This window comes from Emydura macquarii, unplaced genomic scaffold, assembly GCF_026122565.2.
Source record: "Emydura macquarii macquarii isolate MOO-44397 ecotype Brisbane River unplaced genomic scaffold, CSIRO-AGI_Emac_v2 contig_1477, whole genome shotgun sequence".
Classification (NCBI taxonomy): Eukaryota; Metazoa; Chordata; order Testudines; family Chelidae; genus Emydura; species Emydura macquarii.
The window spans coordinates 138,639-715,354 of NW_027131614.1; the positions used below are offsets into that span (position 1 = coordinate 138,639).

General features: G+C 40.0%; 1 protein-coding gene and 1 long non-coding RNA gene across 2 annotated transcripts; both read left to right on the forward strand.

The window, feature by feature from the left end:
* The first annotated feature begins 158,005 nt into the window (after window positions 1-158,005).
* On the forward strand, window positions 158,006-160,583 carry LOC137156783 (uncharacterized). Its single transcript, XR_010920888.1, has 3 exons — window positions 158,006-158,094; window positions 159,912-160,080; window positions 160,517-160,583. It is a non-coding gene; the product is annotated as an uncharacterized lncRNA (long non-coding RNA).
* Window positions 160,584-179,229: 18,646 nt separating this feature from the next.
* Window positions 179,230-408,265, forward strand: MMP16 (matrix metallopeptidase 16). The gene is made up of 10 exons (XM_067553824.1): window positions 179,230-179,409; window positions 295,666-295,814; window positions 305,237-305,359; window positions 324,002-324,306; window positions 348,063-348,224; window positions 351,230-351,447; window positions 385,971-386,109; window positions 397,803-397,953; window positions 403,372-403,487; window positions 407,931-408,265. The coding sequence occupies exons 1-10, from the start codon at window positions 179,278-179,280 to the stop codon at window positions 408,263-408,265; spliced, it is 1,830 nt and encodes a 609-aa protein (XP_067409925.1). The 5' UTR covers window positions 179,230-179,277.
* Window positions 408,266-576,716: the final 168,451 nt, after the last annotated feature.

Here is a 576,716-nt window from a genome sequence, read left to right on the forward strand (position 1 = left end):
CTGACAGAATAAAGAAAACCCAATACAACTAAAAAAATTAAGCTGCCAAAACAAACAGCATAAGAGTAAAAGGCAGGCAGAAGACCAACAGGAGAGTGTGGGGGCTACTCAGCTTATTGCACTGAGTGCAACATGTATGAATACCTGCTTGGTGGGCAGGTGACATGTATGTGTGTGCAGTGCAAGAAACTCATGGCTCTCAGTGACCAAGCGTGAGCTCTTTAGATCAGAGTGGAGAGAACTAGATAAGCAAAGGGAGATAGAGAAGTATATAGAGAAGACCTTCAGGAACATAGAAGTGTGGCCCAAACTTCTGTCTGACAGCCCCTAGTAAAGAGAATAGGAAAGAAGTTGGTAAAATACAGAGGGGTAGCCATGTTAGTCTGTATACAGCAAAAACAACAGGAGTCCTGTTGCTCCTTAAAGACTAACTAATTTCTGCGGGTATAAGCTTTCGTGGGCTGCAACCCAACTCATCAGATGCATGAAGTGGAAACCACAGATAGGAGATATGTTTCTCACCCTTGGATGTATATATATAACAATGGGGAGGGCAAGTGCTAACAAAGTTAATTCAGTTAGGGTAGATGAGGCCTATTCACAACTGTTGATTGGAAGGTGAGAATATGTGAACAGTGACAATTACTTCTTGTAATGAGAACCATTCCAAGTCCCTATTCAGACCCAAGTCCCTGAATCTGAAAAGCACTAAGGAAACAGATAAATGTAGTGCGCGACACAGGGATAAAAACTAGAAATAATGAGAATATGATAAGAAAACAAACATCTTGGCCAGTCAATGAGATTTATGAGGGTATGGAATAAACTCAAGGGATGTTATGGTTCCCCACTGCTTGGGAGCTTTCAAGTTAGGCAGGGTAAAACACCGGAAAAGATACTGTAGGAGAAATTGTGCATTGGTGGAGAGATAGAAGTGATTGATCTATAGATTCCAGGAAGGTAGAGGTGGAAAAGACATGGTTGTTTCTGCGGTTCTGGGACACAATTCTTCAGGGCTAGAAACTAGAATATCTCATGGATATTCTCTGGTATGACTAAAAAATGTAGTGTTTCATTTCAATTGTCTCTAATAATAAGCAAAGGCTTTCAAAATACAAATGATTATATTCTTCCTCTAACATGAATTCCCCATAGCAATAATAAGTAAGAAATCTTTAAATTCAAAGTCAAGTATCAAAGTATAATTAGGCAGACCAACAAAAGAATTTGAAGAGCAACAAACAAAAAATACAAACTAACAGCAAACATTTTTGAAATACATTACAAGCGGAAAGTCTACCAAATAATCAGTAGTTCTACTGAATGATTGAGGTGCTAAAGGAACACTCAAGGAAGATAAGGCCATTGCAGAGAAGCTAAATGAATTTTTTGCATCCATCTTCATTGCAGATGATCTGAAGGAGATTCCAGCACTTGACTCATTCTTTTTAGATGACAAATGTGAAAAACTGCCCTAGATTGAGGTGTCAGAGGAAGTTTTGGAACAAACTGATAAATTAAATAATAAATCACCAAGATTAGATGGAATTCACCCAAGTGTTCTGAAGGTACTCAAATATGAAATTGCAGAACTACTAACTGTGGTATGTAACCGGTCACTTAAATCAACCTCTGTACAAGATGACTGGCAGATAGCTAATGTAACACTGATTTTTAGAAGCACTCCAGGTAATTATAGGCTTCTGGTAATTACAGGCTGGTAAAGCACTCCTGATAATTACAGTACCAGGCAAATTGGTTGAAACTATAGTAAAGAATGATCAGGCACATAGATCACATACGTTGGGGAAGAGTCAACATGTTATACTTAGAAATAAACAGCCGGATCTTATTCAGGGGATAAGGCAATATGCCATGTTTATTATGAATACAAAAAAAAGAGAGAAACATTTAAAAAAGCAAACAATTGCCTATAACACTCTTTCATTCTCTCTCTCTTTCTCTCTCACACACATACACACACACACACACACACACACACGAGTTCTGCAGGAGAGATATAGTTACCAATCTCTTGTTGCACAAGCTAAAATCACTGGCCAAGTGATTCAGATACGAGGGTGGAACCAGGCTCTGTCGGTCATGACACGATGCTCCTTGGGGTATGCAGAACGAGCCCAAAGTCCAGGTTTCTTCTTTCCATTTTTATACTTATCCATCCCCATTCGGGTCTATGGATTTGTCATGTCAGATGGTCTTCTTGTTTGATGTAATCATCAATTACATTTGATGCTGCAGGAGTGATAACTTTCCCATCATTCTTACATTCCTGTTTCACACCTTATCTTGTTCCTGTTCTGGGGTTGTAAACTCCCCCCTGTTTTCCGGGGTTTCTTATCTTGATCTTCGGTCAATTGGGTCATAAAGGTTTTTAAAACAAAGACATCTCATCTCCTCTCCCTCCTGCCTTCCAGGCTGAAAGTATTGCCTCAGCAGCTATTTCCTTGTTGTCTTATCTCAACATTCAAACCACATTCATTCCTCATTCATACTTACTAAAAATCATTATATTCTTATTCCATTTCATTAATAACATTTTTGTCTTTACCTTATTCACCAACTTAATACAAATTCTTATACCTATACCAATTTTACTAACACCATTTTACTAAAAAGGAATACATATGTAGAAATCTTAAACCTTCTTTGTCCCCTCATTGCCCCCTGGTTTACACATCAACCACATTCCTGATACGCATTGGGCATTTCCACTGCACTTGTAAATTACCACACAATCAGATTTCAAGATGTTCCCAAACATTCACTCAGAGTAACAAACAGCAGGGTCCTAATATGTCATGAATATTAAATCACAGAATGTTTAGGCAGGATGTCCTTACTTCAGTCAATTATCACATGGAGGTGGCATGAACAAACAATCAATATGTCCGGAATTCCCTCATCGATATTGCCTAGTTTTGTTCTTTTTTCTTAGTGTAAAAATTAACCCTTAAGCTTCATGTTGTGGTATCCAGGGTTCAGGCCTGCTTTGGTCCTTCTAATATTACAGTATCACAGTGCAGAGGACTGTTGGGGCCTACAAACACTGCTTTTGTAGATGGGAATCATAACTTACCAATCTATTAGAATTCTTTGTGGGACTAAATAAACATGTGGAAAAAGGCGATCCAGTGATTTAGTGCAGTTGGACTCTCAGAAAAGCTCTTAAGCAAACTACGCAGTCATGAAATAAGAAGGAAGATTCTCTTGGATCAGTAACTAATTAAAAGATAGGAAACAAAGGGTATGAAAAAAATGGTCAGTTTTCACATTGGAGTGAGGTAAATAGTGGTGTCCCACAGGAGTCTATACTGAGACCAGCACTGTTCAAAATATTCATAAATGATCTAGAAAAAAGGGGTAAACAGTGAGGTAGCAAAATTTGCATATGAGACAAAACTACTCATGATAGTTAAGTCCAAAGCAGACTATGAAGAAGTAGAAAGGGATCTCACAAAACTGGGTGACTTGGCAGCAAAATGGCAGATGAAATTCAATGTTGATAAATGCAAAGTAATGCACATTGTAAAACATAATCTCAGCGATACATACAAAATGAAGAAGTCTAAATTGTCTGTTACCACTCAAGAAAGAGATATTTGAGTCATTGTGGATAGTTCTCTGAAAACATCTGCTCAATGTACAGCAGCAGCAGTCAAAAAAAGATAACTATGTCCGAAAATATTAGGAAAGGGATAGATAGTAAGACAGAAAAATATGTCACTATTTAAATTCATGGTATGCCCATACCTTGAGCACTGTGTGTAGTTCTGGTTGCCCCATCTCAAAAAAGATATTAGAATCTGAAACAGTACAAAGAAGGGCAACAAAATTATTAGGGGGTATGGAATAGCTTCCCTATGAGGTGTGATTTGAAAGACTGGCAGTGTTCATCTTGGAAAGAGATAACTGAGGGGAGATATGATAGAGGTCTATAAAATCATGAATGGTGTGGACAAAAGTGAACAGGGAAGTGTTATTTACCCCTTCATACAACAAGAACCAGGACTTATCTGATGAAATTAATAGGCAACAGGTTCAAAACCAACAGAAGGAAATACTTCTTCACACAATGCACAGCCTATGGAACTCATTGCCATGGGATGTTGTGAAGGTCAAAAGTCAGCGGCAGGTCTATCTCAATACAAGGATGATGTCTGCCAGGGGGAAAAGCATTGATGAGACTAAAGGTGGCTGAGGAATGCAATTTGTGTTCTACAGATTTTTCCACATATGACAGGTGGTTGCTTGGAGCAAGCACAACTGCTGCCCAGAATGCTGTATACTTTCCTTCTTCTGCCATTTCTCAGTCTCTTGAGTAAGGTTGAGGCTTGATGTGACACCATTGCAGTCTGTTGCCAGCCAGCTCTTCCCAATTTGTGGGGTTGATGTCTCCCTTCTTAAGATATACTGTCAGGGTGTCCTTATAGTGTTTCCTCTATCCCCCAGGGGTCCTCTTACCATGATTACGTTGAGAAAAGAGGACTTGCTTCAGAAGACGAGTATCAGTCATCTGTACACAATTACCAGCCCAGAGAAGTTAATGTTTCATAATCTTTGCCTCAATACTGGTGATGTTAGCTGCAGAAAGAACATTGGCATTGGTTTGATGGTCTTCCCATCTGATATGGAAAATCTTCCTAAAGCAGCACGATTGGTACAACTCCAGATGCATAAGATGGCTTCAATATGTCATCCATGTTTTGCATCCATATAGAAGAGTGGATGACTACTGCATTGTAGACAAGGATCTTAGTTTCTATCCGCAGATCTTTGACTATAAAGACACGACAAATCAACTTTCCAAAGAAGCAGTGACATAATGGATCCTATGTTTAATCTCCACATCAAGATTGGCTATCTGTGAGAGGTGGCTACCAAGGTAAGGGAAATGCTCAATGTTTTCCAGGGGTTCACCACTGATGGCAATTTGTGGGAGAAGAGGGGCAACTTATGGTGGAGCACCTTAATCTTCCCAATGCTGAAGGAGAATCTTAGGCTATGATAGGCACCAGAGAAGAGTTCTAAGGTGGATTCCAACTCAGCCTTGGTGTGCAAGGAGAGGACAGTATGCCAAAAGTATAACTGGGTTCAAAAAATAATTAGATGAATTCATGGAGGATAGGTCCATCAATGGCTATCAGCCAAGATGGCCAGGGATGCAATCCCGTGCTTTGGGTGTCCCTAAACATCTGACTGCCAGAACTGAGACTGGACATCAGGGGACGGATCACTTGATACTTGCTCTGTTCTGTTCATTCCCTTTGAAACATCTGGCACTGGCCACTGTCAGAAGACTGGATACTGGGCTAGATGGATGATTGATTTGACCCAGTATGGCCATTCTTATGCTCTAAATTCCAGTGCAGTAATATTATAAGATTTAAGCTAGAGCCAAAAAAGAGAAGCAATATGTGACTGCTGAAGCTGGATAGTCAAGTGCTGTATTCCCAAGATGTTCAGTGGGCAAATCTGGTGGTTGTTTCAGTAACAAAACTTATATCCCACACAGGGTACATGGCCATACTCAGGAAACTACTGTAAGAACTGGGTGAAAGGTTTTAACAACATGGAATAGTCAGACTAATTAAATCAGGGTCCTTTCAAAACTCTCTAATACAGTTTATCATTGTACAAAGAATCCTTCCTAGAAATTGATTGTCCTAAACAAGTGTTCTATCAAGGCATAGATAATCATAAAATCACAGAATTGTATGATTGGAAGGGACCTTGAGAGGGAATCTAGTCCAGTTCCCTGCACTTATGGCAGGACTAAGTATTAGCTATACCATCCTTGACAGGTTTTTGTCTAACCTACTCTTAAAAATCTCCAATGATGGAGACTCCGCCACCTCCCTAGGCAATATATCCAGTGGTTAACAACCCTGAGAGTTAGAAAGGTTTTCCTAATGTTTAGACTATACCATTTTAAGCGCATTGCTTCTTGACCTATCCTCAGTGATTTAAGAAAAACAATTTTTCGCCCTCCTCCTCATAACAACCTTTTATGCACTTGAAAACTGTTATGTCCCCTCTGTCTTCTCCAAACTAAACAAACCCAATTTTTTCAATCTTCCCTCATACGTTATGTTTTCTGACCTTTGATGACCTCTAATCATTTTTGTTGCTTTTCTCTGGACTTTCTCCAGTTTGTTCACATCTTTCCTGAAATGTAGCACCCAGAACTAGACACAATACTCCGGTTGAGGCCGAATCAGCACAGAGTAGAGAGGAAAATAACTTCTTGTGACTTGCTTACAACACTCCTGCTAATACGTCCCGGAATGATGTTTGCTTTTATTGCAACAGTGTGACGTTGTTGACTCATATTTAGCTTGTAATCCACTATGACCTCCAGATCCCTTTCCACAGTACTCCTTCCTAGGCAGTCATTTCCCATTTTGTATGTATGCAACTGATTGTTCCTTCTTAAGAGGAGAACTTGGCATTTCTCCTTACTGAATTTCATCTTTTTTACTTCAGACCATTTCTCCAATTTATCCAGATCATTTTAAATTTTAATCCTATCCTTCAAAGTATTTGCAACCCCTTCCAACTTGTTATCATCCACAAACTTTATAAGTATACTTTCTATGCCATTATCTAAATAATTGATGAAGATATTGAACAGAACCGGACCCAGAACTGATCCCTTCAGAACCCCACTTGATATGCCCTTCTAGCTTGACTGTGATCCACTGATAACTACTGTCTGGGAATGGTTTTCCAACCAGTTATGAACTCACCTTATAGTAGCTCCATCTAGGTTGTATTTCCCTAGTTTAAGAGAAGGTCGTGCAAGACCATATCAAAAGCCTTACTAAAGTCATGATATACCATATCTACCACTTCCTTCCATCCACATGGTTTGTTAACCTGTCAAAGATAGCTATCAGGTTAGTTTGACACAATTTGTTCTTGACAAATTCATGCTGACCGTTACTTATCACCTTATTATCTTCAAGGTGTTTGCAAATCGGTTGCTAAATTATATGCTCCATTATTTTTCCAGGTGCTGAAGTTAAGCTGACTGGTCTGTAATTCCCTGGGTTGTCCTTATTCCCCTTTTTGTAGCTTGGCACTAGATTTGCCCATTTCCAGTCCTCTGTAATCTTTTCTGTCGTCCATGAGTTTTTGAATATAATTACTAATGGATCAAATATCAACTCAGTCAGTGCCTTGAGTACTCTAGGATGTATTTCTTCAGGCCTATGACTTGAAGATATCTAACTTGTCTAGGTAATTTTTAACTTGTTTTCTCCTTATTTTCACCCCTTATCCGATCTCATTTTCACTGGCATTCACTATGTTAAACATCCAATCACTTCTAATCTTTTCTGTGAAAATTGAAACAAAAAAGTCATTTAGCACTTCAGCCATTTCCACATTTTCTGTTATTGTTTTTCCCCCTCTCATCAAGTAACGGGCCTACCCTGTTCTTGGTCTTCCTCTTGCTTCTAATGTATTTGTAGAATGTTTTCTTGTTTCCCTTTATGTCTCTAGCTAGTTTAATCTCATTTTGTGCCTTGGCCTTTCTGATGTTGTCTCAACATAATTGAGTTATTTGTTTATATTCATCTTTGTTGTAATTTGACCTAGTTTCCACATTTTGTAGGACTTTTTTTTTTGAGTTTCAAATCATTGAATATCTCCTGGTTAATCCAGTGTGGTCCTTTGCCATACTTCTTACTTTTCCTGTGCAATGGGATAGTTTGCTCTTGTGCCCTTAATAATGGCAGTTTTTCAGAGACAACTCTTGATCGGTTTTTCCCCTTAAACTTGCTTCCCGTGGGATCTTATCTACCAATTCCTTGAGTTTGCTAAAGTTTGCCTTTTTAAAATCCATTATCTTTATTGTGCTGTTTTCCCTCCTATCATTCCTTAGAATCATGAACTCTACCATTTTATGATCACTTTCATCCAAGCTGCCTTCCACTTTCAAATTTTCAGCCAGTTCCTCCCTATTTGTCAAAATCAAATCTAGAACAGCCTCTCCCCTAGTAGCTTTCTCCACCTTCTGAAATAAAAAAAGTCTCCAATTCCTTCCATTAATTTGGTGGATAATCTCTGCTCTGCACAGATATAAAGATAATATATCTTTAGAGCAATCTTGAAATGCCAATCAAGTGTTACCGGAGCAGCTGGGCCTTTATGGGGTACTGGGCTCCCAATCACCGGTATCAGGTTTAGTCCATCTCTCCAGATGAAGGGAAAGAATGAAAGGACTACATAACTGGGGACGGGAGGGCAGGGGGAAGTGGAGAGGTGTCATGTGAGTAAAAACCAAGCCTGCAGGGAGAAAGAGCCAGCAAGGAAGTCTTGAGAGAATAAGCCTTGTAGGAGAAAAGTCCCAAAAGGCTGGGTGAAAGATCTGTGGCGTTTTTAACTTAATGTTAAGAAATCAGACTCCCTAAAAAGGAAGGTTCTTGACAAAATACTTATAGTGTGAAGACTGGTTAACTGGGGATGAAAGGGTAGCAACAGGGTCTAAATCCAGATCCCGTAAGACCTGCTATCTAGGGTGTCCTGACAGATCTTTCTGAATTGCAGTGAGTGGATTGCTAGGCAGGCAGCCCTCTTAAGAAATCTGACACCAGAATAAGGGACTCAACTGCCTGCTTGCATCTATTGTATTGAAATTAAACAACTAGTGCTTGTGGGAAAAATGGAAATCCCTTCACATGGAAAGTTTCACATTATTTATTTACTTGTCCCAAATCAGGACAGAACATTAAAGTATAATTTTTACATTGAATCAGCATTTTTGGGGGTAGAAAAATTGGAAAATTTCTGACCACCTTTAAGAAATGCCAAGGGCCTCTCTACTTCCAATAGAAGAGAACACACTAATTTAGTGACAGCCAGGTCTTTGAGGGTCTTGTTAAATAACTCTTATCAGAGCAGCTGGTGGGACCTTGAATGTCAAAAAGCATCCAGTGATTATTCTGGAAAATAATTGGTAGGAATATCGTTAAATTTTGGCATGTGGGGGTGAGGGGGAGAACAAAGGAAACACACAGTGCTAACATACCCCTTTAGCCTAGACCGCTGCAGATTGACAGTGCTGGTGGGTCGAGCTGTCTTCTGTCAACAGCATGCTGCTTTCCTTTATAACAAAAGACTGCACAGAGTGTCTAAGTACAAGAAGCATTAAAAGCATGGAGGGAAAAATTCAGAGGATTTTTTTCTTTTACAGATTTCACTTGCTATATCACAAAGCATAGTGCTCAAAGCTTTACGGAAATTCATGTTGGCTTAGTTCAGCTAGAAATACAGTTAGCAAGTTAGAGAACCGTGCTTACAAGCAAATTTAATTACTAGTATTCCTACATCTACTGTAATAGGCTCAAGCCATATAAAATGTTTATAGAATGGAAGAATAAGAAGTTAGTTCTTGATTCTTAAATCCTGTGATTTGTATAATGCCATTAAAAAGGTTATTTTGAGCCAGATGGAAGCTGTGCATAGATGCTGAACTGTGGAAAATGAGTGTCTGCCAAAATATGGTACAATCATAAAGCCAAACTAAAAAGATAAGAATTATGGCCAAAATTTTCAAACCTGGATGCCTAGAGTTAAGCTACTAAATCCAACAAAGCAGTTTAAAAGCAGAATTGTTCCTAGCAAGAACAGCTAATTTCTTAGATGTCTATTTTTCTTGCAAATTGCAGAGTATTATATTGCGGCTGCTGAGTTGACTATATACTATGGCAGCTGGCAAGTAACCAGCCCTGCAGTGTGAATAGCTATGTTTCAATTAAAATAATTTAAAAACTTGCCTGGCAGGTATTCAGACATTCCACGGAACTACAGCCCTCTGTCTGCACAATACTGAAAATCTATCTGCAGAATATGCCATGAGTCACTTTCTTGATTTAAACTGGAGATGGAAAGGAATTTATAAGAAAGCTAAAGAGAGAGGAGGGAGGAGAGAGAGAAGATGTGGCATTTCATAATTTTTAAAGGAGATGCATAACTATCATTTACTTTGTGCCTGTAGGTTCCATATTTTCTCAGCTACAGTATAGTAAGCTCTCTCTCAAGTACATTTGACAGGTAGCACCTATTTCAGTAATTCCATGGTCCCACAGGACTTCATGCTCACCAGCTCTTTCACAGACTTGGTTAAAAACTGCAGAAAAGTTTTGGGTGTTTTGTTTTTGAAAACAATGTTTGACTATGTTTATGAAGAGTCAACATTTTGAGATTTAAAAATGGTCATTCTCTAAGGTGGCTTTTTTAAAAAAGCAACATTTGTAAACAGTTTGAAAATGTTTGGATTGATTAAAATGTTTTCAAAAATCTTTCAAACCCACTGTGATTCCACTTGTTGTGGCTGCATGTACAGTGAAAAAGGAGTACACAGGACCTTTGGGTCTGTTTGCACACTGGTGAGCAGATCTAACATTTCCTCTAGCAGAGGGCAATGGCATACTTAGGTAGCTGTTTTTACATGCTAATATTTGCAAGCTACCAGCGGGTAGATAATTGCAGTGATTCCAAAATGATACTGTGTTTTTAAATGGTTTCCACTGTACCAAGTGTAGCCTATAGGACTAGCCCGCTTGCTTGCACATATATACTTTTCTTTATAAATTTAAGAATTTGTTTTATTATAATAGGGTCATAGATTCATGTTAAAATATTATAGCTGTAATGCAAGATACCTACAGACCACATCTTGTATGAAAAGTTAAGGCCGTTAGTATACATATGTTCAGGACCTTTGGCCCAGATAAGTTATGACGTATATGGTTATAACCTTTACCCTAGATAAGTCAGGAGGCATCAAGACAGGGGGGCTGTCTCAGTTTAGGCCCCAAGTGAACTTCACAGGTACAGCACAAAACCCACAGAAATGGCCAGAAATAACAAAAGTTTGATGAGCAAACCATCTGGTAAGAGCATGGATATGTCATTAATATGCACGAACCAGCCAGCCTATAGAATAAGTGTACCCTGATAATTTGTGAGTGAAGAAGCCAAGTTCTGACTTAGAAGGAAGACCCATATTGTTCAGGGTATAAAAGAGGCAACCCACATTAATCAGTAGTGGTGCTTGTGTTGGTGCTTGTTGGTCCGTGCTTGTGTTTGTGCTTTCTTCTAGTAAGAATAGGACTAACAGAATATTTATGAATAGGATAGATATCTTTACCTTGTTAGGATCTTTTGTTCTTAATTGATATGTAGTAGGATCAACTACTAAACAGTCTTAATCTTAGCCTTATAACTCTTAGCTCTCTAGCACTGTCTAGCTCTCCACCTCCCACTCGAGAACTGAGGAGCCTGCATATCTTCCTACCAGGTCGTCGGGGAAGTGTGTGAGTATATTAATCCAAAGTATACAGCATATATACATATATATATATATATCACAAGTGTCTTTAGGACAAGACTGTAATTTTAATCATTATCCATTTGATTATTCATTTGTTTATCATTCTATGCTATCTCAATAAAAGTCTGTAAAACTACATATTCGGCTATCAGTGTGAGTGTTCCTGTCGTGCACCCCAGGAGTCCTTGTAGAACACTGTGTAGCTTGATTCTGGGACTAGAATCTCATTTTTCTACTTATCAGATCGATTGGAGAGCCTATAACCCCACTCAATTACTACACACCCAAAATCAGGCAACACAAGTCCCTAAACCTGCAAAGAGCTCTGCCTAGGCCACAGGCGTTTGCCCAGGCAGAGCTCCTTCCAGAATTGGGGCCTTCATGCTCAAGTGACTAAGTCATATAAGATTCCAAGATGTTCCTCAACTCATTGCTGAAAATGAAATATGTGGCAAGTGGAGGAAATTTCACTCACGGGTCTGTGCAGTATGGAACAGCAATGTGCAACTAGAAGAAATGGATAAGCAGAGCAGATTTGTGCAATACTGGGGTTAAAATGCTGGTGGCTGACTGGAACCCGTTCTGTACTAATGCTCCGAGTGTTGCTATCACTGCTGGGGAGCCTTTTGGCAAAGAGGCTTACTGTAGGTAAGGACTAATTTTGTTTTCTTTTAAACTGAGTTAGAGAAATTAAGAGGTTGGAGAGAGAGAAACCTCTTCAAATCATCTTCCTTTTCTGATCTGGCCTTGCCTTTTGATTGATTTTTTTATTATTATTTTTTTTAACCTTCAGTTATTTTCTTCTCCTTTCTCTGTGCCAGACTTTCTCCCCACTCCTTGCACTTCAATATTCTCGTTGCCACTTTCTGGTCCTCTCTCCCTTCCACTATTCTCCTAAATGGTCACATCTTCTCTTCCATTGCTCAGTCCAGTGTTTCCAAACTTACCTTCCCCATCAGTTCTTCTCCTTCTCTTCATTCCCCCTCCCTCCTGCTAAAAAGTATACCCTACAATCTAGTCTGCTTATACTGTCAAGGGCTGGGAGGCAGTTGAATGATGCATCCAGTGTCTGCCACATTCTTCATGCTGCCTCAGCTTTCCTTCTTACCTGTCCTCCACTGTGTCACACTGAGAGGCACTAAGAGGTAAACCAGATCTGGTAGGGGGGTAATGAAGAAGAGGCATCATCTACAACACTGCAACAACTGAACAGCAGCATCTAATAGATCGGAGAAGAAACTGCAGCAAAAACACTGCTCAGTTCCTGACAGATCCACTGCTGCATGAGATTTCAAGCAGGTTTATGAGACAATCCACTGACAGACCCATGATGAACCTCAAATGTGATGCTTGATAACGTACACTAGTGAAATCTGTACAACAGAACTCACCATTTCATTCCTCATTAGTTCTACTAACTCAGGTGGCTAGAATACAATTAACTGCAAGTGAATCTGCATTTATACTCCCCCTGCAGCTCATCAGATTTATGGGAGTCACTGATTCTGAAGACAGTCAACAGTAAGCATCAGCAGACCAGCCTACTGGCCAAAGAACAGGGTTTTGCACTTCCATGCAGGAGACTCAAGTTCACTTTTCACTCTTACTTACTGGGGCTGCAAGTGCTGCTCACTTGTGGGTAGAAAAGGGGCAGCTTGCAGCAGGTGTGTTCATGGGTTCTAAGGGGGGTCTTCTTCAGTAGTACGGTGAGAACAATGCACACAGAGCCACAAGGCTGAAGGCTGGTAGTGTAATGAGGACACAAGAGAGGATAATTTAAGAGACAATACATTGGGGATCCAAGTCTCACTGCAGCGTAGCCTGTTTTGCAGCATATGCTTTGCTAGATTGTACAGTATGCTTATTCACCATTCAAAGTCCCCTGCAGCCCCCAGGTAAAACAGAGTGAGTTAAGGAAAGCGGGCACAAGAGTACAATTTTAATTCAAAATCATATAGGCTATTATGCTGAGACAAATTTTCATGAAGTAGAGTGACTCAGCTGTGATATTTACATACATTGAAGTGGGCATAATTCTAATAATCTGTTTGAAGTCATCAGAAGTTTGCTATTTACTTCACTGGGGACCAGGATTTTATTCAAAGAGTCGGTTTCAAAACAACTAAGTAGATAGCTTATGCAAGACTTAAAACCTGATATACAATGAGGAATGATTATCATAATGTTCAATGATTTCACAATAGAAATATACACAAATGGACTCATCTAAGTGTGTCTTGCACGTTAGTGGACATTAACAGGGACAATTGTTTTGGCTAGCCCTTGGAGAAGCTTGGCAGGGAAAGGTTGAATGGGGAATCTACATAGTTAAAGAACAGGATATGTTTATTTTATGTCCAAAGTGTTACTTAATAAGCCATAGAGTGTAAGATATTTAAGCACTTCAACATCCGCTGTCAAGAGAGTAATGAAAATGGATTAAGGTTATGACTGTGATTGCAAGGTTATAGTTAATGTTTAGCCCTGATATGGTGGGTATTTGACTCAGAACAGACTCAGAACATACTGCTCAGAGCTGTCTAGTTCAAGAGTTGGAAACAATTCAACATAACAGATTTTTCCTCCTGCTGTAAGCAAGGTCTGAGTGGCCCTCCCTTTGCTCAGCCAGCTGAAAGGGGGGGAGGGGGCACTTTATTTGCATGGGCTCTGTATCTGCATAAGCACACCTAGATGCTGAGCAGCATGATGGGAAATGGTCAGTTTGGCTGGTATTGGGTTACAAATCACTGGAGTATTAACTGCAGGGGTAATGAAAGGTTGTCTCCCTATTGTATAAATGAATGGCAGCAGAACTGTGCTTAGTCTGTTTTATGAGAGATGTGAATCTCATCTGAACCGAAATCAACAGAGGAGGTGTTCGGATGCCAGAGACTGTAAAAATCAAGCAGGGAGGGCTGGGGTCACCACTGAGCTGAGGTGGCACTAGCCCTGACAAAAGCCTACCTTCAGGCATGCATTGATTATCTCCTTCTATTGTTAAAAGATAGAATTGATTCCTTCTGGAGTCTTTTGTTGTCTTAAAAAAGTGGGGACATTGCTCCTATGTCAGTAGAAAGTTTTCCCATGAATGAAAGCTGATGGCTGAAACTCACAAAGTGCTGAAATCACTAAAGGAACTGGGAAACCTCAAGAGACTAACTACCAGCAGATGGGACACAGCAAGGCCCAGAGGTGGCGGGAGTCAGCAGTGGTTGGAGCCTGCAGGCTGCAGGTGTAGCAGAGGGGACCAATCAAGCCCACGTCTGGCTGGTGGCAGGAGCCCAGTAGAGGGGACTGGCGGAGCCCCACAATTGAGATGTAGACAGTGCAACTATGATGGTCAGTAGGGCAGGGAAAGCAAGAAGGGAGAGGCGAAGGACACGCTCCTCGTACTCTGGGTGGGGTGGGTTCAGATCATTGTGTTCATGAATTCTGTTTGCACTGTTTTCCCAAATCAGTGCTGTGTTACTTCCTCTCTTTTATTAAAAGTTTTACTTCCTACATTCAGACTCTGTGCTTGTCAGAGGGGAAGTATTGCCTTTTGGGGATACCCAGGTGACAGTGTGTGATTTCCCGGGTGACTGGGTAGGGGCTCGAGCCTGTTTGGTGTTGTATCATTGAAAGGAACCCCTAGCTATAGAACCCAGCCCTTTGCTGTTGCCAGTTCTGCCTGGCAGAGGGATTACACGGCTAATTTGTCTCTCAAGTCACAGTCCTGATCCCCAGAAATAAGCATGGAACCACAGTTTCATTCATTTCCATTTCATGGTTTGCAGTGCCATATACTTTACTGTATTAGTCAAAGAATAGTCATTCCTACACCATGACCTGTCCATTTATACATGTCTTTAAAAGAGATCAGAGGCTTGACTTTTCCCCCTCCTTGCATCCTGCGTAGTCAACGGCAGCTATGAAAAGTGGGTGTAAAATGATACCATTCTGGCTTGGTAGAGTTTTACTCCCACTTTGAACTAATGTAACTGAACACAGAAGATGCAAATGTAACTGTCATCGGTTTGGGCTGTCAGGAAGGACTGAATCAGGCCTCTAGCCCCAAAATCCAGAACTCTACCAGTTGGTTTCACTTAGACAATAGATACAATGGGAAAAATTCACTCTAATACACAGGAATAAGTAGGCTCATAATTATCATTTGTAAAGTGAATTCACATTTTGTTGTAGTCATGCTACCCAGTATTTCAATGTGTGGGGAAAAAGTAGATTGAACAACTTGCTTTCCTCAACCAGCCCCACCACAAGTCTTGTGAACAAGAGGGAGATTTTCTATCCCCTCTCGGAACCAGGTCTGGTAGTGTCCCTTTTCACCTTGCCCTTTCTTTTGCTATCTGGTCCATTGCCTCTCTTCTCACTGATACCAGCCTTGTAGAAAGGACACGTGACTAATCCCAGAATGTGCTAGGACCAATAAACAATCCTGCCTGACTGACAAGAGTATCTTCTAAAATACCACGGAAAGGTAGGGCTGGAAGGGACCCCAAAATGTCATTTAGTCCAGACCCCTGCACTGAGGCAGCACCAAGTAAATCTAGACCATCCTTGACAGGTGTTTCTCAAATCTGTTCTTAAACCTCCAATGATGGGGATTCCACAACCTACCTTGGAAGTCTTTCCAGAGTTTAACTACTCTCATAGTTGGAAAGTTTTTCCTAATACCCAATCTAAATCTCCCTTGCTCCAGATTAAGTCCATTACTACTTGTCCTACCTTCAGTGGACATGGAGAACAATTGATCATTGTGCTTTTTATAGAAGCCCATAACATATTTAAAGACTTATCAGCCCCCCACCTCCATCATTCTTCTTTTCTCAAGACTAAACACGCCTATGTTTTTTTAACCTTTCCTCATAGTTCAGGTTTTCTAAACCTTTTATCATTTTTCTTGCTCTCCTCTGGACTCTCTCATTTTTCCACATCTTTTCTAAAACATGTCACTCAGAACTGGACACAGTACACAAGCTGGGGCCTCACCAGTGCCAGATACAGCAAGACTATTACCTACTGTGTCTTACACGTGACATTCCTGTTAATACACCCCAAAATGATATTAGCCTTTTTTTTTTTGCAACTGTATCTCATTGTTGACTCATTTCATGTGATCTACTATAACTCCAGCTCCTTTTCAGCATACTACCACCTTTTCAGTTATTCCCCATTTTGTAATTGCATATTTAATTTTTCTTAAGTACTTTACACTTGTTGAATCCAGACCAATTCTCCAATTCTCCAGGCAAAGTGCTTGCAACCCCACCCACCTTGCTGTCATGTGCAAATTTTATAAGCACACTTTCCACTTTATTATCCAAGTCATTAATGACTATGATCCTTTCCTAATGGGTTGCTGTACAGCAAAGGGCCACCTTCAGTTTTTCAGACCCAGGAAAACATTAATTGGTTGGTTTCTCCATATATTTGATTTTAGAGTTTGTCAGTCAGCATGGGCAGATGCTGTGATGTCACTGCATAGATTGCTAAGAATTACAAATACATGCTAAGAATTACAAGTAGCCATTGTTTCACCAGTTTGCGTATGCAAAGTACTTCTATCTACAGTCTTCCAGCATCTTAAGTTACTTGAACTGCAACAATCCTGTATTGACTCCCCTCAAAATGTCTGACACACAAACACACACACACAGAAAATATACATCGGAAAATTCAGATTTTAGGAATAGCCTGCCTTTTTTGGTTATCTTTATTCTAATTTTTTAAAATCACAACTCAGCCATCATCTTTTTCTGAAGATATAAGTGTGTCTCAATCTGATTTTCTTATCTTAGATTACTTATTCTATACCACCAATGGTATCTGTACCAACGGTGTAAATACTTTTTTTTTAAAAAAGGCAAATGATCATTCCGCCTGTTCAGTGGGAGCCTACACATTCCTTTGTAATATCTGTTCATGTCCTTGCAGATTGAACTATTCAGCCACAAGTGAACACACAAGATGCTGTGTCATCACTGCCAATTACAACAGACAGTCATAATCCTTGTAAAGCAGTTCTGAGTTCCCCCATTTTTTGATGATGCTGCCTGTTTCTGAACCCCTTGATGGTGTAATAAATATATACCATCTTTATTTATTCATGCCCTGGTACTGCTTAGTAACCTATACAAAGCATGAAACACTCAAAATATTTTAGTCAGATGGTAATAGTGAGCCTAAAATTCTTTCTCAGGGCAGGATTTTCAAAAGCATCTTAGTGACTTAATTGCTTTTGAAAATCCTGCTATAATTTTTATTCCATCCTTATTCTGACCTATTCCTTCCCCAGTTGGTGGGAGTGAGAAAATATGGAATTAAAACAAGGCTCCAATGTGCTCCTGTATGAAGATTAACTTCTAAATTTGTGTATTTTCAGGTTTCTACACCCTCCAGTGTAGGAAGTTTCTTTTGAATTATTCTGTTGTGGGTGTAGGCTGCCAAGTGCTCTAACCCCCCATGGAAGAGACTAGGGATTGCACTCCCTTCTCCCATGATCTCAGTGGATGTTAGGGATTTTTAGGAAGCAAATGCAATTGACACAGCTGCCCTTTGTCTTTTCTTCACCAACTAGCTTCTGCTCACCATGGATTATAAGGGTCTAACGGGATTCCTGACGCTAAGAGTGCACCCTCTAACAGCAGCCACTAAAGTCAGTAGGTATTGACTCCTGTCATTCAAGAGAGGTTCCTTGGAAAATCCCAGCCTGTATTTATAAGATTTAAGCACCCAAATCCCAGTAGTTTCAATAGGAATTGGACACCTATCTCACAAAGCCTCCTTTGAAAATCCCATTCATAGTCTTCTGTCACCCATACCACCAGCTTGATGACAAGGGTCAAGAAATAAAGAACAGACTTTTACCACAAGTCCTGTGTGTCATCCCTTTGTTATATGGTGTTAGAACAAAAACTAAATCTTCAGCACAAAGAAAACCACCTCACACTTGAAGGAAAACTGTCAGAGGATTGGAGGAAGTGGTTTCAGGACTTCCAACTTTTTTTTTTTTTTTTAAGCAAGTGGCATTGAAAAGTCAGAAGGGGTGAAACCCTTTACCCTGCTAAATGGGTCAGGCCCAGAAGCATCACATTTTCTTTCACATGGACTAATTAGCAGCTCAGTTATTTGTGGTTTAACTGGTAATGAGGGCAAAACAAAGATATGGAAAACTAAGTCCATTTCTTTTAAATATGTCAGTATTTGGAGGACTAGTGAAAATTCTGCTTCCCATAAGAAAGGGTTAGCAAGGAGCCAAAGAAATAAAATGCATCTAATTAAAATATATGAGGTCATACAGCGAAGAGTAAATAAATGGAAGAGGCTAGATGAGTTCATAATACGTATAGAGGCAATTATAAAAATGCAAAGGTGTATAAACTGTGGTCTACACTACAGTGTTAAGTCGACAGAAGCTGCCTTGTGTTGACTTATATTAGCGTCTATGCTAAAATTTCTCTCCCATTGTTGTAATTTGCCCACTACAGCAACCTAAGGACTCCAGCTCCATGAGAGGCATAGAGTCAATCTCAATACAGTTAGGTCGATGTAGTGTCAGTGTAGACACTGCATTGCTTACATTGACAGTTGCTGGCTTTCAGAAGCCATCCCATAATGCCCCACACTGACAGTTTAATCATTGCTAGGACTCCTGCTGAGGATGTACACTGCTGACGCAAGAAACAAAGTGTAGACAGCTGTATGCCACTGCAAGTTAGATCAACATAATTTTGTAGTGTAGACATGCTCTAGAACAAGGAGAGCAGTATTCAATAAGAGTGCACATCAATGCACAGTGAAATAGGTAATTTTTCTGCTTAGTGCAAATAGCAATTTAAAAAAAACAAACAACCTCGAGGATTTGAAGGATGTACTGTCAGTATTTTTAGATCACCACAACACACCTCATAATGCTTTATGATGTTCACTGCTCCCTCCACCTCAGTGGAGCTGAAACAGAGCTGCAGAGCAACTAGAAAAGTGATTGGTGGGCTTGGGGAACAGGCCTCAGAGGTGGAGCTCCTCTGGAGAAGACACTTTTCCTCTTATGGAGGGAGCATGGGGCCTGAGTAAAATCCTCGGGATTTGGTCCAAGAGCAGTGAAGAAAATAAATTGTGTTTTCAGTACTGCTGATTACTTTTAAAAAACCAAACGCAAACTAAGAGGCATCTACTTGGCCCATGTATTCATTCAAATAGTTAAAAATGTTTTCTGTACGTGAAAAATAAAAGTCCAGTACACACTGAAAGGAAAAGTTGCCTGGGGACAATGTGTTTCGCTACTTGTTACATGGCCTTTGGGTCCCACTTTTCTTTTAGAAATTTTAATGTGGGAGCTAAACATAACCCCTGTTCAAATAATCCTTGAGCATTTCCTGCCTCTTTCACTTGGGGCTTGTCTTCACATACAGCGGTGCAGCTATGCCACTGTAGCGCTTTAGTGAAGACACTACTAAGCCAACGGGAGAGCTTCAACCATCACTGTGTGTAGTTAATCCACCTCCCCAAGAGGCGGTAGCTATATTGGTGGGTGAAGCTCTCCTGACAATATAGTTCTGTCTACAGTGGGGGTTAGGCCAGTATAACAACATTGTTCAGGGGTGTGGATTATTCACACCCCTGAGCATCGCGGTTATACCAACATATGTCTGTAGCATAGACCTGGCCTCCATTTCAGATCCTATTTGCCCTCCCAGGTGAGCCTCACCTGAGTCAGTGCCTTGGAACAGGTTTGCTGCTATGATAGAGGGCAAGTGTGCTGTCAAGGAAAATTTAAATGTAAATACTATTTGACACCAAGCTAGAGTTGGCTTCATCTAGTTCACAAACATGCCAGAGTTTTATTTAGAAGCCCAGTGGTGCAAGTTTTTTGTGCTCTATGCCAGTGATTTCCTGAAGAAAGAGCCATCCTGGAGCTGTCATGATGTAGTTTGTGGGCGAGCTCCTTGCTAGGGTTGAGACTCCAACGCCCACTCACAGGTTTTCGCTTATGCAGAGTTAGAAAAAAGAGAGCACGAGATTCTTATACAAATTTCTGCCATAGGCTACATGCTTTAAAAAGGAACACATTTTTAACAGAACTGTGCTACCTAATATTCAGTGACACATACCATGGTTTGTATCAGCATTAATGAACAGCCAGCTGGACTTATGCTGTGATCCTGCCACATCTCACACTGAGCAGGGCTAGGCATGGACAATACTTGGATGGGAGGGTGCCAAACACTTAGGACCTGATTCGCCATGCTCTTGCACCAGGTGTAGCCCTTTACAGCAACATGAAAAAGACCCTAAACAGAATGAGTGGACCTGATTCTGGGCTGCACCTCCCAGGAAATACACTGCAGGAGGGTACAAGTTCAGGGGGGACATCTTTGCCTTGCCTGAATTCTGAGCTAGGGTAGGGACCTGCCCAGCTGCCTGGGGCTATCAATCCTAATTTACAGTGGCTTCCCACAGCTGCTTAGGGTCCACTCAAGTAATTGAGACTAGCCAGAGAGCAGAACACTTTGGCCAAACTCTACACTGGATGGCAGCAGCAGCAGCAGGACATTACGCCATCCCTATGCTGTCAGAAAGTGGCCAGGCATTTCCCCGACTATACAGTCAGAATAGGATAAAAAGCTAGAACCCAGCCCACAAGGAGGGCCACAATGTTTTACACTCACTTTGCACAAGTGAGGGTGGACAGTTAGACCCTTCGATGCTGCGAGAAGTTGTGTATTTGGCTACTAATGATTCAGGAGGTGACCCCCTTTAGTCTAACAAATACCTCACTGTTTAGAAAGGTAATGGCCACTGTGCCCCTGGAAACACTCCCTGGTGTATCGCTATTAAAGCACTTTAGGGGAAGAATAGATTATTATAGAATTGCCCTTTTTAAAAGCTCCAAATTAATTTACATTAGGTACCAAAATATTTAATACAAGACTGAGGTGTAGTTTATAGCAGGCAAAAACAGTTTACTTTAAGCATGACGGTTACAGACAGGGATGACAACCATTTCCTAGAACAATCAATTTAACACACAATCTACCATTCCTGCTCTTCCATTAAGTAAGTGACAGTCAATGCGGCATATTCATCATAAAATTTCTTGGAAGCATTTCTCATTGTTTCCTTCTGTGGCTCCAATAGGTAAAACCAGTAAAGAGGCATTGTAGACAACTTTAAGTAAACACTGTCCATTTCACTTTCTCATCCCCATGCCTATATTCAGAAGTTTTCTCATGCCCTGATTCCTGGACATTTCTATTTTATTGACCATCCAATGGACGCATTTTAAATAGGGTTGGCATCAGCTGATGAATTCATTTGTACAAAAAGAACATTAACCACTAAGGCACTAACAAAGGGATGTTTTCAGAAGGCTATCAAAGATGTACAAATATAACCTTCGCAGCTAGCTGTGTATTATTTTTTCCTTGTGTGGAGCCTTGGAATGAAAGGCACTTTATAAATGTATGTGCTAGTGTTTTGTTTCAACCTTGAGCTGTTCCAAACAAAATCAGCTGTCTACTATACTTGTGTGCTAATGAATGCACATAATCACTATACAGTACAACAGGAGAAGGACAATAGTTTTAGTATTGAAGAAAAAAATATGTACATCTTTGATACAATTTCTATAATTATGTGCTTTAGATGTGACAATTGAAGATTTTAAATATAAATCTTACTGTAACCCAATACTTAATTGCCCAGAAGTAAAGAAACTGAGAGGATTTCAGAGTTATGTTCATGTCTTGAAACTAGCAACAGTTTCTATAAGTGAAGTTCCAACTGAAAATTACAAATATATTTAAAAACAAACACTAAAATATAATGTACATCAACTGTCCCCTCCTCTTTCACACACTTACAATGTGTATGGCAACATCAGAGGCTAAAGATTAGAAGACAGTACAGAAGTCAGAATGCTTTAGAAGTTAGAACACTTACATTCTAAGTGTGGCCTTCTAAGAAAACCAATACAGACATCAATATTAACATTTTTGGTGGGGGTGGGGGAGTGAGTTAATAACAGCAGTGTTACTCTATGGCAAAACTCCTCAAAGGCATGTTATATCCTGTAGGAGGCAAACCAGTAAGGACGATAATGGTCTACTACAGCTACCAGGTAGTGGAATTACTCTTTAAGTCAAGTGATGCAGGTCTACTGCAGTGATGAGGATCCAGTTTTCAAACCCTACTGAAACCCATGCAAGGGGGTCTTTAGACTATCAAATAGTAAGTAAGTTGAGTGAATAATTCATAGAAAATAGTTTATTCCAATTCTCATTTTACTTTCCCCAAGATGTCTGAAAGCACCTTTGGTAACTCTAAGTACACTAATAAACTTCACAAATAAATTTTTGGATTATAGCTTGTACGCAGTTCAAAATATTTGCTATGCAGAAATTGATCCTCAAACTCAGTTGGTTAGCTTTGATTGAATACATAGGCCACATGGTTTCATTTTCGTTCCCTGACTGCATAAGCATAACAGTTTCTGGCGCAAATACATTTGCAAGTCCAAAATTGACTTCTAGCAAACACTGTCTAAAATACAATTACAATACACTGTTTCTGCAAACTTTCTAGCTAATGAGTGTCTGGTAGAATATTTGCAGAAAGCCAATTTAAAGAGGGACATGAGCACACGGGAGGCTAATTCAGGGTTTTATTTGAATAATTAGTCACTAAAAAAAGTTGTGGCATTAGTTTAGCTCTGCTAGTAAGCATGGGATTTATCGCCTTCCATTCTCTTTAAATTCTGCCTGTGTCTCCAGGATCGTTTTTAAGGCAGATCAAGAGATAACAAGAGTTACACACACCCCCTTCCCACAAGTGTTCCCATTAATACCTTACCTTCCTATATGTTCATATTTCTGCCTTTTTCAGTCCTGAAACTCTGCTGGTAAGTTGTAACAAAACCATCATGCACGGCTCACAACTAAAACTCTTGTGCTCAAGTTCCAACCCCGTCTTTCCACCCCCCACCAAATTCTAGTAGATCCAATATCTTCTGTGGGCATCATCATTCATACAATAGCAGCACTTTACACCATGATTCTTCCCTCCAGCTCTCAAGTGAGAGGAAACTGACACCTCTCCAATCTTTGCTGGCCTGCACCTTGGCACTGTGAACCGATTACCTGGCTCTTGTACCTGTGCAGGAACAGGTACTCAGATATCAGCTCATGCTCTTCAGTTAAAATGCTTAATTGATTCCAAAACAAGAGTTCAAGTTAACACCACCACCAATGTAACTGCTGCTTTCTCTTTCTTTGATTTGCTGCCTTGGAGCATCTGCTCCTGCCTTTTGTGTCTCCTTAAGTTTGATAGTATGCTTTTTTTTTTTTTTTGGAGACCATTGTTAGTAGTGGTAAAAAAGATACATTTTTCTTGCCAGCTATTGGGTTTCTCTTCCCTTCATTTTTGCCAAAATCACATCACACTTCAATCTCCTTTTCAGATTTTTGTTAACACCAATGGGGGTGGGAAGGAGGGGAAGGGACTATAAAGTTAAAACACATAATGAAGCTGATTTTCATCAATTCACTATTAACAAATTTTACTGGGTTTTTTACAATTTTTTTTTTTTTTTACAATTTTTTACTGCAAATTTTACTGGTTTTTACAGCCTATTAACTGTAAAAGTCTCCACAGATCTCTGCAACAAAAGACTTACCATACATTACACTTATACACTGATTTTGTCTACTGCATTTTGAGGAAATTTCCTCCAGGTGAATGCAGATTAAACAAAGGCCTGACAGTCATTGCAGATCTCAGAAAGGATGCCTGTTATTAAGGTGCATTTTGACATTTATAAATAAATATATCTGAAGTTAGAAACTAAGATATTATGAGAAATTCAGATCTTTATCTTTAAAAACTATGGGCTGGATCTACAGTTGATGTTAGTTGACAGTTCTATTGAAATCAATAGTGTAATGATGATTTACATCAGCTAAGAATCTGGCCCAAATGTTCTTAAAATGTGGTTTTACTCTGAAGAGCAACTAAAATTGCCATATGCCAAACTTATCTGCTCCGGCTGCATATTAACAGTTACATCTGCCTACATCACTGATTAAAATACGTTGTTACTGCTTTTTTATTCTTGTTAACACTGTAGAGCCAACACCGGTGGGAGACCATAGTAAATTTTATTCTTGTTCATGCAATATCAACAGAAATGTTACCAAAGTTCCTTTTAATGTTGGTGATGCAGGAGCCAGAAGGTACCCAGATTGATTTACAGATTCCAGGTTGAATTTTCAGGTTTGGAACTGGAATAAGTTTGTTTGTTTGGTTCTTATAAATTTAAACCAAGCAAATTTGATCTGGATTTTATTAAACATAAATGTTGAACTAGTTCAAATGCAATTTTTGCAAAGTCCCATTTCAGAGTAGGACCACGCTTTAGTGTTGTCAAATTCAGCTTCTTCCATTTGGACTATATTATAAAAATTGTGTCCTGCTCTTTATGCACTTTAATTACCTTAACAGACTTTTCTTTGGACTGCCTGAAAGTGTCTTAGTTCAACTTCAGTCTGCTCAGGATGCAGCCTCCACTTTATTTCCAGTTTCAACAAAACTTCTAATGCCAGCTCCAGCTGCCTGTTTATTACTGGACTGATTTTAAAAGTTAGTTATTTGCTTTTAAGTCTCTCAAAGGCCTTACTCTTTCTTATGCAATTGTGGTTGTTCCTCACGCACAAAGAAGCATGCACAGTTTCTGTATCAGATGATTTGTTGTGAGTCACAGTAATTAATTGAGTCACCCTGATTGTATTCATTCTGTGATACCATTTGTGTTACAATCACTATTCACAAATAAAATATAAATCAGCCAGCGTGGTCCTAAATATGGGCTTCATCTACATCTGTGGGTCAGTCCATTCAGATCTATTCTTTAGCCTCTCTGACTTTTGTCTAGAATTCTAAATTCTAAGCAAAAGTTTGCAGTGCAATATATATTACACCATACTATAAGCAGAAGGGCAGAGGGGAGGGGCGAAGGTAGGAGAACCTGTTTAAACAGTGCATGCTGTCATTGCAGAGACTGTTCTAAAAATAAAAGGTGATACTTGATGATGAGTTGATAAGTGCTATCGATGGATGTGGAATGTAGCTGGTTTAAAGTTAGTTTTATGTGGACCCAGGGGAATATTTAAAGAGTAGGAAAATAGTGAGAAAGACTTGGGCTGCTACATACATTGTACTTCATAATGAGCATAGGAAAAGGATTGACATGTTTCAGTTATTACATTCATATATATCTTTAAGGTCAACGGGAGATATGCAAGCTACATAGAGTACTACTCCTACTCCTACGTCGACTCCTGCCGAATTTCACGGTAAGTGTAGACCAGGCCTAATTCTGATCTTCCTAACACCAATATAAGGGTCACACCCTGCAAAGTTAGTGGGAGCTCAGGTCACTCCGAAGTGCTCAGAACCTTTCAGGATCAGACTGTAAGTGCATGTCTACACTACAAAATTAAGTCAATCTAACTTACTTAGGCATACAGCCGCCACAGCAGTTATGTCACTTGTGTGTGTCTATACTTCACTCCTTGTGTCAGCAGTGTGCATCCCCACCAGCAGTGTTTGTACCTATTGAACTGTCAGGGTGGGGCATTGTGGAATGGTGTCTGAAGGCCAGCAACAGTTGCTATAAGCAATGCAGTGTCCACACTGACACTGTGTTGACCTAACTACATCAACACTGACTCTATGCCTCTGGTTGTGGTGGAGTTATTAAGTCAGTGCAGTAGGCAAGTTACATCAGTGGAAGCGAAATTTTAGTGTAGAAACTTAAATAGTTAGGTCAATGTAAGCTGCCTTGCATCGGCCTAACTCTGTAGTGTAGACCAGGGCTCAGAAAGGAGAGATCAGTGGTACTGCATTGGTGTAAAATTGCAGTAAAGAAGACTCAAGCTGTTTAATTCTATAACTCTGGTATCAAACAGCCAACATTTATCCTGTTAGCTATTCAATGGGGTAGAGGGAAAACTACATTGTAATTTGAGAAAACTTCCCTTTCAGCTATATAAAATTACCTCCAGTGGGCCTTGGCCAGAGACTTTTTACCAAGACTTTTATGTCTGAGCACAAGTTTAGAATAAAATTGCAAGCCAGTGATCTGGTCAGGGTCAGAGTCCAAATGCCAAAGCCAAGGGTCAAGATAGTCAGAGCCAGGAATCAGAGCTGAGGGTCAGAACCAAAGTACCTGGAGTCAGGGAACACAGGAACAGGGCTGGTACCAAGGCAGAAGCAAAGCTGGGACAGGACTGGAACAAAGTCAGGTACAAGGCAGGATCTAAGCCAGAGCACTCAGGTAAGTGGTCCCAAATCTTACTTTTAGATTGTAACGTAATAATCTACAGATGTTGGTAGAGTAGGGAGAAACTTCTGCTTTACATTGTGCAAAATATTAAGGTAACGTCATCCCACAAAACTGTCTTCCTGCCAAAATAGGGCAGTTGTGTTTTGGTACACTCTGTTCTGTACCACTTCTGTTGTGTTTGATTGCTTTTCCAACCCCTCTGGACTCGCTTTGAGGAAAAACAAGGTGATCTGGGCGTTTGCCTTAGGACTGAGAGAAATTGAATAAGGACTTCAGAATTTGACCTTATGGGAATTGCAGTGCTGCCTTCTTGTTGCAATCATTGGGAGTTTGCCAGAGAAAGGACCTCAATATTTTGCCCATTGATAAAATACAGCAATTGATTTAGTGTAATATATTATCGGGGAGTCAGATGAAAAGTACAGTGGTCTATCTAGATCTTGTAGATTCCTTGGAGGAAGAAGGAGTTTGTTATACTACAGATTTTTCTTGCCTCCCTGCAGAATTTCATATCCACACAAAGAACTATGATTTAGAGTTTCTGTTTTATATAATGATTACCTGGATGCTGCCCTTAAAGTTTGATGTCATTGTATATTTTGTGGTTCTCGACTTAACGAAAAATGATATTGTGCAGATTTAATTGTATAGGCTTATGTATCACCACCACGTTTCAGTTTAAATGGAACATATTAGCAAATCAAACCATAGGCCATTTCCCAGCACAAAGATAAAACTCTGCTACATACAAGTGTGTTTGCAAATGTGTCTCATAATCTTGGATTTGAGTTTTGGAAACCTGCAGTCCACCTCCTACTTACATCTGTGAACAAACATATAAGCAACTGGAGGGGCTGTTTAGACTAAACAGATGGATAGTCCTAGTACGAACAGATTGCAGAAGAGGCAGAGTGTGGGATGCAGCGTCACCCCCTGTGAACTGCAAAATGCATGCTGCCTGAGGAAAGGCATTCTTTCTATCCAGCAATTAAGGCTCCACATCTTGTCTTTCCTGGATGAAGATAAATTTTCTTCCTTTTTCCTTATTTTCTATAAAGTATTTTTAGTCTACTGGATTCATTTGCATCTGGCATCTGTATTGAGGAAATGACATCCTAATAGTTTCCAGCCTTCAGGGCATGCTGCAGGTCCATCTCATTTGGTGAGATAAGGGCACGACTTAGGGCTGGTGTCTATGGGGGAAGGAGATAGTGTCTGCACTTGACTTCATTGTGGTTGGTCATTTTCTTTGGCTGGGGCATGAGAAGCAGCTGCTGGCTTTACACTTGATTTGATTGTTTTTTTAATTCTTTGTAAAGGTGCCTTGAGCCTAGGATAGGTGCTGTTCTGGGCAGAGTCCACCACCATCTAAATGGAACACACTGTACAGAAATGTGTAGGTAGTAATGCAACTCACCTCCCTTGCTCATTCATATGATCAGGTAGCTCCCCTCTTTGAATCTCTGCCCAGCTCCACATCCAACTTCATACCAAATTTTAAGCTTCTTCTCATTGTCTTCAAAACGCTGTGTAATTCAGCTTCTCCCTTCTTATCCTGTGTTGTCAAGTTTCACATTGCTCACACACACATCCATGTCCTCTCTGCTCTACTAGTGCCCCCAGCCTTGCCCAGCTCTTTGTCAGCAGCTTCTCACACAATCACCTCTGTGCCTCTTCCAGCGGGTCCCTATAATGCATCGTCTGACCTCCTGGAGCGCATCCACAAGGTGCCTATCCTAACTATGTTTAAATTGCTCTTAAAAACAGTTAATTTAGTGGACTTGTGTATAAATTATACATAATTTGCCCATTCTTGTTCTGGGTCCTTTGTCCCTAACCTCTGTCTACTTATTGGTCTTTAGATGTGAGTTTCTTAGAGCAGGGTTTGTTTCTTTAGTGTTTTGAAAGCACCTAGCGTATAGTTATAATAATAATAATCCTAACTCTGAATGCAGTTGAATTGCAATGTAGTACAAATATATATGGATTACATTCACATAATGTAGAAATTAAACAAATTTTAGGGATAATGAATTTAGAGATGTCCATTCAGTTCAAAGCCTGGTCTGATACACCATTGCACAATATTCTGCGGTGAAGTGAGGGCAAGTTCTTAAAATGGCATAAATTGGCATGGCATCTCCATGGAAGTCTGCAGAGCCATGCTGATTTATACCAGCTATGCATCTGGCCCAAAATTTGTGCAGGTTCTGAAAATGAGGCATGCACGATTTCTTCCCCAACTCTTTTCATAAGTCTAAGTCACTTATCGGATCTAGCTACCTCCCTACGTGTCTAAAGTATCTAGTTGTTCATAGCATACACATCACCATGACTGCTAAGCACTTAAAGGACTCTTTCTCATCTGTCCTGCTCAGCTGTGCACCATAGCACTCACACAGTAACAACCCTAGATTTAAAGTGGTAACAAATAGGTAACAAACCCAAGAATATTGCATTCCATTTTAAAAAAGGGCTTTCATATTTTATATTTTTTCTAAAATATTCAAAGCCTTGTTTCACAGGCAGATTTCTGAGCATGCTATAATGTCCCTTTAAGAAACCCTCTTTCATTCCATAAGGAATAAAGATTTAATCTGGAGGAAAAACCATAAATTATTAATTAAATATTGTTCCAGTCTTTCTAGTGAAGAGATGAATAATTGAAGTGACAAAGGCCATTATATTTTGCACTTTTACTCTCTTTCTTTGAATATTGAAATCCTGGTGACATTTTTGGCAGTGATGTCAAGGACAAATGAGAATAAATGTATTCTAATAATCCATCAATTCGTTCAGTGCCACCATTAGTATTGTTCTATGAGTCATGCAGGTGTCTTTAATAATCATAAGATCCTGACATTACAGTAGTGTGAAGTGGATGCAAACACCACTAAAAAGAATGGTAGCACATTTACAGTCATATGCACAGATGTAACCATGTTTACACATAGGATAATATGTGTAACACATAGGAATAAAGCCCATAATGTGAGGTTTTGTGGGTTTTTTTTTAAATATTTGGTATTATGTTTTTTTCATCTGTAATGTTACCAAGAGTGAAGAGATGGCACCATTATCTCTTCTTTTGCTTCACCAAATACCCATGCTTATAAAACTTTAACCATTTGAATGTCTATACTGTGCCATGTATCTTGAATAGTTAGTGTATACACAGTTGAAGGCAGTAGTCCCTCCATTATCTGTAATAAGTGCTATATTGATTTTTTTCAGTTCTTATGACAGTATAATATCAGTTGGGAACAGCAGTCAGAGGAGATAGAAAGTCAAACTCAAAGGAAAGATAAGTGGAAACATTAGTCTATTCTAATATTTTGATTTTTCTCATGAGAACCTCTTTATTTTATTTTATTTTATTTTATTTATTTATTTTTTTTCTTTTGCAATGATTCTTTCTTTAGAATCATCGACATAAGAAACTCCTCAAAATGAACTGCCCGCAAACCTAACTTCAAGGAAAAGTTGAATGAAAACTTACACAGAATGAAAAAAGATGTCAAAAGATAGTACACTCTCTAAGAGAAGTCTTGCGTACCTTAATAATGTAGCACAAACAGCAAAACCAATATTAAAAGTATGAAAGTTAATAATATTTATTAGGATGCAGACACAAAACAGGACTCACAACAATAATCTTTATGTTCTCAACCTCCCAGAACGCTAGCTAATAGGAGGATGTTATGGATTTTTAAATCAAGTTGCTCTGCCACTTTCTAAAATATTAATTGTGTGCATGTATCAATGTAATGAACATGAAATGTGCCAGCCAGTCCTGGAGAATTAAGCTATTTCTTTGTTCTTTGATCCAGTAGAGTGCTGGCAATGAAAATTTCTCCACAATGATTTGCAGTGTGCCCCAGCTCTCTCCTGGCAGAACAATGTCTAGGACTAGAGTAGTTTTATATTGTTAACTAAGGGATGGGGACAGTCTCTTTATTTGTGCCTTTGTGTCTAGTACAGGGCCAAATACATTGTCAAGACTTAAATTTCGTGAAGCAATAATAATAGTTACAATAATTAATTATAAAGAACAGATGAGGTTCCATCTGTCACCTCTGCTGAGCTTACCAACAAGCGATGTCGCCAATTGTTTATAATTGGAGTGTTCCAAACTGTATCAATAGCAGGGGTGCTTTTATAATAGAAGAAGACACACTATTACTGTTCACTCTGACCTCTTGCATAACACAGGCCATAAATTTTCACCCACTAATTCCTTCAGTCTAGAGAATTATTCTACCCTGCTGTGTAAATAAACATTATCAAGCCCACTAATTTGAGGCTTAAATAGAGTATATCTTTTAGAAAGAAATCCCATCTTGATTCAAAGACTCCAAGATTTAGGGAATTTTCAACATCCCTTGGACCCATTAACAATGGTTATCTATCCTCACTATTTAAAAGTTGTGTCTTATTTCCAGTTTCAGTTTTTCTAACTTCAATTTCCAAACACTAGATCTTGTTATGCCTTTATTCCCTAGATTAAAAGGTCTCTAATGTGAGAAGGCCTGGATATTCTACTGTTTTCCAGTGGCATGTGGATACTAGAACTGGATACAGTATTCCAGGAATGGTCTCACCAATAAGATCATAAGAACGGCCATAGTGGGTCAGATCAATGGTCCATCTAGGCCAGTATCCTGTCTTCTGACAGTGGCCACTGCCAAATGCTTCAAAGAGAATGAACAAAACAGGGCAATTGTCCAATCCCAGCTTCTGGCAGTCAGAAGTTTAGGGACATCCCGAGTATGGGACTGCATGCCTCACCATCTTGGCTAATAACCATTGATGGACCTATCCTCCATGAACTTATCTAATTCTTTTTTGAACCCAGTTATACTTTTGGCCTTCACAACATCCCCTGGCAATGAGTTCCACAGGTTGACTATGCATTGCATGAAGAAGTATTTCCTTATATTTTTTAAACATGCTGCCTATTAATGAATGAACCCTGGTTCTTGTGTCATGTGAAGGACGTGTAAATAATACTTCCCTCTTCACTTTCTCCACATTATTCATAATTGTATAGACCTCTGTCATATCCCTCCTTAAGCATCTCTTTTCCAAGATGAACTGCACCATTCTTTCTAATCTCTTCTCATATGAAAACTGTTCCATGCTCCTGATCATTTTTGTTGCACTTCTCTGTACCTTTTCCAATTGTAATGTATCTTTTCTGATACAGGGCAACCAGAACTGCATTCAGTATTCAAGGTGTGGGTGCACCATAGATTTATAAAGTGGCATTATGATATTTTCTGTCTTATTAGCTATCCCTTTCCTAATGGTTCCTAACATTCTGTTAACTTTTTTGATCTGCTGCACAGATCTGAGCAGATGTTTTCAGAAATCCATGATGACTCCAAGATCTCTTTCTTGAGTGGTAACAGCTAATTTAGACCCCATCATTTTGTATATGTAGATGGGATTCTTTTTTCCAATGTGAATTACTTTGCATTTATCAACATTGAATTTCATCTGCCATTTTGTTGCCTGTTCAACCTGTTTTGTGACATCCCTTTGTAACTCTTCACAGTCAGCTTTGGACTTAATTATCTTGAGTAATATTGTATATTGAATAATTGAAATATTGAATAATAGAAGCATAGAATCGTACGACTGGAAGGGACCTTCCAAGGTCATCTAGTCCAGTCCCCTGCACTTATGACAGGACCAATCATTATTTAGACCATCCCTGACAAGTGTATGTCTTACCTGTTGTTAAAAATCTCCAGTGATGAGGATTCCACAACCTCCCTAGGCAATTTATTCCAGTGCTTAACTACCCTGACAGTTTGGAAGTTTTTTCCACTGTCCACCCTAAACCGCCCTTGCTGCAGTTTAAGCCCATTGCTTCTTGGCCTATTCTCAGAACAATTTTTCTCCCTCCTCTTTGTAACAACCTTTTATGTACTTAAAAACTGTTATCATGTCCCCCCTCAGTCTTCTCTTTTCCAGACTAAACAAACCCAATTTTTTCAGTCTTCCCTCAGGGGTCATGTTTTCTAGACCTTTAATCATTTTTGTTGCTCTTCTCTCGATTTTCTCCAATTTGTGCACAACTTTCCTGACTTGTGGCATCCAGAACTGGACGCAACACTCCAGTTGAGGCTTAATCGGCGTGAAGTAGAGCAGAAGAATTACTTCTCGTGTCTTCCAAATGATGTTTGCTTTTTTAATAACTGTGACACTGATGCAAACTTTTCCTCTTCAATGTTTACCCCTTTTCTGGATGATTTATGAATATGTTAAAGAGCAGAGGTCCCAGTTCAGATCTTTGGGGTACCCCGCTACTTACCTCTTTCCATTGTGAAAACTGATCATTACCCAATGCTCAATGCAGAGCACTTCCATACTTTTAAGTGGGGCGTAAATGACAGAAGACACAGTGAATATAAATATTTTGTTTTGATGTGCAGTCTTCATTGAGAAACTGAACATTAGCCAGTTACATCCTATTACCTGGTGTCTGGGCCTAAGATGAGGAGGGAAGATTTTTTTCTCTGAATTTCCTTGTTATTCCTTCCTTAAGGAACTCACTCCTTATCCCTACTGTTGGAAATTGTGGTTATTACAGTTCCCTTTCTAGATTTTTTGCAGTGAGGGAACCTAATGATTTAGGTTATTAAGTGCAAGACATCCTGGTGATAAATCTCAAAATGGATCCAGTCAACCTCTGGGCAAAGATCACTGGATCCAGTAACACTCTGATGGCTGGTATTCCCAGTTCTTGCATTTCTTGTGCAGATCTGATTTTTCAGGCTGTTTCATTCTTTGTTCAAGTGTCAGATTGTTTATCAGTAACTGGCTATGTCTTGCTTTCTTTCATAATTTTCTTTAAATCGTGAGCAAACTCTTCAGTGCCATGAAGTTTTTCAATAGTTGTCACCCACTTATCCATTTTAGTAGAAGTGGTTTTACGTTTTTTATCCATTTAGATCATTGTATTTTGTAAGCTCTCTGTTTCAGTCCATACTGTATTAGAGAGGACATATGTTTTACTGAGGTACCTGAAACACTTTCCTGTAGAAATTTGTCAAACCTAATGGTATTAACTTTTGGCTTTCACACTTTGCCACTCATATGCTCTTATCGCATCACAACATTTTGTCAGGAAATTTACTTCCCTTAGATGAATTCAGATGCTCAGGCATGGAACAAACATTGGGCCTGTTTCACCACTACCCATTCCCATTTTATTCCAGTACAAAACCATTGAAAAAGTCTAATGTTGTCAGGAGTAACAGGGTGGATATCCCAACTCTAAAGATATACACCAGTGAATATACTAAACTGAGTGCTCCTTGTAGCTAGACACTATATTTTATTTTGAGAATGAGATCATTCAAAGTAAGGAAAGGTCTTGTGGGAATCACAATAATGAAGAAACTTAGTGGGTAAGTGGGAGGGCAAATTTAACAGCATAGCAAAGATGTAAATGTGCTTATGTGATCACTTGTTGCTTAATACTCCCAGCAGGAATTACTTTCTCTTCTTGAGCATTATTATTCCTGTTGGGATCTATCCTACAATCCTAATTCATTAGAATCAATGTATATTTTCCCTGAGTAAGGACTCCAAGATCAGGCTCTCCCAGCATAATACATTTTCCAAATTATGTTTCATTACAGGGGGGAGCCCCTTAAAAAAATCAGAGAGAGAGAGACGGAGATTTAATGGGTACTGTGTTTTGCCTTAAGATTCTTCTAATCAAGAGTTGTGTTCTCATTTTGGCATGAATTAAAAGCTTGTCGATTAACTCAGCTTAATTAATACAATTGTAAATGCTAGTCTAAACACTCCAAAGATTTGTGTTCTGGGACACATGTTTGTGGTTTACCTTGAGTTTAGTCTACAAATTCAGGTCTCACATACCCTTAGTCATTTATCTTTCAGTCAAACATACTTGAAGTATGTGTTACACTGGTGCCATGGGCTCCATGTGAGATTGTTTCTTTTTCAATATACAGTAGTATCTTCTCTCAAGCCGATACTATACAACATAATCCAACACTCTTGATTAATGTTTTGGCTCCACAAATCTTCATCTTTACTTTTGTTCTTAGTGTATTTATTGCTTGGGTTTCCTTGTTTATTCCTGTATAATTTAGAGCAATTTTTATTAATGGAGGCCATCAGTTTTGGTTATTTGGTAAATAAGAAGTATGTTTCGGTATTGCTAACATGGTGTTTTAGTCTTTTAGTTCATTTTAAGTCAGCTTTTATTTCATGCTTTTATTTTGCAAATTGCCACCAACCATTAGAGAAAAGAATTAAGCCAGATAACTAAAATGTGAAGGGAGGACTCTTTCATGTTTGAAAATATAATGGCAAAGTTTAAACAAAGAAAAAGGAGTGTATCCGGAATTCTTGGTGCAACAACTAGCAAATACTTAAAAATCACAACTTGTAACATTATTTTAACATTCTCTTTACTTTTATGTATAGCAAAATCTTACTTTATCTTGAAAAGTTGCTATCTGCCTCCTTCCAGGCACAAGGATCTCATTCTTCACTTGAAATTGCTATAACTGATGTTAGATTGGAGGGAAAAATGCTGAGCACAATTTTTCCTGTGACTCTGAATTGCTTAGCTGTCCCTTACTGATGGATCAATACCTGGGATTGGCAGTGCTCTGTTGAGTCCTGGGTTATGAATACATTATAGTCAGAAAGCAATTTGAATGTGATACAATAGAAAAAGATTACCTTTGGAATTTTCATCTTTGATTACGAATGAGCCAGAAGAGGCTACTCTGGGCCCTTTTTGTTCACAGAGCTGGCTGTTGGGCCCAGGAAGGAGAATATCATCATTCCTTTTTTGTAAAATAAGTTTATAGCCTTTTTCTTTGCAAAGATGGCCTTGAAAATTTGAATTGATGTAAAACAGTTGTGTTTCAACATCCCATGTACTTACTACAAATATGAAAGCAAGAAGTATCGGGAAGTCACTAATGTACAACCACTTCCCGAAATAACACTGTCATGGTAACCCATGATTTACATGCACTTGTTCTATTTCCAATATAAATATCATGTACATTTTAAAAAATTAAATGACTGTATGGCTGTGGGCCTTAAGCGTGACAGTACTTCCTGAGTAAACTCTGTGAGCACCATAGCCCACATAAGTAAAAATTGCCGTTGACGGAGGAGTAGAAGCCAACAGATTTCCAGTTAAGAGAGGCCTAATGTGAATTGTCGTTTGGATTCAACTTACTCTATTTTAAATGACATAAGTAGATGCTTTGGATGAGGTTTCCAAGGCAGTGTAGGGGAGCTAGTCACACATCTTCACTTAATATTAATCCACTAAACTGCTTTGAAAATCTCAGCCTTCACTAATACCAGCTGCTTTGGCAGTTAGCCAAGGGGGTAAAGCCCTTCAAAAACAGAAAGTATTAAGTAATGTTATCTGAATAGCTAGGATCAGCATAAATATGGTACCCATTCTTTATTAGATTTATCATAATTACCTGAGCTGTCTGATTAGAGGCTTTCATTCTCTATTTAGAGAAGTTATAGTTCAAGGCAGACACTTCAAAAGTATGAGCTGTGAAATAGGATCTGTATAAAGGTTAACTTGGATGTACAGAACTTGTTGCGGGAAGGCAGTGTGGTCTTGTGGATGGTGCACAGAACGAGAACCCAGGAGACTTGCGTTCTATTCCCAGCTCTGCTGTTGGGTGACATTGGGCAAGTCACTTCACCTCTCTATGCCTCAAATTAGTCCTTTGGAAAAAATGGGGATACAGGAATTTTGAGATCTACTGACAAGAAGTGTTCTACAAGATAGGAAGTACTTGGGGGAGAGGCACAAATTATATGCACTGATACATAACAGATTCCCCTTGGATTCTTGGACTTACCTTTTCTAACCTTGTTGGTGAGATGCTAAGCCTCATATTGCTCCAACATCTAATAGTTAATCAGTTATGGGTTCTGGAGAGCATCCCATCCATCCAGAATATGTAGCCTTCTGTGTGATGGGCTTTGAAGCCTAAAGCGAATAAAACAATAGGGATTCCAAGCTTCTGTATGGAGTGCTCTGTGCTAAACATGAAGAATGTTAAAAAAAATAAGTTATTTGAATTAATGTTAATTGTTGGGTTCCCCATGCTGCAATAGCTCCACTGAAATTACTTTCTGGTGAAACAATATCGTACTCGTCCAAAGTTTGTTGAGAGTACTGGAATGATAAGAAAGCAATTTTCAGAGCAGTGTACAGTGGTACATAATTCCCAGGATCACTTATTCTATGTTTTTATATATTCTGCACAATAAGATAGAAAGTTTGATTTTATTTCTAAAGAGAAAAGTGTAAAATGTTACTAGAGCTTATACAAAATACATGGCCACATAATGGCTTATGGGGAAAATATAGTATTATGCATAACAGGTAATGAAAAGAAGTCTGTGATCCTCTTACATTATTTATTTTATTTACAATTACAGAGAGCTACTTACTTTTTGATTACTTTTTTTAAATCTGTCCACTGGTAATATTCATATCTGAGGTATCTGATATTCTTCTAACTTTTACCATAGAAACAACAGAATGAAAAAGCTTCTAGATTTATGAATTCATCCTTTCGATATATAACAGCAAATATGTTATTTGCAGCTATCTAAACAAGACAAGAAAAGCCTTGCAATAAAGTGTTGATTACTGTATAAAAGAACAGCAGCAAATTGTCAGTGGTGTTGTCACTGCTGCTGTATTCTGCTTTCTTCTTCTAAATCCCTTCGTATAAATGGAATAAAAAATTGTACTTGGATCACTTATTTCACATTTAAACTTTCACCTCAGCATGTTAATCTTGAGCACAAACCTGCTTTATGCAGAAGAAAGATGTGTAGTGCTTCATATGCAAGAGCAATGGATGGGCAACCAGCAGGGGCATTAAAAATCCAGAGCACCATGTTCCAAAGAATGTATTGCAGTCTGTGCCTTCACTGTCTTGTTCCTGAGTGTAGAACATCCCGAAGAGAGGATGCTGTAAAGCAGAGATTAATTGTTTCTGGAATAATAATGCTGAGCTGTGAGCCATAATATGGTAATGAGGTGCATAAATGCCATTTCCCAGAAAAACTGGTATTCTTATGAGGAGCAGAAGATGTTCCGCCACCAACTGCCCAAAATGAGCAGGATTGCTGTGATTAGTAGCACAGTCCCATGTCAGAGACCCCATCAGACTCTCCTAATATATCCAGCTCCCTTCCCAGCCCTTCTTTAGTGTTCTTGTGTGTATTTTCACCAATATGTTATAAAACTTTCACATTATTTTAGCAGCAATCACTCCCAGAAATAAAGGCAAAAAGAAAAAAAACTTGGACATCAATGGAACTGTGCCAGTTTACACCAGCAGGGAAATGGATCTTTATTTACAGCAATTTGTAAGTGTGAACTTGAAAATAAGGGGTCAAATCCTTGGCCTTCGTGAGTCCCCTTTAGTGCTGCTTACACAGGCAGCTAAGGATTTCTGCATATCTGGCTTTACACCACCTGATTTTCTGCACCCATCAGGTGCAGGGGGCATGTTGTAGGTAAATGGTGGCAAATGGGAAATTACCTCAGCCAGCAGAGTGGGTCCCTATGTGATTACCCCAGCTGTCATAATACAGAACAGCCCTTTTATCCTGGTGGCCCAGAACAGATTGTTCAGTCCAAGATATTCAAATTATGTTGGATTGTTTATGTACATTTTGTATTTTCTATACAGTACACTGTCTTCCTGATCTCCTTCCTCTCCAACTTTTTAGTACAGTGTAAGTGCTACTGGGCACACTGACCTTAGCCATCCAAAAACAAATCATAGAGAGGTAGGGCTGAAAGGGATCTGGAGACGTCATCTAGTCCAGTTCCCAATGTTGAGGCAGGATCATGAATATTTAGACCATCCTTGACAGGTGTTTGTCTAATCACCTAAACACCTTGACAGGTGTTTGTCCACAAATGACAGGGATTCCACAACCTCCCTTAGAAGCCTATTCTGGTGCATAACAGTTGCTCCTCTCTATTTAGTAGCTTCCTCCTAATGATAATTTAGCCACAGAAGCTTATCACTGCCCCAAGTAAGGAAAGACATGCACAGAGAACCTGAGCAGGCTCTCCGTGGGTAGTCAAGTCAGGAATCTGAAGACAGGCCATGCAGTCTCAAAATCGCCTCTCTCTGGAGTAAAGCCAGCATTACTGGTGGGAAGGCAGGAAGGTAAAGAATGTGAAATATCCCATCAAAATGTATGCAACTCAGATTAGCTGCTATTAGTTAAATGAGAAAGTCTAGCAATTTTGCATTCTAATGTCTCTTAGATTAATTTATTACGTTTGCAGTGATGTTGTAACCGTGTTGGTTCCAAGATATTAGAGAGGAGGGTGAGGTAATATCTTTTATTGGACTAACTTCTGTTGGTGAAAGAGACATGTTTTTGAGCTACACAGAACTCTTCTTCAGGCCTGGGGAAGGCACTCAGAGGTCACAGATAAATACACGGTGGAACAGATTGATAAGCATAAGTAGTACATACATATTCTAAAGGACCATTCAAGGTGAAGTGGTCAGTTAACTTCACTTTAAATGGTCCTTTAGACCATGTTGTAGGCAGTGTTCAGTCCCAGGATATTAGAGAAAATACAAGAGCTTTCCTTCAGCGGAAGTTGATCGACTAAAAGATATTACCTCACCCACCTTGCCCCCCACAGAATATGTATTAACTACTTATGCTAAAGAATTTGTTCCACCTGGACCTCTGAATGCCTTTCCAGACATGAAGAAGAGCTCTGTGTAGCTTGAAAGCTTTTCTCTCTCACCAACAGAAATTGGTCCAATAAAAGGTATTACCTCACCTACCTTGTCTCTCTAATTTATTATAGAATCATAGAATATTAGAGTTGGAAGGGACCTCAGCAGGTCATCTAGTCCAACCCTCTGCTCAAAGCAGGACTAACCTCAGCTATATCATCCCAGCCAGGGCTTTGTCAACCCTCAGCTTAAAAACCTCTAAGGATGGAGATTCCACCACCTCCCTAGGTAACCTATTCCAGTGCTTCACCACCCTCCTAGTGAAAAACTTTTTCCTAATGTCCAATCTGGACCTCCCGCCCTGCAACTTGAGACAGTTGCTCCTTGTTCTGTCATCTGCCACCACCGAGAACAGCCTAGCCCCATCCTCCCTGGAACCCCCTTTCAGGTAGTTGAAGGCCGCTATCAAATCCCACCTCATTCTTCTCTTTTGCAGACTAAAGAAGCCCAGTTCCCTCCGTCTTTCCTCATAAGTCCTGTGCTCCAGCCCCCTAATCATTTTGGTTGCCCTCCGGTGGACTCTCTCCGACTTGTCCACATCCTTTTTGTAGTGGGGGGCCCAAAACTGGACACAATATTCTAAATGCGGCCTCACCAATGCCGAATAGAGGGGAATAATCACTTCCCGTGACCTGCTGGCAATGCCCCTCCTAATGCAGCCCAATATGCTATTAGCCTTTTTGACAACCAGGGCACACTGCTGACTCATATCCAGCTTTTTATCCACTGTTACCCAATGTTATGTGGCATTGCACTAAAAAGACATGCTTCCATTCTAGATGTTGACAGCTGTAATGTTAAGAGAAGGTAACCTGCTGAATCATCCTGTACCTAAGGTCCTCTGACAGTTTTTAGAGATCACAGAATCAAGAGTGGAGGGGGCTGAATGTAAGTGGAAACCAAAAGCTAATTTTTGTGACAAATTATGCAACAGCAGAATTTCAGCAAGAAGGTAGAATGTCATTACCGATGGACCAATTTTATTATTAAGGTTTTTAGGATGAATGAAAAGAGTCAGGTTCACAGCACTGGAAACCAAGATCTATTATTTTCCCAGACAGTAGTGAAAGCTTCTCTAGACTGCCTAGTCATGTTTCTCAATTCCAGTTCTGACTGAAATATTTGTTGTCAAAATCTATTTTCAAGGTAAAATAGATCTTTGACCAAAATGCAATTTCACAGAAATTGTATTACTTGGGTTGAAATTTTCCACTTTTTCCACAAGCAAAAGAGAACACAATCTGAAAAAATTCTTCGCAGAACATTTTGAAAAAACAAAATATAAAGTGGAAAATTTTGAAAATAAAAACAAAAACAAAAAAAAAAAACCCTGAAATTTCCTGGAAGAAAAGAACTGGCATTTTTTTGCCCAACTCTACTCAACAGTGATATGGCAGGAGCACTGCTGAGAAGTATCCCTCCTTTTAATTTAGGAACATCAATAATATGTGCAAACTTCAAAACAATAAAAGTAAAATAAACTTAATTAAATCTGTTTTATAATAGAACCATAGAGCTGGAAGAGACCTCAGCAGGTCTATGATGGGGTGTATAAACTCCTCACTTGGAGAGCAAAGGGTGAAAGAACAGATCTGGGCTCAGGAGACCCTGCCATTGCTGAGCATGCTCCAATTGGAGGCAGGGTTAAAAAGGGAGCCAGCCAGCTCAGTTGTGGCTGGACAGGGCAGGGAGAAGGACCCACTGTGGTTGCTCCGGAGAAGGATGTAGCCAGACCCAGGCCAGGAGAAGGAACGTCAGTGACTGGCTGCTCCTACTGGTTGGAGATGGGTAGGCAACCACAAACCGGTGCTTACGTGAACACTTTGCAGCCTGGCGCAGGAAAAGGGAGGTAGGAAGTGACCCAGGGATGCTGATCTGAGGCCCCTAAGGGTGCAGGGCACCCCACAAGCCCACAGGGCCCTGGGTTGGAACCTGGTAGAGTGGGAGGGGATGGGTTCCCTTACCCCTTGTGTATCAATAACCACTGGGCAGAGTGACTGCCAGAGACTGTAACCAAAAGGTGGTGGACCACGGACTCATTCACAAGATCATCTAGTTCAGTGCCCTACACTAAGGAAGAACTAAGTATCTAGACCATCCTTGACCATAACCTGTTCTTAAAAACCTCCAGTGACCAAGATTCCACAACCTCCCTAGGTAATTTGTTCCAGTGCTTAACTACTCTTACAGTTAGGAAGATTTTCCTAATGTCTAACCTAAATATCCCTTGCTGCAATTTATGTCCATTACTTCTTATCCTGTCATCTGTGGAAAACAATTTATCTCCCCCTCTTTATAACAACTTTTTACATACTTGACAACTGTTTTATCCCCCCTTAGTCTTCTCTTCTCCACACTGAATAAATTGGGTTTGTTTAATCCTTCCTCATACATCATGTTTTCTAGACCTTTAATTATTTTTGTTGCTCTCCTCTGGACTTTGTCCAATTTGTCCACATTTTTTCCAAAGCAGGGGGCCCGGACATGGGGCCCAGACACAGTACTCTAGTTGAGGCCTTATCAGTGCTGAATAGCATGGAAGTATTACTTCTTGTGTCTTGCTTACAACATTCATGCTAATATGTCCAAGAAGAGTGTTTGCTTTGTTTGCAACAGTATTACAGGGACTCATAGTTAGCATTTAGTTTTTGATCCACTGGAATCCCAATACTTTTCTCCAGTATTCCTTCCTAAAGTCATTTCCCATTTTGCAGGTGGGTAGCTGATTATTCCTTCCCAAGTGTAGTGTTTTGCATTTGTCCTTACTGAATTTCATCTTATTTATTTCAGTCCATTACTCCAGTGGGTAAAGATCATTTTGTTTTCTAATCCTATCTTCTAAAGCTTAATTTGAAAATAAATTGTTTGACAGAGCCAGATTCTCAGCTGGTGTAAATCACTGTAGTGCCCTGAAATTATAATAGTTTTGCCAATTTACAACAGATAAGGATCTAGCTATGTGAAGGTTTTATACTGCTACTCATCCACATAATGTCTCAGCACCTTCCATGTAAAATAGATTTGTAATAGCGACCTGCCCCATAGTGTTTGGGAACCTCAGTTGTACTGTTTTCATTCATTCCAGCTTTCATATTCTTTTCCTGAGAACTCTGTGCAGAACTATTGGCTATCGTATGCAGCATTATGTAGGAATCTATTCAATCAAACAATTGGACTAGTAGTTTACATAAGTGTTCAATATAAAATCAGATATTTTTTGAAAAACATATGCTACATCTGTTGATGTAGACTTTAAAGTGACATGTTTCAGAGGATAAACTTGGGCCAGATCCTCAATGCAATCCTTGGCACAAGCTTGCATAGCTCTTTTGAAGTCAATGGAGCTACACCAACAAAGGTTGTGCCTTTGAATACTGAAGATTTGAAAACGGATGAAGTGAGGCCAAACTCTGTAACCATCCATTATAATAGAGGCAGGGATATGCAGGATGGCATACATCTGCTTTACCATGAGATCATTCTTCTTCTTCCTACATTTCTCTGCCTCATTCACCGCCCACTTTCCAACCTCTGCATCAAATGAGGCAGGCTGAGGTCACAATGCGTCCCTGAGTGCTGTCTATCCATTGTTCTGAATGAAGCAGTGATACTGTGCAAAAAATAAGATGTGATCATGTAATTAAAGACTATATCACAAATGCACATGCACAAGGGGGCCCACTTAAGGTCATACAGGTAACTTTAATTCTGACATTTCTTAACTTTGGAGTGCTTGACTTTGCAACATAAACCTTCTTTTAATGTAGTTTTTTAATGCAATTTCCTAAGTTTAAAAAAAAGGACATGGAAAAAAATCCAGAAATTCAGTTTTTTCAGCTCATCAACCTGTAGATCTAAAACACACACCTCTGCCACTTGAGCTAATGCAGTAACCAATAGCAAGAGGTTGTCATCTTTCATGTAGATCAGCCAATGGAGGAGATCAGCTAAGCATTTTGCCAGTGGGGTTCACAGGTATTTGCTGACAGCAGAGGAATGTTGAGACTCGGGAAATCTGGGTTCACTTCCAAGTTCCGCAGGGGAGTGAGTTCTAGTGGTTATAGACCCTTCCTATCTTGGCTTCTGTCCCAGTCTTCCTCCCATCCTCCTCCCTCATCTCCTATCTCCACTTCCCACAGCTCCTCTCTCTCCATTCCCTTTTTCATCCTTCTCCCTGGGGCACACTGAGAACACAGGATAGAATCTCACTGCTTTTAGTTCCAGTACTCCATCCCACAGCAGCACCTGGCAGCAGGGAGGAGCAACTGCAGAGTAAGTCCTGGTCTCAGGATTCCAGCCCAAATGGTTAAAGTTTGGCAAAGTTGTAAGGAAATGAAAGCAAGTTCTTATAATGGAAAATGTTAGACAAACTTAACTATAAGGGTTGCTACCAGCTCTACCTATAATATATGTGTAGATATTTGATACTTAGCTGGGATCTGTAATTCAGTTAGAATTCTGTGGTAAAGAACAAAACTGTGATCTGTACAATCAGCAGGTCACTGGCCCATGGCCACTCCATGTCATTTAAAAGCAACAACAAAGAAACAATATAAAATCCAAACTGAGAACAAACTAACAGAAACGGAATGGAACATGTTTACTGTGAGTATCCCGTCTTTCTGTTTGCCAAGCTTTGCTTTTAAAAGCCCTTAGGGCTCTGCCATCTGGATGAGATTCATCATTGTGCATAGGGCCAGCAGAAAATTTATGAACCACTGAAATCCCATTTAAGACTTTTTTTGAGTGCTTAAATGAAACATAAGAGATGCATTGGCCTTCGGATGAATTTTGCCTCTGCTAATAGATTAAGATTATAAAAGGTTTTGAAAATGAAAATGAAAAAAATGAAAAAAAACCAAACCAACAAGAAGAAAGAGTTAGTTTTGCTCTCCAATCAAATATAGATAACATTACTATGCAAATGTCAAATATTTTAATCAGATGTTCTTGTGAGTTAACTTAATCAGATAGATCTGCAGCATAGTTATTATCTCAAATACCCTCAAAATAAATATTAATTTAGGATTGAATAATATAGAGTCAGACTCATAGACTTGAAGGACAGAATGGACCATCATGATCATCTTGTCTGAACTCCTGCACATTGCCTATGAATATTTCCTATGAATTTTTTCCTATGAATTTTTTCCCCTTTCCTTCGGATGCAGGCTTCAGCTATCTTCTGCAACTTAGATTAAAATTAATTCCCAAGCCTCCTCCACATTCAAATCCTTGGGTTCTTTAGTCTAGTGCACATTCCTAACAAATTCCCTGAGTTTTTTTGAAGTTTGAAATCAAGAACCCTAATTGCAGACCTATATTTGTTTATCCTTCCATTAGCTCACCAAGGTTGTCCTCTAAAACCAGTTCTTCCATGAGGTTCTCACCACTCACCAATACTAAATTTAAAATGGCCTCTCCTCTTGTTGGTTTGGTGACTATTTGGTGAAGAAATCTGTCAGCTATCACATCCAGGAAAAACTGGACCCTACCATTATTAGAAGCACTTGTCCTCCAATCTATATCTGGGAAATTAAAGTCTCCCATAATCACACAATTCCAACTAGTATTTGTCCATTAAAGATATTAGAGGTCTCTATCCACACCCAAATCGAATCCTGGGGGTCTGTAGCATACCCCTAAGCTCTGTCCCGGGGGAACCTCTTGTAGCTTTCTTCTGCAAAGTGATTTTGACCCAGACAGATGCTGTTTTATCCATTCCATCACTTCTAGTTTCTTTACAATCTACCTCATCATTAATATGCAATGCGACTCCACCACCTTTACCTTTATTTCTGTCTTTCCTGAACAGCACTGTGACAGGTCGTATCTACCCCACATTAGCCCAACTTTGCTTTGTTTGCTTTGCCCCACACAAGGGGCTATAGACTGATTGTTTTCTCTGCCCTGAACAAGGGGCCAGAGCCCTCAAACAGCTATTGTTTGCTCCAGCCAGGAGGCTAAGGGGCTACAGACGGTCCATTTGTTTCACCCCACCTGGGGGCCCTGAGTTCCTCATGGCGATAGTTTGACCCCACAGGGAATCATGGCTACTGTGTGACTGGCTGCTAGGCCACGCTACCGTGAGAGCAAGGGCAGATTTAAGGACTTTGGCCACTAGACTATGCTACCCTAAAGATAGAGGACATCCTAATGGTGTGACTCACTGCTTGAGCCATAGCTATCCTTTTTATTGTCTGCTTTGGCCTGACACCTCACAATGAGGTGTATTTACACCACAACAAGCACATACCTTTCCATCTCTGTACTGCAGTCATGACTACTATTCACCATATTTCTGTTAATCCCTTTAATATCTAGTTTCAGTTCCTACACCAGTAGTTCTAGTTCCTCCATTTTGTTACACAGGCCCCTTGTAGAGACATCTTAGTTGTTTCTGCTTGGCTTCACCCAGATTCCTCATCCGATTAGGTACAGTCATTCTGCTGCCAGTATCACTTACCTGACTGTTAGCATCATTGGTATTGGCACTGTCTTTCCTCTTGATGTCCATTCTCATACCCTCTGCTGTTCACTTCTCCATTGCCGTATCTTCTTTTTCTTGACTGGAATCGGGGTGGAGATTACATGAGCATTTCCAAACAGTCTCCCCTAAATTCCTAGTTTAAATCTCTTTAATTAGTTATGCCAACCTCCATCCCAGAAGTCTATTTCCCTCCCTACTCAGGCAGAGTCCAGCCCATGAGAACAGTCCTTTGTCCGTGAATGCCTCCCAGTGGTCGAACATCCCAAAGGCCTCCCTAAAGCACCACTGAGCCATCTGTTTTCATCATAGTCCTGTGTCACCTTCATTCTCCTCCTCTATGGACAGGAAGAATCCCACTGAAGATTATCTGAGCCTCCATTTCTTTAAGTGTCTTCCCCAGCCTGACAGTCTCCCTTAATACATTCCTTAATACAACCAGCATATACCCGTATCATTTGTTCCCACATGAAAGACAGTCAGTAGATTCTTTCCTGTTCCCATGAGGATCCTCTTCAGACTCAAGTCCACATCCTGTATCTTAGCTCCCAATAGACTGCACACTCTTCTGTTCTCCAGATCACCTCTGGTGACAAGCCTACTTGTTCTTAGTAGGGAGTCCCCAGTGACACAGACCTGCCTCTTTTTGGTGTTGGTGCAATTCTCCAACCTTCCCCCTTCTATTCTTTCTGGTTTCAAGTACTCTTGTCTTTATTGTCCCTCTATGAGTCATCCTCTATCCTCCTGGGGCTCCAAACTCTGACTATCTCCATTGTCTCGTCCCCTCTTCTTGTAGGAATAGCCACTTTTTTCTCTTCTTCCTTGCCCTCCCACCTTCTGTTACTGCCTGCTGTGCCCCTTATTCATTTTCCAACTCAGCAAACCTGTTCTTGAGCTCTATTTCTCCTTCACTAGGCAGCCTTCCTCGGCCAGGTTCTCATAGTCAATTGCTATCATGGCCACTTTCCTCAACCAGAAGTCTCCCCTCACAGTTCTCCAGTCCAGCTCGGATCTGTGAGTCTGAGTTTTTCCCCAGTCTCTTCTCTCCTTCCCTCCATCATCTGCTTGAATCCCCTTTTGAAACTCAACCATAGTTTCTACCTGCAACTCCAAACTTCAGATCTTCTCTTCCATCAGCCATCAGGTGGCACTTCATACAAACTCTTTTCAGGTACTAATTCCAGGATAACGTACATCCTGCAACTTTCACATTCAGTTCTCTTCATTGTCTCTTCCATTCCTTGGGTCACTGCCACTGCTGCATCTGTATCTGTAATAGGCTATGTCTACACTGACAGTGGCAAAGTCGCCGCCGTCAGATCAACTTATTTGGATCGAATGAGTGGTCAGTGAAGACCCGCTCAGTCGATCCAGAAGTTGACGTACTAAAACCACCTCCTCAAGTGGCGTAGTGCTGTATTGTCGGGAACATAGTTCCCATCGGCGCAGTGCAGTCAAGACGGCATGCAGAAGAGAAGCACAGAAGTTGATGGGAGTTATGCAACTTCTTTGCGTACTTTGCATAACTCCTGTCGACTGCCGCCTAATCGCCGAGGTAAGTGTAGACCAAGCCTTAGTCTACTGTTGTAATGAAGTGGTATAAATATGCCTATGCTGCTACCCACCTTTTAATAGGAAATCCCTGTGTATTAGTAATGAATATAATAATTTGAACACCATTGTAATAAGGGGGTATGGCCTTTCTCTGAGACTGATGAGTAGGAACCACTCTCCACCCCCTGGTAGATGGAGCCAGGCAAGCCATGCCCATCCCACTGGAGGCAAAAGGGCAAGACAAGAAGTTTTAAAAGGCGGGCCCTGCAGCTCAGTTGTGTGAGAGCCAGAGAAAGAGACAGACGGAGGACATGAAGGAGTCCTTTGCCAGCTAAAGAGGACTCCTCTATGTCCTCTGCCGACTGAAGAGGACATGGAGGAGTTGCTGGGAATGCCTCTGGCCATGTACCCCGGGGAGACAGAGGAACCCCACAAGACAGAGGTATAATGTGAAGAGGTAGTAGAACATGACTCAGGGACACCAAACATTAGTCCAATTGTGTTGCCAGAATTCTGGTCAGCATGTTTCGGTAGGATCTCCGCTGATGCAGTGGCAGAAAATTCCACCACTGTTAGGGCTCTGGGCTGGGACTCAGTGGAGTAGGGTGGGCCCAGATCTCCTGAGCCCTTGTGGCTGCCCCACCCCTGGGGCGGCACCCACCCACCTGAGGCCAGGAGACCTGCGTTTGTCTGCTGTCTGCTAGAGCCAGGAGGCCAGATGAGAGACTGCTAACTGCTCTGCTCTGACTAAGGTCCAGAGCCCCCTGTAGACTGATTACTGAAGGGCCAGAATTCTGTAGACATCTTATTTCACTGCCCTGCCAGAAGGGTCCGAGACCTATAACTTGCTTATTTCTCTGCCCTGCCCAGAGTGCCAGAGTCCCGAAGACTGCTAATTCCCCATGAATTCTTGCCTTTATAGATGTGCTGTAGCAAAGGAGTGTGGCCTTCCTCTGAAACTGACAGGGAGGAATGGCCACAGATCCCTACTGCCATATTAAAACACATTGAGAACTAATAAGCAGCTAATATAGGACTTGATTAATAAAAAATTAAAGGAGGGTAAGGTAATTAAAGGTAATCAACATGGGTGTGTGGAAAATAGATTCCATCAAACTAATTTGATATCTTTGATGAGATTTCAAGTTTAGTTGATAAAGGTAATAGTGTTGATGTAATATAGATAGACTTCTGTAAGGTATTTGACTTGGTATCACAATACATTTTGATTAAATAACATTTGATTACGTGGATCAAAACCTGGATAACTGATGGGTTTCTAAATATAGCTGTAAACAGGAAATTGTCAGTGAATGGGTGTGTTTCCACTGGGATCCTGCAGGGATCAGTTCTTGCCTCTAATATTTTCACCAATGACCTGGAAAACACAAATCACTGAAAGTTTGCAGATGCCACAAACTGGGGGGAGTTGTAAATAATAAAGAGGACAGGTCACTGATTCTGAGTGATCTAGATCACTTGCTAAACCGGGTGCAAGTAAACTATATGCATTTTAATATGGCTAAATGTAAATGTATACATCTAGTAACAAAGAATGTAGACCATACTTACAGGATGGGGGATTCTATTCTGGAAAGTAGTAACTCTGAGAAAGATTTGGGAGTCATGGTGAATAAGGTTCAGAGAAGAGCCATGAGAATGATTGAAGATTAAAAAACATTTGTCATAGTGAGCTCCTTGAGTCTGTCAATCTCTTTATCTTAATAAAGAGACGGTTGAGGGGTGACTTGACTATAGTCTATAAGTACTTACTTGGGGAACAATTATTTAATAGCAGAGCAATCTAGAAAAGAAAAGTATAACATTATCCAGTTGTTGGAAGTTGAAGCTAGATGAATTCAGACTGGAAACAAGGTGGACATTTTTGTCGGGGGGGTAATTAACCTTTGGAACAATTTTCCAAGGTGAATTCTCCATCACTGAAAATCTTAAAAAATACCCTCTGGAATTGTTTGGGGGAAGTTCTGTGGCCTGTATTATACAGGAGGTCAGACTAGATTATCACAATGGTCCTTTCTGGCTTTGGAATCTATAACTGGTACAATAGCATGTAGCTTTCAATCAGCCTGACAATAAAGGCAACTGACCACTCTGGTATCTAACAAGTAAATGCATGGTAAAATTAGTAGTGAAGGGTAAACCTCACAAAGTACAGAATCTGGATTCAGTTTAGATAAATATCCAAATGTTTGAATGCTTATGTAAGCGGAGGAATGGGCCTGCTATTGTGGGGAACTTTCGTTGCTTGTACAATACCCCGGTAGAGTTGGTTAGCAAAAGGATCTGAGTTCTTGCTCCCACTCCCTTTACCCAGAGGCCCCACTTGACCTCGAGGGCTCCCCTCCCACTCCCCTGTGTGGTGGGGTGCCTGTAACCCCGACAAGGCTGGGCCCAGGATTTCTGGGGCTCGACCCCCAATCTTGCCTTAGGACAGGGGCTAGGGTGTCCCCACTCCGGGGTGCTAACTCTGCGCTGGGCACTTCCCTGACCCACTGATCAGTGCATACAATACAAAGCAATACAATTTATTACACAAACAGCAATCAAATCAATTAAAAAATTAAGAAAAGAGTAAAAAGGTTACAGGAAAACATCCCAACACTGCCCCTGGCCCGGGGCACCACACACAGTGTCTCTAGGGTTCACAGTCTGTGTCACACGTTGCAGGCCCACTGTCCAGGCCCTGGCTATGCTGCAGGAATGCAGAGTTAGCCCCCTGCTCTGGCAGTAGCCACACACTCCCAAAGTCCCTTTTTTTCTCCCCAGCTGCTCACCACACCCAGCTCCAGAGGGCTCCTGCCCCAGCTTGCTCTGCTCCATTCAGCTGTGTTTCGCTTTCTGGGATGCCCCTCTGCCCTGCTGCTGTAGGTTGGGTCAGCTTGGCTCCTTTCAGTTTTCTGTGCTCCTCTTCCAGTCTTCCAGCTGCTGGCTGCTTTGTCCTTAGCTTGGTCAGTTCTGCCCCTGCACGCCCCAGCGGGCAGCCCCAGCTCACACGGAGGGCTGGGCTCCCCCCACCCTCCTGGCTCTCTCATTAGCCTGCCCGCCCTGTCAATCAGGCTGACCTGAGTTGGCCTCTCTCCACTGGCCCTGGGAGCTGTCCGTTCCAGGGTCCTGCTTCCTCCAGAGATGGCCAATCAAAAAGACCCACTAAGTTTCAGTAAGGGGCTAATAGACCCCTTACACTTACCTAAAGAGTATAAAAATGGATCCAGGATCTCTTCCCATATCCCTCCCTTCCTGCCTCTTATCTTTGATGTGGGTAGGATTCAACTTCCCTCTGGTGACTGCTGTACTCAGGGAGAAGATTCAATTTACCTCCCATTGTGTTAATCCAATCTTACACCGTGTGTAATTAGTGTAATTAGGTTGAAAAAACTCAGGTAAAACATAGTGGTGATCAGGCCTTGTGAGTTTGTGTCCAGATCTTAATCCATTATCATCTCCCAATTTCTCTGTTCTTCAATCTGTATTCTCCCTCTTACAGGGTGACAGTGGCCCTTTAAGAGGGGGCTGGCCAGTGCACCTGTGTCTCCCCTTTAATGCGAGGGTACCTGGACCATGTGAATGAGAGAGTTGCCTGAGGGTCAGCCTAATAGAAAGTAGGGGAGAGCTGCCTGGGAGACAGGAGATGGTCTCTGGGGAAAGCTGTAGACAGCAGGACTCTGCAAGTCCTTCCTGGAAAGAGGGAGGAATTGTCCTGAAGCTAGTGGTGAGCCTGTCCTGCTGCACTTCAGACAGCCAACGCCAGAGACAGCTGGAGAGGGCAGAAGGCTAAGAGCAGCAGAGGGAGATGCCTGGTGGCTCTCTGAGCTGGAGGGCCAGAGAGGACTGGAGGCTGGGAGTAAGGCATAGTGTGTGTGAGCCTGGCAGAACAGGTGCCATCTCATGCCATGGCCCCACACTTCACTGAACACTTAAAAAGCAACCAGTCTTGGTTACCTATGTGTTAACATTATCAAAATAGATAGATGTTAAGCTGATAAAAATGTGTTTAGTGTTTAGACTTTTTGAAATGCTTGTAGGATGCTGCATGTATTGATCTCGCTTATAACCTCTATAGCCCATGGGTGTTTGCACTGTAAACCTCTGTAACTGTATAACACCCAAACAGGAAGAGAAGCATTAATTAAGGTAAAGTGCTCCTCTTGCATACAAGATGACCCACTGAAGGCTGATGAGGTATTGTGTAGCATTGCAGAACAGAGGCCCTATTGACTGCATTCCTAACTCCCTCCAGGAAGGAGCGAACTACTCATGAACCCATCCCATCAGTTTGGACCCTGGGATGGAGGAGATAAAAATCCCTGACAAAGAGAAACTGGATCTTTTAGGGGTCTGGGGTTTGAGGGGCAAAAATTCCTAAACATAAGCAAAAGATCACCCTGCTGTGTGGCATGGGTTAGCCCTAAATGACATTCAGTGCTGGCAGATTGCTACAACTCTATCACTTTTTGGAACCATAGACTGTCACTGATTTGTGTATATATGCTCACTTGCTTTAACCTGTAAATAATGCTCTCATTTCTTTTTCCAAGTTAATAAATCCTTAGTTAGTTTACTATAGGATTGACTACAAGTGTTATCTGTGGTGTGAGATCTGAGATACAAATTGATCTGGGGTATGTGACTAGTCTCTTGGGACTGGAAGCAACCTGAATCTTTTGTGATCTTTTGTGTATTCCAACCATCACTAGGTCCAGCTTGTCTGGGAGGTAATACGCTAACTTCGCAAGGGTTATATATACTTGAAAAATCTTTTAAGAACTATTTCTAGGAACTCTGCCAGGGGAAACTGAGGTAGGCATGCATGTCATTGCCACAGTTTGTTTCTGCATGTTATTTGACTCTTATCTAAATGAAATCTCAACCCATTTATATGAGGCCGTCCCTAACAGATCTCCAGATCACGCTGTCATTTCAGTTTATCCTCCACAGTCTCTGGAAGTCTCTCCTGTTTTTGTATCATCTGCAAATGTTTGTTTTTTAGATCCTCTGTGAAAAAATTTGCCCTTCTGTATGATTTGGGGCACAAGGACATAATTTAATAAAACACATAAAATATAAGTAATTCCACTTCTTCTCAGTAGTAGAAAAAAAGACTATCCCTGACAGATAACTAAGTTCCCCTCTCACTTCATCAGCCCTGCTTGTCATCCCTCTCTGGTGTGCCATCGTATCCTGAAAGCCAGAAGACTGGACCTGATTCTGATCTCTCAATTTCACACTAGTGTAACTTCATTGGAGTTACTCCTGATTTACACCACTGTGTTTGAGAGAAGAATCAAACTGATAGATTAAATATATATAATTTTGTCCTCTGAATGACTAACAAAGATGTTAGGAATATCCATTCTAACCCAGAACTCTGTGTTTAATCTGCTTCTAATCTTTCCCCATTTGAGGTTACTCTTTTTGTTGTCAATTTATAAGATACATTTTTATCCATGCACATCATCCCTCTAATTTTAGATTTTAGTGTAGAACTCAATACAAAGTCTTTACCAAAGGGTAGGTAAATTTAATTTACTGCATCACCTTTGTCCATTAAGCCTGTAATTTTATCAAAGGAAACTATTGGCATTGTTTAGGACGGGTTTGCTTATGAAACATAAATGTCCACATCTAAGTGCTTACACAACAATTCCTTTATTATTTATTCTAATAACTAATATAGTAGTAATAACATACAAACCTTTTAATACTGTGGAAAATCGTTGTTTAACCACTGATGTCACCCGAGGGGACTTTCATTACCAGTTTTTTCAAAGGAACAACATTCATACATTTAATCTTATTACATTTTAAGCAATTTTGCTTCTGGGTTTTCAGTTGGGTTTGTTTATTATGCTGAATTCTGTGCTGCTGAAATGTGACCATATTGAACTAATCTGTTTATTCACTAAACAGGGACAGTTTGAGTGCAAACAATGCAAGTTTCTACACACTGCCCTCATCGGTATGCCCCAGGCAGTTCTAGAGGATCCATCACTAGGCATGAGAATGCCACCCTGTTTCCATGCCTATTCAATACTTTGCCTGACTCCTGAGACTATCAATGGGGTAGTTAGTCAGTGCCCTTTTGGAGATTGATCCTGTGACACACACAGCTCTCCAATAAGATCTGCCCAGAGATGGCCAATTCATTTCCCATCTGGCTGAGTGTTTGAGATCCGTCAGTTACATTAATGAAATGGGATTTATAAATCACTTGTATTTAAATACAAAATGCAATTATCTCCATATGATATAAATCATTTTTCTTCTAGGCTCTGTCAAATTCATTAGTACTTTTTATGAAATTTATTAAGTACCAGCTCTGGGGTTTGAGATGTACATGACCAAACACAGCCCCCGATGCAATGAGTTCATAATATGAGGCTCCAGTCCTATGAACTGTTGAATCTCTCTCGAGATGTAGAGTCCCCTCACCGCCCATTGACTTAAAAGATTGTTGAGGATACATGACAACCTCAAGCTGTTGGATCCAGATGCAGATAGGCAGGATGTACTAGAAGACAGAAAGGAAGGTGTTGACTTCATTTCCACCCCCTTTTTATATCATTTTTCCTGATACATAAATAAAGTCACCTTTATATTCATGTGCACCATAAACAATTTATAATTCAATCTAATAATTAAGCTCCAAGGGGTAGAACTGTATATGTTTCTTCACATGACTTTCAGCTCTTTCTGGTTTAAGGAACTGAAGATGGTAGGCCAAACCCTCAACTGGTGCAAATAGGCATAGCTCTACTGAAGTCAACCGAGCTATGCCCCTTTACTTTAGCTGACTGAATTTTAAACTTGCATCTCCCATTGAGCAGGATTGCTCAACTGGGGCCTGGCCCACACATCCTCTAGGACAATGTAGATCAAAAAGCCCAGAACAAAGTGCATAAGAGCTTGGGACAGAGCATTCTCAGTGTAGAGGATCTGGCTATGGAACATACTTCCAGAGGAAACAGGTGAATCCAAAGTCTGACCACTGTCGGGAAGTGCTGCAACATCTCCGAATAGACCTTTCCATGACAACATGAATGACACTCACCACATTGACATTACATTACCCAAGCACAGCCTCCACATTACAAAATGAATAAAAACATATAAGAACATCAACCAACCCCCAGACCCATCCTGCCCAAAGGAAACAGGCAGAGTTTTTACTGTGAAAAGGAAGGCAAACCAAAGACACAAAATCATCTAGTACTTTCACTGCTGCTATTGACTTGACCTGGAAGGGGCACAGATCTTATGGTAACAGATGTCAGGATAAAACACTAAAATAGATAGACAAAGTGTGGTTCACCAGGATAAATCTGCTGGATTTCAGCTCACTGGTGGTAAGACAAAGGAGCAAAACTCCAGTTGTTTGAGAGCCAGGACAGGAAAAAAGAGTGACTTCCTCCTTCCCTCTTGCTTCACTCCTGCTGCTCTGACTCCCTTGTTTCACAAGCCTGCTCCCCTCTTAACTCTGGCCCCCCCCCCCCCCCCCCAACACGCTTAAATCCTGATAAGCTCCTAGGCCTTCCTCCTTCACACCCTGCCCCAGAGCACACGATACCCAGCTCTGGGGAAAATGAAGTGTCAAAAGGGCATGGACCTAACTATGTGGATGCTTGGATATGAGAGCTATTCTTGCGAGCTTGACCCCAACACCCCAAAATATGGTTCACCATCTGCCATCATCACCCTTACCCAGCACAGACCGCACCCTCAGTCTTTGGCCACCCAACATTCTAAAATCACTTTACAGCTATGAAGAGTAGCGAGATACGGATGTTTCATGGAGAAATCATGGGAAGCTTTTGGCTCCCACATACAAAAAGCCTAATCCAATTCCCACTGAAATCAATGGGAACCTTTCCATTGACTTAATTAGGAGCTGGTGTGGATTTCAGGAAGTAATTTTCCCCTGGGTCAGATTGGCAGAGACCCTGGGGGTTTTTCTCCTTCCTCTGCAGCAGGGGGTACAGGTCATTTGCAGGTTTTAATGAATATAAATAGAGAATTTTCTGTAATGAAGTCTTTAAACCATGATTTGAGGACTTCAGTAACTCAGCCAGAGGTTAGGGGTCTATTACAGGGGTGGGTGGGTGAGGTTCTGTGGCCTGCAATGTGCAGGAGGTCAGACTAGTTGATCATGATGGCCCTTCTGACCTTACAGTCTACGAGTTTAAGATATATACATTATTTTCTGATATTTGGCCATCTCACTTCTCTCAGAAACTCATTGAACACAAAATGAAATGTATCAAAAACATCAAGCATTAGACTAACAGAGTATCAACACTATTTCTTGCTCTGTATTTATCCAGACAATGATAGGTTGTTTGCTTATTGCACGAATCTGTGTAAAAAAGTATACAAATCTGGGTCTGTGTTGCCTGAGACATTGCAGGTAAATCTTCTGAGTTATTGAACACTATACATTTTATTTGCTAGAATCACTAAAATCAGCTAGTTTATGATAAGGTGGGGGAATATTGAATCACTGCCTTTCTGAATCTTATATTAGTATATGTGACCTCACTGTTCATTGTCGTTTATAACCTCCATATGATTACTTTTATTTAGTTTAACCAATATTTGTCTTTTTATGTTTAAATAATATAATTTTATTATATGTATTCATGTATGTTTGTGTGTGTCAGGAATGATGGCATTATGACCAGTATTTAGGGTGCCTGGTATTCTGTAGTATGTGGTGCTAATTTCTGCAGTAGCAGTTAGAGACTGTGACACATAATTGGGCCCTGAAAGTATGTTCATCTGTGTTATACCTCCATTGTCAAATATGGTGTTGATCTCTGTAATCCGCGGTGTGAAGGTGCAGGGATGGGGGTAGGGGTGGGAGTAAAAGAAGAGATTAATCCCATTCTCAGTTACTTTGCTAGTGTTTCCAAACTATCCTTCAGGAAAAATATTTAGAATGCAATCTGGAAGAAAACCTGCCCCTGGAATTACTCTTCTTTTTTAAATGGTGTCACATGGAAAGTGCGTTTTGAGGAAAGGAGAGGGAAGCAGCAGTGCAACATGAGAGGAATGAAAATCAATTTTGAGGGTAAATGTGTGCAAGCCATAGTTGCCAGACCCGCCTTCCCATAAATCTCCAGTTCATTTCTGAAGTCCCATGCAGGGAGATTGCACAATTTAGACACATTGAATCTGAACCTAAACACAAGCCCTGATTTGGCCTCCTGCCACCCCACCCAAAATAAGCCTAATCTAGATCCTGGTGAAGAACATTGCCTACTCAACCCAGTTGTCTTGGATCAGGATCAGCCAAAGGCAACTTCAGCAAATCCCCCTCAGTATGTGCACAGAATCTGATACCATATTTTTGAAATGATTGGGTTATTTCTGGTAACACTGTAAAATTTGTGTTTCCTCTAGTCATCTCAAATACTTATTTCTCCCTTATCACATTTTTTCCTTCTTTTCTTTTCCTTTCTTTTTCTCTATTTATTCTTCCCATTCTTCCCTTGATGTAGTTACTCTTCCATCCTTCCAATGTCTCTTCTCTAATTATTAGTTTACACAGTTTTACACAATTTCCTCCTCCCTCCACTCGCCAGCATCCCATTCTCATACCATGTGGTATATGCTCTCCCATCTTTGCCCATCTATCCCTTTTCCTTCCCCACCACACAATCTATCCTCCGAACTCACCTCCTACCATAGCAAGATCTCACTCTCTCTTTCATTCCCCAACCCCATCAGACTCATTCCCCTAGGCTGAATCTAAAACCCAGCACATTTATATCCCTGCTTTCCATGATCCCTTCATTATTGCAGCTCAGTCCCCTCCTTTGTGCACACTTTGCTGAAATGAAAACAATTACCAAGCTGAGTACCATTCGCTAGATGGCAGGATACAGATTTGATATAACCTGAAACAACGAAACCAGGTGTCATACCCCTTCCATTTAAATTTGGTAAAACTGGAGATAATACCATGCAATGACAGCAGAATGTGGCCTTGAAGCTGATCTCGCCCCTCCCAATCTTACAGAAACATTATCGGAGACAAAGAAAAGGAGGGGAGGAAGGGTCCAACTAGATCGCTCACCTGGTGGAGACAGCTATAGTTTAGTTGTTATATAGATGATGACTTCCATTAAAGAGCAATTTCAGAAAACCTCTAAACTCATCCTAAAATTCACAGAAGCATCATTCGACCAGAAAAATCCTATGTCTTTTTTTTAAAAAAGAGTACAGTGATTGAATCTACAGACAAAGAAGGTGCAAATGTAATGCTGAATTCAACTGACTATAATACTGAGGTAAACTTTCTGCTTTCAGGAAAGCCTTATTGCATATCATTTACAAGACACCCTACCTTAGAACACAAAGAACTCTGCACAGAGATCTCTCTTTCAAACAATATTCCGAAGTACAGTGTGCACAGAGCCTAGTGCCCAAAAGGGTAATGGAAGACAGCTTTTATATTCTCACTAATATCTACAAATCTCAAGATACTATTATTGTGACTAATACTGAAAGCAGTTCAGTTTTTTGGAAATTAATACTAAAAGCTCCAGCAACAAAGTCTTGATAGCACATGATTTCTCTTGAAAACCTAGACATATCATACACACCTACCTGCTGTCTTTGGATGTTATTCTGTGTATGATGTCATTGAATATATTTTAATATGTTTTTGTATTCATTGTGTTTTAATAACAATGTCTTTTATGATTATTTATTTATTATTGCTCCACCAATCTAGGCAAAAAACAATCCGAGACGCAAATCCTACAGTCTCATCAGTTCAGGCCCTAGATACTATGGACATAAGAAAACTAACATTTGTATTAAGTTATCTGAACATAGCATATTCCAGTCTTAAAAATTAAACCTTGGACTACCCTTGCAATGTGTTTCTTTTGCTCTGCTAATTTAATTCCTCCTCATACACAATCAATGTATTAATCAAAAACATAGTACCAATCAAGGGCTCACTAATGGCTCCAAAAATGGCATTACAACATGCAATCTTGATTAACTACTCTGGAAAAAAGAAAAACTTATAAAAATTGAATGAGTATGGCCTTTACCTTCAGTGAGCCAGTGACTTTCCTTTCTAATTTTGACATTTAGTGAATAGCCACTAAAATGTTTCTCTCCTGTCTTTGAAGTGTATGTGGGCTATTTTTTAGAAAGCATGACTTTTCCTTATGCAGCTGCTACCATAAAGGATCTTGGGTACATTGTAAAACTGCACACTCTTGCCAATAGAGGTCTTTGTACCAGCAAAGGAATTGTCACAGCCTCCTGTCCCAAGGTTGGCATAGAATTCTCCTCTGAGGTTGAGTGTGCATTATACCCAGGGTGTAAAAATGGGAAACAGCCCAGGGTGTCAATGATTCCTGCTCAGACCCCTTAATGATGTAATGGTGTATGATTTTAACAGTGCAGTACTTCTATTTATAGGTGTCTCTTTTTAGAGATAATTACTTTTTCCATGTAATGAATTAATTAAAGGGACACCTTCAACTTAAAAATAACACTTCTCTGAATTGTTTCAAAGTGCTATTTTTACAAAGAACACTTCAGCTAGAAATAGGAATTTTGTATCTTTTGACAATTAGTGTTATTCACAAAAATAATAAAATACTAAATCTAGATTAAACTATGTAATGAAATTTTGAAGATAAGATATCTGGTCAAACAAACCAAAAAAAGGGTATATTGTATGTACTTTATTTCTATAGAATTGCAGGGCAATGTTGACAATGTGAGGTTAAGCTTGGAAGAGAAAATAAACCGGCAAATCTTTCTAGAAGGATATAATAATATTCACTATAGTGACAGCTGAATCAACCCCATTGTCAGTTGAAAAACTCCCATTGACTCCAGTGGGAGCTGGGTTGGTCTGTCTTAGCAATACCAGTTCCCCGCATGGAGAGAACACCAATTATGAAGTATTTTCACAAACCAGTCTTCCAAAAAACAGAGTAGACACAAATTCTGCAGCAGAATACTAGAGGACATCAGTGCAATAAAAATCATTTTCATAACTTCTGGGATTGTGCCAAAATGAAAGACATTTGGTCTGATGTTAGAAAATTAGTGTAAAAGTATCTCAGGGATATAGCCCACAAATTAGTGCTCTGAAAGGCAAAAATGTTCTGATTTACTAAAATTTAACAGGGACAGATACCTATTTGGAATTCACGTGACTGCAGTCAGTGAATGTATTTAATCACTATGTTTCTAGGAATAGGCACAAGCTATAGGAATGTGTTGGAAAAGAATAAAAGAATTAAGGGAAATGGAGTCATTTACTGTTTGTATCAGATTAACAACTGAAATACCCTGAGAACAGATGGGCCAAAATAAAGACATTGATATAACTCTAATAAGACGTATATTTTTGTAACACATAATCATACTGCTTCAATGCTGAAGAATTCCTATATCTTATCTATCTCACACCTTTTTAATAAGATATTTATTATTTTATAAGAAAATAATTCCTATTCTCAACAATTCTATTTATCTTTAATAAAGTTGGTAACTAAAATACATATAGTGAACAGAGAAACATTGCTCTTTCATTAAATGAGTTTTTGGACTAGATAACGCTACTTACTAAATATGTCAAATTATTTTTTTTAAACAAAGAGCAAACACAGATCAGAGTGGATTCCTCACAAAGTTAAAGAGAATTAACATGCAAGTTGAATATGTACGTGTAACCAAATAAGGAAAAGAAGAATGAATTAAAAAAGGAATCCATTGTAATAAGTCTGCAAAGACATGCTTAATCAAATGTTGAGCAGAGACCGGTAATGATTCTTTAGCCTGAATGCATTATAAATCTTCACCTGCTTGGAGAAAAGTTATAGAGGATTGTAAAGGGGTTCACTCACCGCAGGGGTGCCTCCTCGTGGCCAGGTGTGGCGCAGAAGCTATCTTTGATGCTGACACACCCTGGTGACAGTCGTTTCGTCACTGCAATGACCTCTGTTCTCCTACTTGGTCCTCAGGCCAGGTCATGATATTTATGTCCACCCCTTTCAGGATAAGAGTGTTCAACAAACAAAAGTCCAACAAACAATTTCAAGACCTTGTGTCAGGCCTCTGACTCGGGCCCCAATATTCATCAGACAGAATCATAGAATCGTAGGATTGGAAGGGACCTCACAAAGTCATCTAATCCAGTCCCCTGCACTTATGGCAGGATCAAGCATTATAGACTTTCCCTGACAGGTGTTTGTATAACCTGCTCCAATGATGGAGATTCCACAACCTCCCTAGGCAATTTATTCTAGTGCTTAACTACTCTGACAGTTAGTAAGTTTTTCCTAATGTCCAATTTCCTAATCTGCCCTTTCTGCAATTTAAGCCCATTGCTTCTTGTCCTATTCTCAGAGATTAAGGAGAACACGTTTTCTCTCTCCTCTTTGTAATAACCTTTAATGTACTTGAAGACTGTTATCATGTCCACCCTCAGTCTTCTCCAGAATACACAAACCCAATTTTTTCAATCTTCCCTGATAGGTCAAGTTTTCTAGACCTTTAATCATTTGTGTTGCTCTTCTCTGGACTTTCTCCATGTAGGAATGTCCATGTAGGAAGGCGCAGTGGCCTTCCTCTGAGCCTGGGCCCGCGGAAGGGCCGCAAGCACCCAATCAGGTCCTAGACAGGCCCGCGGCCCAGTCTGCCCGGCAACCAGACAGCTGGGCTCCGATAGGCCCGGCCAGTCAGCCAACCCGGCAGCAGGGGGACGGGGCCTCAGGGAGGACGGCAGCCATAAAAAGCAGGCCCCGTAGCTCAGGAGGAGAAAGGAAGCCAACGGAGGCAGACGCGCTGTCTCGCTGGCTGCAGCGAAGGGCCGAACCACGCCAGGCCTCCACCTCAGATAAGCCTCTCCCGGCCTTGAGGCTCCAGGAGCGACGCCGGCAGCCCACCTCGAAGGCCTGGGTCGGGCCCCCAGGCCCCCTGGACTGGCCGAGGCCTGCAGGCCCAAAGCGCTGGGCCCAGCCTCGGGGCCGCAGCGGCTGGGACGAGCCCCCTGAACCGGAGAGCTGGGAGTTCCGCCCTGAAGCCGGGTTGGACTTGGAGGAGCTGCCGGACGCCCAACCCTTGGAGGCAGGATCGGACCTAAAGGAGTTGCCAGAGGCTGAACCCTACCCCCAGCCCTGCGATCTGGAGGAGCTGCCCCTCACCGAGGAGCTTCCCAACCTACCCCCCATGGATGCAGAAGGACTGACTAGCCTACCCAGTGCGGTGTACCCCGACGACCCGGAGGAACCGACGGAAACAGGTACCAGGGAACCCGGGGAGGAAGGAGCCCAGGGACAGCCAGAGGCGTGGCTGTACTAGGGGTAACGCCCCATCGGCGTGTTGCGGCAGGAGCCCCGCCGACTGAGTGGCAACACCCGTGCCACTGCTAGGGCCCTGGGCTGGGATGCAGTGGAGTTGGGTAGGCCTGCGTCCCTCTCCCCTCCCCCCGATCCTTGCCAACCCCTAAAGAGCGAATCACGCCTATCGCCTTTGACTCAAGCTCGCTGCTCCTTGCTCGCCCGCCCTCCTTGCTCGCCCGCCCTGCCTGAGGGCCAGGGCGAAAGACTCCTTGCTCGCCCGCCCTGCCTCGCCCGCCCTGCCTGAGGGCCGGGGCGAAAGACTCCTTGCCCGCCCGCCCGCCCTGCCTGAGGGCCAGGGCGAAAACTCCTTGCTCGCCCGCCCTGCCTGAGACTCCTTGCTCGCCCGCCCTGCCTAAGGCCCTGCCGGGGCGAAAGACTGTAAAATGAACATTCCCCTGTTGAGTAGGAAGGTGCAGTGGCCTTCCGCCGAGCCTGGGCCCGCGGAAGGGCTGCCAGGACTGGACTGGGCAGGAGCACGTCCTACAGTCCACATCTTTCCTGAAATATGGCATCCAGAACTGGGGACAATATTCCAGTTGAGGCCTAATCAACATGGAGTAGAGCAAAATAATTACTTTCTCGTGTCTTGCTTACAACAGTCCTGCTAATACATCCCAGAATGATGTTTGCTTTTTTTTCAACAGTGTTACACTGTTAACTCATATTTAGCTTGTGATCCAGTATGACCCCCAAATCCCTTTCTGCAGTACTTTTGCCTATGCAGTCATTTCCCATTTTGTATGTGTGCAATTGATTGTTCATTCCTAAGAGGAATACTTTGCATTTATCCTCATTGAATTTCATCCTATTTACTTCATCCTATTTACATCCCTCAAGGCACTGAATTATTCTTATCACCTTACGTCAGGAGACTTTATGCCTCCTTCCCAATAGCTGATAGGGGATCCCAGCCAACCCCCCCTTTCCCCACCTCCCCCACACACAAACACACATACACACTAGGTGCCAGACCCAGGACTCTATAACCAGCAGCTAAGTCTCACTCATTGCTGCTGTTTTTCTGGGCTTCTTCTTACCTAGCCTTTCTTCCTCACAACTTCTCTGGGTTTAATCCTCCTTTCAGGGCTAGGATCCCAGGACTCATTCTCTTCCCAGGTTTCATTCTCATTCTATTCTTATTCTACTTCTTGGGTTTTGTTACATAGCAGACTTGCTTCCTGAGTCTATGAACGCCACACACTGTACTTCGCATTTTGTTCATGACTTAGAGTCTCATCAGTTTGACAGTATCCCTAAAGAATTTCAGAAAAGCCTTTTTTACTGGGCCCCATTTTCCCTGTATTCTTGATAGACGTTGCAAGGAAAATTTTGTTACTTTTGTTACACTGATATGCAATGCCTGTGCTTGGATATAGTCTAGTTTTCTCAGATTTCTGCTTGCTGCTGAACCAAACACCTGGAATTCATACTCAATAACTGGCCTAATTAGCACCTTGTATAGCATTACCACCATACTCTTACCCAACCCCCAGGATGTTCCAGAAATACTTTAAAATAAGTTAATTCTATCTTTACACTTTAATATTTTCAGTATGGTCCTTCAAAGTGAGCATGTTACCAAATACCGCACCTAGAAATTTGTCATTTTTCTCTATATTTAGCTATTGGACATATAGATATAACTTTATATCTTTTTGGATTTTCCTTGTTGTGAAGATCATGCCCATAGTTTCGTATATGAAGAATTTGAAGCCCTACCTGTTTCCCCATTCTACACTTCTCTTAAGTGCATAATTGATTCTTTTGGTGGTGCATTTCAGGTTTCTGCTTTTGGTCTATATGGCTGTCATCAACAAATAAAGTGATCCCTATTCCTGTACTCATCTCGTTGGGAGGTTATCATGATGTTATAGAGGGTTGAACTATAGAGAGTCTCCAGTAGAGTTCCATTTTCAATTGAATATATGTTGGAAAAAGGTTTCCCTATTCAGACCTGTTTAGTTCTTTTGCTTAAGAAGGCCTTTATCCGTCTATAAGATTTTCCTACAATACCCCTGGAGGCCACTTTATTTCTCTCCATAATACATTGTAGGCTCTCTGTATGTCCAGGAAGATGACTATCATGAGTTCTTTAGTTCTCATGCTGTTTTGCGCTTCTGTCTCCCTCATTACAATGTGGTCAATCACATTCTACACCCTCTGAACCCAGTCTGGGTTCCATCTATGAACCTATTTCTTTCTAGGTATGCTACTAATCAATCTCTTACTATTATTTCCATTGTTTTACCTAAATGTGCTGTGAAGACAGTTGGTCTGTATGCCATGGGTCCTGAGTTCAACTTACCCAGTGTCATCACTGGGACAATAATCACGTTTCCAATCCTTATATATTTCACCTGTTCATCATAATTTATTATATAATTTTAGTACCACCCTCTAGCTTCCTTCACTTAGGAGTTTAGGAATTTCAAAGCTTATTTCATCTTTGCCTGGTGTGGCGCTTTTGCTTCTTATTATTGCGTTTTGGAGTTCTCTCATACTAAAGTTTTCATTTAAAATTATATACCTACAACCTCCTCCTATCTCTTCATCATCTCATAATTATCCTTAATGAATGTTCTTTTTCTCACCCTAACTTCCGTCTTTTGAACCTCGTCATCACTGACTTTTGGAAACATGCTGGCCAGAATTTCCCCTTCATCTTTGTTGGAGCTTATTACTGCATGCCCTGCACTTCAAGGCTTGGTATTACGTGGTTCTTAGTCTTTATTCCATTCATTTTTCTGATTTGTTTATATGCCTCTGATGTATTGGTATCAGTATTTACTTTCCCACAGTGTGTTCTCCAGTTTTCTCTGTTTACTATTTTTGTAGCCCTTTGTGCAACTGCCTCCTTTTTTATATTTCATTAAGTTCTTGCTATTTATGGAATTTTTTGCTGTTGCATGCCTTATTCCTTTCCCTAATTACCATTTTACTTTCTTTGTTCCATCATGGAGCACTTTTCCTTTTAAGCAGTGCTGGTATCCTAGGAATAGCTATGGTGGCTGTCTTTATGATTCCCTTAGTAACATTACAACATAATTCCTCAGTATCTTTATTATACATTACTCATTCACATATTCCTCACTTTTGTTTCTAAGGAGGCTTTAATTTGCTTTATTTAGATTCCAAATGGGGATATTATCCTCATCTTCAGTATTTCCTTTTCCTTTATACATAATTAAAGTTGGGAAGTGGTCACTACCCATTGCCTCTTCCCTGTAAATTTCCCAGTTATGTTTACTTGCTATGGTGCTAGAAGCTACACCCAGGTCTAGGCAAGAAAGGCTTCCATCCACTGCATTGAACCAGGTAGATGCTCCATCATTTAATATTACTAAATTATTATCTTCAAAAAATTGCTCTAGATAGCTTCTGTTTTTATCATTTTTCTTGCTTCCCCACAATCTGTTGTGACTATTTAGATCACCACAGATAATAAACAGGCATGTGACATCTGCAATTAATTCTTTCAGTCCATAACCTCTAGTTTCCTGAACAGGTTATAAACATTATAAAGTCTTAGAGATGCAGAATTGTTCTGAATCAGTGTCTCAATAGCATTATACTTAAAATTTAGCTTTTTAACCTCTACTTCAAGACAGTTCTCCTTAAGGAAGGTGCTGACATCCCCACCCTTCTTTTTCTCTATCATCTCTATATACACCATATCCTAGGATTTTATAGTCTAGTTTTTTCTATTCACCAAGTCTCTTGTATGCATGTTATATCAAGCTTTCCTTTCATGTCAATACAATTTTTCTTCACTTCTTGCCTATGTGCTATAAAGTATGAGCATTCCAGCTGAGAGTAGTCAGCTTTTTAACCTTCAATATTTCCTTCACTTAGGAAAGCATGAAGTCATTCACTTGATAGCTTGCTAGCCCATGGGTACTTTACAGCAGCTTTAATTACAATTCTCATTTTCTGTTTCTTTCCTGTTTGAGATGTACAGTTTATTGCTTCAGTCATAAACTCAAAGAATATTTCTGTTTCTATAAGTATCAGTCTATAAGTGGTATCATTTTATCCCAATGTCACTCGTTACTTCCTTCCTATTAATTTGTTGCTGGCTATTCTTTTTCCTCCTTATCAGGTTTTCTTTTTTCCTTATTTGATTTCTTTTAGGTATCTCTTAGCAGCTTCTGCATGTTCAATGTTATTAGTAATTTTGTTTTTTTGTGTATTTCTAGCTTTCTTTGCCTCAGTCTATCCTCCATATGCTGAGCAGTGTTTTTCCTCCACAGTTGCAACATTTGTTTTGTCCCTTCCTCATAATTATCATATGAATGTTCCGCTTCACACTTACTCTACTGTATTTTCCCTTTGCAATTATTTGCTACATGACCAAATCCTTGGCACCTGAAGCATCTCACAGGAGGAGGAATATAGGACTTAGGGCACGTCTACACTTAAAACGCATCGGCGCAGCTGCACTAATGCAGCTCTGCCACTTTAGCGCTTTAATGAAAACTCTCTAAGCCAATGGGAGAGAGCACTCCCATCGGCATAGTTAATCCGCCTTCCAAAGAAGTGGTAGTTATGTTTGCAGGAGAAGCTCTCCTGCTGACATAGCTCTGACTACATGGGGGGTTAGGTCAATATAACTATGTCGCTCAGGGGTGTGACAAATCCACCCTCCCCTGATTGACATAGTTATACTAATATAGGTCTGTAGAGTAGACCAGAATATCTGATATCCTAAAGTTACTCTGGGTTTGTTTACATTTAAAACACCGCAGCAGCACAGCTGCACTGCTGTAGCACTTCAGTGAAGACTCTACCTACACTGACAGGAGGGGTTCTCCAGTCGACATAGGTATTCCACCTCTGATAGGCAGCATGTAGATCAAAAGGAGAATCCTCCCATCAACCTAAAACTGTCTAGACAGGAGGTTAGTCTGGTTTACCTGTGTCACTCAGAGATGTGTATTTTTCACACCCAGGAGCGATATAGTTGTACTGACCTAATTTCCAAGTGTAGACCAGGCCTCAGTCTAGTAATATTCTTCACTTAAATGTGCCCAGCACATCCCTCTAGGACTTTCTCCCACCTCCTTCTGCTAATTAGCCTCTTAGCAGTTATCACCTTATATTCACCTATTCCTTGCTTCATTTCCTCTTCTGACATTTCAACTGGCACACCATATCCTACCCTGTGATGGGGTGGGCCTACCTTACACTGAAAGAGTTAGCCATGCTCTGTGGGCAGTGGAATCCCCACCCCTCAGACTCTGCTGAGCATGCTCCGACGGTTGCCCTAGGTTAAAAGGAAGCAGCCTATCTCTTTCAGGATAGGCTGCTGAGCAGGAAGGATGACCTGCAAGAGCTCTCGGCCATGAGCCTCTTCAAACCCAAGTTAGAGGAACCAGAGACTCTGGAGAACTGAATTGAGACCTGTGGGACACCGTTGATGATCTGGAGGCCGACACCCAGTGAGACGTCAACATGGTGGGACTCCGGGACCTGGACGAGCCTCAGATGACAATGGCAGGGGCAGTAGTAGGAAGTGGCCCAGGGGCACAGGGTGAGTGGTACCTCCCACCTGCGGCAGGTCAGCATGTTGAGGTGGGATCCCCACTGACCTGGATGGGGGCCACCCTCGCCATGGATAGGGCCCTGGGTTGGGACGTGGTGGAGTCGGGCGGGCCCACATCATCCTAACTCTCCCGGCCTTTGAGGTGATATCACAGCCCTGGTGCAAGGGCGCTTATTGATTACTGCCACTAGGCCTCATAGCCCTGATGCAAAGGTGCGTATTGACTCTGGCCGCTAGGCCATACAGCCCAGACCTAAGGGTGCTTATTGACCCTGCCCGCTAGGCCACTCAGCCCTGGCCCGAGGGCAACTACTGACTTTGACCGTTAGGCTGCACCACCCGAGTCCCAAGGGTAGTCACTCTGACCCAGTCCCTTGAGATACACAACCGGGGAGAGACCAGTCAGGTAGCCAGCTAACGCAAGGTCACTTCGCAGCCCTGTCACCTCCCTAACCTCCCCACTGAGGGGATACGGGGTGGGCTTACCCCGCGACATATCCCTTTTGTTCCTGTGAGAAATTTAGGTACCTGACAGCTTATTTTTATTGTACCTAGCATCTTTGTCTTAAGGAGCTTCCCTATTTGTACTTTGTTTTTACATTCCACTAACAAGGTTATTTCTTAGCTCTTACTATATCTCCAGCATTTTTTTTAACCCACTTTGCATTTCTCAAGTTGATATCCCCTATCTTTATGTCCTTACCTAGGGATTTTACTATTTCATTGTCCTCATTTCCCTTTCCTGCCCTCCTGTTTGCTAGCCCTTGTTCTGGTTTCAGAGAATCTACCCTTTTCTTTCTCCTTGTTTGCATCCAATCTTCCTCAATGTTTTCCCTCTCCTCATTGTCTAGCCTGGTTTCAATGTCATTTGTTAGCTCTTCTGTCTCACTCTGCCTAGTCTTTCAACCAAAGCCTCAGCCAGCAACAGCTCTGCCAGCCAGCAGCCTACCATGCCCTGACTAAGGCCTGGTCTACACTCGCTGTGAAATTCAGTGGCAATCGATGGGAGATATGCAAGTTATGTGGAGTAGCTTCTGTATCTCCTGTGGACTTCCTAAATTATAATGAGCGCAGTGTCCCCACTATCCTGCGTCGACAGGAAATGCCCTTCCGTCGACGCAACATTAATCTTTTTGCGGTGGTGGATTAACTGAGTCGACTTCCTGATTGATTGAGCGGATCTCCACTGCCGTTCAATTGATCCTGCAAAATTGATCTGGCAGTGCCAACAGTGCCGCTGTGAGTGAAGACATACCCTCAGCAACCCCAATACTGTCACAGTCCATCTCTCAGCCCACAGTCATTGCTAGAGCTGCCCAGCCACAGCCAAGCCACCACAGCCAACCAGCCAGCTGAGCAGCCCTCCAGCCCCCTTCTTCTTTGGTTTTGTAGCAGACTCACTTCCTGAATCTATGACTGCCATGCACAATACTTTGTATCTTTTTCATGATTTATAGTCTGGCACCTTTTGCGGTATTCTTATGGAATTGCAGGAGAGCTTTTTTTATTGCCCCTATTTTCCTTGTGTTCTTGGTAGATATTGCAAGGAAAAATTCTGTTATTTTAAAGCCTCTGAGTTTTCTATATAAACCCCTCCTTTCACTGGTACAGTCTATATAATTCCAAAGGAGATAATCTATTGTTTCCTGAATTTTACATGTTACATATAATCCATCTTTCTGCATGTAATTAGAAATAAATTACTATTTGACCCACATTGCCCTGTTAAAATTCTAAATAGAGCCACTTCACTCTTCCTGTCAGGGCCTTGGATTATATCAACATTTTCAACTGTTGGGCATACTTCTCAGAATTTTTTCCCCTTCATTTCACTTGCCGACAGTTCTTGCCCTTCCTTCCTTAGCTCCTTTTTGATTAGGTGCTTAAATTCCAGTTTGCTTCTGGGGATTCCTCAATCAAGTTGTTTGAGATTAATGGCACCTTTTCCCTATTTGTCTGCCAGTTTGTTGCCTGCTATCCCTTTATATGCCAAGATCCATGCTATTACTATGGTTTTATCCAGTTGCACCAGTTCTATTTTTAGTCATAATATTTCATTAAGAATATCATTTCTGCTGTCTGACTACCACTGTAAATTGCCTGCAGCCCTGATAAGGAGTCGGACATGACAGCTGACTGTACACCTAAAGCCCAGTTTAGTACTAGCATAATCCTGTTTGCCTAGCCTTAAAGAGGGATATAAAGTTAGTTAGCCATATGGTTTTCTTGAGTCTGAGTGAGGGCATGCAGAAAGCTGTTTCCACTTTTCCTGTTCCTTCTTCTTTGGGCCATCTGTATTTATTTGGCAATAATGTCCTCACTAATACAAGATATAGAAAGTAAATATATTTCTGATATTTATGAGTCTTCGCCTTCTCTTTATTTCATTATATAATTCCATATCTACCTCGAGGGAGAGGGGATTCCAGTGCCACAGTGTTTTCCCACAGCTATAGATTTTGGTCTCTTTCAATCCTTTCTTTTCATTAAGTCCCTTTATCCACTTCTGTACCCTACTTACATGGGAAATAATTTTTTGTCCTACCTGGCCTCCACATTCCCAACAATCATTATATATTAGGTTCATGTTGTCACTTCCACTCTTACCTACTACTTGGACCCAAAAGGTTATATCTAGGAGCTTCATTCTAAGACAGGCATTTCACCAACTGCTGTCTGTAGTACACAGAGAGGCATAATAAAGTAAGCATCACACGCAATATGCAATGCCTGTGCTTGGCTATAGTGTCATTTTCTCATTTTTGTATTTGCTGCTGATCCAAATGGCTGGCATCCATACTCAATAATTGGTCTAATTAGCACTCTGTACAGCATTACCAACATTTTCTTATCCGCTTCCCAGGATGTTCCAGAAATACATTTAAGTTAGTTAATTCTGCCTTTACATTTATCTTTAATATTTTCAGTGTGGTGCCTCCAAGTGAGCATGTTATCAAATGCCACACGTAGGAATTTATAATTTTTCACTGTATTTAACTATTGGTCATATAGATATTGATATAGATACTTTATATCTTTTTGGATTTTCCTTGTTGTGGAAGATCATGCCCATAGTTTTGTCTTTTTCCCCATTCTACACTTTTCTTAAGTGCATAATTGATTCTTTTGGTGGCGCTTTTAAGGTTTCTGCTTTTGATCCATATGGCACAGTCATCAGCAAATAATGTGATCCCTATTCCGGTATTCATCTCATTGGGACATTATCATGATGTTAAAGAGGATTGGGCTAGAGTCCCCCATGGAATTCCATTTTCAGTTGAATATACGTTGGAAAAAATTTCTTTATTTAGCTTTGTTTAGTTCTTTTGCTTAACAAGTCCCTTATCCATCTGTACGTTTTTCCTACAATACCCCTGGAGGCCACTTTATGAAGTAGTTCCTCTCTCCATAACACATAACACATTTAGGCTCTCTCTATGTCCAGGAAGATGATAGTTTTACCTAAATGTGCTGTGAGGGAAATTGGTACTTATGCCTTAGGTCCTGAGCACAACTTACCCAGCTTCCTCATTTGGACAATGGACCAGCTCAGTAAACAGCGGGACTTTCCGTACCTCACATGGCCAGACAAAGATATTCCCTTTGAGACCCTCTTTTATAAACTGGCACAAACAAGTTGTGTATTGTCATTCTGATGTGTAATTGCCACCCTCTGAGGTGGTAAGATACCATCTTTTACCTTGTACCTGATGATTCATTCAAAACATCTCTATCCATCATATTATCAAGACATTTCTATCCACCATATTGTCATCCTGAGGGGTCAGTAAGCTCTCATTATCTTTGGAGTATTGGAATGTTCTGGTACCTTTCTGGAATGTGTTTGTTTGCCAGTTTCTGTGAACTTGCAAGCAGGCTCACAGCCTGACTCCTGCTAACTTTGCTTTCTAAGGACAGGGTTTATCTGCGACTTTAGCTCAGGCCTCAGGCCTCATACCAGGCCTGTAATACTAGGCCTTATATCTCAAGTTCTCACTTTCTACTACAGAAGATGGGGCTTCTGAGGAAGTCTGTGAGCAAGCCCTCAGAGACCCAGAGGAAGAGGAGCACATTGCTTTGCACCTCTGTGCAGAGGACCTGGTTGAAGAATGCCCTTCTGAAAAGCCTGAGCTGCAGCAAGAACCAGAAATATCTCCTCTTGCTCCAGTAATACATCCTTGAAGCCAGCCCCCTCGCTACAGCCAATTCTCCACTCCACCCCAACATGGTCCCCGAGCAAGATTCAGCTGTAAATCAATGATTTTATTGAAATCCCATGAACCACTGTAAAGCACTGAGCAGAAGCTATAACAGAATATTAATGAGCGGTCCCTGTGCCCTTGTGTCTGTGCATTGTTGGCCTGCACTCTGATCTGGGACAGTCCCTGAGCCATGCCAACTGGAGGGAAAGGGGAGTCAGGTTCCAAAAAAGTATCAAAATTGTGGTCTTTGGCAGCACAGTTATGTTATGTGTGGGGATTTCTTAGGTTCCTTCAAAGGAGAAATGAAGTATAATGGTAGCCTAGTGTTTGACTTGTCAGGACATTCCAATGCCGACAGGGAGCCCATTCCATTGGGAGGTCAGGAGCAGAGGATAGCAGAGGAAGCTTCCAAAGGACCCTGGAGGACTGGCTTGTTGGCATAGACAGAAGGAATCAGAAGCAGTTAGAGCCTTTTAGGGCAAGGGAGGATCAGGCTCTGAGACAGGATGAGACATGAAAAAACAGCAGTGAATGCGATAGTGCCCACAGGGAATGAGAGTATGAACAGAGGGAACAGGATCATACACTCCTGCAGTCCCTAGTCCAACTGGTGGGGGTGGAACACTTTTGGGGCCAGTCTGCTATAATTGCCACTGTTTCTCTCCCAAAACAGGTAGCACCTTCTTCCTCTTTCTTATCCTCCTTTTCCTCCAGCTGCCACCCAGGCTGATGCTTGGGCATTGAATCTCATCTCCCCTTCTTCTGAGAAGGAGCATGCTAGATGCCCAGCACCACATCCTCCTCAGTCACCCAAAACCCCTCTCTGGAGAATGCCCCAGAGCATTCAGGAAGGGAAAGATGAGCCTGATCCAGTCCCTGTAGTCCAGGCTGTGTTTGGCCCCAACCCACACAGGACACGTCTATGTTTGTTCCCCTACACAATATTCTGCAGTTGTTCCTCAGTTCTCAGAACAAGGGGGAGGGTCAGGGTGAAGAGATATGTCTACAGAAAGTAATGTTTGCCTGCATCTGAGGGGATTTGGCCTTTTTTTGGTTCATTTGTTCCTGTTACAAACCATTTTAGCGCTACATTCGATGTATGAATGTAAATAAAAGTTACTGGTCACTTCACCTGTGTGTGCACCTTGTTCTCTGAGCATGATTAACATGATACTTTCCTGAGGTTTGGAATGAGGTAGCAGGATGCACAGCACATGACTGTGATTTCTGTAAAAAACTGGCCCAAGAGAAATGAAACAACCCTCAGGCCATGAATTTGTTAATATTTTTTTAAATGTTCTTGACTTCAGGACAAAGCAAGCTGTGAAATAACCGTTGCTGTTCAAAGCACCACAATGAAAAACAGGGGAATTTTATTGAAATGTCTTTATGGCTTTGTTAGTGACTGAATTGACAATGCATACAAAGGAATCCAAAGTAAACTGACAGTGAAGATATCCGACACCAAACAATGCTTTTACAACCCCTCCTTCTATCACTACAGGTACCAACCTTGGATGTACTCATACAGAGTATCTGATAAATGCTCTGAACGATGGTGTCAGAAACCATTTGAAGAAGGAATGTGGGAGGCCCCTCCCAAAACCTTACAGAACTTTAAAAAATTACTTTAACACCAAATATAGTCATGTCATTTCAGGAGAATAAAGTCCCTTTTTCCATCCTGCAGTACAACCCTAAGGTCCTGAGCACTCTGGCACTATGGATATTTCCCATGTTTCCAATATTTGTGTTCATGAATCAATCCCTGGGGTCCACTAAGCCTTGGAGAAGCAGTGAATAGTAACCTTTGCCATTCATGTATTCACTGCCCCTTGTGGTGGGCAAAGTATATGGATGTGTGTTCCATCAGTGGCCCACACACATCTAGGAAAATCAATCCTCTGAAATCACGCTATAATTTCAGGGATTTAGGTTATGGCAACCATAATTGGATAGATCTCCATATTGATAGCCTGGCAAACTTGTGCAACCACTGCCCCAGCAGTTAATTTCCAAACCTGAACTGGTTGGCAGCTAACCGGTAGCTGTCAGGGTTTGCCAACTTCTAAAAGGCAATAGACACTTGCTTCTGCACTGGTATGTGTTCCTGAAAATGAGTCATCTGGTGCTGAAGGATTGGTGCAAGCTACTCTCACAACTACATGAAGGTCTGCTTCCTCATTCTGAAGTTCTGGTTGTCATCCCAGGTTTCCAAGCTGATATAGGCTCACCACAACAGGCTGTTTCTCTGGGACCAGAAGTAGCTGTCCACCCACTGGCATGCCATGATGACCCTTCCAATCGAAACGTTTGTTCCATGGGACACAAGTACATTTTCAATCCCGCTCTGAGTCTGAAATCTCTATGGACCGATTCCATCCAATATTCTGTACTGCACCACATGAACACTTTTCCCACGAGCAGTAGCAGGAGCAGAACATTATCATCATCATGGACTTGCTCCATGTCTCCAATGCAGTTTGGCAGAACGAAAAGATGACAGGGAGCTGCCATTGTCCATTTTTGTTCTGGGACATGGGCAGACCTGTCCCTACCCCAGCCGAAGGGGAGGAGCTACTGAGCCCAGGACTCAACAGGTTATGGGGGACAATGAATGAAAAAAACAGGACCATGCATGAAGGTCAAAGGGCTAAATGGAGGGAACCTGAAGGGGACACCAAGCAGAGAACCCTGGACAGTGCCCACTGCTCCTCAAAAGCAACTAAAGGAGTCTCCGGACGTGACCCAGAGGAACTCTGCCCGGATATGTGATCGGACAGAGGAACGGAAATAGGCCCCACAGTCGCAGAGCACCTCCTCGACTAACCTCCTCTCCCTGTGTTGTAGATGACCACCTTGACCAAGGTGTCATTGTCAAATGTGTGATGGTGGTGTACAGTTCCAGCAACATACAGCAAGGCCATTTCTAGAGTGTCTCCTGTGATGCATAGGATGTAGGGATATTGCCCCTTAAATGTTAGTGCTGATGTAGCATATTGAAAAGGAGCAACATACATCCGTGCCCAGGTATGGGGTACACAAACTATCCATCACGGACAAATAACTGTGTACATGCTCAAGTGTAGTCATAACCTTTGTCACCTCTGATCAGGTACTATATGTCAGATTTATCATGATGGACCTGGAAAACCTCTAGAAGTGGAACTGAAATAGAAAGTATCTCAAATGACATCTGCAGAATTCCCAAATGGCAGCAAGCCAACTTCAACGGGAGAGGATAATATGTTTCATAGTGTTCTTGATGTATCACAGCAAGCAGGCTTACCTCCTGCTCATGAATTACTGGGTAATCTGGTCACACAGAAACTGAGGATGCTGAGATAAAATGCTCATTGAATCCTAAATTTGAGGAATTAATTTTAATTTCTGCTTTCTCATACCAGAAACAAATGTCCTTGAGGTACATAGTCTAGAAGTGGCAGACAAATCTTAATTTAACAGAGTGATATTGAAAACTTACTTTGTACCAAATATATCTGACAATTTAGCTGGTAAATGTGAGTTCTCAATATAAAACTCAGATGATTATAAATTTAGATCTTGTATATTTTCAAGATTAAGGAATTAACTGTAAGTGCTAGGGGGTATTCAAAATAAATAAACACGAATAGTGCACACTATGTATCTGTCTCTTTTTGTTCTCACTCGGATCTCTTTCTGTGCACCATGTTGTTTCCTTCAGCAGCACTCTGTCTCCCCCTCACCATTAACATAGTCCATCCCTGATCTTTATCAGTTAACTTCCCCAACTTCTCCACAGAGGTGGTCCCACAAATCTATTGTACAAATCTACCTCTCCACTCCTAAAATCTTCCCTCCTGTCTAGTCTGTCTTGGAGACATTGGGCCAGATACTCCACTGATGTAAATTGGAGCAGTTCCATTTATTTTGGTGGAGCCATGTTTATTTGCACAATCTGGGCATCTGGCTCCTAATTCAGCATGTCTCACTACCAGCTCAAATATGTGATGGTGGTTGTTGACATCTTTATCTTTCCTCCCAAGCCTTCCTTCCCAATTTCTGCCCCCTTCCCAATTTCTGTTCTCATCGCAGCACCAAACTCCTGTCAGGCACCATCACAACTCTGGTGTGACTTTTTTCCCTTCTCCTTTTCCCCACCTACTCTGGCGGTGACCAGATACTTCTGTAACAAGGGTGAATTTATGTTACTAAACAGAAACTTTATATAAAGTTATAAATAAATGGTCCAGTGTTTCTGAAGGCAACTTGTAACGGTAAGAGTGTAATGATAATAACAAACTTAATTTGGGAGATACTGTTCCTGCAACTAGCTAGACTTGCTAAAACACAGATGCTTAATGGCACTTAGGAACACAGGGAATGACCATATTCTGTGTTGCCAACGCTACTATTTTTCATAGTTTCCAAGGCTAGCAGGGACCATGGTGATCATCTACTCTGACCTCCAGCATGGAACTTCCCTAAAACAATTCATCCAATCTTGATTTTAAAATTTTCAGTGATGGATGAACCACCATGACACATTGTACATTGTTCCAATGGTTAATAGCCTTCACTGCCAAAAACTCGCCCTATTTCAGACTGAATTTGTCTCTAAGTTCAACTTCTTTCTATGCTAGATCGAAGAGCCCATTATTAAATACTTGTTCCCTCTGTAGGTACTTATAGACTGTAATCAAGTAATCCCTTAACATTCTCTTTGTTAAGATGAATAGACTGTGCTTCTTGAGTCCAAGGCAGGTTTTCTAATCCTTTAATCGTTTTTGTAGCTCTTCTCTGAATCCTATCCAATTTATCAACATCCTTCTTGAATTATGGACACCAGAACTGGACACAGACCAGCAGCTGTCATACCAATGCCAAATACAGAGGTAAAATAACCTCTCTACTCCTACAGAAGATTCTCTTGTTTTTTTATCAAAAGATTGCATTAGCCCTTTTGGGCCCAGCATCACACTGGGAGCTCATGTTCAATTGATTATCCGCTATGACCCCAAATTTTTTTCAGAGTCACTGCTTCCTAGGATAGAGTTCCCCATAGTGTAAGTATGGCCTATATTCTTTATTATTCATTGTATATATTTACATTTAGCTGAATTAAAATAAATATTGAAAAGTTCCAGAGAGGTAGCCGTGTTAGTCTGTATACAGCAAAAACAACGAGAGTCCTGTAGCACTTTAAAGACTAACAAATTTAATTTCTGCAGGCATAAGCTTTCATGGGCTGCAACCCACTTCATCAGATGCAAGAAATAGAAATCAGATAGGGGGTATATATATACATCCAAGGGTAAGGAACAACAATGGGGCAGGTAGGTGTTAGCAAAGTCCATTCAGTTAGAGTAGATGAGGCCTATTCATAACCATTAATTAGAAGGTGCTGAGTAGACATACCCAGTGTTGCCATTAATTTTTAGTTCTGTATTAAGTTCTTCTTTATCTGTCAAGACGAGGTCTAATATAGAATTTCCTCATCCTGGATGCAACACTTTTTGAGTTAGGAAATTGTCATCTATAATTAATTGTTTCCCAGGTGGGTCTTCCCCACTTGCTCAGGGTCTAACTCAGTGGTCCCCAAATCTTTTACCCCCCCTGCCCTGTACGCATTCCCCCTCGCTTCTCCAACTGGAGCTGGGTTGAAAGTGGGGCCATGGGTTGGGCTCGGGGCTGCAGCTGAAAGCGGGGCCATGGTCGGGCTACAGTCGGAGCCAGGGGCTGAGGCTGGGAGCAGGGCTGCGGCGGCCGGGGGCCAAGGCTGCCGGGGACTCTGGGGACTGAGACATGGGGGCCGGAGACCAAGGTCCAGGGCCTGGAGGGCTGGGAGCTGAGGGCCAAAGTGTGGGAGCCAGGCACAGGGGGCCAGGTGCCAAGACTGTGGCTGAGGGGTGGGGCCAGAACATACCTCAGGGCACAGTGGAAATGGGTAGCTCAGCCTGTGAGGGCTGTTCTGGGCCCTGCCATGCCACCTCGAATGTTCCCCCACAATTTGGGGATCTCTGGTCTAACTGATCATCATATTTGAGGTTGGGAGTGAATTTTTCTCCAGTCAGATTGGCAGAGACTGGTTTTTTCACCTTACTCTGCGATGTGGGTCATGGGTCACTAGCTGGTTTGAACTAAAGTAAATGGTGGATTCTCTGTAACTTGAAGTCTTTAAATCAATATTTAAGGACTTCAGTAACTCACCAGATGTTATGGGCCTATTACAGTAGTGGGTGGCTGAGGTTCTGTGGCCTGCAAAGTGTAGGAGGCCAGACTAGATCACCATTATGGTCCTTTCTGGCCTTACAGACTGTCTGTAATATTTTGACATTCCAAAGATGTTTTTAGAACTGTCATCATGCAACCTTCAGTTTAACTTCCCCAAAATCACACTCTTTTTTTTCCTGCACATGATAGGTAGATGTGTAAGGAGCTAGTCTTCCTGTTCTCTAGTGTGGTTTGGTGGTCTGTAGCAGACACCAACTAATATCCCATCTTGTGCTTTGTCTGTTAGGACATTGATCCATAAGCATTCAAGATTATTTTCTTCCAAGTTATCAGTGACTCAGAACAGGGAATGTCATTTTTGACATAGAGTGCCACTCCCCCTCCCACTTCTCCACACAATCCTCCCTAAATAGGTTATAACCATTGATTTTAACATTCCAGTCACGGGAATCATCCCACCACGTTTCAGTAATATCTTCTAGGTCAAATTTAAGCTATAAATGAGCAATTCCCATTTCTCTTATTCGTTACTCAGGCTCCTAACACTGGCGAATAGGCAGTTCAAGAATTTCTCTTCTTCATGTCCTTTGGTTCCTTGATTAATTTTGTTCTCAGCTTTTTGATTTTGTGCTGAATGCTCATGCCTTTCCTCTTGTTAACCTCCCCTATTGCAATTTTTAGTATTTTTTTTTTCTGGAAGTCTGGGCTTCTGCAATCATGGTATTGCATCCCTGATACAAGGGAGGAAGAGGTATTGGTGCTGCAGGAAAGTGGACCAGGGAAGTCTGTTGAGGAGTTGGGGGAGAGATGGTGAAAGTTGGCTGCACATAGGACTGGGACCCAGAGTAGTGAGTGGGCTTGAATCTCCCCACCTCCCCCAGACTGCTGTTGGAGTGGTGGTGGACTGCAGTGGCCAGTGAAGTAAATGGTGGAACCAGGCCTGCAGAATCCCCCAGAAGGTGGGGGGAGCATGGATTGTGACTTGGCTGGAGGACATGGTCAGGAAGAGGATGTGGTGGGTCCTGATGGCGGTGAGAAGGACTACCAGTGAACCCCAAGGAAGTGTGATGGAGCATACCTGTGGACATGGGTGTTTGCTTGAGCTATTCCCCCAGATCACCAGTAGGAGGCACCAGTCTGGAGGTGAGTGCTATGACACTGACAATTAGTTTATAAAAATCATGAGATTTTTATGACAATCTTGAGATTTTGGAGGCTGGATTCATGAGGTCGAAGCAGTTGGGGGTTGGCATTAGTGCATACTAGATTAGACTTAAGGTTCATCTAATCTAATAACCTGTCTGACAGTGGCCAGTGCCAGATGCAATCCTGCATCTGTATCTGGGAGGAATGTTTCAGGGCTTGCCTACAGTTGGACACAATTTTCTGACTAGCTACATATGATGGTACCCCCCCAAATTCAGCCAGTCAACTGTTGTGGTCTGTGTCCCTCAGACAGCTGTGAGAGGAGATTTTTCTCTGTGTGAGCAGAGTAAGAATTGGTGGGCAGTATGACTTTGCCTCTAAGAGGCAGAATATGCAGCGACACGGTGGTTAGGATTGGAAGACCTCCCTGTACATGCAACATGGAGACTTGTGGTTAAAACACACTAAAATAGATTTGGTAAAAAAATTTCACAAAAAAGCATTTTTCCATTAAAAAAAATTGCCTCTTTTCAAAAATTAAGAAATTGTCAACATTATTTCTTGGTACTTTCCATGATATTTTTAACCAGTATTTTGCATTTACCAAAAATCCTGTTTTCTGTAAAAGAAAAGTTTCAGTAGAAAAAACTGGGTTTTTGGTAAATTAACAATTTGTGTAAAATTAGTGGTGGAAAAAATGGAAAATCATTTTTTAAAAATAAAAAAAGAAGAGAGTGGGTCCCTTTCAAATCCTGTACAATGGAAATGCCTTCAGAATTTAGATTTTTTTTCATTTTTTTAGCAGCTCTAGGGTTAAGAGAAAGTTTGGTCTTTATTATGATTTTTGTCAAGGCAACGTTGAAACAGTAAGTGGGTTTACAGAGACGCATTTTGAGCTGAGACAGCTTTCTGAGACCAATAAGAGTTGTCTGTGTAGAAAAACAACTTAGCTAATTCTATTAATAAAAGCTACAATTAAAAATCCTAATTCTAGTATCAAAAGTTCTTGAAGCCCTTTGTATCTTGGCACTTAAGTAAAAAAACTACTCAACACCCTCAACCCTCATGGCAAATATATAGCTGTCTGCCATGATCATAAGGAGCAGTTCCTGAAAATATTCATGCCCATTTTTCTCTGCTTTCTTAGTTACCACAAAGAGCCACTGTCATTTATAAATCCATCAGGGTAGCCCAACAAAATCCAAAGAAGATCCTCCACAGAGTCAGGATACCAATGATTACAAGATAACACTAGCCATACAGAAGGGGATGAAAATTTACTAAAGATGTCACCCCTTCCCTGGAAGGAGACAAATTACTCCAAATGTGTGGTTATGAAGCATCAGAAGTCCTGAAGCATTGAAAGTGCAGAGTGGAAGAGTCCTTCTGTGGAAGGACAATAAACAAGGCTAAAGTCCCTAAGTATAAAGGAGTATCATTTGTAGCATTCTGGATGTGCGTATCCTATGGGCAGAAGCATGTGTGTATTTCTGCACTTTCCTTGCTGCATGATCACCACAACTTTCCTTCCCTTTGATTCCCACTGCACTTTCGCTGCTTTCAAACCAATCTCCTCTCAAATTACTACCCAGGACTCCTGTTCCCTAGCCCTTTCTTAACTACATGGTTTGGCTCCTAGTTAGCAGTATCCATTGTTCTGGTCAATGAAATCACCTTTCCAAAGCAGACTGATATGCTTCCCAACCCACTGTCCTTGAGCGCTGCTGTCAGACGAAGACTCTTTTAATATTTCATGTTTACTAGCTTAGTGGTCTGATTTTATTTTTCAGGAGATATTATGTATACCTAGTGGAATCCAATGCCTGATTAAATCCCACCCCACAGTTTTCTGTCTCAGCCGTTGTCCTTTCAGCAGAGAAAAAATAGATGAGGCTCATTACAGACTCAGTTGATACTGTTCTTTCATCATCCAGTGGGGTGGCTGTTGATTTATCCACAACTATTTAAATTCAAGGCACACTCACTCTTCAGGGTCTAAAGACGTGATCCTGCTCCTAATGAAGTCAGTGGGGGAAAAAATCCTATTCAGTGGTGTAGGGTCGGGACTTAAGCATGTGACCTACAACCTGCTCCCACTGGGAGGTGAACAACTGGTAGCAGGAACTGAACCTAGGGGATCAGTCTGGCAGTGTTGAGTATTACCATTAGGCCAGCCCTCACCAATTTTCTATAAACAAAGTATTTTCTTCAGTTACTACTTTCAGAATGTATCCAGCTTTGTCACATAAAGTGCTCCACATTCTTAATTCCAGCAACAAAAATCTTATGATATTCATCAAACAATTATACAGATGTCTAGAAACTGTGATCTTAAAATATTTTACTTCTAAATCCAAACACACAACTTGATTGATGGAGCCTTGCACCATTAGCAGCAACATGCTGCAGGACCTTATTTTGACCAAAGCCTCCAAAGCATAGCTCTCTGCCAAGGCTAAAGTCTGGGACACAAAGTATGTAGGACTAGGACCAGAACTAAGGGGCACATGCACAAGATTATCATTGGAAACTTAGCGCTTGGTAGGATTCATTTTTGTAGCATAAATAACATTCAATACATTCTCAGCTTCATGAGTCAGCATTACTGAAGTCAATAATTTATAATAATAAAGAACTAAATAGCACTTACTTTCTGTGAGACACAGGTAAATCTGTGTCTAAAATAAGGGTCATCCGTTGTAATAAGCGACAGGACTAGAACAGGGTTCCTATTTGGTGTCACTACATTGGATTTATTTGCAGAATATCTTTAATTCCAAAGTGCTGACCAAAGATGTTTTAAAGTGCTTCAGAAAGCAAAACTAAGTGAAATGGAATGCAATAGTGAACAATAAAATTGACAGATAAACTCAGCCAAAAAGGATTTACTTAAGATGTAAAATTGCTAGTATAGAGTCTGACATACAATATGCTGTTGCTTTTCCAAAACCAAATGACTCTACTTGCATTATCAATAAGGAAGGAACATGCAGTTGCTCATTGCATTGATTCAAATCTCCAGTGTTAACATTTATTTAAAGCAAATGTTGATGCTGCTTTTATTGTCCACCCTTGCATTCTAAAATCAGTTATTTTTCTCTGGTAGCAGAAATCAATATTACAGGGAAACTGGTTTAATAGCAAAGCTGGTAGCTTCTGAACTACTCTGGTAATGTATTTCACACACAAAAAAAGAGAGGCTTTAAAGCCTTTCTATTGATAATTCATGCAAAATGAGACAGATTTTAGTTATTTCAATTGAAGCTGGAGTGCTGGATATTGAATATGTTCAATAGTACTTATGCTCTATTACTGTGAACATTTGGAAAACTATATATTCATTTTTTAAAATAAATATTAACTGTCATAATGAATGAAAGCATTTTTCTTTTTAGACTCTTATTTAGTTTTTAGACAGGCAAAGATTGTATTTCACTTTGAGGCCCAAAATTAAAGATCATACATTAAGACTAGAATAGAACTATTTTAAAATATATAAATCAAAGAATCTCTTCCCAAATATTTTACCTGAAGAAGAGAACTCTAAATTGCGTTTTTTCCCTTGATAGTCTTCTTGACTAACCTGGTACATGTGCTGCTTGGGATCATCATTTCGAATCTTAGATGTATGCCTATTTCTGTTCAAAAATGAATTTTAAATATGACCAGAATTCAGAAATTCTTTTGTACACCTCATGCAGTGGGATATAGTCCATAGGATGTTGACACTTCCTCACCACAAGTATAAGTGTTCACCATCTGTAATTACATAGAGTGAAAGACATGTTAAAGAAGTATGGATCAGTTAAACCATGTGAAGCTACGCTGCTTTTCTTTCTGTCATCTTCTCTTTTTCATCTATAGATGTTCTTGTATGTCACAAGTTCGCATACTCTACCTGACCCATACTACTTGTGTCACAAGTCATGTTGCCTTGCCAGTAGGTACAGTCTCTGTCAGACAACAGATGTAGTTATTTCTCCCTCAGCCCATGAATAGGTAAGGTTGATAGAGAGGAGAACTACTTTTCTTCATTTCTTTTATCCCTGGATCCATGCAGCATTCCTCCTACAAATGGGAGATAATAGGTTAAAGTATATCATAACTATTAACAGCAAGATGTATGTATAAAAAGAGCATCAATTCCAGGGCACTAATTATGTGCTATCATCAATCCCAACTTCCACAAAACAAAGCAACAAAGAACCTCAATGATGGCCTCCAAACCAACAGAAGCCTCTACCTTTTGCAAACCTGGCTCCCTAGTAGATGGTTCGTCATGGCCTGTGAGCCATAAAGATATAAACTTCCTGTGATAGTTTACACTTGTTTGGAATTAACTCTTAGTTCTGTTTATTGGAATCTCTATGGTTAAGTTTTACTTATAGGTAAGTGCAGGTTCACAATGTTCCCCAGATTATTTATCAGAGGATAAATATTTAGCTTGGAGGATGTATTTAATGTAGTTCAATTATTTTCTTTAGTTGATTTTAAAGATTGCAGTTCACTGTTTTGTAGGTGCTGAATGGGGCTTGATAATGCTCATGATTATACTAGTGTTATACTCCTATTTTTGAGTCCAGTAAAAATTATAAGGAAAAATGACTAAAGAACCCTACATCCATCAAGCAAGACATAAGACCATAGAAAGGATGAGAAGCTGGATGGCTGATATCCCCAACACTGATCTCTAAGTATAGCTATTACATATATATTATGAGCTATGTCTTGCTTGAGGAATATAAGGTACTCTTTGTCATTATTTTCTCATCCTTTCTGTTGTGGGGTGTGTGCATGTGTACATGTATACACACGTACATACATACATACACACTTTAAGACACAGCTTTTATCGTAAAAGTAGTTAGGTAGAACTATTAAACTTACTGCGGAGGAGTGGAAAGCCTAGTGTATTTCTGTGCAGAGCGCAGAAGTTAAACTATGGTTCCTGAGTTAAATATTGAAATTGCTACCCAGAAAGCTGCTATAAAAGAAGGCCAGTGATAAACTACGACTCATTTTTACTACATCTTTAACTAAATTATTCATCTTATCAATCAAAGGAACACTATCTTTTGGATGTAACACAACATTAGTTTCATAGTGGGGTACCAAACAGTTTCTATAACTGCAGACTCACCTGCAATTGGCAAGTAGAGGTTTTTTCTTCTATGTTTGCAAAATAAAGACTACAGGAATATAAGATTAGAAATTGGTTGCAACTGTCTTATCTGTATTGAAATTTCCCCATGAATGCATTGTTTGGAATAGCTGTATTTTTACTACTTTAATTACCCTTTAATACTATGGATGTAATTGAAATCTGTAAAACCTATACTGATTAGCATTCACAGACTTCCTAGCTACTAGGTAAATTAGCTGATGTCCTCATTAGCACAACACTTTTTATTAGTTTTTTACCATATTATAAACCATCTACATAATTGCCCTCTGCCTTTTTGACTCCTTTATGGAAATGGAAGATGTGAAAAGAGAGCTCTGGACTGTCACATCTTTGTGCTTATGCTTTCCCAGAAACAAATTACATATTATTGACCTTCTGAACTATGAAAACATATCAATTCTTAACAAGAATGAGAAGTAGTGAGGAGTGTGATTTTTCACACTTATTACTTTGCATTTGATAGCATTGTGAAGAGGTATGTTTTTCTCTAACTAATTCTTTAAATAGTTATTTTGAGAAAAATGAAAAAAGAAACACCCCCACAAAAGTGCATGAAAGTGGACACAATGGGTGATAATTCTTCCATCCTTTGAAATACAGAATAATAAGGATTTTCATACTTAATTAAAGATCTGATCTGGAACACCTTACCCATGTAAACATTCCCTTTTCAAATAGTAAAAATGGGCAGATTTCGGCTATAGCAGCCAGATTTTTAAAGATCCTTTTGAGAGTTAGGTGCCCAAATACCTTTTAAAAATCTGGCTCTGAGTACGTTACAGTATGTGAGCCAAATTGTGCCAGGTTCCAAAATGAGTTCCTTTTGCATCCCCCACACAAAGGCCAGGCATGGGAACAGTTTCGGTTCATCAGGGAGTATATGTCACCATTCAAAGGTTTAGGTACCTCCCACTTAGGTACTACAGCAATGGGTGCTATAAAAGCATCAAGGAGAGTGTGCACATTTGCACTGTGCATTTGGGGAGCTGAGAGAGAAATGGTGCCCTTACATCATAGTCCCATCTGGAGTTCCCTGCACTGCAAGCTTGAGTGTGAAATTATAGTCTGGGCCCATGTATTTGTATGGTAGCCTGCAACAGCTTCTTAGACAGTCTTTTGTGTCCTCTTTTGTGCATTCCTACTAGAGGATTCTATCATGCTGCCATTAAAATAAATTCAGACCTCTCTAGTACATTAAATATGGGGCTGAAACTCTTGCTTTAATCTTGCCCCATTAGAGGTACTGCAGGGCTCTAAAGCAATGGATGATGGTTATGATTCATAAGAACTGCAACATTTTTATTTTTAATGTGCTTGGATAGCTTCTTCTGTGGTCTTCAAAGGGCTTTACAGAATTACCAGTTATATTAACAATAGGAATCATTTCAACCTACCATTGAAATGCATCCATTCTCGAAGAAGTACATGATGGCCATTATAATTATACCAATCAGGAGAACTGAGAAATATACATTTCACCCATGTGAGATGCCCCTCCCAGCAGATTGTGCAAATATTAGGTTGAGCTGCCAGCATGTTAACTACATCATACAGTCACAACTGATTAATGACAACAGTCCATGCCAAAAATTCTAAACTCATTTGTTGTCTTTCATAAATAAGATAAAAATTGGTGCTGTCTGACCGGAAGAAGAAACTTGCCTGTCTATAAAGAATTAGTAAAAAGTTCCTAACAGATGAGGAGCTAATTGATCTTTAAATTATTCACAGAATTCCTCTGAGTTCTCATTCTCCCCAGGAGGTTCCGCCGCCCCAATATTATGCCTTTATCACGATTGTAATTTCTTGTGAAATCATAGCTTTTGTCTGGTGTTTGAATGAAGGGTTGAGTTCATTAACATATTCATCTTTTTAAAAAAAGCAAAGATCTGACTAATACAATGACATAGAAATCAACTAGAGTTTCTCAAGTTATTTTGATTTTTGTAGTAATTACACTGGCATTGTCAAGAAAGCGAGGATAAATCATCGGCATAATTATCGCAGTCAGCAAACCTGTATTTTCTCAGGCTTTATCCTATTCTACACTGAAATTTCTGTTAGCCCTAAATAAAATAAATTCAGCTAGCTGATTAATGAGCTCAGCCTTAGTCTGTGTGTAACTTTGTATGCATTTCTCCATCATAAGAATATTTATGTATTGTGTCTAATTCCAAAAGCCATTTTTCCAGAAGGTCCCTTTTTATCTCAATTTTTTAGAGCCATGACAGAGCTAATTATTATTGGAGATAGCTGTGAGAATATCCCCCAGAAACCATATCAAACAAGAGAAGTTCCACCTGGCTTTGTGCTTCTACCTTCAATAGCTTCCCTTCAGTGTGTATTTATTTGGTCATTTTTAATTTTTGTTTAGACACAGGAATAGGTCCTCGGCTGGTGAATATTGGTATAGCAGAATAAGAATCTGATCCATAGCATCAACATTCAATGACCACCTCACTGTTAAATAAAGAAAATACTGTCTCAGAAGCTGTTGTTTCCAAACAAGATACCCAAGCTCCATGTGCAAAGTATTTGCAAGTGGAACTGCAGGAAAAGCCAGGTGCATGCTTAAAAGAAAAAAATGTTTGTGCAGACACTGGTTTGTGTGCAATTGTTGCACCTGTTCGGTAATATCTCCCACAGTTCTGTACCACCTGTAGTACATAGGCAAGATAAAGGGCCTGGTTCTCTGTTGGGATCCACCAAGAGAGACCTCTCCAGCCAGTACAGTCAGCAAAAAGGCTCTATTCTAGCGCCAGTTCTACCTCCTGCTATAGGAGTGTCTGGGGGGCAAGCTGGGCAGGGACAGAGATGAGCACTCTGGAGGATGGGAGGAAAGTGTAGCTGATGTACACTACACTCCATCTGTTCTTTGCTTCCCATCTTTGCCCCCACCCTCCATTTCCCCACCCTGATTCCTATCCCATGTGCAGAGATGGAGCAACTCAGAACAGATCTGAGAAAAGATATGGAATAACTTCAGATTAGCTTTAGTTTTGTCACTTTATGTTAGATCCTTATGGCTGCATCCTGCCCTGTTTTGTGGGGTTTTTACGTGTTATGGTAGTGCCTAGAGGCCCTGGCTGGGAATCAGCCTTGTTGTGATAGGCACATACATAAAACAACAAATCCTGGCCCCAAAGTTGATAGTTTATACCTATAGGATGGAATTTTCACAAGTGCTCAGCATTGGCCTGACCCTGATCTCCTTCAATCCATGGAAGTTTAACCACAGACTGCAGTGGGAGTGGACTTAGGCCAATGATAAGTGTTTTTGAAAAGCCCACCCATTATGTACAAGGTGTGCTGTGGGAGTAAAGAGAATGGAGGGGTTCCTTCAAGTATAAGGTCATACTGGGTCAGACCAATGGACCTTCTAGTCCAGTATCCTGTCTTCTGGCAGTGGCCAGTGCCAGGTGCTTCAGAGGGAATGAATAGAACAGGTGATCATTGAGTAATCTATCATGTCGCCCATTCCCAGCCTCTAGTAAACAGCAATTTTTGCCTATCCTGGCTAATAGCCATTGATGGGCTGATCCTCCAGGAACTTATCTAGTTCTTTTTTTAACCCCATTATAGTCTTAGCCTTCACAACATCCTCTGGCAAGAAGTTCCACAGATGGATTGTGCATTGTGTGAAGCAACACTTCCTTTTCATTTTAAACCTGTTGCCTCTTAGTTTCATTTGGTGACCCCTAGTTTTTATGTTATGAGAAGGAGTAAATAACACTTCCTTTTTTACTTTCTCCACACCAATCGTGATTTTATAAACCTTTATCATATTCCCCCTTAGTCATCCCTTTGGGGCTTTTTCAGCTTGGGAAGTCTTATCAATCTCTCCTCATATGGAAGCTTTTCCATAACCCTAATCACTTTAGTTGCCTTTTTCTGAACCTTTTCCAATTCCAGTATATCTTTTTTTAGATGAGACAGCCAGATCTGCACACAGTATTCAAGATGTCAGCATACCATGGATTTATAAAGAGGCAACATGATATTTTCTGTCTTATTTTCCCTTTCCTAATGATTCCCAACATTCTGTTAGCTTTTTTGACTGCTGCTGCACACTGAGTGGATGTTTTCAGAGAACTATTCACAATGACTCCAAGAACTTTCTTGAGTGGTAACAGTTAATTCAGACCCCATCATTTGACATGCATAGTTAGGATTATATTTTTCAATGTTCATTATTTGCATTTATCAACATTGAATTTCATCTGCCATTTTGTTGCCCAGTCACCCAGTTTTGTGAGATCCCTTTGTAACTCTTTGCAGTCTGCTTTGGACTTAAATAACTTGAGTAGTTTTGTCTCATCTGCAAATTTTGCCACCTCACTGTTTACCCCTTTTTCCTGATCATTCATGAATATCTTGAACAGTACTGGTCTCAGTACAGACCTCTGTGGGACAGCACTATTTACCTCACTCCATTCTGAAAACTGACCATTTATTCCTACCCTTTTTCCTCTCTTTTAACCAGTTATTTATCCGGGAGGAGAGGATCTTCCCTCTTATCCTATGACTGCTTACTTTGCTTAAGAGCCTTTGGTGAGGGACCTTGTCAAAGGCTTTCTGAAAATCAAAGTACTTTATAGCCACTGGATCATCCTTGTCCACATGCTTGTTGACCGCCCCCTGCCCCCCCCCCCAATCATGGTGAGGCATGATTTCTCTTTACAAAAACCATGTTGACTCTTCCCCCAACAAATCCTATTCATCTATGTGTCTGATAATTCTGTTCTTTACTATAGTTTCAACCAATTTTCCTGGGACTGAAGTTAGGGTTACTGGCCTGTAATTGCCGGGATTACCCCTGGAGCCTTTTAAAAAAATTGGCATCACATTAGCTATTCTTCAGTCATCTGGTACAGAAGCTGATTTAAATGATAGATTACATACCAGTTCTGCCATTTCACATTTGAGTTCCTTCAGAACTCTTGAGTGGATACCATCTGGTCCTGGTACTTATTACTCTTTAATTTATCAATTTGTTCCAAAATCTCCTCTACTGACACCTCAGTCTGGGATGGTTCCACAGATTTGTCACCAAAAAGAGTGGCTCAGATTTGGGAATCTCACATCCTCAGCCATGAAGACTGATGCAAAGTATTCATATGGTTTCTCCACAATAGCCTTATCTTCCTTGAGTGCTCCTTTAGCATCTTGATCGTCCAGTGGCCCACTGGTTGTTTAGGAGGCTTTCTGCTTCTGATATACTTTAAAAATGTTTTGCTGCTACTATGAGTCTTTGACTAGCTATTCAAAACTCTTTTTGGCCTTCCTAACTATATATTTTCCTAACTATATATTCACTTGCCAGAGTTTATACTCCTTTCTATTTTCCTCAACAGAATTTAACTTCCAGTTTTTAAAATATGCCTCTTTGCCTCTAACTGCTTCTTTTATTTGGTGGTTTAGCCATGGTGGAACTTTTTGGTCCTCTTGCTATTTTTTTCAATTTGGGGTATAGATTTAAATCGAGCCTCTATAAGGAGTCTTTAAAAAGTTTCCATACAGCTTACAGGGATTTCACTTTTGGCATTGTACCTTTTTAATTTCTGTTTAACTAATTTCCTTATTTTTGTGTAGTTCCTCTTTCTGAAATTAAATGCTGCTTTGGTGTGTCCCTTCACTCCAGGGATGTTAAATTTGTTATGGTCACTATTACCAAGTGATTCAGCGGTATTCATCACGTGGACCAAATCCTGTGCTCCACTTAGGACTAAATCAAGAATTGCCTTTTCTCTTGTGAGTTCCAGTACTAGCTGCTCCAAGAAGTCAATTAAAGTGTCAAGAAACTTTATCTTTGCATCCCATCCTGAGGTGATATGTACCCCATCAATATGGGGATAGTTGAAATCCCCCATTATTATTGAGTTTTTTATTTTTATAGCCTCTCTAATCTCCCTGAGCATTTCATAGTCATTATCATCATCCTGGTCAGGTAGTCGGTAGAATATCTCTACTACTCTATTCTTATTCAAGCATGGAATTACTATCCATAGAGATTCTATGGCACAGTTTGGTTCATTTAAGATTTTTATTTCATTTGACTCTATGCTTGCTTTCAGTTATAGTGCCACTCCCCTACTACCTAATCTGTCCTTCTGATATATTTTGTACCCTGGTATTATGGTGTCCCATTGATTATCCTCATTCCACCAAGTTTCCGTGATGCCTTTTATATCAATATCCTCATTAAATACTAACATGGGTGAACCTGAGTGCCTCATATTAAGTCTTCTAGCATTTGTATATAGCCACTTTAAACAGTCCCTTTTTAGCTGTCAGCCATTATATGATGTAATTGAATGGGATTCTTTCATTTGACTAGTTTTCATCAGATCCTACCCACATTTTATCCTCTTCCATCCTCTCCTCATTACTAGGATATAGAGAATCTATTAATAAATTGATCTTCCCCTAAGGGATGTCTCTGTCCAAACCACATGCTCCTCCACACCTGTTGGCTTTCTCCCAGCCCTTAGTTTAAAAACTGCTCTACGACCTTTTTAATTTTGTGTCAGCAATCCGGTTTTATTTCCCAAAAGGTTCCCCCAATTCCTAATTAATCTAAACCCCTCCTCCCTACAGCATCGTCTCATCCACGAATTAAGCCCCTGCAGTTCTGCCTGACTGCAGGATAGGCCTTCAACCAAGACTCAAGGGAGTCAGGCTACTGTGCCTACCAGAACATCAAACCCCAACTGGGAAGTGGAGTGGCCATCTAAGGGACACAGCTGGGCCCACAGATGGGTGGTCTATAGATTGCAGTGTATGTGCAGCAGTGAAACAACTGGTGATGCATGCAGACCCTGTTCCTGTACCTACTGAACTCAAAGGTAATTGTCCATTGATTCCAATTGTGCAAGATCAAGCCCTAAAGAAGCAGTCTGGTGTGCCCCACCACGTTCCCCCTCTTATCCCTCAATGCTCCTACTTTGTGTGAACACAATATACCTGGGAATGTGTACACGGCCACTATCACTCTGTTCTCACTCCTCCACCTTCCCACAAGGTTCCAGAGAATAAGGGTGAATATTTCTCTCTTTGTTTGGCTTAATGAGAATATTTAATAAAATAAAAAGCAGAATAGAACATTTTTAAACTCTGTATTTGGCATCACAACCGCTCATTTATTTTGTATGTTACAATATGATAAATGTGTGAGAGCCTCCCAATAGAAACGCAGCATTCAGACACTGGAATAGTCTCCTCTCTAGATCCCGTTAACATCAGCCAAACTGTTACAAAGTGCTTGTGATGTGAAGTCTTAGGCCAGGTCTACACTACAGCCTCCATTGGGATAACGGTCACTCCAGGGTGTGAAAAATCAACACCCCTGACCTACGTAGCCTGACTGACATAGTTATACAGACCAGCTCCCCATATAGGTAGAGCTATGTCAATGGGAGACCTTCTCTCATCAGCATAGCTACGGCCTCTCAGGGCGGTGGATTAGTTACACTGACAGGAGAAATTCTCCCGTTGGTGTCAGAGCATTTTCATGTAAGCACTGCAGTAGCACAGCTACCTCAGTGCAACAGCACTGATGCAGCTTTTTAAGTATAAATCTGCTCTTATTGGTACCGTTTGTGCCAATGTCCAACACCCATGTACTGTAGCTACATTTCAAAGGCAAATAACTTGATTGAAGAACAAAAATTAATGACCCCAGAACAATAAAGAACATGTACAAAAAAGCTAGAGTTTTCTGTTTTTACTGGCTGTCTTTTTCTTTCCCACTGAAAATTGTTTAAAAAACAAACAAACAGGTGATTGTTCTGGATTTTAAAGCCAGCCTGGTTTAAACCATTTTTAACACAAGCATTATTGCAAATGCTTAACATCTTGTGTTTCAAGTTTCAGCCCAATGTAAATTTTAAAAAGCTGAACCATAAACCTGTTAGAGAAATGAAATTGTAAAGGGAACTATTCCAATCTGCTCCTCCCTCTTTCAACACTTCCCCAGCCCTCACAACTGGAAGTCTTGTTCTCACAACCTTTCCAGACTACTGTACCACTTTCAGGAGTCTGATTCGTCTTGCGTACCCCCAAGTTTCACCTCACTTAAAAACAACTTGCTTACAAAATCAGATATAGAAATATAAAAGTGTCACAGCACACTTTTACTGAAAAATTGTTTGCTTTCTCACTTACCATATAATTATAAAATAAATGAACTGGAATATAAATATTGTACTTACAGTTCAGTGTATAGTATACAGAGTAATATAAACAAGTCATTGTATGAAATTTTTGTTTGCGCTGATTTCGCTAGACTTTTTATGTGGACTGTTGTAAAACTAGGCAAATATCTAGATGAGTTGATGTACCACCTGGAAGACCTCTGCTTACCTTCCAGCAGTACGTGTACCCCTGGTTGAGAATCATTGCTCTAAGATACTCTCTATCATTCTGGCTACTTTCTGGACTTTCACTGGTGTTCTCAGGTTCCCTCTGACCCTGGTCAGGTCAACTAGTTACTCCTCATCTACTTCTAAATCATCCTCATTTTTATCTGCTACTTATTTGCTCTCATCCTTTGGGAAGCAATGCTAGTAGAACTGGGTGCCCACCTGATGTTAGGAGACTTGCCAGCCTAATCCAGCTCCTTTCAATGACAAAACCCCATTTGACTTTATGGATGAAAGCCTATCTTGAATTTAATAGGAGTTTTACCAGTGATTTCAATGGAGCTAGGATTTCAATCCAAAAATATAGAATGAGGCCCTAGGGTTTTATTCTCAACTCTGCTACTGACTCAGCAGGAGTGACATGATGGATGGATTCACTTACTCTTTTTAGGCCTCATTTTTAAAGATGTAGGTGTCCAGTGGAGTTAGGTGCCTAGATGCTTTTGAAAAGCCCAATAAGCACCTTTCTGCATCTTTAGGCACCTAAATATCTTTAAAATCTTACCTTTTGTGCCTCGGCCTCCTCATGAGTGCCATAGGAATAATATGCATCTCCCTTTTTAAAGTGCTTTGGGATCTTCAGATGAAAGATGCTTTGCTAGAGTAAGGTGGTTTTATTATTCTCTCTCTATCCATTCAAATAGAAAGTGAAAGGTAAGGGCATCCAGCTGGGTCCAGGAAGAAAATATTACACTCTCTCTCTGAAACTCTGTGCATGTCCATCAATACACTGCATCTCATCTGTGACATCAAATGGTTGGACAGGCTACCAAACATTGAAGTTCTGGACCAGTACAGCAGGGCTAGTGTTGAATCCCTAATCACACAGACACAACGTCACTGGGCTGATCACCTCATATCTGTGGATGATGTGCAACTCCCCCCCACACACACCATATTTTATGGACAGTTGAAAATGGGTGCATGTTTGCTGGGAGGCCAGCAAAGCCATATAAGGACACACTCAAAGCTCACCTGAAAAGCTGGTCAAGTCAACGCAAACACATGGGAGGCTGCTGCTGCTGCTACCAGATCAGGATGATAGCAGACCTGATGAGAATAGCACAGAAAACCAAGGAAGTGTGAGCAAAGAAAGCAGGCTGAGACAAAAACATGCAGTCATGTCTGCCCGATGTGAAGACACGGCAGTAGATCTCTCATCAATTTACATTCGCATAAGAAGATGCAGTAAAACAAACTGACTCTCTTACATCAGCTACGATGGGAGACTCCAACAACAATATACTGGGATCAAACGTCAGGGCCCTGAGCGAAACAAATAAATTAAATTTTGATGGGATTTTTCATACTACACACTGACATGCCATTTCCTTTACTGGAATTCATACACTCAAATTGTAGGAATCCAAAATACCATCCAAAATATCCCTGGTCCTGTGTCTGAGTAAGGTGAAGATTCTGTCATGGGTATTTTTAGTAAAAGTCAGGGACAGGTCGTGGCAATAAACAAAAATTCACAGAAACCTGCAACCTGTCCCTGACTCTTACTAAAAATACCCAGGGGGGGGATGGAGAGGGGCAGAAACAAACAGAGCACTGCTGCGGATTGCAGCTGCTCCATCCCCACTGCTGATCCTGTGGCAGGCACTGACTGCTGCTGCTCTGGGGGCGGGGCTGACCCAACTCCGGCAGCTGTTCTGGGGCCCCTGCTCTGGGGCTGGCCACTGCTCCAGCAGTCCTGGAGTTGGCTGGCAGACACTGTTCCATCCCTGGGGCTGATTTTCGGCCAGCTGTTTTGTGGTCATTGCTCCATAGCCCCGGGGCTGGCTGCCGATCAGCTGTTTGGCAACCTGTGGCTGACAGCTGCTCCAGCCATGCCCCAGAAGAAGTCCCAAAGGTCCCAGAATCAGGTCCTGGAAAGTCACAGAATTCATGACCTCCGTGACAGAATCATATCCTTACTATTGAGTCTCCTGACCTAGTCTGCATCACATAAAGCACCCAGGACTGATGTTATCTTACTCCAGGTACCCAGGGCAAATTAATCACCTCATGCCCACAACAAGGGAGGATAAATCTTATGATAGACTAGACATTCTATTCCTTTCTGGGTTCAAAGGCTTCCCATGGGAACTAACAGATGCTGTCTATGATGGTTAAGAGGTTTCTATGACTCATTGTCTTAAGGGTTTTCAACTTCTTTGTGGGCAATTTCTTTGACAGGATAGTCCAAAACCTACCAGAGCCCTCCACCTCAAATTTCTCACAGGTTTCTCTGATCCCAAATAGAGCTGGTCATATCATGACTTGATCCCTGGGCTGCTTTTCAACATAAGAAATGCAAGACTTATCCTGGCCAGACTTTTTCCTCTTTTTACTGTTTATTTTGTTCATAATTTGCTACATTGTCTCACTGCTTGAGCTCTTAGTAGGAGGGAATTTGGCTAAGAAATATCACAGCATATTTGCAACTCTACTAATTTTTAGTGATAAGGGAGGACTGCTTCTTGATGGACTATTTCAATATGGTTTTTTTTGTGTGTGATGCCTGTTTTTATAATGTACCTAGATTTAAATCTGACTGCTAATTTTATATTTATAGCTGGTCTAACCCATCTCATCCCATCCTTTTACATAATCTTACTTCTACTGCCTCCCAAATGTATTTTTTTTCTGGTAAGTCGCCATTAATAAGGAGACAGCTGAATTTGTTGTTTTACTTTGACATGGACTATGTTTCAAAGTTCTCTGGTATTAAAGAAATATCTTCATAGAATTTCAAGGAAAACACCTATTGGATCATCCTGTCCATCTCTCTGCCAATACACAGTTGTTCAACACAGTACTTTTTCCAGTTCCCTGTCCATTCTAACTTTAAATGGCTACAGTGATGAGGCTTCCACCATTTGTTCTGCAGGCTACTGTACAGCTTAACTGATCTCACTGTCAGGGCATTTTCCTTTCAATACTCATACTAAAATTTCCCTTTCCTAATTTTATTATTCCTAGTGAAATTGCCATTTAACACACTAAATAATTCCTTTGGTCCTTGGTGTTTACTCCTTTCAAATATTTATAAACTATTTTTGTGCCTTCCCCTTTCTCAGCGGTGATTTAGTCAATATAAAATGTAACTTTTATTTATCTTTAATACGTCCAGTACTCTGATCATTTCTCTTGTTTTCCTCTCCACTCCCTCAATTTGTCAGTGCAGTCGTTGAAAAACAAATTCAAATTGGCTTGGAGATGAACTGCAAACTGGCTAAAGGACGATAATTCAGTACTGCAAAAATCAACAGCAGTGTACTGAGCTGGGGGAAGATGCTACAGGAATGCCAGAGGGATTAATATTAGGTTCTGACTTATTTTACTTCATTAATGATCTGGAAAAGGAGAAAAAAAAAGTGTTGAAATTCACTGATATAGAACTGGGCAAAATGAAATCTGAAATATATTAAATTACAACAAGGCAAGGCAAGCACAAGCAATTTTTAATTATATTAAGATGCTCAAAAACAATGTAATTGTCTTGAGCAATCAAAAGGGTAGCACAAGCCTCAGCAGGCATTGTTGAAAAATATTGAAACCATTTTGGCACAGGGTGAAGGTCAGGCCTAAATTTAGCTTATTAACTTTTGGCTTTACATTTATTTACGTAGACAAATCCAATATTAATATCTAATATTCTTCAAAAATTTACAATTATTTTTAATTTGTTAGCAGGCATAAAAAGCATCTTTAAAATACAAACATTGTTTCCACATTAGCAACTCGAGTAATGCACATTTTTTACTCTAGGAGGCAGTGTGGCCCAGCAGATAAGTCATTAGAGGTGTAGCAAGGAATCCTGAGTTCTAGTGTAGGTCTGCCAATGATTATTATTAATCATGTTTAGGACAGTAGTGCCTAAGGAGCAACCATTGCACTGTACCCTTGTGCTAAGTGCTGTACAAACATACAGTTGGAGTCAGTCTCTGCCATGAAGAGCTTACAATCTAAACAGACTAGACAGACATATAGTGGGGAAAGGGATATAACACAAGGGACATGAACAATGTGATGGCAGCAAATGTCATTTGTTCCATGGGTTTTTTTTAGTGTGTGTGTAGGGGAGAGGGAGGTCATTTGAAAATGAATTAGCTAAATTGAAAGCCAAGAGACGGGAGAAGGCATTGAAAGGAGGGGATAGCCTGGGGAGGAAGGAATGAGGGTCCAATGTGGAGTAAAGCTAGAGGTGTAGAGATTGTGAGGAAGAGAGTGGCAGGGGGTTAGAGCAAACAGCCAATCAGCACAGGGCCCTGAACTTTAGAAAATACTCCAAGTCACTAGGGCAGAATGTCACAGCTTTGTGCCTCAGTTTCCCCACCTTTATAAAGTGCTCCTATGATCTAGGCAAAGGTGTTTAAAACTTAAGATAGCAGTTTAATCAGTTCATTTAAAAATTACCACAGTCTAACCGATTTTCCTCAAATTAAAACCAAAACAAAACTCTGGAAGTCAGACTTTGTTTGGTAAGACTCAGCTCAAAGTAAGAATATTATATTATAGCTAATAGGTTATATTTGTCTTTCATTATAAACTAACTCGAGCAACACAAACACTACTGCTATTATACAGCTTTGATTTACTGAATGTGCATTTCAGAACTGCCAGTTTTTTGCCTTGAAGATTTCTCGTGGATGCCAGAGGCAATTCATGGTGGGAAACTAAGCATCATACAAATGTTTGAGTGAAGTATTTGCTGTCCTTCCCCCAAATATGTAAAGGCATTAATTCTTTTTAAAATGACATTTACCAAAACATAGGCTGAAAAGAGGATATTGGGTTTACTCTCCAAGATTTTACACCTTGTAACTGAAATATCCCCTTTCACACTGTGTAATGCAAATGAAATATTTTGCTCTAGAGAAATATGGCTAAAATGAATTTCAGAATGTCTCTAGCCTGGCCTTCTTAGAAGGTTATTAATACATTTGTGCCAACTAGTTCCAGCAGAACTTGTCCTCCAGCAAAATCCTAAACCCCTCTGTCACTGTGCCTCAGTGGGTCATACGTCAGAATATCAAATTCAGGACAAAGTGCTGAGAAATAGGACAGACTCATCCCAAACTGGTGGTTATTCCAGCACTATATTATAGCAAGCCAGTAACAAAAGAGAACTCCTATCTGACCACATTGGTTAACAAGAAGGCAAAAATGCAGTCTCCTGAGGCATTCCAGCCTTTTTTCAGCACTCAGATGCTGGACTCTGTGAAGAGCGGTTACTGAAATCCAATTTAATTAAATACAGGGTCCTTCTAATCCCAAGAGATCAGCCACATAGCCATGTCAATATATAACTCAGATCTTACCCAATAATCATGCTGCTGCTAGTCTTTTAGTAACTAAAATGGAAAGATTTATTAATAAAAGAAAAGAGTTAAAATGGTTAATAGACAATATACATACAATAATTGCAAAGTTCTTATATCAGATTTTAGCACTGATGGTATAGACTTCTGGCTTGTGAAGCCTCTGGGAACTTCCAAAAGATTGGAAGGTCCTCAGTCTATAGTTCCATATGCTCCTTTTGTTCTAAATCCACAATACAGAGAGTCAAGGCAAGAAAAAGACAAAATGGAGTCATTCCAGGGGTCTTTCGTACCTTTTGCCATGTGCCTGGAAATTTTCTGTTTCAAACAAAGCTCATAGCACAGTTTGTGGAAAGTTACTGGCACAAGATGGAGTCCAGGATCACATGAGCACATCACATGTCCTTACATAGCTTGATGACTTACAAGGGATAGTCATTGGCCCCTTGGAGGCCGAGGCATCTGCATAAAGAACCATTTGGACTAAATGAGTTTCTTCTATGGCCTGTTGTGAGAGCTAAGTGTCTTTGGGCCATCAAACTTGAATAGTCCATTCACAATGTACTGGTTAGACTGGATGTAAACTACCTTGTGTGTGTTACCCCAGGAACAAACACATTGGAGATATAGGTATATAGCCAATATTCATAACTTCAGATACAGTGATGATATATGAATTTAAACAGGATCACACCCTCCCAATCAGGTTTCAGAGCAGGGTGTTGACACAGCACTGCTGGTGCTGAGATAATTATAGTGATAGAATTAGGGCAAACATCCATGTCAATATTCTTAAATCTATCCGCAATCTCTGCCATGGCTCACCATGAGACACTGAGAGCAAGGCCTAAGACGAGTCTGTAAGTAGTTTAATTGAGCTGGCTTCACCCATTTCTCTTGGGGAGATCCCGAAGCATTTGTGATGAGCAGCAACTTTTCCTCACTGGATGCCCTCACCTCTGGGATGCCTCAATCCAGTCCCCTCTCTAGATGAAACCACTAGTTTGAGATTTTGAGATTCTGGGACTTCAGTGCCCACAGTATGCTGATAACACCCATTACTCATCCTTGTTCTGAAACACGGACAGCACCATCACTCACAAGTCCCAATGCCTTTGCGAGAAAAGGTCAAGGACTCAAGGTCAATCTGGGTAATATAGAGGTGATGTTGCCAGGAATGTGAATCAATCTACCATGAGCTTTGACCTCACCTTCCACTGAAGACATCTGCCTCTCGTTGTCAAGACAACGTTCAGGTTCTGGATCTTACTGGAGTCATCACTAACCCTAGAATAAGAGAATTGGTCATGAGTGCCTTTCCCCTTCATCAGCTATCTGGGGACATAACAGCCCACCTATGAGGCAAGACAGACTGCTGATGAGAGCACGTCATAACAGCCCTCTCTGACCTATCCTAGTTTCCCCATTCACTTTTGAATATGCTTTCAGATCCTGGTGCCAGTCTTTAGGACTCTCCAAGGCACAGATTATTGTTAGCACAAAGACATGGCCTCTTTTTGTACACCCCATAACAGCTTTGACTGACAGGAACAGTGCTGCTGATGGAGCTCAGCGTGAAACTCTAGGGAGTCTGGGGCCATGTGTTCTCCCCAGCTAGCCATCAGCAGTGGAATTCCCCTGCAATACTAGGCAGCAGAACGCACCCAGATCTTACCATGTGTCGGCCTCATCTCTTTAGACTCATCTGTTCATTTGTTTCCTTTGCGCTATAACAACTGCAGCGTGGCCGGCACACTTTCGCCATGAGACAAGCTGGTTAGATAACCTTCTCTTAGCAGGCAGCAAAAGCAATGGAGAGACAGCTATTTGCCAGTTTTATTCCTGACCTTTAATGTTACATTCTTTATTTGTATAAAGAAAATGCATTGCCTTTTGCGCTGTGAGCTTTTACCGAATTTGTTTTCAATTGCAGCAAATATGGTTCCATTAGTATTAAAATGTTATAAACATCCACTAAAAGGTTTCTTCTTAGCTTTATTTTAGTTTTAGTATGACTTTACTATTATCATTTCAGAGACATCACAGCACTGAGCCCTGGGGCTGTGTTTTCCCACTGCTTTGATAGATAAAATTTATTATGTTTATAAAATACATCTGTATGTTCATAAAGTTTTTTGTTTAAGAGAAATAAAAGAATCTTTGTTACATAACATTGTATTCCTTCAGAGTTTTAATTTAAAGCAACTGCAGCAATAAAGAGGGAATGTATTTCCTTTTCTGTATTTAGCTTACGAAACGTAGGTTGTGCATACCAGACATGGGTTGCTCCATGAATTAATAAAAACAAACTTAATTTTCATTCCCTCAACTTATGAATGGTGCCAGTCTTACACTGAGATGTCTGTGCTATTATGTGCTTAAGAAAATACACAATTTAAAAGCGAGGCTGCGGGGGTGAACATTTCTGAAAACTGTTTCAAAGAGGCTGTACTGTAAGGGACTAAGTTGTTGCTTTGTGGTTTATATTTTTAATTTATTTTTTAGTATCACAAATTTATTTTAAGCAATTGCCTTCCAAGGCACAGTATGGAAATAGTAGTAGAATGGCAGATGCATGCACTGTGATTCTACTTGCCTGAAGAGACAAAGGCCACCAGCAAAAAAATAACAAAACTCCCAAGGTTCACCTTATCCAGAGGTCCCAATTTTGATGTTATTGATACCAGAGCAATTTAAGAGTGACTCTATTAACTTCTTGGATTTGAATTTGTGTAAGTGAGATCAGAATCCATTTTCTCTGTCACAAGAGTCCTTTATAAGTTCAACAAAGGGCCTCCTTGCTTTATACAGTAGTAGACAACATTTTCACTCAATCTGATTAGTAGAAAAATGTCTTAAAATGTCAGAGAATGGGAAATGGACCGTTAGTGCTATTGTCTAAGAGAGCTCATGGAAGATAACATCTTTCTTTTTAAAGGGAATTTAGCGCATGTGTGAGGTTCCAGCTTGATTTCTGAAATCCCTTTCCAGAAAATAGATGCCTTAGATATCTGGGCAGAGACAGCAGAAGTTTCTCTGCACTGTTCTTGCCAATGTCCTCAAGCCAGTTGCATGGGGACTATCTCTAACAGTGATAAGGTATGATTCAATGGCCATTTGATTCTTGATCTCATTGCTAGGAATGTCCAAAAGGAGCAAATTATTATAATCAAGTTGTTTAATGTCAACACCTGTCTACTAAGACAGGGACTGTAACATCAACAGCCACCATATGGTAACAAGTTTCGATTTATGGGAAAAAGCTTGCAGATACGTTGAGTGCTAAGAAATAAGCTATAATGCAAGCAGTACTTCTGGTAACAGGAAGAGATTAAATTAAAAACTGATTTTAATCTAAACCTGAGCTACAGAAATGATATAATGAGTGGGTTCCCAACCATAAACTGTGAGAACTTCAAAATCTCCAACATATGATGGTTCTTATTGATTCTGCTCATTGTCACAGGCGGATTTTGAGTTATGAACAGCCATACCACTGAAATAAACTAAGAATATAAAGACATCATATGATTCCTCATCTCTTCATCTCTTGTTAGGATATATAAAAATATAAAACAAAAATATATCCCTAGAATTTCCTTAGAATTCAAAAGTAGGAGACTTACTAATAGGAACACCTCTTAATCATTACACTTCTACTAAACAAAAATATCTACCTCTTCTGTTCCTTTTGGGCCTAAGTTCCAGAGGAGCTAAGCACCCTCGGTGCCTTTTGTCTTCCATGGGAAGTACAGGTCCTCAGCACCTCTGAAATCAGGCCTCACTTGATGAATCCAGCTCATAGCTGGGGTATGATCCTGAATCCCTTGTGTACCCAGAACTCCCATTGACTTCCAGATCAGACCCCTATACAGTGATTGAGTATTTGTCTGTTATACAGATTAGAAGCAATATAAAGGGTAGAAAGCTAGAGATCAGACTCAGACTGTGACCCTGACTTTACTTCTGTATAGGCAAGCAAAGGGACAAAAGGTGCTATCCTCATTGTAGGTCACAATGTGGATACAGAAGAGCCACCAATGGGCAGCAGGTGGGGTGCAGTGTGGAGAGTAGCAAGAACCTTGGTTCCTTTCCCCCCAGGTCACCAGCCAGCACCGCTGAATTGAAGTGGAGGAAAAGTAAGCTGCATTAGGGAAAAGACTAGTGCACTTTACTTCCCCCGTGAAGTAGGGGTGAAGCAGCGACCAAACTGACTCTCAGAGTTACAATTTAGTCCCTGCTCCTGGGGCCAGGCAACTAGAGGCTGTTGCTTCCTTGGGGGTAAACTGCAAGATGCAAATCCAGCCTCTAAGATAATTCATCAAGGCCTGATATGAATTAAAGGGAAAAATGGATGAAAATTGTTTCCCGCATTTCCTCTGGGTAGTGGAGGGAGGTTCATGCCAAGATCTCTATGTACAAAATTTCCCCACTCCACCTCCCCATCAGTCAAAAAAAAAACAAAAAAAAAACAACCTTTGATGCTGTCTCCTCCACCTCTAATGATATCTGCCCAAACCTTGGCCTTCCAGTCATTCCTACCAATTCTGCTTCTTGCTTCCTCACTACCTTCACAGCCACTGCTCCAGCTACATCTCCATCAACCTCAGAGTTGAACCTACTTGAGATTTTATTACTACAGAGCTCCAACAGAAGCTCATGAAAGGTTTTTTACCCTAGTGATCTGGAAATCATTGACTAGAATTACATTCCTACCATGGCACCTTCATTTAAAGAGATTTTCAGAGGCAGGAAACATGACCAAAGCATAAACAGGGAGAAAATCTTTTCAAGCCTATCACTGTCAGTTATTATTTGTCTTGTCCATCTTAGAGTGAGTGCCAATAAAAATTGGATATTTACCAGTGGCAGTTGTTAAATTTACAGAGTAATTGAGTATTTCTGAAGTATAGGGAATCCCACAATAAAGGTCAATACAGGGGTGTGGTAAATGCCATTCTTCATACAGCCATTGATTTCATAAATGCCAAGGCCGGAAGGGATCATTGTGATCGTCTAGTTTGACCCTGTGTGTATGACACAGGCCATAGAATTTCCCCAGAATAATCCTTTTTAGCCAGAGCATATTTTTTTAAAGCAAAAAACATCCAATCTTGATTTAAAAATTGTTAGTGATGGAGATTCCACCACAAACATTGGTAAGTTGTTCCAATGGTTAATTACTCTTCCTGTTAAAAATTTACACCGGTATTTCTATTGGGGGACTATCATGCATTTGTAACATTAGAACAACATACAGAAGTAATAAATGAGCTGCTTGTGATGAGAGTTATTAAAACAGTTTTCTATTCCACATTTTTTATTTTATTAAATCTTCCTGGTAAGCTAAACAAAGAGAAATGTTCACCCTTATGATCTAGAACCTTGTGGGAAGTGGATGGTGAGACGATTGCATTAGCTCATTTGTCCAGAGCATCACACTGGGAGCTCATGTTCAGCTGATTATCATCCACAATCTTCAAAGATTTTTCAGAGTCACTAATTCCCAGGATAGTCACCCATCCTATAAATATGCCTCCATTCTTTGTTCCTAGATGTATACATTTAGCTATATTAATACACACAGTGTTTGCTTGCACCCAGTTTACCAAGCGATCCAGATTGTTCTGCATCAGTGGCCTATCCTCTTCATTATTTACCACTCTACTACTCTTTGTGTCATCTGCACACTTTATTAGTGGTTTTATGTTTTCTTCTAGGTTATTGATAAAAATGTTAAATAGCATAAGGCAGGACCTCACCAGAAACACCCACTCAAAGATGATTCCCCTTCACAATTATATTTTGAGGCCTATCAGTTAGCCAGTTTTTAATCCATTTAATGTGTGCCATTTTAATTTCTTATCAGGCTACTCATGTAGTTTACTTCCATTTTTAATGTTGCCCAAGCTATTTGCATATTTGTAGGAAACAGAAAAAGGCCATATTTAAATTGAGTATGTCATGCATGAAATCCTAGATCATTTGAAATCAATGGGAGTTTTGCAACTGACTTCAGTGGGGCCAGAATTTCACCCAATATATATTTGCTCTCTGCTTTATTTGGTAAAAACTGTGCTACATAATATATGAAATTGATAGTAAAGTGTACCAAAATGACCTAAATCTTTCAGGTGCATCTTGCATTGTAAAAGGTAGAATAATCACAGCTTCATAGACTGTGCGAAGAACAGGTCATTAGATCAAATACTGTATGCACTTCTGAAGCTGCATGGAAATACATGGCACAAGTCATGGTGAATCCACAGAAGTTCTGCATATTATAATAAAGTCCTGCATCTATGACTGGGAATGCAAAAATTGCAATGTAATTGCTACCCATAGTTAGCAGAAGTGTGATAGGGTCTACAAATCCACACAAATACGAGTAAGAAGAGGTTAAGAATCCTCCCAGCCTACAGACAGCAAAATCAGCTGAGAAATGTCAATTATAGAGAGAGACAGGGTGGGTGAGGTAATAACTTTTATTGAACCAACTTCTGTTGGTCAGAGATCAGCTTTTGACTCACACAGAGCTCTTCTTCGGGTCATGAAGAGCTCTGTGTATCTCAAAAACTTCTCTCTCATCAACAGAAGTTGGTCCATCAAAAGATATTACCACACCCACCCTGTCTCTCTAATATCTGGGGCCTGACACGGCTACAACAGTGCATACAAATTATGGAGAGACAAGCACACAGCTTCTGTAGCTAATGAATGCAAGCCCAATATACAGAGCGAGGAAAGGACAGGAAGGGAAGAGGCAAAAGAACTTAGGATTTCAAAAAAGCAACAACCCTCTCCCGAGGAGCTAGCGCCAGGCTGCCTCTGAGAGACTTATAACCCATTGGAAGTACAAAGGAGATGAAAGTCCTGAAGACCAAGGGCTTTTTTTTTTTTTTACTCTCTTTATATTATATTTATAGACTCTGCCTTTTTTTTTTTTTTTGTTGATTTGATTTAAGCCACCAGTGCCTGGGTCAAGAACCGAACCCAGGCCACTTGAAGTGGGACTTTGCACAAGGCAGGATCCATCACTATTGACAAGCAGAAAGATGAGAAATTATATTCTATATTCTGAAAAAAGTTTCTTTCGCTTAAATTTGTGATTAATGAGCTTTTTCGTTTGTTTGTTTTTCATTTCAAATCGTTACCAAAAGTGAAGTAACAAAACTCACATTTCCTTCTATGGTAAGAATGTAAAGAGCCAGTGTAGGTGTGAGTGTGGCTGTTGGGAGGAGAGTCAAAACTAGGTACCCAAAACACTTCTTTAAATGCCCAAGTCAAATTAAAAGTATATAGTGGACATATCTCTAATTGTTTTAGCTTGCTGATACGAATAAAATTGTTCTTCATAGAAATAAAGGGCTGGAAGGGATCTTGAGATGTCATCAAGTCCAGCCACCTGCACTGAGGCATGACCAAGTAAACGCAGGCCATCCCTGACAGATGTTTGCTCAAATTGTGCTTAAAAACCTTCAATGGTGGAAATTCCACAATTTCCCTTGGAAGCCTATTCCAGAATTTAACTTTCCTTATAGTCAGAAAGATTTTCTAATATTGTTGTGTATTGTGTGTCCTGCCTAGCTTGCTGCAGCTAACAGAGCTAGATTATTATGGGATAGCTCAGCCAGTTCTGTCTGGTCTTAGAACAGAAGAATAAACTCCGTCTGTGTGTATTTACATTTCCCCGTGTTCCTGTCTGCTGGTTTCTATCTGAGTGCAAGTAACTTCCAAGTATCCAAACATAACAAATCTCTAACCTAAATCTCCCTTACAACAGATTAAGCCCATTGCTTCTTGTCCTACCATCAGTGGACCTGGTGAACAATTGATCACAGTTCTTTATAATATATTTGAAGACTTTTAACAGGTCACCCTTCAGTCTTTGTTTCTCCAGACTAAACATGCCCAGTTTTTTTAACCTTTCCTCATAGGTCATGTGTTCCAAAACTTTCATCATTTTTGTTGCTCTCCTCTGGACTCTCTCCAGTTTGTCCACATCTTTGCTAAAGTGTGGCACCCAGAACTAAACACTATAGTACAGCTGAGGCCTCACCAGTGCTGACTAGAGCAGGACACTTACCTCTTGTGTCTTACATGCGACACTCCTATTAATACGTTCCAGAACGATATTAGCCTTTTTTTGCAACTACATCACACTGTTGACTCCTATTCAGTTTGTGATCCACTATAACACCCAGATCCTTTTCATCAGCACTACCACCGAGCCAGCTATTCCCCATTTTGTATTCGTGCATTTGATTTTTCCTTCGTAAGTGAAGTACTTTGGTCTTGTGCTTTACTTTCCTGTTGTGTTGGTTTTTAAAGAGATTAATAACCATCTGCTAGCAGCAGTTTGTGCTCTGGCAGAATTTTGGAAAAGGAAGACGCTTCCTGAAAATACCTTGTGGTTCAGGAGTGTGTGGGACAGTCTCATAATGGAAAAGTTCATGGATGATCTGAAACAGCAGGAGAGTAGGGATGGCAAACATTTCTAGAATATGAAAATAAAACAAGAGAAACAAAGGTCTGGAAATGGCAGACCTGAGCTAAATCCTCATCTGGTGTTAATTGACATAGTCCCATTGATGTCAGTAGAGCTGCATAAATCATACAAGGTGAGGGTCTGACCCATTACGTTTATGCTGATTATGGGCCTGGTACAAAACCCAGTGAAATCACGGGGAGTCTTTCCACTGACTTCAGGGGGATCTGGATGAGGACCTAAGCAGCTTGAGATGTGTCTACTTTGCAAGGGAAGGTGTCATTGTAGCACAGGTATGCATATCCATGCTAGCTTTAATCTTGTTAACATGGGTAATAATAGTACAGTAGACGTGGCAGCATGAGCTTCAGTGTGAGAAAACAACCAGAGTACAAGCCCACTAGGGAGCCTGGGTACATACTGCTATTGCTAGCCCTGCTAAGTCCATTGCTACCACATCTACATTGTTGTTACCTATGCTAGTAAGATGAAAGCTAGCACAGATATCCCTACCCATGCTACAATCACGCCTTCACGTGCACCTTCAGTGAGATAGCAGGTTGATACCTGGGAGGGTACAGATAAATGCCATATCCTGCTGTAAGGAATTTCACTGTTTAAATGTAGGGTTCACAAAAGTTTCCTATGTCTAAACAGAGTTTGAGGGCTTCCTGTTCGCTGAGTGTAATTCAGTTCCCGGCACAGCTGGTTAAATCAAAAATCCCAGCTTGATGTTTGCTAATTTTCGTAATCTTTTTTAACCAAACAAAGAGGTCATTCTATGGAGTAATTACCATGGGGGGAAATTGGAAATCAGTAGGAAAACGTTTGAAATGACCTTGTGGTAGTGGCCTGCCACATACCATTGCAGGAGATTTCTCAACTTTACAAAGTTTGCCTGGTGTGAAAGGAGCCCAGGAATGTAGACAATAAGACCAAGGATTAAACACCCCTGGGACAAAACTAGACAGATATGGGTATGTTTGGATGAATTTCAAGGATAAAAATAATGTAATGGTTCTTTTCTAACTTTAAACCACTTTTCTAAAAGTTACACATGCACCAATGTTGCTTGCAAGGTAGATTTTTCTTAATATTGAGATTCTGTACTGGACAGCTTGAAGCCTGCGCTAACTTACATTAGCTTCAAAGTGCTTCAGGGGACCAAACCAATAGCTGAGGATTGGTATGTCATAGTAACGTCCTGGCCATGCCCTGTGAGGAAGTGTAAGAGCCCCCACACCAGTGGAACTCCTCTGGATAATCATACTTACATTGGGGCAAGCTTCCTGAGTTCATTACACTGGCTGCTGGGCCAAGTTCCACGACCAGTGTGATTCAAAATGGCTGCTGTGCATTGGAGAATATGATCCTATATGTGCTGTCCGTGTCATCATTTGCATTTTTAGTAATATTAAAGGTCGAAATTTCTTTAAAACAGTTTCAAGATGTGTGGTGAGACAACATGGGTGAGGTCATATTTTTCACTCACCAGCTTTCATTGGTGAAAGACAAGCTTAGAAGCTATCCAGAGCTCTTCTTCAGGTCTAGGAAAGGTACTCCAAGGGTATATCTACATTGCAATTAGACACCCACGGCTGGCCCATGCCAGCTGACTTGGGCTCGCAGGACTCTGGCTAAGGGGCTGTTTAATTGCAATGTAGATATTCGGGTGTGGCCTGGAGTCCAGATTTTAGGACCCTGAGAGATGGGAAGGTCCCAGAACCTGGTTGCAGCCCAAGTCTGAATGTCTATAGTGCTATTAAACAGCCCCTTAGCCTGAGCCCCCAGAACCTGAGTCAGCAGCATGGGCCAGCCACAGATGTATAATTGCAGCGTGGACATATCCAAAGAGTCACAGCTAAATAAAGGTAGAGCAGATTGTTTAGCATAAGTAGTTAACACAAATTCTAAGAGACCATTAAGGGGAAGTAGCCACTTAACACCTCTGGAGTCATAGACCAAAAAAAAGAGAGATTTAGTTTGTACCACTGTTGTGGTCAGGACTATTATAAACGCCTTTACGTTATTACCAATGGTATAAATTTCAAGCATTAGGTAAACATTATACTGTACTATGCAGTGTTGTTGTAGACATGTCAGTCCCAGGATATTAGAGAGACAAGGTGGGTGAGGTAATTCCTTCTAGTGGACCAACTTCTGTGGGTGAGAGAGACAAGCTTTGGCACTTTCACAGCGCTCATCAGGACCTGAAGAAGAGCTTTGTATGGCTCCAAAGCTTATCTCTCTCACCCACAGAAGCTGGTCCAATAAAAAAATTACCTCACCCACCTTGTCTCTCTAATTATACTGCACTATCAGATATCCCTAAATTCCTCCTACACTATACCATTGTTCCATAATAATTAATATGCAAACACCATTAGTTCAATGGGAGAAGAAGCATAAAGAACATGTGAAACTTAATAAGATGAGTCAATTATGTGGCACAAATAAAAACTGGTGAGGTATAACATTTTTTATTTTCTCTTCTTTCAGAGGACCTTAAAGTAAATAGCAGTTTGATAAGTAGATGCTAACAATGTTAATCCCCACCAATTAAATTCCCTCTCTTCTATTCTTTAAGCAAACAAAAAGCCTACATGGTAGGCAGGGACCACCCGTGTCCACCGATAGTGGGGGGGAAGAGTGAGGGTAGCTTGCTTCAGCAGTGTTACTGAGCATGCTCAGTCCATGTGTGCATGCTCAGTACAATCCAAGCAGCAAATCTGGGGGCGGTGCAGGGGGCAGGGCAAGTGAATCCACATACCCCTACTATGCGTCACCTCTCATTTCTCCCTGCTCTCCAGTAGCCCAATGGAGAGCAGCAAAGAGTGGAGGAGCAGGAAAGGAGGTGCTAGCAGCAGCTAGTACCTTCAGTGCAACACTATAGAGTGCAGTAGGGAAAGGGGAGGCATGCAGCATTTGGTCCCTAAGGACATGCTGGGTAATTAACACAGAAGTTGTACCGCTTTAACTATACTAGTATACTTAAAGTGTTATGACACAGTTTTACCAGCATAAAAATGCTTATAGGTATAGCTTATTCTTGTGTGGAAAGCATGATAAACTGTATAATTAGAAGGCACCTTTATATCAGTATAAATGCATCCCATCTAAGACTTTTACAGATATAACTATTTTGGTAAAAATATCACACCCCTAATCTGTATAGTTATAACAATGTAAATTAGGCTTGATAGAGTTCCTTCCTCCACTGAATGTTGAGCTGGTTCCAGTGTTTCAAATGAAATGATTTTTTACTAAGATGTGGACTATTTTCCAAAAATCAATTTATTTTTGAGAAAATTGGTGACTTTTTTTGAAAATTCTCACATCAATTTTCAATTACAATAATCAATAACACTGAAATGGTTATCAGAATGGTTATCAGCATTTTTAATTACCCACCAATCAGGCTAAGGAATTTCAATGATATTTTGGTAAAAAAAAATGTTTGTAATTATAAAAAAATAGTGGGGGGAAATGGATCTGTCATATGTAGAATGAAAACAACTTTGAAATTTCAGTGTTTTTCTGCCAAGTTGTTTTTCATTTTTCCTCTGTGTCTGAGTGGAAATGCAAAGCAGGACTGAGCTCGGGGTATGTTCATAAGTTGCCATGGCTCTTCCTAATGGGGTAAAATCGGAGTCTGGGCATAGATGTATCTTCAGTGTGGAACTCCACCTTCCCTTTGAGAGAAACACACTGCACCCTGGTGAGAGAAAGCTGATGTCGAGCCAGCAAGAATTTCAAGGAGTCAACGGGTACTAGGGATCTGTGACCAGAGGAAAGAAGGAAGAGTATGTGTGTTGAGTGGGCTTGATCCATCATGATAGGAGGCTCAAGGGCAGACTGGGACATGGCAAAGTGGGTAGGAGTAAAAAGGAAAACCAGAGGGTGTGTGGCTGCTGGCTTTTTTCAGGGGGAGGCGGGGAGCAGTCTGCTCATCTTCAGGAGAAGCTGGAAAGCAGTGATGGAAGTTAGAGCAGAAGAATTATTGGGGGAGGGGCCAGAGCCCCAAATTCATTAGTTCGTTGATTGGATTTCCTTGGAGATCAGACATGACTCTGTATGAGTGCGTGGGTGGGAAAATGGGGAAGGGGGACTGGATGGTCAGCCATCCTATTTAAGTGGAGTTTGTATCTAATAGCTAAGCCCTCCACCACGGCTTATTTTGGATACCAGCCCAGTTTACAGTTGATTCATAGCTCAGGGATTAGAAAGAAACTTTATCTTTGGGCAAGCTATTTATTCCAGAAATGATTACCACAGGATTTGGTGCACCTTCCTTGGAAGCAGCTGGTGCTGCTCACTGTCAGAGACAACATTCTGGACTTGATGCATGGGGGATCTAATTCATACTGGCAATCCCTATATTCCATTTCTTATGTTGTGCCTCCATAAATTCCTTGTGTGGTGTCTCAGCGAGTTGTATAACTTTCACTCCCTGCTCTGCACTGCTGTCCTCCTGAAACAGTGGTGGTTCAGTGCTATGCAAAGTGACTTATCAATAATCCTTATGTCCTCCACAGATGCATATAAATAAAATTGTTGGTCATACAAAGTGGGTGAGGTAATAACTTTTATTGGACCAACTTCTTTGTTGCGAGAGACAACAGCTTTTGAGCTTACGCAGAGTTCTTCCTCAGGGACCATGTGGTGAAGCATCTCCTCCGCACTGGCTAGGAAGGGGTTAAAAGGCCCTTGGAGCAGCAGCCAATGGGAAGGGGCTTTGGGATAACCAATCATGGCCCAGGAGTCCAATATAAAAGGGAGTTGTAAGCAGAACAGGGTCAGTCACACCCAAGAGCTTGGGGAGGGAAGCCTGCCCACCTGCCCTTTACACTACAGAAAGGCAGTAACCTGGGCAGAGCAGTGGTCTGCTGGGGGCTCTGCATCAGCCAGAGGCCCTGATACAAGGGCAGAAGAGGTACTTGGGCTGTGGGGAAGTGGCCCAAGGAAGTCTGTTAAGGAGTTGGGGGAAGAGAAGGTGCAAGGTCACTACACACAGGGTTTCTGGGCTGGGGCCCAGAGAAGTGGGCAGGCCCAGCCCCCTCCCAGAGTGCCAGTGAAGTAGTGGCCACTGAAGTAAGTGGTGGAGTCAGGACTGTCGAATCCCCTGGAAAGGGCGGGGTGCATGGAGTGTGGCTGGCTGGAGGGCTGGGTCAGGAAGAGGATGCAGTGCGTCCTGATGGCAGTAAAAAAGACTACCAATGAACCCCAGGGAAGAGTAACGGAGCACAGGCTGCAGATGGGGTGGCTGTTTGAGCTAATTCCCAGACTACCAGCAGGAGGTACCAGTTCAGTGGTGAGTGCTGCACCAACAGAAGTTGGTCCAGCAAAAGATATTACCTCACCCCCCCTTGTCTCTCTCATATCCTGGGACCAACATGGCTACAACTCTGCATGTTACTGTTGATGTTATTTGTATTGTAGAAGCTCCAATCAGGGCCTCAATTTGCAAGACTCTGTGTACACACATAATGAGGAAACAGCCCCTTCTCCAAAACCCTTATAATTTACATTTACAAATGATCCATTATAGCTGATTTATGAAAGAATCTACCTACACTATCCAAAACAAACATTCCAGGTTTCTGACAACTGTAAATATCCAGTGAGAAAAAGACCAGATTTTCTTTTTAAATTTTTATGCCAAGTTATGTCACATGAAATTTAGGAAAAATGCCCTTTAGTTCTAGACTAAACACATGCCAGCTATATTTTTAACTCAAATTCATGTCAGCTAGTAGAAATGAAGTGGACACTAAATTGTCTGCAGTATTTATTACCCAGAGCACTGCAGACCAGACACATTCTTTTGGAATAACCAAGGCCATCTACATTCTAAAATTTGACTCTAAAGAAAACTATGTGAAATGAGACCATTCAATAAAGACAAATATCTTGAAGAAGAGAAATATCAGTCAACCAACACTTTGCAAATGGCAAAGAATGTTACTTGATGCCTTCTTTTTATGGATTCTACTGTGCATAAGTATGGATGAATTCATGAATATGCAAATTGTCAGCATTAGGTTGGGTCCCATGGTGATGCCTCCACATAATTAGAAGCTCATCATTAATGATTTATGAACGGCTGCCATGCTATTAGTACTTAGAAATAAAAAAAACTACTGTGCGTACAATTTTATTTATATTTTAGCATGGTTATTGCTAACAGTAATCAAGTTAGGGAAGGCCTGCCAGAAAAACTTTATTTTCCCTTGAAAAAGAAAAAGTTATCTCACCCACCTTGTCTCTGTATGTGTTATACTATTTGTTTAGTGGACCAACTTTTGTTGGTAGAAGGGACATGCTTTTGAGTTTCATAGAGCTCTTCCTCAGGTCTTCAACTGTTGCCCCACTGTATTACCTCTCTACCTTTCCTCACCTTCTTGCTAACCAGGAGAGGCACAGTTTAGATGCTGCAGATAGAACAAACACTGTTGTACAGTCACCTCATTTCCTGTGGGGACAAATGAACCATTCTGAAGAAGTTGTTTCTCAGTATAAATTAATTCATTTATTGTAGGTGCTTGCTACAGAAAAAGGGCAAACTTACCAAATGCCTATGCTGTAATTGTTCATATCAGTTTTCTGCACTGACTGGGTTGCCTCTTCAGCACCCTTTGTGGCACATCAGGGCACAACTCACCCAACTGTGAGTCTCTTCTGGTAGGTCATGGTTTCCCTGATGTCTGAGATTGGCCAAGACACATTTCAGTCTTACCCCTTCCAGTGTATTAAGGTCCAAAGGGAACAAAAGACCCCACAACTCAAAACAGGATCACCCAACAAACCGTCAGTGGGACCCCACCCTGGTATTCAGGGCTTATCTCCAAATTGACTGCTTCCACTGATCCCCCAGGTCTGGTCATCCCTGATAGCAGCGATTTCCACCTCTGACTTGTAATGAGCCTTTTCTCCTATCAAGAGAAGCAGAGCTCAATTCTCATTCCTGATCAGCTCTGAACTTGGCTAGATCTCCTTCTTTTAACTTCACTCTCTGTGCCTCTCCTTGGCGACAGGCGTAGTTAGGTGAGGCCAGCTGGGTCCCCAGGATCTCATTAACCATCTCACTGCCAATGTGGGCCACATCTGCCTTATATGCAAGGAAATATTCTAGCCGCTATCAGCATATGGAAGGACGCAATAGGCCTAGAATGCTAACTGCTGACTAGAGCTGGTGGATTTTTTTTCCAATTAAAAATGGCCTTTTTTCCTAACTCTTCAGTGTTTCAATGAACATTTTTAAAAATGGTTCTTTTTTGGGCAAAACAATTAATTTTTGTTTTTAAAAACAAAGAAAAAAGTCTTTCAAAAATTGTCACTGAAAATACTTGCCATTTTCTAATCATCTCTGCACCTGGCCAATAAGACATTTTTAGAATAGCCGTTTGGGGTGGTTTAACTTAGATAGCTCCAAGTCACTTCTTTGCATAATTTTACCAGCACATGAGTATAAAGATCCAAGCCCAAATACAGGCCCTTTTTGTGCACATCGTTACATTTTCAATAGGGCTGTCAATTAATCGCAGTTAACGCCTGCGATTAACTGAAAACCAAATTAACACGTTAATTTTTTAACGCATTAATTGCATATCTCTGGGTCGGGTGGGAGGCAGCGGAGGTGGTGGGGCTGAAGCTGCATCTCGCAGCTCCAGAGGTGGTGGGGAGGCTAAGCCCCTGCCCGCAGCTCCGAGTGGGACTGGAGCCCAGAGCAGGGCTGAAGCCTCCTGCCCTAAGTGGGATTGAAGTCCTGAGCCCCCCTGGAGCTGAAGATAGGGGGCACAATATTTTCTAGTGGGGGGGGGGATTTTTTAAAGCCCAAATGAGGTCATCAGCACAAAAATTTAGAGAACAGGGTCCTGGCAAGTTCCCTGCCACCAGCCTTTTCTCCCCTGCCAGAGGTCGAGTCCCTGAGGTAAAATCCACCTTCTCTTGCAGACAAGGGCTCACTCAGCTGAAGGGAGTTATGTCATATAATAATAATTCTACATTTGCAAGTCCAACTTTCATGATAAAGTGATCGCACTACAGTACTTGTATGAGGTGAATTGAAATACTATTTCTTTTATCTTTTTTACAGTGCAAATATTTATCATAAAAACAATAATATAAAGTGAGCACTATACACTTCATATTCTGTGCTGTAATAGAAATCAATATATTTGAAAATGTAGAAAAACACCCAAAAATATGTGAATAAATGGTATTCTGTTATTCTTGAAGTGTGCGATTAAGACTGCGATTAATCATGATTAATATTTTTAATCACTTGACAGCCCTAATTTTCAGCCTATACCATCCCTTCTACACTTCCAGTGGTAAGAAGGAGTTAAAAGGCATTTGCACTAAAAATGAAATGCAATAAAGCCTGCAAGTTCCACCTTCTAGACACTTTCAACTTTAGGACCTGACCGTGCAACCATAGCTGGGTGGAACAATCCCTCCAACTACGAGGTGTCCCACTAAAGTCCCATCTATGCACAGGTGCAAGTTCTTTTGGTGTTTAACATATTAATGCTACCGCTTACGCCATGAATGAATACAGCCTGAGATTTCTAAGGACAAAAATGTTATACATTAAACCCTGACATAGTGCACCATTTCCCAGTAAATCATGCCACACAGGCTGGTGACATAGGACAAGCATTCTCATGTGTGATATAGGGAAAATTCAATTTTTCAGTTCTCTGCTGAATGATATAAACCATGAAATGCAATAATTTATACTGAAAATGATCCTCAGGCATTGATAACCACAATATTTATCAGATTCATAAAATACAGTAGAGAAACAGTGTAACATTTGAAAGGCGGTAGACAATGGCTATTACCTAAGGCAACCTATGTCTCTGCTCTGAAGAAGTGAATATATTTCTGTTATCTGTCATCATAACAGATTGCCTTTGATTTCCACAACAGGTGATTCTCTTTCTGTTTGTCTAAGTGAAGCACAGATACACGTTTCTACATTTTGATTGTTCATTTTGCCATTTAAATGATATCCAATGAGGTCTGGTGCTGATCCTTGCACCAAAAGCTTGTCATTGGACTCTCGGGGTATGTCTACACTGCAATTAGACACCCGCGATTGGCCCATGTCAACTGACTCAGGCTGTTCAGGTTCAGGCCAAGGGGCTGTTTAATTGCAATGTAGATGTTCAGGCTTGGGCTGCAGCTCAGGCTCCGGAACCCTCCCACCTTGCAAGAGCCCAAGCTCCACCCCAAGCCTGAATGTCTACATCACAATTAAACAGTCCCTTAGCCCGAGCCCTGCGAGCATGAGTCAGCTGTCATGGGCCAGCCATGGGTGTCTAATTGCAGTGTAGACGTACCCTTAGTGAGTAGGAAGTTCTTTTCCTCTTGGGTGATTTTTTAATATGATGCCACAACAAACACTGGAGAGCTTGGACACATAACAAGCTGAAATTCCCTGCTAAGAACAAAACCAATTATGAATAAATATAGACTGTTCCTTATAAACACTTGTAATCATATGAAAATGTATTTATTAGAAAAGGATCTGAGCTCCCATCTTTAATATTTATTTGATAAATTAAAACTATTTTTCTCTGTATTATTAGACAAAAAACTTTGTAGTGAAGTAGTGAGGGTTGCTACACACACAGGGGATGTGTTACAAACTCACAAAAGCAAGGAAATGAAAAGTTAATCTATCTAGCAGTACATACTTCTCCTCCTCCATCCTCATGCACACATCTTGCCATCACCAAAGTCTTCAGGCAGCAGAGACCAAACACTGCAGCCTTAACTCTGAACCCCTTTCACCTTTCTGCACATAACCCATTTACCATTTTCATAAAGGATTGTGTGCAGAAGGGCAATTAAAGAGAGTGATGGAAGATGGGCAACCAACATCAATCACTCTGGTGTGCTCCTAGCCCCAGTCAATCAGGGTTGTGTGTGCCTGACCGTCATCAATCAGGTTTGAATAGCCTTTCCTTTACCACCAGAAAATGGCTAAAAATTAACCTAAATGCAACACTGTATTTTTATAATTACCCATTTCAACAGATCTACTCAATATTCGCCTATCTGCCAAGTTCTGTGTGATGGAATATTTTAAAAGATGTATCAGTCAACAAGGAACAGTGACTTCCATTGACAATTTTCAGCCAGAGCCCACATTTAAAGGCTTTCCTATTAAAAATGTATGAAGAGAAATCAACCAAAAGCTACAGAGAAAATTCAGAGAGCTTAAAAAACAACTCTGTGGGAAATATCCTACTAATTGGCCACCTGCTTATAGAAAAAAACTATTTATGCCCCATTATTAAGGTCACTGTGGAACACTGCCTTAATCATGGAGTTTCTACTTAGCACCTCTGTTATGCATCTAGGAGATATGAGCATTGGAACCTGACTATAACAGCTTATGTGCCAATAGAAAAAGCTGAGTTAATAGGGTCTTGGTTTGCTTTGGCTTCCAGTTCATGAGGCCTTTTTGACATTTCTGTTCCTACAAGGGAAGAAAAGTTGAAATATTCACATCAGCCATTTTAGCAAGAGATTAGGTATGCATAGTCTTTGAGGGAGAAATGAAGCTAAAGAAAGGAAGAACTTGAGGGAGCACAGCTACCCAACCTTTGCTCAAAGAAAAGGAAGAGTTCCCTCACTTCCTTAGCGAGGCAGGTGAGGACTGCAGACAAGGGAATCTAAAGTGGAAAGAGCAAGAGGAGCTGGTGTTTGACCCAGTAGGGTCTTGAGCTTGCAATATCTCTGCAGGAGGTTGGGTTTAGCAAAAGCGGAAATTGATGCAAGAAGAGGTGGCTGGAAGTACTCTATCCACATCGTCTAAAGGATCTTGTCTCATTATTGGATCCCATAAGCTACACATAAGTAATAGTTTATTCATATATTTTGGGTAATAGTCCCATTTCAGAAGTCTTAAAAATCTTCAAAAACCTAAGAAATTGGAGTGGATATTTCAAAATTTTCTATGGAAGATTCCTATCACCGTTGTCCTTTTAATTTGTTTTAACATCAGTACAGATTCTCCATCCTGGTCAAGTCTAAAAGGTGGCATTTATAGAAATAGGCATGGGAATGATACAAAGTTCCCCACACACACTGCATTGATTTCTTTGATCTATGCCAGAAGAGATTTATGAAGAGGAAGTCTCCTGTCCCTAAAACTTCTAGCACTATATTTGTAATTTGTCATATGGGAATCCCTGATAATGAGAAACACCATTTTATCTGCTGCAAGACATTTTATGGTTGCTAATTTTAAAACTGGGATTTGTCCTGATTATTTTACATTTTTAATAAAGAGGCACCATGGTGTTTCCAGTGTGGGATGCAGGATCATCACTATGTTATATCCAGCAAAGTTTAGAGTGTTTATGGGACCAAGACATTTGTTTTTCATAATCCCAGAGAAGCAGAGATATTTGTTCAACAAAGAAAATCAGGGGTCTCAGAAGTTGTTTCAGACTTCTGGAGATACAATCTTGGAACCAAATTGGGGGGGGGTGTATGTTGTGAGCGGGGTGAACAAACCTCACATTGAACAACAAGGGATTAAGGAGCTGCTCTGAGCTCAGGAAGTCCTGCCCAGCCACAGCTGCAAGGTGTGCACAGACTGGAGGAGGAGCTTAAAAAGGAAGCTGCAGAGTGAAGGCTGACTGAAGGCAAGGGCTTCCTGGATGGCTGCTCCTTGACAGCCCCTCCTCGAGGGAAGGGAGGTTGGATTTTGATGCACCTTGAGAGGGAATCATTCCCCTCTGTTTCATATTAGCTCATGGAAGCTGGGAATGGGCGACAGGGGATGGATCACTTGATGATTACCTGTTCTGTTAATTTCCTCTGAAACATCTGGCATTAGCCACTGTTGGAAGAAAGGATACTGGGCTAGATGGAACATTGGTCTGATCCAGTATGGCCATTGTTATGTTCTTAATTCCCATTGCTTTTTATTCATGACCTACCCTGGAAGGGGAGAGACTTTAAAGTAAACTGGCTGGAGGCCAAATTGCAGGAAGAAACCGATGACTGCAGAGGCAGCACCACCACTGGCAGGAGGTACTTGACAGGAAGAGAGCTGTTGTGCCTTGTTGGACCACAAGGAGGTGCTAGCAATGAGTAAACGCCTTCACTTTGCATGTGTGTCTGTGTGTGGTGTTTGCTACTTTCATGTACTATTTTGAGACCATAACTTTGGTTTTGTTACCTTGATCAAGAGACAACTATAGTCACTTATCCTGCACCTTCATCCTTATGGGGTCCTCTAGTGTCCTCCTGATGCCCCATTGACATCCAATTGCAAGATCTGAATCTTGCATATAAATAATAAATGTTTGTATCTTCCTAGGTTTCTTTGATTTGGGATTTCTACAGATTTTGTGTTGAATTTAAAAAAAAAAATACTGTTTATAGCAGCTGCAGAACCTAGGCTGTATTATGACATGCACAGTTACAAATATATATATATATATATATATATATTTGGTCTGCTTTTTAAGCACAAGTGTTTGGTCATCTTGCTTGATTTCTGCAAATTAACGGTAGGTATGTTTTAAACAGTGCTGTCATTATAAACTCTTTCTTTATAATGTTTTATACCCTATATTTTGATTTACTGCATTTGGTCTCATCATAGACTTTTGGCAGACTGGTCCTTCAAAGAGGCACAGGGCTGCGGGCTGTTCTCTGTAACATTGACTTGTGGGATCAGTACTGTGACAAGGACATTTTATTTTAAATTACATGAAAGATCCTTCCTTAAAACCACTTTTAGGATTGTTCTTCTTATGCATTAGGTCTTAGATAATGACTAAAATAACAACCACTCTTTTCATTTACTTTGTTCAAATACAGTACAAGGCAGTCTGCTCATATCCCCATATTTACAAGTTTTTCTGTTATTTAAAGGGCTTCATGCAAGAACACTAATGAGTAATGCTTATAATATAGCTGAGTGAATGAGCTTCAATTCATAATTTATTTAGTGAATTCAGACTCTTTCTGCTCATGGAATATTTGCAAGCAGATTGCAGTTCCCTCAAATGTATTAGTTAGTTAGAATTAAATACTCTTTTTTAAACTTGTTTTTACCTTTAGGGATTGATCACAAACTGTTCATGTAGCATATTTGATATTCACTATTTGAGTGCTGTTAATTGGTTTGGTCAGATAAATCACATGGTACGGTATTATTTCCCATCTGGGTAAGCATTCAATCAGTTCTGGTGCAAATACTCACACATGCAAATATAGAATTTGCTTTCAGATTGTACTCACACATGTGACTTTGAAATTCACTTTCCACAAACATTTTTGCCACTAAAATTCATTCAGACAAGCACTTTTTCAAAAAATAGAAAAGTGACCTAAGTGTGGCTGAAGCAAATTTATTTAAAAATTCAACTAAAAAGATTCACAGAATAGTTTGCACTATTTGCCCTCCTCTGATTTATAACTGTTGAACTCGGAGCATTTCATTTTTCTTTTTTTTCCATAACCTGTGAAATTAAGTCTGTGAACTGTCATTCCTCATAAGTCTCCTGTGTTTATTGAACCATTTTAAATTGTTTTCTCTGTTATATAATTACATGTCCTTTTTGTAATATTTAAAAATCAATACAAGGTAATATTTAAAAGAAAAGTCTAAGCATGATTTGTACAAGTGGAAATTAATCCATAAACTGATTGTTTTGAATATGACTACCTAAGGCTTTGTCTAAATTTGCACACATACTTGGGTAGTTGACTATGTATATGCTTGCGCATGTTCCCCATACCCTCATTGAGTCTCCACTTTGGCTGTGCTGGAGGTGGGTATAACACTGTGTACACATGTATATCTGTATCTATATCACCGCTTTTGTTATGCAACATCAGCACAACCATTTCAGGAGGCGGTATCCCAGGGTTCTGTGACTCACAGGAGACACTCTAGCTGGATCTGAAAAAATGGGGCTTCCAAACTCTGCAGGGGCTGTCGATGGCACACACAAATACTTTGCCCAACAAAAGAGGCAAGTGAGTATGTGACCTGAAAAGATTATTATTTAATCATTCTGCAGGACTTGGTGGACCACCGAGACAGATTCATGGATACCAAAGTGGAAAACACTGGAACGGTTAATGACACTAGGGTGTGAAGGCAATTGGGAGTGTACTTGAAGGTGAAAGAAGGGACTTTATAGTGAACAATGTTGTTCTGGGGGAGCAATGTGTGTGCTAACAATGATGTGGGGGAGACCCTGCACACCTGCTTTTAACTTGTCTCTTTATCCATACCCTGACATCAATAACTCTGGGAAAAGGGAATTCAGTTACAAACTCATTGGCTGTGGCATGGTCACGGAATGTGTGTTTGGTAGGCAGAGCCAACGAGCTTTCAGACTATGCGCCGGTCTGGATGCCAGTGTGGCCAAAGCTGTTCACATAATCATCACCGGCTGCACTCCGCACAAACTGTGTGTGGGTAAAGAGGAGTACTTCTGTCCAGAGTGGGCACAGAACAGGTCTGGTTTACAAAGTCTGTACAGGCAACCAGATCCCCATCAAATGCACACTGGTCCTGGTTCACAGAGGGCAGGGGAAATCTGGGATGTCATATGTACACATCTTGGAATAACAGGGAGACAGAGGGTGACATCTGCTTGTGCCCAGGGATATCTTCACACCCTGTGCAGCTGCTGGAAAAGCACATGCAGGAACACTGGCACATACTTCTAGGGATATATAGCTTTGCGAGGGTTTTGGTCCCGTGGAGCCGATAGTCATTTGCCATTCATTCCTGTGACTTTTCACTCATTAGAGACAATTATACCAGGGTGCCTCCACAAGGTGAACACCTTGTGGGTTGGCTTCATGCCATGGAAGGTGGCAGCTGAGTTGCATTGTGTTTCTTGTACAATGCTTTTGTGTTACTGGTCAGGGTTGCTCACAAGGCTGTTGTTGGGAGCACTCAAGCTGTCCTACCAAGCTGATCAACATTTGTTAGAATGTGAGAATTCCTTACCCACCTCTTCCTTCTCAAGGTTCATTGGGAGGGAGGGGTGGTTAAGAGCACCTAGTGGCACTAAACCCAAGGCTGAAATTAGTCAAATGCCTTTGGGGGTGTGGGGGGAGGCGGGACAGTTTAATCACTGTGCAGTGGCAGATGCCTTTATTCTTACACTGTATCTACACTGGAAGAGCTACAGCAACACAGCTGCAAGGATGCAGCTATGCTGCTGTAGCACTTCTGGTGAAGACGCTCTAAGCTGATAGAAGAGATTGTACTAATTATTCCACCTTCCATGAAAAGCGGTATCTATGTTGGTGGGAGAAGCTCTCCCACTGACATAGTCCTGTCTATGCCGGTGCTTAGGTTGGTGTAACTCCAGTTATACCAAAGTAAGTTCGAATGTAGACCAGGTCTTACCTGAAATGTTTTGTTTTTTGTATACAAACCAAGCCATAAAAATGTTTCTCTATCTAATTTGTGTTGTGAGTTTTTCTCCTTTTAAAACTACTAGTGCTTTCTAAGCACCTAACAATGCACTTTCTCCATCCTTCCCTTGGAATTCAGATATTTATGGACCTAGGGTGAGGGGGGGGAGGGACAGAAAAGTGTTTGCCGTGTGATGGTACCAGAGTTACACTATTCAGGTTCATGTGCTGTGAATCAAGGGACCCCATTCCAAAGCTGAAAGCAGCTTACATTCTTCATATTTAGGAAGTAGGGTCCACACAAGTCAAAAGTATAACATTTATTAAAAGTGCTACATGGAATGTGAAATTGAAACTTTTTTAAAAAGGAACTGTAGATCAATCAAAGACAACGGGTTTGACTCTGTAAACAATGGCCATATGTCAGTGTCACTTAACGTGTCTTCTTGTTCTTCCTCTCCTCCTCTCCATGTCAAAAGGGGGAACAACTGTAGAAAATGGTTCAGGGGAACAACCAGGGACATCTACTGTGCAGAGTTTGGGAGCTGGAATTTACTGGGCTCCACGGACTGCCTGGGGCTCATCGTTTTCCTCCTGCATTTTGTGGGGGGCACCCAGTGAGGGGTTTCAGGTGCCAGTGGAAGGAGTGATCCTGGAAGTCCTGCAGGCTTCTATTGGTCACTCAGGGGCTGCAGGCGTCCACTGCCTCAGCAGAACACTGGGTGGCAGCTGGAAGAGGAGGTGGTGGCAGTTCATGGAAAGGTGCAGAGCCATGGTAGTTGGTGGACCTTGAACTTATCTGGCCACCTGTTGTATCAATCTCCCCATTAGGGCATGCTCCTGTGGTCTATGGGTATGCTCCCATTCCCTGTGGTGTGCATTCTGCTCCAAGAACCAGTTCATCAGTGTCTCTTCCTGCTGAAGAGCCCAATTCTCCCATGCCCTAAGGAACTCAAACTGCTCTTGGTTCCTCCTGTCCATGCCAATGTGCAGGTCCTCTAGAGTCCCTCTATACCTGCCTCTTCTGTCTCAGGGGTGCTGCTCCTGCCCTCCCAGGTGAATGTTCTCATCCTGGGAGCGAAAGGTCCTGCCTATTCAAAGACAAGGGCAACTTTTTTTTCCTTTTGGAAGCAGCTAAGAACTCCCCCTATATAACATAAATTTGCTGTGGAAGGCCACAAGACTGATACTTTTCAGCATTCCAGAAATGCGACTGTTAGACCATCCTTGGTTCTCAGACAACTTCTACAGTTCCTGAGGAAGGAACAGAGGCTAATAATTGTAAGATACATGTAGAAATGTTTTTAAAAATTAAAATATTAAGAGTGGCTCAAAGAGGGATGGAGGTTTCAGTTCTTTCCAGGCATTGTTACTATTTTGCAATTTCTTTTTTAAAAGCTGGTGAACATTTGGAGAACATAATGGTTTTCAAGGTACCAGAACAGAAAAGAGAGGCGGCTTTCCAGTCCTGGGGAGGAGATCCAGCTATCTATGCCAGAGAGATGTTTCTGCTAATAGTCATCCCTCTACATATTGCTGAATGGAGGATTTTAGACAGCTATGAAGGTGGATCAAACACATTTGCACTGTTGTTGAACCTCAAGACCCAGCTGGAGTTTCTGCTACTTACTGAAACATACTTATAGGATTGAAAGGCAATTCTACTGGAAACAGACTGTATTCTAAAGCTAGCAGTTGGCGTTTCCATGGAAAGTAAGAAGCTAACAGTGTTGAAACGGCCAAAGAAAGAGAGTCACACCACAACTTCGTTTTGTTCCCTGAACTTTCAGATCAGCACCACAGTCTCCTGGCCCCTCAGTTTCAAAGGGACACTGCACAATATTTATTCCACTGCTGTATCAGATACTTCCTCCATTCCTGTTTTTTCCCAGCTTGTGTAGCATGGCTCCAGCTGGTGGGTGCCAAGAGGCCAGACACCAGGAACAGGGATGTTAAAAATCTATTTTCCAAGGGAGAAAGGACAGCTGTGATATTCCTCAGAGAACCAAAGGATTCCCTTTCCCTTCCCAAATCTTAACCTGCATTTAAACTCCTCACCTTCCACATGGCTCCCATTTGTAAGGGGATAGGAAAACCCACCTTCTGACTTCCCCCAGTCTGCACAGCCCACAAACATTCACTGCCCACATTCTGGTCAGGATATTTCATAGACAGAAGGGCACAATGATTATTCCTCAATCTGTTTTCATAGCATCTGTCAAATGCATAATAGTGGTTAATTCAATAAAATCTTTGATTCACTGCCATGTCTTGCTTGAGGACTATTTTGTGATGGAACGGAGTGGAGGTGGGGCTCAGCTTAAAATCAGACATGTGGCCCTGGAGCAAGAGGAGATATTAGAGTGGAGGGTGGGAGTCCGTTGTAACTTACCATTCTCGGGCTGTGGTTCTTGCCATGGCTGGGAGTCCTCCTCCGACTCCCCAGGCAGGGGAGTTTCTTCAACTGGCTTCTCAGGATAAACATCCCAACTCACATCCTCCTCAGGCTTCCTCCATGGTTCCTGATGTCTCCTCACCCTAGCCCTCATCTGTATCCTGTCTGATAATGAGGTAGGTGGTGGTGAGAAGGGGGATCATGGTTCTGTATTAGGAGCCCTTGACATTACCCAGTCTAGCTTGTTGTAGGACAGTCATGTACAAGGATGTCTCCTGGAGTGATGATTAAAGTCTTTTGCCTTCTGAAGCAAGAGGCTCAGGTGCTTCATGCATTTCCATCAGTGGGACAGAGTCTGCTGAATGACCACCTGCTCCAGCCTCTGTGAAATTTCCCGATACAGGTGAATGCTCCTGCTGCTCTGGGCAAAGTTGTGGAGGACAGTGTATTCTGTCACACCGATCAGCACTTGGGTGGGTTCGGCAGCCCAGGTGGTTGCTTTCAGAAAAGGATCCATGTATTGGTCAAAAGCATGCAGAGGAAAAAGATTCTGAATTGATCGGCACAGCTTGCTACCAGTGATAATGGTTGGACAGGGACCTTTATAGATTGGGGTAAGGGTCAGGCCAAAAAGTGTTCATTACATTGTGGGAATGGGGGTGGAGGACAAGTGAAACTCAGGACCTGGTACTTGCCTCTTGCCCTTGTCCACAGTGCATCCCTGGTTTGTGTATGGTCAATGCCACAGCCCAACGGGCATACCTACTCACACCTCTCGAGCGTGCTATCTTACTTGCCTTTTACTCACCTTCAAACACTTGTTTCTGGAGTTTTAAATTTGAACAATAGAGGGGTTATGGCACAACCATGCCACTAGTGTAGATATAGCCTAACAAAGACATGCAATTGTAACTGAAGGGAGTCAATATAAGTACTTTGTTCCTGAAAACTTCCACTGTGCTTCTCAAGTCCAGAGACACATATGCCAGGTGTGTGTGTGAAAATAAAACAGGACTACTGTCAAAGAAACAGTCATGCCTGACAGGAACAATTTATGTTTTTCTTCATCCAAGGCTGCCTTTTTTTCAGAAGATCTAGCTCTGGCACTTTGCCTGACCAATGTAAAATGTTCATAGAAAAATTAAGAATTTTTTAAGAACACTTTACTAGATGCCCAAATAGCTACAATTAAAGAAGAAGGCCATATTTGTTAAAGGCTGACCTGTTTTTAAGGGGAAGTGAAGACAACTATTTAGATAGATATCAATAAATCAAAGAAAGAGGAAGTTGATAATAAAAATATAAATCAGAAGCTAGGAATTGTAGAAAATTGGTAAGGGAAGTATAGGGACACAGGGAGAAATTTATGGCCAACAGACTTAAGGACAATAAGAAGGAGCTTTTAAAATATATTAGGCACAAAAAGAATCCTAACAATGGTATTGATTCATTACTGGATGGAAATGATAGAATTATCAATAATAATGCAGAAAGCAAATGTGTTCAATAAATATTTCTGCTTTGTATTTAGGGTAAAAACATGATGTAGTCATATCATCTGGCAACACAGTTGCCATTCCAATAGTATCTCAGGAGGATGTTACACAGCAGCTACTAAAGTTAGACATTTTTAAATCAACAGGTCCAGATAACTTGCATCTGAAACTTTTAAAAGAGCTGGCTGAAAAGCTCTCTGGACAATCAATGTTGATTTTCAATAAGTCTTGGAGCATGAGAAATTCCCAGAAGATTGGAAAAAAACTAATGTTGTGCCAATATTTAAAAAGGGTAAATGGGATGACCTGGGTAATTATAGGTGTGTCAGTCTGACACTTTCCTGGGAAAGACAGTGGAGTGGCAGATAAGGGACTTGGTTAATAAAGAATGAAAGGTGGGTAATATAATTAATGCTAATCATCCTGGGTTTATGGAAAACAGATTTTGTCAGACTAACTTGATTTTCTTTTTGAGATTACAAGTTTGGTTGATAAAGGTAGTTGTCAGAGCCTCCCTTCACCTATCCTGTTAGTACAGCTGCCTTGACTTTTCTTCTGGTTTCCTTTAGCCACACACACAGGCTGTTTCCCTTTCACCATGTGCACTTTTAATCTTCAGAAGCATAACAGAAGGAACTACAGAAATACATCAGGAGGAGACTTCCACTCAACTTTATCTCCTTTCTCTGGCTTGGCTCAGTCTCTCAGCCCTTTTTTTTACTTTCCAGTTCCTCCCAATTACGAGCCTATTGCCTCATTAACCCAGCAGCTGCCACCCAAATATCTGTAATTCCCAACAGAACCTGGTTAATTAACTTTAATTAATCCTGCCGCTTTCCAGTGCTGCAGCAACCTCAATGACCAAGGTGCTACTGATAATGTTCCTGCACAGTAATAGAGCTCATATAGTATACCTAGACTTCTGTAAGGCATTTGCCTTGGTACCACATAATATTCATTAAAAAGCTAGAAAGATATAAATTGAATGTCACACATTAAATGGATTAAAAACTAGTTAACTGACAGGTCTCAAAATGTAAGTGGGGTTCTTCAGGGATTGGTTCTTGGCCATAGGCTATTTAACATTTTTATTAATAACTTAGGAAAAATAATCATCATCGATAAAGTTTGTAAATGACACACAAATTGGGGGAAATGGTAAATAATGAAAAAGAAGTGTCACAAATACAGAGTGATCTGGATCACTTGATAAGCCGGGTACAAGCAAACATGCATATTAATATGGCTAAATGTAAATGTATACATCAAGGAACAAACAACATAGGCCATACTTATAGGTTGGAGGATTCTATTTTGGAGAGCAGTGACTCTGAAAAAGATTTGAGAATCATGGTGGATAATCAGCTGAACGTGGGTTTCCAGTGTGACGCTGTGGCCAAAAGGGCTGGTGTGATCCCTGCATGCATTACCAGGGGACCCTTGAGTAGGAGTAAATAAGTTATTTTCTCTCTGTATTTGACACTGGTGCTACTGCTGCTGGATATACTATGTCTAGTTCTGATGTCCATAATTCAAGAAGGATGTTGATAAATTGGAGACGATTCAGAGAAGAGCCATGAGAATGATTAAAAGATTAGAAAACGTGCCTTAGAGCTCAATTATTTAGTTGAATAAAGAGAATGTTAAGGGGTGACTTGATTAGCCCATAAGTACCTATATGGGGAACAAATATTTAATAATTGGTTCTTCAGTCTAGTAGAGTAAGGTATAACATGTTCCAGTGGCAGGAAGTTGAAGCTACACAAATTCAGACTGAAAATAAATTGTACATTTTTAAAAGTGAGTGTAATTAACTATGGGAACAACTTACCAAGAGTCATGGTGAATTCTCTATCACTGACTGTTTTTAAATCAAGATTGAATGTTTTTTTCTAGCAGGTCTACTCTAGGAATTATTTTTGGGGAAGTTCTGTGGCCAATGTTATACAGGAGGTCGGACTAGATGATCACAGTGATCCCTTCTGGCCTTGGAATCAATGAATAAAGCCAGCAAATATATTTATTTTTATTTAATCGCAGTAGCACCTAGAAGTCTCAACCAAGATCACAGCCCCAGAGCAAAGCACTGTATAAACATAGTAACAGACAAGTCACTTTCCCAGACAGCTTATAGTATAAGCCAAGAAGATGGACAATTAGTGGGAAGAGGAAGATAGGCACAGAGAGGTGAAGTGATTTGCCCAAGGTCATACTGTAAATTAGTGTCAGAATGATGGTAGAACACAAGTCTTGCCATTCCTGGTCCAGTGCCCTATCCACTAGATCGTAATCCCCCTCTAATCAGCCTCGTTTTGCAGATGGCCTCCTGCTGCATTAGAGACTATTCTTAGTCTAGAGTCCTCAGAAGAAATCCTGTTTTGGTCTGACAGGTTTTGACAGGGAGACAGCCCTGACAATAAATACATTGGTATAACATTTGTAGCACCTTCTATCTGAGGAGCTCAAAGTGTTTTATAAGTATTAGACAATTAAGCCACACAACAGTTTTTAGTGACCCTTATGGAAGCCCCTCTTTACTGACTAAATTGGTTATTGCTCTTTCAGACTAAGTCTGCACAGTCGATGGGAGATATATAGAGTAGTTTGCGTATCTATCTCCCGTCGACTTCCTAACTTCTACTTACCGCAGTGTCTTCAGTTCTCTGCGCTGATGGAAAATTCACTCCCGTCAACACAGCGTTACTCCACCTGGTGGAGGTGGATTAGTAGTGTTGATTTTTGGGTCAATTGAGTGGGTCTCCACTTCCACTCAATCTATTTGGAGAAATTGATCTGACAGCAGCAAATTTGCTGCCATCAGTGTAGATGCAGCCTTAGTCTTTGATGATCTAAAATGTTGAGAGAGAGTCCTTGGTTCCCTGGGCATTTCACACTGAGCCCTGCCTATTTACAGACCAGGCCCTCTGCCAATTCATGCAGATTACAGAGCACAATTTGCCTCTTGTGGGTGACCAAGTTCCTAGGACAGAGTGATGTTCAGTGCTGGGGACAAAGGATGTTTAGTAATATAGTTTTTCATTTTTATAAGAAATGAATGAGTTTGGGGTGGAAGTATGCCTCAATGGCCCTTTATCCGTTGTACTCTTCTGCTGCATTCCTCCAGCTTCTCTTCCGAGCAAATATAACATAACTCATGTGATACAATGTCTGCACTCATCCAAGTAGTATGTGTATATCTGGTGCCTGGTACATTTCAGGGGTCTGGAGGCATTCTTATTACCTGGAAGTCACTACATAGACCCTGTGGAGCCACCTGCTGAGTGCTAGCATCGAAAAGCAGTGCAGGAACATCTCTGCATTATAAAGCTCGTGGGCACACAAGTATCTTGGAAATATATCATCATGTGACAACTTCCTTTTGAAACCTCCCGATACCAACCAATTAGCTAGTTTCAAAACATCCAGGCAGCTGAAGTATCCAGAGTAACCTAAGAAATTTCAGAACACCTGGCTCGGCCACCCTTCATTTTGAAAATTCCACTCCTTTCCAGACTGTTCCAAACTGAGCATTATAGTTCCCTGTTGCATTTCCAAATAGCCCCCATCCTTGAAAATTGCCCTATACCTGCTATTCAACTGCTAATAAAAGGCTAACCTTGAAACTTAATGCTTTTCAAGATCTCAGCTGAAACAGAGCTTACTTCAGAATAGTTATTGTACTTTCTAGGGCACACAGATAGCGGATCTTCAGTTTGCTGAGAGCTATTTCTCCTAGAACAAAAGTTATGCAAATTAACTCCTTTTTCTCTCCATCTGATGATTTTTGAATTGATGAATCCTATAGGAGGCACTTATTTTGTCTTCTAAAAATTGATTATATAAATATATTAGACAAACTATATGGATGGGCTTTAAAGTTTTAATCTGTGATGTATATTTTATAGATACCCTGCATCAAAGGGACCATAAGAAGCTATTGATTTTTGTCTCTGTTCTGTTTGCTATTTTGTATTCCTAGGTTCATTCATCACCTCGTTTGTGTTATCAAAAGAAAAATACTGACTCACAAAAAAAATGGTAAATAAGGTTTTCTGTCTCCACGCTTACAATAAGAGAAATTATTAATCTGACCATCTCCATAGTATCTGAGTGTCAGGAAAGAAATATGTAATAGATTCATATGTTTTAAGGCTAGAAGAGACTGTTAGATCATCTAGTCCAACCTCCTGTGTAACTTGGGCTGTAAAATTTCACTCATATTCAGCCCAATAACTTGTAGTATGCAATATGATAGCCACCTCTGATTTTTCAGATAATTTTGAAAATACTCTAATTTACTTGTCAAAATGTAGCGCAGCGTACGAGATATCCAAAAATGCTGTCAGCCACCACTAAAAAGATAAAGTTGGAAGTAATATTGTTTCTAACTGACTCATATCATGCCTATTCAACAAAACTTTTATTTTGTTGTTGTTCAGTTAAATTAACTCCATCCCAATTTGAGATTAGGAGATATACAGAAAGCTACTTTTCTATTGCCTCCATTGCATTTCACACTGCTCTGGGTTGCTAGAATACTTTGTGATTAGAATTTTAGAAATGAAGGGCAAAATGTGTTTCATCAAGTGGAGTGGAACAGAAGCAGGAATCCAAAATTAAAAATCAATCAGTTAACCATAGATAGATCGATAGATTCCCCCAGCACAAGTGCACATTTATTTCCATTTATTTCAGGGACAAGTAGAACTTTCTCTTCAGTCTTTACATTACAGAATATTTATATTTTTGGAGTATATAAATATAGTTTATCATCCTCCTTATTACAGCCACTTGCATTACATATCATATATCTTGGGCAGATGGTGATCTTCTCTGGGAATGCCCCAGCAAGAGGGGCTGAGAGAAAGTGACTTCATGGATCTGATTCTCTCCTCACCGATGCTGGTATAAATTACTAACTCCAGCACAGTCAATGCAATTAAGCCAGTGAGCAGGCAAAGTTCTGAGCATTAGACGAGGATCAGGCCTGTGGCAGAGTTGTGCAAATAATGAATTTTTCAGTTCACCAGCACTTCTGAATTTTTTTTTTAAATGTTCATTTTTGGTTATGCTAAAAATGAAGTTTTTCAAAATTTCCAGCAAATCAATACATTGGGGGAAAAAATCATTTTTGTTTGAACAAAACACCTTGTTTGACCCAAAATGAAATGTTGCATTTTTAAAAATAAAATTGAAAGAAATTTTGAAATAGTCATTGCTATTTAAAAAAAAATTACTTTAGACAATCTCAAAATAATAGATTTTGAAATTTTTTGGAATTTTTTTTTTTAGGTTTTTTTTTTGGTTTTTTTTTTATATCAAATGCATGGTGAAATTGTCATGAATTCACTAAATGTTTTTTTGGTGACACCTAAATATTTAGTGAATTCATGACAATTTCACCAAATGTTTTTTGGTTTAAAAAAGAAAAAACCTAAAAAAAAAAAAAAAAAGATTTGGATTTTTTTTAACTGAAAAAATATTTTGGTTAAAAAAGTTTGCCCATCTCTACCTTCTTCATGTCCTCCTTCAGCATCTCAAGCCACCTTTCCCTAGATCTTCCTTGTGATCTTTGTTCTATGACTACTAGTTCTAGTACTCTCTGGCCAACATATCCCATATTATGTTGATACTCCCTCACTTTCTCTGGGATAAGGACTACCTGCATCATGGCTTGTAACATTCCATTGCCTGGCCTCAGTTCTCATCTTACCCAGCGTCTACTGGACCATTCTAATTTTGGCAGTGTGAAATAGTTGTTCTTTATTCTTCCTCATTGGCTAGCATTTCAACCCATAAGTCATGGCTAGCCTGATCATGATATTATGTACTTTGCTCTTTGGTCTCCTTGGCATATTCTCATCGCAGAGAATTCACATCAATTCCCTCCATTTACACCAAGCATTCTTCATACAGCTCCTACCATCTGCATTCACATTGAGCCATGATGGCTCAATACTGAGTCCAGGTATTTAAACTGTGGTACAGACATTAACTATGGGCCATCTGTCCTCTTCTTGACTCTCTCAATGAAACATTGCATGTATTCCATCTTTTGTCAACTGATGCGCAAGCAATTTTATTCTAATGCAGCCATCCATAGTTCTAGGTCCCTTTTCAGTTTGTATTTGTTTTCACAGCATAACATAATGATATCAACAATTGCATGCTCTGTAAAGCCTCTCCTCTAATCTCTTTCATCAAGGTGTCCATTACAATCTCAGCTAGGAATGGGCTTAAGGCTGATCCTTGCTGTGGACCTATCCACACAGTGAATGACTTACTGTAGCCACAGCTGCTTCTCACTACCACTGTGCTACCCTGTACATGCCCAAAATAGTCTGAACATATGTCTCTGGCAGATTGTGTGACCTCAGGCATCACGATAACAATTCTCTAAGAACTCTGTCATAAACCTTCTTTAAATCCATGAACAGTAAGTGCAATTCCTTCTTTCTTCCTGTACTTCTCCTGCAATATTCAGACTGCAAACACTTCATACATTGTTGACCTTCCAGACATGAATCTGAATTGGTTTTGCTTACTTGATGCCCAAGCTCCTCCGAAAGCCTTTTCTCAATAATTCTTTCCAGTCAATTCCCCATGTGACTCATGAACTTGATTGGTCAGTGATTACTTCATCCTTGCATGTCTCCATTACTCTTAAAGATATGAACCAATGTGTTCTTCCTCCATTCACTGGTCATTTTTCCAATTCAGAGGATTAATCTGAAAAAGTTCATCATCAGGACCATTCCATCGTGTACTAACGCTTTAAATGTCCCAACTGGTACACCCTCATGTCTCACTGCCTTCCCATATTTAATCCCCTGTAGCTCTGTCTGAGTTTCCACAACAGTATCAGGTTTTATGAGGTTGTTGCTTACCTCATGTTACTTTCCGCATGAGTTTCTTCACATTCTCTTCATTGAGCAGTTTCTGATAAAACCATTGCCACCCCCTAATATTTTTATGGTCTTCCACCACTACACTTCCATTTCCATCTTTGGCACACATCACAGCTCCTCTTGTGCTTCTTTTGCCTAGTCTGGACTAATCTGTATGTTCCTTTTTCCACTTCCTTTGTTAGAAGTCCTGTGTATAGGGCCTGCCCTTAGCTTCCACAACTGTTCTTGTTGCCACTTCCTTTGCCAGCTTGTATTCCTCAGACCTTCCCAACATCCTTACTTTCTGCCATCGCTTAAACTTTTCCTTCTCCTTTACTGCCTCCTGCACATCACTGGACCATAACCTTATCTCCTTGCCATGAAACGGTCCTCCTTTTGTTTGGTCATGGCAGCTTATGCACTTTCTATAAAATGTTTGGATATTTTTCCCTAAATCTTACTGATATCATCATGGTCAGTTTGGTCATTGCCCTACCACTTAAATCCTTAAATCGCAGACTAACTTCCCTATCCTTGAGCCTCCACCATTTTTATCCTTTGTTCCACAACACATCTTTTGTCCCCCACTAGCCTTTTCATTCAGAAATCTACTACAAGCAATCTATGTTCCTCTGCAATCTGCTCTCCCGAGATCACTTAGCCTCTAATGTTTTTTAGATCTCTTGTTCTAGTCAGAAAGCAATCAATGTGGGACCTATTGGCATTGCTCCTGTATGCAATTAAGTGCTCCTCCTTCTTTATCAAGTATTTAGTGGCAAGAATTAGGCTATGGGCTCTAGCTAACTTTAAGATATCCTCACCAGCTTCATTTGTGGTTCCAAAGCCTCGTCCTCCATGACAATCGTAGCCCTCACTGTATTCTCCCACTTGCCCATTGAGATCCACTCCGACAATCAAATACTCAGCTTGGTCCAGCACTAGTTGGAATTCTGCCTTCTCATCAATCATGTAAACAACATGCAGTGTGTATCCCATAATACTGAATATTTGTTCTCTGCTAAGCGCTATCCTAACTTTCATTAGCTGGTTATTCTTCCTTTGGATGTCCACTATCTTATCCTATAATATTTCTGCTCTGGTTATTCCTTCTCTGTTCCTCCTTGCTAATGAGGATTATTTTGCAACCCTCCCTGATGTTCATGGATTTTGACCCCTTGCATTTTGTCTCTTATATACACACAACGTGCACTCTTCTTCTTTTCAATGGCTACTTTTCTTGATTTCCTGGTCATTGTTCCCATATTCAGGGAAGCCAAATATAGTGCTTGGACTCAGTTCTCTGGCTACATGTACCCAGAATGTGGAAGCCTCTTCCCATTTTCCACAGCTGTCAGGTGAAGCGGTCATGTGTTACTTCCAAGGGATGCTCTAGTGTAGAGGCAGTTTTGTAATTTAGCCATTTTGTTTACATACCTTGTTGTTTGCCCTCCATTTTGTGTTCCCTTCTTCCCTGCCATTTAGCACCCTTTTCTGGACAGAGGCAGGAAGGGTTAGGAGAGAGAGTTGGGTCACATGGTATAACTGCCCAGCAACAACTGAGGTATATAAGAATTGAGCAATCAGCACTCTGTGCTACCCATCATAGCAGTAGTCGTGCCTGCCTGTGCTGTTCATGCTGTGTGTTGCTGAAAGAAGAGCTTACCCGTGGTGTTCCTGCTGTCCTGTATTCCTGTTGTTCCTGCCCATTGTCCCTAGTGTTCATGTCTTTATTCCTGCTGTCCTGATCCTGATCCAGCATGTTTCCAGTGGTCGCTCCTGTCTCCTTGAGATGGTGATGTACCTTACTTAGCTATAAGATTTCATTGTTAGTTATAGTTACCTACCTTTGTATTAATTTGGGGCCTGGCTTTATACCTTGTTTGTACGAACTAACCTCTGAGCTGTTTATTAATAATAAATGGTCATTTATGTTTACCAAGCATATTGGTTGCCTTGTCCTTTATACTGCAGAATAGAGGGGTCACCACTGGTGACAGATACAGAAGAGGGGGGAGAAGCACCTGAGGGAGGTGGGGTCCTTTATAAAGATTTTCCTCCCATCCAAACCTTATGGGTAAAGGGGTGTTTCATGGCCACTTGGCCAACAGGTTTGGCTAACACTAGCATTGTACTGGTCTACTCCCTGAAACAAAAACCTACAGAGCACAACTTTTACAAACCAGCTGGCCAGACCTAATGTTCTAGGTTTGATATTGTAGTCCCTTCTCTTAGGTGGACTGCCTACCATCACTAGCAAGCCCCACCAGCCCAGAGCAGTCTCATTCTAAGGCACCAGACACCATCTTGCACACCCCACTTTCAGTTAAGAACACCTCCACAACGAGAAGGCAAGTAGTAAGAGTTTAGTTGTCAAAGGTTGTATATAACGCCAGCTGCATGGGGCATTTTTTAGGGGGTGAGAACTCATGCTCAAACTCCCCTTAACCGTGTCAGCTTCTTAGGAGGTTGATTTCTTGATTAAGAAAATTCTTTTAAATTAATTGCTGAGGTAAAAAAGCTTTTAGGTAATTCATACTTAATTCTATCAGTCACACTGCACATGGCCACATGGTGTTGCATTACTCTTCTGCCACTGCTGTTTAATCCTGATGCATTTTTCTACATGGTTAAGTGATTGATTCTTCTGGTAACTTTGAAATTCTTCTCACTATAAATATTATAACAAAAATGACAATGCAGCCTTTGGAATTTCTTCAGCAAATCATTTTCAGATATTATTTATTATTCCACTTGTTGTAACACATGATCTCAGTGACAAGTTTCTTCTAATAATGTAATTATGTACATTAAGCAACTGTATCCATATGGCTGCCTTTCCAGGATCCCTTTTCAAATTAAATGAGTCACAGCGTGTCATGACCACAATGTGGGTGGTCTGACCTAATGGTCGATGCAGGAATCAGGAGTCAGGCAGGATTAGATACCAAGATGTCTGAGTCCAAAACAGGCCAGAGGGCAAAACCAAGAGTCAGATGTCAGGAGGGAGGCAGGGTCAGGTTACCAGGAAATCAGCAGCAGGTAGTATGAGCAGATATTGCAGGGGAAGCAGTCCTAAGCAGGGGAAACCCAGATGCATGGACAACTTCCTGTACTTAGAAGCTGGGAACCAATAAGGACCCTCCAATATTCTACCAATCAGAGCCCAGGACTGGAGTCCTCCATCAGAGTTCAGCTTCTATTCTGACCACTGTTAGCAGTTCACTGGATGTCAGGTTGGAATTTACTCACTCCTAAGAGCCCTGTGGACCAGGCTATAAGACCTACGGTCATTGACACAATGAACCCTCTTAATTATAGGTGTTTCCAGTTGCTTATAACTTAGCCAAACGTTAACTGTTTAGGCTGAAAATTTCCATGCTAGGTGTCTGTCTCAGGCTAAATTGTTCTAGAAATTTTCAGCCATAATGGTTCAGTCATTTCTCAGAACCAGGCTAGGAAAAAATACATTGTCATACTCATGATGAAAAAGTGTCAGCCTTTTCCTTTAACAGCTCTAGCACTTCTATGCTTTGGAGCAGGGACTTAAAATTAGACAGAAGAATGCCCTTTGTATCATGGGTGTGCCTTTTACCATCCCTGTTTTTAAAAAACTGCCCAATTTTGGCCAAATTATAAGACTTTGAAAAATCACAGCTCACACATGCTCAGAGATGTCTTACAGTTTAGCAGTTAAATTCCCTAAAGATTACATCTGCGCTCCACATGATGCAGCCCAGGGCTGAGCAGATTCCAACACTGAGTGTTAAAATGATGCCACATGATGGAGCTTCTGGAGTTTTTTTCAGTTTCCTTTATTTAAAAAAAAACCCCGAGGGAATTACATACAAAACCCTATGTTCAAAGAACAGAGATTAAGTGAGTTGTCCAAGGTCATATACTGAGTCACATGATGTGGTAGAACTGTGAATTAAACCTGAACCTCCTGGATCTCAGATTAGTGCCCTAATCACTGGACCAGCTGCCTTCCTCCTGGCAGAGTTGGGCAGGACCCTTCATTGTAAAGTCATCTCTCCTCCCAATCCTTTGCCATTGTATTCACTAGCTGATCCAGCAACCTGTGCTACTAGTGGTTTGTTCCATACCCTGGCCTAGGCATGGTAGCTCCTGCTTTACATTGTGTCCATGGGGCTTTAGAGCATGGTGCCTTAGGATTCATTCTGCTGTCCAGGGATTAGGCAATTAGAGGTCTCAGCCTGGTCCTCTCAGCTCCATGCTGTCTTTTAGCAACAATGCAGTAGTGTTCTCATCCATCATGCCTGGTAAGAGCAAAGACCCAGGCAGGGACAGACACATCCTGGAGATGAATGCATGGCTTGCAGATGGTATTGACAGGAGGGCTTTGGCTTCCTCTCCCAGGTGATGCTGTTCCAGGAAGACAGATTGCTGGGAAGAAATGGAGTCCACCTGATGAAGGGGAAAAGCATCTTCAGACACAGATTCACCAACCAAGTGAAAATGGCTTTAAACTAGGTTCAAAGGGGGCAGTGACAAAAGCCCACAGGTGACTTGAAAAAGGTGATCTTAGCAGCTAAGTATTAGGAGGGTTATAGAAAATTACAATAGGATCATAGGAGCAGCAAGAGGGACAACAGTGGAGGAATTGGCTCAAAATCTTAAATGTCTGTAAACAAATGAAAGGAGTATGGGAATAAACATGAAGAACTACTGGATGTATTAATACATAAACTAAATTATGACTTAATTAACATCACAGAGATTTGGTGAGATAAATATTATAATTGGAATATTGATATAGAAAGGAACAGCTTGTTCAGGAAGGATAGGCAGGGAAAAAAGGGAAGACGTTGCATTATATATGAAGAATATATATATTTGGACCAAGGTGCAGAAGGAGGTGAAAGGCAGACCAATTGAAAGACTCTGTGTGAAGACAAAAGGAGGGAAAAAAAGGGCAATGTCACAGGAGGGGTCTATTATAGATCATCTGTGACTCTAACAGCATCCCAGTGCAAAAAAGCAACTGGCTCACTCATCTGGATTGCACCCCAGAACATGACATCAGAGTAGTTGAACCAGGATTTACACACAGCTTGCCATATTAACTGAGTTTTATGCTTTTTCAGCTCTGGTGAAACAGATTTAAGTGATTCTCAAGTGTAAAGGGTGAGAACAGTCAAAAGAAAGGTTAAAGTTTTATTACTTTCTGTTTGTTTATTTTGGATAGAGGAAATAGAAGAAAAGTAAAGCATAAACATGAGCATCAGCAAAGCAACCACAAAGTTAAAGCTAGCTAGGTTGGAGAATGACAGAATAAAACAGGAGCATGAACACCAAAAATGCTTAGCTAAGCAGAAGGACAAAGAATGTGATCACCAAAGATGGGAAGCTGACCAGAGAGCTAAAGAACAAGAAGAAACACACCTGTTGGCCATGGAGCTGAAAGAGAAGGAATCCCAAGAAAACAAGAAGGAAGGGCTGAATGTCCAGACCCTAATGGACAGGTCTCTAGATACTCCCTCCATCCAAGGAATGCTGCGCTGACTGTGCCCTGCATACAAAGAAACAGACTGTACTGAAGAATACTTCACCACTTTGTGAGGTTATGCGAGGTACATAAAGTTCCAGAGGACAAGAAAGTCCCAACTTGGATTTGTAAGCTGTCAGATAAAGCATTGAATGTATTTAATGAAATGCTAATTGAACAGGCTTTGAAATATGCTGAGTTTAAAAAAAAAAAAGCTGTATTGGAAAGGTTTCAAATTACCCTGAAATGTATAGAAGCAAATTTAGAGATCTCAAAATGTATGACAAAATGAGTCATCGAGAATGTGTATGAATTGTGTTATCTGATAAAAAATTGGCCAAGGGGAATGGGGCAGAGAATTAGGACCAGTTGTTTGATCTTTTTGTCCAGGAACAATTCCTGAGCTTATGTTCTGAAGAAATCAAACAAGCTATCTGGGATAAACCCCTAGATTCTGTTCAAAAAAGCCATGGCTCTTGCTAATGCATATATGCAAGCTAAACCATCCAGTGATTGCAAACCTCAATGCCCAATGTTAAAGGGGTCCCTGTTTTTGTCCCTGGGAAGAGAGAGGGCAGTTGGGAGCCCAGGCACTTTTCTCCCCAGAATAGATGCTCCATGGGGAATCTCACTTGCACACCACAGGGCTAAAATATTTATCAGCGCTCCGTTCCAGACAAAGTTCCAGCTGAATTTAAGCTCTGATCGCACATGCCCAGCATCATGGGGAAATAATGTTGCTAGCCCACAACAGCCCTTTTGCTGTCCATGGTAAGTGAAAGGAGAATTTTTACTAGCCAGGGTGTGATGAGTCCTATAAGCCCCACCAGGGAACCAAGGATTAATGAGCAGGTCTGGGCCCAGAAGGCCTCACCCAGCCGCACCTGCTGGGCATGGTCACAACGGAGGCAGAGCTCATAAGGGAGCGGCCCAGCTCAGTCAGGGCAGACAGAGCAAGGAAGCAATCCTACACTCATAGCTCCTGCAGAGAGGCCTCAGGAGCCACATGGCACCTGGACCAGATTCTGCTGCAGATCTGCCAAAGAGCCCTATGGAAACAAGGAACAGAGGCTGCGACTGAAGGAGAAGAGCCTCCAGGTCACTGTCAGTGAGACCTCTCCCAGCTCCCGTGGGAGTTCATAAACCAAACCCTGTTGTGACTCTGGAAGGGGCTGAGGCCATGGTAGGAAGTGACCCAGGGAGCAGGCTTGGTGGCATCCACCCCTTCCCCAAGGCTGCATACACAACCAGCCAGTCACAGGGCCCTGGGCTGGAACCCAGTGAAGCAAAGAAGGCTGGGTTCCCCTACTGCCAGTTGTAGACTCTTGCTGCTGGCCATGGACTCTAACCACTTGGTGACACTGCCAGGCTCAGACATCAAACCCTGCCTCTGACACAGGGATACAGAATAACAGAATAAGTTGCAGAACTTGTGACATGTCATAAGAGGAAAAGACCCGCAGGACCCTTAGAAGTTCCCCTACATCCTTCGCTTTTGATATAAGAGGAATTTTATAGGGTAGCAAGGACATTATGGCCCTATGCCACGTCCTACCCAAAGGGGAAAAATATATCTTAGTTGTAGTGGATTTTGCCACTAGATACCGGAAAGCAGTAGGTCTAACTAACATAGAAGCTAATTGTGTAGCCAAAACCCTCTTCACTATGTTTAGCAGAGTGGCGCTTTCCCTAAAGAGATTTTGTCTGATTGTGGGTCAAATTTTATGTCTCAGCTATTCAGCTGTATGGGGGTGAATCAGCTAAAAGCTGCTCCATATCTCCCAGAGATAGTTAGTCTGGTGGAGAAGTTTAATGGGACACTAAAATCAATGCTGGGGATGTATGCCCATAGGTGGGCGTGGGACTGGGATGAAATGTTATCTATCTATTATGTGCCAATCGGGAAGTGCCCCCCAAAATCTACAGGATTGCCACATTTGATCTTTTATACAGAAGGAAAATAAGGGGATCTTAGATTTTTATCAGAGACTCCTGGGAAGGGGACACTGAGGCAGAAGGGGAACAAATATCAGGCAAGAGTTAAAAGACAGGATGGAGGTGGTTCAGACTAACCTCAGGGACAGTCAGTCCAAACAAAAGGCATGGCATGATAAACATACTTGTAATGCTCTTATGAAGTAGGACGGTTGGTGTTGGTGCTGATCGCTGTGAAAAAATACAAAATTCAAAACTCATCGGAGGGACCTTTTGAAGTGATAGAAAAGGCGACAGTGTACATATTATGTCAAAAGACCTCACAATAATCCTACCCTACAGCTTGTACGTATAAACAGGCTTAAAGCTTACCACAGCAGAGAAGCAATGATAAACATAATTTGTTGTGTTGAAGGGGAAACTGAAACATCCAACCACATTGATCTGAAGGCTTAATGCCAAGATGACTTATCACTGGATGGCATTGAGACATGCAATGAATCAACACAGTCTTTAAGGGCAAAGATTCTGCTTATACTGAAGAGCCACGAACAGATTTTCTCCAGCAAGCCAGGGAAGACTCATGATCACCCATAAGACTGACATTGTAGGTTTTCAGCCTGCACCTAGCCAGCCCTACCAGACCAATTGGAATGTGTAGGAGAAAATCTGTAGAGAAATACAGAACATGCTGAACTTGTGGATAACTCAAGAATTTAATAGCTTTTGGGCATCATCCGTTGTACTGGTCCCTAAGAAAGATACAGTTGTAAAATTGTGTGTTGACTATAGAAATCTAACTGTGCCAGATGTGTTAAAGGATCTTATAAAGAGGATAGTGATCAATTGCTCTCCATGTCCAATGAAAGTAGGAGAAGAAATAATGGGCTTAACAGGCCGCAAGGGAGACTTAGGTTAGATATTAGGAAAAGCTTTCTAACTATAAGAATACTTTACTGCTTAAACACATTACCAAGGGAGGTTGTGAAATCCCCATCATTGGAGATTTGTAAGAATAGGTTAGACAACACCTATCAGGAATTGTCTAGGTAAACTTGCTCCTGCATCTGTATAGGGGGATGGACTGGATGACCTCTCAAAATCCCTTCCAGCCCTATACTCCTATGATTCTATGAGAATTATTCAATCTAGAAAAAAATATCAATATGTTTAACTTTATCTAGACGCTATAAACTCCAGGAAAAAGCAGTGAGCAGTTGTGTTTTTCTGCAATGATGGATTTGTATAAATCAATAGAGCATAAAGGCATTGGCTTTGGATTTTTGTTGGTTAGTTCCTCCATTTAATAAATGCACTTTTAGACATGATGAACTATTGTAATTTACCATTTTGTCTGGCAATGCTTTAGAAAAGTGTAAGAACAACTGGAAAATTCTCTGAAATAAGAGGCCCATAGAACAATGGTAAAGTATAAAATGTGTGTGTGTGGGGGGGGGCAGTATTTTATTATATTTTAATACTATGTATGTATATGTATATGTCTTTGCTGAATGTCTAAAAGAATAACCTAAATTGCTGCTTAGACAAAGTAAATAAGATGATGGCGGGTATATAACATGGAAATAATACTTTTTCCAAAGCTGTCCATGACTTCGTTATATCAAAAAGACTTTGTGACCATTATTATTAGACCAACAAAAAAGATTCATGTGCTTTACAATGGCAGATGGCATGGTATTGCTCACACACAATGCCCATACTCCCTAAGGGCTGACAGACGAGCTCAACAATGAAATCCAGAAAATGGGACCAAAATTAGACTCGCTGAAATGAAAAACTGTTATGAAAAGTCATACATGGGTATAGCTAATCAGAACTGTAGGTATGAATATTAATGCCTAAATACTGTAGATGAATACTTATCATTTGTAAAGTTATTTAGGCCACCAGAAATTACATGAAACACGTCGAAAGGGGAGTGTGGCTTAAATATACTGAGTCATCAGGATAAATGTAATTGTGAAGAGAAAAATTAGTAAGAAAAGAGTCTACAGCCAGTGAATCCTTAATGACGTTGGTTTAGAAAGATTCTTTAACCAGAAAGAGAAGTAAAAAGAGGCTCCTATCAAAGGGAAGAGTGATGTTATTGGAATTATTTTAATATAATGTATTTTATACGAGACAATGCCAGTTAAACAGGAGCGCCCTCCCAAAATATTTTTTGTGCTTTCTCATTTGACCTAAGTGTCTCATGTTTAACAACCGCTACTGGTGGCTATTTGTGCTGGTAATTCAGATCTTAAGAAAGTTCCATGCCAACCCACCCTAGGCACTGGCACAAGGCATGAACGGCAGATGGCTCAGAAGTGGCACGTGTAGAGCTGAGTGTAATTTTTATGTGTGGGTGGGGAGAGAGGGGATAGCTCTGCAGCTTTAGCCAAAGGTTTGGAGAAGAGGGCCTTCTTTTTTCTACCTGACTCTTTTATGGCCAAATTCAGAACTGGGGTAAAACAGGCACAATTTCATTGAAGCCAGTGGAATTGCACCCATTTACGCCATGGCTGAATTTTGCCCTTCCTCACAATCTCACTACTAAAATAGAGCAATTTGGAGTCAGTCATTCCCAGACAAATATATATATTTTATCATTGCCTCACTAATCTAGACTGAATTTCTGCCAAAATACCTATACCAGATTTAACTGAATTAAATATTACACTCAATTCAAGTTTTAATCATAAATCCTCCGTGAGGAAACCTCTCCCCTGTACCAGCCTTCCCTTACAGATGATCTTTTCTTATGGAAAACTTAGACTGAGCTGTCTTCCAGAAATACTTACTGACATACATGAGCTGTATCTCTAGCCTGATTGGCTTCTCCTTCTTTTTTCTCTTCATGCAAACCTGTTGCCTCATTGGCAGTTTTATTGCTGCTCTTGCAGATATACGAACTATCCCAAACATAACCTCACCACAGATGGTATAAAACTCACTTTAATCAATCTCTTGCTGTGTTCCTGGCACTATAATTGGCCTGGCCCCAGCTTCATAAGTTTATTATGTCAATGCCCCGGCTGCACAAAACATCACTTGCATGGGACACTAATCTGTTCATTTCTGTACAATGAGATGTAGACTATTTCCACGATGCAGCTTTTAAAGGGGAAAATGTTTGTTTGCTAGTCACTGATACTTTGCTATTTCAAGAGCCACTAATCTGTCTTGCCTATGTATGTATATTGTCATTACCTAGCATGTGAGCAGATGATAGAGACTGCTGAGAACTTTCAACAGCTCCTATAAATTTATTTTGTGGAAATCCTTTGCTTTACAGATAAATATTAAAGTAACATGGATGGGCCTAATGACCAACTGGCTAACACTGTAGCCTGGCCAGCTCAGTTTTGGGATTAATCCTTCATGGCTCTGCTGAGGATGGGGACTTTGTACAGCTGACTCATTTGGCCTCTTAAGGAAAATGCAGAGCCTGATCCTGGCCCCTGTTCCACTTGCTGTGGGTTACCAGAGCAGCCCACAGCAAGTGGAAAGCAGGCTTAACAGGCTAGGCAAGGATTCCCTTGGCATAGACGAATGGGGGATGAAGGGCCGTCAGAGTCAGCTTTGTTCTACCCCTCCCTTCTGGCCCTGGCACAAGGGGTGTGGATGGGAGAAAGGGGGTGTGGCTGAAACCACACTGCTATCTGGCAATCTTGGATTTCTGGAATAGATGCCACTACGGACTATTGCACGTGGCATAATTTAGAGCAGCCCAAACACTGCTTTACATTGTACCTCTTGACTAAACCACTGTCTAGCAGCCAAAGATTAGGGAGAGAACCTAGAATCTGATGGCCACTGCATATTCTTTTACCACTAACCTTTGCTCAAAGGACATCACAACTGTCCTCAAGGAAATCCTCTAATCTGTTAGTCATGGAAGGAGTGATTTATGCAAAACCAGCTACTGCTGAGACCCTGGAAAGAGAAGTGGGAGGTATTGATAAGCCACCCTTGTTACCATGAGTCTAATTTTGTAGTAGTGGCTTGGGGGCAACCACAAAAACATTTTAAAATGATGTAGGCATTTTTATACCTAAAACATTGGTACTTTAAACTCTAAAACCACTGGACCAGCAAGGCTAAAATCTCTTTCCCAGTCATATAATTTTCCTGTTTCCAATTCTGTGGCTGATTACATCTGTTTAGAGGTTTGGAAAGTTAAAGTAAGTCCTGGGGACATGGATTAGTAAGCAGAAATCAGGTGAGGCACCAATGGCGGGGAATACATGAGTGTATTACATCACTCTACAAGCTTGTGCAATTTATCACATGGCTGTCCTCCCCCGGTGTGTGCTAACATCGGGGGGGAGGAATGAGTGGTGAGGCAGCTCTCTTTATAAAGAAAAAAAGAGTTAAAAAGAAAGAGAAATCAAGTTTAACAGAGGATGTGGAGAAAGCTGAGGTACTCAATGCCTTTTTTGCCTCTGTCTTCACAGACAAGATCAGCTCCCAGACTGCTTCACTGGGTGGCACAGAATGGAAAGAGGCGAACATCCCGCAGTGCTGAAGGAACAGGTCCAAGACTATTTAGAAGGATTGGACATACACAAGTCCATGGGGCCGGATGCAATGCACCCGAGGGTGCTGAGGGAGTTGACTGAGGTGATTTCAGAGCCATTGGCTATTATCTTTGAAAGCTCGTGGCAACAGGGGGAGGTCCCTGAGGACTGGAAAAAAGCAAATATAGTGCCCATCTTCAAAAAAGGGAGGAAAGAGGATCCAGGGAACTACAGACCCATCAGCAAGGGATTCACCAAGGGAAAGTCATGCCTGTCCAACCTGATTGCTTTCTATGATGAGGTGACTGGCTCTGTGGATGTAGGGAAGGCGGTGGATGTGATATACCTTGATTTTAGCAAAGCTTTTGATACTGTCTCTCACAATATTCTTATCAGCAAGTTAAAGACGTATGGGTTGGATGAATGGACTATAAAATGGATAGAGAACTGGCTAGAGCATAGGGCTCAACGAGTAGTGATCAATGGCTCCATGTCTAGCTGGCAACCAATCACAAGCGGAGTGCCCCAGGGGTCGGTGCTAGGGCCAGTTTTGTTCAACATCTTCATTAATGATCTGGAAGATGGGGTAGATTGCACTCTCAGAAAGTTTGCTGATGACACTAAGCTGGGGGGAGTGGTAGATACCCTGGAAGGTAGGGATAGGATACAGAAGGACCTAAACAAACTGGAGGATTGGGCCAAAAGAAATCTAATGAGGTTCAACAAAGAAAAGTGCAGAGTCCTCCACTTAGGAAGGAAGAATCCCATGCAGAGCTATAGATTGGGGACCGACGAGCTAGGCAGCAGTTCTGCAGAAAAGGACCTGGGGGTAACAGTGGATAAAGAACTGGATATGAGTCAGCAGTGTGCCCTGGTTGTCAAGAAGGCTAATAGCATATTGGGCTGCATTAGGAGGGGCATTGCCAGCAGGTCACGGGAAGTGATTATTCCCCTCTATTCGGCATTGGTGAGGCCGCATTTAGAGTATTGTGTCCAGTTTTGGGGCCCCCACTACAAAAAGGATGTAGACAAGTTGGAGAGAGTACAGTGGAGGGCAACAAAAACTATTAGGAGGCTGGAGCACAGGACTTATGAGGAGAGGCTAAGGAAACTGTGCTTGTTTAGTCTGCAAAAGAGAAGAATGAGGGGAGATTTGATAGCAGCCTTTAACTACCTGAAAGGGGGTTCCAGGGAGGATGGGGCTAGGCTGTTCTCGGTGGTGGCAGATGACAGAACAAGGAACAATGGTCTCAAGTTGCAGTTGGGGAGGTCTAGGTTGGACATTAGGAAAAAGTTTTTCACTAGGAGGGTGGTGAAGCACTGGAATGGGTTACCTAAGGAGGTGGTGGAATCTCCATCTTTAGAGGTTTTTAAGCTGAGGCTTGACAAAGCCCTGGCTGGGATGATATAGCTGAGGTTAGTCCTGCTTTGAGCAGGGGGTTGGACTAGATGACCTCTGAGGTCCCTTCCAACTCTAATATTCTATGATTCTATGATTCTAGTAAAGGCATCTTCTTAGGTTTCAAGTAATGCATTATCCCAACACATAACATCACAAGATTAAGTGGAAAAAAAACAATTTAAAGTAGCACCATACTGATTGCCTAATGAAACCTTCTCAAAGAGTGTATATGTATGTGATGGGGTATACAAACCTCACACTGGACAACAGGGGGTTAAGGAGCTACTCTGGGTGCAGCCAGCCCCACTCTGCCACACCTGCATGTCATGCAAAGGCTAAGAGAGGAGCTTTAAAGGTGAGCAGACCAGATCCCTTGTTAGCAGACCAAGGAAGGGAACAAACTTGCAGCCCTGCACATAGGGCTGGGTGAAGGCAGAATCTTCCCAGACAGCCACTGCCTGATTGCCCCTCCCTGCAGGAAAAGAGGGCCTAATACACCCTGAGAGGCAGTCATTCTCCTTCATCTCTTACTAACTCAGTTCATTTGCATTAATTCTCCTTGCTTTTTCTTCATGGACTACTCCAGAAGGGGAGAGACTTTGAAGTGACTTGGCCAGAGGAACAAGTCACAGGAAGAGGTAGGCCACCACTGAGGCAGAGCAGCCATTGGCAGGATACCCCAGGAGAGAGCTGCCATGCCATGTCTGGCCATGAGGAGGCATCAGCAGTGAGTCAACCCTTCATAGTGTGTTAAATATTGAGGTACACTTAAGAAGCTTTACAAATATTTAATATATAAGCACCTATAGATAAAAGAGTATAGGTCCTGAGATCTTTACCCCATTTTTACTAGGTTCTTATTCAGATCTAGCATCTTGATTTCAATAAGGCCTAAATAAAGCCCTCAAGATTTGACCCTATAGAAGGAAAAAGTTAACAAGGCGCTATGAAATGATAAAACATGATGAAAACCCATGAATAGCCTGTATGCCCACAGGGAGTCATGGGTACTACATGGATAAGGTCAGTTTGAGAGAAAGGGTTTTCAGGCTCACCGTTATGGATGTATATATGTGTTGGTGTATGTATATCAATGCCTGGAGCATAACCACACTTGTTTATTGAGGCTCCATTAGACTAATGGTGTTGTTGATTGTGAGGGTGCCTCCAATGTGCCAGCTCACTACGTAAGTCTCCCTCCCATGCAACATGGGATTGAACTCTTAGGGTATTATCCTACCAGGTGCTGACTGCTCTCAATTCCAATAAAACCGAGAAGCTGCTTTTGAAAATGTCGGCTCTCTCTCTCCCTCAGGTTCCCCATCTGTAACATGTGGATAATAGTACTCCCCTTTGTAAAGCACTTTCACATCCTTTAGTGAAAGGCAGTAAGTGCAAAATGTTATCATCTTTAACTAGAAATTCAAAGGTGGTATAGAAAGTTTATGAGAGCAAATACTCTAGGACAGCTCCTCAGGTGTGCCTCAGTAGTGCTCAGAGTGCCTAGATGAGGGGTTAGGGAGAAATGTTGGCAGAAAGCCATCGCTTTGTTTCAGCCCTCCACATCCACCACAGTAGCCTCTGTGGACTGATTTGGCCCCTGTGTTAGTTACAGCAACCTCAGGACTTCTCTAATTAGTGTTAGTTGGAAAAGCCCTCAGGGTTGTGCTATACCAGGGGAGAAGAATCAGGCCTGAAGACTCTCTTACACAAGTGAAATCCTCACATGTCCCTTTGGGGTAGCTTTAAGTTTTCTTTGTATGACTAGAGTGGCACAAAGAAGACTGTTATGAACAGAATCTGGGCTTGTGTCTATGAGTGCTTCAAGATGGCTTCATGAGGTTGTGGAAGGAAATGTGATCATAATATAAGATGAGGAAATGAGTAGGTATTAATTATTTCCAGTGTGAGGACAAGCACCACTTTATGAAAATACCTGAGTTATGCATGATGTCATATTATCCTTCAAGGATGAAGGGAATGCCAGTCATTTGTAGAGCGATCACAGAGATATTGGTCCAAATTCATTCCCTATTGAATTCTCATTCAAATCTGTACATCTCTTTTACCCAAATACTCTTCTTACAGAGGCATACTAAAATTAAGGTCCCAATCATGCAAGCACTTATGCATATGTTTAACTTTAAGCATCAGAGCGGACCCACAGACATTAATGAGACTACTTTCATGCTTAAAGTCAAACAGGTGTGTAAATCACACACAGGACAAAACCAAAATGTGCATGGAGTTTTAGTGCACTGTAGAGAAATCCCCGGAGTGTGCCATGATTAATGGAACTCAAGTTAGAGGGTTCATGTTCCCTGGAGAGACTGTTATTCCCAAAAAGGGAAACAAGGAATGAATGGTGTTAGAGTGGAAGCAACTGAGTCATATGGACAAAGCAGTGCACAGGGTTTAATAAATTTCCACTTGTTTAACTTGACCTGCATTCAGCTTTAATATTTGGCCATGTCTACACTAGAAAGTGTTGTTGACACAAGTTACAGGAATGATCAAAAGGCGCTGTAATTACGCTTGTGCCTGTCCATGCAGCACTCATTGTGTCACCGAAGTGAGGCCATAGTTGGTGCTCTAGCATTGACAGTGAGAGCAGTGCACTGTGGGTACTATCCCACTGTGCAAATTGCCACCTTGTGCCACTAGGAGTTGTGGGAAGGTGGAGAGGATCACAGTGCATCATGGGCATGGGCTCAATGTCCCATGATGCACTGATTTCCGTCCCATCATTCCATGGGTTTCCGACTGCATTTATCAGCATTTTTCAACGGCCTCAGTTTCCTGAGCACCCACCATCTCTATCTGAAAGGATGGATCCTGCACTGCTTCCCACTGTTGTTAGTGTTCTGAACACATTGAGGCTGCTCGTGCAGTATATCATGAGCTCCCAATCAGAACAGGAATCCTAGGTGCCTGACCTGCTGTGTGCCATGCAAACAAACAATGCTGGATTACTGTTTGCATTCACAGAGCATCTGCGCATGGTGCACCACCACTTTTGGGCACTTGAAACAAGTACTGAGTGGTGGGATCACATCGTTATGCAAGTGTGGGATGACAAGTAGTAGTTGCTGAACTTTTGAATGCACAATGTCACGTTCATGGAACTCTGTGTGGAGTGCTCTCCTGCTCTGTGGCGCAAGGACACCAGCATGATAGCTGCCTTCTCGGTGGAGAAGCATGGGGCTATCACTGTGTGGAAGCTGGCAACACCAGACTGCTACTGGTTGGTCGCTAATCAGTTTGATGCTGGGAACTCCAGTATTGGAGCTGTGTTATCACAAGTGTGCAGGGCCATTAATCATATTCTTCTACCAGGGGCCGGTTTTGTTCAACATCTTCATTAATGATCTGGAGGATGGGGTAGATTGCACCCCCAGCAAGTTTGCAGATGACACTAAGTTAGGCAGAGTGGTAGATATCCTGGAAGGTACAGATAGGATACAGAGTGACCTTGACAAATTGGAGGATTGGGCCAAAAGAAATCTAATGAGGTTCAACATGGACAAGTGCAGAGTCCTGCACTTAGGATGGAAGAATTCCATTCACAGCTACAGGCTGGGGACCGGTGAGCTAGGCAGCAGTTCTGCAGGAAAGGACCTGGGGGTTACAGTGGATAAGAAGCTGGATATGAGTCAGCAGTGTGTCCTGGTTGCCAAAAAGGCTAATAGCATATAGGGCTGCATTAGTAGGAGCATTGCCAGCAGATCGAGGGAAGTGATTATTTCCCTCTATTCAGCATTGGTGAGGCCGCATTTGGAGTATAGTGTCCAGTTTTGGGCCCCTCCACTACAAAAAGGATGTGGACAAGTTGGAGAGAGTTTAGCAGAGGGCAACCAAAATGATTAGGGGGCTGGAGCACAAGACTTATGAGGAGGGGCTGAGGGAACTAGGCTTGTTTGGTCTGCAAAAGAGAAGAATGAGGGGAGATTTGATAGCAGCCTTTAACTACCTAAAAGGGGGTTCCAGGAAATATGGAACTAAGCTGTTCTCAATGGTAGTAGATGGCAGAACAAGGGTCAATGGTCTCAAGTTGCAGTTGGGGAGATCTAGGTTGGATCTTAGGTAAAAGTTTTTCACTAGGAGGGCGGTGAAGCACTGGAATGCATTACCTAGGGTAGTGGTGGAATCTCCATCTTTAGAGGTTTTTAAGCTGTGACTTGAAAAAGCCATGGCTGGGATGATTTAGCTGAAGTTAGTCCTTCTTTGAGCAGGGGGTTGGACTAGATGACCTCCTGAGGTCCCTTCTAACTCTAATCTGCTATGATTCTTGGAAATATGCATGAAATAGTGAATGGTTTCACAGTGATGGGATTCCCTAATTGTGGCAGGATGGTAGATGGCATGCAGGGACTTTCTTTCCAAACCAAAAGATTCCAATGGGGTATGTTGAAATTCCCATAGTGATCCAGGGTCTATGTCTACACTTGCCACCAAATTCGGCAGTCAACGGGAGCCATACGCAAGCTATGTAGACCTCCTAACCGCAGTGTCTTCAGTACGCTGCGCCAATGGGAAATGTGTTCCCATCAACGTAGTGTTACTCCACCTGGTGGAGGTGGATTAATAGCATCAATTTCCATAAACTGCGTTCTGCTACAAAGGACTGTGACTCTAGGAAATATTCATGAAATAGCAGATGGCTTCACGGTGATGGGTTTTCCAACTGTTGCAGGGCGATAGATGGCACATATATCAGAATTTTGGCCCTGGACCATCTCGTAACAGAGTACATCAATAGAAAGGGGTACTTCTCTATGGTACTGCAGGTACTTGTGGATCACCATGGGCATTTCACATCAATGCAGGTTGATCAAGGAAGATGCATGATGCACACATCTTCAGGAACACTGATCTGTACAAGAAGCTAAAAGAAGAGACTTTCTTTCCAGACCAAAGGATTCTAATGGGGGTTGTTGAGATGACATAGCAATATTGGGAGACCCTGCCTACCCCTTACTGCCATGGCTCATGAAGTCTTATACGGGCATCCTGGATAACAGCAAGGAGCACTTCAATAACAAGTTGAGCAGTTGCCGAATGACAGTTGAATATGCGTTTGGCAGATTAAAAGCTCACTGGTGATGCCTCTATGGCAAGTATATGGTTATAGCCACCTGCTGTGTGCTCCATAATATTTTATAAAGCTAAGGGTGAAAAGTTTCCCCCTGAGTGGAGCGCAGAGGCAGCTCACTTTGTGGATGACTATGAACAACCAGTCAGGGCTACTAGAGGGGCACAATTGGGGGGGTGGAGGGGAAAGGGAGATTCAAATCAGGGAGGCCTTGAGGAGCCATTTTGACAATGAGAAACAATAAGGTGTCTGTAAACAGTACTGTGCCATACGATGACCGCTAGCCAGCTTGCACTGTGTATCAATGTAAGGTGCAACCATCGTCTGCAAGAGACAAATAAAGATTGCTTATTCTTTAGAGTATGTCTTTATTAAATAACAATTATTCACAACACACAAAAAGCTGGGCTGGAGAGAAGAAAGCAGTGAAGGGCAGTGTGAGGTATGACAGATGGGTGTAAGTCCAGCTATCATTCTGGAAGCTTTCTAAAGCGATGGAGTAAACAGGGTACTGAGACTGGCCGGGAGTTTGGCAGGAATGTGTGGGTGGAGTTTGGAGAGGGCATGGAGAGCAGTTCTGTATTGTCTGCAAGGGGGAACAAGCATGCATGAATTCAGTCTGCAGTGTTATTAGTGACTTTGGCATCTCCATTTTCTTCTCCATGGCTTTTATCATGTGCTCGTGACCTGCTATCACTTGCTCCTGATTTTTCCTCCTCTCCTGACTATCAATTTTCTGATTTTTCAGACAGAGTGTGTCTCCATGCTCTTTTTGACTTTGCACCTCAGAGGACTTGGAGGAGTTCTTGGAACATTTCCTCTTTGCTTCACACGGTCATTTCCTTATCAGCCACAGGTGCTCGGTAGGTGTGGAGGGCTTTCCCCTCAAGTTTACATCCGTAGAAGCATAATAAACAATGAAAAGAAGCATGATTGTGAGTGCAATAACAGCATTGATTCATTACTGTAAAATTCACGTCTTTCTCACTGTCCTTTGGGAAGCACTCAGGTCAACGATCAACCAGGGCACAGTGAGTTGTGCCAGGGGAGAGGGGGCATTCAAGCTGGAGAAAAGGTGATTGTTTGGGATAGGAAGATAGGGACAAAAGGAAGACAGGGACAAAATTTCAAATTGTGCCACCATTTTCCACAGGCAGTGTCCAGAGAAGCCGATATCTCACTCCTAAGAATAAGCAGGGATGCTAGAATTCATCTCCATATGAGCAGCTTCAAAACGGGTCCCTATGCTGCTCGTCTGAGTGCCACTTTGGTCCCTGCACTAGGGATTGCTGATTGACGCGGGAAAGTTTCCTACAATGGAGGAAGAAACAAAGCAGCTGTGCCAAGGAATGTCCAGCAGCGGATTGGCAAGTACCTCCAGGAAAGTTTCCTAGAGATCCCTCTACAGGATTCCCGTGAAATCTCGATGTGCATTAAAACATTTTTCTAACACGCTTTCTAGCTGAACAGGGGAATGGGAAACACATGCAAACACAGCTACTCTTGTGCATTTATATCCTTGCAATCAGCTGTATAATGTAAGATAGCAAAGGACAGCTATACCTCATGTAACCGAGCAGCATGAGTTCAAAAAAAAAATCACTTACCCAGGCTACCCTCTCCTGCATCCTAACTGCCAGAGCTGGAGAGCGGGGACTGTCTAGAACCCTCCAGGGTTGAGAAGAGGTCATGTCAGCAAATGATCTGATCACCTGCTCCACAGTGTCCTCCAACTCGACCTCCTGGTCCACAACTTCATCCAGTGTCTGCAGCCTCCTGGCTCACGGAGGTATCCATAGGTCTCTTGGTGGTGGAGGTGGGGTTGCTGCCAAGGATGGCTTCCAGCTTCTTATAGAAATGGCAGCTCTTTGGCTTTGCACCAGAGTGATGGTTTGACTCCTTAACATATTGGTACCCCTACCACAGCTCATTGATTTTTGTATGGCACTGCAGCATGTCTCATTCATAACCCTTCTCCGCTATTAAATGAGAAATTTGAACGTATGTATCTAAGTTCCTTCGACTGGAACAGAGCTGGGACTGCATAGCCTCCTCTTTCCAAATGCTGATCGATCAAGAAACTCTGGTATGCTCCAAGCTGGAGATCGTTTGGTGGGTGAAGCTGCCATGGCCAGCTGGGAAAATGACATATGAACTTTACGTGCTAACCAAGCAGGGAGTGGAATTTTGAAAATTCCCAGGACTTTAAAGGGGGAGGGGGCGGATGGCTGCAGGGCAGTGGAGTTCAAACTGATGTCCAGAGCAGTCAGGATGGGCATTGTGGGATACTTCCTGGAGGCCATTTACCACAACATAACCAAGCGTGGAGTCTACAGTGATGCTTTGTCGCTAAAAGTTTGGCACAAAAAGCTCTATGCTCCTCATTGAGGTGGTTTTATTTTGTCACAAAATCAGGGGAGTTGGGTCAGCGGGGGTCGGGGGGGGATGGGAGATTGCAGTGTGTACACCACTACATTTTTGGTACAAAAAGGTGACTTTTGTCGACAAAAGTCTATAGTGAAGACCTGGCTTTTGCTAATGAAACAGAATCAAAACATGAAAAAGTTACAAGTAAATCAGAAAATAAAAACTAATAATGGGTACAATCCTGACAAAACTCCCATTGACTTCTGTGGATTCAGAGTTTATTGCAATGTATTCATGATATTAAAGACCCCTTTTGTCCATAATGATCTCACCTGAATTGCAAATCTGTACTTTGTGAGTTGAGTAATAGATTGATGATACTGTGGCTAACCTGATATGCCTCTATTTTTATACACTTTTTGTTTTGTGACTGATTGTTGGTGGGCCACCCCAAATCGGCCCTGTCACTGCGGCCCTTCCTCGGGTCCTGTCTCCAGAGGAGGCCACAGCGCCGTAAAACAAAGGGGAATAGTTCACTCTCAAGGAGTCTATAGCCCCGGCCCTTAGGCAGGGCAGGCGAGCGAGCAGTCAAGGGCTCCGCTCTTGGGAGTGGTGTGGAGGGTGAGGCTCTCCCAGGGGCTAGGGAAGCGGGGAGGGGAACGCAGGCCCACGCGCCTCCACTACATCCCAGCCCAGGGCTCTAGTAGTGGCAAAGGCGTTTGCCACGGGGTCGGCGGGGCTCCTGCTGCAACACGCCGACAGGGTTGCCGCAGACGCAGCCACTGCTTATGGCTGTTCCTGGGCTACTTCTTCCCCGTACCCTCAGGTACCTGAGTCTCCGTGGTCACCAAGGTACTCCGTACAGGTTAGGCCCACCAGTCCCTCCTTGTCCACAGGCAGCAAGGAGGGTAGCTCCTCGGCAAGGGGCAGCTCCTCCCAGTCGCAGGGTTCCAGAAAGGGTGCAGCCTCCGGCAGCTCATCCAGGTCTGGTCCTGACTCCAGGGGCTCAGCAGCCAGCAGTTCCTCCAGATCCCTTCTGGCCTCAGGGGGCGTTACCCACCTGGGTTGTGTCGGGGCCTCGGTCCAGTCCCAGGGTTCAGGGGTGCTAGTCCAGTCCCATGGTTCAGGTCCCAGGGTCCAGTCCCTCTGGCCAGGTTGTACGGTCCAGCTACGGAATGGCCCTACCCCATCTCTAGGGCCGGCTTGGCCCGGTGTTAGCTGGAGTCTCGGCTCCAGCCTAGTCCTCGGCCGGCAGGGCAGCACATCTGCCTCCAGCGGCTGTCTGCCCCATACTGAGCTCTTGGGCCTGTCTCTTATATGTGGGCTGCTTGGGAGGCTCCACCCCGCCTTGGCTGATTGGGCAGCTCCGGCAACCCTATCACGGCCCGGCTCTTGGGTTGCCGGGTAGATTGGTCTTCTGCGGGGTCCTTTCTTGTCCAACCCTGTCCTGCGGCCCTTCCTCGGGTCCTGTCTCCGGAGGAGGCCACAGCGCCTTCCTACACGGATGAAAGCAACTTATTGAAAGCAACATTCAATTACTAGTCTTTCATGTCTCCCTATATTTCAGATACTGTTCTCAGAAAGTTGCCTTGGACTAGCAAGTAATGTACAATATTCGAACTGGGTGACATTTTTTTCAGAGAATAGTAAATTTGCCAAAAAATGTATTTTGGGGGGCACCAAAATTATTAATGAATTCAGGTCAAATTTGGCAAACAGTTTCATCCAAAAAATCCTGATTTCAGTTTTGAATTATCTAAACATTTTATTATGTCATTTTCAAAATAAACTGTGTCGACACTTCATTCCAAAACACAATTTTCAAAACAATGTTCATTTAAAAAATGTCATTTTGAGTCAACATTTTGAAAATCGGGCTTACACTCCTAAATCACTTTGACATTTTTTTAAATATTTTACCCTGAAGCTTTACAGTTCTCAGTTATTCTTAGGGTTACTGATGGTATATCTGTTCTTAATGAATATTTACTTATTAAACATTTTTAGTATAGTAGCTCCCAAATGCCTCTGTCAAGACTAAGGCCTTATTGTATTGGATGCTACACAATAATGGATTAAGAGACTATCCTTGCCCCAAAGGACTTAAATCCAAAAGCAACATAACCTTTCAGATGTCCAACTTCTAAATGAATGGAAACAGGCTTTATTTTAAACACACATCAATCTTAAGTAAATACATTGCTGAGAGAGGAGAATATTATAACAGTGACCTTCACCTAGTTCTTATTATAAATTCTAGCCCATGATGAAAATAGTCAGTATGCTAAAGTCATGGTTATAATTCATAGTCAGCCAAATCACCTTCTTTGTTTAGTTGTAAGTACTACAGCCAAGTTTTCTTTCTGGATTTTCTTCAGTAGACTACTGCCTGATTCAAGATCCCCAAAAATGTAACATTTCCTAGCCTGAGTAACTCTGAATTTAATACAAAAATCCTCCACTTCTTCATCTGTGAATGAGCTTTATAATATTGCCATCTCCCTACTGATACCAGGAAAATTAGTAGTTTGTTTTATTCAACCTGTGAGATCTTCTTGCTTGGGCTGCTGTCAAAATTCTGATTATCTGTGAATCTAAGGGATATGTGCTCAGGGTCACAGTCCCTAGACAGCATTTGTGCATTATTATGCCACTTTATGTGAATCCAAAGGAAGGAACTGGGGCTCACTTCTAGATTTCACAAATAAAATGTGTTCCCTACATTTTCTCTAGAAATGAACTAACCATGTCTGGTAAAATCACCCTGAAAATGGCTTCTGCTGTTCAGTATTTGCCTGCTTCGGACATATTCAGGCTTGTAGACATTGCTCTACCACTATGTCTACCAGTAGTGACCCTGCACTTAAAGTTGCAGTGTAAAGTGCACTTCAAGTGGGGATGTGATTGTGTATATACAGGTTGATGAAAGCATGTGGGCCAAACCAGACCCCCCTGTTACAACAAGCCTCAAGGGAGGAGATTCAAGAGGAAGACAAAGCTCAGGGATGGCTGACTGGGAGAGGAAGTAGTCCTCTTGAGCTAGCCCTGTAAAGGAAGATCTGGCTTGGACCAGAACCTAACTAGAGATGGCCTGGAAGGATCAGCTGGGAGTAAAGCCTAACTAGAGACTCTTAAGGGTCAGAGCTGCCTACCTGCCTTGGAGAGGCAGGCCTGGTGCAGAATCTCTTTGTTTCTTTTTCTTCTTCAGGTAGTTTGGATTTTGGGACCTGCAGAAAAGTCAGCTGGGAAAAGATTGTGAAGGGCCTACCTGCAGGCCCTGATAGGAGGCAGCCCAGAGATACAGCAGAAGGTCTGAACAAACAGATCTCCCATGCTTTCTACAGGATCCCTGGGCTGGAACCAGGTATAGAGGGTTGGCCTAGGTTTCCTTACTGGCCCTCTTAGTGTGAGGGCATAAAAGCACCAGAAGCAGAGCTGGCAGGCCCATAAGCCCAAATTTGGGTCAAACCCCTGGCATGGTGCTGCCAGAGCCATGGTTTGCTGGACTTGAGCTTCCCTCGAATGGACAGGACTAAAAGTGACCTGACCAGAGGGCCAAGTCACAGGAATAGGTCTGCCACAGCAGGCCAGAGTGGCATCACCAGCAGACACCAAAGGAGAAAGAGAATCACCATGAGGGGGCGCGCCTGTGGTGAGTAGACTCTCCCACAAGAGCATACATTCTACTTTTTCTCTACAAGTAGATAGCCAATCAGCATGAAATTTTACAGTTTGTTTTTTAAGCTCTTTAAATTTAAATTGGTTTTCTTCATGCATTTTTAATTGGATATCTTTGAACTTGGGCTCAGGCTGAATATTGTCCATGGGAATCCTACTTTTCATTGATTTGTCTTTTAAAAAATATTTATCTTTCAACACAAAACTGCAGAAAGGAAGCTCTAAATGATAAAGGTGAGTTTTAGGGGGGTTATTTATTTATTTATTTATTTGCTGCCATTCATGTTCTAACTGAAACTGTGGGCACTGTGCACACAAACTTGATTATCTGGTGGAATAGGGAGGGATGCTGGGTGCATACACACCTGATTGATGGAGACTGGGTGGGTGTAAACCTGCTTGATGTGGTTGAGTGCACATAAAACCTTCTGGGTTAGGAACTATGCATTGTTGTCAGGTTTTAGCCTACAAATGAGAAGTGCTAATGCACAAATACTTTCCATCACCAGCTGTACTCCTACCTCCCACAAGTTTCTCTTCCCCCCATCTAGTTTCCACTCTGAATTAACCACTTTAAAAAAAAAAAAACTTAGGAAATGAATACACAAATATACCTTGTTGTGAACAGCAGGCCTGATACAAACTCACTCAAGCAAGGAACTGAAAAATTAAACCATCAGTAATGAGGTGTCCACCTCACACAGGATTAGAAGGGTTTAAGATGGCCAGGCTGGCCAATTAACTGCCCAAGCTGCACCTGGAGGAGGAGTCAGGGAGCAGGAAACTAACTGATTACATGCAAAGACTGGGCCCTCGTTGTAAGCCCCACTGTGGTAGGTGGTCCCTGTATCACATTAGATGTTCCACAGCTAGGGAAAACATAAAACATTTTTCTCAATTGTTTAGCTCCACAGGTTTTCAGAACAAGGTAAGACTTTTCCTCCTATAGACCTCTTTTGGTACATGGGACTGTGCATTCTTGTGGTGTCAAGCCCAATTATCACCATGTTGTAAAACAGTATACTGCATATATATCAGAGCTCATTGTAATCCCGATCTTTTGCTTATCACTACAGAATTTGCTTTCACTTATTCCATCCACGTGTGTTTCTGTTCCAAATCTCTTATGCTTTTTGCTTTAGTAAGAGTATTTCATGCCACTTTTACTACAAGCTTCCTGGAAATATAGATAAACTGTGAAATATGCACTGCCCCAGTCAACCTTGCCTGTAACCTACTTCACAGTCAAGGAGGTTAAAGAAGATATTGCCCATCTAAATTCATGCTGTCTACTTCCCATTAAGTTTCTGCTTCTCTCTGTAACTTCTGTTTATCCCATTGAAGTTTATATTTGGGAGGTATTGAGGTGAGGATAAGAGTAAAAAACCTGCTTTAAGTCCTCGTCATACAAATTAAATGTAAAGTGAAATCTCCTGCATTGCTGCTGAGTAAGTTCTTCCCTTATACTTCAAAGACAAACTCTGCAAAACTGTGTGCTGGCCAGGGATGTTAGTGGCTTGACAGCCAATTGAATCTTTCATAGATGACAATTACAGCAGAAAGCACTTAACAGTGATGCCAGAACAGCATGCTAGTTGCATAAATCGATTTAAGATGAAATGACATATATAAAAAGCTATGCACATGCCTTTGTTTGTGCCCACTTAAAGAAATTAGCAAAATACAGGAGAAACACAACATTATTAAAATCAGGCAGGAAGAGAATGTTGATTAGAATACAATAGCAATGCTTTGCCTTCTGAATGAATTCTATATTACAATTCTCTGTCCTATTGTGTTTGCATAAGCAGCATAAATCTGTGTCATGTGATATATTGTTGAACCTATTTGAACACATCTAACATAAGTTAAGTGTTTTATTAGTAGGGCTGTATTTTTGCTATGAAGACTATTACTTTTCAGAAATATCATAGACAGGTTGTGATGTTAAAGGGGGACAGTTACAGATATAAATTAAAAATATCAAAGTTCATAGACATCATTCTGGAACAGTTTATAACCATCCAGGATGTATGATCAAGAAGTAGGTGGTAGCAGCAAAAGATACTTCATAGTTAGTCACTGGTTTAGCAGATCTTACTAAGGGCCTGATCCCTCAATGGGAATTTTTAATGTGTTTGGGATCTGAACGAGGAGAATATATTACAGGATCAGATTCTTATTTGGCAGAATTATGCCTAGATAAGAGGCAAGGCAGCCAGTGTGGTGAGAATGGGCCAGAAGAGATGAAGAACGGGTTAGATTTGACTAATTTTTCTGGACACCAGCACGGAGGATGTGGAAATGAACAGATTGGGCTAGTCGTCTGTGAGAGCATGGCAGGTAATCGGAAAAGTCTTGAAAGGGAATATAAGGTTCTTTTCTAGTGCAGTTTATTGTACATGAATATTTGGGGTTTTTATGAATTCTCAAACCACAGAGTCCATGGCAAAAGTGCAAACTTAGTTACCAGTGAAGAATGATACTTAAACTTTTATTTCAAATATTTATCAATTTTTTTAAGGATATTGTGATTCTGATCTTGGACCTGTGTAAATCATGAGTAACTTCCTTGTAGACAGTGTATTTATACTGCTGTATGGGAACAAAATCTGGCCAATTGAATCTGTCTGCTCACAAAATACCTAAATGTTGAACAGCTCTTATTGTTTCAGGTTCTGTGTGCTAAGTAACAACACAAGGATTCCATGTTTTAAAATTAAATTGGCTTTTTTTTTTTTTAAGATAACTATTTACAGAGATGCTGCAACTGTAGGCAGCAGCATGTGCAAATACGATGACATCTCTAACATCTCTTACAAACTCTTTCCTCCGGAAACCTTCACTCCCTGCTCCAAGTTCCAAGCAGATTGTTATGCATAGAATATGTGCCTCAAGTATAATATCATTAGATGTAAGTATCATTCAGAGTAGCAGTCTTGCCTTCGAGTGACAAAATTGTGTTCAAGTACCACACCAATATTTGAGCTGATGTTACTTGGTGTTGCCAATTCCCATAATATTTTTTTTCTTAAAATCCTAGCTCCTGGGGCCAAGTTGTTGGGATTTATATGGGTAGTTTGTGAGTGATGAACTAAACTCTGTCCAAAGGAACCCCTCCTGTATTTAGTCACCGGCTGAGTTTTCTGTAGTAATAGGCCGTAGACCATTTATAAAAGAACTATATTATTTATTAAGGGAAAACAAGTCAAAACTATAATGAATCAGAGAACAGAACAGTTATGGATATTACACTTAAACGTGAACTCCTGCTTATGGTATCAAAATCCCCAGATCAAAGTCTAAGCAGGCCAGTCTACTTATTGTTTTCTTCTCCCTCCTTGGTGCAGGTCACAATGCTGGTGAGGATCCCTGGATTGGACTGGAACGAGCCACAGCTGAGCAGGCCATCGATGGATCATTTCAGGTAAGTGGAAGATGTTACAGTGCAGGGGCTTGTCTGCTGGAGGCGATCTCTGTCCCTCGACGCACCTGCGCGACTGCTGCCTCCAGAGCGGACAGCTCTGAACTCAGTGAGTCCAAACCTTATATGTAGTGTGATTGTTGAGCAGATTTCATACCTTGTCCATCTCTCAGCTCCCACCTTATCCCAGAAAGGGTGGGAACAGGACAAGAAGATGGTCCTTCAAAATGGAGTCCGACCTGTCCTTTTCCCTATTCAAGATAGCGACTGTGTGTACTCCATTAAGTTGAGTATAGCTATTTACATATTCAACCCTATCACAACTTAATTAACTTTACAGCCCTCATTATAACCCAACAAACTGATTACATGAGACTCTCAGCTTTTAAATTGCTAGCCCTCTTGCTTCTGGAGAAAAGCTTAAGTGTCCCCTTTACAGGTTCAAAAATCAGGAGGCAAATAATAATCCCTCAATTTTATTATGTCTAAAATCTCATGATTTTTAAGCCAGTCATGATGTTTTAGAGGTGTGACTCATGAATTTTGAATGCCTGAAGTTGGAAATGCTACATAAAACTGTAGGCTGTTACATTGTGAGAGGCTTCTTGTGTCTGTTAGAAGTGAGGGGAAAAGAAATCTGAGGTTTTAGAAAATAGGGTGGTTTTGAACTGATGTTCAGCCATACATGGAACTATGCCAATTTACACCAGCTGAGGATCTGGCCCATATGTTCTGGCTAACAGTCTTCTCCCATCCTAATGGGAGAAGGGCTGTTAGTTCCCAAGCTATGTGGGCTCATCCTACAGTCATTACTCAGGCAAAGTCCCCACTGAGGTCAATAGGGAATTTTGCCAGAATAAGGACTGCTGGATCAGCCCTTTTTTGAGCTACTTCTAGTCATACAGGTACTCCACTGTGTTCCCACACAATCACTGAAACTACCAGATGGAGTACTTTGTAGAATACTTTGTGCTGCCTTGAATATGAAAGGTACTGAATGTTATAGTCAACCTTTGAATAAGGAATTGTACAAAAACAAAGCCAAGAACGGAACCAAGGTCATCAATATATCACAACGCACAAGACATTTTAGATTTCATTCTCCTCCATTTGTTAACTTGAGCTGACAAATTTCAGTCTCTGGAGAAACAACTCACTTTGTTAAAAAGTGAAGAATGGATGATCTTGATTTTTTTTTTTTTTAAAAAAGGTTAAATTGATCCTCTGAATAGAAGAGGGGAAAGAGAACCTGAAGCTACTTTTCTCTGCTATGTTGTTCAAAATATTGTGTATACCTTAGTGGCAATATGAAAGAGATTCAAATTAGTTCTATTTCACTAATGGAGTATATTACAACTTTCATCTGTATTTAAAATAATCTTTTAATGTGGGCAGGTGACATGCTACTCAAGGAGAATCACCACAGTTGCTACTCATTTAAAGGGGCACTGCTAATGGTTATAACTCCTAACTATTATTCCATTGTAAATTCCATATCTCAAAACTATTATTGTTAGTCATTCTGATATGCCTTTGAGAATTGTTGAGGCTAATAGAGTTATTTTATAGTGATCCCAAAAATATTCTGTGCATAATGGCCCATGTGTATTATTTGTACAATTCAATAGCTGGTTGAAATCCCTCTGAAATTTATCAGGAGGCACGATTGTACCTTTTCCACGTGAAATATTGACAGAGGGATATCAAAACTGAAATAACCACTAGTTCCTTGTAATTGTGTATCTTTTCATAAGTTACATACCTAGTAGTGTGATTATGGAACCGGGCCCATTTACAGGAGAGGAAATTAAAATCTTTCCAACTTCAAACTTCTTGATATTAAGTTGAGAAGAGTGTTATGCTGAAGAGAAAACACAACAGAAGTATTACATTTATATTTCTCCATCTCCCCCGGCTCCCATACAATTACATAGCATAAATAATCTATTATGATGGAGAACCTGGTAAATGTCTCCCTTCTGAAACTACCATAGATCTTCCATTTCTTGTAAGATTCTGATTAGTCTGCTGTAATAACAAAGTGTCTGTGTTTGTGTTGGCAAAAACTGCATATTATGTTTATCACACAGCCAATAACATGGATTTGTAACTTAATCACATGGATATCATCAGCACATATCTTCTGAGCATACATATATATATATTATACATGTTTATTTATATTTCCACAGATAAAAATCTATTAAGATGGAGTTAAGTTATTAATTAACTCCAACTTCCTTCACCATAATTCTCTCCCAGCTTTCAGCTCTCCAACTCTGAGAGCCAGCAGGCATCTCCCTCTGCTGCTGTCAGCCTTCAACTCTTCTCCTCTGTTTGTGGTTGTGGCTCTCTGTCTCAGGAAGGTCAGCTAGCTAGCCCCTCCCCAGGCTTCCTAGCCCACAGTCCTTTTCAGCATCCTGCACTGGCTTCAGCTCTTGAAAGTCAGCAAGCTAGCCCCTCTGTTGGCTTCATGATAATTCCTCCTTTTTTTCTGGAGAGAGCATGCAGAGAGCTTTCTGCAACTTTCCCCAGAGACCTTCTTCTGACTCCCAGGAAGCTCTCACCTGCCCCTTTTGCTCACTGGCTGCCTTGATTTACCAAGTCCCCCACCCTGATCCTTTATAGCTCCTGGTGCTGCCCTGCCTGCTTAGCTGGCCAAACTGGGACCATCTGTTCTGGCCTATGGGAGCTGGGCCTGCTTCATTCACAGGGGTCAGCAACCCTTTCTGACAATGGCCCTTACTTTACAGTTAACATTGGTTTAGAAGACTGTGTAAGGCCAGTACTGTGTGAAGGGTGGGCCCAGTTCCTGAATCCCAATGTCTCTGTAGGTCAAGGGCTCCCCTTGTGTTTCAGCCTCAGTTTCTCCTGAAGTGCTTTCTCAAGGCACAGCAGAGCCAGTGTGCCAGTGCCATGAGCAGCCTCTCATGAGACCATGGAACCTTTAAAGAGCAGTAACTGTTGGAACAGGTAACTTACCAATGCAAATTCTTGAAATATGTGTCTACTCCCTCTCATATTTCTGTGTCATTAAAAACAGTAGATTTGTTTCATGCATATTAACTGTGCAGCAAGAGTGGGGATTACTTGACTCTGGTGTCTGGTTTCTATTTGTGGATCACTAAGCTGAAATAGATGCTGCCCTTTGGTTTTGACTTAGGCACCTATGTATGTAACAGGGTGGGGCTTAGCACCTCGCTCTCCCTCTTCGGCATCTCCCATTGGCTAGCTTAAGTGGCTCCCTCCCTAGCTTGCTAGTTTTTGTGGATCACATTCTTAGGCAATTATCTCTCCCCATTCATTGTATAGGGAACCTATGCATCCAACTCAGGCTTGTGGTGGTCCAATGATTTTCTATGTCCTAAGATGTTACCGAGATGATCAACATTGCAATATCCAAGTTTCTGTGTGGATCTGGGCCTATAACCACAAAAATTAGATAAAAACTCTTACTAATTTAGCTTAATTGCAACTAATTTTGTCACATATAGTTATGTACAAGATTTCAATTAATTTTAACTATATGGAAAGTTTGAAGTATATGCATTATTCCATTGTTACAATCATCTGAGACAAAGGAAACACTGATACAAATGCTAAGTTTCTTAAAGGACTGGATTTTTTAAAAATTAATTTTAACTCATAACCCAGAATGGATTTCCTTCTACATTAACCAAAATTCCTTTTGTATTCTGAGATTAACTGTCATAAGAAGGAGAGCTTACACTGTATTTTTCAAAACAGAAGTTGAATTACTGCCTGATATCAAGTTGGGTGTAAACGTTCCTGATATTTCATTTATTATTTCCTTGCTCTTGATATTTGCATTTTTGAGGAAATATACTTGAGCAACTTTAAATGAAGTTGCAAGAATTTCCTACTTTAAAATGTATGCAATTAGGGAGACTGAGGGTTCATGACTAGAAGATAGAGGTTTTAGCTGGAGCTGGGGTTGTGATCCATTCAAAGAATTGTATTTCATATGGTGCAAGTATAATGGGGAACTTGTTTTTTAAACCTACATGCATGCTAAAAAGCTTACCAGAGGTCACCCCAACTCCAACCTCAGGCTCTGGTAGGTGTCAGTCCTTCAAAACCCACAACTGGATTTTCCATGTGGTTATTAGTTCATAACTATTTCAGATTCAGAACCCAATCTAGACATATCAGCTATTTCTTTATACATCTCAGGCCTTTGATCTTGTTTCAAGGAATAGGTAATGAGCCATTCCTCAAGGTGCAGCTTCAGAAGGTTGGGTTTAAGCATAACTGGGGTTGGAAGAATTTGCATTAACTTCTCTCTAGAAATTTCCCAGAAATACATTTCACACTTATTGCCCCAAAATTCCATTCTTGTGTGGCACATCTTCAACAAAGTCCTTCGAACTTGCAGGCCTCACATCACGTTTCCCCTGTAGAGAAGTTACATGCAATCTGAGACCACAACAATTTATAAACTTTGCATTTAATGCAAAGGAGCCCAAAGATACTTAAACTTAACTCAGTAAGGTCTTCCAAGCACATGCAGGAAATTAAAATATCTATCACATCTCTCTCCATTAGATCTGCACATGTGCATTGATGCGAGCTTTAATCAATGCTCTAGCTTCCTCTTTCTAGAGCTCAAATCAATTTCTCACTAAATCCATTTGTCACATTAACAGACGCATCCAACTCATGTGACAAATGGATTTGATGACAAATTATCATGAGAACGGTCATACTAAGTCAGACCAATGGTCCATCTAGCCCAGTACGCTGTCTCCAACGACGTACAAAACAGGGTAGTTGGAGTGATTCACTGCTGTTTTCCCTTCCAAGGTCTTGGCAGTCAGAAGTTTAAGGTCATCCTGAGAATGGGGTTGCCTCCTTGACCATCTTGACTAATAGCCATTGATGGACCTATCCTCCATGAACTTATCTATTCTATTTTGAAGTCAGTTGTACTTTGGCCATCACAAAATCCTATGGCAATGATTTCCACAGGTTAACTGTACACTGTGTGGAAAAGTACTTACTCCTGCTGCTTCCTGTTCATTTTATTGTGTGACTCCTGGTTTTTGTATTGTGTGAAATTGTAAATAACACTTCTCTATTAACTTTTGCACATCATTCATGACTTTACAGATCTCTATTTCCTCCCATGTCTTTTCTTTTCTAAGCTGAACACCCCTCACCTTTTTTTAATATCTCTTGTATAGAGTTCGCTCCAGACTCTTGGTCATCTTTGTTGCTTTTTTCTGAATCTTCTGCAGTTCCACTATATTCTTTTTGAGCTGGAGTGACCAGAACTGGATGCAGTATTCAAGGTGTGGGCACAGTATGGGCACAAAGGATGGATATAAATGGTACAATTATATTTTCTGTCTTATTTTTTATCCTTTTCCTAATAGTTCCTAACGTTCTGTTACACGTTATGATCACTTCTGCGCATTGAGCTGAAGTTTTCAGAGAACTATCCATGATGAATCAAAGATCTCTTTCCTGAGTGGTAAAAGTTAATTTTTTCAGTCAGAAAATCCACATTCATACACTAGCTTCTGCCCTTCCAATGTGGCTTGAGCAGAATTCTTTTAGCCTTTCACGTTCTGTTCAAAAAGTGAAATCTAATTCAGATTATCTTAATGTGACTGATTTGACTTTTTAATTAAGAATCACATCCCTAAAAAACCAAGTGCATGTAACAAATAGCACTGTTGAACACACCAGCTGGTACCTGGACTTTAAAGTAAAAGCGGTGTCTTCAACTTTCTCTTAACAGCATAGTCCAGCTGTTGCTACACTACATTAGGAATCTAGAAACTCACCAGTGCCCAACTCATTTTAAATTTTATTTTCTATCACAAAAGCTAAACCAGCAGCATTAGTAAATTCAGATTGATCTTTTCTAAAGCTAACAGAATCAGGAAGCTTTAAAACACTGAAATTTGAATAGTCATTCAAGAGTCAGAAGTCACTAAAATAGATTTTAAGAGAACTAGGGAAATATGAAAAAAGATCCAAGAACATTCATTCACATCTCTAAAAATATTCCCTTATGCCATGTTCTTAACCCATTTCTGGCAAAAATGTTTGCAGGATGTCCATTTCAGAGTTGCGCACATGAGTATTTGTAAAACTCAAATTTTAAATTAATATCCACACATTTAAGCCCAAAGTCCTCGTGGGCTTATACAGTCAAGGAACAGAAAAAACCCCATGTGACTTATCTAACAATTTACAGCTAAGCTTGAATTTTGAATATTTGTGATCGGCCTATGTATTAAAACAATTTTGAAAAGGTATTCGATGAATGCATTAATTCAATTTACGAATTAATTCGAATAAAGCATGATCTGCTTCTGGATATTCCCTAATCAGAGAAAGAGGATAAATTGATCTAATTACTTTTTTTTGCGAATAATTCACTCAGTTCTAATATTTCAGGTTGTTTTTTCTGAGTTTATGTTAAATGTATTGAAAACTTGATTTTCCTAGATTTTCTGCTATTTCTTTTCACCCCATCTTGTTTGCATAATTGGTATATGAATTAATTATGTAAATGACCTAATTTGCTGATATGACTGATGTTTTGTGTTTTTGTAAAAGATTTAAGTGCAGATATAACACCAAAAACATCCAGCCAGACATTCAGACTATGAATGTGGACAATTGTGCATTAGCTTTACAGATCAAAACAATTTAGCAGACTCTTGTGAATATGTCCCTAACATGTTATCCATAGAACCTTAATCTGCAGTCTTTAGTCAGTTTGGTGATGGTTTCTACCTGAATAAAAAACTGTAGGAATAGGCCCTAGATGCCCTTTAGAAATATAACCTTTTCCAGATGGTGTGATTACCATAACTCACCAGCGCTCGTGTTTCGGACTGCTCATGTTAGCCACTTGAGTGTTGGCAATATACTCTGTGCCTGATCCAAAGCCCATTGAAGTCAGTGGGAGTCTTTCTACTGACTTCAAAGGTTTTTGGATTAACTCCCGAGGTTTGTTCTGTCATTCATTCCTTTGTTCTTTCTTTTTTAGCTTCTAGATAAATATCTAAAATATTCCAGCATTCTCCTTCATATCTTCCTCAAAGCAGCTGCTTTACTCATGTTGTTTTTTTCTTGTTCCATCATTTTCTTACAGAATGGAATTAGCACCATATTTCATAAGTGCCTACTCAACTCTTGGTTCTCCTTTTGCCAAATTTCACAGAGCACTTGGATGAATCATTGTTCCTCAAGCCTGTCCTTTGTAATCACAAACACACATTCTATGGGATTTAGGGCTGCTCCTGAATGAGATACTGTATCCTTTTCAACCATTTACTGTGTTCCCTGCATTTTCATGACTGCTGAATGTACCACTGGCAGATTTTTCTAGATGTCATTGTAGCTATCTTTTTCCTAATGCAGTATAGAACACAGCAGGATTCCATTACAAGTGCAATCTCTTCCTGTCCAGCTCGTGTGGTGTTTATTATATGCTGTTTATGATATCCGTTGGGTACAATGCAAATTCACACACACATTATTTAATTTCTTAGTGTTAACTCCTCAAGCAAATCCTCAGGCTTACTAATGAAGATGACATCACCATAATGTCAATTGCTACATTTGTTTCAACAATAATAATTATATTGCGAGATCATTTAAAAAATCAAAGATTATTTCCAGTCTGTATAAAGTTTGAGCAGATGCAGTGACGTAGCATAATTTCTTAATGTTTACTGAGTTGAATACACCATGACTTTTTGATATGAAAAGATATGCTTCAGGTTAGTTGAACAGAGACTAGATCATTTTGCTGTATGCAATTTCTTAGTGGTGATTCACACTTTAGCAAGTAGTTTCATCCTTCAATATCTTTGGGATTTTTCCATGCAAAACTCTGGAATTATATCTATGAAGAAATCCTGCATCTCTCCTCTCCATATACTTACAGCACTATACAGGTTTTGCACTATCAGAGCTAAGGAGCAAATGACTCCCATAATTCCTTAGACATCAATTGCTAAGTTTACCAATTTGTAGATGAACTTTATCTGTATTTAAATGATGAAAATTAAGCCTGCAATATTTGCATTTAGCATCAAAGTGGAATGTAGCAGTTTCATGTAGATTAGCAATGTTATTGCCCTCTAGTGGCCTTATTTATTTGCAATTGTGTAGTTATCCTAAAATGAGAGGCTTTAAAAGCACTGACACATATTATAAGTGTAAACCAGAAAATATCTTTGATTTGAAAATATCCAATGATTTGATTTTAGTGGATTATGTCTATGGTTACAAAACAATGATATACTGAAGGACAGGAAACATTTATTCTACTGTGTAAAACAATGAACAAAACCTACTGTTCGCAAGGATTCAAAATCCACCCAACAGTGGCACCAGCCAAGCAAACATACAGGATTGCATAAGCCTCAAACAGTACAACTAGACTGAGTTGGTGGTTGTCACTTGAATGCTGCAGTATGTGTACTGATCAAACTCAATCATCCCCAGACATTATTCATGCTTTACTGCAGCTTCAATGCTTGTTTAAATGTACCAAATTAGCCAGCATGCCAAAGGTGCATGTCTCATGTTGGGGGACAGGAAGCAAGCCTCAGATTTAAAAGTCCAAAAATCAAAAATTGAGGGAAAGAAATTTTAAAGGCAATAAAAGGTGTTGTCAAAAATATTTTGGACAGTTATCAGGGTATGTTATATTATGTGCAAGGTATAAAAGCTTTTTGGGCTATATTACAAAGGCTAAAATTGAAAGGGCCAGATTTACAAAGATATTTAGGAGCCTAAAGATGCAAATAGACATCTAGTGGAATTTTCAAAAGCACCTAAGATGGCTGGTGTCTAATTCCCATTGGTTTCAATGAACCTGCTGAGGCACTTTTATAAATCCCGCTAGGCACGTGGTTGCATCTTTAGGCCCCTATATACCTCTGAGAATCTGGCCCTTAGACCAAATAAGATGACCTGTGTGTTTCATGTTTTAATTTGGATGAAGGAGTTAACAAGAATTTTTGTTAAGATCTACCTCTCTTTTTTTAAATAGAAAAGTAACTGAACAGGAGTAAAGTGTTGCTTCACAAATATTGTATAGCTGAATGAGGGTTTTTTTTTTTTACCGCTAAATATGACAGAATAGAATAATTTACCACTTTTTAGGTATGCTCTGGCTGTTTTGACCAAAGAGATGGTTTCTTACAGGGACAAAAATAACAAAAGAAATACCTGTTGAATTACTAATTATTTTTGCAGTCTGTTGCTTAGCGCATGATGCAGATGGAGACAACAACTCTGAGAAATTCTGACCTAGGTTATGTTAGTGTAAATCCCAGTGTCCTTGCTTTAAAGTAAATGGAACTACTCTGAATAATCTGGAACTACACTGGTAAATAAGACCACCATCTTACCCTAAGAATTAAAAAAAAAAAAAAAAGTCAAACTAGGCCAGAGTATTTAATTTGCTTATACTTTATTAATAATATTTAACACTTTTGAGTTTAAGGGGAGACAGTACTTATATCTATCACTAACAAGGAATTAGAAACAAATTATTGTATCCTGCATATTTACAGCAATGTGAGAAATATCTTAAATCTGGCATAATTATAATTTATACCCTCCCACACTTCAATCATTTAAATGTGTAGTATGCTCAAAATCACCCAGCACATAAAACCAGATTTTTAAAAATTTGTAATAACAGTTAATTATTCTTTTCAAGATGTTGAATCTCTTGTTTAAATTGTATTTGCAAATAGTTTAATTTGCCAGCTATGATCTCATAGCTATATACTGGCTATTGATTTTGGCAAAAAAAACACTTGTACAGTCCTCAAGTGAAGTAAGGAGGACTGTGAAAGCAGAGGGGTCTATGGTCTTAAACTTTGAATTAAACAGAATCTTTGAACTACACTGTACCCTAGCCTCCATGGCTGCACAGCTATGTCCCTGTGAAGTCTCCCTGGAACTCGGGTCTAGGCGTGAAGGAGTAAGCAGACACTATGAGTCCAGTACTCTTCCAAAGAAGGTGGGTGGGAGAGGCAGGAACTGGATGGAGCTTTGTCTTTGACCCCCCTCTTTGCAAAGCACAAGTCGGCACAACTGAGCCAGCCTGTGGGCATTTTAATTTGCTGCTGCTATAGGCCAACTTCAAATTTCTGTCTTCTGGCACTAACGGGGAGGAAGGGGGGATCTGTGCCTCTGAGAGGCAATGTGCCCTTTACATGCAGCACAGCTGTGCCTCACCCCATACAGCGGCCTTGAGACAAAGCTGCACTCTAGCTCTTTGTAAATAGGTTCTTGTATCCAGTAATGCTGCTAAGATACATTCCTCATTTAATTTCACGAATCTGCCATCTTTCCTCATACAGAGTGGTACCTTACTCTGTGAAAAGTTCCCAATTTCAGTTGGATTAATTCACAAAGTAAAATATTACTCAACATGAGTAACGGTGGCAGAATCTGAGCCCATTGAACTATTTGTGTAGTAAGATATTACTGAACATAAGGTTGGCAGAGTCCGGCCCTTAGTTTTAAGAGACTTGCTCCTGAAATAGTCTGTTTGTAATGAAGATATGTAATGGGCTATTCCTATAAAGTAGATGGCGATAAATTAATCTATCAAATACTGAAGAATTCTCTTAAGAAAATATAGATGTATAATCATAGATTCCCATCATACAAGTATTTGCACTTTCTTTATACCACTTTTCTCTGTTCATGGAATGTATGCAGAAGATATGATCTTATGAACAGCAAGTTAAGGAACATAAACCGAATTATTTGATTAATAATGCAAGGAATGTTAATTTATAGTTGCTTGGTATAGATGGGCTGTATCAATGGTTGTGTAGTGAAATCACAGAAGAAAACAAGTTACGGTTTTTACTGTTACCCTATTGATCAGCCATTTCCTCTCCATAAATGCGCATAGAGATTAACATGTTCCTTTGTACTCTGTATTCCCTACACTGCAAAGATGCATTGTGCTTCTCTGATTGCTGTTACTCTTTCCATATCTTTTTATGAACACAAGAGAGCTCACTCTCCTTTTCCCCTCTGGAGTATGCATTATTACTAATTCCAGGCTATAACTGATTTATAGCGGGTTCCTTGAATAATGTAAATATAGCAATAAACAAAATAATTGTTCAACAAATATGACTTAAAAAAAACAGGCACAGGAAATAAACTAAATCTGTTTTTTTCAGACCACTTCAAATACTCATTTAGAGCGACATAGGAAGGCAATGGACAATGCTTAGGTTAAAAGGAACTTTTTTGAGAACACAGGCAGATGACTGAGATTAAGGACACCTTTCCCATCATCTTGTTCTCTCTCATTCTCTTCTGGTCCATTTCTTCATTCTTGCATCAACATATTCCTGGTAATCTTCTTTTAAAAGATATGCCTCTTGGATCATTTCTCTTAGCTGTCATCATGCAGTGTGCAATACTGAAATCACATCATTCTGATTGTTGACTTCATCCTCCCTTTCCCCATCTGTTCCTTCATCTTTCCCTTGGCCTTTGCATCAACCAGAATATTTTCAGGATGGCATCATCTTTCCTCCATTCATTTTGATGTGTCAATCTCTCTTGCTTTTTACATGAAATCAACTGGCCTCTATCCATCTCAACAGAGCTTCTTGATCTTCTTCTTTCAACCAGGCTCCCCACTTTTTTATCCCTTTTTCTACTTATCTGTTGATTATATATCACTTCCTTTTGTGCTTCTAGTTCCTTAGTATGGACCAGTTGAGACAGACTTTTGCATGGATTTCACAATCCCAATTCAGACACTGCTCCCTCCTTGCACCCAAAAATGAAGAGGAAGCAGGCCAGATGCACAGCGAAGGATGCATGAAAGTTGCAGTCTAGCCTCCGCCCCACTTCTCCTCCAGTCTCCCCTTTCTTCCTTTTTTTCATGTCCTTTCCCTTCCTGCATGTGAGGATATATAAAATAGTTAATGGGTAATGTTTTGTTCAGACATCACTTGCAATATTTCTGTAGATTACCTACACTGTCTAGACAGCAAAAAAAGGCCTGCGACAGCAAGTCTCAGAGCCTGGGTCCACTGACTTGGGCTTGTGCTGAAGGGCTAAAATCAGCAGTCAAGGCATTTGGGCTCGGGGCTGGAGCCTGGAAACCCAGCGAAGGGAAAGGTTCTCACATCCCAGGCTCCAGCCCAAGCCCGAATGCCTCCACCGCTATTTTTAGTCCTGCAGCGTGAGCCCACATTGGTTAACCCAGGCTCTGAGACTTGCTGCTGCATGTACTTTCTTATTTGTTTTGTGTTGGCTTGATTTGGCTTCTTTGCTGTGTAGATGTATGTCTTCTACAGACAACAGCCACAGTAATAGACCTCAGGGACTAGCCACCGCATTTTGTTTTAGTTGTGGAAGCCTCAGGAAACCCTTGAGAATACATTACAGATTTCAGATTCTGTATAGATGGTAGTGTTTTTAAAACTTACTATTATTGATCAATGAAATATTCAGTGTTACACAAAGCACTTGCATTAGATGTGCTGCTGGGTGTACATGGGAGTCCTAAAAACCATTATGAGGAAATGGACAATAATCAGAAACATTTGAAAGCAGGGAAATCCAGGGTTCCCATCTGGTTTAATACAATGACTAACAGCATCACCTCAAACAACTCCCTTGGCCAACTTGGACCTGTATCAACAGTCCAGTGAAACTGGGTAAAAACACAACTTCAACACAAAACAGATGTTGCAGCTGAATCACTTTTTAAAACATAAGAGAGAGTGATTCATTTTTGTTTCCATCCAAACCAGAGCTGATGTCTCTGACCCAAATGTCATAGATGCATTGATTTCTAGCTCTGTGTTTTTAATCTTCGATAAATCAACTAAATTCATGTAATGCAAGATTCCATGTGATCTCCTTGGCAATGTGAAACACAGTTTCTTGGCAAGGGACTTAAGGGGTTGGTGAGGGAAGGATTGTGCCCATAATTCTGTACATGGATTCTCCCCCACCCCTAACTCCAGCATGGAAGATGGATCAGCCATCTACAAAGGGAGGAGGTGGGGACTCACTAGATCTAATGACAGAGCAAGCCAGGGAGGTGGTTGAGATATGAAGGGGATGCACATCATCACCCTTCTAGCTCCATGGAGATTACAAGGATAAAGGAAAAGCCTTGGTTCTCACAAGATGGGTCCCTAGGAGCAGCCTGAACCATGAGGAGAGCCTGGATAAGGAGGAGTTGCTGAGAGGTGTAGCGCTGCAGAAGATGACACTGGCCTCCTCAGAATATTTGAAGAGGAATATTCAACCCTTAAAGCCTAATCCTGCAGTCTAAAGTGCTTTTGCTTTGCTTTCATCTCTTCACTGAAGGTTCCTTTCTTGAGCTAAAGAAGTTGCCAACTGTGTTGTATTTGAGTGAGTTGTCATGACTAATAGTTCTGTTTACGGGTTCAAAATTCACTTTTCATGAACATTCTCCAGTATTTACTTAAAATTAGCTCCTTCTGCACAAAAAAAATCCTGCTAGTTCTTTAAGTTCACTAGAATATTCATGGAAAGCAAACACAAACAGGAAATGAACGCAGCTGAAATGAATGTTTAAAAAGTGAAGTGAATATTTGCAGAACACCTTTCCTCTATTCACCAGCTCCAGTTAATGGAAGTTACTTGCATAAATCTCATAGCAATAAGAGATGGATACACAGCACAATATCGTGCTCCTTCATCTCATTTTGTGTGCTGTTTAAAACAGCAGGGTTGGATATTTTGCTCTGCATGTTTGTACTTTCTATTGTAATATTTAGACCAGAGGTTCACAGATTACACCATGAACCATCAATGGCTGGTAGTTCAGAGAGAGCTGGGTCATTGAATGGTGCTGGCAGCTCCTCCTCGTTTCCACCTACTAAAATGCATTAAAAGACAGGTCAAAGGACATTAAATATTTCCTAATAATTTTAGCAGTGAAGCAATTTCTTTATTTGCTGCAGATTTTATTCAGTTGCTAACAGGCAGGAAATGGTTCATAAACAAATCTCTTTTAAGATAGGACTAGTGCTATGTCAAGGTTTGAGATCCCCTGGATCACGCCATGAGAAGGTCAATTGGGCATCTTACAAGTGGTCACATTCTGAATTAGTGTCTGCAATGGGTGAGCTTCACCCTTTCCCCATATGTAGCATTAAATAGTAGAGGCAGGGTTCACATGCTGTACAGATGATTGATATGATTACTCACAATGAGCAATGAATTTATGCAAGTGAGATCATTTCTGAAAACCACATATGCTGTACTTATCCAGTAGTAACAACTCAACCACAACACTGTCATCTCACTCATAGTGGCAGGCTCTGACCTTCTCAACCAAGTACATTTTTTAACCATTAAATGAAAAGCTTGTTTCCAAGAGCAAAAGAAGAAGGTGTCCTCCAACAGTCATCAAAATGAAGGAAGATAATATTAATATTTCAACATATGCTCCCACTGAATAGTCATTGGGTGAGCGTGCAGTGATACTCAACATATGAGGATCTTTCCATTCAAAAATAAAACACATATAGTTGAAGAAAACTTTAAAATTGTAGTAAATAATCTTAAGATCTGAAGTGGAGAATTTAAAATATGGCCCAGGTATATAATCCTCTTCCTCCTCCAATTGTGGAAGTAATTACTATCTACAAAAAGGAATAATTCTATATTTAAACATAGACCAAAGACACAACTGACCTTTTGTTAGGGTGTTGACTTCATTAATTATTTTGATTATTGAATGAAAAACTTTTTTTGTTTTGATAATGTACTTTGATTATAATGTATTAAAAATTAACAACAATCTGTAAAAACTTGATGAGAACATGATTTACCCAAATGACTTAAGACATTTTTTCATCCATTCTTCTTGCGTTACACCAGATCTTCAGCCTCCATCCTTCCCCTTCTCCCCACCACCAAAATACATGGAACTGATTGGTGTATGTAGTAAGTGGAATGGAAATATTTTTGTCACCATAGCAACAAAATGCCTTGGTGGGGATCAAAGCACTCATCTAAAATGTGTAGGAAAAAAGGGTTACACAGATTTTGGGCCTGTAGCATCATAGTCTAAAAACACAAAATGTGAAGAACTGATTGTATTCTACAGAAGGGTCAGAAGAATGTAAATATCTGAGCAACCAGCAAATTACTATGGTGCCAATTGCCATGATTTCAAGTACCATCAAGTAATTTGGTACCCAGAAAATGCATAATTGGTGTCTTCTTCCATATATTTTTTAAAGTAATGGTTAAACAAATATGTGGTATATGTTGGCATACCATGTCACCTGTATTTATTATCCTTTAAAAAGGAAAACTTAATATGGGGTCAAGAAACTTTATAGTCTGTTTAGGAAAAAAAAATTAATTTTAAATATCTGTAAATTGCTAGTAAAAATGTCTCCAAAATGTATAACAGATGCACTCTTGCACCCTGAAATAATAAATAAATTAGATTTAAGCACCAAATTCTGCAGACTGTGGACTTACTTGGTATATATATTGATTTAATTGAAGGAAAAACTCAGCCCTCACAATTATTATTGCTTTCCTCACAATTTATATTTTTACTCGCTCTTGTTGGATGCTGCTTTGTGACATGTTGGCAATATACTTAGTCTCCCGTAGCATAGTACAACCATCAAGATCAAATCTAGACTTGTAGATGTTCAAGGCAATGGATCTATGACAATACACTAGCTGAGGATCTGTTTTGTAAAATAGAATTTGACCTCTTTGGTAAATATATCTATTTTTATACTCAGTAGAGCTGGAGAAAGTAATATTGAACACATTTATTATAGGTTTTTCACCTCTTTTACTGTTCATGAACTATCTTTGAACAGATTGCTACATTATCAAGTGTATTTGTTCTCCAAAATTACTTACAAATATCTTTTTAGCAAATGAATTTTAGTCTGGAGGTCTTTTGCAAAACAGTTTATTGGGCATGTTTAATATCATACTGTGTTCTTTAATCACCTAATTCATTTTTTATTTCTGTTACCTGATTGGTTGAATGTACCCAACTAATAAAGTGCAAATTTAGAATTGCATCTTTGATTGTAAAATTAGCAATTTGAAATATGACTGATCACTTATGCAATTTGAAAATTCCTATTCTGTGAATACTTGAGTATTCAGGCTTAAAATTTTGAGCTTTGTGAGTATTTCCACTAGTAAAGCTTGTTCACATTTTCAAAAAACAATCATAAAAATGAACACAAACAGTCGAAGCAATTAAAAAAAATTAAAAATACATTTTAGCATTTACTCAGCTGTATTACTTAACTAACAGAAATACAAACTGTATAAAGAAAAAAGAATTATTTGAAACAATTTTTTCAAATATTTTTTCTTCTGTATGCATTTGTGTATGTTGATAGACATAGAAATATATATATAAACATACACATTCTATTAAGCACTGTGCATATACCAACATCATGGACACACGCACATATATCTATGTGATGAGAAAGCAAGAAGTACATGACTTACAATCCTGAATTTCCTTTCACTTCTCATCAACTCTCTGCTCAGCTGTAATGGAAACCTAGAACTCTACTCTTCCTATCAAAAGAAATGCGCTTGCTCTCTTTTCTCTTCTCACCTACACCCACATGCATGCACACACAGTTGGAACCTTACTGATTTGTGCATTACAACTAAAGCAACTACTTAATTCTAATGGTGCTACTGTCATCCTCCTGAAATCCCCAGTGTTTATCTCTCGTAGTCAAGTCAGGGCCCATTCTTTCAAGGTACTGAGCACCTCCTAAAGGACCACCATGTGTCATCAATACCCCCTCTTTTGGTAGCTAACACAGCTAGTTACGAATTCTCCTTCAGAATGATTTTCCAACAGAAAATACCCTTTGCAAAATTGGCAATTTTTTTGTGAGGAAATCTATTTGTCATTGGGAAAATTAAAATGACAGTTCCCCCAGAAGGCTATTGTCAATTTCACTTTGAGCTACCACTTTCACCTACAGAGCTCAGCTTCCCGGCTTCCCCCATAGCCCACAGACAGAAAGTCAAATTGACAGCCTCCAAGCTGAAAAAATTCCATTTTGGTTCTCCCAAAATGGAATTTGCCTGGAAATCGCTCCCCATAAAAAAGTTTTCATTTTGAAATTTTTTTCCCCATTTGGGATTAATTTTTTATATGTTAAAAAAAAAAGAAATTTCAGAGGAGGGACTTTCCATTTTCCAACCTCCTCTAGTAGTCAAATACGTTACTGTACATTCCCATTAAAATTAATGAGAACTAGGCATCCAAAGGCCGCTTGAACAACCTTAGCCTAAAAGTATGACTGCACTGTTTAGAAGCCTCTGTCAAGTGAAAGGTCTTATGATTAAAAACAAAGGGCAGGATGTCCCATACATGGTTTCACGGGAGAAAGCTAAGGCCCCCGTAATTCTGTGTCAAGCTGGACCAAACTTCTGAGGCACGTTTCCTGCATTTATTTTTGGGGGGGGGGGGGGAGGGGGCGCGCTCGGGTGCAGAGGGATGGAAATCCTGCAGCTTAATTTAAATGTAAATGGAAGGTGTTTTTAATGAATGAATTAAAAATAAAAACAAGCCTACCATGCTAAGTAGCTCCTGTTGGTTTTGTTGTCAAGTTACATTCCTTGTACGCTCCCCCTCCCCCTGTTCTCAGCCTTCAACGTTTTTGTGTAGCCACAACAACACAAAACGTTGTCGGCGGAAGCTGAAGGTTTTGGCAGCTGGCCTACAGAGCATTTCGAGCGCATTCTGCCGAAGGTGCGTGTAGAGAGCTGTACGGAGGTGCTTAGAGCAGAGCGGGGGCTGGGCAGTGCTAGAGGGAAAGCTAAGGTTGTCCCTCCCAGACAATTCGGGGCCACGGTACATTTGGCAAGCAGGGCAGTTTGTGGAAAGCGAGAAGTGGGCTCCAACACGTTCCCGTGAATGGGTGTAATTGAGGGATTTAAGGAATGGACAAGCTTCATTGGGCAGGAGAGTGCCTAAGTGAGGATTAGTGTGTGTGTGTGTGTGTGTGTGTGTGTGAAATGTGCTCCTTGCCCTCCTCTTCTTGGCAATCTTGTTCTCTTCATTCAAACAGCCCTAGCAGCTTGTGAGGGAGCCCCTGTGGTGAGAGGGGAAATCAAGCCCATTCCAGCACTGCCCCACAGACAGCCGCCTTTCAGGACTGTCTCCTTTAAGATGCACGCGAGGAGGCTGACTCCGGAGGAGGAGTTATGTAGATTACGGATGAACATTCTGGAGTGGAGAGGAGAGGCACAGGCAGGGCAGGGGAGCACAGGCAGCCAAGGCCTTTCCGAGCAGGCGGGGGAGGAGGAGGAGGAGGACACAGAGGCGGCTGCTGTGCAAAGCAAAGAGCCTTGCAGGAGCTGCAGCTGTACTTGGACGCCACATTCCCTCCTTACGGGACTGAGGATGAGCAAGAGCTGACCCTCTGCTGCTGCTGCTGTCTGTGCTGTGGAGTGAAGTGTCTGTCCCTCCTCCTCCCCCCCCCCTGTGGTGGGTGAACCTGCATTAAGGGTTCTTCACCAGCACTGGGGATTGTTTGTTTGAGGGGAAGGAGAAGGCAGAGAGAGTGAGAGAAAGAAAGAGAGAGAGCGAGCGAGCGAGCGAGAGAGAGAGCTCTTCCATCCACGGAGGCGCAGTTCACTATGATCTTACGCGCATTCAGCACTGGAGATCGGTTGGATTTCGTACATCGTTCCCGGGTGTGTTTCTTGCAAACCGTGCTTTGGATTTTATGTGCCACTGTGTGCACAGCGGAGCAGTATTTCAATGTGGAGGTAAGATCAGCCGGGCATATGTGTGAGTGAGTGAGTGTGTTTCCTCCTCTTCTTCCTTCCGAAGGCGATTTCCCCAATATTGGGGTTGATTCAGGAACACAGCTCCCCTGCCGTGGCTCCGGAGCAGCCAGGACACAAATGCACACTGGCTTTGCTTTCCTGCAGCAGACAGCTCTCCGATCTGAGTTCCCTTGTCTGCTGGATGCATGTGAGCCTGAGACTCCCGTTATCCTCGGCAGCCCAGAGCTAGAACACATCACTGTGCCCGGGATATGCCTCTCGCCTGGGGAAGATATCCCTAAACACAAAACCAGTGGCGTAATAAAAGGAGCTAGGGTATATAAAACACAGACAGCTCGGAGAGCGCTGCAGGGATACCTTTGACTTCAGATGTCTCGCTCTCTTTCTTTCTTTCTTTCTTTCTTTCTTTTTTTTAAACAAAGGGAAAGAATGAATGAAAGAGAATCTAATGTGAGGGAAACTTGATATGTTAACATATTTCCTTGTCAAATATTTAACCACAAAAACGGGTCTTTTTGTCCTTTAAGCGTAACTGAATACTTGTAACTACGAATGGCTAAACAAATGCCATTTAGGTGCGACTAAAGTTGGAGGGTGGGGGAACCAAGAAGGAGAATTTTAAAAAATATATATAGAAAAGCGAATTAAAATTAATAGCTTTCCAGGCAGGGCCAACCTTAGCAATTTTGCTGCCATAGTGAGATTTCAGTATGTCCCCCCATTTCCAACCCCATTCTAATGATCTCACTTTTTCAGTTTTTATTTTTTACATTAAGGAATATTTGTTACTTTGTCTCCTTTGTGAATATTCTTCCTTCCTTTTCCTTGCCTTCCATGGTGTATCTTGATGCATCCTTTTCTGCATTGTTTCCAGTTTGGTTTCCTTTAATCTGGTTTTTCAGTACTGTATAATACTTCCCTCTCTTTTCTTCCCAGCCACTCTAGTCCTTGACCTTCCTCTCTTTCTTGTCCTGTGTGTCTCCCTATTTTACACATTTCTTTCATTCTCTCACTCGCACTATATTATCTGCCCATACTCCTCACTTGCTTCTCTCCAGTCCACTCTGCTTTCTGAACTTTCTGCTGCACAGGTAGACCACACAGACCATTTGTTCCTGTCTCCAATCTCTCACCCACACACTTGTATTCCCAGAACTCTTTCTCTTTTGTCTCCAACAATTTACTTTCTCACACACAGCCACCTTCCCTCTTTCTCTCACACAAATTCTTGTTCCCCTAGCTCTCATCCATACACACATTCCTGCTCACCCTGCACAATGAAGACACACCCCTGTAACATACCTCCTCATTCCCAGACAGATCTGTACTTCATATCAATTCTGTCTCATCCAAGATCATCCCAAACACACCTGGTCTCTCCCGCAAAAAATCTCCTCCAAGATACATTACCAGTCTACCCACAAACACTCCTGGTCTCCCCCTGCACACCCTTGGTCTATGCCTTCAGGATCTCCCACCCACATACACAATACAGGTCTCTCTCTCCTCACCCAAGTTCACCCCCCCACACACATATCTCTGGTCTCTCTCCACCCCAAAATTTCCCCACTGACCCAATCCTAGTTTCTCCCGCTCCATGAATATTGGTCCCCATTCTCCTGCCTCCCCACCACATGCGCGCACACACTCACAATCCTGGTGTAATTTCCCCAAGATCTCCCAACACACACTCCTGGTCCTCCTCACATCAGTATATCTCCCCATGTAACCATGGTCTCTCCATGCCATCACTAAGATCTCCTCCAAGTACAACATCCCAGTCTCTTTGCTCCAAGATCTCTTCCCCTGCCATTCCTGCTTGCTCCTCCTCACCACCAATATCTCCAATACGCACACACCTTACCTGTTTCCTCCAATATTCCCTCCCTGTTATATTAGATTGTAAGCTCTTTGGTACAGGGATCATGTCTTCCCATCTGTTTGTACAGTCGGTAGCACAATGGACCCATAATCTTGCTTGTGGTCTTTGGAGGCTACTGCAATATAAATAATGCTCAATTCTGGTCATTTTCTTCGTTTCCCTCAGTATTTTTCCTCCCATGCAATCCTGCTGTATTTCCCTTGCCCCAGTGTTTCTCCCACCCTTTAGAGCTCACATGTAAATTTTTTATTCTTCTCTCAGCCTTGTCCCCTATATTGCTACTTTCTAAACTTCCTTCTTTCATTTGTGGATATAAGGAAGCAGCGAGGAAAAAAAGGAGACAGCTCTGTGTACCCTTTCTTGTCTTCCCATAGTGGCCCCCTGCTGGGAATATGAAAGAAATTCTAGCTACAGAAGAACTTCCTCCTCCCTCTGGAGACTTCTTTGCTGAACGCTGGTTCTGCTGGAGAGACGGGTAGCAATGGAGTTATGTGGAAGGAGAGAGAGAATGGCATAGTATAGTGGGGGCACTAAACAGGGAGTGGGGGGGCAGCCACAACATGAGGGAGTTTTTCAGGAGCAAGAGGAGAAATCAATTCATTTTTTTCCTTCCTTCTGTTTTGAAAATAGATTTTGAGAGGGCTGGACAGTACCATGAGGAAGGAAAGTTGGAGGGAGGAGAGGAGGGGAGAGTGCTTGTACTCATGAGATGCCATTCAGTTTCTCTTCCTTTAGATGTGTCCCATCTTCTGACCATCCCCTTCCCCCTGAAATTAAATGTGTCCCATGCTAGCACTTCCAAGGTATTTTCATTGTTGTGATACTGAGAGGTGCCGCAGCCACAGAGCAGAAGGGAATATGAGGCAAAGGACTTGGCAACAGTATGATAACACAATTACAATTCTGTGTGTCAGCATCAGACCCATAAAACACTTATACTTTATAATAAATCAGTAAAATGGAGTATGACAAATTCATTCCAAGATCCATTAAAATACATACAGAGATTAGGGTTCCTTAAAGAACTAGTGCGAGTTTGGCTGAATTCAGTGCCACTGAACACATGTATTTAGTAATTTGGAAAACAGACTGTGATATGATTTATTTTTGTACTAATTTGGGTTTTATGTGAATTTAGAGTTTTATTTTTTATTGATTTTTCCACTCTCTGATTATAGTAAAATTTGGAGGAAATACTGATAGCTATTGAGCATTGCAAAATATGAGATCAATCTATTTACGATTGTAATTCTGACTCATATATACTAACATTTAGGTGGTGAGTAAAATTTGTGTCCAAATGCTGGATTTCTTGGTTTCCAATTTGAGTTTGTAAGACTGAGCTAGAACACGTCTCAAGGGATACTACTGAAGTTCAAAGAGGTTAAATGTAGGCATCATCTGCTAAGACAACAGGAAACATAGGAACCTGAAGTTTATAATCTGTGTGACCATTTTAAAAAAAATCATATTGGCTGTTTGTGAAACTTGCTCTTGCTAAACATCCAGATGGAAGTGGGTGAAGATTCTGCTTCCAATGATAGCTGACGTGTAATTTCTGAAACATGAATGTCACTGATGACTTTCATATGGTACATATTGTTTTAATAGGTAGATGTAGCTGAGTATGATGTAGATCAGAGTGAGAAATATAAATGAGTCATTTATTTATTGTGTTAACCATAGTATTTCTCTTTAATGGACCACATCTATCTGGAATGTCAATGAAAATTTTGCAATGGATTTAGGTAAGGGAGCGCTATAAATCCACCATTTATTTCAAGTATTCATGAGTGCTTTGCGTAACAATATTTGAGATCTAAGATTCATGTAAAACTAGTTTTAGGAAATTTTAGCTTTTATTTTCAGAGGTTCCTGGTCATCACTGTAGTTTTGATGATCACTTTCTAAAGTTCTCTGCATCAACGGTTAGGATTAAGATCCAGATTGTTAATTCCATATTACTTACGTTCTGCTATCAGAGTCTGAGGGTCTATTTGTGTGAGTAATTGTGCACCAGGGGTTTTCAGTGTTTCCCTAAATGTTTAGTTTAGTCTTACTGTACAAGTAAGATCCATCAGTGGAAGAGTAAATGTGATAATAGCTATTAAAATATTTAACATTCAGATTTTGTCCTACTAATTGATAGATCATTGAGTACAGAATTCCTGTAGTGACCTGACAGGATTTTTCCCCTTTGTAAATTTATGTAGGGTAATGGTATTCCTAGGCAAACAATTTTTTTCCCACTGCGTTCTTCATTATGTTAACTGTTTCTTTCATTACTATATACTAAATACTTCAAGTGTTTATTGGCAATTTGCCCCATTAAAAATCTGCAAGTAGAACTCTAACACTCATAGGGAGTTACAAATATGAAAGGGTAGAATGTGACCTTTAAACTTGTAATTTTTTGATAACTATCTTCCAAAAGCTGACACTTTTCTATAGTTGGAAAATTTCTGTAATTATTTTGTATTTATATTTCATTAAGAACAGTTTCACCTTTTTAATAGACTGAGGGGGCGGGGGAGAGGGAGGGATCTAAACCCATTGAAACAAACTACCTGTATCAAAAGACAGGATAGGAACTATACAGCACATTTCACTTCCCAACTCTCATCCTGCCTACCCCTTATTCATGTGAGGATTCCCATCCAAATCAATGGAACTATGCATGAGAGTAAGGATTACTGGGTGAAAAAGAGTTTGCAGGATCATGTCTAGTCTTGTTAGCTGCACCAGTTTTGTGGCAAATACTAGAGGGAAGAGTATGGCTCATCAGCTCTTTTCTAAAGCAGACTGTTATGCTGTATTTTCCTTCTTCTATTGCTAAATATATATGCGTGGATCCTTATGGGGATTTTAAAGTGAGTCCTGTTTTAGTATGAGCAACACCTTAAAACAATACAACCTTCTTTCTCTCCTCCCCTCCTTTTAAAAAGTGTGACAGTTAAATTGCTTATTGTGGAACAAAAAACAGTGGAATCAAAACTTCAGAGAAATACTGTCTAATAGCATTTTTCCACAGGAACAAGCGGCTGAGAACCTCTTTGTTTTCATTGTTAAAAAACTTTACAATTAGTGTCCTACTCTTGCTAAATGGTAATACATGACCTTTTCATCCTTATGTGTTGAGTCTTCCTAAACTTTAAAAAAGTGATTATTTAAACTCTTCAACCTGTAATTGTAAAGGGATAAATGACTGGGAAGAAAAATATGCCTGTTCACCTTTATATGCTTTTCAACTGGAATACTTAATTAGAATTGCAAGTGCTATATGCAGTATCGTAATGAGAGCTTGTTACAGAGCAAGCTGAGAAAATACATGTAAAGAAGCATGAAAGATATTCCTAACATTACATACTGCCATGTGTACTAAAAGGAACTTGATAGATCCTTCATATGTGCAAGCATTATACATTAATTCAAGTATTTTAAGGGCCCATTTGCAAACTCCTTACTCAGACAAAATCTTCACTAAAGTTGTGAATATATTTGTAAAAGGATATTGAAGGACCATTTGTTAATATTGATGGTGGGTGTAGTAAGCTGGATAAGGTATATTACTCAGTAGAGATTTAGATACAATGTAGTGTAGTCACTACTTAATTAGAAAAAGCAGGTACAAAGAAATTTAGCTGTAAAGACTTCTGATGAACGTCTAGCATTGTGTAGCAGCATTAATATAAATGGATGTTAATCAGAAAGTTATCTCTCTGGTAGCTAACGGAAAGCTTTTCACACACTTCCATCATAAAAGGCAAATGGTACTATGCAATTAATTGGCCTTCCCTTCAGTGTGACTATGAAATATGCATGGATATTATTGCTTGGATTATTGCATTGCCTGCTACAATTCAAAACATCATTCCGGTATTTAAGAACACCAACAGATTAATGTACTACTGGAATGAAATAGTATTGCTATTTATTATTGGTATTACTGGAATACTAAGGGGCTCCAGTGCTGGATTGGGCCCCATTACGTTAACCAATATACAGACACAAAACAAAGATGGTCCCTTTCCCAGAGTTTACACAATGCAAGTCATATGTTGTTTCTTTAGGGCTTTTATGGTTTTAATGTGCTCTTGAGAGGGAACCGTTTAGAATTAGAGCAAATCCCATCTACTGTTACAAATGGTCAGTTGTTTAGTATTTGAACATCATGTCCATTAGCAGTTCTCGGTTTTAGGAAAGAAAAGGTTTGATTAAGTAAGTATGGTGTGAACACTGCACGATAAACAGAGCAAATTGCAGTGTATCAATCTTTTATTTCATAAGCACTTTATAAAAGAAATACTGAATTTATTGTCCTAAAAAAATTAACTTCCATCATCCAAGAGACCATCCTACAGTAAAATATTGTGAATTTAATACATTACCATTATTGTTTTCTCAGAGTGGGTATAGTCTTTTCTTTAAGTGGTTTAAGATTTATTTCTCTCTTTGTCAATTTTATTTGAATCCATCTAAAAGGTCAGTGCTTGCTCTAGGCACCTTAACTCTGCTTATGCACTTAGCAGGGCTCAGTTGTAAGAGTTTATAAAGATAATATGGTGAATTATATAGATTTCAAAACATTTTAAGCTGTATCTGTTCTCAGTTTTAAAGTCTCTCTTCTCCTTTTACCTTAATTCTTGATTGTTTTATAGTGTTAAAATCCTAGAAGACTACTTCTTCTTGATGTTGTTTGAAAATAGTTAATATAACAGATGTTTTTAATGTTCTTGTTTAATTGTGAATGCTGTTCACCCCTCCATATTGGATTACAGTTTATTGCCTGACCCATTTTCCATCTCTGCACCCCGCCACTCACCATAATGTGAGGGGGCAGGTTGAGTATGTTTGGTTTGCTATCTCTCATGTGTCAGATGACAGATTTGGTTTCAGTTTGTATGAAGAAGACCTAGATTAGAGTTTCAAACATGATTTTGCTCGCTGCAGAAATGGATTTTAAAAATTATGATGTTCAGAGCCTTATCTTTTTAAAGAGAGATCATGCTATTTGAAACCTTTAGTTTATTTATTTGTTGCCTGGCAATTATTCATTCATGCTACAGTTTATGACCATTCATTTTAAGCATATTTTACTGTACAGCAAGGACAATTACATTGTAACAACTTTTCTGGGATGAATTAAAATGGGCAAACTATAGAAATAGAAATATTTAGTTACATATAGAGTCCTGCAAATCTGCGGCTATCCACTTCATATCTGCAGATCGGATGTGGATACAAATTTTGTTTCCACGCAGGGCTCTAGTATATAATTTTACCTGTTGATTGAAACTGTTGTGCAGTGTTTCTGTGTACTGACAACAGCTACTTTATACCACTCGAAGTGGCTGCTTTTTAATGGTGGGTTAAGTAATTCTTTCATACCTCATGGGATGTTATAAGACCTAATTAAATAAAGGGCTTGATCTTGCATTTCTTGCACATTCAAATTTCCCACTGATTCCAGATACAGGTTTAAAGATCTGATCCTGTGAGGATCCTATTGATTTTAATGCACTGAGCATTAAAAAAGAGGCAGTGAGAAATCTTGCAGGATCAGGCTTCAGATTTCAAGTATTGCAAGTTTGGGTCCAGTATTTGAAAAATGCTTTAAAATCCTGATGTGAAGCAGTAAGTAAGTATTACTACCACTACAGTGGAGCTGTGGCTGAAACAATGAGCCACAAAATTTTCTGTAGAAGATTCAAGACACTGTATTTTCTCAGTGGAAAACAATGGAAATCTTCATTACAGTGCATGATAACTGATTAATAAAGCATATGATTTTTGTAATGTAGAGGAAGATTTATTTTTGAATAGTTTTCTGGTTCTTTATGGGCCAGCTGGCCCTTGTGTGGATTTGCAGTGGGGAGGGGTAGGGTGAAAGGATCTTTGCCCCTCTCTGTTTCCTCTGGATGCTCTAAAGGCTGCCCATTACACCAAAGCCACAAGGAGTATGTGGGCCTGACTCTGCCCTCACCACCCAATTGGCTTGAAGGTAGTGTATCCTGTGCATCAGAGAGTTGGGAGAAGGATTGTGCCCTGAGGAATAATCCCTCCTTCAGCTATGCTTGGGATGGTGCAGCTCCACCCCATCCTTTCCTTACTGTTGTGCGTATACGGCACACTCTAACCCTAAGTGCTGTTATATGAATCCATGTACGTCATCTGCAGTTCCATCAGCATTTTCCCCTGATATGACACAGTTGATTGTTTCAATAAAATGACTTCATCCTTCTCTCCCCTCTCCAATCTTTTATCATTGCAAGTTAGTTTCACACCTTTGTGTAGAAGATTGTCCTATTGGCAAAGAAACATATCTCCGCCCTCCAGTGTGGGATGCAGGCTGTCATGGGGAAGATTCCTCTTCCAGTGAAATGGCAGTAATGGGTAAAGGGAAAATGACCAAATGCACATGGATAGGTAATAAAACAGAAAAACAAGCATCCCTTTAATGTGAGGGAACACCCTTCTTCTCAATAGATTTTCATGCAATGTTCCAGGGGAAATTGTCTTCACTCTTGTGCTGTGTCTAGTCCCTGGGGTGACAATACTATTGTGCTACTTCTCTGCTCCAGCCTTGCGTTGCTTGATGTGTTGTTAGCAGAGCTGTTTAGCCCTCTGACTTCCCCATGAAACTGAAGCTGAGGTTGTGGCACTTTATGTACATGCAGTGGTTTAGATGCATATAATAATTATATTATTATTATAATTAGTAATAGTATTGAAACTGCTAAATTTACAAAATGATTAATGTCATTGTATTTCTCATTGCTCCTTTATAATTTGAAAAATGTGTTCTGTTTTTTAGTTTCCTGACTGATAGTCAAGTGCTATATTCTGATGCGATTATAACTTCTTACTACAACATATATAAAATGCACTTTTCAGCATGATTTATCTTTCTCTGAATCTTGCATATGCTTTCAAAATGGAAGAAAGGAGGCAGTGTTGTCCAGTGATTAAGGCACTGTTTTAGGACACAGCAGATATGGTTTATATTCCCACTGTTCCTTTCTGTGGCTTTGGGCAAGTCAATTTACCTTTCTCTGTGAGTCAGTTTCTCCCTGAGTGAAATAGGAACACTGCAATTTGCCTTCCTTTTTAGAGTGCATGGAGAGCTACAGATGAAAAATACTATAAAAGAGCCAAGAATCTTTTTCTTTCTTTCTTTCTTTCTTTCTTTCTTTCTTTCTTTCTTTCTTTCTTTCTTTCTTTCTTTCTACAAAGAACAATAATAATAAATATGTAAATTATTTAATTTTAGGCATCAATGCTAGAAGACTTCAAAAATCTCAACAAGAACACCAAAAACATAATTAATTTTAAGTAGGCAGTTTTCTCAAGAGCAAGCATCAGAGCAAAAGAAAACACAATTTCCACAACAACATTCCAATCCACAAAAATTTGTAAATTACAGCTGTTACATAGTAGCAAGTTCTTGCAATAAGGCTAAGTAGGAACTTGCTTTACACCCTCTAGATTCCGCATCCACAACAATCTAAAAGTCTTCTTTGGATTGAAACTTTTTGTGCTTAGTTTCAGTGCAGAGGTGAATTTTATTGGGAACATTTGAGTAAAATCTGTTCAGTTTCACTCTTGTGTTATCCAAGGGTGAAAACAAATAATGGGCCTGATCTAAAGTTCACTGAAATCAATGGAAAAACTCTTATTGGCTTTAATGGACTTTGGATCAGATCTAAATTTTCTACTCTAAGAAAAGTTGAAAACAATTATACTTATTTTAATTTCAGTGTGGGTACTTTTATGGTCTCATCACTGTAGTATCTGAGTACCTCCCTATTCATTTAGTTATTTATTTGGATTTTTATGAAATACAATAAAAGAGAACCCTTTCAATGCTCTGGGCACTTTTGACAATGTTTTTTTTTTAAAATGCACTAATAAATACACATTAATTCAGCCTCCTATTTTACAGATGGAGAATTGAGGAATGGAGATGTTAAAGATTTGCCATGGTCACCTGGGAAGTATATGGTGGATCTGGGAACTAGACCCAGTTCTCCTGAGTCCCAGTCTATTGCCGTAACCATATGGCCACCTTCCTTTACACATAAAAGCTGCTCCTCTTCTCCTCCCGCCCCCCTTCCCCCCCCCCCCATGGCTTTCTCTTATCTGTCATTTTCATCTTTCCATTTTTCCTTTTTTTGTCCATCTTGTTACAGTTCCCTGCCTGCAGCCATGGAAAATCATCAATTGATATTAAAGCATAGACTCATAAGAGTTAGCGATGGAAGTGATTTATGCGGTCATCTTTCTGCCAGTGTAGGTTTATTTCCTATTGTAATTTGCTAGTGTTTTGTCAAGTCAAGATTTCAACTAGGCTTGACAAAACACTCATAAATATACAGTAGGGATCCATCCCACTCCAAGAGTCCTCCTCATTGTCATAGTCCTTTCCCATTGCCTCCAGCAACAGCAGTCTGAAGCTGACTCAGGTCAGGCAAACTTAATCAGTTTCAAAGCACTGTCTGTTCTCTCTGTTCCAAGATGCTGGAAACTACTATATAGGAGCATTGATGCAATATGCTGATGAGGGATTTGGGAGGTTTCTCTGACTTGTCAAAGTGAAACATAGAAGGGGATAATGAGGTGATATAAGAACCCTCCAATCCTGCACCTAACTTGAAGTCTTGTTTTTAGATTGAAACAAAGTTGCCAATATAGATTTGTGCCACTGTATATCTGAAGGAAAGTTTCATTGGATCAGGATGTTGTATCAGGATTCTGTCTTTTATAAACTACATGTCATTTATTAAATAAAATAGATATGAATAGGATGGACAACCCACTATCACCCCTCTTCAAAGAATCTTTTGGAAATTTTACATGTTTGTACTACACTATCGGTGTTGTTGCAGCAATGGAAAAGACAATTTTTGTCTAGATGTAACAAGTGCTATGAACATAGGAGTTAACAAAATGGTACTTTGTATTTATATAATATATTCCATCCAAGGATCTCAAAATGCTATACAAACAATAAGAGTGGACTCATCCCCAAATAAAGCCTGAATCATTGAGCTTTGAGCAGGATACTCCAGGGAAACTGAGTGCAGGTGGGTGGAGGAGGGGGAGAATACAATCCCCAACCATAGATTTACCCATGGAGCTATATTTCTGCCCTACTACACCAGCTCTTCCAACCTAGTGGTGGGATTTGTGGCATCTGTATCTCTGTGTCTGCACAGATAAAGACCAAGCAGAAGCCCACCCCCGTTATGGTATACTCATAAGAACATAAGAATGGCTTTACTGGGTCAGACCAATGGTTCATCTCATCTATCATCCTATATTCTGACAGTGGCAAATGCCAGATGCTTCAGAGGGAATGAACAGAATGGGGCAATTACTGAATGACCTGTTTCCTGTCATCCAGTCCCAGTTTCTGGCAGTGGGAGGTTTAGGGACACCTAGAGCACGGGGTTGCATCCCTGACAATCCTGGTGCTAATACATTGATGGACCTATCCTCCATGAACTTATTTAATTCTTTTTTGAACCCAGTTATAATTTTGGCCTTCAAAACATCCCCTAGCAACAAGTTCCACAGGTGTCTGACTATGCATTGTGTGAAGAAGTACTTCCTTTTGTTTGTTTTAAACTTGCTGACTATTAATTTCACTGGGTGACTCATACTACTTATGTGAAGAGGTAAATAATACCTCCCTATTCGCTTTCACCATACCATGCATTATTTTGTAGACCTCTATCATATCCCCTTAACCATCTCTTTTCTAAACTGAACAGTCCGAGTCTTTTTACTCTCTGCTTTTATGGAAGCTCTTCCAGATCTCTAATCATTTCTATTGCCCTTCTCTGTACCTTTTCCAATTCTAATTTATCTTTTTTTGAGATGGGATGACCAGAACTGCCCTCAGTATTTAAGGTATGGGTGCACCATGGATTTATGTAGTGGCATTAGGTTACTTCTGTTTCATCTATCCCTTTCATAATGGTTCCTAACATTCTGTTAGCTTTTTGGCTGCTGCTACACATTGAGCAGAGGTTTTCAGAAAACTATCCACAATGTCCCTAAGATCTTTCTTGAGTGGTAACAGCTAATTTAGACCCCATCATTTTGTATGTATAGTTGGGATTACTTTTTCCAATGCAAATTACTTTCCATTTATCAACATTAAATTTCATCTGCCATTTTGTTGCCCAGTCACCCAGTTTAGTGAGATCCCTATGTAGCTCTTCAAAGTCAGTTTTGGACTTACCTATCTTTTGTAATATTGTATAATCTTCGAATTTTGCCACCTCACTGTTCACCAACTTTTCCAGATTGTTTAAGAATATATTGAACAGGACATGTCCCAGTACAGATCCTTGGGGAACCCCCACTATTTACCTCTCAAATTGTGAAAACTGACCATTTATTCCTACCCTTTGTTTCCTGTCTTTTAGCCTGTTACTGATTAATAATAGGACATTCCCTTTTATCCCATGACTCTTTTCTTTCCCTAAGAATCTTTTGTGAGCCTTGTCAGTTGCTTTCTGAAATTCCAGCTACACTATATCAACTGAAACACCTTTGTCCACATGCTTGTTGACCCTCTCAAATAATTGTAATAGATTGGTGAGGCATGATTTCCCTTTACAAAAGCTGTGTTGATTCTTCCCCAACATAGCATGTGGATATATGTGTCTGATAATTCTGTTCTTTACTATAGTTGCAAACATTTTGCCTAGGTCCTGAAGTTAGGCTTACCGGCCTGTAATTGCCAAGATTGCCTCTGGAGCTATTTTTTAAAAATTGGTGTTAGGGTCTTAAATCAACTCTGTACCAGATGACTATAAGTGATAGGTTACATACCATAGTTAGTAGTTCTGCAATTTTATATTTGAGTTCCTTCACAAGTCTTGGATGACTACCATCTGGTCCTGGTGATTTATTACTGTTAAACTTATCAGTTTGTTCCAAAATCTCCTCTACTGACACCTCCATCTGAGACAGTTCCTCAGATTTGTCACCTAAAAAGAATCACTTGTGTGTGGTGGTCTCTCCCATATCCTCTGGAATGAAGATGGATGCAAAGAATTAATTTAGCTTCTCTGTAATGGCCTTGTCTTCCTTGAGTGCTCCTTGATCATCCATTTGGTCACCTCACTGATTATTTGGCAGGCTTCCTGCTTCTGTTGTAATTAAAAATTGCTTTGCTTTTCATTTTTGTGTCCTTAATTTGTTGCTCTTTAAATTCTTTCTTGGCTTACCTAATTATACTTTTACACTTGACTTGCCAGAGTTTGTGTCTTTCTGTTTTCTTCACTAGCATTTGACTTCCAATTTTAAGTGCCACCTTTTGCCTTTAACTGCCTCTTTTTACTCTGCTGTTTAGCATGATGGCATTTTTTAGTGGTCTTACTGGTTTTTTTATTTGTGGTATACATTTATTATGAGCCTCTATTATGGTGTTTTTAAATAGACTCCATGTTATTTGCAGGCATTTCACCCTTGTGAATTTCCTTTTAGCTCACTTCCTCATTTTTGTCTAATTACCCTTTATAAGTTAAATGCTTTCATAATGGATTTCTTTGGTATTTTCCCCCCTATAAGCATGTTACATTTAATTACTTTATGGTCGCTATTACTGAGTGGTTCAGCTTTTGGGCCAGAATGCGTGTGCCACTTAGGACTAAATCAATAATTGCCTCCCCTTGTTGGTTCCAGGACTAGCAGCTCCAAGAAGCTGTCATTTATGGTGTCTAGAAATATTATCTTTGCCTTTCTTCCTGAGGTGACCTATATTCAGTCAATAGGCACTTGTACATTTTGTCAATATTCAGTGGCTTGACTTTGTGTTACATTTAAATGGGGCTTTGTTAAGTTTGAGTACCTGTACTTTGTCATTAGCTCCTACCTGTATTTTACCACTTATTTTCCTGTCCCCTTTCCTAAGGATATATAGTTCCCCCTTTAATAAATTCATTCCTTAGGGATGTCTCCATCCGAACCATGTGCTTCTCTGCACCTGTTATCTTTCCTTCAGCCTTTAGTTTAAAAATTCCTCTACAACCTTTTAAATTTTACATGCCATCAGTCTAATTCCGTTTTGGTTTAGGTGGAGTTCATCCTTCCTATATAAGCCCCTCCTTTCCCAAAAGATACTCCATTTCCCCAGTCGCTATACTGCACCCGCTTATGCTCATGTACCCAGCACTACCTGCATGTCCCCATCACTCAAGGATGCTGTGACCCATCCATGCCTAGGGTAGACCATCTGAAAATGTCACGGTCAGGGCAGGCTGCAAAAGGAGAGCAAATACTCTCAGCACTGGTGGGTGACACTGAAGTCAGACTTCCCAACCAGCCACAAACAGTGCTTCTGATTCCCCACACTAGTTATCAAGAAGCTAAAACAAAATACACATAGCCCCCTGTACTGCATTTCAGGCTCTGGCTGTCAATCAGCCACTAGGTCCAGTAAAGAGATAAGTTATTTAAAACTCTGTGTTCTTTACCAAAAAGGTTCTGCTGACCCCAAAGGATCAGCCACATTACCAAATCAATATAAGTTTGGATCTTACCCAAAATACCACACTGCCAGCCAATCCTTTAGTAACTAAAACTAAAGGTTTATTATAAAAGGAAAGAAACAAACTATAAAATAAATGTTAGATGATTAAAGCAATCAGATACATACAAATGATTTGAAAGTCCATATATATCAAGTTTCTACTATAATTGTGGCATTTGCAGGCTTGTATAGTCCCTCTTGTGTGCATCCAGTGCCTGGATGGGTCTCAGTCCTTTGATTCACAGCTTCAGTTGTAGATGAGTATTTGATCAAGAGGAATGAAGACTAAATAGTCCATGTGCAGAGTTTGTTCAAATTCTCCCATGAGAATTAGCAAGGTGATTCCAGGCTGGTTCTGGGATCTCAATAAAACTTTCCCTGACAAGCTTGGATAGATTTGAGATAAAAAAGATCAGTCCACTAGAGTCTTTTATAGATCCATGCAGGCTGACCGATATTTTCTTGACAGCAGGTATCTCCTTGAACAATTAACAGATGATTACTTGGTACTCTGAAGTACCATCCCCTATGTCCTGACCTGTAACTAGTTACATTACCACAAGGTAATTGGCCATTCACAACCATTTATAGGTATTTACTACTTAAACTTCAAAGAGAAATAAAAACAATAGTATTGTTACATTCAAAGTTCCATCTAAATGTTCAGATGTTCCTTTTGAACTCTTATTCAATAGAACAGTGATAGACAGACAGGAAAACAGTTTATCTACATTGCTAACTTCTGTCAAGAGATATGTAAATAACATCAAATAACTACCAACAATACAGTTGCACATCAAAGCTCTAGTCTACTTATAAGGAATGACCCTCACTACCATTGTATTTTCCTGTAATATATTTTGAAAGGTCAGAGTTGGGTCATGCAACTTGCAAAGTTGCTTGGCTTTTTCGGGCCTAGCGTCACAGATGCCTGACACTGGCTCCCTGCACTTGGGTGAATTTCACAGTCAAATCTTATAAGGATATAAAGGTGCCAATGTTTCTCCCATTGAAATCAAAGAGACTTTTGCCATTGTCTGCAATGGAAGCAGGATTTTGTCTTAACAGACTTGCCCAAAGTCACAAAAGATGTCTGTGTCAAAACTGACACTAGAACTCAGGGCTCTTATTAGGAGGATACCTTAAAACAAGACTAGCCAACATCTGAAATCTAAACATCTGTGCATTGCCCCAGAGGGGGAGAGGACAGACTGTTAAGCGTTTCAATAAACATTAATTAGAAAAATATATGAGAAGAATAAGCTAGTTACATGTCTGTTGTCTGACGGACAATCCCTAAGGAGATAGAAAGGAAAATGGCATTTTAATCATTTTACCGGCCAAGTATCTGCAAGAATTCAAGAGGGTGAAATATTCACTACTTAGCAACAGATCCATGAGAAAGGGCAAATGCATAAAACAAAAATACCCTATAACATTCAAAATAATTTGCCTATTTTATATGTAGAATCAGTGCCTTTAATTGATGCATTAATTTCCAAAACAGGATATAAAGTCCCCAGTACACTGTTTGCCAAAACAAAAAAGCAGTGTATAACTGTCATAGCATGACATGGCTCAACTAACTCCATGAGGATGTCTTGTATATTTTAAATTATTTTGAGGCCTATTATTTTATAGTGTACATTTGATTATAGCTAATCTTTTATTATTAATTATTTAATTAAAAGTAAAATATATTTAGATTCAACATAAATTTAAATTTCTTAGTTAATAGTGACAGAATATGAATCAAATTCTGTTCATCTTATTCAAGTTAGTAGTTTCATTGATGTCAGTTGGACAATTTGCTTTGAACTGCAGAATCAGGACCTTGAACCCAATTGAGTCAGAATAAGGAGGATTGTAGTTCATGCTATAGCTGTCCAACAAACTTGCCTGTCCAGAGAACAAAATCAACCCATGGAATTGTGGGATACTTTTGGTGAACTCCCTGAACACAAGTCTAGTGGAGCTGCGTCTACACTGAAAAGCAATAAGGCTGGAAGCTAGTGTTCCGGCTTGACTCAGGCTTGGATCTTCCATCCCTGTGGGGTCCTGGAACCCGTGTCTGAGCCCTGGGTTGGTGTGATTTGTGTGCAGATGGTAGGTGGGTTAGACCTGAGCCTGAGTTCAAACCCTGGTCTTACACTGGAACTGGAGGTGTAATTTCCATCTTGAGTAGACATATATGAACTAGCTTGATCAGAGCCATTGAGCTAAAAACAGAAATGTAGTCACAGTGGTGCGAGAGGCGGGACACGTTAGCTGCCCAACTATGATTCTGTCTGAAACCCTAAATGTGTACTACCCTCTCCTTATTACCTCCTGCTGATCAGGCCACCACAGCTACATTGCTATTTTTAGTGCACTACCTTGATTCCAGCAAGCATGAGTATATCTACCTGAGTTGGAAACTACACCTCCAGCTCCAGTGTAGACATACCCTTAAAGATTCAGCACTGGGTGCCCTTGGTGGATCACAGAGAGGGAATACATGTACAGTTGCCTGAAGCAGTGACAGGTGTCCCTTGAAATTAAATGCTGACCATTATTTTAATTTATTTTTAATTGTATCTATCATTTGTATGACAGTGGTGCTCAGGAACCGCAACTGAGATCCGGGCATCATTGTGCCAGAGCAATCCCCGCTTTTAAGAGCTGTATGGTATTCATTCTGCTGCTGGATTACCCATGCATACAGGCAGAGGAGCCTAACTTTCTTTGGAATGTTGGAAAATTGTTGTTAAAAATACCACTGCAATTGCTAAAAAAGTGTAATGAGCGTCACACTCATTGTCACACTCAACTGTCACAATCTTGCTGAGAGTCTGAAATATTTGGTGTTCTTCTTAAAACCTCAGCTGCTGGCCTCAGATTATTACATGAGAATCTCAATTTTCATTAAAAGAAAGTAAGTTTCTAGCCCTCTTGGTTGTGGAGAAAAGCCTGAAAATAGAACCTCTATGTATTAAAGGCATGAATAAACCCCACATATTTATTTTTTAAAAATCTCATGATCTTTTGGGTCCTGACTCATGATTTTTAAACCATTTTGGATTGCTGATGCTACAGCTATACATGTTCAAAGTACAATTTTCAAAGGATGGTAACTTATATATAACCAAACCAGGACCTTTTTCAGTGAGCATTGTTTCCTTGCTTTCTTTCACTTTTTCACCACCCCCTCTTTCAATGTTAAAATTGCTTAAAAGAAAATGTTTCAAGATTCCCCCTTCCATCCCATGTTGAAAGTGGGGTTTTTTTTATTGTTTTTTTCCGCCTGCCTCTTTCTGAAAGAAACCGTAAACTATCAACAACTCAAATCAGTCTTGGGTTCAGACCAGGCTTGGAAAATTTCAATGCAATGCAGTAGGTGACACTTCTGGAAAGTTATGAGTGACTGAAGACAAGGACGATTTAAGCAACATTAGTGATAGCTATTGCAAATGCAGGAGGAATGATGAAATCAAGGAAATTCACTGTGCTCTATAGCTTTAGGCACAATTTAGGAAGAAAGGACAGAGTGGGAACCGTAATTCCAAATGTCCTTGCTTTGTAGATGTAAAGCTGTCCTTAATGCTAGAGTAGTCTATCAAAATATTTAGTTTAAAAGAAAATAAATATTTTTCACAGCAAGATCAGCTGCCAGGGAGAGCACTTTTCAGGACTATAGTATGAGGAATTTCCATGTTGCCACAGTGAGGTACTTCAGTTTGTATCACTATGTTTGCATACTGTACAATAGAACCTAAATTAAGAAGAGTAATTTCATCTGCTGGAGCATTTGATTAAGTCTTTTTTCTTTTTTCCATATAACAAATAAATCACAGAGATGGTGAAAGGTGACAACAGGTTTTGGTGGAAGCAAATACAAGGAAAACAGGCACTTTAGCTTCTAGGGTTCTTTTTTTTTAAAACCCTCACTCACTATACTTATTACAAGTGATTAAGAGAAAGACAGCTAAGGAGAGAGACAGACAGGAAAAAGAGGAAAGCTGCATCCATTTTCCTTATCAGATTTTTATTTATTGTTTTATTGTATATGTGTCTAGTGCTAATGCTCTTTGTTAGAGAGCCTGGGTGAAATCCTGGATCCACTGAAGTCAATGGAAGTTTTGTCATTAACTTCAATGGAGCCATATGTTTTGAGGACTCTTGAATCACAGCACATTTCAACAGGGAAAACACAGAATAAATACACGCAGAAAACTAGAGTAGGATTGTAAAATCAATACGTATTTGAGATTAAGTAATATTTTTCTGTGTTTCATTTGCTGAATATTGATGTTGTGTAATCTACTGCACTGTCTCTCTTACTGGAGGTGATTGCCTTATTTGTAAACTATTGGGTGATCTCTTGACTCCTCTGTGTTGCCCTTGACTGCCTTCTCAACTTCCCAACTGCAGCACTGGAACAGTACTGTGATCGTCTTTTTGTCATCACCTTCTCTATTTGCTTTCTTCTACCCTTTACAGTATTCAGACACCAGTCAAGGCAATCACTTCTCTCCAGCAAGGGATCTGATATTTAGACTCACTAATCTCAAGTGTTCAAATTTCATGATTAAGGCCCCAGAAATTCATGAGATTGTTTTGAAAGTTTGAAAGTTTTTGAAAAAAAATACACTGGGGGCTTTGCATTTACCTTCTGGTTTCTGGGCCCTTAGAGTTTGTTTTCAGGCTTTTAAAAAAAATAAATTCTAATATTTCTCATAAGACTCCAGGAGCTGGAGCTTTAAGAAAAATACAAAATGTCACAAGACTTGTGATAAAATCACAAGCATTCACACCACTGCATGCACCTCCCAAGTCTACTGTGAGTAGGGCCCCACAGATCTAGAACCTAGGCCTACCAAGCAGCTGGCAACTCCATGATGCCACCCAGCAGCAACTGCAAGGAGCTTATGCTCCACTGTCCATGACCCACTGTGGACACACCGTGGGAAGTCGCACCTCAAGGGGTCAGACAGGCGGCAGCTTCATGACATCTGATTGGCTCCCCACTCTGCCATGACCATTCCTGCTCCTGAACGCCTGGCTTCAAACTCAGCTTGATTTGGACTTCACCTCCACACGCAGACCCTGAAACCTTACTTGGACTGCGATCCTAGTCTGGAATCTAACCATGAATGCCTCTGCTACTCCCAGTATCAGGTTTGATGCTGCTCTTAACTGCTCTTGTCAGGATCCTGACACCATGTCAGCATAATCTACTTCTCAACTTTGTGCAGCGATGCCACCATTGCTATTGGTCCCTCAGATGATCCTTTATCAACACAGGCTTCCCTCCTGGATCTCCAAGTGCAATACCAGTTCTGCTTCAGCCCCCCATTTTCTGTGATGATACTTTTACTAAATTTTCTCCGGTGCTATTTTTGCTACTGTTAAAACTTGTCACTTCAAAACGTTAAAGGGCTTCTTTTCAGTCCTGTCAAACATTGTTTTTCAAAGAGCTTTCTGCTAACCACTTTAATTGTACAATTTGCAAAACCTCATTAAAGGGTTTAAAAATGGCCAGCCTGCTGGCCCTGTGCGCTATACTACCATGAGAGGCTTGACTCCAAGGTCTGGCCTCTAATTCTCTGCACCAGCAGGGATTGGGAGTGTGATGGGAGACATTGAACTTAGCCCTTCTCGCTCTCTGTGCCATCAGGGCCTGTGATTGCTGTTAGAGTAGGGATGAAGAAGATGTTTCATTGCTTTGGAACTAGGGTTGTATCATGCACTCTGTTTACATTCATGTTCTACATTTGGCCATCCGCTAGAAACTGATTATATATTGCCAATGACTTTGACAGGAGTTGATTCAGATAATGTAAACATTCTTCCTTCATGAAAGATAGATGTATATAGAGATAATTAAGCTCAAATAGAGATGGCTGAAACATTTAGAAGAACAGTTTTTTATTGAAAAATGCTGTTTTGTTGAAATTGAAATGTTTCATGGAATATGTTGCTTTCAATGAAATTTTCATTTACTTTCATTTACTTTTCCATTTACTTTCACTTGTTTTGTTTCATTCCAATTTATTTAATATGATCAGTTATATACATATTTAATATTGTAGATTATATAATATTTTGACACTGAAACAAAACATTTGGATGAGATTGTTTTGACATTTTTAAATCTAAATTTCAGAATTTCTGTTCTGTGAAAAATTTCAACTTTTCATCACAGTTTGTGATGAAAACAAATTTCAGAATGTTGGAATTTCCCACACAACATAAACTTTTTTTTTGAGCAGCTCTAAGATATAATATTTGTGATTATCTATCTATGTACCTAACATGAAACATTTTTTGCATGAGATATAATTTTTCCCTTCAATTTTCCCTTGTCCCTTTTTATTTGCCATTTGAGAACTAAACAAATTGCAGTTATTCTGAGTGTAGGAATAGGTATTTGTTTAATTAACTGTCCAGGTAGCGCTTTTCACAGATGATTGTAAGAGAAGTATTCATACGTGTTGTTGATCCAGGGAAGGGGACTATTGACTCTTAACCATGTAAGCAAAAGTTTGAAAACTCCTTTAATGATTGGTCTCTCCCAGGGACCATGAGATGGACAAGGCCAGGTGACTGTCTATAGATTACCTTGTTCTCATGTGGCGTTCTACCTGTTACTGAGAGGAGCTAACAGGGTGGATTGATTTAAATCAAGGTGATTTAAATCATGATTTAAAGCACCAAGAAAATCATTGATTTAAATCAGTTTTCCGACTGATACTTCTTCACATATTACTTAAACAATGGTGCAAATCTGATCACTAAACCATGTTAATTTACAAGTCATTACAACATTTTACAACATCTAGGAGGGTATACTTTGTGTAATTTTTTAGATAATTTGATTTTTATTAATTTAGGAAATAGTACATAGTACTCATTACCTGTGTCAAGCTGCAGATGCAACATTAGGAATGGTAAGAACTAAATCACACACACAAACACAATAGCACTTATATTTTATTAAACTAAATCTTAAATGTTACATAAACGTTTCACATTTGCAATTGCAGCAGTCTCCTGAGTTGCCGGCTGACGGCTGTCCTTAAACTCTTTATTTATTCATTTTTTAATTTTCAAATTTTATTAACTCTAGCAGACAAGTCATCACAACACTAAACATACGTTGTCCTTAAAACGTCTACAACTAGCTCTCATCTTCCCCACTCCCACTGTCATTTTTATTCATAGACTGAAACAGAAATTTGAGTTTTCCTGCTTTTTCAACTCCCAGTCGATTTCTTAGCTTTGAGTGAATAATACCAAACAATGAAAATATTCTCTCTGTGCCCGCAGAGGAAGTGTCTGCTGTGAAAAGTTGGCTTAAAAACTGAAGGAACTCTGTTTCAAGGTGCCTGGCTAACAATTTCCACCAATTCAGGGGAGTGACTTTGTTCAAAACAACATCAAAACGTGTACTGTTTAAATGGTTCCGCTCCAGCCCTGAAATTTATTATGACTGTTATAACTGAGGAGTGATTTTGAGAAGCCTATGCCATGGCAGCAGCATCTTCTTCAGAAGTTACACATCTACCTTTATATCTGGGGTCGAGAATGTTCGCAAGAAAATGAGGTGGAGTTAGTTAGTGCTTGATCCATTCGCTTCTTTATTGCCTGCAGTTTAACTTTCTGGTGAGGTATTTCTTTCTTCAATGTCTCTTGCAGTACCTTCCAAATTTCAACAGCATCAGCAATGCAACAACGATTTCTCTGAAGTTTGTTTAAGACCATAGACATAGACTTCACTATACTAAGCATATCCTCTACATTTCTCTTTAATCCAATGTTAGATACTTTGGATGAGATACTTCCATCTATTTTATCACGGTTTTCTTCACAAAGTTTTATGAGAATAGGCCAGTTCTTAATAAATTGTTCAAATCAATCACAGAATTCCATTGAACATCTTGAGTAAGAATTAGTTTGGATCCTCCTGTTCTCTTCTGTGAAGCTGAAGCAAAATGGTTGTTAAGGAAGTATTTTGCAACTTCAACAACATTTTCTTTTATTCCTGGAGAAGACGCACTTAAGTCTTTTGCTAAAAGATGCATTAAATGGGCACTGCAGCCATATGTTATTAAGGAGCATCCTTCCATTTCTTCTTCTAAGTATCTTCTCATCTTTGCCACGTTTGCAGCATTGAGTGAATAATACTAAACAATGAAAATATTCTCTCTGTGCCTTTAAGACAGTGTCTTAATTAACTCCTCTGCCTTGCTTGGCCCAACTCCATCACCACATAAGCACTGAATAACAACAATCCTATCCAGCCTGTGTCTTTCTTTGCATATGTGACTTTAGTCTGCTGAGAAACAGAAACTGAAAGCCCAGAACTTTTAAGAAGTAAGAGCTGGTAGTTAGGCTGGACAGACTAGAGCCAATAATTCATTTTTATGAGACTGTAAGTGTGGGTTTAGCATGTTTGTGATGAGATTTAATTGTAACTGTTATATTTTAAACAAGAAAGAAATTTTGTATTTTAGTGATGATTTAAAAAAAAAAATTAAAAAATCCGATTTAAATAAAAAATCAGATTTTTTGGATTTTTTTTTTTTAATAATTGGTTTTTATCCAAAGGATAGCTCTATCCTTTGAGTGTTTCCAAAGAAGTTGGGATGCATTTAGCTTTTGATGTCCAGTGTGGATGTAGAGGTCTGATTCCATTAGCTGGGGTGGTTAAAGAGCACTTAGAAATACAGATCGTAGTAAAACCCTTCTCTTATTCAAGATGAAGCAGGGAGACTGTACAATTAGGTTGTCCCATGGGTTCCATGTAGAACTTCTGGTTAAACTGTGCAGATTTATGCTGAATGAACAGAGTAGTGAGGCATCTTTGAAAGAAATCTGTCTGTTATTTATAATATATTAAATATCTTTTGCTGGTTTCCCCTAGGTCTGAATGTAGAAATGTTGATATATCACAAAGAAAGTTGTCCTTACTAGATTACTGACCCAACTGAAACCAGGAACTACTGGAAATCTCATTTTAAAAAATTGTTCTAGAGAAATTTCCTGCACGATTTCTGAACCAAAGAGTTTGGATAAGCATCCATATCAGAGCTGAGCCTCAGTCCTTTCAAGGATTGCTCATGTGATGACAAGTATCAATCTCATGTCAAGCTGAGTCATATGCTGACACAAGTTAACTTTCAAGTTAACTGGGATATGTCAGAAGGTATACAAATCAGTATCAGACTTACTGATTCTTCATAACATTTGCCTAGGTTAAATAAACTGGCCCGATTCATGTCTCCTGCACAGCAAGGCTTCTCATTCCAGGAGAGGGCAGGCACTTCCTTGAGCTTTTCACAGCTGGCAGCAGTTTTACCTTTCACCAGAACTCCCTAAGGGTTCTGACAAAAGAAGCTGCAGCAGCAGTGCACTGAATAGCGTATATTTAATGTGCTTTAACCACAAATCCTCTGTGGACCATGCCATCCATTACTGGAACAGTGTTTTCCCACTCCCTCCAATGTCTCATAGCTGAGGGAAGATTATACCTTGTGTCATAATAACTCCACCAGGGCCTCCTAGAGTCAGTCTGCAGTGGCATGTACTGGTACAAACCCTGGCTCACTGATTCTGGCTGGAATTTATCCATAATTCAAGCCTCAAAATCCTGTCACAGTTTGGTTGCCCTCAGGAGCATCATTTCAATTTCAAAAATGTCCTTCCTAAGGTAAAATGACCAGAACTGCACATAGCGTTCTACTTCTGGAGCCTGATTCTCCATTGCCTTTCACCTTGTGTAGCCATTTGCATCTGTGCAAACAGAATATAAAGGCTGTAGAAACTAAAGCCCCTGGTCTTATTACTTACTAGTGTTGTTTGTATTGTGACATATATTTTGGCAATATACACACAGTTCCTCTCTATTTATGTTAACCTCTTGTTTGCATTGTCACTTTTTCCAAAATTGTGCCAATAATTTTAGTGTAAAATGAATTGACAGTCACCCCGCAAAATCTTGTTTGTGTCTCTGATCTGTGTTGTGTTTCCCAGTGAGCTTTTCCTCTATGATTAAAAAAGAAAACAAAGTGAGTTTAACCTGTTTGAGAGCTGCAGGGTTGACCATAGTGGATACTGAAGTCCTTATGTACAGCATAGGCCCAGTACAAACAATGGCAGTGAAAGCTTCCCCCTGGTGTCCTGCTAATGTGGATCGAACCTGACCTGGAGGAATATATCTAATCTGTGGGTGGCAACATAGTAGAGACTGAAGATTCTGTCATTCTGTATCCTGAACTGTACTGAGACCACCATCTCATGTCACATACTAATGGACCCCTCACATCCTTCAGCAGTGATGACGTTGCTTGACCACCTACCTAGGCCAGATGGGGTTCTTTGTCCCATTACCTGAGCCTTTCAGTTCCCTGTCCAAATACATTTGAATGTGTTTACCCTGGGTCCAATCCTGCTTCGTGCTGAGTACTCTGCCCCTAATCCAGCAATGCATATGCTTAAGTACTTGGCTAAATCAGGGCCAGAGTGCCCTGTTTCTTGCAGAAAGAAGCAATTTTCTGTCATTAGTATAATTAACCTCTTTTGATACCTTCCTGAGTTTCATTTACTGTATAAAGAAAAGCAGACTAATGCCAGCCCTTCGTAACACTTTGCTTGTTACCTCTCTACATGTTGAACGACTTCCTTTTATCGACACTCTGTTCCCTTTTCCTAATCTAATCCTTAATCCCTTTGAACAGTGTTTTCAAACATGCTATCTGACCTTGGAAGTGAAATGTTGTGTGGTATAGTATTAAATGCCTCTTTGAAATCAAGATAAATAATGTTCATTGCTTCACTCTTATCTATCACATCAGTAATATACACAACAAACTTTTCAGACATGAACTTGTTTATGAGTTTACTCTGACTGTCCCATATTTAAAACAATTCTATGTTTTGCAATCAAGGACATAAGTGTTTCCAATTTCTACCCCAAATTGAAGTCAGACTTATTGAACAGTAATTCTCCAGACCATCCCTTTTCCTCTTGTAACTCTGGTAATTATAGTATATTATCTGGTATTACCTGACTCCTTTGTCCCTTTTTAACTATACACTTTTTAACCTGACTAAAAGATGACAGTGAAAATTCAGCCCTGTTAGTCACAGATGAAAACCCTGGCATGAAAATCTGGCCCCATTGAAATTAGAGTTTTACCATTGACCTTGATGAGGCCATGATTTCACCCCCTCATATTTTAAGTACAAAACAAGTGGAAACATGTCTGAAACTGTGAAATCTTCTGTCACCAGCTAGAACTTTTAACATTGCTTTCAGTTTGTATTTCTTACTCATGAGATGAAAATTTTGGGTATGTCTACACTGACGGCGGCAAAGTCGCTGTTGTCAGATCGACCTATCTGGATCAATTGAATGGTCAGTGAAGACCCGCTCAATTGATCCAGAAGTTGACATTGATAAACCACCCCCTCAAGTGACATAGGGCTGCGTTGATGGGAACGCAGTTCCCGTCGGTGCAGTGCAGTGAAGACGCTGTGCAGAAGGGAAGCACAGCAGTCGACGGGAGTTACGCAGGCTACTCTGCATAGCTTGCATAACTCCTGTTGACTGCCGCCAAATCGCCAGGTAAGTGTAGACCAGGGCTTACTCACATGAATGATCTCATTTGACGTTAATGGAACTACTCACATGCATAGCAACAACATACTCGAGTGAGTAATGGATGGAGGATAAGTCGCATGTTGATAAAAATAACTGATAAGCAGAGGGACAATATTCCAGAAATATTCTGAGGTTTTTGATTGGTAAGGTAATTTTAAATCATTATCTGATTCTTGAATTTTATTTATAAAATTTCAGTACCCAATTTGAGATGGGAATGGCCTGTTTTAGTCCATTTTATCCATGCTCCTGTCAATTTAGGATTGTTCTTGGTATGATGTATGCTTGTGTGTATCTTCTAGGTTAGTTTAATAGGCTTCCACCTTTTCTTTTGGAAATTATTTCATGTTCTAATAGATCTCCCAATTAGGATACTTTTCTTGATGTTTAGCTCAATTTTCCTTTAAAAAATTGAATATTTGTTAATACTAGGGCTGTCAAATGATTAAAATAATAGTCATGATTAAACACAGTTTTAATTGCACCGTTAAAAATAGTAGAATACCAGTTTTAAATTTATTAGAAATATTTTGGATGGTTTTTTACATTTTCAAATATATTTGTTTCAATTACAACACAGAATACAAACTGTACAGTGATTACTTTGTTTTTTATTACAAATATTTGCACTGTAAAAAAGATAAACAAAAGAAATAGTATTTTTCAACTCACCTCATACAAGTACAGTAGAACCTCAGTTATGAACACCTTGGGAATAGAGGTTGTTTGTAACTCTGAAATGTTCGTAACTCTGAACAAAACTTTATAGTTCTTTCAAAGTTTACAACTGAACATTGACTTAATACAGCTTTGAAACTTTACTGTGCAGAAGAAAAATGCTGCTTTTAACCATTTTAATTTAAGTGAAACAAGCACAGAAAGTTTCCTTACCTTGTCAAAACGTTTTTCAACTTTCCCTTTATTTTCATAGTAGTTTACGTTTAACACAGTATTGTAGTTGCTTTTTTTTGTCTCAGCTGCTGCCTGATTGCCATACTTCCAGGTCCAAATAAGCTGTGTGGTTGACCAATCAGTTTGTAATTCTGGTGTTCATAGCTCGGAGGTTCTATTGTAGTGTAGTGCTGTCTCTTTACTGTGAGAGTGCAACTTGCAAATGTACAATTATTTTGTTTTTCAGTGCTATTATATAAAAAATAATGTAAAACTTTTGAGTCTACAAGTCGAAACATGAAAAGGCATATGAATGTTTAGCATATCGGGCATGTAAATACCTTGTAACACCAGCTACAACAGTGCCATGCAAACATCTGTTCTCACTTTCAGGTGACATTGTAAATAAGAAGTCGTCAGCATTGTCTCCCATAAATGTAAACAAACTTGTTTGTCTTAGCGATTGGCTGAACAAGAGGTAGGACTGAGTGGATTTGTATGAGAGGAATTGAAAAAATACTATTTATTTTGTTTCTTTTTTATAGTGTGATTAATCCGACCTATTTTTTAAATCTAAATTAATTTGTTTTGCATTAATTGCATGCATGAATGGCGATTGACAGCCCTGGTTAATAGTAATACATCATTTGGCAATGTAACATAAGATAAAAATAGATTTCACAGCATAAAAAATATTACATGTGCATTGGATTGAATTTCCTCTGTCAGTATCTTTTTTGTTGTTGTTGTATTGACCAGAAATAAAACCAGTGTCCATTGCTGCTTTAAAGAGAGAGCTTATCAGCACTGGTCTCTGTAACTTGATGCCTCTCTGCTGCACCCTGAAATCACATGGGATATTTCCCATCCATAGTATACTTTCTATTAATTCTTCTTATTGTTGACATTTTAATTTATAAAAGCAAAATGATATGAAAGAAACGGGACTTCTCACATGTGCCAGGCCCACGAGCATGAGAACCAATCTCAGGGCAGACTGTTCAAGAACAGGGCACAAATCCCAAACTGTCAGTATGTTCTGTAGCTAGATTTCATCAACCAAGTAACAAGTGTGAACTACTATAACAACTTTAACATGGAGTTACAGATAGTCTCCTTGGACACTCCAGTCTATCTTGCCACTCAGACAAGCCTGTATTTCTGGTAGACGATCTCCTTCACCAAAAATCAGGTTACTCCCAATCCCAAATGACCAATCAGTTACCCCAGGTCTCTCACTTACTCCACATCTCTCACGAAAGACAAGGTTTGTAGTCAATTCTGTAATAAACTATCTAAAGATTTATGAACTGGGAAAAGAAATACGTTATTTACAAGGATCAGTGGGGCCTGGAGCCTCGGCATGAGCTGTCATCTGGTCTGCCAGCGTCACAACATGCTTAAAGTTAAGCATGTGCTTAGGTGTTTTGCTGGAGTGGGGCCAGTGTGCTCAGCATTCACAGATAGCATGGTTCCTCCTGTCCTTTCTTCCTTCCTCATTGGCAGCATCAGCATCTCTACCCTCAGCCCTGTGCAGAAACTGGTTGGGCTTCCACACCAGAGGAAGGGACTCTGTGTGAGTTGTGCATGTCGGTGTTGGCACAGAATCTATCCCCTCCAATCCATGGGCAGGCCACAGGGCTTCATTGCAGCCCTTCCATGGCTGCCGGCTTGCCTATGGGTTGGAATAGCTGTCATTATCCATCCTTGGCTCCCGTTGTTGGGGTTTGGGGCCAGTGGATCATAACCATAAGTCTAGATCCTTTGGCTCTTCTCCTAGTTTCTCCCCACCCAGCCTGACTCCAGTGCTTCCCTCCAAACTAGTCTATTTGGAACCAGCATGGCGCCATCTCTGCCTAGCCACTACTCATACCACTCCCCAGCAGCTGCAGGCCTTCTACTTCAGCACTTGGGTGAATTTCACCCAAGTCACATCTCAGTGTTATGAAAGTAACTTTTCAACTTAAACAGATAAAGGAAAGAAACATCAAACATATGTTATAATTACAGCAAATGGCTATTGATTATCAGGCAAGCATGGAACTTTTAGGCTTCATATTTCTCAGCAATTCCTACAGCTTGTTCATTTGACATCCCTTGTACTTTCTCCAATAATTTTGCGGTTCAGTCCTCCTCCCAGAAAAGGGAAGCGTTGTTAACTGGGAGTAATGCATCAACTGTTTAGTGGGATTGAGCCCAGACCTATTGTTGCACCCTTTCTCTTCCTGAATGTCCTTGCTGGGCTGAGCACAATTTAGCACATTGTCTCTTCCATGTGGTTGCACAGATGTGGTTGCAGGAAGAATTTAGCTCTACAATTCTGTTGATTATGCACAGACCAGAAGAGAAAGAATCCAGCTAACTTTCTTATACTGTAACAGTTGTGGTCCTTTAGGGCTAACAGGAGAAAAAGCCATAGAAAACTTTTATTTCTTCAACTAAAGTAATCATATCTGACTCTAAATATATACAAGATGCATGCTGAGTATTAAGGTGCCATTTTACAGTCACAGTTCAAAGAAGAGCTCTGCTTTAAACCGTTTGCGGTACCAGGTTTATGGTCCTTACCAAGATATTTCAGTTACATATATATGCCACATTACGCTTGGCAAACTTACCTCATGTGTTTGGAACAACAGGTTGCTAACCCTGAACACAAAGGGGTCTGTTTTTCAGGCTTGTATCCTTCGTACCCTCCTTTACGATTGTGAAAGCTGGGTTATGTACTCCAAGCAGGAATGGAGACTGAACAGTTTCCACCTCCGCTGTCTTAGAAAAATCCTTGAAGTTACTTGGGACCAACAAATCACCAATAGAGAGATCCTTGAGAGAACCGGCCTACAGTCTATGCTGGATGTTCTCAGGCTTTGTTGGCTGGGACATGTGACACAGATACCTCAAGATCATTTGCCAAAAGCTGTGCTTTTTGGCCAATTTAAGAACCACCTGCGATACAGAGGAAGGCCAATGCTCTGATAAAGTGACAAGGTCAAGCAAGGCCTCAAGAAATATCAGCATTCCCACTGACAGCTGGGAAAATCCTGCCCACAATCGTTCAGTTTGGAGAAGCCGGGTTAACATTGGTGCAGTCATTGTGTGGAGCCATCAGAGGGTCCAGGCTGAGGCCTGCAGGCAAGCCGTGAAGCAGAGTATCCTTCAACCTCCATCTGGCAAGTGGATCTGTAGTCATTGTGGGAAAGTTTGCTGCTTGCTCATCAGGCTCTTTTCCCATACAATTGCTAAGCACCACTGATGGGCTACTTTTGTTGCGTCTCCTTTCATCTGTCAAGATATTGCATAGCCATCAATTCAATATATTCCAGATGCACAGGATGGAGAATAAAACATGCTTTTAGGTCTCTTTCCCCCATCCCCCTGAAATAAATACCTAATTTCAACCTTAACTTCAAAATTGTTCATTCCCAGAACTCCTCAGAATGGCCATCAGTCTTACCACCATTACAACAAAATGTAAACCACACTTCTTTGTCTTAGCCTTTCTTCAAGAACTACTGCAGCAGACTCCTGTAGGAATGTTCTCTGTTTATTTTGGGTCATTCTCAGATCTTTTTCAGGACACTCTTCATCTGGCTTTACCTGCTGCTGCTTCATCCCAGAATCCTTCTCCCCATTACATCCAATCTCATTTACTATCACTCTTTTAGGTTTTTTTCATCATGTGTCTCCCTTACACCGAATATCTGTGCTGCAGATTGTTTTTCTGCAGGTTTATTAGCTTTCATTTTTCCAGGACCAAGCTCAGCTTGTTATTTCCTACCCAGATAATGATGTACAGTGTACCATACATAACAGTATCATTCTGCCTACAGTAAAATATAGCCATAGAGAAAGATGCATTACACTAGCTGTGCTTCACTTGTACTCTCCAAAGGAATTACTGCTCAGTTTCCAGAATTAACTTTAATTCTTTAACCAACAGGTGATTTGTGAAAAACAGAATAAGGATCAGGAACACGGTGACTCCATTTTATACTCCCTGAAATTTATTAGATCTGAAATATAGCTACAGGAAAAAGGGTGCACGTGGTCAGGCTGCATGATTCATTTGAATATGGAGGTGGAGGATCAGTACTGCAAGATGATGGAATTAAGCTGTGCTGGTATCATGGCAAATAACTATTAATTAAGGCTAGATTGTGCCTTTAGCATTGGCGCACTAGGGGGTAACTAGTGAAGGAATTGTAACTCAGACTCAAACTCAGTTCCATGCTCTATCCACAAAACAATCTCTGCTGCCCCTGGTCAATAGCAGATTACTTCCACCCCAATAGTACTGTGCTGGCTTATACATTGGGCATAGAACCAAACATCCACCCACTCCCCTTTTTTCTGGGAAGAAATGTGGATTGTCAAGATGCAGGGAAACTATGGTGGGGAATTGGGTGGAGAGTCTTACACCCCTTCATGGTCGATTAGGGGCTAACCACAATCTAGACCTATCTTTGCCATGCATAAACTACTTTACATTGTCAAAGTGCATGACAAACCTTAACTAAATAATCATCCTAATGATGGTAATGCTGTGAAACAGGGGTATCTATTGCAGTTCCTGTAGCACTTTATCACATATTTATTGAAACCTTATATATACTTGCTAGAAAGTATTAATAGTCACTTCAGTCACAGCTTCCAACTATTCCTCCAGGATCTTGATGTCCTTCTCAATCCTCAGCATATCGCCTTCACTGATCATTAAAGGTTAAGATTTTGTCATGGTTATTTTTGCAAAAGTCACGGACAGGTCATGGGCAATACACAAAAATTTGCAGAAGCCGTGACCTGTCTTGTGACTTTTACTAAAAATAACAGGGTGGCAGATGGGAGCTGCCTAGGGGGCAGGAAGAGGCATAGCTGGGAGCTGGGGGGAGAGGAGGGGCAGCTGGCATCTGGGGGGAATCCAAGCTGGGGTGGCTACATGGCTCAGAGCTGCAGGGCTCCAGACTCCAGGGTCCCCCCGTTGTCCCTTATGGCTGAGGGCAGCGGGGTTCCTCCACTGTCCACAGTGGCTGACTGCAATGACTGGGAGCTGTGGTGCCCCTCTTGTGGCGGCTGAGAGCTCCAGGAATCCTAGCCGTCACCTGCTGTGGGTGGTGGGGACCCCGGAGCTCAGAACCGCCGTGGGCAGCAGAAGGACCCCGGGGCTCCGAAGTCTCCCTGCTGCCCGTGTCTCGGAGCTGTGAGGCTGCCGCCTGCACAGGCTTGGGGATCCGGGATTCCCCCACAGTGGGTCGGGTCTGCAGGTTCCCCAGCTGCCTGCCCCAGCTCTGAGCCATGGGGTCCCTGCCTCCCACCCTGGCTGAAAGCAGTTGGGCCAGCAGGTTGGAGCCACAGGGTCCCTGCTCCCTGCCCTAGCTCTGCCATGGAGTCCCTGCCATTTGCCCCAGCTGACAGCAGTGAGGCAGGGTCACTGCTGCTGCTGAGGGCTTGGAGCCACGAGATCCCTGCTGCCAGCCCAAGGGCTTTGAGCTGGGGATCCCCACAGCTGCTGAGAGCTGCCATCCTCTGAGAGCTGTGCAGCCCCCAGAAGCTGACAGCTTCCACCTCACAGCCCCAGGTCACGGGGCAAAAGCTGAAAAGGTTAATTTCATGGAGGTCTCAGGAAGTCACGGAATCCATTACCTCCGTGATGAGTCCTGTCCCTACTGATCATCCTCCTAGGCCTTTTCTCCACTTCAGTATTCCTCCCTGTACAAGTAAATTATGCCACTACATAACGTTATGCAGAAGCTTCACATGCCACAAAAATGTTTATCATTTCTCTATCAAACACAATTTTCCTGGGGTGCTTATGCAGTCCGTCACACATGTACAGATGGGGAAACTGAGGCAGAGTGCTTAGTTAACCTGCCCAAGACCACAGTAAAAGTCGCTGTAAAACCTGAGATTAGAATTCATGAGTTCCACGATCAGCCCAGTAGATCATGCTCCCTCATAACAGGGAACCCAGAAATATTATGTATGCCCACATATAAACCAAACTGTTTATAATGGATAAACAAGTAAAATCAGAAGGGAAGATGGAGAGGGAAGAAGGAGGGCACAAACGAACAAAATGGTAAGAGAGCAGGGAACATGGAAAGGGAAATACATGCACCTGTAGAGAGGGGAAAAGACAAAGCATCTTTCCCTCTGGCCAAGGAGGCATAGAACACATCCTTCTCTCTCCAGATCCCACCAGTGCTACTCTTTCAGTCAACTGAAAGGAGAGTGGCATGTGCTATCAATTGACCTCCCTCTGGATGACTGAAGAAGCGGCACTGATGACCTCTGGAGAGAGGGCTGTTCTTGGACAATGTGAAGTTTACTGCAATGCAGGACCTCTGCCTGTGATGCACAGGCAATTAAAAGGTGAAACAGAGGCATTAATTTTCAGTTACGGTAATGTCTTTATACCCCTCTGGCATTGTGAAAGGGACCTTAATGTGTAAATTACATGTATGCCTACTTTAAGGCCCCTTTACACTACTACTTGCTGCTGGCTATATCCAGAAGAGAATAAAATGGAGTTCTACCACTGTAAGATCAGTATGAGAGCAATGACATCAGCCTCAAACACCAAATCTCTTCAGTTTTCCAACACCTGCTGAATTTTCTTATTTGTAACGAAGTTCACAGGTCGGTTTCATTGGGTCTTTGTTCTATGCAGGCTTGAAGGCTGACCAAACCTCTCTATCAGTGACAGAGGCTCCACCTCTGATAAACTGCCACTTTTTAATCTTTCTCTTTAGCTGCAGAGTAAATTTTAAAGAAGTAGTAGTTTAAAAAAATAGCTTTAAAGTCCAGGTTCTTAGGGTGTGCCTTTATTGGTAGAGGGGATTCCCTCCCTCTTCATAGTCACTGAGACTCTGTGCCTTCCCCTCACCCACATGGAGTGCAGCATAGTGGAGAAAGCTAAGGGAGGGAAAGCCAGACACTGTCTCCTGCACCTCCATGTGGTTGAGTGCCTGCATGGAGACCTGTGCCTGAACTGGAGAGACCCAGGTCCCTCTGAAATGCTCAGGCCGGGGCAGGGTTTCCTGCAGTCTCCCTCCCCAAGCAGAAGAGCTCCCAGGAAGCAGCGGTAAGCACAAAATCTCCTAATCGGAGGAGGGGGAGGATCAAGGGAGGGATAAGAAGTGATCTTATAGATGTTCAGACCTCTGTAGTTGCCCCAACAAAAAGTACTAAGATTAAAAAAACCCAAGACCCATTCCCTTCATCTTCTGAAGAGTCTGTTCAGGGGATTCCTCCAGGAGGCACTCTAAGGGCACAAAGTGAAATCCGTTTCCCTCAAGCCGCCTATATCTGAAGAATGCTACAAGGCAGATGCTCCTCAGTGTTCATCGTCACAGAGTGCAGCATGGCAGAGCAATGCAGAAAAAACCAGGCCATAGGCATGTGTTGATTCTTCTAGGTGAGCAGCGCCCCCACAAATGTAATTCTTCCTCCTTGTTCAAGGACGGCCAGCATTCCAAGTCTGAGTTAGAGAATCAAACTGTAAAATATATTTAAAAACAAAACAAACAAAAACTGAATTCATACACTTTTTTCTCTCTTGTGGGATCAATAGTTTCCTGTGGGGATATTCTTAGTGGTCATGTACTTAAATGAAGCTTCTACAGAGCTTCCTTTTATCTCCCCATCAACTTTCTATTATCTACCCCTCAGCGAAGATATTTGCCTCAAGAAGGATTCTCAAGTCACTCAGGTGGTGGATGAGTCCAAGCAGATTCAAGTCAGGCTTTTCAATAGGCAAAACAATCAATTATCACTACAGCTGCCAGCCTACAGGAGATAAGGACTGTCCATGGGATCTGGTCCAAACAAGAGAGCAAGCTCAGTATAGACTGGTGAGAGATCAGGGCCATCCTAGTGGTCTCAAGACTTTGCTCCCATATCTGGATTCCCCTCAAGTGCTGATCATAAGAGCATGTCAGCCAGGTCCTGTGTCAATGGACAAAGGGGAATAAGGTCTACAGTCCTTCAAAGAGAAGCTTACCTCATGATGACTTTGGCAGAGGAGGATCTGCAGTCAATTAGCTCCCTTCACATCTGAGGGAAAATCAACTTTATGGGTGACTGGCTCAGCAGGCAAAAGTTAGATCATCCAGAATGGGAACTATATCCTGCGTGTTCCATCTACTGGTAAAGGAATTTGGTCTCCCAGCGATAGATCAGTTTGCCTCCCACCTGAATCAGAGGATTTCAGTGTTCTTTTGCTTGTGGGTTCATAAAGCCAAGGGAACAGATACCTTGTTGTAAAGATGGCTGAAGAGACTCATATTCTTTTCCTCCCTTTTCCTCTCCTCACCAGAACATGATGGAAGATCAGGAGAGAAGCAGCATTGGTAATTCTAATAGTCCCATTCTGGCCAAGGAGGGCCTTGATTCTCTGACCTCCTTGAAATGACACAAAAACCTCCCATCTGCTTTCCACCTAGAAGGGATCTGATATTGCATGGGCCAGTCATGCACCAGAATCTAGACAGTCTGAGCCTAACTGGCTGGCTCTTCAACAGTCTGTCTTAAACCAAAGTGGTTATGCAGAAGAGGAAATAGCCACACTTTTAACTTCCAGAAATAAATCTACTAACTGAGTGGATTCAGGGCCCTTGTTGAAGTTTATCCATTAGGGCCAGGACAAAAATCTCATCTCCGCATGTGTATTGGTACCACAGGTTCCTGAATTTCTTCAAGAACAACTCAGGCTAGGCCTGGCAGTTCCGACACTCAAAGTATGTCTACACTGCATCTGTATGGCCCCCAGCCCAGGTAGACAGCATCACACTTGCAGGGCTTAAGCTAGCATGCTAGTAGCAATGTGGACACTGCAGCTTGGGCTCTCAAGCCCATCTGCCCCCCGAGGCCAGTGGGGTCTCCTGTAGCTCCTAGTACCAACAGGAGGGCTTCATAAGGCAAGTCTACATGACAAAATTAAGTCAACCTAAGTTACGTCAACATACAGCCATCCCAGTAGTTGAATCAGTTTTACACGTCTGCACTACGCTTCTTGTGTCAGCGGTGCGCGTCCTCACCAGAAGCGCTTGCAATAATTTTAAGTGTTAGTGTAGGATGGTTTCAGAAAGGCAGCAACAGTTTATGTAAGCAATACAGCGTCTACACTCTACACTGACACCATGTCACCCTAACTACATCGACTGAAGCGCTATGCCTCTCGAGGAAGTGGAGTTATTAAGTCGGTATAGTGGGTGAGTCACATTGGTGGGAGCTATCTTTTTAGTGTAGATGCTTACCAAGTTAGGTTGACCAGGCCTTAGTCTCTGGGGCCATTTTCCCCCAATACCCTACCCTCACCTACTGCCTACCAGAACAGTTCCTCACTGGGCCTACAGACCTCCTCCCCAGCCTAGCATCTAGAAGATCAACTCCTCTTCTAGCTTCAGGGCAACCGCACCTGAGGGCATATGCACCTCAGGCTTAGGTTCTGGCAGTCCCCAGAGTAAAGGGAGTGTGGCTGGGTGAATGTGTGAGAGTCAGAGAGGCTGCAGAATGGGCTGAGGCAGAGTGGCCTCAGAGTGCAAGTTTGATACAATATCACAATACATAATATCAGTTTCAAGGTAACTGTACCTGTATCTTCTCCATGGCCCACTCTAGAAGCATCCAGTCAGGTTTCAGGCCTCCAGCCATCACTTGTCTTGGCACAGGAACCTGTGTCACTCTGCCCTTTGGTTGAGGGTTTTAAGGCTGCACAGCCTCTGCCATACACCGTGATAACCCCAGCAAACTAGTCTGTTTAATGACCAGTGCCTGTAATTTGCTTATGAAGGCAGGTTGGTAACTGGTGGACACTGGTGTAGCCCCTGGAAAAAGGGATCCAGCACCTGTGAGTCACTCTGTCAGACTTGCTGAGGAAATCACAGTGAGGTCAAGAGGGACTGCAAGACTAAACGCCGTCTGAAGGGGGAGAGATGTGCATCTCTGCCCGAGAGAAGTGATGGCTCGAGCCTGCAACCTTAAGTGGGTGCCCTGAAAGGAGGCTGTGGGGGTAGGGGTCAGAGATGCTGCTAATCCTGAAACTGTGACACATAGCACATCACTGCACTGGAAAAAATACGTATTAATAGTACTGCTATTGAATTAGTGTGCTATGAATGTCCTGTAGAACCATTTCCTTTTACAAGCAAATAGGTAAGAGATCTAGGGAGGTAAGTATGAAAGGGGTGGTAATTTTGCAGAAGATTCTGGAACATGAAGCGAGATGTGGTGAAGATTATCTTCCATTTTAGAGGATCATAGAATCACAGAATTTAAAACATCTTAAGGTTCTTGCAATACACTTCTAATATAGAAGTAATGTGTTATCCCTTTTTATGTGTTAAAAGATGGGGGGGATTATCAACAGTTGCCTGAAAAGCAAAATGATCTAAGAAAAATGAAAAGTTAAGTTAGAGTTTAATCAGCCTAAGCTTTCTTATTGGTCTTTGATAAAGGATATAAAAATGCTGTTATTTGATTGTCATATGCTGTTAACTCCTCGAGAAATAACATGAAGATTTGAAGATAAAAATTTCAAAAGCATCTTTTCCTCTTTGATGTAGTTTATTGTTTATATGAACATTATGTCTGTCTGTGAATGTGAATATGACTATTGGTTTTTCAAGAATGACAGAATTTTGACTTAATATTTTCAAACAAGTATGTATAAGACAAGTGTGGATGAGGACAATATAAATAATAAGTTATGTTTCTTTGTTACTTTTTATTTTAACCTTGGAATCCTTTATTTGTGCAGTCTCTAATAGTATATTTTTTCTGGTGTTTGAAGAATAGGAATAGATGTGTATGATTTCATACAGCATATTAAATAACATGATTATTAACCACAAATGCTAATATATAAGTTGATGTATTGGGTTGATATGTTTTGTTAGAAGAGCAGCGGTGAAACCTTTTGTTAATAATATGATTCTTAAATATGCTTTTAGTACTTTTTTCCCTGTAAAATAGTGCTTCTATCAATGCAAATGCTGACTATTTCATTAATCATTTGTCATCAGTTAAGTTAAGCCTCTTGTCTTGATTACGATGAAGGCCTTTTATACACTTATTTTGTTTCTTTAAAAATAGACATACAGTGCATTGGTAAAATGGACAAGGCAGGGCAGGCTGTTCAGTATGCCATATTTTGTATGCGTCTATTTAGCGGGAAGGAGAATGAGTATGAAGCTGCCTGTGGGTCTCCATGGTGACCTAGGTCTTGCACAGTTGCCTGCAGAGTGGTCTGCTCACAAAACACCGGGCCCTGATAAATTATTTAGCTCTACTGACAAAAATATAGCGCAAGGCTCCCAGTGAGTGACTGACTGAGAAGAACAGTAAGGTGATATCAGCGTGCTTAGACTGATGTGTTCTGGGGTTCTCATCAGCTAGCAGGCTGATCAGTTTGCTTTTGCTTTTATTAGGGCTTTGCTGTTTGTTTTTATCTATGTAGAATCCCCATATTTTGTCAGTGAGGATGAATAGAAGAGAGCATAATATTCATTCTGTGGCCTGTCAGTCCTCTTTCTTTGATAGTTCTAGAATTATCTGGGAAAAATTTCAATGATTTTGTTCATCATTCTTTTTATGATATGTCACCACAGACAGTGATTATACCAAATGATGAAGGCAGAGTTTTATGTATCACACAGCATGGGGAGGTCCAGAAATTAGTAGCACACAATATCACAGTCTGTATGTTTGTGGCTTTATAAAAAATAATTGTTTTATTATTTTCAAAAGGATTTTGTAGTAGATGTAGTAACCTTACACAGTAACTGACCCACATTTTGTTCGTGCTCTGTTGCTTGTGCTGGAATTGTATGTGCACAGTCCCAAATGCATATGCACGAGCTGAGGATTTGTTGAACATTTGCCTGCAGTGAGTACAGTTAAAATAAAAAAATGTCTGTTTGCCTCTTTACAGATAGGAAAGATACAATTATTTCTAGCAGCATTCCCTATTACAGGTAAGGCTGGGCAACATTTTTTTGGACTAATGGTTTATTTGCCAAAAAATGAAGTTTCATTCAGCCTGAAGCTGTTCACAGATTTGACATGAATTCACCAAATAGTTGTGGCCAAAACATTTTTTTCCAGGATGTAGATGCCATTTGCAAAATGGCATCACGAGTAGGAGGTGATGGTGCCCACCTTACTACTGTTGGGCCAGTGGTTAGGGCACTCACCTGGGATGTGGAAAACATAGCTTCAATTCCCCCATCTGCCTACTGCAGAGACTGGATTTAAACATGGGTCTCCTAAATCTCAGATCCTAGTATAGGTCTCCCTCAATCTCTCCTTTGACGCTTTCCCACCTTTATGAATAATAAACTAGTCATTGGAATTGAACTTGGCTCGTCCAAATCCTAGGTGAGCATTCTGACCTGTTCTTACACTCTGTCTATAGCCTATTGTCATTCATAGTTGTTCATAATGATGATTAATAGTAATTTGTTTTGGGTTGAACACCATATCTTATTCAACCCCAAATGGATTTTTTTTAATTTGCATTTTTTTGTTGTTGTAATTTTTGTTGTTGCAATTTTCAGATTTGGTGTGACCCAAATCACTTTTGTTTTGTTCTGATTTTTTTTAAACTGCCAGCTAACTGTAATATCATTTCTTCACTGAGCTCTAATTATAAGTATAGGGAATATCTGCTGAAACCGGTAATACCGGGGAGCAGAAGGTAATAAACATATTTAACTGCATGTACTGTGTGCATGCAGGCGCTACTGACTTGCACACAAATTTTGTGGATGCACTTTTTGAACATTTGGGTCTGTTTTTTTTTTTTTGACAAAATAGTGGCTTCAAAACTGAGCTTGATAAATTTATGGAGGGGCTAGTATGATGGGACAGCCTAGTTTGGCAATTGACTGATCTTTGACTACTGGTAGTAGATATGCCAATGGCCTGTGATGGGATGATAGATAGGGTGGGATCTGAGTTATTGCAGAGAATTCTTTCTTGAGTGTCTGGCTGGTGAGTCTTGCCCACATGCTCATGCTCAGGTTTTAACTGATATTTGGGGTTGGGAAGTAATTTTCCCCCAGAGCAGATTGGTAAAGGCTCTGGGGGGTTTCACCTTCCTCTGTAGCACGGGGCACAGCTCACTTGCTGGTGGATTCTCTGTACCTTAAAGTCTTTAAACCATGATTTGAGGACTTTAATAACTCAGTCATAGATTAGAGGTTTATTACAGGAGTGGGTGGGTGAGGTTCTGTGGCCTGCCTTGTACAGGAGGTCAGACTAGATGATCATATTGGTCCCTTCTGACCTTAGAGTCTATGAGTCTAAGAGTCTATAGTGCTAGTATACACACTACAATTACTCCCTCTTCCCCACCGACAAACTGCCATGTTTTTTTCGACAAAATAAAACCATCTCAATGAGAGGCGTAGAGCTTTTATCACATAGCCAACTGCAATGTTTACACTGATGCTTTGTTGACTTAAGTTATGTCACAGTAAACACCCCCTGGAGGTGTCCCACAATGCCCATCTTGACTGCTCTGGCCATCAGTTTGAACTCCACTGCTCTGCATTCACCCACCACTCCCCCTTTAAAGTCCTGGGAATTTTTGAAATTCCACTTCCTGCTTGAGTGGGAACTCACATTTCTTCTTCCAAGCTGACTATGCCTGCTCCATGCACCAAATGCTCTCGTGCTTGGAGCACACCGGAGCTTCTGGATCTGATTGGCATTTGGGCACAATCAGTCATGCACTCCCAGCTCTGCTCCAGCCAAGGAACTTTGATACCTACAGCCAGATTTCTTGTGCCATGGTGGAAAAGGGCTATGAACAGGACATGCTGTAGTGCCGAGTGAAAATCAAGGAGCTGTGGCAGGGCTACCAAGAGACCAGGGAGGAAAACGGTTGATCTGGTGCACAGCCAAACACCTGTCACTTCTATAAGGAGCTGGAAGCCATCCTCAGCAGCAACCCCACCTCCACCCCCAAGGATCCAGAGACAGCAGACACCGGACTCAATCCCAACTAAGAAGTTTTTGACAAGGAGATGGAGTTGGATGAGGAACTGGATCCAGGGGCCGGGTCATTTGGTGGTGTGGGGAGTCAGGATCTCTTTGCAACCTCGGAGGGTTCCAGCCATTTCAAGCCCTGCAACTCTGGCGTGCAGGATGCAAGAGAGGGGAGCTATCGTAAGTGTTTTTCAGAGCCGATGCTGCTTGTTTACAGGAAGTACAGAGGGTCCTTTGCTTTGCTAAATGATAGAGGTAGTTGAAGGGATAGAAATGCAGAAGAATACCTGTGTTTCCATGTGCTTCCCATCCCTTGTGCAGCTAGGCAATGCGCCTGAGAGGCATGTTAATGCATGCCAAGATTTCATGGCATCACTTGTGCAGGGACCAAAGTGGCACACAGGAGAGCAGCATAGGGACCCAGTTTGAAACTGCTTGCTTATTCTCAGGTGTGAGATATCAGCTTCTATGGCCCCTGCCTGTGGAAAATGGTGGTACAGTTTGAAATTTTGTACCTGCATTTATGCCCCAAGCAATCACCCACCCAGAACCTTTATCCCAGTATGATGTCCACCCCCACCTCGCTAAAACTCACCATTCCCAGGCTGATCACAGAGCTGTGCTCTTCCCAGGGGACAGTGAGAAAGAAGTGTGTTTAACAGTAATGCATCTATAGTGTTAGGTCACCCACAATAATGTTTCTGATCATTGTTTCTTGTGCTTCTGCAGATGTGGCCTTCAGAGCAAACACCCCCCCCCCCCGCAAAGCGCCTTCAGCTGATAAGCAAGTGACCTCGGAGAAGCAAAAAGGAGATGTTCCAATAAACTCCTCTAGTCCTCTGAGACAGCAAAAAAGAGAAAAAAAGTGCATGGAGACAATCTGTGTCCGAAAGTCAGAAAATTGATACACAGGAAAGGAGGGAAAACCAGGACTGGGTGCTAGCAGTTCATGAGCACATGATCAAGGCCCTGGAGGAGCAGATGGAGCTGCTAAAGACAATTGTGACACTGCAGGCAGAGTTCATGGATGCTCACCCATCCACCTCCCTTGCAGACACTACAGAACTCCTTTCCATACACTCCCAAACTCCCCCCATACTCCTACTAAACTCCCAGCCAATCTCATTACCCCTTTCACTCCACCCCTTCATATAGCAACAGCAGAGACAGCTGGACTTTCACCCAGCTATCATAGCTCACACTGCCCCTCACTGCTTTCTCCCCTCTAGCCCGCTATTTTTGTTTGTGTTGTAAACTGTTTTCATTTAATAAAGACAAACTGTGAGAACAATAAGCACTCTTTATTTCTGTGTTGCACATGGAACTTTCACCTGGCACTGATACACAGCTCAAGCTGGATAGCAGTCATAGCATGGCACAGCGCTGTTCAGAAAAACACCTTGTTGGTTCTTATTCTCAAAATGGGCCCTCAATGCCTCCCTGATCCGAATGGCCCTCTGTTGTGCCTCTAATACCCCTAGCATCTGGCTGTTCATATTCAGGTGCAAAGTAATCCGCCTCTGCAGTCCACCCAGGGGCAAACTTTTTGCCCTTAGCTTCACATAAATTATGGAGTACACAGCAAGTGGCGATAACCATGGGAATATTGTCCTCATTTAGATCTAGCCTGCCATAAAGGCATCTCAAGCGAGCCCTTTATCTGCCAAACACACATTCAATGGTCATTCGGCACCCACTCAGCCTGTTATTGAAGCGCTCCTGGTTGCCCATAAAGGCTTCATGAGTCATGGCATTAATGTGTAAGCTGGGTCTCCCAGGATTGCTATGGGCATCTCAACATCCCTCATTAGAATCTTTTGGACTGGAAAGTCTCTGCTTGTAGCTTCTTGTACAGACCAGTGTTCCTGAAGATACGTGTATCATGCACCTTCCCTGACCAACCTGCGTTGATGTCAGTGAAATGCCTACAGTGATCCACAAGCACCTGCAGTACCATAGAGAAGTATCCCTTTCTATTGATGTACTCTGTTACAAGACAGTCCAGGGCCAAAATTTTGATATGTATGCCATCTGTCAACCTGCCACAGTTAGGAAATCCCATCGCCACAAAGCCATCCAGTATTTCATGAACATTTCCCAGAGTCACAGTCATTTGTAGCAGAATGTGGTTAATGGATCTGCACACTTGCGATAACACAACTCTAACAGTGGACTTTTTGACTTCAAACTGATTAGTGACTGACCGGTAGCAGTCTGGAGTTGCCAGCTTCCACACAGCGATTGCCACGCGCTTCTCAACGAAAAGGGCAGCTCTCATTCGTGTGTCCTTGCACCGCAGGGCAAGGGCAAGCTCTGCACAGAGTTCTATGAAGGTGGCTTTGTGCATTCAAAAGTTCTGTAGCCACTGCTTCTTATTCCAGGTCTGCATAACGATGCGATCCCACCACTCAGTGCTTGTTTCACGTGTCCAAAATCAGTGATGCCCCTGTGTGCAGATGCTCCGTGAATGCAAACAGTAGTCCAGTGCTGTTTGTTTGCATGGCACATAGCAGGTCAGGTGCCTTGGATTCCTGTTCTGATTGTGAGCTCACGATATACTGTGCGACCAACTGCACTATGTTCAGCACACTGACAACAACAATGAAGAGCAGTGCAGGATCTATCTATTCTTTCAGATAGAGATGGCGGGGCACTCAGCAAATGGGGGGGCCATTGAAAAATGCTGCAAAACTCAGTCGGAAATGCAAGGAATGATGGGACAGGAATCACTGCATCATTGAACATTGAGCCCACACCCCTGACGCACTGTGATCCTCTCCGCCTTCCCACAGCTCCTAGCGGCACAAGGTGGCGAGTTGTACAATGGGATAGCTGCTCACAGTGCACTGCTCTCACTGTCAATACCAGAGCACCAAGTGTGGAAGCGCTTTAACAACACGAGTGCTGTGTGGATGGGCGCAAGCACTGTAATTACAGTGCTTTTTGATCACCAATGTAACTTGCATCAGCAAACCTTTCTAGTGTAGACAAGACCTCAGTGTCCATTTCAGTGCATGAACATGAAAATAGTATTCTGAACAGATTTTCCACCAGTTTGAGAATCTTCTTGTCTGCTCATACAGAAGATGGAAACAATCGCCTTGTTTTATATGACATGCATAATACTAACCAAGTAAGGTTGTATCCAGGGATGGACATGAGGAGTAAGGAGCTTACCAAATTAGTATATTGTTATGAAGTAAGTCAATCTAGCGATCATATTTTGCATTTTGGTTCAATCATGAGCTATTAGTGAAAATAAAGGATGCAGCAATTTGGTGAAGGAAATTTTTTAGCTCTTCTACACTTCAAGAAGTCACATATCAAAAATCTCGTGAACATGTGTAACATCTCTACAGATTCCAGCCCCAAATAAAGAACAAGAAATACAGTCCAGTTATAAGCTAATAAATACAAGTCTTTGAGCAGCTAATAAAGTCCGTGTGAAGATGTGTGGTACACTTCAAGCACAGATAGCTAATGATATTGAAAAGAAATCTCATTTTTATTGGATAAACATAATACAGTAATGGAACACTACAGCACCGGAACATAAATAGCTTCAGTGCATAAAGAAGTGCACAAATATCTGGCCTACAAGGAAACAAAAATTCCACTTTTTTCTTTATCTAAAATCTTCCAGAGGCACTAATCCACTCGATTTTTTCATTACCCAAATTGAAGAGCTAAGTAGTATTCCCCTTTTTTATAGGAATCTTTCCCAGCATGCTCTGTTGTAGGAGCTGACTTTTTAAATCTGGGAGAGACAAACAGCTGGAGCGATAAGATGGTCATATATAGCCAATTGTTATAGCTTCCATATTCATTTATTTTAGATAGCGAGTACTTTTGGTCATTCGTGAGGAGATGGAGGATCTGCATATTTCCAAACTATTTAATTTACTAAATACTTTGGTGGCTATGTCTTCAGTGGTGGACACTGCCATCTTACATTTAGCCTAGCATTTAAATGTTATGCAACAAACGTTTATAAAACTTAGAGCAAATAGAAATGCTTGCATGCATTTTCTGGAATCCAGTGAAAACAATTGTTTGCAAAAGTAAAATAAAATAAATATTTACTGAAACTCAACTGCAACACTGAGAACCTGAAAATGAAAGTGACTATAAACACTAGTGAAACTGTCTTGACTGAATTTCATTGAATAATCTGAGAACAATCCAAAAGGTAATCAAAGAGTTTAAAAGGTAACAAATAGACAGGGTTTTAATATTTTGTTAATAATATAGTTAACAAAATGTGCTTGTTACAACATATGTTTTTTAAGTTGGTGGTATCTCTTTAACAATCCGGAAGTGTTGCACTAATCTTTGGCAACAGACATTCAAGGTCGTTGACCTGGCAAAAGTCTCAGTCCAAAAGACATGCGCTCAGATCACAGCAACCTCAATACCTTTGATTATTAACCCCAAATAACCAGAAAATATGAGAGATGACCTGTCTTTTCCAACTCAAAGTGTTGGATTAACATGAAATTCTAAAAAATATTTCTGCAGGTGTATAAGGTGGGTTTTTGGCTCTGCTGAATCAGTATTACTGTTAGGAAGAACAGAATATTTGAATAAAGTTTCCTGGTGAAATCTTCATCCTATTAAAGTCAATAGGAAGGAGATCTGTCACTGATTCCAGCAGAGGCAGGACTTCACGCTCCATGTTCAAGCAACTCTCTGTGTTAGGCACCTGTAAATCTTGATCAAAATGCTTCTGCAAGTATATGGAGTTTATTGTTAAGTGGCTCACTTGTGTTTGTAAGTCAGGTGTGTGGCATCAGAAATTCTGATGAGTAGTCTTACAATACTAATCATACTAATATACCAATAATTAAAAAGTGATTTACAGACTGTTCAAAAGTATAATTTAGTATTGAATTACAGTGTTTTCCACTTTTTTCCCCTTTCCTCTGTTCTGTTGTTATTTTAAACCCAAATGTTTGGAACAAGAACAAAGGATAGCAATAAAAAGAAACATGAGGTTTGCACATCATTAGTTTTCAATTAAAGTTTAATGAACAGTTACTATTGGATTCAGTTACTTCTTTACTTGTTTAAAGCAGCTGTAGGTTGGGCTCACTGTAAATTAAATAAACAGGTTCCCTTTCAAAAACACTCACAGTACCTGCACTATAAAGAGAAATTTCTGCTCAACTTAATAGTCAAAAACCAAATATTTAATCATAGTGAGCATGGTTTGTTGGATGTTTTCTCATAATGTATACATTTTCTGAAACTAAGATCATTTCTCTAAGTTGACATTTAAAAACTGTCAGTACTGCAGGTACAGATACAACTCATTTTTAAATCAGAGGGCTAACTTCTGTGCAATACTGTTACATCTGCCACATGCACCAGTGCACATGAGAAGAGAATTTTGCCCTGATTGTCTTTTACAGGATTTGACCCTCTGTCCTTAAATTTAAGAGTGAATTGAAAGAAAATACGCTAATTAACATTTAACCAACTGCATGATCTCATAGCTTTGCTGAAGTAGAAGACCGTAATCCATAATTTAAGGGTATGAAATGTAGTCTCTTTAGTTTTAGGCAATTAAAAACAAGGTTATTTAAGAAACACATTGCTTATTAGTCAAGCTAGCCCTTCAAAACACAGTATTGTTGGAATGTAGGAGAAAACATTTCTATTGTAAATCATAACTCAGAAAAGGAGCATTTACAATTCTTGTTTTTAAGTGCAGTGGACCATGTCTCCTTTAAACACTGATTACTTTAATCCTCTTCTGGAATCTTCCATCAGATTGAGTTGAATATTTGCATAAATAAAATTGAGAAAAGGAAGCATGGAATTACTTTCATATCTCATTTAAGCTTTTTTAAAGACTGTAGAATTATTCCCAGAGAAGGATGAGCACTTGACGCAAAAGATGCTGCAGGGCCAATTCAATGATTGACATACAAAGTTTAAATTTGTTACTGGTATTTGGAATGGACACAAAGTTTAGGCCATGTTCTCTGCCACTGAACAGCTCAGTGTTGAGTTGTGGTTGCCTACATCTAAAATACTTGTGCCAATGCTCTTTCTAGTGTGCTATATACTGCTTATTGTTATTAGCATAAATATGCTTATTAGCAGTTTCCTAAACACAAACATTAAAGCTTAAATTAGCATTCCTCTGTTTCTCATCATCATTAAACCTGAAATGTATTAATTTAGACTGACTGGCAATAATATCGATCTGTAAAAAGTGCATTTGTAAAGGTTTGGCTTGAAATTCCTTAAATTGTGTAAGGAATAGAAATGATAAAAGGATATTATAGTATAAGTTCTCAAGCTCCAGTGTAGGGACCATACTGGTGATCTGTAGACAATGACAATGGTCCACAGAGAGCTGATTGGACATCTTGTGTTGGTTCTCGTGTTTCCAGCTGCTAGATTGTAGTCAGTTATACAACTCCTCTTTACAGGTATTTTGTATTCTTTGCTTTTTTTCCATATATGTTTAGCTGATAATTAGCAGAATTGATGAAGGTTACAGGATTTGAATCTTTGAATAGGAAACTGAAGTCATCAGTTCACAAGCCACAAGGTAATAGGTGTAGCTGTCTTTTGTTTTTTCCTTCTGGTTTGCTAGATATATTTGAAACTATTCTGCTTGCAGGACTTACCTTCTCTAACGGCCTCTCTACACTAAAAAGCTGTATCACTTTAACTTTACTGATCTATCTGTAGCTAAAGCGGTACAGCCTTCCTAACATGGGCACGGTTATATAGGAATAAATGTTCTTTATAGCTATTCCTGTATAGAAAGGGAAATAAGTTATACCAGTATAGTATATACTTTTTTACTGATGTAACTTTGACTACACCCGGGGCTGTATCAGAATAGCTGTTCTGATAGAAAAATCCACCCCCCATCAAATAGTTATCCTGATACAAAAACTATTTGTAGATCACTGTTAGCTTTGGGGTCTTCCATGAGCACAAACTGCCAATTATGATGAAAAATGTGGTGCCTTAGACTAATCTGCAAAATATTTCAGAAAGATACCGAGGTGTTTGTGTAAAGAAACATTGTCTATTTCCTGCTGTGCAGAATTTGAGTGCAGGGTTAGCAATTGTTTGTTTCCATTCATGTAACATGACAAGAAGCAATGGGCTTAAATTGCAACAAGGGCGGTTTAGGTTGGACATCAGGAAAAACTTCCTGTCAGAGAAGTTAAGCACTGGAATGAATTGCGTAGGGAGATTCTGGAATCTCCATCATTGGAGATTTTTAAGAGCAGGTTAGACAAATGCCTGTCAGGGATAGTCTAAAATAATACTTAGTCCTACCATAAGTGCAGGGGACTGGACTAGATAAGTGTTTCTCAAACTTATTTGATCATGCCCCCCTTCTTTGTGTCTAGAGTAGTTTACGTCCCCTCCTCCGCCATACAATTTCATATACCGATAAAGGAAAACCAACATGCAACTCTCACTAAATATGAAAAGCAGCCATGCGTTCATTGAAACAGAGCCCACGATCCATTGTAATAAGAGCAAAAGCAAAACTGCCCTGGTGATCGATGCTTGCAATTAAATGTGCACACCATGTCGTAGCAAACGGATTAAAGTACAGATGGCAATGACTTTGTATAATGCTAAGTAAACTTAACAGAAATCTGTCCAAATGCACAGCGCCATCTCGAGTCCAATGCACAGTGTCAGCTGACGACCTGATCTGTCTGGAGGGATCAGCTTCGCTAGTTATTCATGGTGGTGGGTAAAATGTGCGCAGTAAGTTTTTTTCCCTAAAGCTTCTCATGCCCCCCTCAGAATACACTCTGTGCCCTCCCAGGGGTGCCTGCCCCCCCCAGTTTGAGAACCTCTGGACTAGATGACCTCTCAAGGTTTCTTCCAGTCCTATGATTCTATAATTCTATGTTGTGTTTGCAGTTCTGTGGTTTCCTCTAGAAATACTTCTTCTGCATTCTAGGGCAGGAGGAAAGTTTTAGATAATTTGGGGGCAGTTCCTAAACTGTTCCTCAATATATAGTTTCATCCTGAAATATTTTTGTAGTTATTGCTAATGATAGTGTATTATTATTAATAATATAATGATTAATTGTGTACTTAGCTTTTCAAATAGTTGTGTGCACATAAAAGAAGCACTTTTAAAAAGCATTAGTCCAACTCCTACTAGTGAATGTACAGCTTCTTCAGTGCAGATACCGAGCATGCCTTTTTTGGTCACTGACATCTGTGTATGCAGTTGATGGAGTCTGACACTTCTATGCACAGGGGATAACATTTAGAAGTGCAAATCACATATTGCCAGAGTTATTTTTCTTCCCACTCTCATTGTGGAGGGAAAACTTCTACTTGATCAGGGTGGTCACTTTGGCTCCATGAGAGAGGGGATGAGCTGATGAATTCCAAAGTAAAATAGTCAATATTTGTCAAATGCTGGATGTCAATATTCCTAGGCCTCATATTATAACGGTAGCAATTTTAATATTGCATGGTAGATCATTGTTAATTCAAAATTTGCAGCTCTCATTTTGTCAGGATTATTTGAATTCTTTCTGTTTTTAAAGGTGAACATGAATTCTGTAAAACATATTTGACTGACATACTCCACTCAGTTGTGGGTTGTTATGGCCCTGATTCAGGAAAGCACTGAAGCAAGTGTTTAACTTTTTGTCTCCATGGGATTTAAGCAAAGGCTTAAAGCTATGCACGTGTTTAAGTGCTTTGCTGAGATAGGGCCCGTTGCATTTTTATATCCATGTGCTTTAGCTCTGAAATGTTCGATCCTTTGGTTAATTTCACAAACATCTTATATGAATTTAAATATTTTCATAAAATTTGATTTTCTCAAACATTTTATGACATCAACTACTTGTCAACTAAAGTGGCATTTAAAGGAAACATCTATTACTGTCTGCCTCACTCTGAGCTGTGAATACTGACAGTCCAGAATGAAAGATGTGCCTTATAAAACTGTTTCCTTTCGTGTTAAGAAAGGTATCTGAAAGGTCTAGTCCTGCAAACGCCTACTATGGGCCATGATGCTTACATGAGCAAACATTGCACTGGTTAGTACAGTAAATATTTGCGGGTCTATTGTGGTCCATATTATGATTACAACAATGTTAACCAAAAGTAACTCCGCTGACAGGCAAGGGTAGATGGGAGGAGCTTTCTGCAGAATGCAGCTGATACCTGAATATTAGCACAGATCACAGTGGCAACTTACTCCTGGATATATTCTTCTGTCTTTTGGCTTTTTTGATGAGGATGCAAGGAACCTCTCGCCCTTTTTTATGCTCGTATACAGAACTGGGTACACTTTAGTCCTTGTGCTTTTCTTCTCCTATCTACTTCAAACAAGGGTTCTCTCCCAAAATGTGGTGCAAGCTGGGGCAGGATGTGGGAGCAGTCTGTGTTCTTGTCAGCTTCCTTTGTCAATGCTGAGAAATAAATTAATCTCACTTTTCTATTCTGTTCTACATTGATTTTTGTACCACACTTAACACAACATCCTTCAACAATGTTAAGCTAACAGTGCAAATGTATTCCAACGAAATCGTGAGAGAGAAAGAGACAAGACAATCCAAGATGAAATTCTACTGGGGGTCCTCTTCCCATTCCTCTATGGAAGTGTCTGTGGAGCAGATGTGACAGTCACACTGGAACCTGTCATCTGGGTGTAACTCTGATACCTCAGAGAGAAGCTTCAGACTGTCCCATCTGCTCCATGGTAACTTCCTTAGGGAAAAAGGGACAGAGAGATTCTCCTCAGAATTTTAGCTCAAGTTTGTTTTTCTTTTATTCAGTCTCACTGCAGTTTGTGTTCACATTCCGCTCTCTACCCACTTTTGCCCTCTATTTTTTCCTTCCCTGTGTTCCTCTCATACTTTCCCTCCTTCCATTTCTCTTATCTCCTCTGCTCCACTCTTCATTTCCCTTCTCCTTCTTTTCCCACCTTCCATCCGGGGCTGACCTTCTGCCAGCATGGCAGAATCTATTCTTTCTGTGGTACTTCATGTAGAACAGGGACAAGGTTTTAGGGACACTCAGTCCAGCAGACCTCTGGGAATTCAGTGTGAAGCAATTCAGCACCCATCTCTGTGCCCTCCAGACATTGAGTCTTGAAGGAAAATGTGCAGGGAGCAACTATTATGGTGAGATGGGTACTACAGAAAATTCATAGATAGGAAAGGAAACATAGGGAACTTTGCCCAAGATGCAATGGTGCTCCTGGCAGAGATGATGTTGGATGATGTTGGACATGATGTTGGACATGATGTTGGATGATGTTGCCTTCTTCAATACTTCTGATCTCAGATCAAGAGACAGCAGGACCAAGTTGATGCTTTTGAAAATGTGGATAAGTGGCTGAAACAGGGAAAATGTGGTTTGCCCATTTTGCAAAAATTGCACATTTTCTGTCTAGTTATGGTTGGGTTTGGCTCAGCATTCTAGAAAACTAAACTATGCAATGTATAGGAAAAGATCATATTTGATTCCTTGTAATACCAAGTAAGTCACCAATTGTTTCAATGAAAGAAATGTGTTACTGGTTAATTGCTAGTGATGAGTTATGGAGTAGCGGTACTTTATGAAGAAAAGTAAAAAATTGGAGAGGCAGCAGTGCAAGTATCTAAGGACTGTTAACTTGGTGCATGCTTTAACTATAATAGATGATCCACCATATGTGTATACCATATGTTTCCCCCCCCCACCTTCCTTGTGTACACATTGGTACGGTATATTATCCTCCCACTTTTCTGAAATGAAATACTCTGCTATACGTTACTCATCAGGCTTAGTGGAATAGAATAGCTCCCCTAGCCAAATAGAGCAGAAAGAGAATTCCTTGAATATACTCACTCATATCTCTCTCACCAGTCATACTGCTCAGCTGTGGAGGATGATTGCTACATCAGAAGAAGGGTAGTATTTATGATTCTATGATTTTTACAGTTCTGTTTTAGAAGCTATGGTACTGAAAATAAATACTAAAAAATACATCTTTAATAATTACTCTATAATAATTCATAAGTGTGGTAGTGCAGCATAGATGTTTTTCTGAGGGCTGTGGTCCATAGGTAAATGAGCATAGGGAGACTGGAGGGAAAATTGCACAGTAATTTCTTTAACTCGAGAATTTTGAACAGAGCAAGCAAGATATATTTTTCTTTCTTTGACTTTTTTAGGGTTGTTAATCTTCTGCAGACTTCCTAAGGTTGGCAGAAGAAGAGCTGTTTCAAATTCTTTTGGATCTTATAATGTGTATGTGATGTGCAGCCAAATAAATCCACATTATGGAATTTTTGGGTGTATATTTTTCTTTTTAGGAAAAAAAACCCTCAGATATAACTCTTTTTGAAAAAATGTTAAAAGGTTACATGTTTAAGCGCACATAGGTCAAGGGACGACAAAGTGAATGTTGCCTGTGTTACATTAATTCTGCCCTCCTGTAAATATTCAGTACAATACAGTCTAATTGCATGATCTCACATGCAATGTGCTGTACCTTTTTTTCTGGAACCTGAGTTACTGCATATGCAGTATCTTGTCATATTTTTTCCCTTTCACTAATTTCTTTGTCAAAATGGTCCAACGTGTAGTGTCTTTATTGACAGATGTATTTATCTGACAAGTCCCCCCCTCTCTAAGGTAGGAATTTTAATGATTTAGGCCAGGAGCAGTGCAAGGAAGCAATCAGGAGTGAGAGGCATGACTCTTTCCTTGCTCTTGTGTTATCCACTCCTGTACCACCCACTAAGCTGTGCTGGCCATCACATGTATGGGTGTGTAATCAAGGTACCACCTCCTCCCTTCACTCCTCATCCACCCACTGTTGGGAGGGAGTAACAGGGATGCACTTAAATCTGTGGACCGTAGGGTCGAACAAGGCTACACAGGTGTGTGTATGTGTATGTGTGTGTTCGTGCGTGCGTGCGTGGTGGGAATGTGGGCTCTTGCTCTTTCTGCATGGGTGTGCAGCCCGGGCCATAATCTGGCCCTTTGGCAGCGGTAGGGTTGGTCTGAAATTTTGAGATGAAATTAAGAGTAGCTGGAAAATTCCAGTTTTTGAAGCTTGAGATATTTGGCCCGAAACATCTGCATTCAGAGAATTTGTGGTGCATGCTGAGTCCTGGCGGGCTGTTGCGGAGCCTGATGTTTCCACAACCTGCGGCCCAGGGGCAGACACACCAGGGGACCGCCTCCATACTGGGGACTGCCATGCTTCTAGGGTCTGGGGCTCAAGGGCAGACTGTATGGCAGGGCTTCCAGGCCCCTTGCTGTGTAACCTGGAGCCTGGAAGCCCTGGGAGATCCCGCTTGATCCTAGGCAGAGCCCGGAAGTCCTGAGCGCCCTGACTCTGACCAGGGCTTGGCTTCTGCCTCCACAGCAGAGAGCTTGGAAGCCCTGAGAACTCTGACTCAGGTCAGGGCTTGTAGGATTTGTAGGCTAACTGCTGTAGAACCAGGAACCACAAGCTCATGGGATGGTGTTCCATGGTCTGTGGCTCCGAGGTAATCCTGCCATGTGGACTGCCTCAAAGGTGGGGACACCAGGGCTTCCAGACTGGCCTGGGAGTTCATTCTCCCCAGTTCAGGCTCTGAAATGAAAAATCAATTATTCACCCAGCTCTGGTCAGCAGCCATTTTTTTTTTTCAACCATCAGCACAATCTTCTTTAACTGCCTGTTCAAAGCTGCAAACACAGGTCCCAGCAGCTGCAAAGTCAGGCTCTAGTCTCATATAGGGATCTGTAAGTGTGGACTCTTTTATGCCAATGCATATGGGACCTTTACTGAATGGGGTTCCTACATGGAAAATATTTGTTAACACATTTGTACTGTTACTACATTTTACTATATTTAATCTGTGTTATTGTATATAATATATAATATATATTATATAATATGTGGGAAGATGGGAAGGTCTCTGGTGATATCACAGAATACAGGGCTTGTGTTTTGTTTTGTATATCATATTTGTAAATTTATCTTGTTATGAACTCTATTTTGAAACACCTGGGTTATAAATCCAAATATACTCTGACTAACCCATCTGAAGTATCCTGAGTAATTATTTTTGGACTTCCTCAGTTTCTCATTGATCGAGGAATTGTACAGTTTCTGTGTTTATATATATATATATATATATATATATATATGAGGCTGCATTGCTGTGGAATGTGGAACATTTTATGTTTGTCAGTGTAGTATAGCTATGATTGAAATACTGGTCACCACTGAAGAATTTTTACAAACTTTAGTCTCAGAGGTTCCATTAGATTGCTTCTTTGGTAATTATATCGAAATGGAGACATATCTCATTCCATTTCAACTGTAAATTGAATAAATGGGTTCAGGATTTTAATTATGCTATGAGAAAGTAACACATTCTGTTTTTATTGGTAACAGGGATATTTTGTATGCTAGTTAGGTCTGTCTATAAAAAATTTAAGTTGGTACAAACACAGTAACACTTTATTCAGCTGCTTGAGAACTATTCATTAGCTCTTTATATGGATGGGAGGAAATGTGATATAAAAACGTTTAGTATCTGTATTTAAAAGAAGATTTACGAGAACAAAGAATATAATGTTTGTTTTTGGATCATTTTAGGGCCAGATCGTGCAAACACAATACTAAGCATAGTGCTGATTAACATGATTGTCCCTTGAGAAGTTGTCTCCATTGAGAAGATTTTTGGGGGGATAGTTTGGACCATAGTATTTTAGTACATATCTTAGATTTCCAGCTTCCTGACAGTAAAAACAGTCGTGATGAGAGAAAGACAAGAGATAGCAACTACAACGCAAAGAACAAAGCTGAATTATATGTATGACTTCATTAATTCCTCCTGAAAAGAGAAGTTTTTCAAAAAATTAATGAATCTACTCTAGACATCTTAATGGAATTTTGAAATCTTGTTCTCCTATATGTATCACCTATTTAAGGAAACTTAATGGGTAAAAATGTGTGACTTCATTTTGCAGTTTTATTAAACCCTTACTCGGGCAAAACTCCCATTCATTTTGACAGAGTAAATGGCAATTTTGCCTGAGTGAGGAAAGCATACTTTGACTCATTATTTTATAGGAAAGAGTTGGTTGTAGACAATTGATCTACACTCACGTTAAAAAAAAAAGTTATTAAAATGCACTGGGCACGGCTTAACATTTTCTGTCCAGTGTTTATAATTGTTTCTCCTGCTTTCAAATGTAAATTGCAAGCACTTTGATAAATGGATTGAAAGCTTGTCTAGCATTACCAGAGTTTCTGTTTCTCTACTGAAAATCTATTTTGTGATTTCTTAAAAAGAAACTCAATAAAAACCATATATTCCTGTTTCTTCTACAGAAGTACTAGACATGAGTCAAATTGTGCCCTCAGCTACTCTAGTATAAATCAAAGTATCTCTGTTGTTATCAGTGTTACTACTCTGGTTTTACACTGGTGTAACTCTGGACAGAATTTAGTCCATAGGATTGGTGGTCAACTTGAAGAAGAGCATTCTGATACCTGTACAGATCAGCTATTGATATGACATGGAAATTGAGTACCTACTGGAAGAAAGTCTGCAGTAGATCAAAGTCCTGGTCACATTAATTCCAGGCAGTCCTGTCCCTGTGGTAAAAAACATGACTTACAGTACATGCCTTTCCTAGGCCTGAGTTTTCATATCTAGATCTCCTTATGTGGGGCAGGTTCCTTACAAGTTCCTTACAGATTTCTTAGTTATTCATTCTGATTCTGGACTTCAGAAGGACTTGGAAATCAAGGTCTTTTCTTGTCCATTAAAAAGAGACATTGATTTTGTAGCTATACCGAGATAAAATTCTAAAAGTGATCCCCCTGCTACAACTGCATTGGGCTTACTGTGACTCGGGATGCAAATCTTGTATTTGCTAAGGGACATGCTCAGTGTGAAGGAGCTTAGGGCCAAATGTTCCTAAGAAAAAACAGACTTCATACTGACTTTCTGGAGTTCTGGGCAGTCCATTTCATTCTGTTAAGATTTTGGAAAAAAACGTCTTGCAAATATTTGATAAAAATGACAGAGAACTTGATCAACATGACTTTCACTTATCAGTAAAGGCCATGCAACACAAGACTTTCAGAACAGAAACCCTTGGTGTTCCCTTGGGAGGAGTAAAACCTAGACCTTGTTCTGAGGTCAGGGTTTCCATAAAGGCAGGGGATAGATTTAATTGATTCACCCTTGGAGATGGAGGGTTCTCATGTGATTTCAGAAATCTCTAAGGGGGAGATATTGAACAGCTCTGTGGGAGACTGACGATTTAATGATCTTTTGAATTTAAACATTAATAGGCATAGATATGGAAGTCCCATCCTTTCACAAAGCCCTTAGGCATCTCTACATAATTGACCTTAACTTCAGTAGAAGCTGCTCAGCACTTTTAGCATATCAGGAGACAGAGCACTTCTTTAGGAGCCTAACTTCAGGCACCCATTTGAAAAAAATCTTGGCTGAACATATTTAAGAGAGGATTGGCCAAGCTTATGGGTGCATGGTTGTACCAAGGAGGGACAAATGTCACATCAGATGTTTTGGCCACTCTTCCTCCTGGAGCTTCAAGGAAGACTGGACATGCAGCCTGGAAACTACAAAATGGACTCTTGCTCCTGAATCGCTAGCAAAACCAAGGTCTTTGCCTGGGTGAGTCCAGTCAATTTTTAACATAAATAGCCAATGCCTCCCTGCAGGATTCTACAGAGTTGTTGGATCCCTGTGCTTCTGGAAACCTGCTGTCATTGGCAGTCTAATTTATCATTACTGAGTTTTGAACTTTCAGGTTTTTGAACTGAAGTGGTGGTGACAGGTGGCAAAATATCTCTAGTGTCCCCAATCCCTACTAGTCTGGTTTAGGCATAGCCAGGAGAGAGACAGCTGGTGTTTTCCTGTCCAGTTGGTTTCTCCTAGTGAAGAAGACCAGCTATCCCACACTAATTCTGTAATCATCTGTCAACAGTCTTTGATACGCTTGCTCATGAAATAACACAATTCACCTGTGAACTCTAGCAGTAATGGATGAGGCTGTTCTTCAGTATCAGAAAGAGATACACTCTGTGTGTGTGTGTGTGTCTCTCTCTCCCTATCTTTCTCCAATTGTGCATTTCATCTGCAGTACTTCTATTAACAGATTCTCATAACAAATTAGGCAGGGGCTGGGGTGGGGCAGGGAAGGGAAGGAATTGGGTAGATAGGCAGGCAGGGGAAAGGCACTTCCAGTGGAAGGTCTTCTGTTTTGGAGATTGCATCTCTTCTCAGTTTGCTGTGACCTGGACTTGATGACCTTCAAAGTCCATCTGTGCTTTCACCTTTTTGCTAGAGAAAGGCTGGTTGTGAAGGAGTGCTGTGTTTATAGGAACAGATTGGGTAATTTGTTGGGGGACATTGTCTGCCCTATTCCATTGTATCAAATAGAAGTCATTCTGGAGATTTGGTTTTGATGCAGCCAGTTGTTGACAGCGTGTAATTTATAAAGATTTGAATTGTGTTATAATTAGGTAAATATACCCAGATGCTTAGGTAATAGGTGCATGTTATAAACAAAACACAATAAAATGTTCTAGGAGCCTCCACGCATCAGGCTGGTTGACAAATACCAGTTTTAGGTTTCATGGAAAAACAATATATACTTAAAACAAAAAGAGAACTTTGGAGCTACCTCCTGATAGACTATATCAACATGCAGTCAGCATGTTGTACAGTGAGTCCATTAGTTCCATCCCACCTTGTGAGTATATCATGAGGTTGCTCATGGTGAAATCACTTAATCATTTGTTTTATAACTTAGAATGACTGAGAGCAGAAGGCCTTATTACATCAGATAAAGTGTTGCTATGTACAGCAGATGCCATGCCAATACAAGATACAGAATCTATTGGGACATCCTTCCATATGGTCTGTGGTAAGCTAAACTGATGCCGATGCCCACTGTATTTTGCATTTCTTTTTGAGTAAATGTAAATATTGGTTTGTTAAACCTGAGTAATCATTTATTACAGATTTACAATTTATTATCATTTTAGATGACCAGACTAGCAACTGATTTTGGTCAATTCTCTCATTAAGATATTTCATACTATTTTTTTCTTATATATCCATTAACATCTAAAATGTATGTGTATTTTAGTCACAGAAAACAGCAGTCTTTTCTGAATGGAGTGTTTTTATTCCACACTGATTATGTTTTGAGTTTTTATGTTCAATTGTTACTGCACATTTCATTTTCTCTGTCTCTTTCTTGAAAAGCTTCTTCTAGTACCATATAAATGACTGCAGCTGGAGAATTTAATTCTTTTGCATAGTTCTTCTCTGTTTGATTGTTTGAGGCTTCCAGAATTAACTGTTCATGTTTATTTTTGATTGTTCAGAATCTGATTACTAGTGAGGATTTAAATAATTCTGAATTATGGAGATTAAAAAATAGTTTGCTGTAGAATGTTCTTGGTTTTGCTATACTTGCCTTTTTTTTTTCTGATAATTGTACTCATTTGACCACAGTGTCAAAAAGTTGCGATGACTTATCTGGCTCAGATAGTTTAGAGTTTTAAATGTCTTGCTGTTTTCTATAACACATTGTCTTTCATTTCCTCTGCAATGGCTGATGTGGGTGGAGAAAGCTATTTAATTAACCTCGTCTCTCTAAAAAAAATCTTCTGTACTTTGCTTGATTTCATTCATCTCATCAGAAATTACAAGTACTCTATTTTGTGCCAGGTCCCCTGAGATTCAAGGGGATGAGAGGAAGAGAAGGTTTGTAAATGACTCCCACAACTTCACTACTGTTCTAACCAGTTATTTTGTGTTTTTCCCAGTTATTTTTTATCTACGACTTATTATTTTAAAGTTAAATATAGTAGCCAAGGTTTGAGAAGTGCATTTGATGTCATTTCTCAGAAGTAAAGTGAATTTTTTCTGTGGACAAGAGGGGTTATTGCTCCATGGTGGATGTGAGTTTTGGCTCGTCCTTCCTTCCAGTGCTCTCATTTGGCCACGCACAGAAGGATAATGGCCTGTCCTCAGTATGCCTAATAAAATCAGGCAACTTACGTGTCCGTGAGGAGATGACAGTAATATCTTGAGTCCAAAGCTCCAGGAAATGTTTGCCTTCTCCCCTTACAAAGACTTGGGCATCTTTTCTTTTTTATAATGGGCACAGCCGTCACATTGTCACCTATCGTTGCTGTAAACATTAAACAACTCATTATGGAGCCCTAGGTTTTCTTTTTCTTTCCATTTCATCTTCTCTATTTTTCCTTTTCTGTCTTTGTGCATTTTTCTTTACTCTTGTCTCAGTGTCCACACCACAAGGTGCAATCCTGCAGTGCCTTCATACTTATCCTGTGCCACGCATCTGTCCCATCATCCTGCCTTCAATTTCCCACTGATTCTCCACACTTACCTCGCATTGTGTTCTGTTCCCTCCATTCTGTCCTTCCCATTGTGCCCCACCGACCAGCAACCTCATTCTCTTTCCCATTTGCAAAAGCTGATGGAGTTCTCAATGGAGAAATGGCTAAGAAACGTAAGCCCATGATAGGAAGGGATAGCAAAATATACCTGACTGGTGAATTAGAACATTGATATTAAATTAAAACTCAGAGCAGGCAAACTTCAACTGAGGTGAATTTACAGTGGAAAAAAGCCATTTCGGTAAGCTGTATTGTTTATAGAAATAAACTGAAATGGAGACATGCTTTTTTGAAACATTTTCCAGACCTATTACAGTATTATAGAACCATCCATGCTTATCCCAGAACTCATCAGCTAAAGGCAACTGTACTTGAACCTCTGACCTTAATTTAACTTGACTGGGCTAAACTGTGGCTGATGAGCTACTGACGAAGTTTAATCCCACAGTAACAGGTTGCTAAAGCTATTACTGTGAGATTTACCATTTGAAAAATACACTTTTTTCTATCTGTAACTGACAGCTGAGTCAAATACAGACAGTTCAGAGACGAGCTGAAGTTCTGTAAATGTGGTTGACGGCTTCACCAAGACAAGTGAAATGGTCTGGGTCAGCTTCAGTTTCCTGGTAGAGCAGCTAAAGTACAGAGACGATTTTATGTATGCAGTGTTGTTGTAGCTGTGTCAGTCCCAGGATATTAGAGATACAAGGTGGGATACTTTTATTGGACCAACTTCTGTTGGTGAGAGAGAAAAACTTTCGAGAGCTCTGTGTAGCTTGAAAGCTTGTGTGTCTCGCACAAAGGAAAGATATTATTGCATTTCTGAACACTGTAGCTTTTTGATACAAACTCGATTTTAAAAATAAATATTGCCACACTGGCCATGACCCAAAAATTCAGAAGTCATATGAAAGGCATCCTTATCTTTAATTAAAGACTATAAGAGCATATGGAGTAGATCAGCCCTTCCTGAATTTGTCCTCAAGGCCATTCCCCTCCCCTCATTCAAATCCCTCTAAAAGACCCACCTCTATTGTGAATCCTACAACTATAATAGCATAGTTATAAAATAATTTGAGATTATCTGCATGTTTCAAATAATTAACACCCCCCCACACACACTACTAACATTTTGTATTATCAGGATGTAGCCAGTCACTACCATTTTGGCCTCTCTACTTGTTTCCTATCCCCATCTCCTAGCTTTCCGTCTTTGTTTCTTCAGAATATGGGCTCTTTGGGGCAATGACTATGCCTTCTTTGTGTTTGTACAGCACCTAGTGCATTGTGGGAACTCCAGTAAACCAATAATAATCTAGGGTCAGAATCTCAAGTGGTGTAAAGTTTCGTAGCTCCATTGACTTCAGGGAACTACAACAGTTTATGCAAGTTGAGGATCTGGCACCTGGCATTTCTCCAAAAATAAAATATTGTAGCTGACAACTTAAATCTGACCTGCCTTTTAAATGTTGTCTTCTGTTGGGGCAAATTCTTCAGATTACCTTTGTTTAAATTTGTTTTTTCAATCTACTATATTGTTGTGGCTTTTTAAAAAAGCCGCTATTTTTGTGGAGCTCACAAAACTGTTTTAGTCCCTCACTTAGCTACGCAGGAACAGTTAAAAAGCAATCACTATTCCAAGAGCTAAACTGATATTAATCAATGATGCTAGTGCACAGACAAAGATGTATTGGAAAGCCAAGGACCTGTATAAGATGAAGTTGTTCTTGTTGTTAAACAAACACAAACATGTAAATTTCAACTCCATTCCAGAAAGAAGAAGAAAAATCAATGTTTTTCTGACAGAAGGGTGCAACTCTCATTCTCCACGTAGTGTCTGTGTTGCCTGAATGCACATTGTTGTGCAATCTCTGTTTCTTCCTTCAAATCTCTTCTCAAGACCCATTTCTTTCCACAGATTCCCCTACAAGGACCAGCTTTTCCATGGCTACCTAATCAAATATAAGGCTGGGAATTTCAAATAGGCTTGGGAGTTTGAAGTCCATCTCCCATTGACTCTCTCTGAGCACTTAACTCCCTAAAATGAAGTCCCAGCCTAAATTAATTACAATGAATAAAAGCAATAATAGGATGTGCCTTTGCAAAATCAAGTAACTGCAATCTTACATATATCCAAAAAGAATCTTAAAGAAACCTCACATCCCTAGTTCAGCACTTCTGTCTGGCTGCTCCAAATGTAGCTTTCACCCAGGAAACAGTTGGGGTTCACCAACCCATCCAACCATCCACTCAAAAAAGGACTTTAGTTTGTTTTGTGAAGAGAGCTAATTCTCAATTCTTCTCTCCTTCCACATCAGCACCAAGACGCTTACTGCAGCTCAGGGTCTCTACAGGAAACCCCACAGAATCTGTACAAGGAGAGAGAGGGACCAGGAGTATTTAGAGATGAAAGACCTTTAGATCATCCAGGGAGTCCATGGCCCTGCCCAGTCAGGATTGTGCCCTATAATACATTTTTCTAGTATTTTGGCCAACCTACTTTAGAATGTCTGTACCCTTCCTCTGATTGGCATAGGAGCATTCCTCTGAATCAGGTTCAGATCTCCTCTGTGCTCCTTTTAATTTAGGGCTAACTGTCTTCAGGACTAGCTGGCCCATTGCACACTCAGATTTTGCAGTCCTCTGGCCATTATAGCCATGTAAATGCTAATCAGGATTTGATCCATAAAAAGTTACATTAGTCACTGTGGAGTATCTATGTTCTTAAATTCTGATTCCTCTTTTTTTATTGGGGAAGTAAATTTACCACCCCTTCTATCATGTTTGGAGTGTTTAATCATGCAAATAAATTCCTGCTCCCTTCCCCAACTCTTCCCCATCTCTCTAAAAGAGCTTATGAATGTGACTTTTCAAAATGGCCATTTTAAAAACTAATTACATTTCAACTTTATCTTAATGTTATACTCTGACTTTTCCCAAACTTCTTTTCTAATGTGTCCAACTGTGCCTGTTGGCTTGGGATGGATGGGAGCATTGGAAGGAGAGACAGAGATCAGGGTACAGGTAGGTACAGAAAGCAACATTTCTCTGCTGAAAATGAAAAATACTTAGTTCTTGCCAAGGAATGACTATGATACTGAGCTGTTGAGGGTGCTCTTCAATTTTGAAGAGAGACGTTGAGTAAAATACTTGGATTTGTGCACTGCCCTATATAATAGAATAGTACATGTATAGAGGTCTGTATAGTAGTTTGCAAGGGAAGTAGAGCAGTACTGTCCATTAACTATACTGGTTAATATAATAGGGGAGATGTAATTGTCCATTATGTGTATCTCCATGGTGAGCTTGAAACATCATGTATAGAGGAGGAGTTAAATTGCAAGGAATGTCAAATCTTGGAATTTTAAGACAATTTTAAGCAGTACGCTTAACTGAACTGTAATCATATGATTACCTATATGTGGTATTAGTAGACCTATCATATGGAGATGTCCCAAGCCTACATTCTAATTAAAACTTCTGAAAAGGTATGACAGTACAAAATATGACTTTTTTTTTTTAACCTGGCTATCTTCCTGATCTGCTTAAAAACACCTCAAAGCCGACGGATGGCTTTGAGAATGCCAGGCTTATTATTTAAATGAATGATTTTTGAGTTGTTGACCCTGGACACTGCAGCATAGTGCTGTACCTTTTAATTACACAGCTAGGGACTGCAAAATGCAGTTATTTGATCAGGTGATCTAGAATTTAATCTTGGACTACGTTAAGTATAGAGAAAGGTCAAGATTCTTTCATATGGTCAAACTGATTTGGTGCTGAAACCAAACTCTGTGTTAACATAGCTAATATTTTACCCTCAGATATTTCAAATGAATTGTTGATTTACATATTAAAAAGGCACTGCACAAAAACACGTACAAAGATGTGGTCTCTGCCCTAGCTGCTTATAAACTGTCTACAGTTAATTTAAGGACAGTTAATAAATCTATCCCTGAGTTAAGTGAGCACTAATTTAAAATAAGTTTCTCAGGTGAGAGCCACCCTTAGCATTTTGGGGTGGCGCTATGAAAAATGTTATGCCCCTTTTCTCCCTTTTTTCCTAGCCTGAACATATCAACCTCCTGTTCAAAGTGATCACACTGCTATGTACAGGGAAAGCATGAAGATGCTGCTTTGAGGGTCTCTGTTGCAGGGTAAGCCCACCCTGTCTTCCCCACCCCTGTGGGGAGGTTTGGGGGTAACGGGGGAGTAGGGCATCCCCACAGGTGCAGTATATCAGACTGGTCCCTTCCTGGCCATATGTCTCAAGAGTGTGAGTCGAGATGACCGCCCTCAGGCCAGGGTGGCGCAGCCTAGTGGCCAGAGTCAGTGGTTGCCCTCTGGCCGGGGTGGCGTAGCCTAGCGTAGCCAGAGTCAATATCACTGCCCAGGCGTGCACAGCAGTATGCAGTTTGTAGCCCTGGCCCTCAGGCAGTGCAGGGGAAGAAAGCAATCTATAGCAATGGCAGGGGTTTGCGCACCTCTATAGTCTGAGGCTCAGGTAGGGGGTAGCTGTCAACCCCAGGGGAATGGGGGAGGTGGGAAGTAAGGGGCATAGGCCCACCCAGCTCCACCTTGTCCAGCCCTGACCATGACAGGGTGGTCACCACCCTGGTCAGCGGGGATCCCATCGCAACACACTGACCTATCATAGGTGGGAGATACCACTCGCTCCGTCTCTCTGGGCTACTTCCTGCCATGCCTCTGGATGCTGTCATTCAAGTCTCATCAGGCCTTTGGGTTCCCTGGAGTCGGTAGCTCTCTCAGTGTCTGACTCCAGGCAGTTGGCCATGGGCAGTGAGTCTCAGTCTGGGTCTCCTGGGCCTCTGGTTACCTCAGCTGGGGGCTGAAGTAGCTCCCTGCTTGGAGCCTCCACCAAGCATCCTTTCCTCCTTGATGGTCAGCCTGGAATGAGCTGAGCTGCTCCCTTTTGTATTGGGGCAGCAGTTGGAGCATGCCCAACACAGCCTAGGGTGCGGGACTTCTGCCGCCCATAGTATGGGTTTAACTCTTTCAGTGTGAGGTAAGCCCCCCTGTCACAGTCTCTCAAATTGAACTGTCCCATGATGTAAGACAAGAGGGGATTTTCAGGTCCTCCCCTGTCTCTGGTACTAGGGAACTGGAATCCAACTGCTTGTGCTGAGGTCCATGTTCTGATGTTAATATTAACAAAGGTTTTTAAGGGACAGTTCTTCAAATAAGATGGGCATCTCGGTCTGGTAGCTTTCCAGGTACTGGAGAGATTGGGGTGAATTCTGATGAATTTTAGCATTAATGTAGCACTTTTCAAACATTAACTAATTAATCATCACAACCCATACAAGTATGAATTAGTATCCTTATTTTACATATGAAGAAAGAGAGGAAAGGTTAAGTGACCTGCCTAAAAGCCACAGCAAGAGTACATCAGTGCTTCATTTGCACCTTCACTGGGACTATGATATACAAAACTGGGGTCAAGATTACTGGGAATGATCTCAAAAGAAAACAGCTTGCTGTTTGGATCCCACACTGAGCAGCTGGGTTGGCAGTTGGGAAATCCTCTTTTTTCGCTTGCCGTGTTGTTACTTGTAAACGGAGAAAGGCTATTGAGAAGCAACAAACACTGTGCCCCATGATGCCTTTTTCACAATGATGCTTCTCAGAGTGGAACCTCCCTTCAGAATTGGTTGCTGTCACCAATTCAAGAACTAACATATTTTATTATGCTATAGGAAAATCAGTTGACACAGTTGTGGTGATACGTCAGCCAATGAATAAATTCCACTTTTGTTTTGTGAATGCCTGTTGTTTTTGACCCTCTGTTTCAAATGCAATCTTTGGCATGGCTTGCTGTAGTAGGGGCTTGGCACCTGGTGGAAAGGCTGGAAAGCTGTGATGGAGCAATCAAGGGCCATCGGATTCGAATGACTCTTCCCCACTTGGGCAATGTGGGCTCTAAGGGCAAGGCCATTGATTTTGAATGATTCTGTGATCTAAAGTTGAGAGGCTGGGGTGAGGTTGGGGAGTGTTATAGCATGGCAAATCACCAGCAGAAGAGCAAGGGCAGAAAAGGTGACAAAATTATTTTAAAACAGATATGCTCTCTAACCAAAGGGAGCCATTTCATTGCCAGGGCTTTGCCTTCCCTAAAAGACTTGGACCAATCCTAAAGACTCACAAAGGGATGTGAGATCACACAGGAGAAATGCATTCAGGAGTTTGTTGTTTTCCATAGATCTGCAACTCTTGTATTTTTAAAGATAAAGTGTGTATGTATAAAAATGATCTTTGGTAAGTCTGTGTTTCCTTGCTTTACTGACATGTTGTCCCTGAAGGAGTTAACTAGAAACCAGAACTGCCACAGCTAGGTGGTTTCTGGATTGGAAGGGGGAGGGAGATGTGTCTACGCAACTGGGGGCTTCAGAAGGCTGAGGCATTGGTTCCAGAGCCTAGGTGGCTGGACTGGAAAGTCTCGTTGCTCAAGTGAGGTGTCACATGGGGTCTGCACTGGGGAGTGTGCCTGAGATCCAGAACTGGGAACAGAGATCAGTCATTACCCAAACCCAGGGGACAGAGCAGCAGATGGGATTCAGTGGTTGAATCACATCACAACAGATTGGTGTCCATTGAGAGATCATGATTGGAGCAGTCTGTGCCTCATTACCAGGTTGTGATAACAATATAATGGAGTTATACCAGAATGAACCAGTGTAAGATATAGAGGTGTGCCTGTTGTTAAACATTGCAGGGAGAAAGCAGTGCTGTTTAGTCTCAGGAAGCTAAAGAGAAAAGGTATCAGTCTTTTCATTGTATACATCTGCATATCACAAGAACAAGAGGACAATGGATGGAACTAAATGGCTGTAAATTTAGAACCAAGCAAAGGAGATGTAGTAGGCAGTGGAATTCACAGGAGGTTATCAATCTAAATTCTTTGTGTGGCTTTAAAAAAATAATGCTGGATAATTTTGAGTACCAATACTTTTTGAACCTATGCAAACTACAGTAACACGGTGCAAGCTTAGCACCAACAGAAAATAGGAATATGGCATTTCCACAATGCACAGATAGCAGTATGATATCTTCTACCTCCCACTGGAGCAGCAAGTTATGACTGCTACTAGAGGAAAGTATGACCACTAGTTGTAAATGGTTTCTGAGCTGTCTGGAAGTTGTCTTTGGACCAATTAACTTCCCTCACAGAGAACATGCAGGAGGGAAAAATACTCTGTGTATCTTGCTGTGCTGTTGGTGAGGCTTCATTCCCTTAGTGATTTGGGAAGGCAGGCCTGTTGGGGAAAGTATCATCATGGCTATGTTGGTTGGGGATAAGAAAAACACAGGCACCACCTTCAACTGGACCTGCAGAGCACTTGCTCTCCCTGTGCCATCAAGACAGATCTTTCCCTCTGACAGCTTGTCTATGTCCCCTTCAAAACATACAGTTAAGTTCTCACTGTACTAATTGTTGCTACCCCTTTGTGGGGAGTTAATACCAGGAATTAATGTTGCTGTGAGAAGCAATGACTGGTGCAGCAAGTCCACTACTAAGGGGAGCAAGCTGCATACAGTTCTGGCATCCCTCATTCTGGCTTCTGCCCCGATACCCACAATGTCTCTAGTGTGCAGTGTTCATGCAGAAGAGTTTCCATGAACAAGAGTAAGGAGATAAGTGTGCTGCATAGCTACTTCACTCCTCCAGATAACTCCAGACAACATCCTTGGGCGTTAGCTCTCCTTTGCCTTAAAAATGGTGCTAATAAATCTGTTTACACTGTTTGCATGGGTCTTTAACACAGCACCAGGGGAGTTTTAAAAACAGGAAAATGTGATTATAGAGCCACAAAAATTCATGTAGGAATTATGGGCGGGTGAAGAATCTGCAACAATTGTTAACTCATATTTTGAAACTGGCAATATGTCATGTTGTTCGCAGTGTTGTGTTGCAGTCAAGTTGGTCCCAGGATATTAGAGAGACAAGGTGGGTAAGATATCTTTTATTAGATCAGCTACTCTCACCAACAGAAGTTGGTCCAATAAGAGAGATTACCTCACCCATTTTGACTCTCTATATGTCATTTTGACTGTATCCCTTTTAAACCAGATCACCATTATGGAAGATATTGTAGACACATTATTTTTGCTTCCATGATGGAAAAAGGCTAGTTCTAATCTCAAAAGGGTTTTGACAATCAGCTAAACACACTGGAGTGTATTTGAATGGATAATAATAGATTCTACTAGGGGTGTTTTATGACCTGGAATTTTCATAGGTCATAGATGTCAGTGTTTCTCACTGACCACAAGCAAAGAAAATTTACCATCAGTTGTAATTAAACAAGATAAGAATTTAAAACGGCTTGTTCCTGTAGTAGGCTTAACTTATGAAAGCTGCAAATCACAGACTTTCTAGGATTTTTTGCATTTCAAAAGTCTTTCTCTCTCTTAAAAGGACACTGTTAAGTAGAAATCTGGTCAGCCTCTGTATTGCAGTAAACTTCTTTTTAAAAACGCTTTTCTTAGGAAAAGCAATTCCATGTTGAGGGAACATGACCCAGACAGAGCACTGGAAACAAAAGATCTGTGTTTTCTAGGTTTGACTTGCTGGGGGACTGTGCCTCTCTGTGCCTCTGTTTCCCAATTTGCAAAAAGAGGACAGTGATTCTTACCTTGTTTTGCACAGCTGTTTGAGATCTATGAATGAAAAGGTCTATATAACAGATTGCTGTAATTTATTGTGTTCAGTGGTGTGTGGAGCTAAAGCAAGGTGATGGGTGGCGAGACTCAAATTCCAGGTTAAGATCGCAAAAAATGCTTAATTTATTAAATTTTCTTTAGACACTTGTGTGGTGCTTGGTTGGACTCGAGGAATGCAAAACCTTAAGATATTCATCATTTTTAACTTGATTGCAAAAATCAGTCTGTTACTCTGATACAAACAACTCCAAAAGGTTTACTGAACATGGCTCTGCTATAAAAAAGACAAACCAGCCATAATATTTAAGGCACACTCAAGGAAATATTACTTTGGGTGGCTCTCCTAGTAATCCTGTGTGTTTTATTGTTACATTGAGAGGAATTCCATTGTGTAAAACACCATCATGGCTTATCAAAATGCCAACTACCAAAAAAAGAGAGGATATTTGTGTTGTATATGAAAAATGTCAGTTTTCTAGTAAGAATAATATTTTGTTCAGATTATTATATTAAATTTAATGATCCAAAATCTTAAAAGCAGATTGTCTTGCTTGTTGAGAAGAAACCCATAGAAATGGCTTGATGGGTTTGAAAACTGAAACTCGAGGAATTTTTTGGAAATGGGTCCTTTCTAATGGCAAAGAATTTGGGTAGCCATAGAGTGGGCAGGAAACAAGACCCCTCAGTCCTGCAAATGCAGGGGATCCACAGGGAATGGAAGCCTGTAGATCTCTGCAGGAAGCTCCTAGATCTCTATATGAATGGCTGCTGCAGTGTTAAATAAGTGTAGAATGCAAATGTCACTAATACTAGGTTCTTTTACTTAGGTGGCTAAGTAAATTTATTATAGGAGACAAGATTCCTGAGTCAGACGAATGGATGAATGAACATGCGTATCAATTATTAAAGTGCTTAAATAGATAAATGAGACCATAACCTATGCATATCAGGGACTAATATAACTAATCTGCAAAAGTTTGCAATAGTTTCATGTGTGACCAGACAGCCTCATATTTTTTAACCAAACATTTCTATTACATAGTCATTTTTTCCATTAATGCAGAAGGAGAAAGCTCACAAAGCCGGTCTGTGTCTGAGGGAGGAGATGGAAGATTTCCATTTTCTCAAAATAAATCTTTTGGCCATTAAAATAGTTAGTGCAATCCATTTCTTAATTTTAATTGGTAATACCAACTCATCCAGTACCCTGAAAATGCACAAGCTTGGAGAAGGAAAGATAGTGGCCCTTAAAAGTTTTTGAGAGAGCACTGAAAATGGCGTTCCAAAACACATACATTTTTGACAGTTATAGAAGATGTGTGAAAGGTTGATATGTGGCTGTTTGCATCTCCAACATTCAATGTGTGTTGAGGAAATTCATGTATGCAGATGACATGGGCCTAGTTGCTCAGCACACAAGCCTCCATACCATCAGCTACACCCTAACCCAAAATCTTAACATAATGGCTGATTATTTCCAACACTGGAAACTTAGGCCTAACCTGAAAAAAACCCATGGCGACCACTTTCCATCTGAACAATGAAATAACTAATACCAAACTTGATGTGTAGTTCTCCGGTGAGAGTGTCAGCCATGAGGCTAACCCAAAGTATCTCGGTGTTACACTGAACTGGAGCTTGACCTTCCAGTAATACCTCAAGAACATCCACGATACGGTTAGGTCTCGTGTTGCACTTATTAGGAAATGGGCTAGAACGTCATGGGGCTCCAGTTCATGGACACTACGAACTGCAACAATTGTCCTGATACACTCTGCAGCTGAATAGTGTGTGCCAATGTGTTTTCTCAGCAATCACACTAAACTCCTTGATACTCAGCTCATGCGCATAGTGTCAGGAATGCTCAAATTGACCCCAGTCGCACATTCAGTCTCCATTGATTAGAAGAGTTACCCAGACATCTTGCTTTCTTAACCATGTCAATGCAAACATGAGGATCCCATTGCATGATGACCTGCAGAACCTGCCAAAGACCAGATTAAAATCTCACAACCCTCTATGGAACCTCATCAAGACCCTTACACTCAACTTCAACGCTGAGGCTCGATGGAGAGCCATATGGAGTGTTTTGACTGCTCAAAACAAACAGGTTGGCTTGTTGTTGATGCTGCCGGAACCACTGGGTTTTAATTTATGTCAGAAAGACTGATGCAGATTAATCGCATCAGGACATCTCATGGGAGATGTGAACAAACCCTCTTTAAATGGAAAATGAGGCAAACACCTATATGCGACTATGGTCACCAGTCACAAATGATGGAGCACATCATATCTGAATGTCCCTTTCATTCTTTGGCCGAGGGCCAGAGGGACATTCATCAGCTCACTTCTGCAGCAGTGTGCTGGCTACCACTTCTAGATATAAATTTTGTAATCGTTGCTACCTACCCAAGCCATACGAAAGAATTGTGTGTTGCCAATCTAGCTTTAATCAAACATTCTGGAGTTCAGTACTATATATTTAATATCTTATTCTGAAAGAATCGCAAGGATGAAGAAATTGAAGTATCTTTCATGTAAACCAGATATCCTCCCAAGTTTCTGTTGAGGTAGTAAGGCTAAATTCTGTGAGACTGAGACTAAGAGGGTGATGCAAGCCACCTATAAGTAATTCCTACAAAGTGACTTTTTTGTTTCCGTATTTCTTAACTTGTTCTTCTAGAGGTGAAAGAGTTGAAAAAAATCCAGTTGTCCACTATATCCTTTCATGAATCCTTGAGCATTGTCTCTGAAAGATCACTGTGAGACCGCTGTAGATAATATTTGTTACACATGTAATCAAAGGAGGCCAGTCTATCATTTTGTATTATATCTTTAATTTTTGTTAGTTCTTTTTTCTATCCAAATTGTCATGTGTAGAGTTGGCCTTGATTGTGAGGCATGGGTTATCCCTTGTGGTACAAGAATTAAAGTAGTAAGAGCAGAGGCTAGAATCATCTTAACATGTTTCAGGATGCTCCATGTTGATGCAAAGAATGGATATTTCCTTAAGGGTGGTCTCTTATGGTATGTAAAAGAAGAGAGGGAACCAAATAGCATAGTTAACTCTTTTCAATTTCAAACCAGGACAGTGAGGATACGGGAGCCACCGGAGGGGAGCCACCTTACAATAGACAATAGGACACATTTGGAATGCTAGATAATAGATTATCTACATTTGTAAGATACTTTACAATAGGACACATTTGGAATGCTAGATAATATAGATACAAATCTGGCAACCGCCTTCCTCCAGCTACCCTAGGATTTTTTAAGGGTCTTGTGTGACAAGTGAGGCTGTTTTTTATCCCATATAAATTGCACAGTAAGCTTATTTATTTGCATAAAGAGTGAGGAAGAAACCTGGAAAGGCAGGCAATAGGCTAATGATATATGTCAATCTGGGGCACATATTCATTTTGCCTGTTTTTCTTCTCCCCTGTAAGGATAGAGGAAGGAGATACCACCTCTCTACATCCCTGGACATTTCTTTTCTCATATCTTTTCACATCTTTTTGACATGTTCAGACAATAACTCTTATAATACAGTCAACCATTACCTATTCATGACAGTGTGCTAAGCAACGCCTAGACAGAAGAAAACACTGTTGCTATCACCATTTTAGTACTGTGTAAGGGCCCCACTCTGCCCCCATCCATGTTAATTGAAGCTTTGTCATTGATTTTGGGAAGATTCGGACAAATTTTAACACTTGAATACATTATTTGCTTGCATATTTGAAATGGAAAATGCTGAAACTGAGAAGGATCTGGTCTTTTTGATAGATCCATTGCTTGTGCTTTATTCCAGTTAATGCAAAAACCAGAGATCTTTCGAAAAATATCAACTACATTCAGTAATGATGGGATTGAGGACGAATTCTAAAAGAGCACGATGCATAATTTAATGTTGCACCATAAGATCAGGTCAGAGGTTACAGATCAACACTGCCCCTCTAAGGGCACTGCTGGTCCTTTCTCACTGTTCTCCTGCAGGAACTATGCTGCCAATAACTGAGGGCCCCCCCCCCCCCCCAGTGTTTTCTTTTAGCAGCCATAGGGGGGAGCAAGTGGGGATTCAGTTATAATTTTAATATGTTTGCAAGAGCAAAAGACTGATTTTTTAGGAGAATGAGTATGGAGGTTATCATGGTAATCAGGCTTGTTCATAGATATGGCTGAAGTGTCCTCATATGAATCCCTTGTACACAAAAGTAGGCAAACTGGCAAATCTTGTATGACTGTTGCATGCCAAGACACACATGTGGCATTTGCTGTGGGCTTGCTGGATGTGGAGAACTCACAAAGAGGGACCATGTGCACTGAAGATGCCACATACCTGACAGAAGGAAACCCACAGACAAAGCCTGGCTAGTGGGCCCATACACATTGCAGATACACATGACCCAAAACTTATATTGAAAGGCTGCAGTGGGCTGCAAAGGGCCTTATCATGCTCCCTTTGAAATCAATGACAAAGCTTCAATTAACATGGATGGGGGCAGAGTGGGGCCCTTACACAGTACTAAAATGGTGATAGCAACAGTGTTTTCTTCTGTCTAGGCGTTGCTTAGCACACTGTCATGAATAGGTAATGGTTGACTGTATTATAAGAGTTATTGTCTGAATATGTCAAAAAGAAAACTTGTGTAGCAATGAGTAGTCACTACATATTATTTGGAGTAGAATTTCTAGATATTTTGTAAGGCGTTGCCTGTTTTAAACTTGTTTCTGATAGACTGCTGATGGATCTATAATTAAGGCTGACCTTGTTGTCAGATGGGGCTTTTTCCATTTAGAAAATGAGAATTGATCTCGTCTCTTCCGTTTGAACCACAGTTTCACAATACAGCCTATCTCTTTGACCTAAAATCATACAGGCAAAGTCTCATACAAGTAGATGTAGTGCTAATGAAAGCACGGTTTGACAAGCTGCCATATTAAATGAGAATTGAAATCAAATATAACTCCACAATTGCAATGAGGTATAAATGGGAATTGTACAATAGTGTTCAAATTAACTCCTACAGCAACTAGTGGAATATTTTTTTACTTTTCATAAAAGAGGATGTAGGCTCTTAGGTGCACTGCAAAGTCATTAGTGTGTGAAATTAGTATAATTAACTTCTAGATGTTTGCTAGCAGTTATTGATAAATTGGTTGCTGGAGTCTCCTGTTTATTTGAGTGTGAGGTTACAGCATGTAGACTTACTCTTAATTATTCATCATTGTAGGTTAACTTAACCCAAGCCAAATAAATAAAACTAAGAGTTTTTCTCCTTACAAACATTTTATTTTTATATAACATTTTTGGTGGCATTAGTGGAGAATGGAGCTAGGGACAGATTTTTTACTCGTAGGGTTCTGAAAGCATCTCTGCTGCTCTCATGTATATGACAACATGAAAAAGGTAAATTAAATGACTAAAAATAACTCTTTTGCCTTGTCAGAAATACAGAGGTGCAAATTAGTTTGAGAATTAAATATAAACCTTGGGGACATTAGGGGAAGAAAGAACTAATTGATGGCTGGGGGTGATAGCCACATAGCTTCTTCATTAAAAGAGCTTCCAACCCAGCTGATTTAAGAAAATTAAAATGAACTATAATAGGCCAAATTCTGCTTTTAAATCTTAAACTATGCTCCTGCAAACTGTTATGTATGTGCTTAATACACATGAACAGTCTCATTGGCTTCAATGGGTAAAATTAAACATGTGCATAAGTGTTTTATAGAATCGAGGGAGCCTAATATTTAAATATTTTGGTAACCTGTAAAATATGGTTGATATTAAGATCTTTTTATTCTTTTGGGATGTTACCACCTTGGTCAAGTACAACTGCATACTAGGAAATCAGAGTGTGTGTTACAGAAAGGACCCACTTGTGAAGAAAGCTTAGTCAATTTATGGCAACTCACTTTCTGAGCTGAACTGGCCAATTTCTGATCCCCCTATTAATGGGCTGCAGAAATGTTGAGCTTCTGCGTCTCCTTTCTTCCTTTGTGCATTTTCTACTCCAGAGCCTGCAGTTCCATCTGTGTAATCTGGCGCTGAATATAGCCCAGTATATCCATGACTCTTTAAGCTAAAATGGAGCTGGACGATAATAGAATATTTGAACTGTTGTTGTAACTGTGCTGGCCTCCAGGGAAACCTGCACGATGGCTTCAAAAGGCACATATGGGAATTTAAATTCATAACTTTGCTAGACACCAAAAGCTATGGATTTAACAGGGATGCTGGTATTATGGCTCATTGCAACAATCTGTAATACACCACACTGCCTGCTACCGTTAATTGTGTACTTCAGACCTTTTTGGCATAATAATCTGGACCTCCAATTGCTCACTTCATTTCAAGTGACCGCCTCCCACATGTTACCCCTTCTGCTTAACAATTTGTTCCAATTTGTGTTTAGTTCAGACACCGTTTCCTTCCTCAGACCTGAAGAAAAGCCCTGTATAGTTTGAAAGCTTGTACCTTCCACCAACAGAAGTTGGTCTAATAAAAATTATTATCTTACCTACTTTTTATCTGTAATAATAGAATGCTAATTAATTCTGTTCTAGTATTTTTCTGAATAAACAGAAAAATAATGTTAAGATCAACTGTCAGCCCCAAAGCAAGTTAATGGTTAACAATCTCCTTTAACCAATATAAAAAATAATGTTGACATTCACACCTTCTCATCAACTGTTCTGAATGGCCTCATCCACCCTGATTGAATTTACCTTCTTAACACTTGCCCTCCTCACTGTGATGTAACTCACCCATCCTTGCATGTGTATATATACCTACCAAACTGAAGTTTCCACTTCATGCATCCGACGAACTGGGTTTCTGCCCACAAAAGCTTATGCCCAAATAAATTTGTTAGTCTTTAAGGTGTCACAGGACTCTTACTGTTTTGCTAAAAAACAGACTAACATGGCTACTACCCCTCTGGAACTCTTTAACCAATACATCTTCAACTGCATTATGTAGGTGACTAAACAGTCTTTGTTAGTTAACTAACCTCAAGTGCCTCAGTATAATTACATGAACAAGTTTTTCCTCAGTTTAGTTAACTTTAGGAACTTATTGAGTTTCTTCAACATTTGCTGGTAATAAGAGAAAAAGTTATGTTCTTTTTCAATATAGCAGGTAAAAAACAGGTGACATTCTGTGGTTCAAACAATGTAGACTAGTAGAAACAGACCAGGGATAACTTATTTTTTCAATATCAAGGGTTAGATAAAGTTGTTAGTAACAAAATCTCAGACTGATTCACCCTATCTGATCCCTCATTCCCTTTTTTGTTTTAGAGTAGATTTTTCCTAAAACTTGTGTAAATCAACAGACATGCTTGTCCTGACACTTTTTCCTGTGCCCTCCTCATCCCTTCTTTTCATTAGGTTTGCAACTACAGTTTGTTTTCAGCCTGAGTTTCCTAGTAAATTAGGAGATTAAAAGGAAGTGATGTATCTGTTTCCTGGGGAATATAAGATCCTGTTGAAACTAGTGAATCTTCTGATATAATGAGCTTTCTCCTGCTTTTAGGAAGCTGGGAGTGGAGTTTGCCTTCAGCTTCTTGGCTTGCCCAATGTATGTGTGAGTGTCTCAGTCATGATCCCACAACTTGTTGAGTGTTATTTGAGCTTATTTGACTTGGCTTCTAACAATGACTGTGATGGCATTCTTCAATGGCGACATCTTCACGGCTCCCTCCCTTCCTCAATTTCTATTTACTTTTCCCATCTCAGTGTGTCACCCAATATTAAGTTTTAACTACTTATTTTAGTTCAGGCCCCTCCTTAGGAACTCAGTTTGTGCAATCTCAAATTTATAGCCAGGTTAAGGCCCCTTTGAAAACGTGGCCCCAAATCATGTAATATGGTAAATATATCTTTACAATCTCACTTGTAGCCAGTCACATTGCTGGCTTCTTCTGCTGTAATGGATCAAATCCAAGGCTCTTGAACTGACCTATAAAGCTCTCTTAGATTAGGTTTAAATTACCTCAAAGATCAGCTCTTCTTCTGGAACCAACCACAGCTCACTACATCTAAGAGAACCAAGATACAGACTGGAGGGAGCAGGAAACAGCCTTCTTAACAGCAGGTTTAAGACCTTGGAATGCTCCCCCCCCCCCAATGGACATCAGAAAGAGCCTTTCCCTCACCATTTTCAGATCATTCTGTAAAACACAGAAAATATGGTGTGACTCTCAGTAATAAAAGCCTGTGACTGAACCAAGAACAGGACAGAGAACTGAATTTAGCACCCCTGGGGAAGTTTCAAATATTTTTCAGCACTTAGATACTGGGGTGATTGGCACTTTTGTAAATGTTTAGACTGCAATTAGATTGCTAAATGGTTGGCCATTTTTCAGTGACAGTGAGTAACGGAAAGTAGCTTTTAAAAGTACAGCTTGCTTTATTAAGCTATTTCCTTATTTACTGAAGTATGAAATAAATTTGTTTCATAAGCCAATCAGAATTGAGCATATACATACTTGCACACTTGAAATAGTCTTGTGATACTACAACAGCATCCATCAGATATAGTGATTAAAAGTAAATTGCGCATTTTATATAATGGAAATAATGTCATTGTAATAGTCAATTGTCACAGTATCAATGTTTTCAGTAAATATATCAGCATTTATGTAGCAGCAGAAAACTGATATCCTCTGAAAATGTTTTGTGTTATTGGCATTAAATCTTTACTTAGGCCTGGTCTACACTAAAAAGTTGATCAACCCAAGTATGTTGCTCAGAGGTGTGAAAAATTCACACTGCTGAGCAATGTAGTTCAGCCGACCTAACTGCTGGTGTAAACAGTGCTAGGTCGATAGAAGAATTCTTCTGTGGACTTAGCTATCATCTCTCAAGGATGTGTATTATGTACGCCGAAGGGAGAATCCCTCCTGTCAGTGTAGTCAGCATCTACACTGAAACGCCACAGTTGTAGCACATTTCAGATGTAGACAAGAATATCTTCTGGAGGTATCCTATTATTTAGCATGAAAAATGTTCACAGGGTAATAGGCCTTGGATCAGTGCCAAGAACCCTGGTATGCATGTCACGCTAGTGGATCTTTCTGGTGTAGGCAATGCCTTGTCACATACCATGGGCTTTCATGGGATGCCTCTATTGAATAATGCAAGTGGGATTTGATACTAACTGGTATTATGTTTTGTGTATTTCCCAGTGGTCATTTTACTGTAAACAGTTTGGTAAGAAATGAGGGCATATTTTTTTCATTGTAACCTTTGCAGTGCATAATTTTCTCTTCCTACTATAGAAAATCCAATTAAGATTCTTGTCACAATCAGGTCAAGGACCATGATTGACAGATGTTCACTTAATACCTTGTACTTCAAGGCAGCAAAAAGGCACTTGGCATTCTGCTGCTTTTTATTCAGCAAACTACCCAAAGCACTGGCAAAATAATAAGTGAAGGAGGTTGAATCCTAAAAAAAGGAAGTTCAGTACTAAATTTTTATCTGTTAGTTTATAGCTACATTTTTATTTACTTTGGGTAAGCATTTATGAAGATTTATTACATTATATACTATTTTTAAGCCTGGTACCGTGTTCCATGCACTTTGCAAACATTGGATTGTTCTCCTTGTGTGATATTTTGCTTTCTTCCTTTTGATGTGTGTAAAAAAACCCAAAACATTGATTGTCATTTGGGAAGGGAATACACATGCACAGTCATGCATCTAGGGATTGATTTCCTCACCCATTCAAGTTGATGGCAAAACTCCCATTCACTTTCAGGATCATATCCTTATATTTCTCTGCAGGGAAGTGGGTTGCAAATGTGGTGTACAGTATAAGGCAGTATCAAAAGAGGCTCACATATCTAGGAGGCAGGGAACAGAGGTACTGAATTGGCCCAGATGAAGTCATTTGCTGGATTGCCCCTATTTAGTGAACTAAAGTACTTCTTCTAAAGTTTTGCTTAAACACGTTACACTGTACAGTCCTGGAAATGCTTAGACATGTCCTTGGAGTGTCAGTCTCTCCCTTCCTTTGCAACTGAAGAATATCCCCTCTCCAGAGTATGTATTTTATTTATTCATAGGCTGTTCGATGGTGATGAGCACCATAATATGTAAGTATTTCACATTAGAGAGAACCAGTTGAAAATTGCATTGCAGGGGAAATAACCATACTTCAATATTTGTTTATGGTTTTTCTTGCCAGACTCCATCTTTTGTAATGTCTGGTGGTCATGGAACTCATGATGCACCATGGTGGTTCCACTAGGGGAGACTGTAGTGCATCATGGACGATAGCCATGGTAGCCTATAGGAAAATATGTCCCAATATGTCCCAATATGAAAATATGGGAGAATGACTTATCATGGCACCTCATGTGAACTCAGATTAATGTCGAAGAGACCCAAAACAAAGTGTTTCAATTCAATTCAACAGACTAAAATGTTTGAGTTGGGTTGATGTGACCCAAAACAAAATGCTTTGTTTTTTATCAAAATTGGACTGTAATGGAAACTGCATTTTCCATCAAAAAAACCAAAAACATTTAAACAGAAAATTCCTGACCTACTCTACTTCACATACAGTAGCCCAAGGGAATACAGAGAGTCTGGGGCAGAGCTGAGAATAAAACCTAGGACAAAGGGGTTTTTATAAGTGAGTAGTTTTTATAGTGGCTCAGTATTTTAGAAACCCAACTAAAATAAATCCTGTTTTTTTTTCTTGTTTTTTGTGAGGGTGAATGCTCATTGATGAAAATCAGGCACCTTTAGCATATCTCAAGTTGAGTGTGCATCCAAAATTTTGACGTACCAAAATCACGTGTCACTTTTTAAACATTTCCTGAGATCTCCTGAGTACTGTTCCTTGTCATATTTAAAACTCAGCAGATCAAGGCATTCAAAGGTGTTCTACCGTGAAGAATGCTATACTGGCCAGAGGATGGATTAATTCATCTACTAGTTCTTTGCCATTCCTACCATCAGTGATTCCCATTACTACAATTAAGTGCATTGTCTGAGTGTTTCTGATTAACAAAGAAATAATAAACCACACCAAAATGCAAATTATCATTAGATTTCAAAGCCAAATCTTTGAGTGAATGGAGTATTTTGCTTCTCTCCTAGAACAAATTGTGCCTGATATTTTTCTTTTTCAGTTGCACCAATTTTACACTAGTGTAACTCCATTGTCATCCTGATCTACATCTGTGTAAATGAAAGGAGAATGAAGTCTGTGGTTTCAGGTTACTGACTGATTCAGTAAAAAAAAAATCAGTTCATATTCAGAAGGGTTTCTTTTGTAACAATACTTGCTAGGAACTTTTTTTTCACCTGAAAGCTTACATTTTGCACAGATCAATGGCCACTGGCGAATTTGCTGAATGAGCATTCTGATTTTGTCCAGCTCTCTTGGATGCGTGTATGAAAGTGTATATTGTTATGTTTTGTTGTCATGAATGATAAATGAATTTTCTTACCCAACCCAATCTTCATTTGAAAAATGCCTCACAAATGGAAAGAAAAGTTAAAAGGAAAAGAAAGTTGGTGGCAAGAAAGAAAGATGTTTCAGGAGTTATAGTAATGTAACATTACATTCTACTTAATTTGTTCTTACACAATTGATGGATGCTATGTGAAAGCCTGTTCTTTAAGAGTAATTTTCTGTTAGTAACAGTTAAAGTGATTATGTAAAAGGCTTTGTTTACTTCTTGCAAAACAGTGATATTTTCCTCTTAATACTTTATTTTTTGCTTGTAACATTATAATGGTTCTGAAAAATGAATATCAGGCCTCCACATAATGTTGTTTTTCAAAGGAAATTCACTAATGCTGTACATTTAGACTTTGAAAACATTTTAAGTATTCATTGTTTTGTAAATAATGCAACCTACCACATGCAGAACTTCTGCTTGTATCCATTAAATATATATATTTTTCTGGTCCTAGTAACAAATTTTACCTCTGGCTGAAAATAACGAAAAATTTAGTTTCCCTTAAAATCATTATTCATTGTGCTTCATGGATTAATATTGCATTTGACTTCACTGTTGAGACTAACTCTTCTTCATATGCCTGATATCTATTAGTCAACAGAGTGGGATTTTCGTAGTCAGTCTTATACCAGGATCTGCTGTAGGGCAATGCATCAGTGAGTTGCGCTGATGCTACACTAGATAAGTAACTGTCCCTGTGTTAGATTTTTCTTTTATATTCACTTATCTGTGATTATTATGATGTGATTTGCTACTATCACATGGAGGACAGCAATCTCATATCTTGCTTTTTCATGGTCCTATTCTCCTAGCAATACTTCAAGTTTAATTTCAGGAGTTCTCTGATAATTTAACCAAACAATCCCACAATTAGGAAAATATTGTTTATCAGGAAACCTATAGGTGATGCACAAAAAATGGGAGACTGATTATAGGCCACATTTTATTTTCAGTTATACTGATATAATCTGTAACCTCAAGGACTTTAGTGTTTCCAGCTCAATAATTTTAATTCCAAAATTAGATGTGTACATTAATGCTGACTTTGTAATTATGCCTTCATGCATCACTGCTTCCTCCTCTTGCATCAATCCCAATCTACATGTAAATTGCATATCACAGAAAGATTGAGATGTTGTTTACAAATGCAAGTGTCTAACATAAAACCAAAATCTAACACTTGAATCTTACATATTAAGTATAACTAACCTTAAAACATAAAACATCCTGTATTATACAAGTATATTATGTATCAAATCTCCTCAGTTTGTCAACCCAACATTTTGCCCTCTTTATCCATCACTGTGTTTTTTCTGTTTTCCGTGTAAGGAGAAGTTTAGAACCGTTAAAGGGCAAAACCAGAGAGGCCTGGGAAAATTTAGATTTCAGAGTTCAGAAGGACAAGTGTTAAAAGAGATTAAATATTGCCTTTTGGGGAACCAGTGCATGTTTTATGGATATCTTAAACTTCATGGGAGTGTGCATATCTAGGGCTGGTCCAGTTCCCATTAAAGCCAAGAGTATTTCCATAGACATTACTGAAATATCTGAGTGCCACATAATCTTTAACGTATTTATCTTCATGACAGCCACCCCCAAAAGGTAGGGAAGTGCTGTTATTTCCATGTCACAGATGGGGAGCTGAGAGAGGAGGCAGACTGAGGCCTGAAAGCACAAAAGGACTTTGTTGTTGTGACTCTCAGCATCATAATGCCTAACTTTTAGGCTCCTAGAAAATCACTGTGATTCCAAAGCTGAGTTAGGTGCCTTAGGCTCCTTGTACAAGGAATGGGAAGAGATAGTCACCTGAGATGGGATCCACAAAAGCCAGCATGCTAGGTAGGGAACCGCCTAAGCTAGCTAATGGGAGATGCCGACCATAGGTGGATGTGCTAAGCCCCAGCCTTGTCTCTGAGATAAGTGCCTAAGTCCAGGCTGCTGGAAGATACCTATCTCTGCTTGGAATTCTCAGCTGCAGACTCTGGCTTGGCCTATGTCATTTTAGTGAGGAGAAGGACCTTTTCTTAACTTTTAGCACAGTGGTTAGGGTACTCACCTGGGATGTGGTGATCCACCTGACAGCGAGAAGGGATTTGACCAAAGATCTGTCACCTCTCAGGTAAGTACTGTCACCATTGGATTATAGGTGAAATATTCTGTTGTGGGGCTCCCTCAGTCTCTCCTCCTGTTGAAGCTGTTTCCACTTTGGATAAATAATGAAAGAATCATTGAAGCAGGGGAACGGCATTCTGTGTGTCTCTGACCTCCCAGCTGAGTGCTTTCACCACCAGGCTATAGAATCAGTCTCACGCCTGTGCTCTTGTTCCCAAATGACTCTTTGAGAGTGAGAGAGTGCGCACAAACATGAGAATAACTCTGTAGCTTGGTGGCAAGAGCATTCACCTGATTTGAACAGGGGGTCTCTCACATCCCAGCTGAGCATCTTACCCACTGAGTTACAAGCTAGAAGGGAGGTTCTCTTTCTCATCCTTGGTTCTTCCCCGACCTCTCCCAGCCATTTTGTGTGAACTTGCCTAAGGGGCCAACCTGGTAAGCATCCTCTGAGCACACCTACCGGATCAGGCCCCACATGCAACTTAAGTAGCCAAACATCTGTCTTCCTCAGGTATATGAATTGCTCTGGGGCTTTGAGTGGGAGATAGGCATCCGAGCACCAAGAGGGAGGCAGCAGTGTGTTTGGGGAAAGTTTGCTGCCAAAACATAGGTGTCAAATGAGTTTAGAAACCTACAGATGTCAGCAGGAGTTTTGTGCATTATAGTGGTCCCAAAACTGGGGCTTAGGCATCTCACTAGTTTTGTGCATTGAGGCCTAAGTGACTTTCCCAAAGTCACAGAGGAAACTTGTGGTTGGATAGGAATGTGAACCCAGCCCTTCCAAGCTGTCCCCCTAATCACTGTACCATCTTTCGTCTAGACAGCTACTCTGGGGATCCATAAGTTGAGTAGGAGCTCTGGATGAGCTCCTGAGCATTAGAATGAATTCACTTTTGTATAATTCCTCTCAGTATCTGGAGTCAGTAAGATGTCATTTTCTTTTGACTTGAATATAATATACATTAGAAGCATATATGCACTCTCTGGTGCATCTTTAGTTATTTTACTAAAATGAAAGCTTACTGAATGATGATGTTGTATATAGTTATTGCTGTATAATTCTCTGTTTCTCACAGTTCGGTGAAGCTCAGCTTCATGCGCCGGGGGACCCTGACAAATAATGTAGTGCCAGTTTTCTGCATAGCTGATAGGATTTTGATTATATTTGATGGATGGTGTAATCTTATATAAAATAGTAAGTTGTAGTGATGCACTGAATGAGGAAAGTCAGATGGTTTAAGGTTTAGGGAAGCTCAGATTCATCCCAAATATATGGCACTAATTTGGATTAATATTAATACTATTTATGTAATATTTATATTACAGCAGTACGTAGGGACACCCAATGGAAACTGAAATCCTACTGCGCTAAGCTATCTGCAAACAAAGTAAAAGGCAGTCCCTGCCCTGAAGAGCTTACAGTCTAAACAGACAAGAAATAGATGCTGGCTCCACCCTAACTCATAATGGGACAAGACTTTAATAGGCAACATACTTTATTCTTAGGTTAAGATGGGGTACGAGCTGTGAGAGAATTTGGGAAGTTAGATAAGGGTTATGTTGGAGGATGGGGGTGCTTGTAACTGGGTTTGTAAGAGGACTTGGTAGCTTCTGACTTCCTTCATCTTTCTCTCCCACTGGTTTCATTGCCCTCCTTCCCACTATCTTTAAGATGACTTCTATGTTCATCTGCCACTGTTCTGAGTCCTCATTCAGCCTTTTGATTTGATTGTGCCCTGGCACACAATGGATATATCCCTAATCCCTATTTTCCTTAATTTGATATGCACCAAAATTTGGAATGGTTTAAGAACCATTGCTTACTAAAGCAATTCATTGGCAACTTTGCTACTGCCCTGTCCAGGGAGAGGTTGACCCAAAGTTTGTTTCATTACAGAGTGGAGTGCTGCTGGGAATTGGAGTGGGGACTGTCAAAGATACCAATGTGATAGGCAGTACCATAGCTAGGTATGTGGATGGGCAATCTGACTTGCTGGTTGACGATATTGAAATTGAAGCAATAACTCCAGTCTCCGTAGAAATTGGTGAGGTCACTCATACAAAACCATATCTGTTCTGCTGTGTGTTGCTTTGTAGTATTCCAGGTCACATCTTTAGACGGTAAACTCTTCGGAATCAGGCTCTTATTAACCATTCCATACATTTATCCTTTGTATGGGTCTGTGTAATTTTATGGCATTGTATTCTTACAAACAGAAGGAGGAAAAAAATTCTAGTGGCATTTTTTGTGTTCGCTCTCATTTATTTTTTTAGGGAGGAGCAGGATGGTGTTTCATCTTATTGTTTTGGATTTGTGATGCAGTAAAATCTTCACATGGAAATCTTTATAACAATGCATGTGCCTTAGTAAAGGGGAATTACAGGTGATTTAATCATTTATTTCTTTGCTTCTTTTTTATCTTTAATTGAATCTAGCCAATCTCAATAGAAAATATGGAGGGCTCTTTGAAGCTTTTCCTTGACAGTTTGCGTGTTTGGCAAGAAAGTAGAAATACAGTTAATATGTAACCAGGTTTCACACACACTTTGTGGCATTTTGTGGCCAAAAATAGTAATTAAGTACCATAGAGAAAAATGAAATAAGAAGCTCGGTGCTTCTTTATCCAAACCCTGTCTGTTAATTTTACAACTTGAAGATTCTCTTCTCCATTACAGTGATGCAAGAAAGGAGTAAATCCTCCAAAGGCAATGGAGTTAATCCAGCATAAATAAATGGAGGACCTGGCCTATTGCTAGGAAAATTGAGGTTTTATGACCAGTTCTTTGCACTTTATTTTTACAAAATATAAAACAGGAATAAAAAAAAAAAAAAAGAATTTTCTGTGTTTTCCCTTAGAAAGTAGAACTTTAGTACCTATGTGATACAGAGGGCCTGATTCCTGGGCTATGTCCAAGCTGTGATCATGACAGTGGGTGAGAGGGAGCCACAAAAGTGGCATTAAACTAAGTTTTAGTCATAAATTAGCAAGACACCTATGAAGAGATATCTGAGGTGGATAGGTGAAGGATGGGCAGGCAGATTTGTGAGTCTACAGTGTAGAGGTGATAGCTCATCTTGTGAGAGTTAATGTAATTATGCTGGTCTGGAGTATAGAAAAGAGGAGAAAAAGAGAGACCTACAGACAGAGTCCTAGAGGAGTCAGTACAAAATGGGCGGAGGCAGTGTCTCCAAAGGAGATAGTGGACAGTCAGAGAGGTTAGAGGAGAACCACAGGAGCATTCTCTCTCAGGTGCTCAGAAAGGAGAGAAGGAGGGGGGAGTAGTGAACAGTGTCAAAGGCAGTGGATAGATCAAAGAAAATTAATATACAGAAGTACTGGTGAGGGAGAGGTCTTAAGTAACTTTGAGAGCCGTCTCCGTACAGTGTCATCAGAGGAAGACAGATTGGGGCATGGAGGTTGGATTGAAGAGAATGTTGAAAGAAAGGAGTTCAAGGATACTGGAACAGACCATTTTCTCAAGGGGCTTAAAGACAAAAGGGCTGAAGGAGATGGGACAGTGATAGACTGAGGCCTGGTCTACACTAGAAAATTAGGTTGGTTTAACTGTGTCAGTCACAGGTGTGAAAAAGAGGCAGCAAACAAAGAAATAGAAGGTAGCAAATGCTCCAAGGGGTCATGACAGTGGGTGAGAGGGAGCCACAAAAGTGTCATTAAACTAAGTTTTAGTCATAAATTAGCCCTGGAGTCTCAAACAGGAGTCTAAAATGTGATACACACTTTAAAAATTGGTATTAGTATTTAAAATAGCTTTAATCAGTGTATGGCTGATTTTTTTTTAATTGAAAACATGTTAAACATATTTTTAATACATAAATAAGCTCTGGTGAGACAAGACACAATCAGCATCAGCACATCACTTCATTCTTACTCCTCATATGTAATCCAAGGACAGATGTGAAGCTGTTAAAGATTTCTCAAGCTGCACTCTCTGGCAGTATGGCAGAATCATCACACAGCTGTTTTAGAACTCTTTCTGGGACAATCATATGAATTTTGATCTGCTGATGGCCTTCTTTGTGCTTTTAGTTGAGAAAACTCATGCACATCTTTTTGGAATGATTTTTATTTTCATTTAAGATATATACGTTTGTGTTAGTACATAGTTATAAATTATCTATGCTCAGATTTATCCAGTATACTACTGGGAAGCTGTGATATGGAACCCTTTGTCACAATGTATCTTGAAGCTTTCCCTGTGATGTCAGGACTCTGTTTCCTTTTGCTACAAAGACCATGGATATTAAATTATAAGTTTTCTTCCAATTAATCATAACACCCCTAAAGAAAGACCATGATGGCCAAAATATCATACTGATTTTCACACTACTTAGGGTTTAGTGATGAGTAAATCTCTAAAAAAGTTTGGATATAAGTTTGGAAAGGAAAAAATAAAAGTGTTGATATGTTGCTGTCTACCTATAGGGCTGTGATAAATCTGTGATTTGCTTACCACACCCTCCTCCCCCGTCTACCTTTTCTGGAACTATGATGGGTCCTTCTCTTTGCTTTCAGCTCTCCAGTTTTTTGTTGTTTTTTTTGCCAGGGATGGACAGTAAAATATTTAACAAAATGAACTGAGCAATATTTACTAACCTGGAAGATGTATATAAGAACAGAAATGATCTGACTGAAAGACAGCGCCTCAAGCTGTGCACACTGTAAAGTCTATGAGGGCTACATTGTGTATTCTGTGCAGGTGTAAGATGGGGAATTAGAAATTGAGCTTGAATGTGAGGTTTGAATGCTGATACACTGCACCTCTGTTGGCATGTTGGGATAATGTGCCACAATGACATATTGGACCAGTTCAAGTCCTTGACTTGAATGAACCCCCAGATGTGTGGAAGTTTATGAAAACCTTAGGTAAACTTTTATTGGTGTTCTTTCTCTATTCCCATCCCTCTTCTGTGTCTTCCATTCTACTCCCAACTCAATGACATCCTCCACTTCCTTCCATCCCTCTGACCCCACTCACCAAGTCCCTCTCCCACACTTTCAAAAAACTTGTGTGATGGCCAGTGGAGAGGCCCTAGGGACCAGGCATTCATCCCTGCTAGGATCTTGTTGCCTACTCTGCTCAGATACCATACCATATAGTGGTATCACTCTTTGGATGAGTGATATCCCCCAATCCATTTTTCCCCTCCATCTTCAGATAACCCACAGAATTCATGAGACAGGAAGGCAGCAGCCAAGTTAACAGGGATTACCAGATATGCCAAGACTCAGAGGGATTTCTGAAAATCAGACTTTCAGAGCCATGTTGGAGCTACCAATTTGAGACAATGGTGAGAAAATCCAGTTTGTCTGAGTCAAAATTTGGGCTGAGGTTTGGGTTCTTATTTATTTTCAGATTATATCACTCTCTCCTATTAAATTCCTCTATAAACTGTAAATGTCAGTGTGGTTTTCCTTATGTTGGGTAGTGTGGATTCTCCATTAGTTGACTTAATCAGTTTCTGGGCATTACAGGTGTGAGTTTTTCTGACACACACAGGCTGGATCAGTTTTCGCTTTCTTGTTTGAAATGGTAAGAAATTGCGTATTATTTGGGCTAAGCAGTGAAATGTTACTTTCTGCCATCAATGTGACCTTCACAAAATGTGGCTTTTTAAAAATTATATTTACTAAAATGTAGCCGCGTAATGCAATCATAAAAAGTTATTTTTGTTTAAAAATTCCTGTTGTCATTGCCGTTAGATAACTGCCAAACTAAAATTTGAAATCAAATCTCATCTGTCCTATTCCATTGTCTGCATCTGTGTTAAAGTGAAATTGTCAAGGTAGCTGGAATTTAGTCAGAAGCTGATCTATCATGTAACATCTGGAAGCTCTTGTCTTTTGACAGTCAAAGATGTATTTGTTTTTTGTTTTTGTTTTTTCAAATGAGACTTGTTTTGGTTTAAAGCCCCAGCTGTGACTAGGGATTATTTGGAATATCTTGGGCACAATGCAGTGCAGAACCACCCCACCTCCAGCCCAGGACTGTGCCATCAAGTTGCAATTGATTCCTTAATGATGCTGAACAGTTTGCTCGTTGTTGTTATGACTTAGAATAATATATTCTGAAATATTACATCGAAGTGGAACTAGACTGAGAACTTCAGGAGACCTCAAAATAATTGACAATAGTTAGCTTATTAGTTAGATAGCTTTTTTATGTGTTCAATTCTTCACTTAATATCTGATTAGGGAAGAATTTGGCATAAACGGAAGAGCTAAAATACACTCAGTTTTTCTTAGCAGATCATTTTAAGGTGATTTTCTCCCCTCTCCTTCCACCAGCAGTTAGAGATTCTTAAGCAACATGCATACTAGAGTGTCACGTTGTCTGGAGTGGCTCACGACCAAGAGTGCCAACCTCAGGGCAGACTGTCAAAAGCAGGGCTGACACAAAGAGGTGGCATGTTCAATAATTAGACTGACCCAACCTAATGACAAATGTGAACTCCTAGATCACTGTAACAGTCTTACCATGGAATCACAGACAGTCCCCTTGGGCTCTCCAGTCTATCTTGACAGTCAGGCAAGCTGGACTTAGTGAAAGATTGTCACTTACCCCAAAAATCACAAAATAATCAGGTTGCTTCCAGTTCAAAAAAATCAGTCACTTACCCCAGATCAATTTGTATCTTAGATCTTACACCAAAAAGAACAGCTCTAGCCAATCTTGTAATAAATTAGCTAAAGGTTTATTTACTATGAAAAAGAATTAAGAGAGTTATTTACAGGTTAAAGCAAGCATATATGCACGAATGAGTTTCAGTCCATGATTCAAAAGATGACAGAGATGTTGTAATCTGCCAGCACTGAATGCCTTTTTAGGGTCGACTAGGGAATCTCTGCTTTTTGTTTCTTAACTCCAGCTCTTGTGGGAGTCCAAACAGTAAAGAGATGAAAAGTCTTCTGTTAGCTATTTTTATTTCCCTCTTTCAGCATTCAAACTGATGGAACAAGGCCTTCTGCACATACTTCTCCATAGGTGAAGGGGCTTTTGTCTTCAAATGGCCAATTTAAATTTTGATAGTACTCCTGGATGGGTAGAGAGGGCCACTCTTCCTATCTGAGTTCACAAGTTCAGGGCAGACATTTTTACAATTATAAAACAAACTTATATCTTACCTTGTAGCATGGAATACAGACATAACAAGTGAGATTAATGCATGTAGCAACTTACAAGCATTTAGTAGAATCTAAACACATTCTTATAAGACCTATTTTGAACAAAACTAATAAACAGATGAGCTGGTTCGGTTTCCAGCTATGAGTTTCTCAGTTCTTAGATAACACCTACAGTGTTGGCCAGAGCTGGCACTTGGTTTAGCCATGTCTCATAGACACTCTGTAGAATGGCACTGCAGTTTGTGTGTAGAAAAAGCATTTAAAAGAGGTCACAGCAAGTACACTGTGAGGAACTGGAGGTAAATTTTGCTCCTTTTGTTCATTAGGCAGCACTGAAGCAGCTAATAGATGGGGAACATTTCTGAGGTCACCAAATCTGTCTTTGTACATAGTCATTTAAAGGGTTAGTTTTATGTGACTATTTGTGATTGGAGTGTCTAACTATTACAGGACTACTTTCTATCACCATAGGATCTGGCACCTTATCTGTTATCTGAATAACATTTTTAGTGTTTGTTCCGTTGGATGTAAACTGTCACCCCAAAATACATGACAGGAACTGTCTAGGTGAGATGTTAAATATGACTGGTGTCAAGTTCTTGTTTAGAGTCAGTAAAAATGCAAAGAAGAAACTAATGGATATGTATGTAAGAATTGGTGGACATGAGGCTTCCAGGTGATACAATCTGTTAACATGATAATTTATGCTGGTAGCAAGAAGACATAGTGGTTGGTACAAACTGCTGTTAGAAAATGAATATGTTCTTTGACTCAGTCTTAACGAGTGACCCATGCTACCGAGGAAGTCACCATCATCCTGTGTAAAGGCAGATATCCCCCAAACGTTGGGGCCTTATTTTCTCTGGGATGTGGCCTTTGGCTGCAGCTAATGGCAACTGGTTGGAATAGGGTCTATGAAGTAGTTTGCGTTTATTGGCACGGTTTTATGGCTTGATTTTTTGCCTTTGAAATCAATGGGAGTTTTTACTCTAACTTCAGTAGAAGCAGTACCTTGGCCCTTGTTCTGTAACTTTATTTAGTGTTGTTCTAGCAGTCCTTTTCACAACAGTTAGCTTCTATACAGGGCTATCTATTAAACTTTTATGTTATACCGTACTTGTCTCTGTAGTTCTGTCAAATTGTCAACAACAAAAACCTCAGAATACCCGCATGTTGTCTGGAGGCTGTAGCTACCTGACATGTTTAGGGAAAAACTGAACTCTGAGCTCGGAGGAGGCACAGCACAGTGATGGTAATTCTACCTGGGTATCACAACACGGAGAGCCATAGAGAAGGTCACAGTGTCCTCCCAAACCAGTGTGACAGAATGGCTGATGAGGGCCATTGTGTGCACAGATAAGATCAAATAACCCAAGATAAATGAGGCAACAATTCCAGTATTAGATTCAGAGCCAGTGATCTGGTTTGCAAGTTGTTTGATTATTCCAAAAGGTAGCGAGACAGATCAGCAATTTAGTGCCTGTTTTTCAATCAAAACTTAGATATATTTACAAATAATTTCTGTCTTTCAAGTTGGGTCAGCGGTATAAGGAACACTGTGAATTAATTTTTTCACTCATTCGCGATCATTCATGTTTCTCCTTCGAGTGCTTGCTCATGTCCATTCCCAGTTTAGGTGTGTGTGCACGCCATATGCACCGGTGCCAGAAAACTTTCTCCCCTAGTGGTACCCATACAAGCTGATTCTAGCACCCCCTGCAGCGACACGTACATGCACCTGTATATAGGCGCTGCTTGCTCCCTCTCTCTCTCAGTTCCTTCTTGCCGCCTGTGACGGTGCTGAGACGTCTCTTATCTTCGCAAGTTCTTTCACTAAATCTAGTGGTTTGTTCGTTGTTCTAGTGTACATAGTTAATTGTTTTGTTATAGTTAGGTCTAGTTCTTTAGTTGTTAGAATCCCAGGGTCAGGGCATGTTCTGTTCCCCGGGATTTAAACCCTGTGCTTCATGTAAGAAGCCTATGCCAAGGAGCAACCCGCATCAAAGTTGACTAAAGTGTCTGGGGGAAGCACACGTCCGTGAGAGGTGCAAAATCCGTAAAAGTTTTCACGCACAGACCAAAAAAGACTGAGATATTCGTCTCAAGACCATTCTGATGGAATCGGCACTTAGACTGGTGTCGGAGTCTGGCAGATCGGACTCAGTGCCGAGCACGACGATCTTGGAGCACAGTGCCCCTTTGGCACTCTCTTCCTCCTCTCAGCACCAATCACCCTCTCTGGTACCAAAGAAGAGGCTGAAGAAGATTCACACACAGCAGGGACACTCGCCGGAGGAGAACCAAGGGGACCAGGCCAGACCCGCGTCGAGCCACCAATCTTCACCACCACCATGGTGAGCTGGGACCCCTCGACTCTGGGGAGTGGTAGAGGCCCTTACCTCCTGGTGGTACCATCAACCCTGGAGGCCTTTCAGGCAATGAAGGACCTCCTGGCATTGCCTGTGACGCTGAGGGATGGCAGGCTGCCGCACCAAGATTTGGCATCGGCACCCGTGGGCAACCTATCACGGAGCAAGCTGCTAACAGTTCTGCTTAGCAGTCACTATCACCGAGGCACTGTTCACCGGTGCGCAGGTGGTCCCCAGAGTAGAGATCACACTCTCTGGATCAGGATGAGACAGACCGGGCTCCCGCCGCTGGTCTCCGGGGGACTGATACCAGGCAGAGCAGCGCTACTGGACCTTGGAGTGACTCAGGTTGCCTGACTCGCAGCACGTTTCCCTGGCACCTCGACCCCACTTGCCTAGTCCGTACAAGAAGCCAAAGGACAAGAGCTGGTCCTGTTGCACCCATCATTTGGTCTCTCCATGCAGCTCACAGATGCCAGTACATCGGCATGCTCCACTGCCCTGGCTGTCGGACAGCAGCGTCTCATCCTCGGACAGTGAGGAGATTGTTCATACAAGGCAAACCCTGGCCCCGATACCTGGCTTCTCTGCGGTGCCACAAATGGGGGTGTGGCCGCAATGTCAATGGCCTGGACTGTGGCCTTACTGGTGGGGGTTCCCCTCGGGGATTCTGCAGGCTAGTTTGGTGAGAGGAGCTTCGGTACTGCAGTCCTCCATCCTTCAGAGTTCGGCACCGCACCTGGACATGAATTCTGACCGTGGAGGTTCTTGTACCTCGAGCCCGAGTGGAACCATCCCACCCAGAGCAGAGGCCCTCCCTCCACCTCAGCTACTGGCCTTTTCCTCCTTGTCGCTGGACAAGGCAGTCATAGGACCTTCTTTGGCAGTGCCGCTGGATGATTTCAGGGTGCACCAAGATCTACTGAAAAGGGTCACCTCCAACCCGGGCCTCAAAATAGAGGAATTAGACAAGCCAGTGGACAACATTTTTGGGGTACTGGCCTTAGTAGCTCCCAGTAGAGTGACCCTCCCAGTCCATGAAGAGGCAGTTAAATTGGCCAAAGCACTATGGCAAACCCCAGCCTCCTTGCCCCCCACGTCAAAGAGGGCAGAGAGAAAATATTACGTACGGGCAAAAGATTTTGAATACCTTTACACCCCCCCCGCACTGAGATCCCTGGTGCTCCATTTTGGTCTCTCGACAGCACCAAGGGTCTTCACCAAGTGCATGTCGATAGTAACAGCCTACCTCAGGAGGAGAGGAGTGCAGGTGTTTCCTTACCAGGACAATAGGCTCATCAAGGGCAGGTAAAGGTCTCAAGTTCAGGCCAGCATCACAATTACTCAGAATATTTGCTAGGCGTTAGGCCTCCTAATAAATGATCAAAAATCGACATTAGTCCCTATGCAGAGGATAGAGTTTATTAGGGCAATGCTGGATTTGACCAGAGCCAGAGCATTCCTCCCAGAGGAAAGGTTTCTGGCAACGACAGACATTATAATTTGCATTTTGACCCACCCCCTTATGTTGCCGAGGGTATGCCTCAGCCTCCTAGGCCATATGGCGGCCTGTACTACATGGTCCTCCATTCCAGATTGCACTTCAGACCCCTCCAGATGTGGTTGGTGTCAGTGTACTCTCCAGTCAGACACCACCTCGACATAATACTTACGGTTTCTCTGGAAGTACTTACCTCCCTAGTGTGGTGGACGGGTCTGCAGCAGGTGCTCTCAGGAATGCTCTTCAAAGCACCCTAGCCATCAGTAAAGCTGATTTCCGATGCCTCGGACCTGGGATAGGGGGTGCACTTGGGTATCCTAAAAACTCAAGGTACGTGGACCTCAGGGGAACTGCAGCTACACATCAGTATCAGGGAACTCCAAGCGATTCGTCTAGCCTGTGCAGTTTTCCTACCAGATCTTGCCAAGAAAGTGGTGCAAAGACTCATGGACAATACGGCCTCCATGTATTATGTCAACAGGCAAGGGTGGGGGCCGGGTCCCCAGCCCTGTGTAAAGAGGCCATGTGTTTTTGGGACTTTTGGATCAGTCACAACATTCACCCGATAGCAGTACACCTCTTGGGGATCAACAACTCTTTGGTGGACCGCCTCAGCAGGCCCTTCTGCTCTCACCATGCCCTTCTGCTCTCACCGTGAGTGTTTCCTCCATCCAGAGGTGGCAGCTTGTATCTTCCAAAGGTGGGGCAATCCCCAAGTGGACATCTTTGCCACCAGGGCCAACAGAAAGTGCCATTGCTTCTGTTCCCATCAGGGACTCAGTGCAGGCTCATCACTGACGCCTTTCTCCTCTCCTGGTCAGGGAGCCTCTTATACGCCTTCCCGCCTATACCTCTGATCCACAAAGTCCTCTTGAAGGTGAAGAAAGACAAGGCACAGGTCATCCTAGTAGCACTGGCATGGCCCAGGCAGCATTGGTTTGGGATGCTTCTAGAGCTGGTAGGGCCCAGGCAATTGCCCCTTCCGCTGTGACTGGACCTCCTGTCCCAAGATCAAGATCACCTGCTCCACCCGGAATTGGCCTCCCTACATCTGATGGCGTGGATGCTCCGTGGCTGAGTCAGGAAGAGTGAGCCTGCTCAACCCAAGTCCAACCTGTGCTCTTGGAGAGCAGAAAGCCGTCCACCAGATCAGCCTATGGGGCTAAGTGAAAACTCTTCACCTGCTGGGCGGCTGAGCGTGGTGTTTCCCCGACAGAGGTATCAGTCCCAACGATCTTGAAATACCTCCTCCACTTGAAAAAAGGGGGACTGGTCTTCTCATCCATTAAGGTCCATATAGCAGCCATATCTGCTTTCCACCCGTTGGTGGAAGGCAGAACAGTTTTTTCACACAAAATGATGGCCAGGTTTCTTAAGTGATTACAAAGACTGTTCCCACCTTTAAGGGGCCCTTCTCTTCAGTGGGATTTGAACTTGGTCCTCTCCAGACTCACCGGGCTCCCCTTCAAGCCCCTGGCTTTGTGCTTCCTTACATATCTGTCCTGGAAGATTGCTTTCCTGGTGGTTATTACATCCGTGAGGCAGGTTTCAGAGATCAGGGCATTAACATCGGAGCCCCCACTACATAGTGTTTTATAAGGACAAAGACTAGCTATGCCCACACCCAGCCTTTTTGCCTAAGGTAGTCTCTCACTTTCACCTTAACCAGGATATTTTCCTGCTGATCTTTTGTCCCAAACCTCACAACTCCAGCGAAGAGAGGCGTCTACATACTCTTGATGTGAGACAGGCCCTGGCATTTTACATCAACAGAACCAAACCCTTTTGTCATTCAACTCAACTCTTCATTGCGGTCGCAACCGAATGAAGGGACTGCCAGTTTTCGCGCAGCAAATCTTGAAGTGGATCATGGCCTGTATCTGAACCTGTTCTGAGCAGGCTGGAGTTGCGCCTCCGGTTTCCTTAACAGCCCACTCAATGAGAGCGCAAGCATCATCTGCGGCTTTCCAAGAGCATGTCCCCATCTAGGACATCTGCAGAGCAGCTTACCTGGTCATTGGTACATATCTTCGTGTCCCACTATGCCTTAATGCAGCAAGCTCAGGATGATGCTGGCTTCAGTAGAGCAGTGCTTCAAGTGCCATGAACTCCATGCGTGCCACCAGAGACACTGCTGGTGAGTCACCTAAATTGGGAATGGACATGAGCAAGCACTCAAAGAAGAAAGAATGGTTACTTACCATGTAACTGTTGTTCTTCGAGATGTGTTGCTCATGTCCATTCCACATCCACCCTGCTTCCCCTCAATTGGAGTTCCAGCAAGAAGGAATTGAAAGGTAGGGGGAGCCGGCATGTGCGCGCCATTGCAGGGGGCTCTAGAACCTGCTTGTATGGGTACCCGCAGGGGAAAAAGTTTTCCGGCACCGGTGCATGTGGTAAGTACCGTTCTTTCTGGTAACTACACATCAGTGGCTTTTTTAAATGTTTTATCCACTGTGGGAGGTGTGGGCTGGTGAAAGTGAAATCAGTGTAGATATGTCCTAGTGCTGATCCTTGGAAGTTGCCTTGGTACGTTGCGATAGGTCAGGCTAAAGGAAAGTACCCACCTAATCCAGGGACCTGAATTCCATTGTTAAGGATGCTGCGAGCTAGATTGTGCCTCTGCACTCCCCTTAGAGTGGCCGAACATGTGAGATTCTGAACACAGGTAGCATTGCTTGGAGGGTCTTTCTCAGATTTGTTGTAACTGAGACTGTTTCTGAATTTTGGATTAGTATAATATATGCTGGAAAAATATCAAATGAAAATATAAGTATCATCCTACACCGTTATTAGAAAATAATTCTAAAAATAATATATATTACAAATACAAATTGCAAAGCTTATAAAAATGTTGCCAGTAAAATCAGAACCATCTTTCCAAAACACCTGTAATCGTTTATTCAAACCTTACATATTTAAAGCCAAAGAACTATCAATTTTTGTTCAAAATAAAAATCAAGAAGTTGATGCACAGCCTAGCTCAGTGTCACTCCTTTCAACCAGGTTTCACAAAAGCAAAACATCTGGTGAGGCCACTTTAATCCCAATTTTAATAATATCCAGTTTAGATAATAAACTTCTGACTTTCATGAGCATTATGCCTAAGCCTTTTCTCATGTGCAAGTCTGCAGGAATTTGTTATGCACAAGGGAGGACATCTGGGTCTGGATTTAATTCCATGTTTCCACAGCTGAATGGTGAACAAAGTAAACTTAAGGGTTTGTAAAAACCAAATTGGTTTGCAATTCATTTTGTTAATTGCAGCACAGTTATCAACTGGAGCTTGGGCGTTACTAGTAATATTAATAGCATTGCTTTGGTACATTGAAGTATTGCAAAGCACAGCCCTCATAGTTTTCTTAAGTGTTTGCAGATTTTGTTGTAAAGAAAGAGAATATTAAAATGAAAACTGAGCCATTGTTGCCGAGATCAGTTACAGTAAAATGATAGTGTATGAGGTGTCACATGAATCTATGGGTCTTGTCACCGATAACAGGGCAAGAAAAATGTCTAGTAAGAACTGTGCTTCTAGAGATTCCCTAACTGAATTTAAAGCTTCTGCCTTGCTGCCAATTTGCTTCGTTTTTTATCTGGTAAATAACTCCCAAGTATATAACGTAATAAAACTTAATGTCAAAGTAAATTGGAATGTGAATACGTTTTATCAAACAAAAAGACATTTTAAAGCAATGGAGGGAAAAGAAATACCTGTGAAGGAAACTGAGTAGACCACAGAATCAAGTGCTAATCATTAAAGTGTTTCCAGGCTCAGAGCTAATTTAATAGTAGTAAAAGTTAAAAATCAAACACCTTGTGAAATTATGGACTCTCTGTAGAGTGAATCCTTGTCATGTAAAGTTCACTAGTTTAATCAGAGGAGTGTATCAGAATCCCATCCGTAATTCCAGTTTAACTGCAGAAATTTTCTGTTTTTCTTCGCATTTCTTTTTATAATTTCATTTAAGTTGAACATAATTCAGTGACCTACAGTATTTTATAATCTTTCCAAACAGTACTGTACCAAATGGATATTATACTGTTCCAGAAATTATTTTCAGTTAGTAAAAGATTTTCTTATGACATACCTGAACCTCTGGATGTTTGAAATATTTAAACAGGTGGCACTCCCCCATAAATGCTTATAAGTATTAGCCAGTGCTCAATCATGCCTGACCCAGCAAACAGTCTTCCTAAAGAGAAGCTGCTGCTATCAGGGCTCATGTGGGCCCAGACCCCAAACTCACCTTCTCAGTGGGGCCTACGAGTTTTAGTGCAGTGGGAACAGAGCAACAGGGTGAGGTGTGTATGACTTTCTGTGTAACCTTGGGCAAGTCACTTGGCCAACTCTCTGTGCCTCAGCTCTCCATCTGTAAAATGGGCATAACAATAACTATCTATCTCCCAGCCTTAGGTGTTGTGAGAATAAATTCATGAAAGATTGTGAGGTGCTCAGATATTATAGAAAAGGGAACCATACAAGTACTGTATATAGCACAGGGATAGATTTAAATGTGTGCTTCAGTGCTTTGCTGAATTGGGGCCCATGCTGCCACAAAATGCAGCTTGCCCCTATCTTTTGCAGCAATTCAGTTCTGAACTTGAGTTTGTCTATTTCAAAGTTGGGCATGTTGCCTTTCAAGTATAGAGCAGTCACTCTGGAAGCTTTTGAGTGGCAGAATAGTTCCTTAAAGGAGCCACATCTTCACTGAATTTGAAGACTTTGAAATGTAAGTTGACTTTTCACAATATAATCTTCCTATGGCAAGAAGGTCAAAATAGTCTTTCCGAGCAGCTTTAGCTATTTTTCCAGCCATAGTAGTTTTCAGTCTTGGGAGGACAACAAAGTAAGTAGAACCTGAAAACTGGTGTGAAGGAACAATCTTTTCAAAATTTTCTAACATAATACTGGGTTCTGTACCTACTTTACGGTATCTGAATCATCTCAGAACCACAAGAATGGGGAATTGAAAGTAATTTCTATGTATTTTGTAATATACTAATTAGAAGTAAATATTTTACAAGGATCAGTGCATGTGTCTTATTATGAAGAGTATCATGTATATAACTTGACATTTCAGCTTTTGTAGGCATCCTATAGAAATAAACAAAATAAATGGTTTGTTCTGAACCTAAATCAAATGTATTTTTAACCTGACACAAACATTTTCCATTATGCTTGTAGGACCACAGGATGTGTATGCACACATCCCTGATTTGCAGCTTTCTAGCCCTCTGTGGGCAAGTAAGTATTTGAACATGCGTCCTTTGGGTCAAATCACCAGCCAATACATCAAATGCAGCTCCCAAAAGCAGCAGAGTTTCAGTCCCTTTCTTCAGGCTTTTCTTTATTTAACAAACCAGTTCAATGTCCACTTAACTCCCCAAAACTGAGGTCATGCTGTGTGGCATTTCCTACAGCTTCTCTCCATTAAAGCTTCTACCCCTGCTTCTTGCAAGTATCTCCTCTCAGACTTTCTACCTAACTGGTGCAGAAACACATCCCGGGTCCTTCCTCTTACCCTGCCTCTCCATTTGATTGAGCAAGTTCCTATTATAGGAAGTCCTGCCTCCAAGCTGTTACATGACCCTTGATCGCCTTGAAATAGGCAGCTGGGACAATGTACATGTACCCCATGGCCATTGTCCTGTTACATATCTCTAAAATACATATGCAAAAAATACAAGCCTGAAGCATACTGTATTCTAGTCCTTTGCATGTCCAATCACATCACTCCTTTACTGAACAATTATTCACTTAGGTCTCACCTCTAAAGTTAAAACAGTGCAAGGTCTATTTGTTTTCCTAGATTTAGTTCAGAGGTTAGTTTTATAACATTTAGATTTTTAATTATATTATATACTTTTATTTCATATGCATCACGGTAGAGTATCCAAAGTGTCTACATCAAGGTGGATGAGGGTCAGTTTATTATTGGTGGCAAGTGAAATTCAATGTTGACAAGGTAATACATTTTGACAAGAGTAATTTGAACTTCTCATACACATTGCTTGCTTCTAAATTAACTGTAACTGCTGAGGAAAAAAGACTTGGGCATCATTTTGGATAGTTCAGTGAAAACATCTGTTCCAGTGTACTGTAGCGGTCAAACAGCTCGAGAAAAATCTTAGAAGTTATAAAGAATGGAATACTAAAGTACACTGAAATATTACAATGCTATTACAGAAATTGATGGTACTTTTTTGTTTTAGTGTTGTGGTCTGTTTTGGCCACTGCTCTCAAAAAGATATAACAGGATACAGAAGAATTCTAGAAAAGGGTCACAAAAATTATTAGAGACCTCCAAAGACTTCAAGAGTAGGCTAGGATTGATGAGTTAGGGAGGAGACAAAATGGAGGGCACATGATGAATAATGAATGGTAAATCAGGTCCTCCTGTTTACCATTTTTCATTTTTACAAGAGTAAAAAGATTCATAAAATTGGAAGGCAACTTATTTAAACCTGAAAAAGGAACCCCCTTTTTTTATATGAACATAATTAATCCCTGTAACTCTTTGCCACAATACAGCCAGTCCAAGAGGTTAGTAGAATGTAAAAAATATAAAAATAAAAATAGACAATTTAAGGAAAATGGATTACACCTATAGTTTCATTAGAGTTAAAATGTATAAGGGATAAAACCTCTGCTCCTTTAGGACAGGAGGCTTCAAGCACTTTCCTCTGAAACATCAAGAAGTGGTTACTGTCAGAGAAAGAATACAGGTCTAGAGAGACCACCATTGACATACTCTTTTGTGGTAGTTTCCATGTTGCTCTTATTTATTCATTTTTAAATGATTATGTTATTAAAATAGAAGCGCAGAACTTTGAAACACTCATCTCGCCTCATCTTGTGTTACAGGAATAATGTTCCCAATACAGGCAAGTACAGCCAATTAATGACTTTTGCAGTTATCATATTCTTCAGCTTTACTTTGTTTTTCAGTCATCTGCAAAAGTCATTTGATTCTGAGGCTAGAATATGCTTCTGGCATGAACATCCTCCCTTAGTTTAAATATTGGTTCAGTGTGCCAGATACCTAGTAAAAGCTAATATAAAAGTAATAATCTACTATTTTGCAGGAGTTGGGGGGGGGGGCAGGTTTTAGAAGCAATCAAATGGTTGCTTGGCAGATGTGGTTTTAGGTCTGGCTGCATAAGGCACCTTATTTCAGAGAGCACTCCAGGAGGAGGAAGCCTGAAGAGCCTCCACAATCTGGAAGCGTATCTCTAAGTGCAGGTTGATCAAAGACAAACTCCTTGCTCTGGAGGACAATGAGAGGAGTCTACGGAGAAGGAGAGTTGGTTAGATCAAGAGAGGTCATCTGGGAAAGGAAAGCCATAAGAGAATCTCTGGAGAGAAATGAGGGACCAGTTTGTTAGCTTGGGAAAGGGGGAAATAGGGATTAAAAAAACCCCTTATTTCCATCTGGAATCTGATATGCCCTGAGAAATCTATTTTGTGGTATTTCACATCCAATGCAAGCATATTCACAGCCTACTTGTATCTCACTTTTTACCAAAAGGCTGGGGGGGAGAGACATGGGCTGATTTTCCCTATTAGCAACTGAGATGCCCAAGAATCATAATATTGCACCTTGTGAAAAGCACAACTGAGATAATCCAGTGACTGTAAACTACAACATCTATTGGAAAGGGAGAGGATGCTGAAATTTCTGGGAGGGTGATGTTCCTGGGCCTATCCAATGACTCCAGTTTTCAAATTTTCCTCTCACTTATACATGACTAATAAATTTGAAGCTCCACCCTCAGGACAGGAGAAAAAGCTTTGTGTCTCTTCTCCCCTGAAGCATCTCTTGGTTCATGTGAGTGGGAAAGGTCTCCACTGCTGCTTCACCAGATCTCCTGGCTTCTGAGAGGAGTGAAAGGAAAGAGGCCACTGCTCTTCTCAAAATATGCTATCCTCCATATTTTTGGCCCTCTCCTTCTGTGAATAATCCCAGTGTTTGACTGTTGATGTTCATAAATTTTCCAAGCAGCAACAGTAGTGTGAAAATGACACAATTTTCAGCAGCTTTAATGCTGCCAGTGCCCATAAGCTTGTGAACAACTGCAGTGAAACTAACCAAAGTCTTGATAGATTCACTTTGCTCCTGTTTCACAAAGTTTTGAGCAGCAAGCAACATGCAGGCTGGAGCAGCCTGTCTGCAAACTCAGGAAGTAGTCATATTTGTTAACATTCAGTTCACACTTGGAAGATTAAATTCACCACCACATGAGCAAGTAGGTTTTTCAAATTCTAATAATAAATTCAACTCCTTTTTAAAAATAACCTAAATTAGATTGTCTAAACATACAACTGTTGTAACCTTAGGGTCTGTTGCCTTAGGGCCATGCACAGCTCGAAGGAAGTGTTGGGAAAATCCCCTTTTCAGTGGCATAAAGCTCTCATTTGTATCTATTTAGTATCATTAAATACAAAATTTTAACTTCATCACTTATCCCAGACTGAATGATGTTTATTCTGCAGAAGAAAGAAACACTTTTGTGGCAGGGTGATTTAACAAAAATAAATGGCAATGGTTATGTTAGAACAATTTCCATAGGGATGTATTAGTAGACAAAACTCTGGATGAGGAAGAAAATGGCGCTTAATAAAAATGCAGTTATCTTTTATATATGCAGTTTATCACATGTGTGGCACCACCACTTCCATGGTATACAAACATATAGTTTATACTCACTATAACCAGTAGAAAACTGTTGCCCAGAAGGTTGAAAAAGTAAACTCTAGCGGAAATAATGTGTATGTACACACACAAAGTATATACAAAGGGAGAGAGTATATTGCATCCTGTTCACAACATAATTCTTTCTTATGCAGAATGACTTTTATATTATATTATATATACACTGGAGAATCAAATATTTAGCTCACAGATTTACATTTGATGGCACTACCACTTTTCCAAACCTGGTTTCTTATAGTCAAATCCAAAATTGCAAAAATGTGTGTATTTCTATGTTAAACTCAATCATGAGTGCACACATCAATGTACACTTACAAACAGGGAAGGTGCACATGTACAAGTCCTCAGCTTGTGCTTGTGCATCAGGAATTGAACACTAACAACTTGGGCCTATGCAAATTATATGCCCACTTTTGAAAAGGTGGACCTAACTGCTGAATGATAGGCCCATCTCTAATTTGCTAGTAGTTCGTAGTAGATCAAGTCAGAATAACTTATGTTAAATTGAACACAAATGAGTATCTAATGAGATGCTGCTTGAAGTATTTAAACATAATGTTCACAGTATTAGCATGCTAATGACATTGCTACAAGAATACAGAATCTATTATGTTTAATCATTACAAATGCAGTTTCCTAAATGTATTTGACTGCATTGTTTTTTACGTTATCTTCATTAATTGTATGGAAGATCATGCCTCTTAGAAAAAAAATATTTTTCTCTTGCTTCTCTTTCATCATCTTTAAATGTAGCGGCCTTCTTGACTCTAGAGAAATAATGCACATACAGAGAAAAATAATGCATGAACAATTTCAATGCATAAAAACAATGCATACATTGTTATAAAAAGAAATAATTGTACCCAAGTTTACTGTAAGGAAAACTATTTTCTCACTTTTAATGAGACTTTTTTTTCCTAATTATAAATGCAGTTGTAACTCCTAATCCTGCTAGACACTGAGGACCTCTGGCTGAGCCTTGGAAGATGCTGAGTCTCCTCAATTCCCATTGAAACTTATGGCAGTTGAGAATGCTTAGCAATGTGCAGTATCACACCACTAATTAAGCTATGCAAAAGTTGTAATATTGCATTTTAAATTGAAGTAATCATGACAGTAGCTCATAGGGGAGCTAATAAGAGACAGTCTCCTGGTTTGCTTTGAAGCAATTAGTGTATATCCTTCATTGTCTGCAGGAATCACCTTGTCACATCACCCACTAGCATCAATCCACCATCTGCTACTCCATCCTCTTTTATTTTAGTATTCCTACCTTTTAACAACAACAGCAAAAACCACCACAACAAAAGACATTTTAGAAAATGACATAAAGAGGAGAACTGCAGAGGTACTGAAACATGTGCTGTCTTTCTATGCATTATGGAAGGAATCCATACATCTGTTAAGTAAATGGTATTCAGTTACTTTTCAAGTGAACAAATTTGATGACTTCTAGATTCATGAAAGTGAGGGGCTAGTATGGCTAGACACTGTGGTTATTCTGTCATCAGTCATTGGATATTTTGTCTGGCTATATCAAAAGAAGGTTTTGATAGAAAAGAAGGTGATATGGTTTTAATCAGTCCGCAACTTTGTTATTAGATGTCTGGGACTACCTGGCAAATAAAAGTGTATAGTGCAGGTAATCCCATGTTCATTTAATAATTACCTGGTGGGCTTCTGCCAGCTCCCCCTCTTTTTCCATCTAGGTCCCCCAGTTAATCTTTACCATCCACACCCCAATATAGGAGAGTTAAGTTTGGCTATAAGAAAAGGGGGCCGGCTCCCTGCCATACCATTCATAAGAACCTCAAACCCTCCACCCCCGTTCCATTCCTTTAAGGAATACCTCTTTTTAAATCCTTTTCCAAGCCATTTATCTGGTCACTGTATATCTTTCTTATGGTACCTGCACTGGACATCCGCCTCACACTTATATAATGAGTTGCAACATATAGCCTGCCTCCCTTCATGCCACGCAGGAACAAAGCACTCCCTGAACCTGCTGTGGGGAAGGTGAAAAAACCCAACTCCACCTAGGCCAGTCCAGTGGTGAGGGAAAAATTCCTTCCCAGCCCCCCCCCCCGAAAAAGAGGTGGCTAGTACAATACTCACAGCAGGTCTCGACCAAACCTGGTATTTCACCACCTAGAGGGAGTGAGCCTCAGCCTGGTCCATATAAAAGGGGGTTTCACGCACAGGGCTGCCCTTTTAAACCTTTCCGCCCATCCTCTTCCCAGGGGATGAGTCAGTGTCGACACGCTGGCCCTTTGTCCCATTTCACAGCAGTTTGACCTCTTTCTTCCCCCCTTACAGCCGTAAAACACTGTTCCCTTCATTCGGCCAGCCAGACAAATCTCCTCCCCTACACAGGTGCAGTGCTGTCATTGTACCAGAATTGATTGTGGTCCATATTACAGCAGGCAGGAGCTATACAATCTTCTGCACACTGTTCTGTCCTGTACCTCGTCTGTAACATACTAATTAATCTAGTCATGAAGGCAGTTGGGACACATTTTATGGTGATTTTGAAGTATGGACAAATGTCTAACAGCGTATTAAGTTGAATCTCTATACTCATTTTCATGTGTGACCTAAGTAGGATTTGAACCATGATGAAAAGCCAGTCTGTTAACAAACTATCATATTTACTGGACCGGAATTAACATAAAGAAGTGGAAATTGTAAAAGGGATGTAAAAATATCAATGTATTTATCTGGCATTGTCACCATTGCTGTTTACGGTACAGGGCTACATTTAAATCACACATAAAGCAGAAAAAATAAAACACGTGTTACTTACGGAGATCATCAGTCAGAACAGTTGTAGGTAAGTATATAAAATTGCAATGGTAGTTTCCCTTTCGCCACTACCTTCTTGGGAGCAGCGTCACCCTTCTCCCACAGAACTCTCTCCTAGGGAAGTAGAAGTAGGGAATTTTAGCTCCACATCAGTGTCTCCCCTGTCCTTGGAATCCCTATGAAAACTCTTCTGCTGGAGCAGTCTTTCAATTTTGGAGGCAAGGCTGCAAAGGTGGGGTAAGTGGGGATGGAGTAGAAGACCAGCCATTTTCCATACAACCATCTCCTGGCGACCCCCATGGCTTTTTATTAGAAAGCCAACTGGAACATACTGCACAGCTGCAGGTTGTGTCTGCTTTGAGAAAATGGGGTCCAGAGCAGCTGAATGGAAGACATAAACTGCTCCCAAAATCGGGGGTTCCTTTCCCCAGGAAAGCTGTAGGTTGGGGAGATTATAATCCCTGTCTCCTCCACTAGCCCCCTAATTGCTTACTGTAGAGGAAGATATGATGGAAACTCCAAAGACTGACCCTTGCACAATTTTTTGTGGCCTCTTCTCACCCTCTTGTGTGTTTCCATAGGAAGCTATGATTTGGTTATATTCATGTGCTTTACTTTCTTTATAAAATCCAAGACCATCTAACTTTTCGAGGCTTCTAAATAAAATCAGGAGTAAAGTTTTTCAAAGAGTCATTATAGTACTTTAAATTATAATTTTATGTCATAATCAGAAAAAAAGCCTGGTTTTAAACTACAAGAATTTGTTTACCAGAATAATGAGCAGCTTTGAACCACAGGATCTCTAAAATTTAGGTCTCAAATAGCTGACTTATTTGAGAAAAGAAGGAACAGGCAGAAATAAGAAATCTAAGGTGTAAAAGAAACTTTAGTGTGAATTTATTTTAAGATCATGGGATCAAAATTATCATGGAATTCAAAATGATATCCTCACACAAGCTTGGAAATAATTGCAAATATTCTAGAATTTGAAGTTTTCTATTTGAAGCTTTTTAAAACACCCAACAGCAAAGAATAAAACCTTTTGATAGCTCTACATACTCAAAAGTAGATATCTGAACTGAACCTTGGAATATGTATTGCAAGGCACGAGGACATGATTAGTTGTGGAAGAGGCATGGAAGGGAAAGAAGAGGAGGTAACTTGTTTTTCTGTGAAGTACCTTTGGGCCCAGTCCTCCCAATTGAAATCAGTTTTGCCGTTGACCTCAATGGGACCAAGTTTAGTTTCTTTTTCTCTACAGGTGTAGAATTTTACACATGTGCATACAGTCAATAAGTGTGCAGTGTGTTATCTTATTTGTTGATTTGCTTTGGTCTAGTTTTTATTATTTTGCAGATTTGGTTTCAACTGGAATGTGAGAACATTATTTATATTTATATTTTAAGGATACAGTTCTAGAATTCAACATTTAATTTTGCTTAGGGCTGTGAAAAGCTAGAAAAAATTATGAGGAACTAGAGGAAATTAAATAGAAGTGCTATTGAGAGCAACAAGAAAAAAGATTTGACTAACACAAGTTTCCTAGAGATGTTTATCTTGTAATCCATGAAATTTGCTGATGCAAACTTAAAGCCTTGGAAATGGTAATAGTAGTTACTTTATCTAATAGTTTCAAACACCAAATGTCAGATGTGGTTTAAATAATCATTTCCTCAAAGGAACTTTGCAGCATGACCTTTTGATTTTATTACAATGGTCTACCTTCCCATGAGCCTTTTTAAAGTAGCATACCACCATCTGTTAGTACATTATGTATGTATATATTTCCTATGTAAATGTCTTAAAACAAAGTTTCTACACTTTTATTAAGATAATTTGAAGCCATCTACTGGCTTCTACAAGACAGTTTTAGTTATTTTGTTGTCAATATCATATATGTAGGTACGGATACAAAATTACATTAGCAGGAATGCCAAATAGTCATGCAATGCAAATTTAATTATATAGCAGTAATGTATAGAAAGTAGTCCCTATTTTTCTTATATGGGCAATAAATCTAAATTCTTATACAGGCAATAAAGCTAGTTCTATCCCCTCATATCCAACACAGGGAAAACTGATGGATGCTTCTTTCATGAAGTAGTTGACAGACTGCAGTGATCACTCACAGAGCTCAGAAAATTCTGTAGCCTTTACAATTAGCATCAAGCATCTTCAGTAACTTCTTTGCTTCTTATGAGATGGTGGCAGCAGATGCAGATTGACTTTTTTTTTCTTCCTTTTTTTTTTTTTTTTTTTTTGGTAGAGTTAGAACTTACGTCTATGATCATTTTGTAAATGTGTGCATTCACTATACCCTTCAATGTCTTTGTACAGTGGAATCTAAAACAGAGGAGGCAAAACAGAGAAAGAGTGTTAAATTGTAGGAAGTAAGCAGCAAGCTCTATCTGGCCCCTGCTTACCATTAGAGCCAATGACTTGGAAGCAACACCCCTCCTCCCAAATACTGTGTTTATGAGCACATTACAGATAAAGCCTGTGTAGATAGATTAGATAGATTAGTCAGGAATAATCAGCTTGGAGGTGAGGTAGTGCAAATGTATGGGGATCAAAGAAATGCTAATACCAAGGCAAGCTAGGGTTTATCCCCTCAACTTGCTGTAATCCTCTGTAGTGTAATGATGAGAAAGAAGCACTTTGAACTCTAGTTACTTCTGTACTAGAGACTTCATTCAATCGTGATAGCTGGTATATGGCACTTTACATGTTCCAAGCACTGTACAAATCCTTGCAATCCTGTGAGGAGGGAAGTAGGTAAATATTATCCATGTTCTACAGATTGATGCACAGAAATGTCAAGCAAATTCCCCAAGCCCACACAGTGAGTCAGTGGCAGGATTGGTTCCTGATTCTCAGCCTTGTGCTCCTTCTCCTAGAACACACTGCCTGTGTGCCAGCTGGCCTGGTCCGCATCCTGGGCAGCTGAATAAACAGTTCTGTTGTATGTTCCTGCCACTAGATGGATCTGTACAGAGCAGGATTAGGTGGGAGAGCACAGAAAGGCATAAAACAGAAAGGATGTACAGAAAATGGGACATAAAATGGTTCACACCTGTCGGAGAACACACAGACAGAGACAGATGGGTATCATTCACAGAAGAAGTGAGGCACAGCAAAAGGGGAGAGATAAATAGGATTTCAATAGAAGGAGACATGAGGGATCTAAATGGGTAGAGGGGATCATTAGCAGAGGCCTCAGGCTAACTCCTGGGTGTGAAAGAAGGGGGAGAAGCCAATGTCCCCTCAGTTGAAAGTTCCCTGGAGAAAGGTGAAGCCCTACAGGTCCAGTATCTCCCTCTTCTAGATAATGGAAGTGGGAGTTAGACCCACCATTGTCCCTCTGAGGGGGCTTCTCCCCAGGACAACATCCATAGGTAAAGTTAGTCTGTTTTGGAGATAGAAGATTGTGAGGTTTTAGAGAGAGCCTGTTTAGCTTTAGGTAAATATCCAACCCCCAGGATGTTCAGCTGAGTAGAAGCTGACCATATATCTTTAGAAGCCACATTACAGAAACCATTGTGCGAAATCTGGCCAAGACTTCAGAAAATGATCATAAAAACACACAAATACTCATTCAGTTTGAAAGAGGCAAGGACTGTCTCTTATTTTGTGTTTATTCTGTCTAGCACAATAGAGGCCCATTCCTGATTAAAGCCTCCTTCCCTCTCTCTCTCCGCCCCTACCCCCAAAAATTAATAATAAAATGGGACACCTATTTAGTTTCCTGATTCTCTGTGAATCATTTATTTAATCCCCATAACAGGAGCAGAAGCTTGCAGATCTAAGATTAGAGAGATTGGATAACATTGTGACTGTTCTGGAGCATGTCTGGTTTTATGCCTAGAGTGTAGGTTACCCCATTTCAGAGGACTTGGAGTGGCACTGTGCACATGTATGTGGGTCATGACAATAATAACAAAGGTTTACTGTACTGAATATGGGCTCCTCTCCTGGATCATTCTGTTCCAGTGTCTTTCCAAGTCAAACAAAAAAGGAGAAGGTATTCTACTGGAATTGTTTTTGTGTGTCATTGGGTCAGCAGGAACACAGATTGCAAGGGGTTTATTTATTCTCAGGTAAATTCAGGGGCGTATGTCCCATTTCAGAGTTAAGCTTTGGTGTGAAGTTACCTCAATAGAATCTGCCAGAATTATTATTTTATGGAATTATCTGGCTTCAGAGCAGATTTTCATACTCACATTCTCCTGCCTCACCAGAGTCATCTTTCTTTCACCCTGGATGTATTTTGCACAGTACAAAGTTCTTGCCATTGGTTTGACCATCTCACAGACGGTCTGGAGAGATATTACAGTGGTAATCGCAGAAGTCCTCAGTGAAAGGCATGTCATTAACTGCATACATGGAAGTCTGCCCCCCTCTACAGACTTTTCTAGGGATTTAATCAAATTAGGCATAAACAGGGTTCTGTAGGTTTTCTGTGACTTAGATCTAGAAGTTTCAAAAGTTTCAAAAAAAAGTTTCAAAAGGTGAAGATCACCTGTTCCAGCATCTTACTTATTTGGCAATTTCTTCCATACAACACACTCCTCAAAAGTATTCTCATTTTCTAAGAGGCTACAGAAAATCCAGCAAGGAAGTTCTCTCACCATATGCTCTGTTTCCATCTTCTAGGACTGTTAGTTTCATGTCTGGAGGTGGTTCTATGATCCTGGCTTCATGGCAGACTTCTCCAGAGATTCCTGTTAGTGAGTGAAGAGCATTGTCCTGAATACTTTGTTAAGCAGGTTCTCATTCTTTGGTCAGTAATAAATCCATTCTTCTTGTGGATAATAGAACTGTATCTCCCAAAGAAATTTCCTTCCAGGACCAAGCTTTTAGTCATAATATGTCACAAGTGGTCCCAACACACTCTCTGGCTGGACAGCAATCTGTTGCTGTTGGATCCAACTGCTGACTTCCATGTGCTTCCAAGTTCTCTGGGTCTGGGTAGTGATTGGTCACTGTTCCTAGCTCCGGGACTTTCAGTTGCCCTCCCACGTCTAGGACCCATCCTGGGTAGTGGGACTCCACAGTCCAGCTTTGTAAACCTTGGAACCTGTGCCACAGCCCTCCTGAACACCCAATTTTTAAGAGACATTCTCTTCAGGGTCCACTTCACGGTGGGAGCTCTGTTTTCCTAGTTACACCATTCAATAACAAGGCAGCAAAGCAAGAAATGTAGACTTAGCAAAGGAATTTCTAATGCACATACACTTTTATTCTTAAGCAGCAGTACAGTTACAGATCTTAGGAGAACAACTATTCTGAACACATTCCTTCCTATTGTGACTCTCTCTCAGTGTCCTAGGTTTGGTCTGAATCCTTGGACTAGGCAGCCTGTACGCCCTTCTTGGTGTAACCGTCTTGCTTCTGCTACTGGAATCACTTCTTGCTCAGAAAAGCAGCCTTTGTGAGCTCTCTAGCCCATGAACTTCCATTGGGGAAGTTCCAGGCTCCTGCCCCTGCCCCCACACCCACCCTGTCAACTTGTGGGTAGAGAGTCATTCGAAGTCAATGGTCATTGTTAGCTGCAGAGCCATTGTTCCACTCCCATGTTGATGGCCCTTGATTGCTTTGTCACAGATTCCTGACATAGGTGTCTCCATTGGGTGTCAATTCCCTGCTACAGAATGGATGATCTAATCCACAATGAAGGTTATAATCGTAAACAGCATCCATAAAACAACTTGGAATTCATAACATGACACAGACATATCCCCGAACTGTCACAGTGATCGTTTGTACTGGCAATGAGGCTCAGATAGCAATCCAGTTTATTTCAGCAATTCACTAGACAAGAACTCATTTACTTTTTTCCAGTTAGGAAAGAGATGACATCTGTTAAGTTTGCAGGCCAACAGTTTGGTTGCTCCTTTGTTCCATCTAAACATTTGTTTTGACATCTTCTCAGTAGCAGAGAGGATAGTTGTTTGCAAAGTTCTGAGGATGGTTGCTTCCATTTAAAATCTCTTCCACAGTTATATGAGGTTTCAAAGAAGGGGATTGCTTATTACATTCACTGAGCTCCAGGTTAGTGGATTCTGAGGGGTCAGGATTTCTTAGCTATTAACTAGTTTTCTTTATCTCAGATTCCACAAGTCAGTAACACATCAATCAGAACTGTTGAACTCACTTGTTAATTGCTATAGTTACTATCCATCTTTATAGCTACTTTTAACAGGCTAGGATACCTTCTCCCACTGTTTGCGTTGCTATTACTTATCTCATCGGAACATATTATTTTGGGGAAATTTTAGAAATCATAGAAATGTAGGACTGGAAGGGATCTTGATAGGTCATTAGTGCAATCCCCTGCACTGAGGCAGGACTAAGTATTATCTAGACCATCCCTGACACATCTTTATCTAACCTGTTCTTAAAAACATCCAGTGACGGAGATTCCGCAACCTCTCTAGGTAAATTGTTCCAGTGCTTAACTATCCTTACAGTTAAGAAGTTTTGCCTAATATCTAGCCTAAATCTCTCTTGCTGCAATTTCAGCTCATGACTTTTTGTCCTGTCCTGAGTGGTTAAGAAGAACAGTTTATCACCCTCTTCTTCATAACAACTTTTTACATGCTAGAAGATTATTATGCCCTCCCCCAGTCTTCTCCAGACTAAAGAAACCCAATTTTTTAATCTTTTTTCGTAGGTCATGTTTTTCTAGACCTTTATTTGCTTTTTCAAATTTGTCCACATCTTTCCTGAACGGTGGTGCTCAGAACTGGACACAATACTCCAGTGGACGCTTTACTATTGCTGGATAGAGTGGAAGAATTACTTCTTGTGTCTTGCTTATGACACTCCTGCTAATAGATTCCAAAATGATGTTGCTTTTTTGCAATAGTATTACATTGCTAATCCATATTTAGTTTGTGATCCACTATAACTCCCAGATCCTTTTCCGCATTACTCCTTCCCAGAAAGTCATTTCCCATTTTGTATTTTTGCAATTGATTGTTCCCTGCTAAGTGTATTACTTTTGCATTTATCCTTATAGGATTTCATCCTATTTAATTCACACCACTTCTCCAGTTTGTCAAGATCATTTTGAATTCTAATCCTGTCCTACAAAGCACTCGCAACCCCTCCCAGCTTGGCATCATCTGCAAACTTTATAAGTGTACTCTCTGTATCATTATCCAAATCATTTATGAAGGTTTTGAACAGAACCTGCGGGACCCCACTCGACAGACCCTTCCAGCTCAATTGTGAACCATTAATAATGGAGTACAATTTTTCTCGGAGTACAATTTTTCACCCAGTTATGCACCCATCTTATGGTAGGTTCATCTAGGCTATATTTCACTAGTTTGTTTATGAGAAGGTCATGTGAGACAGTATCAAAAGCTTTACTAAAATTGAGATAGGATGACATCTACCGTTTCTCCCCGATCCACAAGACTTGTTACCCTGTTATCTGGGGAAGCTTTATACTGAATAGATATGCTGCAGAAAGCACACAAAATTTCTGTACTCTTTGAAGGGTCATTAAAAAAGAGGAAGAACCCTTCAATATAGGACTGATGAAATCAGAAATATAGGGTGGGGAGAAAGAAAAAAAAAGCAGAGCAGAAATTACCCTATACTGTTCTCTGTAAATAATAGTTTCTGGTCTGTCTCATCAACTTGTCACTGAAAAGTCAGTATTTGCTACTGCAGGTAGGCTGTAATTAGAATACACTCTTATCAGCTTACAACATGCAGTAATGGGGCAGCATTAGGAAGGCCGTAAAATAGTTGAGGGACAGTAGTGTAATTCAAGAAACTCCATTGGTATACATTTCAAAATGCTTGATGTATGATGACACTTTCAAAGGCACCTATGTGACTTAGGATCCTGTGTCCCATTTTAAAAAGTGACATAGGCATTTAGGTGCCTAAATCCCATTGTCTTTCAGTGAGTCTCAGGATCCTAAATACCTTTGTCCCTTTTTGAAAATAAGAATTTGCCTCCTAAGTTGGGACTTAAAAAATTTGTCTTAGGCTGAGGTATATTAAAAAGGCAAAGGATGAAACATGGGAAATTTTGAAATGTCATGTTTTTACTGATTACCAATAAGATTTTTGTTCAAATGATAAAATCTAAAAAAGGAACAAAAATATGACTAATAACTGTGTATGGTGTTTATTAAATTGTTTTGGTACATATGGTTTAAAAATGTGTTTTTAGGTGGTTTTATTTACTAAGCTTTTAGGTTATGGAACATAAATGTACTGTCATATATACAGTACTCCATACTGGTATTAAAGTAGAACTGATAATTCTCTTTTGTATTTTTTCTAAAAATTTTCTATAAATTATTGGCATCACGAGATTTGATAATCATCAGAATGTTCCAGTTTCAGCTTAATGATTTAGGGCTTGTTTTATGTCACGGTGGCATTCTGGTGTCCACACACTGCTCTCAAGACTCATTTCCCAAATTTGAAAAGATTATGAGTAACATCAGGGATCACTGAAGTCACTGAAAATTTTGCCACAGACTTCAGTATAGCCAGGATTTCATTCTGTATTTTCAGAACGCAGCATCTCAGACACTGAAGATTTTGGCATAGTGATGACAAGATGCCACCTGTTCCTAGTTGTCAGTTGTGAATTAAGACAAGTGAATAATGATAAGTTTTCATCACAGTGAAGCAAAAATGTGGACATCAGGTGAAATCCTGAGAGATGCTGAGCACCTACAGTTCCCACAGACTTCATAGACTCATAGACTTTAAGGTCAGAAGGGACCAATATGATCATCTAGTCTGACCTCCTGCACAAAGCAGGCCACAGAACCTCATCCACCCACTCCTATAATAGACCCCTAACTTATGACTGAGTTATTGAAGTCCTCAAATCATGCTTTTCAGACCTCAAAGTACAGAGAATCCACCAGCAAGTGTCCCGTGCTCCATATTGCAGAGGTAGGCGAAAAAACCTCAGGGCCTCTGCCAATCTGCCCTGGGGGAAAATTCCTTCCCGACCCAAAATATGGTAATCGGCTAAACCCTGAGCATGTGAGCAAGACTCTCCAGCCAGCCACCAGGAAAAAAATTCTCTGTAGTAACTCAGAACCCACCCATCTAACATCCCATCACAGACCATTGGGCATATTTACTGCTAGTAGTCAAAGATCAGTTAATTGTCAATTGGAGTTGCAGATCCTCAGCATCACTCAAGTTCTGATGATCTTCTGAGAATGTTATCTGGCTTATGTTTTTTCCCCAGAGCTTTGAAAATAAGTGGGGGAATGAGAAGTATAATGTTGTGGAATTGTTTGAAAGAGTGAGGGCGTTAAGGTGGATTATCTTAAATCGATGCATTTTAAGGTGTATTTTTTTAAGTTATATCAATGAGGGCATTAGGTTAGGTGTTTTGCTAGCATTTTTATAAATCTAAATAAATCAATAAATAAGATGTGACCTTTAAGGAACAAGTACTGAGGGGAAGTAATTTTTAATTAAATCTATAAACTAATCAAAGTACCTAGGGAAAACAAACCACCTGTTAATTCAAGTGGGTGGGTCTGCACAAAAGATGAAAAGACATTGTCAAGGCAACAAAATGTGACATTTTTTTTCTTATAGGTTAGCAAACTTCATATAATTTGTAAAAAATTTGCATAATAAATTTATGCATAATAAAATTTGCATAATAAAAAGCTAGTATGCATATGCAGTGGAGGAAAAAAACTGGTTACAAAACACTTTAGGTTTCCAAGAGGTTATTGTGAACAGTTAGTAAAGTAGATGTATATGAAAACTACCTCGATGGACTCCTTTTCAGTTACATACAGATTGTTGCATGATGGGAAAATTCCATATGGAAAACTACTTTAGATAACACACTCTTTTTATATTAATCTCATAAATAAGTGAGATATATTACTTCATCACTGTTAACTAGGTAACAGAGTTGCTTTTTTTTTCATTGCAACCCTAGTCGTCATGTATATGAGAAGTGTACTTCACTATTTTCTTGTTTCATGATAGATGAGCTCCCTAGAGTACAAGATGGGTTCTGAAAATACACTTCCCTAACAACACCGCATTATCACTCCTGTACTGGATTAGAACAGAGGATACATCTACTTTTAGTACGGGGAAGAGGGAATTATTGCAGGGATGATTTCTTCAATGTAGGTATCTTAAAAATCAAAGATGGACCAGAATTGCTTTCCTTTACCCTTGTACTCTAGCTATATCATTTTCTTTCTTTCACCCTTTGTCATTTTTCTTACATGTCTGTTTGTGATTTCACTTAGAATTTAAATGTCTCCTCCATAATTGCCAGCATTTGAAACTTTTCCCCAGAGGCTGTTCTCTGAAAAAGACAAGGTTTAGGAGCCTCCTAAAGGGATGTGTGTCCTTTTTGCTGAATTTTAAATGAGGTGTTTTGTGTATATTTTAATTATCAGGCACTCAGAACCTAAAAGCTTTTAAAGTCATTTACTAAAAATCTCCTCTCCTACCAGAGTGGGGGAACTGTAGAAGTGAAACGGGAACCATCAATTCCTATATTTGCTGCCCCACATATTGCCTTGTGTTGCTGCATGATGCTTCATTAAAAGGACACAACAATGTAAACTTATATGTAAGACAGCAATGGAGCAATGCCAGAGATTCAGCGGTTGGATCAATTTGGAGACATATCCTAAATGCTTATCTGAATTTGCGGAGAAACCTCACCAGAGGAGATTCATGTGACCTTCCCACACACTGCCAGTGGCTTCCCCTACCTGTTATTGTTCTGAAGACTGAGGGAGGATCATGTTAGTCTACCCATTGATATATGTAGTGGGGAGAGCTCAGAATATGTTATTAGGTGAGAGAGAGAAAATCCATTTAGTTAGGAGATGGACTCAGAATCTATTAAATGGAGTGTGAGTATGTGGAAAAAGAGTGTCTGGATGGATTTTATTTGAGGGAGTGCAAAACCGCGTTAGTGTGTGTATGATAGGGACTTTGCTAATTTATTACTGTGGGAATGAAGCTGTGGCAATGCAACTTAATGTAGCATAGTCATGTGTACTGGTGATGCACGTACCTTTCAACAGAGCTAGGAAGTTTAGGCCTCAGATGAGTAAGTTCTGAGGAAATTTTTAAAGCTTTGTCATTACCTTTGTCACTTTGAGACTATTGCAATGCACTCTCAGTTGGGCTAGATTTGAAGAGCATCTTGAAAACAGAATCTAATGAAGAATGTGGCTGTTTGTTAAGTATTGCATCACATAGGGAACACTTACACCAGCGCTCTGAGGATTACACTGGCTGCCTGTTAGTTTCTGGGTGAAGTTTAAGGTATTTCTTTTAGCCTATAAAGCCTTCAACCTGCCCCCACCAGGAGTAATCACCTCTGATCCTGTACCCAACTATCACAATTAAGAGCATCATCAGCACCTGAGATAGATCCATCTAAAGGAGGAGTCTGTTGGCAATTTTTCTCCAGGAATGGGCGTTGGCTCTGGTTCTTGCTTATGCCGTCTCCCCTTCCCCTGCCTTTTGCCTGTGAGAGTATGAACTTGTTGATCTTCTTGGTGTGTTTCAAACCCATCTTTTTCATAGCTCTTTGTGGAGGAAATAAGAACACAGTGTCATTGTGTGTGAGAGCTATTGTGGATTTATTGCTATAGTGGGCAAATATTATTATGCACCATGTGGGTAGTCAATTATATTTGACATATGTGTGGTGGATTTTATAGTTTGTCTGCTTTAAAAATTTGTAGACAAGTCTAGAGCCAAGGATAAGTGCTTAAAATTGTTACTTGAAATAAATAAATACTTTAAATAATTGAAGCCGGCATTTGAAGATAATAATGAGTTTTGGGTAGAAACTGCTGTAGGTCTTAAAACTGCTGAATCCTTAGTAAAGTTGGTGAAATAAAAGCCCCAAAGACTTTCTTCTCTACAAATTAACTGACATGGATTATGTTTGGTGAATTAAAAGCTTCATCAGATATGACATGGAGGCTAACTACTAGGTAATATTTTACTTAATTGTAATTTCTATGTAATAGGAACTGTACTTGTCATTGCAGGTATGGTTACAAAAGTATGGCTACCTTCCACCAACTGACCCCAGAATGTCGGTGTTGCGCTCTGCAGAGACCATGCAATCAGCTATAGCTGCCATGCAGCAGTTCTATGGCATTAATATGACAGGAAAAGTGGACAGGAACACTATTGAGTAAGTAACGAGCACTGAAGTGCTCTCGACTTTTATATTTCAACAGAATAAAGTAGGACTGTAGGAACTTGAAAGCACATGAACTGTAATGACTGGGATATCCAAATAGAGCAACAATTTCAGATGGGGAATGAAAAAAATCTTCTCTCCCCCCCGCTGTATTTCATGGTGGGCAGAAGGCAAATTTCCACTGTCAGCCCCTCTTTCCCCTCTGCTTTTGATGTGTGATTAAAAATAAAGGGTTGGCAGGTTAACTGTTGGAATGGTCAATAGGACACAGAAGGAGGTGCGGAAGCCAGATGATAGTACATAAGAAAAATGTCAGAAAAAATATCCTGATGGGCATACAAATTTCAAGGGGACCCTCCATTTGGTGGAAAATCTTCAGGGCAGGTTCCTTTCTCTTCCTCAAGGCAAAAATATTTAAGGCTGCCCACTGGTCCATTCATTTAGTGGTTTCCAATGACATAAACACATGATCATTTTAATATAAAATAGAACTAAGTTAGTTTTGCAAGTTCTCTGAAATGTTAGTGATGTGGAGCCTACCGCGTATGATTTCACTGCCATTCTGAGTGTTATAATGGTGTACACAGCCCAACACTGTGCAACATTATGATTTGAAATTCATGTACAAAGGCATATAGCAATGTCAAATAAAAATAATAATAATAAAATAATATTAGTGCACAGTGAAGAAAACAAACCTGGAAACTAACAAATGAACTGCTTGCTTGCCTTTTTTCTGTTGAAATTTAATGGGGATTTTCTTTTCTTTTTTTAGATAAGTTATTTTGCTTGTATATCAAGAGAGGGAAAAAATTAGCACCATGGCAATTTTATCTCTGATTACTACATACAAATGAATCCATACATCTATTCTAAATTAACAAAAAGCTTTCTGAAATGAATTCTTGTTCCTTGTCCCCCTTGTCGTCTCCCCCAATGTGGCATCTGTTGTTGTTTTTTCCTTGGTAAAATAGCTGACAGGAATGATTTTTCAATCACTTAGCACTTTAGGAAAAAGTCTACCTAAACTGCTGATGCAAAAGAAAGATTGGAAAAATCATTGTATCCCACTAGCACATGCATTATTGCACTGAAAAGCAATAAAGCGAAGCAGTTTTTAGGGCAGCCCTTAGGGGAGGTGAGTGGGTCAGACATCCCTGGACTTAGGAATTTAAAAGACCTTGTAACAGATTATGCAGTAGGAAGAGAAACAGAAAGTATATGCTGCCTTGTGAGAGAGCCAAGTTTAGAAGCATGTTTCAGATTCAGTCTCCAGACTGGTGATTACAGACCCGTTTTTTTGCAGCGCTAAAATGATTGAGCTTTGTGGGAAGGGTGCAGCTGCGCCACCTACTTCTGGGTTTTTTAAAGCTGCATTGGGGGGGTTTTGAGGAGGCCATATATTTTGCTAGAAGGAAAATGATCCGTTGTGAGTTGGCAGCAAAGGGAGGACAGGAAGTGCCAAATCAGGGGAAAGGTAGTGGCCATTCTCTACTACCGGATGTCGAGCAGCAGATACAAAGAGCTTCAGTCTAAAAGAAATATATTTGTACATGCACAAAAATTTCAAAGTAAGCTAAATTAAATTGGGCATGTTAGCTAGAAAACTGGCAAGCCTGTCTTATTTCTCTGCCATATGGGATACAAGTCTTACACAGCAATTCCAATCTTTTCTTTTTGTATTCTCTTCTATACTTGATCACCTATCTTCCTTAATGTAGGTAGTAAAGCATGAAGTGCTTATTCACACAGCATAGAGCGTATAGATATATCAGAACTCTGCAAATATTGTCTTTTTCTTCTAGGCATATGCAAACCATTTGGGGTAACTTCTGCATTCACTTACACACTTGCATTTCCTCTGACTTCAACTAGATTGCATGAGAGTAATTTGAAGGTAGAATCTGGCCCATTGAGCATTTATATTGAGAGAGGGACACACACTGGGCCAAAACTGGCCCTCAGTTACATTCATTTGACCATTGAAATCAATGGAAATGCCACCTATGTAACTAAGGGCAGAATGAGATCTTTTACATTATTCAGTTATTGTAATATTTTGGAACAATCTGATCTTGAAAGAGGAAACACATTCTTTTTCCATTAGAAATATTTGACAATTTAACATTTCTTCCTTTGTGGATAATAAACTAGTAATAAAAGGCTGGGAACCAACAGACAATACTCACCTTACAAAATAAATATTGCAGCAAGGACCTTGTAGAAATACAGTTTGTTCTCATCTTGTTGCACGGGGATTTACTTGCCTTTTTTCCCCATGCACTGAAAAGAGATTACAGCATACCACTTAGTCATCAGAGGACAAACAATTAAAAGAAGCTAATGCAGTTGCTTGATAGGAACCAATTTGGGATATTAGCAGAGAAATATTATGCAGCAACAGCATCATCAAAAGTCTCTTGGGGGGACGTTGTTGTTGTATGAAACAAAAGATCCCTGAAGGAATATTTTGGCATGCAAAAATATTAGGGGTGTTCACCTGTCCCTTTATACATGCAATTTACATAATAGCCTTGTTAGTGTATTTTGGAATTTGTTTATCAGGGAGCTTGAGAAACTTGATAACTGTTTTATAGATGGGGCTTGACGGGAAAGGGGTGGAAAAGAAAGAAATCATTTTAATGGCCTGCCAAAGATAAGAGGGTTCTATAAACATAATCACAATGATAAATCCAGTAAGAAGGTTGTTTGGCATTTGCATTAGTATTTTATATGATGATATCTATATATTAACAACCTCAGTCAACGTTTCATACAAATAATTTTCAGAAGTTAACGCATTTGATCAGTTTTCTACATTTTCACATCCCTGAAATAAATCTACAAAAGTCTAACTCATTGTAGCAAGCTATAGCAAAAAGAGTAGCTAGGGCATTCTGCAATCATCAGATAAACATTTCTGCCAAAATTGTATTAATTAAAACACAAATGCCCTAGTATAAGTTTTCAAGTTTAGGTGCTACGGTAAGAATCACCTGTCCCAGTGAAAGTATTATAGTTCACAGGTTGCTAAATATATATATGCAATGAAATGTTATGTTTGATAAAGTTCATGAAAGAAATGTTCCCTAATTGTTTTTTTTTTCTAGTGAAATAACAAGCATGCTTCAAGTAGTGCTTTTCTCAGGAGCGCTCTACAAGCATGTTTCTGGGGAAACAATTGGGATATGGTGAAATTCCACTTCTGAGTGGCCTCTGCTTCTTATATATTTATTGTCAGTCTAATACTCAGAAATGATCATGAGCACTAAATTTTGAGCTATTAAATCAAAGCCAGTGGTTTGTTTTAGTAGCTGACATTGCAGTTGATATGAAAACAACATACGAGGATTAGCCATGCATGGTTTCTGAACTGAAGCCTTGAACTTGGTCCCTTGTTACCTTTGGATAAGAACTGCTACAGAGGCAGCACACTCAGTCCCTGGCATGAAATGGAACATTGTACATCAATCTCCTGAGGGAACCGCATCCATCTTTCCCGACTAAGGGCCTGATCCAAGACCGCTGAAGTCAATGGAAAGACTTCAATTGACTAATGGACTTTAAATCAGACCTTGTGGAAAACAATGTAATGCCTGGTGGGGCCCTTGAGGTTGGGGTGGGGAGTAAAAAGGGGGAAGAGAAACCCCTGTAGAGAAAAAACAAAACACCCTTCAGTGGGATCCTTAAATTTTCAATGATTTTTTTTTCTTTTCAATTGGTGTATCTAGTCTTTATATTTGCAACTCTCTCCCTGGTTTTCCCCTTCTTGTTTTGGTAGCCAAGGTTGTTCCATCTTAAAACAACCGTCCAAATCATTCCTCTGTTTCTTTCTGAAAAATATTGATATTGATGCTCAAGTATTTTTTCAAGCTTAAATAGCCTTAACAACTGAGAGCGAACTTGTAAATAGGACTGGCCAGAAAACAGGAATTCCAATAGTGAAAAATTTTGAAGTTTTGAAATTTGTTTTTCATTCCACATCAGAACAAAAATGCAACCTTTCAAAATTTTCCATGAAAAAACAAGAGAACTCTTCCCCCATCGCCATATGATAGCCCGTAGCCCGGTGCTTAGGGCACTTACCTGCAGTGTAGGGGACCCAGTTTTTAGCCCTGCTCTACCCAATTTGGAACAGGGACTTGACCTAGTGTCTCCCACAGTCCAGTGTCCTAACCACTGGGTTATAGACTCAGCCTTTCTCACTTTCTCCTGTTAGAGCTGTTCCATTTTGTATAAATTAAATATTAATATGGCCAGCCCAAGAGAAACTGATTCTATAGCTCAGTGTTTAGGGAACTCACTTTGCATATGTGTGATGAGGTTCAAAACTCTGCTCTGAACCAGGAAGAGCAGAGACTCCAAGTCGAGTGTCTTACAGCCTACATGTGTGCCCTAACTATTACATTATTGACTATTCAGGGAGAGGTCTCTCTCTCTCTCTCTCTCTCTCTCTCTCTGCTCAAAAATTCAGTCTAGGACCTGAGAAACCTTTCCAGTGCAAGTTTTGTCAAACCCAATATGTGTCTATGAAAAGTTTTGGTTTCAACAAATTGGTATTTTCCAATTCAAAATTTACTTATAAAGTTGCTGACCAATCCTACTTGTGAGGCACAGTCTCTCTTTTCTAGTGCTCTGTTTAGCTAGATTGGTAATCATGGACATATTCAGCACAAGGTCCTCTAGATTTCCAAAGTTAGGTGGAATGATATGAAATCTGGGGGTGCTCTGAGTCCAGTTCCTGCTGGAGAAGGGGATAAGATAACAACACCACCATGATTGAGACTAAGGGTATGTCTATACGGACAGTGGCAAAGTTGCCGCCGCCAGATCAATCTTTCTGGATACATGGAGTGGTCAGTGTAGACCCGCTCAATCGATCAGGAAGTCGACTGAGTAAAACCACCCCCTCAAGTAGCGTAGCGCTGCGTCGATGGGAACACAGTTCCCATCAGCGCAGTGCAGTGAAGACAACGCGCAGAAGGGAAGCAGAGCAGTCGACAGGAGTTACGCAAGCTACTCTGTGTAGTTTGTGCAACTCCCGTTGACTGCTGCCGAATCTCCAGGTAAGTGTAGACCAGGGCTTATTCATTGTCAGTCTTTTGGACATCCTCAGCAGAGAGACCCAGGATTGAATGGGCATAGGGACTGAGCCCTTTCAACTAACAGGTGGTCCTTCTAGGGCATGGTTTGGCACATTGGTGGCACCTGTCTCAATGGAGTCTTGGTTCGTGACTGGGGCTCCAAGGCACTATGACTACACAAATAATAATTATGAAGAGCTTGTGTTGATTTATATTTTGGGTCACATTCTGCTCTCATTTATTCTGGATCCACCCAAGTGTAACTTCATTGACCTCATTGCAGTTCCTTATTGTTTACACTGATGGACTGAGAGTAGAATTTGGTGTGCAGTATCCTGTGGCTAAAGAGGACTTCAATCAGAAGTTCTGTCAATCTGGCACCTTTCTTGAGTGCTGAAATCACTCAAAATAATACTTTTGAAGAGCTGTTACACAGATGATTTCTACAGGTTCAAATATAAGTGTAAATAATGAAAAGACATTCCAAGAAAACCTCTGTTTTCGTAAACAACAACAATTGTTCCCTTTTTGTTGCTTGAGAAAGTATTTTATTGTTGAAAATCCATTTCTGATTTTGTCAATTTACGCTGTTTCCAAATTGACCAGAAATACATGGGCCAATGTGCTCTTATAGTTGTCAGTTCTCCCACTGATACATAGGGAGGTGCAGACCACCAGTGATATTACCCATGTGAAGCTCCTCTGCAATCAATGGGAGGATAGAGTTGTTAATGTTTACTAAATCATTTTAAGAATAAAAAGACCAAAAGGAACTTCTATACCATAAAGTGTTTGTAATCTGCATTTATTCTTGTGATAAAGAGGATGCGTATTGGGTATTTGCATTTGGATTGGATTGGGTAATGCACACTGGACATTCAATAAGTCAATTAAAACTTTGGAGTACCAAAAATAGCTGAGGTGAGGGCTATGCTGTCAATTTGCTAGGAGTCTAACCTTTAACGTGCATTAAAAGAAGAAGATTACGGCTCCTCTCTGGTTTAATACAGAGGTATGATTTGATACAAGGCTAGAGAGCCAACACGTAATGTGCAAAGATCTCAATTTCGATTAGACTGGGATGTATAGTCTGTGTGGGCCACATTTTTCTCTTTAATAAAAGAAGAGTGGTCAGGCACATAATATGATTATATATGATATAATTTGGCCTCCAATTAAAAACATATGAGCATAATGGATTTGATTGATTTATGCCATTTTAAAGCCCTAAGTAATTTTTTTTTAATATAATAAATCATGGTGTTTGGGGATTTGGTAAATTATTTAGATTGTAAAATCCTGTAGTGATATGATACAATTTTGAAATTTGAATTCCTTTTGGCTACCAGTTGGTCTCGTCTTTTATACTAAATCCCTCTCTTAAGCATAAAGCCTTTTACAATGCTACCAAAATTCTCTACAAGAATATTGAAACTTTGACATATCTTCCTAGTTCATTTCAATAGTAGCTTTGAAGATTCATTTTTCAGTTTACAGCTCTGGATATTTACATCCTTTATCTGGACCTATGTCTTCTAGGTGAGACAACCCTGTTATTAAATACTGATTTACATCAGTTAAATTGACTAATTTAAAATTGAGCATCTTTTTACACAGGACAAATTCAACTGATTTAAAGATAGCAACTTTAAAAAACTATGTTTTGAAGTGATTTCTTAATATGTACCGGAGCGTGATTTTTTCTGTACAGTGTTTCTAACAAAATATAATAGTTCTGTGTTTTTGCTTTATTCCTTGCTTCTTTCATTTGATGTAGTGATATCACCTTAAGGTGAGAAAACTTGTCTTTTGTTACTTGTGTGTCTGATTTTTGCAATGTGTGTGTGTGTTTTACTTTATATAATGTAAATATATTCTGTGATTTAAATGCATGGTAACCGCATGGTGATCTAACATCTATTCAGAATAAGTTTTACTGACAGGATATGTCTAAAACTTGCAAAACTCTGAGCCCATTTTTAATCTCATTTACTCAGATGTAAATCCAAGGTAATTCCATTGAGAAGAATGGCCATATTTAGGCACCTAAATAGATGGTAATATCTACCTCTGAAAATCAGACTATTACTTAGGTGCCTAATTTGGGTGTAGGTGTCAGACTGTAAATTGCCAAATTTGAAAATTTTGGTTCTAATACTTATGCTACGTTATGGAGACATCACCAGTCAAGTTCTTTGGAAAGATCAACCTGACCCTGCAACCCTTACTGACGTGAGTAGGCCCTGCTTATACTCCCATGATTAAAGGATCATGTCTTACAGGAGATGCCTGTACATATCAAGCATTATATACAGATGATATAGATATATTCCATTATATATAACAGCTATTATTTAGGTGACTACATATGAAATTAGATGCCTAACTTTAGGTAACCAAATTTGAAAATTTTAGCTGACGTGCATAGATGTGAATGTATGTGTGTATAAATGTCTAAAATATGGAAATTAGTGTGACCTGTGTTAGAGAGGAGCACCGTATTCCATTTTTCTGTCTTTAAATATTTAGCTAATTTACCATATGACTTGCATCGTATTAATGGATGTAAAAATTAGACTGCACACCTAATTCCTTGAGTATAGGGCTGAAAATTTACATTACTAGTACTGTTAAACCTTTGTTTACACTTTGCACAACAAGATCTGTTTTCTTTAGCACTTCAGTTGTTTCATTGGAACACACATCTATAAAAGTGCTTCTTATCACAAAAGCATTCACTGTTCCATTGTGACAAACCCAAAAGACTTTTCTTTATCTCTATCACTTGTACTGGCCTAAGAGCCTCTGTAGGACAAATGAAGGTTCTTTTTTATCTCTGTATGTTGGGGACTGATACAGTAAAGGTAATTTAAATAATAATTGGATGATGTGTCAGGTGAATTCTCTGTCAGCCAATCAAATGGGTGGGGACTTAACCATGCATATGTATATATGTATACGTACAGTAGACATTGTATACAGATAAATGCAATTTATGGAAAAGGTGGTTAAATTCTTGTCTGAAATGAAAGTCTGTTCTCTAAGCTAATCAGAATACATCTTTTCAGTAATGGTATAGTAAGGAATATAGTATCAGAAAACAGCAGATAAAACTACAGCATCTACATCATTAATTATTTGGCATAATAGAAATCAAGTAAATGGAATAGAAAGTTGCCACAGGATAAATGTCTTTCACTTACAAAATAAATGTTCTGTTATGTGTGTGGTGTCACTGGATAATTATTTTGAGAGTGTTCAGTTCCATTGCATCTCTTCAGTCTGGATTATGATACCTTTATTCATGTAAATAACCCCTTACTCTACAAGTAAGAAACCATTCATTCAGTTAGAGTATGGAAGTCAGAATCTGGTACTTTCTTATGGACACCTAAGTCAGACCATTATACCAAATCATTAGAATTCTGAAATACACTTCTTAAAACTTAAAATATTAACTAAACATCTTCCTCAGAAACACTAGTGCTTCTTCAACACACTTTCAAATTGCTCTCTGTTTTGCAGCAATTGGCACTAGCTGGTTGAACTCTTATGGAAAATGGAAAAAGTGGATCAGGACCTCTGAAGTTAATGCTTTAGAGTGCATTCAACCTTTTCAGGCAAATTCTTGAATTTGAGAGGCTACATTTACTATTTACGGTGACTACTCTTCCCAATGTAGAGGGGCAGTAGGGCAGTCAAATATTTAATGAGGAGCTCAATGGTATAATTACTTTAACAGTTCCAGAGTTTTGAATTAAATTCCTTTGTGTTTTTGGAGTGGACCATTTGATGAAATGAAGTCAGACTTGTCCAAACATAAAGACATTGTGACAGAAAGAAAGAGTATGAAATGAAAAATTATGATTAAAAAATCAATACTCTGACTAAATCTTCACGTAAATATTGTAACCTCACCTATAGTAAGTAATCCTATAATACAGATCCTGTTTATCTCAGTAGAGGCAGAATAAATTATTAATGCTAAAAGACTCAGCCAGATGAGAGATGCCACAGTTTTATTTTGCAGAGATTGAAGGGAAAGAAAATTTTAAAAATAACGGGCAGAGGAATTTATATTTGAATGGCATGGGAGGTGATGAAGCTCTGATGCCCCAAGTTATTCTTCCCTACACCAACAAACACAATCTTTAACCATGTGACTTCTCATATTTGTAATCATTACTGTGAGTAAATGTAAAAGTGAAAATTATATAACTTATAAGAGGTGTTGTTATGGCCATCTGTTGGATAAGTCTGTTGCAATTTGTATTCTGGCCTGAGTATGGCTGATAAGATCCTGTAACTGTGCAATACTGATTTTTTCAGTTGGATGAAGAAGCCTCGATGTGGTGTGCCTGACCAGACAAGAGGTAGCTCCAAATTTAACATTCGTCGAAAACGATATGCATTAACGGGACAGAAGTGGCAACACAAACATATCACTTACAGGTACAAAAAATTGATAAACTTTTCGGTGATACCACTGAGCATTTTATTAAAAGAAAACAAATATTTCTAAGATACTGCTTTCTAAATGTGTACTACGCATTGTCAAGATGTTGATGTGTGTTATGAAAATAATTGATTTCAGTATCCCTAGAGTAAGTACTCATGCATTGCAAAAGTACTGAATGATTTTTTGTATCGAAATTGTCTGCATTTAAACAGAATGTTCTTTGAAGCTTGCAGCACCAAATTAACCTCCTATGTCCCCCTAACTGTACCTTTCAACCCTGTTGGCAACTTCTCAGGGAAAGTCACTTTGAATGAAGGAACAGTCTAATGAAATTGGGACTCTAATTTAAATATGCAAATTAGGTAATTGAAGGGAGGCAGTAGCTGCAAATATAGGTGCCTCCAGGTCTATAAATGAATTTGATTAAATTTTTGGTGAGTCAGTAACACAGCCATCTCATTCCCACACAGTAATAGGCATGGGGCGTGTATATATAAGTGAAACTCTGGATCTGACTTTCAGTTTGCCAGACATGTTGCATGCTGTATCAAAGCTGACCTTGGCTTGGCAAATGAAATACATTATGCAAAAATATGTACCTGCTATAGTGCTGTCAGCTAGAAAATGTCATGTGTACACAGTATGTGGACAAAAAATTGTCAGCAAAACAGAGATTTTTATATAGTCCCCTAGAAATTTAGCATAATCTCCCCAGGATTCCTGGGGATCCAACATGGCACTGAATCTTCTCCAAGATAAAAGCATCCTAAAATTTATTGACCAGCTATTTACAACTATATGATGCATAGATTTTAAGGCCAGAATGGAACTTTTCAATCATCTCACCTGATCTTCTGCATCACACAGGACATGGAATTTTACCCCATAATTCCTTTATCAATCCCATATTTTCTGGTTGAGCTACAGTATGCTTTTCTGAAAGACATCCCATCTTGATTTAAAGACTTCAAATGATTGGGGAATCCCCCATATCTTCAGTGAATTGTTTTAGTGGTTATATACTCCTGCTGTTATTGCTGTATCAAATACAATATGCTGGTCTATGGGAATTGAAGGAGCTCAGCACCTAGCAACAGTATGTCCAAATATATTATTTTACATTTATTAACTTCTTAATCTAGGGATTTAAATGCAAAGTGTGTGTGTGTTTATTAACATTCTTCCTCATTGTTATCTTAAATCGGTGAACCTGATTCTGCAACCCATTACACCATTTTTGTGCCACTGTCAATCCAGCAACTGAAATATCATTCTTCTCTGTCACCCAAGTCATTAATCATAAAAGCAGTACAAAGTACAAAGATGGATTCTAACATTAATCTGTTTGGTAACCCTTTAGTAACCTTTCTACCTTGAAGAATTTATGGCTATTCTTATTTCCTGCCCTTTTTGCAAACTTTTCACTCTGCTGTGTCATCTTTTCACATGCCTCTGCAATTTAACTTTAACCTCCCACATGAAACTTTGCCAGAAGTTTTCAGAAATTGAAGGTATAATTTGAACACTCCACAGCTAGAAGCAAACACTACTTTTCTTTCAAACGAAAAGCAGCAAGAGCACACAGAACATACTTGCTATAGATTGGACATTCAAAAGTGTTCAGCTTTTGAGAGTTTACCATTGACTTCAGTGGGAGCAGAATGAGGCCATCATCCTTCCCTAGACATCTACAAATATTGTTTTCCAAAGCTGGGACATTATTTATATTACATTTGCTCAAAAAAAAAGTTTTGATTGGCTAGGCTCCACATTGCACTAATGTGGGTTTCTTCTTGAGAGCCAGTCTCTGCCCCACATGCAGCAGAACTGCATCAGTTCTAATGCTAAGAGGGCTTCTGAGCTGCAGAGATAAGGACTGGATTTTTCCTTTGTTAACTTTCTGGTTAGTGGTTTCTAGAATATATCTTCAGGTGCTGTATTTAAATAAAATATTTATGATTTTTTAAAAATGTAATGCCATTTTTAACAGTAAAATATAATTGAGGTCATATGTAAATGCATACGATTGTGGAAATATAGGTCTGGAAAGGACCTCAAGAGTCATCTAGTCCAGCCCATTGAGTCAGGACTAAGTAAACCTAGACCATCCCTGACAGGTGTTTGTCCAACCTGTTCTTAAAAACCTCCAGTAATGGGGATTTTCTGATCTCTAACCTGTATCTCCCTTGCTGCAGAGTAAGCCCCATTACTTCTTGTCCTATCTTCAATGGACATGAAGATCAGCTGATCATCATCCTCTTTATAACAGCACTTAACGTATTAGAAGACTGATATCACTCCCCTCTGAGTCTTCTTTTCTCAAGAGTAAATGTGTCCAGTTTTAACATTTTCTAAACCTTTCACCATTTTTGTTGCTCTCTTCTGGACTCTATCCAATTTGTCCGCATCTTTCGTGACGTGCAGTGCCCAGAACTGGACACAGTACTCCAGCTGAGGCCACACCAGTGCCAAGTAGAACAGGACACTTAACTTCTGTGTCTTACATATGACACTTCTCTTAATACACCCCAAAATGATATTAGCCTCTTTTGCAACTGTATCACACTGTTGGCATATGTTCAATAACTCTATATACCCTGGTGCTTTTCAGCACCAACTAGTCAGTTATTTCCCTTTTGTAGTTGTGCATTTGATTTTACCTTCCTAAATATAGTACTTTTCACTTATAGAATCATAGAATCATAGAATATTAGAGTTGGAAGGGACCTCAGGAGGTCATCTAGTCCAACCCCCTGCTCAAAGCAGGACTAACCTCAACTATATCATCCCAACCAGGGTTTTGTCAAGCCTCAGCTTAAAAACCTCTAAGGATGGAGATTCTACCACCTCCCTAGGTAACCCATTCCAGTGCTTCACCACCCTCCTAGTAAAAAACTTTTTCCTAATGTCCAACCTAGACCTCCCCAACTGCAACTTGAGACTGTTGCTCCTTGTTCCGTCATCTGCCACCACCGAGAACAACCTAGCCCCATCCTCTGTGGAACCCCCTTTCAGGTAGTTAAAGGCTGCTATCAAATCCCCCCTCACTCTTCTCTTTTGCAGACTAAACAAGCCCAGTTCCCTCAGCCTCTCCTCATAAGTCCTGTGCTCCAGCCCCCTAATCATTTTTGTTGCCCTCCGCTGGACTCTCTCCAACTTCTCCACATCCTTTTTGTAGTGGGGGGCCCAAAACTGGACACAATATTCTAAATGCGGCCTCACCAATGCCGAATAGAGGGGAATAATCACTTCCCGTGACGTGCTGGCAATGCCCCTCCTAATGCAGCCCAATATGCTATTAGCCTTCTTGACAACCAGGGCACACTGCTGACTCATATCCAGCTTTTTATCCACTGTTACCCCCAGGTCCTTTTCTGCAGAGCTGCTGCCCAGCTCATCGGTACCCAGTCTATAGCTGTGCATGGGATTCTTCCTTCCTAAGTGGAGGACTCTGCACTTTTCTTTGTTGAAGCTCATTAGATTTCTTTTGGCCCAATCCTCCAGTTTGTTTAGGTCACTCTGTATCCTATCCCTACCTTGCAGGGTATCTACCACTCCCCCCAGCTTAGTGTCGTCCGCAAACTTGCTGAGGGTGCAATCTACCCCATCCTCCAGATCTTTATTTATCCTCCAGATCTTTATTGAATTTCATCTTGTTGATTTCAGACTAATTCTACAATTTGTCAAGGTCCTCTTGAACTCTAATTCTGTCCTCCAAAGTGCTAGCAACCTCTCCCATCTTGGTGTCATATGCAAATCTAATAAGCATAATCTCCACCCCATTATCCATTGAATAGTGCTCGACCCAGGACAGACTCCTGGAGGACCCCACTAGATATGTCCTACTCAGTTTGACAGCTAACTATGGATAACTACCCTTTGAGTATGTTTTTTCAACCAATTGTGCATCCACCCCTATAGTTATTTAATCTAGACTACATTTTCATTATTTGCATATGATAATGTCATGTGGGACTGTGTCGAAAGCCAAACTAAAAATCAAAGGTAGGGTCACAACTGCTGCTTCCCCCTTTTCTGGTAGCCCAGTAATCCTGTCAGAGAAGGAAATCAAGTTTGTTTGGCATGATTCGTTCTTGACAAATTCTATGCTGGTGATTACTTATCATCCTATGGTACTCTAAATTCTTACAAATTTATTAATATTTTGTTTTAGTATCTTTTTCAGGATCGAAGTTAGGCTGACTAGGGTCAGAATGGAGCATTATGATGATCTAGTCTGACCTCCTGCACAATGCAGACCACAGAACTTCACCCACCGACTCCTGTAATAGACCCCTAACCTAAGACTGAGTTATTGAAGTCCTCAAATAATGATTTGAAGACTTCAAGACACAGAGAATCTTCAGGGTTTATTTAACTGATGTAGGTTAAAGGGACCTCATTCAAAGCCCATTAAAATCAGTGGACCTTTCCACTGACTTCACTGGATCAGATCCCAGACGAGTGACCCCCTTCTCTGTCACCAATCCAGATTAATTTATTTCTATGTCTGTTCAGCGTATAGTGGGAGCGAAGAATTTTATGCTGGCCAGTGATACCATTTAATACCAGTTGTGAGATACCTTGTGGCGGGGAAATTCTCACATGACCAGTTAGCAATAGATTCTGCTACTTTGCATTGCCTAAGCAGCCCTGAGTGTCTGGAATAGGTAGAGAGAATCGGACCCTAAATCTTCAGGAGATTTAAATACAGAAACATAGAAAGAGGCCATAGGGCTTCAAGTCTTTGGAAATGTAAATATTCCATGAAGTCCAACTGACCCAAAGGAAAACATAAAATATTTTGAATTTGCATAGAAACAGATTGCACTAAAATGTACAAAGCATAAATACATCAATTTATAGATGATGATCGCAGTGTAACTAACACCTGTATATTGACTTTTAATATACATCAATAGTCAACAAAAGACTGTAAGAATAAACTATGCATTGTTTTCATTAAACATGACAGTATTATTTCAAACTCCAAATAAAAAAAGCAGGTCAAGATATGAACATCTTTTCTTAAAAATGAAGATATGATGGGAAATGTTAACCATTGATTTTTTTTAGAGGTCCTGAGTGCTGCAGTTAATTGGAGTTGTGGGTACTTGTTATGTCTGGAAATCACTCCTTTGATATTCACTAGATGGGGAAGGCTCTGAGTTACTACAGAGAATTCCTTCCCAGGTGCCTGGCTAGTGGGTCTTGCCCACATGCTCAGAGTCTAGCTGATCACCATATTTGGGATCAGAAAGAAATTTTCCCCTGGGTCAGATTGACAGAGACCCTGGGGTTTTTTTTCGCCTTCCTCTGAAGCATGTGGCCCAGGTCACTTGCAGGCTTAAACTAGTGTAAATGGTGGATTCTTTGTAATTTGAAGTCTTTAAACCATAGTTTGAGGTCTTCAGTAACTCAGCCAGAGGTTAGGGGTCTATTACAGGAGTGGATGGGGTAGGTTCTGTGTCCTGCAATGTTCAAGAGGTCAGACTAGATGATTATGATGGTCCCTTCTGACCTTAAAGTCTATGAGTCTATTCCCTATAAACAACCAGCTGTAATTCAGTTGTATTCATTTATATCCCCGTAGTATTTTTGAAACTTGCCAAACACATGTAGGATATAGTACCTCATTTCATAATCACATTACTGTTGCATGCATATATGTTAATTGTTATTTGGTGACAGGTTGAGGATATATCACTTGAAACCACTGGGACTACTTGATTAAGTGCTTGCTAGTGTGAATAAGGGCTTCACACTGCCCCTATATATTTGAGGTTATTCTATTTTGTCACCAAGCGTATACTGTAAATAGTATAGAAAAGGAGTTTAAAGATACGCTATTGAGTAGTGATATCTCCATATATGGAAAGGCTGATTAAGAGCTTTCAAGGAAGGATGTGTAACTACAGACATAGCTTTAAAGATTTTCTGAAACAGAAAAATGCAATACTTGGAAAGTGCCTGTTTTCTAATATCTCAGGGTCATGAAAATTTGTGTGGGCAGATAAAGAGATCTTCAAACATTTTGGAACTCTTACATCCTTTGAAACTGATTACGCATTGTGGATACTACTGTAATACAACACAATTACATTCTGGGACTAGATGAACAAAATAATTTCCCCGTGAATATCTGAGCACCTAACCTTATATGTGGTGTTAGAGCTGTAGTGATCTTTTATATCTGCAGACACCTGTAAGGATAAGCTTATACATTGTTGTCATAAGACATGACAGTATTACCTCAGACTCTAAATGAAAAAAGCATGTCAAGACTCCAGAAAATAGAGATTTATAATAGAAATACTAGCTATTCCCTATAGGAAAAGTCCCATGAATTGTTATGGTACCTTAGCACCTGATCCTTAAGAACTATTGGGACTCCAATGAGAAGACTCCTGGTGTTAAGCAGTATTAACATTCAGTAGTAAATGTTGTTGTGGGATCAGACCCTTAGTTAGGGCTTGATCTTGCCTCCAGGACCCTGGTGAGAGTTTACTTATGTGAGTAATCCTCTGGAAGCCAGTAAACTACTTACACGATTAAGTGTTCACCAACATGAGAACAGGATGCACAATTAGGCCATTTATGCTTATTTACTGGATAAGAATATAATCCAAAAGAGCGAGAGCTTTCAAAATCCTTTTTGAAATTCTGGTCACTGTTTCAGTTTCTACAGTTAATGAATGAGAATGTCTTCCCTGTTAGTGGAGCCTGAATTTTTATATGTCGCAACAGAGGCATGGATTGTAACAGGATGTAAGCTTGGAAGAATCAGTGTTGCCACTAGAACACTTGGGAAATCATAGCATTTTTAAATTGGACTCTTACATTGCTCCAAAATTAACAAAAATTAATAATATGCCTTAAAATATTTTAATGGCAAAGCTAATTCTTTCTGGCCCATTTTGCATGAAATTACCAAGATGGCAGTTTCCCGTTGGACTGTTAATTACTGTTTGTTTTATTTAAGACATAGATATTTTAGTGTCTCATTCTGCACCCCGCTCTGTTTTTCCTTGGTGCTTACTTGTGCAGACTACCACTAAAGTCACTGAGACGTTTAAAGTCAGTGGAGATTTTGCCTGTGAAGACAAACTAAAACTGAGTAAGGATCCTAGGATTTGCCCTTTAGTGATTTCCTTTGTCTTGTAATGCTTGAACTATACTTATTCTTTTATTCCTTATTCCTTTAATTGCAATAATGAGGTAATTAACTTGAGCTCTGTGGCTCACTCCAACTTCCAGATTTTCGAGCAGAGCTATGCCTCTATCTCCAGGGCCCTTGTGTTATGTCTCTTCTGTTTATCAAACCATTCTTCCTCTGTTTATAGAGAAACCTTCTTTGCCAAGACCTCTCCTACATGGAGTTTTACCTCTGAGTGGAGGAATGGACAACCCACCACACATGACAAATACTCCATTGTTATATCAATTGTCACTGTCTTCTGCAGCCCCACTCTCACAGAAGTGAGTGAGCAGGACCATGACAGAGGAGCTGCAAAGGACTCCCTGCGCTGCTGAACAGACAGTGACTCCTCAGGGGTGCCTGCACCTGCAGGTGCAAGGTGCAGGGAAGGTTGCAGTCCTGGCGGGACACAGCAGAGTCCTGGCTGGGGCTCTCTGCTCTGCACTTTGTGCCTGCAGGGATTGGGTGATATTGGCCCTGTGACAATGCAGGGAGCCCTCTGCAGCCCTTCATGATAGTGTGTGAGGCAGAGCAGATACCCCTGTGCAAGACTGTGAGAAGGAGGAGGATGAGCCCCTGGCTGTGTGGGAGGCTCTTCCCATCTCGATTATCCAAACTTCTGATTATCTAAATAAAATCCATGTCCCCATGCAATTCGGGTAATTGGGAGCATAGTATTCTGGCAAAAACGTCTAGTGTCGACTAAGATACCAAAGTGCTGGGCACAGTATAAGAATTTGAATAGAATAGTTATCAATTCCAAAGTGCTGATTAAGCACAACTTCCCTTACCTTACAGCTTATTAGTTGCCCAAAATCTAATTTAGTAAATAATAAAGAAAACTTGTTTCCTCTTTATAGAATCATAGAGTTGGAAGGGACCTCAGGAGGTCATCTAGCCCAACCCGCTGCTCAAAGCAGGACTAACCTCAGCTAAATCATCCCAGCCGCAGCTTAAAAACCTCTAAAGATGGAAATTCCACCACTCTCTAGGTAACCCATTCCAGTGCTTCACCACCCTCCTAGTGAAAAACATTTTCCTAAGATCCGACCTAGACCTCCCCCACTGCAACTTGAGACCATTGCCATTCTTTAACTTGCTGATGAGAATACTGTGGCAGACTATATCAAAAGCTTTGCTAAAGTCAAGGTATATCACGTCCACCGCTTTCCCCACATCCACAGAGCCAGTCACCTCTTCATAGAAGGCAATCAGGTTGGTCAGGCATGACTTGCCCTTGATGAATCCATGTTTCCAGTCATCAAAGACCTCCCCTAATTGCCACGAGCTTTCAAAGATAATAGCCAGTGGCTCTGAAATCACATCAGCCAGCTCCCTCAGCACCCTCAGATGCATTGCATCTGGCCCCATAGACTTGTGTATGTCCAATCTTTCTAAATAGTCCTGAATCTGTTCCTTCAGCACTGAGGGATGTTCACCTCCTCCCCAATCTGTGCTGTCCAGTGCAGTAGTCTGGGAGCTGACCTAGTCTGTGAAGACAGAGGCAACATAGGCATTGAGTACCTCAGCTTTCTCCACATCCTCTGTCACTAGGTTGCCTCCCCCATTCTGTAAGGGGCCCACACTTTCCCTAAACTTCCTCTTGTTGGTAACATACCTGTAGAAACCCTTCATGTTCCCTTTCATGTCCCTTGCTAGCTGCAACTCCACTTGTGCTTTGGCCTTCCTGATTTCATTCCTGCATGCTCGAGCAGTATTTTTATAATCCTCCCTAGTCATCTGACCAAGCGTCCACTTCTTGTAAGACTCTTTTTTTGTATTTAAGTTCACCAAAGACTTCTTTGTTAAGCCAAGCTGGGCGCCTACCATATTTGCTATTTTTACCACAACTTTACCACAGCTTTTTTAAAGTCAGCTGATTTCATCTAATATTCACCTCCATTGGAAAACACCAGTTCCCACTTCTTCAGTGATTACCTACCTCAGCAATCCTGAAATAATAAAATATTGGAATGTAGATGCATGATCTAATTTAAACATTTTAACTTTAAGTTTTACACATTTTAAATGAGCTAGTAAGTTACGAATTTCAGAGTTCTTAAAACAGCTGCTCAATGAAACTATTTGTCTGTAATGTTTTTTGCTATTCTGGGCTTTGGATCATGGAAATCTATCCTTTAGTTGGTCCTCTCTTTCTCATTTTAGTGAGCTATCCCTGGAAAAGAAAAGGCAAAAGAATTATAGTTCCCATCCAATATGGCAACACTAGGTTCCTTTTTAATGTGGTTGTGAAATAGGAAAATCACAAACAGTATCTCTGCTTTGGGTTTAATCAACTGATGCCTGTAACTGTGTGAATCAAGATGACACTTTCCTTGAAAAAGGGTTTTAGGTTACAAAGAGTTAGCAAAATGACACTAGAAAGACTTAAATTAAGATTTAACCCAAACCAGTGAGAGATTAATGAAGTAACTTGATGGAGAGTGTCTCTGGGGAAATAGTGGCACAAAATGAAATCTATATTTGACCAGAGGCAACCAATTCATTTCAGTAAGACAATCAATGATACAGGAGAAGCAGCAATGGATATTCAGCTCAGCTTATCTTTGATTGGCAGAACTGATGAGAAGATAAAGTTTTATCAAGTTACCCAGATTTAGCCCTTGTTTTAATTTCATTATAGGTTAACCTTTTCATATAAAGTATGAATCTAGAATTGGTTAATTACTTATGATGGATTGCTGAGTAGATCTTTTTCCCCATTCAGACAAATGTCCCACCCTGTTATCCTTATGTGCTTTACATTTCTTTAGAACAGAGTTTCCCAACCTATGGGTGGAAACTCTCAAAGCAGATCTGTTTGAAGGTGGCTATAGACGGTGTCATGGGAAATCAAATAATATAAATCTTTGGGGGAGAAATTAATAAATTTCAAATGATTTTTAAAGATGGATACACCACCTCAGTTCTGTGTAATTAGGATTTGTGATAGCCTTGAGAACTCTAGCTAGTGGTCCAATGAGACCAGTACAGCAGGCCACTACAGCCTATACTAATAAAATATTATTAAATCTGTTATACTGAATTTAGGTATAGCTGTACAAACCCCACTAAAATATATATATATTGATTATGTACAACAGACAGTACAAGCATCCATGCCAAGTATGATAGCAATTATATGACATCTGACTTTATGTTGACTTATTCCAAATCACCAAGTGAGGTATGTCCTGAAGAGTTGGTTGCTGAACATATGATGCCCCTAAAATTGCGGCAACATTTAGAAAAAAAAAAATCTGTCACTGAAAGATGAAGATGTTTTTTCTTTTTGGGGGAGGAAGGGAGGGAAGGGAGGCAGAGAAAACCTGAGGCTTTTATAAAATCAACAAGACTCAATTACTCAGACCAGTAATGTCAACATGAAAGCCCTTTAGACATGGTATTTGATATCTGTAGAAATCACACAATATTGAAAGGTTCATACAACCGAAGAAAACCTTATTCTTCCCTGTGCAGAAGACATGGATTCAGAAGTTATAGTGCCTGAAGCAGGTACCAAATTGAAAATAACATTTGTGTCAAAAAAGAACAACAAAACACTGAGTTCTGCCCTATTAGATATATCAGAGACAAGGCGGGTGAGGTAATGTATTTTATTGGACCAACTTCTGCTGGTGAAAAAGACAAGTTTTTGAGCTACAGAGAGCTCATCTTCACATCTGGAAAAGATACTCCGGGTATTGCAACCAAATACAAGGTGGAACAGATTGTTTAGCATAAATAGCACATATTCTGAGAAGCCTTTCAAGGTGAAGTGGCCAGTTAAAACCGCTCCAGTCATAGGACAAAAAGGGGGGAGAGCAGTAGTTTACAGGTTGTTATAACATGCCATAAATCCAGTGTCTTTATTAATACCATAATTTTTAGTGTCTAACAAAGCTGTACATTTAAGCCCCCATGCTCATCTTTTGGAAGTGTTGAGCAGGTTTATTTTGAGGATGAGGAGACAGAGTTCAGATGTGGAGTGATGGTTATGTGAAAAGTGTTGAACCACGAGTGCCTTTTATCATTTTTCTGTGTCAGTTCATTCAAGAGAAGAGTGATTGTCTGGTTTCACCAACAGAGTTGTTATTGGGGCACTTAGAGCATTTGATAAGGTACACCACACGTTGTGACAGGAATGTGTAGGACCCATGGATCTTGAAAGGGGTTCTGTGGGAGGGTGTTGATCATTGTAGCAGTGGAGATATGTCTGCAGGTTTTGCATCTGCTTTTATGGCTGGTGCCACTTTGAATCAATGGGTCCTCGTCCGTGGGGGGCTTTCTTCTGAGGATGTGTTTGGTGAGCTGGGGTGTTGATTGAAGACCAGAAGAGGGGGTTTGGGAAAAATTTGCTTTAGGATGGAGTCCCAATCAAGCATGGGTTATAATCATTTAATGATACCCCATATGGTTCCAGTGTGGAGTAATAGGTAACAACTATGAGTCAGAGGGTATTTTTTCTATATTGAAGCAGGTTCTCTTGGGGTATTTGGGTGCCCCATTCCATGATGAGATATAGGATATAGTGCCCATCTTCAAGAAAGGGAGGAAAGAAGATTCAGGGAACTACAGACCAGTCAGCTTCACCTCAATCCCTGGAAAAATTATGGAGCAGATCCTCAAGGAATCCATTTTAAGGCACTTGGAAGAAGGGAAGGTGATCAGGAACAGTTAACATGGATTCACCAAGGGAAAGTCATGCCTGACCAACCGGATTGCTTTCTATGAAGAGGTGACTGGCTCTGTGGATGTAGGGAAGGCAGTGGATATGATATACCTTGACTTTAGCAAAGCTTTTGATACTGTCTTTCACAGTATTCTTATCAGCAAGTTAAAGAAGTATGGGTTGGATGAATGGACTATAAAATGGATAGAGAACTGGCTAGAGCATAGGGCTCAACGAGTAGTGATCAATGGCTCCATGTCTAGCTGGCAACCAGTCACAAGCAGAGTGCCCCAGGGGTCAGTGCTGGGGCCGGTTTTGTTCAACATCTTCATTAATGATCTAGAGGATGGGGTAGGTTGTACCTTCAGCAAGTTTGCAGATGACACTAAGCTAGGGGGAGTGGTAGATACCCTGGAAGGTAGGGATAGGATACAGAGTGACCTAAACAAACTGGAGGATTGGGCCAAAAATATCTGATGAGATTCAACAAGGACAAGTGCAGAGTCCTTCACTTTGGACGGAAGAATCCCATACACAGCTACAGACTGGGGACCGATGAGCTAGGCAGCAGTTCTGCAAAAAAAGACCTGGGGGTACAGTGGATAAGAAGCTGGATATGAATCAGCAGTGTGCCCTGGTTGCCAAGAAAGCTAATAGCACCAGGGAGGGTGGAGCTAGGGTATTCTCAGTGGTAGCAGATGACAGAACAAGGAGCAACGGTCTCAAATTTCAGTGGGGGAGATCTAGGTTGGACATTATGAAAAAGTTTTTCACTAGGAGGGTGGTGAAGAACTGGAATGGGTTACCTGGAGAGGTTGTGGAATCTACATCTTTAGAGGTTTTTAAGCTGCGGATTGACAAAACCCTCTCTGGGATTATTTAGCTGAGGTTAGTCTTGCTTTGAGCAGGGGGTTGGACTAGATGACCTCCTGAGGTCCCTTCCAACTCTATGTTTCTATGATTCTATGATTAGATGTCTATGGCCATGGATGTCTGAGAACAACTGCTTTCAAAACGAATAAAAAGTAAGAAATAAGCAATTTACCTGTTGATGAAAAATGATGGGAACTATGTATTTACCCGTTTTTTCAGCAAGAAAGCCTCATCCATAATATGGAATTGTGACTGTGCTTAAAATTGTGTCCTTCCTTTGGGATTAAAGTTCCTGTTTCAAATTTTCATAGTTATTTCTCATTTACTTAGTTACAAAACATCACCAGTTGAAGGTTAGGATTAGAAATTTCATAACTCTCTCCCCAGAACACTTCTTATTCTGGTAGGAGATTGCCAGATCTGAATGTTTGGAAAACTGTGCTTTAAGAAGGATGCTCAATACACTATGGTGACATACAACATATCTGCTCTCCTACTGGGATATCCTTAACCCACTGTTTGCTCTTGCATCAGCAGGTTTGATACATTGTGTCTAAACTTCTTTGTACCTCAGTGTGTGTGGTTGTCAACAGTCTCTCTTTTCTACTGAGTGCAGGAAAGCAATGGCTTTATGATGCATATATTTACAGCTCAGATATTATAGAATAGTCCTCAGACCTTTTCACTTCTTTGCTTGCTATTTCAGTGACACGTTCAAAATGAAGTATTTTAAGAGATTTATCATTGTTTGTATTTCAGTAACACCTAAATGCTTGCAAAAATGATTGGGGCACCATTATGCTAATCCAATGTATTTATATAATGAACTTGTTACTTCCAACAGGACAACTGTTTTCACTTGTATATAGTATATTTGCCACTATAATAGCTATAACACAGACACTTTTTTTTCATGTCCCCTTCTTTTGCATATTTTAAACCAGATTCTCAATGAGGTTAATCTGGATCTACACCGTTGTAAATGAGATGAAAATATGCCTCTTTGTAATCATGGACACATTTACTAATGTTACATAAATTTTAAAATGCACAATTATTATAGGAATCTTACAAAACCCAGTAACTATTAAAAAGTCTTCAAAAGATATTCTGTTATAAATAGTTACAAATAGTTTATATGATTTTCTTCCTAAACTACATGTTTAAATATAATTCACCCTATCTGTAAGGCTGTTTTAGAAACCAAGAATGTCTTTTGTTCTAGTTGAAGTGTATGTTCTGGAAGATCCATAAATAATGGACTTTTCTTGAATTTGAAAGTCAGGATTTGGAAGACTAACAGAATTAAATTGATCGCTAAAGCCTGATGGAAAGGGTGCCCCCATGCTATTTGACCTTTGTGATAGGGGCATAATACTGCAGTGATCTGCACAATTTATTGTTTAGGAATAAGAACATAAGAACGGCCATACTTGGTCAGACCAATGGTCCATCTAACCCAGGATCCTGTCTTCCAACAGTGTCCAATGCCTAGTGCTTCAGACGGAATGAACAGAAAAGATGATCACAAGTGATCGATCCCCTGTCAACCAGTTCTAGGCCTATGTATAATAATCTCTGTGAACTTAAAATGTTTACTATAAAAGACAAAAAGTTATATTAAGATAATATTAAAAGTCTCACTAAAATCCACATAGGCTAGGCATTTCAAAATTAAACTTGTCATTCTAAACTTAACTGACACCACTGTAACTCAGACCCTGTCTACTTTTACCTCCGAGATTCAGCGGCAGTCGACGAGAATTACGCAAACTACACAAAAAACTTGTGTAACTCTCATCGACTTCTCTGCTCCTCTTCTGCACATTGTCTTCACTGCACTGCACCGATGGGAACCACGTTCCCGTTGACGCAGTGATATGCCACTTGTGAAGGTGGTCTTAGTATGTCGATTTCTGGATTGACTGAGCGGGTCTTCACTGACTGCTCAGTAGATCCAGAGAAATCAATCTGATGGCAGTGACTTTGCCACTGTCAGTGTAGCCATAGCCTAAGATTTGCAACCTGTTGTCAAGAAAAGTTCCATACTGTTCCCAGACAACAGTGTCAGTTACTGTATGAATGAAATGAAAATCTCTGATTTACCGGAATTCTTAATTTTAACATTAATATTATATAATCTACTAACATATCAATGTTGGTTAACTATTCTGCTAACACTATACCTCTTCCAAATCTTCTTGAAACTGTAGTTATAGCATAGGAATAGAAGTTGCTTCTTAAAACCAAAAGTCTTGGGCATTTAAAAATGATGTTGTTAGCAGCTCCATTGTTAAGGTTGTGTTAAGATTTGCAGTTAAAGCAGGACTAAAATCTGTCTTTTAAAACTCTTAATGATTCTTCAAAAAATTGATACACTAATGGTTTGATCGAAAGCCCCCTGATGTCAATGTAAATCCCTCTCCGCCTCCCCAGTTGATTTTAACAGTCTTTGTTTCAGGCCCGAATACCTCAGGATAATTTAATTTTCTGTGAAGTTCTTTTGACCAATATGCTTTAAAATGTAAAAAGGAAATATTTTGCACAAAATGCAAAAGTGCATTTCTTTGAAATTCAGCTAACACTCAGAAAAGTGCTGCATAGTCTTAAAAAGAAAAACAACCTCCACTTCAAAGAAATGCAAATATTAACAGCTCTGGAAATTAGTAATTGAGGGATCCAGCCAATTCCCGACCACCATACAATTCATCATCATTCATTTTTATCCCAGCTGCCGGACAGCCCCCCTGAAGTTTAAATTTGTTCTCTAAAACTTACCAAAAGAACAAATTGCTAGGAGATTTTAAATATCATGTCCTATTCTAGGGATTCACTTCCAATATATTTTAACAATAACGTATCGTATAATATCATTCACTACAAAAAAATCTTAATACAGCCTTGATCTTGCAATCAGCTCTGCAAGGGCATAGGGATCCACTCAGACAGAGCTCATTTTAGGATCAGGATGTTTGTTAATTGCTACAAGAAATAGTTAATATAATTAATAAATGACAGTCAAGATGGTGTTTTGAAAAATAGATTTGTCAACCAAATCAGATTTCATTCCTTGAGGAGATTACAAGTTTGGTTGATAAAGTTAAGTGTGTAGATGTAACATACCTAGACTTTTGTAAAGCGTTTGACTTAATACCACGTGACATTCTGATTAAAAAATAGCCCTACATGTTATCAACAGAGCACATTTTAAATGGATTAGGGACTTACTAACTGACAGATCTCAAAAAGTAGTTGTCAGTGGGGAATCACTATTGAATGGGAGTCTTTGTGTTCGGGTTTCAGAGGGACCAGTACTAGGTCCAGTGCTATTCAGCATATTCACCAGTGTTCTGGAAGTAAACATAAAATCACTGCAGATAAAATTTGTGGATGATACAAACATTGGCGAAGCTGTGCCCATTCAAACAAAATATGTTTTAATACATCAAGGAATCAGGAATGAATGCTATACCTACAGAGTGGTGGACTGTATTCTGCAAATTAGTGTCTCTGAAAAGGACTAGGATCATAGCAGACAACTGAAGGTGAGCTTCCAGTGCAATGCTGTGGCAAAAAAGGCTGAGGTGATCCATGCATGTATAAACAGGGTAGCGGTGAGTAGGAGTAGGGAGGTGATTTTTACCTCTGTATATGACATTGGTAAGACCCATACTGGAAGGCTGAGGTCTTGCATAATTGGATGGGGTACATTGTTTCAGATAGTCCTTTGACATTCATAACACTTCCTAGTGTTTACGGTAGTCACCTTGGATGTTACATACAATTCCACAATAATACATAAACATTTGCCAGATGGCCCTGGCAATTACAGGCCAGTAAGCCTAACTTCAGTGCCAGGCAAATTGGTTGAAACTATAGTAAAGAATAGAATTATCAGACACTTAGGCCTAGTGTACATTAAAACCCAGGTGCATTACTCAGAATATGAAAAATCCATACCCCTAAGTGACATAGTTAAGACAATCTAACCCCCACTGTAGACAGCGCTAGGTCGACAGAAGAATTATTTTATTGACCTAATTACTACCCCTTGGGGACTTGGATTACCTACAGCAATGGGAGAACTCTCCCATCAGCATAGGTAAAGTCTGCAATGAAATAGATAGGTAAGTTCATGGTGGATAGGATCATCAATGGCTATCAGCCAAGATGATTAGGGATGTAGCCACATGCTCTGGGTGTCCCTAAATCTCTGACTGCCAGAAGCTGGGACTGGACGACAAGGACTAGATCATTCAATAAGTGTCCTGTTCTGTTCATTCCCTCTGAAACATCTGCCATTGGCCACTGTCAGCAGACAGGATACTGGGCTAGATGGATTATTGGTCTGACCAAATATGGCCATTCTTACGTTTTTACAATGAACTCCTATGATAATTAAACTTAATTCAGTATGTTTTGTCCAGGATGTTGCAGGAAAGTGCCATATCTGTCTCTCAGACTGCCAAGAGCGGTAGTGCATTCTCCATTTCTTGATGTCTTCAAATCAAGCATGCATGCCTTTCTGAAAGATATGCTGTAGTCAACCAAAGACAAGTTATTGGGTTCAATAAAGAAGTAACTGGGAGAAATGTAATAGCCTGTGATATGCAGGAGGTCAGACTAGATGATCTTAATGGTCCCATAAATTTTATGAATATCCGAGTTTAAAAAACAGAAATTTAAAAGATCTACATACATTTGCATAAACATACCACATCATGAAATCAAATACATTTCATAACACCAGAGAAAAGATCATTCCAGTTTTATTCATCAAATAATATTCTTCACACTGAGAACTTATATAACTCAACTTAATGTGCTCTGAAACGATATTTATTTTTAAATCTTTCCTGCACATTTAATCAACCACATGTTAAATCAATAATATTCATCCAAGTAAAATAGCTCCAGTGCGGACACAAATAAGGGGGCAAAGTAGGGCTTGAGAGGTTGGGATATATCAGTAAAAGTGTGTGATGAATAGCAGTGGGAAACTGGATTGATTCCAGATTGATTAATTTGGGACTCGTGTGTTTGTGTGTGTGTATGTTGTTTTAAATACATATTTTTGTAAAGATTCCATTGTAACATATTTTCCAGCATCACTCATTTTAATCGACATTGTTGTGTGAGAATTTTGCACATTTCTCATGGAAATTAAGATGGAGTATTTTCTGTTGATGGAATAGCTAAGAACAAATGGACTTGTAACAGTATGGATTCCTAAAGTAGTTCAAACTTTCCTGTCAAATGATTCTTCTCATGGACTGTTTAATTTAACAGAAGGTTACTGTGTGCTTAATCAGACAGCAAAAGGACATGTTAACCTGTAATGAAATGGAAAAAAATGTTTCTAATTAGGAATTAGTTGTGTAGTTCTGAACGTAGCAAGAATTGTTTTTAGGGCCTTTTAAGTTCTGGTTGGTGGGCACAGTATGGGATTATTCCATTGTTAATTGTAACCACAAAGAAATTAAAATCTCATTTAAATTGGGAACATTTGCAGTTTTTGATCAGAATGGCATGCTGTCCTTTGGCTGAGCTTAATTCTAATTGTGGTCCAAGAGATAAATGGCCAGTGTTTGATTAATCCTGTTACCCCACTGTTAAGCATTTTTTCTTCATCAAATATTTTAATGATCTTAGAATAAGAATTCTGTACTGCTGAGATTCAAATAACTAACCCATAATGAGATCTAGCATAAAAAACGGCACAGATTAATGCAGTAATTTCTCACCTATTTATTTAAAGCTATTTTTCCCTAAGGATATAATGCCTTACCAGCACTGGCTATGTCCGTGCCTAGTAATCAGAGTAAAATGAACGTGAGTTGTGTCACTGAGCACTCTGTCAGATTAATTTGTTTGTTTGTTTGTTTGTTTCAGCATAAAGAACGTTACTCCAAAAGTAGGTGATGCCGAAACCCGCAAAGCCATTCGCCGTGCCTTTGATGTGTGGCAGAATGTAACTCCTCTGACATTTGAAGAAGTTCCTTACATTGAATTAGAAAATGGCAAGAGGGACGTGGATATTACAATCATTTTTGCATCAGGTTTTCATGGAGACAGTTCTCCCTTTGACGGGGAGGGAGGATTTTTGGCCCATGCTTACTTCCCTGGGCCAGGAATTGGGGGAGACACTCATTTTGATTCAGACGAGCCATGGACTTTGGGAAATCCTAATCATGATGGTAAGAGCAGATTTCAGTTTAAAATAGTGAATTCGAGTGTGGCATGCATTTCCAGAATAAAAAAACCCCATGTCCATACTATCTTGTGGCACCGAAGGATCTGTAGGATGTTTTTCCTAATTCCACATTAGTGTAGAAATATGTCAATCAATATGTGGTCTCCTAGGGATCTTCAACAAAAAAGTTTGTTTTTTTTTTAATAAATGTAAGTTACATAATTATTGTTTCTCTTTGGATATAGATGGAATTCCTTGTATGAACTACTGAGTTCATCAAACCATTGAATTATTTATGGAATGTACCTTTCATGTGTATTTTGTTTACCATACTATGTTTAATTAGGTTTAGGAAAACCTGAACATTTAATAGCAGGGATATTATGACACAAGAACATCAGTGAAGAACAGTGAACAATAGCTAATTAGGCCCTACAACCTGGTCTACTATTTTTTGCCGTGATGATGCCATGGCTTGGTGCAAAACTCAGACCCTGATTTACCATTCCAGGAATATCATTCATTTATCCCCAGTGTTTACAGATCCATTCCTGAAATTCAAAGTGGCAGTGCTTAAATAGCCCATAAGCAGCTGGAAACCATTTAATGCTGCCTGGTTAGTTAAGATGACTCATCAAATTAAGCTTTGTTAGTTTATTAAAATATTTAGTTAATTGGATGAGTATACCAGCTTCTCCTAAGAGGCCTTGGTTGAAGTTGGCCACAGGTAATTAAGATAATGAATTTGGTTGTCTTCCATAGGACTTCTGTCAGTCGTGAAGGAAAGGTTGGAGAACAACAAGGCTTTAAGTTAATAAATTAACATCTCATTACTATGGATATGGGATATGGTAACACTTTTAAAAGCACAATTCTTTCAATGTAGCAGGCTCAATGAGACAGCAATGCATTGATCTGCACAGTGAAGTCCTTAACTAACAGAATGGCTGCAAGAAAATTCATTTATATTTTGAATGAAAGGATAGATTCTTGACAGTGCAGTAAAATCTGTGGGATCATATTGCTTGTATTTTTACCCCCTTTATAACTTAAAATCTACACAGTTCAGCACAAACAGACACAGCTGATAGTCTTCAGTTAGATGGAGTTAATAGTAAAGATGTTGCATGCCTGAATTTAAAATACTGTATATTAATGTTGCAGGCCTGAATTTAAATACTGTATATATACACTTCACTGAGAACTGCACAGCACGTCCCTTAGCCATCAGTTTGGGCCCTCAGTAGCATCTAATGGCTGGTGTGCACTTGAAAGTTATTTTGGATTAAGGCAAAATGTAACTTTTAAGTGCAATAGCTATGTCTGTAGTTTAATCCTGTCAGGAAAAGACACTCTTATTCCGGAATAAGAGCGTCCACATGAGGGACTGTTGCTGAATGACTGTTGTGGGATAGCAGTTGTGGTTAATGTCTCCATGTAGGCAAGCTCTGAAAAATTTTAAGAGGTGTGTTTCAGTGAGGAGAAAAGTGGGAGAGCACTGGAGAGCAAAGGTTAGCAGAGGTGTTTGAATATTATCCGTAAAAAGAAGTGCCTCATACAAATTAACACATTGACCACTTAGAGGAGAAGATACTGGCATCTGTATCATGAACAAGGGTAAACTATTATACCATGGTAGGCATCACTGAAAATTAATATACTTTAGTATATTAACCATTCACAATTTGCATTCTGTAAAGATAATATCGCGTGTGCTTTTGTGTCTCTATTTCTATTTTTATAGATGTAGATACAACATCTTTACTATTAACTCCATCTAACTGAAGACTATCAACTGTGTCTGTTTGTGCTGAACTGTGTTGATTTTAAATTATAAAGGGGGTAAAAATACGAGCAATATAATCCCACAGATTTTACTGCACTGTCAAGAATCTATGCTTTCTTTCAACATATAAATGAATTTTTATAGATATAGATATTTAAGGAGGAGATATTCCTGTTACAGTGGAACATACTGTCAGGAAGAAAAAATGACTAGTGACATAAACCAGGCCACAGTATTGTGAGAAATGAAAGAGAGAATTCTCCTAGAAAAATAAGAGTGCTTCCAAATTTTGGACACTCCTGGATTGGTCGTTTAGGTGATATATAATGAAGTCTGAATACCTCATAAGGAATCAGTGTCAGTATGGGAAAAGGCAGAGGGGTGCAAAGTATGACTTGGTGTTGAACCGCAATTAATTCCTCAAAGATAGCCTTTATGTTTTGTTAAGGTTCACTGCTAATATAGTAGTTCTTGTATGATGTAGCACAGTCTTTACGTAGTATAGTCTATATCATTTAAAAATCTGATAGAGCAGAGAACTTCAGTGACAGATACTAAAAAAAAATCTACCCCCAATGTGCTGCAAGTATTACTTAGCTAAATGAGTTTCTCTCTCTCCTGTTCTACTGCTCTAGAGTGGTTTGAAAAAACAGAACAGCTTGGTTATTTAGCAAAAATGCAAATCAAGGACCCTCTTGATAAGTACCAGGCTCATTTTCCACAGAATATTGCTCTGCTAATGAAGGCAATTTGAATTCTGTCTTCCTCAAAAGAGATAAACAACTTCTTGGAGTGCTAGTAAAACCTTAATAAATAAATATCCTGTTTTCTATAAATTTTGTTTGGGTTACCCCTACTTTTGAAGCTCTTGAATTAATGCAAAAACAATGAGAAAAATAAAGTTTTGTTAAAAAAACAAAAGCTGATCTGAAGGAAACATGTACAAACTAGTTGTTTGCACCAGCACTCTGATTATGGTTGTATTCTAAATGTTACTTTATGCTGGCTGTCACAATCATGGTTTTTTGCTGTAATGTCCTGGTGTTATGAGTTTTCTCAGTATGCTTGCTTTGTATGGGTTTATTAATGTCACAGTCTGAAATGACAAATCCAAGAGGAATATAATTTCCCTGTATTTTAGTGCTCTTTGTCTCCATTCTCACCCCAGATGTATGTTGCAATGGACAACAAAGCTGTCAAGTTGTACATGTTGTGTGGAGAACTGTACTCTCAAGCTTCCCCACACCTGCATTCCGAAGGATGAATAAGGAGAGATTCATTGAGCAAATGGGCTTTCCACTTAGACAAAGGCCTCCACTCTCACAGCTCAACAGTAGCTGGGTCTCTAAGACCATTTATTTCTATAGGGTCAATGAATTTGTGGAACAGATGGTTAAGGGAGAGGAATGGGAACAAGAGCACAGTGAGTGTGTGTGCGTGCGCGCGCATGTGTGTGGGGAGAGTCAACGAAGGGAGGGAGATGTATAATGTATATTGGACAGTATCCTTCTCTGCCCATCCTTCATGTTTCACTTGTTATTTTAGGCCTCTGTTCTTCCCGTTGTTCCTTATGAGTGGGCCTTTTCATATGGCAGCCCCATTTACTTCTGGGGTCTCTCTGTGCAGAGCTCTGTACACAGTCAGGGCCTTAGATTTCTGTCAGTTCTCTGGGCCGGGGAAAGTGACTCCATATATGTTTATTCCGCATGTAGTACAATGGGGCCCTAATCCTAATTAAATCTCTCTACAGTGTATACTATTGTAACCCAAACTTTAGTAGTGGTGTAGAACACTGATATTTAGACTTCAGTGGTTCAGGAGCCAAATTATCAATCAACATTACACAAAAGAGTTACAGTAGTGTGAATTCATTGTTTCATTTACTGTAGTACTATATATTCATATTTAAGCAGTATGACAAGAGAAATATTTAGTTTATATATGTATTAGTCTCACAGCAAAATGACTGACCAAGTATAATTTTTTTATCAACTACAATTGGCTAATAACATAGTAAAAGCATTCTGATTGGCTAATAACTTGGATTGGTTAATAATTAAATCACAGTGTTTTAATATCATGTGCTGCAAAGAGCCACAGGAGACACGTTAAAGAGCCACTTGTGGCTCGCAAGCCACAGTCTGAATATCACTGGAGTAGAAGAAGATGATAGGGAAGACCGTGACAGAGAAAAGAAACATTGAAGGTAAAAAAAAATAGAGTGGAGGTCAAATAAGAACATGGGGAAAAAACTTATGAGGAAAGATTTTTAAAGGGAAAAAAGATTAAACATTATTTAAAAATTCATCACAAGGAAAATAGAAATACTGAAAAGAATGGGATAAAGATGTTTCAGGGGAAGAGAAAAGCAAAAGAGAGAATAAACACCCCCCCCCCCCCAATTCCATAAATTACTATTTAAAATATATATTTTTAGAAGGTGATTTATTTAAATCTATGTTTTCACATGGATTTGGGTCCTTTAAAAAAAAGAAAAAAGAAAATAAACTTTAATTTTTCCAGGCTTTAGCTGATGAGAGATGTCGTCATTCTCATAACTCCATGCTATTTAGGTGCTATATATCGCCTCGTTTTTCTAATGGAAAGTTTAGATACTGGATGATGAGTCCAAAACCAGAACAAGACCTTTTCCAGAGTGTGGCACTCTTAGGGAAATATGGTATTCATAGAAATGTAGGGCTGGAAGGGACCCCAAGAGGTCATCTATGGGGTGTCACCTGTCCCCAATGTGAGGCAGGAACAAGTAAACCTAGACCACCCATAATAGCTGATTTGCCCAACCTGTTCTTAAATTCCACAACCTCCCTTGGAAGCCTAAATTTAATTGTTATTTTTCCCTAACATCTAACCTAAATCTCTCTTGCTGCAGATTAAGCCAGTTACTTCTTGTCCTACCCTCAGTGGACATGGAGAGCAATTCATCACTGTCTCTTTAACAATCTTTAATAAGTTTGGAGATTGTTATCTGTCTTCAAATTGGAAGATCACAAATTTCTTGTTGGATTTCTTGTTACAAGGTTCTCCAACAAAACATCTTAATCTGGTCAATGTTAAATCCATAGTTTGGATGTTTTTTGATGCACTGTGAGCCACAATAAACCAGCACTGTTGAGGTGCAGGAAATAGCAGATCCACTGGAGAGCCAGTGCTGTAGGAGCTCTGCTGTACTCCAATGCCACAAAGCCTCCTATTCCTTCCATACTTCTGTAGCGTACTATTCCATGATACATTGATAAGCTCATACAAAGCAAGTGCTTTGCCTGGGACACAGGAGATTACGTGTCCTTAGGATAGTGAAGGATTAATTTCTGTTCATCTACATTTTGCTGCCTTTGTAAATGAGGGGCAGTCAGTCTTGATAAATCTGTGCCAACCATTTACTTAAAGTTCTGAATTTGTCCGTCTTGTAAGTTTACAAATAGCAAAATAAATAAAAAAGGAGAGCGCATTTATGCAGTGGCACAATTTAGGACTGAGACCCTACCTCTCAACTTTACCCAGTTATAGTGGTAAAGAGGGATATAGTGGTACAAGAGCTGTTAAGTGCAGCTCAGAATGTGGGCAGTGCTGGAGTGGTGGTTGGGGCAGGCGCAGAACCAGGACATACAAGAAATATGTTGATTCAGCACATGTTTAGATAGCCTCTTCTGATGGGGATTTTATGGAAACCCAACCATAGAGTTAATGCTTCCATACTCTGTAGAGCTTTCAGGGTGAGAGAGCTGTAGTTAGAGGCAGAACTCCTTGACTCAGTTTTCATTTGAAAGAAGACAGAGGCAAATACTAAGACTATCTTGGATCTTTTGCCTTTTCTAAAGGAGGAAGACTGGAGGGTCTGAACTAACCGTTCCAGAGTTATAGAAGCTCTTAGGGACCAATTCCATTTCTTTAGCAGTCTCTGGGGTTGAATCGCCACAATTCTTTTGATAACCCTCAAAGGCTCCTCACTGGATCAAGTTCCTGTGGTTTTATACTCTCTGGCACGTTCCAACCCATCAAAGGCTGATTTCTAACTCCTGAGTTCTATCAGAAACTTCATCTTGGTAGATAGTGACAGAGAAAGGAAGACAAATTATGATAAACTCTGCAGTTGTTGGTTGCTGCTGCCTGTCTACTGGAGGAAAGAGAAACTATCTCCATCAGTCTGGATTGATGGGCTAAAGTGCAGAAATAGCAGTTATAGATAACAAATTTTGTGTATTTAAAATCATGGCCAAAAATGAATTTGAAGTATTCTTGACAGTTAACAGTGTATCTGTCCTCTTCCTTACTATTCCCTTACATCTTTTTCTTATCTTTTTCCATCCATCCCTTTTCTAGGTTGATTGCATGTTTTATTATAAATATAATTCTTATTAAATAGGACAAGTTCTCAGTTATAATCCTAAAGACAAATGTAAGCAAAAGAAGGATGAAGAGGTATACAGATCAAGACATAATGGATAAAGACTTACACACCATGAAACTTTTAATAAAGAAACTTAAATTGATAATGTTTTTGTGGATAAAATCACTTCACTAATTCACAGTATTTTTTATTGTCTGTCTTCTTTAATGTATAGCTTTCCTCTCTTTACCTTTGTGAGTATGAACATTTTTGTTCTCTACCAGAAAATAAAAGCCTCTAACTTTCAAACGTAGGCCTTATCTATACAGAAAAAGTTGCACTGATCTAGCTAAATTGATTTTAAATTAATCTAGTTGCACTGGTTCATGTACCTAATGTAGATGCACTTAAACAAGTTTAAACCATTGTTGAAATCAGTTTAGTTTGCTTTGGTAAGTTACCTAATTTATTTAAACCATTTTAAGTGCATAAGCCTTATAGATATACATAAGTTTAATTAGATCAATTTTAAATTGGTCTAGTCACCCAAGAGTAGGTTTTTAATATAGACAAGGCTTTAGAAATCTTGCTCAGGGAAAACACAGTCACCTTAACGTCCTATACTTTGTAATCTGAGCAGGGTTAGACCAATGGTTCCCAACCTGGGGTGCGGGACCCCCTTGGGAGGACACCAAAGATTACAGGAGGTCTGTGAGGCTTCAGTAGTATTGAGGTAATTTAGCATCCCCCCCCCATGCTGGCCGGGGGCAGCAGCTTCAAGCCCTGAGCTGGCCAGAGCAGAGGAGTAGCCCCCACAACCCCAAGCCGACCAGGTGCCCAGCCAGAGTGGAGGAGCAGCCCCCCCAAGACCCACACTGATCGTAGCAGAAAAGCAGCCCCCCAACCCAGCCAGGCCTGGAGGCAGTGGGAGCCAGCTGGAGCGGAGCAGCTCTGCGCCAGTGAGGTCTGGAGCAGCCCTGGCCAGCCCACTGGCGCCCACCGCCTCCATTACCTTTCATCCATGAGGGATGGGAAGAGGCGGGGCCACACGGGGCGTTTGGTGGCAGCTGCACCAGGGAAGGCTTAGCTTCTTAGGTAAGAGTAACTTATTATTATTATGTATGTAATTTAGTATTATTATTATTATCATCATTATATGAGTTTATAGGAGTTATATGTGTCTATGGCCAGGTCGGGAGGTGTGGTGTGGGGGTGTGCATGTGTTTTACCTAGTGTTAACCAGTGGGGCTTTCACTCAAAAAGGTAGGGAACCACTGGGTGAGACAACAACATATAGTGCTTAAAATGTCAGTTGCTGTCTGGAGACCTGTCTACATTAGTACTCCCGCTGTTAGCAGCAATGGTGGAAAACTGTAGGCAAAAGCTGAGTGCAGACCTCTCAAATTTCTACATTGATCTATACAGTGTGTCTCCACTCTCTTGGTCCAATCTGCCTGTATGCAGTTCATACCTGTGGAAGAAACCTTAGAGTCAATGTTAAATATATGGATCTGAGTCAAGATTTTTGGTCTTCTTGCAGATTTGCCTGTAGCATGACTACGGTATAATGAAGCTCTGCAAAAGCCAGTTTCATCCTTCAAGATATAGCTAGGATACTGAGAAATAGCGACAGTGAAAACTTTTTAAGCAGTAACAGTAGATAAGCAACAGATGTTTTGCTCGCTGTTTGTATTGAAATACAAGGCAAATGTATTTGCAACGGGTTTGCATTAAAAGAGAACATTTGCAATCTATATGTACATAAAGTTCATCCTATGGGAAAACCTTTCCAGGGATCAGGTTATACCTTGTTAACTCTTTTTAGTGCTCTGAAAAATTATTGAACTTTTGCAGACTATTAGCAACAAAAAAGAGTTGCCTATGCACATGGTTTATAGATTTCCAAGCAAAGGCTTTTCAGACATGATGGAAATACAATGTCAAGTGAAATATACTTAGAATCTATTTAGTACATAGATTGTACTCAGTCAGTTTGCCCTGGATAGTTTGCTAGCAGCCAAGCGAAACTAATGAAAATCCTGATCTCTGAACCGCAGGGATCAGCTTCTAGTAAATTTCACTATTTTGCCAGCCTGGTTGACACTGTGGAGCAGAGATGTGCTGCTGGAAACACAAACTTGTGGAGCTGAAAAAGAAGTCTCCTGGTGGAGCTTTGTGTCTCAATAATGGTCATGTCACGGGCCGTGTACAGTCATAAACAGAGCCCGGACCTCAGATTAAAGGATGTTCTAAATTACAGTATCTGCATTTCTGACCTTTCATATAGCATGCTATTCTTATTTAATTGGTCCTATTCTGTACCAACCTAGTATCTGAGCATCTGCAGAAGAGAAGAGTGAGGGGGGGATCTGATAGCGGCCTTCAACTACCTTAAGGGGGGTTCCAGGAAGGATGGAACTAGGATGTTCTCAGTGGCAGCAGATGACAGAACAAGGAGCAACGGTCTCAAGTTGCAGTGGGGGAGGTCTAGGTTGGATATTAGGAAAAACTTTTTCACTAGGAGGGTGGTGAAGCACTGGAATGGGTTACCTAGGGACGTGGTGGAATCTCCATCCTTAGAGGTTTTTAAGGCCCGGCTTGACAAAGCCCTGCCTGGGATGATTTAGTTAGGGTTGGTCTTGCTTTGAGCAGGGGGTTGGACAAGATGATCTCCTTAGGTCCCTTCCAACTCTAATCTTCTATGATTCTATTATCTCCTAGTGGTGCGTTAAGCTATGTGACCAACATCTGTCACAAGTTTGTTCTCCCATTCTCTCCCCAGTGGGAGACATGTGCAGTGCAGTATTTTGCTTTGGATTTTTGTTTTTATTATATACATACACACACCTTCTTATATGTTTGTTAGAAAAGGCAAGGTAAAAAAAATGTACCTTGCACTTAGAGCAGAAGATGTATTTAGTGTAATACTAGACTACTGATGATACCATATGAATGTGAAAAACACAAACTGGCTATTACGGTAATGGCATTTGATGGTGATGATGCTGCCAAGCTAATATTTCAAAGGGCTGTTTACTAACAGAAAAATGACTTTGGAAGCTGTAGATGAAATGAGAGTTACTAGTTCTTTTCACTTCATAGCTTTTTGCAAAAATCTACCTCTTTTTATCCTGAAGATAGTCACTATCCAATTCCTTCAAAGTTTTAACCTATTCATGTCAGGAGACAATATTTTCTGTTGTTAGAATTCAGTTTGCAATAGATGTACCCGTGAGACCTGCATGATGGAAATGAAAATGCAGATCAGTCTCTTACACAGCTACTATAAGTTCTGCTGATGTACCCTCATAGAGTAATCTATCCACAAGGTTCCTGAATCTGCCCTTGACTTTTTTTCCCTATATATTGTGAACACAGCCTCCATTTATTCAGTGTCCAAACATCCCAAGATCTAGCTTGAAAAGGTGACTCTGAAGCGTTCAGTGCCTGCTGTATAAAATTCCTCCTTGAGAGTATTACCATTGGCATGTAAAGCTGTGCTTGAGAACAGTGACATCGCTTCAGCCATTCAAGCAATGAAAAACTTGTTAAAAAATGTACTCTGGTCCGTTTGTGAGGACTCAGTCATTAGGCACAGATCTATACAGTCTGAAGAGGATCTCTCTGCTAGACTCTCTTTACTGTCAGGAAGCCAGACGATGGAAAATATTAAGAGTCGGCTAGGTAATGAGCTCATTTTTATTGATTTTTTTATTTTGTTTTGCTTTCATGGAATGCTCTTCCAGCTTTGAGAAAAGCTGTTTTTGTTTCTATGTCATAAAAAAAAACACCAAAAAAAAAAAAAAAACCATTAACTGCCAGCAGTCAGCAAAGGCAGAGTCTTCCTGTAGATGAATTTAGCACAGTATTCTAGATGTTTAGTTACCTGGCTGCTTTTAATATATCCCAGAGACTGTCAATGTGCAACATCATGCTTCTAGTTCCCTTCATGGTGTAAAATGGAACAGGAATGGGATGGAATTCGTAATAATATAATTAAAGAGATAAAAAGGTAAACTGCGAAGGTCATCCCACACTGTGCATTTAACCCTTTCAGCAGCCAGGTGGTATTTATGCTGATGCTTAATTACCAAACAGAGACTGTCACTGTCAGAGCAATGAACCAAAAAGGCAGAGAAACATTTAGAGTGTTCTTTCTATTCTCTGTGGGCAAATAACATAATTTGTCCAAATACTTCTTTGTCTCAGAGTTAGATGTATGATAGGGAAGAAGAGACATCCCCACCTTGCCTTCCCAAACTCGGTATTGTATCTAGAAAAGTGGAAAGATGTATTTGGAACATGTTTGGTAAATCTAATTTTTGGTTGAATCCAAGCATGTTTCCATCATGTTGTTAGCTTTCCTGTGAAAATGTGTGTGACTGACTTTAGCTTGAAAAAAACATTGGGGAAGGAGTTTTTATTCATGCAAATAAGACTGTTTTGAATGAATGAGCATCTATGACATGAACAAGTATTTTCATGAATATATTCATGATCTTGTGTGGTCCTTCACATGCACACAATTGCTCTATGGGAATGTAACAAGAGAAAATTGAATGTACTATACGCTGTCATCATCAGCATGGCCTCCCAGAAGACTGAGCACCCCTCAGATTGATCTCTGGTTAGATAGATCAATCTACTAGACAATCGATAAAGGTCACAAAGGACCTAGCTAGTTTGAAATCTGGCATCCACATCTGTTTTTCATATCAGAGTATTTTTAATAGTTTTTTTCTAAATACTTTGCCTGTTATGAAGCTAAATTCAAGGTTTTCCTATCCCTTGTCCTTTTCACATGGATGTCTGTATCTTCAATCCCAGCGTGAGGGCCTTCAGAATGAAGTGTAAAACTCACTTTTTTGGCTTAGTTTTCGCACAGCAACAACTAATACAAAAAGCGAAAGGGGGAAAAGAGTATAATTAGGTACAATTGCTACAATATTTGCTATACTTGCAATTTGAAATATTATACTGAGACGACTGCAAGCGCAGAAGTAACATTATTTAGTCATTTGCAATTTTATACAGGAGATCAGTGTATTACCAGGTCTTTTTTAAACACATGAACTTGAAACTGATTTTGTTGAAAGCTGAGAATTCACGAAAATCTCCTTTAAGTTTTTTCTTGGTTCCCTCTCATAAATATGCAAACTTCTGATGGAAAAATTCAACCAGCTCTAATTTAAATCTGCAGTTTCTAAAGATATCCATCACTATTGAGATAAAAGAAGTACCTTTAAAAACTATTATTTGAAATGATTTTATTACTACCAGAATAGAAATGGGACTTCAAAAGCATTATAAAAAGTTCATTACTCAAAGAGGAAGTTAGCCTCTGGACTATTTACAGCATGGTTGCAACTGATTCACAGGCATTAATATATACAAATATAATGCTTTATTGAATTAGTGTTGTTCTGTATTGCACACTACTAATCTTGGAAGTTTACAGTGACCGTAGATCTACCGCTTTCCCCAGCACAGTATATAAAAAAATAGCAGGAGTTAAAAAGTAATGACTTTATGTGTGATGATCTGTGTAGTAAGCAATTTGACTCCAGATGATTGAGATATATAGGTGCCATGTGGGCTATGTAGCATATGTTTAAGGCAGAGCTGGTCCTGGGAATAGTATGGAAGTGTGCCACCCCAACAAGGGTTCCACAAAGCATTGAGACTAAAGCAAGCGCAATGCTTCAAGAGCTCCGTAAATGCACCGGGTGCACAGCCACTGCTTCACCTCTGAAAGAAAGCAGCATGTGCTTTCATTCCCTCATGGTATCAGCTCTTCCTCACCTCTCAGTTTCTGCAGAAGTTGTTACTGGTTCAGGTGCCAGTCTTACTAGCCCTTGGACTCTCTGAGTATGCAATGACTGTGACTGTAAAGAAACAATGGAGAAGACCCTTGCATCAATGCTTTTTCAAAAGAAAAAATGAAGAAACAAATAAATTCTACCATGCTCAAACTACTTACTAGGCAGCACTAGAATGCTCTGCACTGTGAAATAAATGTAATTAATTAGGTGGCAGGAAAGAGTGGAAGGATGGTCCAGTGGTTAGGACATTAGCCATGTATTTAGAAGACCTGAGTACATATTGATCTATGGAAGGAGGTGAACTACTTGCAAATGTCTACCTCTTTTTATATGCAGTTTTACTAATCATACTAATGAGCACTCCTAACGGATGCAGTCATGTGCAGAACCAACAGAACATTGGCAGACCTTTAAGAAATCACTTTACAGTACCTAGGGCATATGTTAAAATACTTTTTTTTCCTAAACCCAAATTTCACAAAAAATGTGAGCAGGGCAGCTCACTCTCCTGATTTTTTTCCAAAATGACTGAAACATTTTGGCTTAAACTTGCCACAAAAATTTGCTCCCAGACTTAATATTGAGGCTGCCAAATTTCATGAAGAATGACAAAAATTTGAGAAAGTTAAAAATAATTTAAACAATACCATAGATTGGAAACACTTATGTAACCTTCACTATAGGGGTTTGGCCACCTATGTTTTACCGAAATAGTTTTATAAGTGATTGAAACAGTTTAGAGGTGAGGTTGAAGGAAGCAGAGCATGAGTCCACCACAAATAAGGTTAGAAGATGCAATTTTGAGGTATTTATGAAGCCTAAATCCTCCCATACTGACTTTTGTGGAAGAAAGAAGATTTGCAAAGGACTGTTCAAGATGGAAGTCCATTCCACACCCCACCATGGCTACATCACAGTCATGTGAACCTGCTGCTGCTGTTTGTGCCACCCTTATTTTATATATAGATCCACCTATTGTGTGTGTATATAGGTCTAGACAGACACACACACGTTTAATTTCTTAATGTTAAAAAGAGTCCAAAAGCTAATCTAATAAAGAGAGAGAACATCTCTGATAACATTGCCTGATGAAATAACAAATGTGAAATTATGTCATGCCCAGAAAAATTAATACTGTAGATTGATAACATTTTTTCTAGTTAAAAGCAAGAATCCGACTGTGAACTTTTCAGAAGCTAAACCACCAGCTGGAGTTCAACAACTGTAATCCGGTCATTCAGAAGTGAGAATTAAGTGAATGAGGAAAATTAAAGCAGTAAATATATCAAAGCACAAGTTCCTAGTTGGCACACATGTATTTGCTGAAAAAAGTTGCCAACCTGGGTCCACAGCGCTCTGAGTTTTTAAAATACTTCTTCAGTATAGTTACACGTTACTTTGGGGTATTGTTTTGTAAATACTGGGACTGCAGTAGAAGTCTGTCCTGTACAATTCAGCACAGTGTGGATTTACTCTGAAATTATCTATGTAGGGCATATGAAAAAATAAGGCATTTCATTTAAAAGTAGGGATTCCTTTAGATTTATGATCTCTTACCAAATAAATCTGCTATTTCTTGTGCTATCTTTTACTTTCGACCTCATTTTAATTTTAAAATAAATTTTTTTCACTAACTTCAATAAGGGTAAAATACCCTCCCTCTCCCTTTTCTCCCCCCTCCCCCCAATGCAGAAGGTCAGTGCAAGACCTATGAACCACTTAAGTATCTAAAATTGAGTTTAGGTGAGATTTAAGGGTTGCATAGTCCTCACCATCTTTACAGGGGTGACTTTTATCCACCAAGGAAAAGAGTAGGGCTAATTGTAGCCTTCTAATTGTAGACCAAGCCATTCTGCCAGGACAGCTCAGGAAAGCTGGGTAAAGTTGGGGGCATGCAGAAGGGTGCAGTTAACCTGGTGCTCCAAAAAGAATTCCAAGTGATGAATCCAGGGACTGTTAAACCAGCAGGCTCATTGCCTTCCTCCGCTAGTCTCTGGGGCTAGGTTTATTAATGATCTGCTACTCACACATTCACAAGCTTGTTTTATCATGAGGCTTGCAAAAGTAGTGGCTATTTAAACACACACACAAAATCAAGCCAAAACCCCACACGTTGCTAGCAACTGAGGATATTGTGAATAGTTATTTAAAATCTGGACTTTGGTCTGTAATTGTAAAGTAAAAGCAGATTTAAAGCCTAAAATGCTATATATTCTCATACAAGAAGATCCATGTAAAAATAACCATTTTGTCTCAACCACTTGCATATAGGTACAAGATTGTTTTCCGTATGAAATCAAGTCTAAGAGAAAAAATAGCAAGAAGGGCATCTAATAGTATAAAGCTGAAGTTCATATCATACCAAATCTGCAATGGTAGCATGAGAGCAGAGGGCCCAAGCATTCTGAATCTCTGAAATATGTTTTGCAACAGACTGTACAATAAGAACCGGGGATATAACTGAGAATATTGCACTGAGTATATATTATTGTGATTATTTTCATTCCAAGGTACTGATAGCCATTGACAACTTTTGCTTCTATTAAAATTAATGTTTTTAGGATGGTGCTTGACTTAACATGTAACAGTGGGTGTACTGTTATGAAATTTCAAGTAAAATTTAATTACATTATAACTAATCATTGGAAAGTTTAGAGACCTGTGTATTGTCTCTTCTCACGGCCCTATTCTGGCTGCAATTGAAGCCAATGGTAAAACTCCAGCCAACTGCAGTGTAAGCAGGATAGTGCTGAGAAAGCTGTGAATTAGAAGGAAGAGGGTCCAAGTTCATTTCCTGTGCTGTACTGTTAATCTGGGGGCTTTCTAACTCAGCAGGAATATTTCCAGTTTCTGCTATGCTGATGAAGAATATTATTGATTTGGAGGGGAGAATATGTTTTATGCAATCTTTCTCTCACCTCCAGTAAATACTTTGACCAAGTAGTTGAGCAGTGAACATATAAAAAGGACAATCAGCAAGTGGACCGAAGTACTTGCTTCCTCTTGGGGAGATGCATGTCAGGGACACTCTTCCTAGATTGACTGAGGCTGGACACATTTGAAAAGTGACACTCAGCCTGGAGAAGAGGAAAGAGCAGAGCTTCTGCTATTCTTTTGCACTCACATAAACTAGTCACAATGACCCTGAGACTCTAGAATTGATTGTCTGCTCCACAAGCCACATGGTGAATATAAAAGTAAAAACTGCTGCTACAGATTAGAAAAAGTGATTATATAAAGGAAAAAGAGGATGACCACTAGTGAAAGCCCTATGATCTCCACTTAAGTTCTGTCCACAATGGGGTAAAAACCCTCAATCTTGGTATTGTTAACATTCAGTTTTAAACTACTTTAGGGTAATTGACTCTGTTTAAACTAGGGATGTCTGGCCTGTTGCCTGGGGAGCAGCTGTGGCCCTGGATGGTGACTGTGTTAAGAACAACACGTGTATTTGACTGTGAAGTGAAAATGTGTTCCCTCAACGGGGTCCTGTGATTTGTATATGCAAGGCTGGAATGAATGTCAGCACCCCAGCCTCCTCAGCTGGTTCCCATTGTCTGCTCTGCAGACCCGGAGCTGCTCTGGTGTGAGCTGGGAACACAAGGAGCAATTCTTGTGTGCAGCTGTGGAGGAGCTCCCCTGCTGGCCACTTGCTGCATTGCAGGGGACAGAGGACATTATAGCTGGAGATGCTCTGTTGCCTGGTTCTCTGTTGGGCCATGGATGTCTCAGGGAGACCTGGATAGACTGAAATGCCTCTACTTCAGCTTAGGGGAGTGCCTAGGAAAAGATAACTCCCTTTCCCCACACCAGATACACCCTGCTCCAGAGTCTGTGGGGAACGAGACGTAGGAGTTGCTGTGCTGTTTCTCTGTTTTATATTAGTCACTCTCCAGCAGGGGATTTATGGATTATTTCTGTTCCATTTGTATCAATTTAGTGGCACAAAGAACAAAATAGGTCTTAGAATCTCCACTAGAATATTGAGTGTTGCCCTTTGACCTTTTACAGATGACATGCTACAGTCCTGAGGCTGTAAACATTGGAATACCATATATGAAACACTTTTTGTTGTCCACCCCCGAATGCTAGCCAGCCAAATCACATTAAATAGAGTTAACTTGAATTAGTGTAAAAGTATTTTAAGCTGGTTCAGCAAAGACAGTGCTTAACTCATTAAAGACAAAGCTTCAGACTGGATATTTACCTTTCCCAAGGTTTGAAGGGTGAGGGAAAGTTAAATATCTGAGACACGCCCACACAAAAAAAGTTTCATGATAGTAAATACTATAATTAGAATTGTTTCAGATACTAACTTTAATAACGGGCAAAAACGAATGTAAAATAATGTAAACTATATTACAATACAGTGGAATAATGTTTCCCTTCTTCCATATATTTCATTCTTAAAGTGAAAGTAGTTCCTATGTAACTGCAAAGTGAAAGCCTTTTCATCACATGTAAGGGATTGGTCAGGAACATGTCAGCCATTGTGGTTGCGGGTTATTGAGGAGTGATAATTTTAGGTTCACTATTGGTAAGGGGACAGTTTTAGCTATCAAAAAACATTCCTCATAGCACCTGCCAGGATAATGTCGGACATGTTGCAATAATGTTTCTAATCTCTGGCCCCATTCATTTCGCTAGTTACTTTTAAAATACTACAAAAATCAATAAGTAGGTTTCATATACCTAAAAAAAATGTTTTCATGAAAATAGTTTTGTTAAAAACCACATGATAACAGAACAAACTCTTAATTTTTGGAAGCACATTACAACGTGCTAACTTTGGAAAGACATGGTTTGTCTGCATGGTTCTGCTCAGTAAAAATCCTGTTTATTTAATGTCCTTATTTCTGGGCTTAGGTAGCAGAACAGGAAAGAAAGGACTCTGTCAACTAAACATGGAGTTTTACCTGTAACATTTTCTAAACCCTTATTTAAAAATGTACTTTACAAATATCATCATAGTACATTGTACATATACACAGCACATAAGCTAAATTATGACTGAATTGGCAAGACAGTGACTTGACGGGTTAACTCTCATGACTGGAATATTGGCAGAGGGGTTTAGCTTGTTCAGGATGGACAGGCAGGGTAAAAAGGGAGGCAGTGTTGCATTATATATCAAGAGTACATACACTTGTTCTGAGATCCAAAAGGAGGTGGGAGCAGACCACTTGAAAGTCTAAATTTAAAGATAAAAAATTGGGTGGTGTCATGGTAGGTGTCTACTATAGATGACCAAATCAGGAGGAGGTGAATGAGGCATTTCTAGAATAAATAACAGAAATATTCAAAATGCATGACCTAGTAGTAATGTGGGACTTTAGCTACTCAGACATCTGTTGGAACAGTATTATGGCAAAACACAGAATTTCTAATAATTTCTTGGAATATAGTGGGGACAGCTTTTTGTTCTAGTAAGTGGCTGAACTAACCAGGGGGACAGCCATTTTAGACTTTATTCTGACCAAAATGGAGGAATTGCTAGCAAATCTCAGGATGGAAGGCAAGTTGGATAAAAGTGATCATGAAATGATAGATTTCATGATTCTAAGAAAAGGAAGGAGTGGGAGCAGTAGAATAAGGACAATGGATTTCAAAAAAGCAGACTTTAACAAACTCAGAGAACTGGTAGGTAAGATCCCATGGGAAGAAAATCTAAGGGAAATTTAGTTCAAGAGAGCTGGCAGTTTCTCCAGGAGACTATATTAAAGACACAACTATAAACTATCCTGATGTGAAGGAAACATAGGATGAATGGTAAAAGACCAATATGGCTCCATCAGGAGCTTTTAATGACCAGAAAATCAAAAAGGAAACCTACAAAAAGTGGAAACATAGACAAATTGCTAAGGAGGAGTACAGAAGAATGACATAAGCATGTAGGAACAAAAATCGGAAAGGCTAAGGCACAAAATGAGTTACATAAAAGGCACAGGGACATAAAAGGCAAGAAAAAGTTCTTTAAATACCTGAGGAGCAAGATAAAGACAAAGGAAAGCGTAGGTACTCTGTTTAGCAGGGAAGGCAGCTAATAATGATGACATCAGGAAAACTGAGATGTTTAATGCCTATTTTGCTTCAGTCTTCACTAAAAAAGGCTTGTGGTGACCAGATACTCAACACAATTATTATTAACAACAAGGGGGAAGGAATGCAAGCCAAAATAGGGAAAAACAGGTTAAAGACTATTTAGATAAGTTAGATGTATTCAAGTCCGCAGAGTCTGATGCAATTTATCCGAGAGTTCTTAAGGAACTAGCTGAAGCAATCTCAGAAACACCATTAGCAGTTATCTGTGAGAACTACTGAGGATGGTGAGGTCCCTGAGGACTGGAGAAGGACATACATAGTACTGATATTCAAAAAGGGGAACAAAGAAGACCTGATGAATTATAGACCATTCAGTCTAATTTTGATACCTGAAAAGATACAGGAACAAATTATTAAACAATCGGGTTTTAAGCACCAGGAAGATAATGACGTTATAGGCAATAGTCTGCATGGATTTGTCAAGAATAAATCATGCCAAACCAACCTATTTTCCTTCTTTGACAGGCTTACTGGCCTACTGGATATGGGGGCGATAAATTTGTTATATCTTAATTTTTGTAAGGCTTTTGATGTAGTCCCACATGACATTCTCATAAGCAAACTAGGGGAATGTGATCTAGATGAAATAACTATAAGGTGGGTGCACAACTGGTTGAAAGACCCTGCTCAAAATCAGGGGCACCATTTAGGATGGGCAAAGTGGGGCTCTAGCTCCCCCTTGAATTTCTTAGAGGAGGTCTGATGGAGACCCACATCCTAGCCCTAGAGGGAGCTCTTAATTTCAAAGCAACCGGAGTGTGGAATGTGAGATTGCTGCTCCTAATTCGTGCTCCTGGGGCAGGGAATCAGTGTTTTGTTCACAAACAGAGGCAGGGTGAAGGGCTGGTGATTAAATTAAGAATTTGGAAGTCTTAAAGGAGTCTGTGAACCAGGAATGGGGTGGGGGGTTCAGCTGTATTCAGGCCAATTCCAGAACAAAGAACAGAAATTGCATCCACAAAGTCCATAAAGCTGACGATTATTGTCATGGTTTGTATTATTCACTGGGCAGCATCTCTGTGCTCAGTACTGCTCAGCATTTGTCAGAAAATGTTGTCTCTGAGTCAATGCATATAAAATGTGTAGCCCTGGATAAGATGGCTCAGATATTTAAGTATGGAGTGTATAGTTATTATGCATATATTTATATCTATGAGTGAAGGCGCTGATGGCAACAGAAGTTTTACATGATTGAGGACTGGAAGATTTGACCCTCCAACTTTTTTTTCTAAAAGGAAGAATTGCCCAGAGTTGCTGTGCCTCTTTATTTTCCTTTCCTTTCCTGCCTGCAGTGGCCCTGATGTACCTCAGAAGACTCAATTTTTTTTTCAACTTTAAAATGTGGAATTTTATGGTGTTTGGTTTTAAATATTCTCCCATGAGAACTGCAACTCCGTCACTGTAGGGTTTCAGAGCCTTTTGAAAAGTAACTAGCCTTTAAACAGAAGTGAAGGCAGTGTTGCCAACTCTCATGATTTTGTCACGAGTCTCATGATAATTATTGTTTTCCTTAAAGACCCAGCTCCTGGAGTCAAGTGGATTATATAATGATTTCAGCCTTTAATATTAAAGAAAAAGTAAGTTAGTAGCCCTCGTGGCGGTGGAGAAAGCTTCAAAATGTGACCCCAGTGCACCCTAAAGGCTCAAAGAGCAGAAGGCAAATAAAAAACACCAAATCTATTATTTTTACGTAATCGCCTGATTTTTAAGCCAATCTGATGATTTTTGGTGAGTCTGGCTCATTTTTGAACATTTGGGGTTGGCAATATTGTGAAAGTGACTTGAAAGTGTCAGCTTCATTCCTGTTTAAAGTTAGTTTCTGGTTTATTATTTGTAGGATGGTAACATCCCTAGAGCCCCAGGCAGGGGCAGTATAAATTCACAGGGCCTTGCCCTAGCCTAGTAAGATGTTTCCAGAAATGATCCAAGCTTGGTGAACTGCAAAAAATAAGTAGCCTAAATGATAGAAAGTAATCTAGTTTCAATTGTTGTATTCCAGAGTTAGTAAGAATATACATTAAAATTGTAAACCTAACCAGTATCCCTTAAATGACATGACACAACATGTTAGAATCTGTTAGTATTAGAGGTGAGTGGGTCTAATATTTATTTAATTTTCTTTCTTTATATAGGAATTAGATACAGCTAATTTCCAAGTTATTATCTGCAAAAAAAATCCACTAGTTTTCAGTTGCCTAAGTAGCCCCTGGAATCACGGTTGAAGTTGACCCCTCACCCATCTGAAATGGCTCTTCTGTCCCTCCACCCCCACCAAAATCTGAAATGGCGCCCCTCCTCAGAGTGTAGTTGTCAGTAGTTTGCAGTCAAACTGGGAGGGCATGCCTAGGTCCTGCGGGGATCATCCTGTGTCTGGAACTATTCAATATTTTCATTAATGACTTGAATAATGGAGTCAAGAGTACGCTTATGAAATTGGCACCAAGCTGGGAGGGTTTGCAAGCACTTTAGAGAACAAGCTTAATATTCAAAAGGGCCTTGATGAATTGGAGAATTGGTTTGAATTCAACAAAATGAAATTCAATAAAGACAAGTGCACAGTACTTCACTTAAGAAAGAAAAATCACATGCACAACTAGGAAAGGGGATTAACTGGCTAGGTGGTGCTGAAAAGGATCTGTGAGTTACAGTGGATCACAAATTGAATATGAGTCAACAAAGTGATGCAGCTGTGAAAAAGGCTAATACCATTCTGGGGTGTATTAACAGGACTGTCATATGTAAGACACAGGGAGTAATTGCCCCCACACTACTGTACTTGGCAGGAGGCCTCAGCTCAAGCAATATGTCCAGTACAGGGTGCCATACTTTGGGAAAGATGTGGACAAATTGGACAGAGTCCAGAGGAGAGCAACAAAAATGATAAAAGGTTTGAAAACCTGACCTATGAGGAAAGGTTAAAAAAACAGGGCACATTTAGTCTTGAGAAAAGAAAATTGCAGAGGGGGAGGGGACGCTGACAACAGTCTTTAAATATGTTAATTGATATTATAAAGAGAACAGTGATCAATTGTTCCCCATGTCCACTGAAGATAGGACAAGGCAGATTTAGGAAAAACTTTCCAACTATAATGGTAGACAAGCGCTAGAATAGGCTTCCAAGGGAGATTGTGGGATCCCCATCATTGAAAGTTTATAAAAACAACTTGGACAAACTGTCAGGGATGGTCTGGGTTTACTTGGTTCTGCCACAGCTCGGGGCTGGACTAGATAACTTCTCGAGTGCCCTTATGGCCCTGCATTTCTGTGATTCTATAATACTTCCATATATAATGAAGGATATTTAACGTCAGGTGTTTATGTTGTCATAAGTACTCAGGATAAAGTTTGTTTTTACATGGCAGCAATATAAAATATTTGAAAAACTGAAGGTGCTATCAACTTGATACTTAAAAATATTTAGCATTAATTCTAATTTGTGTGTGCATGTGTGGTTTGTTGGTTGTGGGGTTTTTTTTTTCTTTGTTTTTGTTTTTGTTTTGTTTGGGTTTTTTCGCCAAGTTGTTTTGAAAACCAATATTACATCTTGATTGGAATTCTTTGTTCAGATTCAGTATCTTTCTGATTTCCTCTCAGCAGCCTGAAACTTTCCTAGTGTCTTAAGCATCTCTTCTGCTTCCTTGGGCAGAAGAGTAGAAAAAGGGGGAGACACAGAAGAGAGCTATTTCCTTGGTATCACTCTTACTCCCCATCCCTGTCCCTGAAGAAGACCTGTCACCAGTTCCATTGTGTGGTTGTTCTCCTTTGCATTGTACCCCCCAGTGCCCTGGGGCTAGTCAGAAATATAATACTAACAGGTTCAGCATTAACAAACATTCTTTCCCCCTCCATGACGTGAAGCCCATTCCTGTTAAAGAGAATTCTTGGATCATCAGCTGGTATGAGAGACTTGCAACATGGGGGGCCTGTGGAAGCACAGGTTCCTTTAGATGGGAAGCCTAGGTTTAGGTATTTTTGGTGGGTGAGGCAAAGACAAATGACAAGGAACTTCCACTATTATTATTTTTTGCAATGTAGTTGTATCCTTGTTGGTCCCAGGATATAAAAGAGACAAGGTGGGTGAGGTAATATTTTTTATTGGACCAGCTCCAGTTGATGAGAGAGACAAACTTTCAAGCTACACAAAGTTACTCAAAAACTTGTCTCTTTCACCAACAAAAGTTGGTCCAGTAAAAGATAATACCTCACCCACGTTGTCTCACTGTTATTATTTATCATTTATGTTGTAGTAGCACCAGGAAAATCTAGGCACTATACAAATATATGGAGAATCAGCGACCTGCTCCAAATCTCTTACACTCTACGTGACAAGTGCTTACCCTGGACATTTCCTTTTCCCTACCTGGAACTAGCCTGTCTAGGGACAATATGGCCCTTACGTCTCAGCTTTACTCTGGCTCTGTTGTTGATGTTGCCACAAGAAGCAACATACCAGGGGCACATTATACTACTACTTTATACAAATAGTGTCTTTGATTTCAGTGTTTCTATTTGTATGAGTGAAGTTTGCAGAATTCGGGCTTAAGTCTCTAAAAAGAAAGCTCCTGAAAAAACATGGAGTAATTCTTTTTGAGTAGACTGTTGGGGGCAGAGGAGAGGAGGGACAATGTATAGTCCTGATCTTGCAATATACTTTGTGGTGGAATTGCAGAATCAGGGACCATAGCTGTACTTTTCAGCAAGAATAATAATTCTAGCCATCAGCATTTCTAATTATTCTCAGCTCTTTGTAATAAAAATGGAATGTTGTTGTGCAGAGGGGAATACTTTAAGAAGTGGAATCAGTCCGCACATCTCTGATTTCTTTTGTGGATTTTCAATAATACATGAACAAAACGGTAGCTTGCCCTTGTTGTTTTTTAGCAAATGACACTGCCTGAGTTAATGGAGAAGTGATATGCAGCAAGTCAAATACATGTTTTTAATCTTTTCTTAAAACAAAAAGTTCTAACTCTTATATAACCATTTACTGCTGTAAACAATTCACACAGTGAGGAATCTGTTAAGACCCCACTGTAAAATATATAAGTAAAAGTAGCATCCTGGTTTGAGAAAGATAATGGGATACCTACCTCTTCCTTTATCCTTGTAATGACTTCACTTAGGATAATTCAGAAATGGACACCGTGTATGGGTCATCAACAGGGGTCTGATTATAAGCAGTTGGAAGACTAAAGTTCTCTTCAGGACATGTCCCAAATAGGTAGTGTGCAGTTTAGGAAGTTTATCACTTTATGGCAGTGATATTTTCCTTTTGAGCTCAAACCTATTCCCCAATGCAAATGCTTTTATTCAGTCTCATTGTAGGATTAGATTAGAATTTGAAATAGCATGCAAGCTAGCCATGACTATCAAGAGTTGTGTACAGTACTGTGTTTCTGCATTAACTGTGTACACTTTGCAAGGCTATTTAAACAAAGATTAATACATTTGTTTGAATCCATCAAAGAATCACCACATCTCTTTCATCCTATAGTGATAGTAATTGTTGTCTTGTTTAAAAGAAAAAAAAGTCTGCTGCTGTTCTAATGTTCCCCTTATGTTTCATTTTCGTATGTTGTCTCTTGATTTTTTTGGGTAAAATCTGAACTCAGTAAAATATCATTCAGTGTCCAGGGTGCTGTATTTGCATTACTATATTGATCATATTATTCTAAAGCATTTCCTCTTTTGTGTTTCCATAGGAAACGATCTATTTCTAGTTGCAGTACATGAACTGGGGCATGCTCTAGGCTTGGAGCATTCCAATGACCCCACAGCAATCATGGCTCCATTTTATCAGTATATGGAAACAGACAACTTCAAACTACCTAGTGATGATTTACAGGGCATCCAGAAGATATATGGTATGTCATTTTTTATTACACATATGAAGTATTTTGCTTAAGAACATATTTGAGGATATATATATAGATATATATATATCAATGCAGGCTCTGTCAGCTGTAGTCCCCAGAGGCCTTGATTTCTTGCACTGAGAAAGCCAGGGATTTTGATGCCACACTATTCACAACTTGCATCTAAATCTGCACTCAGCTGGAATGGAATCTTAAATATTTAAAATGCTAGTAAAGAATATCTGTAAAGGGATCCCAAACTATTAAAATATTAAGAAATGCAAGCCTTAACCATAACCATCTCATTTCCACAGCATTCTTTGACACCAGCTCATATAACTGGAGGAATTGGTGGGTTCCCAGTATATCAGTTTTGAAAATCTGCAGTTCCCTAGTTAAAGCAATTTTGTGGTCCCAGCACCTCCCCATTTCCCTCACTCTTCTTGCAGTAAATATAGCAAATTGATTTCAAAAGCATGCTATTAACAACCCAAGGTTTTGAGCAACATAGCGGGGAGAGGGGGAAGTCCTTTAAAATGTATATCATATTTGATTTGTGTGGCCTAAAATGAAAGACACATTTACTATAAATAATATCTTATTTTATTGTATTCAGTCAAAGAAAACAAGTTAATTGGAAAGAAAAAAAAAAGCAGTTTACTCATTTAAGGTAACTCTGAGTTCCACACAACTGTCTCTGATATTCCTGCATGCAATCTTTTTTATACATAGTTTTAAAAAGCTTCACATCCACAGTTAACCATTAAGGAATCTGCTTTGCTAAATTAATGGAGCATTTACATTGTTACAGTGAAAAATCTATTCTATTTCTATGTTAATGCCAAGTAACTGGTAGCTATCATTTGCATTTGCAAATGATGTAGTTTAAGTTCACTAATTTGTTTTGCATTCATTAGTTTTCCCATTTCAGTATCTAAGTGGTAAGTGTTCTCCCAGGGTTAAACTGACTTTGAACAGGGTCACATTTCTTGCTGGTCTCTTGCTGTTAAGAAAGTCGGATGAGTCTGTACAGAATAATAGTGCACCTTTGATTCAAAATAAAATACATCCATGCTAAATATTATATTATTAAGTGATGTTATATTCAGGATGTTTCAGAAAGGGAACAAAGTGATTGGTTAGTTAAAATTTCTTTTATGTGGTTAACCAAAAGAGGTTGTTTCTCATGACCTAATAAGCTGGTAGTCTAGACAAGGATATTTTGCCCATATACTAAGCTCCAACAGCTGTATGCTATCAAACTTTATTACCCCTGGGAAGTAATGACTGACATCAGGACCAAATTGCATGTGGAAACTTTGGTTTGGATTTAGAATCATTCAGATATTAGCTACTGTGAATTAATTCCTTTGCTGCTTGTATTAAAATCAAAAGGTGATTTGGACTCAATTTCTGAAAAAGAAATGTTACCCCTATGAAAGTAACTACATTGGTCTACACTATTCCTCACAGCCCAATTAACTGTAAATTATGAGTGTCATGCTCCTTAAAATTATGAAGGAAATAAATGTCTTATTAAATTTCACTGATGGTAGTGTTGGGCATTTGGGTTGCCTTAAATGTTCAATCAGTAAACATTTATCCAGTTAATGTACTTACTTTGATCAAGTACTAGAAATTCAGATTTCATTTATGTAACATTTTGTTTTGTCTTCAGCTGCAAAGTTATTCCTTAACCTACTGTCATGCAATGAATTAAAGCAGATTGTTTCATTATATAGAAAGAGACACTGCAGTTAAACTGATATACACAAAGAGCTATATCAGGGGGCAGACTTTAAAAGTTTGTCCTACTTCCAAAGATATTACTGGTTCTAGTGAGATGTCCTATATTTAAAATGGGAAATATCACTAGACCCAATAATATATCTAGAATTGGAATGAAGTTTTTTAGCCTGCCCATTGTACATCATATGATGAGGCATAAGGGTTTTTAAAAACATGAATCTGGAGTGACCATATTACTTACAAAGGATGAAACTATGAATGAACTAGTTAGGTAATCCCAAATCAGTGCCATTGCACCAGCCCATGATTTATTCAGTATATGTAAAATATTTTACAGCACAACTATTTTAGAAACGTTATACAGAGGATTTTTATTATCATTGTTTTATTCTGTTTTTAAGTTTGGACAACTTTTTCAGTTCATTCACCTGTAAAATCAATTGTCATAATTGCCAAGATTCCCAATTGTACAGGTCTCACAGGGAAAAATATAAACAATGAATTTTAAAAATTTCTTTAAAAAAAAAGACCTAAATATATTTTTTATATATATAAATGCCTGAATTGTAAAGCCTAATTTCAAGACATTCCATGGCTAGAAATGTTCTTTGTGCCCCACAGGTGAGCTAGAAAAATATCCTTTTCTGTGACCTTCTGTTTGTACCCCTCATGGCTCACAAGAAATCAGACCTCAAACCTATCACTGAGGCAGAACTCAATTTTACCTAGCATGCAACTTAGGCCAGTATAGCTGGAGGGGTAGGGGAAGAAATTTATCACATGGCTATGTCATTTATCACATAGCCACCACATGTGCTCTGTGTGTGTGTATGGATGGATGGACGTAGGTATTAGAGTGTTCAAAAACATGGGTTAGTGGTAGAATTATTACATGTTGTTAGGATGCATTTCACACATTTTACATAACCAGTAAAAGGCTTTTTTTCTTACCAAAATAGTTCTATACACTACTGTTCAAGTATGCTCTATAACAGTTTGTGATCTTAAATATTGTTGGACTTTGTGGTCTTTAAGCTTGTCGCTGAACAAAGGTATCAGAACTCCAGAAGTCAAATTTTTCTTCTTTATGGATCCAAAGCACACGTTGTTATACTGTATCTTCACAGATCAGAATTTGGAAAAAGCATATGAGGTCATCTAATCCATTCCTCTGCCAATGCAGGAGTATTCCTTACAGTATATTTTTAATGAGCTTTCTGAAGTGCAATTTACAATCTAAACAATGACCTGCTGACATTTTAAAGGTCCACCTGACAAGATCCCACCACCAACAAGACCTCTGCCAACAGTGCCCCCACATCGTTCTATCCCTCCAGCAGACCCTCGGAAGAATGACAGGCAGCCTAAACCTCCTCGGCCTCCCACTGCTGACAAACCTTCCTATCCTGGAGCTAAGCCAAACATCTGTGATGGGAACTTCAACACTCTAGCTATTCTTCGCAGGGAAATGTTTGTTTTCAAGGTAGGACGCTGTGAATGTTTTAATGTTAGATCAAGTGTCTGCATTTCTACTCTTTTAGAAAACAAACTTTCATTCATCATGACTCCACTTTCCCAGCCCTCTCACAGTTAGAAAGTTAAAGAAAAGAAACTAAAGAGTAAACATATAAATGGCTTAAATGTCTAGCACAGCATTGATGTAATGTTCTATTTTTGGAATACATTCATGTCAGCAGAAGCTATAATGCCTCAAACTGTAAGGGTAAGTAAATGCAGCATGTTATACAGAGATAAAAAAAGCATAATTCAAGACCTGAATAGAAGCTAATAGGAATGATTTTGTTGGGAACTTAGCCACTTCCAGGCACAGTGCAGTTATTGTGTCTTCAGCACACACTTCTTTGCAAGGACCTTGTAATTTAACTTTATAATTAGATCTATCATTTATAAGGGATGTTTGTCATTGTCTAGTGGTTGCTTTGATACATGTCTGAGTAAAGGTCTTTGCTATAAGAACTTCCTGGCAGATGTTTTATTGTTTGTTTCAATTCATCATTTTGTTTGGAGCTGCATATGTATGGTACTTCTCACACAAACTGGGCTAGCCTTTTGATGGAAAGACTTCACTAAAGGTTCAAAGACAACAAATCTAAATAAAGCCATTTGTTAGAAGAATGATATAACAGAGCACCTTGTATAATTTCCAAATTGCATTGCAGGCTACAGAAAGAACAGAATCATTTTTCAGTCTCTTAAGTAAATTAATTTGCTGACAGATGTTGTTGTGCAAATTGCCAGCAATAAGCGATAGGTAATGTTAATGTAGTATATTATCTTGGATCCACATAGATGTCCCAAATATGGCTACACAGTGGAGTAGCTGGGAGTTTTGTTTTGTAAATATGTCATGACTCTCTTTAATTTCAAAATTATACCTAGTGAGAACAGTCATTTTCCTCCATGAAGTTTTTCCTAGAGGAAAACATTAGCAACATGATAAATTTGTGCTGTCAGATTGACCTATTGGTCCAAAAATCCAGTATCTTGCCATAGTCTTTGTCTGCTTTTCTTCTCTGTCCTGTCTTTCCAGAGACTAATAGAACACTTGACACATTTTCCCCTTCTACCCTCTCCAAAGAGCCTTTTATCAGTACTCAACAGACCTTGAATTTGTTTGACTTCTTTAAAAATAATTTACTTATTTGCTGATTATTGTATGTTAATTAATTCAAATGACTAGGTTCTCTTCACAAGCAAAGGGCAAGAGATAAGTTATTTTTTCATGAAAGACTGAGGACTTTGTCAGTCCTTTTGAAAAAAGAAAATACATATCATTTGAATATTTGGCTTCTCTTCAAATATTGATGTGCCTTTCTTTTGGAGGTGCTATACCATCAATCTTTGTGAATAAAACCAAAAGGTTAAGGAAAAATCTAATTTTCTAAGATACATTAAACAGGATATTAAAATACCTACTTCATCTCATATCATCCATCTCCAGAACAACAGAACAAACTTACATGTAATTTATTATAGACATAAGTCGATAAATATTGACAAATACAAAATTGCCTCTCTACCCAAGTCTCTGCTTTCAGACAAATAGAGTCAACATAATTCCTAACTACTTTTTTCCTTTCTATTTGGAAATAAAAGTTGTACCGGGAAGAGGGAATAATTTTAGTTCAGTTTCACTGAACTTAAAATCATTTATTTACCATACATTATCTACACTAAAATATGATTTTATGTTTCAATAATAAGCAGATTTCCATTCATGCTATTTCTACACCACAGTAACGAAACATGATACAGTTATCCAGCAATTCTAATAAGCAGCAGAGTACATAGGTTCTTATTTGGGGTTTGACTTTCCAATATCTATATGTAATGACAGGACTTTTTACCTGCACAGTGACACATATAATATGCATAATTGTGCTTGCAAATTGCCAGTGAATTATCCAGTTGGTCATTGGCAAACTCAAATACTAAAATTGTTTGTGTACTCTTAGAATTGCTTATGCAAATTGGATACATAGTTGAATAACTTGTACACTCCTAAAAATTTGGCCTTGATTGTTTGGAAGTTAAAAGTAGAACTGAAATGTAAAAGGAAACAAACAGTTTGAGATTCACAGTATATTTTCAGAATAGAGTACAAGAAATATTAATTTCAAGGAAACAGTTTTTCTTTACAGTTAAGCTACTAGGATGTACTTGAGTATTTGAGTGTCAGCGTTTTTTGTTCAAGTTCATGAGCTTTGTTTGCAATTTTAAAGAATGTCTTGCATTTTCTAACTGGATATTTCCAGAGTGAAAGATAATAAAGAGAAAAGTACAGTTCAAAAATTTTTTTCTCACCCCTTTTAATTAAGTTTTATCATTACTTTTACAATATAATCATTCTTCCAACTAACTGTATTTGATAGACCTTGTATAAGTTTTAAAAGATGATTTCAAATAAGAGGAAGAGCTGTCCATGCTCTGACTCAAACTATAAAATGCCAGAGCACAGCAGCTCACTTATTTAAGACTTCCCACATATCAGCAAGTGTACTTAGAACTTTGTGGATGAATTTTTTTGGTAACAATGTTTAGATTTCTGGGGAGAGCAAAATACAGTGCAATTAGAGCCACAAAAATGTATTGTTCCGAAAGGACTTCGCCTTGAAACACTGGAGAATCCCCTTGCCCTTAGCATACCCCTTCCAGTTCTGATACATGGGGAAGAAATTTGCTACTGAGAAAAAAAGAAGTATAGGAATAACATTTATAGATGGAATTTTCACTAAGTAGTTTCTTCATATGGGACAAAGTCAATTTCTAACTAAATGGGGGTTTGCTTAATCATGCTTAAAGAGGTGCAAACAATTAGTGGGCTAGCAGAATTTTTGAGCACCACCAGCACTTTTTATCCAGAGGCTCCTATTAGCCCCCACAATTATGCGGAATAGGATGTGTTTAGCTTTCACTCTTACTTTCAATGTTTTCTTTCAGTTAAATTTCCCCCTCTATTTAGTTATGCCTCCCACAGTGATGTAGAAAATGGCTGAAAACCAGAAGAAAATAAATTGGCGCTTCTCTCTAAATTGGAAGTTGTGCAACTTGTCATGCCATTGTCTCTCTGTCTGTAATTCAGAATTGCTCAGTCTTTGTGTGTAGTAGTCTCTGAAGTATTTTGCAGTCTCATCTGCTCTTCAGTCTCAATGGAAAGAATCTTCTGACAGTCAGTAATTCTGGGCCTATCTGCTTCATTAAAAGGAACCTCATTTTCTCAAATCATTTGGCAAGATCCTTTATTGCAGGAGGTTATTTTATAAATTATGCTATTCCATTTGTTGCTTATGTCTGTTTAAGAGCTACATAGGTGTAAATTCATTTAGCTAGGAAATGAGAGAATTATCATGGACACTTAAGAAAATTGTCTTCTGATATATTGATGCTATGGATAGTAGAAGATGGATTTTAGGAAGGACTAAACAGGCTGTATTTTATGATCTTATAATACTTCCTTTGCAACTTGTAGAAATATGTTTTCTGACTCTTCATCTCCTGAGAAACATTGGAAAAAAGCATCTATAAAGCACAAAACATACCATGCTTGGTTTTCTGGCAATTAAGTAGTAGCTATTATTACCCCTTGACACTAGACAAGACTGAAGTTATATTCATATGAAACTATATGTCTGTAATTAAAATTCCATTTTAGAATTGTACCCTATTAAACACAAACACTTGTGGTGAACAAGTGAAGAATTCTGAAAGAAATCCACTTTAAATTACAGCATTTGGTATTTTTTGGTAGTAGCGAGAAAGAAAAGAGTGTAGGGATGGGTAAACTAATACTAAACAGAAGAGACAAAGAAACAGCTACAATATGAGAGTTGACTTCACTGTATGTGAGAGTGGATATTTTTACAAAGGTCTCCAGGGTTGATTGTGTAACTGTTTTGTGTCACATGACATTGTGAATGTCTGGACTGTCAATGGCAGCCTGGGAAAGTTCAGCAGAGCACACTTTGGGCTCCAAAAGGGGAAAACGCTGAATATTTCAGCCGTGCTGCTCTATGAAAGAGTGAGAGCAAGAGGTCAGGATTAGCTAAAGTTGTAGACAGCAGACCCCTGTACACTACTTTTCATTTTATTATATTGGAAAGAACACTCTGATGGAATTCATCATTCCTGAATTCAGCAGTGAAGAGGACAGCTGTAATTCAAGTTACCCCAGCTTCAATGACATTGAGGAAATGGAAGGGCAAAACAAATCTCAGTAGGGACCTTAGCCTTCACTACATCTAGTGTAGGTGAAGGCCACTGGAAATTAAGAGAAAAAGGGTGTGTCAGAAATATTGGCATCAGAATAAATAGTAAGGGATCCAGGAAACAGAAGAATAGGGTGGGACTGTATTAGAATAATGATAGACAATAGATAGAGTAATAATACTTATCACTTATATAGTTCTTTTCATTTGAAGATCTCACACCACTACCAATATTACTTAAGCCTTTAAACACGTGTGAGATAGGTAAAGGATTGCGTGATCACCCCACCCAGCTCTAGAATGGAATGCAGCAGCGTTAAACACTATGCAGCAACAAAACTACGGGCCAGAAAATACGAGTATCCCATATCTAACATCAGGGGGATTTAGGGAAGCACACTGTAATTATCTGAGTTCTCATTTGGCCAGAACAATGAGGTTAATCCCCCTAATCTTGTTTTAAAGTGTCATGGGATATTAGCACAAGTGGCCAGGACTTCAGTTTTATGTCTGTCTGAAAGATGGCAACTCTAGCAATTCCATGCCAGATGAATAGATGTTATAATAATGTTACAGATAAGAGTATATGTGTTATAGATAGTTATAAGCAATTTATTAACCTGTTGGACTTATTAACAAGCTGTAACAATTGATTAACCATTTACTAAAACATCTATTTATCATTTATTTATCCTTTATAAACTATTTATAAATGTAATCTTAACATGACTGTGACCCAGTGTCTCCTAACATATGATGAAACATTAATTAAATTCTGTCTCTCAGGGAAGAGTACCACTTACAAAGACACTGAAGCCACTTTCAGCAACAGTATCAACAGTGACTCATGATAGAAAAACTCATAGGAAGGTCTACTGAGAAAGTGAAAGGGCCCACCATGTATGCCTCAGTAGAGTAGATTAAAAAGCATAGGCCAGACCCTGTAAAAACTTTCACACTTGAGTGGTTTCACTAAACTCAAGGGAATTACTCAAGTATTTAAAGTAACTCATATGTGTAAGTGTTTGTAGGACTGGGGCTATTCTCCATAAAAGTCTTGTGAGTTAAAATATGTATTGGTGTTAAAAATGCAAATTAACAAATTCTTATTTCTCATTTAGTTTGAAACTAATAAACCTCACTGAAGCAAAAATTTTGTTTTAAAAAATAGATCTTTTTAGAATATAACTCAGAATAGATCTTTATAAATCTTTATAGAATATAGAATTTATAGATTATAGAATAGATCCTTATAGAATAATATAACTCAAAATACCAGAAATTTATCATTTTCATAGAGTTCATTTTTTATTATTATTTTTTGTGGAAGATCTGGTGAGTCCTGTTTCGCATACTTACTTTATCCTAAGGTGCAGAGGACTACAGAAGGATCAATTTTTTATCTATTCCAAATACTTTTTTTTTTAATATAATGATTAAAAATTGGATTATGTGCCTTAAAAAATAAGCACTGAAAATCAGAAATAATAAATATGTAAAATCCAATAACCATAACTATAACTCTGGAAAAGGTAAGTTATAGGATGCAAATTCCAGACTCAAGCTAGTGGGGAAAAAAAGGTACACGTTACAAATGATATAGTGAGAATTATTAGCATTGCTAGTCATTGGCCATGTCTTTTTTTTTTCTCCATTTCTCAAAGAGCCAGATCCAAATCCTACTTAAGTCAATGGAGAGAATCCTGTTGACTTCAGTGGGCTTCGGATCAGGCTCAAACTGCGTATTTTACATAATTCCAAATATGACAGACATTGACGCAGATATAGTACAACACTGTGCTATAGAAGAGTTAATAAAGAGATTAAAATACAGACTAACCGATTTATATTAAGGGCTTGATCTTGCAACCACTGCTCATATGTATAGGTCAGATATAATTAATCCTTACATTATAAACCAGTGGTTCTCAACCTTTCCAGACTACTGTATGCTTTTCAGGAGTTTGATTTGTCTTGTGTACCCCAAGTTTCACCTCACTTAAAAAGTGCTTGTTTGCCAAATCGGACATAGATGTACAAAAGTGTCACAGCACACTGTTACTGAAAAATTGCTTACTTTCTCATTTTTACTATATAATTATAAAATAAATCGATTTGGAATATAAATATTGTACTTACGTTTCAGTGTATAGTTTATAGAGCAATATAAACAAGTCCCTTTCAGTATGAAATTTTAGTTCGTACTGACTACACTAGTGCTTTTAATACAGCCTGTTGTAAAACTAGGCAAATAACTACATTAATTGATGTACAGGGGTACATGTATCCCTGGATGAGAACTACTGTTATAAGCAACTGATGGGTCTGATCACATGACTAGAAGTTGCAGGATCAGTCCCTTACTTTATTCTTCATCCTTTTACAGCTCTCTAATACAGTACGGTAATTATCTAGAGTAGTTTATTATGCAGTGACTCTCCTAATTCCACAAAACTAGTGAAATGAACTAACAAACAACATTTCTAGCTGAACAGAGATCAAATTTAGAGCACAAAAGATGTTGAATCCTTTGGTACCTGCCTTCTTTTAGAGGCCTAGGGAAAGGTTGTTTTCAAATCTTTTCACTGAGAGAACTGATTAAAAAATATTTTGTTGGCAGGAGAACAAAAAATGTGCATCATTGACAAAAAAATAATTACAAAATCTCACAGCAAGGAATAATCTAAAATTACACTGAGACATATCTTCAATTTTGTACCACCAGCAAGTGTTATCTTGTAATATTAACAATGCATTGTAATTGGGGCTACAGTCTAATGGAACCAAAGGGAATAATTGCAAAAACACTTCAAGCACAAGGCTTAATTAAAATTTCTTGTTGTACAAAATCATGGCCTTTCAACTAATTTAGGTAAACATTCTGGGAAACAATTGGAATCGCTCGTAATGTAAGTTTTATCCAACAGCGGTATTAATTGTTCCTGAAAATATTTGTTTAACATTAAACTAGAGCTAAAGCGATCTATTCTAAACATTTTCATTTTTTTGCATTTGCTCTTTTTTTTTTTTTTTTTTTGACTTTTCAATGTGTCAGACAATTGACAGTGCAGGTATTGTTCAGCCGGGTTGAAAAGAGACTCAAACCATTTATTCTTCTGAGTTATTTGTTTTCCTCTCAAGTCTCTCTCCTTTTGGAAGGATTTGATGTCTCAAATGGTGACTTAGAGCAATATTTATACATTTGTTTTTCAAACAGTATTGAGTGTTATTACAAATCCTATTGCCACAGAGCTGAGAAACTTAATATACATACATTCAAATGCTAGTGTGTGTGTGTGTGTGTGTGTGTGTCTTAAACACTTTTAATCTTCTTCCAGTTGGGAAATTGGTACCTTAGGGAAGGAATAATCAAAAATACTTAATACCAATGATATAGCCTCATAACCCTTCTGCAGAGCTGTGCAGATCTATTGCATGAAATCCTGGCCCCACTGAAGTTAATGGCAAAACTCCCATTGACTTTATGGGGGCTGGATTTCACTCATTGTTTGTTAACACATTTAGTGTGACTGGAGCAAACACCTTTTTGAACAACATGTATTATGTAAAATAAAACTAGGAAATTGCATGCAAAAATCTATATTAAAACAAAAGCCAAGCAATGTCAAGCGTTCAAATATTAGGAAATGCCAGATTTATGGCTGCAACATAACCTTAATTCTATTCCCCCTTTGTGTCCAGCCTGTTCAGTCACATGGGCAAGGGTCCCGTGTAAAAGGTTGGATGCATATAAACAAGAGAGCTTTCTTCCCCACTGAGGTTTTGGAGAACTCCTTTTCCATGTGCTAGCTCCTGAGGAGAATGGGATTCTGGGGCCACCTGCCAAGTACAGGGGTGTATTTGGTAAGCAGGGAGCCCAGCCCAAGCTAGCTCTTTCCACCGCTCTCAATGCTTCATGTATTCTAGCAGATCTCAAGCATTCCCAGTAAATTGTATGGTGACGGTGGTGGTGCTGCTGCTTTGAAAGTGGTGTGGGCCCAGCTCTTTAGAATGCTCATGTTCAATTATTGTTCTGAAATGCCATCAGCTCTGTGTATAATTACATATCATTGATGATATAAAGTATTGGTTACAACAGTTGAACAAACTCTAAGTGTTTTCACCTTTAACCCAAAATCATCCAGATTATTAATGAAATAGCCAATGTATTTGGATGGTAGTACAATATCTTCTGCAAAGCCAGCCAAACAACAGAATTAGGAACAGGCAAACTTTATAGATGCCATTCTGCTGTGATCGTTGATGACATCATCACTGCTGCTAGTATAAGAACAAAGACGTAAACAAAGCAAACATATTTATTTATTTGTTTGCATTCATAAAGGTATCCCCCCCATGCTCTAGTTGATAGATAAAAAATTAAAAATCAACATTTTAAATTGTTTTTAGGTGTCTGGTATGGTTTGCAGAGAAACCACTATTTTATTTGCTAATTATGATGAGCTAGATTTGCAGAAGTTTTTTTAAAGAAATCCACAGCTTTTCAGCTGGTTCAGTACTAGCCCAAACTTGATCAATTAGCTGTTGAGTCTGTATTTTTTCTGGCCAGTCACTATATAGTGTTGTTTCAAATCACGCTGCGCTGCTCTTGAATCCTGTGCTCCCTTGTCTTACTGGGTGTACCCATGCCATTTAGATGACTAACCCTTTTAGTTTGACAGATAAATCATGTGTGCATGTGTGTGTGTCTGTGACTGAACTGCTCTTGACATTCTTTACTGTTCATATATTTTGGATTGTATATTTAATTATTGTAGTCTATCAAACCATCCAATCTTGCTATTGTTATTAATTTGAAGAGCATACCTATTATGAGCTGTCAGATAGCTATCTAGATCAATGCAAAGGGTACAAATGCAGCTCTGTTCAGGGTTGCATTTGATGTGGAATTCTGCTTGGTACTGTTTTTTGTGTGTGACATGTACAATGTGGTTTCCATCAGGTTATGTGGTGTCTTTGACTATTGCTGGCCTTCTGTTAGTTCTGTTTCTTGCCCCTTGTTCCCAGTTGGAAATATTGCACAGCTTTCAGTTGTTCTTCAAAATCTTTGAATGGATTGTTCTTGCATTCTTGGGAGTGTTGTATCAGCCAAGTTGTTTTTACAAATATTCAATATATATTTAGATATACAGATATATAGGTATTTGTGCATATAGTAAAATATGAAACTCCTATTAACATCAGTAATATATTATATGAGCATTAACATTAATAGCATATATATATATATATATATATATATATATAACAATTATAACATCAGTTTCTAGCGCATAATCACTGCATAAAAATAGTGAACATTGTGTTATCTACATTTGTGAAAGAATATTTCTGAGTTTCCCTTTCATAATGTGCCATGAATGTCTCAGTAACCATATGTCTAACTTTCCATGTCTAACTTGCTGCAATCAAGACCATTCTATAACAAGACCATTCTATAACACTTTCCACAGATACCCTCCAGTAGTAGTTTAGGCCTGGATAAACAGCTTTAAGCACCAGCTGGGTTCAAAGGTAGTTCTGCCAGTTGAGGCTGGCTGGGACATTGTCAGTTTTCCTCCCTGGTACCGTTGAGCAACCTGCCATACTAGCTAAATCAGAATGATTACGGTTTTCTCAACCTGTCTGTCCACGTCATTTGTAGTGTGATGCTTTACCTCCAGCATGAGAGATGAGCCTGCTGCCTTCTTTAACTATTACTACAAATGTGTCTGAGTCATAATCCTCTCTGTGATGACTCAGACACATTTGCAAGTCAAGGAGGCCTGAGGAGTGCAAATCTGTTCTTTGTTTATATGAACTTGTATCTGTTACTTGGTAAAAGTAGTTTTTTCAGCTATATAAACTGATTTATGGAGGAACATAGGCTGTGGACTTGTGTGGCAAAAAGTTCACCCAAAGAGTGGGAGTGCACTGCAACACAAGCTGCTTCACCAACAGCTCTGGACTCATCTGGGGAAATTCAGAAAGTAGTCTTTTCACCCTAGAAAGAGCTATGATAAATTGATGTTAATGTTTAAATGATATATTACTGGTCCAGGGTTTACTGAAACAAACTTATGGAAGGAATGCAGTGGAGAGGTCTTCTGATTCTCCATGGGATTGTCAATATGCCTTAATTGGTCCACTCTCATTTTTGACCAGAAAGAAGGTTTCTGTTATAGGACCTTTGCTAATGTGGACAATGCAAGCGCGGTGCAGTTGTAGGGAACATTGTGCAATTAGGAGGGATGTCCCTCCAAAAGCTTTTTTATGATGATGTCCTATATTTTCTTTTTCTATCTTTATCTTTTCTGCACAGGTTCAAATCCTCTTGACACTTTTCATTGAGAGAGAAGGATAACCTCAGTGTTCTGGCTCATCTTTTTCTCCCTAACGAGGTTGTAATGTACTATTTTATTTGAAGAAAGTATGACATAGGATATCAAATTTGATTTGTGGAATGAAGGCCTAATTGATGAGATGAGAGTAATGACAGTAGGATTTATCTGGTTTTGAGACTTGATTAAGAGGCAACATGATTGTTGTATTTAAACTGGCAAAGGGTCAGACAATTAATTGGATAGTCTGAATGAGATTATTGGATAAACTAGATCTCCCAGAAAGCTCCCTGGAGGGGGATGTGATGGTTCTAGAGGCCTGCACTCCATCAGCACCCAAAAGTGAGAGGCACAGATTAGGGAGAGGATGAGGCCAGATTGACCAAGGACTAGAACTGATTCAGCACATACCCAGGAAGTCTGCAAGACCAGGTCTCAAATGGAGCCATAGCCACAGATTAAAGCTGTTTTCCCTAGTGGAGCCTTGAAGGGTGGCAGTCCAGACACCACACTGTTTCCCACTGAGGTGGCAGGGAATGGATGGGTCCATGTCACAACACCCTTTACCAGTAAAGCCCAATAAAAAGGAGGAAAAGGTGTAAATTGAGGGTATGTATGTAACCTGATCTGAGTAGGTGGTTTCTATAATATAGGTGAAATGGGTGTCCTTTTGAAATGGTGAAGGAAAATAGGAATATTTTAAAACAAAAATTGAGTAACTTTATTTGATTTGACTGATTAAAAGTGCAAGAACTAGCCAGATGATCTGGAGCAGAGCAGGCTGCAGCTGATCCCTTTAAGGTGACCATGACAGACATTTTTACCACACATGCACCAGAAGGGATGAAAGGGGTTTTGTATGTTTTCCGCCACTGGTACAGCTTTGTTTTAGGATACTTTGATTATGAAATGCACAGTACAAATTCAAATTATGTCTACAAGTTACTGATACTCATAGACAAGCAGTTTCAGGCATCCTGAGTAAGTTAAATACTTTAAGACAATTTGTATTCTCCTGAAGTGAAAATTATAAAAGGAAGAAAAATTTCTAGTGAAGAAAATTGATGAAAATAATGAATTTCTTGAAAATAGGATAATAGACACAGGGCCACAAAAAGAAACTCCAAATAGTGAAAGAGTAACTTCAACAATCAAAGAACATGTGACCTGATAATATTGGCAGTTTATTGGAAATACTTTTTACCAACTTTGTTATCCTGATAGTTTCATAAAAGTTCTCAGAGCTATTATAGCCAGTCATTTGGGTTCGCTAATACAGATAATTATTTACTCAAAATTGATCTTTAATCATTAATAATCATACCTAATAATTGATCATACTTTCACAATTCCCTGTGCACAGTGGCTGGTCTCTCACCCTCACTCTTCTACTTGAAATCCCTGGCAATGAAGTATGTGAGAAGATGTTCTATGGAGGCTATTCCATCATCCTATAGAAATTAAGTGACATTATAGTTTTTGTTTTTTAATCATTCTGTGGAATTCAACAGGTAGTTACTTTATTTTAAAGAATTCTATAGGATTTCTTTTTTTAAAAAAGCCCTGTGGATAGGAGATTATTCTCTGTTATATTATACAGGGGTTTACATTAATTGTAGTAGCATCCTGTTGATTTCATCCATGGTAAACTACAAAGGGCTTTTCCCTAAAGAATAACTTTTAGTTCCACACCCACTTCACGCTCCCGTCCATGAGAAATGCTGCACAGCACTAAGATCCCCTAGTTCCACTCCTGTATGCTGTCATTCACTGAGAACCCAGACCCCTGCTGCTAGCTCAGCCTCCATTGTGTATTGTCCATGGGCAAAAGTTTCAAATATAGGCACTTACGTTGCATCTTCACATGCACGTGCAAAACCTCCCACAAAATAGGCGATTTCACAGAGATATTATTTAGATGTCCACTTACTTACCCATTTTATGCCCATTTGCAAGCTGCATGTTTGAATCAGTTGTGGCTACATCATAGGCATCACTGTTAGAATATATCAGCCATAAATATATTTTATATCTTAGTAGGACTCTGTTCAAGACCAGGAAAAAGTTTTCCCACTTTAATTGTGGAAGTGTAATATTTCTAGTATAGGTGTACCTAGTTCCGCTGCCCTCAATCATGCTGATTGCCATGTTACCCCACAAACAGTCCCAGGAAAATCATGAAATCATGAACATTTATGTGTATAGGTGGCAGAACTGGGCTCAGCAAAATTTGCGACATCTCTTATGTAAAAAGGCAATCACTATCTTTGGAAATAGAGTCAACTCCTCAGTAAACTTCTAATGTTCACATTGTTGATTAAATGCATCTTGTACTGTAGGTGAACGTGCTATTACCTACAGAGTGTTAGAGGGACTGGGGAGCCTTCCAGAGACTCTTGACTGCTAGCTTAGATTTTCCTGCCTTCAGTGTGTCTCTGTTATGTCTTTCTGGTTGTGCATGTTGAATTGTCAGCATGTGGCAACTGGAGCATTTTATTGAGATTTAATCTTTTAAATTATTTGAAGAAACAAGGGTAAAAAGAAATGTTTAATTACACTGTGGGGGTGAGAACACACTCAACAAGCTAGTTACTAAAATAGAAGAGAGACTTACATAGCTGGCAAAAATAAAACTTGGCAGGATGATTCTCACAACTGGGACATTAGCGTTAATGTGCTCTGATACCAACTTGGTAAGTAGAGAATTGATGGTGCTGATGAGTGCAGTCCTTGGCTGTGCCACTGTATGAGGTTTGTAATATTATCATACCTCAGAATCTAAGCAGTTAGGCTGAGTGAGTACTTGTAGGCAAGACCTTCTGGGAAGAGCCAGGTGCGGTTCGAATTGCTGTTGGTGATGCAGTAGGTGGCAATTTTCTGAATCAGGATTGAAACAATATCGCTGGGTGTTGCTGGGGGTCATTGTACTGCTGAAGATGCTAACTTTCAGATAAGACATAAAATCCAGTAGCACCTGGCCAAAGAAAGAAGCTTTGGCATGTTTTGCACATATTTTGCATAACTAATATCTGCTTGCAGTTTCAGCTGGATATAGCACTTTTACTTTCTCTCCTAAAGTAGTTTGTAATCTTGCTGGGAGGATTGCATGTCAGTGATCAGGGAAAATATTCCTACATATTCCTGCTGCAGTTTGTAAAACACTTTGGAATCCTTTTGAATAAAAAATGCTAGAGTATATAAATGTAATTGTTACATGGCTATGTAGAAAAAATAACTGGCGAGGATAGATGGAAATGTTTACAAAATATTTACAAAAGCTAAGATACAGTTTGATAATGAAGAAGATGTCAGCTAAATATTTTGGGTAACATATAACGAATTTAAAACAGAGGATAAGCTACAATGGGGATTTGTTGTAAACTCCAGGTCTGGAGCAAAGGGAGGATGAAATATTCCAAGATTACTTATCAAGGAGCACACTCCTCAGAGCATGTTCCTAAATGAATTAATGGCACATGAGAAAAAATCACCATAGAGCTGATTGATTAATATAGGGGAAATAGTGAGTCAGGTACCCTTTTACTTTAGAATTGTTTGGATTACCATAAATGTCTCTAGAAATATGCCACTGTTCAAAACATTGATTTTTCTGACGTTCCTGTATGAAAAGTGGTAAAAACATTTTCCTTAAAAAAAAAAAGAAAAGAAAAGATGACCTCTTCTGAATGTTGTTCTACATGTTGTTCTGTTGATTTTCAGATTTATTATGTACATTATTTTGTGTATTTAATTCATACATCTAAATACCTAATGTGAGCAGGCAAATGAGGTATCTGTGCATACTTACAGTCTATCAGATGCCCAAACTTGCATATGCATCAGCAAATATCCAAATTGCAAGGAGTAGGCACAGGTAAAGTAGGCTCACAGTACTATGTACCTAGTTTATAAAATATGTGTTGTAATATATATAACATATTTAACAAAAGTATAATTTCAGACCTAAAATCCAATCTTGTTCTGAAAAGATTACTTTTTGATGTCCTTTTAATGTTGCTGATTCTTGAAAACATGAAAAAAACTGCAACAATTGAACAAATAATGTTGTTTTTCAGATATGACAGATGTACAAACAAAAAATGATTTATGGAATTTTTTCTAAATATGTGTGGATGTGCTGAGAGCTTAATTGAAGAATTGCATATTTCCTGAATATTTTGTTTGCCAGAAGCTTAACAATCCTCTGTGTATTAGTGTCCTAGATGAAGCGTACATGATGATGTAGATTTAGGATTGTCATACGATAGAAAAAATAGTATTAGGAGGATTCATTCTGAATGTAAGCGAAATAGAAATTTCTGACACTTTTCCATTGGATCAGAACCCACAGGGTGAAAAGTCCTGTAGTAAAAATCCCCTGTTAACTGAAATAAACTCACATCCCAAGAGTTGTTAATTTCAAACACTCATAAAAGTGCAAGAACTTTTGAAAATCAATGACTGGCATGGATTGCAGTTGATGGACAATTTATTCCCCCAGCTAGCAATTTAAATACTGTCCATACAGATTTTATAAGATGTCCACATCATAGGCTCATCTAATAATAATTAGTCATTTATAACCTAAAATTAATAATAGTATTTTGTTGCCCAACCATGGGGTCTAAAGGGAAAGGAGATCAGTTTTCCTGGGGTATGCCTGTCTCCTGAAGCAGATACTGTCCACCTGGCAGAAGCCATGGATGGGGACCAGAAGAGTGTTTACTCTGGGGAATCCCAGCATTTTGATATCAATTGGGTTATGCTCAGTCAATTAGTCAGTTTTCCTTTGTGTTTGTGTTGTGTTTTCGCACAATAACAAGGACCTTGTGGTCTTTGCAACTGCTGAGGTCATTTGCTGTTTCGAAATGGAAGTAGTCGCTCCCTAATACCCCTGGGAGTGGAGTCTTTTTGTCTGCTCAGCCCAATAGCCATATAGTACATGCCAAGTATGCTCATGGGAAAGCCATAATACTGTATGAGTTTCTCCTCAGTTAATTATACATCACTCACCCAGGGAAGAGTTTTAAAAGATTTATATCAGACTCCAAAGATGGTGGGGAAAGGATGGAGCTCTTAAGTGCACTAGACAAGCAATTTAAGTTTGGAATGGAGCAAAAATTTTTGGGAGGCAGTGCTAATTATTCAATAACGTAGCAGGCACCTAGTTATTGCTTTCTTTATAATGTTCTGTAGTCACATGTTCAGGAATTTCCAAAACATTAATCTCAGGACTGAAATTTTCTAAACTCAAACTCTAGTTGAACATGTTTGTTTGCTTGGTTCTTTGGTTGGTTGGTTGTTTAGAAAATACTAATAGATGAACAATTTTAAAAAGTGTTTTAAAAAAAATCTCTGCTGACCAGAGGCCAGGTCAGGAGTTGGTGTGCAGGACCATTACTGAGATAGCATATGCAGTCTCACACAACTTCCATACCCTGGAAAGCTATGCATAGTTTTAGTGGGGTTGAGTTCCTGGACATTTGGGCTAATAAGCTGGCCTGCTTGCTGAAATCCAATGAGTCTTTAATATCCCGTAGGTCTTCATTACAATGATTGTCTCAGCTTTTCCTAAGTCTCTTACACGCTGCGGAGGGCTGTGAGTCAAAGCACCCTGACTTTGAGAAAATTACTGACCAAAAAAAGTGACACGGGAAAGAGAGCCAAATAAAAAAATGAAATAAAAACAAAGAAGAAAATCTGGTGAGGTGAAACAGTGAGGTGGGTTAAAGAATCAATGGAGACAGAGTGAAAAAGAACCAGAAAAGTGATGAGGAGAGAACCAGCAAGGTGAGAGGCAACACAGAATGCAGGGCAGAGGGAAGAAGACAGAACAGAGATAAAATACTGTTCTGGAAAGAAAAACAGCCCGCTTTTCAATGGAGAAAATAAAGGGACAGAAGGACAGAGAATAAATAAAAGGGGAGGGGGAAACAGAACAAGATGATGAAAGGAACACATAATCATGTGTTTTCAACCCAATATTGTATATCACTAGAAGTGGATAAACTGGAATGTAACTAGCACAATATTTTATCGCAGTTACTATAAAAAGGTTTCCAAGGGATTGTTAAGATTTTGGCTAATGGAGCATTCTTTAAAACTTGATGTAGACTATAAAGGAGGCTATCATGTTGAAACTTCAGTAATATTGTCTTCTATTACATCCTCGTCTTTCTGGTTTACAAAATAGAAATCAGCTATTTAGACTTTGGATGAACAGGAGTGTATATTACAGTTGTGCCTCTTTTGGAGCTTATAAAAGAGATAGATACAAGAGATTTAAAATGCAAAAGGTTTATTTTGTACTTAAAGAAGAAGGCAGCCAAAGTGTAGATGGATTACTGCATTCCTTTCACAAAAAGCTTCACTTGTTCAGATTTTCCCTCCTCTTTGAGCCCTGCTTTCCTTATCTCGGCTGCTCATTTTTAAACCATATGTCTCTACAATTGCTTTCAAGAACACCATAAATGTTCAGATTAAGCAGTAAGACAGAATTTTGCATGTATTTCAAATGTGCTAAGGAGGCGGTGTGGTCTAATGTTTGGGGTACGGATTAGGGACCCAAGAAGACTTTGGCTTCTAATGTAAACTAAGCTACTGAATTCCATTTTTGGCCTTTGAAAAATCATTTGATTTTCCTGTACCTCAGTCAGCTCAGACAGAAAAGCAGGTAAAAGAATAGACCTTGCTGATAATCATATGCTGCACCTGAACAGACCTTTCCTGGATAAAATCATTTAATAACATTTGTGCTTGAAGGTGGTATTTACCCCAATCATCTCTTGATATATAATACAGGTAGTTCCTGTGCTGCCAGTGTCATGTTAACATAAGTACAACACAAGGTGATTGCTAGGAATATGAGTAAATCTATAACAAATAATGCGTTTAATGTGTTAACATTTATAAGATGAGTGCTTCAGTATTTGATCAGTTTCCACTGCTTAATTGTCATTTTCAGGCAGAAAGGTAACTAATGCCATTAATAGACTGCAGCAAGGGAAATAAATTCCCTGTTTGTGGGAGTTTATGACAATTTCTGGATGCTATCTTTGCATCCTGTTTCTTTTTGAATGAATTCAGGTATTTAGACCCCACAGCTAAATGATCAGGATCAAATAATGAGAGGTGCTATGTTCTTCCTGAGAGATGCCGAGTACCCTGCATTCTCACAACACAGGGCTTGCTTCTCACTTACTATCCTACCATACATATTCTGTTGTCTCAAACCTGTTGGAAGAGCTGCACTGTTTTGTAACCTCCACAGTTTAGGTAAATAAAGTGCAATCACCTGTACGTTGATTTGTTAACGAACTGACACTAGTTACAGTTATATTAAAAGTGTTTTAGAGTGTATAAATAAGTCTTCCTCCTTCTGAGGGTCTTTTCTACACTGCAGCTGCGAGGCTGCTTCCCAGCGTGGGGAGACAGACATGCACTGGCTCTGCTCGAACCAGTGTACTAAAACTAGCTAGCTGTCTGAGTACAAACCCATCCAGACCCCCTGGGCACGTACTCAAGTACCTAGCAGGAGCCGCTGCTCATGCTGTCCCCAGCTACACCTTCTATTTTAGGGTGCTAGCTTGAGCACCCTCCCTGCTGCCAACCATACACAGACGTACCAACAATACACAGCTTCACAATACAGTGACTTGAGAAGTGTACACGTACTCTTATGTTTCATTGTTCCAGAAGCCAAACTAAGTTAAGTGATAGCTACATTGTCACATGTATTTTATGATATAAATCAAGGCCTGATCCTGATCTCGTTGGAGTCAACTGGTTCTTTGCTGTTTACTTCAGTGGGAGTAGGAGCACGCTGTAAGTTCTGAATGAGATTAAAAAGAAAATCACACAAACAAACACAAAAAAAACCCAAACCCAAACCCTGAAATCCTCAAATAACTGAACTGTGCCACCATGTCTTCTATATTTAAGTCTCCTAGGCTGTTACTATGTTCCCTTCTGCCCCATAAAAATTATTTTGCAGGCTAGTTACTCAAATGCATTTTATTTCATATTCCTATTCCATGCTCTGTTGCCTTTTAGAGTATAATACAAAAAGTTCAGAACTTGCAATATGGAAAACGGAAGTTATCAAAAGAGATGAGTGAGAGCCTGAAATAAGTAACAGCAAAGCTTTAACATTACAGTACGATAGGACCATGACTACAACCACTGAAATCCACTGGTGAAATTCCTGTTAACTGTAGTGAGCACAGGATCATGGCAATAAAGAGGAGTGACAGGGGGAAAAAATGATCCTGAAAAAAAGAAGGCTGCTAGATTTTTAATTTAACAATTTTTGCTTTATATTAATAGCCTTAAAGACAATCCACACTCTCAAAGTACAGGAAGCAATTCAATAATTGCATTTTGCTGTGAAGTACAGTATGGGCTTTCATTCATCCCTTTGGTGCCCTGAAAGCACAATCTCTGCAGGGGCTGTCTTCCAGGGGTTCTTCCATCCACAGCTTGGTTTTCTCCTGTCCCCTTAAAGGAAGGACATAAACTGGGTAAAGAGCACAATGTATCAAGACTCCAGATGAGTTAACTTGCACTGGTTTCTCTTACCTATTTCAGATGGGGAGAATCCAGAAGAGTTCATGGGGTCAGGGCAGTATGTTGCAGTGGCAAAGTCCACCTTCCATTGGCATAGGCCTGTCCTCAGGGCAAGGGGTGGATGCTGAGGGAGCATGGGACCATGTATGGCATATGTATGTTTAGTGTAAGGTAATATTAAATAACATGGGCTGGAACTCAGCAGTTGATTAATAGCAATCCTACACAACAGGACAGGAAGTGAAGAATGCTGCATTGAGTTGATATTACTGGGGGAATTTAAAAAGACAAAATGAAATTACCCATATTTGGCCACGGCACAGGAGTGAAACCTCTACTCTCACAAAAAATGCCAAAAGACCCCATATACCCACAAATAATGAGTATCTGGGTTTTACATCTTACCTGAATGTAAGTGCCTCTGGTGGCACTTTAATGTCATGCTGGAGCATTGGCTCAATACTGCCTCATATGGGAGAGTCTCCCTGCTGTATCACAGCATCAGTTCTGAGGTAGTCTGCGTTTTCCCAGAACGTCTCACATCCAAGTAATCTCCAGAGCACACCCTACTTGATGTTTGAGTTTAGCATACATACAACATACAGCATAGCTGCAAGACAATACAATTTTTTATGATATAAGCCATGCAACCTGTTGATCAGTAGGCTCATGATTGGTATTTTAATAAATATTTCTCTCCGTTTTATATAATTAATCTAATAGTAAACAGGGTTATTGAAAACATCAGCCAAAAAATAAAGTGAATACATCAGTGGTTCCCAACCTTTTTGGCTCGAGGGCCACAGGTATCATTGTTACAACCCTGAAGGGCAACCAGTCTCCGCCAGCAGCCCCACCTCACTCCCCCACTGCAGCTAGATGGAAGTAGTTCAGCAAGGAGGCTGCCTCCTCGCTGATCTCCCCTCCTCCTGGCTGCAGCAGGGAAACTGCATGCATCCTGTAGCTCTGTGCACTCCACCTGGGTCCCTAGGCAGAGGCTCACTTCTACAGCCAGGGAAACGGAAGATCAGTGCTCTCCTCTGTCTGGCTCCAGCAGGGACCCCAGCACCTAGGGACCCAGGTGGAGTGCTTTGTCATACTCCCTGCTACAGCCAGAGGGAGGGGAGCGCTGATATCCCGTCCCCTTGGCTGTAGCAAGGAGCCTGCACAGGTCTTTTAGCCCCATGGCAATGCCCTCCACTTGGGTCCTTAGGCAGCAGCTCCCTTTTGCAGCCCACAGGAGGGGAGCCACGGGCCACTTTGAAAGCCCTTCCGGGCCACTTTTGGCCCCCGGGCCACAGGTTGGGAACCACTGGATTACATGATGCCATTTCAGTTAACTGACTTTGTTTGTTTCATAACAAATAATTTCAAAGTTGATAATGGAAAGAACAAACATAGCAGTATTTTAGCCCTAAAGTTTCAATCCAAATGTATTACAATCCATTTTTTATTTGGTGTTTTCTAGGTGTTATTTGGATGGATACAACTAACTTCATTATTTAGGGTGTATTACTCCTTGGTTAATATTTTCAGGATTATGCTGCTGTTTTCCCTGCAATCATATAGGCGCAACATACTTGGCAAAGCTTCCATTGACTTAATGGGGTCCATTTTTGTATGGCACCTTGTATACACACATTCGTCTGCCTGTTTGGAGCTGATGGTAGATATTGAAAATATAATTTATTTTGATGGTCGCATATTATTAAGAATAAATATTGCATATATTAGTACATATGCTTATTATAATCATACTGCAAAACATAAGTAATTTACATGTGAGATGTCTTGTTGACTATCTCCATCCTACTAGATCTCTTAATCTTGCTCTACTGAGCATATTCAGAGCAAGTTTTAATCACCCCAGTGCAGCAGCACAAGACCCATGCACCACTAAAATTCAACTTTATTTTCAAGGGTGAATTTTATCCAAGGTACACAAAAAGGGGTATTGCAGTCAGTGCATTTGAATTAAACTCTAGAGACCATCAGAGGTGAAAAGAGGATATTGAACAAAATTAGTGGTAAAGTCAAATGCATCCTCTCTCTCCCTTGATGCTGGTGTGTGCCTGTGAACTATTTTCATGCAAGTCACATGGAAGAGCATCAGAGAATGAAGAATATACATCAGTTCAAATGAGGACAAGGCTGTATGTCTTCTTTTTCTTTGTGTTAAAGCTAAGGCACTCCTGTCTGGAACTGAAAGACAAGCAAATATGAGAGCATAATTTTAGTTTTCTGAGTCTTGACAATCATTCTGAGCCCTTTTCACTGTGATGGAAGTGAACACATTTTCCTTAATGAGTTGTAAGGTAAATTCTCCCTCTGCTCCTGCATAACAAGTCTTTTTACTGATTGCCAGTAGCTGTAGTTGTTGCTCTAAAGATTTCCAATTGTCTTTCTGTCCCCCAAGTCCATGCACATTTTTTTAATGTCTATTACATTTGGTAGTTTTCCTATTATTAGTGGATATAGTTTCGAACTGCAATTCTGGGTACAATTCATAGTTACACAGTTATAGATTGAGTTGATTGGGTATAAAAATAAAGGCCAGATCTCCATAGATTTTACAGAACATTAATGTTTTACTGTTAGCATTGGTTATCGGTAGAGGAGAAGGAGAAAACGATGCGCTGAAAGGCAAAAAAGCTCCATTAATTTTGCACTGAAAACTCAACTGGATTTTTTATTACAGATGAATTGAAAGATCTGCAGATTGTTTTTATTTTTCCTCACTATCAGTATTGTTATGAGTCTCTAAAGGAATGTGAAGGACAGTTTAGGGTCAGAATAAAGATCTACATTGAAATAAATATTCATAGCAATACAGATTAGTGAGCTCATTTTTAAAAATGAGAAGATAGCAATGTTTGTAGGTGGCAAATGGAAATAGACAAAAAGGAAACAGCAAACTCTTCTCTTGCATTTGGAAATGTTTCTAAAAAAGAATTCAGTAAAGCTTTAGACTAAATGTTCATAAAGTCAGATAAGAAGAAGAATGTGCTCTTCCTGTGATACCTACTAAAAAGTTAACATTTCACCGGTGGTATTTGGGACACTACCTTTTGCCTGTTCTAAGAATAGGAGGTATGAGAATAGAATCTTGTTTTACTGATTCATATTGCCTAGTTCTAAGCATTAGGCCACACAGAGACAGATTAAGGTTATTTAGTCCATCCTCTGCCAATGCAGGATGATATACATATGTCTTTGTCTAGTCTACTTTTGAGTAACTAGCCATGAGGCTTTACTATCTTTCCTCAAAAGAATATTACAGACTTTAATCACCCTTATTGATAGGCCTTAATGTCCAATTGCAATTTCTCATGCCTCAACTTCCCCTTCAAATTTCTAATACTCTTCTTGCTGTTTCTTGAGCCTTAATGACTATCTCTCCTTCCTTAATGCTTAATTCCTATTCTAATTGCAATATATATTATTCATATTGCCACTCCCCTCTGAAATTTTCAACTCTGCTTTTGCGTGATCTGGGATAACTGATCTGCCCAAATTGAGCTGTACCTGATTCATTTTATTTAATTTCACAAAATGATCACACTATGTCTGATCTGTCAGTCCTCATCCTCAAAAGGAAACCTGCACAATGCTTTCAAAAGGCAAGCCTAGGAGCTTAAGTTCAAAACTTTGCTAGGCACTAAAAATCATGGACTGAACAGAGATACTGGATTTATGGCTTATTACAGCTATCTGTAATCCACTAGCAACACTCCCCCCCAACCCCCAGCTGTATTCCTCTCCCCATTTTATTCCCCTCTACAAGGGGAGAGGTGTTAACGTGCCACCTCATCTTGAATGGACCCTTGAAATATGCATTAACTACTTATGCTAAACAATCTGTTCCACCTTGTATTTAGCTGTGACACTCTGTGTATGTCTCCACTGGACTAAAAACCCATGGCTGGCCTGTGTCAGCTGACTCAGGTTTGCGAGGTTCAGGCTAACGGGCTGTTTAATTGCAGTGTAGACTTTCAGGCTCAGGTTGGAGCCTGGGCTCCAGGACCCTGTGAGCTGCAGCCCAACCCTGAATGTCTACATGGCAGTTAAAAGCCCCTTAGCCCAACTCCCACAAGCCCAAGTTAGTTGGCATGGACCAGCATTGCGTGTCTAATTGTAGTGCAAATATACGCTCTGACTATGTTTCCCAGACCTGAAGAAGAGTTCTGTGTAAGCTTGAAAGCTTGTCTCTCTCACCAACAGAAGACAGTCCAAGGAAAGATATTACCTCACCCACCTTGTCTCTTTAATATCCTGGGACCAACATGGCTACAGCAAAACTGCATGCATCTATATTCATGTCATTTAATTATCTATTGTTTGAAACTTTAGAATTCCACAGGAGTGGTCCTGAGGTCAAACTTGGAGAAACATACTATCCAGCTGTGAGCTAAACAAAAAGCATTAGGTGGAATTGCTAGCCAACCAGGAAAAGACACTTATTTTGTATGCATGCAAGGTATTTCTTTTTCTAGCCTGTAGTTGGAATGTATGTAATAAGTCATTTGCCCAAGCAAGTACAGAAAAATTGATGTAATTTGGAGGAAATAAAGTAGTTAGAAGTATATTAAGACTAAGTATGTTAGGAAACAAACAGTTCTAGAGCACATAATCATTTATGCTTGCCAAGGAAGACAAACTGTGTTTACCCAATATATAAAAATATTAATATGCACCTTGTCACCTGTTCCTAGCTAGTTATCTGGGGAGATGAAAATTTTCTTTGAGTATTTGGGAGCTTTTCTAGATCACATTCACGTCTTTCAGGAGCAAACCACCTTCCCATTTCTCTATTACCTAAATTATACTGAAGACACTTTATACTCATATTCTTTCTCTCTATATTCTCTAATATTACCACTAAACTTTATCCGATAACTTTGTTTAAGCTAAAATGAATGGGATTATTCAATTATTAATTTTGAGGCTATCAGCTGATGCAGTCATCAGAAACAGAACTCTGACCTTGGGGAGACAAAATGTAGTGAAATCAATCCCTTGTGTGTGAGAAAGTTAGTGGCCTCCAAAGCGCTGATGTGCCTGGGCCAGAAAGAGCCACTATGGGTGCAGAGAGGACTAAGTGATCTGAAGGATAGTAAGAACAGATCCATATTGCTGCTTAAAATTGTCCAAATTGCCACCACAGCTTTCTCATATTAGAGTCCTGATCATTGGTAAAGGGCAGCATGTGAGTTTGCGCATACAAGAGAACCTAAGTAGATTCTCAAAGGATTTGTATTCTTTCAGGGAAAAAATCGGTCTTAAGGAGTATCTGTCTATGCATGTGTGTGTGCACGCGTCCTTGTTGTTCTTCTCATGTTGCAATCTATGATACACAGGGGCCTGGTTGTGATTCTGCTTCCAGCCACCAGCTCCAGGAGTAAAGCACATTACAAGCTAGCCCCTTGAAGCTTGTGGGCAATTTTCTTGGTATCCGACTGAACTGAAAAATAAATAAAGCCGAGGTTAAGAAACGATAAATGATTATGTATTTTGGCACAGCCCTTGTTGTTTAAGGTCAGTAACTGCAGATTAAACATAACTACCCTTGAAGTGTTGCTAAAGGAGAAATTGTCACAATAAAATAAATACTTTTACTGTACATCAAGGGAGAACTGCTGTATGTAATTGCACATTCTTTGTTCTTATTCTTGAAAATAAAAGAGAAGCATAATCCTGAAGCATCAGATTAGCGTGATGTCTACACCCTATGTCTTTAGTTCACAGCCAAGTGTTGATGCCACTGCTGAGGTTTGAACAGAAAATTAGAGGCTTTCAGTGTCCTACTGTTGGAGTATTTCAGTGCATCCCTGCCATTGCTAATTAAAGAAGAAATACCTGGAGAGGTAAAATTAGATTCAGGTTCTTAGATTTTAGTGTGATGATGCAGGTAAGTGATTTACTGCTGCACTGAGTGTTCTATTCTGAGAGGGCAGTTGTCAGTAAGATTCATTAGATAAGCCTCACAACTGGTGATGTGTTGGTAGATGGTTTTTACTAAAGACAACAGGCCTGGCATGCCAGTCACATCCTCTCATAACGTGAACTGTATGAATAGAGAGATGTTTCTGCTTGCTTTTATTGTGACAATTCAAAGTCCAGCTTGGCAATGCATTTCAACATGCTTTTTAAGACAAGTAAAACATGGTGTCGGAGTTTTTAAATGTAAGCCTTGATCATTTAACAAGGAAAACGAGCAAGGAAAATTCTTTGTCTCTCTCTCTCTCTCTCTCTCTCTCTATATATATATATAAACACAAACAATATGTCATCACCCTGATACGTATTGACAGGTAATTTTCTTTTATTCTAAATAAAGCAAATGATCTGTCTCTATCAAAGAAGAAAACTAAGCCACATGATATGTTAGAATTTGATGTTTTCTACTTTCTTTCATGTGAATGGTGTTTCAGAAGGCTTTGGAGTTCAATGATAGATTTATACAGTTTAGTAATGAATAATAGCACAGGGAAAGATGTTAAGAGAAACAAGGGAGACAATATGGGTCACATCCTCAGCTGACGTAAATTGGTTTACCTCCACTGAAGTCACTGAACTCAGTGTTGCTATGCCAATGTAGACCAGCCAGCAGCTGGCCCAGTATATTTACAGTTGAGATTTGAAAAGGGATATGTACTCATTGAGGCAAAGAAGGTTGTTTCAGGTGGTAGGCACTTCAGGGGAGAAGTGGCCAGATGTAAAAATGACATAAAGGAGTCTAGTGCTGTTGTTAGATATACAGAGAAGGTGAGGAATGGAGCAAAGAGACAAGGGATATGAGGTAGGCTAGAGCAAGCTCCTACAGAAGGGATTAAAGAACATGAAGAACAATTTTGAACTGGATCTGGAAGTGAATGTCCTGATAAAGAAGAAAGGCATCAACAAAGGCCTGAGAGCACTAACAACAAACTAATGGCTTTCAGGGACTGCTTATGCCTACTTTAAATTACAGTAATTGACTCACTGAAATCAAGAGTCAAAAGACAGAAAACTAGCTGTGTAACTGACTAAACAGCAAACATCTAGCTATTCAGAAGCGGTACTCTCTGATCCTTAACAAAAATAGAGAGATGCCAAAAACTGGATCGAACAATTCAGGTAATATGTAGTATACTTCTTCTAAAATGTGCCCAATCAAAGATACCACTTTAATAGGGGCAGCTCTTTCAAATAAGTCTAGTGTTGAATGGAGACATTCGTCTGTAATCAATCTCAGGTAAAAAGTTCTGCACAGACCAAGTATTGATATTTATGAACAATAACACTGGGTGAATTATGTTCTAGTTGACTATAGTGAATTATCGCTTGAGGAAAAGGTATTGAAAGTGTTTATGTCTAGCATTGATTTATGACAAAAAATATAACCTTCCAGGGTTTCTGCAATTTTATATACTGTGCAAATCGTTGAAAAATGTCCTGCTTTTGCCATAATCATTTCTATTGTAATGATGGCACCATGTTATAGTAAGATAACAATCCTTTATTGCCTAACTAAGAAACTTGGGCAATAAATAGCCTAATATTTTCACTAGTAAAATAAAAAAGCCCTGGCTAAGTACAGTTCTCGTATTGGTTTAACAAGCTGCTCTGAACTGTGGCATTTGTGATGACCAGGGAGTCAGCTGCTCCCTAGCCCTTTCAGCTAAAGATCCAGATCCAGATTAACCCTTTGTGTAATTCCTTTGGCTACAGTGGTATTACACCAGAAATGGCCATGATGTAATGACAGACACCAGTAGTCAGTGCAAAATTAAAAAAAAAAAAATTATGCCTTGCAAGTCCAGTCAGCTGTACTAGCACTTGCAAGCTGAGGGAATACTGAGTGGAGTAAGGGATACTCAGATTTAAAAATAAATAAATAAATAACAATGGAGTCAGTGGAAATTTGCCAGATAAGAACCTCAAGGTCAACTCCTAAAATGATTATAATTAAGGTATTTATAAGTGATGTTGAATACAATTTACTTAATGGAAGGTGGTTTCAGGTGCCTAAATAGGTTGTCAGTATTAATTTAAAAGACGGGATTTCTCTTTATTTCTTGACCTATATACTACATTGTACTACATTGTAGTACATTGTAGTAAAATGTACATTGTACATTGTAGTACATTGTAGTAAAATGTACTACATTGTATAGAAAGCAGCGTACTGATCTTCTTGGACCTGGTTGTAAATTTAATAAACTAGGTAAGAGGACAAAGGGTATTGGTAGGTTTGGTTTTTGTTTATTTTTGTTGCTTAAGTACACTGATACAAAGTAATGAAGTAGTTCTAATGAGTGTAAGTCTCCCCTGATATGACAACAACTGCAGTCTTCCATGTATTGAACTGAGAAGGTCACTCAGGAGTTCAGCAATTACTTATACTGTATTCTGTAGGTCAGTGGGAATTCTGTGACCCATCCTTCCCTTTCTGTCAGAAGCAAATGTTCAGTGTGGCAGAAAACTATTACACCTTATTTGTTGACCACAGCCTATATGGATCCAAGGAAAATTGAGTTAGACTGTCCCCTACCATCTGGAAAGTGGTAGTGGTTAGGACAGTGGTATTGCCTGGGGTTATCTGTATTTCTCTTTGTTGTTTGGATCATAAAGAGAAAATAAAACATTGTCTATCCGAGACACGATTCCACTGAATTTTAGCAAATTACCACAGGTTCAGTCATCGTCATCATCATAATCATCATATTTATCTCTTATGTTGTTGTTATTGTTATGGAAAAGGATTGTTTTCCCTTTCTATGAGTACAAAAATGTATAGAAATAGTTGCAATACAGAGTCACCTTTCACCATTCTCTGAGGTCTTGAGTGAATTTCTTCATACTCCTTTTTTAAAACTCCATTAAAATTAAAATACAGTTGGAATTCTGTAAATGCTCTTTTGACTGCTTGATGCTGCAGAATAGGTCCAAGGCAAAAGGCGATTAGAGCTAGTAAATCCCTTCCTAAAATGCATGACTGTGATTTGCAAGATATGCTTTACTGTATTAGCTGAAAGTCTAGCTTTATTAGCTACTCTAAAATTGTATAAGCTTTGCATAGCAGGTATTTCCAAACTTTGCCAGATGTGAGGCTCCCTTTGGGAAACTGCTGGAAGCCTGAGGACAGCATTGAGGCTGCAATTCAGCAAAACTCTTAAGTACGCACTTAATTCCATCTCTGTTTAGCAAGGCACTTTAAGCACTTGCTTAACTTGATGTGCTTTGCTTAATCTGAACCTCCACCCATTAAATTCCCATTAAAGTCAATGGACCATTTTCTGGGAGAGCTGGTGGGAGTTGGCTCAGGCCTTTAGTGCAAATAAAATATTTTTCTGAAATCTATCTTTACAACTAAATCCAGATGGAAAAACTGAAATATCTTGCTCAGGAGGCAAAATGACAAGATAGGAAAATCCCATCCTAGCAAATGTGGCAATAGATATTAAAAAGACAGCAATTCCAAACCCTCACTCCTTTCTTTAACTGATCTCTGAGATATTGTCCGTTTTAGGAGGGTTTCATAGAAAATTTGGGGATTACGAAAAGCCATTTGGCCTGTTGAAACTTAGCGTTACATCATTTCTCCCAGAACAGCACCTAGTCATTCTGAGATTGATGATGCCTCAGAAATCTTGCCTGCGAAACCATTCTAAACATTTATTATTGTCAGAGTTAAAAAGCGTTTCCTGATGTCCGTTTTGAGGATGTTTTTCCTTAACTTTGACTTACAATAAGTTTTCTTGTCTCATCTTTGTACTATAATGAAAAAGTAACTGAAGCTGACATTCTCTGCACCAGCTTTCAGAACATATTCTTCAGTTAGGTTTTCCTAGATACTTGTTTCTCTTAGTTATAATTTTTTTTTTCCTTTTGCCTGTTCTCATACTGGAATTTAGGCAATTAATCCTAAAAATTGTTTTGCTGCCCTTCCTTAAGTGTCGTAATATATCTTACAGTATAAAGTGGCTAAAGCTGAAAATAGTAGTCTAGTGCCAGACAAGCATAGTGAAACAGTAATGTATAATAGTATATTGCTCTAGCAGTGACACAGCTAGAGATGAGAAGAATTATTTAATAGAACTATTTCCAGCCAGTAATAGCTTTTTCAAAACTAAACCTTTCATACTGAGAAACCTATCTGAGTAATTTTTGCTACGTTAATTTCCTCCTATAAATCTGGGGTTAACATAAGAACATAAGACTGACCATAGTGGGTCAGACCAGTGGTCCACCTAACCCATATGCTGTCTTCTGACAGTGGCCAGTGTCAGATATTTCAGAGGGAGTCAACAGAACAGGGCAGTTATCGAATGATCCATCCCCTGCCATCCAGTCCCACCTTCTGGCAGTCAGAGGTTTAGGAACACATGGAGTTGCATCACTGACCATCTTGGCTAATAGCTACTGATGGACCTATCCTCCATGAACTTATTTAATTCTTTTTTTAAATGCAATTATACTTTTGTCCTTCACAATATCTCCTGGCAATGATTTCCACAAGTTCACTGAGTGTTGTGTGAAGAATTACTCCATTTTTTTTCTTTTAAACCTGCTGCCATCAATTTCATTGGGTGACCATTGGTTTGTGTGTTATGTGAAGAGGTAATTAACAAATCCTTATTCACTTTCTCCACACCATTCATGAAATTTATAGGCCTCTATCATGTCCCGCTCAGGTGCCTCTTTTCCAAGCTGAAGGTCCAGACTTTTTAACCTCTCCTCATATGGAAGCTGCTTCATACTCTTAATAATTTTTGCTGCCCTTCTCTGTACTTTTTCCAATTCTAATACATCTTTTTCGAGATGGGGTGTTCAGTACTGCATGCAGTATTCAAGGTGTGGGTGTACCATGGATTTATATAGTCGCATTATGATATTTTCTGTTTTATTATCTATCCTTTTTCTAATGGTTCGTAACACTCTTTTAGTTTGTTTTACTGCTGCTGCACATTGAGCAGATGTTTTACGAGGACTATCCACAATGACTCTAAGATCTCTTTCTTGAGTGTTAATAGCTAATTTAGCCCCTTCATTTTGTATGTACAATTGGAATTATGCTTTCCAATGTGCATCACTTTGCATTTATCAACACTGAATTTCAGCTGACATTTTGTTGCTAGTCACCTAGTTTGGTGAGATCCCTTCGTAATTTCATAGTGAGTTTTAGATTTAACTACCTTGAGTAATTTTTTATCATCTGCAAACTTTGCCACTTTACTGTTTTCCAGATCTTCTATAAATATGCTGAACAGCACTGGCCCAGTAAAGATCCTTGGAGGACACCACTATTTACCTATCTCTAATGTGAAAACTAATAGTTTATTCCTACTCTTTGTTTCCTATCTTTTAACCAGTTACTGATCCATGAGAGAACATTCCCTCTTATTCCATGACTCCTTACTTTATTTAAGAGCCTTTGGTGAGGAACCTTGTGAAATGCTTTGGGAAAGTTCATGTATATTATATCTACTGGATCACCTTTGTCCACATTTATTGGCCCCCTTCAAAGAATTTTAATGGATTGGTGAGGCATAATTTTCCTTTACAAATATCGTGTTGACTATTCCCAGCATATTGTGTTCCTCTTTGTGTCTGATAATTCTGTTCTTTACTATTATTTCAACTAATTTTCCTGGCACTGATGTCAGGCTTATTGGCCTCTAATTGCGAGGATCACTTCTGGAGCCTTTTTAAAAAATGGACATTACATTAGATATCTTCCAGTTATCTGGTAAAATGGCTGATTTAAGTGATAAATTTTTTTAAAAAAAAATTTGGGCTTACATTTACTTATACCTACTGCTATACTCTTACCATTCAAGAATGGAATTTCTTTCCATAGAGATTCTATGGTACCGTTTGATTCATTTAAGATTTTTACTATATTTGACTCTGTGCTTTCTTTCACAGATAGTGCTGCTGCCCCAGCAGCAGGACCTTCGCTGTCATTCCTATATATTTTGTACCTCGATATTACCTTTTTCCATTGATTATCATCATTTCACCAAGTTTCTGTGATGCCTATCATATCAATATCCTCATTTAATGCCAAGCACTGGAATTCACCCATTTTAGTATTAAGCGTTCTAGCATTTGTATACAAGCACTTGAAAATTTGTCAATATTTAATTGTCTGCCTTCAAATGATGTAAGTTAATAGGACTGTTTTTCGTTTGACTGTTTCTCTTCAGTTCCTACCAGTACTTTATCAGCTTCTATCCTCTCCTTTGTAATAGGATATAGAGAATCCTCATTAGTAAATGCTCCCCAGGCAATGTCTCTATCTGAACTGTGTACTCCTTCACACCTGTGAGCTTTCCCCCAGACCTTAGCTTAAAAACTTCTTTACAACCATCTTAATTTTATATGCCAGCAATCTGGTTCTGTTTTGGTTTAGCTCGAGCCCATCCTTCCTGTATGAACTCTTCCCAAAAGCTTCCCCAGTTCCTAATAAACCTAAATCCCTCCTCCAAACACTGCTCACTGAGACCTTGCAGTTCTGCCTGTTTAACTGGCTCTGCGCATGGAACTGGAAGCATTTTAGAGAATGTTACCATGGAGGTCCTCATCTTTAATCTCCTCCCTAGTATCTTAAATTTGGCCTTCAGCACCTCTCCTACCTTTCCCTATATCATGTGTCACAACCACCAGCTCCTCTCCAGCACTGCACACTGAAACACCACTTTCTATTTTGAATGCATCTAGGAAGTATTTATGGAAGGTTAATATTTTCTTCACAAATCTGTGAATAGTAGTGTCAATGGAAAAAATGGACAACTAGAGAGAGTTGTGACTTATGCTTGAGAAGGATGCTGAATATCACCAATTGTAGGCCTGCTCCATCAAAAATATTAGTCTGCTTTCAAAGCTGCACCGGTTTCCAGAACACTACAGATTTGGTTTGCTTGGCTGAGAGAAGATGTGATTTTTTTCTGTTTTGTTTTGGGGTTGTTTTCCCTTGTATCTATCCGGTGATCGAGAGACATCTACATCGAGCACATCACCGGGCACAGACAGTACCGGGATGAGTAAGCCGGAGCGTCACCGCTAGGAATTTATAGATTAAAAGACTATCTAAACCACATAACAGACTCAATGAGGGACAATCCACTATTATGGACATACCTACTCCCCATTAACCACATCCTATGTAACCCCTGCAATAAGTGATGTTCCCAAATTACTGATCGCTTGTACTGTTAACCGTCATACCTATTACCCCCCATCCAGGGTACCACAGATTATGCTTTCATTGTACTCCCTGACTCTCAACCAAATCCTGTACACACTGATAATCTGTACATTATGCCTGGATGTCCAGAAACTCTTCCATTTAAACTCTGTATCTGACCATTTTGAACCATTATCTTTAATTCTTTTTTATTTCTTATACAGTTGAGATTTTTATGTGAAAGGATAAGAAGAGGGATAACCTTTACTTGTCACAGGAAAGTGACTAAGCATGTTCATTAATTCAGGGCTGTCTTCTGTCATAGAATAATTACATTTGCACTCCACACAGAAAAGGAGTAAAGGCTTGATCAGGGGCCCATATCTTGACATGTTGACAAGGTTGCACTGGAAGAAGCTTTGGTTACAGTGCTGAAGAGGTATAGCAAAGGCAGCTTTCCCTGCATTCCCCTAATGCTGACAGAATAATTTCCCTATATTCCCCAACTTGAGCAGTGCATGCTCAGCATGGCTCAGTCACTTAGCAGCCATAGTGTAGCCCATAGAGATATGCCATTGTAAACAATGAAAACATAAGATTTGTGAGTTTATGGTATTGACTTTGCCATGGGAAACATAACCTTTCACCAGCTAGGATACTGTTTAGTAACACATATAGGAACTGAAAATCTTTGCCACGTGATGATCCGTGTGCCGTGAGTTGATGGTCTTAGTGCAATTCTTAATGGAATGACTGCTAAGAAGGAGGCCAGTGCAAACAATTGTGATGGTAGATTTGCAATGTGGACACCAGTCCACTAAGAACTGCACTAAAACCACCATGTTTCAAACCTACAGTCACAACTGTTGACACCGATCTCCTTGCTAGCAGTCACTGCAGAGAAGTGAATCAGATTGTATTGTTAAATGTATTAACTTTAATTTGGGATATTGCAGATTATGTACTATATGTATTTTATGACTTTTAAACCAAACTTTGTACTTTTGGATCATTTAAGCAATATACCCAGATGTATAGAAACTCTTGCCTCTATCCTCACAGTCCCAGAAATGCTCCATTTCAACCAGGGCTTACACACCAACACTGAACCCAATCCATAGCCAGTTGCAATTGATAAACGTCTTTCCACTGACTGCCCTGAGTTTTGCATTAGGCCCATTGTAGGGTGGTGGTGGGAAGATTACAGTGCCACTTCCTATGCTGCATCTGTTCTGTGGAGAGATGGCTTCAGCCTCCAGGGATGTCGTTCTGACACTTTTCAGATTAATAATAAATTCACGTCCTGGGGAACATGCAGATCTGGGTATCTGCAGTTTTGGAAATGATTAAATTGATGGTTCTCTAACATGAAATGGATGGCTCACCAAATATATGATGAGGCAGCTGCAGGGCATTCACTCATGTAACTTATTACAGGAGTAGGAAATCTGCAATAAAGAACTGAGGGCTGAAACATGGCCTTGATTATTTACTCAAGCTATGGTCTTTGAAAAGGAAAAAACCAAGAGGGGAAAGCCCATTTAAACTTTTATGATAAACTCTTCCTAAACAAATGCCTGACAAAGTAGTGGCTTTGTTAAATTTATTGTGCTTTCCTACAGAATAATGAATTTAACTAGAATGGACTTGTGTGTAATGTGTGCACATCTTACTTTTAGACACTGCAACTATATCAGATATATATTCAAAAATTAGCACTGTAATTCAATGGAAACATGGACCCCAAATCTGCTTTTAGCTACCCCATTGTAAGCCTAAAATAGTTCCATTGTGTTCTACCAGAGTAACTGAGTGGAATTTGGCCAGTTGTAGTTTGCAGTGTACATACTCTCCAGTATTTCATTCTTAAGCAAAACAGACATCTGTTGCAGGCATGTCAGCTAGATATTTGGTATATCCCCAGATCTCTGCCTCGCCTTTGAATGCACCTTTGCTTTCTTTGTGTTTTTTACTTTTGTTTTTAAGGAATCATTAGATCACTCTCTGAGAGACATTCTCTTCCCTTTCCATGCTGAGGGAAAACTCAGTTCTGTATTCCTTCAATGTTAATACCAGTATGGTTAGAAAATAGGAAGTTTGTTGTCCTAAACTGGCATTAAATGGCTTTTTCTGTCTCTCAGTAACAAATCAACAAGTATAGAAGCATCCAATGTGCTAAGAGATGCATTTGTTTGCTTTCCAGGATCAGTGGTTTTGGCGTGTTAGAAACAACAGGGTGATGGATGGATACCCCATGCAGATTACCTACTTCTGGAGGGGTTTGCCTCCAAGTATCGATGCAGTTTATGAAAACAGCGAAGGGAATTTTGTTTTCTTTAAAGGTAAGAAGGGCAAGAAATCTAGGTGACATTTACAGGCCTGCTGACACCTCATTGAAACATTTTAAAACTTTCTTCTTACAGTGAAGTAAAATCTCACTTATTTTTACTAGCAATTTGGGGTACCCATTGCAAATTCAGAATGTAGAGAATTGCAAATAAATGAATAGATAATAAAAGAAAAGTATCTAACATACTTCACATGCTTTGGCAACTATGGTTTATTATTAATGATAATGCTTAATACTAGTAACTTTGTGCTGTTTTGTAAAAGTAGTGAAGTTTTAATAATAGAAGACCACACAGCAATGATCTGCTATTGTCTTTCATGACACTTTTTGTGTGTGAACTATAAATCGTCTGGATTAAGAAAGTATGAATTAGTGGGGATCTGTATGTTTTCTCTACTTTTCTTTCCTCATCTCTCTTATTGCTAAGGCATTTGCATATTTTTAAGAGGCATCTGTTTCTGCTGCATATATATATCTTATCACGTCTCATCTGTGCCGTGTTGTAATTATTTGCTCTGGAAATTATGATGCTCCAAATTTGAGGTGGGAAATTAATCTTTAACTAATATTCCTGTTTCATGCAAATATCCCTAGTCATTTTTTTTAAAGAGGCATAACCCCCTGAAAATACGTTATGTGGACTGAATTGTTGCTAAGCAGTTTGTTTTTAAAAGTTTTACTTCAGGCATCAGCTGTTCTTTAAAATTAAAGTTCTTAAATGTGCATCTAATTGAGATTTAATGTGAAAATTATACTTTATGTTAGATAAATAGTAGCTTATCATTGGAACCTGTTCATTGGGAATGAAACCAATGCAAAATGTAATTACTTATAAGGTAAGAATTGTGAAAACAACGCAGAATGTGAATTGACAATGAGGAATCCAGTTGTGAAGCTATCAGAGTTAACTATATGGATTGTGACTGATTCACTCTGTTGCTTTTTTTCATATAATACACCTATGGAAAGGCAGAAGAAAAAATTAGACATTTTCCCTGCCATTTTTCAAAATATGAACAAGGTTATTAGATCAAAAAATGGACCAACCTGGTCAGTAGTAGCACTAGTGTGGAAGTACACTACTGAAATATGGTCACCTCTAGGGTGCAAAAGGGTAATTGTTTATCAGAGTGCAGAAATACTACACAACAATGAAGGTGAATACTGTGTTCACTTTATAGAAGGAACTTACACCTTGTGTGAGCCTTAGAAGTTACAGGTCTTTGCATTTACTTTATTTACTATATGATAACCACACTACACATGCTTTTTATGTCTGCATGCATGTGTTTAACTCCAGAAACAGCTCATAAACTGTGTACCATGAGAAACTGAATTTTATTTTCCACCTTTAACCTTCTCAGTAACATTCTGCCTTCTAGTCCTTCTTGATTATGACCAACGTTCCAACCTCTAAGCAACATTTTGCATTTTCTAATATAAAGGATGTACTGAACCACAAAAAAGATTGCCATGCATCCCTCTACTCCCATCCGTCCTAATGACAGCCCTTGTAGGAGAGTGTTATGGCTGAATTAACACATTGACTCTAGTGACACCATCACAGGTCCTAACCACATTAGCCACCCAATCAGGAGCTCATTCACCTGCACATCTACTAATGTCATATATGCCATCATGTGCCAGCAATGCCCCTCTGCCATGTACATTGGCCAAACCAGACTGTCACTACATAAAAGAATAAATGGACACAAATCAGACATAAAAAATGGTAACATCCATAAGCCAGTAGGAGAACACTTCAATCTCCCAGGACACTCTGTAGCTGACTTGAAAGTTGCCATACTTCAACAAAAAAACTTCAAAAACAGACTTCAGCGAGAAACTGCAGAGCTGGAACTCATATGCAAACTTGACACAATCAGACTGGGTCTGCATAAGGACTTGGAATGATTATCTCATTACAAGAAGTAATTATCACTGTTTACACATTCTCACCTTCTAATCAACGGTTGTGAATAGGCCTCATCTACCCTAACTGAATTGACTTTTGCCCTCCCCATTGTTATGTTTCTCACCCTTGGATGTATATATATGCCTCCTATCTGTGGTTTCCACTTCATGCATCTAACGAAGTTGGTTGCAGCCCACGAAGGCTTATGCCCACAGAAATTTGTTAGTCTTTAAGGTACTACAGGACTCTCATTGTTTTTATCTCCTCAGCTGTAACCTTATTTCTGTGCAGTATCCTGATCCACAGGGATTTCCTTTCTCAGCCAGTGTCATTTGTGATTCCAGAACTAGCGTGCAGAAGTCCAAGCAAATATCGAACCATCAGACCTTCCCTCCACAGGTCTCTAACTCTCAAGGATCAAGATAAAACAACAGTAGGCTACAGAGTTTCATAAAGATCCTCTTCTCTAGGCACTCTATTCTGAATCATAGTAATCATCCTCCTTTCACTGCAGTCAAAGTTGCAGATGAAAATTACAAGGCCCATTCTTTAAACCTATCTTCCTTCCCTTCTCAGTGAACCAAAAAGATATTTACCTCCCTATCACTGTCTATCTGCTGATCCAGGCTTTGTTTGTTCTTCTTCACTTGTCCAGTACATGGACAAGATCATTCAGTAACTTATGGACCATGGATACCAAAAACAGTTTTTCTGTATAGATACGGTTGCCTCGGACAGGAGAACTGACCTGGGATAATGTTTAACTCCTCTATCTATGATGCCTACAGTGCAGAGAGAAATCAGTCATAATGGAAGTGATCTTGGTCACCTCACCATCTCTGACACTTTTATTACAAGGGTATCACCATCTACTCCCTGGAAAATGCCCTTTGGACCAGAATATCTTTACAGGGCTGGTTAGCTTCACAACTCCAGAACATGTAGGCTTAATAGTCTAGTGGCTGGAGCAAAAGCAGTTTTTAGGTTCTTAAATGAAGTCTCTGAGTGCTTCTTCTGAGGTCAGAAACACTCAGCTTCAATTACAGTACATACTCTGAAATCTCTGCTTTTTGCTAGAGAAAGAGGTGAATATGCATTCATGCACCCTTCAGAACATCCTCTGCTTCCTGTGCACAGGCTCAAAAGGACCTTAAGGTGAAGGTTTCATCCTCATTTCTCTCTTTTCCTGCTTTGGAAGTTTTGTTGTTAAAAAGAAGTGGGTGGACTGGACTTATATACTACCTGTGATTAATAGATCTTTCTCTCATGTGTTTGGATCTATGGAGTAATGACACTGTCTGTAGGGGTTGTTGCCAGTAAGATGGAAGAAGAGAAGATTCAGTCAAACCCTATTGTCAGTAAGTAATTTTAACCTTGTTTTTCCCAACAAAATCATCGATTCAACGTGCAAGACTAGCAATACTCAAACTAGGTCCAGTAACATTTTTAAGATGAAATATCTTGTTAACCATCATGGACAGAAACACATGGTTTATGACACTAGAAATCTGGAAACAGCCCTTCCTAATTCCCTCTTAAAGATCTATAATGTATTTGATTTGGTTTTGGCCCTCAATGTTTAGGAGACAGCAGATTGAAATTTGCAACAACTTGATTATTAGAAAACCTACTTTAGATCTTTTTTTTTTTTTTTTTTTTTGAGGTTTGGAGGGTTTGACTTTATTTGTTAGTACTTAGTCATATCTCCTTCCACCTGTACAACTGGATTAATGGTACTAAAGCAACTCTGCTTTACGGAAGAAGGAATACAAAATAGTACGTAAATAAAAATCTTTAAAACGGTCTACATTTTCTAGCAGACCTGTGCTATGAAATCCAAGGCACATGCAGATGATCAGTAATGGTGGTATGGTATGCAGGTGTTACTTGCATTCCTTTTGGACAATGTTCATAATTTAGAGTTTGCTATCCCAAATTCATGCTAATAAAACCTGTCACCACATGCATATATTTTCTGTATTATCTGTCTGTCTGTGGAGACCACTGATGTTAGGGACATATTTAATAAATTATGGCTACTTGTGGAAGATTTGCAGCTTTTGTGGAATCGAGTCTCCCTTTCTCTGCAGAGCTTTGAAACTTTTTGGTTTTCAGTGCAAACTAGTTTTATGTCCCTTCATTTTACACATTAATATTTATTTATACAAGGAAAAGCATTTGTAAAAATTCAGTAGCACACTTGGAGAGCATGGCTATAAAGCAGTTCTTGCTGATTTTGGGTAGTTGGAGACACTCAGCCTTCTTCCTTGTGGCTCATAATGCACGCAAGGTATATAGGTATCTGGGTATAACATAGAAGGCTCCTTATAAAAACCAGATGTTTATATTCTTTTTATTATTCAGTACTGTCATCCATACTGAATGATAATAAGAAAATAACACCAGAAAGGTACATATATATATACACACACACACATATATAGATATATAGATATAGATATATAATGGCAAAAGGGTAAATAGTAAAGTTTATTCTGTATACCTTTTGGAATTTAAATAGTTTTAAAAATGAAACTGTCATGCCATCTGCTCTTTTCAAACCTATGGCCAATCAAATGTAGCAATGGAAAAGCTGTTGTAAAATTCATACTACCACTGCCACCATCATAACTCTCAGCAATTCTTATCCCACTACTTGACAGTTTCATTTTGAAAGTTAAAATTTACTTGCAGTGGGACATCATGAAGCAGTAAATAGGGAAGTGGCAGGGCCCAGCTAGAGAAACAGGAGGACTTAGAAAAGCTTAGAGGAAAAAGGGAGGAGGGCAAAAGATACTGGGATTGAGGTCCAAAAAATTTAGAATGAGAATACTGGGGAGAAGAGAGTTCCAGAATGTGAATGAGGAAGACAGAGAGACGTAAGAGTAGATATTTGTAGTAGATTTTATTGCTATGGGTAGTTTTATCTTACTATGTATTATATTAAATACTATAAATACTATACACAGTATTTATAAGATGCACATACTGTAATTCCATTTTTGTATAATGTTGACATGAACATAATACTCTGCTTAGTTCTTGAGAACTCAAGAAACTTGTGATTATTTTACATCCTGATTGTATTCAATAGGGGATGTAGTATAGTTAATATCTCCTGTGTGGTTGATTGTAATGGTCAGTAGATAATTAAATAATATAAAATAACCAATAGTTACTGTGAAAGCCTCAGTATGCTAATGCAAACATATGTACTCATGGTGTGTGTATCGTGTAATTCTAATCAATTTTTAGAATGGCAACAATACATTTTCAAAGACTTCAAGTAGTTAAATCACAGTTCATTTTTTTAAATGGTTTCCTTGTGGAGTTGGTATTTAACTAAACATTATTGCAAAAAAAACAAAACATTTTGACTTTTTTATCATTTGCTTCATTCTCAGCCTGCGACCTTACCATACTGCTTGTTGTCATATTAGATTTCACAGCAGGTAATAGATAGTGAAAAATGAAACATTCAGAAGAGTGCCCAGACTTTATGAAACATGGTGATTTATTAAAATCTATCAGAATAATGAACCCACAAAACCAGACCTGAAAGGGATAACTTTGTAGAACAAATCTAGTACTTGCCCCCTGCCAAGGAAACATGTCACTTGCATTATATGAGTGACCGTGTATCTGGAAGAAGGATCAAACCATTACTGTTCAAATAGTGTCTGGTTTTCTTTCATTATTTTTATTGTAATCATAATGATTAACAGGTCTGCAGTATGTTGTGCCTATAACTTATAAAAGAACCTGAATATTATGACTTAAGCACTCATTTTGGATACATTTTTGACATCACTTCAAATAGCTCACTAAAGCGAGAAATAAAAGGAATTAATCCTCATTACAATCAAGCTTCCTTTGCTCTGATCTTCAACTTACATTCATATTAGTATTCAATTCTGCGTGTGAAAGCTCCAGATTCTTGCTGAGAATCTCCTGAACTGCATCCCTCCTCCCGTGAAATCCTTCCCTGGCCAACAGTCAACCACTTTTCAATATCATTTCTGCAGGTGAGGACGCAACAAAAAAGGTGCAGCAGGACAGAACGCTTGGGTTTCTTATTGATAATGCGTCCCATTCATAATGGTTATGGTTATAGCAGACTAAACATATCTTTGAAGCAAATATTAAATATGCTCTAGTTATAACCAATACAAATCTTGCCTGTAATTGCTAAAGTTCTCTGTGTCCTACAGTCTCAATAAAAGATCCTCTGGTTTAAGTTCTCTCCAGTTACCCTGAGGAGTACACTTGCTTAAATAGAAGAAAGAAATTTGCTAAGGGGGATTTCATTAGGAGTCTCACTCCAGTCTTGTGTTTCCAGTAAACATTGCACTTTTTTCCTGCTCCACAGATGTACAGCAGATACTGGGCTCAATTATGCTGTCCTCTTATAATATTCATTTTCAGCCTGGTTATTTCAATCATTGATCAGGCATATGGGAGGGCAGAATTTGAAACAGCTGACAATTATCATTTCCTAACAACTTCCTTTATTTTGCTCCTTGTGAAACACGGAAATAGTCAGTAGTATTGCATACATTGTAGAACATGCCTCTTCTTGCTTCCCAGCAACTGTCATTTGGAAGGATCTTCTAAAAGACAAACGACCTGACACAGTATCGTTCATTGAACACCATCTGTTGTTTGCACACGAGTACCAACTGGAAGGGTCCACAGAGCATGATCCTTCCCCCCAGTACTAAACTTGCAGCTATGATCCCCTTCTGAAGCCACCTATTTGTATACGGCCAAGTGAACCAGTAGTTTTGAGACTCAGGTATAATTCACCTGAGAAGGGGAACTGTGAGATACTAATGGTGTGGCCACCTGAAATGAATGTTTGAAACCCTCAGGATACAGCCTTATCCTCCCTAGGATTAAGCTTTGTAGAGCACCCTAATTAAATAGTAGGTAATGACCTTTAGGTCAGCACAGACATAACTTTTTGCGTACTTCAAATGATCACTCTTCATAGGCTAGCTCCCCTTTATTTTCTGTACTTTACAAAGCTCCCTGCACATCCTCTCTGAACACATTTTTCTTCCTGCCTGGCACGTGCAATAGCTGTGAAGACAATCAGTGTTTCTCAGTGTATAATGTCAAAGTTGGCATCTTTGATTAGCTCTCTGTCACATCACCTTCTTTTCCTCATCTTTCAAATATATACCCATTAACAACATATAGAAAAGAGCCTTGGACTGGCCATGCCTTTCTGTCTTTCATTGAGCAGCACCCCCTGCTAGAAATGGAAATGTAATAGTGGCTTACTTCTTTCTAGGAAATTTCTAGAGAACAAACCAGACCATGGAGTTGAAAGCTTGAATATCTGAAGGACACAGTTTTATTGTGGTTCTTGCCTTATTGCATATTGGGAAAATTAAACATAAATTATCTTTATTGACTTTTTAATTCATTAAAAAATCAAGTTTTATGATGAAAGATACATATAGGTTTGCTGCTCTTTTCCTTATGATTTCTTTTGTCACAAAGATGCTAATAGCTGCTTCACTGCTGTTTTTAAGACCACATTAATACGCATGTGCCTGATGAGTTTTCCGTATTTTGCTTAAGAAGAGAGAGACTGGTCATGTGTGTCTAGGTCTCTCTATCAGACATGAAATGAAGGGAAATCTATCAATGAGAACCTTGTGTAAGAAGTCTTTCAGAAAATCTTTCTTTTCATTATTAGAAGGCAGTATTAGGTTCTCAGTACAGAGCACACTGCTGCAGAACATGAGACAACCAGGTAGAATAACAGGAATTTCCTACAGGAACTATAAATCTCATATGTTCACACATATTTCCTCTGTTGCTGAAACCCTGGAAGATGTACTGAACCAGGCTTCTGCAAATGCCTCCTAGAGCCTGATGCACTGCAAGTAACCTGGGACTTTGCATCACCTGAAGGATGTTAAAAAGTAGTGTTGGGGACAGGGAAGGAGATGGAAGAATAGGAAATTTGCTTGTGAAAAAAGGATGGTTCTGAGATTTGCCAAGGAAAGTATCCTCAGGCAAACTGGAATGCCTCTGCTTGAAAGTGTGGATGACAAACAGCTGCAAAGAAACTGATAAAAGATTTACTCTGCAAAACCACCACAGGAAGGATTGAAATTGTATCCCCTTTCCTAATTAAAAATAGGATTAAAAGGAAAGCGTGCTGTAAATTGCTGAGGTACAGGTGAGGGGGAAAAGCCTGCTTTTTTCTTTCTTTCTTTCTTTCTTTCTTTCTTTCTTTTTTTTTTTTTTTTTTTTTTTTAAGACTTCCCTTATTTAATACCACAGAGGGATAACTAAAATATAAAACAAACTGTGAATACAGCTTTCTGGATTTTCCATCCCAGTGACTCTGGCATAGATTTGATCCTAGGTCTTTGGGGTGAAGTTAAGTTTCCTTATAAAATGTTTGTATGAGAGAGTGCCTAAGGGCAGATAAGTGTTTGTGGAGCAGCATGCTCAGCCACATAGCTCATACAATGAATAGTATGGACCGCCACTCTTATGTGTATCATGCCACTGGGGGATCTTCATAGATATGAATCCAGGCAAATGCACTTTAAAACTTTTTTTCCATTGGCTGGCATAAATAAGGGTGTTCTGGATATAGTGGGTCAGGAGGGATTAATTTCTGGTTTACATTTTTGGATCAAATTTACCACTGATTTATTCCAATTTACACTAGTGTTAATGGTCATGTTAAATGGTTGAAACTCCACTTATTGGCACCTTAGAGGTGATGAAAAGGACTGTTATGGCTTCAGAAAGGGAGACACTGGCTGAAATAAGTGCAGCACAGGCAAATCCATTGATGCACCAGCTCCACTCAGAGGGTCTCTTTGGGGGAGCTGCAGTGAATTCTGAGGGATTCCATCTGTTTTATGCCAGGTCCCTGACTGTTAGTCTTCATTCTCTCTCTTTGTATGGGAAGGCCCAAGAGGTGTAATGATTTTCATTCCCTTTCTCTGGACCTTTTCTGTTATGTCAGTTTAAAGGATTGTCAAGATGTCGACAGGTCGCCTTAGTAATAGTTATTCTTTTCACAGATTATTATTATTGATAATAACATTTTTAGCAACATGCATGTCCATAATGTTGTAGAGCGAGGATACATACATGGTCCCTACCCAATAGAGCTTACGATATAGCATAAACACAACATGACATCACACAGGGACAGCTGACATAAGACAAAGGAAAAGGGAAGACACTGTGAACAAACTATGGTTTTGAGACGTTACTATTTCTGAGGTATGCATTCTATTGGGATTTCTCTCCCACCTTTTAAAATTCAAATTGATTGGGTTGCCATGACACTGTGAGTCATTATTGAAGAGGCTGTGGTAAGAAATATGTTTTGAAGAGGGATTTGAAGGAGGAGAGGGAAGTTGCATGGCACACAGACTCAGGGGATTTTTGTAGGCATATGGGACAACATGAGAGGAAAGCACCTGTGGGAGAAGGTTACAAAAGAGGACTGAAGGAAAGCAGAATTGTCGAAGTGCAGAACCTGAATGAGAATAATGGGAGACTAGTAGCAGCACGGGGCTCAGGTGCTTATCTGAAGTGTTCAGCAAGAAAGATGAGTTTGGCTGCCTCATTTTCATTATACTGGAGAGGTGCAATGAAGTGTTGTAGCCAGGTTGGTTCCTGGATATTAGAGAGACAAGGTGGTTGAGGTTATATCTTTTACTGGATCAACTTCTGTTGGTGAAAGAGACAAGTTTTCAAGCTACACAGAGCTCTTTACCAGACCTGAAGGAGAGCTCTGTGTAGCTCAAAAGCTTGTGTCTCATCAAAAGAAGTTGATCCAATAAAAGATATTATCTCACCCACCTTGTGTCTCTGGAAAGATGCAAGGCAGGAGTCAGGTAGGTGATGGCATGGCTGCTCTCCTTCTGGGAAAGAGAGTTAAGTGGGTAACAGAATATGGTTTGGGAGGATTTTGTATTTGTGATATGTCTTATCATCTGCATGTTTTATTACATAACTTTTATTCATTCATCCAGTCATCATCTGGATAGGTGCATTTTTAAATAAATAAAAATAAAACATAAATAAATAAACATCTTATTCCATTAAAGGAGAAGAAGTCACAAGGGAATAAGATGGAGAGGGGACTAAGGAAGAGAAGTTCAAGAACAAAACCCTTAGGGACACCCATGGAGAGAGAATTGAGGGACATATATAAGAGGTGGCAGTGAAGTGTAGTCAGTCAAAAATGGGAGCTGGTCAAGTGAGGTGCAAAGGGATAGAGAGGGAGACAGTTCACATACTGACTAGTGTCAGTCATGTGTCAGAAAGAATCATGTGAAAGGGAAGAAGGGATAAGATTCCAAGGCTAAAAGGGACCATTGTGATCCTCTAGTCTGACCTCCTGCATAACACAGGACATACAACTTCCCCAAAATAATTCCTAGAGTATATCTTCTGGAAAAAACATACAGTTTTGATTTTAAAATTACCCATGATGGAGTCACCATCATGACCCTTGGTAAACTGTCCCAACCGTTACTTAGCTTTACTGTTAAAAATGTACATCTTATTTCAAGTCTGAATTTGTCTAGCTTCAACCTCCAGCCATTGGAACAGAGTGTGTCTTTCTCTGCTAGATTGAGGAGCCCTGTGATGGGGGTATAAACCCTAGACTAGAAATGACGAGATTAAGGAGCAACTCTGTGCCCAGGAGACGCCTCCCAGCCACAGTTGCAGAGCATGCTCCAGCTGGAGTTGGAGGTGGAGTTTAACAGGGAGCCAAACAGGACAGAAGGGGCCTGACAAAGCAGAGAGAGTTAATGCGTTTGTAGGAGTTGATCAGGAAAGAGAAATAAAGGTATCTGACAAGAAAGAAAAGGCAGTTTTGTAGTGGAGGAAGCCAGCATCCTCCCTGGTCCTTTTCCAGACTTCTGTGACTTGGGAGGAGGTTGAAAGGAAGCAGTTGCAAGGGAGAAGCTGGAGTTGTAGACTGGTGGAAAAGATTGAGTGGTGAGGAAGAAAAGCACAGACGATAACATTTTCAAAAGTGCTAATGGTCTAGGGCACCCATATCACTTTGGTGTGTCTGAAAATTTTTCCTAAAGTGTAAAATTTTCTTCCCATTGACTTCAGTGGCAAAACTCACATTGAATTAAATGGAGCCAGGATGTCATGCAGAGTCTTTAGTGCCTCATTCACTCTCTTTGATTGCCCACTGGGAAAAAAGAGATAGACAGTATATTGAAGTATGTTCATAAAATACTTTCAAAATGAACTAGTGTATCATGTGTAAACATGTTAACTCTCTGTCTGACAATTAGAGCATATGGTAATAGGAGTAAACGGTCTCTAGGAAAATCGGAATTTCTAGAGGTTATACATTTTTTTTAATCTAAATGTTTTATTATTCAATTTTATCCTAAAATTCACCCTGCTTCCCATGTGAAAAACGAATCTGTTGGGCAGTGTTGTGCTTGTAAAATGGCTTACATTACACCACCTTCTGAGGTGACTTCATTCTCAGTCTGAATATGATTCTTATATGGATTGTCTGCACAATTTTATGGGGTACTATTGAATAAAAGTGCTGTATAAATATAAGGTATTTGTCAGATATACCGTATTTTATTTTGCAGTGTCTTTGTTAATAAAATATTTTCCAGTTTAATGTATTTAACAGAATCAACATATTGCTTTATTCCTTTGAGTGTTTTATATCCTTAGAGTATTTTAATTTTAATACTGAAAGCTCTGGAATTTAACATATATCTGCTTTTGTTCAGGTAACCAGTTCTGGGTCTTCAAGGACACTACTCTCCAGCCAGGGTACCCTCATGATTTGATAACACTTGGAAGTGGAATTCCTCCCCATGGTATTGATTCAGCAATTTGGTGGGAGGACGTTGGGAAAACCTACTTCTTCAAAGGAGATAGGTTGGTAGAGAAATCCTAGAAGGAAGTAATTTGATTGATCAATGTCAGCTGAGACATATTTGTTATTTCCTCATATTTCCCAAAAATAAACAATTTGATCCATTTAGACTATTAAATATTAAGTGTGGGCGAAATTCACCCTGGTACAGAGGGCCATCATAAGGCTTATGCGTTACTCAAAGCCTATTTTGAGGACTTAAGTGATCTTACTTGTGCTGTCCTTCTACACAGGGATGAGTTTCACTGTATGTGTTTTCCTTTTCAATTTCTGTAATTCATTTCACTGAAGTGCTGGAAGTAGAGTGGAGAAGGGGTATTTGAATTCACTTTTTTTTCCTTCACATTTGAGGATTCTTTTCAGATTATTTTTCTCTGAGTTTTTATATTTTTCTTTGAGCTCTCCAGGAGAAATTTTGTTTCTGTATGCTCTCACTAGGTCCACGTTTTTGGTGGCAAGCCTTATTTAAGGATCAGCAGGCAATTCAGAATTTCAACTAATTAGAACTTAAATAGTCAAAGTAATATAGTTATCTTGTAGTTTCCATTTACTTATATTGTTCTCTGTTCTTCAGTCTTAACTTCTATTTTCCTCATGCTTCCCCTCCCTTTATGTCTAACCCCTACCACGTAAGCAGGAAGCCCTAATCCAGGCCTGTTGAAGTTCATGGCTTCTATGCCATTGTTTAGAAATGTGATCAGAAAGGGAAAAGTCAGAGAACTGCTTAAGCAGTTTAGGATCAGCCCTTAATTGAGTTACTGTTAAATAAAGTTTACAATCCCTTTACAGGAAGCAACATATTCTTGTGGTTAATAAAGCACAGAGCTGGAAGCTAGGAGATATGAGTTATGTTCCAGATGTGAAACAGATTTGCTATGTGATGTTGGGCAAGTCACTTAACAACTCTGTGCCTATATTTTTCCATCTATAAAATTAGGCTAAGCATATTTCTTTACAGGGGCATTGAGAGGAGTAATTGGTTTGTGGAGCATGTTAAGTGGTGTGAATGAAAGACTGTGTAGACATGCAACACATTAATATTCTTACAATTATTTTTGGTTTTGTTGCTGTCTTTGAAGCATCTAGAAAATTGAGTGCTCAAAAACATATTATTATTACTATTATTATCACTACTACTATTATTACTATGTGTTATTTGGATTTCAGTATTTTAGGACATTAAAAGTATTGTTGGGTATCTTAAGAAATATGTTTGAATGTGCTGTATGTTAATCATACTACTGTTAACCATACTGTTTTTGTTTTGGGGACTAGGTTAACAGTTTGTTAAAGAAGGCCACAAATTTTTTAAAATATATAGATAATCTTCAGATTTTTGTTGCATTCATGGGAAAGGAAGTAGGCAACTGAACCAAATTTCTGGTTTATGAAACGTATGTTTCGTTTCAAATGTATTTCAAACAATCAGCCTCCACTGTGAACAAAACCAGTCCTATAATTTGCATCCTGTGGATGAGAAGATTTTTTTATTTAAGTTTATTTTCAATTAATAGTTTTCTACCTGCAGGGTCCTGGGAAAACATGTAGGAATCTTATGTGACCTATGCTTTCTTTAGGTTTTACTCAACAGAGGCATTATATAATAGATTTCCATGCATAGACAGCTACTTCAAGTCAAGACCTTCCTAAAAATTCTGTTAGCAGTAACACAAAACAGAGAACTATCAAAGGAAACTTCTATTGATGGAGAAGTTGCTACTTAGAGCTATAACAAGCATAATGAGACTCAGCAGGATAGAAAATGCAATACAGTATGTTAGGAGAAAATCGAAGAACATGAGCCTTGCAGAGATAATTGAGCTATTATAGGATATTGACCACTACTGGGAATAAACCCATATCCCACTAAGCTTCTCAGTATGTATTGTTTATATTGCAATTTTTTCTTAATGTAATGTTAGAGTTGAATTCTCCTGCTGGTTTTAATTGTAGTATAAGCCTGTTATAGTTTTTTTCTGAACTAGGTACAACATGGTGTTGCTTCTTTTGTAGCATGAGGTAGGAATTAAAGACAGGCAAGTGGTTATGCCAATGTCAAAATAGGAAGGTATATTTCTCCAAGTAGAGTTATATAATGCAAGGAACTCTAGGTTTATTTTGTCCTGAATCTGTAGTGTATGTGCTCCGTGATAGAATCTAGACATAATTTTAAAAGTCCCAAGAGAGTGATATAAATAACAGCTATACAAGGTAGCTTATGAAGTCTTAAACATCAGCTATATAATTTATGATAACATAAAGATTATTTTTAACCCCAAATTGTTAATAGAATATATGTACCAAAGGAAATGTCTATAGAATATGACATGTCCGAATTAACGCATGTGCAGGCAGAGAGAGATTGCCATAAACATGTTCTTAAATGAACCAGTGAACAAGAGAGAGAGCTCCTGAATAATTGTATGAGAGAGCTAGGAGGAGGAAAATCTTACAGCTCAATGATATATTTCTTTCTAATTAGAATGCAATAGTGTCTGTTCAGGTGATGACAGGCTTGCACCATTAGACTCATGGACCTGATTTACAGTTGAAAATAACTCTGGGGGAGGGGTTTGTTTTTCTGAATTGTAAAGTTTAACTGTTTTTTTCTTTAAAATCTCAACATTACTTTAAACAGCTGAATGCCTAAATAAAAAGCATTAGATAAAGCACATGTTAACAAATGTGCATTTTTCTTTTACCTTGTGTGTCTTTTCCCTTTTCCAATTCCATGAAATGCCCTCCTCCCTGCTCCCATGATTGCTAATACACTATTCACTGAGGAGCCCCAGCACGTTCTGTGTTATCAATACATCTGTAATCAGCACTGGTTGAGGGAGTCTACCTATTGGAATTTGGCAAGTCTGGGTTTTCTTTCAGAAGCTCTCATTTTTTAAAAAAGAAAAAAAATGTATTTTTAATCCTTTTGGGATTAAAAAATCAAAATATTAAAATTTTAGAGAGCCACTGAATATTGAGGAAGACCTGGACTGAGCTATTCTTCACACTGTAGACAGATTCCCTACTCCAACACAGATCTTAAAAGATACAGCCACAATTACCCCATACATAATGAGATTTCTCTGCAATGCAGAAAAGTCATCAATCTCAGGGCTGCCAGACTATACTAAGTAGGTGTAGTCCAGAGGAACTATTTTTAACCAGAACACCAATTTTTGAAAGCTCAAGAGGACCACCTATCTCAGACATCCTGGCAGGAAGAAGGACCAGGAACCCAAGGAGAGGAAATACTAAAGAAGGGACGCAGTTAGGGAATTATGTAGAGTTGGGAGGAGGAGAAGAGGGAGTGAGGACAACAACGAATTCAGGGAAGAACAAGGAAAGAGAAGCAAGACAAAAAAGAGGGGCAAGAAAAAGGGAACATAGAATAAAGTGAAAAGGTAAGACAGCCAGTGAAGGTAGAAGGGAAGAAGGAGAGAATACAAAATGGAAATTGCAATGTTAAACTCAGAGACACAGCAAACAAATTGAGAGAAAAACAGATTGGTCAAAAAAAAAATGGAGAAGAGAAAAAGGAAAACTAAGCAATGCAACCTTAAAATGGTGAAGGAAAAAGGGCTTCATGCACTTAATATTTTAGATGTGTTTTGATTGTTTCTATATGATGTTTCCCGTGTTTATTATAGTGCTCTGAAGGATATTCAAAAGCTCTATTAATAGGCGGGGACAGAATGATGTTGCTAATGGGACTTGTTGGAGTCTGATTACTGGTGAATATGTAACTAGACTAAGGGATCAGGCTTTTAAAAATACTTTATGCCACAGAGTCAGAAATTTTTTTTGTTATGAATGCCAGTTATTTTCTTTTATGAATTTTAAATGTGTCACCTTTTAATTTCACAGACTGTTGAGAGCTAGGAAAAATGTCTTACAGTGAGAGTTTGAAAGAGCTCAGTTTGTTTAGCTTATCAAAAAGATTAAAAAGTGACTTGATTACAGTGTAGAAATACCTTCACAGGGAGAAAATACCAGGTGCTAAAGAACTCTTTAATCTAGCAGAGAAAGGCTTTACAAGGACCAATGGCTGGAAGCTGAAGCCAGACAAATTCAAATTAGAAATTAGCCATGTATTTTAATAAAAATGGTAGTTAAATACTGGAACAAACTACCAAGCAAAGTAGTGGGTTCTCTATCTCTTGATGTGTTTGAATGAAGATTTCTGGAAGATATAAAAAACTTATGGAAAAGAATTTAAGATGTAAAGAATTTGAAAACCCCATGGAATTTAATAGAGAATCCTTTTAAAAGGTTTTTTATTTAATCAACCTATAGAATTCTACAGCAGGAACTTTATTCATTAAACTATATACAGGATGATTCAAAAAATGTTAGAAGATTATTTTCTGTTAAACTGTACAGAACTTTGCATAAGATAATTTGGTTTAGAAATAACAATGCTATGATCATTTGCAAATACTGTAGTATACTGAGCATGTGAAGTAAATCACTGAACTTTTCTTAATGATCATAGCATGCACAAAAGTGCCATGTTCCACATGTTCAAGAGGGGATATTTGATCTTTTTCATAAACAGCAACTATTCAAGAGTAGGGAAGGGCAGTTCAGACCTGGGGATCCTACAGCAAGCTTTAATACACACTAACTATCTTGGACCTTTAAACAGAGAGGGCATTAAATAAAATAAGGTGCCATTATTATTAATATTATGATATAATACAATATTACCATGAAACCACATATTTTATAACCAGAGATGCACACATACATCATTTTGTACTGCTGCATACACACAGATGCTGAATATTAATGCCGCTTCTTCAGTGTAAATAAGATCAATTATTTATTCTTATTTCTCTCAAGTTCAAGTTGCCTTGAACTTGTACCCTGATGATTTCTGCACTGAATTTTTTTCCCCCATCAAAGAGACACACAAAATATATAGCATTTTCTATTATTTTATACATATTGTATGATCATGTAATGAAAGACTGTTGTAATGAATACACTGAAGTAGAAAAGTTAAGCTTGCTGTGGGAACCTTAACTCTGAATTCACTGGCTTTTGTGTGATTAAGATCTCAATTGAAACATAATGTAGTTTTTTGCATATATTGTATCTCCTGGTGTTGCTCCACAGAGGCCCGAGGCACTAGAATTGCTTTGATTATAAATAAGGTGCATGTTGATTTAGTTGTCAAGCTGGAGAAGTCTTTTATCTTCTGTTTACTTACTTGAAACAGCTGTCCAATCAGCAAGCAAGATTACATTTCTTTGTTTCCTCTTAGTATTGCTAAGCAGGATAGCTCTGGGTTGCCCCAGTTTAAGTTATTAAATGCAACACTTTGTTAGAAAGAAAATGGCATGCAATTAGCATATCAGCTATGTTTATAAATGCGACTTTGGTTATCTATTTTTATTTTATTTTATTCCTTTAATTAGGTATTGGAGATACAGTGAAGAAATGAGGTCCATGGACCCTGGTTATCCAAAACCAATCACCATCTGGAAAGGTATCCCAGAATCTCCTCAGGGAGCCTTTGTCCACAAGGAAAATGGTATGCAAACACTTTCCTAGTTGAGTCATTTCCTAACATCTGTTATGATGATGTAGAGATGTCTAGAAATGATTGGCTAATCAGGTTGGTGGACTGGCTGAACTCTCATTATTTTGCAGATGTTTCATACTGTGCATTTCATGATCTTCTTAAATTGTTACATATAATTGTTTGATTAATCTATTTAAAATCACAATGAGGGACAGAAAAGATGCTTATTTTTTATATAATAATCTTTAATTTGGGTTTGGGTTTTTTGTTTTGTTTTTGCAGGATTTTAGTGCTTCATAAAATAAATTTCCTACTCTAAGTGTATCTGTTTGAATCTCCAAGTCGGTAATGGTTCATATAGAATAAAAACTTTTTGATTCATTTTGCTGTATTGTAGTCCAGAACCAGCCCTTTCACTATATAAATAGAAGTATCCAGAGGAGTATGTAAATCAAAGATGGCGCAAATGTATAATACAGAGCTGCAGCTTACAGATACTTTGGAATTTAGCATACCATGCTACTACCTACACAAAGATGGAGTATCTCATGCTGCAACTCATAGTTTCCAATTGGCCACACCTCCCTATGAATGAGAGCAGCTGAAATTTGTTCCATTTTATTCAGATTAAGTGCTGTCCTCAGTCTAAAAGCAATTTGCCAGTGCAGCCCTCAGTTGCATAAAGTTTAGATGTCCTTGATGTAAACAACAATATGTGCTTGCAGTCACTTTTCATTGCTGCTAGTATTCTCTACTATACATTTGATTAATCTATTAGTGATGGGGGGAGGAGGGGGCGGTTCAGACAGTGCACATCTTTCTTGCTATCTTACTTTCATTTCCCTTTAATAGGTAAATATAAAGCTTTCTTTCCTGGTGTAGTCCATTTCTGAGTCTTCATTTCTTCCTCTAACTAGATAAACTAATTTGCTGTGGAAATACACTAAATCACTTCCTTGCATTGTCTTTGTTTCAATCATTAACAGAAACTCTCTGCTGATTCTCGCATTTGGCTAGAATTTTTTTTTTTAAAACAGGAAAGTAGGTCAGACAGGATCGACATTCTGTATACATCACACTCAGCAGTTAACTCTCTGACTGTATACATACATATATATGTATAAATATATATGCACACACATATACATAATGAATTTAATCTCTGCTTCCCTAAACAAATTGTCGTTTAGATGTGCTTCTTAACATTTGCTTACTTCATGGAACTATAATCTTATTTTTTTTTCTATCTAAAGTGAACTCAGCAACACATGTAAAGTGTCAGTGTTGTGCTCAGTGATTTATATCCGTATCTCCCATTAGCAATGAAAGTTATCTTCCCCTCACACCCAGGCAGAAGGAGTCTGAAAGTGCTGCAGAGACAGAGCACTTATCCTTGGCCCAGTGGGAGCTCCTTGAGTCACCCTGCATCAAACCCTCGGCCCAACTCAAGAATAGCAATGATGGCTTTCCCACTAGCAAGCAACTGTCAGAAGAGCAGTGAAACATGACATCAGATCTGGGGGGAGGGGGAAGGAAAAAAGGGAAAATAAGGAATGTTCAGGGCTCTTGGAGAGCCTCACGGGAGCCTCAGAGGAAAGTCCATGAAGACAGCCTAACAGATATTTCTTTAAGGAGCCAAAGCATAACTACATTGGTGATTGCACGTGGAGACAATGAGACAAAAGAAGAAAACCACAGCTTACTTTAAAAGGATTCTGATTAAATTTTGCCCCAAACCATTTTCCTTTCTCTGCTTAGATAAAGATTTGATATGAAATTTTACCAGATTGCTGTAGGGGGAAAATGTAGGAAGAATTTTGTCCAGTTATCCCACATCGTCTGAAAGAATGTATCTTTTTTTATCCTCATCCTATTTAAAAACTGAACTGGGTTTGCTATAGATGGCAGATGAGTGGCGCTAAATCCACTCCTCAAAAACATAAAAAACAACAATAAACTGAGTAGAATCACATGAAGGAAGGGTGCATAAAAGCTGGCAATCCCAGATCCTCTGCTGTTGCCAGCTGAGCACTTAGAATGCTTTCTGACTCATTCAAAGATCTAGAAGCCCAGGCATGGGTGATGTCTTTGAAGTTTTCCCTGCTGCTCCTGCACTGTGGTCTTGTCTTCTAGTGCAGCAGCAGGAGCCTTTATCAGGCAGGAGCAGACATGGCAAGCAGCAAACTTTCCTTCTATACTCCCACATGGCCTGCATTCACAAGAACTGCTCAATCCTGTAGAGCACATAGAGTGGCAGCTCCTTCTGCCACCTGAGCAACGCAGCACCCCCTTCCCTGAGAGATCTGTGCTGCGTGGATGCGGAGGCAGGCAGTTGCTGTAGAGAAGGGCAATTCAGTGGGAGGGCAAGGAGTGGGGGATGGATGGGTTGAAGCAGCTAATGCTGGGGCCGTGAGGACTGCAGCTGGTATGTTTTCTGGGTGGTGCATCTTTAGATTTCTGTTTAAATTCTGTATTCTCCCTGAATAATAACTTCGCTGTGTGCCAATAGCTTGGTCTCTCTCTTTGCAGAGTAGCAGGTGGTATAAACTTGTCACCAGTCCCTAACTATTAGAAATCAGGGTGAGACCTAAAGTCAGGGGGATGGGAGGGAGAGACTATCCACAGCTGCACACTGGGGGGGTTCTTACATCTTCCTCTGAACCATCTGGTTCTGGGCATTGTCAGAAACAGGATTCTAGGTTGGATGTACCTCTGGTGCAACACAGCATGGCAATTCCTGTGTCCCTATGGTTTTATCCCCTCTCATTTGATCATACTATATTGTTAGTAAATAGCAGTATCTTTTACTTTTGCCAAAAGTCTTATTAAGAGTCAACATCTGCAGTGCTTTTCAAAACACACATTATTTTGTGGAAGACATAAAAGTAGTTCCCTGTTGTAAACCATGGTTTAGAGTACTGTAATTTTGCATTTGTTAATGAACAAACCTATTTGCTTCTAAGCCTAAACTACAGATTCCTTTGAGATGTTTTTAATATATTGAAAATCTCAGCTTTTGCAACTAATGGCACAGTAATAGCAATAGTGCTGTTTTATGCTTTGTTCCAATGGAATGGAAGACGTTTCATGACCAAATATCCTAAGCGTAGTTTTGATATAGCTCGCTACTTTCATTTTTAGTCAACCTGTCATATATTTTCTGTCTAGAGATATAGAAAGGAAGATATAGATATGCACAGAGTCTTAGACAATAAGACTGAAGGGAATCAAATGGTACAATAATACCTACTGAACTGTCCACAAAATAATTAGAATTAAATAAATAGCAACTGTAAAAAGATTTAAAAAAAAAACCAAAAAAACCCCTCACATGTTAAATGTGCAGGTATCAAAGACAAAGGCTTTTGTATGTAGTTCTGTACTGGAAAAGAAATATCCTAAAATGTCTTCTTCTGCACAACTGAAAGAGTCTGACTTTTGTTTAAATAAGAGATTATTAATATTATCTCTAACATCTAGTCCACTAATCTTTCCAATAAGCGTTATTACTATGACAAATGACACCCAATCTATCTTAATGTTCCTAATGACCTTTATCACTGTAGGAAAGAACATGAGGCCTATCAGGTAAAGCTAGGGAAACCTTCAGGTGTATGCATTCAGGTCATAAACAGTGGGAGGAAGTTCACCCATTGTGAAGGTTTGTTTCATGCCAGATCAATACCATTTTTCAGGTGGGGTAGAAAAATAATTTAGGTTTTTGGCAGGATGTTAGGATTTCTTCATGCAGGCATGTTTTGTAATTATATTGGGTTTCATCTGACTGATCAAATACCAGTTCCCTGCAGAAAATTTGAACCTGGGTACACCCATTTTCTTTTGGTAAAGTTGCTGTTCATTTATATAGTGTTTCCTCCATCTGAAGTAAAGCAGCAGGCTAAAATGACATTGAAGAGGCTCAGTTCTCATTTCAGACTTTTCTAGCACAGTGTTGGAATTCATTTAAACTGATCTCCCATTCTGAGCAGGAATTGGACTGCTTGAATTATTGAGGCTCAATCCTGGTAGTGGCATAATTCTAACTCTGGTCAAGTGTTCAATTAACAGATGAATCATTAAACTCCTAAATTCATCAATATTTTTCTCTTGGGTTTTTTCATAGTCATATTATTAGATTAAAACTAGTTCTGAGTTTATTCAAATAGGAAACTTGAAATGTAAGATTTTCTAAAGACAAGAAAGAAATGAAGTTCTGCCTTGGATGCTAGTTTGGACAAGAGCTTTCTTAGGAACCATGTACTTATTGTCCAGAAGATCTAAAAGTCCCCCATCCTGATCTGTACCTGAATAATCCATATTACTTTCACTTTAGAGATCCCCATTCTCAGAAAAGAATTCAGTGTCATTTGGTGATAGTCAAGGTTGTTTAACTTTGGTCTTTATAATCAGATAGTTGACATGACCATGAATAACTGCACTTTTGTCTCCCAGGCTTCACATATTTCTACAAAGGAAAGGAGTATTGGAAATTCAATAACCAAATGCTCAGGGTGGAACCTGGATATCCCAGATCCATCCTCAAGGATTTTATGGGTTGTGATGGACCAACGGACCGGGACAAAGACAGACACAGCCCTCAAGATGACGTAGACATTGTCATCAAACTGGACAACACAGCCAGCACTGTGAAAGCCATAGCCATTGTCATTCCCTGCATCCTGGCCTTGTGCCTCCTTGTCTTGGTTTACACTGTGTTCCAGTTCAAGAGGAAAGGAACACCCCGCCACATACTGTACTGCAAACGCTCTATGCAAGAGTGGGTGTGATGTAGGGGTTTTTTCTCTCCCAGGAGTTTGTGGTAACTTCAGATTCAACATAAGAGCTGTTACGCAGTTTCCTAGTTAGGAGCAGGCATCTGTCAGCTTGAATCAGAGCTGATCTTTAAAACCCAGGGGGTTGCCTGTCCTGCACATGAGTGGGGATTCACTCTATTGGGAAGCTTCCATGCTAAACAGTATCTGCCGTTTCTTCAGTCCTTTGTCTTTCTTTGTCATTCGGTTCCAGGCCTTTCCTCTGCACGCTCAAAACCCAATAAACTATCAGGATTAACTGATGAAGAGGAAAAAAGAAAAGAAAAATCCAATATTTCTACTGTTTTTCTCCTAAAGCCTGTTCCCCTTTGAAAATAATTTTGCTGAAAGTAAAAGTTGTTTTTAAAAAAAAAAAAAATTGAAAACAACACAACAACCCACAATTGAACTTTCAGGAAAGTGCGAAGACCCAAACAGCTTTGTCTCCAAAGAGGATTGCTTTCTGTCTGCTATGGATATGGTCGTATACTCCTACACACGATTTTTGTCAAGTGGGAGACCTGGAGGACATGCAGGACTTCAGACTGTTCGGACAGCCATTTTCCAACAAACAAGGGGCCAAAATATCTGCAATATAGTAACAGCCTTAATGATACATTCATTTTGTGTTTTATACAGCTGTTCTGAGCTATGTCCTCAATGTTTTAACACATTTATATTCATTACTATATTCAAACAGAATCTTTTTATTGTTTCTTTCTTTTGTTGGTTTCCCTGCATCAATTTTTTTCCCAAGCTGTACCAGGCCAACTGCCCCAGGCCTTTCATAGGTCTATCAGGAACACTCATTCCAAAGCATAGGGAAAACAGTATGTCTCTGAAGTGAAATGCAATGGACTAAAGTGACAGTCATGTTACAGAGAAAATTGACATTAGTATTACGTTGGTGTAACCCTTTGAGAACTATAAGATTAGTTTTTAGAGTCTGAAGGATGCTAATCCTGGTTGCCATGGAAGTATAGACTGCAGAAGTGGTATGTGGAAATACAGGTTAATGAAATTCAGGTTTTTAAAACAGATATCCTGTAAGTGCAAGTAAGGGCTTTTAATTACTTGCATTATTGATAAAAAGCATTTATAACAAAGAAACAGAAACACAAACCACCAGCTACATTGTGGTTAAAAGAAAACTCTTATTTTAATAACTTCTAGCACTCAGATCAGATTTTTTGAACTGGCTATAGTTTTACAGCTTAGCCTTTTATCTTAGACATATTGAATTTCTGTTTTAAACTATCTTGCATGATAATTCAATTTGCCTTGGTACATGAATACATGAAGATAGAGTTATAGTTTGAAAAGAAAGTTAAAACGATGACTCTGATGTTGCATGAATATCGGGTGAATTACCTATTGCATGTTTGCCATAGTTCTCAAAGGGTTAGTTAGATTTCTGGCATTTAGCTGTACATTAAATCACCAACAGAGCCGAGGGACCACCAAAGCATTTTGTCATTGTGGGTAATTTGTGCTAACAACAGTATTGTCATTTTCATGTGACCTGCAGAGCAGGTTTGTATCAATATTTTTTTCCTAGAGAAAAGTCAGCAACTGACAGACCTCTTTATTGATTTTAGGAGCTGCTTCTTGCAGCGATAGGCTTTACAGTCACCGGGCTGTGAACTTATTAGAGATAGTCAGAATGAATGCACCCCATGAGTCAGACACCTGGCTTTGTATGAAAACCAGGATTTGAGGGGAGTAGCTTTTGAAATAATGAACAGCTTGCCTTGAACTTGATTATTGATCTGTTGACTGTCATTACCAAGTTAAACATTGTCCTCTGTGAAAAGCTTCACTGTCTGAATTTCCTTAAAGTGCACTGTCCTATGTCTTCACTCTTTGACCTTTAACTTGCAAACTGGCACAAATTGAAGAGAATCTGGTGTTGCTAATCAATTTGGATTGGTTTTTGTTTTTAAATGGCCTGATATTCATTATCCAAGATTACAGGAAAACACTGAAATGTTTTCTTAGGAAAGAAGGGACAGCAACAAAAATATTTATGGTAGATCTGTAGATGGGCATTTTGCTATGTATACATGCACACTCTAAAAATGAAGTACAGTAGAAGTGAATTTTTATTTAACTTGAATACAATTTTCAGCATAAAATTAGTAATTTCTACAAATAACTAGTTATTAGTGACAAAGTTATAAGAAAATACTTAAATACTTGAAACAGCCAGCATTGGCTTTTACATAAAACAAGATTTTTATACTAGATTCAACAGATTTCTTACTGATTTCCTAATACACATTACTGGATCATTTTTTAGAGAGTGTAGGTATATATACATATATATATTATTATTATTTTGGTAATGGATAGCTTGACTGCCTTGAATTTATATTTATATTGAGCATAGCATGAAAAATTAATATGCTTTTTTGTTCAATTACATGATTTGATTTTGATTTGAGGACTTATTTTATGATCATGTGTGGCATGCTATAAAGCATTGCAAACTTATTTCTTAGAGCATAAAACAGATATATATATATATATACGTACAGCTAACAAAAATGAACAGTTTAAAAAAAAAGGCATAGTTTTACAGCAAATATGCAATGCAGATGGCATTTTGGAGATGTTTCGTAGAGGTATTGTATGTTGTATGTTAGAAGTGCACCAGTATCGGCTCATAGCGTTATTTCAGTTAATTCATTTCAGCCGTTGCTGAAAATGTAAAGAGTGTGTTCACAACTACAGAGCATAGGATAATATTTACTACACATCAGCTCATTTGGGGAATTCAAAATAATATGCCTGTCTGTCATATTTTTTTAATCCACTGGGTGACTTTTGTTGTCAGCAAACAACTATAAACTATGTTCTGCTACAGATAGAACAAAAGGACTCATGTTTTTGTTCTGATTTTGCCCCTTGGATAGCTGATGGAAACCACTGACAAAATTATTTAACCTGCAGTTGATCTTCCTGTACAACAGGAGAATCAGACAAATCGATATTATCCTTAAAACAGAACAGCATCTTATCTGTTTTCTTACACGCTTAAATATTCCACTTCAATTTCACAGTCTCTTTCATGGCAGCTTTGACTTTTTGTGCAACTATTTCCCTCAGAATAATGAAGTGCTGAGCATGTTGACTCTTGTTCATTGATAAGGTAACAAAAATGTTTGTATTTGGAGAATTTAACTTACAGCAGTTATGCTGGAAGGTAAGTGTGATAATCTAATGCTTGATATATGGTACATCATAGATACATGAATACATAATAACTTGATTCTTTAATCTATTTTCGTTTACGTAAAAGTACATATATATATATATATATATATATATATTATATACAGAGTACATATATATATATATATATATATATATATATTATATACAGAGAATAAAATAGGAGTGTTGTATGGCATGTTTATGCCATGCAGGTTAAGATTGTGTCAGCATTTCTATTATTATAAACTTCTATTTTCAATAGGTTATATCACAGCCATTAAAATTTGCTTCAGGCTGAAAGATCTGGGAGCAGTTTATGTTCAGTGTAATTTCAAAAATGAGTATTTGGTTGCTTTTAAATTATAGGAGTTCAAAATAAATGAGCTATTTTCACAGGATTAGTTTGAACTCATAAAAAGCAAAAACACCTTATGAGTTAAGAAAATGAAATTTGATAAACAGTTAGTCCACAGTAAGTCCTAATGATTGTTAGTGTCAAGAAAGAATGGAATAAAACAGATGAACTGAGTTTTGAAAGTTTGGTTTCTGCTCATGTGCAGTAACTTTTTTCCTAAAGTTTTTAATAAACATAGCCATGTTAGTATTGTCACAATCTACACTGTGAATATATACAATACTAATATGGATTTCATCAGTCTATTACAATTTATCAAGCTGATTTTACAGGTTTTGTGTAAGTCAAGAATAACAAAAAGTTATTTACTATAGGTAGAAAAACACTTCAATTAACTTTTATCAAAAAGGACATTTAGCAGAATATGTATTTGTATGTTTACTTGGTAGGCTGAAATGGAGAGACTCCAATGGCTCCAAATGAGCCCGTTTAAATCTCCTGAATAAATATAATACACATTTTGTAACTTCCTATAAACGATTTTTCTTTTTTCCTTTTCTTTTTTAATTTTGGAGTTGAATGGGAGTAGATTAAAAAAATAAAAGGTTATGATTGTGAAACACTGTTGAAAGCCAGGAAATTTCTAAATGAAGGACCAGACTTCCCTTGTCCCACTGCAGTGTGTGTGTGCACTTCCCGTCCACCACCCGACCATCCCAGAACCCCTGACCTTATAATATTGTGGGTAAGGAATAGAGTGTAAGGCTTAACTTTGAATTCCTTGGCTTTCGTTGGCTTATGATGCAGTCCTGATGTTAGTTAAATGCAGCTTTTGGTACTTAGTTAAATATATGAAATCAAATTTTGGCTTGTTGGTAGGAAAAAATTCATAGAGGAGAAAAATAGGTGTGCCTATAAGCAGTGAAACATTACACTCTCTCATTCTAGCTTTTCAAATGTGTATTATTGGTGGGAGCATGGCTTGAAAAGACACATAACAGACAAAATAGTGAACATCAAACAGTGCATCTTCCATTCATTTTGCATTAAAGCAAATCGGGACCAAAACTACCACACACATAGCAGCACAAGTGGGAACCATGACAACAAGAACAGACTGAAGCACAAGGGAGCAGCTGCCAGGGTTCTTGTTTTGTTGTGGGCCCTGTATCCCATGCAAACTCAGGCTTGGCCTATCTGCTAGTTTGGCAGTGGCTCCAGAGGCGGAGGATGCTATGCACAGCCAGAACAGCCTCATTCATGTAGGCAGTAAGAGAGGGGAAAGAGCCAATGCTGGGCTCAATATATGCTTTTCATCTGTGCTAGTGGCCCTGGCTGCCTTTTGTCTGCTGTGCTTCCAGCCCCACGAATGAATTATTACAGCACCACAGGTGACATAGAATGGCACTATCGTCATTAGAAGGTACAAATGGCCACCTGTCTAGCTGGGTGTTGAGCCATGCTGTAAAGCAAATAGTTCCTCTGTGTACTAAAGAACTGAGAGGACACAGACAGTGTAGTGATAAAAGCATGACTGACACCTCAGTGTTGAAACACTCAACACACTCTATTAGTTCATAGCACACTGATTGTGGGGTCAAAATAGTCGTTATTTTGAAGTGAGGCCGATTACGTGTAGCCATATCATGGGCAAAAACACATCCAAAGCACAGCATATATACATAAAGGTAGCAATCTCAATATGCTCACGAAAGTCATCACAGTATCTCTCAATGTTCTCATAACAAAATACCGTGGCAGGACATGATCATGTCCTTTTTCTCTAGTCCACTCTTGTGCTTTGCATAGAGCTGTCACAAAGAAGTTCAGCTCCTATAACACTCATAATCTGATTATCACCATTATGGACTGGTTCCATGCAATGGCTGACCCCAGGGCACATCTAGTGTCACACAATGTAGATTCCATATGGTACAATGTTATTTTGTAGATATATGTGTAGAAGGAAAATATCACTGATACTTAGGGTTCCAGGTGTTTGAGTAACATTAATCCATGATCATTGCACGTAAATGTTGTCACTACCTAAGAACGTTGTTCCAAAGAATTGGTTAACACTATGCTAACCACAGATACATCATATAAAATTATTGTTTCCTAATGTGGATAAGCTCTAACATATCAGCCACCAATTGTCTTCATTTCATTCTTGTTTATGTATGCAGTAACAGATACTATGCATACTAGATATGGGATCACATAATATGTGACACATACAGTGCATAGACACCACTGTATACTGCTGTAATGGGCAGACAATCAAGGGAATGCTACAGGATGATGAAACCTGTGCATGTGATAGTTGCAGAAACACACATGACATCCTAAGAGAGAGCTAGCCACACTTCTGTGTGTATGCACTGTAATGTGAATTGCCATCACAGCAAAAACCCATAAATGATATCTTACAAAGTGTAGCCATTAATGATGATACACATCAGCCTTGTAATCATGCAGCCTAAATTCATAAGCCTATGCAGAATGACAGCGTTCACAAACCATTATCATGGTGAGTGATCCATATTAACTGTGGAGCCCTGATTAGTCAACAGTGACCCTGAACTCATCAAACCGTATGACTCCATCAAACCACATACTACTGCCATCATATTTGCTGCCCCATCTGATCACTAGAAGTGTCACATGATCACACACCAACCAGTCTCTCTTTTCTTCCAAATTCATGTACAAACCTGAATTCCCAGGCGTGGTCACCTCTTGCTGTTACAATAATGCACAGTGATCAGTTGTCATATTTCGTCATGTGATACTAATACAGAGATAGTGATCATACTGATTCCATGACGTGCCCCAAATGGTGTGTACATCAACATCCTTCCTCACAGGTGGTTTACACAATACAGTTATTGCTATTGTCTGTTATGGTTCCCTTTTGTGTCACCATGATGCTAAGTTCAAATAGCCACATAACAGCTCTATACACAACTGTTCATTGGTCCTCACCAGCAAAAACCCACATTTACCAGTGACTTGTATGAAGAAACTCATCTTTCACTCAGCAGGCACAGCATAATGTAAACCTGAAAATTAGTGCCATTCTCATACCAGTTAAACTCTTCCAAGCTTTGGTGTGTGAAGTCATCCTATAACCATTTTCTGCTTGCATTACCATTCCAGTGTGCTTACATAATGCAGTTCCAAACCTTATGAGACACATTTGCCTACAGGGCTGTATACACTCCCATAAACCATTAGTTGGTATCCATGTGTGAACTGACAGTCATCCTACAAAATATACACATGTGCATGACAAACTAGTCAGTGTACTATATGAACAAATTATGAATCCACTACTGCCCTTATTATTCCCAAGTATGAGCTGTGGTAGAATAGTCAGCAATATAAAGTGATTGCTGATAGTTTTCCAGTGTGCACCATTAAATAACTGGGCATATCCCAGCAAGCAATATTATAGGACTGCATATCCCAACTCCACACAACCCCAAATTTATGCATGTGGTGAATCTAAATGCAAACAGTCATGCCCACCATATGTGTTCTTATTGGGTATTGGCATAAGAATGGTGGAAGCTGTTCTCGATTACATTATATTGGCACCTCCAGTAGATTTGATTCCCTGTTTGTCAGTTGTCTGGATGTATATATGGATAAATGCGTTCGGAGGAAGACACTCTCAGTGAGATACATTCAGTAGGCATTGCCAACAGCCAGAAATGCTGCTGTGTCATCATGATGATATACTGCCTTAACTTTTCATGGCAAACTCTGCTTTTTTTTTTGGTCAAGCTGCCTGCCTTCTAAATACTGTATACATATAAACAATTGCTACCAAACTATGGCATGACTATGTGCCAAAAGCTAGATGATACCCCTAGCATAACTCTGCATGGTCATGTCCTATCAGGGTACATTGTTTGTCAATATCCATAGTGATATGAAATATCAGATTGACATGACAATGTTATATCCATGTAACCATCTTGAGCATGCATGTTCAGTTAGGAAAGAAATCCAGTACTCAACAAGCCTGTAATGGTGACACTCAGTTATACATCATTTACATGCGTTCTTCACCTCTTCATCTACATAATAAACTTGATAAAACATCTTCTGTTAACTAAGTGACTAGCATCCATTTACTGCCATCTTTAGTGCATGGTTCCAATGCCAAGTTACTATCTCCTCTCAATTCACCATGTATATACCCGGGCCTGTAATGTAACTCAAATTACTGTTTTACTATGTAAGGATGAAAACCATCACATAGGATTATATCTGTGTCTGTGGTCCTTCTTCACTTTGTAGAAGATATATGGTCCCTCATCTTCTGTGTGTATATGTTGCTTTGACAGAGGCATTCCTTAGCTCACAGTGAGGACAAATATGGTTAACCAGCACCACCCACTTACATCTCTCAGGAAAGAATTAAAGAATTAAAACTATTCATAAGCAGGCCCTACCACCACTGCTAGTGACCACAGTTGAGTCAACCAGGCCTTCTGATTAAAGGCTGCTGACAGATATAAAATTATCAGCGTGGGCACCTGACCACTATTCATCTCTGAGGAGAACTGACAACTTGAAGCCAGTTTGACAGGAATAGAGGAGACTACTAGACTGTAGGCACAACTAGAATTGCCTTCAACCAGTCTCAGTAACCTTACTCACAAAAGAATAGGTTAGAGAAAAATGTGATAGAGAGATCATCAGTGTCAAAGGTTTCTTGAGCAAGGGCCTAGTGATGGCTTGTCTTAATGATGCTGGTACCCTGCCATCTGAATCAGTAAACGGACTGAAAATCTACCAGAGGTAACGTAGCATTCATCCCCTTCAGACACAGATCTTTCCACATAGATATGGTCAAACCAGTCTCAATCCAAGTTAGAAAATGTGTCACAGTGAGAAGTACTCTACTCTGTTTTCAGATGATGGCATCTTAGGTTCACTGAGTTTTCTGCCATGTGAAGAGCTCTACTGGATGACATTTTTCAGATGTTATGATGGAAGAAGAGAAACACTTCTATGCCACCAATGCAGCCACAGTATTGATGCATTTATGTGATATATAGAAGCACGGCTATAATTACTGAATGAATTGCTTGTTCCTCCATGTATGCTGATAAATATGTGCAAGCCTCTGATCCACTGTTTCTCTTCATTGTGAGTTTCCTACTGGATAAAGTGGTGCTTAATGTTCTCCAATTTAGCTAGAATAGTAATCAGGAACAAGTTAACTATGCGGACTGGGAGAAGGTGTTAAATTGTTGTGGTCCAGGTCTCTGGTCACTCTGACACATACACACATGGTTGCAAGGAAATCAGTGTCTACTGCTGATATGATGGTGGCTACTATTATTTGAGTCATTCCACGTGCGTACTTGAGGCATGTTGTGCACACCTTTCTCTAAAATGATGCTAAGCAACATCAACGCCTTTTACGCATCCAATCTTAGTATTGCAATCTTTCTTATCCACAGGGTTGATTTGCTGCATCCATGTACTCACATGTACAGTCAAGCTTCCAGGTATTCGGGCATGATTTTTAATGTCTCTCTCAACCATTGCCCATTGCTTCTTTCCTAAACCGTGAATAAAAATGTGTTGCACAACCTGCATTAACCATCACAAACTGCTTGCTCAGATTATCATATTTGGTTTTGTACATCTTTTGTGAATGATGTTACAGCAGCTGTGTATTGTCTTGGTATCAGTCCGAGTGCACTGTTCACATGTGTTCATGCTGTGATGGCTGAGCTGTCCAGGAGGCTGTATTTCAACAATGCTAGCATTGTTCTGTACATACGCCCATCATTTCTAGCATGTTATCACTACCTGGCTGCCTCAATTGTTATGATTAACCTTCTCTACTTCTACGGTTATTTTCTTCTTGGGAGTAGGTAATCTACAATTATACTATTGAGGTGTTGGGGTATTTCATTTCTGACTCATCAGTTCATTCATATCCCGCACCCTTGTATCATAGTTTATTGAGCCAATATTGAGTTAGTAAATAGTAGAACCCTTTCCTATGCATTGTGTTACCATCTTGTTTCTAATCTCTGCTGACTCATACCTATCAATAGCATATTTATGCACAGGTCTCAGTGACATCTGCTGTCATACAAAGGGGTTTAAAACCTGCAAGTGTTAATTTATGGCTTTCAAGGAGAGCCACATGTGTTTGAACATTGTAGATTTATTGTGTGAGACAGATGTGTTTGTATGCACAGAAGCTATTTGGGGAAGTGATGTCTGCTCTTGCCAGATCTGTGGTTAGTTCTGTCAGAGGCTGAAGTATCTGATGCTGGGGCTGTTTCCCCAGTACATTGGCACCCATACATTGATCAGCATACATTGTTTTGATGCTCCCCTCAGCTCTTATTTAAATTGCTCTTTCTCCTGAATGGCATATTTCCTGTTTATTCTCCATGCTTTGTGCCCTACTATCCACCATAATTCAACTGTTCAACTGCTTCAGTTCTAGTGTTTGGATGTTGGTTCTGACCCCAGTGGCCTTTTCAATTTTCCATCTAAATACTACTACTTCTTGCCATTAGCCGTTCACTGTACTTGCTGCAGAAACTGGTTTGGTCTCAATATGCTATGCAGTACATATTACAAGTTAGTGGCCTTGTCCACATTGCTGTGTGTTCGCTTTACTCCACCTGTGAGATAGAATAAGATGTATGACTGGGGTTCTCATGTGCATACACAGGTTTTGGTACAGTACTTAACCTTAGAATATGTTTAGATGGCATAAAATAATCCATATTTGGATAAACCAGAACTCTTTTCAAGCTTTGCACCCTGAACCATACACCGCAACTGGTCATGTAACATTAGATAGCCCTACAAATAAGCCAGAATATGGGTGTAATGATTTCATAGTGTGCTACACATTTTCTCACCTTATTCCGTTTTTATTGCATAGCCCCATATGCATTTCGTGCCAGAGTTTGGCTCATTATGTTGTGTATTACCAAAAAACTAACTGGAGCGTTTTTACTTGCTTTCTCTAACAAAATTTATTTTCATTATTTTTATTTTTATTTTATTCTATTGCTCACAAATCATTCTATACAGTAACTATAACTAATCTATGTTATTCTTTCAGGTAGCTTCTACTGACAAACACAAAGTTTGTGTGCAAATGCAAGGCTGACCCAATGGTGCTAAAGTGTATTATGACTGTCAGATATAATCAGGCAAAATTTTGTGGTGCTTAGACTGATTTTTTCATTGATTTTATTGATCAATGCATTGAACAGTGTTTTATTATACACAAGTTGTTCTTTATTAGTAAATCAAGGCCTCACCGTGCATTGTTAAATAAAATGGGTTAATTAAGCTATGTAACAGCTCACCAAGCTATTATCTCTTTAACTCCTTATAATGTTGCATCATTAAAGGTCAAGGGGTCATGATATTAATCTCATTGCTGTAGATCATTAACATAACTGAACATTTTCAACAAAGTACTTATGTTTACAACGCTATAACCCTTTGACTGCTGCGGCAACCTTTAACCACAAAAAAAGAAGTCACATGCTAGAATCATTATGGTTCTTGCCATGGCAATCAAAGAGTTAAGGGCTGTGCAGTGATTTGTTTTATATTTATTAATTTATATTTATTTTTGTTTTCAGTTGAGGAGGGGGGATTGGGGTGGGGCAGTTCTTGTCTGCTGTAAGTGTCTTAACAAAGGGAAGGGTTAAAATGGCTTTTTTATACTATTGCATCTTATGTACTTACCATTGTTTCATTGTGTTGTAATTAAAAAAAAATCTGTCAATAAATAAGAGAACAGGAAAAAAAATGTCTTAACTGCATTGTGGTTTTACTCAGTGTGTATAATTATTGCTGTGTAGGTACCATATAAAATTGCAGCTAACTCAGGGGAGAAAAAGCAGTAGACCCTGGTACCGGGTATGAACAGGGATGGCACATTTGCTTAATTTTTTTAACTGAAACAGAATAGCAAGAACTATTTTTTGGAAGATAGGAAGGCAGAGGAAGGGAGTGCTGTAATGTTGTATGAGCCTCTATGTTTCTTTACTGTAAAAGTGACCTATAGATTGTTGATTTTTCCCATGTCCTGTATTTAAGAAAAAGCTTACAAGAAGCAATATAGAGAAAAGTTGCTCATTTCCACTTAGGGGGATAGCGGAAGAGAGATGTCCAAGACTGTGTTCCTAAGACACATGTTGTTTTGGGGTATATGTATATATGCCAGTGATCCTGTAAGTGAAAGATGGCCAAATGTCACTGAAAGCAAGAGCCCTGTGACACTGAGGCTATGGGCTCAATCCTGCAAGTATCTAAACTCCTCTTGAGTCAGGAGAAATTGAGCCCTCCCCAATTCATAAAGCAGAAGGAGCTCAGTAGCTCACCGGATGAGGTATTGTGTGCATAAAAACACATTCCCTGTGGAAGTCAGGAACATATCCAAAACAAATTAGAGATAAGATGAAGGGATTTGGTGCTTTTGCAGCATGACGATGCCTGACAGTTGTAGACCGAGCTTTCTTGAGGGCTGGACCAAGACTCTAGAGCACACTACCTCCAGAGCACTGAACTACTTCAGAGCTTTCCATTTGGCCTTTGCCTTTGCCAGTATGAAAACGTAGGCATCATAACAAAAAATCCACCTAAGACTTTCCACCTGTGGAGAGGGTAAGAGACAGAGAAGGAAAGAACCATATGTGATAGATGCTATTCCTGTCAGTCAATGCACTACTGGAAGGCACCCAGTTTTCTCCGCCATGGGTGCAGTATAAGAACCAGAATAGAATAGAATAGAATAGAATAGAATAGAATAGAATAGAGAGGAAAACTTCACTGATGGTGCTAAGTCTGAGGCTATGTCTATATTTGCTACCGTCAGATTGATTTTTCTGGTTTGACTGAGCGGCAGTGAAGACACGCTTAATCGATCCGGAAGTTGATTTAATAAAATCACCTCCCCAAACGGTGTAACGCTGCATTGATGGGTATGCACGTGTCGTCGGCGCAGTGCAGTGGTGACAGCATGCTAAATAGAAGTTACAAAGTCGATGGGAGTTACTCAAGCTACTCTGCTTAGCTTGCATAACTCTCGACGACTGCCGCCAAATTTCGCCGGCAGTGTAGACTAGGCCTCAGAAGAGTCTGATCAGTAAAACATCAAAGTCTGAACAGAATGTTATGGTGCTCATATGAATGAACCCTGAAGTTGCTGGAACTCAAATCTTTTAAAAACAAAAATTCCTTTAGCTAGTTTAGGACACTATTAGAAGAGGAAAACCTTGTTAGTAACATGTCTAGTGATTCATAGCTGGCACACTACATCGTGCAAAGGTTGTGAAACAGTTTCCCGTTTAATCCTATTTTCATGTGTTTATTAATTTCTGAAATAGTCACCTTTTAATGATGACATTTTGCAGACTTGAATATGCCTGCAGGTAGTAGGGGAAATTATTTTAATGTTTGGGCAAAATCACTTCAGAGGTACTTGAGTTTCAGTAAAATAAGAGAAATACTTTACCTATTGTGTAAAAAAAAAATCAAGCCATGCTTCTTTGAACAGAACAAACAGGAAAAGAAAAAAAACAGAGTGAGACTTGCAAGGACACTTTTTCATGTTATGGATTAAACCTAAGCTTATTTTTAACTTTAGAGAAAAGCATTAAAAATAAAGAAGTTATAAGACTGAAAAAAATCACTTCTGAACATGCTCAGTTAGCTTTTGTGAACAGTTTAGCAAAGCCTAATGTGACCTTGCCCCCTTTGTGATATCAAAATGCCCATCCTTCCTGGCTTGACCAGGGGATTTGGATTGTTATTCTCAAACTGTGCAGGAACAATTTGCCTTTCGGTAATTATAAGTGTCTCAATGAAACTAAGGGAAAAATCCTCCTGACCATATCTTTCTTGAACATGGACAGTAGAAAGTCGGTGACAAAATTAATTAGCCTGTCGCTTGAATACAACCTCTCTTTGCAATTTTTGTTGCATGCTACAATATTTTGAAAATACTAAACTTTATTTTAAAAATCTATGTTCTATTTTATTTCTAATGCTCCTTCCCTGCTATTCTGGGTTGTGGTTGTGTCTTGCCTTAATTAGCCTGCAAGCACTTCAGACAGAGACCGGTTTACCTCTGCATTTGTGCAGGCCTAGCGCAATGGGACCCCAGTTGCATTTGGGACCTGAGAGTACTACATGCTCAATCTGCCAAAACAAAAAAAGAAAAAGAGGAACAAATTAATTTAATTGTAAAATAATTAATTTCATTAACATCTTAATTGTGCCTGTCTCAACCTTGAAGTTGCCTTACATATATTTAAAAACACATATTTTAACAAAATACATTAAATAAATCTTTAAACCAATCTCACAGAAAACCTTCTCGAACCAGCATGGCCTCCTTCACTACTGCTATCAACCGCAGTCACTTTATCTCCCTCCCATCCAAGGAGAAGCTTGCAAATACTGATGACTCTCCCAATGTACTAATCAAATCCAGGCTATGGTTGATTTATTGAGGAAGGACCTTCAGGTCTCAAACAGTTTTGGTCCAGTTCATGCTAAGCTATTAGAGGACAAGTGCTCTGGCATTTCATAGCTGGCAGCTCACCACTCAGTGTCTAATTATTGTTATGTATGCTAATGAATGTTAAAAATGTATTTGAGGATGCCAGTCATCTGGGATCCATTATCTCCCCTTTCCATCTTCAAACCTGATTTCAAATCTTTTGCCCGAGTCCACCAGCCTGTCCCAAAGGGCCTCACTTGCACTCTGAGCCACTACTGCTGTACAGCCTGAAGTAGGGTGTGCTAACAGACTTGTGGTGATCAGTGGTTTTACTACTAGCTTACATGTCAGTGGGCAAAGACACTCTGCTACTCTCACAGCTCTCCAGACCAGGCCCTGCTGTAGTCTTCTTGCACTGGCAAAGGGCCGTTTGTTTTGTTAAACGCAAATGATTTAGCACCTGCCTCTGGGAAGAAGCAGCCTTCAGCTCCTAGGAGCCTTCAATCTTTTTGTGAAAGGAAAGGAAGTCAAGCACATATATTTAATAATAGGGCTTTGGAGTGCACATGGAGCTGTGTTCAGTGATACTGGGAAAGGTTGGCCCTTCTATGATGCTACTGAGCTTTCTATGGATAAATGTTTGTGATTTCTTCAGGAATTGTTTTGATTTTATAAAGGTCAAGTCTTTCAGTCAGAAAACAGACACAATACAATATGACTTAGGTGACCAATCAGACAGTATGAATTGTAAATTGCAATTAATAAATATTTATAGGACAGTTTGCCAACAACACACAGGTTAAAACTTGTTCATATAAACAACTTGCTCGAATAGTTACAAGCCCTGAATAAATTTAAAAAAAAACCAACACAACCTGCTTAGGAATAGTTTCCAAAGAGGCTAAATTCACAGAGTAAATTATTTATTATGAGTTGTTCCCCCAGCTCTATACAGCATGCAGTTACACATTGGGTAACTTCTCCTCAGTGGAAGCCTAGGACTGGAATGACAGGCGTGTTTTTCAGGTCAGATATTAAGTGCAACAGTAAAACTGTGTGGGTTCCTGCCTGAGCTATGGCTCATTTAAATGGAGCACATTTTAACGAACACTGCATCCAAACTCAAATTTTAAAACACAGACTGCATGCTTTCTCATGGTTACATTGATTGCACAGTTTTGCCAGTAGTGAAAATCAGTTTTTGTTAGTAAACAGCTAGGACATTGGATAATCAGGGTGTACGAGCAAACCCTGACAGTGGGCCCTTGTGACAGAACGTTGTAACCTCCCTTGTATCTGGAACGTTCTCTAGGGGCCTCTGCTGCCTGAGAGTGGTACAGGCTGGAGAGGGGTATGGCTGTGGTGTGGACTGATTCAGTGCCTACCCTCCCCAGCTCCGTCCCCCTAAGGCGCATCAGCCAGGCGGTAAAGCTACTTCTGTCCTCAGTGGGAAACCTGAGGCAGGACCGTAGAGGAAAAACCCCAAGGAGGGAAGAGGTTTACATGCCTAGGGAAGTGTAGTTTACTTCTCACCGCACAACCTGGTGGCTCACAGTGGGACTTACTGGAAAGACTTCAGTTTTCTTAGATGGGCTTTGGGTCAGGCCCAGAGTAGAGCACTATAACTTATGTATCCTTTTGCTGCTGTGCAATCCTTTTATTGTATTTGCTATCCAAAAATTAGCTGTTATAAAAGCAATCAATTACTAGGTGAGAGAAGTGGGTAACCAGTAAGGCAAAATAGCATCCAAGAATGAAGAGCACTTCAAGAGCCCACCTTTTTCAGAGATGTTTTTATATGAATATTTGGTTGCTGGAAAGTTTCCAACCCAAAGCAGTCGTCTTTTCTACTGCACTATTCAGTATACTGATGTGAAGTTTGGTTTGAAACTCATTCATTCCTTCACAAGTCACTGCAAGAAACACCTCCCAAAATGCTTGCTTAATTGCCCAGATGTTTGTGTAAAATTACCATGATTAATCACAGTATTGATTATGTTGCTTCTGTTTTTCAGTACTCTTCTAAAAAGTCCTCTGAAGAGACATGCAGAGGCAACTTTGTTATCCATGGCTTGCTAGCCTATTGTCTAATAATTAATAGAAGATTCATTGTGCAGTGATTAAATGTGCCTGTTGCACTAAGGTCTCCTGGTATTTGTTGTGTTAGTCTTTGACACAGAACAGGTTATCCATACCAGCACAAGTGACATCTGTGACTGCGTTTCCTCTGCTTTTACATTAGGAAACTGTAGTTAGTCACACTTGGCACCATCCTTCTACATGTTCTTGCACCTAGTCATGTTTAACAGGTTTCCCTCAGGTCGGAGATTCAGGTTAGAAGACGATGAAACACAATTGTTTTTCTGTTCACCTTATTTATTTAGTAAGAAATTTCTATGTTCCCCAGCTCGTGGCTTGCTCACATTTACATAATTAAATGAAGGAGACTGGAATAGAATTTGGTCACCTTGACTATCCGTCTTTAACAACTTGGCCACACTGGAAGTTACCTGAATAAGGCTGTTTTGTTAGAATCCCCCAAATCTGCAGGCCTAGTAGTTTTTCCTTGCAGTGCAACATTTCTTCATCTATCTGCGGTAGGCCCTGTATGCCTGAAGAGCACAGGACCAGAGATAAGCAGAAGCAGTTTAAGAAAAGATGGTGGCTAGACCAGTATCATTAGAAGATCCCACTTCATTCCGTGTGGTAATGGAGTTAAAGGGATGAGGAATGTCAGGAATACCAGTGGAAAGTGGGAGTGAGCAACACCAGAATGAAAGAGAGTAAAAGAGAGAGGAAGGAAAGAAGAAACGTCTGCGAGCATTTTTCAGTGTGCTGGGATATCAGCCCTCTAACGGCTTGTCTGAAAACACTAGAACACTATGTTAAAGCAACTCAGCCGGACACCGAGGCAAAATACTGGCCCCTCTGATGTCAATGGCAAAATTCCCACTGACTTTAATGGAGCCAGGAGTTCATCCAGAGTCTGCTGTTCAACAGATACAGGGGGGTTGTGATGTTTCTAGGTGCACCACTTCCTCCCACTTCAGATGTAGTCTTTTCTCCACTGTTAGAATGAGCTGAAGTGTCCATTGGCAGACTTTGTTAATTAATTACATTTTGGGTGGGCTTTAGCAACTTCTACCACCTTAAGTAAGGACATGTTTGGCTTTGGGCCCTCCAAAATCTAGCTATAAATTCGAAAGGCCATAGTTATTATTGTAAGTAAGTTACAGTATGGTAAATCTTATTTTTACACTCAGATGATAAAGTCCTGAAAAGTATTTGTGCAATGAAGCTTCTGATAAATACTACACTGAATTGCGCCCTTAAAAACAGTGTCGTTGGTATTAGCAAACTGATTTCAGTATTCAGATGACTTCAGCCAATATATATTGTCACTTCACCTCACTTTAGCAGCCTGTACTATCTCCTCCTCTTCTTTAATAGCTTTCAAAGTTTTTCAGGGCCCAGACTGGAAAATGACCATGAGTGGAGGGATGAGGGAGGGTGCAAGGAGGTACAATTGCAAGGTACAATTGCTGCCCCTGAAATTTCTTGAGCATGGGAATGTCTTCCTGCTAGTACCTCCTTGAGTGCAAATTACACCAATAAGGCCAGGATGGAGCCAGGTCATAAGCCTGCCTCCTTTCCATACCAGCAAGCAGAGATGGACACAGGTGAATGGGAACGCATACGAGTGTAGTAATAAATATGCTCAATGAGCACAGCGCTTTGCACAGAGCCACCCTAGGGCAACAGGCTTCTGCACTGCCTCCATCTTAACCTACTCCTTAATAGCCCTAAGCTAGTCTCAAATGAAATATTGCTGGGCTGCATAGCATCAGTCCACTGAAATTGTGTGGACACATGAATGAGAAAACTGATCTTGTTGCAAAGTAATGGAACATGAAAATGCTAGAGTGATAAACATTCTGTGTGTCTTGCAAAACATGGGGGGAAAGCATAGAATAGCACTACATAGAAGTAAAGCTTTTTAGCTTTGCTTCATAGTTGCAGGAACATGTTTGGAGAGCAGACACTGTAGTATGCCTGCCTTTAGTGAGAATTTGTACTCTACGCAATTTTTTCCCCCCAGTCAGGCTATTTATTGAATGCAAGTACAACCAATAATTAAAGAAGATGGAAAAATATATATATAACCCCACCCAATGTTATTGGGAAAGTCAAAAAATGCCCAAGTGTGAGATTGCTCAAATCTTATGACATAAAAGGGACATTGCCAAACGCCATAATGCCCTAATGGTCTCGGAAAGCTCAAACCGGGAACTGTAATCTCATTTAAATGTTAATTAAAAGAATTGAATTTAAGTGGTTCAGAGAGACAAGAAATTGAAAGTTCTAAAGATTAAATTGACCGGTCAGGGTGTATGGAATTGTGCATTATGTATGAGCTCTGTTGGCTTGTGCTAAAGAAGATGCTTCTTAAGGAACTGAGATTCTAGTCACATCTCTCTCCAAATTACAAGTGCTTAATCAAGGAACTATACTCCTCTAATGGTATTATGTGGAGGGCGTCTTTCCTTATATATTAAACTAATTATTTTAACATTGGAAATCATGTCCTCTCTACTTATCTGGCCATATAAATGCTGTTTATAATGCAGCCAAAGTCCTTGTCCACAGTTGTTTTTTTTGAGACTGGGGATGAAGAATCTTCCCCTCCACATAGACTATGGAGCACTGAAGCTGCTCCACAGCTGCTCCTGTAGCCTTGTGACTGTAGTAGGAAATAGCAGAGGACGGCTAGTCATGTGGCTAAAGCATTAGACTAACTCTGTGCGTCAGAAGACCTGAATTCAGTTCCCAGCACTGCCACAGGCTCTGTTTGTGAACTCAGGTAAATCACTTTATTTCTGTGTGTCTTTCTGCTTTATTCATCTTGTTGGTCTAGAATATAAGGTTTTGGAGGCAGGTTTTGTCTCTTACTATGAGTCAGCCTGGGATGCTCTTACTCCACAAGTAGTTTCTATGTATTTGAACACTGAGTTCCAGGTGTATTGTGAATTGTGCTTCTGTAATAAAAATCAATAGTAATACATAGAATGGCCTCCCTACCATTTGTACATCCCTGATATGGGGTAATAGCAAGTGGATCCATGTAGTCCCCAGTTCCTACCTCCCGTGCAGCCCACACTCACCCCATCTAAACTCTAGTTGTACACCTGTGTGAAAGGGGTGTCTACCCTCTGTGCTGTCTCTGTGAACCCTGCCTCCTTGGCACAGAGAACCACACCAGTTTCACTGAAGGAGGGCCATCCTTCACAGTCGGGAAGAAGAGGCCAGGCTTTGCTCCTAAATAGGTACAAAATGTTTCAAGATAACATGATGAAAAATGTGGAACAGACCAGCTCCTCCCACAAAGCTTTATCAATGTCCTTCATTCCAGATGTGAATTTAAAAGCAAGAGTCCCTTATGAGTTCGGTCTTTGACCTTTCAAAGAGAAACAGAAATGGATTTAATAACGGTAGTAAACTCTGAGCAACATGGAATAAGCCACAAAAACATGTTGACCCTTGGGAGCTACCATGATAACAATAGCATGTTTTGCACGAGGATGTCTTGAGTGTTTGCTTTAAACAGTTAAGGGTTGTTCAGTCACTTCACAATTTCTCCTGGACAGATTCACTAACAGGAGCCAAGAAAGACGCAGGTGGTGGGTGACACATTTTTAATCCTAAAAGAATGAACTTTGTCAACAAAACTGAAAGAAAGTCTTTCTTTGACTGAAAACTGGAGAGTTTGTTCTGATGGTTCATATTTTTGCCAGTACTTTGAATGTGGCCAAGAAAAATTGAATTTGTCAGTAGACTATCTATTGCATACAAAATAGAATACAATGAAAAATAATCAAAACAAAATGAGTCTGTCCAGCGAAACTGCTGACAAATAGCTCCAGCATTAGTTCCTTCTCCCCTTCTGTTGGCATCAGGGAAAAAGAAATGTGTTCAATAACAGTCATCCCAAAATTTTTAACATTAAATGAGAAATAACGTATGCATTTTTTTAATGTAAAGAAAGTTTATTTCCTGGACATATATATATGTCTCCATGATAACACCAAATAGACCAACACTGATTATCAAAACAAGACTTCTTGCATTTGAAAGCCTCATTTGTGAACTGAATCCGTTGTCATGATTTCAGTAATGGTCCCCAAAATGCCCATTAAGGTTATATACTTGCAATTTCAAAACCAGTTAAAATATCATAGAATTGAAAAGGGTTTGAGTTCAATGTACTCAAATAGCTATGCACAAGCAGTAACTTGTGCATAACTTTTGAAGGGGTAACGAGAGTCATACACACATACTGAAGGGAGAATAGATAGATAATTCATATGCACCTATTTTGACCCTTTATGGCCCAAATTCAGCAAAACATTTAAACAAGTGATTAAATCAATCCCTATTCAGCAAAGCACTTATTTGCTTAAGTGTTTTGCTGAATAGGGATGGACTGCTCAATTGTGATCTATTTGCCTTCTATATTTGGTTGTACTGGAGGACGATTTGTCAATAATACAAATCCATATCCATATTCTAAAACAGTACCTCTTAATCTTGACCATGAACCTACAGTATGATGTAATTCTATTCACAGAAAACTGATTCATTTAACTGCAGCAAATTATATGTCACTGGGAAGATTATGCTATACCAAATGACGTTTATTATCATAGTGTTGCTAAAAGTTAATTATACTAAAAACTTTAATTGGTTTTGGAACGTTTTTTGTTTGTTTGTTTGTTTTCTTCTTAGTGTCACCATAAACTATTATCTCGCAAGGATTGACTTTAACATCACCAAGATACAATATTACGCAGCTTTTGAGCAGCTTCTGAGTTTGAGAGACAAATGAAACATGTCAATTATATGGTAAAGAACTGTGTTATATCCTTGCCCGATTCTCTCTATAAGTGGTATCTCTAGTGTTCCTGTCACTGTAGTGTCTGAGTGCTATATACAGGATTAGACCAAAAGCATACATTTTCCAGTTAGGATACATAGACTCCACTATTCTGTGTTTTTCCTACTTTTTTTCGGTAATGTTTTACAAAAAAATTACATTGCAGTGGGGGCAGGAAACCTAACTGGCTTCAAGACTGAGCTTGATAAGTTTATGGAAGAAATGGTATGATGGGACAGCCTAATTCGGCAATTGACTGATCTTAAATTACTAGTGGTAAATATGCCCAATGGCCTGTGAAGGGATGTTAGATGGGATGCATTATGAGTTACTACAGAGAATTCTTTCTGGGTGTCTGGCTGGTGAGTTTTGCCCACATGCTCAAGGGTTTAACTGATCACCATGTTTGGGGCTGGGAAGGAATTTTCCGGCAGATTGGCATAGGTTCTGGGGGTTTTTCACCTTCCTCTGCCTCATGGGGCACGGGTCACTTGCTGGTGGATTCTCTGTACCTCGAAGTCTTTAAATCATTATTTGAGGACGTCAGTAACTCAGTCTTAGGTTAGTGGTCCATGGCAGGAGTGAGTGGGTGAAGTTCTGTGGCCTGCGTTGTGCAGGAGGTCAGACTAGATGATCATAATGGTTCCTTCTGACCTTATAGTCTATGAGCCTATTATTATAATTTATTATTATTTATTTTATTAATATATGAGAAATATTGTCTTCTAAAGCCATTGTGATTGAGAACGTTTGCTCAGAAGATTAGCCTTGCTTTGTGTCCTGAAGATTGTTTGGCTCTGGCTTATCATGATCTTCATGGTATGGAATATAGCTGAGATCCCTGTGCCAAAAAAGCCCATTGCCCCAGGCCTTCTGGACCATGAGAGTTTCATCCAATGAATTTAGCTGTCACAGTGAGTCACAGAAGATGAAACAATCTCTAAGAATGTTCCATGCTAGTGCAATGTACTGGGAACTTCCTTTGAGGTATTAAGATCCCTCAATTCCCATTAAAGTTGATTAAAGTCAATGGGAGTTAAGGACACTATAACATCTTGTCTGAGAGACCTTGAAATATCTCTGGAACCAAAATGGGTAGCCATTCTGTGCCATGAAACCCATTACGTAAAGTATTGCTGCCATTATCAATTTAAAAATAAAGTACAAGTAGCAAGCACAGTTGAAAAAAGCTGCTATACTTGGAGATATTTACTGGTTTCTGCAAACAAATCAAAGAAATATGCATTACCATACATGGAATGGGGTCTCATAGAATAACAGAAAAAAATATTCCTTTAAGAGCCATTGTGAGCTATACTTTGGATGTATCTGGCTCTCCTAATATCCAAAATTAAAACTTTATAGTTTAAAGTTGCACTCAGGTAGAAGTGTGCAGCCAGTTAATCTACTTTTGTGAAGTGCATGAAAAAATATTTTCCTTCATTTTTCAGCATTAACTCAAAATTCCGTGGAAACGAAAAGTCTCTGGGCCTCTGGAACCCATCATAAAATTAATGGTGACACAGTTAACCTGACTTCCCCTGTTGGAGCACACTGTGCTAACAAATGTCTCCTAAGACTTCCTAGCACACACACCTTTGAGTTTCAAAATGAATGTTTTCAAACCCAACAGAACAGAGAACAAAGATCTCCTTTTACCATGGATGCTATTGAAAGTCATTTCAGTTTTTCCATCAACATTAGAAGCAGCCAACATATATAGCCAGAGAAATTTATTTTTTTCCTGTGCCTGTTAGCATCAGGATAGATATTCTAATGAATCCATTGTCAGTAAACATAAGGGTTTTTTTTCTTCAAATTTTGGAACATTAAGTGAGAAGTCAGTCAATGTACCACTGTTCGTGTTATGAAAAGCCCAACTTTGTCAGTTAGGAAAAAGATTTTTCTCAGCTTGCATTTTAGAGGCTGATTCATAAACTGAAGCTGCCATTAGAATTCTGAATCTAAAAAGCATTAAGGCTACATTTATTTATTTCAGTTGCAGTTTAAAACTACATATAGAGGTAAGCCTCTGTGAGGATGTCCCATTGCAAACCTGCCTCAAACACAACCAATTGTAGCATTAATCCCCAACTTTCCTGAGGTTTGGTTTTATTAAGACAGATATTATAACACAAAGTTCAACTCAAACCTTATACCCATCCTTGGCTGATCCTCCCTTTGGAATCCATTTCCCACATTCTAGGTCCTCTCGAGAGGACCACCTTATATCAGGATTGGTTGAACTATCCGCCTCAGTGTATCCTACTTACTGTTCCCAAGCCATACCAACTACTGCTAACAGGCTTAGGTGTTTCAGGCAAAGATGGCCAATCAGAAACAGGCTTCAGGAGTTACTCCCACAGATTTTAGTGCTAATTATTTTTATCCTGCCCTGAAAGAATAGGAGGTGACGTTTTTGGGGTATTTTTGTATATGATGATTCATGGATACTTTTGAATGCTTTTTTTCCCTCTCTCTGTCTCCTAGAAGTTAGATTTAATTTCTAAATGTGCTCTGCAGACTAAAGAGGGAAGTCCTTCAGGAAGACAGGTGGCATCACCAGGATGACAGTACCAAATTTTAGATTATTATACTTGGTGTGCTGCACATGTTGTTCTAGAACACATTTAACTGAACTGGGCACAGCTCACAATACTGATTTTAAATAACTGACTATAGCTGATAGTGAGGAAAGTCTTTTTACATAATCCAAAGTGACAGGTGAAAGCAAGTTACTCAACGCTCTTCAGTAGCCTGAAGAATTTTACCTCATAATAAATATCAGATGGATGAAAAAATTGTTTTGCACATAAAACCACTCTCTTTACCAAATTGTAACAATAGGTTATACTTTGTCATCCTGAAAAGTTAATCTAAATGCCAGGCTTATAAATCTGCCTGGATCAGTCTCACCTATATGCATACCAGTGACGTTGGTCTTGCAAGATCCAGAAATGTAGGCAGACCCTAAGGTGAATAGCATTCATGTTATGTAACGCGTCTTTATTTGGAAAGTTCAACCTTAATCTTTTGCACTTTAAAGATAAAACTGACATAGCAGCACCTCTTGTAAAGCTAAAAGTTTACTTTTGGTTTAAGTGTAATTTTGCTGTGATTGGCTACTAAGAACATCTGCCATCAGATTAAATTTTTCTTTGGTTTGTTTGTTAAATGAATTACAGGAAATCCAACAAAGATGTCAATTTGCTTTGAGTCTGAAAGGAACAGGATAACTAATTTTAATGGGTCCTGAGCCACCCGCTTAAAGTTGCCCTGATTCCAGGGGTGTGTGTGTGGGGGGGGGGGGAGGTGTGACACATTCATCAGCAGTGCATGTTCCCTCCAAACTGAGGAAAGCCAGACAAATTAAGTGAAGTATACATTAAAGGGATGTGAATCACTGTGGCAGTAGAAATGGATTTACAAATAACATAAAGAGGCTTGCTCATTGGCCTTTATGACACTGAGTCTGATGGCATATGCTTTAAACTAGCTTAATTTGTATTTCTGAGAAAGTGGTGACTTCAAAACAGCTTAGGGCTTAGTATAAAAAGGAAGTTATCTCCTAGCATTATTTGTGAACATAAGACAGGATATCAGAAAGCGTGAGTGTGCTCAGATACAGCAGTACTGGGCAGCAGTATAAAACCTTAAAATAGATATAGATAGTTTACTTATATACCAAACAAATATCTAAGACCCTATTCACACTTTGTGTAACACAGTTTTAACTTGATTTCTATCCACACCTAACAAACATATAAACCATGATATGAATGAGCTAATAACAATGCCCATGAGTAAGTATGGAGGATGCACTCTAGCTAGATCTAGCATGGTTCCTTACAAACATAACTGTCCATACTAGACAGGGAAACCATGCCACATTTACAGCAGCAACACCCATTTTTGGAAATCACCTGAGTCAAATAAAGCAGAACTTTGATTGACAACAGTTTCTGAAAATATTGCTGCTAACATAATTAAAACCACACAGTTGTCTTGTGTCACACCTATACATTAATTTAGTAATGTGGACAATGATACGACTCTGACTTTTTTAAAAATAACTTAGTTGCATAGAAAAAAAGGGGAGGTACATGGTTCCTACTGATTTTGTGCCTTTGAAAATCTGTCTCACTGTGCATGTGCAATTAATGTGATTGTACATGGAGACTGGGTGATTGTTCATACAAATGACTCACTATGGTAATTTAGACTCAGAGTTATATTATTGTGCTATGTGCCCAAGTTGTTGAAAAATCAGGCAATAAGGTCAATATGACTCCCATTTTCATTGTTGTATAGTGATTGTTCAGTACTGAAACAGAGGAATAACAATCCATTTATAGCAAACATAGTTTTCAATATATTATTAGAAAAAACACCTGGAATGTGTTCTGTGTAAGCATGAAGTGTGTTTCTGAGGTAGGATAACCCAGATGGTACTTTTCATCTTTGCTTTGTTCACCATCTTCCAGGTTCTCTCTCTGCTGTTGCTCGTTTCCTTTCTTATAAGCACTATTTGGCATTAAGTTAACAGGTTTGCCAGGTTTTTACTTATGAGGACATAATGAATCCGAAAGAGGAGTTAAAATATTTCTTCTAAATTCTCCTACTGCTGCTGTAATTCCATTGACTTCAGTGTAGTTCCCTCAAAGTTCCAGTCCAAATAAGATCCTTATCAGCCCTTCAGGTCCAGTTGGAATAGAAGAAGGCTACTCTGTGAAGGTAAGATTCAGATAGGTCCCCTTATTCTTCTAATGAGGGTGAGGGTTGCTAAGACACTTAGGTATCCATCCAAGCATCGAGTGATCCCAGAAACCACCCTTTGCTAAACCTTCCATGATGTCAATGGATAATCATGGCAGCAAATGGGATTTCATTATATTATGGTGGGAGACAGACAGAAGTACCAAGAGTAATAAAGCCCAAACCATCTCTGACTCACCTCTTCTTCCCACCAGTCTCATCATAACATTTACTCTCGGCCCTTGACCAGAAAAAAGGGGTTGAAACCAGAAAATCTGTTGGCCCCTAGCATCAACGATTTCAAATCCTAATAGGAAGTAATGTTAATAAATTCCCCTGTTTGAGAAACATAGATAAGCAAAGTTCTTTCTATCATTGTTTCAAAGACTTGCACTACATCTGTAAATAGCCTTCTTTATGTCATTGCTATTTCTAGTAATATCTTTGGGCCTAATCAGATTCCTACTGAAATGGTTTGCAACACTTCTATAAATTTCCATGGAGACAGGATCAGGTCCTTTAACATCTGTTCTGTTTTATGAAAACCAGGAGAAGAAGAATCCAGATGAGAGTTGGGGGCTTGACCCTGTAGTGCCCTTGAAATCCACAACCATATGGTACAGTAAGTTGAATTTGAAAATAATTTACATTTTTGCTTGGCATTGTTCCTGTATTAGCAAAATAACAGTCTAATATGATATTATGCATACATATACATATATTACTTTAACAACGGGTTATTTTTTAGGAGTAAGAGCAGTACTTCACTTCAAATAATTTTTTTAGAGCTGAATTTAGGATAAAAAATGGTTGCAGCTGACACATTTATATGTTGCTCTTATTGGCACTATTTATATAGGAGTTTGTGAGTGATTGCATGTTTGATTGTCTATGACTGTCCCTTTAAGGCTAGAGAGATTGCTAGCTGTTCATGAGAAAATAAGGAATCGCTCCAGCATTATGAAGTGTAACAAAAGGGCTGCAAAAGGTAGAGATGCCCTGAGTCAACATTAATTTACAGGATTGGATTTTTTTGGCATATCGCTTGTTTTTCCAGGAAGAGAATGTGCATTGGGGCCATTCCCATTCTTTTTGGTTTGATCCCTCTTTCTTTTCAGGTACAAGTCTTCTCACTGTAATGTAATATGAGCTGGGTAACATGGGATAATCTGAACTGAAGTCTAACAGCTTCATGAAATTTAAATGAGAAAGGCATATTCCATGATTTTGTCTATTAAACTGCACAGAAAATGGGAGCCAACATCTGCATAAAGTATACCAGAGTTAGAACGCCCACAAAGGTACAGGATATTCCGTTTGTTTTTCTCTGTGTTAACTGTAGTAATGAGGGAGAGCTCGGTTTTTAGGATTGTAGGATATTGTAGGATAACAAACCTGTGGATTAGTTAGGTAAATGCAAAAGAAAATGGTTCAAACAGATTGCAGCTGCATATTACCCAAAAGAAACTGTCCATAAACACTCTGAGAAGCTGGAATGGTTGAGCCTCCAGCACACTGGGAAAAGTGTTGTGTGTATGGAAAGGCAGATTGATCTCATTAGGTGAAGTAATGAGTCTTAACTCAGAACAGTTATGATACAACAAGGAAATGTTTTAGATATCAACTCCTTTCTGTGGGTGCGGGGACAAAGGATGTCAGTGCTGGGCCACATTCCTGGGGGACTGGGAATTGGGCCCAGACTTTGGACACGAATTGTCCTCTACGGTACCCCTGGCTTGGGCTGAAAAGGCCATGTACTACACAAGCAATAATCATGCTTTGCTCTCACAGCAATTTCCTAGCCTTGGAGTTAAGGAGAGGTACCATAATAACGGGGTTATAATGTCCCCCCCTTTTCTATTTCTCCCCTCACCATCTGGACAAAGAAGGTGATAAGAAATGCTTTCACAGACAGCATGCCTGTTAAAGAAAGCCCAGGATATCTTCCCCTTTGTTCTTCCCTTGGGGGAAGTTACCCCGGTCCCCAAAAGTTTGTCTGGGAACAGCCATGTGGGCTGGGACAAAGGGGAAGAAACCTCAAATTGTTTAAGTGTTACAAGTAGCAGTTTATCTGCTGCGGGGGAAGTAATCCCCAGAGTACTGTCTGTGGAGGAGGCAGAAAGTACTGTTCAGTTTATGCTGGTGCAGGATTTAGCAGTTGAGATACCAGAAGTGGTTCTGGATTCAACTGAGACCCAGGAAAGAAGTGTTCCTAAACCTGTGTCTGTGTGGGTAGTAGCTTGCCCATGGGGGAAGCTGCCCCGGTACCTGAAAGTTTGTCTGAGAACAGCCATGTGGGCTGGGACGAAAGGGGGAAAATTCCAGATTGTTTAGATGTTAAGAAAGGCAGGTTACTTGCTGAGAAAGAGTTCATCTCCCAGCTTCTGTCTAAAGAGCAGACAGGGTGTGCCTCTCAGTTTATGCAAATTGAGGGGGTGCCAGGGGCATCAGATTTTGTCCTGGATTTATCTGAAACCCAGAAAGAGTCTGTTAGGGCTCAGGGAAACGTTTCTTTAGAGCAGCCTCTAGCTGAAGAGGGAAGGGACATTTCTATGGGAAATGGATTGGTGCCTAAAACTGCTCCTGAAGAAGTAAAACCTCCTGATGGCTTTTGCTAGCAATTTGCTGCAACTGAAGGGTGTGAAAGCAAATTGATTAAGTCAGCTCAGGATGAGTCATTGCCTGTAGCAAGCAACAGCTTAGATGTTGGGAAAAGTGGTTCAGTTTCTAACTGACAAAGTTTTCCAAATGTGGATGGATTCACTGACTTTGTTTTAGAAAAGTCCAGTTTGGATACCTTGGAAAAGGTTCCAGATGGGGTGAAGATATTTAGAAAGCTTAAACAGCCCTGTAACCAAATGGCTATGCCTAATCATTATAGTGGGGAGACAATGAGGTTGGAACCAGAGGAAAGACTGGGCACCTAAAACTACACAGCAGAACAGATGTGCTGGTGATCTCTGGGGAAAACAAGGGGTGGCAGACAAACTCTCACCTCTGAATGCTTCGGATATATCTTGTAGTCTCTTAGTGGACTCAGGTACATCTGATGCTATGTGGAGTCGAAGATTAGCAATGGAAGAACATCAAAACCCTGTTTATGAGATGCTAGTGAAAATGGTGGATATCTCTTTAGAACCTAGTCCAGACTGGAAAGGGATAGCAGTTAAGAATTTGGAAACTAGTAAACTAGCTGGTGGGGGTGTTGATGCAAATTACCTGCCTGTCAGGGCGGGAGGAGGGGAGGGGGGAAAAAGATCCACTCATGGCTGACAGCAAGGAGAATTCTTCTCGGGTGTGGCCAGTTGAAAGTGAGTTGGGCGTGCCTGGGACATCTCTGAATTGGAGCCACATGCAGAATGAGTTTGTTAGGGCTCAATGAAAAATGTTTCTTTGGAGGGGGCCAGAGTGGGGGCCCAAAGCCTAGCCCCAGCAGGAGGGTAATGTAAAGGTAATGGAGCAACCAGTGGAGAAGTATGTGTCACTAGTGAACTGACTAAACCCTTACAACTGTTCGTAAAAAATTGAATAACATTGTTACCTCCATGATGAACCTTACAAGGAAGAAGGCTGTTTTAGTTAAACTTGATTTTGCTAATGATATGTGTGCCAGTGTTAAGTCTAGTAGTAATTTGTTGTTGATGCAAGAATTGTAGAAATGTACCATGTGCCTGATATTTTGTAAAACCCTTGAAACATGTTAAGAACTGAAGAGGGAAAGTTCCTATGATGCATTCAGTTGTGTCTAGGGACACCCCTTTCTGCATCAGTTTTGCGTGTGGGGTGTCACGCTGTCTGGATAAGGGGGGCCCCTGAGGTGTATTCAGGAGCTCCGATTGCTCCTTTCTACACCAGTCTCGCGTTGGGGGTGTCACGCAGGCTGGCTTGAGTGAGGGGGCATTTAGTATATTGTGTGACATCAGTATGGCAGAATCATGATAATGCATGTGAGATACATCATGTCAGGTTCTGTTAGAAAGAATATATCGTGCTGAGTAAGATACTAATGCTTATGTTCATGTATTATATGTAAAATGAAAATTATGGATGTATTGCTGTTTCTGTATGTCAGTTTGGGCTGGCTGGGACACATCCCAGACAGAGAGGCTGCAAGACAATAGCCTGCTTAATGGCCCATTAAGGCACTCACAGATGGGAGGGGCCCAGGCACACCTGAAGAGGTGCCAGGATTGGCCCATGTGACTCCGGACTCCAGTATGGGTCTTGTGACTGTCCACAGCTGCATGGCCGGGGAAGGGGGTTTATAAGATCAAACCACAGGACCCATTTTGTCTTTGTTCCTGTCCAGTCTGCAAACACACACCTGTCTCTGGATCAATCCATCTTGCAACTGAACCGAAGGACTTAGACCCATCCAAGTACTGGATGTGTACCAGAGGGAACTAAACAAGCCTGCAACTCCACATTTCTTCCAGAAGCCTGATGTATATGGACTCTTAATCATTTGTATGTATGTGATTTGCTTTAACCCCTTAACATCTCTCTCCTGGTTTATTTCTTTCTTTTTACAATAAACCTTTAGTTTTAGTGCTAAAGGATTGGATGGCAGCGTGGTATTCTAGGTAAGATCCAAACTTATATTGAACTGGTGCTGTGGCTAACCCCTTGGAGTCAGAGGGAACCTTTTTAGTAAAGAGCATAGAGTTTAAATAACTGGTCTCTTTACTGGACCTAGTGCTGATTTTTGAGTCAGGAACTGGAATGCAGTAAAGGGGGCTGTGGGCATTTGTGGACTGGCTTCTTGATAACCAGTGTGGGGGAATCAGAAGCAGTTCATGGCTGGTTGGGAAGCCGGGCTTCAGTGTCACCCACCAGTGCGGGGAGAATCTGCTCTCCTTTTGCAACCTGCCCTGATCTTGGCATTCTCAGGTGGCTACCCTGGCATGGATGGGTCATGCCATAGTAACAAGGTTATAATGTCCCCCCCTTTTCTATTTCTCCCCTCACCATCTGGACAAAGAAGGTGATAAGAAATGCTTTCTCAGACAGCATGCCTGTTAAAGAAAGCCCAGGATATCTTCTCCCTTGTTCTTCCCTTGCAGTTGGTTCATTAAGGAGATTTATGGTCATTCCTGATGTCAAGATAGCCAAATTCACGGTGAAAATGCATATGCCATGCAAGTTAAGTAGTAAATAATAAACAGGGGCGGGTATAATTATATGCCTCCCATAGCCATTAATATTCATTTTATAACCATTTCTATTAGCAAATAGGGGTTTTATGGGGCATTGTAGAAGTGTGTGTATTTACATATTATTTTAAATAAAAAGTTGTAAAGTAGTGAATTCAGGGCTCACTTTGTTGGTCGTGAAACAGAGGGGAATGAGCAGATTAGAAACTGTAACCGAATAAACGCTCCTTATCACTCTACCCGGCTCAATCTTTCCTCAATCGACCCTGCAACACATTCCTCTGGCAGCTAAACAGAAAGGGACAGATCCAGCAAGGAGGAGAAAACATGGAAAGGCCAAGGCCATGAAATGTCAAATACATTCAAACATCTGGGTTATAGTCATATATATTTTTCCATCCTAAGAAGCTGAAAAATATCCTTAGCAGATTGTATCACTAGGGTGGAAAACTGGCATCTCACCAGAGAGTAGAGTAATCTACAAGTCTAAAGTAAAGTCTGGGACTTTGTGGTGTTTTGGATTGTTGAGGAGGTCATTTATATTTGCCTTGCCTGAGTAGTCTCATTCGTAAATCAATTAGCCTTCTATTAAATCAAAAATGATGTACATGCGTACTCTGAAGTTACCTTACAGCATTACAGTGACAGACATGAGCATGGCTATTATTTAAAGTGTGTCAACATTTTCATTCTAAACAGAGATTTTCAGGTGTTAGAGAATGACCTGCCTATATAATGTGAATCTGCAACCAGTTTTTTCCTTTTAAATGACTGCTTTTAAAAAATCCCCTTCAATTCTCCCTTTAAACATAAAATATATATAGCTAAAACTCTGCTAAGTGGCCAAATGAACTGAGGCCCTATACTCAACTCAACAGCATTTCTTGGCTTGTCTATCTGGATGTAACTCAATAACTTTTCAATGTTGCATCCAATATTTCAGGGAATTTCTATGTCTCAGCCTGAGATCCTATTGATTGGGTGAAAGGAGTCAGAAAACTGGAAGGGAAAAATAAGAGGCTATCTGGAGACTCTCGGCTCTGATTGGCAGACCAAGCAGCTTCATCCACCTATATATTTTTTCTACAGATCCAAGAACCAGTTGATGGCAGCCTTCAGCACCTCCAGCAATACCATTCTCCCCTCTATTTCAGCTCTGTCTGTTGTCCCAATGAAGTTTAAAATGTTGACATCCTGAATGATTTATCTCCCAGACAAAAGGAAAGAATTTAACAAATTGCAAATTGTGGGGGGGTGGAGGCATAGAAGGAGCCCCAGGTGTGTCCAATGAGCTTGGCGACCAGAAGCAATGAAATGTGCAAACTTCTATGCATGGGTAGGCTGAGAGGAACACTCCACAAGAGAAATGGGGGAAAGGGAGGACACAGCCCCTAGCATGTGGTGAAAGGGAAATGGGGAACAAACAGCTCTCTGCCCAGGCCCAGGCAGGCATCTCCATCTCACACAGAGGGCCCTGTCCTCTTAGCTCCCTCATTGGCCTGTCCACCCTAATAATCAGGCTGACCTGGCACATTGGCCTCTCTTCACTGGCCCTGGGGGCTGTTCTTCCATGGTTCTGCTTCCTCAAGAGATGGCCAACCAAAAAGACCCACTAAGTTCTAGTAAGGGGCTAATAGTCCCCTTACATAAGGGAAATTGTCATTTGCCAATCAAAGTCTTTCTGCTTGACCAATTATCCAATTGAACAAAAGCATCTTCTCCTGCACTTTGCAACAATGCCCGTGATTTGTTACTAGTATGTAATGGTTCAAAATCCTGTTTATACAGAGCCTGATTAAAAAGCGGGATTAACTCTGTTAAACCTAATTGGGTGGTCCATGACCCACCCAAGCCCACCTGTGGTTATGTGCCTGCTCTTTCAGACATTTTTAATCTGCCTAAAATCAAGGTCAATTTTTTTAACAATAATGAAGCGACACTACGAGTCTGGCAGTCAAAAATGCAAAAAAATGAAGGCGAGGCAAGAAGAGAAAGCTAAGCAAAAAGACAGTTTGTTATCTTATTTTAAAAAGCTTGAAATATTGAATAGTGGACATTCATCAAAAAGTATGGGCGAGGAAACATCTGAATTATCTGATCACTTGCCGAGTTGTGAGAATACCACAACAACTGCAAAAGTTGAACAAATAGATTCTGAAGTGACAATAAAACTACAAAATATTGGTAATTTTGTCGAAGTGAGGAAAGAAACCTACCCTGAATACATTGCATTATGGCCAAAATCTGTTTCACTGGGTATGATAGAATATTTCTTAGTAAATAAACCGAAAAATGTAGGTAATATGGAAAATTTGAGAGATGAGTATGAGGTTGAAGGACATAAGCAATTTAGAGGTCTTCATGAGTCCCATTTTCTGAGGATGAAGAAAAATGGGACAACATACATGAGAATTTGGCTGATTTTTTCAGAAACCACTAAGGCAGCCTACTGTTATGTTTGCAAATTATTCCCTAATCATAGTAAAGGAAAACAAACATTCGTCGACGGGCACTCTAATTGGAGAAAAGTTGCAAGAGATATTGCTGAACTTCCAAAGCTCGTATTAATACTATATATAAATTCATTTAAAGGTGTAAATTATCTGGAAGAATTGATTCTGTGTGATAGGCTCAGTTTGAAAAAGAGTGTTCTTATTGGAGGAAAGTGCTGGACATGTTGTTGCCACTGTCAAACTGCTGTCTTCTCTGGACTACCTCTGAGAGGATATGATGAGTCATCATTGTCAAATTGAAAAGGTAATTTTTTAACTTGCCTTGAATATCTTAGTGAATTTAACAATTTTCTCAAAGAACATTTGAAAAATTATCAGTATAGTGGCTCAGGGAAGGCCAACTTTTTAATTCACCAAACCTACAATGAATTAATCACTATAATGGCAGAGCGGCTGAGAAACCAATTCACTGATGAAGTAAAGGATGCCAAGTACTATTCCATAATAGTTGATTCCACACCAGATGTGAATCATGTAGACCAATTAACATTAATTTTAAGATATGTGACTGGCAATGGTGAAGTTGTAGAGTGATTTCTTTGTTTTGTCCCACTAAAACCCCACATTTCTGAATGTCTAGAGACCACTGTGTTTGAAATCATTGCAAATTTAGGTTTGGACATAAAAAATTGTCGTGGGCATAGCTTTGATAACGCCACAAATATGGAAGGAAAGTATGTCTCCAGGCAAAACTGAACAGTGCAAGCTCCTCTGCTTTATTCATACCATGTTCCAGCCATTCCTTAAATTTAATCTGCAGCACTGCAGCTAAATCATGTGAGGGAGCTACACATTTTTTTGACTTCATTCAAAATGTATATGCCTTTTTTCGGTTTCCACACATCGGTGGAGTATGCTACAATCACGCTTGGAGCAGGCAAATGAAAAACATTTGGCAGTCAAAAGAATTTGTGACACCAGGTGGTTTGCTCGTACAGATACTAATTTGGCTTTGAAAATGAGCTATGATGATATAAAGAAAACCTTATTAGACATAGCCACATCAAATTCTGGAAAACCGCATGCGAAAACTGAAGCAAAATCCTTAGCAGAAAAGTTTGAGAAGTATGATATTGCTGTTTTTACACTTTTATGGAACCATTTACTTCAAAGAATTAATGCCGCCAGCAAATCGCTGCAAAAGGTTGATACAAATTTATTGAATGCTGCTCAATTGTTAGCCTCAGTTAAAAGTTTTATCATGGAAATTTGAAATGACTACAGGTTGGTGGAAGCAGAGGCACTAACATTAATAGAAAATATAGGTTCCTCTGATCTATCTGATGAGAAGCGTAAAAATAGCAGGAAGTTACTTTTCGATGAAACTAGAGACAATAAAATCAATTTAAGAGGGAAAGAGAAGATCATTTTTGAGACCGTCAATGTTATTTGTGACACAATAATAGTGCAATTGCAGAGTAGAGGTGAATCTCTAAAGAAAACTGTTGATTTATTTTGTATGTTTTTTGACAGAAATATGGATGAAAATGCTAAAAGCCACTACAGTAAGAAATTAAGTGAATTCTACTGAGAGGACATAGACACAGATCTTTTTCAAGATGAAATGAAACATTTCATTCATTTTATCAAAAATGATGAGGTCTGTGCTTTGAGATCACCCTATGATTTGTATAGACTAGTATGTGATGGTTTGTAGGCAACCTTTCCAAATGTAGACACCATTCTGAAAATATTTTTAACAATACCCGTCACAAATGCTTCTGGTGAGCATTCTTTTTCTGTATTGAAATGAGTTAAAAATTATTTGCGAAACACGAGTCAGGAACATTTGACAAGTTTGGCAATAGTGACAATTGAAAGTGCTCTTTACAAAATATTATTGACAATGACTTAATTGATGATTTTGTAAAGAAAAAGTGTAGAAAAAAAGCTAAAAAACCAAACTAAAATATATATTTGTTTTCAAATTGAATAAGTTTCTTCAGAGTAAATTAACTTTTATTTCTCCATTCATGCATCATCTATACTTTTTATTTTTACACATTTTTCATGTTAACGTAATGCAAATACAAGTTCTCATTTAGACCAGAAGTTCTCAAACTGTGGTCCGATAACTGCATTCAGGTGAACCGAGGAAAGGTTATTATGTTTTTTTTTTTTTTTTATAAAGCGCTCTTATCTGAAGCACTTTACAATAGTTAGCTAACAATACAAACAACATTTGGAGAGATCATTAAGTGGTCTGCCGAGACCCTCAGGAATTTTCAAGTTGTCTATGAAAAAAAGTTAGACTACAAAAACAGTCAAGGTACCTCACTTTATTTTCATTTACTTCCTATTACTTATAATATAGGAGGAAGATGAAAAACAAAAACAATGAAAAACGGAGAGAAGAGAGAGAATGTTCTTTTTCTTGGCTGCATCCCCGGGGGGGGGGACCCTGAAAATGAAGCTGGGCCCCACTAACTCTAAATCCACCACTTAGGCCAGCTCTACTTTGTCATAACATTAGGCTTTGTTGATTGTGTGACTTCAGTATGTACAAGGTAAAACTACTTGACAACTAAGGGCCCAAACTTGCACAGTGTTGAGTACCCTCAATTCCCACTGACATCAATGGATATATTTTGGATTTGATCTCTGATCCTAGCTGATCTATCCTGGGGGAAGAATGCCCTGTCTCACTATCCCATTCTGGGTTTCAATATAAACCAGTAAGGGTCTGTGTTGCTACATGCCCTGCAAACTTGGGTGCCTTACAATGCTTCACTGCTGTAACTCCCAACCTGGGCCCTTCACAAACAGTCAAACAGCATGTAGGTCATATCCTGAGTGTCTGTGGATAGTTGCCATCATGCTCTTGTCACACTCTGCTTCCGTCAGCCTGGTTTACCATTTTCAGGATGACCCCAACACACTTTCAGTCCTGGATTTTCACCCAGAAATGTGTTCTGCACTCTCCAGCCCCCTCCCGGACAGTCCAGATATTGGAGATCTGTTATCCCTGTAAGTGCTCAATGTGCAACAGTTTGCTACCGTAAATGGAGCTACCCACATAGTTCATTTTAAGGTCAACATTGGATTAGTTCTGATTAAAGAATAAAACAAATGTATTTAACTACAAAGAGCAAGATTTTCAGTGAGTACAAGTATAAGGCATTAAAGTCAGAAATAGTTACAAGGCAAATGAAGATAAAACACTTTCTAATAACTAAAATTTAGCAAACTAGCCTTGGTTCAAGGTCAAATCAGAAGGAACTCACCATCAGAGAGGATCAGAATTTAAATCACATCAGTCCAATTCAGTACACTGGATAGTGTCACAGGGTGGCTGATCCTTTAAGGGAGTTAGTAACAGTGCCACCTGTGCCCAGTTACGTGCTGCCCATGGGTCAGGTGATAGCCCTGTATGTCACCTGATATTTAAAAAAGAGGCGGACTAGTAACTCACTCAGGGAGACCTGCAGGGAGTAGGAAGGCTCTTGCAGGAGAGGACCTGGGAAGGGCTGTCTGTATCTGTCTGTCTGGACGAGATAATGTAGAGAGATGTTGAAGAGAGTTGATTTGTTTAGGGGTCCAGGCTAGGACTACCAGCAATGAAGGGAGGGTGTCCTCTTTCTTTGCCCTATGTCATCAGGGTAACTGTACTGCAAGACCAGGAGGGGTCTAGAGGAGGAAATGTATCCCATTGAAGGTTAATATTTGTAGCTTTGTGGGGATAATCCTTGAGCAAAGAGGGGAAGAGTTTTGTAGTCTGAGACGATCTAGAATATTTTTTTTCCATTGGATTCATTTGATTGACTCTGGAAAGGGGTGGACATTTGTATTTAATGGACTTAATTATTTGTGGACTCAGTATTTAATCGAATTGTGCATAAATCAAAGCTAGAAAGTACAATTACACTATCTAGTCTGACCTCCTGTATATCACAAGACATTCAGTTTCACCAGTTACCCCTCTATTAAGCCCAATAATTTGTGTGTAACTAAAGCATATCTTCCAGAAAAGCATCAACTCTTGATCTGAAGACATCAAGAGATGGAGGCTCAAACACTTCCCTTGGCAGGTTGTTCCAATGGCCAATTACTCTCGGTGGTAAACATTTGTGCCTAATTTCTAATTGAATTTGACTGGCATCAGGTTCCAGTCATTGGCTCTTGTTAGGCTTTTCTCTGCTAGGTTAAAGAGGCCTTTAATACCTGGTATTTTCTCCATGAAAGTACTTACACACTTTAATCAAGTCACCTCTCAATCTCTTTTTTATTAAGCTAAACAATAGAGCTCTTGAAGTTACTCACTGTAAGGCATTTTCTCTAGTCCACTTATCATTTTTGTGGCTATTTTCTGCACCATCCTTTTTAAAATATGGACTCCAGAAGTGTACACCAGCAGTATTTTAGTATCAGTCTTACCAGTGCCATATGCAGAAGTAAAATCACCTCCTTATTCCTATTCACAACTTCCTTTTTTATACATCCAAGGATCACAATACTCCTTTTGCCACAGCATTGCACTGGGAGCTCATGTTGAGTTACTTGTCCATTTTGACCCCTAAATCCTTTTCAGAGTCACTGTTTCTCAGGATACAGTGCCCCATTCTGTAGGTATGGCCTGCATTCCTTGTTCCTAAGGATAGATATATAACTTCACATTTTAATGTATTAAAACATAGTTTGTTTGAATGAGCCCAACTGACCAAAAGTTCCAGATCACTCTGTAGGACTGTCCTCATTATTATTTATTACTTTCCCAATATTTGTGTCATTGGCAAAATTTATCAACAGTGTTTTTATGTTTATTTCCAGATCATTGATGAAAATATTCAATGATATTGAGCCTAGTACCAATCCCTATGGATCTCCACTAGAAATATGCTTATTCAAAGCTGACTCCATAATGACAACTACTTTTTGAGATATGTCTGTTAGCTAGTTCTTTACCACTTAACATGTGCTCTATTGATGTTGTATAGTGCTAATATTTTAATCAGAATATCGTGTAGTTCTGTCAAATGCCTTACCAAAAGTCTTAAGTCTCTTGCTTCAATGCAGTTACCTTCATCAACCAAATTTGTAAAGAATGAAATCAGATTTGTTTGACAAGACCTATTTTTCACAAAACCTCATTGACTGGCATTAATTATATTCCTAATTCTTTATCTATTGAATCCCATTTTCTATTATTTTGCCCAGGATTGATGTCAGGCTAACTGTCCTGTAGTTACTGGGTCTTCCTGCTTGCCCTTCTTCAATATTGGTACAGCATTTGCATTCTTCCAGCCGTCTGGAATTTCCCCAGTATTGCAAGAGCTATTAAAAATTAACATCAGCAGACAGAGATCACCTCAAACAATTGTTTTTAGGAGTCTTGGGTGCATATTATCTAGCACCTGCTGAATTAAAAAGTTTATTCCTAGTAGACGTTGCCTAAGATCCTCTTTTCTTACTAATGCACTAAGAAGTTCTTGATTATCCTCAGATAACGAGTACATGCTTCTTTCCAAATACAAAACAGAAGTATTTATTGAACACTTCTGCCTTTTCTGCCTCATTAAAAATTTTACCATCTCCATCTAGTAATGGGATTATTCCATTGCTAGGGTTTCTTTTGTTCCTAATATAATTTTAAAATGCCTTCATATTGTCCTTTGCTCTGCTAGTCACAAATTTTTTCCTGGTATCATTACCTTCCCTTATCAGTTTTCTGCAGGTCATATCGTCTAATGTCTAGTGATTGCTATCTATTTCCGCCTTTTTCCATTTGTTATATATTGCTTTTTTGTTTATAATTGCTGCCTTCACTTCAATTTCTGAGAACAAGGGTGGAATTTCTGGTCAAAACCACAGCCATCTGTCAATTCCCCTTTTGGGGAAATGCCACTGCATCTCTTAACTTCAACCATCCCATTGTTCTAAGGTGCTCCCATTTGAGCCAGTTGTGTTAACTATCCTTGGTCCGGGCGAGATGTGACACCAGCTTTGATACAGATAATGCATTCCACAGACAGAGTGGCAATTGATGATACAGCAAATTCATAAAATCAACCAGAATTGATAAGTTGAACATAGGTTCCCCAAGCCATCACAATTAACCATTTTAAAACCATTTAATATGTGCCATGTTGATTTTGTATAGTTCTAGTTCTTTATTCAAAACATGGTGCAGTACCAAGTCAAATGCCTTACAGAAGATGAAGTTTATTACCTCAGGATATTTAATTTTGTTAACCAAACTTGTAATGTCACCAAAAAAGATAGATTTTCCATAAACCCATTTTGATTGGCATTAATTATATGATCCCACTTTAATTCTTTTTTTTTAAACTGAGTCTCATATCAGCTGTTCTATTACTTATTTATATTTTCTGGCAGCTTAGCCACCTCAGCAGAGTACCAACAGCTAAGCACCGGAGGTATGGGTGTGATGGGGGGGGGTCAATGGGGAAACACGTATGGATGGAGGTTGATTGTATCGCCGATAGTATGGATTCCAAGTGGGACAACTTGTGGAGAAGTGCTACTCAGTATGAATAAGATTACTGGATTCTGGCCCTTTAACTTCAATATCTGTAAGTTAGACCCTCAACTGACTACTAAACACTGAACATCACTGGGTATTAATCTGTGGCATCTATAGAATTCCATCAAGTTATACTCCTAATGATATCATACAAAAAATAAGGCTAATGGTGACATCTACATCTGTTGAAAAGGTGGAGATATTCCTACCCAAATCTGAGGAGGTGTTGGATGTGTTGAGAAATTCAAATATTTGGGTAGCAGGACTTCAAGGGATGCTAAACATCACTTAGAGATCCAGCATAGCATTGCACTCATGACTGCTGCTCTAGCAACACTCAGCCACATTTGGAGAAAAAATAATATTACTATAAATTGTAAAATGAAATTGCTTCAGCCTCTTGTCATCAGCATCTTGCGATATGCATGTGAGACATGGACAAGGAAGGAAACAGGACATAAAGAGGCTTTCTGCCTTCAAATTGAAAAGCTACTGGCATTAGCCATGCATTAGCTATACATTGCACTCAAGTAACAAAGAGGTAATCAACCAAATTTACAGCATAACCAGAGTAATACTTGATATCATCAAGAGAATAAGAAGAAAAAGTCTTGAGTTTGTGGGAGATGTGGGTCAGAACAATGGAGGAAGAGGGCTGAAAAACATTTTGCAGGGACTGCTATCAGGTAGCAGGGCAAAGGGCAATGGCGGGGAGCGTGATTTGATGATTTGGCTGACTAGATGGATGCAGTGTGGTACACTTCTCAAGGCTGTGCGAAGACCACAAAACATGGAGGAAGATTGCTGGACATTAACTCCCATGTGGTGTGTTTACTGTTCATTGTGATGTGACTTTATGATGCTTTACCCTACCAGTATAAACAATAAGTAATACTTTATACACGTATTGATTTTTTTCATGTATATTAATGTTCTTCTTCATCTCTTAAAATAAAGTCAATCTGTCCTAACCTTTCCTAAAACGGAGTCACCAACTCTCCTCACAGTAAGATTTTTCTTTCCCTAGAATCCACATATATTTTCTGAATCCATCTTGCTAAGCAGCTTGTCAAGTTGATTTGTTTATACATGGCAGGGGCAGCAGCTGGTAAAATTTGGAAGAGAGAACTGTAATTAAGGAGAGAAGCAGAGAAAAATACTTTAAACAGAAAATGACCACATCCCTCCTTCAGCTGTTATTTGTGATGAGAAAATGAATCTGTCAAAAAAGGAAACTGTGACCTCGATTATCCCAGGTTTTGGTAACATGAGTCTGATGGTTACTAGGGCATTTAATTAGAAATAACTGAATGCTGCCTGTACTATCCTCATTGATGCCTGGGTAAGGCCACTGTATCTGAAAACAAAACTTGTTCTTCTTTCCCAGCCAGCTTGCCATCTTTTGAATTTTCAAAACAAACACTTGATCACAGAATTTTTTGTTCCAGTTGGCAGATAGTTCTTAAAAACACATGACAAATAATTACAGCACTAATTACCGGCAGCAAAGTTCATAGCTAAAATGGACTGTACTCTTGCAGAATTGCATGCTGGAAAGATTTTTCAATGGGAGTTCTGTCATTGTCTTCACTGAGGACAGAATTTCACCCTACATGTTACAGTGCAGATGAAGGTTAGCATATGAAAACCACTACTTAGCTGTTGCATAACCTTACAGGAGCCTATAGTCCCTTGGCACCTACATTTTTGCTGTAAAATCTCCTTCGTGTCTGGGCATATGCATAGTGGGTTCAGTCCTGACATCCCCAAGAGCTCAGCACCTGTCTCTCCTGCCTAAGCCCCAGCAGGATCCTCAAACTAAGTGTTGCCATGCCTATCTTGTCTGTTGGGCCTAATCCAGTCACAGCATGCCCAATTCCATGTAAAGAGGCTTGGGGGGAGGAAGCCTCTATTGTAAACATTAGCCCAGTGGCTCGGACACTCATCCAGGATGTGAGAGACCCTAATTCAATTCTACCTTCAGCATGATGTGGAGGAAGGAATTGAACTACCTCTTATATGGGCATCCTAACCACTGGGCAATGGGACAGTCTGCTATGAGTCTCTCTCAATCTCTCCTTTTGAAGCTGTTCCACTGTGAAATACCTAAATAACTAAATATGCATTGGGCCAGAAGCATTGTCAGAATGATTCTATAGTGCAGTGGTTATGGCGCTCACCCAAGAAGTGGAAAACCCTAATTCCAATCCCTTCTGCATAGTGGGGAGTGGGAATTGAAGTGGGATCTTTCACATCCTGGATGAGTTCCCTCACCATCAGGCAAAAGGTTATGCGGGAGGATCCTGTCCTCCCCCCCACCCCCAGCTGCTTTGTGTGGAATTAGATACATGCACTGCCCTCTTTCTTGCAACAAATGTCTTAGGCACCTGACCATCTCAATGGAGACAAGGCCTTCACTCAGGCTCAGAGGTAGGAGTTAATCCCCCTTGGGAAATGTGGTGCTGAAGACCCACACCTTTTCTCGGCATCTGCCATTGGTTAGCTTAGGCAGCTCCCTACTCAACGTGCTAGCTTTTGTGGATCCCATTCTAAAATGCCTGGGAGCCTCTGTGTATAGGGAGCTAAGTGCCTAACCCAGGAATTATGGCTTTTGCTGGGTGGCTAAATTAGACACTGCAACACTGAGCATTGCAATGCCTAAGTCCCTTTGTGGATTTAGCATTTTGTTTCTACTTGTGCATTTCTTTCTCATGACTATAAAATCCATCAACCCGAAGGTGGAGACTACTGAAGCCAGTCATGGCTGCTGGCTAAGGGAGCTCTGCTGAACAGTTCTGGAAACACGGACTTCCCCTAATATGTGGCTGAACTGCATCATATGCTGATGAGAAATTTTAAAGGAGTTTCAAAAATCCAGTAATACAAACTTGAAATAATAAATTCTCCACAGAAGGGAGGGGCTCTCTGGGCTGATAAGTACCATAGTTGTGAGAAGAAGTGTGTAAGTAGGAATTGAATTGCTCCTTTCTCGCATTAGAAATTATCCTCCTGTAGATAGAGCCTTCAGGAATTGGCCAACAGCAGAAAAAGAAAAGATAAGAGAATATTAGGTAGTTATGGTAGCTCTGCAGTATAGGGCCTAACAATAAAAGTCGGCATGACCATGTGACTACCCATCTTTTTGGAATGAGAGGCAACCTAATGGGTAGACACTGAATTACAGATCTCATCAAAGGAAGCTCATTTTCTCTGACAGAGAGAGCAGTTTTAGCACACCTCAGGATCTAACATTGTTGCATGCCAGCACATCCAAATTTTGCTCTTATATAAACATCTTCAGTTCCCAGTGTCTTCAGAAGAAGTTGCATACTTTTGCCTACGGACATCATTTGGCCTAATGTTGCTACAATGGCAATAACTCTTTTTAACTAAATGTCATGAACCAATGATAGTCACATATAAATCATTTTTAACTCCTAAATTAATTGATTTGCTGATTGATTTCATTTGGTGCTCTTTACCTTCCTCAATACATATATTCTGTGCCTCTTTTCCTCACCCCCCAAGCTTCTCTGCTGTATCTTTTAACAAAAGACACGTGTTCAGTCCTCTTGCTCGCTATTTCTCCCCACCAGTGTCTGGTGTGGTGTGGCTCTCTCTTCTAGATGCCATGACTTTTAGAGAAATGAGATCTCAAAGACAGTAACTGTCCTTTTTAATAAGACTACCCCGGCTGGAATAACCAATCACAATAAATGGGCCATATATTCAGCGGATGGAAATTGGCTCCTATCTGCATTACCAACTTTTCAGTAGGGTGTCTTTTATACAATCCCTTTTATTCTTATTCTCTTTTGACAGCATTGATCTTGTAAATAGTGTAAAATAAATGGTATGGGCCTGATTCTTCCAGGGTCTGAGTCCTCTCCCCTCCCTTTAAAATGAATGGGAGATCAAGCCATTCAACACTGTGTAGAATGAGGTTCCCAGATCTAAAGTCTTTTTTGACTGCACTGTGCTTCATGGATGTTCCACTTGGCGTGACTCCTGGCTTCCAAAGGCAGGACAAATAGGAGGTTTTTCTTAATAACAACCCCATGTTTTATGTTGAAGACCAAAAGAGAAATCTACATCATTGTGATGTAAACCTAAGCGTCCATTAAAGGCTTAAAGCTGTCTCTTAAAGAATGAGCACTTATTATGGGGTTGGTACATCTGGAAAAGACAATTATATAAACATATATAAATATAAACAAAAAATATGACAATTATATAAAAATGAGCTTACTGCTTTGACTGACTACATGTTTTCCAGTCAAAATCCTTATGAAAGAAGACCATGTTCGAAACTCAAATTTCTTTACCAGTAGCTGTTTATTGAGTGGATTTGAGACTGGAAACTGTCCGATTTCTTAGCTGTAGGCTGAGAGGAACCTGAACATGCATGCACGCACACATATTCCTGAGAGAGTGCTGAGGGCGAAAGACTTGGGGAGCCCATTTGAACAAGCTCCAAACTATTCTATCTTCAGGAGGTGTACAGAGAGTATTACTGAATACCCTTAAAGCTTTGTTCTAAAGACCTTTTTTCTGGTTAAAAGCGGAGCAGCACTTTCCTGCATTATCCCTATGTATCGTTGTAACTCATATTATTTCTCCTCTTCAGACAAGTGATCATTTCACATTCTTACACCACAGAGAGAGAGAGAGCAATTCCAAGATGATGGAGGTATCAGATTTGAAAACATATCAGCAATATGTATGAGAACAGAGTAAAAAAGTAAACTTAACTCTAGCCAGAAATTAGGATCAATGGGCCAAATTCATCTCTGGTATAACGTCATTAACAAAATTACAAAAGATACAAATTTCACCAAATTGGTCAAATTCATGCCTGGTTTAAGCAACTGCTATTCTCATAAAAATCTCTGGTACAGACTAACTGATGACTTACATAATAGGGTGACACATGACTACTAAATTCAATGCTGGCCATTGAAATTAATAGACTGAGGTAATCAATAGTGAATTGGGCCCATAGACTATAATTTGCCTGTAAAATAGGTGTAAGTGGTAAATTACTATAGCTGCTGGTGATCTGCCAGTGATGTAGACTTGAATGTCCATTTTACTGCTTCTTCCACAAATGCTTCTGTTCTTTCTTCTATGCTGCCCCTTTGCATGACATGGTCTCTCAGACCAAATCCATAAAGCCGCTACCTTCTCCTTCTTCAGATCCCTCCTCAGGATCCACTTCTGCTGTGATGCCTAGAAGGATGTGTAAACTGAGCAGCAATCAGGGATTATTTATAAAATAAAAACAGACATCATGATTTGGAATCATTAAGTTTTGCATGGTCCTAGCTTATGTAACCATGCGTCTTATTAACACTACTCTCATCATCCCTCCATTCCTTTCTTCTTTCTGTTTTTTGGTGAGTTCTGTTTCAAAATAGAGTGTAAACTCTTCACAGGAGGGATCTTGTCTTCCTGTGTGTTCTGCAGCCCCTACTACAATGGTATCTGTATCCTGACTGGGGAGAAGCCATTGAGCACTGCTATAATACAAGTAATAAACAACTAACAGTGGGACCCTATGCCCACAACTTTAACATTCATCTTCATGTTAGTTGCACATCCTTCTATATGCTCTTTCCACCTTCTTAGTGTGTGTTACACCAGTTCTGCACACTCAGTGGATGCCCCATTGGTGCAAGTTAAGCTACTTTTTCACTCACACCTATTTTGTGACATCTCCATTGAGTCACCAATCAATTTGGCCCCATACACCTATCTTTCAAGAAGTTATGTGAAAATTTTGTTGTCTGCAGTTAGAAAAAGTCTTTTGTACAACTTCTGTGAAAGTTAAAATATCTTCACGTTTCACGGAGTAGGGGTATTTTGTGAAATGTGCAGTCATGTTGCAATATCTAATCATCAAATAAAGTGGTAAAAGATTGAAGGAGAATTATTCTCGCCCTTTTTGTAACGGAGAGACATGTTTTGTGTGAGAGAAAAAGAATGTACTACACGGTGTGACAGAGATTATTTAAGAAAACACACATGCACACACGCACACGTGCACACACAGAGGCTACTCAGTAAGCAATTATATTTCACTTAATTAAGTGCCAAAGACTGAGCTAAATCCTGATATTTTAACTCAGTCCAAACTCCCATTAACATCAATGGGCATTCTGAGAATGTCGGGATTTGGTCCAGTACATTCAGCACATAGCAGAATAACTGGAATAACACCACTTCTATGAATACAGATAAGGAGAGCAGATGTCTGGAAAGAGAAATTTCAGAGCTCAGAGAGCATGCATTATTGTGTAAGCTTACAATTTGCTATGAGGTTACCTTAGAGGTTTTTGTGAGCATTTTTGTGCCCAGATATTATGGTGACGGCTACCCAATAAATGTGTAGAGTAATTAGCTCTGCTGTACAGATCTAAGCTGATGGATGAATTGTGACTGAATCACCCTCTTATGAACAGAGAGGAGCTTCAGAGCAAGATATAAAATCACCTAATTTATCTATTCAGAACAATCTTTTTTGTTTGTTTTAAATTGCACAGCGTGCCCCGGTTTATTCAATCACATGGCATGACTTGTTAATGAGAGATCCATCCCACTGGTGTGAAGCTCCTATTCTTCAGGATGAGAAAATTGGGCATGTTCAACCAACTAAGGAATACTGATGACTAACTATTCTGTTCCATTGAATGGAAGGAAAGAAGAAATAAAGAAGCAATGAAAGGCAACTCATAACTTTTCAGCCAAAGCAACAGCTGTTTTCATAATCATAAACAGTGAAGCAAGCCAGGTGTCCTCCCTCTTGATCTTATTTTTAAACACAAATAATTTTGTGTCAAAGCAAAAGAGAAGACAGGTGATGCCAAAGGACCAAGAGAAAGTGGGAAAACAAATGTTTCTTCCAAAGTGCCAGGAATATGAAGTATACTTCTATACGAAGAACACAGGTTTCTTTCAAATGTTGTATTAAAGTCCAAAGTATATGAGCACAAGAGAAACTAAATGAACGAGAAGAACTTCAAGGTCTATGGGAAATATACCTAGGGTTATATTTAAAGCAAACTAATTCAGAGGCCTAGAGAAAAAATATGCTTGTAATTGCGTATCTAAGTGGAAAACTCAATTCCATGTGACCGTGGCCAGCTAGTCCTCTAATGAGCCATTTGCATGTGTAAAGACCCAGTTTGTGTTTGCTGTTATAATAACTGTACACACAAATTAAGCAAACAATTGCATATGCATTTAACCTGAGCCCTAGACATACATTTTGGGCACATGCCATTGCATAAACAAAAAAATAACTCAAAAATAAATAAAATAATCTGATGTTAAGAAAGTGAAATATCAATTTTGGTATCAGAAAAACTAAATGAAACATGAACTCAAAATGGTTCCACTTTTGAGACAGCTTAGTGACCAGAACATAGGCAAATACTATTATTTGAAATATGAAATGATACATACACAATGAGTGCTGTACAATTCTAATACTTAATTGAGGCTTGTTTTATGTTAGAATTTGCTTTCTTTTCTATTTGTGTACCATTTTTCACATGCATTTCTGAAGCACCCACCACTGAAGAATATGAATACTTTTAACATACATTTATCTAGTATGTGCCACCAAGAAGCAGCCTAGCTCTCCATCCTGTTCTCATGCACAGCTTCTCATATAGGACAAATATTAATTGTAAAGCAAAAAGAGACAGATTGTCTTACACTTGAAGGGTGGGATGGGAGGAATGGTCACTCTTGGCCTACACAGAAGCCAGTCACAATTGCAGTCCTTGCTGTTCCCTGGGTATAAGAACTTCTCCTTCAGCAACCCTGAAGTGACAGCCATCCCAAAGGAGGGAATCAGAGATGCCAGGGAGTTGGCCAACCATGGAGAGGGGAGGACACTTCCCAAACCCTTCCCAAGATAGTGAATCTCTGCATCACCACCAAAGTGTCCCTGTGCCTAGTAAGCATCATCTAACCCTAACGTATATGGTTGTTTTTTACTTCATTATTATAATTAAACTATAAAAAGCCCAAACCCTATAAAGAATCAGGATGGGTCTTAAATAGATGAAAGAGTAAATATTTTGTCCAGTTTTAAAGAAAACTATGAGTAACCAGATTAATGAAATGGCACTGTGAAACTATTTGAATGACTTATTGTACCTAAAATGATAAAGTTTCAGGAACAGTGTCTATGGAGTAATCCTACTGTATCATTTTAGATAAGTTTGCATATTCTGCAGAGGCATTTTCTCCTAGAGTTTGCAGTTTACTGTCCATTCCTGCTTGATTTCAAGAGCGTATGTTTAGTGTATTTACTGGATGCAGACATAATTATAGCATTTGCTGAACTTGCTGAGAATTGCATTTCTTTAAGTATATGGATATTTCTGCTTGTCTCTGGGTAAAATATTTATTTTGGATCTGTTCAAAAGAAAGCATTACCCATCTGGCTCTGTGCAGCTTTCTGAAAATTCTCATGGTGAGACACACTTCCCATCTTGAATATTATATTCTGATTGTATCTGATTTTTTAAAAACTTTCCATTGTGGCAGCACCATTTCTGAATGTTCTATATGCAGTGATGGCAGATCTCTTTCTATAAAGTGCCATCATATCTATCTCCAACATCTGCTTAATAGGGGTCTCAGTGTCACAGAGTATATTTTACTATAGTTTCCATTCTGATTTAACAATCAGTGCATCAAATGTTTTAAAATTAAACATTTCCTTAAAGTGGTAACACATTATTGGAGCTGTGTTACGGTCTCTGACAATGGGCTCCAATGTTTGCTAGGAATAGAAATGATGTCCCTTTTTCGCAAGACATTTACTACCAGTTGGAGGCTCAATAATTCAAATTTGATTTTTTTTTAATGTAGTTACTGGTTGAGTGTGAATTCTAGCCTGGTTCTAGGCTGTCCTTCCTCCTCTCCAGCACCTCTTTCTCACACAAAACTTCTATTGATTCCAGTGGGATTTGCATATGCTAAAGACATGGGATTATTGTTATTATTGGCCCAAAGTTTCAAAAGTGACAAATGATTTTGGATACCCAACTTCAGATACCATAAAGGGACCCAATCTTCAGAACATGCAAAGTACCTGCCATCTGAAAATCAGGCCCATTTAAGCTTTCCTGAGTTGGGCACCTTAAAACTGAGGCACAGAATATGACCGGTCACTTTTGAAAATGTATGCTAATCTTCATCTAATGCAATAGGCTGATGTAACAAAAGGAAGAATAGCCCCTGGCCTGATGAGTTTACAGTCTAAACTTATGCACAGTTTGGTGAATGATTACAGACAATGAAGCAAGGGCAAGAGAGATGAGGGTTACAACAGTGAGAATGTTTGCTTTGGTTTTCTTTTTTGTTTGTTTGTTTGCTCTTGTTGCTGTGACTGAAATAGTTTCTGACTATTTAAGCTTTTGGGGGTCTTTGTGTCAATCGAGGCAGGGAATTGAAGAGGTGAGGTTGAGTTTGTGGAAACAAAAGGAGATGGGAAGGGCAGATGGAGGTGAGAAGGGGAAGGAAAGTAGCAAGGAATAGAAGTTTTAATGGAGAGATGTGAATGAAGGCAGCAATAAAGAGATGAGGCTGTGATGCTCAGTGAGGAGAAAAGGGTGAGGCAGCACAATGGAGGATCTGTCACAGAAGGGCACTCGGATGAGATGAAGAAATAATGCAGGAACTAATGGCAATAGATTCAACTCCATTACAAAAGCTAAGATGTTGAAAAGTTCAATATTGTGTAAAACGTAAGGAATAGAGCTGTGCAAATAACTGACATCAGTTCACTGGTGTGCCACTGGCAGACCAGATGCCAGCTCATGCCAAGGCTCCTAAGTCTCAACTGAACACTGACAAATGCATAGTTGGGAACCAGTCTGGATCACCTGTGCATTAGTATTGTTGAAAAGGATCTTAAGTTCAAAAGTATGTGTTTAATATTTAGACTTTATGAAATGCTTGTAGGATGCTGCATGTAGTAATCTCACTTATAACATCTGTACCCCATGTTATAAGGTGATATTACGTGTTTGCGTTGTAACCCTCTGTAATTGTGTAAGTCACCAAACAGGAAAGAAGCATGCATTAATGTAAAATGCTGGCTTCCTACAAAAGAGGTCCTGCCCACCAAGAAGGCCCATTGAAAACAAATGAGCCATTGTGAAACATCAAAGAACCCATAAAGAGGAGACGTATAGGTGGACTCATCCCATCAGCCTGAACTTTGGGGGAAGGAAGTAAAAATCCCTGACAAGAAGGAACTGTATCTTCATGCTGCTTGGACTCTGAGGAGCATAAGCATAAGCAAAAGATCCCCAGTGCATGGCCTGGATTAGCCCTAATAGACATATAGAACTTGCTTGTCATAGAAGCTTCTACCACCTTATGAACTGTAAAACTGTAACTCATTTGTGTGTATATGTTTACCAGCTTTAATCTTGTAACTAACTCTCTGCTTCCTTTTTCTTAGTTAATAAATCTTTAGTTAATTTATTATAAGATTGGCAACAAGCACCGTCTTTGGTGTGAGATCTGAGGTGCAATTCACTTGGGGTAAGTGATTGGTCTTTTGGGACTTGGAGTAAGCTGAATATTATTGTGATTTTTGGTGTAAAGAACCATCTATCACAAAGGCAAGCTTGCTTATGCGGCAAGATAGCTCTGATTATCCCAGGGGACTGTCTGTGATTCTATGTTAAGGCTGTTGTAGTGCCTGAGGAGTTCACACTTGATGCTTGGTTGGTGAAATCTAAGTATAAAACTCACAACCAGTTTGGGGTTTGTACTTTGATTTTAACAATCAGTCCTGAGGTTGACATTCACATGCTTGAATCACTCCAGACACTCTGACAACAGTCAATTCCTTTAAAAAAATGATCATTTCAGGTTGACCCCAAAATGATTTTTTCCTAAATTTTCAGCAAATCAAAAAGTAAAATAAATAGTTTTGGGTCAAACAAAATGATTTGTTCGACCTGAAATGAAGTGTTTCATTTAGATTTTGAGTATTTAACATTTTTACTTTTTCAATAAAACTGAAGAAAATTTTGATGCAAAAAGGCATCTCTAAATGAAAATTGAAATGTTTCCTTTTTGAAAATGTCAAAATGAAGCGTTTAAATTTTCTTTTCAATTTTTTTTCCTACATCAACAATTTGGCGAAACTGAGATGAATTTGCCAAAAAAAAATCTTTTGGCTGAAAAATTTCACCCAACTTGTAGTTCAGAGGTGATTGATGTTATGAAAACTCTTTCCCTCAAGCTACAGTTTCTGAAGAGCAATGACTTCTGGGAACTGGGTCTTTACAGGCCACCCCTGGAGCTTGCTGTAGGTAACTGAAGTCAGTGCCCTCGAGTGTCCGGTGGTAGAAGCAGTGGAGCAATATTGGCAGACCTGCTCTCTATCCTGTCCATGCTGCTGCTGCTGGAGGTCAATGGCTTCTGAGGGATTTTATATGCCTCCCATGTGGACTTTGTGGAATTCAATCACTATAACATTTTTGGTGCTTCAGTTCCTAGAGAGGATCCAGACACATATTTAAAAAGTGAGGTACTTCTGGGTAGGAGATCATTCTGTAGTTCTCAGCTGATACACTTTTTCTGTTCCCTCTTAGCTCATGCTTTTGGAGATGGGATGTTGGGCTATGTAATTGGACAGGCTAGTCCAATAGGCTTAGTTCCCTGGAACATCTTCCTGGTGAATCTAGTGGTATAGGATTCTGTCCAGGTGAGCATCCAGAAATCCACAATAGAAAACATTCAAAAAACTACTGAGTGAAGTGGGGGAAGCTTTTGGCTAAGTTGTTTAGTGTTACAGACTTTGTTGAACAGTCCACACTTGTTAGATCTTGTACATTAACTGTCCTTTGTTAGTAGTAATTAGTCACTGTAGTCTTTGCTAGCCTATTCTGTGACATATTGGGCCAAAACAAAAGGGTCTTGATGTGAAATGGAATAAGATACACTTTGTCCTGCAAGTATGACTAAGAAAAATGCAGCAAACATAAATTTGCTCTGATATTTGTAAGCATTTGAAAAATATACCTAATTAATCTTGTTTGTATAAATATTTGTGTATTCTGACCATGCACTGAAAGTCTTTCTTTTAAACCAATCTAGGCAAGAATTTGAAAAAACAATAATGTGCATTATATTAACATTGGGGGGGAAAAGTCTCCTTATATAAAATATCTGCCAAATGAAATCAGATACATTTTGCCTCTGTAGACAGTACCAAAGTTACAGTTAATGAACAAAAACACTTAGTGACAGATAAAAGATTAAATTTATCTTATGCAACTCACTTTGTTTGGTTTACAAAGTACATTAGAGATGGGTTTTTTATCAAAATTAATTTTAAAATGCATGTGGAGCTCAACATATTGCAAGCAATATTTTTCTATGTTTTATAGAATGACATCAAAGATCAGAACACACATAAATGAGTTGTTTCAACAATCTATGTATAACCTGAAAATGTCTACTGTTCTGCAGAGGATTTCCTACCTGCAGGGTGAATTTCACTGAATAACAGAGAGTTCTTGTAAAAAGAAAGTAAATACATTCCCTGCATGCAAGAATATAAGAATAGCCGTACTGGGTCAGACCAATGGTCCATCTAGCCCATTATCCTGTTTTCCAAGAGTGGCCAATGCCAAGTGCTTCAGAGGGAATGAACAAAACAGATAATCATCAAGTGAGCCATCCCACGAGCCATTCCCAGTCTCTGGCAAACAGCAATCTCTGGCTATCCTGGCTAATAGCCTTTGATGGACCTATCCTCCATGAACTTATCTAGTTCTTTTTTGAACCCTGTTATAGTCTTGGCCTTCACAACACCCTCTGGCAAGGAGTTCCAGAGGTTGACTGTGCGTTGTGTGAAGAAATACTTCTTTTTGTTCATATTATGAGTACAGTTCAATTAGAATGTAATTTAGGGTAACTTGGAAATAAAATTCAAAGAATATTCAAATCATTTTGAAGTGCCTGAACTAATTTAGTTACTATTTAAAAATTAATATCACCACAGAGGTAGCAATGAGTTAACCTAAAATAGTTTAAACTGAAAAACTAAACATAATAAAGAATTTAATCCAGAATCCTAAAATACATCTTTCCAACTTGATTGATGGGCCAAAGACCACTGTCCAGAATTTAATCACTGATGTGTTATGAATGACAAGGAAAATATTTTCAAAACTAGGCTATTTGGGCTCAATCCTGCTTCCACTGACATCTATGACAAAACTCCCAAGGAGTCAGTGTGAGCAAGATCAGACCCTATGTCCTTTTCCCAATACATTTTATATGTGCTGTTATGTATCCACACATGATTTTATACAAGCATATTAAATAGAGGTGTTTTGCTATTTCACCTTCTACAATAGATAAACCAATGAGAAAATATAATCAGTTACAATTTCTTAGCATGTTTGAAAATCTATGCAGCGTGTAATTTATATATATATATATATATGTAAAGCAGTGGTTCACAACCCATTTACCATTGTGGGTCATAAATGGACTTTTCTATGTGTTATGTGAGCTGCATCCACATAGTATATATACTACCTATATGGCCCTGAGGACAGGACCCAAGCATAATTTTTTCAGGCCCAGTACAAACTTGTAACACGGGCCTCCTCCCACACACATACCACAATCCTGATGATCCTTACTGATGCACTCTGTACTCCTATCGGCACCAAACTTCTTTTCCATGATGAGTTTTATTGACTAGCAACAAATTCCTCCAGGAGTGTTTGGAGAAGGGGTCACAGAAGAAGGGAGGAGTGATGTGGTGCTGGAAGTGTCTGCTGGGGTTCTAAAGTTTCCTAGGAGTGTGCTATTTAATGATCATTTGAGCAGTTGTCAATGAAAATTCTCTAAACCTACCAAAAAACCTGCTTCGAATTATCCCCTTAGGAAAAGCTTTGAAATCTCCATTAGCAGGCTCCCATCCTGACTGAACAGGAGAGGTGACAGAATAAAGCTGTGCAGTATCCCTCACAAATGAACCTTAGGGGACAATGAACAATTACCCTGGATGATCCTCAGGGTCCATTCAGAGAAAATAATCCAGCTGCTTAAACACAATTTTATCTATTCATTTCAGGATCTGCAGAAGTGTCAGCAGCATCATGTGGTCAATAGTGTTGAAGGCAGATGATCCATCCATGTAAAAGAACCAGATAGACAGATCTTTATCCATTACATAAAGATCATTGTCTAATAAAACTAGCATGACCATTTAGAGTAGCTTTTCTTTTCCCTCTGCTTTTCTTGTGCAAAAGAGAGAATCCAAGCCTCAATTTCGATTGAGCTTGAAAGTTTTCTACGTTGCCATTAACAAAATGTTTGAGAAACCAGTTTCAGTCTGTGAATTGAAGGCTCATTCATCGCTCGGAAAGGGGGATGAGACTTGCTGGGGGATGAATGCAGTGCATGCTCCTAGATCAATAGTGTAAATAGATTAAGAATTGAACATTAATTCTTCAGAATGCACCACATTTTACATAACACTTTTTTTTTTAAAGGAAACAAAAATTAATGAATTTACTTTGGCAAGTTTTCCATTGTACAAAATAGATGTTCAGATAGTGCCATAGGTTGGTGTGTGTATTTGAAGATAATGTTATCTGCTACCTCAGTTATAAAGTTATTTTTATTATTTATTAAATATTTGTGCCTAAGGCACTCCTCTGCTTTGTGCCAGGTGCTATAGAGACAGTCATTGCCTTGAAGAACTTACAGTTCAAAGCCCACTATCCTGCAGTGAGCTCTGTGCAGGCAGACACCTGTGCCTGTGTGGAGTCCCAATACAGCTCACTGCTGAATCAGGGTCTTCTACTGGCCCTGCTCTGGAAGTCCATGGGGCTTTACCTGGACACAAGTGTTTTCCTGAGCAGATCCAGTTACAGGATTGGGACTTAATATTGTATGTAACGCAGTTGCATATAAACTATATACAGCTGTTTCCTTTCAATGAAAACATGTTTTCTGAGGCTTGCATTCTCTCTATCAAGCCTCTATCAAAATGCCAGTGCTGTGCAACAGGTATGTGAAAGGGAAGACAAATCTGTATGGAAATCTTTTGACATATTCTAGTCCTGCTAAGGTTTTATCGACAGCTCGAGAAATCTCTTTTAATGTGCACTTGTAATCTCAGTTCCTTTTTGCATATTTTTGTAGTTAACATTCACTTCCAAGGTATTTTTTTGTCCTTACATATATCGTAGTCAACATTGCTGTGTTTCTTAGGTCTAAAGCCCTTCAATATTAAGGAAAATATACTTCCAATCTAAAGTTTATCTAATCTATTTTTGAGTTCTCTTATCTGGTAGAATTTGCAGGCAGCTTAATCAATGCCATACATTTGAATGTAACAATTGTTTAATTCCTGCTTGAAATGAACAATTCTGATTGTGTTACACCTTTAGTAACTTATTGTAGCTTGCTTCTTCATGCTGACTATGAGAGTTATGAATATTGTACAGCTCTCATTTCCATTCATAGCATTCTCAAGAACATTAGATCCATAACTGGAGAACCTCATTATTTGGGACTTCTTCCTCTTTGCCCTCTTCAACACACTGCGAATCATTTTTACATCTTGAAGCATTGACGTAAACTATGAGGGAGATTTGTTAAGATCTGCTTAGCAAAACAGAGAGGGGTGCTGTCAATTATGGCTTTGTGATTTTCTTCTCTGATCTCACTGTAGGTTAGAGCAGCCTAAAGGTTGCTCTAATCTATACCAGATATCAATGGTTCTTCAAAGGATCATTTGTCAGTTTGGGATAACTGGAGCATGATATGCCCTGGCTGTGCCTCTTTCTGCCCCTGATGCATCCCTTGAAAGAGGTGGGGGTGGAGTAGGAGCCATCTGCATCAATTCTAAATATGCTGAAGAGTCCTCTGTGGCTAGGGGATCCCGAGTCATGGAGAAGTGGGTACTTTCCACTCCCTTGGCACTGCCTAACAAAGAAAGAAAGAAAGAAAGAAAGCAGAGCAGGTAACCCATGTTATAATTACAGAAGCAGCACACCATATGTACATCATAGAATAGTTATTGGTAACATTGTGCTGCATATTTTAGGTTTATTCTCAAACAGCCTATTACTTCCAACTAGTCTTTTCCCTGTTAAAATGCAAAAAGTTACACACAGCTTATGAACTCATGTCATAACAGCAATTATAGCCGTGGAGATAACACCTCAGGTGTATGACCTTATCTATACTTATATTATTGACTAATGGGTTAATATTTCATGATCTTACATGATGATTGTATAAGGGAGATTAGACCTGACACTACATTTCTGAAGCTTATTTGAAAGACTGTATTTATGCAAATTTGTCATGCCCTAGAAGAGTTCATTTATCATTTCTTCTCTCAGATTCCTTTATAATAATTTTGAAAAACAGCTCAGTATTCAGACAGTGCTGTAACTATTGTTTCTGAATTCTGGCAAACAAAGAAAATGGATTTTTTTTTTACTCAGACTCGTTGATATAGAGTCATCATTTTCTCATTTAAATCTATAGGATTTTGCAAGGAAGGAGTTGGTATGTGTGCTTCTTTGGAAACCTAGATCCAGTCACCTTTTGGCTAAAAAACGACATGTCCAGTTTATATGGCCTTGATCTTTCAAGGTGCTGAGCACTGTGCCCCTACTTCTGCAGAACATTTAAGTACAATGAGCATGCTCATTTAAATCAATGAAACTACTTAAATGCATAAAGTTAAGCACATATTTATGTGCTTTCTAGTTCTGAGCTAGAATGTTAGGGATCTTGTGGCATCAAGCCCTGTGTGAACATTATTAATATTAGAGATTGACCTGAGCCACAGAGTCCAGATCCAGATTGAAATATCCCTAAAACTGAGCGCCTGCAAGGCTGGATTCAGAGCTTTGGCTGATCTGTTATAGGAATAAGAACTAATTACAAAACTCAGATCCTTACCCAAACTTCTTGAAAGTCTGTGGGTATTAATATCCAAGAGTTTGGTTTGGAAGCATGTGATGGAGTGTACCAATCCCATGGTGAGGCAAGGGTTAAAGAGCTGTTCTGGGCCCTAGAGGCCATGCCCTCTTGCCTCTGCTGCACATGCACCAAATGGAGGGATCATTTAAAAGGGAGTGACTCAGCTCAGTCTGGGCTGACTGTGGAAGAGCTCAGTCAGGTGCAGTACCCTCCCACTGGGAAGCCACCAGGACTCCAAGCTGCCAGGATTGAGTTCATAGCCAAGCCTCTGAAAGAACATTTACCACAGGAGTTGAAGGTGTTGACTTACTATTGCCAGCAGAGGAAACTCAGGAGACAGCTCTGTGAGGAACACAGGATGGACCCCAAGTCCAGCCCAAGATGACGTCAGAGGGACTGGACAAAGGGTAGGAAGTGACCCAGGGTCGGAACCCAATGGAGTAGGGTGGACCTGGGTTCCCCTGTACCCTCCACTCTTGCTGGTGGATGACACTACCCTGAGCTATTGCCTCTTGGGCCAGTTGGTGACTACTCCGAGCTGTGACTGCCAGGGAAACCAATACTTGGACTCTGACTATTAGGCATTATGCCCTGGAGTATCACCATTAGGCTATACTGCCGGCCTGGAGCACACAGCCAACTCCTTGACAGAACATCTTTAATTAGTATGAATACGAACTAGGTCATACAGCATAGTGAGTATTCCTGTAGCCTCTGAGAGGTTTAGGCAAATAATGCTTTATACAAACTGGATTAATTTTATCTTCACTGTGCTGTTCAGTGATCTAGATTGCTCTGCTTATTCTTGTTATATATTATGCTACCTTTAGTGATCTGTCTATTCCCTTGACAGATCTTTTCCCAGCAAAATCATGTGTCTTTTCCTCTTTCCTATAACAAACTTGGAAATATTTAGCTCTCTTTTTTATTTAGGGATAGACTATGATCACATTGCTAAGGTGAGCAAGAACTCACATAAATAGTTGCAATGACTCCTTTCGGGTAACTGAACTGTCCACTTGTTTGAGCAAGGTGTTCACAATCTGGTCCTTAAACCACTTCATCAGTATTTGCCTGTGCATAGGTACATGTAGCTGTTGCTGTTTTTTAAAGGAGTTAGTTACATATTTCACTTAAATTTAACAGGTGAAAAATGAACAATTCATCTTTGATCACAATATTAGCTGGGCTACGGTTCCTGAGAAGCTAGAGATGATGTTGTGGGATCCATATGCCAGTAGGTGTGCACATAACTAGCAGGTACTATAGTAGCTGTGCATGCATCTGCAGTGCATCTATGTTTAACAGGACTATTTTCAAATGTGTCGATCTTTATTAAATAAAAAAAACCCACACACACTTTTTTCCAATCTAAGATGAGGCACTAGTTTGCAATGTGGATTATGCCCACACCACATTTCAAGATCCCATCTTCACCCATGTTTCCTATAACACTGTTTTAATATGCGTGGTTAGATTTTTTTTTTAAATGGGGAAAGTGTATTCCCTCTCCCCCACTTACAGAGCTCAATAACTATTGGGGAGATGCTCCTCAAACTTCTCCAAAAGTTGGTAGCATATGAAGCTAACTTTCAACAGGTGGTCTCCACTTGTGCTCATCAATTTTGCATGACACATGTATCTGCTCCCTTTTGTATTCTATCACCTGCGTAAGCAGGTGATGATTTTGCACACCTAATGTCCATTTCTCCAAATGCATCTGCACATTTAGGAATTAGAAGCGTCAGCTGTGCACTCAAGTGTTAGTACACCAAAAAGCACGGCCAGGTGGCTGCAAACTTGTATGCACACTAGTGGAGGATGGGTTGAGTCCCCATTGAAAATTAGGCTGTAGGGGTGGAGACCATGCTCTGGATAGTTTTGACAGTGAGGAAAGAGGAAGTTATACTAGAAACTAATTTGAAACCTGAACTGTAGGAAGCATTGAAGTTTGTGGTACAATAATAAAGCAAAAATTTTTGTGATTGTACCTTTTTTTTTAAAAAAAAATATATATATACCACACTGCTTAAGGATAACAGAAAACTCTTTCGTTTTTATTGATGATAAGAATCAAGAAAAATGTACGGCTCCTGTTCTTTTAGTGTCTCCTCACTTCCTTCCTTCAGAGAAAAGCAACAAAAATGATTAAGGGGCTGGAGGGATTGATTTGGTAAGAACAAAAGAATTAAGTATGCGTAGCTTGTCCAGATGATGACTAAGGGATGGTAATAACACTAGAAAATGTACCTTGGAAAACAATTGTGTAGTGGCAGAGAGATGGACTAGATGTATTATTATTTATGTTACAGTTGTGCTTAGAGGTCCAAACTGAGATTAGGGCCCTATTTTCCTAATCATTGTACCAACCCATAGTAAGAGGCAATACGCTAACAGCTTGCAGTCTAAACAGATCAGAGGGGAAACAGCTTGCCCAAGGTCAGGCAGTAGCTCAGCGGCAAAGCTAGGAACAGAGTTCTTACAGTCCAGAGCCCCATCGGCTGGGTCACACAGCCTATCTTACATCATCCATTGCTAACTTCTGTTATGCCTTCCACTTCTTTCGCGTTTACATGCTGAATATGGCAACTGCACTATTTCCTAACCTTGCTCTAATTATGGAGTGGGTTGTGGCCTGCCCATTTGCAGGTGTTCAAAGAGTCCCTCCTGAGGCAATTCAAGTGCAGGGGACTACAAAGGAGCATCCATCACTGCTGCTTTCACTAGCCACTCTAAGGGAGTGTCCACTATCCACACCAATCAGCTCTACTGCAGTGGAGCACCACTGAGGAATATTAACTCAAACTTTGAGACTTCTCAGTTTTTCAGTGCAGAGGATCTGCCTGTTAGTCTCATATCTTCCATGCAGGCCTCAACTACTCTAACCGAATGGACTTTGCTTATACCTAACTTCCCCATTGTTGTTCCTTAACCTTAGATGTATATATACACCCCCAATCTGATTGCTATTCCTTACATCTGATGAAGTGGGTTACAGCCCACGAAAGCTTATGCCTGCAGAAATTAAATTTGTTAATCTTTAAAGTGCTACAGAACTCTCGTTGTAATAGCAACACTATTTCTCTCCCACCAGCTGTGGACCGAAGGTCCCTTCCTGTTCTTTGCCTCTCCCACTCCTGAATAAAACAAAATATCACCTGCCTTCCCTAGGAAAACTCTCATCTATCCCCTCTTCACTATGCTGGGCTAAGAGCTCTCTGCTTCCAGCACATCTGCCTTTGAAAGCCGGCTCCTTTTGGACTCTGTGCTGATTCATCTCTACCATTTAATTTTACACATTCTCACCTCCTAATCAATGGTTGTGAATAGGCCTCAACTACTCTAACTGAATGGACTTTGCTTTTATCTCCCTTCCCCATTGTTGTTACTTACCCTTGGATATGTGTATATTTCTATTCCTTACATCTGACGAAGTGGGTTACAGCCCAGGAAAGCTTATGCCTGCTTTGTTTAAAGTGCTACAGGACTCTCACTGTTTTTACCATTTAACTTGATTCCCAATACCCAGGAAATAAAACAAAAGTTCCCAGCTAACATCTACCTGACAATTAGCTAGTTGCCTAACGGTTAATATGAAGGACAGAAGCAAACATATTATTTGAAAGAGGATTCTGTTGTGTGTGTCTGTTTATAAAGCAATGCAACACAGGATTAGATTTTAAGCTTTTTATCCTTTTAATTAAGCATTCCCCCACCCCCCACTCCTCTGATCCATGTCACAACCTCTCCTAAAGGAATAATAGATAGGTTTCCTATCACTAATCTGAATGTAATGCTTTTATGGTACAATAAAATCAGAAAGTAGTCTCTGATCAGAATAGAAAGACTATTTTTTAATTTCTCATCCTGACAGATGTTTAAAGACAGTCATGGAGTAAATACCAGCACCATCTGGATGACATGTCACCCTATCCAGATGGAAAATTGTTACTTAATATTTGCTGTGGGCAGAGCAGTGTGAAAACACCATAAAATTTCAAATTAAACAATGTTAGAAAATCCATTTAAGATAGAAATAACAAAGTTAATTATTTCTAGCAATTAAAAAAAAAATTAATTGGCATGAGAAACTGCAGAATGGGAGGCTCTGTATTCCAAAAGTTATCAAGAGCACAAGACATATTATGTTTCACTAACAACTGTTTAAATATGCAAACTGAAAATATTGCTGAAAAAAGCTGTGGGCAGTATTTTCTCTCCTCATTGCTGCCTCCTGGTTTTTTGTTTTTTTTTTTTTTTAACAGGAATGGAAATACTACGTAATAGTCGTTTGTAGATAAGAAAATTTACTGTTTCATGAAAGGCAAGATTTGTAAATTAGATAGAATTTGGTTTCTATCCAAAGATCTGTCCTTTACACTTAGCAAGAGGTTTGGCACAGAGAACATGTAGGTTTCTCTACTGTCTTGATCTCTCAGTGCTTAAGAGTTCCATTTGTCATTTAGCAACACTTATAGTAGTGGTGAACTGAAACCATTTAAAAGACTTTGGAAGCTCTGTTCAGAGGCCTACTGGAGGAGAATAATATTTTGTTACTCAAACTGTTGACATTGGTAACGCACATTGCAGTATTTTTCTCATCAGACCCAGAATACTCTAGAAAACAGTACTGCTAGGAATGACAGTCCAGTATTGGTGTGCTTTATGGGTTTTTTGTAAATACAATAGAACCCACTCATAGTGGCAATGAATGAAGTAAAATTCCATTTACAGTGAGAATGAAGTTCCGTAACTGTCAGCTATGAGCTGAAATTCTGGTTATAATGATTCCCAGTTTCCAGGGAACTTGTAAATATAACCTCACTGCTGTGGTGTGACTGCGGTGTTAAGGGAATGAATAGACACTAGGATGTGGGATTTTTCAATGGGGGGAGCAGGTGGTTTTAGGTTAGCCTGATAGATTGACCTGACTTAAGAGGCTATGGATATATGTTAACTATGTATCTAATGAAGACTGTTGTTAAATTATTAGCAATTAATTATTATTATGACTAGTGAATTACTTGAATATGAAACAACACATGGTACCAGGAGTGAAGGAAGTGATAAAAAGAACTGGAAGAAGTTAAAAAAACCCTGAGGTAAGTGAAGTGAAAAACACATTTGAATGAAATAAGGGGTATCAGTTAAGAGTTCCCACATTGAAGAAATGCTGCAGAAAAATGGAAAAGGTTTAAACAAAAATTTGATTTATTTTTGAGGACATCTGGATCTACTTATATGGAAGATGAACAAAAGATCGCCATCTTTTCGAATATTGCAAGTATTGAAGCAATGACATTATATAATTCATTTTGAGCTTAATGTTAGAGAGTGAGTTGACTCTGAGTTTGTCTTAAAAACATTTGAGGAATACTGTTCCTCCTCTCTCCCCAAAAGTCAACATTGTAACAGTGTTGCAAAAAAAATGAACATCATTTTGGGGTGCATAAACAGGAGTGTTATAAGGAAGACATGAGAAGTAATTATTTCACTCTACTTTGTGCTAAGGCCTCAACTAGAGTATTGTGTCCTGTTCTGGGTGCCATATTCGGGAAAGATGGGGACAAATTGCAGAGCAAAAAAAAGAATAAAATTCTAGAAAACATCACGAATGACGAAAGATTAAAAAAATTGGGTTTGTTTAGTTTGGAGAAGAAAAGACTGAGGAAAGACATGATAGTTTTCAAATACATAAATGGTTGTTACAAAGAGAAGGGTGAAAAATTGTTCTTCTTAATTTCTGAGGATAGAACAAGAAGCAATGGGCTTAACTTGCAGCAGTGGAGGTTTAGGGCAGGCATTAGGAAAAACTTCCTAACTGTCAGGGCAGTTAAGAACTGGAACAAATTGCCTAGGGAGGTTGTGGAATCTCCATCATGGGAAGTTTTTAAGAAGAGGTTAGACAAACACCTATCAGGAATCGTCTAGTTATTACTTAGTCCTGCCTGGAGTGCAGGGGATTGGACTAGATGACCTTTTGAGGACCCTTTCTAAAAAGCTTTTGAATCATTTAACAGATCTAAAGATAAGAAGCCAGACATGTAATTTCCAGAATGTATCTGAGTCAATGATAAGAGATCAAATTTTAATGGATATAAAAGATGCCAGTGTAAGAAAATCACTGTTAGAAGAGACAGATCTAAATCTGGAAAAAACAGTGAGAATTTGCCAAACTGCTGAACTTAACAACAATTTCACGTTTTAGAAAGAAAGCAAACATGTGAATATAGACTTAATAAGGAAAAGTAAAAAACATGTCTATAGAGGAAAACAGAGTGAAAGTATTAAAATTAAAACATATAAGCATATGAAAGAATGTTTTCGATGTGGAAGGAGACACCAAACGTAGACAATTCCAGCATATGATCAAACCTGTCCTATCTTCAAGAAACAGAATCTTTTCACAAAAGTTTGTAAACTGAGACATCTGGAAAAACTTAGAAAAATATATTTTGTTCAAAATTCAAAAGTCTCAGAGAAGATATCAAATAAGGAATACAGAGCTGATATTACATATGAAGAAAATTTGTTTTTGAGTATATTGAAATAGAGACACTCTGTGAACTATAAGGAAGACTGGACATTATCTGGTAATGGTATATTTATTTTGTGTGTAATAGATCTATGTGCACAAGTTAATGTAATTTTGAAAAATTATAAAATGTATAAAAGTATATCCTGTAGTCAGAGAAAAAATACATATTAATTTACAATCTTATAGTGGTGAAAAATTTCTGTTTTGGGTATTTGTGACTTACAGGTCAAAGTTAAATAAAATTTAGAAAACATAAAAATACCTGTCTGTTAACACTATAAATCTTATTTTAGGTTTAGAAACTTGTTTGTCATTAAGTAGAATTCAGACTATTCAGGATTTTGAAATACTGGAAATAGAACATTGATCTACAGAGTTATTCATTGGCATTGGTAAATTGGATACAGTGCATAAAATAGTTAAATGAAACAAATAAAAATCAGTTCTACATGCAACTAGAAAAATACCCTTTGAAATAGGGCAAAAAGGGAATTGGAAAGGTTAGTTAATAGTTATACAACTAAAAGTGGAAGACCCAACTGCCTGGGTGAATTCATTACTAATAATAGAAAAGAAAGATGGATGCTTATGTTCATGTTTAGGTCCAAAAGACTTGAATAAGTATGTTCAAAAGGAACTTTTAAAAATAGCTACCAGGGAATAAATATTGGACAAAAATCAGGAGCAAAATACTTTTCTTCTTTAGATGTTTCAAATGGATTTTGGTGAATACCATTGGAGCAAGAAAGTCAATTGCTATATACGTTTAACACACCTTTTTGGATGTTTTACTATTTTAAAAGATTATCTTTTGGATTATATTCTGCTCCAGAGGTATTTCACAGAGCAATACAAAAGATTTTTGAAAATATAGATTGCACACAAGTGTACACAGATGATAAAATAATGTGGAGAAGAAGTTTAGAAGAGTATGATAAAAGATTAACTAAAACATCATCTAGTGGAAAAGAAGTAGGATTGAAATTTAACAAAAATAAATATAAATTCAGAATTCAAGAATTAATATTTCTAAGATCAAAACTGACCAGTCAGGGATTATAGATTGATCCACAACAAATGCAAACCATTCTTTATATTGCTTACCAAAAAGATAAAGAGTCATTACAGAAATTTTTGGATATGGCTAATTTTATAAGAAAATACACGCCTACACCAGCAGAAAAAAAAATTAAGGACTTTGCTTATAAATAATCAATGCAAAAGGGACTGCCAACATCAACAAGAATTCAAATAGGTTAAGCAACTAGTAAAAGCAGCTCCAGTATTAAAATTATTTGACAGAAACATACTTACAAAATTGTCTTCAGATGCTTCCACACAAGGGCAAGGAGCAGTTATATTACAAAAGTACAGTGATTTATGGAAATCAGTTGCTTATGCATGCAAAAAAATTCACATATTTATATATGGTAGATCTATACTGGCAGAAACAGATCATAAACCATTAGTTAATATTTCAAAAAGAAACATGTATGGATTGTTGTTGTAGCTGTGTTGGTCCCAGGATATTAGAGAGACAAGATGGCTGAAGTAATATCTTTTATTGGGTAAACTCAAAAGTTTGTCTCTCTCACCAACAGAAGTTGGTTCAATTAAAGATATTATCTGACTCATCTTGTCTCTCTAAAAGGGAACATGACAAACATGCCACCTTGGTTACAAAGATTATTTTTTCAGTTGTATTTATATATGTAGCTGGGAGGTGTGGCTCTCTCTGCTTGGGGGTGGGAACCCAGGAAGACAATACCTGACCGGAAGCAGGTAGGTGGGGCTAGGCCTTTAAAACCCAGGCCTGCTCGCGCAGTCACAGGCCAGCGGCCAAAGGAGGAGGACGCCTCTCCCTTAGTGCTCGAGCCTAGGGCTGCGCCCAATGTCAACCCAGAGGAGAAGCTGTCGGATCTACCCATGGCATGGGGCCCTGCAGATCTGGAAGAGCTGCCTGAACCATATGAGTGGAGGCAGACCCCCGGTTCCTACGACCTGGAGGAAGGCCTGCCCGAGCTGCCTACTGCCTGGGACCCTGAGGGCCTGCCCAAGCTGCCTACTGCCGGGGACCCTGAGGATTTAGAGGAACTGCCCTCTGCAGAAGACCCTGCACAGTTTCCAGACCTGCTGCCGATTGACAGTGAGAGACTCGTGGGACTCCCACACGCCATCTACCCCAGCAACCCAGAGGGAGACGACTAGCCCCAGGTACTCTAGGGAGAGGGTTGAAGGAAGAAGCCCAAGGAAGCCGACTACAGTGCGGCTGAGCTGACACTTGCTGTGAGTCAGTGCGTTTCGTCTGGAGCCCCGCTGACCCAGTGACAGGACACCCCATCACTGACAGGGCCCTGGGCTGGGACGCAGTGGAGACGGGTGGGTCTGCATCGCCCTCCCCCCTTACCTACCCTGACTGGGGGTGAATGCCTGTTGAGCGCCAGAACCTGTCCCTTACTGAGTGCCACACCCTGCCGAAGGCCAGGTATAGACTGATTGCTCACCCTACCAAGGGCTCGAGCCTGTGTGTGTGTGTGTGTCCGTCTGCCTGACCTGCAGAAGGGGCTTGAGCCTGTGCTAGCTGGCCTGCCCTCCAGAGGGCTAGGCAATAAATTGCTTACCCGCCCTGCCCGGGGCTTGAAACTGGTTGCTGACCTGCCCGCCAGAAAGGCTAGGCTATAGACTGCTTCCTCACCCTGCTGAGGGCTGTTTCCTGCTGCTGACCCGTCCCTGGCAGAGGGCCGGACCATAGACTGCTGGCATGCCCCGTGGAGGCAAGACACTATTCCCCCAAAGGAGTGGCCTGAACCAAGGCTCACCCTACTGAGGGCCAGAGGCGGCCCCTCTAATTCTGACTCCCTGAAGAGCATAGGCGCCGGGAGGTGCGGCCTCTCTCTGAGATTGACGCAGAGGGAGGGCCACCAGCTCCGCCCCGTACAGAGGATCTTCTACAATATGATTTAAAATTAGAACATCAGCCAGGCAAATCATTGATTGTTGCTAATGCTCTTTCTAGAACCTACAATGTAACCAATGTAATTGAAGAAGATGATGTGGAACGTAGATGTACTTAAACATATTGTTTCCTATATCAGAAAGTGTTTGGGAAGACATTGTAAAAGCATCTGGACAGGATGAGAATTTACAAAGAGCTAATAGAGTTACTGAAAAAAGATATAATAAACAATGATACTGAAGCCATATGATCAATTTACTCAAGACATCAATAATTGAAGGAATTCTATTTAAAGGTAATGGAGTGCTAATTCCTTTAGGGTTAAAAGCAGAAATGTTGAAATGCATTTAGGCATAGAAACATGTAAATGTACAGCAAGAAAGATACTGTATTGGCCAAATGTAAATGGACAAAAACATAAAGGATTCAATGAAAGAATGACGTATGTCAAAAATATAGAAATGCTCAGTCTAAACAGCCTGTGACATATATTCAAGAAAACTGAAGACCTTGGTCTAAAATAGGTTTAGATGTATTTAAATGTAAAGGCCAAGTTCTTGATTATTTTTCACATTTTCCTAAAATATCTATACCAGAAAAGACATGTGCCAAACAAGTCATTAATAAAATTAAATTCTCTTTTGCAAGGTATGGCATTCCCAATACAGTAAAGACGAATAACGGACCCCAGTTTCACACACAAGAATTTAAAATTTTGCCATAGCATGATTTTGAACATATCACATAAAGTCTAAGTTACCCACAATCTAATGGGCTAGTTGCAAATATGTTAAAATAGTAAAAATATTACTAACAAAAGATGAGGAAACAAATACTGAGTGATATTAGGCATTATTGAAGATCGCCATTACAACAAGTTTTATCCCCTGAACAGTTGTTATTTAATAGAAAGTTCAGAAACAGATTACCTATCTTTTTTTTTAAGAAGGATATACAGAATGGAATAAGTATAAATATCAGTCGAGTTTGTATAAAAAGAATTATTATTATATAGAGGATCACATAAACTACCTTATATGAAACTGAATGATAGAATACATATCTATAATGGTAGAAATTGGGCTCAGCAAGCCACTGTAACATAAGAGGTAGCATCTTCCTATGATATCATGATTAATAATGGTCAAGCATATAGACAAAATTGGAGACATTTGCAATTATTTGTAAGACCAGACTCAGCTGAAAGATGAAATGACACAGTACAGCAACAAGGGCAACAAGAAAATGAAAATTTAAGTAGTGAGAACAGCTTCAATAATCCAGCAAATATAGAAGTTATACAGTTGTGTCAAAGAAGAGCTGTTAAAAAACTTATTGAAAACTTAAGATATATATATATATATATATATATATGAATAAATGTGTGCCAGAAAAGAAAAGAGATGTGGAGTTACTGTGGCTTTAAGAGCATGAAAAGAATCATCAGGGTGTAGGAGCTGACAGTAGGAGGAGGCAGCTGGTTTTAGGTTAGATTGATAGATTGACTTGAGTTAAGATGCTCTGGGTATATTTTAATTATGTATGTAATAAAAGCAGTTGTTAAATTATTAGCAATGAATTATTATTAAGATTAGTGGTTTACCTGAATATAAAACAACACAACTACAATATGGTTCCAGCATATTGCTGGTTGCAGTACTTAAACCCTTAGAACTCCAAGGGCAAGTACAATCATCTATATGGTTTAGATGAGGGTTGGGAGTTGAATTCCCCACTCTTTTCCCTCGCCTGCAGTGTCACTTTTCCACCTCCTTTCCTGGGCACACCCACTACCTCCCACTTTAAAGCGAGACATACACTCCCCACCAAGAATAAGTAGAAGACAAGGCACAGCTATTGTGGAGTGCGGAACTTCACACTGCTGGGTGCCATAATTCTAGTCATCAGCATGTCTCAGCACACAGCTACTCTGGGCTCCATGCCACAAACTCTCTGCCTCCAGTTTGCTCTCACAGTAAGGGCTGCCTGTCCCTTGATAGTTTCTGGAGTAAGGTAGCAGGTAGGGATGAGGGGTGATGGCTCACTAGAAGTAGGGACAGGCTAGAAGAGAAGCAGTATTCCCAAAGAGAGGGTCAAATTGCAGCATAAGTCCTGTCTCCAAGAAATATGAAATCCTTCCTTTTCCTGTTTTCCCTACTGACTCTCCTTTAACTCTGAAACTGATCAGGGTTAAGAATGGTGAGGTAAGAACTTTTATACCTTACCCACCTTGTTTTGTTAATAGCCTGGGAACAACATGGCTGCAACACCACTGCATACAGTGTTAAGAATGACATCACAAGGCACTTATCTGAGTTGGGGAGAGGAAATATCTGCAGGTAATACAAACTGACCAAGTGACTGCTCTCTAGCTGTCAACAGAAATCTTTGAAGCCGTCCTCTGAACATTTATATTCATTGGCAAAGACTATTATGACCACTGCCAGAACCTGCATTAAGACATGACATGCTGAAAGAAAGCTCTGACTGGCTTTTTAATAATCAAGAACGGTACATTAATTTTCAACAAAATCAGAGTTAAAAACCTTTTGTTGCTAAATGGCACTTTCAAATGATTTAGATAATTTCATAAATCATTTGTAGAATCAAAATATTCCAGAGAATTCAAGTGACTCCTACTCTGAAAACTGATCCACAGAACTGGCAATGTGGGGCATTAAGATGTTTGTATCTATTGACTTCCATATCAGGTTTCCTTAGTTCACAAGTTTGTTTATTTTTTCTAACTGGCTACCCTGAAAATTCAGCCTGGGAACTCAAAGTCAAGCTGGATTCTTTTCTTCTTGCACGTTCTCCTACAGATTTTGCAGGCTAAATCCACCTCTTAGCTACACCTGTGTATCACCATTGCTTTTAGCTACATACTCTGGACTCTTTGTTACTCTCTGTGTGTTTTGTTTTTGTTTTTTTCATGTGTTAAATATATGCAGGGGTATGGATAATAATTTGCTTTAGAAAGTGTTCCAAGAATAATTAGATACTAGGTACTGATACTAGGTAAACTATTACACCTTTGATTTCAATGCTGCAGAACACCATGGGATTGATTTTATTTTCGCTATGAAGGATGTCAGAAGTAAATCTCTTGAAATCAGTGTGAAAGTGGGTGAAGTGAGGGAGATTCAAGCTCCACATGGTGGATAATATAACGGAGTGGAATTTGCTTATGCAAAAAGTCAGAGCGGCTGTAGCATTTCTGAGGCATGTTGTAAACTTCTGTGGTGAGCCACACATCTTTTCAGCCATGCTTTGTCACAATTTAAAGCAAGTGACCTAGCTCAGAGAACTAACCAGTGTGATGCACCTTTCACTGCACAGAGAGGCTTGTGGTAGGCTATGAAATGCTGCAGTCTCTACTGAACACTGATGTGGGGCATGATAAACTGAATTACTGAGTGACTCTTGAACTTGTAGCTGGTTTAGCAATGGGGCATTACTATTCCACCTGTCCTGAAGGAGACTTCCTGCCCCACAGGGTGAATTCCCCTGCATAACATTGATTTCCTGTAGAAATGACATTTCCTCCTGTAGGTGGAATTTTAAGGGTCCTTTAATCCTGACCCCACTGGGGTCAATGGCAAAACTTCCAGGATTAGATAGCCAGAGTGGGTGAGTCTTCACAGGGATCAGTCAGGTCATCTGACTTGGGCTCAGACTGCAGGGCTAAAAAGCACAGTGTAGGCACTGAAGCCTGAGCTCTGGGGCCCTCCCGCCCCTACAGGGTCCCAGATCTCAGGCTCTCGCCTGAGCCTGAATAGCTACACATTGATTTTTCAGCCCTGGAGCCCAAGTCCCGTGAACCTGAGTCAGTTGACCCGGGCCAGCCGTGAGTTTTGTATCCCTGTGTGGACATACCCAGTGAGGCATAAACTGAAAGAATAAGAAACCTGTTATACCCTTTGGTGCTATGCTGTTTTATCACACAAAGAGCAAAGATGAGGCCTTTATGAGCCAAATTTTCAAAGGAGAACTGTTTTGTATACACACAAATGGGCATTTGCACAAGCAAATTGCATAATCTCTTTGGTACAGGGATTTGCTGCTTATGTGATAATGGGCTCTTCAATCTAGCAGAGAAAGGCATAACACGATATGATGGCTGGAAGTGGAAGGCAGACAAATTCAGACTGGAAATAAGGTGTACATTTTTAACAGTGAGGGCTATTTAATCATTGGAACAATTTACCAAGACTCATGGTGGATTCTCCATCACTGAGGATTTTAAAATCAAGATTGTTGTTTTTTCTAAAAGATATGCTCTAGGAATTACTTTGAGGAAGTTTTATGACCTGTATTATGCAAGAGGATCGATGAGATGATCAGAGTGGGCCTTTCTGGTGTTGATATAATATATGCATTGTTTGCTTCATACAGCTAAGCAAACTAAGGCTAACCAACAAATATGGGGATATAGGGATAAGTTCTTAAACTAAGCAATACATCATCATCAGCCTTTACTTTACAATAGAGATTAAGTTGCCCAGTAGGTTTCAATCTGCTGTACACATTTCTTATATTCTTTTTCGACCTTCCTGTCCCCCATATTATTTATGTGAAAGACTTCCCAGAATTTCTTACCTGTCACTTTCATTCCATTTCCTTTGCATCCTGTTCTTCCAACCTTAACTCCCAGATATGTATCATTTTTGTTCAGTGCTTTAGTATCATTGTAAAGCTCCATATGACTTTTCTTGAAATGTGGCTTATAACTTGAAATGAGTGTGAGACTGTTTTTAAAAAAGAATGTTTTGAAAATTCAAATTTGAATAGCTTCTTACATTTGAAGGCATAAGTAATGGTTAGAAGAGAAATGGAGAAGTGATAGAACTTATTTTAAACCCCTCCTTTTGTTCTTGTTTTTGTACACTTGTACAATGAGAAAAGCTTGATGCGGTGGGTGCAGTGGTGGAGTTAGGGTTCACTAGACTCATACAAAATAAGCATTTACAGTTTTCCAGGAGAGAAGAAACCTATTCTCCATTTTCAGTGAAGTTTCTATCCCTTGGATCTGGCTTCATCTTGGATTCAAATTAACCTAATATTTCAAAACAAAACCCTGTTTAAGCCTTTCACCTGAATTTCCCCTAGTTTTGTGTCAAACTGCAGGTCTCACATGGAGTCTACGTAAATCATTCAATTGCCTCAGGTTCGCAAATATTTGGACTACCTCGGTTCACAGCGCTAGAGAGGACTCTTGGGTCCCACTCCCAGCTTTACCATTGATTTGCCATGCTGTGGCCATGGGCATGTCAACTAACATCTCTGTGCTTCACTTTCTCTGTAAGGTCTGAGGCCTTCTTTTCTTTGGCTAAGCAGTAGCAGCCATATTAGGAGAGACAGCAGCCATAAGCTAAGAAGCATGAGTCACATCTTCACATTCCTGAAATTAGATCAAGACAATGTAATGTCAGGCTGTTAAGAAGGTGCTACTGTCCTAATAGTACCTACCACCACCAGATAAAGAAACAAACCTTAAGATATTTAAAGAAAACTTTGTTTGATAGCATTCTGTCAGGCAAAGAATCACTTATCAACAGTTGTGGTTGTAATATCTACATTTATTATTTTCTCTTTATGGTACCCACTTCTCTATTGTTATCTGAATGATATCTGTCTAGTTCCTTGATTGTTTCTGCCTGTTGCCTAATTCAGTGTACAATATTTAAATCATCTAACGTAGTGGGATGTGATTGGTTAAAGAACTGTTTCATAATGGGCTAAGATTGGTGTTTTGAAATGATTAGTTAAGGTATAGCAAAGCAGGACCCAAGTTTTAATTATACAAACTGAGATCCAAAAGGAAGTTCTTTGGAACCTAACTCCAGGACACAGCCCAAGATCAGAGCTGGCACACCTCAACACCCTGCCAATTTATTTACAAAAGCTGGAGTCCCTGATGATCTAATCCTGATTGGCCACCAGGAGAAGTTTATCTGACTTAGTGGGAACTATGAGCATTGTATGTTTAAACAACAAGAGTTCTGTAGCACCTTAAAGACTAACAAATTTCTGCAGACATAAGCTTTCGAGGGCTGTAACCCACTTCGTCAGATGCATGGAATGGAAACCACAGATAGGAGGTATCGTTTAGCGTGTGTATTCTGTTTTGGTAATTGTTAAAAAATAGAGAATAAGGATATTGCTGTGTAAGGCTCCTTCATTGGTAGAAGAACCCAAAAGCCCCAGAAGACTACGCCTAGAGTCCTATGAATTGGGAAATGGTGGTACTTAAATTAACCAGGTTACACCCGGAGCCCTAGGGCCTTGGAAGGGTGACCCTGAGCTCTAGAGTGTGAATTGGGTAAGGATAGGTGTCTTTCCCCTGGAGCCCTTTGGATTGGAGGAAAAGGTGGGGTGCCCTAGTGTGTGGGTAACATCTCCACTTATTAAATGGAAGATAATAGTTGGGGTTGTGAGTCTTAGTTAATTTTTGTGACATGCTTTGAGATCCTAGAGTGGAAAATACATACAGAATATACAGCAACTTCAAAGATTGTTACTAGAACGTCTTGAAAGAACATTTTCACAATCCCATGTGGTTAGCACTAGCAGAGCTGTTATCTAGATGGACTATATACATAAACTAAATTAGCCTCCACATTAAATTGGAGAGATGCTTTTGATTAAAAATAAATAAATAAGTCCATCCAAACTCTTTTTATTAAGTGCAGTTCATGGGGGTTTTTTTCAGTGAGCATATAATTTTAAGGGACAGCTGAGTGGAATGTGGAAAAGATTTCCAACATCCTTCCTAAATCAACTCCCCTGATTTAATTCAGAGTTGATTTCTATTAAAATACATAACTGAAGGAATAGATTTGTCCATGAAATCACATCAGTTCTATCAGAAGCAATGGGGGGTGAAAGAAAATTGGGGTAGAATTTTGAGAGAACTTAAAGCTTAGAGCTTTCTTAAAAATAACTATGATCCTGAGAGTTTAATAATTATTTGAACTTATATTGATTTCCTTCTTGGTTTTGAAAAAAAAATATTAAAAAGAAAAAATATTGGAATAAAACAGTCTAAGAGAAAGATTGGGTAACTGTGCATTGAACAAGTAGACAACAGATATAATTAACAGACAAATATTTGCTTGCACATGTACTTTTAGCTCCATAACTGTTGACTGACACCTTTATTATTTAGAACTTGATTTCAACTTTCTGAGCTGCATGTGGTTCCAGGTAGAATGTCTGCGGCACCAGACATTGTAATAACAGCAATCATGTAATATATTGAAAAACCAAATGCAGCTCAGACTGATCAAAGCTGTGATGCAGCGTGTGCCAACAAGATTCCGGAAGGAATTGTTTCCCTGGTTCAGTTGATGGAGAATTCAGATTTCCTGGTCTGATGTTACTTTAGAAATGGTTCAGTTAATACACCTCTCCAAATCAGTAGATTCGAGGACACTGTTGTACAGTACATGTGGCTGGTAAGTGCATGCAGTATGAGTTTCACTTTTTGAAGCAACACTGGCCAGATGTTACATTAACTACCAGGAGTGCAAACCTTCTGAGGTAGAAAAATCTGCTTTATTAGACATGCCTATTAAAGCTGGGATAAATATCCACTGCAGAAACATTTGGGACTGGGAGTTGGTGCGAGTGAGATGCCATAGAGTCTAGTTCATGAAGAAACACTTGAATTGTAATGATGATGTGATAAGTTTCTAAGTGAACTTCTTTGTGTATATTGTTACAGAGAAATAAGTTCTAGGCCTCGCTCCAGTTGGATTCCCATGGGGCATGTGCCAGCAGCAGGTCACTTCCTTAAAAGACAGATCTAGGGCATTTAGTTAAACTTGAATCTTTGATTTTGCAGCTCAGATCATAGTGTAGGAGCAAGTGTCAATATTAAAGAAAAGTTCATTAAAAAACCCAAACAAACAAAAGAATTTGTTCATAGTTTGCTGAATAGAATTTATAGCACTTTCTGAAATACATGATACAAGTATTTAATTCCTACATCCTGCCATGGGAGGATCCAGAATTATTTCCTTCTGTGACTAAGATGATTTCTGGGTTTTCAGATAGAGGAATGAGAAGGTTTAGAACTGTGCATAAGACCTAATGGAACAGGATAGCTTTTCCAGTATTGAACTCTGTCCTGCATTATTAAATTAACATTACTTTGGAATTTAAAAGCAAGGCCAATTGTCAGAAAAAATAAGCAATGTGTGTGCTAGTGTTAATGGCTAACTGGAAAATATTTCTGTGTTCTAGAAGGGTCTGTCATTTATAATTTTAACCATAGGAAAACATAATTAGGCTGGATTTCTCATTAATAATAGAGTATTTGAATTGAGAGCAAATTAGGCCACCTTCAAGTTGCTATACAGTGTACTTAATTTGAAAATTGATATATTTGTCTCCATGAAAAATGCAACAGAAATGTACAGAGAGACAGAAAGAGATCCAAGAGTGAGGTAAGACTTTCATGTGGATTAAGCTGACTCCAATCGTGAGGGAAATTGGCCAGCCTCTGAGAAAGCTGCATTTTTAAAAATACATTTTAGCAATATAATAATATCATAATTATTTGCATTTCCATAGCACCTTTCAACAGATCCTCATTATTTGTATTACAGTAGCACCTAGAGACACCAGCTGAAATTGGGGTCCCATTTGGCATTCTATAAACACACAATAAAAGACAGTCCATGCCCCAAAGGGATAACAATCTAAAGAAACAAGACAGACCAAAGGGGTAGAGGAAATAGAGACATAAAGGGGTGAAGGGACATGCCCAAGGTTACTCAGATGATTAGTGCTACAGTCATGAATATAGCCCAGGTTTAGAGTCCTAATCCATTCTAGTCCTCTATCTACTGGACCATGCAGTCTCTCAGAAAAGATTCTGGCATGAAATTCACCTCAGTGCAAAGAACACCAGGCCCTGTGCACTACTGAAAACACAAATGCAGAGCAAAAGGAGTGCTTAGGGTTTTGTGTGGACCTTCTACCCTGGAATGAATTATATTACTAATAATTTAATTGGAGGTATCCCATAATCCTGAGCAAAGACTGAACAGAGATCAGTAGATCTAGAAGCAGTGCCAGGAACTGTGGGATACATACACAGAAGGTAATGCGCCAAAGTCACTGCAGCACAGTATCAGTATGAACACGGGACAGAATTGAATGATAGCACACTGGTACAGCTCCAACAATTCAAACACAATCAGAGCAGGATACCTCCGATTGACTACAGCTATGGGTATGTCATTGATGGACTTTTCTAATATAGACAAGGCCTCATATTAGTCCTCTGAGAGAGGTAAATTATTTCAGCCCTCTTCTGCAGAAAGAAAAATTGAGGTTCAGAGAGATTATGAGCCAGCTCTCGAACCTTTTAGGCATATCCTCAGTTGGGCAAGTGGACTTAGGGAAATCACAGAGACTTCAAACCTGACTGAAGATTACTCATATGAGCAAGATTCCTGGCTCAGTTCTGGCATGACTTGCTCAGAATTGCACACTATGAAGTGGCAGAATGGCTACCAGGCTCTAACCACTAGTCCATATTCTCTCTTTTCTTTATTATTCTTACACATGTGGTAAAGTTCCATCTAGCTGTAGTTCTTGTTGAAGTGCGTGAGGAAAAAGGAGTTTTTCAGCAATTACAATATTTTTCAAACAATTTTTGAAGTTAGATGACACATAAGAAGCTCCCTTTTAAAACATTCAAAATTTCTCTTAGATGTCTAGCAATCCCTTGAGGACAAATACCATTGACATTTGAGTGTGCAGAAGAGAATAGGGTAAAATACATCTCTCTGCATGCCTACAGGCCTATGCATCCCTGTTTTGCTGGCCCAAGTGAGAACATACTGAATTGAGTCCCACATATGGACATCACACTGGAATTACAATTTCCCTGAAGAGGTAAAACAACAAAACAGGAAAATCATAGAATCATAGAAGATTAGGACCTCAGGAGGGCATCTAGTCCAACTCCCTGCTCAAAGCATGACCAACCCTGACTAAATCATCCCAGCCAGGGCTTGAGTTTTAAGTCAGACCTTAAAAACCTCTAAGGATGGAGATTCTACCACCTCCCTAGGTAACCCATTCCAGTGCTTCACCACCCTCCTAGTGAACAAGTTTTTCCTGATATCCAACCTTGACCTCCCCAACTGCAACTTGAGACCATTGCTCCCTATAGTCGGGGGCCCAAAACTGGATACAATACTCCAAATGTAGCCACACCATTGCTGAATAGAGGGGAATAATCACTTCATTCAATCTGCTGGCAGTGCCCCTACAAATGCAGCCCAATATGCTGTTAGTCTAATTAGCAACAAGGACACACTGTTGAATCATATCCAGCTTCTTGTCCACTGTAACCCCTGGCCCTTTTCTGCAGAACTGTTACCTAGCCAGTCGATTTCCAGTCAGTAGCAGTGCATGGGATTCTTCCGTCCTACGTGCAAGACTCTGCACTTGTCCTTGCTGAAACTCATCAGATTTCTTTTGGCCCAATCCTCCAATTTGTCTAGGTCACTCTGTATACTATCCCTTTCCTCCAGCGTATCTACCACTCCCACCACCTTAGTTAATCTGCAAACTTGCTGATGGTGCAATCCACTTTATCTTCCAGATCATTAATGAAGATGTTGAACAAAACCCACCTCACGACCGACTCCTGGGGCACTCCGCTTGATACCAGCTGCCAATTACACATTGAGCCGTTGATCACTACCTATTGAGCCCAATGATCTAGCTAGCCTTTTATCCACCTTATAGTCCATTCTTCAAATCGATACTTCTTTAATTTGCTGGCAAGAATACTGTGGGAGACTGTATCAAAAGCTTTGCTAAAGTCAAGGTATATCACATCCACCACTTTCCCCACATCCACAGAGACAGTCGTCTCATCATAGAAGGCAATCAGGTTGGTCAGGCAAGACTTGCCCTTGGTGAATCCATGCTGACTGTTCCTGCTCACTTTCTTCTTCTCCAAGTGCTTCATATGGATTCCTTGAAGCAGTGCTCCATGATTTTTCCAGGGACTGAGGTGAGGCTGACTGGTCTGTAGTTCCCCGGATACTCCTTCTTCACTTTTTTAAAGAGGGGCACTATATATGACTTTTTCCAGTTGTCCAGGGCCTTCCTCGATTGTCATGAGTTTTCAAACACCATGGTCATGGCTCTGCAATCACATCAATCAATTCCCTCAGCACTTTTGGATGCATTGCATCAGGCCTCATGGACTTGTGCATGTCCAGCTTTTCTAAATAGTCCTGACCCTATTCTCTCACCACTGAGAGCTTCTCACCTCCTCCCCATTCTGTGCTGCCCAGTGCAGTAGTCTGGGAGCTGACCTTGTCTGTGAAGACAGAGGCAAAAAATACATTAAGTACTTCAGCTTTTTCCATATCATCTGTCTCTAGGTTGCCCCCCATTCGGTAAGGAGCCCACACTTTCCCTGACCTTCTTCCTGTTGCTTACATACCTATAGAAATCCTTCTTGTTACCCTTCACGTCTCTTGATAGCTGCAACTCCAATTGTGCTTTGGCCTTCCTGATTTCACCACTGCATGCTCAAGCAATATTTTTATACACCTCTCTAGTCATCTGTCCAAGCTTCCACTCCATGCAAGCTTCCTTTTTGTGTTTAAGCTCAACAAAGATTTCTCTGTTAAGCCAAGCTGGTCGCCTGCCATATTTGCTATTCTTTTTGCAAATCAAGATGGCTTGTTCCTGAGCCCTCAATAAGATTTCTTTAAAATACAGCCTGCTCTCTTGGAATCCTTTCCCCTTCATATTAGCCTCCCATGGGATCCTGCTCATCAGTTCCTTGAGGGAGTCAAAATCTGCTTTTCTAAAGTCCAGGGTCTGTATTCTGCTGCTCTCTTGTCTTCCTTTTGTCAGGAATGCTGAACTTGACCATCTCATGGTCACTGCTGCCCAGGTTACCACCCACTTCATTTTCCCTACCAATTCTTCCCTGTTTGTGAGCAGTAGGTCAAGAGGAGCATGGACCTTACTTGGTTCCTCCAGCACTTGCACCAGGAAGTTGTCCGCAACACACTCCAAAAACTTCGTGGATTGTCTGTGCTCTGCTGTATTGCTTTCCTAGAAGATGTCAGGATGATTGAAGTCCTCCATGAGAACCAGGTTGTGTGATCTGGAAACTTTCACTAGTTGTCTGAAGCCTTGTCTACCTCATCCTCCTGGCCTGGTGGTTGGTAGCAGACACCCATCACAACATCCCCCTTGTTGCTCTTGCCTCTAAACTTAACCCAGAAACTCTCAACAAGCTTTTCTTCAATTTCATACCAGAGCTCTGAGCAATCATACTGCTCTCTGACATTCAGTGCAACTCCTCCACCTTTTTTCCACTGCCTATCCTTCCTGAACTGTTTATACCCATCCATGACCGTGCTCCAGTCATGTAAGTTACCCCACCAAGTTGCTGTTATTCCAATCACATCATAGTTCTTTGACTGTGCCAGGACTTCCAATTCCTCCTTCTTGTTTCCCAGGCTTCTTGTATTTGTATATAGGCACCTAAGATAACTAGCCTGTCAAGTGCCCCCACTTGGAGAAAGAAACTGAAGGGGAGGAATATATGTTTTTAACTTAAACTGCAAAGGAAAAGCAGATTAAACCCAGACTTTCATAGGACTCATAATACATAAAATGAAAGGACTTATCTGCATTCATGTAGAAATGATGGAAAAATTCAGTGTTTTTAAAACAAGTTTTAAGGCAGGGTCCTGTATAATTAATTCATCTCTTTGCTTCTGTTTTTATCCAAGCGTTGGTTTTGTTTTCTTTCTTCAAGTTTCTCTATACTTGTTGGCTATTGTACAAATCTCTCACGCATCTTTTTGCTTACATTTTTCCTCTCTTCACTTTACTGATGCATAGAAACTTATTTCCAATGTTTGACAAGCATTTTTCATCCTAATTTTGTAGATTGTATGTACAGATCAGTGTAAACTGACACACATAGTGTGCAGCAACTTACCTAAGATTCCACCCTGAGTCACTGGCAGAAACAGGACCAGTAGCCCAGTCTCTTGACTCCCATTCCCATGCTACAGCTAATGATTCATGTTGCTTTCCTCCTCTTTTCAGCTGTGGATCTCACATGGAGTTAGGGTGCTAGCCTGCAGCTTGGAAGACCTGGGTTTTATTCCCTTTTCCACCATAGTCTTCTTGTGTGACCTTGGGCAAGTTACATAGTATGGTGATTACATAGTGTGGTGATGTGCTCAATGGGTGTGATTTCTAAAGAACATGAATGTGTTGAGCATGAATAGGTCTGTGTAGACCCTGATGGTGTGCTTTAACATATTGCTGTTTGAAACAATACTACATTAAAGTGCACTGGGGAAACTTTAGTGTGCACCAGTAGGATCTGCACGGCCCAATTAACACACACCATGTTAGTGTTGTTTAGAAGTCATACCCCCATAGACCGTGTTACCCCACCAAGTAGACATGTCCTTAGTTTCTCTGGCCCAGATTCTCAAAAGTATTTAGGCAGTTAACTCTCATTGATTTCAGTGGGAGTCAGGTGCCTAAATACCCTTGAGAATTTGTGGTTTAGTTCCCCATCTGTAAAATGGGGATAATAGCACTTCCCTACCTCACAGAGGTGTTCTGAGTACAAACATGTCAATGATCATGGGTCATGCACATACTGTGGTGATGGGGACCATGTAACTATCTAAGGCTTAGTACACACTTACTGGGAAATTCAGCAGCAGTCGATGGGAGTCTCCGTGTAGCTTGCTTAACTCCTGTCGACTTCCTAACTTCCCTTTAGCGCACCATCTCCACTGTGCTGCGCCAACAGGAAATGCGTTCCCATCGATGCAGCACTACACTTTTTAAAGAGGTGGTTTAATTGAATCGACTTCCGGGTTGATTGAGTGGCTCTTCACTGACGCTCAGTCGATCCGGATAGATCAGTCTTATGGTGGGAAATTTGCTGCCGTCAGTGTGCACATATCCTAACATAAATAGACATAATTTATAACAATGCATGATACTGTGAGCTGTGCTATTGTTTATCATTTATAATATTTTTCTCTTCCTTATGGTAGTGGGCTACACTTTCAATTACAGTTTCATTTATAAATAATTTATAAAGAGCTAAATAAATGATTAATAGATATTTTAATAAATTACTACACATTTGTTATAGATTACCATAGAGTCCAGCAGGTCAATGGTTATAGCAATTTACAACACCTTTTACTGTTGTGCTTATAACCATCAATAGCACATATTACTCATGACTCAAGTAGGCTTATGGCTCATGTATTAACCTTTTAGAAACTGTTTATAAATGTTATTGTTCTTCTATTTTCTTTATAAAAATAGGAAATTTGTGGGTTTTGCTATTTTTTGTTTGATTGTCTGTGATTGTTACTGAATTTGTGATGCAGTTTTGTGCTGTGCATTAGCAAAATACTACCTTTTCTATCCTATTCATAGCACTGTATTCACTTTGTTTTTAAGTATAATTTTCAGAAGTCTTGACCAGTCATCCGTCTGTTATATTTATAGCTTGCCCATCACTGTGCACACAAGCATCATTGTATTTGTAAATTGGTTATTGTAAGTGGTTATTGTAAATGGAAAAACTTGTCCTCAATAGATATAACCTGACCAAAGGAAAGTTTAATCAAATAGTTACGTCATGTCTACAAACAGCAACATTTCCTATGTCATTTTCTTAAAAAATGAATTGCAATGGGGGGCAAAATGGTAAAAGATCTTTAATACCAAATGAAAAAGTTATATAGGTTAAGTCAGAGCATGGAAAATAGGGCTCCCTGGAGGGTAAAAGCTAGATGAAGGATTCTGTAGTGGTGCAAATGTACTGTAAATTAAACTGTCTGTAGCTGTGACAGAGGGCATAGTTAGCTGCTAAGAATAAAAGGTTAGGGCGTCCCCCATACAAAAGGCTCACAAAAGGCCACACACATTACAGAAAGCGATAGAGCGTTCAGGAAAGCAGTATAGAAGTTTTCAGCTCTCCCTGCATACTGTGACTAGAACGGTGACAGAGACTGGTGGCCAGTGGTGCAGATTGTGTGTGTGTGTTTTCAGTGCTAGGAAGGCTGTTTATTATTTTCTAGTTTACTTTTAACTTGGATTGTAGTGATGCCATCTGTTGAGTTAAAAGGTGGGTGTTCATTGTGTTGTGAAATGGGCTTTTTTAAAATTACCCTATTCCCTGCAGCCTGGCAGAGGTGTGACCATGATCTTGCGCACAGTGCCTGACAGCTTTCCCATAGGGCAGTAGTCACTTTGCCCCAATTTTTGGTACATCATCCAAACCTCACCATGTTTGTCGCTGCCCTATACAAGGGCCTGACCTTTGTCTGGTTTACCCCACTCCGCTCTCCTATACCCCTCCTCCGGACTAATGCTATTTAGGCTCCTCACGTTCAACTGTGGATGTTTGGACGTTTGGGCTTTCCCATTTTGCATAGTTACATGGTTGGCATGCCTAAACTGCTTTTGCTTCACTGAAGGATTTGGCTAAGTGTATATATCTGCTACTATTCATTTAATTTTGCAAGGTGCTTTTTAAGACATCGGGGTAGTGTTACTTCTGTATTTTGTGTGGCATTGGGAAGAAAACATTTTTATCAATGTGCTTTAATGATGCAGTTTTTTAAGAGGGTTTTACTAAATCCAGCATTTTGAGACATTTAAAATAATGGATAGTCTGATCTTTGTACTTGTTTCTTTTGCTGCAAGATATGCCTTCTGTGTCAAACAGCTTTTTCACCAATGACTTCCAGTCTGACGGTCTAACTAAAAGTATGTTGAACTAGTCAGACGTTTGAACAACAACTATGTATAGCTGGCAAATGATTACTCGCCAAGTCTGAGAAACTCAGGAACAAGAAACCACAGGAAAAGTAGCCAATGGAAAGAAAATAAAAAAGAAACTCCAATAAATATGACCAAAATAAATCCTTTCACAGCGTATTGTAGACTCTAGCTTATATTTATCCCAGATTGGTCTACCTGGAGGCAGGCATTGTGTCCTTTTCTGAGGGGAAATCAAATTTTTCATACAGGGAGATTTCAGGGTTGCCCTTTTCTCACAGTTCAAATGTTAATTTTGGTTCTCAGCCTCTGCATTATTTTATCAGTGGCAGATTCTGATGCAAGAGAATTCATAATACATTATTATATATGGGCAAGTTTGTCAGACCAATGCAAGTGTAAAAAAATCATTTCTGACCGTTCTTAGGCATAATGATTTTAGCCTCAATATTTCTTAAATTCCTGCCATTTCCTTCTCTTCAGTGAAGAAGTCAATCTAAGAGAAACATTCTTTCTGAACTTGAATGAATAACTAAGAAATCAGAGATGAGTTGGGTAGTAATAAGATGGACTTTCATCTACATCTAAACTTCGAGTACACTGACAAATAGATTTAATTTATCTTAATCTACAGCAGAGTTAAAGGGATTGGAATAAAAGATCCATTGTAGAACAGCTACCATGAAACAGGAGACAAAGAATTGTCCGATTCATTCTCGTTGGATCTCCTCCATGCTTAATGAAATATGGAGAACGCCAACAAGCTTTAAAGAACCCTAGTTTTCACACTAAGCAAAAGCTATCCCAGGCTTAGGGTAGGGCATGTGCATAGCCTACCATCACAAGGGTTTGGATTACAGAACAAATCTAAAGCAAATGTTCCAGTAATCTAGTATTTTTTGGCCATTAGATGAGAAAAATCTCAGGATCGTCCATAAAAATAATCAAACTCATAAAGATATTAATTATATTACCAAATAATATATTTTCATCAATTTCACCCAGCAGGGAAATACACCATCCTAAGAGTCTTCCAACTGAAGAATAATAGCTTAAGGCATACTGATAAGACTCAGATCTTTCCTCAGCATTTTTTCAAATACCTATTCTCTGGACTCTTTTAATGTTTCTTAAAGAAAAGCCATTTGTATACTTCCCCTCTGAAAGGCTTCATGTTTATATCATTTTCCCTTTAGTGGGGCTTCACAGAAACCTTCACATTACATTTCCTTAATGGTTTATTCTCATTAAATATTAGTTTATTTATAAATATAAAGTAATTGTCCATAGCATCAACATGAACATATTTAACTATTACATGGACGTGTTTCCTATTCCCCTTTAAATCTCAGAGTCATGTTCATTATAGATAAAAGCAAATCAGTGTTCATAACAGATGAAAAGCTACAGAGAATAAGAGCCTAGAATCTATACTAAGACTGACTGTACTTCAGTATAACGCCATAGACTTCTGTCAAGTTTTTCCTAGTTTACACCAGCATGAGTGAGAAGAGAATCAGCCTCACCTCAATCCCTGGAAAGATCATGGAGCAGGTCCTTAAGGAATCCATTTTAAGGCACTTGGAAGAGAGGAAGGTGATCAGGAACAGTCAACACGGATTCAACAAGGGAAAGTCATGCCTGACCAACCTGATTGCTTTCTATGATGAGGTGACTGGCTCTGTGGATGTAGGGAAGGCGGTGGATGTGATATACCTTGACTTTAGCAAAGCTTTTGATACGGTTTCTCACAGTATTCTTATCAGCAAGTTAAAAAAGTATGGGTTGGATGAAAGGACTATAAAATGGATAGAGAACTGGCTAGAGCATAGGGCTCAACGAGTAGTGATCAATGGCTCCATGTCTAGCTGGCAACCGGTCACAAGCGGAGTTCCCCAGGGGTCGGTCCTGGGGCCGGTTTTGTTCAACATCTTTATTAATGATCTGGAGGATGGGGTAGATTGCACCCTCAGCAAGTTTGCGGACGACACTAAGCTGGGGGGAGTGGTAGATACCCTGCAAGGTAGGGATAGGATACAGAGTGACCTAAACAAACTGGAGGATTGGGCCAAAAGAAATCTAATGAGGTTCAACAAAGAAAAGTGCAGAGTCCTCCACTTAGGAAGAAAGAATCCCATGCACAGCTATAGACTGGGGACCGAAGAGCTGGGCAGCAGCTCTGCAGAAAAGGACCTGGGGGTAACAGTGGATAAAAAGCTGGATATGAGTCAGCAGTGTGCTCTGGTTGTCAAGAAGGCTAATAGCATATTGGGCTGCATTAGGAGGTGCATTGCCAGCAGATCACGGGAAGTGATTATTCCCCTCTATTCGGCATTGGTGAGGCCGCATTTAGAATATTGTGTCCAGTTTTGGGCCCCCCAATACAAAAAGGATGTGGACAAGTTGGAGAGAGTCCAGCGGAGGGCAACAAAAATGATTAGGGGGCTGGAGCACAGGACTTATGAGGAGAGGCTGAGGGAACTGGGCTTGTTTAGTCTGCAAAAGAGAAGAGTGAGGGGGGATTTGATAGCGGCCTTTAACTACCTGAAAGGGGGTTCTAGGGAGGATGGGGCTAGGCTGTTCTCGGTGGTGGCAGATGACAGAACAAGGAGCAACGGTCTCAAGTTGCAGGGAGGGAGGTCTAGGTTGGACATTAGGAAAAAGTTTTTTACTAGGAGGGTGGTGAAGCACTGGAATGGGTTACCTAGGGAGGTGGTGGAATCTCCATCCTTAGAGGTTTTTAAGCTGCGGCTTGACAAAGCCCTGGTTGGGATGATATAGCAGAGGTTAGTCCTGCTTTGAGCAGGGGGTTGGACTAGATGACCTCCTGAGGTCCCTTCCAACTCTAATATTCTATGATTCTATGATTCTATGTTACACATCATAAAATTCCAGCCTGCACAGTTTGAATCTTGCGACACATTTTATTTTCGAAAGCTCATTATGAAATGTATCACTCAAAAATCAATCAAAAGGCAAGTAAGAAAGATTTCAATTTCTGATTTGCCAAAATCCTACTTCATCTTTTTATCATTACTCGCAGGAATATCCTCTGATTTATGAATGGGATTATCCCGTGCTCAAAGGATATATCAATTTTACATTATATTGACTCTCTCTTAAAGAAATACAACTACTTATTGCATTGCCAGACCTTATATAAAGCATGTATGCTGCATGGCCTTCTCTCTGTACATTGCTGCAAATGTGAGATAATGAACTTTAGCATTATTTTCAAATGTATGTCTCTTAGAAGATGGTTCTTGAGTTATTTTTTCTCATAGTTAAGACAGAGATAAAGGCAATTAATTAAAAAAAACCCTCTCAAAATCATACCACAGTGACTTTGGGAGTCAAATAACAAAGGTCAGTGTTTTTTGTCATGACTTTTACTGCAGTCTGATGTTTCTTGCATTACTCCAACACATAGCACTCTGTTTCACTCACATAAAACTTACTATACTGACAGTCAAGCCTATGTATGCTCTAGGTGCCTGTGCAAAAGAATGTTGTCTTTAATTACTTTAGATGCCTACAATAATGTATTCTGTTGGACCCCAAATACTTGAACATTAAGCTTTTAAACAAGTGAGCCAATCTGAATATAAATCACTGCCTCTGTACTATTATTTGTGAGACAACAGAGGAGGGTGCACAGTGCCGAGCACAATGGGGTCCAGGACACCCAATCAGAACCTGCAGGTACTATTAGAGTGACCTGATTGCAAGTGTGAAAAATAGGGACGGAGGGGATAGTGGGGTGGGAACAGGCGCTTATATAAGACAATGCCCCTAATATCAGGATGTCTGGTCACCCTAGGAACTGTCAAAATGATTAGTAATAATCAGTGGTCTGCCTCCAGTCTACAGCAGCTGTTTAGTTTAGGAAAAGAGCCCTCCATTCGGTTCCTGTTTTTTATGCAATAAATTCTGTAAACTCTCCAGCTGCAGCCACTGGCTCCATGCAGAATCGGCAGATATGGAAGCAGTGCTTCTGCTCAGCCTGACAGAAGTGCTGTTTACGACTGTGCTGATTCAGCACTGTGGGCTACAACCATTTCAAATGAGGTAGGAGGAATTCGTCATTTTTTGACAGTCTGAACTCAGAGTAGAATGTTTCTTGGATTACAGGGTTGAATCAAATAACTCTAATTGCCTAATCTGGATTGAAGGCCATACATGTGAGATCCCTGAATGTCAAGTTTTTATTTCCATCTTGTTTAATCAAGGCTCTTTATATTTATTTTCTCTCACTGTTATATTTTGATGTACACTGTGTATACATCCATTACCCAACAATGGCCACCAAATAACAGTAACCATGTACTGATTCTTTATATTTAATTATTCTTTATTACTAATTCAGTATTACCCAAAGAGGGCCCTTCATGCTGTACAAACACAGGAAGTCATGGCCTGGAAGAATTTCCATTTAAAGACACAAAAATAGACTAAGGGTCAGGAAAAGGGATATAGCATTCAAGTAAACATGAGAGGCAATATAATCCACTGGATAGGGAACTGATTTAAGATTCAAAAGACCTAAATTCTATTCCTGACTCTGCTACAACCTGCTGTGTGACATTGGGCAAGCGATGTTGCCTCTCTTTCCCTTCTCACCACTTGTCTGTTTAGATCGCAAGCCCTTCTGGGGTCGGATTGTCCCTTATTATGTGTGTGTTCAGCACCTAGCATAATGGAGGCCCAATTTCTGCTGGGGACTCTTATGTGCTACTATAATACAAATAATTAATAATAATAAATTAACAAAGTAATGATTGGTACACTTCTTGTTAATTACTTCTTGGGTGTATTTGTTTTGATGGGTGAAGGGATAGGATGAGGAAGAATAGCGAGGGGGGCAAAATATAATTCTTATTATACATCTCAATAAGAACTCAGCAGATTCTGAGTTCTTCTCTATATGTGAGGGGCAATTATTTAAGAATACAAGAACTACATTTTTGTTCATCTGCATATAGTTTAAAAATAGCTTAAATTCAGGGATTTTGCTTAAACTTTCCACAAATAAAATCATTATTGGACAAAAATAAGCATGGAAAATTTCAGCTCAGAAATACATTTTTGGATAGTTATAAACTTGTAGAAACAAACAGTTAGGACTGAAATTGTTCTTCACTGCAGCATTCACTACCAAGCAATCTTTACGATAAATGAAGAAATAGAGTGGAAACTCTTAATTCTATCCTTACCATCCACTACCTTTTCTTCTTTGTAAAACCTATATTGGAGATGATAATCCAAAACTGAAGAAGAGAAAAATGCAAGCATTCAAGTGTCTTTAAGACATGAATGCCAGTTCAGCATTCCTAAATTCCAGTTGTTGCTATAGTTACATTTCTTTCTGTGTACATATACAATGTGAAACAGAGCTGAGTGAGGAAGTGTGAAAAACATTTCCCATGATTATTCACATGAATTTTTAAAATGAATTTGCTTTGCCCACGTTAATATACCTTTCATATTCACGTGAAGGGAATATTTGAGTGAATGAGATTCACTAACAGCTAAACTCATGGAAAGCAAAGATTCCAACTGTAATCTCTAATTTTTTCCATCTCTTCTTCAGACTGGAAAGTATGAGTGGTATTTTTGAATGTAGGGTCCATGAGCTGGCTCTCTTCATCTCCGCACAATCTCTCCCATTCAGACTTCAGATTCCACGTTGATGACCCATCCAACCCCTGAGCTGCATGTTTCTTTATATACACCTCTTCTTTCAATTTGCAGTCCTGGTTCAACTCTCCCATTCACCAAGGACTATTCACTTGACTTAGTCTTCACCAAGCACTGCACTTTATCTAATTGTTGTGTTGCTGATTTCCCCCTCTCTGACTTCTACATAGTCTCTTTCAGAATATCCCATCAGCCCCTTCCTCATATCCTATCACTTGGCCTTTCTTTGATTTGCAGTCCATCAGCATTGATGACTTCTTGTAGGTTCTCAGCCCTCTCCTTCTTGCCTTCTCTTCCCTTTCATCCATCAATATGGTTGAAGATTCTCTCCATAGTTTGCTCTTCTCCACCCTTGACACTTTTGCCCCTCTCTCCCATCTCAGGGACCAACCTATCCACCCCAAACCCTCGTTCATCCTGAACATATGCTTTCCCCATGCCTGCACTGCAGAGTATCTCTGGTGACAACCCTGTGACCAGGCTGACTTTCTCTACTACAGATTTGTTCTCTGCTCCTTCAGGTCTACCATCTCCCTATCTTATCAATTCTACTTCTCCAGTTGAATCCCATACCAGCCACCCTTCTACCACCTTTGACTCACTTCCCAAACCCTCCCCTTGTCCTGCCTCCACTCCTTTCTTTGCACAGGATCTCGCTGATCTTTTCCAAGAGACAATTGTTAAAATGTGGCATGACTTTTCTTGTCTCCCCCCTCCTCCAAAACTCATCTCCTCTCCCCTGTCACAGATGTAGAAAATTTTCATCTGCTTTCCTCATCTAACCTCACCTGCTCCAGAGACCTCAAGCCACCTCATCTCCTGCATTCCCTCACACCCACTATCATCTCCTACCTTACTGTTCTCCTTAACCTCTCACTCTCCTCTGGCTCTTTCCCCTTACAAGACAAGCATGCTTTAGTTTCTCCCATCTTAAAAAAAACCCCACACCCTTGCTCCTCCACTCACCAGCCCATCTGCCTTCCCTCTTTCATCTCTAAGCTCAGTGACTGTGCAGTCTACTACTGATGACTGGTATTCTTCTTCTCCAGTTTCCTTGTAGGCTCTCTCCAATCTGGCTTCTGCCCCTTGCATTCCACTGAAACTGCTCTCACCATCCTTTCTAATGACCTCTTCATAGTTGAAGCTCAGCACTAGTATTCCATCTTCATCCTCCTTAACCAGTCAGCCACCCAACACTACTGACCATGCTCTTCTTCTTCAAGGCTTATCCTCCTTTAGCTTCTGTGACTGTCCTCTCCTGGTTCTCCTCCTCTTTTCTCTCAGATTGCTCCTTCTCTTCACCTTATCTCTGAGTAATCTCATCCATAAAAACAAATTCATCTACCATGTCTATATTGATGACTCACAAGACTATCTCTTTATTCCAGACCCATCTCTTTCTGTCCAAACTAAAATCTTGGCCCATTTCTCTGACATCTCCTTGTGAATATCAGCTCATGCATGACATAGATAAACCAGAGCTCTTAATATTCCCCCACAAGCCCTCTCCATTACCTTCTTTCTCAGTTACCACCATCCCACCAGTCACCACCATCCCACCTGTCACTTGGACTTGAACCTGCTCTCTAGGTTTTCATATCTAGGCTATGTCTAAGTCTTGCTGCATAACATCCTCAAAGCAAATTCATTATCTACCTTCAAAATCCTTCCTAAAACTCTCCTTTTCTGTGCTATCAATAATAGCACAATAGTCAGGCTGCTGGTGTGCTATCATGCTGATCAATATCATTTCATTGTTTCCTTGTATTCCCCATCGGTCCATCTGTATCCATTTGTTGTCTTTTGTTTTATACTTAATTTGTAAGCTCTTCGGGGCAGAAACTCTCTTCTTGTTCTATGTTTATATAGCACCTAGCACAATGGGGTCCTGTTCCATGACTGAGGCTCCTAGGCACTACAATAATACAAGTAATTATCTATGAATCCAGAATCTGTTTATGTACAGCTGTAATTTACTGGTTATGATGTATTCCAGTGGCGGAACATCTCATGAGCTTCTTGCACATACTGCTGGGCCTGAGAGATGATTTTTTTTCAAATGCACAGATGTATACAATCATCCAGGTAATGCCAGCATCATTACCACTGTTTATCATGTTAATACAAGTTATGAAAGTTTTTGTTTTATTTTCCTTCTAGAAAGGGAGAGGTTTTGTTTGATTTTATGCTGGCCATTCAAGTCATATCTATTATGAAAGACAGTATGTGTGACTTTAAGTATAGTAGCTTTTTCATATCAGAGATACCAAGAAAGTGAAAGATACTTCATTGAAGAAGGTGTGATTTATTTTCATTCAAACTGTTGCATCTATTTAACTAAAACTTTTGGCAGAATAATACTCTTTATTATGGATTCAACACCTCCTTTCATTCAAAGAAGGCTTTAGAAAGCTCCCAGTCTACATTTCTGAGTCATCCTTGAAGATCTCCACTAAAAAAAATGTAACATTTCTAATATTTCTTTCTTTTTTTAAGGCAGAAAAAACCCTTTTGCTAGGAGAGAAAACACACACCCCTGTCCAGTCCTTTGTCATACATTATAGACAAATGAAAAAGCAGGCAACACCCTGCAACAATTAAAGATAGCAAAAAATGTAAAGGCCAGAAAATAATAATTGAATTCATAGACCATATCTGAGATGTCTTCATTTCTCTTTGGAAGAGCTTAAAAATTATTACCAGCCAACCAATGATTTTAGGAACCTCTGAATACCCAGAGCATGGGGTTGCATCCCTGACTATCTTGGCTAATAGCCATTGATGGACCAATCCTCCATGATATGAATTTCCCAAAGACATCTAGAATACACACAACCACATGCAGTGTCTGGGGAAACAGAATTTAACTGTACATGTTTGTTATTTTACTTAATTGTAGAGCCAAAATACATATGAATTATATAAACAGTAGTGTATTAGGAACAGCATTTCATATGAGAGATGTCAGGAGGAAAGGGTATTATGAGGCTAGACTCTCCCATTTGCTATTAGAAATAGTTACTCAGCTTTCATAGTGGTAATGTTATTTAATTATTCCTAAAGTTCTTTCTATCCAAAACAATGACATTCCATCCAACAAAATATTTTTGTATTGATTACAATTCCTTGGCTAGTCTGTGAGCAGAAAGATTTTAAAGACGGCCCATCCCCAGGATAAATAAAATTTAGCTTGGAGCAGTAGACTAAAATTAATGTTCTATCAATATATCTCCTCTTTGGTATTTGAACTACAAATGTCAATTTTGTAAACCAAAAATTTTTGTTTGAAGCAAGTAGATTGTTCAGTGATTCAAGTGCAGACTTCTCATTTATCTCCTATTCTCTTGCCATGAAGATTTTCAAAGACAGTATCAAATGTAATTCACTCCCCAGCATGTTGACTGTGTGACAAGAACCCTAAAGGCCAAATTCTGCCATAACCTACATCTTGTGCAAACCTTTGAAGTCACTGAAGCTGAAAGGCAAGGCAGAGTTTGAACGTACAGCAGCCACCCTTAAAAACTTGCCAGTTGCCTTAAATATCTTATTATCTTTGCCTGAGAAGCTGCAATATTCTATCAATTCTGTTTAATAGAATGTAGCAGAGTACAAAATAGTATAGGTAGGGCTCCAAAACCTTTAAAAAACAAAATAGATAGACCATATTGTAATAGATTACCTCATCTACCACCTCCCTTCCCATTCACAATCATAGATCATCCCTGTGGCTACTACAGCAATTGCTAACATGGAAAAGTAATATCTGAAAAGCCATTACGGTATTTATATTTACCTTTGACATCTAAGCCTGCTGTCTAAAACTTTCATAGACAAAACTTTGACTAGCTAGAAGTACCCTCAGAGCAGTCACTGGTTGGGCATGAAGACTGAATTGTTCTCACACCCCCAGAGATGTCCCTCCAGGCCTGTGGTCTGTTGATAGAGCGGTGTGGAGAAGTTAGTACTGTATCTGTTCTGTGTATAATTAGAGTTAGAGTTTGGGCACTGAAGTCAAGATTTTCAAAAGTGGGTAGAGATTTTGGGTCCTTGCATTTTTGGGTGCCCCGATTAAGAGACCTTACAGGTGCTCAGCACTTTCTGGCAATGAGACATCTTAAAGGTGTCTCATGTAGGGAACCCAAAAATAGAACACCCAAAATCACTAGCCACTTTTGAAAACCTTGGCCTCATTGTCCAATGCCATAGTCTGATTGGCTGGTTGGGCCTTTTGAATGATACCACTTCCCTCTGCCTACTCACAATGGGGCACAGCTGATACCTCATTATTGATAACAAAGTCTTTTAAAAATCTCTTATACCTAATATCAGAAATACATGAGTAAAAAAAATAATGGTTAGACAAACATAACTCAGGTTATCTCAGAGGGAGCATAAAGGGTGGCAAGAGCAGCAGCTGGAGGAGGGAAAAGATTGTGATAGAAGAGAAAAGGTGACAGTTTTAAACTGTTCACTTTACCCAAAGTACTAAATCCTCTTTACAGCATGCATCTGGGAACCCCAGCCACTTTTAACTCAATTTTTAGAGTAATATATTGTGACGGCATCCCCAAGGCGCAGCCTGGGCTGTGGGACCACTGAGCCCTTCAAACGCACCAACCTGGGCTGCCTTTCACACTGTGATGCTGAAGTCATGATACAAACCTCTGACAGGCACTGCACTTACACAGACATCCATAGGCAGGGACACATCCAACTGAGTTTCATAAATGGTCTCCCAGCCACTCATGAACCAACAACAGAGAGGCTCCAGCCACTTCCCTATAGCTCCAGAACTGTGCCGTCTTACACTGCTCAAGATCCCCCTTGGACAGTGCAAGTTCATTAAGTAGTTTTCCAGTCCCTCAGTGTGGAATGGACACACACTAGCCTTTCTAAATGGAGCTGAGATTTCCCAAATACTTCAATCAAACACACTGTTTTAGTAAAATACAAAACAGGTTTATTAACTACAGAAAGTTAGATTTTAAGTGATTCTGAGTGGTAGACATAAAAGTCGGAGATAGTTACTGTAAGAAAATAGAAAATAAACATGCATTCTAAATCCTAAACTTTTAGTCTAAGGAAGAATTGAATCAAACAATGTCGCACCCTGACAGATAGTACAAGCAGGTTCCGGTCCCTCAAAATACAGGCTGGGATTACCTTCCAGCATGAGAGCATCCTTCCCCAGTTCAAAGTCTTTGTCGTCCAGATGTTATTCCAGATGTTGAGATGGGGGAGAGAGAGGCCAAATGATGATGTCACTATCTCTCTTTTTATACTTCTCCCAGGTGCTAGAAAGATCCTTGCTGGGTGTCAGGCAGTCTCCATTGATCAAGCAGTTTCCTCTGCTTACTTGCCTTCTCCAAAGAGTTGCTGGGATAGTGGGTTGTGTGTTAATAAGCCATTAATCACCCATTTGGCTATTGAAGACTACACCTTTGTTGTAACTGAAAGGCTGGTTGTGGGTGTTCCCAGCCTTACAATGTATTTCAGTAACACATATAGCAATGCTTCATAACTCCACATATAATGATAGCACATACAATCTAGCAGGATATTAATGTTCAAGAGATCAAGACTTTTAAAACGATATTGCATAAGGCATACTTTGTATAAAACTATAATAATTATGACAATGGTAAATATGGGGGTTCCAGGGTGCTGGTGTCAGATATATGCACCTACATCCAGTTTTTATTGTAGGAAATGGCTGTTGGGTCATAAGCTGCTATTGAAAGGGCAACCTAGATCACTGGGGAGAAGAAAACAGAGATGAGGTCTATAACAAACAGCCCATGGAACCTTCAGACACAGAGTAAAAAGGTTAGACAACATTAATGAACTACAGACATATTCAAAATATGAGTGGAAAACCTTCTTCCTATTTTTGTCTCATATCTTTAGTAACAAATAGAGAATGAGTACGGTCTTGTGCTCAGACCAGTGGCCCACCGTCTGGAGTTCTGGGTTCAGTTTCCAACTCTTTACAGATTGTCTCTGTGTCCTTGGCAAGTCACTTGGTCCCTGAGTCAGAAAAGCACTCAAAACACGATTAACTTTAAGCACATGCCTAAATCCATCCCTGCTCAGCAAAGCACAAAAGCACGTCATTCAGCAATGGATATATTTTCCATAGCCTGCTCTGTAAAATGACATTTATGTGATTCTGGTAGTCCTCACAGCTTCTGGACTGCTTCTCTCAGGTATTTGTCAATAACTATAGGCATATCTGCTTCCAAGTCCACAGGCAATTTGACTGTGAACACACAAGTCCTTAGTCCGTTTAAATCTAATTTCCTTGTGGAAAAAAAAGTCCTGTGAATTGAAGTGGTGAAAAGATTTTAATTTCAGACCTATTCCTCTTTTTCTATTATGGGCTGTTCATTATGTTTTTAAATCTTGTCTAAAATGATGACAGACTAGAGATTCACACTTGCACCTGTACTTAAATCCCTGGTCTTCATCTCTCTTGTAACTAACTCTACTGCACCTTAACAAGTTTTTAATTGATTAACTCCAAGCTTTGGGTCAGACCTGTCATAATTCCTACAATGACAGCCTTCTACTCAGCATCCGTCCAATTAATTCAGAAACCAGTAGCCCATGGGCAAGGAAGGAGAATGTTTGTACAGGGTCAGTTACAGTTATGGCATTTGAATAGGAACAACAATCCTTAACCTACTCAGCAGAATCCTCTGCCTCCCTAGCCTGCCCAGAGGGTATATCTTGCATCTCCACTGATGTATTGAGCATCTCCAACCTCCATTGACCTCATAGGAGGTTCTCGGCACTTTCCAGGATAAAGTCTCAAATCATGAGGATGATACTTTGCACTTATGCAAACTCATAGACATGTAAATCAAAGACATAAACAGGCATACTTATATTTTGAATCAGCTCCTCCTGGAAGAGCAAGGCATTAATGTGATCCAACCCCTTAGCAGCCTGCGGCAATACCTATTCCCAGTTATACTGCCATTTGATATAAACTGTGTTTACAAAGAACAGATGTTTCTAATACCTGTAATTTCTGTAATCCTCTCTTTTATTATTTCACACTGAAACAATAAAATTATACATGCATTATTCAGGCATGGCCAAATCATTCTCCCCCTCCACCCCCCACCTCCCATACCTTTGTTTCAATTCCTGATTATCAGAGGAGTGATGAGTCACCAAAAATTATGCTGTCTCCCACTAAGATTGGAGAATATGGCTACATATAAAAATTGTCACTACTAATGGCAGAGCCATAATGGATTATGGCCTTAAGGCTCTTGAACAGAAGGTCTAATGAACCTCCCATCCCATAAACCGGAACAACTTTGCAGTTCGTAAGATAAGGAGCCTGTGACCAATGAGTCATAAGAGCCAATGGATTATGGTGGTACAGGGCATTGCTGACTATATATGGCCCCTCATATAATTGTCCCACTGAATTTAGCTGCTGTTATTATTAATCATACATTTGAAACGTACATTAAGCTTAAGACATTTATGACAGCTCAGACCACTATAGGTAAACATATGTGACAAGAACATATGTATTTTAGTTTCTCTTCATAGTCACTCTAAATTTAAGATGATGGGGTGGGCAACCTTAGCTATGTATTGAATCATCATGCACCATTGCCTTATTATTACTAGTACTATTATTTTAACTAACATTTTTATACTGTACAATAGACATTCATCATAGTACTTTATAGATAGGATAAGCACTAATTTTGCTCCAAGCAACTTAACACCAGGGTGGTACAAGGATCTGTCTTTCAGTTTAATATCCTGCTTATACAATATAGTGAGATCACTGGCAACATTTACATAATAAATGAAAAATTGTTGTAGCCAAGACCTATACACAAAAAGGAGTTATAATCACATAACACATATCAAGTTCCGGGCTGTTAAAGAAGGTGGAGTCAATGTGTGTGTTCATACCGTAAAAGAAAGTTGGTTTTGTACATGGTAGCAAACCATGTGAAATTCCCTCATTATTTAACTAGATTAAGCACCAAGCAAAACAACACTTACTGTCAGAGCAAAATAGTACATTCCAGAGAACGTATGAAGGATTTTAGTTTCAGTAGGCTCAGGGGCCTCTGAATGCATAGAGAAACTCTACATAAATTTGATTTATGTGGGCTTTTTGGTAAGACATCTGAAGCTTTGAAAGAGAGCCATAGCCTTTTTTGCAGATGCATCCTGTTCCTTAGAGGTGGTTGAAAGTCCCTCTGACAATTTCATCTGTCATTCCTATGGATATGCTGAAGAGAGACTCCCTGAAAAAATATTGTTTTCTGGGCAGGGACATAAGAAGCAGAAATGAATCAGTCTGCAACTTTTTTCACAATGTAGATGTGCAAGGTCATTTAAAGTCCACAGAGCTAATGATCATTGACTGTAACCCTTGTTGTTTCAAATAAACAATGAACGAACAAATCCACTCAGTTCAATAAACAGTGTGGGGGTATTAGAAGGAAATTGTAGGCTGTAGATCCATAATTCAAAGATAACATAAAAAGGAGTTTTAAAAAATGTGGTGTGTACTTTTTGTTTGTATCTTGACAATATATATAAAACGCCAGAGAAGCTTTTTTGTTCAGTGGGTTTTAATTTTTCCTTATGTTTGACCTGAGAAATAGTAGGACTGTGAAGTATGGTCTTCCCTGTTTGCTGCATGAGGGGCCATCTCAGAGCATGCTCATTAGAATCATAGAATATTAGAGTTGGAAGGGACCTCAGGAGGTCATCTAGTCCAGCCCCCTGCTCAAAGCAGGACTAACCTCAGCTATATCATCCCAGCCAGGGCTTTGTCAAGCCTCAGCTTAAAAACCTCTAAAGATGGCGATTCCACCACCTCCCTAGGTAACCCATTCCAGTGCTTCACCACCGTCCTAGTGAAAAACTTTTTCCTAATGTCCAACCTAGACCTCCCCAACTGCAACTTGAGACTGTTGCTCCTTGTTCTGTCATCTACCACCACCGAGAACAGCCTAGCCCCATCCTCTGTGGAACCCCCTTTCAGGTAGTTAAAGGCTGCTATCAAATCCCCCTCATTCTTCTCTTCTGCAGACTAAACAAGCCCAGGTCCCTCAGCCTCTCCTCATAAGTCCTGTGCTCCAGCCCCCTAATCATTTTTGTTGCCCTCTGCTGGAATCTCTCTAACTTGTCCACATCCTTTTTGTAGTGGGGGGGCCCAAAACTGGACACACTACTCTAAATGCGGCCTCACCAATGCCGAATAGAGGGGAATAATCACTTCCCGCGACCTGCTGGCAATGCTCCTCCTAATGCAGCCCAATATGCTATTAGCCTTCTTGACAACCAGGGCACACTGCTGACTCATATCCAGCTTTTTATCCACTGTTACCCCCAGGTCCTTTTCTGCAGAACTGCTGCCTAGCTCGTCAGTCCCCAGTCTATAGCTGTGCATGGGATTCTTCCTTCCTAAGTGGAGGACTCTGCACTTTTCTTTGTTGAACCTCCTTAGATTTCTTTTGGCCCAATCCTCCAGTTTGTTTAGGTCACTCTGTATCCTATCCCTACCTTCCAGGGTATCTACCACTCCCCCCAGCTTAGTGTCATCCGCAAACTTGCTGAGGGTGCAATCTACCCCATCCTCCAGATCATTAATGAAGATGTTGAACAAAACCGGCCCCAGCACCGACCCCTGGGGCACTCCTCTTGTGACCGGTTGCCAGCTAGACATGGAGCCATTGATCACTACTCGTTGAGCCCTATGCTCTAGCCAGTTCTCTATCCATTTTATAATCCATTCATCCAACCCAGACTTCTTTAACTTGCTGATAAGAATACTGTGAGAGACAGTATCAAAAGCTTTGCTAAAGTCAAGGTATATCACATCCACCGCCTTCCCTACATCCACAGAGCCAGTCACCTCATCATAGAAAGCAATCAGGTTGGTCAGGCATGACTTTCCCTTGTTGAATCTGTGTTGACTGTTCCTGATCACCTTCCTCTCTTCCAAGTGCCTTAAAATGGATTTCTTAAGGACCTGCTCCATGATTTTTCCAGGGATTGAAGTGAGGCTGACTGGTCTGCAGTTCCCTGTATCCCCTTTCCTCCCTTTTTTGAAGATGGGCACTATATTTGCTTTTTTCCAGTCCTCAGGGACCTCCCCCTGTTGCCACGAGCTTTCAAAGATAATAGCCAATGGCTCTGAAATCACATCAGCCAATTCCCTCAGCACCCTCAGGTGCATTGCATCCGGCCCTATGGACTTGTGTATGTCCAATCCTTCTAAATAGTCTTGGACCTGTTCCTTCAGCACTGCAGGATGTTCGCCTCCTTCCCATTCTGTGCCACCCAGTACAGTAGTCTGGGAGCTGATCTTGTCTGTGAAGACAGAGGCAAAAAAGGCATGGAGTACCTCAGCTTTCTCCACATCCTCTGTCACTAGGTTGCCTCCCTCATTCTCTAAGGGGCCCACGCTTCCCCTAATCTTCCTCTTGTTGGCAGCATCCCTGTAGAAACCCTTCTTGTTCCCTTTCACGTCCTTTGCTAGCTGCAACTCCAATTGTGCTTTGATTTCCTGATTTCATTCCTGCATGTTCGAACAGTGTTTTTATAATCCTCTCTAGTCATCTGACCAAGCTTCTACTTCTTGTAAGCTTCTTTTTTGTGTTTAAGTTCGCCAAAGACTTCTTTGTTAAGCCAAGCTGGGCGCCTACCATATTTGCTATACTTTCTACACGTCAGGATGGTTTGCTGCTGTGCTCTCAATAAGGTCTCTTTAAAATACAGCCAGCTCTCTTGGATTCCTTTCCCCCTCATATTAGCCTCCCAGAGAATCCTGCCCATCAGTTCCCTGAGGGAGTCAAAGTCCGCTTTTCTGAAGTCCATGGTCCATATCCTGCTGTTCTCCTTTCATCCTTTTGTCGGGATCCTGAACTCGACCATCTCGTGGTCACTGCTGCCTAGGTTGCCACCCACTTCTACTTCCCCTACCAAATCTTCCCTGTTTGTGAGCAGCAGGTCAAGAGAAGCACGGCCCCTAGTTGGTTGCTCCAGCACTTGCACCAGGAAATTGTCTGTGACACTCTCCAAAAACTTTCTGGATTGTTTGTGCTCTGCTGTATTGCTCTTCCAGCAGATGTCAGGGTGATTGAAGTCCCCCATGAGAACCAGATCCTGTGAACTGGAAACTTTCCCTAGTTGAGTAAAGAAAGCCTCATCTACCTCATCCTCCTGGTCTGGTGGTCTATAACAGACACCCACCATGACATCATCTTTATTGTTCTTGCTTCTAAGCTTAACCCATTGACACTCAACTGACTTACCTCCAGTTTCATACTGGAGCTCAGAGCAATCATAATGCTCTCTTACATACAGTGCAACTTCTCCACCCCTTCGCCCCTGCCTGTCCTTCCTGAACAGTTTATACCCATCCATAACAGTGCTCCAGTCGTGTGAGTTACTCCACCAAGTCACAGTTATTCCAATCATGTTGTAGTTTCTTGACTGTGTCAGGACTTCCAGTTCCTCCTGCTTGTTTCCCAGGCTTCTTGCATTTGTGTACAGGCACTTGAGATAAGTAGCTGATTGGCCTACTTTCACAGTATGAATCGGGAGGCCTCCCCTGCTGCACCCTCCTCCTTCTGCTTCCTTGTGGTGTTCCTCTTCCCCACTTACCTTCGGGCTTAGGTCTCCATCCCCCATCAAACCTAGTTTAAAGCCCTCCTCACTAGGTTAGCCAGCCTGTCTGCGAAGATACTCTTCCCTGTCTTCGTTAGGTGAATCCCGTCTCTTCCTAGTAATCCTTCTTCCTGGAACAACATTCCATGATCGAAGAATCCAAAGCCCTCTCTTCGACACCACCTGCGTAACCACGCATTTACTTCCGCAATGCGACGGTCCCTACCTGGGCCTTTTCCCTGAACAGGGAGGTGGATGAGAACACCACTTGCGCTTCAAACTCCTTTCTCTCTTTTCCCAGAGCCACATAGTCCGCAGTGATCTGCTTAAGATCATTTTTGGCAGTGTCATTGGTGCCCACGTGGAGAAGTAGGAAGGGGTAGTGGTCTGAGGACTTGATAAGTTTTGGCAGTCTCTCCGTCACATCCGTAATCCTAGCTCCAGGCAAACAGCACACTTCTCTAGTTTCCCGGTCCGGATGGCAGATGGATGACTCCGTCTCCCTTAGGAGGGAGTCCCCGACCACCATCACCCTTCTCTTCCTCTTGGGAATGGTGGTCGTGGAACCCCCGCCCCTAGGACAATGCATCCCTTGCCTTCTGATCAAATGGGTCTTCTGATCCATTCCCTCCGAAGGGTCCTCCAAATCGTTCTCCACCGTAGTACTTGTGCAGAGAGGATGAAAACGATTCCTTACTTCTATCAGCATGGTGGGCACATAGGTTCTCTTTCTTCGGGAGGTCACATGCTGCCAATTTTCTTCCCCGTTCTTCATTTTCGCCTGCCTGGCCTTCTCTGAATCTTCCTTAAACTGTGCCTGTGCCCGATGGAGAAAGACATCGTTTTCTTTAATGCAATGCAGGGTTGATATTTGGGCCTCTAGTCCTTTAACCTTCTCTTCCAATAAGGAAACCAGCCTGCACTTGGTACAGATAAAGTCATCTCTATCCTGTGGGAGGAAGACAAACATAGCACATCCAGTGCAGGTGACAACAACAGATCGCTCCCTCTCCATATCTTTCCTCTGTATTTCGTGCTCAGCAACGTCTGAGAGGCAAAAACCCGCTCTGGGCTCCCTTCTCAGGTGAACTCCTAGGCAAACTCCCTCCTTCTGTTAGCCGCCCGTCTGTTCGCCGCTCAGCTGGTTCGCAGCTGGCTGCTTTTTATAAGGCTGGGGCAGTTGTGAATATTAACAAGTTTATTGAAGGGTGAGGGGAGAAATTGTAAAAATATATTCTTTATCCAAAATATTAAGGAGTCATTGAAGTGAAATAAGTGTGAACAAAAATTAATAATAGACCAACATTTTAAAAGTCTGACTAAAAATTCCTTAACCTCTCTCCCATTCAAACGTCATCCTCTTGGCCCGTGTGATGCCATTATTGCACTAGTTCTTGAGACTCAAATCATCACAGAGTCTTGCAGAGCAGATAACAACTGAAACAAATAAAAATTCACCCTCCCTCCCCTCCACTGTCACTGCCTGGCCACTTCCATACCCCTTTAAAAGTAAAACAAACCACAGACCTATCATAAAGAAGCCAAAAAGGGCAAAACTCATTTTTACTCCTTTTAAGGTCACCTTTAAAAGTTCTGCTGCTTGACAAATGATGTTGCTGGGAAACATTTAACTTATCACAGCATACAATCTTTTTTTAAGTTTATTTTAAAAGTTCAGCTCGTAATGGTAAAATGATTATGGTTCATGTCAGTGTTGGGATTAGATATATTGCCTGCAAGAAATTCAGTAGATTTGGATGAAAGAGCAGTAGAAAAAGATTTTTTCTCGTTAAATATTGTAAATGATAGAGTATGGGATAGAAGCTCTCTGGGCCAGTTTCTGATATCTTCACTCTTCTTTAACACTGCTTGATTTCAGTGGGACCACTTATATGCTTAAAATTAAGTACATGCTTATGTGCTTTAGAGTGCTTAGTACTTTGCCAGATCGAACCCTTCATTACTATTCAGGGCAAGTCAGATTTTCAGTGTCTAGCGCTATGCACTATTCATTTCAGAAACACTATTAAGTTACTATACTGTCATTAATGATTAGCACTGGGCACCAAGTACCTTTCTGTCTAGAAAATGGAAAAGTAAATACACTTCCCACTTAGCAGAAGTAAAACTTTCCAAACAAAGGAATTCTAAAGCCTTTACAAAATAAACACTCTAGTGGGATATCCATGTCACTCTCACTTCCAGTTCTAATCACACCTTTTCAGGGATGGCTTCCATCCATACTTGAACTCATCATGAATAATGCAATGTTAATGCAATGTCCACAGTTAAGCACTTTTAAAGTCAAGGCATGCAAAAGTAAAGATGAATCCACAACTCTACCACAGATCTCTTTTGTCTATACATAATGCTACGTTTTTTAATTAGGAAATCATATATTATTTCTCAAATAATACAATGTAACAAAATACCAGAGTTTTCTACATCCTCAAATATGTATGAGTATCCAATATAAAGTGTGATCCTGTAAATAAAGATTGTTCTCTCCTACCCCACTTAGTGTCAGTTAATGTAGTTGCAGGGCAGGTTTACGCTACTGCTTAAGTCGATCTAATTTATATCGCTCAGGAGTGTGAAAAAGACAACCCCCTAAGTGATGCAAGTTACAGCGACCTGAGCGCTATCCACACTGGAGCTATATTGGTAGGAGATAGTTTCCCGCCAACAGAGCTTCCACCTCTCATGGAGGTGGAGCAATTATGCCAATGGGAGAGTGCTCTCCCGTGAGCATAGGGCTTCACCAGATGTGCTTTAGCAATGTGTCGATGCAACGCTTCTAGTGTAGACCTGCTCTCGGAGGTGAAAGTAAGAAACAAATGCTTTGGCAGCAGGGAAAATAATCTAATAACAATAATCTAATAGCAATATTGGAATTGTTTTTAGAAGGCGGTATGAGAGCACTAAAGCTTACAAGGACAAACTTTAAGAAAATAGAGACACTAGTGTTAGTGGAATAGTGAAATGCTTGGTACATTGTAGCATCAAAGTTAAATTTAAAAAAGTGCCTTTCTGCAGGTAGTGTAGTACCACAAGGACAGGTCTTATGCATTCACTGTGTACCTAAATGATGTAGAGGAAGATAAAACTATCATTAATATGGTCTCCATGTCTCCAGGTGACACTAAAATAATTGGACCAACAAATTGTGTAGAAGAAAAGGGATCAAAGCCAAAAAGATGTAAATAGACTAGGCATATATGACCAGACATATAGCTCATGACTTTCAATTTATGCAAGTTAAGAAATAGAGAGAATATATTTAACTACTGTATTCTATAGAACACGGACTGGGAGAGAAAGTGTACAGAGAACTAATTGGACCATGAAATTGTCAGTACAAAGTAAGACTCTGATATAAAAAGACAAACTAAATACTAGACTGTACCATACAATAAATAGGTGAGAAAATATATCATTTTACCTTTCTCTAAGGGACTTGGTGAGTTGAGGTAAATTTTTCAAATATGCTTAAATTACTTAGGAGCCTAAGTCTCATTGAAAGTAAATGGGCTATATGACTGTCTATATAGAGAGATGACTTTAAGGCATAAGAGCGTCTCTGGGTTAAGCTTAGAAGCAAGAACAATAAGGGTGATGTTGCAGTGGGTGATATACCTTGACTTTAGCAAAGCTTTTGATACTGTCTCTCACAGTATTCTTATCAGCAAGTTAAAGAAGTCTGGGTTGGATGAATGGACTATAAAATGGATAGAGAACTGGCTAGAGCATACGGCTCAATGAGTAGTGATCAGTGGCTCCATGTCTAGCTGGCAACCAGTCACAAGCGGAGTGCCCCAGGGGTCGGTGCTGGGGCCGGTTTTGTTCAACATCTTTATTAATGATCTGGAGGATGGGGTAGATTGCACCCTCAGCAAGTTTGCGGATGACACTAAGCTGGGGGGAGTGGTAGATACCCTGGAAGGTAGGGATAGGATACAGAGTGACCTAAACAAACTGGAGGATTGGGCCAAAAGAAATCTAAGGAGGTTCAACAAAGAAAAGTGCAGAGTCCTCCACTTAGGAAGGAAGAATCCCATGCACAGCTATAGACTGGTAGCTAGGCTGCAGTTCTGCAGAAAATGACCTGGGGGTAACAGTGGATAAAAAGCTGGATATGAGTCAGCAGTGTGCCCTGGTTGTCAAGAAGGCTAATAGCATATTGGGCTGCATTAGGAGGAGCATTGCCAGCAGGTCGCGGGAAGTGATTATTCCCCTCTATTCGGCATTGGTGAGGCCGCATTTAGAGTAGTGTGTCCAGTTTTGGGCCCCCCACTACAAAAAGGATGTGGAGAAGTTGGAGAGAGTCCAGCAGAGGGCAGCAAAAATGATTAGGGGGCTGGAGCACAGGACTTATGAGGAGAGGCTAAGGGACCTGGGCTTGTTTAGTCTGCAAAAGAGAAGAATGAGGGGGGATTTGATTACAGCCTTTAACTACCTGAAAGGGGGTTCCAGGGAGGATTGGGCTAGGCTGTTCTCAGTGGTGGCAGATGACAGAACAAGGAGCAACAGTCTCAAGTTGCAGTTGGGGAGGTCTAGGTTGGACATTAGGAAAAGGTTTTTCACTAGGAGGGTGGTGAAGCACTGGAATGGGTTACCTAGGGAGGTGGTGAAATCTCCATCTTTAGAGGTTTTTAAGCTGAGGCTTGACAAAGCCCTGGCTGGGATGATATTGCTGAGGTTAGTCCTGCTTTGAGCAGGGGATTGGACTAGATGACCTTCTGTGGTCCCTTCCAACTGTAATATTCTATGATTCTATGGAAAACACATAGTGGATAATGAAAAGGTCAAGAGGACAGGAAGAGGAAGTGAGGCAGCTTTGAGAAAGCTATTTAAATCAGTTTCTCACACCAGTGGATCACACCCCCTATGTGGTTCATCAATCTCTTTTTTTATTTTGGAAGGGTAGACCTTGAGGGAAACAGGCATCTGAAAACAAAATGCTTACAGTGGTGAGAAGGAAATCTGAATAGGGATTCAATCAATCAATTAATCATTCAGTCAAGTGCAGCTATCAGCTGGTTGAAAAATGTAGTGATGACTGACTGTGCAGCTATCAAAGTACTTTTATGTGCCTGCATTGTGAGGCTCACACTGATGTGCAATGCAGGGAGGATAGATCTGTATGAGACTGCTGCACACCCCATCTTCATTGTTTTCTTGATTGACTGACTGGCTGACTAGCTACTGTGTTTTGCCTCTTACCACTTAAAACATTCTCTGCAGTATGATTGTCAGTGAGAGGGGGATTATTTTTTAGCAAAAGCAGTAATTTGCAGCAATCAGGGAAAGAAAAGCAGTCCCAGTAAACAGAGTTTGGAGATATAACCTTAAATATCTTGTTAGCTCTCACAAGTACTGAGATGGAACACAACTAGCAGCTGCACTGTGCAGTGTGCTGCCGTGAACAAGAGCAGAACAAATCCCCACCGCTTGAGTGAAGCTCTAAAAGGAAGTATTTTTCCCTCTATTTTGTGAAACTGAATTTTCAGCACAGACTTTCTTGAAAAATAAATACCACTTACATCTTGATGGTGAACATTCTCTCTACTTGTCATCAGCTGCATTGAGTTCCATGTAACCATATAGTCACATCTCTGGTACAGCCTGTCATTAGTACAGACAAAGTATATAGACTCTTGAAGTCTCACACTTTGGAGGCACCTATAGGCTTGTGCAAGCTCTGCTCTCTATCTTCCGTCGCCAGCAGTACCAGAAGGGAAGGAAAAACTTCCCTCCCTTTTTAGCAGTAGGATTGGTGGTGATGGAGGAGCATGATGACCTGAACCTTCCTTTCCCCTGTGGTACCATGGATTCTCACAAATTGTGAAGAGCAGCCAAGAACTATGTTCATCTAAGCATGCATAGCAGTCCCACTGATAGCCCTTACATGGGGTTTGAAATGATAGGACAGTGTAATTTTCATTAGATGGATTGAGGTGTTGGGGGGGCAGGGAGAGTTGGTTAATTTGAATAGTCAGTGTTTTGAGTCACAGAGAATTTTCAAACTAATAGTGCTGTTGATGCTTATGAAACCTGTGGTGGCAGCATTCCAGAAACCCTGAATACATCTCAGACTCTGTGGAAGAGAATGTAAGGGTGTCATTATGTGAATGTACTGGCAAGAAAGACTCCTCCTAAGCTAGAAATAGACAGTCTAGACCACTGGATAACCACATGGCATACCAGATCAACCTGATAGCTGTATGGTTATGATATTAAGGTATTTAAGTCAAAATTATTTTCCAGGACATTTTCAATGTCGTGCTGGCTCTTCAGACCTTCATTACACCCTTCACAATCAAACTCCTTTCTCTGTTGACTCCCACAATCTCCTGTTTCAACTGCAGCCTCTGCCCTCTTTCCAGTATTCTTCTCCTTTCAGGCTCCTGCTGATGTTCTCATGTCTCCTTTCACCTCAGTTCACTTCCCTTGACCCTCAGCTTATCCTCCCTGTTCCCTCTCTCTAGTTCTCCTTCCACAGTGACTCCATGCTCCCTCTTCACTCCCCCTAGAGCCTCCCATCCAGAGAACTATCTCTGGACTATGTCATTTCCCCCTTTTTTGTCTTTTTACCTCCTTTTCTGTTTGGTGTTATCTGTTTTTCATTTTCTCTGTCTTTGCAGCTCCCCACTCCCTTTTCCCATCCCCATAAATTTCCCCTCTTTCTATCCTGTCTACCTATTCCCATAGCAACAGAAGCATGGTTACAGTAGAGGATAGGATGGGTTATGCTCCCCTCACATGTTACCCTGAACCTCCTTTGTTTATTCTGGGCTCTTCATATTCAAGTTGGGAAACACTGAATGAAAGAGTGTACTATTAAAAGATAGCTGAAAGGTGTGGTCCACACAGGGCTTAGTAAATAGATTCCAATATGAGAGCAGGTTTTAACTTTCACTATTTCTATCATGGAGTGCAGCTTTTCTCACAATGATGGTGAAACTCAGTCTTCTGGGCAAATGCTTGAATGTTCCTGGCTTGAAATTTGCCATTTTGATAGAACATTATTTCTGCATTCACAGCAAAGAAACAGCAGTCTGCTGCCTATAGAAAGTGCCTCTCATTTTCATGAAAAGGTTAAGGCGAAAACTAACTAAAATTGATGTTGCTTGTTGGTAAGGCTGCAAACTGGTGTATGTTCTTGTCAGCGAAGTTCTAATTGTATTACTACAATGAAATAAATAGCTCAGTCAACATGAAATTATAACATTGTCCCTGCAGTTCAGGTTCCATCATGACTTCTGTTTAAAAGTCACCCTTTCTAAATCCTCTAAATTCAACATGCTTCATCAGATTCCTTTGAAATTTCATGTGGCTGAGGAGAGTGTAGCATGGGGTTAGTGACCCAAATGTGGGGTAATTTTATTGTGCGGTGGAAGAGAAATAATACCAAAACAAAACTGACATTTTTTTCAAAAAACGTGCAGGATTTTTTTTATTATAATTATTATTTTTGCAGAGCTAGGGATCAAACTATTGATAAACAATGAGTCAAAATGATCTCAATCTGTTCAGTTTTATCCAAGGTAGGTACATTTTTATACCCCATGCAGATGTGCCAATACAGAAAAAAATGCTCACGAGTTTTCATTCACACCCTTTTATAGTCTTTAAAGCTGCACTATTTAAGACCGTGTTCTCTTCTTTGCTTGCATAGATGCGTGGTCTAGAAGGATTACAGTGCACCTGTACCAATAAAGAAAAAAAACTATGTAAGAGTTTCTATGTAGCCACTTTACACTTGCCTGGGTAGTTTAAGGGAAAGTGCCGACACCATTGCCCCAGTGAACATGCTGCCACTGATGTTTCTTGTTCGAATGTCTGTACACCTGTGCAATAAAGATTTAATAACAGGTTTCTTGCTACAAGTGGTCTCTGTTATTATATGTGTTTCTATTTTATGGGAAGCTTTACTGTGAACACAGCAGAATAGTCTGCAGCTGGTCTAACCAACATTTTTGTTCTATTGGGTGGGGAGGAGCTGGAGAGGGGGGATTTTGGTGGGGAGGATGATGGGGGGACAGGGACAGGGGTTGTGGCTGTGGACGGGGGTAGGAAATGGGGACAGGTGATAGGCAAGTCTTGGATTGGTTGTTTGAGGAAAACTGTATTTTACTAACCCCAGTGGGGTAGGGGGCGGAGGGAAGTGACTACTTCGTGATCTCAAGGAAGTGTCTCCAAATGAGACACCAATGAGGTGTCTCCAAAGACACATAAAGTGGAAGTTGGGAACTAATGGTGCAGGCATCTTGATGACCGAGGGAAAAGAAGTATGTGCACTGCGAGGGCTGCCAATGTGTGGATTTTGGGTGATTCCTGGATCACGAGGTTGTAGAAGTTTGCTGGAGAACCAGGAATACACCATGACAGGGGATTGTTGACTACAGGCTGATTGTAGTAGAGAGAGGTGGCCTGTGTTTGCATCATGTTTTGTCCATTCTACAACATCTAACCCATGACTTAGGAGTTTCTGATCTACAGACATTGTGGTGATTCACTCAGGCAGAAATAAATTGGACCTTATTCCTGGTCTATGCCTCATGCTATGTATGAGAGCCCATTTGGATTACATCAGAGATTTGTGTTCAGGAGCTGTGATAGTTTTCTCTGATTTGGCTGAGAGGCTGAGTAATTGCTATAGCGACACTATGAAAACTATTAGTAAGTGTTGGAAGAACATTAACTGGGAAATTATAGGGTTCATGGTTGACCAGAAAATGTGTACTGTGTGGCATAAAAACATTACATGCTCTGACATCTGACCCTTTTGGAGATGGGGTGTATCTATTGGGCAGAGGTCAGAGGGCCTTTCTCTCAAAAATAAACTACCAGTATTTTGGATTAGAAACCTTATTGCTGATTTCCTTCTCCAACCCTGCCACGAATGTCATCCGCTTACCATTGTGAAACATAACCAGGAACAACATTCCACTGTAACATAATTGTCCTTCACACCAGGCACTGCATGTAAGTTGGGCTATAGGAGGGGGAGAAGTAACAGCAATAGAAATAACAACGAGAGTTCTGTGGCACTTTAAAGACTAACAGATTTAATTTTTGTAGGCATAAGCTTTTGTGAGACTCAGCTCACTTCGTCAGATGCAGAGGTAGAATGATACAGTAAATAGGAAACATAGGAAACTGTATCATTCTACCCCTGCATCTGACAAAGTGAGCTGAGTGACTGAGTCTCACGAAAGCTTATGCCTACAAAAATTAAATCTGTTAGTCTTTAAAGTGCCACAGAACTCTCATTGTTTTTGCCGTATACAGACTAACACGGCTACCCTCTGGAAGAGCAATAGAAATATTTGTATATCGCAGAGTAAAGACTTCAGAGAGCTGAATTCCCTGCTTGTGGCAGGGCATGGGGGAGGGATGGGTACAGTAGTGGGAGGCAGCCAAGTTGGATGGGTGAATGCAGTGAATTAGTCAGAGGCATGGCTAGGGAGGTGTGCTGAAGCAGAGCTGGCTGGGCCCAGGCTGACGTGGGGAAAGGATGTTGGCAAATTGTGGGTCAGGATATGTACAACTGCCTAAATATCTACTAACTCCTAGCTACAACCTGTCTTTCTGGTTCAAAAAACAAGGCAATTCAGTGGCAAAAAACTACACTAATGCAGAGTTAAGAATGCTTAGTGGTAGTTCATTGCCTTGTCGAAAACTTGGTTCAGCAATACTCAAACTTCTGAAAACCACCAAATGCACAGTTCAGATTGCTCATGGAACACTTCTTGTTCCCTCTTTCAGCAATGCCTCAGTATGTTCCATTAACACACACACCTTTACTCTGCCAACACCCAGCTGATGAAATGTACAAGCTCTTTGCCTTCTTTAACAGCCCATTCACTCTCACCACAGGATTCCATCTAACACTATTAAAGGACAAAAGGAGTGAAGGAATGTTAACTCAGTGTTAATGTAGTTTTATTTATTTTTTTTTGCCATTTAATATCTATCTATCTGTCTCTGTCTATACGTTGTAGACATTACTGAACCATACAAAAACATATTGCAGTTCTCCAGTACTTCTGCTCAGCAAACATTTCTTCTCCTTTTATTTCTTTTTTGTTTCCTTCAGGAAGAAGAAACCCATAAGTGACAATTTACAGAGGGCTAGCTGTGTTAGTCTGTATACAGCAAAAACAATGAGAGTCCTGTAGCACCTTAAAGACTAACAAATTTCTGCGGGCATAAGCTTTCGTGGGCTGCAACCCACTTCCTCAGATGCATGAAGTGGAAACCACAGATAGGAGGTATATATACACATCCAAGGGTGAGAAACACAGCAATAGGGAGGGCAAGTGCTAACAAAGTCAATTCAGTTAGGGTAGATGAGTCCTATTCACAACTGTTGATTAGAAGGTGAGAAGGTGAGAATGTGTGAACAGTTACAATTAATTCCTGTAATGAGATAACCATTCCAAGTCCCTATTCAGACCCAGTCTGATTGTGTCAAATTTGCATATAAGTTCCAGCTCTGCAGTTTCTCAATGAAGTCTGTTTTTGAAGTTTTTTTGTTGAACTATGGCAACTTTCAAGTCAGCTACAGAGTGTCCTGGGAGATTGAAGTTCTCTCCTACTGGTTTATGGATGTTACCATTTTTTATGTCTGATTTGTGTCCATTTATTCTTTTGAGTAGTGACAGTCCGATTTGGCCAATGTACATGGCAGAGGGGCATTGCTGGCACATCATGTGTATATATATACCTCCTATCTGTGGGTTCCACTTCAGGCATCTGATGAAGTGGGTTGCAGCCCACGAAAGCTTATGCCCACAGAAATTTGTTAGTCTTTAAGGTGCTACAGGACTCTTGTTGTTTTTATAAGTGACAATGTTCAGGTGGATGAGTCTGCAGCTCACAGAGGCGTGCGGCATCACATCAAGTCACTGGCCAAGTAGAAGTCTACTGGGGGAACTTAGTTCAGCTAATATTTCTCTCCTTAAAAAGTAAATTCAAAGTTCTTTTGCACTGTGGCAATTTAGTTACTGAGTGGAACAACCTGGTTAAATTGTCTAGGGGGGAACTAAAGATCTTTTAAATGTGTCTCAGATGCAAGTGTAATGCAATGCCTTTAGGTAATGAGGATTGAACCTGGGACCTTATATCTACAAATATTAGACTCTACTGCCTGAGAAAAAACACAAAACTCTGTTAGCTTAAAGCTAGTAGCAGACTTATAAACCTCTCTGTGTGTTCATAGATTCCAAGAGACCATTGTGATCATCTAATGTGACCTCCAGTAACACAGGCCATAGAACTAACTCACAATAATTCCTAGTGGTCCAACCTCTAGAGGGGGATAGAGAGCCCAACTACATGGTTACAAAAGGAAGGGCTGAAACACATGTGCACAAGAAATTGAAGTAAATACCAGTCAGTTCTATTCTTTGAATATTCATGAAAATTCAGGACTGATGAGCTCAGGAGTTGTTCTCTACAGGCCAAAACCTGCCCCTATATTCACACAGAGTTCCTAGGAAATCATTTTTCAAATAATATTTGTGCATCACCTCTTTCAATGCATTGAGAAAGCCCATTTTAAAAGTCCAGTTCTGCTCAGTTGATGATTGGCCATTAACTTCAAAAGCAGCAGGATCTGGACCTAAAGTATCAGAGGTGTGAGATCACCACTAGCATGACATCCCCTAGGAATACCTAGTGGGTGCTCCATCTAGCCATAAGGGAACAGCTGGAAAGTTTGGTGCCAGTAATGACAATCATATCCTGACTCCTAAGTGTACTGAGAACTGAAATGATTGAGAAGCAGGACCTTTTAAAATGATGTTTTTTGAGTCTTATATGTACATATGAACACACACATATATATAGTGTACATGGATAATAATAATGCAGCTAAAACACTGGAAAAATCCACTCAGCTCAAAGGAACCCCTTGAAGTTGAAAGTATTCAAGAAAAAAGAAAATCAGAATGAATTTAGGAAAAGAAGCAGAATGTTTTTACACTTACAGACTCAGACCAAAATGCAGTTTGGGATCAAGTGACCCAATTTCACTTTAAACACTAATATTTCCCATGTGGTTTGCAAAGTTCTTATCTTAAAAACAAGTAAATAAAGAATAAAGTGCACAGACTTCAGGGAAAGATTTTCTTGGGAGAAAATTACAGGCATGGGCAGCTGGTATTAAAGGTGGGGGAAGGCTGAGCTTCCTCTGACAGCCGCCACTGCTGTGCTGCCGAATGCATGGGGCCATGGTGACCCTGCCTCTTTCCCTGCCCTCCCTTCTGGGAAGGCAGAAGTTTTTATGTTCCATGCAGGTTCTCTGGTGCCTGGTAGTATCTGCTACTCAGCTTCCCAGGTCCCTTGGACTCCCTCCTCTGGGAGTTACTGATGAAGCTGGGAAGCAAATACCACCTCCCCAGCCATCCAGGAACCTGCATGGAGCATATAAAGCAGGGGGAGATGGCTGCCAGCATTCTAACTTCTCTTCTCCGGTCTCAGTTTCATTTCACTCTCTGACTGTTGCTGCCTTCCTGGCTGGGCCCAGGCTGCCGTGCTACAATCTGAGACTGCTCTCAGCCTGCCCACCCCTAATCTCAGTCTGAGAGTCGACTCATTGATGCTGCAGTGTTCCTCCTGCTTGCGAGTTCCTTCCTCCTCTCCTCCCTGCTTCCCCCCCCCCCATGCTTCCTCCCCCCTTGCTGCTGCTCCCCACATCCCTGACTCCCTCCTCACTGTTTCTGCTCCTCCTGCTTGCCAGACTGGTTCCTTCTCTCCTCCTTGCCCCACCCCCAACTGCGTGCCTCCTCTCCCCACTCATCCCTCTGCCCCAGCCTCTGCTTCCTGCATCCCTCCTCTGGACTGCTTCCTCCTCTCCTCCCGGCTCTCCCACCGCCACATGCCTCCTCCCCCTCGCTGCTGCTCTGTCCCTCCCTCCTTGCTGTTTACTTGCTGTGTGTGCCTCCCCCGCACCACTGTGCCTGCCCCATCCCTCTGCTCACCTCCATGCACCCTGCTCACCTGAGCCCCCATCACTGAGAGTGGGGAGTCTTTCCTCCCTCCCTCCCTGTCCCTACTTGAGTTGTTTCAGCATCAACAGGCACCGGGCAGTGACAGACAGCAGCAGGACAGGAATCCCACAACTGGGCCAGCCAGTGGAAAAACAAGCACATTTCACAGGGGCCCCTGGGTGGCCGCGGCTCCCACCCCCATGTTCCAGCACCCAGAGCAGCAGGCAGAGTCCCACCACAGCTGTGTCACTGCCAGCCAGTGAAAAACACACATTTCACAGCAGCCCCAGGCCACTGGGTCCCCCTGTGTTCCAGCACCTTTTAGCAGAGTTGCTCCAGCATCAGTCTCTGTGAGTCGACGCAACAATATAGATAGCTGGTGCAACTCAACTAAGGAGTGCCAGAACAGGAGGATCAGGTCACCTTTAAAAGAAGGAGGGCTTTTGGAAAGCTTGCCTCTCTCACCAACAGATGTTGGTCCAATAAAAGATATTAACTCGCCCACGTTCATGGGCGGTGGGTATAATAGTCCAGGGGAGAACACCTTGTCTCTATAAAAGGACAAAAGTCATAGAACTAAAACACAATTCCTGTGGGAAATGAGGAATCATGAAATCATAGTTGTTGGGTTCCTCTATGAACTACTGTACTGCAGATACAATTGAATTAACTGTCCAACATGCACAGCCTAGCCTATTCAGTAATCAATTCAGAGTCACTTCAAAGATACTCATTTGTTTTCCAGATAAGGGAAATGGAAAGTAAAATTTAAGGGAAGAATCAGCATGGCTTGGTGTTGAAAGCAGAGCTAGGAATGTGTAGATTTGGGGTTTTATTAATGGTCCCCCCCATCACAGACTTCCAGTGTGACACTGGACCACCAGTCATTTAAGGCTTGATCTCAAGGGGAGTCTTTCCATTGATTTAAAAAGGCAGTGGATATAGGGACTTAATCTGCCTGTGCCTCAGTTTCTCCAGCCGAAAAGCAGGGATAATGATACTTGCCTGCCTCAGAAAAGTATTGTGTAGCTTAATTTTTTTTTTTTTTTTGGTTAGATGCTTTGAGGTCAGATGGAAAGTGCTTTAGAAGACTTACCAGGTGTTTTCACAATTAACCTTTCTCTCATATGCACTCCTTTTGGATTACAGGATCCTTTTGGGACTTTATGGGACTCCTCCTCCCACTGATGCTGAAACAACTTGCTGGAACAGGAGTGAGGGGGGAGGCCCAGCAAGGCCCATGCCCATCACTTTACAAAGTGGGAGACGAGACAGCTAGACAAGATGCCACCAGGCCAGCCTTATTTCTCTGTGCAATGGGTGGGACGTTCCCTCCCTTCCAAGCCACTGCAGGACTGGGTGGGGGCTAGCCAAGACCACTCGTGTGGCAGGGGCAGGCACCACTATACTGCCTTGAGGCCAATGCCAACTAAGCAGGGTCGGGCAGCTGAGCAATAAATTGCTAGGAGGAATGGATCCCCTTCCACCTGGCCCAGAGCCCTTTGGACTGTTACCATGAGGTAAGGAGCAGGCTGGCAGCAATTAAGAGCACCTGGGGGCAGAGAATGCTCCCCCACTAATTTTTGTACTTATTCAAGTGGCAGGGGGAGCTCTCAGCTCAATGGGGGAGAGTGACGGGGCCTTGGGGGAAAGGTGTGTGTGGACAGGTGGGGGGCCTGAGCAGGGAGGGACGTTGCACATGTAGCAAGGGGGCCAAAGTGTATGGGGGGGGCGTTAAAGGAAGGGGAGGTGTTTTCTGAGCCTGCCTGGTGCGACATGGCATTGGCAGCCATTTTTCAGACTAGTGTGGGATGCTGGTTTCTTTGGTGGAACAGCATTTGGGGACACAACACAGCTGGGGTAGCATTGGGTGCCAGGTCTTTTGGGAACTGTACAGTGGCCAGAGTGCAGGCAAGGGCAGCAGTTTGGGGGCATATTGGAAAGGGTCGAGGTTTTTAGGGGAAGGGTAGCAGTTCTGGGGAGGCTGGCTGGACTTGGCGGGAGGAGCAATGTGTTTTGGGGAGGGTTCAGTATAGAGAGAGTGCCTGGGGTTTGCCAGCATTGGGGGCAGAACAAGTATGTGAGATGGGGGAGAGGAGGGCTCACACAGACCCCTGCCCTGCTGCATGGGGGGGGGGGGGGGAGCTGCTGCAGCAGCACACAAGCCAGAGCAGCACCACAGCAGGAAGGTGTGTGAGCATTTGACAACGGCTCAGGATGGAGGGAGTTTGCCCAGCCAGCCAGGTCCTTCTGCTGTGATATGGAGCCTTCTCTTTCCCCCAGCTCACCTCCTCTTCTATGGCTCAGCCCTCCTTCCTCCTGCCCAACCTTCCTGCGTCTCTCCCAAGCTCCCTAGGGTCTGTTTAATGCAACCCTGTCTCCTACCACTGTTTGGTAACTGCCCACTGCCCCCATCTCAGCCAGGGAGGGAGGAACAGGTTGAGGCATCCTATGGTGGCCGGCTTTCATCCTGAGCCCAGCCAGTCGCCTATGGAGATGCACAGCAGCTCATGCTGGCCAGGTGGGAGGGAGCGGGAAAGGAGATATGAGGAAGTCACCCAGAGAGCAAAGACAAGTGGCAGCAAGCGGGGATTGAGGGGGTGGGAGGAGCATGGGGAAGGGTATGGGGCAGAACAAGGGTGGAGTGTGGGCAGGACGGGAAGCTCCCATTCCTTAGGGGGTAGCTTCACCAGCCATTCATGGTTACAGGCTTGACTCTCATCTTATTTACACAGGTTTTACATTGGTATAACACTGACTAAAGGGACAGATCCTAATTCTCCATTGCCTCTGCTTTGTCACCAGCCTTCCTCCCTTTCCATACTCATAGCCTGGGCATCCTAACAAGTCCCAGGCTTAATCAACTTGCTTAAGCCCAGAGTGCAACCAAGGGCTGTGAAGCCTCATCCCAAACCTCACCCCAAGAACACATGGCTCATTGTGAATCCAACTTTCTTTGGTACAGAAGGTGAGTTGAAGCCTAATTTGCATGAGATGGTTATTAGAAGCACCATGATTGATCAATACCAGCTCCCTTGACCAGTGTGGGGCTGCCTCTGAGCAGGCCCTGAGACATCATTCTGGGGGCAGGGTCTGTCGTCCCAGCCTCTGCACTGCAATCGAGCACCAGCTGAGGTGCCCTCTGTCACTTTATTTTCCCTTGATGTTTCCTCTAGGAATCATTCTGAGGAAGTTCTATTGTCTGCGTTATACAGGAGGTCAGACTAGATATCACACTGGTTCCTTCTGGCTTTGCAATCGATCTATGTTGCTATGAATCTCTTGTGGAACTAATTTTCAATCTGTGACAGGATTTAGCCTCTGACCGAAAGGTTACTGGGACTCCTTTCTGAGAGAACTACTTCTCACTGTTTCTATAAAGCCCTAATGGGTTATATCAGCAAGCTGTCCTGGGGTTTAAGCTTCTCAAAGAATCCTAAGCTTGACAGGGACAGCAAGTTTGTTCCTATTATTTTATTTATTAATGTAGCCTGAGATTCTGAGTTGAGACTATGACAGGCCAGTATAAAAAAAAGTCGGCCCAGGCATGTGGGGTGATAAAAGTAGCTACACTCCCTATTCTGGGCTGTTCTTGGGACCAGTGCAGGCCCTCACAAATTATAGAAGCCAAGAGATGCTCTAAGTCACAATTACACCTCCCCATGGGCTGCTTGTGTGCATGGAGAAGCATTCTGAAGCTCTGGCAGCTCAGAATCTCCTGTAGCAGCATAAGTATGAGGACTCCCCTCCTGCCCTCAGCATGCCCCATGTGACATTCCCCTAGTGCAATCTGGACTGGTGAATCACTGTGTCACTCCAGTCTTGGAGCCCGTCTTACTCTGCCTTGCTGTGAGGACTTCCACTCCCACTCCCACTCAACGCTCAGCTTCCAGCAAGTAAGTTGTCCACAACTCAGCGAGTGAGTGCTTCTAGCCAGCCATTCTTTGGGTTATGCAATGGAATGACCCCAGCCAACATCTCCAGTCCCAGATGCAACCCAAGGAACTGCTGTCTTACGATGTTCAGTGCTGCCCACTGAACACTGCAGCTCATACGTTCATCAATTTATCAAAAACATTGATATGCACCAGTCTTGTCACTTTGAATAGAGTCTCTACATCTTAAACCAAATGCACTGTTTTAGGTGAAATAAACATACATTTATTAAACCACAGAAGTATTTTAAGTGATTATAAATCAGACAAAAGCCAGTCAGGTTTAGTAAAAATAAACAAAAACCAAACGCATTCTAAACTAAACTTAACACTTTCAGCATCCTTACAAACTCAGATGATTCTCACCACAAGCTGGCTGGTTTTCTTTCAGCCAGGCTCTCTCCTTTGGTCAGCACTTTAGTTGCTTGGTGGTGTTTGTAGATGAAGATGGAAGACAGAGAATATGGCAAATGTCTTTCCTTTTAAAAAATGTCTCCCCTCTGGGGCTTCACCCCCCTGTCCACTTCAGGGTCAGGTGACAAACAATGTCCCTGTATGATTCCCTCATGTCCTGAATCAGTGAGGTCCTTTGTTGATTCCTTTGGTGATGTCTAGGCCAGTCCTTTGCTCCTGGAATGCTGAGCTGGGTCTGTTCTATACCAGCCTTAATGAGGTGCGAACTGCCCCTCTGCTGTTGGAGAGTTTTGCCTGAATCTGTTTTAAGCCATGAAGCCATCTTTGAGCATATCACATAGCGAGGCCTCATAACCATGCACATGACATTGCAACAAACATATCACCATAACAATAATGTTCAGTACGTCATGAGCATACCAAAAACATCTTACATGACATACTTTGCATTAAACAATACACAATAAGGATTATCTTGGGGGGGTGCAGTGTGTCAAACCCCAGCCCTGGCAAACAACTTATACTAATGCCTACAAAGGGGGTCTGCACAGGACAGCTTACAGAATTCTCCCATGGCCAGATGTGGGCGTTTATTGCTTCAATCTATTGCTGCAGCAGTGTGCAAGGTCAGACCTTGCCAACAGGTAGAATCCCTCTCTGCGTTTTAATCATACTCTCAACTAGTTTCTTATATGTAAGTAAAGATCTCTAGCCTCTGATCCCAGAATCACCTTGAACTCCTTTTAAGAATAAGCACAGCACTGGCCAACTTCCAGACCTTAGGAACTGTTGCTGAATTCATTATTGTCATTAACTACTTTGCTTTTTAGTTCCTTCAGCGCTCTTTGTGACCATACAACCCTGGTGATTTACTGCTGTTATGCTTCGTGTATTCTGCTAACTTTTCTGAGGCTATGTCTTCACTGCCGGCGGCAAATTCGCCACCGTCAGATTGACTTCTCTGGATTGACTGAGCAGTCAGTGAAGACCCGCTCAGTCGATCCAGAAATCGACGTATTAAGACCACTTCCTCAAGTGGCGTAGTGCTGTGTCGACGGGAACGCGCTTCCCATTGGTGCACTGCAGTGAAGACGGCATGCAGAACAGAAGCACAGAAGTCGACGGGAGTTTTTTGCATAGCTTGTATAACTCCAGTCGACTGCGGCCAAATCTCCAAGGTAAATGAAGACAAGCCCTTAGATACCTCTATCTTTGTCAGTGCTGCTCCTTGATTGCCCATGAAAAATAACCTCTGAATAGGAATCTCTTTATCCTTAGGAGTCAAGACTAATATAAAGTTTCTCTGTAGTTTATCTTCTTTCATTTCCCCTTTAGCCACTTGGTGATCAAACAGACCCTCACACTCACATCTGACTTATGTCTGCTGTACTTAATGAATGTTGGGATATTTTAATATCTTTAGCTGTTTCTTTTTCATATTTCCTCTTTGGCCTCTTTGCCTCCATCTTCATTGTTGGATAAGAATTGTGGCTTTATACTTCTAATATAAATAATGTCAAATCTTAACAAATGAGTTTTTAAAATGAAAATTAAACCCTGAGTCTGTTGAAATGAATAAAAATGATTTCATCTCCACTGAAGAGAAGAGTAAAATTGGATATTGTTGAGGCAACAAATCTTAAGTCACAAAGGTTAACGGAGTAGAGAAGTTTAAATCTAGATGTGAAAAGGGAATATCAGATGTATAAGTGTAAAATCCCAGGGCTGAAACATTCTGAAATATATTGCTTACAGAACTGATTCTATGAGGAGCTATATGCTTCCTGAAATCAGCAGGAGTTGGGAGTATAACATCTGGGGAGACTGGACCAATGATGCTTCACTGTGCTCAGTATGCTTTGGAACCAGCTAATAATTTATCCTGACATCTGTTTAAAGCAGGTAACTAGGATCCCCATTTTATAGATAAAGAAGCCAAGGCATAGATTTGTGAAATGACTTGTGCAAGGTCACACAGTAAATCAGTGTCACAGGAATAAAACTCTGGTCTCCTGATTCCCCTCATGGGCTCTAAACATCAGACCATCTTTATTCTAATGACTAGGTAAAGCAGGGTAGTCATTCCTGTCAAAGTGAACTCCACTTTGTTTCAAAAGCCCAATTTTTGCTTCATTTACCATGGGAAAAGCCATCCTATTTAGTTCTGGGCATTAGCTCCTTACCTTAGTTAGTAAAGTGCATTCTATTTAAGAAATGCTTTTCTCTTTAAGGAATTTGTTTGATACAATATAGATTGTTGTTTACATGTGCAAACTGATTAATTACATTAGTTTGATTTTGTTTAGAACAAGAGCAAGGATATCAGACCTATAGCCCAAAATCAAAACACAAACTTAAGCCTCAAATTTGAATAATATGCATTAGTTTCTGCAGGAAGTCACATGATTACTTATTGTGTTCTTTGAATGAGATTTCTGCAACAATGTGGTCCAAAAGAGTTGCAGACATAATTTTCCCTTGAGCTTAGAGTTTTTTGAAAGGCAATTAGATGTCAAGGAAATTAACAGTAAAAGCAGACCTTTTAGATGAAGGTATGATTCATTGGCTAAAAGCGGTTATTCAGTTAGTTGAGGCTTTATTGCTACTTGATTCACTGTGTACAAAGAGAATATTGTAGATAAATGGTGTGGTTATTTAAAAGGAAACCATTGGTTTCTAATGAATAAAAAAGATAAATTCAACCATAACTACAGCACAAACTCTTTATGTTTCTGGATCACTATGGGTTTTGTTTTATTTTGTATAATGAGGATATGTGTGCTGTTCTTACACTATTCAGACAAAATAAACTCCATTGTCTGTAAATTACAAGTACCATTATCTATGTTTCCTGAGATCTTTAACAAAGTGAAATTTGTACAATGTTGGAGAACTGTTGACTCCAGTGCTTGGGATTTGCCAACCGGCAGCCATCCACTTCCCACTACATGGTTCAGATAAGTCACTCCCCAGTTAGCCAGCCTACATTTTACAGGGTTGGCCATTAATCCTACCTCCCTGAAAGCTTTCAGGACTGCCATGATATCCTTTAAGTGGCCATTCCAATTGTAACTATAAATGACTATATCATTGATGTAAGCTGCAGAGTATTGACCATGGGGTCGGAGTACCTGGTCCATCAGGAGTTGGAAGGTAGCCATGACCCCATGAAGATCAAATGGCATGGTTCTGAACTGATAGAGACCAAATGGGGTGGATAATGTAGTCTTTTCTCCTGATTTGGTTATCAGAAGAATATGCCAGTACTCCTCCACTGGGTCAAGAGTGGAGATATATTTGGTGACCTAGCCCCACCAGCAATTCATCTACTCTAGGCATAAGGTTTGCATTGAATTTCAATATTGTATTCACTTTTTAAAATTCAATGCAAAAACGGCTTGACTAATAAAATTTTGGCATAAATACAATGGTATTTCTCCACTTGCTATGGGATTCTTCAACTATTCCTGAGGCCACCATGGTGGGTAGTTCTCAATGGACCATCTCCCACATTTTCCATGAAAGAGGTTGTAGATTTTCACAAGCCTTTTCTTCCCAACTCAGTGTCCATATGGTGGTAGTCTAGGTTAGTTCATCCTGGCAATACTGAGAACACTGAGGGAAAAACTTTGATTAGCCTTTGCATTTGTTGTTTCTGCTCGGTCTGAAGTCCTTCCACCATCGACTTTGACTAAGTGTGTTTGTACTAAGTACTAAGTGTGTTTGTGGACTGAGCTCGTGTTCAGGTGTCAAAGGAGTTATGAGAAGGTCTTCTGGGTCCTTCCAAGCCTTCAGCTGGTTCATATGGTATACTTGTGTCTCTTTTCTTTTCTCCAGCTGACGGATTTCATAATGGACCATACCATCTTTTTCACAACCTTGAATGGTCCCTGCCACCTGGCCAATAGTTTTGACTCCAAGGTTGGTAGCAGTAACAATACTCTATCCCTGGGCTTTAATTTTCAATCCTGACTCTCATTCCTGTCTCTGTCTCTGAAAGCCCCCAGAATCTCCAAATTTTCCATCAAATGGATCATGTCAGTTGTATTAAGGTCCTGTTCCTCCCACGTCTTGCAGAGAAGATTGAGAATCCTGTGTGGCTGCCTCCCATATACTAGTTCAAATGGGAAGAACTCTGCAGACACTTGCAGCATTTCATAGATGGCAAATAAGAGGGGTGGGAGAAATCTCTCACAGTGACAGAGATCTTAGGCTATGAACTTCCTTAGTGTCCCCTTCAGCATCTTGATGTAAGCAAGGTCTGAGTGTTTGAGTAAAGGGGGGCACTTTATTTGCATGGGCTTTGTATCTGCATGAGTACAATTAAGTATTTAGCATAATTCACCTAGGTGCTGAGCAAAACAGGAAATGGTTAGCAGGGCTGGTTTTGGGCTACAAACCACTTTTGTGTTAACTGCTGGGGTAATGAAATGTTGTCCTTCAATTGTATGAACAGATGTCAGCAAGACTGTGCTTAGTCTGTTATGATAGAATATTTCACCCTAAACTAAACAGAACTCCACAAGGGTGGCAAACAGATGTTGCAGTGTGGTAAAGGGGGAGGTGGAGAAGTCTTGTATGGGGATTTGAAGACTCTTCTAGAAATGACTGTCCAGCTGGGATCCCACCAGGGCTGATAGGGCCTTGAGCAGAGTTCATGGTGAGGATTGAAGGGACTGAATGCAGGGTAGTACTTACCACTGGGTCTCAAGTGACTATTATATTTCAGTCATTCTACTGACAGAGGCTTGCACACCTACCTATACAGCCCCTGACAGGGCTTGGCCTGTGTGGTCTTAGCATAGACAAATACCCATACCAAGGGTATGTTAAAGTGCATCTGGAATTTCCAGAGGAGGTTGCTGGGGTGAGGGACAGGGTGGACACTGCTGCCTTGATATGCCCTGACCCTAAAAGGATTTACGAGGTGTCTGTGCTGATAGGGACTAACTCCAGTCTCTTCAAGGTACTCGCTGACTACTGCAGACAACAAGCTGGGGATCAGTACATAAACACCCTGATGATCCATACGCTTTGTGCTGAAGCTTATAGGAAAATTGAGAGCACTAAGATCGAGATGTCTGAGCTACCTATGGGAGCTCTGAAGTACGCAGATGTGACCCCCCAGTAGTGCCTGCAAGGGGGGAGCGAGAAGTGCCTGTCGTGAGTACCTCTTTAAATGGTAGTAAGGGAACATTAGCAATGGTAGAGCAGCCAGCTGAAGGAAGACTCCCTGAAGGAGTGCTGGTCCCCAGTGCAATCATAACTCTACCCACTGAAGCCCAGGAAAAGGTGGTTATATTGATGACTAATGAAACAAGCCGTGATGTCATCGTGAAGCAAGGGCAGAAGATAGCAGACCTCTTTGAGACCGAAACTATTGTAAGACCCCAAGGTGAGACCAGAGGTCCGCCAATAGATCCTGTGAGGTTTGACTTCGGAAACTTGCCATTGTCTGAAGAGTGGAAGGCTCGCCTGAGGAGGAACCTTTGTGAAAGATCCAGGGTATTCTCATTAGATTAGTGGGATGTCGGATGCGCCAAAGGAGTGGAACACAACATCAAGACTTCAACATCAAGACTTCAACACAACATCAAGGCTTCAAGACTCCCAACCATTCAGGGAAAGATCTAGGAAAATTGCTATATCGGAAATGGAAGATGTGCAACACTATCTCCAGGAGCTGCTTGCAAATGGCATCATTACAGAGTCCCGCAGCCCGTATGCTTCTCCTATTGTGGTGGTCCGTAAAAAAAGTGGAAAAATCTGGATGTGTATTGACTACCGTACCTTAAACCGATGCACTGTAATTGACCATTACACCATGCCTTGAATGCATTAGACTGTTTGCTGGGGAGCCAGTGGTTCTCAGTATTGGATCTTCGAAGTGGATACTACCAGATCCCTCTGCAAGAAGAAGATAAGGAGAAGACAGCCTTCATATGTCCATTAGGCTTCTATCAGTTTGAACGCATGCCCCAAGGGATCTTGGGGACACCTGTCACATTTCAACGTCTCATGGAGAGAGTTGTGGGAGACATGAACTTACTGCAAGTCTTAGTTTACCTGGATGACCTGATCATGTTTGGGAGAACCTTGGAAGAGCATGAAGAAAGACTTCTAAAAGTGTTAGACAGGTTGGAGGCTTACAGACTGAAGCTCTCAATTGACAAATGTCAGTTCTGTAGAACCTCAGTGAAGTATGTGGGCCGCATCATGTCCCAGGAAGGTGTGAGTACTGATCCGGATAAAATAGAAGCACTCACTACTTGGCTGTGCCCAAAAAATTACAGAGAGCTCAAGACCTTTCTTGGGTTTAGTGGCTACTATCGCAGGTTCGTGAAGAATTATGCTGTCATTGTAAAGCCTCTGAATGATCTTACCAGGGGATGCCCATCCAGCAAGAACAAATCAAAGACCAAAAGTAAAAGGGGGTCCTCAAGGCCCCCTGTGCAGAGACTCTACGGTCCCTTAGAGCCTTTTGGATCATGATGGGATGAGAACTGTGAAAGGGCCTTTCGAGAAATCATTAATTGCCTAACTCATGCTCCAGTCCTGGTCTTTGCTGACCCAGGCAAACCATTTATCCTACACACAGGTGCTAGTTTGGAGGGTCTAGGAACCGTACTATACCAGGAAGTTGAAGACACACGAAAACCTGTGGCCTTTGCCAGCCAAGGGCTATCAGATAGTGAAACCTGCTACCCTGCCCGTAAACTGGAATTCTTGGCTTTGAAATGGGCCATTACTGAGAAATTTCGGGACTACTTGTATGGTGCTCAATTTCAAGCATGGACAGACAACAACCCGTTGACTTATGTGTTAACAAGTGCTAAGTTGGATGCTACTGGGCAAAGATGGGTGGCTGCCTTGGCCAACTATGAGTTCAGCATTCAGTACCGATCAGGGAGAAGCAACGTGGATGCGGATGCGTTGTCCCGGAGCCCACAAGCATCAGACCATGCTGTGATCCCTGTGGATGGAGTGAGAGCTATTTGCAGTGGAAACTGTCAAGAGCCAGATGACCGGAAGAGCTCTAATGATTGTGTGGCAGAAACTCTGGGCCTGCCTCCTGAAAGTGTGCCACTTGCCTCAGTGAACTATATTGTGTTAGACCAATCCCCGCTGCCCATGCTCAGTGCTGCCAACAGGGAAAAAGCTCAGCTGCAAGATGTTGACATTTGCAACACACTGCGTGCCAAAAGGGATGGGCAAAACCCTGGCACAGTGATTCTGGCTATTCCTGAGTGCAAATTACTATTGAGAGAATGGAGCAAACTAAAATTGATTCAGGGTGTGCTGCACCGGGTTACCACAGACCCTTTGCAGAAGCAAAGAACACAACTAGTGCTACCAAAAACATTCAGAGCCCTGGCCATGAGGGCCCTGCATGATGACTTTGGGCATCTGGGAATGGAAAGAACCTTAGAACTCATTCATAGTAGGTTCTATTGGCCCCGGATGGCTGAGGATGTCCGCCAGAAATGTGAGACCTATGCTCAGTGTGTTCAAAGGAAAACCCTGCCCACCAGAGCAGCATATTTGAAGAATATCACCAGCAGCAAACCATTGGAGCTGGTATGCATCGACTTCTTGTCTTTGGAAGTGGACAGGAAGAATATGGGAAACATCTTAGTGGTGACAGACCATTTTACACGTTATGCACAGGCCTACCCCACATGTGACCAAAAGGCTACTACTGTTGCTCAAGTGTTGTGGGAAAAATATTTTTCAGTGTATGGATTCCCGGCTCGGATACACTCTGATCAGGGATGGGACTTTGAGAGTCACCTTCTGAAGGAAGTACTAAGGATGGCCGGAATTAAGAAGTCCAGGATGACACCCTACCATCCACAAGGTGACCCTCAGCCAGAGTGGTTTAATCAAACTTTATTGGATATGCTGGGGACTTTATGGCCAGAGCAAAAGCCAACCTGGAGCCAGCATGTAACATTTTTGGTGCATGCCTACCATGCCACAAAGAACGATGCTACTGGCATCACCCCCTATTTTCTAATGTTTGGATGAGCCCCCCAAAAATGTAACCCTTCTGACAGACCGAGTCGGCAGCAGCAAGGGCGGGGTTCTATGTCTAGGGGTCCCTGTCAATGATACAACACGAAACTCGCTCGAGCCCCCACCCAGTCACCTGGGAAATCACACACTATCCTCTGGGTGCCCCCAAAGGGCAATACTTCCCCTCTTGCAAGCACAGAGTCTGAGTGTAAAAGAAACCTTTTAATATCAAAAGAGAGGTAACACAGCACTGGTTTGGGGAAACGGTGCAAACAGCATTCATGAACGTAATGAGCCAAACCCATCCCAGAATACAGGGTGTGTCCTATGCCTCTCCCTTTCTTCTTTCCCCTGTACTGACCGTCGTAGTTGTAATGTCCACCTCTTTGGTGTGGATCCACCCCCTATGCCGCTCCTGTCCGACACAGGCTTGACCAGGCCCCCTATGCTGCTGTCTCCTACTGCCATCGGGCCTTGCTGAGTCACCAACCACTGCCAGCAACTACGCCTGGCTCCCACTGATGCACCTGGCTGGCACCAACCACGCCTGGCTCCCGCTGACTGCACCAGGCTAGCGCCGACTGTGCCAGCCCCTCTGCCGAAGTGACCAGGCTGGCACCAACTGTGCCAGCCTCTCTGCTGATCACACCGGGCTGGCACTGACTGTGCTGGCCTCCCACCAGAGTTGTCTGTTGCTCACTCAGCTCTGTTAGTTGTCAGGCAAGGTTTCCCAGATCCTCTACTGGTTCAGCTCTCAGTGAATTTCAGCTCTTTGTGAATTTCAGTTCATGGGTAAATCTTCTGCTGACACATAGGCAATGTCCCTGCTTTCAAGAAAAAAAAGACTCCAAGAGGAGTCATTAATTCTACCTTTTAACCTTTGTCAGAGCTCCTGCAATCCACACAGGAGACCTGACCTGACCTCTCCTCCTTCCCCCATTCACCTATGAAGAGGTTATGTGCAGAAGCGTTCATCTCACCAGCTTGGGGAGGTGGGATAAACATTTCTGACCAGAAGGAATTAGGGTCTTTTTATGCTGTTTGGGCAACAAGGAGCAAAGAATCCTAAAAATAAGCAAGAGATCATCAGGACTAACCTGGGTTAGCCTAATGGACATGTAGAGCTAGTATATTTCAGCAGCTCTATCACCTTCTGAAGCCTGACTGAAACTCATTAGTGTGTATGTTTATCTGTTTCAGCCTTGTAAGTAACTCTCTCATTTCTTTTTCCTAGTTAATAAAACTTTTGTTAGTTTATTACAGGACTGTCTACAAGTTTTGTCTTTGGTGTGCTATCTAAGATGCAAATTGACCTGGGCTAAGTGGTTGGTCCTTTGGGACTGGAACTAATATGAATATTCTGGGATCTTTGGTGTAAAGTGACCATCTGTCACAGAGTCAAGCTTGTCTGGATGGCAATATAGATCGAAATACCCACAGGGACTATTTGTGACTCCATGGTTAGGTTGTTATAGTGCCTGAGGAGTTGATACTTGGTTGGTGAAATCTAATTCTAGAACTCACAACTCGTCTGGGGTTTGTGCCCTGCTTTTTAATAGTCTGCCCTGAGGTAGGCATTCTCACTAATGAGCCACTCCAGACACCGTGACACTATCCTTTGGAATTTCGTCAGGACCAGGAGTTATACCCTCATTTCTCAGGTTTGGGGGTCCTTCGCCACAGGGTACAACCTCTTCTCTCTTAATTAAAATTGGGGCTGCTGCTTCATCAGTTGTGGATCGATTATTTCACTGTTCACAGAGGTGAATTGGATCAGAGATGAATCATCCTTTCGTTCACATACAAAGTCTACTCCTTATGCCAGCTGGCCTAGATCCAAGGGATGAAAGGCCCTTAGTTTTCCTGATTACAGTGGTGGGGCGGGGTACAATCTGGGTCCTGACTGAAGGTTCCTTCACTGGGAACCTTCTGTGTCCCCAACTCCTGCTAACTCTTCTGGTTCTTGTGATTCAGGCTTCCATAGGAGAGCCAGTTCTTTCAAAGGGGTCATTAACTCACAATTTTTTGTGAAAAACTTTCAGTTGTGGTCCAGAATCACTGGGTAAGCTGGAATGGGAACTTATACTGTAAACCCACCCATATTAGTTCTGTGTGATTTCCCATGGTTAATTGTATCTCTTTCATGGAATATCGGCATACATCCCTGCACATGCACTGGAGGGTGCTTCTGTAGCCTTTATATGCTCCCTAATCAACTTCTGGCAGCCACCTGAGTCCATCAGTTCTGGCGCTTCTACTCCATTGACCTACACCGGGACTAACATCTTGGCCAGGTCTCTTTTCTGAGCCCTGGTATCAGCTGTCCATGCTTGCCCATAGTTGCAGGCCATAAAGGGGCAGTTGCAGAGGAAATGACCCTGCTGTCCATACAAGAACAGCTTCTAATCAAGGAACCTGCCCTGTACTTTGACTGACTTAGTGGGGGTTGTGTGCCTGAGGAGGACTCTCCCTCAGGATTGGGCTTTTCCCCAGCCGTTTGGTCCACTTGGGGTCAGACCTCAGAGGCCTTGTCTTAGCTGCTCATTGTGGAGCGAGACTAGGTATATGGCTTCCCAAGGACCACCCTTTTTGCATGTTTCATGGATCCACAGGCAAGGATCTTCTGCAACAAGCAGTTTCAGGTCTTGGCATTTCAGTGGCTGAGTCTGTGGCGGCCATATAATTTTTCTGTCAGCCTCACTGTATCAGCCAATGTCTTGGGCCTATGCAGCAACACCCAGTGTCACCCCACATCTAGGAGGATCTATGTAAATTGTTCTAGTGCAAACTGCTTGGCCACTTGCTCCCCAGTTTGCTTTTCAGGTTAGAGCCATTGCCTACAATGTTCTTTAAGGCCCTGGACCACTGTATCTTTCCAGGTGAAATTGCTGTTGGTGAGTCTTGGTCATGATGTCAAAGATGTCTAAGATGGCCACCTGAACTTATGCGTAGTCTTTGCAGCTGCAATATATCAGTGCTTACACAGAGTTTGGGCTGGCCCTGTCAGGTAGGGTGTCAACAAAAATAGCCCAGTGTTCAGGTGGCCACAGTGGCGACATGACAAGAAAGTCTTCCATGTCATTTTTGAGCCTCATCTTTGTAAGTTGCATCAGAATATTTGGGTCTGCAGTAAGGTTCGGGAGCCCTGATGCAAGATTCATGTTTGCCTCTTGTGGTTGTCAAAGGGTCACTGTTTGCTGGACCAAGAACTGTCATTGCTCTTGTTGCTGCACAGCTAATCCACCAATGAGCTGCTGCTCTTGCTATTGTAGTTGTGCCACTCGCTGTTGTTGCTGGGGTGCCAGTTGTTGGAATAGCTTGTTGTCTTGTTGCTGATGTTGGGTCACCTGTTTTTATTGGCTTTCTCATCAGCCACTTCAACAATTCATCTATATCCATCCCCTTTTCTTTATCTCCTTTCCCCTTGTGATTTTTTAAACTAAGCCTTGCAGAAGACCTGGGATACTGCCTGCATTCTCCACCAAGTTGTGACAGGGGCTAGGCTTACCAGTGGTGTTGCCTACTGTTAGTTTGCTGGGCTGCCACTTTCCCCTGTCTCCAGCGCCTCAGTCCAGCAATCACTCCACCCCTGTGATGACCTGCCTCTTGGTAGGTGAGGACTCATCCCGGTAATTGGGTCACCTATTCAGTTTGCCCCCTTCTGTGGTAACAGAGTTCAAAGTAAGTATACCCCTATTTATCCTAAACCCTATTATCTGAACTACCACATTACCTGAATCTCTTCCTTGTCCCATATGTACCTCATGATGAGGGACAAGGAAGGGACTTGGATAATATGAAGATTCAGATGATAGAGCAGAGACCTCCAGCCAGGACTGAAAGGAGGATGAGGACGATCCTCTGGCTATGGGGGAGGCTTCATGAATGTCTCATGCAACAGCACAGGAAGCAATCTGTAACCTCACTGTCATGGCAGTGATTGAGTGGGTTCATGACAGCAGAACTGCAATGGGCTCCCTGCACTGCCACAGGGCTGGTGAATCCCAGTCCCTGCAGGTACATGATGCACAACAATAATGTATTTTGCCAAACACCATTCAATCAATCCTAAGTAAGTTGCCCCTTGGTCCAAACAGTTTGCCAAAATATGGGGTCTTGCCAGTTTAAGAACATAAGAAGGGCTATACTGAATATTAGATATATGGTCCATCTAGCCCAGTATACTGACTTCCAACAATGGCCAAAGCCAGGTGCTTCAGAAGGAATGAATTGAACAGCTAATCATCAAATGATCCATCCCATCTCCCATTCCCAGCTTCTGGCAAACAGTAATCCCTGGCTAATAGCCATTGATGAACCTATCCTCCATGAACTTATCTAGTTCTTTTTTGAGCCCCATTATAGTCTTGGCCTTCACAACATCCTCTGGCAAGGAGTTCCACAAGTTGACTGTGTGTTGTGTGAAGAAATACTTTCTATTTTTGTTTTAGACCTGCTGCCTAGTAATTTCATTTGGTGACTCTTAGTTCTTGTGTTATGAGACGGAGTAAATAACACCTCCTTACTGACTTTTTCCACACCAGTCATGATTTTATAGGCCTCTATCATATCCTCCTTAGTTGTCTCTTTTCCAAGATGAAAAGTCCTAGTTTTATTAATCTTAATCTAATTAAGGTTGTTTCTGTTAGGAACAAACAACAGCATGTAGTTTCCTTGCTAATAAAGTCCGTGTCTGCCCCTCCAGGCAGCCCTGTGTCCCACGGAGCTCTGTTTCTGCTCTCTGAGGGCCACACTGATGAATGCTTTTCTTGCTTTCTTCTGGCTTTGTCTTGTTCTCTTTTGGCTTCCTGACTCAGACTGCTCCAACCAATCAATATACCCTGCATTTGCAATCAGTCTCTAGAAAAACCTCTTGGTCTGTATGGCATAGCTACTGATCAGCCATGCATGTTGCCTAGTATCTTGGGCAGTGGTTTCAGTTGTCTCTAACTATCTTACTATACAAAGGATCTTAATTGCATCTTCGATTTAGCCTGAATGAAAGGTGGCTAGCACACCCGTTAGCTTTAATAAGGTCTGAAATTGCCTATAGTCAAAGACATGCTTGATGGCAGACTTTAATACCTTCCATTATGACAGTATTAACATATTAGTTCAGCATCATGATTAGATATTTCAACAAGAGTAAATAATATATTTAGGTTGCTAGAAGCTTTGTGGTTAGCTACAAATCCAGACTGATCTTGAGTAACGTCAACCTGAAGCAAGGAAACTGGATGATGTGATCAGCATTAGCCAGTTGCTATCTGTTTAAGAAACACCCATAATTCTTCTTGCACTGATGATTGTTCACAATGTATTGTACCTCTGGGTGTAAGGAAACTCCTGTCTGTCTGCTCTCAGGTAGTGCTGAGAGTGAATTCAAGATGGCTGTTTTAGAGGGTTCATGATCGCTTTCATGCTTGCTCTCCTTTTTTTTTTTTTTTTTTTTTAAGTGTAGAGACTTATATTTGCTCTTTGTTGGCGTCCTTAACTTGTAATGAAAGTCATCCAGCCTAAAAGCTCATGCTTTGAGCTTTGTGTATGAAAAACATAAAATAAAATAATAATAATAATAAAAAAACATCTTTAAGCCTACTTTGGAGGTAGGATTTAGTTCTTCTGTCAAGCTTTATACTCAGTCCATCTAAAACTGAGTCCTTTTCCCAATTGGTGTTTTTAATGGCTTGTTCAATCTCATCCTACTCTAGAGGGGTTTCGAGTGTTCTGCAGGTTTTGGAACGTTAACTGCAAACATAGACTTCTGCTGGATTGTAATCAGTTGCATTGGGTTGCTCATAGAAAGTGCTGCACTCTTTCACTATTTACTGAAATTTAGTAATTGCGGTTGTATCGCTTGTGGTTTAAGGCACATTACAATAGTCACGTTGAGGAATCCTTATGAATCAAGTTATCAAGCATTTTCTCTAATTTACTTCCCACACTCAATTTAAAACCTCACTCAATTTTAAAAAAATGTTTTGTTTGAGATATAAAAATGGTTGGGTTGTTTTTTGTGTTCATTGAACAAGAAATGTGGCTTTACAGTGTTTTCTATCTCTGCCTACTTTTTTCTGGAAGGGTTTGTAAAGCACTTCGGTGTTATTGGTTTTAGTTTCTTTTCTAATTTACTTTGCTGTGACATTTTCTTTCTTCTTGTCATTTGAATGCAGTATTATATAGCTTCTCAGTCTGGTTTCATAGTTTCTCATAGCAATGAAAGAGAAATTTCCTCTGTTTTGTTTGCTTCCAAATACATTTTGCCTTTTTATTTTGTATAATGTTCTTGCATAAGCAGGTTATTAAAGCTCCATTGGGAGTAATGTAGGGAATGAGTTTCTAGCCTTTTGTTCATGAATACAGACATGATTTTCATCACCACATTACCTACACTTGAAGAAAATATATTATTTAATAAATGTCTGGGACCAAAAACTAATCAATTTTTCTATATATTCCTGCTACATGAGGATGAAAATAAACTCTTTGGGACTGTGTCTCTTCTCACTTGCATCAGTTTTACACCAGTGTTACTCCTGAATTACACCAAGGTAAGGGTGGAGAATCAAGCCCTTTGTCTAATGGTTGATGATGACGCACAGCTTCCCACTTCTGCTCCCGAAAAAAAGTGGGTAAAGTGTTTAGCTTTATTGCAGGTGTAGATGGATTGAGAACTCGTTTAATTACTAAAGGCTAGATTATGATGTTAGGCATAGGGTGGTGAGTAAATGGTGGCGCATAAACTGTAACAGACCGAGTAGCACCAGGAACAACTCAGAACACGCAACTCAGTCACAGTTCTTCCTGACCTACCCCTTGCTCCAGGCAGAGTAGAGTAGTAATTTACTGTTAGCCTACACCAACAGTAAATTAATACCCGTCTTGCGCACGTACATTTGTATGGATAGTTATGGGTCTTTTTGGAGACACGACGTATACTTTATCCCATTATACAAGATGATGTAATGTCATCATATGACAACAACACCCTTTTAGAATATACACCTACTAAAGGTAGTGAGCTCCCCACTCCTGTTTTACCTTTTAAAATTGCTGTCTGTCACTGTCTCTATCACCCAAATAGTCTTTGAGTTCCAAAACTCGGTGTCTTTCACTTTGTGAGGTATGGATGACAATTTGGCATCACTGCCAATCTTAATTTAGCTCTGTAAGCTCTTTGAGGCAGGGACTCGAGGCAGTTCTTTCATTCTGAGGTTGTACAGCACCTACCACGCTGGGGTTCTGGGGTGCAGTCTTGAGACATTAATACAATATTTTTAAAAAGCTTTAAAAGTTATATTTGATCAATTTTAACCTAAGTATATCTAACTTGGCATCCACACATGATTTGAAGTTAGATTAAATCTCTGACACAGTCTTTAAGGCACAGGAACTGGTCTTGTTAATTTTTCTTTGTGTGGGCAGGTTCTGATTAATTGGGTCCTTTTTAGTTTGTATTTAGCTTCTTTTGGTCTCTTCCTGTGTGGGGTTTCATTAAATTCTTTGATTCAGTAACCCTGGGCAGGCGGGACCTTAGAACCAATGCCACTCACACCATGTGGGCATTCCACATAGCTCCCTGGCAAAAATATTGATCAGACAGCACAAATGGTCCAGGAATAATAGGGAGCTGAGGAAAAGAAAAAAGTGTTGTCAAACAGGTATCTCAAACACTATCTGGCCATTACAAACCAGCAAATCATTGCTGGTGACTTTACTGAGGATTTTTTATGGGACAAGGCAGGAATTATCAATTAGGCCATAAGGATGGGGGAAAACTTTCTTGTTATTTTCAGCATCAGTAGAAATGATTGCAATGGGCTATTATTAGTAAAGGAGTGCGTGCAGCAAGCTACAATAAATCATAGGAAGTTGAACCAAGTTTTAAGAGGTACCCTTATTGATGGCATCTTTTTTATCAACTCTATCTGAGAAAAAGGTTGCAAAATCTTCCATCTTTTCCCTAGTTAATGAGGAAAATGTGAGAGAAGGAAGAAAAACAGGTTATTAAAGAACAAGAAGAAACTGCCTGTGATAACAAACAAAACAAAAACCTCCCTCCAACACAAACGGTAGGATGATTGAGGTTGGAAAGGATAGAAGTGTACTAATGAGATGCCAACACTGCATAAACAGATAAGCAAGCTGTGTCATTACCCAGTGGAGACTTGACTTTGGGTATTGCTCTAAGGAACTTCAGATACTATGCTGAAAATAACCCGAGAAAAATGGTTGAGCTTTTCAGTAAATCTTGTCCAGGCCAATAAAGTTAATGGTCAGGCAACGTCTTTTGCTGGAAGAGTTGTAGTCTGGTTCTGCAGCCATTCTGGAGAAAATGGACACATTGCTGAAATATACAAACAGCTTGACTATATGAAGGTGGTGACAAAGTTAATAAAGATTTTACAAAATGGAGAAACTCCCAGGGAAGCTGGAAAAGAGGCAGCCTGGATTATTTATATGGGAAGCAGCCCATCTTTTGTTGCTGTGGCTTGGTAGGGCAGGAAGGAAGAATGGGGATGGTGGTTAATTGCACACATTTGTTCTTTTATAAGCTGTAGTTAAAGTAAGAGGAATAAAGAGAGCTGTGGGGGAGCCAGGAAGAAGAGGTGCAGCTCTCACTCTGCTTATAGCAGAGTAGGGAAAGTTGCGTTTCCCATCCTGCTTCTCCTTACTTGAATCCTGGCTTATAAGGGTGTATAATAGTGACATGAGACATCCTCTTCAGGACGAGGTGAAGGCTACTGTAGAACAAGGATCATCATAATGGTCTATCTCAGTGCTGTTATAAGGATACATAATTCGGGACAGACTCTGCCCACTTTTGTCAAACAGAGGAGTGCCACTCCATATGAGGAAGAATCATAAAAAGCAGATCTTTAATGTTGTAAAGCACAATGGGCCCAATTTTTAAAAGTATTTAGGTGCCTAACAGTTACTGATTTTATTAGGAGTCAGGCACCTAAACACCTTTAAAAATCTGGCCTTTCAAAACCATGAAGCACTATGCAAGTGCTAATTTATACTGTGGGTCCTACTGTATTTACATTAAAGGGGCCTTGGCAGATGCTTTGGTTGTGCACTACTGAACTCAGTGGGAGTTATGCCATTGACTTCAATGTGAACGGGCCCAAGTTATTTGTGGTACAAATGTGCAATTTTGTTATTTATTTGTAGAGGTTTAGTACTTCAGATTGATGATAGATATCTCTCACACTGCCCAAATTTTGTTTTGTGTGTGTTCATATCCAACTGTTCAAGGAGCTGCAAAATACAATCCAGACAAAGTAGAAAGTGTGAGAAATATTTTATTTTCCCCAGACATTTGAGGAAGGGTCAGACCGAGGTTTGGAAAGGTTTCATTGTGGGGCTTGTTTTAGCTGCCTGTATATATTTATTTTACACTGGGTAGAGGAGTCTATGATATATTTTATAATAAAGACAATTTGCTTCTCTGTTTAGTATATTCTGAAGGCAAAGAATGAAAACAGTGCAGGGAAAGCTTTGCATTGTAATCACCTCTTACTGGTATTTTGCTGGAGAAACTGAAAGAATGGTAGCTTTGAGAGCCTGTTACAGCAAAACCTTGAGTTGAATATCAGCGAATGGAAGATCTCCCTATTTGGTGGAGTAACTAAAAAATAGATTAAAGACAGAAGCAGATGAAGGAGTGAAAAAAATTATTGGATTGCAGTCAGTCAAAGAGTGTTGTGATTGGCTATTGTCCTGCCCGAGTAGCTTCTAATGCTGGGAGGTATTCCTGTTGCCCAAAAGATACGTCATACAGATGTTCCTGTTGCTGCTGTTTGGTTTCTGACTGTCACGCAGATCCTATCAGAGCAGCGATGCTGCCATAGTTACTGAGGAACAGGAATTGGAACAGTGGTTCAGCCACAACTGAATAAAACTTTGAAGCAGATTAATATTTGTTTACTGCAAAAAAGATCACTTCTCAGTAGTTGCTTTGAGACTGTCATATAGCTTTAAAAAGAAATGATTGTTTCTTGTTACCTCTAGCCCACATCTTAAAATGTGCTGAGCATCTGCAGCTCTCAGTGATGACAGCTAGAACTGTAAGGAGCTCAGCATATCTCAGGACTTGTTCCTCTATTTGAGGTGACTGTACCGGATCCTATCTGGGTCATAGCTAAACCTCTTGGTTGTATTTATAATTGCTTAATGCTAAATAACAGTCTCATATCATCATAATAATAGAAAGTATTTCATTGCATTTATTTCCAAAGAGTTTCAGGTGGCACATTATTTCATTTTCTTTTCAACTACATCCATGTTGAGTCGTGTACTCCAAGCATGAGCAGAGATAGAACAGCTTCCATCTTCACTGTCTCAGAAAAATCCTTGGAGTTACTTGAGACCAATGGATTACTAACAACGAGATCCTAGAGAGAACTGGCCTACAGTCTATGAAGACTATGCTGGACACTCTCAGGTGTCGTTGGCTGGGACACACGGAGTGCCTGCCTCCAGATTGCCTGCTGAAGGTTGTGCTTTATGACCAACTCAAGAACTACTCACAATGCAGAGGAAGGCCAAAGCTCCAATACAGTGACAAGGTCAAACAGGGTCTCAAAAAATTCAGCATTCCCACTGACAACTGGGAGAGTCCTGCCCACAACCGCTCAGTCTGGAGAAGTTGGGTCAAGGCTGGTGCAGTTATCATGGAGAGTCATCAGAGAGTCCCAGGCTGAGGACTTTAGGCAAGCCAGGAGGCAGAGTGTGCTGCAATCTCTATTTGGTGAGTGGACCTGCAGCCACTGTAGGAAGGTCTGCCACCTGCGCATTGGGCTCTTCTCCTGCCAAGCACCACTGACCAACTGACTCTGTCATGTTTCCTTTTATCTGCTAAGATGTTGGATGTCCGTATTACACCCATGCTGACGTTACAAGTATGCTATGGGTTACAAGCAGAATTGCCAAGCAGTGAAACACGTCTATAGTAACATACATTTTGTTAACAGTATGCCATCATTGTAAATGGTTGTAAATTTTTAATTGCTTATCATGGTTGAGAGCAGTCAAGTGACATACATATCTCTGTATATTTACTGTTTTTCTTGAAGTCCCAGCTCCTGTGATTACATGAGAATCTCACCTTTTTTTTTTTTTTTTTTTTTAATTTTCTAGCCCTCATGGTTGCACAGGAAAACTTTAAAATATAACCCAAGTGTGACCTAGGGGCTCAAAATCAGAAGGCAAATAAAAAGAACCCCAAATGTATTTCTTTTTTTAAATTCCTTGATTTTTAAATTCCTTGACTCATGAATTTGAACACTTGGGATTAGCAATAGTGAATTCAGTATAATCACAGAGCAGCATACTTTTGAAAGGCTCAACTGTTTTTTTCTCTCCAGATACATACCCATTGTTTCTAAAGAGAGATGCCCAAGAACATCTAGTACTTCTTCTGACAGAGATTGTCAATATCACTTCTGAAGAGGGAAATTTACCCTAAAGGACGCCACAGATTGGTCAATTCTCAAGAAGCTATCTGTGAGCCCAGCAGGCCTTGCAAATTACCATAAGGTGTAAAAACTCTCACTGTCTGGGTTCTGCATCAAAAATGGGCCAGTAGGCCACTGCAGGAGCTGAAAAGATGGATATGCCTCCTGAGTGAGACTGGAAAAAAGAAACATCTCTATTTAAATTCACAAATTAAACCAATTATCTAAAGATAATGGCTCAGAGTCCAGTATCAACTGGGTTCTATCAATCCCCCAAACCAATTAGCCCGTAGCTAGGTCTTCCCTTTCCTTTGAGAGCTATGGTCAGCTTCCACCAGTTCACCCAGTTATCACACAATCTGTAGACTGACTTGGAAATACAAAACCCAATATGCCCCCAAGTTTTATCTTCCCTAAGGGATAAATGGCCAGCTTTCACACTCCAAGTGTTTGACTTCAAATGGTTAAGTTCAAAGTCATGGAGTTAACCTCTAAAGAACTCCAGGGAATTGACCTATGACCCCACAGAGAGCACCTCTTTCTTCATGACTGCCTCCCTCAACAACTACTTATATCAAGAACTCTTCAGTTGTCAGCATCAGAGCTGAAGTTTGCAGGAGGCAGGACTTTCTTAATTACAAGGCCAGGGGCTTTAGAGCTCATTGCCAAGGAGATAACTATGTTCACAAAACTGTCTGCCCTTAAACAGCAGTGAGATTTGTGAGCATCACAAAAAAAGGAGCGTGGGGAAGAGAGAAGGAAGAAGAGGAGGAAAAATTGGTGAAAGCAAGAAGGAAAAATAAGAGAAGGAATAATAGGAAACAAGGGAGGAGAGAGACAATTAAATAAATTATGCAGAAAAAAACAACTCCCACTTCCAACTGTCTTATGGGAAGTAAGCAAGTGATTTTGTTTATTATCTCTTATTATTGCTAAGGAGATGACACTGCTGTAATAACCTAGAGGGACTGATTACTAGGATACATGTGGGCAGCTCCTATGAACCTAGTCAATAGGAGCTGCCCACATGCATCCTCTGCTGGCTGACTTTTGCCCTGTGTGTAGAATATAAATGAACTACTGATCAATGCTTGATTTAAAAAAGGGTTCATCAAGACATAAGCTGCACAAGTCACATTTCAAATATTTTTTCTTTTTTTTTTTCTTTCTTTTCATTTTTTCCTTCTTAAATGCTGTATTGAACTTTTTGTTTTTTTCTGTCTGAAGTGCAGATCCCTTTCTACTGCAAATGGCATTAATTAAGACACCCTTCTCATCCTTTTTCTTTGAGAAAACAGAAAATTTCCTTTTGAGTACATTGGAAAGAGGAAGAAAAGGGAAAAAATGAGTTCAGATCTTTGGCCACATATATTGTATTTACAATTCAATCCAAGAGGGAAGATAATCAACAGTATGCTTGTTATTGTACAACATTAATGTTAGATATGTTAGTCCAGCAGAGATAATTCATAACCCCTGAAGGGCAGGCATTGTGCTTTCACCTTTGTTAATTTCATATTCTTTTGCCAGGTGTTTGGTAATTTTTACAAGAGAATCAGAAGGAGAAAGAGAGAAGGAGACATATTTCGGGTTCAGAATGTTGCTAATACAAGTTTTCATAGCCATGTGAAAATAATGACTTTCTGGGAACTGATGCTGTTAATTCAGATGAGACTGTGTAATTTTAGATATCCTTTGGAAATACAAGCCAACTAAAACAGATTACACATGCTACATGAGATGGACAGGATTTGACATCACTGAGATGGAGCCCAGTCTTTGTGTATTGTAGAGATGGAGCGGAAAACTAAGGATCATTTTTATCTGTTGTTCTGTGAGAAGTCTCACTCTAATTTCCAAGCAAATTAAATGGGTTTGATTCAAAATGTTGCTTGCAGGTTCAAAGGCAAATCTTTTGCTGAAATTTGTAGACTTCCATGAAAGAACTAAAACACAGACATGAACAGAAGAATAGAAAAAAATTAATAAAATTAGAGTGTCATAATAAACATGTCTAATTTCCCATGGAATGTCTATTTCTCTGTTTGACAAACCCTTTGTCATTTTCATAGCACAGGTTCTGAAAATTAACAAGTACTTCAAATATGGTTCAAGACTGATAATTAAAGATTACTTTAAATGACCATACTGGAAACTATACATAATGTGAGACTACCCAGCTGAACCAAACTTTAGTTTTTTGTTTTAAAAAGAACATTGACCTTAGTAGCAGTCCCATCTGTCTGTCTTTTACAGGGCTACTCCTATCTCTCCTGGTTAGTGGGTGGCAGTGTTGAATAAAGGGTTATAATGTGATAGGATGGAGGAAGATCAAGAAAAGTAGTAAGTAAATATTGATTATCTCAGATTTGGGAATTTATAATTAAAAGTGGGAGAAAAAAACTGCATTTCACTTTTCCCCTCTCCTTTGTCTGGCCATTGACTATTTAAACTATAAGAACTTTGACGTAGGAACCTGTCGTATTATGTGACTAATGTGCTTCACGCTCCATCCATCCTAGGTTTTTGTATACCAGCCATCACCAGAGTATCTATCATCCTACCTATCTTTAAAAAGAGGAACAAAGAGGACCCAGGGGCCAGTCACTCTAACTGCAATGCCTGGGAAGATATTGGAACAAATGATTAAACAATCAATTTGTAAGCACCTAGAGGATAATAGGGTTATAAGGAATAGCCTGCATGGATTTGTCAAGAACAAATCATGCCAAACGAACCTAATTTCCTTCTTTGACAGGGTTACTGGATGAGTTGATAGGGGGAAGGAATAGACATGATATATCTTGATTTTAATATGGCTTTTCACACAATCCCAGAAGACACTCTCATAAGGAAATGTGGTCTAAATGAAATTACTATAAGGTGGGTGCACAACTGGCTGAAAGGCTCTGTTAAAAAAGTAGTTATCAATAGTTCATTGTCAAACATTGAGGGCTTATCTGGTGGGATCCCAAAGGGGTCAGTCCTGGATCCAGTACTATCCAATATTATCATTAATGATTTGGATAATGGAGTGGAGCATATGCTCATAAATTCTGACATCAAGGTGGGATGTTTTGCAAGCACTTTGGAGGACAGGATTAGAATTTAAAATAACCTCGATACATTTGAGAATTGATCTGAAACCAACAACATTAAATTCAATAAAGACAAATATACAGTACTTCACTTAGGAAGGAAAAATTAAATGCATAGCTACAAAATGGGAATAACTGGCTAGGTGGTGATACTGCTGGGAGTTATAGTGGATCACAAATTGAATATGAGTCAACAACGTGATGCAGTTGCAAAAAAGGCTAATATCATTGTGATGTATAATAACAGGAGTGTCATATGTAAGACACGGGAGATATATGTCTCGCTCTACTTGGCACTAGTGAGGCCTTAGATGGAGTGCTGTGTCCAGTTCTGAGTACCACACTTTGGGAAAGATGTGGACAAATTGGAGAGAGTCCAGCGGAGAGCAACAAAAGTGATCAAAGGTTTAGAAATCCTGACCTTTGAGGAGAGGTTAAAAAACTAGCATGTTTAGTCTTGAAAAAGAAGACTGAGGGGGAACCAAATGGTTGTCAAATTTGTTAAGTGCTGTTATACAAAGGAAGGTGATCAATTGTTCTCCATGTTCACTGAAGGCAGGACAAGTAGCAATGGACTTAATCTGTAGCAAGGAAGATTTAGGTTAGATATTTGGAAAAACTTCCTAACTATAAGGGTAGTTAAGCTCTGAAATAGGCTTCCAAGAGAGTTGTACAATCCCCATCATTGGAGGCTTTTAAGAACAGGTTAGGCAAACACCTGTCAGAGACAGTCTAGGTTTATTTGGTCATGCCTTAGCACAGGCCACTGGACTTGTTGATCTCACAAGGTCTCTTCCACCCCTACATTTCTGTGATTCTATCTCAGGCTCTTCCCAGCTAAATTATATCTTCATGGGCACTATAGAAAAATCATATTGTATTAATATGCCACCTGTTACTATGATAATCATTACTAACAGGTTTCACTGTGTATTTATTGTTAAAGTATCCAGTCTTCCTTGTCCCTCAACTTTGGTACTAACAGCACTGAAGGGAGAGGCTTGTGAGCCTCTGTTCAGTTTTAAGTAACTATGAATGGGAGAATACTCTGGAGGGGCAAGGAGGGACAAGGGAGAAAAAAAGGGAGAAAATTGTGGGAAGATGGGAGAGAGGGAAGAAGGAGAGGTGAGTGGGATGAGAAGTTGAGTGGGGAGGAGGGGAGTGTGATGGGTTGTTTGTCCTACACAAGACTTAAGCCCATTTAAAAGGGCCAATTAACCTGATAGGCTGTACCTGGATGACAGCCAGTGACTGATAAATGATGATGACGCCCAGCTGGGCAGGGGCAGGCTGAGATTTTATAAAGACAGGAAGGAGAGAGCAGAAGGGGGCTGCAGGAAGGAGCTCTGCAATCACTTCCTGGAAAGAGTGTCTGGCTAGGGACAAGGAGGACTTCTAGGGTGAAAGATTCCAGGGGATCATGCCCTGGATTATGTAATCTGGCAAGAAGCTGAGAGTGGTGAAGTTGCCACTGGGAGTGGAGGAAAAGTTGAACTTGTAAATCCAGAGGTGGACCAGAAGCTAGAGAAGTGAAATAGGAAGAAGACCTGGAAAGCAGAAACAGGGGCTGAGATTGAGTAGATTGTGGTACTAGACATAGAGTCCCTGGGCTGGAACTCGGGGCTTGTCTACACTTACCTCGGAGATTTGGCTGCAGTCAACCAGAGTTACGCAAACTACGCAAAAAACTTGCGTAACTCCCGTGGACTTCTGTGCTTCTGTTCTGCGCACCGTCTTCACTGCACTGCACTGATGGGAACCGCATTCCCGTTGATGCAACGCTATGCCCCTTGAGAAGGTGGTCTTAATACGTCGATTTCTGGATCGACTGAGCAGGTCTTCACTGACCGCTCAGTTGATCCAGATAAATCGATCTGAAGGTGGCGAATTTTCCGCTGTCAGTGAAGACATAGCCTCAGAGTAGTGGGAAGGCCTGGGTTTCCTTATGAGTCACTGGGAAAGTGGCAGTGGACCTGAACTGGAAGACTGGGACTTTGACACCCAGAATAGCAGGTCTAAATAGTGACCTGGCCGGAGAGTCAAGTCAGGAAGAGGGAGCACCCTAAATTCCTGAGAGACAGAGAGGCTGTAATGCAAGCAACTGATGGAAAGGGTGCATTTATGTGAGAGCAAATCCTCAGACCCAGTCACAAAAAGGCACCCTGGTGAGTGAGACTTGTTACAGGGAGCTAATTTTGTTTAAAATATCCATTTGAAAGGGGTAGGCTGTAAGGAGAGTGAGGAGGGACAGCATATTTCAATAGTGAATCAGAATGGAATAATTTATAGTAGCCAGTCAGATTATCCAAATAGTGATTAGCATATTAATATATGTTTATTGAGAAATAACCATGCAGTCTCTATGCAAATCAGACTCTCTCAGATGAAGTGCTGGGAATTGCAGCACTGAGAAATAAATGTATGAATCTAGGTCAGTTACTGGATAGCTCCTTGTGCTCTGACTGGCTGAGACATTTTTTTCTGTGCAGTAATAATGCCTCAGGGTTGGTCTAGACTGCTGCTGGCAGTCGACAGATGATATGCAAACTACATAACGTAGCTTGGTTATCTCTCATCAATGTACTTACGTTGATGTACCGCAGCATCTACATAGCACTGCATCAACAGGAGATGCTTTTACACAGCCTTACTTACTTACTCCTTTCGGAGAGGTGGACTAATGGTGTCATTCGGAGAACTCATCTCCCATCGATTGAGCAGGTCATGTAAACCAACTCAATCGATCCTACTGCATCAATCTCTGTGGAGCCTGCAGTGTAGGCAAGCCCTGAGAAACAGGGAGTAGCCACACATGACCTAACTTGACTGCAATGGAATTGTTTCCTCCAATCAGAATGCAGAGATGCCCATTGTCACTGATGCATGCCTATACAGTTTTTCTGAAATACTTTCAGAATAACAACTACATAATTCAACACTTTTTAGCAGAGGGGACTTCAAGGGGCATGTGGCAAGGTGACCTTTTGATTAAGCTTTCCCTAGAATTAGATGATTTAGAGGGCTCATCTAACAAATGCCAAGTAAACATATAAAGGCATATTCTGAAGAAAATTATTTTTTATTTGGACAGAACTTTATATAAGCAGTTTAGCTGTTAGGCCTATTTTTCCATGTATAATTAACATCATGCTTAATTCAAAGAACAATGCGTTCAGAACTGACTAAATACAGAGACCTTCAGAGTTATTTTAGATTTCTAAATGGCATCAAGTGTGATGTAATAGGGCAGAGGGGATCTTGCCACTCTTTAGCACAGAGAGAGAGAGAGAGAGAGATTAGAGCTTTCTCTAACCTTTTCGTAGGAAGTCTGTTACACACCAAAGGATAGTGACTCAGCACAGACTATTCCATCTGCATGAGAAACTATCTGTCTTCAGGCATCCTTTTGCCACACAAACAGGAAATGAAGTGTCTTACATTTCACTGAAAATAGATTCTTATTTAGAATGTGAGTATGATCCTATCATCCGTGAGATGCTGTGCAGGAAGTTATAAAATGCAGGAAAAACAGAGGGAAATTCGTAACTCACAGCCACTAGCACAATACATTAACAATCTCAAAGGTCTAGAAAGTCAGAACCTATGCTTCCAAAAGAGGAAAAAGGCATACAGCTCTCTCTCTGTGGATTTTCAAGGATGAAGGGAATCCACCTAGTGTAAATATGTAATATACAATGAGTTGAATAATCCTTCCTGTTGTATTTATTAAAGATATTCATGCATAGCTCCATATTTCAGAATTATCTTTTTTCCTCTTCCTTTCTTTCCCTCCCTCCTACATTCATTTCTTATCTTTACTTCTTTCCCCTTTTCTTGCTTTCTCCTCTCTCGGTTTCTATTGCTTCTTCTTTCTAGTTTTGCTAATTTATTTCTCCTGCTTTCACCCCTGCTATTTCCCCTGGTTTTTTGCACCTCTTTTGAACACATAATGACATAGTCTTTGAATTAGAGTTAAAAGATTTAGGTTACGTAATTCATCCTTATTCCTGGCTAATGCAGAGTTGTTCCTTACAACATATTCTCCATTGTTATATCCTGTTCAGTTTTAAATTACTCAAATGACAAAGCCTCCACCTCCTCCCTTGAGAGATTATTCCATGCACCAAAAGACCTCACAATTAGGTAATATTTCCTTATTTTATCTCAGTCTAAACTTTCCTTTGCTTGTTTCATCCTATTATGTCCTGATACACTCCCTTGGACTACACCAAACAATTCCATTGCCTCCTTGAGACTTACACCTTTTGAGGGCTGGTCTACACCTACCTTGTGATTTGGCGGCAGTCGACAGAGTTATGCAAACTACACAGAGTAGCTTGTGTAATTCACGTTGACTGCTCTGCTTCCCTTTTGCGCGCTGTCTACACTGCACTGTGCCGACGGGGTGGATTTACTCAGTCAACTTCATGATCGATTGAGCGGGTCTATACTGACTGCTCAATCGATCCAGAAAGATCTATCTGGCAGCAGCGAATTTGCTGCCGTCAGTATAAACATGCTAGTGACATAAACCATAATAGTGGTCCCCCTGATAGCCTTTACATGGGGCTTTTGGCCAATTGATCTGTGAAGTCCATGGATCACCTGGACACGTGTCCATCCTATCCTTATCTCACCCTCTACACCCCTTTCCTTGAATTTTCAGGTGGCTTAAACAGAGGCCTGGTCTACACTGGTGGTTTAATTTGAATTAAAGTCCCTTAATTCGAATTAATTACTCCCACATCTACACTTGTGCATTGTTAATTCGAATTAAGGAGCCTTTAAAATTGAATTAATAAAACCACTTCTGCAAGTGGATTAGCACCTGAAGCACATCAGTTAATTCGCATTAGTGTGCGTGTGGACGCAATGGGACTTAATTCGAATTAATTGGCCTCTAGACTGTATCCCATGATGCCGCATTTCAGTACCCTCCCCTAAAGCAGCCCTGGGAAGATTTAAATCTTCATTTCCTGCGGTGAATGGGTTTAAAATCCAAGCTGCGATCACCCCCCACACACACCCACACACACAACAAGCCCTTTGTAGTTTATCCTTTTAAGAGTTTGAAAATGTCACCCTCCCTCTCCCCGCATGGTGAATGCATTTTAACTGCCCAGCAAGCCCTTTGCAGTTTGTCTCTTTAAGATTTGTCCCTTTGAACGTTTAGCCCTTTAAAGTTTGTCCCTTTGAAAGATTTCACCGCCCACCCCCTCCCCGCGTGGTGAATGCGTTTTAAATGCCAGCAGCGAGAGGAACTTCTTTGCTACTTTGCTTCAGTGGCCAATCTTGGAAATTGATTCTTTCTTAAGAGTTTATTCACAGTGCTACATGTGGATACATTATATCATGCTTTCCATCAGTGAAATGGAAACATTTGTATCACTGTATTAATATACTAACTGACGCCGTTGTTATTTATCTTACATTCTACAGACACCTGTAGAATCAAAATCAAAGGCAAGCAATATACAGGGGGTGGTGGGGGGAGCATAAAAGGCAAACAGCATACAGTTCTAAAGTAATCCAGGATAAGCTGCCATGTATTTGTCACGGTCAACATGAAAGCATAGTTCAGCTGGCTCCATGTGCCTGCAGCAATGGCTATCGGGGCGAGTAAAAAAACAGCATGAAAATCCTTTTCCTGTTTCTTTGGGGGTGGGAGAAGCAACGCTGCATCCTGGGATGATGACACCCATCACAACAGCTTCTATGGTTAGTTGCACTGTGGCATAGCTTCCTACATTGCACTGCTTTCTAATTCGAATTAAGGCTGGCCAGTGTGGACACAAGAAACCAGCACAAACACTGTAGTGTGGACAGTCTGCAGCGCTTTCTATAAATCACTTTCTGTAATTCGAATTAAGCTAATTCGAATTAGTGCTGCAGTGTAGACATAGCCAGACATTACTTCAGAACACACAGCGGATGTAGACTATCTCTTTGTGCCTTTTCACAGCCAGTCTCTCTACACAGAAGACTGTACCAGTGCAACACCATTAGGAACATTGTTCATCTTTTGGGGGAAGGTGGTAGCATTTTGCTTATGAGGAATAGATCTTGATAGACAAACCTGATAGCTTTTTAGGTAGAATTACAAATTAGCAGATGAAGGGAAAGTAGTAGATGTGTTACACTTTGATTTTAGTAAAGCATTTAATGGAGTAAATAATGAAATCTCTCTTGGAAAACTAATTCAAATCACTCTGAACACTGAGAAACATTGTCATGTGGATTAAAAACTGGCTGAGAGATCATAAACAAAATGTATTGATAAAGAGCAAAGTATTGAGTTAGGAGGAGATGGCTGTTGGAATGTATGAATCAGCATTAGGTAGACTCTTATTTAGCATCCTTATTAAGAATCTGGAAAAAGGGAGTAAAATGCATGTTAATGAAATTCACAGATGATACTAAACTGGAAGGAATTGGAAATACCAGTAAGAACAGAGGAAAAAAAAGCAGGAGCCTGAGCAGGAAACAACAATGAAATTCAGCTTGGAAATATGCAAGATAGATTTCACGGGCAAAATATTCCAAAACACAACTATTGAATGGGAGGGAGAAATATGGGATGTAGAAATTGTAGGAAAGCTGCTAGTGAGACAGCCAATGGCAACTCTAAGTACGGATGCTCACTTCTCCCTCCCGAAACCCCGCTAATCCACTCTGTCTCAAATACAAATGTGTGCTTTAAGATCTATTTGGGTCCTTAGTGTTTAGGCTTATCCTGTTGGTTTAAGACACACTCCTACGTTCTGAGATGGGAACATGAAGAAGAGGGGAAGATGGATAGATGGGCAGATGATCTTGGGTTTATTAGGAATTTAGTTAGCTCAAATCTGATGAAATTACAATAGGTGATTATGTTTTGGATTTGGTTAAGCTCCACAGAATCATGAGAAACCATCCAGAAATATTTCAGAGAGATGGTGTAGACAGTGAAAGACCCCATAAAGAAATTTTAATAATCAATACCCAGCACATCCCAAGCTAACATCATCATGGCAACTAAGAAGCCATACTTCTAATAAAATGGCTAGAACCTGTATGAATGTATTGCTGCCACTGTTGAGATAGAGATTTACTTTCCTCATTGCATGATGTCTACAAAGCACCATATACATATACAGTATTACATGACACAAATAAAAATAATCTGAGTAGGCAAGGAAGTGCCATCAAAGAAATGCCCATTGTGCAATAGGCTTTTAACTATTCAAAGTGCTACATCACAGAAGTGTATGTAAAGCAGGAGGTTAGATTACATGAGCCCTTCTGGCCTTTAAAATCTTCCAACTAAAGGGACAGTGTTTTACCATACAAGGGATAATCTGCCAGAAGCCTTCAAGAGTAGCAGCATAAAAATGTTACTGGCTCCAGATATTGGGGATGGTTAAGGTGGGATACCCAAAGAAGAGAACATAATTTCCTGTTACCTTAGAATCATCTTACCTTGGGATATGTCAGGGATCCTGAAAAAGAGGGATAGGTTACGGTAGGGAGAAGTTCTCCCAGGGTGAAATCCTCCCTTTTACTTCATTACATAATGTATGTACCCCATATGTCTTCCGAGCAGAGGGAGTAGTGAAGCAAGCAAAATTCTAGAATTTGGCAGCAGGGGAGTATTACCTTCACCTCCGTAAAATCAGTTCTTACTGAGATTTTTTTTGGGTTTTCCTTATTTCCTTTTGTCTGTAACTCTACAAGCAACAGACCTTCCAAGAGAAATATCCTTATTCTAGAGCCTATGCCATTCAGGATTCTTAGGTGAAAAGGCACAGATTGCCCTTCTTTTACTATCCTGATACAGACACTGAAGGCTGTTTCTCCTCTCTAGGACAGTCTGTGTGAAATTCCTCAAAGAGTCCCATATTCAAGTGGTCAGGATTTATTACAAAGAGAGTTATAAATGATATGCAGACAAGAAATGGTTTGCACAGTATAGCTAGTATAATAGCAAAAGCTAAGCCAGTGGCTTACAGAACTGTCAGAGTTAATGGCTACTGCACCAGTATTTCAGTGGACCAACAAGGGCACCAACTCTAGGCTTCCAGCTCCCTGGATGTCACCTTTCTTGAGTGGAGACCCATGTCCTTCTGCCTCTGACTGAGGTATTTCCAGGCTGAACGGTTCCTTGCCTTCACTGCATTATTCCCAGCAAAAGACAGTCTTCCTAAACAGGTCTGCTTCACTTCTCTCCTCAGAGACAGTACAAAGTGTAATTGCCTCAATTACAAGTTACCTCATTGTTTTTTCTAAGTAAGCCCTATTATTCTTAAGGAAACAACACTGTGGAGAAAGCATATTAAAAACAAAAGAACCTACATGCATGCTAATAAGATTAGGAGTAAGATAGGAGACAGAATTGTTGAAAGTCTCTGGGTAAGTATAAAAGGGGTAAAAAACAAGGGTGCTGTCGTGGTAGGGGTCTACTACAGACCACCTAACCAGGACAAAGAGGTGTATGAGGGTTTTTATAAACAACTAACAAAATCATCCAAAGCATATGACTTGGTGGTGATAGGGGACTTCATCTACCCAGATATCTATTAGAAAAATAACACAGCAGGGCACAGATTATCCAGCATGCTCTTGGGATGTATTGGAGACAATATTTTATTTCAGAAGGTGGAGAAAACTACTAGGGAAGAGATTGTTCTAGATTTGATTTTGACAAATAGGGAGGAGCTGGTTGTGAATTTGAAAGTGGAAGGCAGCTTGGGTGAAAGTCATCATGAAATGATAGAGTTCATGATTCTAAGGAATGGTAGGAGGGAAAACAGCACAATAAAGATAATGGATTTCAAGAAGGCAGACTTTAGCAAACTCAGGGAGTTGGTAGGTCAGATCCCATGGGAAACAAGTCTATGGGGAAAAAACAGTTCAAGAAAGCTGGCAGTTTTTCAAAGAGACGTTATTAAGAGTACAAGAGCAAACTATCCCACAGTGTAGTAAAGATACAAAGTATAGCAAGACACCACCCTGGCTTAACCAGGAGATCTTCAATGATCTGAAACGCAAAAAAGAGTCCTACAAAAAGTGGAAACTAGGTCAAATTACAAAGAATGAATATAAAAAATTAGCACAAGTATGTAGGGATAAAATTAGAAAGGCCCAGGCACAAAATGAGATTAAACTAGCTGGAGACAAAGAGTAACAAGAAAACATTCTCCAAAAATATTAGAAGCAAAAGAAAGACCAAGGACAGACTAGGCCCGTTACTCTCAGGGGAGGAGGGGAATCAATAATAGAAAATGTGGAAATAGCAGAAGTGCTAAATTACTTTTTTTGTTTCAGTTTTCAACAAATGTTTAGTAGAAATTGGACATCTAACTTAACGAATGCCAGTGAAAATGAAGTAGGATCAGAGGCTAAAATAGGGAAAAAACAAGTTAAAATTACTTAGACAAATTAGATGTCTTCAAGTCACCAGGGAAATACATTCTAGAATACTTAAGGAGCTGAGTGAGGAGATATCTGAGCCGTTAGAGATTATCTTTGTAAAGTCATGGAAGAGGGGAGATATTTCAGAGGACTGGAAGAGGGCACATATAGTGCCAATCTATAGAAAGGGGAATCAGGACAACCCGGAGAATTACAAACCAGTCATCTTAACTTCAGTACCCAGAAATATAATGGAGTAAATAATTTGCAAACATCAAAAGGACAATAAGGTGATAAGTAACAGTCAGTACAGATTTGTCAAGAACAAATCATTTCAAAGCAACCTAATAGCTTTCTTTGGCAGTGTAGCAAGCCTTGTGGATGAGGAAATGTGGTAGATGTGATATATCTTGACTTTAATAAGGCTTTTGATACTGTCTTGCATGATCTTCTCATAAATAAATTAGGGAAATACAACCTAGATGGAGCTACTGTAAGGTGGGTGCATAACTGGTTGGAAAATCATTCCCAGAGAGTCATTATTAGTGGTTCACAGTCAAGCTGGGGAGGCATATCAAGTGAGGTCTCACAGGGATCAGTTCTGGGTCCCATTCTGTTCAATAGCTTCATCAATTATTTAGATAATGGCATAGAAAGTACACAAAGTTTTCAGATGATACCTAGCTAGGAGGGATTGCAAGTGCCTTGGATTAAAATTCAAAATGATCTGGACAAACTGAAGAAATGATCTTAAATAAATAGGATGAAATTCAATAAGAACAAATGCAAAGTACTCCACTTAGGGAGGAATAATCAATTGCACATGTACAAAATGGAAAATGATTGCCTAGGAAGGACTGTTGCGGAAAGGATCTGGGGGTCATAGTGGATCACAAGCTAAATATGAGTGAAGGGGGTAACATTGTTGCAAAAAAAGCAAATATCATTCTGGGATGTATTAACAGGAGTGTTGTAAGCAAGATACTAGAAGTAATTCTTCCTTTTTACTCAGCCCTGATTAGGTCTCAACTGGAATACTGTGTCCAGTTCCTGATGCCACGATTCAAAAAAGATGTGGACAAATTGGAGAAAGACCAGAGAAGAGCACAAAAATGATTAAAAATCTAGAAAACAACCTATGGGAGAAGATTGGAAAAAATTGGGTTTATTTAGTCTGGAGAAGAGAAGACTGAGAGGGGCCATGATAACAGTTTTCAAGAACATAAAAGACTGTTACAAAGACGAGCGAGAAAAATTGTTCTCCTTTACCTTTGAGGATAGGACAAGAGGCAATGGGCTTAAATTGTGCAAGGGAGGTTTAGCTTGGACATTAGGAAAAACTAGAATTTCACTATGAGATAAATACAGCTCAATCGGTTATTTCCAGTAAGTAAATATATATCAGCACACTCTTTTCAGTGATTTTGTTGAGCAAATAATATAACTTGACTTTACAAACTACACCCATGTGGTGTACAGCTACAGTAAGACATGTATCCATGCCATGGCAGGCATCCTAGACCATTGTGATATCAGAGGTAACTGACCCAATCACCACCTTACTCAACAGATAATTTTCATGAAACAATTTCATTGGTTGTATGAAGGAGACTGCACAGACAAGTAGGTATGTAAGTAAGCTGAGCTCAGATACATTAGAACTTCCCCTGTAACCTAATTTTTCAATGATGCACAGTGTAAACAAAAGTAGTTAATCTCTTTGGTAATATTTGAAGGTAAATCAAAAGTAAAGGGAAGTTATGTATTTCTAACTGGTTAAATTAGCAATTCAGGGAAAAACATTTTATAGAATAAATGTAATGTGAAGTAGCTCTCCATTGGGAACAAAGTCATTTGTAAAACAGATATATGCAGGTACAAAAATACCCCGGGCCATATCTACTTGATAGAGATTTTGACACTGCATGCTTTAATTTTGTTCAAACACTCCTCCCTGTTGCACCACAGTATGTCAGTATCCACATGTAGGACAAAGTCAAAGATCAATAAGGAAGGCAGACAAAAAATATAAGTGCAGGAAATTCAAAATTGTTGCATGAACTTGCAATTATGGTTAAATAGTTGAGATATGTATTTATCCATAATTTCATGGATACGGTCGCAGATACTGGATATAGCAAGGAAGAACCTTCCTTAATAGGAAGTCATAAAAGTAATGGTGCAGTATCTGGATAAAGTAAACACTGAAATTGAACCTGCATTGAGGTTTAAAAATTTGAGTTAACTCTTCTGAACTGAATGTTCTGAAATACGATACCATGACAGCATCTGTTCTTGGGTATTTACAGCTTAACTCTTAACAGGAAATACCAGAAAACTGCTCTCCACCTTTTCAAAGAGAGAAATAGGTGTATATTGAAAGTTTGTAATGTGATCAAGTACCTCTTTTGCAGTCCTCTTCCTCAGAGGCTTAATAATTAAGGTAACATGCAGCTTCTTGCAACCTATTACTAATTATTTCAATAGAACTGCAAAAGCCCATGGCTCTTTACAAAACAGGGTGACACATGTGCCTTGAACTGAACAGCTTAAATCTAAGGGTCAGATTACCCTGGGGAATGTACTGGAAAATAGGCTGTGCATAAGGGAGTGTAGGAAGATGCAGTGGCCTTCCTCCGAGCCGGGGCCCGAAGAAGGGCCACGACCGCGGGGCCGTACTGTAAAAGGACCGGCAGCCCAGTCTGCCCGGCAACTGGGAGGCCGGCTAGCGATAGGCAACCAGTCCGGCAACAGAGGGGTGGAGTCTCAGCCAGGGCTGAGAGCATAAAAAGCAGGCCCCATAGCTCAGAGGGAGACAAGCTGCCGCTGGAGACAGATGTGCCATCCCGCTGGCTGCAGCAAAGGCCTAAACCGGGCCGGGCCACTGCCCCAAGTGAGCACCTCCCGGAGCAAGAACCATGGGAGCGGCCCAAGCGACCACTCACTAAGGGTTGGATAGGGCCCCCGACTCTCTTAGACTGGCCTCGGCCTACAGGCCCCCAGGACTGGGCCAGGTCCCTAAGCCCCAGTGACTGGAGCGAGTCCCCTGAGCCTGAGGGCTGGGAGATCCCCCCGAGGCTGGACCCGACCTGGAAGAGCTGCCTGATGCCAAGCCCCCAGAGACGGGACAGGACCTGGAGGAGCTGCCGGAGGCCAAGCCATCCCCCGAGCCCTGTGACCTGGAGGAGCTGCCCCTCGCAGATGAGCTCCCCGCCTTGCTGCCTGTGGACGAGGAGGGACTGGCGGGTCTACCCTGGGCCGTGTATCCCAGCGACCCCAAGGACCCGGTGGACACAGGTACCTGGGGATACAGGGAGGAAGTGGCCCAGGGACAGCCATAGCCGTGACTGAGACAGGAGCAAGCCCCATCAGTGTGTTATGGCTGGAGCCCTGCTGACACAGTGGCAACGCCTTTGCCACTGCTAGGGCCTTGGGCTGGGACGCAGTGGAGTGGGGTGGGCCTACGTCCTCATCCCCTCCCTCTTGTCCTTGCCATCCAGGGAGTGACTACCATCCCCTGCTCTCCTGACTAGAGGACACTTCCTGCTCACCCGTCCTGCAAAAAGGGCTAGGGCAGTTGACTGCCTGCTCGCCCGCCCTGCAAAAAGTCAGAGTCATCACAGACGCTAACGTTCCCATTGTAGGAAGGTGCAGTGGCCTTCCTCCGAGCTGGGGCCCAAAGAAGGGCCAAAGAAGGGCCACAACTGCGAGGCCAGACCAGACCCAGGGAGTTGTTAGATGGAAACCTCTCCCAGACTACAAAACACCAAGACAGCTACTCCTCAGCCAATACTACAGCCCACAAATCCACATGCCACTCTATGGCCCTTCTCCAAGCATTCCCTGATCTGTTTCCAGCACCTCCTTATATAGATGCTAGAGAATGAGCCTACAAAGGAGTGCAAAAGCCCCTTGTGTAAGTTTTCCATAGAACCTCCTCTGAATGATTTGGTGGAGTGAGGGTAAGTAAGGGAATTGTCTTCAAGAATGTCAAGAGGACGAGTCCATTCACTCATGCTGATTCAGTTCTAAGTATATGTAGACCCAGGGCTGATAAATTTAGGGCTCTGGTATATCATGTTCCCCGTGGCTCCATCCTCTTCCATTTCACCTCAGTTAAAGACACTTGGTGACCCTCTAAGTTCAGGACCCCAGTACAATTGCCCCCACTTGCCCCCACTCTCATCAGCTCTGCCTAGTCCATCCCTGTCTAAAATGGCCTTAAAAATCTCCAATGATGGGGATTGCACAACCTCCCTGGGTCTATCCTTATGGTTAGAAAGTTTTCCTAATTTTATACTATATATATATATATGTGTGTGTGTGTGTGTGTGTGTGTATGTATAACATATATATATATATATGTTCAGCCAGACAGTTTTATGAAAAATCTATAATCCTAAAACCCGAGGAAAATTTTAAAGATTTAATAAACATCATGCCATGATGACTATTGCAGGTGTATATCAAAGGGAAAACACACATTAATGAGTTCTCCTTAGAATGGCATCTATAAATTGTATCATTTGAAACAAGCCAGTTCCTAAAGAGATTGTGAAAGGTTATAGTTTTTCTTCTGTCATCATCGTACTGCTCCTGTGCATTAGACTTTCAAAATCATCTAGTGGAGCTCCAGAATAAGATGTTTTTATATTTTGATTTAAGACTTGCCCCTTACAGATAATTGCTGCTATATATTAGGGAGTAACTCCTAAAAGCCACATAGTGGGATGCGGAGAGGTAAGAAGGGTGGGTCAGAGGAAGCAAGGGAAACATTGGTGCTGCTATAGACCCAGGCAGTACACCTGCTGAGGTCATTGACAAAACTTCAGCTGATTTAATGTGACCAGAATCTGGCCGATACTGTGCAGTTCTAATCTGGAAAGTGATTATATTAAAAATTATTTGACAGCAATGCTTCCTGGGGAAAAAAAAATCACCCATGCCTGGAGAGTGGGCCCAAGATCTGTGCATCACTTAAGTCCTACTTAAGCTCTTTGAGGCACTGTGCTGGCTTTCTACAGCTGGATGATTATCATCACCTGTATTTCAGACTTCTGAATTAGGTCTGTTACTTGTACTGCCTATGAGCTAGATTTCAGTCTTATTTGTATCCAGACTAAATTCATTGACTTAAATGGAGTTACCTCAATTTTACACCAGTGAAATTGTGATCTGAATCATAACCTACACATTCTTACTTCATGGCCAACAACAGCTAAGAGACTTGGAAATGGATTGTGTTCTACTTTGTGCATGATTAATAGATTACTAAAGTCCTAATCAATCACACCTGTGAAAACCCAATAGCGACCATGGGATTTGTCCATATGTTAGTGAGGGCATCATTCGATGGGATTGACATTGGTTCTTGTGTAAATTAGGACATAATTTGGCTAGCAGAATTTTCAGTGGGATACTGTGAAAATTAACCATTCATTACCACTGGCACCTGAGGTAACTGGAAATACCACTTTACAGAAACTGTGTGGAGTTGGTTACAAGTCTTGTGTTTTTAATCTAAACTATACTACAAACACAAATATGTTGTTGATTATTGTGGTACATAGTTTAATATTTAACGCTGCCCGGTCAATAAAAATATTCAAAAAATGTATATAGAGTATGGCCTTACTCCACAGCCAATTTGTATTAAAGACACTCAAACAATCACTGTTTCATTACTGTAGTATCAGTACATGGCTGGAATATTGCTTTCACATGCCTGGAAGCTGGGTGAGAGTTCTAATAGCTTTATCCATGACTGCTTTTAATTGTTCCTTTTAATTTAAAAAGAGTTTGTTTGGAACTTTGAAAGCTCCCAGTTGAACTTTCCTGGGAAAATGTATAAAGGTATGTTTGTTGCTTGTTTCTTTGGGATGGAAAGACAGAACTATTTTTGAAAAAGATTTTATATATAGTCTTTTTACCCATCATTTCCCTGTATTTATTCAAATTTTCTTCCTTACTCTCTTCTGTTTTCTATCTTTTCCCTTCTCTTTTTTCCTTCCTCCACTATCCTTCACGTCATTTCTGCTAGCCTGGTATCTCCTCTTTGTTTCTTTCGCTCTTTCTCACTTCCTTTTTTGTTGTTTTGAAGATGCATATTAACAAATATTAACATGAATAGAAGAGCAGAGCAGCAGGAAAAGTGATAGTTATTTCTATGGTCATGCCCTGAATTCTGTAGAATTTTTTGAACATCACAGTTAATTAAGAAACTTTGATATAACTAGTAAAAACTATCTTCCATTCTTTTCATTGCCCTCTGAAAACAACCAGAGCTGCCCACAGAATAATAGTACCTACAAGAATGATAGAGAGAAGTGTTTTAGGGTTTTTTGGTGTTTTTTGCTGCTACTGGTATTTTACTTAATGTGACTCTGAGAATGATTAAAATAATAGAGAAACCAGTGCAAAAGTAGCTGAGAGGGACAGTTATTGAAATTTCTATAGTGAGGGAAAGAAGCCTGGAGGAGAAAATTTGGTCTGGACAACAACTCCATTTTAAACTGTAGATAGCTAGTTACAGAGCACAAATTAAAAGAACAGGATGGAGAGGAACCAAAAGACAAAGATTTCCCTGAAGCACTAGAGTGTCTGCTCATGTAATGGATTACATTTGCCTAATGGCTTGGCTTGAGCTTCTTTTTTCCGTTTCAGACATTACACCATTGATCAGTCTTTTAGTGAAATTTCAGCATCGCTTGATCCAGGTTCCAGCTGGACCCTCACCTTTCATTGAACATATTTCCTTATCTGATTGCACAATACTCCATTCTCTTACTAATTGAAATAAAACTAAAGTTGTGGGGAGGAGTGGGGAGAAAAAGGTCAAGAATGGGATATGCTATTTTACAGTTTAATGGACTTTCACAATTCACAATTCACTGTTTAATTCTGTTGCTGAGCAGAAATCAATCACCAGTGGGGCAATTATGTTTTAGAGGCAACTATGGGTTTGGGTCTTAAGAAGTGAAGCTGAGAGTCAGGAAACCTGGAATCTAATCCCTATGCGACCACTAATTCATTGTGACTTCGAGCAAATTCCTTAAATCAACTTATTCAAACCCACGTGTCTAAAATAGTGAATTAAGCAAAACTGAATTCAGGCCATTTTAGTTCTGGATGAGAGTATTCACATAGGGGTTATATGTGGTTTAACAATCCACTTCAGATTCACATCTTTAGTTAATTTGGATTGATTTTCATGAGATGTCCCCATGTAGATAAACCCTAAATAAAAGGCTTGAATTTCCTCATACCAATATGAGCGGCAGGTACCCAGCATTTCTGAAAAGTAGGCCAATTATTTAGGTGGCTAAATATGAATTTAATTGCCAAGTTTGAAAATTATCTTCTACATACCTCAGTTATTGCATCTATATAATGGGGCTATTAGTGACGCACATGGAGATCTATGGGAGAATGTGCTTTTAGCTGAAAAGGATACCACTTAACAACAAAAGGAATCACTTTGTAATCAAATCATATAGGTCCAAACCCAATGTTCCCTGATCAGGTAAATTTGCCATTAAGTAGAGTGAGAGTTTCGCTCATGTTAGGAATGAAGCAGGCTTGCAGGATTTGAATCACTCAGTCTAGCTACAATAAAAACTGTATGGGGCAAGTTAATGGAATATGGAGCCTTTCACCTTTCATTCACTGCTTCCAGTGTGATTCAGAGTAGCCACAGCTGACAATTGCTATCATCTAGCACTCAGCTCAGACAGGTGCTCAGTGGTTTATGTAAAATACACAGAAGGAAGGGGGGGACTACAGCTCTGACTGAACATGTGTCTACCGCACAAAAAAATCCTGTAGAAATGATGTTAGAATCCAGGTTGGTCAGTCTGGTACTTTTCCCCAACTCTAACTTCACCATTAAGAAAATAGTTTACTTATCCCTGTTGTAGCTATTCCGAACTTTACTTCTTATCCTTCAACTTTTTCGTGTCCAGACTAGCAAGTGGCTGGCCTTCAATTCTGAGCTTTACTGGGTCTTAGAGCTTTGTTTTTTCTCTGTGAAAAGAAACAGTTTCTCTCACTACAGGTACCTTGCATTTTTCCTTGGGCCTCACCCTGGGAGGTGCAGAGCTCCTGCAATTCTCACAGAAGTCCTGTATCAGCTGCGCTTGGTGGCTTATGGAACATTCTGAAGATCTAATAAAACCATATAGTGTCTCGCTTAACATCTTAGCATCTTATTAAAGACAATGAAAATACACATAAAGGAAGATATAAGGTTGAGCCTAAGAGCTTGAAGGATTAAAGAAATTCAGTGGAATCTACTTGTATTAAACCTGGATATAGCAAAACTCCCTTTATAGTAAACAGGAGTAGAAATCACAAATTGCTTCAATGTATTTCAATAGATCTTCACTATGAAAAGAGTTAGGTTTCAATCTGCTGTGTTAACATTTTTGGAATGTATGATTTAACAATAGCCTGGCAGATTGAATTTTCTGCATTCTAGAAATTCTCTCACCGCCTCTTCCTCTTTCAGCTGAAGCAGATTTTATGGAAAAGGTGGATGAAGAAGGGTCACACCAAAATAAAGCTGGCCTAATTTTCAGAGATACTTAGTACCTACTGTTCTCAGGAACTGTTCCCTTCAACTGTTTGATTTTTGTACTGTGAACTCTATCACCCAAGTCACCTAGGCCCTGATTTGTAAAGGTATTTAGGCACCTTAAAGATGCTGATAGGCACATAGTGGGACTTGCAAAAATCAACGGGAGTTAGACACGTTAGGCACTTTTGTACATTCCACTAGACACTAACGTTAGGGGGTTAAATACCTTTAGGCATCTGGCTCATGGTATTATTTCTGCTCCACGATTGGATGACTGAGACTTTTTAAACAGGAGAATAATTAATAGTGAACAACACACTTCCAGTATGAATCTTCAGGAGAACACATTTTTGCATGTTAAATTCACAAAACTTTCAGGATTTTCAAATGTTTTCACAAATATCAGTGGTTTTCAGAATGCACACTAATTGCAGTGAATGTAACTCCATGACCAACCTGGTGCTTTTATTAATGAGAATAACAGCAAACTAATTGTTCTACTGTTCACCTCAGCTATTTACTGAGATTTGACTACTACATTGATACTGAGGAAAGCAGAAAGAAGGGTGGGAAGGACTTAACTCTTAAAAGCTCTTAAAGAATATTTTATCTGGTTTCTATCCCTGTGAGTTTCAAGAGAATATGTGAGCGAAGAGAAGGCAGGGTAGACTGACCATTCATAAAAACCTTTTTAACTGGTCATCATAATAGACAGAAAAAAGAAGAGGATGATGGCATGAGCCCTTAAAAAGCACTTTTCTGGGTTTTCATTCTTGAAGAATTTGTATTTAGACTTGAATGCTTGCCAAAGCTGTTCCATCCCACATCTAGTTAGGGTTGTTTCCCTCTGGTTTGGAACTTTACAGTTTGGAATGTTTATTTTTGTCTTTTTCCTTTTAAAATTGGACAAGAAGAGTTCTCTTTGGTTCTTCTTAAAGAACCATTTTCATATAGTGCAGAAGGTATGCTTTTAATCTTCAGCCTCCCCCCCGCCCCAAGGGAGACAGAATATACATAATCTATACCAGTACCATTGTCTGTCCTATAGTATCTTATCTGGGATTGGCAGCAATATCCTAAAATTGATGCACAGAGTGGATTCTAGGCATCCACATTATCCCAGGATCTTATCATATAACAATAATTTAGTGATGTCAAAATATGTTTACTCCTACACCCAGAGAACCATTTGTTGTTTCCCCAATTTTTTCCTGTTTTGTTTTAATGTTAAAACATTTTGTGTTTGTTGAATCAATAATTAAAATGTAATATCCCACACAGCTCTAAAACACAACATGAGGATGTTAACCTTCCTGGCAAGTACAAATACTGGAACCAATCTTGCAAACGTCGTTCAAACCATTAGTCCTTACTAGAATGATTAGAAGCATTGAGGTCAATAAAGTGCCTACTCTACTAAGGATTAGTAATAATAATAAGTAATTATTATGGGACCAGATTTATTTTCATAAGCTGGTTCCAAAGAGACTCTCTTAGATGAGTCAAAATCTCTTTGATTGAAAAAACCCTCTCCTAAACTCACTGAATGATTTGATTTTTTTTAGTTATTTTTATTTTTGGATGATAGCATACAGACCTAAAAATTAAACTGAAATATAAAGGAAATGGTGTACAATAAACTATTCATATATGGTGAAATTCACCCCTGTGTAAAGAGCCAGCACAAGTCGCATGCCCTGTTTAAGTTTCATTTAATTCCTATTTCGAGAATTTATGTGGTAGTCTTGTGTTGGCCATCAGCACAGGGTGAATTTCACCCACACAGTCAGAAATACCATATATTCTTAATAGAGATAAAAAGATGATAAACTTTCTAATTCCAAGGGATATATAGACTCAGTAAAAGTTATGAAAAAGACCCAATTAGCAAGATAGAATGGATCTTCTCCATTGAAAGGATATCTTATACTTTATTGAACCAGATGGTCTTCATTTCCATTTGATGGTATTTCCAGAGCTATTTTAGATAGCGTGTCATTGCAAAGGTCCTTAATGTATGTTATGTGAAGAAGCTATGGAAAGAATATAAGTAGCATTTTTCAAAGGAGCCTAAGGACATTAGGTGCCAAACTCCCACTGAAATTCTATTGAAGTCTACCTAACTCATTTTAATGCCTTTGAAAATCCCAGCTGTATTTAAAATACAAATGATAATTAGAATTACTATCCATTATATTGATAACTTCATTCCCAAAGAGCTGTAGCAGCAGCTATTTTCATGTGTGATAAAAATATTTCTACCCTATTCCAGGCAAGAGTCTGCTCCTATTAAGTTAATTGCAAAACTCCCAAGGCCTGCATGGATGGAGGATCAGACTCTAATGGTCTAATTTCTAACTTCCCTCCCCCCCACCACCTACCTTCCCACACTCTTGTTTCTTGCCGGGATCCTTGCTTATGAATATTGGCCCATACGTTTATCTGATATACTGCATGACTTCATGGCTTAGCCTAATGAATTATATTAAATATCTTTTCAGCTTAACAAATATTCCTGTTATCAACACCTTGATCACTTCTTCTGTCTGACAGGGACAAATTCACATCACAGTCTTCTTTGAAGTTGCTATTTAAGATGACCATGGGTTATCTGTCTGAGCACAAATGTGAAAGGCCAGTTTATTCCTCTTTTAAATTCAGTAGTGATAGCTAACTCCTTTCAACTTTTAATTGCCTGTACATGGTCATTCACATTTCCTGACAGCAAAGCATTTGCAAATCAAAAGCAAATGCGTATAGTTTTAAAAGTTGCAATAATAAATGTATTCTATTATGATCAGACAAAAACACATTCTTAAGCTACTATTAATATGATGAATTGATAAATGTAGTTCAGGAGATGTACCTTTAAGTTCCCTTGTAAATATGAATCTATCTATATCTATTTGCATATAAAAATAAACTATGGAAATCAGAAACCAAAGTTACAGAAATATTTCTGAACCTATTTTAAAGCCCAATTCATGCATAAAGACTATTAAGAAGAATTCTCATTGACCAGCACCCAGACAAACTTAACCCTCCCCCAATAATAAATATTTACAGTAACAACAAAGTTTAAATTAACCTTATCCATTCATTACCTTTATCTTGTACATTTAAAAAATGTTTAATTACTATGATAATTATTATGAATTGTTATTCATATAAAGATGATAAAAAATCTGGCCTTTCATACAGACTAAACAAACCATAGAATCAAAAGTTGTTTAATATTTCCAGACTACCTGAATATCATAGATCCATCCATTTTACCTACCTACGAGATATAAGTGGCCATGAACACCTCTTTTTTTATTGTGCAAAACAATTTTTTGTGCCCTTGCCAGATAAATAATTTTAATCTTTTTTTTTAAACTTTTGTAATTTTGAGATGTCACTCTAAGATTGGATAGGCTTCTGAAGTCAACAGGTAAGTATCCATTGGTGATGGTTCATATCAGCACTGACAACACAGCATTACAGGGTATTTCACAGACAATAGGTGACTTCAGGGAACTCAGAAGCATGCTGAAGAAGGTTGTCCAAGTGATCTTCTCTGATATCTGTCCAGTCCCATGAGTGAAGGAAGACAGAAGGCAGTAGATTCAGGAAGAGAACTACTGGCTAGGAAAGTAGTATAGGGTGCAGGGTTTTGGTTTGTGGAACATCAGACCACCTTCTATGGGGAAGGAGACTGTATAGTTTGGATGGCCTCTACCTCAGTAGAAGGAAAAGCATTCTTCTTGGCGATGGGATGGCTAGTGTAGTCAGGAAGGCATTACATTAATAGCAAAAGGAGAGAGGAAGAAGAGGGAAGATATGAGCATTCAGCACAAAGTCAGAATGTTGATGCCAAATTTAATCAAGGAACCAAAGGACATGAAGGGAAGAAATTCTTGAATTGCCTAAACATCAGTGCTAGGAGCCTGAGTAACAAACCAGAGGAATTTGAATTGCTCATTTAATAGTGGGAGGATAACACTATTGGAATGTTCAGAATCAATGGTTATAACCTATTTAGGAACGATTGAGTGGACAAAAAGGGAGGGAGAGTGGCTCTCTAGATAAAAAATGGAATTACATGTTTCCAAGTCACCGATAACCCAGCAAAAAAATTATCTTGAATGCTTATGGATCAATGTCCTAGCAGATAAAGCAGAAGATGGAGTATTACTTACTGTCTGCCAGAGAGCACCAAATCACCCAAGAGAACAGGATGACTAACTAGCTCCTTACACACCTACCTATAATGTCTAGGAAAAAATCTGTATGCTCATGGGTGATTTCAACCTGAGCGATGCATGCTGGTGGTCTCAAGCTACCAGTACTAAAGCTTCTTTGGAATTTCTAAAAATTAGAGAGGACAATTTCCTAATTCAAAAAGTGATGCAGCCAAAATGGGGGAATTCTTTATTACACCTTGTCTTAGCAGATAAAGTGGAGTTGATCACAGAACTAAAAATTAATTGTAGTTAAGGCACAGGTGATTATAACTAGATCACATGTATAATGTACAAGTAGAATAACGTCCAAACCAGTAATATATTGTAACAGGGTGCTTGGAGGGCTAGGTGGCTAGTGATTGGCACACCTGATTTCCAGCTCCTTGCTTCCCTGGTAAAGGTGCCTCATTTTTAAGGCAGTGGGGTAGGGGAACCTGGGACCTCCCTCTCCACTAGGTCCCAGCCTAGGCACTGTGTGAAGCAGATCTCTGAACAGGGACCTCCTGAAACAGAGTCTATTTCCTCTGCACAAAGCTACTTCCTAATGCTGTCCTTTAAGTTTGGGGCATGGCTCAATAGTGCCGTTTGTAGGGTTTAAATTAAGTAGCGCTCCCTCATGGACCTTGAGTGGAATCCCGCTGTAGCCTCAGATTCCTCCAGGAATGGCAGCTGTCAGTTTGGTGGGGCCTAATCCCACAACATCTCTATAGCTCAGTCATGAGTTCACTCAGACGTTGGGTGATGCTCAGTCTCCTCTCCTGTCTCCTTTGGAGAGGGATGCAGTGCTTCTTCCCCGGTGGCTGTCCTGGCTGTCAGGCAACTAGTGATTCTCCCCTCAAGTAGAAAGGCAGCTCGCTCCTACCTCTTCACCAGTCAGCCCTGAACTGAGCCAAGTTGTCTCCTTTTCTTCTCCCTCCAAACCTGACATTGGTTGCAGATATAACAGGGCAGGGATAGTGGACCTATTAGGCTCTCTTTAATCCCTTCCATGCTGGTGTGGTGTTTCTCAGCTTTATCACCTATATATACTTGGTGATAATATGGCCAGTTTTACAAAGCTAAAAACAGTTATGAGCCAGATCAGCAGGGAGGAAGAATTTAATAAAAAAAATTAGAATGACCATTGGGAATCATTTCAGAACACCTTAATAGTGCCAAACAAGCAGCATTCAAGGAAGAAGGCTGTATTAGCTAAAAACCAAACTGGTTAAGATGGGAAGCTATAAAGGCAGCTATAAAAGATAAAAAATAATATATACAAATGGAAATAAGGGGAAATTGATAATAATGAATATAAATCAGAAGTTAGGGATAGTAGAAAATTGTATGGGAAGCAAAGGAACAGAAGGAAAAAAATCTATGGCCAGCAAACTTAAGGACAAAAAGAAGGAATTTAAAAAAATATATTAGGAACAAAAAGAATCCTGACATTGGTATTAGGAGCATAGAAGATTATGGTTGGAAGGGACCTCAGGAGGTCATCTAGTCCAATCCCTTGCTTAAAGCAGGACCAACCCCAACTAAATCATCCCAGCCAGAGATTTGTCAATCTGTCCTTAAAAATCTTTAAAAATGGAGATTCCACCACCTCCGTAGGTTACCCATTCCAGTGCTTCACCACCCTCCGAGTGAAAAGTTTTTCCTAATATCCAATCTAGACCTCCCCCACTGCAACTTGAGACCATTGCTGCTTGTTCTGTCATCTAGCACCACTAAGAACAGCCTAGCTCCATCTTTTTTGGTACCTCCCTCTAGGTAGTTGAAGGCTGCTATCAAATTGCCCCCTATTCTTCTCTTCTGCAGACTAAATAAGCCCACTCCCTCAGCCTGTCCTCATAAGTCATGTATCCCAACCCCCTAATCATTTTTGTTGACCTTCGCTGGACTCCCTCCAATTTGTTCACATCCTTTATGTAGTGGGAGCTCAAAACTGAACACAATACTCAGATGTGGCCTCACCAGTGCCAGATAGTTGAGAATAATCACTTTCCTCGATCTGCTGGCAATGCTCCTACTAATATAGCCTAATATGTCATTAGTCTTCTTGGCAACAATGGCACACAGTTGACTCATACCCAGCTTCTTGTCCATTGTAACTCCTAGGTCTTTTTCTTCGGAGCTGCTGTTTAGCCAGTCAGTCCCTAGTCTGTATCAGTGCATGGGATTTTTCCATCCTATGTGCTGGACTCTGCACTTTTCCTTGTTGAGCCTCATCAGGTTTATTTTGGCCCAATCCTCCAATTTGTCTAGCTCACTCTATCCCTACCCTTCAACGTATCTACCACTCCCCCCATCTTAGTGTCATCCACAAACTTGCTGAGGGTGCAATCCACTGCATCATCCAGATCATTAAGGAAGATATTGAACAAAACAGACCCCAGAACCAACCCCTAGGGCACTCCTCTTGATACTGGCCGCCATCTGTACTATCGAGCTATTGATCACTACCCTTTGAGCCTGATGATCCAGCCAGTTTTCTATCCACTTTATAGACCATTCATCAAAATCATACTTCTTTAACTTGCTGGCAAGAATAATGTGGGAAACCATATAAAAAAGCTTTGCTAAAGTCAAGATATGTCACATCCACCACTTTCCCCATATCCACAGAGCCAGTTATTTCATCATATAAGGCAATTAGGTTGGTATCACTTGCATTTGGTCATGTTGACTGCTCCTGATCACCTTCCTTTCCTCCAAGTGCTTCAAAATGGATTCCTTGAGGACCTGCTCCATGATTTTTCTGGGGACAGAGATGAGGCTGACTCATATGTAGTTCCCCAGATCCTCCTTTTTCCCTTTTTTAAAGATAGGCATTATATTTGCCTTTTTCCAATCATCCTGGACCTCCCCTGATCAGTATAATTTTTCAAAGATAATAGCCAATGGCTCTGCAATCACATCAATCAACTCCCTCAGCACCTCGGATGCATTACATCCGGTCCCATGTACTTGTGCAGGTCCAGCTTTTCTAAATAGTCTCAAACCTGTTCCTTCACCACTGAGGGCTGCTCACCTTCTTCCTATATTGTGCTGCCCAATGCAGTAGTCTTGGATCTGATCTTGTCTGTGAAGACATAGGCAAAAAAAGCATAGAGTATTTTATCTTTTTCCAAATCATCTGTCACTAGATTGTCTCCCCCATTCAGTAAGGGTCCCACACTTTCCCTGACCACCTTCTTGTTACTACCATATCTGTAGCAATAAGAATGTCATTTACTAGATGAAAATCGTAAAATTCTCAGTAACAATTCAGAAAAGAAAGAAGAATTCAATAAATATTTCTGTTCTGTATCTGGGAAAAAACAGATGATATAGTCTCATCATAATACTCTTTCCATTCCACTAGCATCTCTGGAGGATATTAAACAGAAGCTACTAAAGTCAGACATTTTAAAAGCAACAAGTTATGACTAAGACTTTTAAAAGACTTGACTGAGAGCTCACTGGGCCAGTAATGTTGATTTTCAGTAAGTCTTGCAGCACTTGAGAAGTTCCAAAACACTGGAAGAAAGCTAAGGTGCCAATTTTCAAAAAGAGTAAATAGGCCTATAATTAGCTGAATCATCCCATCAGCCTGACATCAATCCCAGTCCAGGTAACAGAATGGCTGACACAGGACTTGATTAATTAAAAATTAAATGAATGTAATATAATTAATCCAAATCATCATGGTTTTATGGAAAATAGATCCTGTTAAACTAACTTGGCATTTTATTTTGATGAGAATACAAGTCTGGCTGTTAAAGGTAATAGTGTTGACGTAATATATTAAGATTTCTATAAAGCATTTGACTTTGTACCATATTTTGATTAACAAACTAGAATGATATAAAAGTAACATGGCACACATTAAATGGATTAAAACTGGCTAACAGATAGGGCTCAACATGGAATTGTGAATGAGGAATTGTCATCGAGTAGGTCTTTTTCCAAAGGGGTCCCACACGGCTCAATTCCTGGCTCTGTACAATTTAACATTTGTATCAATTACCTGGAAATGAACAAAATCATCATTGACAAAGTTTGCAGATGACACAAAAATTGGGGTAAATAAGGAATAGGACAGGTCAGTGATTCGCAGCAATCTGGATTGTTTGGTATAGACTGGGCACAAGCAAATAATATGTGTTTTAATACGGCTAAATTTAAATGGATACATTTAGGAACAAAGACTGCAGCCCATAGTTATAGAACTGGGAACTCTATCCTGGGAAGCAGTGATTCTGAAAAATATTTGGGGGTCATGATATATAATCAACTGAACATGAGCTCCCAGTGTAGTGCTGGGGCCAAAAGAACTAATGTGATCTTGGGAGGTATAAACATAGGAATTTAGAGTAGGAATATAGAGAGGTTATTCTACCTCTATATCTGGCACTAGTGTGACTACTGCTGGAATACTATGGCCAATTACAGTGCCCACAATTCAAGAAGGCTGTTGATAAATTGGAGAGGGTTCAGAGACAAGCCACGAGACTGATTAAAGGATTAAAAAAAATGCCTTTACAGTGATAAACTAAATAGATTGAGCTCCTGGAGTCGATCAAAGAAAAGGTTAAAAGGTGACTTGATTACAGTATATAAGTATCTACATGGTAAACAAATATTTAACAACGGGCTCTTCAGTCTAGCAGAGAAAGGTATAATATGGTCCAATGCTGGATGTTGAAGCTAGATGAATTCAGACTGAAAATAAGGCAAACATTTTTAATGGTGACAGTAATTAACCAATGGAACAATTTACCAAGGCTTGTGGTTGATTCCCCATCACTTACAATTTATAATTCAAGATTGGATGTTTTTCTAAAATATCTGCTCTATGAATTATTTTGTATGTTCTGTGTTATACAAGAGATCAAACTAGATGATCACAGTAGTCCCTTCTGGCCTTGGAAGCTATGAATCCTACACTTCTGAAATATCACATGCTTACACATCACAACCAATGTCATCTTCTTTATTATTTATATACTGTTAGCTGTGCTCCAGGGTCAATGTTTTCAAATGCACGTGTTTAAAGTTAGGCAACTAGATCCATATTAGGGCACCTAAATATGTGTTCTATTTCTTTTCCAAGGTGCTAATCAGTCACAAAGCCACTGAGAGGTGAAAATGTTCAGCAACTGTGAAAAATTAGGCAACTTATGTGTGTTCCTATTTATGGAGTTAGATTTTTAATTTTAGGCAACTAAATTTGAAAATTTTGGTTTAAGTGTTTTACAGACAAGCATGAAGACAAATGCTCTGACCAAACAGCTTACAATGTACAGCCCTGATAATGCAGAGATCAATGGGACTCCGGGGCATTACAGTGTAACATTAAGTATGTGTATAAGTCTTTGCAGAATCAGAACCAAAGCAGAAGGATTTAAAATAAAGAAATACATAGCTAAGTTTCATATCCATTAGAGATTCTCCTATTTGCCTTGCACGTGCAAGAGGTCTTCTAATAATTATTATGACTTATTAGCACACTTGTGGCATTAAACAGATAAAACAGAGTTGGGTTAAGAATATATTTCATCACAGAATAGATTGCACTGTTTTGTGTTTTTCAATTAGATCTTTACTGTTTACAGAATATAGTGAATTATGGGCTTTTGTGGTTACACATGTTTACCACAGACATGTTACATAATCTTGACAGTTATCAATACATTAATGTCTGTTTGAAAATGAATTTAACATAATGATAATTCCTTCATTTTATAATTTGCTTCAGTTTGGCAGCACTAAGTTCTGTAAAATCAAACAAATTAATATCCCTGGTTTAGACCTGCTAATGACCTTTTGTAAATATAGGTAAACCTTGGTGTTCATGGCTCACTGAGAAGATTTTGCTCAGTTTCAGTAAAACAATGATTAAAATCTCACCAAGAAAGCAATAAAACCCATAAAACTTATGATAGCTCATGATATTCAGGAACTATTTGAACAATAGTTCTACTCACTGCTCTCTTTATTGGACCATGTAATGACCAAGATGGGAATTGTATTGCCCAAAACTGAAGGTGAGGGTACTTATTGACTTCCAATGTTTGTAACGAGGTCAGTATAGCCTGCAGTTGTTTGAGGTCATTGCTGTCAGAAAATGTCCTCTTATATGAGAGATTTTATATTAAAAGTATGGGGTATTGGCATAATTTCCAAGATAGTCATTGCTAATTTATTCTGAAAGAGAAAGTGTTATGTTATTTGAAACAAAAAGTTCCAGTGGAACTTCTTCCAATCAGCTTTTAGTTCAAAGGGACATTATCTGATCGTAGGGAAGCAGGGAATATGTTTGCTGATAGAGAATAGACTATACTGACTGTGATTATTTCCAAAAGTGGTAAATGTAAGAATTTGTGGGGACAGTGAAGTCTAGTTGGAGATGGTTGGAAATGGAACTACTGGTTGGAGACGGAACAATTCAAATTCAAAAAGGGTTGAAATTTAGCAGATTGGAAAGGTTCTATTCAACTTTCAGCCACAAAACCTCACAAGGTTTGGCTCATTAAAAAATTCATGTTTTTTATTCCTCATATATCTTGGTGTTTATTACAACTCATACTCTGGAATACAAAAAAAACCAAAACAAAACAAAATATGGCTTCAACTCAACTTCTTTCAACTAAATGTTGCTTCTTTTGATCTTGATTTCCATTCTCAACACAACTCCATCCAATCTATCATACACTATTACTCAGATCTTCTACTTGCTTCT

Excerpts from the sequence above, each read along its gene's own strand:
- MMP16 (XM_067553824.1), top strand. The coding sequence starts at position 179,278 with ATGATCTTACGCGCATTCAGCACTGGAGATCGGTTGGATTTCGTACAT. Across the intron at positions 351,448-385,970 it reads GGGAAATGTTTGTTTTCAAG|GATCAGTGGTTTTGGCGTGT; the intron begins GTAGGACGCTGT and ends TTTGCTTTCCAG. Across the intron at positions 403,488-407,930 it reads CTTTGTCCACAAGGAAAATG|GCTTCACATATTTCTACAAA; the intron begins GTATGCAAACAC and ends TTTGTCTCCCAG.